Raw genomic sequence first — 574,372 nt, forward strand, 5'->3', positions numbered from 1 at the left:
ATGGCAGATGATGTTTAATGTGAGCAAGTGCAATGTGATGCATGTAGAAAAGAGGAACCCAAACTATAGCTAAGTAATGCAAGGTTCTATGTTAGGAGTCACTGACCAAGAAAGGGATCTCGGCGTCATTGTTGATGATACGTTGAAACCCTCTGCTCAGTGTGCGGTGGAGGATAAGAAAGCAAATAGAATGTTAGATATTATTAGGAAAGGAATGGAAAACAAAAGTGAGTAAGTTATAATGCCTTTGTATTGGTCCATGGTGCAACCGCACCTCGAATCTTGTGTTCAATTCTGGTCACCGCATCTCAAAAAACATATAGTGGAATTAGAAAAGGTACAGAGAAGAGCGACGAATATAATAAAGTGGATGGGAGAACTTCCCTATGAGGAAAGGCTGAAGCGGCTAGGGCTCTTCAGCTTGGAGAAAAGACAGCTGAGGGGAGATATGATAGAGGTCTATAAAATAATGAGTGGAGTGGAACGAGTAGACGTGAATCGTTTGTTTATTCTTTCAAAAAATACTAGGACTAGGGGGCATGCGATGAAGCTACAAAGTAGTAAATTTAATACGAATCGGAGAAACTTTTTCTTCACTCAACGTGTAATTAAACTCTGTAATTCGTTGCCAGAGAATGTGGTAAAGGCGGTTAGCTTAGCGGGGTTTTTAAAAAGTCTGGACAGCTTCCTAAAGGAAAAGTCCATAGACCATTATTAAACTGACATGGGGAAAATACACTGCTTATTTCTGGAATAAGCAGCATAAAATGTATTGAATTTTTTCGGGATCTTGCCAGATATATGTGACCTGGATTGGCCACTGTTGAAAACAGAATGCTGGGCTTAATGGACTTTTGGTCTGTCCCAGTGTGGCAATACTTATGTACTTATGGCATATATCCTGTGAGCTAGGGCATCCATTATGGTAAGAATGTGGCATTCAGGTTAGGGGTTGTTCAGGCACAGTATACAGCAATGCAACCTCGGTCTCATGAATTAATGAGTATATAGCAATGCAATCTTAGTCTTATGAATTGATACTAATCAATTCATGAGACACCAAGGTTGTATACCTATGCCATTGTTATGGATGGGAGTCTGCAGTGAGGATAGACACAGCCATGTGCTCATTATAATACCTGTTCACTAGAGTAACTATCAGGCTTATTTTCGAAAGAGAAGGACGCCCATCTTTCGACACAAATCGGAAGATGGGCGTCCTTCTCACAGGGTCGCTCAAATCGGCATAATCGAAAGCCGATTTTGGGCGTTCCCAACTGCTTTCCGTCACGGGGACGACCAAAGTTCCCGGGGGCATGTCGGAAGTGTAGCGAAGGCGGGACTTGGGTGTGCCTAATACATGGGCATCCTCGACCCATAATGGAAAAAAAGGGCATCCCTGACGAGCATTTGGACGACTTTACCTGGTCCTGTTTCTCTTACGACCAAGGCACAAAAAGGTGCCCAAACTGACCAGATGACCACCAGAGAGAATTGGGGATCACCTCCCCTAACTCCCCCAATGGTCCCCAACCCCCTCCCAACCTCAACAAACAACTTTAAAAATATTTTGTGCCAGCCTCAAATGTCATACTCAGGTCCATTGCAGCAGTATGCAGATACCTGGAGCAGTTGTAGTGGGTGCAGTGCATTTCAGGCAGGTGGACCCAGGCCCATCCCCATCTACCTGTTACACTTGTGGTGGTAAATGTAAGCCCTCCAAAACTCAGCCCAAACCCACTGTACCCACATCTAGGTGCCCCCTTCACCCGTAAGGGCTATGGTAGTGGTGTACAGTTGGGGTTAGTGGGTTTTGGGGGGGTTGGGGGGCTCAGCACACACAGTAAGGGAGCTATGTACCTGGGAGCAATTTATGAAGTCCACTGCAGTGTCCCCTAGGGTGCCCGATTGGTGTCCTGGTATGTCAGGGGGACCAGTGTACTACAAATGCTGGCTCCTCCCATGACCAAAGGGCTTGTATTTGCTCATTTCTGAGATGGGCGTCCTTAGTTTCCATTATCGCCAAAAATCAGAAACGACCAAGTCTAGGGACAACCATCTCTAGGGATGACCTAAATGTCAAGATTTGGGCGTCCCCGACCGAATTATCGAAACGAAAGATGGACGCCCATCTTGTTTCGATAATACGGGTTTCCCCTCCCCTTCGCCGGGACGTTTTCGAGGATGTCTTCAGCAAAACTTGGGCATCCCTTTCAATTATGCCCCTCTATATATCTTAGTAAACAACCATGTCATGTGTTCTGGCTCTGTGCATGTCCTTTTTTAACAACAGCTTGCAGTCTGGTGTCTCCATAGGTCTGGAGAACAAGAGAGAGGAGTACCCTCAGTGGAAGTAAGGCAGCCAAAGGATTTACATGGCCTTTACATGAGCAATCATGGTAATCAGGAGGTGTGGTGAATGCTGGGATGGTAGTGGTATAAGCATAATGCCAAACATGAGCTATGTGAAGTAAAGATTCAGTACAGTCATTGCTCCTGTGTCAGACTAAATGGCTGCTGCTATGAAAGATTAGAGTCCCACCCAATTCCTTGACTATGTCTTTGTTATGTATCTGTCTCAGAATCAGGTGATGAGTATTTGCTGTTCATATTTGCATCTGAGGAGGATCAGAGATTTGTTTCCTAGCCACTCTGTCAATGTACAGGTGCATGTGATTCTGAGCAGAGAGGAGGCTGGATAAAGGAATGGTGTGTAGGGTCGGTGAAATCCCATTGGAAAGGGCAGGCCTTGTGTCCCACGGCAGTCTTACCATTTGTAATGTTTTGGTGTAGGGCTGTGTACCTATGTGAGTACATGTGGGCAGAGTGAAAATAACCATTTGCACTAATGAAAACACTTGACAACTCTGATAATTTAAAATGGTTTTATTAGGGAGGCCAATTCAGGGAAAGGAGGAAGACAGAAAATAGGAGGTGGCTAAGTCTAAGGATAATGAGAGGATAGCATCTGGATGATGCCAGGTACCAAGGATAACCAGAATGTGCTCTAAAGCATGATCCATCCTCTCAGTGCACTTCTCTACAATTCCTAGTCACTGGTCCAAAGCCTCCTGTTGCTGGGCCTTCTGCACTAATTCAGCTAGTGCCCCTTCTTCACCAGCACCTGGGGTCACAGAATGATCTGCCCCTATCCCAGATGCTACAGGGGAAAGTGCATTGGCTGCATGAGCGGCAGAGTACTGAGGATGCTGAAGGGCTTGGACTTCCTCATTCTAAATGATTATAATAACCTCCTGATTGTCATAATTCTCTTCCTGCAGTGGCACAGCCAAATGGCCAGGGCTGTGTGGCTGGGATAGAAAAAGGAGGGAGGAGCAGTAAGGGATGGTTTGGAAGACAGAGGGATGGAGAGACTGTAAGGGATGGTTGGGAGAGGGTGGAGAGACAGAGGAAGATGTGAGGGATGGTTGGAAGGGAGGGGGCAGAGGGTTTGGAGAGGTCCAGCTGCCTCTGCCTCCTCCTTTTCTTCTCTATTCACATCTGTCCCTTCTTCCACCTGTTGGAATGAACCAGAATGGCAGCTGTTACAGCCATGAACCACGTGGGAAATGCAAACTGAATAGCATCATTGTCTCATCATTTTAGGGTTGCTGTACAGATGAAAGCTGCCTAGTAAGGCGATGTGTGCATTTCTGGGACATAAACATGACGGTCTGCTGTATTCAGAACACTTACTGGACAGAAATCTACAGGACACTCAGGATGCTTAGACAGAGATATTCCTGGGGGTTAGGTATAGGGGTTTATATGGTGCAACTGTACAATGCTGCAGCTGCTGTGAATACCACCACACAGACATGGTGATCTGCTTGGATCAGTAGACGGCCTTTCTACAACATTTGCTGGATGGCACCACTGATGGTTTGAAAATGAGAGTGTGCACAGGGACCATGGTTCTCTCAGGATATTAGCAAACACTCCTTCAGAGTTAGCAGTTCAATGGGGTGAGTCAGGACATAGGATATGTAGCCTTTCCCACATATCTTCAATTTCCCTGCTCCTGAAAATGATGAGGGGAAATGCGAAGAGGGAATTCCAAAGGGAGCTATGGGGTAAGGTTGCAGCATTGTGTGGTGTGTTGTGACTGCTGTGTGCACATGCTTTCAACTGACATACACTGGATGTGAAGTCTCGCTGGATTTTGCTCACACCTTTTTCAGGAGTAGGTCAAGATGAGTTACATTCAGGTATACTGGGTATTTCTCCGTTCCTAGAGGGTTCACAATCTAAGTTTCTCAGTGTACTGCTCTAATCACTAGTGTACTCCTCCATGTCATATTTGATTGCTCCTTGAATTTACTATAGATTTTTTTTTTGGTAGATTTATTTGTGCAGCAAAAGGCTTATCCAAAGACTTTTGTTGCTCTAGTAGATCTACAAAGAATCAATGATAAATTCAACAATCTATACAAATAGGAAAAAAAATTCAATAAATGGCACCCAAAGTTAGGTGCCAGGATGGGATGATTTGCGCTAAGCCAGTATTCCATAAAGGACACTCTACATAGAATGACCTTCATAGAATACCAGGTTAGTGTGCATCTCGTACCTAAATTCGGGCATGAGTATTTATGCCTGCTAAAGGCTGGTGTGGATCCTGGTACCCAGCTGATGGCAGTTTGAATGCAAAATGCAGGTATTCTATAACATTCCACCTATTTTATGAGAATACCCCTGACTTATCCATGCTCTTCCTGTGGATACGCCCGCTTTGGAATTGCACGTTATGAAATTTAGGTGCACGTGTTATAGAGTAGGACATTTTTGTGCCCCCACTGTGTAATTTCAATTGATAGAATAGGGCAGATCCATGCATAATTCCTAATTACTGCCAATTAAGTGCTTATTATCACCAATAATTGATTATCACCTTGTTAACTAATTAGTTTACACAAAGATCTGCAATTCATGCCCAAAATTGTGTGTCCAATTTTCAGCTACCTATAGAGAATCCAGCGGTTAATAAGTACACATATGTTATTGTTGGTTTTCTATAGTTATATTTACTGGCATAGTTAGTTCTTTCTCTAAGCATCTAGAGCACAACATTATCTCTAAGGGATCCTTTTACCAAGCTGTGGTAAAAGGGGCCCTACGCTAGCTACAGCGCATGTTTTTGCTGCACGCCACGGTCCCATTACCCCCAGAGGGTAAAAAAACTGAAAAAAATGGCCGTGCAGTAAGTTTTCATTTGCCATGTAGTCATTTGGAAGAGCACTTACCATCACCCATTAAGGGCTCCCGCACTAACCCAGCGGTAAAAATACAGAAATAAATTTCCATAGTGCCAGAAATGGTGCGCGCTGGAGGTGGAATTACCGTTGGGTTGCTGTAGTCCAGCAGCAGTTCCAGAATAAAGCACTTTAGTCCTAAGTCCGTATGGCAGTCTGGTTCTTTACTGGAAACCTGTGAGCTTAACAGGGCTGCCGGTCCCAACCCAGAGTGGAGGAAGCGGACTCCTTTACAATACTCAGTAAATCTGGAGATGATCAGGACAGTGTTGAATTAGAGATTATGATCAAATTACAAGGGACGGAAGGCTTGCCATGGACCAGTCCAAAAATAATAGCCAGAGTAGCTAATTTCAACCAACACCAGAAAGATGCTACCCTTGTAACGCAAATGGTATGGGATTTGCGTTACAAGACGTATGAGGAGAGACTTGCGGACCTGAACATGTATACCCTGGAGGAAAGGAGAAACAGGGGTGATAAGATACAGATGTTCAAATATTTGAAAGGTATTAATCCGCAAACGAACCTTTTCCGGAGATGGGAGGGCGGTAGAACGAGAGGACATGATATGAGAGTGAAGGGGGGCAGACTCAAGAAAAATGTCAGGAAGTATTTTTTCATGGAGAGAGTGGTAGATACTTGGAATGCCCTCCTGCGGGAGGTGGTGGAGATGAAAATGGTAGCGGAATTCAAGCATGCGTGGGATAAACATAAAGGAATCCTTTGCAGAAGGAATGGATCCTCAGAAGCTTAGCTGAGATTGGGAGGCGGGGCTGGTGTTTGGGTGGTGGGGCTAGTTCTGGACAAGACTTCTACGGTCTGTGTCCTGAAAATGGGGCTAGTTCTGGGCAAGACTTCTACGGTCTGTGTCCTGAAAATGGCAGATACAAATCAAGGTAAGGTATACACAAGAAGTAGCGCATATGAGTTTATCTTGTTGGGCAGACTAGATGGACCGTGCAGGTCTTTTTCTGCCGTCATCTACTATGTATGATTGCCTATTTGGGCAAAACAAATCAGAATATTTTCCACATATTTTTATGACAGCAAAGCAGCACTTTAACAAGTGACTTATTTCAATCAGCCAACCTGTACACACAACCAGAGTCATTGTCTTGAAAGTCTGGGGATTCATTTAGGCCTTTTTGTTGCATAACTTGTCTCAAATATTTACCTCTTCAGGCAACTTTTAAATCTTAAACCCTAGCTCTTCTTGATCACAGCCCTCTCAAGTTAATCACATTTTCTGTAATAACTATTTACATCTCTCCTTTTCCACTCTTTCCTCTCTCATTGCCCCTGTAGCCTCACGTTTCTCCTGGTGTTCAGGTGACCCCTGCTCAAGCAGTCTGCTACATGCAGTGTGCAAATATACAAGTTCCTGGTACCTAGATCTTACAGTCTAGTCAAGAGAGATGGAGAGTAAGATAGAGGGGGATGGAGTAAGAAAAAATATGCAGAGGGTAAGAGATGGGGAAGGAATGGAAAGGGAGAGAGAGAGAGGAGAGAGGAGAGGAGAGGAGAGGTGGTGGGGGTGATAGAGAAAAAGATAAAGGGAAAGGGAAGTGAGTTGAAAGCAGGAGAGATCCACACCTTACAGACAAAAGGAGGAGGGACAGATACATAAGAGAGGAGAATCAAGAAAGAAGTTACCCAAGATAAAAGTAAAGAACACTAATGAGCAAGACAATGAGTGGCAAAATCTGAGACAAAAATAGACAAAATGTCTTAGGAATTCAGCTGTGACTTCATTGATATATTGTGCATGCAATATATTTCTAATACATTTAAGATTCTGTTTGTAATAATTAACAATAGTACTGCACTGTTATTTTTAGCTTGAACCCCTTTAGTTTGCGAAATATTTGCAGAAGCTTAGTAGGAATCTATCGGCCAATATTCAGCATTATTTAACAGGCCAGGAACGGCTCCTGATCAGTTAAATAGCACTTAACTGGCTAAATGCTAATATTCAGCATGAGATAGCAAGCTATCTCCGCTGAATATTACCACATAGCACATAGAGACTAACCAGCTAGCCGTGAATATTCAGTGCCCTGCCGGCTAAGTTTAGTGGCCAAACAGGAGCGCCCAAAATAGCAGTCCTGTCTTTGGCTGCTATAAACTTAACTGCTTAAGTTTAAACCGGCCCCCAAAAAATGGATATTCACCGGAAATGGCCCGGCACTGAATATCCAGGCTCAGCACAAATCGTGTGACTTATCTGGCCTGCTTCCAACGGGTTGAATATCGTCTGGCTACTGTATATGCCTTTAACATGGGAGTTATGCAGTTTTACTGACTGAAAATACATAGGCAGATTTTCAACCACTTTTAACAATGCACTTAGGGGTCCTTTTACAAAGCTGCAGTAAAACGTGGCCTGCGTTAGTGTGGGTTCATCTTTTCGGAGAGTGCTGGGAACTTTTTACCGTAGCTGGGAAAAAAGGCCATTTTGTAATGGACTGGAAAATGGGTGTGCACAAAAATTAAACTAGTGCACGCCTATTTACGGCCTGAGCCCTTACCGCCAGCCTTTGACATAGCGATAAGAGCTCATATGCTATCCACACAGTAACCATGCAGCGTGCGCCAACGTGGCCACACTGCTGATTACTGCTGGGAATTCCCCCCACGGTAGAGAATAGAAACATATTTTCTACTGCGCAATTTGGCACATGCCAAACTCAGAATTCCTGTTGGCCACACGCACTACCCCAGCAGTAGTGCCAATTTGGCACGTGCTACCTTCGCATTAGCCCTTCCACGGCTTTGTAAAAGGGCCTCTTAACTGTTTGTTAGCAGTATTTGAGAGGTGAGGTTATAAACAACCTGCAAGCATGTATGTTCCATCAATGTCTGCATACGAGTATGGGTTAATTTTATAATGGGGACTATATAGAGGGCAATTCTATAAAGGGGCAGTTACAATCCACCTACGTGGAGCCTACTCTATAAAAAAAAATATTAGGTGCCCACTTTTTTTATAGAATATCAGCATAATATTAACAGGGAAATAATCAGATATAGCCACAAGACTAAAACCCTTCTTCAATTCTTCAACATAGTGGTGTCTCTCAAATTGTCCAAAGCAGAACCCAGTTGGCCAAAGTTTCTTACCTCAGTGTACAGAACTTAAACTAAATTGTAAATATATTTCTCCTTCATCTCGTAGCAAAACTGCTTTAAAAATGATTCTTTAAGTGTATATCAAATGTTTACTCATCTTTGAGATGAGAAACCTCGGTTCTCAAATATAATCAGCATGGAGACTACCATCTGACAGAAACTTGTGTTTCGCTAGAACTGTATAAAGGATGAATCTCCTTCATTCTCTGCCCTGTTCAATTTACACATGTAAATACCAGCATTAATGTCTATATCATATACACATATAAAACCTGATTTTAGACAGCAGCCACCTGATTTTCAAAATCATTTAACCGGCCAGAAACAGCACTTGGCCAGTTAAATGGTACTTAGCCGGCTATCCGGTGATATTCAGGAGGAGATAGCCAGCTGCCTCCCGCTGAATATCGCCGGTTAGTGCTTAGTGGCTAGCCAGTTATATCGCATGATATAACCAGCTACCTGCTGATTTTCAGTGCATCACCAGCTAAGTTTGGCAGCCAAATCTGGCTGTGTAAATAGATGGAATATCTTTGGCCGTTTCAAACTTAACCGGCCAGCACTGAATATTGGTTTGGCCGGTTAAGTTTGAAATGGCCAAAAAATAAACCGGATACAGGGCTGCTGAGAGGGGAGCAGAGGAAGCAAGCTTCCCCAGGCCCGGCCTCCAATGGGGGGAGGGGGCTGGGGCTGGTGCTGGCAAGGTTTTGAGGGAGCAGAAGCTTCTTCCTCTCTGCCTGCTTTCATGTCTGTCTCTCTCCTGCTCCTGTGTGCCAGGACCCAGATTATTGTGCTAATGCGATAACCCAGGTCCCAGCACACAGGAGCAGGAGACAACAGACCGAGAAAGGAGCAGAGTGACAGAGAAAGGTAAGGAGGCAGGGGCAGTGGCAGCAGAAGCGGCCCAAGAGTGTGGTGTGGCAGCAGCCCAGGTAGGGGAGGGCAGTCCTGCCCCAGTCTCAGCTGTGTCTTTTGGCAGGCCTGACCGGATATTCAATGCCGGTCACTGGAAATGGCCTGGGGTTGAATATCTGGGCTCAGGACTGAGCACAGGAGGCAGCCTAGCTACCTCCCCGTGGTCTGAATATTGGCCCCCCAGGTATTTACACATATAAATCTTCAGTGCATGTAGATTGCAAGGGGGGTATGGTATGGGTGGGACTGGGCAGAAAAAGATCTAGCTGTGTATTCTCCATTTCAGAAAGGGAATGCACATGTGTGTTCCCATATATCGATGTCAAAATTTACAGCTGCTCTCTGGAATTTATAGGTTTTTTAAAAGTGCTCGTTCAGCCAGCCCTTTACTGAAAGGATTAAAGAAGATATCCTCCTTATTCTCCCATTATTTCTTTCCCCCTCCAAACTGAAACTCAATAAAGACTGTGGCCTCTATGGTTAATTTGGGGGTCCTTTTACTAAGCTTACTTAGACGTTAATGTGTGCCTAATGCAACTTAACATGGCATGCCAAGGGATGCACTCGGGTGTCCTGCAGTAAGTGGTACTTTAGTACGTGCTAACCCATGTGCTTAAATTTTTTTTTCTGTTTTTATGGAAGGGGGCATGTCAGGGGGTGCTCCCGTGCTAATCAGTTACCACAGAAACATAAGGAGCAGTGTAATCAACATGATACTTCCAGAGAAGACACGTGGAAGATGACGTATATCAAACTCAAGTTTATTCCGTAAAAGAACTCTCATAAAAGGAGTTTGGTAGTTCTTTTACGGAATAAACTTGAGTTTGATATACGTCATCTCCTTCCATTTCTGACTGCTACTCGTGGTGTTCTACGTTCCTCCACTTTGTGGTTGATTCCCAATTAGTTAGCATAGCCACATTACCACGTGTTAACTGCTTAGCACAGGATTACTGCATGAGCCCTTACTGCCTACAAAATGAGTGGTAGTAAGTGCTCACGTGGTAATGTTTTATTAATGGCTGCACATTATTGGCACAATCACAAAAGAGAGGGTCAAACAGCATACAAAATAATACAGAAACAAAAAAAGCAACAAAGGGCTTCCAGGATCGGGATAATCAATGTCCTCCTTTGTTGAGTGATGACCCGACACGGGCTGTGTTTCTGCGCACAAGTGCCTGCTTCAGGGGTCGTAAATTCCTGTTTGTGACTTTCTTAGAGATGCATGTTTAGCCAAAAAAGTGGGATACAATGTCTCAAAAGTAGATAGTATCTCTTAACTCAGAGAGCGCTGTCAACACAAAACGCTGTAGGTGCATAAAAGCCCGCCAGATACCAACATACATCTCTAAGAAAGTTACAAACAGGAATTTCCAACATCTGAAGCTGGCGCTTGTGCGCCGAAATACGGCCCGTGTCGGGTCATCACTCAATAAAGGAGGACATTGATTATCCCGATCCTGGAAGCCCAGTGTTGCTTTTTTTGTTTCTGCACATTATTGGCAACATTAGCACATGGCTGTTAAGACAAAAAATGGAAAATTGGCCATTTTATAGCTGCGGCAAAAATGGCCCTAGCACACAGGAAAAATCCGTGCAAGAGCAAGCTAAGGCCATTTTTTGTTGCAGCTTGGTAAAAGGGCCCCTAGGAGCATTCACACATGTAGGTTTCTAAAATAGTAGACATACACATGGAGGTGCAGACACTTACACGTGTTCACGTCAGCACTTGGGGGGGGGGATTCTATATATATGGCACCTAAAAAATCCACGTGGAACACATTTTTGCCTACGTGTATTCTATAAGTGGTGCCTAGATTTAGGCGCAGTCTATACAATACATTTAGTTAATAACCCAGTGCCTATAACTACGCATGTCCATTTACATCAACAAAAATATGGTGTAAATCCCAGCACATAGATTTAGGTTCAGAGGACAATATTCTATAACTCCGTGCATAAATTTAGGAATGCCCACAAAATAACCATTTCCCTGCCCATAACCATGCCCCTTTGTGTCTGCACATGTTAGAAGTTAGGCGCGGTACATTACAGAATACGCTTAGTGAGTTGTGCGCGTACATTCTAATTATTGTCAATTAGTGCTCATTATTGCTTGTTAACTGCTGTTATCAATGCTAATTAGCTTGTTAAGCCAATTAAGTTATGCACATTGTTATAGAATCCACCTTGATTTTGACACGGAACGCTAGGTGCGATATATAGTATCTGGGTATATGGGTAAGTTACTGCATTTCCTCAATTGATTGTTTTCCGTATTTATATTTGTAACATGGATACTGTCACCACATATACTGCCACACACACATGGATTCCTGTATGTATTTCAGATCAGGCTCTACACTGGCAGGTCTTTTTCTAAAATACTAGAGGAATTCTATATTTATGTTTATTTAAGCCTTGATATACCGCCTTTACATAGCAATAGATCAAAGCAGTTAACAATAAAAAATCAACATAAAATCAAGAAAGGAAAGCCATTCCAATAGGAAAGAAGACAATCATTCAAACATAGACTAGGAAGGGTAATAACACAAAAAAGAAAACCACAAAAACCCAGTTAAAAGTCATCAGTCATGGTATGTGCAATCCAAATAAGGAAGATACAGTTATTCGGAATTAATTTGGAAAGCCAATTGAAAAAAAATGAGATTTTAGAAGTTTTCTAAACTTTAGAGAAAGTTCTTATCTGATATCCACTGGTACATTATTCCATAAACATGTTGCAAAAAATAGAATGCAGAATGCCGAGTCGACTCATATCGTACTTGTTTAGGAGATGGAAGCAACAAGCAATTGGCGTCGAGTGAGCGGAGAGAAAGAGATGGTGTATAGGGAATGATCAAACATGAAATGTATGCAGGACTACCAGAATGAAGTGCCTTAAAGGTTAAAAGCTGAATTTTAAACCAGATACGATACAAAACTGGTAACCAGTGAAGTTCATGAAACAGAGGAGTAACACGGTCAAAACATTCTGCTCTGGATTTTTATTTCCTACCTAAAATGGTCCTTAATGTGTATAGCTACTTTCAGGCATATTTTCGAAAGAGGACGACGCCCATCTTTCGACACAAATTGGAAGATGGGCGTCCTTCTCTCAGGGTCGTCCAAATCGGTATAATTTTTGATGTCTCCAACTGCTTTCCGTCACAAGGATGGCCAAAGTTCACGGGGGTGTGTCGGAGGTGTAGCGAAGGCAGGACTTGGGCGTGCCTAACACATGGACGTCATTGACCCGTAATGGAAAAAAAAGGGCACTGATGAGCACTTGGATGACTTTACCTGGTCCTGTTTTTCTTACGACCAAGACACAAAAAGGTGCCTGATGACCACCAGAGAGAATTGGGGATGACCTCCCCTTATTCCCCCAGTGGTCACTAACTCTCTCCCACCCTCAGAAAAAATCTTTAAAAATATGTTGTGCCAGCCTCTATGCCAGCCTCAAATGTCATACTCAGGTCCATCACAACAGTATGCAGGTCCCTGGAGCAGTTTTAGTGGGTGCAGTGCACTTCAGGCAGGCAGACCCAGGCCCACCCCCCCCCCCACCTGTTACACTTGTGATGGTAAATGTGAGCCCTCCAAAACCCACCAGAAACCCACTGTACACATCTAGGTGTCTCCTTCACCCGTAAGGGCTATGGTAGTGGTGTACAGTTGTGGGTAGTGGGTTTGGGGGGGGTTGGGGGGGCTCAGCACACAAAGTAAGGAAGCTATGTACCTGGGAGCAATTTATGAAGTCCACTGCAGTGCCCCCTAGGGTGCCCAGTTGGTGTCCTGGCATGTCAGGGGGACCAGTGCACTACGAATGCTGGCTCCTCCCACGACCAAAGGGCTTGTATTTGGTCGTTTCTGAGATGGGCGTCCTTAGTTTCCGATATCGCCGAAAATCAGAAACGGCCAAGTCTAGGGACAGCCACCTCTAAGGACGACCTAAATGTCAAGATTTGGGCATCCCCGACCGTATTATCGAAATGAAAGATTGACGCCCATCTTGTTTTGATAATATGGGTTTCCCCGCCCCTTCGCCGGGACGTTTTGCGAGGACGTCCTCAGCAAAACTTGGGCGTCCGTTTCAATTATGCCCCTCTTTGTGTTTCAAAAACCAGCAGGCTTCAAAATGCATGTATACATTTACATTTAGATCTCCAATATAATTTTACCCTTAGCATTTACAGTTAATATGTATGGAAGTTCTGCCTGTGCTGTCCTACCATATAATGGATTTCCTAGCTTAAACTACATTGTATGTTATTGTACATTTTTGACGTGTAAACCGTTCTGGCTTGCTATGCAATAAGTGACGGTATAGTAAACAGATAAACGATAAATGATCTATTTTCAGCATTTATTACCGTTCTTTTGGGCTCATTCTTACTCTACTTTAAAATTACTTGATCATGCACCTCATCCCTATAAATGTCAAGGCAAGATACAATAAAAAATGGTCATTGCATAGTATCAAGAATATTCCCACACAGCTAAACACACACACATCAGCTCCCTCAGCCTCATCCTCAGCCACTCTGGCTTAGCAGAGTATAAATGTTTCAGTGGTACATACATCTCCAGATACTCCCTTAAATATAATGCATAAAGCATAATAATTTAAATTTAATACAGTGATCAATTGGAATCCAATGCAGCCCTCTTCGAAACAGGCTATCCATAAAAGTGCAGCCATTTGTTCTCATTCAGACCTGCTTGTCTACAGTTTACAACTTGGAAGACTTTTTACCAGAGCCTGCAAAACAGACATCCAGCAACAGCACAATTTGAACCTCTAGATTTGTCCCCAGTTTTTAATCATTTCTCTTCATATTTGTTCAATGGTTGAACAGTTTGGCTTGAGAATGAAAGAGGAAAATCTTATCAGCTCTGTTAAGAGTCAGGCCAGATTATAATCTACCTTTTGTCTCAACTGACATATCCCAATGTTTCATTAAAAGTGGTTTTAAAAGAAAAAAAGGCCTGAAGAAGCAGTCTGTGCATTTTTTTTTTTCATTGCTGTGCCAAAACAAAAAATGCTCCTAAAGAGGGCTGCTCCAAATGGGATCATTTCATTATAGCTCAGTAAATTGTTGTTTATGGATTCTGTTTAAAATTCTTCATTCTTGATGGTTTTGCTGGCCTTCACACCTGTTTCATTTTGCATATTCCATTTTGAAAAGCTGGGGAGTTTTGTCTTCCTTTCCTCACCATCTGTTGACACAGCCTTTCGCATGTGCACATGTATATGGGTAATGTCCAGCTGGCACACAGGAAAGGTGTCCTGCTCAGATCCTCTAACCCTGCTGATCCAGGCAAGGCACAGGGGGCACAGTACAGTGATAGCACCACAGCTGAAAGGCCCCTGTAATGCCAAATGTTATCAGGGTGCCCTTCACCCCACCCTCAACTATCCACCTATATATGTTGCAGTCAAGCAAACAATGGCCAAGGCAGAATACCAAGCACAAAGACAACAGCTGCGTTCCTTGGTCAGCCCTTCCGTGCACAGTTCACAACAGGGATGTGTAACCCCATCGCAGCTTCTGGCTCTGCATAATTTATGTATGCATGCCATATCCTTTTCTGTGCTCATAAATGCATTGAGTCTGAAATTCTACACCCTGCCAAAGATTAATAGATGTGTGCTTCACAGATAAATAGCAGACGATTGCAACCAAAATTAGACAACACAAATGAGAGAAAGAGGCTACTTGTTTTTAAGTCAGTTAAGTTTGCTCTAGCCTATGTCAATTATAACACATTTATTCCTGTGACTTCAGAGAACTATCCTAATGATAGCTTTAGAATCTGGCACATTTGTGTCTTGTCAGCTAACCTTTCTTCTTTGTTGCAAAATGTTTCCCTGTGTACGTTAGAAATACCAGAATCAATTTTTGGCAACCAGATCTCCAGCCACCTGAAGCCAAAATGAGTCATATTTCACAGTAAAATAACATTTGAAAAGTTTATTCGCTTTAAATGTGTGGCATTGATTTTTTTTTAATGTGTTTTTTGTAAATGTATATTTTGATGTAATCATAGGGCTTGGCATGAATTTACTAGCTAGAGACCAGCTAGACAGCAATACAGTCATCCTCCCTTGTTGCTGCTTCATTCTCCTTCCAGTGAATTCTTACTCAGACTAAACAGTTCTTTCTTTTCAGTATTTCTTCCAACTGTTTGCATTTTGTTTTCTAATTTTCAACCACCAACCCACTAGTAATTAGCCTTCCTTTCAGACTGTCACCATTCTACCTTCAAAGTAGCTTGATTTTTTAAATTTGGCACCCTTCAAAATCCAATATACACTAGATATATTATTACATTCTCTCTCTCTCTCTCTCTCTCTCTCTCTCTCTCTCTCACTCCCAGAACAATATGTTTCAAGATTGATAAGCATATCACATGTTAACCTTACCATGAATTTAAATTATATTTAAATATTAGCTAAAAAGCATTTGCATAAAAAATAACTTTTGGGGGGAGATAGTGGGTGATCAGATTAACTACAATGTTTAAAACTGGCTACTGGTTAGAAACAAAACATAGTTTGGCTAAAGTGTTTCACTAGAATCAGTAAAATTAAAAAAATGTTGGTCCTCTTGCCTCAGTCCCTCTTCTCCCACAGCCCCCATAAGTTAAAGAGAATGTCCCATGACTGGCAGCTGGCTGTCTGTGCTATTATCTGATCCTTAGTCCAGTCTGGCTAATTAAAATCACTGATTACTCAGCACTGAGCAACACTATCACCTGCCACAGTCTGACAGGATTATACCATCTGTGCCACATGACTAGGGTACTGAGAGCTAGTGAGAGGTCACTGAGAGGGGCAAGCAGCCTATAATGGGAGGTAAACGTATGTTTACAGAGCTGACAGCTGACAGTGTCATTAAAGTACACATTCACAGCTGAAAACACTCCCTGGGGAAAAGTGAGGTAGGCAGGAATTGGATGCTTATTTTGTAGAGTCTAAAATGCACCTAGAGGTGGAAAAATATTAGAAACTAGGGCATATATATCAATATAATGAATCATTATAAAACAAACTAGCTATGCAATGTTCAGGATATGCTATTGAACAGGCATTTGCACTTTTACCAGGTGAACTTTTAAGGAATGGAGAATTTTAGCTCAATTATTTATGAGTAACATTATTCTGTAATACATTTAAAATGTTTTCCAATCTGTACACATTCACATAATGAACTTAGAGGCCCTTTTACTACAGGGTGCTAAGCAGTTAGCATGAGTTTTAACACTTGTAAACCGTTAGCGCAGACCCATGCTAATGACTACTGCATGTTAAAACAGCCAGGGGTCCTTTTACTAAGCCGCATAGGTGCCCAACATGTGCCAGTTTGGAACTACCACCCTGCTACTGCATGGCCCGGGTGGTAATTTCATTTTGTATGCGCATCCAGTAGGCATGACGGAAATTTTCCAGCACGTTGCACTAACCGGGTAGAAATCAGCATTGTAAGCATACTGACGATTACCGCTCGGTTAACGCTTGAGACCTTATCGCTAAATCAGTGGGTGGCGGTAAGGTCTCAGGCCCAAAATGGACATGCACCAATTTTCATTTTGCCACACGTCCATTTATGGCCAAAACAAAAAAAGGCCTTTTTTTGCAGGTGCGCAGAAAAATGAACCTGCGCGCATCCAATACATGTGTCTACACCAGCGCAGAACACTTTTTGGCACATCTTAGTAAAAGGACCCTCCAGTGTGGTAAAACTCCCACACTAAGGAGGCAATTCTAAGCCTGGATGCCTCCACTTAGGTGCCCTGAGAACGTGCAATAGGAACCTGTTCTCTATCAGCAGAATACTAGTGTAACTCACTATCAATGTGCCTAACAATTGTGCACTGGGACATGCATAGCTTAGAGTATTATGTAAGATGTGCACATATCAGGGAGCCCTGCCTATGCTCCACCCATGTATATGCCCCCTTGCATATACATATTAGGCTACATTTCTATATATGGCACCTAAAAAATCAGCGACAAAAAATGCTTAAGCGTTATTCTATAAGCTATGCATAAAGTCCGGCGCGATTTATAGAATAAACACTTAAGCACAGTGGTTACCATACCTGGTCCTGGAGGCACCCCAGCCAGTCAGTTTTTCAGGGAATCCACAATGAATATTCATGAGAGAGATGTGCATGCACTGCCTCCACCTGCATTCAATCTCTCTCCTGAAAATTCATTGTGGATATCCTGAAAACCTGACAGGACCAGGTTTGGGAACCACTGGCTTTAGTGGACAGGACGCATGCAAATTTAGATACCACCACTTGCACCAACAAAAAAAGTGTGAATGCCCATGCCTAAATTTACACACGAAGCACCATTATTCAATAATCACATGTGTAACTCCAAACCACACCCCTGATCCACTCCAAAATGCCCACGATCCTCTCATTTCCATGCCCCCTTTTTTGGGCCACACATAAATTTTAGGCATGGATCCTTTGCCTAACTTCATGTGCATAGGGCTAGATTGTCTATATGGCACCTGAAAAATCCACACAGCATACATTTTTGCCTAAGCATATTCTATAAGTGGCATCTAGATTTAGGCACAATATATAGAATATGCTAGCTGATATTCCAGTGCCTAGAACTACACACATCCATTTATACCAAGGAAAACATGGCATAAATATCGGTGCGTAGATTAAAGTGCAGAGGGCCATCTTCTATAACAGTGCATGTAAATTTTGGAACACCCATGAAATGCCCAATTCCCCACCCATAAACATGCCTCTTTTTGGCTCCATGCATTTGAATTTAAGCACTGTGCATTACAGAATAAGCTTAGCAGTTATGCATGTAAAATCTAATTATTGCCAATTAGTGCTCATTATTGCTTGTTAAGTGCTCTTAAAATGCTGATTGGCTTGTTTATCCTAGAAATAAGCAGTAGATTTTCCCAAGTCCATTTTAATAATGGTCTATGGACTTTTCTTTTAGGAAGCTAGCCAAACCTTTTTTAACCCCGCTAAACTAACCGCCTTTACCACATTCTCTGGCAATGAATTCCAGAGTTTAATTACACATTGAGAGAAGAAAAAGTTTCTATGATTTGTATTAAATTTATTACTTTGTAGCTTCATCGCATGCCCCCTAGTCCTAATATTTTTGGAAAGAGTAAACAAGCGATTCACGTCTACCCATTCCACTCCACTCATTATTTTATAGACCTCTATTATATCTCCCCTCAGCAGTCTTTTCTCCAAGCTGAAGAGCCCTAGCCGCTTTAGCCTTTCCTTATAGGGAAGTCATTCCATCCCCTTTATAATTTCCGTCACCCTTCTCTGTAACTCATCTAATTCCACTATATCTTTTTTAAGATGCGATAACCAGAATTGAACACAAATTTGAGGTGCGGTTGCACCATGGAGCGATACAAAGCCATTATAACGTCCTCATTTTTGTTTTTAATTCCTTTCCTAATAATACCTAACATTCTATTTGCTTTCTTAGCTGAGGGTTTCAACATATCATCAACTACGATGCCTAAATCCCTTTCCTACTCGGTGACTCCTAATGTGGAACCCTGCATTACGTAGCTATAATTTGGGTTCCTCCTTCCCACATGCATCACTTTGCACTTCCTCACATTAAGCATCATCTGCCATTTAGATGCCCAATATTCCAGTCTCATGAGGTCCTCTTATAATTTTTCAGAATCCTCTTGCGATTTAACAACAGATTACACGCCTGATTTATGCCTGCCAAAAGCTGGTGTAAATGCTCGCACCCAACTGATTTCAACAGTCTGAACTTCAATCGGTGGGGGCACTAAATATAAACTCTAAAGAAGGCCAGCACCTCAATTGTTATTCATTAATACGATCTTAGCAGTGACTGATGGCAGTTAGGTGCACAAATGCAGGTACTCCATAACATACTCCTGGCCCACCCATGGCCAAGCCCCTTTGGAGTTGTGTGCCATGAAATTTAGGCATGTATGTTATAGAATAGGGTGCAGGGCAGATCTGTAAATAATTCCTAATTATTTCCAATTAAATGCTCATTAATGCCAATAATTGATTGCAAACACTTAATTGACTAGTTTGCATGCGAATCTATCCAAATTTGGGCGACCTACACAGAAACCAAGGATGTGTCTCTTACACATGCTGTCACAATGGAGTCAACATTCAAAGCGCTTTAACTGGAAAGTCATAGCTCCTGGCCAGTTAAGTTGCCTGATCAGAGCTAACCTCTAATTTTCAGCAGCACTTAATCAGTTAGCACTAAACTGAAAACCAGCTATTTTGGGGGCCTTCCGGGGAAGGAGTCGGCACTTGGCCAGTGAAGTGCCAATATTCAGCCCTTAACCAGTCAGGTTAACAGCATAAATAGGACCATATAAAAGTCAATCCTAATTTTATGTGGTAACCCATACCTGGTCACGTGCTGGATATCGCACTTAACTGGCTATATATTAACAGTCTCCGAAAACCAAAAAATTAAATGCCGGTGCCCAGACATGGCCTGGCATTGAATTTCTCGGTTTAACACTGGTAGCAGTCAGCAAAATGCTGATCACCACCAGCTGAATATCAGATCCAATAGTGCTTAGATGCCCAAGTAGACAAAGAGGGGCATTTTCGATATGACGTCTAAGTCCAATTTTGGACGTTTTGCAAAAAAACGACCAAAATCTGAATAGGAAAGAAGGTCATTTTCAAAAAAGAAAAACATCTATCTTTTGTTTTCGAAAATACTGTTTTGAACAAGGTTTTATGATTTTAACGTTTTTTTTTTTGGTCCATTTTCAAATAAAAAAAACGTCCAAGTGCAAAACACACAAAATCAATCCATTGGGATGTAGGAGGAGCCAGCATTTTTAGTAGATTGGTCCCCCAGACATCCCAGGAAAGCACTATAGGGGGAAAGGCAGTGGACTTCATAAAATGTACCTAGGTACACATCTCGCCATTGCTCCCTTATCTTGTCCGTGAGTCCCCCAAAACCCACTACCCCCAACTGTACACCACTACCATAGCCTTATGAGTGAAGGGGCACCTATATGTGGGTACAGTGGGTTTCTGGTGAGTTTTGGAGGGCTCACAGTTTCCTCCACAAGTATAATAGGTAGGGAGAGGTATGGGCCTGGGTCCACCTGTCTGCAGTGCACTGCACCAACCACTAGACTATTCCAGGGACCTGCATGCCGTTCTAATGGACCTGAGTATAACATCCAAGGTTGGCATAGAGGATGGCAAGTAATGTTTTAATCACATTTTAGGGGGGTGGGAGGGAGTTAATGACCACTGGTGGAGTAAGGGGAAGTCACCTCTGAATCCCTCCAGTGGTCATCTGGTCATTTACAGCATCTTTTTGTGCCTTATTCGTTATAAAAACAGGTCTAGCTCAAAACGTCTTAGTGTTAGTCTTTCACGGTTTCATTCTGTTCCATTATGGTGTTAGGAATGCCCAAATCCCACCCTTAACACGCCCATAACACGCCCCCTCATGATTTGAACGCACTTCTGATGGACTTCATAGAAAAATATCTAAAAATTGGTTTTGAAAATACCAATTTGGACATTTTTCTGAGAAAAATGTCCAAATGCAGATTTATGCCACTTTTTGGACATTTTTCTCTTTTGAAAATGAGCCCAAATGTTCTGTAAGTTACACATCTAAGCAGGATTTCACCATAGGTTCCACGTATGATCTGCAAGTGCAAGCTATGTATGTTAAATGGGCATTTGTAGCACAGTTCTTATACACATATATGTCAGCATACCACCTAAGCGTTGACATTTCATTTGTCATTCTAAACAATAGCCCATCCCTACTGCCTACTTTCCTTTATGGAATAGTCTCCTGTTGCACCCTCCAGATACCTAATTCTTGCGCTCTTTTATAGAATTAACCACACACACCCTCCCCATCATATTCAAAACTGCTTTAACTGATCCAAGATGGCCGATAGATAGGACGCCAAGAGTACAGCTCCTCTAACAGAGATTGAATTTTTTTCCTATTTAAACTGTTTGCTGAAATAATTTACCTTCTTTGCTCCTGGAATGCCAAAGAGAAAGGGGAAATCAAGGGGACCTCTTCCTCCCAAGACAGAAACCCCTTCTCTTCACCAAACATCAATCTCGGCTTTCCTGGCTTCTACTCCGATGGGCACTTCCACTGCTCGTGCTGGGGAGAGCACCGGCTTGGAGAGTGATTTTTCACTCAGCCTGGCAGGCCCTTTGATTCCTCCGTTCCCGCAGCCGGCCGGAGCATTGGTGCCGGAGCAGGTGAAACCTTTGACTCCAAGGGAGAGGCAGACTCCGGAAGAGGCGCGGGGTAAATGGAGGAAACCCAGCATTCTCAGGCAGCAGCGGCTATCCCGACGCAAGATTTTACAGCGCTACAGGCTGAAACAACTCTACTTTTGGCGGGGACACAGCTCCTGGAAAGACCGGCCGAAATATCGCTGGAGACTATCTGGACTGCACTGGAAAGCCTCCATAAGGTCTGTTTAGCTTTTATTTCTGTGTCTCTAAATAATGCAACACAAGTAAAATCATTGAAAAGTGAATTAGAAACTATCTGTACTAAACAACTGAAAATGGATGGTGACTTGAGAAAACTGAGTGAAGTCCAAACTCAGGTAGTAAGTGATAAATTAATGATTATGAGAAAAGTTGAAAATCTAGAAAATTCTTTGCGGATTCAAAATTTAAGAATTTTGAATTTTCCTTTGAATGACTTAATATCACCGAAAGAGATGTTTTTTAATTTTTGAAAGAGGAGTTTAAGTACTCTGAACAAATGTATCCTCCTGTCCATAACATTTATTACTTGCCAGTTAAACAAGCAAAATTACAAGAACAAGAACAAGAAATACAGGATCAATCTAAAGATCAAGCACAAAGTTTAGACTTAACTACCTTTCTAGAACAATCCATTGAAGAGGAAAGAAAGAGATCTACACTAATTGTGAAGTTCGTTTTTCTTCAAGACAAGGAAGCTATATTGAACCTTTATTTTCAGAGAACTAAAATAGATTTTCTAGGAGGGAGAATTCTCATCTTTCCTGATGTATCTAAGTGGACACAAATGCGGAGAAAAAAGTTTCTTGAATTAGGACAAGATGTGATCTCACTGCAGGCCAAATTTCAATTGCGTTTTCCGTGTAAATGTGTTGTAATGTATAGGGACAAGAAATATATTTTCTATGAGGTTGATCAACTTTCTGAATTTATAAAGGCCAGGAGGCAATCTGGACAATCCTCTTGGTTAATATAGGACTTCTTGGATCTCTAAATGTGGACTAACTAGAGCTATGAGTTATATATAAGTTTGAAATATTTTTTATTATGAAAGTGTATCATGTGCTCTGTAATATTTCCTCAAAGAAATTTTTTCTTTGTAAACCAAATGTTTAAAATGAATAAATACATAATTTAAAAAAAAAACTGCTTTAACTGTTGGGGAATTGACAGCATTTACGAGAGGGCTGCCATGTAGTTATCACAATAAGTACATAAGTAGTGCCATACTGGGAAAGACCAAAGGTCCATCTAGCCCAGCATCCTGTCACCGACAGTGGCCAATCCAGGTCAAGGGCACCTGGCACGCTCCCCAAACGTAAAAACATTCCAGACAAGTTATACCTAAAAATGAGGAATTTTTCCAGTCCATTTAATAGCGGTCTATGGACTTGTCCTTTAGGAATCTATCTAACCCCTTTTTAAACTCCGTCAAGCTAACCGCCCGTACCACGTTCTCCGGCAATGAATTCCAGAGTCTAATTACACGTTGGGTGAAGAAAAATTTTCTCCGATTCGTTTTAAATTTACCACACTGTAGCTTCAACTCATGCCCTCTAGTCCTAGTATTTTTGGATAGCGTGAACAGTCGCTTCACATCCACCCGATCCATTCCACTCATTATTTTATACACTTCTATCATATCTCCCCTCAGCCGTCTCTTCTCCAAGCTGAAAAGCCCTAGCCTTCTCAGCCTCTCTTCATAGGAAAGTCGTCCCATCCCCACTATCATTTTCGTCGCCCTTCGCTGTACCTTTTCCAATTCTACTATATCTTTTTTGAGATACGGAGACCAGTACTGAACACAATACTCCAGGTGCGGTCGCACCATGGAGCGATACAACGGCATTATAACATCCGCACACCTGGACTCCATACCCTTCTTAATAACACCCAACATTTTATTCGCTTTCCTAGCCGCAGCAGCACACTGAGCAGAAGGTTTCAGCGTATCATCGACGACGACACCCAGATCCCTTTCTTGATCCGTAACTCCTAACGCGGAACCTTGCAAGACGTAGCTATAATTCGGGTTCCTCTTACCCACATGCATCACTTTGCACTTGTCAACATTGAACTTCATCTGCCACTTGCACGCCCATTCTCCCAGTCTCGCAAGGTCCTCCTGTAATCGTTCACATTCCTCCTGCGACTTGACGACCCTGAATAATTTTGTGTCATCGGCGAATTTAATTACCTCACTAGTTATTCCCATCTCTAGGTCATTTATAAATACATTAAAAAGCAACGGACCCAGCACAGACCCCTGCGGGACCCCACTAACTACCCTCCTCCACTGAGAATACTGGCCACGCAATCCTACTCTCTGCTTCCTATCTTTCAACCAGTTCTTAATCCATATGCAAAGCTCATAGCTATTAACGCATAGTAACAATCTCCACATTTACTGAAAAAACCCATCCATTTCATATGCATTAAGCTCCATAAAATGGCAGTCACTGCATTGGCTAACAGAAAAACTAGCTGGATCTACTGGGTTAGTGCAGATTATTACCCACATTAAACAGCTAACAAATTTCAGTAAATAAGGGCCTTTGTGTACATGTATACATGCATATCTTTCACAAAGGTGGTAAATAAATCCTAATAATAAATAAATAATATAATATAATGACATTGCATAATACAATGCTTTTTATATTCCATTAATACCAAAAACATTTTAAGTGATAACATTAGAATAAGCTAGGATAGTCACCTAGGGAGTTACAGTTAACATCAGATATAACAATACCTTGAGATCACAATTTCTCATGGAATTTCAGTTATAGAGTATGTATTTAAAAAACAAAAAAAGTTTTTGAAGACTTTCTAAAGGCCCTAGAGTTAGCAAAGATCATACATAAATTGACCTGTAATCCATTCCATGCTTTTCATATGCAAAAAAAGGGAAGCAAAAAGTTTCTTAGATTTCTTCCCCTTTGGGTTAGGGTAATGTACCATTAAGTTGTTTTGTGAGGACGCCTTGCAAATACAGGTGAAAAATGAATCAAATTATACATATAGCAAGGTGCAACATCATGTTATGTACATAGATAGATATAGATGTGTATATACGTGTATCTCTATCTCTTTATATTATATATATATATATATATATATATATATATATATATATATATATATATATATATATATATATATATATATATACAGTGCACTCCATATAAGTGCACATCGGATAAGTGCATGCTCTGTTTAACTGCATGCTGTACTTCTGTCCCGTTTTTGGCACCATCAATTTCTATGGGGACAAATTAGCGCACCACTCATAAGTGCAAGATTCGCTTATATGCCTGGTTTAAGACCGCTCCTCTGCAGGAAAGACTCCGCATAAGCGCACGCATGGAATATGGAAGCCGATTGGCACGTGACAAAGGAGCGGTAAATTTGAAATCTCGTCGGTTAACTGCCACAGGCAGAATAAGTGAAAGAATGTTGTTAGAGTGTACACTAGAGGAGTTGTTGTCGCGCAACTGTAAGACTTTAACACTGGCTGAATGAATAGAAGTTCTTAAAAAATTAGAAAACAAACAAAGTCAAGCATCTATTGTTAAAGAATATGGTGTCAATCCCAGTCAAATTTCATGTATTTTGAAGCAGAAAGATCAGCTTCTGAAAGACTGGCAAAACAATACAAATCCACAATGGAAACAAAAATGGGCGGGAAAAGCTGAGGAGGTAGAAGATGCTCTTCTTTGGTGGTTTTCTCAAGTCAGGAGCAGACAGTTTCCTGTCAGTGGTCCACTGCTTATGGAGAAAGCTAATCAACTAGCTGAAAGTCTTGTACTAACTGAATTCAAAGCCACTGTTGGATGGTTGGAAAGATGGAAGGAGAGGAACAACATAAAATTCAAGAAACAGCATGGTCAAAAACAAGACGCTGATGACTTTGGTGCTGAAAATTGGGTTGTTTCAGTTCTTCCTACCATCTTGAACGAGTTTGCACCTCGTGACATTTTCAATGCTGACGAAAATGGTCTCTACTGGCGAGCGATTCCTGATGGAACACTTGCATTCAAACAAGCCGAAACTACAGGAAATAAAACGTTGAAGGACCAATTGATAATCCTCCTTTGCTGCACTATGGATGGGAGTGAGAAGTTGGAACCACTCGTCATTGGAAAGAGCAAACAGCCCCATTGCTTCAAGAATGTTAAACGACTTCCTGTGTCATACAAGGCTAACATAAATTCATGGATGACTGGGGAAATTTGGAAGCAGTGGCTATAGAACTTAGACAATACGGGCACAAAAGTGTCAGATTTTGTTGCTTTGTGATAATTGTGCTGCACACAGTGATGATGTCAAGCTGTCTAACGTCAAGGTGGTCTTCCTGCCACCAAACACTACCTCTCTGATCCAACCTATGGATCAGGGCATAATAGCCAATTTCAAACAACATTATCGGGCTCTTGTACTACGTTGTCTGATGAGCGTTATGGATGACCAGACTGGCAAGGATAAACGTGCTGTTGAATTGGCTCGTAATCTATCACTGTTGGATTCCTTACATATGCAGAAAGAAGCCTGGAATCATGTTACACAGGCAACCATTGTGAACTGCTACAAGTGGGCAAGCTTTGTTAAGGATGTGGAGAGGAAAGAAACAGATGCAGCTGTTGCAAACGCGTCAGATGAACAGGCTATTGACATCTCAAACGGTGTTACTGAAGAGGAGTTTCATCACTACATAGCTGTTGATTACGATCTACAAACAGTTAACGACAGCACTGATGTTGAGATATGCGCCTACACACAGGCAACGGCTGATGATGAAACAGATAATGAAATGAGCAGCGAGGCACATGCTGATGAAATTCAACAACCTCCTGTCACTTTTGCAAGTTTAACTAGTTGATCAGCCCAGTTTGTGCTTTTAACTGTGTATGGCACCCTCTGCAATAGATGACACTTTGTTTTGCTTACTTAGGGGCCCTTTTACAAAGCAGTGGTAAGCCCATCATGGGCTTACCACGCAGCAATCTGAAACTACCGCCAGCCCAACACGGATGCTGGCATTAGTTCCACCCCCAGCATGTGGCATTTCCAGTGCTAGCGGAAATATTTGAAAAATATTTCCTCAGGGGGTTACCATTGAGTTAGCGTGGGAACCCTTAACGCCACCTGAATGGGTGGCAGTAAATACTCCCCCCACCCCCACCCATGCATGGCCATGCGGTAAGTGAAATCTTACCGCATGGCCATTTCTTTTATTGCCTTTTTACCCGCTGTGGTAAAAAGGGCCTCAGCATGTGGCAAAAATGTCCACCGCCACTAGTGCTGGGCCCCTTTTACCGTGGCTTAGTAAAAGGGCCCCTTAGGGGCTCTTTTTCAAAATCTTAGAGCACACTAACGGATAATTAGCATATGCTAAGTGCCACATGGCTCCTAGATGTAAAATAGGATGTACAGCATGTAGTGCACATTAATGTCCATTAGCAAACACTAAGCTTTAGTAAAAGAGTCCCTTAATAGTAGACATGCTACTAATTCAAAAGTTACTCTGTTCTTATGGTCCCCTTCTGTTCATAGACTATTGCTCTAGCATAGGTAAGGTTTCACCAGACAGGTTTTCCCAAGATTTTGTGTTACTAGTGAAATCATGTTTCAGAGATGGCTTGATGGAGTCTTTGAAATGTTTCTTCTGGCCTCCCTGAGAATGTGTTTCCCCTTCTGTAAGATTTTCTTGGGCAGTTGTTCGTCTGAAATTCCAGTGATGTGACCTGCCCATTTCAGCTGTGATTTCATCAGTGGATGCTTGGAATATCAGTGCATGTGAGAACCTTATTGTATGGAACCATGTTTTACAATCTTAACCTCATCAGTTTCCTTAGAAAGCCCATGTGATACATGACTGGCTGCAAAGCATTTTTTTTAAAGGAATGGATTCTCAGATGGCGGACAGAAAAATATTTGCATCTGCCATACCCATATTCTTCATCAGTTCAAATATTTTTACTTTGATGCCTTCCTCAATCTTTATATTTAGATACTTAAGAAACACTTATTTGAGTGCAGTAACCTCTCCCTCTTATCTTAGTGATGCTTCAAATGCTGTAACTCTCCCAACATGAATTCATGTTTTGGGAATACTACGTCAAGGTTGAGGTATCTACAAAAACAAATATAGTGAGAATCCAATCTTTAATATGACTAAATTAAATTTCTCAAACACATGCAAAATTACCAAAAGCAAAGTTCATAAGGGATTCAGGGGCCCTTTTACAAAGGCGCACTGAAAAATGGCCTGCGGTAGTATAGACGCATGTTTTGGGTGCACACAGAATCATTTTTCAGCGTACCTGTAAAAAATGCCTTCTGAAACTTTTTGCCGAAAATAGCTGGGCAGTAACTCCATTTTGGTGCATGTTGGGCAGGATAGTCGCTTACGGGCTTACTAAACACTGCAAGTCAGTTTCCAATAATGGTGGTGGCATCCATCTCAGACATTTAAACTCCCAAAGTCCCATGTGGCAGTGGCATACCAATGTGACCACTCCCAAATTTGCATATGACATTAAATCAATATCATTCATTCTAGTTCTTCATTGAGACTCTTGGGGGCAATTGAGTCCAATTGGAATATCCATCTTTGTTCTTTAAAATTCAACAATTTCTCAGGATTTCCACTCTCCCACCCTCCTTGTACTCCGTCTATAACTGAATGTTGTTTACTCAGTCAGTGTGTTACTAAAGAAGCATTCTCAGGATTAGTATTAATCCTCGATTTATGCTCATTGAGTTGCAATTTGATTGGTCAAGAGGTACACCCCAAATATACCAACCCACAAGGGCATTGAATTAAGTAAACCACATTAGATGTATCACATGTGGTATCAAAACTCAGAACAGTAAATTTGATCCATTCCAACATAATTCCATCTGGGTCCAGCAATAGTTGTACTGCACCACTAGCAGTGACCACAAGGGTTATACGTACCACATTACCACATTGTTTATTCTTAGATGTCTGGTGATGCTTTCAATCAGGAGACGCTACACAAGCTGAGATATAATTAGCACCTTGACTCAGCACTTTGGGCGAAACTCTGGCCACAGTCGGTGTTTGCAACAGTTTATGTTAAGTTTGTATGTCTTTTTGATTTTGTCACCATATGTTTGATTAGCTCCTCGAAAGCTAGTTTGTTTGGAGTTTTAACAAATTATTCCCGGGGGGAGGGGGGGTTATGCCAGTGACATAAGAGTACCTTATGCAATCCTACCATAACTTTATTCTATAACACAGAAGTGGAGGAAAGGGTTTTGAGGCTTTCCCCCACCCCCTGAGGATTTTTTTGTATTCCATCAAACAATGTTGGACATTTAAATACTGCCTGCTATTTTAGAAAAGAGGTTTTGTGCTGGTTTCTCTTTTCTCCTCTACTTTGATTTTTAACCTATATGGATAATGCAAGGGTGGTCCAGGACAATTTTCAGCAAATTAGCAGACAAGGGATTTATACATTAACCCTGAGTTATCCAGTTAGTGCATGGTAATGGTAATGCACTAGCCAGATAATGCCAGAATGCCCACTCTCCACCCATGACATGCTCCCTCCCAAAAATGTTTCTAAAAATGACCGTGCACTAACTACTCATTAAGGAATTAATACCCTTGAGTAAAAAGGTCCCTTAGGGGCCCTTTTACTAAGGCGTGTATGTACCTACATGTGTCCAACGTGCGTCAATTTGGAACTACCACTCGGCTACCACGAGCCTTGGGTGGTAATTCCATTTTTTTAAGCATGTCCGATACGCGCATTTTTTTTTATTTTCTACTGCGTGGTGCTAACCGAGCAGTAATCGGCAGTGTATGCAAACTGACAATTACCACCCGGTTAACATGTGAGACCTTACTGCTAAGTTAATGGGTGGCAGTAAGGTCTCAGGCCCAAAATGGGCGTGTGCCAATTTTTATTTTGCCTACAACAGCGCAGGTCATTTTTCAGCACATCTCAGTAAAAGGACCCCTTAGTTATTTCCGAACAGAATCGGAACAGCTTTATTCCTACAACTGAGATTTTATTTGTTTGGCATTTGCCAGCCAGAGATTTTCATTTTTTGGTTTCTTGTTTTGTTTTTACTACAAAATGTTGAAGTTTTGTGACAGTAATTACAAATAACATGCCAGCCTAAGCCCACTACAAGTTTTGTAAGTTAAGAACAATTATAATAAATGGCTGCTTTGTCATTTCTACTCCTTTCCTAGCCCTTGGCAGTTTCATTCACCATCAACATTAATTTCTCTTTTATAACACTATGCCCTGCAGATCTAGAAATTCTAAGAAAACGTTACTGTTTCCATTGATACTTTGCCATTTCTCTGTAATCTTCTTCATCCAAGTGAGGTCTACAAGAATACAGTAATATATATATACATACAGCCCCCTGCAAGCAGACTCTTAATGATCTTATGTTATTTAAAATGCATCTATGTACACCCCTGAACCCTCCAGGGCAGCCTGGTAATGCAGCAGTGCTACCTAGCCAAGATCATTGTACAAGCGGTGTAGCGAAACCACAAACTTGTTACTCTGAGAAAGAAAAAGAGTAACACCACAGACAATGGCGAAGTATCATAGGGAAGCCTCCTTCTAGCTAAGCAATAGGAATATTGCCAGTTAGGTCTTATCTCATTTTTCAGGAGAGCTACCACAGAGTGGAGGAGTAGCTGAACGGTGAGTACAGCAAGCTAAGAACCAGGGAAGTCAAGATTCAAATCCCACTGATGTTCCTTGTTACTGTGGCCAAGTCACTTAACCTTTCACTGCCTCAAGTATAAGATTAAATTGGGGGTATGGAAATAACTACAGTGGAGCACCATTAGTATGCGAACCATTAAAGTGCCTGATCACTTTATACGTGGTAATAACCTGCCTCCCAAAATCATAAATCTAATGTGCGGTACTGGATATTACATGGTATACTGCACCAGAAATGACCTGACGGTAGCTACAACAAACACCTTTTCCGAGCCAAGTGTGACTGAGGTGATATGTATTTCTGCCCACTTCTGCTTTATACAAAATATTGTATATTCAGTATGGATTTAAAGAACCACAAGCGCTGCTACTCAGGCGATGAAAAATTATCGGCTGTGGATAGAGTAATCAAAGGAGAGTCGCAAGCTAAAATAGCGATAGTACCGATAGTACATAGTTACTTAGCCATGCCTCCCAAACACTGCGCACTAACAGTGCTCCACTGTACCTGACCTAGTCCTACTAAAAGATCATGAGCTAAATGCAACAGGGGGAAAAAAACCAAACAAAGTACAAGAAACAAAAAGGAGCAATGTAAATATAATTCAGATATATCTGGGTATAGGAAAACACTGAAGTAGTCAGCAGCAGTACTGAATTAACATATCAAGAGGCCTGTTTACTAAACTGACGTAAGCTTCTGTATATTTTCATATCCTAAGTTCAAAATTTGCATGCCATGGCAGATAGTTCGAGTTCACACAAAAAAATGAAGGACCTGATATTTTAAAGTATTTAACCGTCAAGGACAAACTCCTGGTTATTTAAATTGCCTGTCTAGGGCTGACTAGGCATATTCAACCACACTTAACCAGTGAAAATGTCTGGTTAGCATCCAAGCCGAAAAATAGTTATTTGGGGGGGTGTTCCAGGGGCAGAGTTAGCTGATTAAGTGTCAATATTCAGTACTTAACCATCCAAGGTAGCAACATAAATAGAACCGCATAAATGTCAGTCCTATCTCTATGCAGTTCACCATATTCAGTGCTGAATATCACATTTAACTAGCTATGTTTTTGCTGCCCCTATATACTCAGAAATTCAACGCCAAAGCCCGGGCATGGCCTGGCATTGAATTCCCAGAGATAACACTGGAGTAGTCAACAAAATGCAGATTGAAGCCGGCTGAATATCTGGCCGGAAACTGTCATTGCAGCTTAACCTTACTCTATCAGCTAAGCAACCCCACATAGGATCCTCTCGATCTGATCACCCCTCCCCCACCCACAAGATCTCCCCCAGCCCACTGTCTCCAAACAATATCTCCCTGATCAGCATCCCTCATGTTCAAGCTGTCCCCTAAAATCAGCTCACCTCCCAGGATCAGTTTCTGCTCCAACCAGAACCCATTGCCAGAGAGAATCCCCCCCTGCACACAACTCCCCTAAATACCATGCCTCAATCCCCTCTCGGACTCACCTGGGATCTCCATAGTAGTCCAGGGTGGGAGGGGTTTCTCCCCACTCCCACTCCATCTGACTCTGGTATTCAAATGGCACCTAAGAGCCCTAGAAATAGCATTGTTCAAGTTTGTGGTTTAATATTTCATAAAGACAATCTTCTTTCATAAATATAAATAGCAAGTTGTACATAAGTCATGATTATTATACACTAATTCCATTTCCATTTCTGTCAGTGATAGGCTGACTAGCAAGTATCTACACAGCTTATGATGGAAAAATTGAAGAAACAAGCAAAGGAAATTTACAGGGACGAAGAGAGAAATTAGTCCTGGCCTGTGATTTTGCTATACTTTAATTATGCAATAGTTCTCTTTGATTGCGTCCCTAATGATCTGGTATTTGGTCTAAGTTGGTTTATGTACCAGATCAGGCCGTAATCCTGAACTCCTTTCTGTGCAATAGCCCACATATCTTACACCACACAATGCACAGTAAGATACTGCTGAGAATAGCCAGCAATGGAGATCACACCTATCATCTGGAGACTGTTTTGAGTCATCTAATGGGACCCCGCAGTGGCAAGGAATCAGTTGCAAATACTGAGTTCAATGTACGAAAAGGTGAAAGTTTTTTCCAAACGAGCTGGCACTGCAGGAGGATTTTCTTATGGTGCAGACATGTTTAAATATAGAAATGTGATTTGCAGTATTTCTTCTCTTTTGAAAAATATCCTTGTGAAATCACTACCATGTTTTCTCAAAGAAGCTTAACTGCACCTCTTTGCAGTAAGGTCTGCAGCGAAATGTTGTTTTGGTAAAATTTTGCATGTGAAATTTTGCACAGGCAGAATCACTAATGAGCTGCCTTGCATGATTACCAGTTCATCGGGCAATTTTGCATGGTTTGTGAACGGCTTTAGAAACACAAAGGAGCCCTTTTAATAAGCTGTGCTAAGAAATGGGTTTAGCGCATACTGGCATTTACTACACGCTAAGCCAATTTCTAGTGCAGCCATCAAAAAGGCCATTAGCAAGCAGCCATTTAAAACAACTATCGCAGCAGCACTTGCCGTTTCCTATTGAGGAGGCACTAGGGTTCCCGTGTTATGGACGCGTTAACCAGTTAGCAAGGTGGTGACATGAGTGCAATAGCTAGTTAATGCATCCATGCCCATTCTTTGCCCCTGACACACCTCCTCTAAAAAAATTTTCAAAAAATAATTAGCGCATGCTTTAACACGTCCCACATTGTCATTTTTCCTGTGTTGGGTGTGCGCTAGCGCCTAATGCAGTTTAGTAAAAAGGCCCCACAATTTTTCATATTAAGGGGGGTCATTTTATAAAGCTTTTTCCGATGTAAAAGGTCTTTTAAAAAAAACTGCATGACCACATAAATGTGTAAATATAGGAACAGAAATAAATGTATGCCTACCTTTACATGATCTATATGCAGGTATTCACAGGAGCCAGCCCTGGAGTAATCATTAAGCAATTTTAAAACAAATTGGAGAAAATATTTCTTCATTCAATGTGTAATTAAACTCTGGAATTCTTGCCAGAGAATGTTGTAAAAGCAGTTAGCTTAGCGGGGTTTAAAAAAGGTTTGGCTAACTTCCTAAAAGAAAAGTCCATAAGCCATTATTAACATGGCCTTGGGAAAATCTACTGTTTGTTTCTAGGATAAGCACCATAAAATATATTGTACTGCTTTGGGATCTTCCCAGGTACTTGTGACCTGGGTTGGCAACTGTTGGAAACAGGATACTGGGCTTGATGGATCTTCGATCTGTCCCAGTATGGCAAATGCTTATGTTCTTATAAGCACATGCATAGGGCACCAAGTGTAGGGGGGCACCTCAGAATTTTGTCCCCTAGTTATCACACCCTTAACTCTTTCACTGCCGTTTGCCACATCCATTATCCAATATGAATTTCTGTGTTTTTGTAATCACTATAAATATATATGATGTTTTGTTTCATATGATAATGATTGAACAAATTCTTCAGTTGCTTACCATTAATAATTTATTTTATAATTTATTTACTTATTAGGATTTATTTACCTCTTTTTTGAAGGAATTTACTCAAGGCGGTGTACAGTAAGAATAGATAAAAACATGAACAATAGGCAATTACAGCAGTAAAAATATTTAAAAACAATACAAAGTATGGCATGGTATACTACTTACAATGTCAACACATTATGTAATAGAGCATTATAAATGATATTGAAGGGTAAAGCAAAGAAGTAACATACAAGTAGGTAAGAAAGTAGGAAGAGTTAGAAAGTAAGGTGATTAATTTAAAGAAAGTTGTACATGAGGTCAGAGAGATGGTTAAATATTATCTCAGCTAGGGTAGGAGAGGATAAACATGTCCTGCTGCAGTATGTGCAGTCCAAGTCACTCCTTGTGTGTGTGAGTGAGACTAACAAGTTAGTTACTTCTTCCATTAAAGGCTTGGTTGAAAAGCCAAGCTTTCACCTGCTTCCTGAAGTAGAGATAGTCTTGAGTTAAGCGGAGCCTTTCAGGCAGTGCATTCCAGAGTGTGGGGGCTACTCCGGAGAAGGCTCGCTTGCAGGTATCACATTGTGTAATGTCTTTTGGAGAGGGTGTAGTTAGTGATAGTCCTTGGGAGGACCTTAGTGTCCTTGGTGGTGTGTGGAGGATCATCCTATTTTTCAGGTACTCAGGGTCATTTCCTTTCAGGGCCTTGAAGATCAGACATAGAGTTTTAAAGTTAGCTCTGTATTGTACTGGTAGCCAGTGAAGTTTTTGCAAAAATGGTGTGTGATGTGTTCACATTGCTTGCAACCTTCTATAAGTCTTGCTGCTGCATTCTGAATCAACTGAAACTGGTGCAGACCCTTTGTAGACAGACCATTTTATAGTGCATTGCAGTAATCCAGTTTTGATGTTATCATGGCATGCACAACTGGGATAAGATTTACCTTCTTGATATAAGGAGAGAGGCAGTGTAGCTGTCACAAATAGTAGAAGCAGCTCTTGAAGGTTGCTTGGATTTGGGGAATCAGAGTAAGTGTTGAATCTAACTGTATTCCAAGGTTCCTGACTTGTGATTTGAGGGGGAGTTCATACTTCCTAAAAGGGATTTTGATGTCAGGTATGTATCCACTAGTGTTAGGGACCAAGAAAAGCTCGGTTTTACTTGGGTTCAGGCAAAGTTTGTTGTGTTTAGCCCATTCTTGAATTGATGTTAGACAGGTAATCAGTTTATTCAAGGCAGTAGGTAAGATAGGTTCAATGGGTATGAGTAGCTGCACATCATCCGCATAGATGTAGAACTGAGTGTCCATTGACCGAATCAGCTCAGCTAGTGGCTTGAGGTAGATATTGAACAGAATAGGTGACAGCTGTCATGGAGTCAGGAGTAGTGAGTCCTTGGGCCACTGGGCGAACCACCCAAACAGGAAACGAGTTTGAACACAGACAGGCTGGTACAAGCAGGACCAGAACTAGCAGGATTGAAACTGAAGCTGTAGATAGGCAGGACTGGAACAACAGGACTGGAGCTGAAGCTGTAGATTGGCAGGACTGGAACAACAGGACTGGAGCTGAAACTGTAGATTGGCAGGGCTGGAATAAGCAGGACTGGAACAACACGCTGAAGCTGTAGATAGGCAGGGCTGGAATAAGCAGGACTGGAACAACAGAACTGAAGCTGAAGCTGTAGATAGGCAGGGCTGGAAGGGAAGCTGAAAGCAGACAGGGTTGGAACAAGCAGTGAAGGAACTGAAGCTGAAGACAAACAGGGCAGGCACAAGCAGGTTTAAGCTGAAGACTTGCAGGACTGGAACAAGCAGGGTTGGAGTAGAAGTTGAAGACTGGCAAGACAAGAACTAGCAGGGCTAGAATTGCAACAAACACACACAGACAAAAACTCATCTGAAGACCTCTGTTGCAAAGGAAAAGCCTGAAAGTTCCCAGGTGCTTAATAAAGGCAATTACAGATGATGTCACAAGTAAGAGTGAGGCTTGGCTGCAAGAACACCAAAGTGAGGCTTGACTGCAGGAGCCCCAAAGCAAGTCTGGAGTGCTGGAACATCGGAATAGGACTGGAATGAACTCTGGAATATGTTTGGGAAACAGGAAGAAGACAGTCCGCAGAAGCCACTGGGCCTGGTCACCAGGAGGCAAGGTGAGTGTAGGTAAGGGATACAGCCACAACCGTGACAACAGTATTGATCCTTGTGGTACCCCGCAGGTCGGTGTCCATGGTGGTGATTTGTTGTTGCCAAACATTATGGATTGTTGTAAGAGGTCAAGTAGACTCAAAAACATTCTGGCAACAGATATATAACAATGAATGGACAGCACAAACAGACTCCATACACTACCTCATGGAATGGGATAAAAGATGCAAATGCATACTAGATGAAATAGCACCCTTAAAAGATCTTGTATATGCCTTCCTATGCTTAAGCCTGTTCCTAAGGGCTAGGCCTAAGGCCTGTACTTTGCTCAGTTTGGTTCTCACATGTTAGCCTACTAACTCAGCATCTTGTGTAACAATCATTGCTTTCTCAGGAGCTGAGAACTGACACTTCATAACATTTAGTTTGCAGCTGAGTATGTTTTTCATATAAGGTGGATGTAACCTTGGCAGTTGCTGACAGGCTGAGGACACAGTGTGAGGGCTAAGGGAGATAGACAGAGAGAGGGCACAAGGGTATTGTTCTGGCTGTGCACGCAGAACTGACGCAGAACTCATAAGTAATTAACCAATGGCCACCGACTGTTCACGTGCAAACACATCAGGAGAGACTGACAGAATACATGACCAATCCATATATGGTATAAGGCTACCTAATGGTTCTGGTTTATGGGAAATCACATGATTTCTGGGAAAATGTAACTTGTAACAGTATATATGTGATGTTCGGGGCAGTATTAGCTGAGCAGACCTTGTCTTTCAGGATGTGCACTGCTGATTAGCAACCTGCTCCAGGGAGAGAACTATTTTTTGTATTTGGCTCTGTAAGATATCAATAAAGATAATAACTGATTGTGCCTAACTGAGCCTAAGTTCTCTGTCTTATTATTTTTTGTGTTTTCCCCTCCCTGCGAGGGCTAAGCAAGGGAGAAAATAAATCACAATCTTCACATAAGCATAACTTGATACCATAGTTCAACGATGAACTGAAAAAGCTAAAAACACAATCCAGAAAACTCGAACGAGCATGGAAAAAAACAAAAGATGAACATACACTCAACAAATGGAAACAATCACAAAGAAAGTACAAATACACTAAAAGACAGACCAAAAGATCATACTATAAATCTAAAATAGGGACAGATTACAAAGACACGAAGAAATTATACCAACTCGTGAACAAACTCCTAGACACCAACTTGGTCACTACATCGAATGCAGACATCCCATCTGCAGACAAACTTGCTAAGTATTTCAATAAAAAAATTGTAAACCTACGCAACACGCTTACTCAGGACAACAACGACATCGAAAACTTCCTTAACGAGTTAGACCCAACCACTGGAGAATAACCGGCTGACCGAACCTGGTTAAATTTTGCCATCCTCACCGTCGATACAGTTGCATGGGTGATCAGCAGATTCTCCAACACTCACTGTAAACTAGATACCTGCCCCAAATACCTAATGAATTCCGTCACTGACCGCTTCATAGTAGACCTCACATCCCACCTAAATTACATGCTACAGCAAGGTATCTTCCCTAAGGAAAATGGTACTATCCTACTCACCCCGATACCAAAAGACACCAAGAAAAAATATTAATGAAATCACTAACTACCGTCTAGTAGCATCCATCCCGTTGTCAGTCAAACTGATGAAAAGCATGGTAGCCAAACAACTTACAGAATATATAAACAAATTCTCAATACAATATTACACGAATCACAGTCAGGTTTTCGCCCCCTCCACAGCAAAGAAACAGTACTACTCACTCTCCTAGCCAAATTCAAGCAGGAAATAGCAATAGGCAAAAACACCCTCCTCCTCCAATTCGACACATCTAGTGCATTCAACATGGTAAACCACAATATATTAATAAGAGTACTAGATAAGTTCGGGATTGGTGGAAACATACTTAGCTGGATCAAGGGTTTCCTAACCACAAGAACATATCAAGTAAAATCAAACTCAAACATATCATCACCATGGAAAGCAGACTGTGGAGTACCACAAGGATCACTGCTATCACCAATCCTCTTCAACCTAATGATGATCCCACTAGCCAAGTCCTTATCCAAGGCCTTAACCCCTTCATCTATGCAGACGATGTCACAATATACATTCCTTACAAATCTAAACTGACAGAAATCACTAACAAAATCAAGATCAGCTTGAACATCATGGACTCTTGGGCAAATGCATTTCAACTAAAACTCAACAAAGAAAAAACACACTGTCTTATCCTCTCATCCCAACATAGCGCGGACAACCCTACAATTATCAACACCCCAGATTACACCCTCCCTATCTCAGACAGCCTGAAAATCATCGGCGTTACATTGGACCGCAACCTAACATTAGAGAACCAAGTGACATCCAAAACAAAGAAAATGTTCTACTCAATGTGGAAACTCAAACACGTGAAACAATTCTTCCCAAGGGAAACATTTTGCAACCTGATACAATCAATGGCACTAAGCCATTTAGACTACTGCAATGGAATTTATGTGGGATGCAAAGAACAAACATTAAAGAAACTTCGGACCGCTGAAAACACAGCAGCTAGACTTATCTTTGGAAAAATGCTATTTGAAAGTGCAAAACCCCTCTGCGAAAAACTACACTGGCTCCCAATAAAAGAATGCATTGCTTTCAAAATCTGCACTCTGGTTCACAAAATTATCTATGGTGAAGTCCCTGGATACATGACAGACCTGATCGACCTACCAACTAGAAACACATCCGAATCAACATGAATGTACCTAAGTCTGCACTACCCAAGCTGCAAAGGATTCAAATACAAATCAACTTACGCATCCAGTTTCTCGTACATAAGCACACAACTGTGGACCGCATTACCAAAAACCTTGAAAACTACATACGACCACCTAAACTTCTGTAAAAAACTAAAAACTAACCTGTTTAAAAAGGCATACCCTACCAATCCAACATAAATGCCTGATCTCTGCAACACAACAAAACTAAAGTACGTAATGGACATAACACAACTCTTCCGTTGTACTATTCCCTAATGTGGCTGTGCCACATGAACTTTATTTTACCACAATATCACTTTGTATTTGTTTACACCGGAGTCTGCAAACGCCTCTTCGGTACTAAGTAAGCCACATTGAGCTTACAAATAGGTGGGAAAATGTGGGATACAAATGTAACAAATAAATAAATAAAAACTGCTGAGAAGTCAAGCAGTACAAACATCGAGGCAAATCCCTTGTCTCGGTTTCTGTGAAGATTATCCCGTAGGGATAGGAGGACTCTTTCTGTTCCATAACCGGGTCTGAATCCAGATTGACACGGATCTAGCCACTTTCTCTTTTCTAGTCAATCATTAAGTTGAACACAGACTGTTCTATGAGTTTCCCTAGAAATGGGATGTTGGATACTAGCCTATAACTTTCAAGTTTGTCCTGGACTGGTCAAGGTTGTTTTTCTTCAGCAGAGGGCAGACCACTGCCCTTTTTAATGCTGTTGGTAGTTGCCCATTAGAAAGAGAGGTGCTCACAATTTTTGTGGTGCCTTCTATAAGGCCCATACTTGCCTGCTGCACTATCTTTGATGGGCAGGGATTGAGGGAGCAGGTAGTTGGTCAAAGGTCTCAGGATTTTTTCAAGGCTTTCCTCTGTCATTGGGTTAAAAGTGCTCCATCTGTCTGTGTCAGGAGAGGTCGAGTTTGAGCACCCCTGGTTGACTGGTTGGGGACTGGGTGGGATTGCCTGTAAATCCTGGCAGAGACTATAACTTTGTTGGCAAAGTATGCAGCAAAATCACTGCAGTTCAGTTTACGATACTGAACAACTGCTTGGTTGAATTGGCAGCCTGTGCAATGTTGATTATCAGATTTCTTTCAATAATTTACCCCCTGTTTACTAAAGCTTAGCTCGCAGCACGTCCCATTTTGTTCCTATGGGCCCTGCTGCAAATAACTGGATCTAAGCTTCAGTAAACAACCCCCTAAAATCTTGGGGGTTTATGTTGATAGCTCACTTTCATTAGAATCACAGGTTAATTCAGTAGTTAAAAAGTGTTTTTTTATTATGAAAAAACCTTGTACTATAAGGAAATTTTTTAAATCTAAACATTATAAATGATTAGTTCACTCCACATTGCTATCAACTCTCATTTGCTGTAATTTATATAAGCTGTTCGAAGAGAAGATTGCAGGTGGTGCAGAATACAGCCGTTACAATTATTTTTGGTTTATCCACATATGATAATGTACTTCCTTTTTACTTAAAACTTCATGCTGCTAGAGTTATATTCAAATTTGCTTGTATTTTTTACAAAATGTTGTGTGGGCAAATTCCTGTTTACATCTTGAATCACTTTTGTTTTGCACCACTTAATAGAGTCCGGAGGCATTCAGCTGACAATTTGTTTTTACATCTCCACATATCAAAAGAAGAAAAAGGTTAGGTCTCTTTGATGGGTTATTAGCAGTTCAGGGTGTATGAATATGGAAAGAATTGGCAGAGTTATTTTCTTTATTGCAAGTTTATGTGTCATTTAGGAAGTTTCTAAAAACACATTTTTTTAGAAAGTTTTTGTATTTAAAATGCTAATGATGCTGTATTCCTGAAGATTGTTCTGGCTTCTTTGCTTAGAACCCACTTAGAACTGTTGAGGTGTTAGAAGGTTATAAGCCTGGATGTAATGTAATAGAATGTAAACAGTAAAGTAACACCTTTATTGGGCTGTGCTTTGGGCATCAGTTGGCCTTAATCCGGACCTGCCAGGGACTGAGTCTCGGCAGAAAAGAGGTAGAACAATGTGCACATGCATCTTATAAAATACACATGTACATTTGTGGCACGGAGTGGAGGAGTAGTCCAGTGGTTAGTGCAGTGGACTTTGATCCTAGGGAACTGGGTTTGATTCCCACAGCAGCTCCTTGTGACTCTGGGCAAGTCATTTAACCCTCCATTGCCCCAGGTACAAACAAGTACCTGTATATACTATGTAAACCACTTTGAATGTAGTTCATCATATGAAAAATGCCAGTACAAACAAAGATGTCTCGCCTGTGGGACAGCACTTTACAAAACCAGAACACTGTACCAGTGATTTCATGGTAAGGATCCTGAAAGGGAACTTTAAAACAATACAGGAACGTAAGACCTTTGAAGACAAAATGATTAAATATTTTGACACCCACCAGACAGGACTTCACAAAGATCTGGGTTTTCTAGCCCATTACAAAGCATAAAATTATATTGCCTTGTAAATTGTAGTGCTCTCCTGTCTCCCTCTCACCAATCTACCCCCATCCTGTTAGACTGTCGCTGAAATGCTTTGATGTTTCGCTCATATATACTGTCATCTACCAACATTTGCTTATTTCCGATCTGACAAAGGGCAACTTTCGAAAGCTAATCAAGAAATGTATTAAGTTATGTCCAATAAAAACGATATCATCTTATTTTCTTTTCCATGTTTATTTTGTTTGATTTCTATTGATAACCTTAAGAGTGGACTAACACGGCTACCACACCTCTCTACTCAATGTAGTTGTAAAAACCACAGAAAGGCAGTACAAGTCCAATTCCCCGTTCCCGTTGTTGGTATTTCTGAACTACTGAAGCTGGTTTGGGGAGCCTATTTCATAATGCACATAAGGGACCCTTTTACTAAGCCGCAAAATACACCGTGTGCTAAAAAAAAGCACTACCATGGGATGCACCGAGGCATCCCGCAGTAGTTTTCCACTTAGCAAACATGAATCCCACACCAGAAAATATTTGTTATTTTCCATCATGGGAGGAGGCATGTCTGAGGGCAGAGAGTAGGCATGCCTGTGCTAATCAGGTAGCATGGGCACATTACCATACTACTTGATTAGAATGAAAGTATAATGGCCACATGCTAATGAGAAAATTAGCACATGGCCATTATAAAAAAAAAAATGAACACGGCCATTTTACTGCTGTACTAAAAGTGACTGCAGCACTCAGGAAATCCACACGCTGACAGAAGCACCGGCTACTTTTTAGTGTGGCAATACTTATGTACTTATGGAATTATAGAACACATAGATAAACATGGTTTAATGGGACAGAGTCTGTATGGATACGACCAAGGAAAGTCTTGCCTCACTAATTTGCTTCATTTCTTTGAAGGCATTAATAAATAGGTTGATACAGTATATCAGCCAGCTCATCTTTATCTAGATTTTCAGAAAGCATTTGACAAAGTCCACATGAGAGGCTCCAGAAAAAATTAAAGAGTTATGGGATAGGAGGCAATGTTCTGCTGTGGATTAGGAATTGGTTATTGGACAGAAAGCAGAGGGTAGGGTTAAATAGTCATTTTTCTCAATGGAGGAGGGTAAATGGTGCAGTGCTGCAGAGATCTGTACTGGGACTGGTGCTAAATGGTGGAGTGCTACAGGGATCTGTACTGAGACCGGTGCTATTTAGAATATTTATAAATGATCTGGAAATCGGAATGATGAGTGAGGTGATTACATTTGCAGATGACACAAAAATATTCATGGTTGTTAAAACACATGCAGACTGTGAAAAATTGCAGGAAGACCTTAGGAAATTGGTAGATGAAATTTAATATGGACAAATAGAAAGTGATGCATATTGGGAAGAATAATCTGAATGATAGTTACCTGATGCTAGTGTCCACATTGGGGGTCAAGTCCCCCCAAAAAAGATCTAGATGTTGTTGTAGACAATACACTGAAATCGTCTGCCCAGTGTGTGGCGGTGGCCAAAATAGCAAACAGGATACTAGCAATTATTAGGAAAGAGATGGAAATAAGACCAATAATATTATAATGCCTCTGTATCGATCAATGGTGTGACCTCACTTTCAGTATTGCATTCATTTCTGGTCACCATATCTCAAAAAAGATATAATGGAATTAGAACATGTTCAAAGAAGAGCAACCAAAATGATAAAGGGGGTGGTACTCCTCCCATAACAAGAAAAAGCTAAAAAATTGAGAGTTCTTGGAGAAAAGACAGCCAAGGGGAGATATTATTGAGGTCTAAAAAATCCTAAGTGGTGTAGAACAGGTAAAAATGAATCGATTGTTTATTCTTTCAAAAAGTACAAAGGCTAGGGGACACTCAATGAAGTTACATAGATATACTTTTAAAACAAATAGGAGGAAATATTTTTTCGCTCAAAGAATAGTTAAGCTATGGAACCCTTTGCCAGAGGATGTGGTAATAGTGGTTAGCATATTTATGTTTAAAAAAGGTTTGGACAAGTTCCTGGAGGAAAAGTCCATAGTCTGCTATTAAGACAGACATAGGGAAGCCATTGCTTGCACTGGCATTGGTAGCATGGAATGTTGCTACTATCTGGACTTCTGCCAGGTACTTGTGACCTGGATTGGCCACTGTTAGAAACAGGATACTGGGCTAGATGGACCATTGGTCTGACCCAGTATGGCTATTTTTATGGTGGTAAATTTCTCACATTGTAAGTGTGTTAAAATTCCCTATCTACTTCTGAGCATTGCAATGAAATGGCCTTGTTATGCACTGTAGTATACTGTGTGCTCGTGGGTTCTTCACAAGGTAGCTTCAGTGTTGTTGAACCTCTTTGTGCATTGTACACTCAGTAATGTGTGCATACACCTTGTGGCACCCTGAGAACTTTCATTGCAATGATATGTAAGATGAGAAAGGATATAAAATAGGGAAATAGTACCTGGCTAGTTACAAATGAAGGCTCATGGGAGGCAATTCTATACCAGGGCGCCATCATTTAGGCACCATATTATTGTGGGTAGTGACCCTATTCTATAAAGACATTTACACACATAAATATCCTTATAGAATACTAGCGCAAAAGCACCTAACTGTAGGCATAAATATTTATGGCAGATCTATCGCTTATGTAAATGCTCATGCCTAAATGTGACATTTATGGGTACAACTAATAGTATTTTATAAATTGCCCATGTAAATTTCAGCTCTGTCTATGGACCGTTCATGTGAATGCCCCCCTAACAATTACACGCTATGCAAGTTGAGAATGTAATGATTGAATAGGTGTTTAGGCATGATGATGCCATTTACTCAGGTAAGCATACATTTAAGCACGTGGATGACAGTATATTTTATAAATTTATATGTACAATCAACATTTAAATTTAAGCAACCTGTTATGGAATGAGAGAGATAGTGCCAGATACCCACCCCGGTTCCAATTAAGCAAGGTGCCCGATTGTTTAAAAAAAAGGTTTTTTAAAGGGGAATGAAAAGGCTTTTCATATCCTAAATGCCAGGACCTATTTTTCTTAGGCCCATGCTGACAGCATGCACAAAACTAATCAGCAGAGTAAGCGTGGGTACATACCTTGAGCAGAATATGTAATGCTCAAAAACTTGTAACTGGAATAAACAAACATGCACTGTCTTCTATAGACCATTCTTTTAAATCTACAGCATTTCATAGGTGTAATGAAATAACTGAACTGTGTACTGCCTCATGCTTATCGATTTTCTCTGTTTATGAAACTAAGCAAAACAGGACACATACTGGGCTCCTGGAATGAAATAAAAGGAAACACTTGCAAAGATTTAATTTAAATAATTTTTAAAAATGACATTCTATTGCACTGCCTCTGACATCCTGCAGTTACTATAGGACCTGGTTGTACAATCACTTTTCTGGTAGGACTCACTGAACAACATTGCCCCAGGTCAACAGCTTTAGATTTGCAAATCTGAGCGCTCTCAGTTAACAATTGCATCACAGTAGGCACAAATATACTCATCCTATATCAGTGATGGTGAACCTTTCAGAGACCGAGTGCCCAAACAGCAACCCAAAATCTAATTATTCATCGCGAAGTGCCAGTACTCATTATGGGCGGGGTCACCACATATAACTCCACCCCTATGATAGCCACACCCCTTACACCAGCCATGGCGCATATAAACAGACATCATTGAAAATATTATACTAGTATAGGAGAAAAAAATAACATGATTTTCTTTCATTATAAATCATTTCTGTAAGTTGTTACAGCTCCAGTATACCCAGTGCAAAATAAGACAGCAGATGTAAATTCTCAAATTGGACATATTCCAAACACTAAAATGAAAATAAAATGATTTTTTTCTACCTTTGTTGTCTGGTGATTTTGTTTTTCTATCCATATTGGTCCTAGTCGCTGATTCTGCTGCTCTCTATCTGTTCTCTTAAACTCCGTTTCCAGGGCTTCCTTCCATTTATTTCTTACTTTCCTCCTTTCTTCTTCATTTCTTGCCCTCCATCCATGTCCAGCAACCCTCCTCTCCCCTCCAGCCGCCCATGTCCAGCCACCCTCCTCTCCCCTCCAGCCACCCATGTCCAGCCACCCTCCTCTCTCCCCTGCCCTCCCAGCGGCAGGCCTCCCTCCCACCCAGCACCAGGCCACCCAGCACCAAGCACCAGGCCACCCACCCAGCACCAGGCCTATCACCCACCCAGCACCAGGCCTCCCTCCCTCCCCTCCCGCCCACCCAAGCACCAGGCCAGCACCAGGCATCAGGCCATGCACCCACCCAGCACTCCCACCCAAGCACCAGGCCTCCCACCCAAGCACCCAAGCACCAGGCAACCCAAGCACCCAAGCCTCCCTCCCTCCCACCCAGCACCAGGCACCAGGCCATCCACCCACCCCCACCCAAGCACCAGGTTTCCCACCCAAGCACCAAGCCTCCCTCCCTCCCACCCAGCGGCCAGGCCATCCACCCACCCAGCACTCCCACCCAAGCACCAGGACTCCCACCCAAACACCAGGCCGGACTCACCACCCAAGCACCAGGCCTCCCTTCCTCCCACCCACCCGGCGTCAAGATTCCTTCCTCCCTCCCTCCCACCCGCACCAGCCCGCGCGGCCTCCATCCCTCCTTCCCTCCGAGCACGACATTTAAAAGTTTTCCCTTGTCCGCGTTAAGGCGGCGTCAGCAGTAGCAGCGAAAAGCGTGCTGCTGGCTCGGCGCGCCCCTTCAGCCTTCCGTCTCTGAAACTCTGGTCCCGCCCTCCTTTCCTGTTAGGGCGGGACCAGAGTTGAAGTTAGAAGTCTTTACCCAGATGTAGATCAGACCTTTTTGTAAAAAGCTCATCATTTTTGAACTTGAATATTTAGAGCATTGTTTACTAAGCCAGGCTATAGGCGTGCTAGCATTTTTCGTATGGGTGTGTCTAGCGTTAGATCACATTAATTTTTAGTGCGTGCTAAAAATGCAAGCGTGCCTTAGTAAACAAGGGCTTAGCTTTCTTTATACCTTTCTTAAAATTACCTCAAGAACTGTTGATTTCTTCTATGAACTTAGCATAATTAGAAAATTAATTCCTCATGGACTTCTCCCTTTTCTCTATTTCTGCTTTCTTTCTTAGCTACATCTATTAATAAAATAATTGAATCTAGGAGACATTTATTTACAATCACATTCCAAGAATCAACAAATTCACTGCCAGCTACAAACAAGAATTTTCAAAGACCCACTATCATGTTGCATTTCCTTTTAGGCACTTCCTGGACTAGGATGGTGATGGCAATGGTGGCAGGGGAAGGAAATATGGAGATGTTGGACACCTTGGTGGGGAGAGGGGAGAAGAAGAGGAGAGAGATACTCGCCTTGGGGAAGAGAAGGAGAGAGATGCTGGACACTTGGGGAAGGAAAGAAGAGAGATGCTGGATGCCTGGAGAGGGGAGTAGGGAAGGGGAGATGCTGAACTACAGGTGCGGCAGGGCAGGATAGGGGTGCATGGCTGATAGTTCACTTAGGACAATAGATAACCTAGGGCTAGAGGTTGTAGCAGTCATTATGAAGGTGCAGCCACGATGGGCAGGAGTGAGTGGGCATTGCTCCTGCCCGTTACTCCACTAGACCATCAGGAACAGGGCAAGTAGGCCCAGGGACTCTGAGAGGGAAGGGTTAGTGATGTTCTGGGAGGGAGTTCTAGGACAGAAGGAAATGGCTCTGGGGAGGGGTTGGTGATATTCCAGGGGAGGGGAATTGGAAGGGGGAGTTGGTGATGTTCCAGGAAGTGGAAAGGAGAGAGAGAGAGGGAGGAAGGTCTGTTGACTTTTGGGTGGCGGGGGGAAGGGAGAGAGGGAGATGGAAACTGGCCGGCATAAGATGAATCAGCCCCTGGATATTCAGTCAGTGTCTGAACATGGCCCAGCATTGGATATCTAGGGCTAATTCTGCCTATGGTAGTCAGAATTTAAAAATACACTGACTGCTGCAGGCTAAATATCAACCAGATTGTTTCTATACTGCCTCTACCAAAATAGCTGCCTCTGCTATTGTTATTGTCCCAGTTATCTGCCAAATAAGACTCTTAAATATACAAGTTGGTTGAGAACACTAAGGCTGAAATGGTCTGTGACTGTGTGGACTACTTACTTATGGCCTCCTAGACTTTACTAGTCCCAGCCATGGTCCCAAATCAAGAAATTAGTTATATAAGTGGTCTCACTCATACAGTCTCCAAGCATAAGCACAGAATCCACTTTACACTATATTATAATTGATAGAATCATTCAACTAATTCTTCTATGTCGTAGTGAAGTGTGGATTTTATACAGGATTGGCTAGTTTCTTAATATAGAACCTGAACTTCCACGTATTTACAAAGGTGGAAAGAAGAGAAAATAACAGCCAGCATGGTTAAAAGGTAAAGTGAAAGAGGCTATTATAGCCAAAAGAATGACCTTCAAAGAATGGAAAAAGGACCCAAATGAAGAAAATAAGAAGCAACATAAGCACTGTCAAGCTAGATACAAAACATTGATAAAGAAGACTAAAGAGAATATGAAAAACTTGCTGCAGAGGCAAAAACTCACAATAACAACTAATTCAGGTACATCAGAAGCTTGGGAATCTATGGGACCTTTAGATCATAAAGTAGCAAAAGGGGCACTCAGAGAGGACAAGGCCATAGCTGAAAAACTGAATGAATTAAGAGTAGTAAATCACCTGGACCAGATGGCATGTATCCAAGGGTACTGAAAGAACTCAAACATGAAATTGCTGATATGCTGTTAGTGATCTGTAACCTGTCGTTAAAGACATCCATAGTACCTGAAGATTGGAGGGTGGCCAATGTCAGGATCTGCTAATACAAAATAAGAGAGCAAAACATGCAGACAAAAACTGAAATGGAAATCCCCTCAAAATCCTAGACTCTATGAATGAATTAAACTGGGAAAAAAAAGAAAAAGAAACTGAAAGCATTTCCTTGTATACTATCCAGCTTATTTTCGAAAGAGAAAGACGCCCATATTTCGACCCAAATCGGGAGATGGGCGTCTTTCTCCCATGTGTGACCAAATCGGTATAATCGAAAGCCGATTTTGGTCGTCTTCAACTGCATTCCATCGCAGGAACGAACAAAGTTGACGGGGGCGTGTCGGAGGCGTGGCAAAGGCAGGACTGGGGCGTGGTTATCGGTTGAGGAGAGATGGGCATCTTTAGCTGATAATCGAAACAAGAAGGGCGTTTTGAACGAGAATTTGGTCCGCTTTATTTGGACCCTCTTTTTCAGGTCCATGTTCCAAAAAACTGCCCCAACTGACCAGATGACCACCGGAGGGAATCAGGGATCACCTCCCCTGACTCCCCCAGTGGTCACTAACCCCCTCCCACCAAAAAAAACCCACTTTAAAAACTTTTTTTTCCAGCCTCTATACCAGCCTCAAATGCCGTACCCACCTCCATGACAGCAGAATGTGTTCTATCCTCTGACAGCCTTTTCCTGGTTCTGATGTGGCTCTCGGGTGAGTGTGACACCTTTTCTGTTATGCGCACTGCAGAATCACATCAGCAATGCATTGTGGTGGGTGTAGAGTATTGGGCTCCATGATTCCAGTAGCTTGTGTTAAATGCTCACGATGTTGGTAGTTGGTAGGCTCTACTCCCATGGTGCTTTTCTCCCTGCTTACTGGGTCAGAGTGTGCCCTGTTTTGTTTCCGGTAGTCCATGAGGTAGTGGCCATTTTTGTAACACAGTTTTAGATCCCTTTCATGTGTTAGCCATGTTACAGCACTTAGTTCTTCCCTTGAATGTTGCTGAAAGAGGGCATTGTACAGCATTCTGCCAGCTCTGACCTACTGCTAATCTCAGTACCAGGAAGACTCTTTGCCAGTGGGGCACAACCTCTGATCTGCAGCTAACTGTGAGTAAATGTGCTTATTCAAATAAAAGACTTTTTCAAAGAGATTAGTCTTCAGGTGTCAACTGGTGTGCCAAGGTTATACAGCAGCAACAAGTCCTAGAGGCCTGCGTGTATGCAGGTCCCTGGAGCATTTTTAGTGGGTACCGCAGTGCACTTAAGGCAGGTGGGACCCAGGCCCATCCCCCCTAACTGTAACACTTGTGCTGGTAAATGGGAGGCCTCCAAAACCCACTGTATCCACATGTAGGTGCCCCATTCACCCCTAAGAACTATGGTAGTATTGTACATTTGTGGGTAGTGGGTTTTGGGGGAGGGGGGTTGGGGGCTCAGCACCCGTGGTAAGGGAGCTATGCATGTGGGAGCGTTTTCTGAAGTCCACCGCACTGACCTCTAGGGTGTCCAGTTGGTATCCTGGCATGTCAGGGGGCGACTGTACTACGAATCCTGGCCCCTCCCACGACCAAATGGCTTGGATTAGGACGTTTCTGAGCTGGGCGTTTTTATTTTCCATTATCGCTAAAAACAAACAAACGCCCAGCTCACAAACGACTAAATCCATGGCATTTTGGTTCATAGAAACCGTATTTTCAAAACGAAAGATGGACGCCAATCTTTTTCGAAAATACGGTCTGTCCCACCCCTTCACGTACCCATTCTCGGACATAGACGCCCATGGAGATGGGCGTTCGCGTTCGATTATGCCCCTCCACATAAAATACAAAAATAGAAGGACATGTACATTTCCCAACGCTGACATATTAAATCCCTAAAAATGTATTTTCTATCTGGTTGTCTGGGTATTTTATTTTTCTAATCAGATTGGTTCTAGTTTCTCTTTTTCACTTTCCTTGTGTTGATCTTATAAAGTTTTTGCAGGTTCACCTTTCGATTTCTTCTCTCTCCTCCTATCTTCTTCCCTTCCTTCTCTGCATCTATCTGACACTGATCTGCTCTTAAATCTTATTTTATTTTTATCTCTTCTGCTTCTTAAGTTTTATCCTTCATTTTCTCAGTCTCTCACTGTTCCTGTCTCCCTATTCTTCAGTTTTCTATTTTCTCCCCTTCACCCTCAGTCTCCCTAGTTCTCCATTCCCCTCCTCAGTGCTCACCTCCTCCCAAATCCTCAATTATCTTCCCATGACTTTCATTCCTTTGCCAGCCCTAGCTCCTTCTCTGGTCACTCAATCCCTTCTGGCATCCAACCTCTTTCTTCTTTTCCTTACTTCTGCCCAGTTTCCAATTGTCCCTCCTTCACCTCCTCTCTAATCCCCATTTCCACAATCTCTCACCCTTTTAACTAATCTCTTATCTCTTTACACACACTCTCAACTCCTTTCTAATCCCTCCATATCCTTCATACCAAATCTCCACCTCTCGCTCCAAACACTCTTCTCCTCTTCTCACCCCTCTCTCCCTTTCTAAATGCTTTTTCCCCTTCTCACCCACTCAATGTACACACTATTCCCTCTTCTCACTCATCCCTTCCACACATTATTTCTCTTTTTTGCCCCCTCTATCCAGACACATTTTCCCCAATTACACCTGCTTTTTCTTCTTCTCTCCAGATACTCTATCTCCCGTCATAACCCCTGCCTTCTTCCAGATACTAGTCCTCCATTCTACCTCACTCTCTCTCTGGAGGTTCTTTCCCCTTTTCACCCCTTCCTTCAAGACACTCTTTTCCCATTTCCACCTCCTCACTCTTGAAAATACTCTCCACTCCATTCCTCTAGAGTCTCTTCCCTTCTTCTCACGCCCTTCCTCTTTCCAAATGCTATTCCCCCCTTTACACTCTGGTGTGTCCTTTCTAAGCTCTTTCCCTTAACTCTCTTCTTCCTTCAATTCTTCCCCTACCCCTCTTCCACTGGATCAGTCTCCCATGATGCATTCCTACAGGCCAACAACGTGAGATGTGTTCTGCCTCAGGGCCAAGTCTCAAAATAAAAGCTGTGAGTTTTGGCTCCACAGCAGCAGGAGATGATGTCTGATTATTGGTTAAGCATAGCTCCTGCCGGCACGGGGGGGGGGGGGGGGGCATAGTGTGGAAGGAATGGATGTAAGGAAAGTGGCCTGAAACTTCTTGCCATGTGACGGCTGGGGCAGCTGCCCTATCTGTCTCCCTCCCCTATCTCTCACATCCAAATAGTGGGATACCAGATGATTAGAACAAAAAAAGGGACTCTGATTACCCCTGCCATATTTAATAATCCTCTGCTAAATCAAGTTAGATAATGTGGATTTTCCTGAAGAGCAACTGTTGTAATACAGTTGCTTAGGAGATATTTAGAGAAGATTCAACACAACATATTATGCAATCAAGATATTTTGGTTACTTATTCGTAACTACCTTTTGAATATTTCTATAATTGTTCTTTCATATTCAAAGTGTAGCATGTGTTATAGAGGACAGGGTTTCCAAACCTGTACAAGTTCAAGGCATCCTTGCATTTTCAGAAATATTGTCAGCACACCATCCTTCAGAAAACAGATAGTGTAGACATGGGAGAGGACTTATATGGGCAAAAAAAAAAAAAAAAAAGCTATGGCAGCACTGAAAACTCCACCATAGGCTGGAAGGACTCAAAGAAAGAGGCTCAGGAGAGGGGGAACAGGAGGAGGTGATGTGTGAGCCAGACAAAGCAGGATCTGGATATTCATGCCCTATATACTGCTATTAAACCCCAAACTGAATGACTGAAGCTGTATCTAGGAAGGATGGAGTCATGAAAGAAGCTCAGGTGCATTTAAGAGTCTAGAGTGTGAGTGAACAGTGGATGCATTCTGGGTAGCAGTTGCAAGAGTGGCAGCACACTATCAGGATCATTTTCAAAAGAGGAAAACGTCCAAAAAGTGACATAAGTCTGCATTTGGACGTTTTTCTCACAAAAACGTCCAAATCAATATTTTGAAACCTCTTTTTAGACATTTTTCTCTGAAGTCTGTCAGAAGCAGTGGCGTTCCTAGGGGGGTGCTGTGGGTGCGATCCGCCCCGGGTGCACGACGCTGGGGGGTGCCGCGCGCGCCTGTCCTCCGTTCATTCCATGCTTCTTCTCTGCCCCGGAACAGGTTACTTCCTGTTCCGGGGCAGAGAAGAAACATGGAATGAACGGAGGACAGGCGCGCGGCACCCCCCCAGCGGTGTGCACCCGGGGGGGGTCTTTCGCAGGGGGTGTCGCGCTGCATCCGGGCGGCGGGGTGCATTGGCGATCCGCCCTGGGTGTCAGCCCCCCTAGGAACGCCACTGGTCAGAAGTGCATCTAAATCTCAAGGGGGCGTGCCAGGGGCATGTTCAAGGCAGGACTTGGGTGTTCCTAAGACTTAGGCATTTTTCAGCCATAATGGAACAAAACAAAACCGTCCAGGACTAAAACTTAGACGTTTTGAGCTAGACCTGTTTTTATTACAAATAAGGCACATAAAGGTGTCCTAAATAACCAGATGACAACTGGAGGGAATCAGGAATGACCTCCCCTTATTTCCCCAGTGGTCACTAACCCCCTCCCACTGCACAAAAATGTGAGGAAAACATTACTTACCAACCTCTATGCCAGTCTCAGATGTTATACTCAAGTCCATTAGAATAGCATGCAGGTCCCTGGAGTAGTCTAGTGTTGGGTGCAGTGCACTGCAGACAGGTAGACCCAGGCTCCTACCTCACCCTATCTATTACACTCGTGGAGAAAACTGTGAGCCCTCCAAAACTCACCAGAAACCCACTGTACCAACATATAGCTGCCCCCTTCACCTGTAAGGGCTATAGTAGTTGTGTACAGTTGGGGGTAGTGGGTTTTGGGGGGCTCAGCACACAAGGTAAGGGAGCATTTTATGCCCCCTAGGGCACCCTACTGCTGTCCTGGGATGTCAGGGGGATCAGTCTACTAAAAATGCTGGCTCCTCCTACATCCCAATGACTTGATTTTGTACATTTTGCACTTGGATGTTTTTTTATTTTTAAATGGACCAAAAAACAAAATGTCCAAATCACAAAACATCCAAAAAACAAAGCGTCCATAGTATTAAAAAAAAAAAGATAGATGTTTTTCTTTTTCGAAAATGACCTTTTTTGTTCAGAATTTGGATTGGAGGAGTGGCCTAGTGGTTAGGGTGGTGGAGTTTGGACCTGGGGAACTGAGGAACTGAGTTTGATTCTCACTTCAGGCACAGGAAGCTCCTTACGACTCTGGGCAAGTCACTTAACCCTCCATTGCCCCATGTAAGCCGCATTGAGCCTGCCATGAGTGGGAAAACGCGGGGTAAAAATGTAACAAAAATAAAAATAAAAAATAGTACATACCAGGCTCTATGACAGCTTCATATAGGGTGAGTTGGAAGAGGGAAGAGATGTGAGGGAGACAGGGGTGGAGGGGACAAAGAGGGAAGAAAAGGAAAGAAGATTGAGTGGGGGAAGATGACAGAAGAGGAGCAAGAGGTTAAAGAGCCATGCAGAGGGAGTTGGTTTTGGTTTGCCAGGTGTCAGCTAAGGTATTCAAAGAAAGAAAAAATTGAGGGATCGTAGTCCGAAGAGATGGTAGCTGAGGGAGCGATAGAGCTGAGTGAATGAAATAAAGCTTGGGATCGATTGAGTGAGAAATTATGTTGGCAAAATGATTGTGTTTGACAGGTCTTTTTTTGAGGGGGTACTTGGGGGTACTGAGTACCGGCACCTTTTCCATTGTCTGCTAAAATTGACCCATGGTCCCCAAGTTTTAATGAAAGAGCTCAGGCTCTACACAACAATTCTGCCTTGTCATAGATTCTGTGACTGGTTGCAGGGGGCCTGGCTATTGTGGGGTGGGTCCCTCAGTGATCACCCTACCTCTGAAGGGTGGCCTGGTATTTGAGTACCGGCACCTTTTTCGCTAGAAAAAATGCACTGGTGTTTGACCAGATGGACAGTCTTAGGATACTCCTTATCACGAGCACAAAAGAGAGCTAAGTCAGTGTTAGTATGTGACTTGTGCTATTTCTGCTCCATGCTACAAAAAAAGGACTTAAGAAGCCTAAGTGAGAGTGAGAACCAGGGTGCGGAGCACAAGCGTTAGGAGGGGGGGGGGGGGTGGCTGCAGAAAGAAGAGCATGAGAGTCGATGACTGAGGAAAGAGTCTGATTAAAATCAAGAACTCCCTAGACATGGGGGAGAGAAGGCAGACAGAACCAGAGAAGTCCCTCTACACTCCATCCTACACAGGATACCAATGATTGCTGGTTAATTTTTAGTTTGTATAGGCAGAGCGTAAGCACCCAAGAAATAAATGATAAAAAAAATTATTTCAAAGATAGAACAAGGATTTTGTGTAATGGATGGATCTTGCAGCATTCAAGTTTGGGTCCCTTCTTACTGGATATCTTGGCCATAGCTTTGAGTGTTTAAGATAGGAAGCTTCAACAGGCTTATCGTAAGCGCTATTAGCTTAACCAACTAGTGCTGATAATTTGCTTAGCCAGTTAAGTTGTCACAGCCAAAACTGAAACCAGATACGCTAACCACTGTTACCACATCCTCCTGCAGTGAGTTTCAGAGCTTATGTACTGTTTCAGTGAAAAACGTATTTCCCCCCTATTTGTTTTAAAAATATTTCCATGTAATTTCATTGAGTGCCCCTGATATTAGTGCTTTTTCAAAGAGTGAAATATCTATTCACTTCTACCCATTCTACTCCACTCAGGATTTTATAGACCTCAATCATATCCCCCCTTCAGACCTCTCTTTTTCAAGCTGAAGAGACCTAATCTCTTTAGCCTTTCCTCATATCAGAGGAATTTCATGCCCTTTATCATTTTGGTTGCTCTTCTTTGAACCTTTTCTAAGTCCGATATATCTTTTTTGAGATATGGCGACCAGAATAAGCAATACTCAAGGTGAGGTTGCAGCATGGAGTGATACAGAGGCATTAAAATATTCTTGGTCATATTTTTCCTATCATCCTGTTTGCTTTTTTGGCCGCCGCTACACACTGGGCAGAAGATTTCAGCATATTGTCTAAAATGACACCTAGACTTTTTTCTTGAGTGCTGACTTCTAAGGTGGACCATAGCATCAGGTAACTATGATTCAGATTATTCTTCCAATGTGCATCACTTTGCATTTGTCCACATTAAATTTCATCTGTCTTTTGGATGCCTAGTCTTCCAGTTTCCTAAGTCTTCCTGCAATTTTTCACAATCCGCATATGTTTTGACGCCTTTGAATAGTTTTGTGTCATCTGCAAATTTAATCATCTCACTCATTGTTCCATTTTCCTGATCATTTATAAATATGTTAAATAGCACTGGTCCCTGCTGCACTCCACTATTTACCCCCCTAGTAACAGTGTCAAAAGCTGATGATTGTAACAAGACCATTTCTTTACCTCTACACAGCATATTCTTAACTGCAGATGTTAAAGTTAGTAGAAGTGTTTCTGTGCTGTGATAGCTTCTAAAACCATGTTGTGAGTCGTGTAATAAATTTAAACTTGATATGTAGTCAGATAATTGAGAACTTCACCACAAATGCTACCAACTTGGCAAAAAAAAAAAAAAGAAGGTATATAAGTAACAGATCAAAAGTTGGCAATCTGAGAAAATTTTGATTTAGCAGACTTTGGTATCAGAGTCAAGACAATGTTACCCATGGATGGTGAAAACCATCCCTGGGTTAAAATGAGACTGACCCAGTCAACCAGCCGATGTAAAAAATCCAACAAACCAGCAAATGTCTAATAAACAGAAGTTCATTGCTATTTGTTTGATTAGAGGATTCAATTCATAGGCAGAGATGGGCTTAAAAGCTTATCGTCTGCAGGTACGGCAAATAATGATCCATCAAATATTTCTTTATCAAAAGCAGGCATTTCTACTCTACTAAAAGAATAACAGAACTGAAAAATGAACTAGCAGAGCTATTGTTAGTCATGGGATAGGAGGCAATGTCCTTCTGTTGATTAGGAATTGGTTAATGGACAGAAAACAGAGGGTAGGGTTAAATGATCATGTTTCTCAATGAAGGAGGGTGAATAGCGGAGAGCCACAGGGATCTGTACTGGAACCAGTGCTATTTAAGATATTTATAAATGATTTGCAAATCGGAACGAGTGAGGTGATTAAATTTGCAGATGACATAAAACTATTCAAAGTTGTCAAAACACATGCATATTGTGAAAAATTGCAGGAAGACCTTAAGAACATAAGAATATCCATACTGTGTCAGACAAATGGTCCATCTAGCCCACTATCCTGCTTCCAGCAGTGGCCAATCCAGGTCACAAGTACCTGGCAGAAACCCAATGTTACCAATCCCAGGTCAAGCAGTGGCTTCCAACATGTCTATCTCAATCACAGACTATGGACTTTTCCTCCAGGAACTTGTCTAAACATTTTTTAAACCTAGAAATGCTAGTCACCATTACCACATCCTCTGGCAATGAGTTCCAGAGCTTAACTATTCATTAAGTGAAAAAATATTTCCTCCTATTTGTTTTAAAAGTATTTCCAAGCAATTTAATTGCGTGTCCCCTGGTCTTTATACTTTTTGAATGAGTGAAACATTGATTCACCTCCACCTGCTCCACACCACTCAGGATTTTGTAGACCTCAATCATGTCTCCCCTCTGTCATCTCTTTTCCAAGTTTACCTCTTTAGCCTTTCCGGGTATGGGAGCAGTTCCATCGTAGCATAGAATGTTGCTACTATTTGGGTTTCTGCCAGGTACTTGTGACCTGGATAGGCCACTGCTGGAAGCAGGATACTGGGCTAGATGGTCTGACTCAATATGACTGTTCTCATGTTCTCTGTTTTTTATGAATAGCAGATTAGCTTGAACTGTGTTTGTGTAAATTGGAAGATCCATTGTTAACAAGGACCTCCTCATTTTGGACCTGATAAAAAGATATTAATTTGGATATACTAATGACTACTGAAACTTGGTTTCCTAATGTTTCAGGGACAGCCAGAAGGATATAATAATTTACATCAACCATGAGTTGGAAAAAAGGGGCTGGGATAGAAATAATATTTAGGAAAGATTTATGTCAGGAATCTCCTCTACTGGTGGTTAAGGTATGTTCATCATACTGGCTTCGAAAATAACATTTCTTTTATTTGTTTATTTTCCTCCAAACAGGTCAGAACTGGATAAAGAGACAATATATGAGTATGGCTTCAGTCTTATTGGATTACTTAGGAACAATAATATTGAGTGATTTTAATTGCCATATGGATAATTTTGAGGATAAGAAAGTACTCCTGCAGTGCGGGGTAATAATTGCTTTTTGCACCTGCAGTAAAACCTGGAGAATTTTCATTTTACTTGCAATATAACCGCAGATTACCACAGTTTACAGCAGCTACCCGCTCCTGTGTTATTCTCTAATGCAAATGTCTTGTCCTCAATTGCACACACCCAATTGTGGCTGCCTGTGGGGGGGGGGGGGGGGGGGGGGAGGCCCTGGGAATGGATCAGTACACCATCTTGTCAAATGGTCTCAGGGGCAAGGGCTTGTGACTATTCTCAAGATTTACATGTCACATCTATCTTCACCAGTTTCATAGCATTCACATACAGTAACACGGAGGGGCATTTTCGATAGACAGTCTAAATCAGAATTTGGACGTTTTACACAAAACATCTAAATTCTGAACAGGAAAGAAGGTCATTTTCGAAAAAGATAGACATCTATCTTTTATTTTCGAAAATACTATGGACGTTTTGTGATTTGGACATTTTTTGAGGGGGGGGGGGGGCATTTTCGAAAAAAAAAAAAAAAAAAAAAAACGTCCAAGTGCAAAACGTCCAAAATCAAGCTATTGGGACATAGGAGGAGCCAGCAGTTTTAGTAGACTGGTCCCCCTGACATCCCAGGACAGCAATAGGGCACCCTTGGGTTCACTGCAGTGGACTTCATAAACTGCCCCCAGGTACACATCTGACCATTTCTCCCATACCTTGTGTGCTGAGCCCCCCCCCCCCCCAACTCACTACCCCTAATTGTACACCACTATAATAGCGCTTATGGGTGAAGGGGGCACCTATATGTGAGTATCGTGGGTTTATGGGTTGTTTTGGAGGGCTCACAGTTTCCTCCATAAGTGTAACAGGTAGGGCGAGGTAGGAGCCTGGGTCCACCTGTCTGAAGTGCACTGCACCTACTACTAAACTACTCAAGGGACCTGCATGCTGCTGTAATGGACCTGAGTATGACATCTGCCGCTGGCATAGAGGATTTTTTGGGGGTGGGAGGGGGTTAGTGATCACTAGGGGAGTAAGGGGAGGTCATCCCTGATTCGCTCCAGTGGTCATCTGGTCATTTGGGGCACCTTTTTGTGCCTTATTCGTAATAAAAACAGGTCTAGCTCAAAACGTCTAAGTTTTAGTCTTGGACATTTTTGTTTTGTTTCATTATGGCTGAAAAATGTCTAAGTCTTAGGAACATCCAAGTCCCGCCTTGAACATGCCCCTGGCATGCCCCCTTGAGATTTAGATGCCATTTTGATGGACTTCAGAGAAAAATGTCTAAAATGAGGTTTCAAAAATACTGATTTGGATGTTTTTGTGAGATAAATGTCCACCTTTTGGACATTTTTCTCTTTTGAAAATGAGCCCCCAAGTAACATAGTAAATGACAGCAGATAAAGACCTCAACAGTCCATCTAGTCTGCCCAACAAGATAAACTCATTTTATATGGTATGTGATACTTTATACGTATACCCGAGTTTGATTTGTCCTTGCCTTTCTCAGGGCACCATAAAAGATTAGACTTTCAGAGGACAGAAAGTGAAAAGACAGGGGTTTATAATTCTATTCACATCTGGTGGCTTTGATCCCGCTTTGCACCTTGTCTCCCCAACCCTATTTGTGTGGTGAATCCCATTCCCCTTTTCTCAGATGCCCATCCATTCCCAGGGTAAGGCGGGGGGGGGGGGGGGGACAACCTATATGTACTAATTGTCAATTCCAGAGTAGTGAAACATACTCCTATAGTCTTCCATAGGCTTGCAACTTTGCACCTTTCTATCCAGTCCTGCAAACTATCTTCTCTCTGGTACAAGTGGGGCCTCTCACAGGCTCAACAGCAAATGTCAGGGGGGAGGGCATCCAGTTACAGTTCCTGCTCTTCATCCCCTGCAGGTAGTTCCAGCCTGGTGCCTACACTATTCCTCAGGCCTGTGCCCTGCTGATCCCAGATCGAGGCTACTTATTCCTACGGGCAAGATTCCATGATGTTCTGTACCAGACTGTTTGTAATTGTGATCAAATAAACATGTATCTAATGTTTCCTTTGACTCATGGAGGTATTCCTCACAGCTGTATATGGTTGTTTTCCCTTTCCTCCTTACCATTATATACCATTAATGATGAATTGTACATGTGTAAATATGGCCTAGCTGTCAGTAAGACTTTCCTGGCCCTCAGCCATGTTGTTTGTGGGTAAGGAAGCCTACAGAACAGAGAGGAAACTATAGTCTAGGCACTGCCTATACATATCTGCTGGTTAGTAACATGCAGGTCGCTAGTGTGAGACAACATACCTTTCTTTTAGGCAGCTCTGTGCTGTGTGTCCAAAGGGTGTGGGGCTTTATGGTCAGGAGGATAATGGGGCTGTTCTATTGCTGCAGATTGTAAAAAACACGAAAATGCTTTGTGTAGGCTAATTGTGAGCCTGATCGATATATGTGACCTTCCACCTGGTCACAGCAGACCACCTATATATGTATGCTCTATGGCACAGTACACCTGTGATGCAACCCAGATTACTACTACAGCGCTTACTTCTATAGCACTACTAGAAGTATGCAGTGCTGTACACTGAACATGTAAGAGACAGTTCCTGCTCAACAGAGCTTACAATCCTAATCAAGACAGACAAACAGGACAAATAAGGGATAAAGGAATTACTTAAGGTAGGAATTATAAAACAGACTTGAGTACTGAACAAGTGAATAGGAGTTAGGAGTTAAAAGCAGCCTCAAAAAGGTGAGATTTTAGCCTAGATTTGAAGACAGCCAGAGCTGGCGCTTAATGTACTGATTCAGGCAGTCTATTCTAGGCATATGGTGCAGCAAGATAAAATGAACAGAGTCTGGATTCACAGTGAAGGAGAAGGGATTCAAGACTACAGCATGGAGCTAGACTTGGGAACCCACATGCCAGCTGGCCACCAATGTTTCTGTCACAGACAATGCAGCCCCATCAACCACAACATTTGATGACACATCTCTGGTGGGAGCATAGGTATAGTAGCAAAAGTTGAGGCCCCCCACCCCAGGACACAGACAGCTATAGAGTTGGATGGTGAGATAAGTGGTCAGTCTGCCTCATACCGTGACCCATTTTGAATTATTATGTCCACTATAGCCATATTTAGGAATCATCTCCCTTAATGCTTCTACATTAATGCTCCACCGCTAACTCCAGACTCCGTTCCTTTTATCTTGCTGCACCATATGCCTGGAATAGACTTCCTGAGTTGGTATGTCAAGCTCCATCTCTGGCCATCTTCAAATCTAAGCTAAAAACCCACCTTTTTGATGCTGCTTTTAACTCCTAACCCTTATTCACCTGTTCAGAACCTTTATTTTATCATCCTCACTTTAATATTCCCTTATCTCTTGTTTGTCTGTCCTAATTAGATTGTAAGCTCTGTCGAGCAGGGACTGTCTCTTCATGTTCAAGTGTACAGCGCTGCATATGTCTAGTAACACTATAGAAATGATAAGTAGTAGTAGTACATTGCAGACCTTCCCCTAATTCCCAGAGGACCAGCCTGCCCCCAGGACCTAGCAGGCCAATGTTTATGACCCCCAGACAGGAGTCAAAAAAGGCCTCACTCCCGTATAGACTACAGCCATGACATTGCAGAATGGATTGGAAAGGGAGACTGTAGACATGTATTTCCCAAAAAAACCCTACCCTTAGGAGGGGGGTTTATGAGCCCCAGTATCTGGTGCTGTGGTGGGTCACCTTATTTCAACTGGTATCACAGGCTGGTGAAGGACCTAAGCCATTTGATGTTACCAAAATGTGGGCTAATTGAGATCAAAAGCATGATGGTTTGGGGTGGGTGGGCAGTTGAGAGACTTACAAGGCCTTTTCGGTTGTAGGACCCATTAGTGCCTTGCCCAGTGGTACAGCATTTGATATTCGGGATGAGCTGCTATGATTGTGCACACAGAGGACCCTTTGCTTACTCCGCTCTCCATCCGTGGTGCTTTTCCTCCTACCCTTTCTGCAGTCTCCCTTTCCCATGGTTTGCATTGTACATTTGGCATCATATGTCCAGCCAGCCTGGCATGTCAGGCCATCAACACATTATGCAGAAAATAGAGACAGAGACCCTGGCATGCAAAAATATAAAACATTTGTAATATCAAAAAAGAAAACTATTTACAAGGGGAGAGGAGGGAATATTCTTTCCCCTCATTATTAGATGAACCTCGGCAGTAGGAGGGGGTTTGTGGTGATGTTAATTTTTGGGACTATTTAATGTGATGACTTTCAATTTATAACATCCCAACCAAAACACACAATTAAGATTTCAGCTAAAGAACTCAGGATACATGAGAGTAACCACCATGAACCTCTACAATAGGGGAAATGGATCCAAGAATAGGCAATAACAAAGGATCAATAATTCTGCTTAAGTGGTAACTTGTTTATTTCCCCTGATGTACAGGTAGCAATGTACGAGGTAGATGAGTGTACTGCACAGAGACCCTTGGTTTTTCACCCCTCCCCTCCCATGTTCCTTTCCACGTCATCTCATAGGTTGGGTGTTTGGGGCCAAACATATGGAGGTTGCAGCCACAGGTGTTATAGGTGTGCTTTATTTACGATATGTTGGGCCTGGAGGCGACACCACACATGCTGTATCAGCGCTGGGTTGTGCCTCCGGACCCGCCGGTACTGGCGCCTCAGGGATTCCAGCTCCCTTCTGATGCCAAACCTCCTGTAAAACACAAGTTTGCAGATCAGGGATAAGGTTCTGGCCCTTCTTGTCTTCACATACATCATCATTTTGGAATCCTAGTTGTGCAATGTTCCTCACATTGGTAGTGACAACTATCAATGGGTGGATGGGAGGTGGGGGGGGGGGGGGGGAATATACAAGTGCAGGTGGTAGGCATGATGAGGTACACATGGGGACAGACAGTGCCATGATAGCCTTTCTGTGCAGCATGTGCACTATTGCAGGGATGCGGAGATGGGCAGCGAGGTACAGCTGGTGTTCCTTTGGGAATCAGAATGTACTTTAGGCAGCTGCAGCCAATATTCCCATCACTATGTAAACAGGGCCAGGGAAGGGGGAAAGGGTGCACGTCTGTGGGGTCTCTCATGATAGCACTGGAAAACACTAGTTAACGCCAAGCTTAACCAAAGCTAGAAATGTATTCATTTAAAGGAGAAAGATCCTCCAGAAACCATTCGGATAAAAATCCTTGGTTGTAACTGGCATCAACTTAAGCCGATATCTCGTTTCTATCATTGGGGTCAAAACTCTTTTTTTATAATGCAATTTTCTGTCACCATTTGTCATCAAAAAAATGTGATCAAAAGCGTCAAAGCGCCAAAATTATTCAAAAGACAGCACTTAACTTAGTGTTCAACGGGGCTACCGTTTCACCCGTTTTTGGCTTCCTCAGGAACTTGTGCTGCTTATCATCACCATAAAAATATCTAAAGATTCCTTCTAACTTACAAAGCTTAGTGTCTTGTCTGGGAAGAAGGTGAGCCCATAGGTCCCGCAAGGCCCCGAAGGACCTCAGAGGACAGCCGTGCAACCCCAAGTCTTCACCCGCGGCGACCGCCGTTCACCGGGGGTTGAGCCCCCAGCTGCAGGCGGCCAACGGGACTTCCGGAACCGCGGAGTTGACGGTCTGACCCAGCACTGAAACGGGAGCGGGGAGAGCAGGTGGAAAATCAGAGAAGTCCAGGGACAGGCAGCAGGTCAAGGTAGGCGGCTATCAGAGTCATCCAAAAACAGGCAACAAGTCAGGGCAGGCAGCTAACAGGGTAGTCCAGTAACAGTCCAAAGGTCAAACCAGGAAAACAAGGGAACGCACAGAGACAGGAGCACACGAAGACTGGCCTCGGGAAACAGAAACTGAAGTAACGTCTTGTTTCAGCCCCGCTCCTTAAATACTGTCAGCATTCAACCGCCCAGCCCCAGCCGACATGGCCGGCCAATCGGAACCCGGCTACTGAAGAAATCCCTCTGGTTGGTTCCGTCCGGCCTCTCAGGCGGAGCTACAGCACCGGCATCCCAATCAGAATCCTCTGAGGTGGAGCTTCGGGTTCCCATGCCCGAATAAGAAGAAGACGCCGGCCATCGCGTCTCAGCACCATCTTCCCTGCTAGTGCAAGCTCGGACTCCGTAGCCGGCGACTGAGAGCCTGGAAGCCGCGATCGCCGGCCTACGGGCCCGGCCGCGGACAGGGCGGCTATCGCTGTGATGGGTCCTGGCTCTTGGCCGCGGTTCTAGAAAGGCCGGCAATCGCCGCAAGGAATACCGGCTCGGCCCCGACTGTACTCGGGATAGGCGGCCATCCGGGAAACCGTCGGGTAAGTCCTCTCTGACTGCGGATCTCTCCTCCCAGGCCCTTGCTTCCTGCAGAGGAGCAGCCTGAGGGAGCGAAGGATGTGACACTTAGTCACTAGCCCTCTGGTTCTTGTACTTCCAGTTACATGGACATTCTCTCAAAATGGGGCTAATGTCACACGCCAACTGAGTCATTTAAATAGAGTGTTGACATCACAGGGTCTTCCATGCTGCCTTGTCCCCACATGCTGTCTGCCCGCTGCCTCTGTGCTCATTTCTGTTGATGGGTGCCTTGTGCCAGGGGTGCGTGGCGCATTAGAGAGAGAGCACTGGAAGAAGCCTGTGATTGACGTCATGGCCCCAGCGGTTTATTACTGCTCTTTGCACCATGTCTTGTTGCCTTCGTGTCTTTTACATACCTTCTGAGGTTGTTCCTGAGACGCTAAGCCTGTTCCTGAGATATTAAGCCTTGTTCCTGAGATGCTGAGCCTTGCTCCTAAACCTTGTGGCTAAGGCACAGCCTTGTTCCTGAGATGTGGTTCATGAGTAACACTAGCCTTGATCCTGAGACTCTGTGCTTTCTTCCAAGACGCTCAATGACTTCCTGAGTGACTTTTTCAAGCAAGCACCCTGTCCAGGCGGAGACTTGTCAACCAGTCTACCTTTTCATTGTGGTCCAAGGGCTCACAGCTCCAGACATAACAGCACGCAAAGGCCATAAGCTTGACAGAGTCCCTGGCCCTACAGTTGTTACAACAACTGATGTTGCAACTCCAGCTTTCAGGAGCGGTGGCAACACTAACCCACTGCATGGATCATCTGCAAAATTTTGACTCCATCCAGTGGGCTGCAGTACTCCCACTTGCGGCTGAGCCCTTGGCTCCTCCTGGTGGTTTGAGAATTTGGGCTGTGCCACACACATGCACCCCATGACCTGCAAGGAATTTTTGAATCAATGTGAATCATCTTTGAACTGCAAGCCAAGTATTTTGTGTCAGACAGAGCCAAGTAGCTTACATCATCTCCTACTCACAGGGCCAGCTTTGGCCTGGGCCTTGCCGATTGGGAGAGGAATGACCCCATTCTCAATAACCTTAGTGAGTTCTTGTGCCACTTTCTCGTATATTTGAAGAACCCGGGAAGGCCTCCTCCACCACGACCCAACTTCTCAACTTCCGGCAAGGATCCCATACTGTCGGAGACTATGAAATTCGATTTCAAACTTTTTCTGCAGAACTTGGGCGGTACAATGAGAGTCTTGCCACAGTATTCTGGCAGGGGTTATCTTCGTCTATTAAGGATGAGCTGGCTTGGAGAGAACTTCCCACCAATCTGGATGACCTGGTTCTCCTATGTACCCAGGTGGGTATATGTTTCCAAAAATTGTCCCTACACAGGAGCTACCTCGTCCTATTCTGGTATCTTTGGTTTATGGACACATTTATGGGGTCCTCAAGGCCAAGACTGTCCCACTCAAACTCCATATTGGAGTGCTTTATCAGGAGACCCTATCCCTGTACATCTTACAGACCTCTGTCAACCCTCTTATTCTGTGCCTTCCCTGGTTGCAGCAGCATAATCCACTGATTAACTGGGTGCAAACGCAACTCACTGCATGGAGTTCATAATGTCAGGGTGATGTCTGGATCCTGTGACAACTCTGAAGACCTTAGCTCTCCAGATGATACAGGTTAATCCACTCTTACCATGAGTCTATGCTAGGTTTGCTGATGTTTTCTCTAAGTGCCAGGTGTAGATTTTGCCACCCCACCAGGATAATGATTCTGCCATCAACCTGATGCTGGGGAAAAGTCCACCATAAGGTAAGGTTTACTCCTATCTCGTCCAGAGTCAGAGGCCATGTCAGTCTACATCAAAAATTGCCTCAAAAGGGGTTTCATCCGATCTTCCAGATCCCCCCCCCCCCCCCCCCCCCCCGCCAGGGCCGGATTCTTCTTTGTGGGCAAAAAGAATGGGGGTCTACATCCTTGTATCAACTACTGAGGCCTTATTGCAATCATCATAAAGAACAGGTATCCCTTGCCCCTCATCTCGGAGCTCTTTGATCATCTCCAAGGGGCCTGTATTTTCACTAAGCCTGACCCCCGCGGAACCTATTGTTTTGTCCCCCAACAGCCTTACATTAGTTTATAGTGTGGCTCTAAAATGTGTTTAATGCCTTTACTGTTATTCTCACTTCTAAGGATTTGTAACTGCTGCAGTCCTCACTGCAAAGATATATGAGCAATGCATCATGTGAAATGTAGTCTCACATGTACCGCAGCCACCCCTGCTTGTTTGTATAAAGTCTGTTACTAGTGGTCTATTCTCCTGCAAAGACCTCTCTTTCTCAGCCAAGCTTGGCTCTTTTGTCTACCTGATATAATTTCCCTGTCATTCTTACTATCGTCCTGAGAGGTCAGCTGGGTATGACCTTTCCCTCCAATTGAGGACTGCCTCCTGGGACCATCCCTGCTACCTGATGGCAGGTTCTGTCCCTACTGGTCCCTTTACCTCCTCCTCCCTAGGCTTGTGTGAGTCCTTTCTTGACCTCCCTTCTCCACGAGACATTCTCCATCTTGCTTCAGACAGCACATGTCCTGCTACCCTCCCTTGTAACAAACTCATTTTTTACCTCATTCATTCTTTCTTTCAAGATACTGCACAATCCCAGCCACCCAGCTCTGAACTGCTTGCATCTGTTTAACTATTCTCCCACCTCTGAAACAAGCTTCCTTTCAGATTTCTACCTCCAATCACTAATACAGCTTTCAGAATTATGGAGTCTCTTGCCTTGGGTAAATACTTCTGAAGACCTACTGCTGAGAGTAAACTGAGGTTATACTTCTAGGATGTTAAAGCTTCACAGATATTATGCTTTAAGAGGCCTTGACACCTATAACATCCAGATTAAAGAGGGAGACGAATGGAAAACAGTTTTTAATACTCGTGATGGGCAATATGAATACCTAGTTATGCCTTTTGGCCTTGTGAATGCCCCTACTGTCTTCCAAGTCTCATTAATGGTGTTTTTTGGTATCTCCTGTACAAATGTGTCCTAGTTTACCTTGATGACTTACTGATTTTTTCACATTCATTAGAACAACATCAACAACATGTTCCGCTGGTCCTCTGACACCTATACCAGAACCAGCTCTATGCCAAGCTGGAGAAAGGCGTCTTTGATAGCACCAAACTACTATTTCTGGGATATATTATCTTGAATCAAGGATTAAAGATGGATCCCAGCAAGCTATCCACTATTTTCCAATGGCCGCAACCAGTGAGTCGGCGGGTTCTTCAGCAATTACTCGGGTTCTCCAACTATTATCAACAGTTTATTCGTAACTACTCCACTATAGCGGCTCCATTAACAGCACTGACCCATAAAAAGGCGAACCCTCGAGACTGATCACGCCTTTGAATCCCTCAGGCATTTACATCAGCCCCCATCCAGCACCCTGACCTGGAGAAGAAGTTCTATGTCAAGGTTGATACCTCTTTGTCAGGTACCGGTGTTATCCTGTCCCAAGCTTATTCCAGTGGCAAGCTACTTCCTTGCGCCTATTTTTCTAGGAAGTTTTCTCCAGGAGAGAGAAACTACACCATCGGAGATCAAGAATTGCTGGCCATCAAGGTAGTGCTGGAGGAATGGCACCAATTGTTGGAAGGAGCAAAATACCTCTTCACTGATCACAAAAACTTGCTATATCTGTGGGAGGCCTGCCGTCTCAATCCTTAACAGGCCTGTTGGTCCCTGTTCTTTTCATGTTTTGATTTCCTTCTATCCTATTTGCCTGTGGAGAAAAACACCAAAGCTGACACCTTATCATGATCCATAGACCCTGAGGAGGAGACCCCTCATCTCCAACACATCATAGGCCTTGCTTGTATCCTCACAGCTGCCATCACTTCCATACTACCAGGCCGGACCTTTGTTCCCAGGTGACTGTGAGAGGATGTTCTTAAATGGGGGCTTGAAGCAAAAACCGTCAGATGCCTTGGAATTCATGGCACCAAGACCCTTATCGCCCGCTACTAATGGTGGACCTCAGTTGGAAAAGATATCAAAGAATTTGTCTCAGCCTGTCCATTATATTCTCATCAAAAGCCCAACCATACTTATCCTTGGGGACAGTTACAACCGTTTCCTACGCCCAAGAGTCCTTGGACTCATATTTCCATGCATTTCATCACTGATCTACCCCTTTTCAATGGATATACTGACATGTGGGTGGTCGTAGACTGGTTTTCAAAGATGGCCATTTTATCCCGCTTCCTGGGTTACCCTTGGCCCCCAGAGTAGCACAACTCTTTATTGCAGAGATCTTACACTTACACGGCCTGCCTGAATCCATCCTGTCGGACCAGGGAATGAAGTTTGTCTCCAAGTTTTAGCGCACCCTTAATCGTGCCTTACAGGTAAAGCTAAACTTCTCAGGATACCACTCTCAGACCAATGTACAGACTGAGCGGACCAATCAAAGCCTAAAACTGTTCTTGTGGGCCTATGTATCTGGCCTTTGTGAAAACTCCCACGGCCTCTTGCCTGCCTGGGACCAGCTGTTATGCCCACAGGATTCCTGTCCCAAGCTTGTAGTCCACGGGAGTCCTCAGGGCAGGCTTAAAGAAATCAACTCAAAAAAAGTAAAAACCAATAAGTTCCTTTTATTTTCAGGGATTCAGAGTCCAGCAAGTTCAAAAGAAATACTAAGGAATGAGCCCAGGCTGAGAGGTCCATCGGCTCCTCTGGGTTCTCCTCTCTCCCCCTCTCCTCAGCCTCTTGCCATTCCATGGGTTTCTCGTCCCACCCACTTTTCAGCTGGTCCTCGTTCACCTGATTACCCTCCAGGGTCCCCGCCCTTGCCTTGTCAGAGTTCTCCCCTGTGACCTGCTGGGGAAGGTAGTCTCTATACCAGGGCTTGCGCCGGGGCTGCTGGGTAGTGTAGTCTTTTTCTCTCCTCCATTTTTCAGGGGGCACTAACCTTTCTCTTCTCTCTCTCTGGGGAAGTAGTAAAGGCAAGGCTGTGTTCTGTCTCCTTTTGCTCTTGAGCCTCCTCACTCCTTCCCCTTCCACTTCCATCTGCTCCACCCCTTCACACCTTAAGGACAACTGGAAGCAACTGCTACCTTGGGCTGAATTCTGACACAACAACTGGGTCTGTAGTTCCTCAGGGGTATCCCCCTTCTGAATTGTCTATGGGCGATACCCTGGGTATCCATACCGATACCGTTAACCCCAGAAGTTCCTGCCACAACAGAGGCCATCACCTCGCTCACACAGATCTGGAAGAACACATGAAGCATATTGGAGCGGTCCACCCTTCAGTCTAAATGACAGGCAGATAAGAAGAGGCACCAAGCACCCTAGTTCCAAGTAGGAGATTTAGTCTGGCTATCCACACAAAACCTACAACTAAAAACCCCATTAGCTCATCAGCCCTTCTCCTGTGCTCCACCAAATTAGTCCTGTCACCTACCAGCTGAAACTGCCCAGCAATTTACGGGTCCACAATACGTTCCATGTGTCCTTGCCAAAACCAGTGGTCCTAAGGAGAGCAACGAATACACATCCTACTCCTCTGCCTGTGGATACCAACTCCAGTGAAGAATACGAGGTCCAAGACATCCTGGATTCACAAAGAGTTCATGGCTGATTACAGTATCTCATAGCTTGGAAGGACTTTGGGCCAGAAGACAACTCCTGAGAACCCACAGCGCAAGTCCATGCCCCTATCCTCCAACGATTTCATCACTTATTTCCACATAAATTGAAACCCTGGACCCGAGGCAGAAGGGACCCTTGAGCAGGGGATGCTGTCATGCTTTTACCATGATTTCAATGCCATCATGTCCCCGCCTGCCGCTGCCTTCCTGCTTGTTCTTTTTGACAGGTTTCTTGCACCGGGGGCACTCAAACACATCTGGGAGAGAGTACCGAAAAACGCTGGTGATTGACATCACGACCCCAGCTGTTTATTATTGCTCTTCGCGGTATGTCTTGTTGCTTTCGTGTCTTCTACATCCCTCCTGAGGTTGTTTCTGAGATGCTGAGACTTACTCCTGAGGACATTTCTCTGGTAAGTGAACATTATTTTGCTTTGTGCTTTGGGACCTTAAAGATTGGGATTTAAAGGAGGAATTGTAGGTTAGTGATAGGCAGAATAAAAATATTAAAAAGCAAACTTTATCAACTAATCTCCATACTCTTTTCCCCCTAGAAATGTGTACTTTAAACCACAGCATTAACAGATAGCCTCTAGCAGGCACTGCAGGACCTAGGACCTTAGGGGGGAAAAAAGAGAAAGAGAGAAAAGCATGTATAATTCCAAAGTGTACAACTCTTTTCCCATAGTTTTAAACTCAAATTGTCTCTAGAAGTGGATACTTTTCCCATAGTTTTAAACTGAAACTCTTTCTAGAGGTAGAAACTTAACAGCCAAAAAATTTAAAAGAATAGTAGGAAGGCTCAAATTTTGTTCTAATAGACAGTTATTTTCTGTCTTTGGTTGCTGGAGAGGTAGCACTGCTACTGACCTGTATTAGGTGTTAAGATGTGACGAAGTAGAATATTTGCAGAGGTTATGAAGGGTAATCTGATTACTGAGTTAGCTTGAAAGGGTCTGTTTGAAGCAGTCCCCTTTGATTCAAAACTATATAAAGAGGAAAGGTCCCACTTAACTTTCTTTTTGAGAAGTTCTGAGAGAAGAGGACATTTCTCTGGTAAGTGAACATTATTTTGCTTTGTGCTTTGGGAACTTAAAGACTGAGATTTAAAGGAGGAATTGTAGGTTAGTAATAGGCAGAATAAAAATATTAAAAAGCAAACTTTATCAACTAATCTCCATACTCTTTTCCCCTAGCTTTAAAAACTTGAACTTTGTACCACAATAGATAGCCTCTAGCAGGCACTGCAGGACCTAATTTAGGGGTGTAGCTTTGGCATCACTTCAATCAGTGCTAAAACCATTAGAGCATTCGGGGCACATTAATACCAGCGCTAGGCGCTAGGTTTTGAGCATCTGGGCCTCTGTGTGGTCACATATAAATAGTGGCTTTCTGAAATTGCCATTTAAACTTGTATGCAATCTCATGTGTAAATTTTGCTATACGTGGAAAGGCTTCCCAAAATAAGAGCATATGCAGCTTATTTTTGAACTATATGGATGTCTCAAAATGCCCAAATGGACGTCCATACGCTTGAAAAGCCCAAATCCCAATTATGCAAAGGAAGAAAAAGAATGTCCAACACTGCAGTATGTCCAAATAGCAAAGTGACGTGTTGTGGGCATATTTTTGGCAGGACTAGAGAGGGCCCAAAATCAGGATGACCAAATGGGAAGAAACTTCCAAGCCTAAAAGGAAAATGTCCTTAGACCTGTTTCAATCATGTCTAGGGTACAAAAGGTGCTCTGATTCAGCAGCTGGCCACTGGAGGGATTAACACATTTCTTTAATCCCCCACTTTAACTCTGATTTTTTTTTTTAATTGTGTGCCTTTCAGGAACAGAAAAATACCTATTCTACCTAAATATGTAAGCCACCTGAAGCTTGAAGGCTATTAAAGTGGTGTATATTCAGGTACAGTTGGCATTTTTCTGAACCTGGAGGGCTCACAATTACAAAATAAAAGAGTTAAAGTGGGATTTGAATCTGAGTCCCTTGGTTTAAAGTCCACTGTACTAACCACTAGGCTACTCCTCTGCAGTGGTGTACGAAGGGGGGGGGGGGTAGTCCGCCCCGGGTGCACGCCGCTGGGGGGGGGGGGTGCCGCGCGCCTGTTGGCCGAGTCCTCTCGTTCCCTCCCTACTGCTCCCTCTGCGCGGAACAGGTTACTTCCTGTTCCGGGGCAGAGGGAGTAGCAGGGAACGAGTGGACTCGGAGCCGACAGGCGCGCGGCACCCCCCCAGCAGCTAAAAATGCACCTGGGGGGGGCGTGCTGCACCCGGGGGGGGGGGGGCCGCATCGGTGATCCTCCCCAGGTGTCAGCCAGCCTAAGAACGCCACTGCTCCTCTGCTCTGTAAGGACATTTATGTGGCCATTCTTCTAAGCATGCTGCCAGACGTCCTTGTCCCTGCCGAACATATGTTGAATGTTCCATCTTTAGCATATGGATGTCCATCTCATGTATTTCCTTTCGGAAAATACATGTGAGATGGACATCCCTTTTGGACATTATAAGCTGGACATCTCTATTCTGACTTGGACGTTCTTTCGAAAATGCCCCTCCATGTCTGACAGTTTGCGAAAATGATGGCAGATAAAAAGGGAGGCATGCACTGCTAGTGAGAGTCTTGGGTTGGTTGTGTAGGACGTAAGGTTTAGCAAAGTGTTTGTAAAAAGGCAAGTCCTGTGATCTGCTATGGAGCAAGCAGTAGCATAATGTCATGTTTTCAAAAGCAGGAACTCGGATCGTGAGCCCTTGGGCCACTGCCGAGGAGCGGCAGCAGCAGGCAAAACCACCCCACACCAGGAACAAGATAGAACTCAGATAGGAACAGCAAGACTTCACCTGCACTAGTCGCCCTTCCTCAGGAGTTGAGCCCCTGGCTGCAGGTGGCCGACAGGACTTACAGGACAGAGTAGGAACTGGAAGCTGCAAGCAGCCACTAAAACAGGGAACAAACACTGACAAACATGAGACAGAACTGAAAGCTTCCAAGCAGCCATTGAACAAGAAACACAGACAAACAAAAACTAAACACAAAAGACAGACAAGGAACAAGTCTAGGAAACAAACAATAACCCTAAGCTAAACTACACACAGACTAACTAGCATCAGACAAGGAACTAGAATAAAAACCAAGCTAGGCAGAAGTGCAACAAGCACCAACAAACCAGGGCCTTAGGCGATGCAAAGGCAAAGCAGAGAGTTTCCAAATGGCTAATAAGCCCAGCAGCAGCTGAGATTCACTGCAGCAATCACCAGGCAGCTATGGGTGCTGTGCAGGCTCAAACAAGATAAGCAAGTCTGGTAGGCCGGAAGATCCGGACTGGACTGGGCTGAAGTCTGGAATGGGAAACAGCACACAGACAATCCAATGCAGCCACCAGGCCTGGCCACCAGGGGGCGAGATGACTGAGAGTGTCACATCTCTGGTCGTGACCACCCTCAGACTTACCTTATTTCTGGGGGTCAGCATCTATGCTGGCTTCTGTTCTGTGTTAGTCTTGTCTCTGTCTCTGTGTGCTGATTGCTTCACTAGATCTCACCTGTGTGGGCTATGCTTCTCTGGGGAGCCAGCATCTAAGATGGCTCCTGCCTGTTCTGTTCCAGCTTCCAAGATGGCTGCTTCCTGTCCTTCCTGTGTGCTCACTTCCTTTGTGTTCCAAGCCTCTTTTTGGTGTCAGTGTGTTTCCTGCTTCTGTCCTGCAGTAGGTGACATCATCAGTGAGAGCTTCATAAGGAAGTGTTGTGCTGGCATTCAGGGCCTTTGCATAGTAAGTAAGAGTGTTATGCCAATAGGCCTTGAGGTTAGTGAGAGTACTGTTGCGCTGCTACTTAGCCTTTCTCTGGGGCTCTTGCCCATCTGCTGTTTGTGTCTGTGGACTGCCAGTCCTTCTGTGTGGGCGCTGCCCTTCTGCTTTGTGTCTGTGGACTGCTAGTCCTTCCATGTGGGCTTTTGCCCTTCTGTTTTGTGTCTGTGGACTGCTAGTCCTTCCTTTGCCTTGCTCTGCGTTTGGAGTCTGAAGCGTCAGCCATTTTCTCTCTGTCTGTGTTTGGAGCTGCTGAAGCTTCAGCCCTGACTCTGTTATCCTTGGATTATTTCTCTGCCTGCTGCCCGACCAAAGACTCTGTTTGCTCCTGGTTTATTCTATTGTCCGCTGCCTGCCCAAAGACTCTGTTTGTTCCTGGTTTATTCTATTATCCGCTGCCTGCCCAAGACTCTGTTAGCTTCTGGTTTATTCCTCTGCCTGCTGCCTGCCCAAAGACTCTGTTTGCTCCTGGTTTATTCTATTGTCCGCTGCCTGCCCAAAGACTCTGCTAGTTCCTGGTTACTTCTTCTGTCTGCTCTGCCTAGCTTGCTTGTATATCCCGAGTCCTGTTTCTGCCAAGCTTGCTTGTATACCCTGAAACCTGTTTCTGCCAAGCTCGCTTGTATTTCCTGAGTCCTGCTTCTGCCTAGCTAGTGTGTATATCCTGAGTGTATATCCTGAATCCTGTCTCTGCCTAGCTAGTGTGTATATCCTGAGTGTATATCCTGAATCCTGTCTCTGCCTAGCCTTTGTGTACGTCTTGTCCCCTTGGTCTGTCTTGTGTTTCTGGCTTAGTGGCTGCATGCAGCTTTCAGTCCGAGTCTAGTATTTAGCCTAGTCTCCCTCATGTACCCCAGACCCAGGGTGGGTCCTCTGGATCTTCAGTTCCTGCCTTATCCTGCAAGTCCTGCCGGCCACCCACACTCCGGAGCTCAACTCCGGAGGAACGGTGGTCAAGCGCAGGTGAAGCTGTTCCTGTTCTGCCTGTTCTAGTTGCCTGCCTCAGTACTACTCCAGTCCAGAGTTCCAGTCCTGCTCTTCTATGTATCCAGTTCCAGGGTGGTCTTGCCTGCCGCTGCCGCTCCTTGGCAGTGGCCCAAGGGCTCATGAATTCCGGTCCTGCCTCGAGGACCTGACAGAGAGCCTGAAACCAGGGCACGACCATGACAGTACCTCCTCCACAAGGCCCCCCCCCCCCAACTTCCACGGGGAATTCAGGTCTCCATGGGTAGCAATGGTGAAACCTGCGGAGGAGCTTCAAAACATGACCAGAGGCAGCTGGGCTGGAGCTTGAACTTGGCTGGGACTGAGCAACTTGGCTGGAACTGAAACTTGACTTGGACTCTGCATCTTGGCTGGAACTAGAACTCGGCTTAGGCACAGCATCAAGGCTGGAACTGTGACTCGGTCTGGACTCAGCATCTCGGCTGGAACTGGAACTCGGCTGGGACTCAGCATCTTGGACGGAACTGCAACTCAGAGTGGGCTCAGCATCATCTTGTCTGGAACTCAAACTCGGAGTGAACTCAGCATCATCTTGGCTGGAAATCAAACTCGGAGTGGACTCCGCATCATCTTGGCTGGACTTCAGACTCGGAGTGGACTCAGCATCGTCTTGGCTGGACTTCAGACTCGGAGTGGACTCAGCATCATCTTGGCTGAAACTCAAACTCGGAGTGGACTCAGCATCTTGGCCAAGACTCAGAACAGAAGCTAAACTGGGCCTCCAAAAAGGCGGCAGGCGAGCCAAAAACTCGGGACTTCTCAGACGTCTTCTTTCAACGGTAGCTTCGGAGTATCTCGCAAGCCTGGATCGGAGATAAGTAGGTTACAGTACTTGAAGAGCGAGGTCTTAGGATCAATGGCAGAAACCGGGTTTCTCCAGAAACCAAGCCCCCCGAGGCGTTCCCTCTCAGCAGCAGCTTCAGGAGTATTTTTCAAGGCCGGGTCAGAACAAAGTCTATCACGGCAATCCTGGAGTGTTATCCCACAATAAAGGTCAGAAACTGAGGCGAGACCGGAATCCGAACTGGAACTAGGAGCTGCCCTTGGCCAGAACCCGGAGAGCCAACAAAGGAAAAAGTCATAGGCCGGAGACCCAGCAGGTAGGGTGATCGTGCCGAGCTCATGGCCTTTGCATTCTGTCATGTTTCAAAAGCAGGAACTCGGATCGTGAGCCCTTGGGCCACTGCCGAGGAGCGGCAGGCAAAACCACCCCACACCAGGAACAAGACAGAACTCAGATAGGAACAGCAAGACTTCATCTGCACTAGGCACCCTTCCCCAGGAGTTCAGCCCCTGGCTGCAGGCGGCCGACAGGACTTACAGGACAGGGTAGGAACTAGAAGCTGCAAGCAGCCACTAAAACAGGGAACAAACACGAGACAGAACTGAAAGCTTCCAAGCAGCCACTGAACAAGAAACACAGACAAACAGAAACTAAACACAAAAGACAGACAAGGAACAAGTCTAGGAAACAAACAATAACCCTAAGCTAAACTACATTCAGACTAACTAGCCTCAGACAAGGAACTAGAATAAAAACCAAGCTAGGCAGAAGTGCAACAAGCACCAACAAACCAGGGTTTTAGGCGATGCAAAGGCAAAGCAGAGAGTTTCCAAATGGCTAATAAGCCCAGCAGCAGCTGAGATTCACTGCAGCAATCACCAGACAGCTATGGGTGCTGTGCAGGCTCAAACAAGACAAGCAAGTCTGGTAGGCCGGAAGATCCGGACTGGACTGGGCTGAAGTCTGGAATGGGAAACAGCACACAGACAATCCAATGCTGCCACCAGGGGGCTAGGTGACTGAGAGCCTGAAACCAGGGCACGACCGTGACACATAAACACAACTTTGAGCACCAGAAAGCATACTCAATAGATTTCAGGAAGTGGGTTTGATCTCTTTTTTATCCCATGAAATATGACTGACAAAACTGCTTGTTTCAGCTAGGCTTGCCAATTTTGCAATAAAAGGAAGAAAATGGAAATTTGCCCCCATAAACTGTAATAGAAAGTATACAGCTGTGGCACAAGACTTTGCAGAGATATTCCAACCAAAGCAAGAGTAAATATATCCAAGCTACAGGGCTCTGCTAGGCAAATAAATTGTGTGTGTGCAGAGCCTCATATGAGGACAGTGAGGAAAGAGCAAAATATTTCAGTAAAAAATATTTCTACATTGTCATGGTAGAAAGAAAGGTTGTTCGATAAACAGAAGCACTGTAAACATAGCAGACAGCAATGTCTACTCTTTTAGGCATGGGCATGTCCTGTAAATATAGACATAAGCATCAGCAAGCTCTACTCTACAACTTATAACACCAAGTAAATGCTGTTACAATCTGCTCTTTGCAGTAATCCTGTCATTAGATAGAGAACTGTTTGTGACATGGACACAATCAGGTGGGTTTCTATGGTACTTTTCTTGCAATTTATAGAACTGCTTTGAACTGGTACCTCATACACTAAACTAATGCTTCTATTTTCCAGCACAGCAAAATGCAGGATGAAAAGAGCAGGCATTCTTCTATTGAAGACTCTCAGCATCACCTTCACAGAACATAAAGGAGTTTAAACTGGAAAAAAAAAGTCATTACACCTACAAGCCATTGCAAGATAAAACCATTATTTTAGGGTGAGCTGTCCAAAAGGTATATCTTCCCTCCTCAGCTGGCGAAAACTGTATTGCACAAGAATCAACTGAACCACTAAATCTTCCTTATCTTTCAGGTGCAGGTTTACTGCTTTCCAGATTATAAGAGCAGTTATTTTGCATAATTCAGAACAAAAGCCCTACAAAGCATTTTTAGTCGGACACATAGAAAATGAGGACAGATAATGACCACAAGGCCCTTCTAATCTGCCAATTTCCCCTCTTGCTTCTATACTCCAAACTTTACAGGATTCATGACTTCACCCTCACTTTCCCACCACAAAGTATCTTCTGTGCTTGTCCCATATTTTCTTTGAATTCTCTATTTTACACCACTATTTGTAATATTTCTACAGTTATTCCTGTTTTCCCTTATTTGAGCCTCACATTTCAAGAACTTTTTCACTGAAAAAATGCATACTTTTTGTACAGTATTTACACCTATAAGCTATGTAAATGTCTCTGGACCTCATGTTGCATCTAGGAGATAAAGAGGGGCATTTTTGATAGACATCTAAATCTGAAGTTAGACGTTTTGCAAAAAATGTCCAAAGATCCATTAGCAAACATGGCCATTTTCATACCAGAAAAACTCCCAACTTTTGTTTTGAAAATGGCCATTTGCTAGGTGTTTTTATGCTCCCTGTGTCTATATTTTAGGACCATTTTCGGGGGGGGGGGGGGGGGGGGAGAAAAAATGCACAAAACAAGCCATTGGGATGTATGTGTGTGTGTGGGGGGGGGGGGGCAGCATTCATGAAAGGTCCCAGGTACACATCTCACTGTTACTCCCTTATATTGTGAGGTGAGCCCTCCAAAAACCACCAAAAGCCTACTGTACGGTACCACAATAACCCTTATGCCTGCAGGTGTCACCTATGTGTAGGTACAGTAGGTATTGTCTTTTTTGGAGGGCTCACACATTCCTACCAGAAGTGTACCAGTTACAGTGGGATATGGGTCTGGGTCCCTTTCTTTATAGTCCACTGCACTGACCACTAGGCTACTACTGGCGCCTGCTAGGAATGGCCATCACATCTGAAGCTGTCATAGAGCCTGGTATATACTGTCACTGTCATATCTTAGAGGGCTGGGAGGGGGTCTGTGACCACTGGGATAGTAAAGGGAGTTATGCCATCATCCCGCCAGTAGTCATTTGGTCATTTAGGGCACCTTTTGGTTACTTAGTCATGACTGAAACAGATCTAGCCAAAAACTACAATGTTGGCCGTAGACATTTTCATTTTGTTCCATCATTGCAGAAAATGTCTTTTAGTGCAGCCCATGTCCTGCCCAAAACATGCCCCCAACAAGCCCCTTTGAAATTTGGATGAACTGTGGAATAAAACGTCTAAAACTGCGGTGTCCAAAATCGCAACTGATGTCCTTCTGCCACCTTATGACTTTTTTTGTTTTGAAAATGAGCCCCAAATATATACCAAAACATACCCCCTTCCCCCTTTGGTTCATTTCCTCTGTCATATACATGTGGCTGGTTCAAATCCCACATCTGTTCCTTGTGATCTTAGGCAAGTCACTTAACCCTCCATTGCCTCAGGTATGAACTTAGGGCCCTGTTTACTAAACTGCGCTGTAGGCGAACTAACTTTTAGGGCCCTGTTTACTAAACTGCACTGTAGGTGAACTAACTTTTCAGCATGTGCTATAAATTAGCACATGCTAACGAGACCCCCATAGGAATATAAGGTAAAATTATGTATCATACCTGATAATTTTCTTTCCATTAATCATAGCTGATCAATCCATAGACTGGTGGGTTGTGTCCATCTACCAGCAGGTGGAGATAGAGAGCAAACTTTTGCCTCCCTATATGTGGTCATGTGCTGCCGGAAACTCCTCAGTATGTCGATATCAAAGCTCCATGCGCAGGACTCAGCACTTAGAGAATTACACCCACGAAGGGACACTCTGCCCAGCTCACCACCGCCGAAACGGGGGAGGGGAATTAACCCAGCTCATCCCCACACAAGTGGGGGAGGGGAATCCGTCCAGCTCATCCCCGCGGAGCGGGGGAGGGACACCACACCCGCCGATGCGGGGGGATCTGGCTTATCCTGCAACCGCAACCGCGGGAGGAGCTGACTGACCCTAACACCGCCGAAGCGGGAGGGGTACAAAGCTGCCCTACAGCCGCACGAAGTGGGAGGGAGTGCCGGCAGAATTTAAATCTCAATCCAGCCCCGAAAAACGGAGGGGAGAGGAATGCAGCAGCTCACTGTAACACAAATTCGTCTCAACTCTTGAAGAATCCAAGTGAAAGAAGAACTTGAACACGAAGTCCTCCTGAAGTAACTGAAGGCTAAACTTGAACCTAAAATTCAACCAGAATATAAACAGTACAGATATCTGGGAGGGGCTATGGATTGATCAGCTATGATTAATGGAAAGAAAATTATCAGGTATGATACATAATTTTACCTTCCATATCATCAAGCTGATCAATCCATAGACTGGTGGGATGTACCGAAGCAGTACTCACCCAGGGCGGGACATAGAAATCCCTGACCGCAACACTGAAGCTCCAAACCGGGCCTCCGCCCGAGCAGCCACAGTCAAGCGGTAATGCCTGGCAAAGGTATGGGCCTTCCCCGCGGCCACCTAAGCCGCTGCAATGGCTTCCTTGCCCATCTTGCCACTGTAGGCTTAGAAGCCTGCAGACCCTTACGAGGACCTGTAAACAGGACAAACAGATGATCCGATTTCCGGAAATCATTGGTCACTTCCAAGTATCTGATGATGACTCGTCTCACATCCAGAAATTGAGAGCAGAGTATTCCTCTGGGTAGACCTCCCTACGAAAGGAAGGGAGACAGAGCTGCTGAATCACATGGAAGCGAAAAACAATCTTGGGCAGGAAGGAAGGCACTGTGCGAATAGTCACTCCTGCCTCAGTGAACTGCAGAAAAAGCTCTCGACATGAGAGTGCCTGGAGCTCGGAAACTCTTCTGGCTGAAGTGATAGCCACCAAAAAGACTGCTTTCAACGTCAGGTCTTTCAGAGATGCCCTCGACAAGGGTTCAAAAGGCGGCTTCTGCAATGCTCTTAGCACCAGGTTGAGATTCCACGCAGGCACCACTGATGCAGAGGAGGGCGCAGGTGATTAACTCCCTTGAGAAAGCGCACCACATCTGGCTGCGAAGCCAGGGAAGCACCCTTGAGGCGGCCCCTGATGCAAGCCAGAGCCGCTACCTGAACTTTCAGGGAACTGAGCGACAGGCCTTTGTCCAGACCTTCTTGCAGGAACGCCAACACTGAAGAAATTGGAGCAGTGAAGGGAGAAAGTGAGCCTGCTTCACACCACGCTGCAAAGATACGCCAAACCCTGGCGTAAGCAGTAGAAGTAGAGCACTTCCTCGCTCTCAGCATAGTGGCGATGACCTTGACTGAGAAGCCCTTCTTTCTCAGACGCTGCCGCGCAATAGCCAGGCCGTAAGACCAAAGGGGGAGGGATCCTCCATCACCACGGGACCCTGATGTAACAGGCCCTGCTCCACTGGCAGCCGCAGAGGATCGCCGACTGAGAGCCTGATCAAGTCCGCATACCAGGGACGTCTGGGCCCATCCAGACCCACCAGGATTACCCTGCCGGGATGCTTTGCCACCCGGTCTAGCACCCTGCCCAACATGGGCCAGGGCGGGAACACATAGAGAAGCTCTTGTGTCGGCCACCGTTGGAGAAGAGCATCTACTCCCAGGGATCGAGGGTCCCGTCCTCTGCTGAAAAAGCGCGGCACTTGGCAATTGGCCGATGACGCCATCAGATCTAGGCTCGGCTGGCCCCAGCGCTTCGTGATGCCCAAGAACGCCTGAGCAGATAGCTGCCACTCTCCGGGCTCCAAGGTATGGCGACTGAGAAAGTCCGCCTTGACATTCATGACTCCGGCAATGTGGGCCGCTGACAGCTGTTCCAGGTTCGCTTCCGCCCACTGGCATAGATACATGGCCTCCTTGGCTAGAGGGGCGCTCTTGGTACCTCCCTGGCAGTTGACATAGGCCACAGCCGTGGCATTGTCCGACAGGCCCCGTACAGGCTTCAACACCAGTACCGGGATGAACTCCAACAACACCAACCGAATGGCTCTGAGTTCCAGGAGGGTTGATAGACCACTTGCCTCTGCAGGAGACCAGAGCCCCTGCGCTGTCCTTCCCAAGCAGTGGGCTCCCCAGCCCATCAAAGAGGCGTCTGTCGTGACGACAATCCACTCCGGGGTCACCAGAGGCATTCCTGCAGACAAACTTGTCTGTCTGCGTCCACCAGCTCAGCGCCTTGCGCACTGCTGGGTCCAAGGGAAGGCGCACAGCATAATCCTCCGACATCGGAGTCCAGCGCAGCAGCAGAGATTGTTGTAGTGGTCTCATATGAGCCCTGGCCCAGGGCACTACTTCCATCGTGGCCGTCATAGAGCCCAACAGCTGCATGTAGTCCCAAGCCCGAATAGGAGAGGCTACTAGGAACTAGTCCACCTGAGCCTGAAACTTGACAATCCGATTGTCTGGCAGGAACACTCTGCCCACTTGGGTGTCGAATCGAACTCCCAGATACTCCAGGGACTGAGTCGGGCGCAGCTGGCTTTACTTCCAGTGGATGATCCACCCCAGGGAGCTCAAAAGAGCAACCACCCGGTTCACAGCTTTGCCGCACTCTGCATAAGAGGGGGCTTGGATCAACCAGTCGTCCAGATAAGGATGGACTTGAACTCCTTCCTTCCTCAGGAAGGCCGCGATGACCACCATTACTTTGGAGAAGGTCCGCGGAGCAGTAGCCAACCCGAACGGGAGGGCTCTGAACTGGAAGTGTCGGCCCAGTACTGCAAAACGCAGAAAGCGTTGATGAGGAGGCCAGATGGGAATATGCAAGTACGCTTCCTTGATGTCCAAGGATGCCAGGAACTCTCCTGCCCTCACTGCCGCTATAACAGAGCGGAGGGTCTCCATGCGAAAGTGCCGAACTTTCAAGGCCCAATTGACCCCTTTGAGGTCGAGGATAGGCCGTACAGAACCTCCTTTCTTTGGTATCACAAAGAAAAAGGAGTAACATCCCTTGCCAAGCTGATTTTCTGGCACCGGAACGCCCGCCCCCAGGCGGCTCAGATTCTACCACAGCTTTGACCGGAGACTTGCAGGGAGAGAGTACAAACCCGTCTTTTAAGGGTTGGCAGAACTCTAGCTTGTAGCCGTCTCTGATGACTTCCAGCACCCAAGCGTCTGAAGTTATTGTGGTCCACTCGCCCATAAACGAGGACAGCCGTCCTCCAATCTGCACTGGGGCGTGGACCAAGGCCCCGTCATTGGGTACGAGACCCTGGGGGAGGACCGGAGGGAGCACCTCCGGGACGGCGGTCTCTGCGAAAGGAATGCTGCTTGGGGGAGAAGTTCCTCTTGAAGGAAGAGGGGGCAGAGGAGCCCGACCTGCCCGGGCGGTACCGACGGGCTTCCTGAAACCGTCGCTGGAGGTACCAGGGCGAGTACTAGCCCGAGCCCTGACCTCTGGTAACTTCTTGCCCTTAGATGTGCCGAGATCGGTCACGATTTTGTCCAGCTCGACCCCAAAGAGCAGCTTGCCTTTAAAAGGCAATCTAGCCAGGCGGGATTTAGAGGCGTGGTCAGCAGACCAATGTTTCAGCCAAAGCCACCGCCGCGCAGAGATTGTCTGAGCCATGCCTTTCGCTGAGGCCCTCAAGACATCATACAGCAAGTCTGCCAAATAGGCTAAGCCCGATTCCAGGGCCGGCCAATCAGCCCTCAAGGAAAGATCCGAGGGGAAAGCCCGCTGCACCATAGTCAGGCACGCCCTGGCCACATAGGAGCCGCAAATTGAGGCCTGCAAACTTAAAGCAGCTGCCTCAAAGGACGACCTTAAGGCCGCCTCCAATCTTCTGTCTTGGGCGTCCTTTAGGGCCGTGCCACCTTCCACCGGCAACGCCGTTTTCTTAGTCACCGCAGTGATTAAAGAATCCACGGTAGGCCACAGATAGGCCTCACGTTCACTTTCAGTCAAAGGATAGAGGCGGGACATAGCCCTAGCCACTTTAAGGCTCGCTTCCGGGACATCCCATTGAGCCGCAATTAAGGTGTGCATGGCATCATGCACGTGGAAGGTTCTAGGCGGGCGCTTCGTCCCCAGCATAATGGCAGAGCCAACAGGGGCTGAGGGAGAGACGTCCTCCGGAGAGGAAATCTTCAAAGTGTCCATGGCCTGTACCAACAGGTTGGACAAATCCTCTGAGCTAAAAAGCCGCGCTGCAGAGGGGTCATCCGCTCCATCCGAGCGTGGATCCGTCTCCTCCAAGGAATCCGCAAAGGACCGTTGGGAGACCTCAGATACGCTGCCCTCATCTACATCGGAGGAGACAAAGTCCTCCAAGGCCTGGGAATCAACCCGAGGGCGTTTACCTCTGGGAACCTCAACCTCTTTACCAGACGAGGGAGCAGGGGCAGAGTTTTGCATAAGGAAGGCCTGATGCAGCAGCAAAACAAACTCGGGGGAGAAACCCCCCACACTGTGTACTTCCGCAGCCTGGGCAACAGCCCTAGACGCACCCTCAACCGGCGCTCGCAAGAGCGGGGGAGAGACATGCTGCGCATCCAAAATGGCGTCCGGCGTGACACTCCGCGAAGGAGCCGCGCGGGAAGAACGGCGCTTAACTTTAGCCGCGAAACTGTCACCCAACAAGGGCGAATCAGGCTTTAAGACCCCCGCATCCCCTCTAGAAGCGCCCAAGCGATCCGGGGAGCGACTCTTTACGCCCTCGCCCTCCGACGCCATATGCCACGTGGAGATAAATCGGGGAACCCCCTGCCCGCTATAAAAAGGTAAAAATTACCTGCTTTCCGCTCCGAGCTGTAACGACCTGGTGTCCCAGTGAGTAGCTGCAATGAACGTTTAAATAAACGTCGAAATAAACGCCTTTAAGGACGTTCAAAATTTTTTTTTTTTTTTAACGGAGCCAGCGGGAGGGGGGAGAAAAGGAGGGACCTGGCACCACCAGGTTTGCACTTGCTCAAAAGAGCCCTCAACCCCAGGCACTCAACAAAACCTAAAAATTAGGCTTGGAGGCCTAGCCAGAGCTGCTGCTGTGTGTGACCACCACCTGCTGAGATAGAGAACATACTGAGGAGTTTCCGGCAGCACATGACCACATATAGGGAGGCAAAAGTTTGCTCTCTATCTCCACCTGCTGGTAGATGGACACACCCCACCAGTCTATGGATTGATCAGCTTGATGATATGGAATGGGTGTCTATCATTAGTGTGTGCTAAAACGTTAGCTCACCTACAGCACGGTACAGTAAACAGGGTCCTTAGATTGTGCGCCCTCTAGGGACAGAAATACCCAGTGTACCTGAATGTAACACCTTGAGCTACTACGGAAAAAGGTGAGAAAAATCAAAATAAATAAATATTTGTCTCTCAAGGTTCCTTTTACAAAGCCGCACTAATGGTTCCAGTGTGGGAAATGCGACAAAGCCAATAGAAATGGAATGGGCTTTATTCCTATGGGCCCTGTTGCAGATAACTTGAGCTAAGCTTTAGTAAAAGACCTCCTGTAGTTATTGTGCTGTAATCACTAGCGTAGCTTTGTAAAAGGGGCCCTCAGCCTCCTTTCACAGTGTTCAGGGACCAAAGCTCTACAGGATATTGTTAAGCTGGGACGGTGCAAGGCATCCTAGGCAAACATTCAGCCTTATACCCCCCCTTTAATTAACTTTCATGTCCTTTGCCTGCAGCCCCCCAAATTTTGATAATTAAACTCAGCAATCATGTCTTTATCTACTGTCATATACTCTGTGATCATCACACAAAAATCTTATACACTTATGGGTTACAGTATTTGCTGATAGCTCTTTGTGTCTGTGTGGTAGTCGGGACCTATTGTTTTACTTTCACTACAGTTCCTTTTTGCTACCCTTGGCAGGTGCCTAGTCTGCTTAATGATTGGGCCAGCCCTATCTATAAAGAACGATGAATTAAATCATGCTTTTCTCACTTCTTTTCAGTTTAATAGATCTGCTTCACGTTCCTTTGGAGATGTGGCCTCCAGCATACGACACAGTACACCATATATGAGACGATACATTTTATCTTTTACTAATGGCATAAAAGAGCTATAGAGTTTGTACGCTTCTTTGTTCTATTATTTCCCCTAAAAATTAAAAACGTTCCTAAATTATGTAAAAAAACAGCCTGCCCCAATCAATTTAGCGCTCCCCAAAGACAGCTAGGTAGCAGCTGGTAAGAGACCGCAGTCCTCACGCCTTCAAAGATTTTGTTGCACAGCTCTGGCATTTGTTTCTACGCCCGGAGGTGCAGCACAAACAGTGCAACAGAACTTAGGCGTTCCACTGCTAGGAGAACTAGAATTGTAGGTTAAAGCGTGAATTTTGCGACAGTGACGTCAGGTTGCAGCTCTGGTCCTAGAAAACAGAAAGCGCACTCCCGACTAACACTCGCTGACTCACTCCCTTTGCGAGCGCCGTGCGTGCCCGCACCACGCCACCTGGCACTCCTAGTTAAAAACCGCCGCCGTGCCAGCCACAATTTCCCACGGCGCGAGGTGTACGTGTGCGCTCCCAGAATCTGCGTGTTACGTCATGAAAATTGAACCAGTGCTAGGGATTCTATAGCAACCATCGCTCCGTCTCCGAGTCCTCCCTCCCTCCCAGTCCCTCCCCGGCGTGATTCTGAGCGTCTGCTGCGTCAGCTACATTCAGCGTGAAGATGGGGGACCTAAAACCATAATAGCAGTAGTGTGCACGCTCACAGAGCTACTACTACCCTGCAAGATGTAAAATATTAAACAGGGAGAGGGATATAGACATCACTTGGGCATGACACAAGTAAGACGCAATTCGCTATGCAGTCACAGAACCAGTGCCTTACGTAGCAATTCGATCTGTCAGTAGGCCGCGGGTTTTTCATTTGCACCTGTAGAGGAGCGTTACGTGAAATCCGTGCGCGTGAAGTGGCGCGAATTTCTCTTCACTGTACCGTTCGCTCTAGCTGGCGGCGCGCATCCGCACTCGAATTCGCATTGGCCTGAAGGTCATGCGTGAAAGCCATTGAAAGCTATCAGACACCGGCTTAATAAAGCACCCATCACTGTGAATCGTTTGGTGGGATAATTCTATTATTATTATTATTTTTGTTAGTATTACTATGTAAGAGGTCCATTTGCAGAAGTGACGGTTAGGTTCGGGTTTTTTTTGGAAGCCTTTTGGCCTAATGAATATTAATGAGGCAGTCGAGGGCGGTGCCAAGGCAGCGCAGAGGGGCGGCGGAGGATGATGGGCGGCTGCTGGACGAATTGTGACGCGTCTGTGACGCACGTTCCGGGATTTTTAAGGTGCCGCAAGCAGAGCGGAGCCGGTATTATGAGGAGAGGGGGGGGGTAAGAAACTACTGTAAAGAACCAATGACAAAAAGGAAACAAAATGGTATAGGAAGCTGTACGATTTTAAGGAAGTAAGGAAAAACATTCTGTCCTGCAAAAGTGAATTCTTGAAACTGCTCCCTCCTCCTCCTCGCTGAAGAAAAAAAAATATATATAATTCTACAATTTTTAGACTTTTTAAAATTGTTTTTTAATTATTTTGTAATATATCTTAAAGTATTTAAAACTTTTTCCCTTATAAAAAAATATATATATTTTAAAGCTAGCTTTTTTTTGGGGAGGGGGGTTCGGTTCGGTAAGTAATAAATGGGGGATTACGGGTTCGGTTTACTGCAGACGGCGAATATTCCCAACGGTAGCGCACTCTTCGGCGGATCGGCCACCGCCGCCTTCAGATCCTCCTACACGGTCCCGGCCACCGCCGCCTCCAATCCTTCCTCCTCCCCGTTTCCGTCCGTCTCTCCCAGCGGCTTCTCGATCCCCAGTACGGCCAGCGTGTCGTCCCTCTTCCTCTCCGCGGCGGCGGCTGCTGCGCACCAGCAAAACATGCAGGATGAGCTGCTACTAGGGGTGACAACGCAGCAGCAGCAAAAACAACAACAAACGACAGAGAAAGTCTCCAACAACAACAACAGCAGCACGAAAGCCGGCCCGGGCGGCCACCAAGACTACAGCGGCGGCAAACAGCAGCAACAGTTGGGCCAGAAGAGGAAGGATTTCAGCCTGCAGCCGCAGCAGATCCCCCACCCGGACTTTAAGCAGCTCAGCCCGCATCAGCAGGTGAGCAGCATCCAGCAGGAGCTGAAAAAACAGCAGTTGCTCCCTCCTCACCAGGAGTTCAGCGGTAAACCGTCTCCGCAACAGCCGGGAGACTTCAGTCAGTACCTGTCGCCCAAGCCCGAGCACAACGGCGAACTGAGACTGGAGAGCCCCGACAAGATGCTGTCCCACTCGGCTGATGAGCTTTCTGGCACGGAGGCCAACACGGCGTCGCCTCCGTCCTCCTCTTCGTCCTCCTCCGTGAATCTGCAGGCCAAGGCCAAGATCGTCCTGGAGCCCTCGGGGAATCACCTGCTGAGCTGCGGAGGTGGGGGCCTAGGAGGCGCCGGCTTCAGTGGACTACCCAGTCAAGAGATGGCCGGTCCTCCGGCCCCGGGAGGTTCTGCCTCGCCCCCTCTGTCCGGCTGCGGCACCCCTTGGTCGGTGCAGACCTCTTCACCACCTCCGCCTGTCTCTGGTGCCCCGAACCCCAGTGGTGGCGGCCAGATCAGTGCTTTGCCAGTCCCGGAGTCGGAGAACTTCTACCCCGGGATCCCATCGTCCATCAGCCCGGCTTTTTTCCAGAGCTTCTCGCCGGTGTCGCATAATCCGTGTGCTGGGATGAACGTGCCGGGCTTCAGTAGCCCATTTTCGGCTCAGATTTCGTTACCGCAGCAGCAGCAGAGCAGGAGGTCCCCTGTCAGTCCCCAGCTCCAGCAGCACCAGCACCAGGCGGCTTTCCTGCAGCAGAGGAATTCCTACAACCACCATCAGGTAAGCTTATTTGGGGTGAGGGCCGGGGAGGAGAAGGGAAGTGGTCCTGTGTTTTATTTTATTTTTTTTATTTTTGTGCGGAGTGACAAGATGTTTGTGAGGGCAGTAGCCGTGGTGGTGACTGTTGCGGAGCAGTGAGCCCGCGGGGTGGGGCTTGCTGCCTGCCCTCTTTCATAGGTGCCTCTGTGCCAGTGGGCCGATCCCGAACCCACCACTGCCTCTGGCCTGCTCACCCACCACCTTAGGCTCCCATTCGGCAATAATCCTAAACATTGCCCTGGGTGACTGAGAAATAAAACTCAACAGTATACCAGCACAGTGGATCATCCTGTGGGGTGGGGCTGGTGGTAGCTCTGTCTATAGCTATATATACATTTATCTGATCTTTGCATATGTATATAGGTATAAAATTACATTATACTGGTATTCTGCCTCGAGCGCGAAGCAGTCTATCGGCATCAGAGTCCTTCAAACAGCAATGCATTTCTGAGCTTTCCTGGCACCTTTCTTAATCTGGTTGCTAGGGCTCCTTTCTGTTTGTACACATCACCTTTGGGAGTTAAAAGTGCTGTGAATTGGCCTGGTCATCTGCCGTATTCGTCGTGCCCCCCCCCCCCCCCCCCCCCCCCAACTCTGATGTTCGATTGCTAGTGCTGTATTCATACTATACCTGTTATGGGCTTAGATGAGGCTCTGCATAGAAGCTACTAAAATGCCTAATGATGGCAATGGTTTACGTGGAAAGATTACACAACCATTAAAAATAGTTTAAAAATCCCAAGGATTGAACCTATGGCTTTAGTTTTAACTGCTATTTGAATTTTACCTACGTGTGTGATAAGTGCACAGGCCTGTTAAAAAAATTAAAAGCCTTTGTTGCTTTCAGATTGGGTTGGTAGAGAGAATATGAAATTTATCACTTATCTCATGCATATTCACTATGGATATTCTGAAAACCTGGCTGGCTCAGTATGCCCCGAGGCCTGGATTGAGAAGCACTTTTGGGGTGTGTATTTGGGTATATTCTTAAAGGAGAGCTTATCTGTTAGTTGCATCTGTGTAACTGTCAGGTTTGGTTTTTGGTTTAAAATTCTAAAATGCATCCCTGTTTTAAACAATCCGATTAGTTCATTTTGTTTGACGTTAAATGTAGTCCAGTTAACCAGAAATTGACACTGTAACTCCCACCCTAGACTGCTTCTCCCCAATTCAGTATTGCATCAAAATGGCTTGTGCAATTTGATCTGTTGCAATATACACAGAGTTAAGTACTGTGTTCTTATCCTGAGTCTAACACAGAGAATGTCAGGGGTGGTATGAAATTGTCTTCTCCAATTGGTTAGAGCTATACAGGGTGCAAAGAACTATTACAGTATATTTTGGTAAGGTTCTGCTGTTAAAATAGCAAGTACTAGATTGACATGTGGGAAGTGGTTTTATTTTAAAGAACTGCAACAGTATCTTTTGAATTCAGGTGCTAGCCTGGCAGCATGCGGATACAGTGTTCACTTCTTAACCTGCACTCTTCAGTGCATCTCATTTATTTATGAAAGGTTTTTCTGGTAGGCATGACATGGGATAAATGCCTTACAGACTAGTCAGCCTAGACTTCTTTTTCTGTTCTAAAGTGATCATACATCAGGACCCTCTATAAACTAGAGGTTAATAAATGATTCACTACAGAAGTGTTTACAGAAATGTCACAAATCAATGTAACAATTTATATTATTTGGCATTTTTTTAAAATATAACATATTATCTCCACCTTGTTTGGTGCCTGATTTTTCTTAGGACTTTTTTTTCTTTAGGGGAACAAATTGGGAGGAAACACTGGGTCTCCATAATGGTGTAGCACATGCAACATCTAGGGTGGGTGTGGCTGGTGCTCTGTACTGCTGTTGAAACACATAAAGACATTGTGACATTTTCACTATCCTATTCCTTATTATTTGTGCCCTGTTATAGTACCTGAATTTGTTTTTATAAATGATGCTTGTGCTTGGTACTAGTAAGCACCAGCTGTTTCGTGGCTTATCAGAGTTATAAATTCATGGCATGTTCCTTGTCCTAGCTGTTTTAATGTGAAGGCCTGTGATGCAAAGGCAGACTGTTCATGGCAGAACAATCTAATGTTGTGCTTCTCCAAATTACAGGCACCGGAGCTAGGAGAAAGGTTTTCTCTGTTTTGAAAACAATTTGTTTGCAACACTATGAATAGAATATCCATTTTGAAAGCAGGGGCTGTCATTTTTTTTATAATCGAAAAGATTATATGGATATGGGTGGCAGATTTTTTTTAAAATCACCCTATTAAAATTGTAATTTTGCCATAAGCCCCTGTAATTTTTTTTTAAATCAACCATCCTTTAAAAAAAGAAAAAACAGTATTTCTGATAGTGGGAAGGTGAATTTTTATGTTGCTTGAGATTCTTGCAGTGACATAGGAAACCTATGTTTGACTACAGTACAAATGGAATTGAACAATAAGTACCATGTTAAAAAAAAAGGGGAGAGGGACTAATTTTTTTTTGTTTTTACTTTAAAAGTTCTGCAGTGTAGTGCATTGATGTATCATTGTCTTACGGGTCAAATACATTTTGCAGTCTGAGGGCACTAGGGAATATAATATGTTATTTCTGCTAGCAGATCCCTCTCAAGATTGTCTGTGCAGTGTGTTTTGCAAGGATCATCCCACCCAGAATTTTAGCAGGAAATGCTGTCTAGAGCATGGGTGTCTGCAGTAGGTTTGTTGGCTTCCTAAGGGTGTAGGAAGAAAATGCACTTATGTTATCAGGCTGTCTATCTGTGATGGGATGTATGGTGTCCTCTCCTTATCTGCACTGAGGCCCCGATGCTCAAAACTCCAGCGCTGTTCCAAATAGCACCGTAAAAGTACCGCCAGAACATCACAGAAGAAACACCCTAATGCTCAATGCCAATGAGATGCAAATATAGTCATACTCATAGCACTGAGTATTAGGGAGCTCAGTGGAAGTATTGTTCTTGGTGCACGTGCAGAAGAGTTCAGCGGTAAGCTCGGCTCCTGTGCGCATGCGCCTGGTAAAACCTGACTATGAAGCACATGTTGGTGTCTGTTTTCTGAGGCCTAAATATGTGTTTTTAACTTTTTAAAATTATTATTATTGTGTTTTGTTTTAGCTTGGACACATTTAGATGTTGGAAACAGACGCCAATGTGTGCTTTCACTTGGGTCTGCTGTTTCTCATGACCAGGGCTTGCACAGACTTCCTTCTGCTGCCAAAAGCAATCAAAACCAGCAGATTTTGCAGAAAGATTCACGAGAAATCCTCTCTTCCAGCAGCCTAATGCCTTTTCCAACCTGGTGTTATATTTTGCAGCAGTAAGGCAGTTTTGTTTCTGATGCTTTTCTAACCCATTGGAGAGGAATACAAAATGACCTCATTAACATGAGCTTGACTACGTTAGCATGCTGCTTGCGTTGTTTGTCTGTGTGCTCGTTTGTTCCCATGCTCCAGGACTCTGAGCATTCTGCGCAAGTAAATGCAGATGCTAGGATGGCGCTGGTGGCCTCTAGCACTTGTATTTACTTTTGAACATCGGGGCAGTTGCTTGGGCATCAACATATACCACTGGCAGTGTTAACTCTGGTCCTTTTAAGATAGCTGCTCTGTTTAGGCTTCATTTCTTCTCTTCCCTTTTCCCTTGCAGCCATCAACTGGGCCAGCTCATGTATTGGCTTTCTTTTGAAAATGTATTTATTAAAGAATGGCACACAAAGAAGAGCCATGTAACAAATGATACATATAACTTCCAATACAAAGGTAGCGAGGGATACAGCCAAGCAAGATAACAGAAAACTACCAAAGAGATAGTAGGGACAATAGATGTGCCCCGTTCCTATTTTATGTATAGCTTCCCCTCCCTCCCCATACTCTTCCCCCTTACTCTGTGTCCTCAGGTAAGTTAAGCGCTTTAGTCCCGGAGTGGTCCTGAAGAGCCTTCCAAAGGGCACCATGTAAGGTCATTCTGTCTCCCCCTCCCACCACCCTTTGTGCCTGGCTGGGGTTGCTGGTGGGGGGGGGGGTATGGTTTTTACAGGTAGCTGAATGGTAAGCTTGTGGCCATCTTCCTTCCTGTGTCCTTACTCATTCTGAATGTGGGACAGGCACGTTCTTTCACTCCATGTTCTGGGCCAAGATGGCCGTGCGAGTTTTGGAAGACACTGTTCTCGGGTCAGTGTTGACGCACAAACTAGGTGGAGGGTAGTAGGTTGGCAATGCAGTCGAGCTGTTCTGGGTTCAGTGCACATGGCTCTGCTCAACCTGAAACCTGTCCAGGTACAGTTCAGCCGAGCAACCTAGAAACCATCTGCAAACTTTGCTTTCCAGCCTTGTCCTATATACTGGGTCACATCAGGCTCTTCGTCTTGTGCTAGCTGCTGCCTGTCCTTTGAAAATACTTTAACTTTTCAGTTCTGATGTTTGAGATTTTATACTTCATCATGCTTTATTTCTTTTTACTTTGCCATTGCTACTACAGTACATTCTTGATTATCCAACCATCTGGCATATCTGATGGAACTCCCTGGGACATCATTTCATTTATTTCTATTAAAAATCTTTGTTTTAGAACAATTTTTGAAAATTGGGAACACTATGCTTTTCATTCTTTGAGGGGTTTATGCAGTGTTTTCCGTGTTATCCAAGTCCTGTTTAGGTCAGATAATCGAGACTGTACTGTATTTGGTGTGGTGTTTTTTTTAAATAGCACTATTAGACTTACACAGCGCTGTACATAAGAGGCAGTCCGTGCTTGACAAAGCTTGCAATCTGTTTGAGACACACATCAGAAACATATTCTCTAAGTTTATGTAATTCTAGACTTGTTATAATTTTGGTGCCATTTTTAAGATGGTGTGCAATGTATCAATATATAAAATGTACTCCTCTTAATCATATGGGGTAAACTCCAGCTTCATTGATGTTAATGTCCTTTGGTAGGTTTAGGAAGTTGGTTTTGTAGTGCAGCATCGTAAACTTGACCAGCTGAATGCCTCTGAATGTGTGCACAAACATTGGCTAGAGAAAATGTGCGTTGGTAGGTCTTCATAGATGGAGCAGTTAGGCAAAAATAAGAACAATTCCATAAAGAGTTTGGGGCTGGTGCTGCTTTGTTCACCGTATGCCAGATGTTAAAGCACCTGATGTACTGACCAGTATATGACTGGCTTCTGTTCTTTAATGCTAAATGAATTACCTTTTCAGCAGTTGTATCGTGATGTGCAGTGTAATTTTCCAGAGACCAAACTTGCAGCCCTTCCCAAACACGGAACTAGGAGTTGATTCATGCAGTGATTTGGTACAGTTTTGTCTAATGGCTGATTGATACAGATAGCATTGATGTCATTTAGTTTTCTTGTGAGGTTAGCACAGGCGGCTGCTTGTTGGAGAGCTGACATTAGCAATTGTCCTCGGTACTCAGAAAAGTTTAGGTTGCTGGTAATTAGATCAGAAGACCGTAACTAATTGTAAAATATATAAATGTTAGAGAGACTCTCTCAGGTACACCACTAATCATTTCCTATGCTAGCACTGTTATTTTGACGTAGGTGAATGTTGCCTGCACTTTCAATGTTTAAAGGGATGTCTTGAAATTGAGATGCTTTGAATGGCCATTATGTGACCTTTGGATTCTTCAGCCACTAACCATATTTATTAATCTTGTGAAACAGTTACACACAATTGATCTTTCAACACAGTATGTGCTGGGCTAGTTCTTCAATTTCTGAACGCTCATTTGCTTTAGTGGTATTCCTTTTTAAAAATGTTCCCATGTACTTCCGACAGGTATTCTGGTATTCTTCATCAGTTATTCTCCATCGCATCCTGAGATCTTTTCATCCACATTTTCTGTCCAACAGTACAGTCTTTATATAAACAGGGAGCAAAGGGTGACAAGCCCAATAATAAAGTTTTTAGTTTGGTGTTCTGTTCGTTACTTACACTAAATGTTTTCAATAATATAGAGGTCTGTGCTCCGTTCTATGCTCCTCTATCTCACTAGAGGATCTTACAAGCATTTTAAGTACAAAGATCAGAGGAACTCATCAAACATTTCTAGATGTTGACTCGCACTTGTGGTTTACCACATTGTCTACCATACTAAGTTCAACATTGTGGAACTGCACCTACCCAGGGTGGAGACTATATGCAAAGTGCTGTAATTCTTCAGGGTGTGGATAGCTTCTCTGCCAGCACACACCTTCCAGTGTCAGTCAGTTTGGAGGGGTTTTGCTTTTTTTGAGTTTTGCATGCTACCTTTTCTGGAATGATACATGCAGTGAGTCTGTTATGAAACTGTAAGGAACATTTACGTGACCCCTTCCTGGTGAGCTTAGAGTCATTTCATAACCTAAATTAGTTTGTGGTGTACATTGTGTGGACACCTAAAATGGTTGTCTTTGGGGCTCAGGTGACTTCAGAAAGTCCATGTGTTTTTAAATGGGAGGGGAGAGGAAGGCCAGTGCACCCTGAATAGTCAGAAATTCTACAGATAAGATAAAAATACCTCTTGATTTTAATTTACATTTAGAAAGCTGTTAAAATGCCATATCCTGTGATTGTGTTTCGATTGAATTTGTCATGGCTAGAAGTGACAGCCCATTAGTGCCCAACTTTCCCATATGGGATTTTATTATAGGAACATTGGGCGCTAATGGGTTAATAATGATGATGGACTTTGTGACCTCTTTCAAAGCATCTGCACTTATCTTTATTTGTATTTTAATATTATTTATATAACTTTAACACTTGAAGATTTACAAAATCTGTCCCCTCCTTTGCCCACCCCTAATATAACCACTTTATTGTATCTCAGTCACAAAATATGTTCCTAATACAGTACCCAACATCACATTTCCCCATTCAAATCGTTGCCACCATCATTTAATTAAAATGCTTGTGTTACACATTCTTCTACCAGCTGACAAAACTGCAGGTAATTAGGGCAGAATGAAACATTGGTTAAAGCATGCCACACACAGGGCCCTAGGATTTAAATCACCCCTCCCCCACCCCAATCACCACTTTCCTTTCCAATCTAATATCTGCTAAACCCAGGATCAACAAAAACTCTTCCTTCAGACCACAAATGTCTTTCAGAGAATGCAAAAGGCAAGTGGTAACCAAGTACAGGAGACAACATGGTCATAAGAGTGCAACTTGCTAATAATCTTGACTGCCATATTTTGTAAAATTGCAACCTTCTCAGTTTGTTTGAGGTAATCTTGCGTAAACTGAATTGCACTCCGGGCCAGCTCGACCACAAGGCAGACTAGGCGTTTTCATAGGCTGGTATAGTTTGGGGGATTTTACCCATCAGCTTGTCTAAAGAAGATTTCCATGCAGCTGGTGCAGGGGCCTTTGCATCCTCAGGTCCCACTCCCTCAAACTTCCTGTTTTAGAGGGGGTAGGATCCAGCAAGCCTTGAGCATGCACATATACCCGAGGCCCCATGCTAAATGTGAGGAGGTTTCTTTAAACAAGCCAATGATGGTGTTCAGTCCACCCCAAACAGGGTAGGGAAGGGGAGATGCTTGACATATCTGGGAAGGAGGGGGCATAGGGAAGGGGGTGATACTGGGCACACACAAAGTAGGGGGTCCTTGAGCCATCATTTGATGAGAGCAAATGGCTAAAAGTTTGCCTTTGGTGTCCAGTACCCTTGGGCTGGCCCTTAAAATAATACAGCCTTGTAGGTATCAGGGCTCATGCAACAGTCACCAATTAGTAGTAGAAATGCATTGCTATAACTGCCGCAACAAAAAGTTTTGTAAAAAAGAGATTTACTTACAGGTGAAATGTGACAGCCCATACACACTCCAAGATTCCTTACCCTGTTTCACCCATGGAATTGATCTCATGCTAACCAAATACCACATTCTTTACCAGGCCCTGCCCCTCACACCACCACCACAAAGTCTCTGTTCTTCTAGTGTCCAGCTTCAAAAAGTGTTCTCGAAGTCATACGCTCACATTCTCCAAACAAATATTCAACCGTTTGAAGATGTTCTTCCACCTCCATAATGAGATATAATATCTGAAAGTTATAAGCAAAAACAACCCCCCCCCCCCAAAAAAAAAACAAAAAAAAACAAAACCCAGGGCCTAATTGTGGCATTGTTAACCAGTTTCAGTGAGAGACGTATTGGTAGTTTAGAATCTGGCTGTTCTCAAATCTACTCCTCAATGTCCCCAAACCAGTCTGGTTTTGCAAGCAACAACAGAACTTAATTAGATAAATGGGCAGATATTTTGTTCTAAATGCAGATTTGCATATTTGATGCCCTGTTGCTGGACCTCTGAGGCCATATTTGAGAGGAGCTTTAACTTCTTTAAAAATATACTTTCAAGATATTACTGCAGAAGTTTCATTAACTGCTTGTTTCCTTTTATTTTCTTTTTAAGCCTCTTCTGAAGCAGTCTCCGTGGAGCAGCCATCAGGGTAGTGGCTGGAGCACAGGCGGCATGTCGTGGGGAGGAGTGCATGGGAGAGACCATCGCAGAGCAGGAAACATTGGGATTCCTGGGACTATTAACCAGATATCTCCCCTGAAGAAGCCTTTTCTGGGAATGTCATCGCCCCTCCAAAATTTACTCGTTCCACTCCATCACTAACGCCGAAACCGTGGATTGAAGACAATGTTTTCAGAACTGACAACAACAGTAACACCCTCTTACCCTTACAGGTAAGAATGGTATGTAATTCTAGTTTGGTTTTTAATACACATTTAATATGTTTAAAAATTAGAATAAGAGTTTAAATCTGTTTTAATGAATCAACTAGGTGGTTAGTAAACCTAAAATTAATTCGGCCTTGTATTCAAAAGGCTTATGTAAATCTTGGGATTCTTGGCATCAAGCAGTTATGTACAGAATTGTTTTTCTGTGCCTCTCCTGATCTCCCCTTTCATGTGCACAGTGCATTTAGAAGTTGAAATGCAGGGGCTGATTATTGAAAGTGATTTAACTGGCCAGAAACGACTCCTGGCAGGTTAAAGTACTTGTTCGGGCTAACTGCATAAGAGCTAGTCGGCCGCATAAACCCAGATATTCAGTGCCGGTGCCCAGACGTGGCCCAGCATTGAATATCCGGGAATAATGTCGCTGATAGCTAAAAGAAACATTTACTGCTGCCAGCTGAATATCTGTCCTGTAGCGTTGTAATAGCCATTTAGGTCCTGAGGAAGATCATAAGCTTGGCTCACTGGGATACCTGTAAAGGCCCTTCGAAGAGGTAATACATGAGCTTTTAAAACTTCACAGGCCTCTTCTTTAAAAGGTGTTGCAGTCTATAAAGGTTTCAAAAGCTGAGCATCTACACCATAACTGTGTTTTGCATTTCAAGGATGGGTAACTTTGTTGTTTTCTTCAGCTAGTCTTAAAAGAAAGTCTTAATTTTTTTTAAATTTCCTAAAGGATAGAAATATAGATATTCTGAGGCTTTCTTTCTGATTGGTACTAAGCAGGCTCACAAGTGTGCCATGGTACATTTGGGCAGTACTCTTGTGCTACCTTCCTCCTTTAGACTTTCAGCTTTGCTGTGATGGTGAGTATATAAAGTTGGCTAAGTTTGGCAGATACTGAAATGTCACCTTTATTAAGAAAATGCTCTCCACAAGCTCCACCAGACTTCCACTAATGTAGTTAAAAAATAGTAATTGCAGGTGGTAGGAGTGTTGCAATGTTTCCAGAAACTCTCCAGTGTTTACCTGTATCTGAGGCTGTCATTCACCTTGAAATATAGTAGAAAGTATCTTCAAATATCTTAGTACCTAGGACAGCAGGCCTGAGGAGTTGGCATTGCATTTTAAAGCTGCTGTTGGGAGGGGGGGGGGGAGAGGGAGGTGGGATGCGACTGGCTTTAAGCCGTGCTCCTCAGTTGCTTTTTTTCCGCATGAGGAACGGCAGCTGTTTACCCTGGCTCTGCTTCTTCGCCCGGGAGAGCCTTCAATGCCTGTTTATGCGGTTCTATTATATTTTTTAAAAAAAAGTTTCTCTTATTTGTTAGTTTTACTTTTTGGTCCATGTTAGGTTTCCTTTTATTTTTAGTCACGGCCGTCCCGAGGCCTGCTCGGACGGGTTTTCTCCTTTTTGTGCTTTATTTTCCACCCATGCGCATCTTTCGATTTGGCTAGGGCAGTCTTCCCTTCCATGTCATCGAAGACTCCCAGTGGCTTCAGATGCTGCTCTTGGTGCAACCGACCATCTCAGGCACTGATACCCATTTGTGGTGTATCCGGTGCCTTGAGCCTGACCATAGCCCAGCCCGTTGTGCCCTTTGCCTTTTTTATGAAGAAAAGGACAGCTGGCTCGAAGCCCAGAGAGAAAAACCGTTTGGGGCTCGGTCTGGTCCTTCGGCATCGAGGGAGGCATCGGAGTGGAGGTAGGCATGGCTGCTGAGAGACCTCGACACACTGGGAGCAGTGAGGTATCAAGTGGGTCGCCACCCGCCTCGAGGCCTCCTGCTATGCAGGCCACCTGGGACCGTCCATCATCGGACCCGACCCTGAGGAGACGTAGGGATTTGACGTCTTCCTCTTCGGCACCAAGGAGCCTCGTTGAGGTGCCTCGAGGGAAGGCTAAGAAGCACTGACAGCGCTCTCCCTTGACGCATGGTGCCGGGAGCTCCAGGGCACCAAGGACCTCGGCAACTGAGAGGCATTGACGCTGGGAGGATCGTTTCCCCTCCGTACAAGAGGTGTCAATGCGTCGGTCTCCCAGCAGTCTGGTTCCTGCTCCTGAACCCCAGGCATCTCTGCCACCGACTGCTCCCACAGCCTTTTTTTTTTGGAGAGAAGTTGGAAGATCTGATTGATCAGCGCCTTCTGCTTCCAACTCCTCAACTAGGAGGTATTTGGTGGGTCACAGAGTGCTCCGTATTCCTATTCTAGGCGTAGGTACAGTCCGGCGTCTCGCCAGCTTACTCAGGCACAGCCCCAGCTTGCTCGTTCTCGTCAATTCTGTGTGCCCAAGGCCCCTACTGCTCCCCAGCAAAAGCCAGGGATGGGCTTTTGACTGTCTACAGGAGAGTATAGCCGCCATAAGTGTCCATGCCGTACGACTTGCCAGTTGGGGGGAGGTTAATGTTTTTTCACCAAAGGTGGCCTCTCATAACCTCCGACCAGTGGGTTCTTCAAATAGTCCGGTTAGGATACACCCTCAATCTGGATTCCAAACCTCCAAATTGTCTACCAAGAGCTCATTCATTCAGCTCTCAGCACAGACAGGTACTTGCAGAGGAACTCTCCGCCCTTCTGCAGGCCCATGTGGTCGAACCCGTTCCACCAGGGGAAGAAGGGCTGGGATTTTATTCCAGGCACTTCTTGTGCAGAAGAAGATAGGAGAGATGCGTCCCATCCTAGAAGGGCCCTGAACAGATTCCTAGTCCGAGAAAAGTCCAGGATGGTTTCCCTGGTTACCCTTCTTCCCATGATTCAGGAAAACGATTGGCTATGCTCTCTGGACTTGAAGGACGCTTACACTCACATCCCAATACTTCTAGCTCATAGGAAGTATCTTCGGTTTCGTCTGGGAATGCAGCACTTCCAGTACCGCGTGCTGCCCTTTGGCCTAGCGTCAGCTCCCAGAGTGTTCACAGAATGCCTAGCGGTAGTTGCAGCGTCGCTATGCAGACTGGGAGTACATGTGTTCCCTTATCTCGAAAATTGGCTGGTGAAGAGCACCTCGGAAGATGGTGCTTGGGAGTCCATGTGGATGACTATTCAGAGTGCTGGAACTACTAGGGTTTGTAATAAAATTACCCCAAGTCCCATCTAACTCCTGTCCAAAATTGGAGTTCATTGGAGCATTGACACGAGAACGATTCCAGCTTATCTTACCAAGACCTGGCAGAGAACCTTCTGTCCCTGGTGTCCATGGTTTGAGCGTCTCAGCAGGTCACAGCTCAGCAGACGTTGAGACTCTTGGGGCACATGGCCTCCACAGTTCATGTTACACCCGTGGCATGTCTGCACATGAGATCTGCTCAGTGGACCCTAGCTTCTCATGTGGCAATCCACGGGGAATCTAGAAGATGTCATCCATGTGTCCACTGACTTTGCACGTTCTCTTCAATGGTAGACAATCAATCCAGTCTGATCATGAGACGTCCATTCCAAATTCCTCAGCCGCAGAAAGTGCTGACATCGGATGCATCTCTCCTGGGGTGGGGGGGGGGGGGGGGCTCATGTAGATGGGCTTCACACTCGGGGAGCCTGGTCCCTCTAGGAAACAGCTCTTCAGATCAACCTCCTGGAGTTCCGAGCGATCTGGAATGCTCTGAAGGCTTTGAGATCGGCTGTCCAACCAAATCATCTTGATTCAAACAGCTTGCGATGTACTACACCAACAAGCAGGGGGGACACCGGATCTCGCCTTCTGTGTCAGAAAGCTGTCCAGATGTGACTTTGGGCGCGTTGTCACGGCATGTTTCTCCAAGCCACTTGTCTGACAGTCGTAAGCAACAGTCTGGCCGACAGGCTGAGCAGGGTAATGCAACCTCATGAATGCTCACTGAATATGGGCGTAGCCAGTGAGATTTTCTGAGCATGGGGCACCCCCTTGGTGGATCTCCTTGCCACTCAACTAAACCACAAGGTCCCTCAGTTCAAGACTTCAGGCGCACGACAGACTAGCATCAGATGCCTTTCTCCTACATTGGGAAAAGGTCTTCTGTATGCATATCTTCCCATACCTCTGGTGGGGAAGACTTGTTTAAACTTAAGCAAGACCGTGGAACCATGATACTGATTGCGCCATATTGGCCGTGTCAGATTTGGTTCCCTTTCTTTTGAAGTTGTGCTCCGAAGAACCATGGCGATTGGAGTGTTTTCCGACCCTCATCAGAACAAGGGGTCACTTCTACAGCCCAACCTCCATCTCTGGCTCTCATGGCCTGGATGTTGAGCTTAGAATTTGCCTACTTGGGTCTTTCAGAGGATGTCTCCCGTCTTTTAAATGGAGGAGGTTTACCGTCTAGCAAGGCCATAGATCTCCTTTCTTGTCCTACACAGACCCTTCTTGAATATCTTCTACACTTACCAGAGTCTGGTCTAAAGACCAACTCTGTAAGGGTTCACCTCAGTGCAACTAGTGCTTATCAACATGTAGAGGGTATGCTTATCTCTGGTCAGCCATTAGTTGTTTGCTTCATGAGAGGTTTGCTCTTGTCAAAGCCCCCAGTCAAACTTCCGCCAGTGTCATAGGATCTCAGTCCACACATTCACATCACACTACTGCCTTGCGAAGGATACCCGACGTGACAGTCGGTTTGGGCAGTCGGTGCTGCAGAATCTGTTTGCGGTTTAGAATCCAACTCCACCTCCCCCCCCCCCCCCCCCCCCCCCCCAAGGCCCATTTTGTTCTGTTTCAGGCTGCATTCTCAGCTAGTTTGTATATAGTTTCAGGTTAATCTATGTTATGTCCTCGCTGTTGCGAGGCCCAGGTTTATAAAGGTACTTAGATGCCTATGTACCTTTTATAAGAAAGATATTACCTCGGATAGAATAATTTCCAGCAGCTTCCCCAAACTGAGCTACTGTTTACTTTTAACATTAAAAAAGACCTTAGTGATGTGGCAGCATAAATAGCATTCAATCTGGCAACCATTGTTCGCATTAACAGTAAAACATAAAAAAAAAAACCCCTGTTATTCGTTATTTTTATACTTCTTGAGTGATAAACTCTTCTAAGTAATCAGGATAAACTCTACAGTTCTTAAAAATGTTTCCAAACCAAACTTCTTAACATATAGGTGCTAGAGTTGCAGCTTAACTAAGTCCTGTTGAAAGTTGGCAGTTTGTCCATTAACTCGCTAAAAATGTCCACCGTGTTGTTGCATTTGGAAACTTTAATCCTCTGGCTGAAATACTATATATGTAGATGAATCCACTGTTAGTAAATAAGGAGTTTTTCGTGCAAGCACTTTCATGTAGCAGATTTGCAAACCCTGCTTCCTTTTGAAGCTCATGAACTACCATCATCACATGCAGTTTAAAGGGACCTCAGCTGTCTCATGATCATCCAGATCTACCTCTCCAAACCAGAAATTTCAGCAGGAATCCAGGTCCAAGTATCAGCCTGCCCGTCTGATTATTGCTGCCTGGATGTCTCACCACCATCTGAAACTAAATATGACCAAGACTGAGCTTCTTATCTTTCCCCCTAAACCCACCTCTCCTCTTCCCCCATTCCCTGTCTCTGTGGATAGCGATCTCATCTTCCTTGTCTCATCAGCTCGTAACCCTGGGGTCATCTGTGACTCGTCTCACTCTTTCTCTGCACATATCCAACAGACTGCTAAAACCTGTCATTTCTTTCTTTATAATATCACCAAAATTTGTCCCTTCCTTTCTGAGCACACTACCAAAACCTTATCCACACTCTTACCACCTCTCACTTAGATTACTGGAACTTGCAGGTCAATCACTAAGCCACCTCTTTCCCCTTCAAAATTCTGCTGCACGGGTTATATTCCACCAGTATCGCTATGCTCATATTAGCCCTCTCTTGAAGTCACTTCATTGGCTCCCTATCTGTTTCCGCACACAGTTCAAACTCCTCTTATTGACTTACAAGTGCATTCACTCTGCAGCTCCTCTCTCCACTCTTATCTCTCCCTACACTTCTCCCCGGGAACTCTGTTCATTGGGTAAATCTCTCTTATCTGTACCCTTTTCCTCCGCTGTCAGCTCCAGACTCCTTTCCTTTTATCTTGCTGAACCATTTGTGTGGAATAGACTTCCTGAGTCACTACGTCAAGCTCCATCTCTGGCCGTCTTCAAATCTAGGCTAAAAGCTCATAATAATTTTGAGTCACTCTGATGTGAACGAGTAGGAATAATGGTGAGACCAGGAAGTGGTAATGGCTGGGCCCTATTGCTGAGACTAGAAGGGCAATGCTAGGAGGGAGCAGAGAGGGGAGATGGGATTGAGGGGGAGAGTGCTGGACAAGAGAGGGAGGGAAGAAAATAAAAGGGAAATATAGGAAAAGTTAACCTTCCCTTATCCCCTTCCTCCCAATACAGAGCCAAGTAGATAAAAGGAAAAAAGAAGAAAAATTATTTCCCTGGCTCTCTTTTTTTTTTTTTGCTGTTGCTTAAGATTTTTGGATGTTTTCCCACCCCTGGTTACTAGTATGCCTTCACTGTGTACTGCAGCTATAGGATCCACCCTCAAGCATCTTAGTGGAGTTCTCCATGTCAATTAAGTTCTTGGCACCTCTGCTGATATTAAGATGCCAGCTCTGGATTTTATGAGATGAGAACAAGAATTTACTTCACACATCACTTTACCTGCACAGGTTTCAACCTGTTGATCTATAGATTAAAGCTTTTGATTCAACATGCACTAAACCTTTTAAAAATGGTCCGAAAAGATAGACGCACTGAGCACATCTAACAAATGGCCATTTTCGAAACAAAAAAGACGTTTCTCTGGTTCAAAAATTGCTATGTTCACCACTTGATTTTTGGACATTTTCAGCAAAATTAGATATACGACGTCATATTGAAAATGCCCCTTTTTATGTCTAATGCCATGTCCAGGGAATGATGTGATGTTACAAGGCAGTTTGATAGATACAAGGAAATTTAATAAGACAGGAGACTGCATAATGTCAAAATTTGAAGCTGGTTTCCCCCAGCAACCACCATATTGATATACCCAAAACAAACCCCTCAGACTCCCCAACTTTTCTCTTAACAGAATGCAAAACCAAGAAGGTTTAATAAAACAATATAAACCTTACAAGTTTGCTATTTTCAGTAGCATATGTGAATGTTTTGAGTCACTCAATATTGTATTTTGCAACTATTTTCAAAATAGCCACTCTACAGTTTTTCATCATTTCTTTCTGATATTACGTAATATTGCAGCCTGCTAGGGATAATGCTGACATTCATGTAGCCCTCTGTGTATAAAGATGGTCCACCCCTGTTTAACACTATTTGTTAACTAGAAACAGAGAAAAATGTAAGCAGATGAAAACCATATGGGCATTCAAGTCTGACCATCCATTCCAACTGTAGTATGAAGAGAAGACCAGGTCAGGGTTTAGCTGTCTTATCTGTATGCTGCTGATTGATGCATCTTGTGTGATTCTGGATCTGTACTGTAGAAGAGGAAAATTCTTAAAAAAGAAAAGAAAGCTATAGCAGCAAATTTTTCATATTTTTTAGTTCTTTGCACTTTCAGTCATACAAATGTTATTGCTGTCAGGGTACAGTGATTCATGACCTTAGATAAAAATTGATGGTCATGAGAAATACGTTTTTGATTTGTGAACATGGTTAAACTCTTTTGCCTTGGTTTGTCCTCTGACTCCATCAGGCTTGATTGTTGGATATGTGTGAAATAGTCCACCATGAGCAAAAGTAAACTATAAGGTCCCAGACTTGGAGTTGTGACCCTAAATGAGGTCAAAATCCTCATTTGGTGCTATGATTTAGAGGAGGAAGAAAAAATGGAAGACTGCTATCAGCCCTTACCGACTGACTGGGTGCTATAGCAGGCCTTTGCAGTGAAATTGTTGATCAGTTCTAGAAGTTAACGCAAAGTGAAGCACAGAAGAAAGGCAAGATTGGAGATATAGGAATGATTTATGTTGTAAAATGGGGTTACAGGCAAAAATATGTTAAGCAGTTTTCCTGGTATGCAAATACCTCGCTCTCTGATGAATTGGCAGCTAAGCAGTATTTTTCCATCTTGGTTCCACCAGCTTGCATGAAGATTTCCATTCGGTAGGTGTTAGAGGATGAGTTACTGCAGCTATGATGGACCCATGGTACATTGTGGGGAAGGAAGTAGGGAGTTGACACCGTGGGTTGGATAGTACCTAGTACTGAAACCACAGAGGAGGGAAGAGCTGCAATGTAGGAGCAACTAAATTTGAGTGCAAAGGGAGGACGAGAGGAAGAAAAGGTTAATAAGAAGTGAGGTGAGATGAAAAGGGACCATAAAACAAGTGGTGGAAGAGAGGGAGGAGTTTTAGAAGGAGAAAGTTGGAGAAGACTAACACAGTGGGAATGGAACGATGACGAACAAGTGCAAAACGAAGAAAAATAAGGTCATCACATGAGCATGATATTGGCAACCAAGGAAGAGGAAGTAGAATTAAGATGGATGATAAGACGGACAAGAGAAAACAGACTTAAAAAGGGTTGATATAATCATTTCCTCTTAGTTTAAATTTGGCATACATCATTTACACAGTTTTGCTGTATAGTTGTAAACTGTTGTTCGGAAATGGCTGAAAATTATTTTGCAAATTTTGCTGCAGGTGTACTTGCAACAATGAAACTATAGTGTTGAAGGAGAGAATATAAACAGGATCCACAAAGGTGGAGGAACACCAAAATCCCACGAAAAAGGTACAAAAGGAAGGAGGAAGTGGGAAACAGATAATGGCTCTTCAGAATCGGACCCAGACCCATCCAGGCGTTGGATAAGCTACTATTAATAAAGAGAGTTTATCCAATGCTTGGGTGTCTCTGGGTCTGATTCTGAAGATCTGTGATCTGTTTCCCACTTCCTCCCTCCTTTTGAAGGAGAGAATATGATCATTTAGTCTGACACAAGAAATTCCAAATTCTTTGGGAGCAGAAATAATAGCAATTGCTTTAAATATGCTGATATATTTTGTAAATGGCAAAACCCTGCCTGGATGAGGACATACAAAATGTTTCAGCAGTGCTCTTCAAATGTAGGCTAAAAGCTGCTTTTAACTCTTAACCCCTATTCACTTGTTCAGTACCCATGTCTGTTTTATCATTCCCACCTTAAGTAATTTCCCTATTGTCCTGTTTGTCTTGGTTAGATTGTAAGCTTTGTCAAGCTCTTATATGTTTAGTGTACAGCACTGCATATGTTGCTATAGAAATCAGTAGTAGTACAATGGTTCCTTCATGTAACTTGTAGCCTAAAGCAGGGGTTAGAAACTTGTAGTTTGTGCTCCTTTTTCCAGATTTAATTACAGCGAATGATCGATCATGTGCCACCACATGTTTCCTTTCTCTGCTCCTCCCCAACCACATGAAAATAAGTTGACTGGAGAGGAAGTCAGTGGGGCATTACTAGCCGCTGATGCTGGCACTTCCTGTGAGTACTGAGCAAGCACTGGAGTCTGGCGTCAGCAGCTGAAAGCATGCAGCCAAATTCCCTACTGCTCAATCAACCTGGGGGGGGGGGGGGGGGGGGGGGGGGGGCTCAGAGAGAGAACATTTTTAACTATCAGGGCTTGAGCATCCCAGCCAGAAGCATCAACCTCTTGACGTACCACAGGATTCCAACCTCTGGCCTAAATAATAGTCTTATGTTTGCATTTTTATGGGGAGTTTTAGGATTGATTATTCATTCCAACTACTCTAATTTGTTTTCAGATTGATTTTGTTTCATTATATTCTTAATATAGTGCCTTTCTGTGGTACAATCAAGGCGATTTACATATTACACACAGGTACTGTTGTCTTTTTTGTTGTACCTGGAACAATGGAGGATTGAAGTGATTTTCCCAGAGTCACAAGCAGCCACAGTTGGATTAAACCCAGTTCCCCTGGTTCTCAGCCCACTGCACTAACTATTAGGCTACTCTTCCACTCAGTCACAATATTCAGTAAATTAATGCTTTTTATTTTTGAGTGAGAAGTCATTTTTAAAATGTATTTATGTGAGAGATCTGATACTATCAAAATATATTTGGTTCTGCTCCATAAAATAACTCTCTATTTGTAAATTGAAAGTCAGTTAAACATAAAGGGCTTGATACCCCACTGACAGGAAAAAATGCCATGCATCCGTGCTCTTATACTGACACACGTTTTATTAAAAAAAAAAAGGAACCTTTTAAAACTGGCTGTAATATTCTGACTCCTCCTTCCTCAGATGCCACAGACTTAAGTGGTATGCAGCTTGTAGGTGGTGCAGTGATGGGTTTGCTGAATGCTGCAAAACCATTGGTGGACAGTGTCTTCATCTAACAGTACTTGGGGCAAAAAGACGCTTCTCTAGCTCAACAGGAAGCAAAAGGACTCTGACCCACAAGAGTTGGCATGATTTTACTTCCTCTTGTAAGACCTTATGACACGTTGCTTTGTCAGGAGAGAAAAGAATATCTGAATGCATTCTTTGTATCATATTTTGAGTTTATCTAGGCTTGCATGAGCTTTTTTTACTTGTAGCTGATCTTCCTTGTTTAGGGCCAGATGTATTAAGCATATTTCCCATAAAGAGAAAGTAAGAACACACGTGGCCCAAAAGCAAAGAGTAAATAGTGCAGTGTACATGGTGTCTGGAAAAAAACGGAACCCCAAACGCTTTTCCAAATAACCCATACGGCATAAAGCTTTTGCTAAGGGAGTTTTTTAATAAAGGTTGGATTAATATATTTTCGAAGGTCATACTAAATATTTAAACAATTGCAAAGTATTTTGAAACCATGTAAGGGGTCACATTTTTGTCTAGATATCGTGTGTTTGTGCAGTATGACTGTTAGGAACAGGAAGGAAAAATGAACCATTTTGGCTTAAGAGCCAGTAGCCACTGCAGTGTCTTGTCCATGTCTGAGGAAGCTCAGATCCTACGTGTGGATGAAATGAGCATGAACCATTAGAAAGGGAGAAGATGGAGGAAATGGCTGTAGTCAGAAGCAGAGGTGACAGGTTAGGCTAGGCAGTAGATGAGGCTGAGAATGGTAAGTAGAAAAAATAAAAGGGAAGATGAATAAGGGACCGGGGGTGGGGGAAGGAAAACAAAGAAAAGGGACTTAGGAGAGTTGCCATGTATATGAACTTCAGATGCATAAATGTTCTGAATGTGGCTTTTTATGCTTATGCTTTGCTCTGATGCAAAACTTTGTAGGCTCAGCTGTAGTGATTCTCCAAGGACAAGCAGGCTGAAATATTCTCACACATGGGTCAGCGATCCACGCCTTTCCGGGAATCGGCATAAAAGTATAGCAAAAACAAAAGATTTGCCAGAGCCTTCTGGTGTGCGTGTGCGGACTGATTTTTTCGGCCGCCGCACAAGCGCATATCTGTTTTCTTTCTTCTGTTCGAGGAGTGACAGTTTTTTCTGTGGCTTCTCTCTTCGCGCTCAGGAAAGAGCCTTCTTAATTTTTTGAAGCGTGTTTTCACTTTTTTCTTTTAGTTTAGTTCTGTTTGGAGAAAAAAAAAGGTTTTCCCTTTATTTTTCCTTAGTTTTGTTGTCCCTTTTAAAGTTTCCTTTCTTTCAGTAGAGGCCATTTTTTGAGCCGCGCGTTCAGGTCTCCTCCCTTTTTGTGCCTTTTTTCTCTGCACAATCGAGCCATTTGAGTTTGCCGGTGCGGTTTTTCCTTCCATGACATCGAAGATGCCCAGTGGCTTCAAACGTTGTACTCGGTGCAACCGGACCATCTCGGGCACAGATACCCATTTCTGGTGTATTCAGTGCCTTCGTCCCAACCATAGCTCAGCTCGTTGTGTCCTTTGTATGACGAAAAGTACTCAATTGGCTCGAGAAGCCCAGAGAGAGAAACTTTTTGGGGCTAGGTCCGGTCCATCGGAACCGAGGTCAGTGGCGTCGACATCGAGGGACGCATCGGTGTTGGGAGCAGAGGTAGGCATGGCTGCTGAGAGGCCACAGCACGCTGGAAGTAGTGAGGCATTGAGTGGGTCTCCACCTGTTTCGAGGCCGTCTGCTGTACAGCCCCCCCCCCCCCTGGACTGTCTATCGTCTGACCCGACCCTGAGGTGACGTGGGTATTTGACGTCGTCCTCACGAAGGCTAAGAAGCACTTACACCACTCCTCCTCGACACATGGTGCCGGGAGCTCCGGGGCATCGAGGGATTCGGCACCCGAGAAGTGTCTGCACCGGGAGGTCCGCTCTGCCTCCATACAGGAGGTGCCGAGAGCGTCTGTCTCTCAGCAGTCCAGTTCCTGCTCCTGAGCCTCACAGACTCTGCCACCGACTGCTCCACCGGCCCCACAGCCTTTTCCGATGGTGGCTCTCGACGAGCCACATCCGGGCCCTGCTTCCAGAGCTTCTGGAAGAACTGCTGCATCAATCTGCATCTGCATCGGGGGTGCTTGCACCTTCCGTGCCACATCTGCTACAGCGGCGTCTGGCCCTCCACCTGTGGTGAAGTCTCAGTTCGGTGCCACTTGCGGCTACGCTATCGGCTGCCCACCCAGGTCGACTCCCCATCGATATTGGTGGAGGATGCTTCACCGCAGTCCATGCGAGCGTCAGCCCCTCGACATCGGCGTTGAGACAGGTTCAGACTCGGGTGGTCCCTGAGGGAAGTGCTTTCCAACACTGAAGAGGAGCGCTCGTGGGAGTCGGAGGAAGATCCCAGGTACTTTTTCTCTGATGAGTCCTTTGGGATTCCCTCTGAACCTTCCCCTCCACCTGAAAGGAGACTGTCTCCTCCTGAGAGCCTCTCTTTTTCATCTTTTGTGCAGGAAATTGCTGAGGCCATTCCGTTCCTGCTGATGTAGAGGATGAGCCCAGGGCTGAGATGCTGGAGGCCCTGGACTACACCTCTCCACCTAAGGAGGCAGTAACGGCTCCTTTGCTTAAGGTACTCTGGGAACTCCTTATGCGAAACTGGTCATTCCCTCTGTCTGGTCCCGTGATCCCTAAGAAGACTGATTCCCAGTATCGGATCCATGATGAACCTAGATTGATGAGGTCTGTTACCCCATAACTCCATGGTGGTGGACTCCAACCTCAAGAGAGCCAAGAGCACTAGAAACTATGCCTTGGTGCCCCCAGGCAGAGGAGCTAGGACCTTGGACTCTTTGGTAGGAAGACGTATCAGGCCACTATGCTCGCTGCCCATATCCAATCTTACCAGCTCTTCAAGAGCATTAACTTGTGGAACTCGGTGAGACAGCTGTCTAGTTTGGTCGATGCCCTCTCTCTGGAGGAGGCCGAACCTTTTCTCCAGGTGGTCAGGCAGCATAGGGCTTGTTGTAAATTCTTGGCCAGGGGTGCTTGCGACTCTTTTGATGTTGCATCCAGAATCTCTGCTCAAGGTATAGCGATGCACAGATTCTCATGGCTGCGTGTCTGACCTAGACCATTCGGTCCAGCAGAGGATGGCAGATGTACCTTGGCGGGGGGCATAACCTTTTCAGAGAGAAGGTAGAAGACCTGGTCGACCAGATCAAGAAGCACACAGATACTATGGCTTCTCTCTCCCGCCGGGTGCCTTCTGCTACATCCTCCTCAGTTAGGAGTTTTTTTGTGTGTGTGTGTGTGTGGGGGGGTGGGGGGGGGGGGGGGTCCGCAGAGTGCTCCCTATTCCTGTGCTAGGCGTAGGTACACTTCCGCTTCTCGCCAGCCTACTCAGGCTCAGCCCCAGCTCGCTCGTTCCCGTCAACAGCATGCGCCCAAGGCCCCTGCTGCCCCCCCCCCCCCCCCCCCCCCCCCCCAGTAAAAGCAGGGGATGGGCTTTTGACTGGCTGGCTCCAGAACAGCATAGCCACAATAACAGTATCCGTGCCGGACGACTTGCCGTTTTTTTTTGGGGGGGAGGGGGGGGGAGGTTCATTTTTTTTCACCAAAGGTGGCCTCTCATAACCTCCAACTGGTGGGTTCTTCAGATAGTCCGCTTAGGAATAGGATACACACTCAATCTGGAATTCAAACCTCTAAATTGCCCACCAGGAGCTCATTTGTACATCTCCCAGTGCAGGCAGGTACTTACAGAGGAACTCTCCACCCTTCTAAAGGCCCATGCGGTCGAACCCGTTCCACCAGTGGAAGAAGGGCTGGGATTCTATTCCAGATACTTTCTTGTGCAAAAGAAAACAGGGGGATTGCATCCCATCCTAGACCTAAGGGCCCTGAATAAATTCCTAGTCTGAGAAAAGTTCAGGATGGTTTCCCTGGGCACCCTTCTCCCAGTGATTCAGGAAAACGATTGGCTATGCTCTCTGGATTTGAAGGAGGCTTACATTTGCATCCCGGTACTTCTAGCTCACAGGAAGTATCTTTGGTTTCGGCTGGGAACGCAACACTTTCAGTACTGCGTACTGCCATTCGGCCTAGCGTCAGCTCCAAGAGTTTTCACAAAATGTCTAGCAGTAGTTGTAGTGTCGCTACTCAGACTAGGGAGTTCATGTGCTCCCTTATCTCAACGATTGCTAGTGAAGAGCACCTTGGAGGACGGTGATCAAGAGTCCATGCGGATGACTATTCAGGTGCTGGAACTGCTGGGGTTTGTAATAAATTACGCCAAGTCCCATCTCACTCCTGTTCAGAAATTGGAATTCATTGGAGCACTGCTGGACATGAGGACAGCTCAAGCCTATCTCCCAGAGGCACGGGCAGACAACCTTCTGTCCCTGGTGTACATGGTTCGAACATCTCAGCAGGTCAAAGCTCAGCAGATGTTGAGACTCTTGGGGCACATAGCCTCTACAGTTCATGTTACACCCATGGCACGTCTACACATGAGATCTGCTCAATGGACCCTAGTTTCTCAGTGATTTCAAGCTGCGGGGAATCTAGAGAATGTGATTCAGCTGCCCACCGACTTTCACATCTCTCTTCAGTGGTGGACAATCCAGCCCAATTTGACCATGGGACGACCATTCCAAATTTCTAATCCGCAGAAAGTGCTGATGATGGATGCATCCCTCCTGGGATGGGGAGCTCATGTAGATGGGCTTCACACTCAGGGAACCTGGTCCTTCCAGGAAAAAGGTATTCAGATCAACCTCCTGGAGCTCCGAGCGATCTGGAATGCTCTTAAGGCTTTCAGAGATCGGCTGTCCAACCAAATTATCTTGATTCAAACAGGTTGCGATGTACGACACCAACAAGCAGGGGGACACCGGATCTCGCCCTCTGTGTCAGGAAGCTGTCCAGATGTGGCTTTGGGTGTGCCGTTACAGCATGTTTCTCCAAGCCACTTATCTTGCGGACGTAAAAAACAGTTTGGCCAACAGGCTGAGCAAGGTAATGCAACCTCATGAGTGGTCGCTGAATATGGGCATTGCCTGCAAGATCTTCCAAGCATAGGGCACACCCTTTGTGGATATTTTCGCCACTCAAATCAATCACGTGGTCCCTCAGTTCTGTTCCAGGCTTCAGGCCTACGACAGACTAGCGTCAGATGCTTTTTCTCCTACATTGGGGAACAAGCCTTCTGTATGCACATCCTCCATTCCTCTAGTAAAGACTTTGCTGAAGCTCAAGCAAAACCGTGGAACCATGATTCCGCGTTAGGAGTTACGGATCAAGAAAGGGATCTGGGTGTCGTCGTCGATGATACGCTGAAACCTTCTGCTCAGTGTGCTGCTGTGGCTAGGAAAGCGAATAGAATGTTGGGTGTTATTAGGAAGGGTATGGAGTCCAGGTGTGCGGATGTTATAATGCCGTTGTATCGCTCCATGGTGCGACCGCACCTGGAGTATTGTGTTCAGTACTGGTCTCCGTATCTCAAAAAGATATAGTAGAATTGGAAAAGGTACAGCGAAGGGCGACGAAAATGATAGTGGGGATGGGACGACTTTCCTATGAAGAGAGGCTGAGAAGGCTAGGGCTTTTCAGCTTGGAGAAGAGACGGCTGAGGGGAGATATGATAGAAGTGTATAAAATAATGAGTGGAATGGATCGGGTGGATGTGAAGCGACTGTTCACGCTATCCAAAAATACTAGGACTAGAGGGCATGAATTGAAGCTACAGTGTGGTAAATTTAAAACGAATCGGAGAAAATTTTTCTTCACCCAACGTGTAATTAGGACTCTGGAATTCGTTGCCGGAGAACGTGGTACGGGCGGTTAGCTTGACGGAGTTTAAAAAGGGGTTAGATAGATTCCTAAAGGACAAGTCCATAGACCGCTATTAAATGGACTTGGAAAAATTCCGCATTTTTAGGTATAACTTGTCTGGAATGTTTTACATTTGGGGAGCGTGCCAGGTGCCCTTGACCTGGATTGGCCACTGTCGGTGACAGGATGCTGGGCTAGATGGACCTTTGGTCTTTCCCAGTATGGCACTACTTATGTACTTATGTACTTATGTACTTATGATCTTGATCGCACCCTACTGGCCTCGTCAGATTTGGTTCCCTCTTCTTCTGGAATTGTCCGCCAAAGAGCTGTGGAGATTGGAGTGTTTTCCGATCCTCATCACCTTGACGAGGGATTGCCCCTACATCCCAACCTCCATCTTTGGCTCTCACAGCCTGGATGTTGACAGCCTAGAATTTGCTTCCTTGGGTCTTTCGGAGGGTGTCTCCTGGGTCTTGCTTGCTTCCAGGAAAGATTCCACTAAGAGGTGTTACGCTTTCAAATGGAGGAGGTTTGCCGTCTGGTGTGACAGCAAGGCCATAGATCCCCTTTCTTGCCCTACACAGACCTTCTACACTTGTCAGTCTGGTTTCAAGACCAACTCCATAAGGGTTCACCTTAGCGCAGTTAGTGCTTATCAATGTGTAGAGGGTAGTCCTATGTCTGGACAGCCTTTAGTTGTTCGCTTTATGAGAGGTTTGCTTTTGTCAAAGCCCCCTGTCAAACCTCCACCAGTGTCATGGGATCTCTGCACTTCAGACATTCCGCCCAGTTGTTTGTTGCTTTTGAACCCAACAGGAGGGGAGTCACCATCCAAAAATGTACAATCTCAAATTGGCTAGCAGATTGCATTTCCTTCACTTATTCCCAGGCTGGGCTGACTCTAGAGGGTCATGTCACGGCTCATAATGTCGGAGCCATGGCTGCGTTGGTGGCCCACTTAAGTAAGCCTCCATTTTGAAGAAATTTGCAAATCTGCAATGTGATTTTCAGTCCACACATTCACATCACACTACTTCCTTGAGCAGAATACCCTACGCGACAGTCGGTTTGGGCAGTAGATGCTGCAGAATCTGTTTGGGGTTTAGAATCCAGCTCCACCCACCTAGGCCCATTTTATTCTGTTCCAGGCTGCACTCTGACTAGTTGTATATAGTTTCAGGTTAATCTCTGTTATGTCCTCGCAGTTTTGAGGCTCAGTTGACCCATGTTTGTTTTGGGTGAGCCTGGATGCTAGGGATACCCCATGTGTGAGAATATTTCAGCCTGCTTGTCCTCGGAGAATGCGAAGATACTTACCTGTAGTAGGTATTCTCCGAGGACAGCAGGCTGATTACTCTCACAATCCTGCCCACCTCCCCTTGGAGTTGTTTATTTGTTTATGCTTTTGGACTTAACTGAGGTAAGGCGGGTGGGAAGTCAAGCCGCATATGCGAGGTGCTTCGCTGCATGCGTGCCAGATCGCCAACCCATGTGTGAGAATAATCAGCCTGCTGTCCTCAGAATACCTGCTACAGGTATGTATCTTGACTTTTCTGGCTTCTGTGCCTTCCTCACTTATTTTGTTAACACGCATGGTATGGTGGCCCCATCATATTTAACACATGCTAAGAGAGGTCACAAGGAATTCTCTCCCCCTGAACACACTCGATTTTTTAGTGAAGTTCCTAAATGTGTTGGATGGATTGGTCGTTGCTAATCCTGAAGTGAATATGCTTGTTTGCTAGAGACTGGAGTTTTGGGTGGATGGGAGAGGGTGTAATTGAGCAAACCTAAGTAGTATTTTCTGTTGTATTTAAGTGTGGGTCTGATTCCAGGAGAAGGCGATTACATCACTGAAGGTGACTTGTGGGCTGATGTAAATTGGTAGTCAGTGAGTGGTTTTGGTTACTGGTTTGCGAGCAATGGTTTTAAAGCTGTATTTGAACTCGGGCTCACTGACTCAAACCTTTTTGTGTAAATATTGAACATTACGCTTGCTCTTCCAGTCCATTCCTGCACATTCTTTTTCTTCCCAGTGCTGAACTAGTATCTTTTCCTTGTGTTGGGTGTCTCCATGGCCCATTGCAGGACTGTTAGCATCTCATGTGGGAGTGACCGGGCTCTCTAGCTGTCTTGGCACTTCCAGGCAGCAATACCTGCCTTTGTGCTTTGTTTTGTCCTTCTCTTCCCATAAAAAGTTGAGGTATTCAAACTAAGGGTTCTTAAAGGCATAGTAACTGGTTCATTAGGTCACCTTATGCTTTCTCTCCTGTTGATTTTATCTGTTTGTGGTTACTGTTTTATTTCTTATACTGGCTGTGCCACAACAGCATATGCTTAAAAACAGAAAAATCCTTCTCTGGCAGGGAAATGCACCCTTTTTAAATGACTTTTCTCCCCTGGGTGTGTTGCATTTTTTTTCTACCATGTTGTCAAAGATAATGCACCAACATTGGGTTCCTTTTTGCAGCTCTGCGATTCTGTCAGGGTGGCTGGAGCTCTGTCAGTGGCTCCATGATGGTCCTTAGTATGGCAACAGTGGAAGACCGAAATATGAAGAATAATAGTAGAAAACTACTTTTTCTAGAAGGCTATTTCCTGCAGTCAGAATGTGGCCCTTTGTCTTAATTATCTAGTTTTGATAGTTGACAAATTTTAAAATTGAAATAGATTCCTTTTTTTGGCCTCCTTGACTCATTAATATGCTCTCCCTTAATGGATGTTCTTTACATCAATGACATCCTCCTCTGCTGATTTATGTTTTCATTAGATCCTGGGGAAATCCATTCTTTGAAGAAAATGTCTAAGAATAGTATCTTTATAGTAGAAGTTTAGTTTTGCAGAAATGGCACTTGACATCTCCTTTTTTTTTTTTTGTAGGGGTATAAAATCTGGAGTCTGTGTTGAGCCAGCAAGGTGTCAGGTTTAAGTAAACGTTGGCTATGGCATTTAACTTGATCCGTATATTCCTTGCCAGTATCTGTATAAGTACAACTCTAAACATACAGATAGTGCAGGCACTGTGCTGCCACAATCTGTTTAGCAACTGAATACCAACGATAAACAAAATCTCTTTAACACATCTGTGGTGTCCTTCCCCAAACTCGGCCTCTTTTTTATATGGATAGTATTGGACCATTCAATCAGATACTTGGCTTGATACTGTCACTATAAGGTTTGAAAATATAAGCATGATAGTTATATATTCACCAGTGGCAGTGAATGTATAACTTATTTTAAATATTGGCCCTGGTATATCTAGTGAACCACGTAGCTGGATAAAAATGTTGTTTCAACTAAATCTGCAGAAATTGTTCTCGGAATAATTATGTGCATGGTACTTAGATGATTCTGTTTTTAATGTCCTATGTTTAATGGGGGAATTTAATATTACTGTAAGTATGTCAGATGCCAGAATTAGATAAAATAAAGTGAAGTTCTAGTGATTTTTTTCTAAAGTGAAGAAATAGTTGTTGTATTTTACTGAGCATTAGTAGTTTTAAAGGATCTTGTTTTGCTGGTGCATGGAACATTCTTGGGCATTTTGGTAACGATTCTGCCATTTGGGATCATTTTGCAGCTACTCTTCATTTTGAAACCAGGGGTAATGAATTTCATTTAGTGAAAACAAATCTTGGCATGTTACCTGGATTAGCTGTCTGTGGATGACAGGCAGGAACAGAAGAGTGAAAAGTTGCTGTGTTTGCCAGAAATACATTAGAATTCCCATTTCGTGGTGGTTCTCATTACTTGTCCCAGGGTGGTTTACCTTGCTTTGCCCTTGTTCAGTACAACTGGTGCATACCTTATCAGCTGTTCTTAATGATGCTGAGCTCCAGTACTTCCAGCTCGTATTCTTGTCATCTGTTCAGCGCTGTGCATCTTATACCTAAGTACTGAGAAACTTCTCCATAAAACAGCTTTTTTGTATAATTAACATTTGTTCTTTCAGTTCCTAGTGTACTGCAGAGAATTTAATGCAATAAAGCATTTTGTAATTTGGGTTCAATTCAGTTTAGATTTGATGAAAATTAAATATGGAATTGAAGCCATTTGTGTAATGGTTTTGGTTCTATTGTAGATGACAGTCTAGAAACACAATAGAAAATTCTGGGCTACTTTGACTGGCAGTGGCCCAGGCTCTTGTAAGGGTAATGGGATTTGATAATACCATCTGTCTCTAGCACAATCAAAACAGTTTACTTTTATTATTTACAGGTACTCACAATCTGTTTTGTACCTGGGGCAACAGAGGATTAAGTGACAGAATCACAAGGAGCTTCAGTGGGAATCAAACCTAAGAAAGATGCACTAAAGACTCGTTAAAGCCCTTCCCTTACTGATTCCCTTAGCGAATCGGTAAGGAACGGGCATGCATCAAGGAAAAGGAATGCAAATGAGCTGCTCATTGTAGCTCACTTGCATTCTCTATTCCATCGGTAAACAGTCGGCCGGTCAAGCTTGCGCAGAGCAGCCAAGCGTTATGCTGGCTGCTCTGCGCATGCCAAATACTACTACTACTTAACACTTCTATAGCGCTACAAGGCATACGCAGCGCTGTACACCATACACATAAGACAGTCCCTGCTCAAAGAGCTCACAATCTAAATAAGACAGGTAACAAACAGAACAACTAAGGGGTAAGGGGAATTAAAGAGGAGGGGATAAAAAGTACAGACAAGTGAGCAGTGGTTAGGACTCAAAAGCGGCGTCAAAGAGGTGGGCTTTTAGCTTGGACTTGAAAACGGCCAAAGGCGGGGATAGACGTACATGTTCAGGAAGTCTATTCCAGGCTTGTGGTGCAGCGAGAGAAGGAATAGAGTCTGGAATTAGCAGTAGAGGAGAAGGGGACAAACGAGAGATTTGTCAACAGAACGGAGTGCCCGTCCAAAAAGGCCGTTTTTATTATTGGGGGGGGGGGGGGGAGGACGTCTTTTTGGATGGGCGTCCTCAACTGCACTCTCCTGCTACGATCAAGCCGCATTAGAGCCTTCCTGCAGCACGCCGTGGAGGGGGTGAGCGGTGAGGCGTCTTCCTTTCGGGCGGCACAGGTTTTTATTAAGTGAAGGACGTCCAAAAAGAACGTCTTGGAGTGGGGTTTTTTATTTTCAGGTGAAGGACGTCCAAAAAGGATATCCCTGATGACATTTCTTTCTTCCAATTTCCCCAACGAGAGGTGTAGACCTCCCATTAGGTTTTTCACGGTAAGGGGATTGGAAAACCATAGTGCATCTCATAATAGCCTTGCAATAGCCTTTGCATCATCCTCATTCCGTTTTCGTTTGCTGCTACCGTGATCGGAAAATGGCTCGGAGAAGCCTTTAGTGCATGCCATGGTTTACTACTTGCTCGTTAGTGGCTCGTTAAGTTTAGTGCATCTGGCCCCAAGTTCCCAGGTTCTCGGACCACTGCACTAATGATTAGGCTACTACTCCGCTCCACTTATCAGTGTTGTCAGTGGAGTGAGTCTGAAGCCAGGCTACTGTAGAAAGAGGCCATCACCATGGCTCAACCCCTGGTGGCGAAGCTGTAGTCTGTTATGGCTGGGGAGGTATGCTTGGAAGAAATAGTGAGGAGGAATTGGATGAGAGCATAAGAAAGGGAAAGCAGCAACAATAACAATCAAAAAAAGCCAGAAGAAGCTAAGATTTGTTTATATTACTTAGCTACTCACTATTTTGGAACCCGTGAGATAGTTTTGCCCATCATCCAGCAGGTGGTGATAGATGCAAGAGAGCATGGGAGTGGGCACCATTTTGTCAGGGTGAACTGGCAGTGAGGAGCAACCTCTGTTTGATCATGCGTGGAGCACAGCCGCCATTTTACAGACTCAGGGCCACACAGACCATTCAGCTTCATCAGGATCTCTATTTTCTCCAGCGTTTATTTACTGAAGCAGGGACAGTCAAGAGGCTGCAACGTGCTTCAGTTTCTTGCCACTCTGCCCCTCCTACTCCTAAGAGGTCTTGTTTAGACCTCTAGGAATATTGTTTAGACCTCCAGGAGTGGGTAAACAAGGCTCTCTGCGTCGTCCTCCTTATCTGAAGTGGTCTCTGTCTATTCAGAGGAGCTGTTAGAGGAGGGAGATGATCACAAAGTACTGAAGTTGCTTCATTAAGAGGAGCTCTTATTTCTGAGGCACTAGTGGTGCTTTCCATTGAGTACTGAGGGTGCTTCATAAAGAGGAGCTCAGCACTCTTATTTCTGAGGAACTAGTGGTGCTTCTGCTTTTTCGGCATCAGGAGTTCTATCTTCGTCGATCATGAGGGAGCTTAGAAGTCCTTCTAAGGCCTTCCCTATGCATCCAGCCATTCAGAACCTGATTACAGCAGAATGGGTCTCACTGGACATTGGACTGAGACAGGGAAGAGCCATGGCTCACCTCTACCCAATAGTTTGGGAGGAGAGTTAAATTGCAGCTTCCCAGAGTGGACTTCCTGGTTACGGCAGTGACCTAAAACCACCTAGCTGGCGGAAGAAGGCATTGCCCTAAAAGACTACAGGATAGGAAATTAGAAGGCTCACTGAAACAAGCCTTTGAACTGGCCTCTTCAGTAGTTGCCAGAGGATAAACCGAATCTTCAAGGGGCTGTCAGTTTTGAGATAGTAGACGGTACCAGCCTATTCGTCAACAGTATGGTTAGAAGTCTCGCTTTCAGGCATGTCAATCTTTCTTTCGTGCAGACAGGTAGTCACCTAGTGTGCCCAGTGCTTCCAGAACTTACTAATGATGTGAGGCTGGTCCACTCTTCTCTTCTTCCGGTGGGAGGACATCTTCAGGAGTTTGGAGAGGAGTGGGCCAAAATCACATCAGATCAATGAGTTCTGTATATTCTTACAGAAGGTTACAAATTGGAGTTCTCGCGTGCAGTTGCTCCTCTTTTGCAATCTCCTTGTCAAAAGGGAGCCAAAGCGGTCAAGGTTCAGGCCACCACAGATTTCTTGCTGGTTCTCCAGGCCATTGTTCTATTTCCCCAGGTCAAACAGGAACATGGCAGATACTCCGTCTACTTCATTGCCTCAAAGAAGGAAGGCACCTTTTATCTGGCTTTAGATATCAAAGGTGTAAACCACTGCCTTTGAGGGTCACGCTTTCAAATGGAAACACTAAGAGTAGTCATGACCTCAGTTCAAGCGTAAGAATTTCTCACTGCCCTCAGTCACAAGGAGGCGTACTTGCATATATCCATGTGGCTGCCGCATCAAAGGTCTCTATGTTTTGCAGTGCTGGGCTATCACTTTCAGTTCAGGGCTTTGCCCTTCAGTCTCGCCATGGCACCAAGAATACTTACGAAAGTTATGGTGGTGGTGGCGTCCTTTCTTTGGCGCAGGGGAATCAGAATTCACCCGCATCTCGATGTTTGGCTCATTCGTGCATTGTCCGATTCGACAGTGTGGTAGTGACAGACAAAAATTGTCCATGTTCTGCAGTCAATGGGTTAGGTGATCAATTTCGAGAAGAGCAAATTAACTCCATCACAGATGCTGGAGTATCTGGGCATTCTATTTGACACAGCAGGGGAGAGGATCTTCTTCATGAAGCACAGCAGGATGAAACTAGTTCAGAAGATTCTTCTTCTCCTCAGTTGAGGCAGGCCCAGGGTCTGGGACTACGTCCAGGTTCTGCGGTCAGTGACGACAGTGTTGGAAGTGGTGCCATGAGCAAGAGCTTTTATGTGGCCATTAGAGGAATCTCTTCTCAGCCGCTGGTCTCCAGTGTCACAGAGGTACGACCTTAGAAACATAGACATGTAGGCAGATAAAGACCATATGGTCTATCCAGTCTGCCCATCTGTGCCATCTATTTTTTTTATTTCCTTACAGATCCTATGTACTTGTCCCAAGCTCTCGCATTCAGATACTGTTTTCATCTTCATCACTTCAACAGGGAGACCTATGAATTAACCACCCTTTCCATGAAGAAGTATTTCCTCAGGTTACTTCTTAGTCATCCTGTACCCTCTTGTTCTAGAGCTTCCTTTCAATTGAAAGACACTCACTTCCTATACAATTATGTCGCATAAGTATGTAAATGTCTCTATCATATCTCCCCTCTCCCACCTTTCTTCCAATGTATACATATTGAGCTCTTTGTCCCCATATGCTTTATGATGAAGACCATTATAGTAGCCGCCCTCTGGACCAATTCCATCCTGTTTATATCTTTTTGAAGGTGTGGTCTCCAGAATCTGGTTTGACCTTCTAAAGTCCATGCCTGAAGAAAATTATTTTTCTTTCTGGCAGTGCCTTTTTAGTTTTTTCTATTTTCCTTATGTCATATTTCCCCTTTAGAAATGTAATGCTTACTTTGATCAACATTACCAAGTGACCCCCCCCCCCCCCCCTCGCCTCCTGTGTCAAATCCTGCATTCCACTAAGGGCTAGGTCTAAAATAGCTTCTGCTGCATTCACCAAATTCTTATTCTCTAGAGGTGTCTAGTCAACAGAAGTACAAATGTGTACTTAAAAATTTGCTCTTTGAAATTAAAGCTCTAAGCAATTTGTTTTTCTTCTGAGTATTTAAAATTATGTGTTGTATCCCTTCTCTCTTCTCTACAGAGTATATATTGAGGTTCTTATGTGTTATCTCATAGGACTTTTGGGGTAAAGCTTGCACCATTTGTGACCTCACTAGACTATGTCTCTATCTTTATATCCTTTCAGATGTACAGCATTCATAACTGGACATACAGAGCCAGATTCAGTAAATGGTGCTGAAAAATAAGCACTGGGAAAAATCAGCACGTAGCACTATTCTATAAATGGCACAGGAATCCCTACTAGGTGCTATTCTATAAAGCAAGGTCATCCCAGAGCACTTGAGGACTTATGCCAGCTGAAACCTGGTGCAAATCCTGGCACACAAGTTGGGCGCACATCTTCGGAATTCTATGAATGCTGTGTTCATCTTGAGAACACCTCTAACCGCCCACACCCCTAACTTGACCACACCCCCTTTTATGATTGGCAAAGAACCTGTGGGAGGAGCGCTATGACATAGAGGTTTTAAACTGGCATTTAGATGGACTTGCCACCATTTTAGAAGGATTGGAAGGTGCGGTGGTCGAGGAACAGTGGAGTATCTGATGCAGTGGTTTGTAAAACAGGGATTCCCTGTCAGGTATTGATTAGAGTTCTCCTAGTGAAAAGTCATATGCACCATTTGGAATAACCTTTTAGAGGATGTGAAGAAGAAAGATGGCACAGTGAGATTCAGCTGAATGCACTACATGTAACACAGTAGGGTGGAGTCTTATTGAGAACTGTTCCTGCTTTGTGTGTGCTAGTTCTATTTCAATGTAATGTATCTTTAAAAAAGATTTCATTAAATCATTATAAAATAAATTTCAGTAAATTATTTAGGGCTCCTTTTACTATGCTGTGGTAAAAGAGGGTCTGCAGTGGTATCGGTGCACCGAGGCCCCCTTTTACCGCAGACCTTCATCTTTCTTGGATGCTGGTTGCCAGCAAAGTATTCAGTGGTGGTTGTTACCCAGGAATTTGACCGAGCTCACTTTCCGATAATACAATGGTGCCAGGTACTTGTGACCCGGATTGGCCGCTGTTAGAAGCAGGATATTGGGCAAGATGGACCATTGGTCTGACCCTGTATGGTGGTTATGTTCTTAATTGAGATGTTTATAGGATAATAGTGAAGAGAGATAGGTGTTTACAAATGAGAACAGTGATTGATGCACCAACTTTGTGACCCACTGTGCACCTCATATTGTACAGGTATAGAATATCAGAAGTGAAAACAAACATGGAAGTGTCTGGTGTACTCATCAAATTGTAGCCCAGATAGCACTATTCTTCAGTGTTTATAAAGAAGTGCCTGACAGAAACTCTCTTCTTCAGTTTTGATATGCTGACTTTTTAAAAATCTTTTATGGTTAGAGGTCCTTGATTCGTCTTGCACCAATGATGTGTTTCCAGAGTTATGTGATCAGATTGAAAGGGATAAGGCTGATATTCTTAGTGACTCAGTCATTAGAAATGTAGGTAATTGGGTGACCAGGAAAGGAGGAAGAAAGAGTATCACTTGGTAATTGGCCTACCTCCAAGGTGGAGAACCTCATATGTGACCTAGATATGTACTGTAGAGTGTGTTAGGGAGGACATGAGTGACACAGTACATGTGGGTGTCAGTAGTATAAGAAGGTGCAGGAGGGAGGACCTGGAAGCCAAATTTAGACTTAGACTTTCCTGTTGGACAGAAAATGGAAATCTAGAATCTCCAGGGTAGTATTCTCAAATACTCCCTTTGACTTGCAGGACCCCAGAGACCGAATAAATTCATGAGTCTAGACTGCTGTTGCCAACATTAAAAATAAAAAAAATCAAATAAAATGGTTAGATGAGAGGGAAAGTCATCCGTCACTCAGGAGCACATGGCTCAGTGAGGTATCTAAGCACCCCAATTTAAATCTGTATGATCTCCCAGTAGTAAGCAGGTTAAGAATAGAAGTATAAAGTATGCTTTTAGTTGTCGTATGAACATAAGAGTTGCCATATTAGATAAAACCAAAGGTCCATCTAGTCCAGTATCACACTTCCAACAGTGGCCAATCCAGTTGAGAAGTATTCAGGCAGGATCCCAAAAGTAGATACATATTACAGTACTTGCCCCCAGGGACAAAAAGTGGATTTCCCCAAGTCTACTTTAATGGTTTATAGACTTTTCCTCCAGGAATTTGTCTAAACATTTTTTTAAACCAGTTACTCAACTGCTTTAGCACATTATCCTGCAATGAGTTCACAACTTAACTACATGTTGAGTGAAAACAATATTTTCTTTTGATTTAAATGCACTACCTGGTAAAGTCGTGTCTGACCCCCTAGTCTTTGTACTTTTTAAAAGAGTAATAAATAGATTCACATTTACCTGTTCACTACGCTGAAAGTTTTACAGACCTCTATCCGTATGTAAATAGCAGTAGTCTAGAAAAATAGGATTGAAAAGTTAGAATCTATAGCATTAAATGAAGATACAGCTCTTTGTTGGCAACATAGGGATCCAAATGTGTGCTCTCTCTAAGGAAAAAACAGTTATCCCAGCATCTCCAATGTCTTAGGTTGCCACAAGTTGAATAACAAATGGGATATGGTAATTCCTGGGTACAAAGAGGCTCATTTTCAAAGCACAAAGCTCCAGTGATTACTATGTAACTTCGTAAGTCTAAATGTTTTGAAAATACGCCTCCATGTGTATCAAAGTGACAGATCCTATCAAATTGGTAGCGGTCTGGCTCTTTTATTTAAAAGGATGGCATAATGTCATACATGGTAAAAGCCCTACAAGAAGTAAACACTGGTCTGGATAGGCAGAGACTACTACTACTAATAACATTTGTATAGCGCTACCAGGCGTACGCAGCGCTGAACATGAGACACACAGAGACAGTCCCTGCTCTCAAAGAGCTTACAATCTAGGTAGAGACTCAGGCTTATCCTCCAGAGTATTTCCCTGAGTTTGATTGATTCCGAGCATTCCTAGGATTCTTCAAGCCAGAGGCTTTCTCTGAAGAGGGGCTCACAAGGCTTACCTCTGGATCCTTCTCGACCTCATGAGAGAAGGCAATCTCCACCAGAGGATCTCTTATTCGTTGACTTTTTATCAGGGAAATGGCTCATGATATGCCATTTAAGTTAGAGATGAAGGTGGAGTCCAGAGTAGACACACTATATCTTCTGATTCCTCTACCTAAGTGCTCATTCACAGAAACCTAAATAATGTTCAGTTGATATAGGAGACCCCTCCCCACCCCCCAGTACCTCCTATTACACGAAGGTCAAGTTGATGTAGAGTTCAAAAAGCAACATCTTCTTCACCATTCTATGCTGATCAAATCTTCTCTGAAACGACAGAGGTTCCAAGCCCCACTTCTTGGTGGCCCCCGAGAGAGAAGCTCAGACATTGGAATCTTTTGAGAGAGAGCTTTTCAAAAAGCTATAATAATCACCCACCTAGCATCCTACCAGCTCTTTATAGGCATGTTCTTGAGATACATTGAGGGGCTTTTTCGATATGACATCTAGGTCTGACTTTGGACTTTTGCACAAGACGTCCAAAATCCAAATAAGAAAGAAGGTCAATTTTGAAAAAGAAAAACGTCTTATCTTTTTTTTTTTTTTTCCAAAAATACTGTTTCAAACAAGGTTTTCTGCTTTGGACATTTTGTTTTTTGGCCCATTTTGGTAAAAAAAGAAAACGAATAAGTACAAAATGTAGAGATTCATGCTATTGGAATGTAGGAGGAGCCAACATTTTTAGTAAACTAGTCCCCCAGACATCCCAGGAGAGCAATGGGGCACCCTAGAAAGGGTATACACTATAAGGAAATACAACGAATAAACATAATGATTCATCCATTGCCAGAACAGAAAATTGCTACAGGTTCCCACACTTGTGTTGTGTCTAGAGATACATTTATTACGTGTTGCCAGTACCGATTCACATCTATAGGTGGTACATCAAAAATTCCACCATGATTCAGAACTTACTTTGCTGTTGTCTTATACTGCAACAACAGAACACAAAACAGTAATCAAGATATCCAATAGTTTAGCCTGATCATTAGACAAAGAATGATGGAACCTAAAAGAATGAAAAATTAAAATACTGTAAGATAATCGGACTCGCATAGGGAGAATTGATGTTATAAGGAACCATACTTCTGACCAATATGTCTGAGGGCAACAAAAAAGTAAGTAGTTCAAGGTCCCGAAGTTATGACAAGACCTGTACCGGTTAGACATAGAGGAACTAATCCTATTTTGATGTATGGGGCTCCACATAGCACGATGCATGATAAAATATGGTGACTGTAGAATAGCTGCGGAGGGAAGTGGTCTATTATTACAGACCAAAAGATTGACCATGAAGACTGGCGTGTATCTAATGGCAATGAATTTGAAGATGATAGTTTCAAAAATGTATAAAATCCTATCTTACACATGAATAAAACATCTGTCATTACTTTTATAATATCCAGGTTCTCCTGTAGAGAATCAAGATCTATGAAATGCCATGATTCCATGAGATGATGTAGAGCCGATTGTGCCTTCATAGGCTTCGGTTTAGAGTTTGATTTTTCTATCTAGGGCATTATCCAAAGGAATGTTCATATCCCCTGCCATGATTACCCGGTCAGAGCCTGCAGAAGCAATTTGGGTGTTTAGCTGGTGAAAGAATGAAGGTTAATTCATGGTAGGAGCATAAATGTTTAAAAGGAGATTGTTTGCCACTCTATTTTACTTTTTACAATAACCATTTTCTTCTAAATCTGACATAGTGAAACAGCTGAATATTGCAAATGCGGCAACAGAATTGTAACACCATTTTTTCGACCATAAGTAGGAGGAAAAAAAAAGCAACCTTTAACCCATTCTTGTTTGTTTCACAGCTTGTTTTGCGGACAGATGAATCTCTTGAATGAAAGCTATGGATGGATGAAATTTTTTTAAAGTATAACAATAGCTTCTTTCTTTTAACTGTGTTGTGTATACCCTTTTATGTTAAGGGATAGTACATTGAAAGTCATACAGCAATACAGTACAGCCTAATAGTAGGTAGAGAAGCATCCAGTTGATAGAAAATGTGACATACATAAACCTCTAGTGATGCTATACCATAACTGCATATAGAACCGCATATATAACCAAAACAAGCAAGCATACATCCGCAACTTCACCCTCGTAGCCGAGGATAATGGGGTCCGAGGCTAAGAGAATGCGCATAGAAAAAAGCTTGAGCACTATCAACTATGCATGATAAGGAGCCAGTATAACATTAATAAGCTGGAGGTTAAAAAAAAAAAAAAAAACACACATGAATTGTTAGGATACCATTTGTAGAGCTTCCTGCTCAGCAATACATTTTTCCAAAACAATTGGGTTGGTGTATGATTTTTATATGTGATCTTCTTTGTTGCGAGTGCAAAGAGACCATATTTAGCTTACAACTTCTTTAATCTAGGAAGTAAATCCAAGAATGCTTTTCTTTTTTCTGTATCTTTTTGGAAAAATCCACAATGAAAGTTATGCAGTGTTCATGCTATTTAATCTGTGCTGATCTTTTAGCCGCTTTAAATATTTCTTGAAGCGCAGGACCTTAATTACAATCGGACGTGGGCCTTAAGTACAAAAGGACATGGTGGGCTCTTTCTAACTCAAATGGTCTCTCAAATTCAAGCTTGAGAACTGATAGAATGAAGGATTCAAAGAACTTCACTTGCTCAAGACCCTCTCTCACCTCTGGTAGTCCCAAAATCTGGATATTATTTGTGATATCTGTTATTGGCATCTTCTAATGCTACCTTGAGATCCTGCACCATCTTTTGTGTAGCTGTGTATGCTGCTGATTCTACCCTCTGCTTCTTCCATCCTCTCATCACAAAAATTAAATCGAGGAGTGAAGTTAGCAATGTCCTCTTTAATGGATTTCACTGTCTTATCAGTGAGGAGAGCAGTAATGTGCTCAAGTGTGAGGAGAGCAGTAATGTGCTCAAGTTGTGTCATGAAGTCTGGCTGCAAACATGTATCTTCCCCCTCAGACGTTTCCTTATATGGAGACAGCAGCTCAGATTTTCAGTGCTTGCTGATGAGAAAGATGAGAAAGCTGTATCAATCTTGCATTGTTTTTGAGGTGCCATAGGGGTGAGTAACTGAGGCAGAGAAAAATAGAAGAAAATTCAGGACTGGCTCCAAGAAAATACAGTATTTATAAAACGTGCTCAGGGAGTTATGTTCTAATGCTGCCATTCAGTAAGCGCACTTGAGCACCCCCCCTTTCATTTTTCAAGTTCTGTTACCTGTTTTGGGATGAGTGACCACAGCCATTGATTGACAGAGGTATTAGGACATTCTCTGCTCCTCAATCCTTTCTGAATAAGTCCTAATGTTCTGTTTGCTTTTTTGACTACCATCGCACAAAGAGACTTCTAGAGCAGCATTTTTCAACCGGTGTATTGTGGTGGCTCCCAGGTGTGCCATGGTCGAGAAGGGATCCCGTGGGGATCTCCTCTGGCCTTCCTTGACTCTGCAGCTGTGTGCACTCCCTGCTTTTTTCCTCTTTGCAGCTCTGGGTGGCCAGCAGTCCTCTCAGTGTGAAGTGGGGGTTGGGGATGCTGCTGCCCAGCTGGCGATGCCAGAAGTGTGGACAGGCTCCGAGGCCAAGAGAGGGGGGTTGCACTTCTGCCCTGAGGCAGGAAGTAAGCTGCAGCCAACTCTTAGCAATGATTTGGACAGGATGGCTGTGTTCAGCAGTGCTTCCCACTCCACCTCCTGTGGAAATGTATGAGCCTCTCGGTGACCACCTGCCTACCCAGGGTCCTCCAAGACGTTCAAGTACCACTTCCTCCTCCTCCCTTCAATCATTCAATGCAGCTGTTCATGCTGTCTGCACAGGCTGATGCACAAGGCTTACACTAACACACGCACGTGCCAGCAGCATCAGAGGTCACATGATCTAGCACATGTGCGTAGCAACCTCCACATGCAGCTGTCCCGTGCATGTGTCAGTATGAACCTTGTTGCCTCAGCCCGGGCAGAGAGCAAGTGCAGCACTGAATCATTGAAGGAAAGACTTGGAGGACTTGCACAGTGCCAGTTAACCATGGTTTGCCACCAAAGCGGTAAGTGTTTGATGTTCTGAGTCTCGGATGAGAACTGATAGGAGTGTTGAGTGTGGGTGCAGGGGGGGGGGGGCTGGAAAAATGATGGATGGTGTGTGTACAGAGAGGGGGGCTGCAGGGAGAGGTGCTGGAAAAAAAGGTGGATGCAGTGTAAGCACAAGCAGGGCTGGAAAAAATATGGATGGTACATGAGTGCAGGGAGGTGTGCTGGAAAAAGGTGTGTGTGCAAGGGAAGGGGCCTGGGAAAAAGGTGGCTGTGGAGTGTGGGTGTAGGGAGAGGGGCTGTTAAAAAAAAATTTATAGATATGTATGGGATGGAATGTGGGTAGGGTTACCATTTTGTGTCCTCTGAAAAAGAGGACACATGTCACGCCCCTACCCCGCCACGCCTCATGCCCCGCCCCTGCCATGCCCCCTTCAGGTCCGGGTTCCGCCCCCCCCCCCCATCACATACCCCCCCCCCCCTCACTTACTATCTAGCCCTGGTGGTCTAGTAGCGTCTTCTCTTCGGGGCAGGAAAGAGCCCCCTCTTTCCTGCCTGGAGCACTGCCTGCCCTTGCCTGCTGCATCCTCCTCGGTATGTCTGGGGATTCAAAATGGCCACCAAGAGTTGAAGCGGCCTCGCGAGAGTTCAACTCTCGGCGGCCATTTTGAATCCCCAGCCAGACCGAGAAGGATGATAGACAGGGGAGGCAGCGCTTTGGGCAGGAAAGAGGGGGCTCTTTCCTGCCCCGAAGACGTCACTAGACCACCAGGGAATATGGTAAGGAAGGGGAGGGGACGGGAGACCAGGTCACCAGACCCACGGCGCCGATCGCCCGCCCACACGCCCACCGCACGCACGCGCCTGCCCGCACCCGCGCCCACGTTTGTCCAGAAATCCGGACAAACGTGGGCGCAGGCAAAATCCGCCGGACGCCCCGGACGTATGGTAACCCTAAGTGTGGGTGCAGGGAGGGGTCTGAAAGCAAGGATTTCTCACAGATTTTATTTTTTAAATATAAGATGTTGATGGCTGTGTTGGGGGATTTGCTTTAAAACTGTTTTCGAGTGTGTTATTTGTGGCTATAAAGATAACACAATGTTTACAATTTTAATGGTTTGAACTTTAAGCACAATCTTAATACTTGTTTGTTAAATAATAAAATATATATATCCTTAAAAAACTGATGGTGTGCCTTGATAATTTTTATGCTTTTGTAAGTGTGCCACAAGACGAATAAGGTTGAAAATCACTGTTGAGGGTATGTGTTAATACTGTAGGCTGTGACAGATAAGTTTTTTGACCTCTTGCAGAAAGTTCAAAATTAAAATTATAAAGAAAAGGGTTTTACACTATGAAAACTAGTTTATAATAAAGTTTGCTTTTTTTAATTCAAACTCTCTTTATCAATAGACCTACAATTTCTCTTTTATACCCAATCTTTTAAATCACCAAAGCACAGAGTAAAATAATGTTCACGTCCAATGAAACTTCCTCTTCTCTCAGAACGTCTCATAAATATAAGTATACTTGTCTCAACTTGTCTTCAGGTACCACCAAAGTATATTTTGGCTTGGGTACCTTCCTAAGATCCTCTTCAGTAAAAACCAAACCAATGAATTAATGTAGTTTTTCTGCTATGGCCTTATTCTGGCTAGCATCTTCTTTATCCCTTAGTTACCTAATGGTCTGTCACAGGCTTTTTGCTTCATATTTAGCTTAGTGATATTTTTTTTTTTTTTGGCTCATTGGCAAGGTTCTTTTTTTGTCCTGCCTTATTAAATCTTTTCTTTTAAACTTCTTGTTTCCTATTTTCTTTTTCATAAATTGACAACTGTTCTTTTAGCTTCATTGGCTTTTTACAGCATCAAACCATGCTGGTAGTTCTATGGTCTTCTGCTGACCCTTTCCAATTGTTTGGAATACATTTGATTTGGGCTTCTAAAATATGCTAAACAGTATGTAAGCAAGCATTTTAACCTTGCAACCCATCCTTTTAGGGTTTTTTTCCTACCTTTCTCATTTTATCGTAGACCTCCTTTTTTTAAATTTAAAAATACAACTACAGTAGTTTTACTTAATGTCCTTTCTCCACTGGACAAATATAATTGCATTATGATCACTGTTTCCGAGTGGTCCCACTATTGTTACCCCTTGCACCAAGTATTGTGTTGCAGTGAAGATCAGGTTTAGAGTAGCTCTCCTTCCTGTTTTCAAGATCATTGCTCTATGAAGTGCTCACTTAGCATCTAGAAACATTTGCTCCCTAGCATGTCCTGATGAGATTTACCTAGTCAGTAATGGATTAGTTAAGCTCTTATTGTTGATGTGTTGCCAGTCCTGTCGCTTTTGTAATATCTGTTAGCATTTCATGATCTGGTCAGGTAGAAGATATGAACGAATATAGTATTGGGGGTATATTATTATTCATGAAGCAGGTAATTCTGTAAGGATCTGCCAAGCTTTAAGGGGCAGGAATGTACATAAATGATCTCAGTAAAATACCAACTAGTGGAAAAATTTCATGTTTTGATGGCACATGCTTGTCACCTTTTTAATTAGACCTCCTTTTGCTGAGGATTTGCCTTCATCAAATAGTTCTCAAAGGCATTTGGCATTAAGGTTAGTGCTACCACACTCGTAATCATATGTCCCTATTTTTGGATTTTTCTGTTTCATGCATTACCAATTTTTTGTCTGCCATTTATTAAATTCTTTTGTTTAATTTTCTGAATCTGCCATTCATTAATCTCTCGTTTAATTTTTAATATTTTTTTCTTCAAACACATATGTGCTGTAATCTTTTATGTGTCTAGACATGAGAATTCTTTCACATACTCTCAATTATATTTATATAAGCACACCATTTCATGTTTTTATATTTATTTTTTGACCCCTTTTTTTCATACATGAGAGGTTTCATTTCATTTTAGATGTGTATAATTTCACCTTTGAATTCATTTGGTTATCCATTTTTAATGCATCCATTCCAAAATGTTTTCTTACTTTGTGTAGACATGAGAATTTATTTATACAAGCACACCATTTTTGTCTTTATATTTTTTAAAGAAATTTAATCATCTGTATAAATTCATCTTTATATGTATTTATCTATTTTTAAATGTATCTATTTCACAATGTTGTCTTATTTTGTCATTATTTATTGTTTTTTATATATAATTACATATATATGCAGAATAATCAATTGTTTTCTAAATGTATTTTAAAATATTTGAATATATATATATATATATATATATATATATATATATTGTCTACTTTTATATTGTGTTTTTATAATCTTTTCAAATTTTGATTATAGACTCCTGATGCAGGCCTAACGGCCGAAACACAACGTTGTGTCGAGTCTTTATACCTCAATAAACATCTTTATTATTATAAATCTTTTCAGTCTTTGGAATCCTTGGTTGTCCTCCCACTTTTTTCATTTCTTGTTGTTGTCTGTGGGGTGTCTAGAGTTCTCCGCCCTCTGGCAGATTTCTTCCCTTGCTAGTGTCATGTGCATTAGTGAGGTATGGGTGGAGTGTGCATATATGCACATATAGTATTCTATAATTTGTGTGTTCTGCCTAACATCTTTGCATAAGCATCTACACCATCCATGCAGCTGTTTTAAAATGATCATGCTTTAAGTGTAGGTTCATTTTCTGCCACTTGAGGTAATATTCTATAAAGAAAACTAGGATTATAGAATAGGCTTCAAATAGGTACCTGCTTTACCCTCTTATCCTAGATCACCTATTACAGAATTACCATTGTAATGTTGGGGGGGGGGGGGTTTCCACCCTGATTTCTAAGATGTCTATTTATATTTTCATTTAAAGCTATACATTCAAAACCTCAAAACACATTGGCATCACATATCAACAGTTTAAGTTGTGCCGAGTGGAGGAATAGCTTAGTGGTTTTGATCCTGGTGAACTGGGTTCAATTCCCACTGTAGCTCATTGTGACTGTGAGCAAGTAACTTAACCCTCTTGTCCCAATTACAAAATAAGTAACTGTATATAATATGTAAACCGCTTTGATTGTAACCACAGAAAGGTGATATATCATGTTGCATCCCCTTTCCTTGTCATTTCTTTTGTTATATTCATAACCTGTGTAGAAATTAATGAGAATAAAGGCAATATACAGCAGATAGTTTTCATCAGGGTAGTCTAACATCCCAATTTTTAGCCAGTGCTCTTAGATAATTCATCCATCCTGTAGGACTGTTGGCTTTTCATCAGGAGGTAGTTTAAATCTGCTTTTAAGTATGTGCAACCTATGTTTGTTTGCTTTGTATTGAACACTTTAAACCTAGTTGTATTACCTACATATGTATGCATGTGATCCAGCTTGGTATGACTGACCACTTGTGGATGCAGGCCCTTGTTCAATATAACAATGGGGCTTAAATTTTCTCCTGGGCACGGCTTCTCTAACCAGTAGAAATGGAACAGGAAAGGCATTATCCACACTTTTAACAAAAAGGTGATTTGTGTAACAGACCTGTTAGAAGGTCCCACTTCCGGAGGCATGTTCTGTTGTAGCCAAAAACTGTATAGAGGCAGGGCTAGCCCTACCATTGAGTGACTGTGTATTTTTGCATTTTGTCCTACAAGTTTTACTTGTGAAAAATGAGGCCCTGCAGTGAGTCTAATCGTATGGCCTCACATCTCTCACAGGCTGCCCCTATCTGGAGGTGATTTAGGTAATGCTAGAGGGCCCATGCAGAATTAGTAAAAACAATTTTTAAAAAAATCAGGTTTTGCTGATTTGTATGTATTCAGGTTTAGTGAAAGTGATCACAAAAGAATACCAAAATATAGCAAGGACAAAAGTAGGAAATTCTATTAATAGTTTTTTAAGTTGAAATATCAGTGCTGTAAAATTGGTTATCAAATTGGGCTGGAATGCTGTCTCTCATGGCTGGATAAGCAGGTTGGCATAAATTTAGTCATATGCCTTACCTTACTTGGGTGTATGTGCTTTGTCGCAGAAAACTGGAGACTGCCTTGCACATACCAAGAGACAGGTAGGCAGGCTATAATGAGTGAATAAATAGTAATAATGAGAGTAAGGTAGCAGTGTAGAACTTTTAATAAAAATCCACTAGTCCGTGCTCAACAATTTAACAATTGTTTCCTAATATATTGATATATGAGGATGTACAAGTCTTAATGGCAGACAAGGTATGTTCTAACTTCTGGACAAAAGCCAGCTCCTTATATAGGGAATTTGGTATCTTGACCACAAAGAATGAAACGTATACAAAGACTTTTTTACCCCTTGTTTACAAAGCATTGATGCATGGCTTTGTAAACTGGGGATAATGTTTTCCTTTTCTAAAGTTCTCTGTTCCACTTAATAGCATATCCTGCTATTCATAATTAAACAGTGAAGTAATACATATTCAGAAAGTGGTCATACATACTTCTAGCCTACTACTAATACCATAATAGTAAATATATTTCTAAGCTAGAATTTTTTTTTCCACAGCAGCACTAAAATACAACAATGCAGGGGCGGGCATTGGGGCTGTCTTTATTTGTGTATTAGTTTTATTGTATAATGTGAGTTATTTTAATGTAATTATGTATGCAGTTTTGTTCTCCACTTAGTTTCTTAGGAGAAATAGACATTTTTTAAAATAAATAGTGGGCCACATATCCTATTAGTCTGAAAAAATTAACTGGTTTGAAGGAAATGAGCTAAGGTAGCAGAGTACTGTAAAGTTAGTACTTTTGAAGATTCGTGGATAAACATACACAACAGCAACATTTTTTAGTGTTGAAAAGAGATGCTACATCTCTAATTCCCTCTCATCTCAATATGTAGCACAAAATAATACAAGATAGAGGACTTCAAAAACTGCACCACAGAAATATGGTGGTGCTTTTATAACTGCTACTACTACTACTACTTATCATTTCTGTAGCGCTACAAGGCATACACACCATACACAAAAAAGACATAGCTCTTGCAGGTTATGACATGTTGGCTATTAATTGAAAGCTAGAAAAAAGGAATGAGAACTAAAAATAGACCAGAATAATCTCCTCATAGTAAGCTGGCTTGAAGCAAAGCATGCAGTGGCTTCTGGGGAAATTTCAGGCTGTGAAACTAGTATTCTCCAAGAACAAGCAGGTCATTAGTATTCTCGCATCTGGGTGATGTCATCTAATGGAGCCTGATGCGGTTGCTGCCTATCATATGCAAGTAGAAAGTTATAGCAGAATCCCACCGCACATGTGCGGGTGCAGGTTCCTCAGAAGGCCCAGCCAGCTCCCCAGTCAAAGCAAGGAGAACAAGCTTTTGACTGGTTCCAGGAGAGCATAGCCACTATCCAATTACCATTCTGGGAGGGAGGCTGAATTTTTACCATCAGAGAGAACCCTTATAACCACCGACTGGTGGGTTCTTCAAATAGTCCACTTCGATTATGCACTTCATTGGCATCAGAAACCACCAAATTGTCCACCAAGAGCACACTACATCAGCTGTCTGCATGAGCAGGTATTTGAAGAGGAAATCTCCACCCTTCTACAGTCCAGTGTGGGCGAACCCTTGCCACTCAGGGAATAAGGGAAGGGATTCTGTTCCAGGCACTTTGTGCCCAAGACGACTGGGGTGGGGTGGGGGGGGAGGGAGAGAGGGAAGGGAGGTCCTGAACAAGTTGGTTAAAAAAAAAAGTCACGATTTCCCTGGGCACTCTTCTCCCCATAATTCAGAAACAAGATTGGCTATGCTCTCTGGACTTGAAGGATGCCTATACTCACATTTCATGTATTCCAGTCACAGAAAGTATCTCAGATTTCGAGTAGGGCAACACCACTACCAGTATCGCGTTCTGCTTTTTTGGCCTTGCATCAGCTCCCAGAGTCTTCACCAAATGTCTAGCAGTAGTCACAATATCGCTGTGCAGACTGGGAGTTTGTGTTTCCTTACCTGGATGATTGGCTGGTCAAGAGCACATTGCAGGAAGGTCAAGAGTATTGACAACAGATGCATCAACTTGGGATGGGCTTCACTCCCAGGGAGAGAGGTCTGCTCAGGAGAGAGAACTCTACATCAACCTTCTGGAGCTAAGGGCTATTTGGAACACCATAGGGGTGGTATACAGACGTTCAAATATTTGAAAAGTATTAATCCGTAAACGAACCTTTTCCGTAGATGGGAAGGCGGTAGAACTAGAGGACATGAAATGAGATTGAAGCGGGGCAGACTCAAGAAAAATGTCAGGAAGTATTTTTTCATGGAGAGAGTGATGGATACCTGGAATGCCCTCCCGCGGGAGGTGGTGGAGATGAAAACGGTAATGGAATTCAAAAATGCGTGGGATAAACATAAAGGAATCCTGTTGAGAAGGAATGGATCCTCAGAAGCTTAACGGAGATTGGGTGGCAGAGCCAGTGGCGGGAGATGGGGCTAGTGCTGGGCAGACTTCTACAGTCTGTGCCCTGAAAATGGCAGATACAAATCAAGGTCAGGTATACACATAAAGTAGCACATATGAGTTTATCTTGTGGGTAGACTGGATGGACCATACAGGTCTTTCTCTGCCGTCATCTACTATGTTACTATAAAGGCTTTCAGAGACTGGCTACAGAATTAAATTGTTCTAATCCAAACAGACAATCAGGTTGCAATGTATTGTGAACAGGGGGGGGGGGGAGGGTATGGGACCTTACCCCTTGTGTCAGGAGACGGTACGGATGTGGTAGTTGGCCCTCCTTCACATGATGGTACAATGAGCAGCCTATCTGTTTGGCAAGAACAAGAGTCTGGCGGACAGATTGAGCAGAGTAATGCAACCTCTCTAGTGGTCTCTCAATATGGGCATAGTCTGCAGGATCTTGGGAGTGAGGCACCCCCTCAGTAGATCTTTTCGCCACTCATCTCAACAACAGGGTCTCTTAGTTCTGCTTCAGACCCATATCACATGGCAAACTAGTATCAGATACCTTTCCCATTCATTAGGGGAAGGTATTCTGTATGCATATCCGACACCTCTCATAGAGAAGGCTGACGATACTGACCGCTCCATTCTGGCAGAGACAGGTCTGGTTTCTTCTCCTTGAGTTGTCCTCTGAGGAGCTGTGAAGATTGGAGTCTGACTGTCATAACACAGAATGAGGGTTCCTTCTGTATCCCAATCTCCAGACCCTGGCCCTCATGGCCTGGATGTTGAAAGAGTAGAGTTCGCCTCCTTGCACCTGCCTGAGGGTGTCTCTGGGATTTTGCTAGCTCCAAGGAAAGATTCCACTAAGGGGTGTTATTCTTTTAAATGGAGGTGGTTTACTGTCTGGTGTGAGGGCAAGGCCCTAGATCCTCTTTTCCTACACAAAAACGGCTTGACCACCATCTGCACCTGCCTGAGTCCAGTTTAAAAAAACTCTGTAAGGGTACATCTCGGTGCACAAAGCTTGCCATTTTCATGTAGGGGGTAAGTCTATCTTTGTCTCTAATTGTTCAAGTCTTGAGAGGTTTGATGTTGTCAAAGCCCCCGGTCAAACCTCCTACTGTGTCATGGGAGCTCGACGACATTCTAACCCAGCTGATGAGAGCTCCTTTTGAGCCACTTGACTCCTGTCATCTGAAGTACTTGACCTGGAAAGTCATGTTTTTGGTAGTGGTCACTTTAGCTCACAGGGTGAGTGAGCCTGAGGCACAAGTAGCTGATCCACCTTATATGAAGTTCCACAACAGAGTAGTTCTTCACACACCCCCTTCCTAAGGTAGTGTTGAAGTTCCATCATAACTAGTTAATTGTTCTGCCAGTATTTTTCCCTAAGCAGCATGCCCACACTGGCGAGAGTGTACTTGCATACCTTAGACTGCAAACAAGCCATAGCCTTCTATCTGATGTAGACTAAAGCCCATAGACAGTTCACCTACTGTTTTGTTTCTTTTGACCTAAACAGTACTACTACTAAACATTTCTAAAGCGCTACCAGGGTTACGCAGCACTGAACAATTTAACAAAGAAGGACAGTCCCTGCTCAAAGGAGCTTACAATCTAAAGGACAAAAAGTGCAGTCAATCAAATTGGAACAGTCTAGATTTCCTGGATGGAGGTATGGGGGTAACTCAGCAAACACACTATTTCCAATTGGCTAGAGCAGGGTTTCCCAACTTTTTCAAGCCAGGTACCCCCTAAGTCTAATAAGTATCAACTGAGTACCCCCTCCTCCCCTTCCCCTCTCCCACTTCCCCCATACCTTTTTAAAGCTGTTTCAGAGAGGTCGTTGGCAGCGATTACAATGCGCTGCTTGTGCCGACTTCAGAGCCTTCTTTCTGGCCTTCCTGCCTGCCTGTGCGGAAACAGGAAATTGCGTCATACAGAATGCCGATGTTGGCACGAGCAGCGCATTGTTGCTGCCCTGCTTCCGGCAACCTGTAAGACAGCATTGAAAAGATATTGGGGGGGGGGGGGGGGGGGGGGGGGGATGGATGCCATCGTGCTTGAGACTTTTTTTTTTTTTTTTTTGGCCGGGAGCTGTACCCCCTGGGGAGGTCTCGTGTGACACATCAAGCCAGTCAGGTTTTCAGGATATTCACAATGAATGTGCATGAGATAGGTCTGTATGCTCTACCTCCATTGTATGCAAATCTGTCCCATGCATATTCATTGTAGGTATACCCACAGAGAACTGGGTTGAGAACCCCCTGCTTGTCATAGCCATGGCTCTGACATTATGAGCCTTGACATGTCAGTAGCCCACTTGAGGTCAGCCTCCATCAAGTAGATTTTCAGGGCTGTGACATCTTTTGTTTACTCATTCACATCTCACTATTGCCTCCAGACACAACAGCCAGTTTAGTCAGACAGTTCTGCAGAATTTGTTTGGTGTGTAGACTCCAACTTCACCCTCCTAGGCCCAGTTTTGTTCTGTTCCAGGCTGCACCCTCCACAACTAGATTGTATATAGTTTAAGGTTGATTGGCTTCAAGGCCTTGATGTTTCTGGTCCTTATTGTCCTTGCATTGTTGTTGTCAGTGAGCCTGGTAGATAGGGATTCCCAGAAGTGAGAATACTTACCTGCTGTCCTTGGAGAACATCTGCTACAGGTGAGTAACTTCACTTTCTCAGAGGACAAGCAGGCCATTGGTATTCTCATATTTATTTATTGGGATTTATTCACTGCCTTAGATGAATCTCTTCATAAAGGCGGTTAATAAATCAGAATAAATAAATATACCCTACCACCTCCCCCAGGACTTGTATTCCTTCAGCTATTTTATTCTACTGAGGCACCTGGACACTGCTAGAACTTTCTATTTGCTTTATATGCTAGGTAGTGTCCACCCCCTACTCGACTGGATGATGCCACTCAGATGTGAGAATACATGGCCTGCTGTCCTTGGAGAACACTTGCTACAGGGGAGTAACTTTGCTTCAAAGCCTGTCCACGATATCCCTTTCAAACCACTTTTAAATATTAATATTGTGAACTGCTTTAATACATTGGTTGTGCAGAATGGTATGTAAAATTAATAAACCATAAGAATAGCCAGATTCAAAGGTCTCTATTCTATCCTATCCTCATCCTTCTCGATCTATCTGCTGCTTTTGACACTCCTCTCTCTCTTTCTCTGCACGTATCCAACAGACTGCTAAAACTTGTTGTTTCTTTCTCTATAATATCACCAAAATGTGTCCTTTCCTTTCTGAGCACACTACCAGAACCTTTATCCACATTGTTTATCACCTCTTACTTAGACTATTGCAACTTGCTTCTCACGGGTCTCCCACTTAGCCATCTCCCTGCTCTTCAATCTGTTCAAAATTCAGCTGCACTACTTTTTCCATCAGTGTCTCTATGCTCATATTAGCCCTCTCCTCAGGTCACTTCATTGGCTCCATATACATTTCTGCATACAGTTCAAACTCCTCTTATTGGCTTACAAGTGCATTCACTCTGCAGCTCCTCAGTACATCTCTCCCTATACTCTTCCCCGGGAACTCTGTTCACGAGGTACATTTCTCTTATCTGCACCCTTCTCCCCCACTGCTAAATCCAGACTCCTTTCTTTTTATCTTGCTGCACCATATGCCTCAACTAGACTTCCTGAGCCGGTACATCAAGCTCCATCTCTGGCCATCTTCAAATCTAGGCTAAAAGCCAACATTTTTGATGATGCTTTTAACTCCTAACCCTTACTCACTTGTTCAGTACCCATGTTTTATCATTCCCACCATAGTAATTACCTTTTCTCTTATTTGTCCTGTTTGTCTGTCTTAATTAGATTGCAAACTCTGTCAAGCAGGGACTGTCTCTTTTTGACCTGTGTACAACGCTGCGTGCATCTAGTAGTGCTATAGAAATGAGGATTAGTAATAGTAATGCAATTTTTTTTAATGTTAACTACGATTAGATTTTTGTTTTGATCATGGCCAAAATTTTTGACTCCTGTCTGTTGCCCAGCATTGCTTTCTCTCCCCTGCCTATCCTATTTCACATTGGCATAACATAGTAAAAACATAGTAACATAGTAGATGACGGCAGAAAAAGACCTGCACGGTCCATCCAGTCTGCCCAACAAGACAACTCATGTGTGCTACTTTTGTGTATACCCTACTTTGATTTGTACCTGTGCTCTTCAGGGCACAGACCGTATAAGTCTGCCCAGCACTATCCCCGCCTCCCACCACCGGCTCTGGCACAGACCGTATAAGTCTGCCCAGCGCTATCCCTGCCTCCCAACCTCCAGTCCCGCCTCCCACCACTGGCTCTGGCACAGACCATATAAGTCTGCCCAGCGCTATCCCTGCCTCCCAACCTCCAGTCCCGCCTCCCACCACTGGCTCTGGCACAGACCATATAAGTCTGCCCCGCACTATCCCCGCCTCCCAACCTCCAGCCCCGCCTCCCACTAGCGGCTCTGCTATCCAATCTCGGTTAAGCTCCTGAGGATCCTTTCCTTCTGAACAGGATTCCTTTATGTTTATCCCACGCATGTTTGAATTCCGTTACCGTTTTTCCTCTCCACCACCTCCCGCGGGAGGGCATTCCAAGCATCCACCACTCTCTCCGTGAAGAAATACTTCCTGACATTTTTCTTGAGTCTGCCCCCCTTCAATCTCATTTCATGTCCTCTCGTTCTACCGCCTTCATATCTCCGGAAAAGGTTCGTTTGTGGGTTAATACCTTTCAAATATTTGAACGTCTGTATCATATCACCCCTGTTTCTCCTTTCCTCCAGGGTATACATGTTCAGGTCAGCAAGTCTCTCCTCAGACGTCTTGTTACGCAAATCCCATACCATTCTCGTAGCTTTTCTTTGCACCGCTTCGATTCTTTTTACATCCTTAGCAAGATACGGCCTCCAAAACTGAACACGATACTCTAGATGGGGTCTCACCAATGACTTATATAGGGGCATCAACACTCCCTTTCTTCTGCTGGTCACACCTCTCTCTATACAGCCCAACAACCTTCTAGATACAGCCACCGCCTTGTCACACTGTTTCGTCGCCTTCAAATCCTCAGATACTATCACCCCAAGGTCCCTCTCCCCTTCCGTACCTATCAGACTCTCGCCACCTAACACATACGTCTCCCGTGGATTTCTATTTCCTAAGTGCATCACTTTGCATTTCTTCGCATTGAATTTTAATTGCCAGACCTTAGACCATTGTTCTAGCTTCTTCAGATCCTTTTTCATGTTTTCCACTCCCTTCCGGGGTGTCCACTCTGTTACAGATCTTAGTATCATCCGCAAATAGGCAAACTTTACCTTCTAACCCTTAGGCAAGGTCACTCACAAATATATTGAACAGAATCGGCCCCAGCACCGATCCTTGAGGCACTCCACTCCTCACCTTTCCCTCCTCCGAGCTAACTCCATTCACCACCACCCTCTGGCGTCTGTCCATCAACCAGTTCCTAATCCAGTTCACCACTTTAGGTCCTATATTCAGCCCATCCAGTTTATTTAAAAGCCTCCTGTGGGGAACCGTGTCAAAAGATTTGCTGAAATCTAAGTAGATTACGTCCATAGCTCGTCCCTGATTCAATTCTCCTGTCACCCAATCAAAAAACTCAATGAGATTCGTTTGGCACGATTTTCCTTTGGTAAAACCATGTTGTCTCGGATCTTGCAACTTATTGGCTTCCAGGAAATTCACTATCCTTTCCTTCAGCATCGCTTCCATTACTTTTCCAATAACCGAAGTGAGGCTTACCAGCCTGTAGTTTCCAGCTGCTTCCCTATCACCACTTTTGTGAAGAGGGACCACCTCCGCCATTCTCCAATCCCTCGGAGCATCTCCCGTCTCCAAGGATTTATTAAACAAATCTTTTAAGAGGGAAAGCATCAGTTGCAAGTAGCATGTGGGAATCGCAGCCAGAGACCCTATGAAGAGCCAGAAAAATGTTAAGATAAATTTGTGGGGGGGAGGGAGGTCAGCAGTAGGAGAGCAGAGAAATAGGTGTCTGTGTGACAGGGTTAACAGGTAAGTAGTAGAAGGGGAGCTGAAGAAGAAGAATGTAGCAGGAAAGGATAAAGGTAGGTACCTGCATGGAGGAGAAGGGGGAGCTGTGGGAAGGAAAATGTGTGTTTGCAACTTTTCATTATACTCAGCAGGTTTAAAAATTTTCCATGCAGTCAGAATTTCAGTACCAAGCCATCCAGTCCAGAGGTTTGACTAATCATGTGATGAAAAATTTTAATACAATTTAATTTTGATTAAAATTTGTAATCGTTGCCAACCTTTAATTGAATAGCATGTTGTAAAGGATAATCAGCCACGCTGAGCATTTGTTCAAAAGGAAGTTTGGGTCAACATTGAAAAAAAATTGAAAAGCATGTGTCCAAAATACATCCCATGATTAATCACAATTAACATTTTTAATTGTGCAATTAATTACGATTTAAAATTTGGTGCCCACCCTTAGTGTAAGTCCTAGATTGAATAAAAATTGTCTCCTGTAGTAAACTATCTAGCTAATCCAGGCACAAGAAAATACAGATTAATATTGTCCCCTGTATTATCGAGACCAACTGAAAAAAGTTTGCCTTCTAAATTTATCCTGATCATGAATTTCTTCCATGATAAAGTTAGTTTTAGACCTGACCATTTCTTAAGTTGCTCACTACTTCTTCCCCTCAGAGGCTTCCCTAAAATACTTGGACTTGCATCATGGAACTGTTGCCACTGGACATATGATCCAGAGTATGTTGCATACCATACTTTGTTATATCAGCAAAGCTTTTTAAGCTGTACTGAGGAGTGGAAATCTGGCTGTGTTCTGAGTTACTTCATGTCCAATCCAGAATTCTGGCAGCAGTCTGCGTTTAGAAACTGAAGCCTTATTTTGATTTGGTTGATTGTGAGCTGCTTGAAACATCCTGTAAAGATTTTTAAAAATTCAGTTTGGATGAGGCCTTAATTGTTTTGAGTGTACTATGCTAGAAAACAACAAATTGCCAGCAGTCTTCTGGTGAGGAAGTAAAGAGGAGACACAAGTCTGTTCCCGGGAATCTGTTATTGTATGACTTTCCCAAATTCACATTTTAATGTTGCTTGTTATCCCATTGTTTCAAACATCTACAGGACAAACTTTAATTTCCTGTCCTTTCTGGGTAACTTAAATGTCACTAATAGTGTAGTTTATCACTGATTATATTGATAGGAAATACATTTATGTGAGCATTAATAATAGCTATGTGGCAACATTTGTTTGTGTGCTGAGATTAAGCACAAGTTTCGGTGATGTCTTCTAGACTGTAATTAGTTTCCTGTACTGATCTTGTCTAATTGGTTTAATAGGATAGGGCAGTGATAGACTCTTATATTATGCTGCCTTTAAAGTAGACCTTGCACCACCAGGTAAGATGACTAGTTAACAAAAACTGTTAATGCTACCTTAGTGAGTCAAGATGTATACTGCAAACTGTCAGCATAAAAATAGCTGTGATTAAAGGATCAAATGAACTCAGGTTTGAAGGTAAAGAGTCATGGCCAAGGAAAAAGCCTTGGCATTTACAGTAGCAGGAGTTGTTTGTGGGTGGAAAAGCACACATCAGAAACAAATGAGGGAAATTAGGTAAAAGGAAGAAATCAGGGGTGCCACCTTGAGTATAGACTGTTAGACTTCAACAGTCTATACTCAAGGTGGCACCCCTAATTTCTTCCTTACATAGTGGATTTTTTTTTAATTTATGCATTTTAAGAATAATACACAAGATAACTCTTGTATCAGAAATGCAGAACATACTATGTCATAAAAATAGCAAATAATATAAAAAAAATTACTTTTTAGACCACAGTTATGTAGAGGAGGAGATGCTTGAAATTAAGTAGGAGACTCAAAAGAAGAACAAATTTAGGGCCCTGTTTACTAAACAGCATTATAGGCGCGTTAACGTTTTTAATGTGCGTTAACCATATATGCGCCTACAATATCCCTCTAGGCGCCTACGTGGCTAGCGCGCATGCTAAGTGTAGGTGCGCCAAAAACACGCACCTTAGTGAACAGGGTCCTTACTAAGGAAAAGGCTTAACAGGTTATCCCTTAAGTTTAATTACACTAAATGCAAACAAAGATTATATCATATTCATTTCTTCAGATTCAGGAATTATCTCAACTGTTTTGGGGTAAAGACATATTTTGCCTGTCCATATCTGATCCTATATTTACAAGGATAGGCTAATAAAAATAGCTCCTAAATCTTTCACTTCTTGCCTCATAGTGAGAAAAGCCTTTCTACGTTCCTGTGTTACCTTCGTCACATCAGGAAACATCCACATTTTATAACAAAAAATAGATGTTACAACAGGTTCAAATACTAGTGACACTAATAGTCATTCTCTGGGTATTTCACTAACAGTTTCTGCAAGAATAGCTAAGATATTATTCAAATGTAGAGATTGTTCAAGAACTGACTCATGACCCATGCCACCTTGTATGTATATATATATATATATATATATATATATTTTTTTTTTTTTTTTAAAGAAACTGGCAAACAGAAGATCTTGTTTATAGGAGGCAAAGCATCTGAGGAAACTTCGACATTCATTAAATATTTTTTGAAGAGATCCAAAGGTCTCATGGTCGCCAACTGGGAAAGTTCAAGATGCGCAAATTAAATCTCCTATTTTGATTTTCTAACTGTTCTAATTTTACGTTGCATCATCAGTCTATCCACCATTGCAGAAGCCTTAAATTCCTGTCAACCTTTAACTTCTAAATTTGATTAGTTTGACCAGATAAGTCCAACTTCAACTTCTCAAAATTGTTACTCCTGTTATCAACTTTGGAGCCCAGTGATGTTACCTCTGTAGTTGTCTTCATTAGTATTTCACCAAATTCCTGAATGGATTTCCAAATACGATCCAAAGAATCTGCTGTGGAAGCCCCTAATTCGGCTGTCATATTTCTCTGCGGCCTAGTTTCCGGTGAACCATCCCCACGAGACGCCACCAAAGCCAAACTCATGACAAAAGATGTATCTTCCGGAATCACCAGTCTGTCTGTTGGACACGGCGGTATGTTTGCAGCTGGGGGAGATAAAAGATATTTCATGCTCCAAAAAATAGGATGCTCCTCTTTCTTCTCTTAACGTGGAGCCTCCGCTCCCAGCACTGTTCCTTGAGGGCACAACTGCATAGCTGTCGATTCACTGCTGGTTAGAGGGCGCCTCAACGGCTGGTAAGGACACAACTTTGAAGACCCCCTTCCTTTTAGTATGAGGCATAGTGTGAGAGTAGTAAAATTCAAGGAAATCCACAGAAAAGGCACTCTGACGCACATTGCAGTGAAAGCCTAATGTCATCTTGGACTCCTCTCCCCTAATACGTAGTGGATCTTTTGCCATAAAATACTGCCTGCTAGTTTTGTTAAACTTTCATTAAGATTTCCATTGCAAAGAAGAAACCATTATTTGACTGAGTTTAATTTAGAATACTTGAACTTCTTACTTACTTACAAAAGTATATTAGAGGACTTCCTAGCTGAGGTATGAGTAAGAGATCTTTATAAAAGCAGATATGATTAGTATATAGTGGAAGCCTTTGCATTTTTCTCTGGTAGACAGCAGGACCACTGTCAGCAGGGAAGTAAAGATCATAGGGAAAATAATTGGCAATGTTATTTAATGGGTAAAATGGTGTTTTACCTGCTGAAGTGGGATTTTATAAAATTGCACATAAAGGGTATGTGTGTAATGGCTTTTCATGTCTTCCTTTGCTTATTGTAGACTAAGGAGTTCTGGGGCAGACTTTGGAACTTCACACCCGTTTCTGGATTTTCAAAAGTATGTTTGTATTTTAATTTGAAGACTTTGTACAAATAAAGAGGTATGAATGTGTGCAGGTACTTTTATCTGGGGTAATTTTTTAAATGAATGAATTCATGGACTTTTTTTTATTTTGAAAACCCTGCAGTGTCTGCAGAGTGTGTGTTAATAAGCCTGCCCTGGGGTTGTTTCCATAATGTCCTGTGCAGAAACCAGATAGAAACAGTGAAAACTATCGTTGGAGCAAGAGAGGGAGAAACCCCTTTCTCTAGCACTTTACCCCCACCCCGTCTCAACCTTCTGCATAAAGTAGCAATTATAGTTCAGAGTCTTGTAGTCCCAGTACTTGTTTCAGTCTGTGGTCTGCATCAACAGAAAAAAACACTGTAAACATATCAGACGTGCTGGTGGTGAATTTGTGACACAAACAAAATGGTCTTGATTTCAAACTACAGGGAGCTTGTGCACTGAACAGTTAGTGGCAGTTCTGCTGCTCCCTTACTTTCACAATAGAAATGGGGTTTTCTTAAGGGCAGCACCTAATGCATGGGGTATCTTTTGTTATGGACTCTGCTCACTTTTAGTTTCATCAGTGCCATACAAAACTTCTCTTCTGTAAATGTGGCATTGCTAATTGTAAACAAACCTTTTCCAAGGAAGGGGAAGCGGTAGACCTTTAGAACATAAATTGAGGTTGCATGAGGCCAACTCTGGAGTAACATCAGGAAGTACTTCATGGAGATGTTGGTAGATACCTGGAATGTCCTCCCGAGGGAGGTAGTGAAGTTGAAAATAGTAACAGAATTCAAAAATATGTGGCATAAACACTAAGAAATCCTGTATTCAAAGAGAATGGAACTAAACAAACTTAGCAGTGGTTAAATGGAAACTCCAGTAATTGGGAAGCAAAGCCAGTACTGGGCAGACTTCTGTAGTCTCTGCCCTGATCATGGCTGGACAGATCTGGATGGGCTGGCATGGGGCTTTGATGGCAGCATCAGTAGTTGGGGAACAAGGCCAGTACTGGGCAGACTTCTAAGATCTGTGCTCTGAAAATGGCAAGGCAAGATCAAGTATGCATATGTAATATTGCATATGCTGTGAGTTTATTTTGCTGAGCAGATTGGATGGACCGTGTAGGTCTTTATCTGCCATCGTCTACTGTGTTATATCTTATTTCTATAACACAACTAGGTGTACGCATTGCTGTACTTGTAAGAGACGATCCCTTTTTGACAGAGCTTACAGTTTATTTCAGATAAACAGGATGATAAGCAATTATGATCAGAATGATTAAAGCCATGGATATTGAACAGGTGAATAAGGGGTTGAAAGTTAAGGTGGGCTTTTATTTAAATAAGGTCGAAGACTGAGCATAACATACCAACTGAGGAAGTCTATTCCAGGTGCACAGTGCAGCAAAATGGAAGAAACAAGAGTCTGGAGTTGGTGGTGGATTAGAAAGGTTCAGGTAAGAGTGAATTACCTGATGAATAGAGTCCTTGAGAGGGATAAGAGGAAAGATAAGCTGCAGAATGAGTGCACTTGTCAGTCAGTAAGAGGCGTTTGAACTGTATATAGAAATGAATAGGGAGCCAATGAATTGACATCAGTAGACAGGTTGAGGTTATGAGAATGTAGTAACACTGGTGGAAGATTGTCATGTAGCAGAATTTTGAACAGATTGAAGGGCAGGTAGATGACTTAGTGGGAGACCTGTGAGAAGCAAGTTGCAGTAATCTAAGCGGGAAGAGGATGAGAGTATGGATAAAGGTTTTGGTAGTGTTCATAAAGGAAGGGTATGAATTTGGGTGATATCGATAGAGAAATGACAGGTTTTAGCAGTCTGTTGGATAATACAGAGAAAGAGAGGAGTCAAAGATGACCCCAAGGTTATAAGCTCAGGATTGCGGGAGGATGAGTGTTATCCATGAAAATAGAAAATGGGGGAAAGCTAAGAAGTTCAGTCTTGGCCATGTTCAGCTTCAGATGATGTTGAGGCCTCCAGGCAACAGTCAGTCAAACAGGCTGAGACTTGGGCCTGGACTCTGTTGTGGAGAGGTAAATCTGGGAGTCATGAGCATAAAGATAATACTGAACATCATGGGAGAAGATCAAAGCACCAAGGGAATAGAGAAAAGAGGTTGTGAAGGCCGCACCCTGAGATATACCAACTAATAGTGGGATATTAATGGAGGAAGATCCAACAAAGCTTACACCAAAAGTACAATGAGTGAAAGGAGGTGAAAAACCAAGGCAGAAGAGAACCCCAAAATTGCGCATGGACAGTGTATCAAATGGTAGGTGGTGATCAACAGCATCAGAAACAGCAGAGAGGTCAAGAAGGACGAGGATTGAATTAAAAAACTTTGGATTCTCGACATTGCTCATGCCACTTATTTATGGTCCTTTTGAACCCTTTCAATGAATGTGGTACAGAAATATTCAGTATTTCTCCATTTTTTAAAAGTTGCCTTTCAAACTTTCCTGCATTTCATCTCTGTTTCAGCTCTACCCTATCCTTGACTGCAGATAAGTTTTGTCACTTCTACTTTACTGCCTTCCCTTTGTATCTGTGCTGTCCTATATTCCCTGGTTTTGTAAGTCTCTTCAGATAGATTTAGAGGGGCATAATCGAACGGGGTGCCCAAGTTTCATGAGGGTGTCCTCGCAGGACGGCCCCGTAAAGGGCGGGGCAACCCGTATTATCAAAACAAGATGGGTGTCCATCTTTTGTTTCGATAATATGGTTGGGGACGCCCAAATAATGAAATTTAGGTCAACCTTAGAGATGGTCGTCCCCGGTTTTCGGCGATAATGGAAACCGAGGACGCCTATCTCAAAAACGACCAAATCCAAGATATTTGGTCTTGGGAGGAGCCAGCATTCGTACTGCACTGGTCCCCCTGACATGCCAGGACACCAACCGGGCACCCTAGGGGGTACTGCAGTGGACTTCAGAAAAAGGTCCCAGGTGCATAGCTCCCTTACCTTGGGTGCTGAGCCCCCAAACCCCCCCCCCCCAAAACCCACTCCCCACAACTGAACACCACTACCATAGCCCTTAGGGATGAAGGGGGGCACCTACATGTGGGTACAGTGGGTTTCTGTTGGGTTTTGGAGGGCTCACATTTACCAACACATGTGTAACAGGTAAGGGGGGGGATGGGCCTGGGTCCGCCTGCCTGAAGTACACTGCACGAACTACAACTGCTCCAGGTACCTGCATACTGCTATGATGGACCTGAGTATGGCATTTGAGGCTGGCATAGAGGCTGGCAAAAAAGTATTTTTAAAGATTTTTTTTTGAGAGTGGGAGGGGGGTTAGTGACCACTGGGGGAGTAAGGGGAGATGATCCCTGATTTCCTCTGGTGGTCATCTGGTCAGTTCAGGCACCTTTTTGATGCTTGGTCGTGAGAAAAAATGGACCAAGTAAAGTCGCCCAAGTGTTCGTCAGGGACGCCCTTCTTTTTTCCATTATCGGCCAAGGACGCCCATCTCCTAAGCATGCCCCAGTCCCGCCTTCGCTACACTGCCGCCACACTCCCCTGAACTTTGGTCGTCCCCGCGACGGAAAGCAGTTGATGGCGCCCAAAATCGTCTTTCGATTATGCCGATTTGGGCGACCTTGCGAGAAGGGCGCCCAATTTGTGTCGGAAGATGGGCGCCCTTCTCTTTCGAAAATTCACCTGTTAGCCTCTCTAGCATTCAAGGGAAATTTGAAAATCATTTTGCCATTACCTTGTCAGCAACCTCTCTTAAAAACCATAGTTTTTTTTCTCTCTGTCTTGCTAATATAAAGAAGTATTGTTCTTACCTAGATGTTCCCAACTTCCCATCTTTTCGCTAAGATAAGCAAATTGCTATTTCTGATTCATCCCTACATTTCCTTGTATCTTATACCATCAGTGGGAACTTCTGAAATATTCTTTGTGACCGAATTAAGTTCCTTCAGTTTCAGACTATGAAGCCATTGTTTCTAAAGATGTTTTTTCTGTTATAGAAGTTTTGTTACTCTCTGCCCCACTTAAAATGCTAATGATTAGTATATGCTCCTTTGATAATGTTTAGTGATGATAACCATTCTTCAGGTGACAATATATTTTGATTTTATCTTTCAAACTGCTGTGGTAAATAACACCATACAGTGTTTTGAGAGAAGCTGCTAGAAGGTGAAATCTGTTTTGGATTGTGCTTATTTAAACTTGCATTTTAAATCAAAAGCAGCATGAGGTCTTAGGAATTATTCAGAGCAGGGAACATTAGGCATTAACAATCCAATGTTGGCATTGAGTACAAAGCATACTCATTGTCAGATTTATCTTGCTGCAAACTGCAATTCTTGCTTTTTCTTGGCTGATAAATTTAAAACTCATCATGTAATGGTCTATGAATCATTAATATTCAAATGCATGCTGGAAATCTATATTTGTAGAAAGGGAAATGGGACTTGATATACCACCTTTCTGAGGTTTTTGCTACTACATTCAAAGCGGTTTACATATATTCAGATACTTATTTTGTACCGGGGCAATGGAGGGTTAAGTGACTTGCCCAGAGTCACAAGGAGCTGCATTGGGAATTGAACTCAGTTCCCTAGGATCAAAGTCCACTGCACTAACCACTAGGCTACTTCTATTATTATTATTAGGGTTGATGCAAAAGAAAGGCACACCCTGCTGTAAATTTTTTCACATGTCACTAGTGGGCTTATTTTCAAAACAGAAAAACATCTAAAAAGTGGCATAAATCAGCATTTGGACTTTTTCCTCACAAAAACGTCCAAATCAGTATTTTGGAAACCTATTTTTAGATGTTTTTCTTTGAATTCGGTCAGAAGTGCGTCCAAATCTCAAAAGGGCATGTTCAGGGTGGGACTTGGGCGTTCCTGAGACTTAGATGTTTTTCAGCCCTAATGGAAGAAAACAAAAATGTCCAGGACTAAAACAGACGTTTTGATCTAGACCTGTTTTTATAATGAATAATACACAAAAAGGTGCCCTAAATAACCAAATGGCACTGGAGGGGGAATCAGGGATGACCTCCCCTTATTCCCTTAGTGGTCACTAACCTCCTCCTTACTTGCCAACCTCAGATGTTATACTCAGGTCCATTAGAACAGCATGCTGGTCCCTGGAGTAGTCTAGTGGTGGGTGCAGTGCACTGCAGACAGGTGGACCCAGGCTTCTACCTCCCCCTACCTATTACACTTGTGGAGGAAACTGTGAGCCCTCCAAAACTCACCAGAAACCCACTGTACCCACATATAGGTGCCCCCTTCACCCATAAGGGCTATGGTAGTTGATGCACAGTTGGGGGTAGCGGGTTGGACTTAGACGTCATATCAAAAATGCCCCTCTAAGGCTTGTTCTTCCTTACTTAAGGTCCTGTTTACTAAGGTGTGCTAGCAATTTTAGTGCGCGCTAAAAATTAGCGCACGCTAATGTTAGAGACACCCATATGTGGTGTCTTAGCGCATGCTAAAAACATTAGCTCGCTTACAGCACGGCTTAGTTAAACAGGGCCCTTAGAGAGAATACAGGTGAAAACCAAGTGTCCCTTCTTCAGCGGGCTAGGAATAACAAATATTCACAAACCTTTACACATGCTGATGATCATTTTTGGGCTAATGAGCATATTTTGGCTAGCCTGAAAAACAGATGTGTCTGAAGAATAGAGTTTCTGGAGCTTGAAGCTAGCAGACCATACTAAATTGATTTTCATTTTTACGGTGAGCTTGTGCGGATCTCCGTTTTTTCCATATGGTTCACTTATTCTTGTTGCTCTTTGGTGCCTGATATGCAATAAAGGCTCCAAATTTGGTAGCCAAAACATCTGCACCATAGGAGAAATCTGCTTACTGTCTAAAGGGTAGTTTTTAAGATCTTTTACATTTAAAGATCTACATGTAAATGTTAGCTCAGTGCTTATCAATCCTTTTATAGTTGTGACCCCATTATTGTGGCCAAATAAAATTGTATGGCACAATCTCCTTCTCCTTCCCCCCCCCCCCCCCCCCCCAATAGGAGCAGAGTAATGATGCACCTATGGAGAGTCCACACAAGTTTTGACTCAAAAAATGGGCTTTGTGACCACATTTGGGATCCTAACCCACAGTTTGGGAAGCTCTGTGTTAGCTAGTCTGATGAAAATGGAGCAATTGTAGCTCAGGGCTACTATCACAATCTTTCTACTTATGTGTGTATCTTTTGATTTTAATTTTTCTGTGTATAAAGCTGTGATATGTGGTGGTTTTTCTGAGGATCTAATTTGTTTTTGTAGGATCGAAGCAGAATGTATGACAGCTTGAATATGCACTCTTTGGAAAACTCGTTGATTGATATTATGAGAGCAGAGCATGATCCTCTTAAAGGTGAGCAATATTTCCTTCAGAACTGTGCCTGCATTTGCTCTGTGCATTGAATTGTTTTGTGTGTTAGATTTCACTTCAGAATGGAAAATGAAGGGTTGTAATATGGCATTTTGGATTCTGAGAACCCTAACTATGGCCTTTGAAGACCAGGTCTGTGAATAGGGCTGGATTTTTTTTGTTTTAAGCAAGGGGAATGCTGGTTTATTTTTCTTTTTTTCTCATTTACCTATTTGACATTTAAAATTGTTTTTTTTTCTTCTTGTTCCTCTCCCTCTCTTTAGCCTCTGTTCTGTCCCCTGCCAGCAAGGGCTGCCTCTGGCTAGGGTAAGACATGCCAAATTTAAAGCCCTCTTACACTCAGCATTTTTCACTCTTCTGTGCCATGTCCAATCTACAGACTAGAATAAAGAAAACTGATGATATGTCACTTTTCGAACTCTAAATTTCTGCATCATGTGTGTTACACTCAATTTGGAAGTTGCACCAGGTTTCATTAGGACTCACCAAGAGTCCAAGCTCTCTGCTATAAGGCCATTAGCTGGCTATCAGGCCTAATCAGTGCTCTTCAGCTGGTTAAAGCTATGTAGCTTGGCCCACCACTATTCCAGTGGATAGGTCTTAAGCTAGAACACATATTAACTTGCAGGAAAAGCACGTCCTTGCGCAGCCAGTCATAGATTTTTAAACCTAGCTGGTATTTTTACAGCCTGAGTCCTAAAATCAGGCCTTCCACCCTTCCGGTGGGCATCCAGTGAGGGCCTCTTGCTGTAGTATAATTATACACTGATTAGCTACTTCAGTAACCACTTGTGGTTTACAAATTTAGGATACTAATCTGCACATTTCTATTTCTCTTCCTAAATTGGCTCACTGTATTCATTCTAGTGTCACAATAAGTTTTCTGGTTTATATTGCTAGCTGGCACAGGAGGTTTGGTTTTTTTTTCACTGTTCAGGCTTTTATCATTCCATTTAGGCCTTCTTTTCAATGTTAGTATATGTACTGCTGAAGTAAATGCATTTAGGCCATATTTTTAAGTTTTTATGGTCTTTTAACTTCTTGGAAGCTTTATTTATTTCATGGCATCTATTTCTCACCACATCAGAAGCAGATCAAGTGCAAACTGAAGATGGCCCCCTCCTGAGGTTTGCTACAAATATTTGGGGCAGAACACAATATTTCAGGCTGCAGTATTATATAAGGATGTCACTCCAGCCTATTTGGGTGGCGGAGCAGGTGAGGGGAAGAGGGGGTGGTGGTTGGGAAGCGAGGATAGGGGAGGGCAGACTTGTACGGTCTGTACCAGAGCCGGTGATGGGAGGCGGGACTGGTGGTTGGGAGGCGGGAAATTCTGCTGGGCAGACTTATATGGTCTGTGCCCTGAAAAGGACAGGTACAAATTCAAGGTAAGGTATACACATATGAGTTTGTCTTGGGCAGACTGGATGGACCATGCAGGTCTTTTTCTGCCGTCATCTACTATGTTACTATGTATTTGGCTCCTGACTTAACCCTTTTAAGAAAAAAAAATCTAGCCCTACAAAGGTGGTACCAAAGGCTCAGCCCTCAGGCCAGCAAGCCATATCAAGTGCTGAGGATGTGCCTAAGAGGCCCTCTCTCATGTTGGCCTCTTGATCTGAGGGTAGGCCTCAAAACTGAGACAAGTCAGATTTTCATCACTCAGACTGAAGCAAGTGCTATGAGCATATCAGCATGATGTATGAATAAAAGCTGTTCTAAAGCCATGTGACTCCAGGAGCAGGGAGATGCAGGATGCTGTCCAAAGCAGTAATGCCTGGAAGTGAGCTCAGCCCTTCATGATAAGGTGGTGGTATTGTGTCAATCTCCAGAGGGTCCAGTCAAGAGTTCTAAAGAGACATGGAATACACCAGTTCACTTGCTAGGCCAATCCCCAGTACTGGCATCAGCAATCTTGGAGAAGGAGTTAGCACTCAACATAATGGGTATGCTGAAGTTAAAGCACTGGTGAATTTGATGACTGCTAATGCATCAAGTGATTCATCTTTTGCTTAGACCTTGTTTGTGCTGTCCTCCCTGATTTGAAGCTGGTAGGGTTCAGGATGGGAGAAGCCTTGTCTGCTGCTTGGTGCCAGCTGGCCCATATACTCCTTTAGTTCAAGGAGTGCTTTCTCTGGCTTCCGTTCAGTACATGCTCACTGAATTCAAGCCTAAAGAATCCTTGGGTCATGCTTAATGTGTCATGGAAATAACTCTCCTGTCCTACTCTCAGGACCATCTCCTCTATAGGCAAAGAACAATCTCCCTCTGTAGGATTAGTAATAAGGTAGCCATTATGCACCTGGTCCATAGTATTAAAGGATTCAACAGGCTCCAGCTGCCACACCAGAGAATGCTTGTCTGAAAGGGATCAGAAACAAGAATCCAGACTTGATCGTGGAAGAGTGTTCTTAGGTCCTGGACCTTTCTGGGAAATAGCATTATTGGAATGATGTGCTTCAGTCCCACATATTATCTTATTACATTTGTATGATAGTTTTTGCACACCATCTTAATAGGGGTTCAGGAATTCAGTGCAGTGGGCTGAAAAGGAAGTACATGAAATCCATGACCCTTTTAAGAAAGGCTGAACTGAGGCCTGCATAAATAACATTGCAGTAATCTAGGCAGGATGCAACTAAGGCATAAAGGAGAGTGACACATACGTTTTTCATCTCGGCAGTTTTGATTTGCTGCACCCTTTGATTCCTAATTTGTTTAATCTGAACCATAATTTTGTGGATAGTTCATAATACTTGAGTGAAAGGAAGTGTAAACCAGAGCAAAGTGGCTTCTTTTGATTTGCAGTTCAGTTTTTCTGTTCTGTTTGTTTTGCATCCTGCCTTTCCAGCCAAAGATTGCTCAATGGATACACGTTTCTATTTATAAAGTATCGTCACTTAGGGCCTGTTTTACTAATGCATAATATGTGGTAATGAGTATTAGCATATGCTATGTACCACCACACCTATAGGATATAAAATAATCACGCGCTTCTCCTAGATATTACATTTGGTTTTAAACATTCTGATTTTAGAGTTCAAGTTCTGTTGTACTCACAAGAGCAGTCTCTTCGTCGAAGGACTTTGAAACAACTGATTCCAGCTTTTTGAGCATATCTCAGATATCTTTAAGGGTCACCATTATAGAATTTTCTTGATGGATCATCATTTCAGACACAACTTCCATGGTGGTTTTCCTTCAGAGTGTGGCCCCTCTCCAGGAGCGCTTTAAACAGCGACTTCCAAAGGTTGTGCACTTGTGCACACCCCCATCAACTCTGCCAGACGTGGTGGAGGACTGCCTACCAGAGGAGATACATATTGTTTCAGGCCCCAGTCCCTGATGATCTGTCATCAGGTATCACAGCAGGACCTACATCTCTAGTCTTCAGTACAGGGCAGCTGTTAATACATCTACCTGCTGCTGTGTTGGGATGAAGTCTTGGTCAGCGATAGGATGACCATGACAATCCTCTTCCTATAGAAAGTGTTATGAAAGAAGAAAAATGGAAAGGCAAGAAAAGGCAGCAGAGTATTAGATGCTGCTGATGGCATTCGTGCTACTGCCTTGACTGTTCCCACCCTTGTAGTGCTACCTTTTATGTAGGTAGGGATTTTGCTGTTTGAGTTTTGAGAGTTAGTGCTGTTTTCGTGTGGCAAGTTCTGCTATTTACATTACATTACAATCTGTTCTTGTATTCCGCTAATACCCAATGAGTTCAAAGTGGATCACAAACAAGAATTAGGTAAAACACCTAGGACCATACAAAGAATTTTAAAAACTTCTGCAAATAAAATCTAGATCTTTTTAGAAGTGACATATTCACAAAAAAAAGAGTAGTTTTATCATTTTCCTAAATAGCATAAAATTATACTCTGATCTTAAATTCTCTGATAATACATTCAAGCTTTAGCTGCCTGGTAACAAAAGAGAGAATTTAAAAAGTCTCTTTGATCTTATCTCTTTAGGATCTGATAAATGTAGTTGGTTCAGAGATCATAAAGAGTGTTTGTGGAAAACACATGAAATGTCAAGTGAATAATTCATATAGGCAGGAGCTATTCCTGGTCAAATCTTGAAAATCATACAGCATAATTTAAACAATACTCTGACCTCTTGGCAACCAGTGAAGCTGAACCTACAAAGGGATCACTTTATCAGATTTCCTACTTGAGTACATCAGTCTTAGTGCAACATTCTGCAGTTTTTAACTGAGCCTTTGTACATCTTGTATTCATAATGTTGCAGTAATCTAATTTAGATAAAATTAAGGTCTGCACAATCAATCTAGTGTTCCTGTGTTAAAAATTTTCTATCTAGTCTGTTTTCTCATTGTCTAGAAACAATTTCTTATTAGTTGATGTACATGTGATTCTAATGTTAGATTACAGTCTAAAATTACCCCCTTGTATTTTCAAGGTGGACTCTAATTTATAACTAATCTCAACAACAATGGAATCAATCTTATCTTTTGATCCTAACAGAAGTTTAGTTTTATCATTGTTTAGTTTTACTAATGTGTCTGACATCCATTTAGTAATTAATAAAATAGTGTTGAACCATAAGAACCACATTTACTAAGCCTAAAGAGACTGGAATTATGACAGTAATGTCATCAATTTGAAATATTAGACCCTTCAGATTCAAGTAGCCTTCCTAGAGAGGCCAACAGAATGTTAAATAAAATAGGTGACATTGGAGATCCCTGTGGCATACCAACTACCAGAGAAGGAACCATCCATTTTAACTTTATAATAAGATATCATCAGAAAGCCCTGAAACCAGGACAGCACTGTTGGTCAGACCAGTATCATTCAGTAGATGCAGCCGTAAAGCATGGTCCACTAGGTCGAAAGCACTTGGTAAATCAGATTATAAAACAAGTGCATGTTGACCTGTAGCCAGCAAAAGTCTAATTTCAGATAACAGTGCTCCAATTGCTGTCTCGGTGCTAAAACTACTTTGAAATCCCGATTGCGAACTATGTAGAATATCAAATTTGTCCAGATAATCCCTTAACTGTAGGGCAGTCAAACCTTCCATCAACTTTGCCAAAAAAGAAATAGACACAACCAGTCTGTACTCGGACACCAGTGAAGAAGACACTTTAAATCTTTTGACAATATGAGTAAGAATATCTCCCATAGATCCAGGAAACCTGCCCAGTACAAGTGAATCTCTTAGCTATTCAGTTAACCTTTGTTTAAAACTAAGAGGGGCAGTTTGCATAAAATATGTAGGACAGTGATCTAGGAGACAGCGGGATCTTGCAAATCTATTAAATTGTATTTCCATGTCTGACCAGCAGGTATCCTCTATAATTCCAGAGTACTGCAAATACTTGATATATAAGTATCGGGATTATACTGTTCTTTTTAAAAAAAAAATTATATTTATGAATAATTTTGCTTACATATCAAGCAATTACACTTGAAATTAGAAAATACAGAATAGATCACATCAGGCAATATAAGAGGAAAATATAATCACAAACCTTTAGTCCATAATAAAGGCAGGGCCAGCTAAGAAAAATTAGAAAAGGAACTAGGAAACTTCCCCTTTAATATAATATACCAAGAAAGACAGAAAAGGCTAACAAATTTCTTCAGCTGGAACGTGCTAAAGATCATACTGGTCTGATGCAAAATTACGTCTGTTCTGATCTGTTTTTTCCTGAAAGTAAGTTCCTAATTGTTCATCAGAAGGTGACATGTTCAGCTGTAGGTTCTGCATGTCTTTTGGCAAGGTTTGTCATGGTCACTGAGGTTGACAGAATTCAACTTTTTTGTATAGTGAATAGTAAGCAAAAACATGCAGATCAGACTAGCCAGCTGACTGTTTCAGAGATTACTTCAGCCAATACAGTATGGATTTCTTTTCATTTATAAATAAAACTAGTAAAAAAGGCCCGTTTGTTTTAAAGGAAACGGGCGCTAGCAAGGTTTTCCTCGGAATGTGTATGTTTGAGAGAGTGACTGTGTGAGTTTGTGTGTGTGTGTAACAGAGAGAGAGTGAGACTGGTTGCGAGTGTGTGTGTGTGTGAGAATGAGAGTATGTGCCAGGGTCCCCCTCCCTCCCAGTTCCAGAGGGGTCCCCCCCTCCCTTCCTCCCTTTTTCCCAGTTGCAGGGTCCCCCCTCCCTCCTTCCCTCCCAGTTGCAGGGTTTCTCTCTCTCCCTCCCAGTTGCAGGGTCTCCCTCCCTTCCTCCTTCCTTCCTTTTGTCCTCCACGTTTTAAGGCACTGTCTTTCCAGTTGAAACAGCTTTAGACTTGTTTCAGATGGAATAACAATTAAAAAACGACAATGTGAAGCAGCAGCTCCTAGGTTTGCTGGTTTTTGAGTGTATACGAATGACGGCTGCTTAGGGTAGTGGAAACAGAGATCAACCAATGGGCTTCCTTGCTTACAGTAGACTTGCTTTGCTCACTTCCACTCCTGTGTGTGAAACATCCTGCAGCATCTCATAGGTTTGCTTGCTTTGTGTTGAGTGAACGGGGATGACGGCTGCGCTAGATTCGGACCCGCTGCACTGAGCCCTCAACCACCTCCTCCACATTGTACAATCGCTGCAGCCGCTCGGTCGCTGTCCTCCGTCGTCTCCGACAGTCCGAATCCGGACTAGGAGAGGGAGGGCGTCGGCAGTTATTTGACAGCGGTTATTGTGGGTGGGTGGGTGGGTCGGGAGGTTGGCAGCCAGTGTCGAGTGATTCCTAGGAAGGGGCTGGAGACTTCACCATAGGCGCAGCCAATCAGTGGGATTCCTGGTGACTTCACCCGAGGCGCAGCCAATCAGTGGGATTCCTGATGTCATCATCTTCATCTACAGCACCTAGCAGACCACGGCGGAAGCCAGGGTCCCAGGCAGCGACGGAACGTTGGAGGTGAGAATTATTATATAGGACATTCTGTATGTTTGTGGTGTCATATACATATGTATGTATATATATATGTATATGACCACACACATACAGAATGTTTTATTTATAAATGAAAAGAAATCCATACTACATTGGCTGAAGTAATCTCTGAAACAGCTGGCTAGTCTGATCTACGTGATATATATATATATATATATATATATATATATATATATATATATATATATGTATATATATATATATATATATATATATATATATTTGAACCGGCCACCTCTGAATTGCAAGACCGGTGCTCTAACCACTAGGCCACTCCAAAAAAATATATATATATATATTTTTTAATTATTTTTTGGAGTGGCCTAGTGGTTAGAGCACCGGTCTGGCAATCCAGAGGTGGCCGGTTCAAATCCCACTGCTGCTGCTTGTGATCTTGGGCAAGTCACTTAACCCTCCATTGCCTCAGGTACAATGTTAGATTGTGAGCTCTCCAGGGACAGAGAAATACCCAGTGTACCTGAATGTAACTCACCTTGAGCAACTACTGAAAAAGGTGTGAGCAAATCTAAAAAAAAAAAGTGAAAGCATGGTGTTTACATAGAAAAATGTAGGCAGATAAAGACCATATGGCCTATGCAGGCTGCCTTTCCTTGACATCTACTCTCTCTTTCACTCCCTCAGAGATCCTATGTACTTGTCCCAAGCTCTCAAATTCAGATACTGTTTTTGTCTCCAGTTCCACCGAGAGGCCGTTCCATGAATTCATCACCCTCTCCATGAAGAAATATTTCCTCGGGTTATTTCTGAGTCTGACCCCTTCCACCTTCATCCTGTGCCCCTCATTCCAGAGCGTCCTTTCAATTGAAAGAGACTGTCATACTGAGATCTTTAAATCTGTCCCCATACACTTTATGATGACCACTGACCATTTTAGTAATCCTCCCTCTGAACCGACTCCATCCTATTTATATTCCAGATTGTACACAACATTCAAAATGAGGTCTCACCAGAGCCTTATAAAGAGGCATTATCACCTTCTTTTTCCTACTAGCTATTCCTCTCCCTATGCATCCAAGCATCCTTCTACCTTTCGCTGTCACCTCTTCTACATGTTTTGCTACCTTAAAGATCATCACAGACGATCACACTCAAGTTCCACTCCTCTCATGCACAAAGGTTCTTCACCCCCTAAACTGTACTGTTCCCTTGGGTTTTTGCAGCGCAAATGTATGATACTGCATTTTTTTAGCATTGAATCTTAGCTGCCAAATTCCATACCATTCCTCTAGGTTTGCTAAATCCTTCCTCCTGTTATCCACACCATCAGGGGTGTCTACCCTATTGCAGATTTTGGTATCATTTGCTAAGAGGCAAACCTTATCCAACAGCCCTGCTGCAACATCGCTTACAAAAATGTTAAGAACCGAACCTTTCAGTACACCACTGGTAACATCCTGTTCAATGATATACTTTTTATAGTATTATTAGAGAGGGTGATAAAAGTAATTATGATTTAAAAAATAAACCTTAAGACTTTTTGAAGAATATACAACATAACTCTTGCTCAAGAAATCCAGGCATGTATAGCATAGAAAAACACCTTCAAAGTAATCAAATAATAGGCAAATACAAATCTTTGATGTCGCTATGACCTTCAATGACTGCAGAGGGGAAGGGCATTGAAAAAGGAAAAGAAAGTTCAGAAAAGCAAAGCAGTAATCCAAAGTGTTAGGAAATAAAAGTCCACCACAATTTTCAAATAAATTACTGTTATTAAGAAAAATCATCTATGGCAAATTCTGAAACTGCATGCTATCAATTGTTGCAACTGTATTAGGTCATAAAAATATATATTTATGTGCTTGCCATTTTAGTACACATAAACAAGGAAAGCGCAACACAGAGGTTGCACCCATAGAAATTACTATGTGCGTCTTTACCAGGAAGGCCTAATGCTTTTCTTGGGAGGCACAAAAGAAATATATGAGAAAAACAGAGAAATTGCAAAGCCTAGAAAGTTCTAATTTAAAACATTTGAGTCGAAATCTTATGATTCCTGGGCAAAAGGGCATATCCGTGGGAGAAACATGATTGTTTGTGAAACTTTTGAAAACCTCAAATTCAGTAGTTGAGTAAAATTTTCAGATACTTCCAATTTCTACAGATAACTTTGATTTTTAATAATGATGGCATTACAGTACAATTTGTTTTATATTCTTTAATTTGGTATCAATTGCCAAATGGTATCAAAGCGGTATACAAAAAAAGCTCAAGGGGCAAAAAGGAGAGAAAAAAATTCACTTGTCCGTTATTCCAAACTAGCTAGTCTTGAAGCAAGATTTATTTATTTCTGTTTCACTGCTCCTATATATTCATTAGCCTGAATTGACTGATACAGAATCATCTGTAGGAGAAGCCAGTGATACTTCCATGTTAACTTTTCCAGTCCAGATTACATCTAAGGTTATTGCAGAGGGCTTAAATTTATGTATAGAGAGAAATTCCCTAAGGAAGACTTAGCAAGTCCTAACAATTCCATGTGGTCTCGGATAAAAGAGACATTAGTATTCCCCCTACTGGGGCACAGACCTTCACTCTGTTGGGTTCCTTGTGCCACTGATGAGGAATCTATTGGAAGGTCAAACTTTACTGCTCTTTCCAAGTGATGCCTGCACCAGTAGTCCAGTTCCAGTTCTTGCCAATTTCTTCCAGGTTCAACTGCTGCACCACCAGTTCTTTGCAACTCCCTGGCCTAGGATATGGAGGGCAAAGCTTGGGAATAAGTGAGATGTTATCACTGCTGAAAGAAGATGCACTGAGATCAAGTCACTGTTGGCCTGAGTCAACTTCTCCAGAACTACCAACAGAGGAGGTAGCTGCAAAGTGGAAATGCTCACTTGTAGGCGAGACTCCTGAAGGGTTGAGGTAGAGGTAAATCTCACCCAGCTCTTGTGTTTCCCCATAAGAACACAGAATGCTGCTGGACTTCCCTGCTGGGTCCCCTGCTCTGTCGATCATGATTACATTTAATTATCAGAATTTCTGTGAGGGGGTTGTTGCACTGTGGGGCCTGAAAGTCAATTGAGGGTGGGGATGCAAGGCGGAAAGCTTGCCTAGGATGTTTAATACCTTTATAGTGATCCTCTTCTCAGCCCCCACCCCACCCCAATGGTCAAATCGATTTGTAGTATTATATTTGCAAACATTATATGCTTTTCCTAAGCAAGTGCAAGAATGCAATGAATTAAGAATTTGTCCAGGATGTAGAACAAGAGTCAGCAACCTCTGTCCCACATACCACAAAGACCTCCTGCCAGGCATGCAGCTGGTTCTGTGCTTATTTTAAAGTCTTTGGCTGGCTCTGCAAATCTTGTGATGTGCAGGTGACCTGTGAGTTTTTAAAATGTGATGTTATTGTTTGAGATGATGATCCATTAAATCAGGTCTTCCCTTCCCCTAAAGCAAGGGTCAGTATATCATCCTTGAGATGGGAGGAGGAAAGAACGGAGGGTAGAAGCATTTCCAACCTGTGGTGTGATGTAGAAAAAAACTATCAGATCTTTGTTTTGTTGCTCAGGTCTCAATTTCTTAGTCTTGGCTACAGAGCATATTTCAGTTCCTTGAAATAAAAAGTTGACATTTATTAACAAATGCATGAAATGTCTTTATGCAGAAAATCTGTGTGCTTATTGAAAAACTATTAATAAGCACAACTGCTAACACAACAGCTCACTTTATTAGAGCCAGAAAATAGTGAAGACTTTTCAAACTGAAAATAAAAACAAGCTAAAACAGTGCATGTCCTGTGTTGTACTGCAGTGGTAAAATGCAAATCATTGGAACGTGAGACACAAGTTTCAGATGTAACTGCTTGCAATGTCTGCAGTGACTAACCAGCTCACTTTGGATTTTCCCTGTTTTGGCATACACAGATGACTCTAGTATTCAGTTGTCTGTGGTGTTTGCTTTTCTTATTTACCAGAGTTCTCCGCCAAAGCACATATATGGTTCTAGCTATGTGTTTTGCAGTCCCAAATAAATTATTTCCTTAATTACCTTAACCACCCCCCCCCCCCCCCCCCCCCCCCCCCCCCATACACACACACCTTTTTATTCAAACACGTAACTCTCTGGTACACAATTGTTCCTTCAGTGCACCGACAACGCCATTGCATTCACTTCCACAAACTTTCCCATTCTCCTTCTCTTCACATCACATCACATCCATTCTTTAATGTACACTTTGATTTTTTTTTTTTTTTCATTCAAACACATTACAACTCTATGGTACACAATTGTTCCAGTGCACTGACAACACCATTGTAACTTTCCTGTTCTCGTCACATCACATCCATTCTTTAATGTACACTTTGATCCATTCCACCCCTCCCCCATACAGTATGAGAACCCCAGCATTCCCCTCACTTCATCTCCATGCCTTTCTCTCCTCTTATCCCCCCCCCCCCCCCCCCCCGCATCCCTTTACACCTAACTTTTTTATGAAGTGCTTACACACCAGTCCTCTTATGTCCCTTCTGCCAGTTTTTTTTTCTTAGTCACTGATCCAAGTCTCCACACACCCCAAGAAAAATGCTTGTTTCTTCATATTGTTTACATAAATTTACCTGCAGAGTTTGTTAGGTTATACATTTTTCTTAACTCCTCATGCACCTCTCTAACGATCGGAATAGCCTGCTGTTTCCAATATGCTGCTAATACTATCTGAGCTGCAGTCATAAACAGGTTGTTTCTCGCTGTCCTCATCCCTTCCATCTTCATCTTTAGGAAGGCTACCCTCTTTACACCTTCATGGGCCTGTGAAATAACGCCTCAGTAAGGTGGAACAGTTCTTTCTAATATGATTGAATCCCCCCCTCCCCCCATAATACCACCAAATGTGATTAAAAGTTTCTGTTCCTCACACCCTTGCCAACCTGTCTCATCACACTGGGGGGAAAAAACCTCTCTTCAGTCTGCATGTGTAAACCACTTCATCAAAACTTTGTACTCATTTTCTGCAACGTGACTGGCTACCACAAGCTTTGCTGTTTACTTGACTATTTCCTTCCATTCCTTCTCCCCCACTTCTTCCCTTTTCCAGTCTTCACATATTTGTCTCTTCCTTTCACATTTATTTAGTACGGCATATATCTTTGAAATTGCCCCTTTAGTGATCTCTTTCCCTCTCCCTTTACCATAATATCAAGGGCGTCAAGTACTACTCTCCATCATTTCCTTTCTGTGAGCTAATGTTTCACCTACAAGTATGGAACTAAGTCCCTCGACTCCAGTTGATACTCCTTCCTCAGTTCCTGAAAGCCTTTGACCCTCTCTTCCTTAACAAACTGTCCCAGACATTCCAATCCGCTCTCCTCCCCTTGACTACATATTTTTCATTTCTTCTGCGCCTAAATTCACAAAAACAAATGGGAGTGAAATAGGAATAACTCTTTCCCTCCAACAATTCCTCTTTGCTCCTCAGCCAAATTGACATAGTCCATGGGTTTTCTATTTTCTGCCTCAACTTTATCCCATCTAGAATTCACAATAGGTGGACCAAAGTATTCCATTAGTGTCCAACTGCTTCAGTTTAACTCGCTGTTTCCATTCTTCCCATTGCCATTCCAAAATTACCCTCAGTTGCGCAGCCCACTAATAGTTATCTATATTTGGCATTGCCAATCCTCCCCCCCCCCCCTCCGCCAACTTGGCAAGCACCACAGCATGGCCCATGCAGCCCATCTAGAAACTCTGCAGGTATAGTTTAAAAAAGAATAAAGCATGGCAGGACCATCATTTTCACATTTTCTTCTCCCTAGCCAGAAGAGCATCACTTTTGCCCATCTCTCAGATTCCTATGTCACACTCTCCGGTAGTGGTACTTAATTAAGGTCAACCATAATTAAGGTATTCCTGTCCCTACCAACTGTACTTCTAAATATCTTAATAACCTAGATAATCAATTCAATGGAAATAAGTATTTTAACCTATCCCTAACTCCTCTCACATGTTTCTATGTACTATCTCAGATTTAGACTTTATTTTAAAACCTGATGCCTTTCCATACAACTGCTTTTTTATTATTCAATTCCCCCTAAGGATTGTTTGGGTTCTATCAGCGAAAAGCAATAACCTACTCTGCATCCTTGAACCTTTTATCCACACATTCTCTTATTCTCTGCACCTGTTGTTCTGTTCCTAGTGTACAGCAAGAGTGAAAGTGGGCAACCCTATTGAATACCTTGCTTTAGTAGGAAGGACTTTGAATACCTGCCATGCACCTTTAAGCATTCCAGCAGATGATTATGTACCACCTAGATTTTCAGAAAGCTATTGATAGTTCCTCATGAGAGACTCCTGAGAAAATTAAAGAGTCATAGGATAGGAGGCAAGTTTCTGGTGTGGATTAGGTCTTGGTTATTGGATAGAAAACAAGAGGGTAGGGTTAAATGGTCATTTTTCTTAATGGAGTAGGGTGATCAGTGGAGTGCCGCAGGGATCTGTATTGGGATTGGTGCTATTTAACATATTTATAAATGATATGGAAATCAGAATGATGAGTGAGTTGCATATAATACAAAACTATTCAAGGTTGTTAAAACACTTGCGGACTGTGAAATATTGCAGGAAGACCTTAAGAAATTGGAAGACTGGGCATCCAAATGGCAGATGAAATTTAACGTGGACAAATGCAAGGTGATGCACATTGGAAAGAATAATCCAAATCATAGTTACCTGATGCTAGTGTCCATCTTGGGGGTCAATGCTCAAGAAAAAGATCTAGGTGGTGGTGTAGATAACACACTGAAATTTTCTGCTCAGTGTGCGGCGGCTGCCAAAAAAGGAAGGATTGATTAGGAAAGGGATGGTGAATAAGACCAGAAATACTATAATGCCTTTATATCGCTCCATGGTGCAACCTTGAGTACTGCGTTCAGTTCTCCTCACCGTGTCTCAAAAAAGATATAGAAGAATTAGAAAAGGTTCAAAGAAGAACGACCAAAATGATAAAGGGGGTGGAACTCCTGTTGTACGAGGAAAGGCTAAAGAGGTTAGGGCATTTCAGCTTGGAAAAGAGACTGATGAGGGGAGATATGATTGAAGTCTACAAAATCCTGAGTGGCGTACAATGCATAGAAGTAAATTGATTTTTTACTCATTCCAAAAGTACAAAGACTAGGGAACACTCGAGGAAGTTACATGGAAATACTTTTAAAACTAATAGGAGGAAATATTTTTTCACTGAACGAGTAGTTAAGCTCTGGAACTCTTTGCCAGAGGATATGGTAACAGTGGTTAGCGTGTCTGTGTTTAAAAAAGGTATGAATAAATTCCAGGAGGAAAAGTCCATGGTCTGCTATTGAGACGGATATTGGGAAGCAACTGCTTGCCCCGGGGTTGGTAGCATAGAATGTTGCTGCTAATTGGGTTTCTGCCAGGTACTTGTGACCTGGCTTGGCCACTGTTTGAAAAACAGAATACTGGGCTAGATGGACCATTGCTCTGACCCAGTATGGCTACTCTTATGTTCTTATTTCACAAAGTATAATCCTAGGCCTGCCTTTTCCAGCATATTAAGCATAAATGGCCTGTATATCTTTTTTTTTTTTTGAAAATATGTTTATTCACAAGCAGCAAATAGCCAACAATACTCAAAAGGCACCAATACAAGAAAATGCAGAATTTACAACAAAACGTATGCCCTGTTACAAAATAGTACATTATATGATACATGTCAACCTGTATTAAGTCTGAGTGAGCTGCTTGTCGTTTTTTCTATATTACAACCAAACAGATAAAGACTCCCAACCTCCTATCCTTCCTCCCCTTCCCCTAAAAACTACCCTCCCCCCCCCCCACCCTCACCTCATGTCCAGGTACTATATTGTTAAAGACTGCGCAACTAAGTAAAGGTTAAACCAGTCACCAGGCGCTAGAGGTATCAGCTTCGCACAGCGCTTTCAAAGATACTCATACTCCGGGGGTGACCTCTGCAACCGATCTGACAGGCGCCTGCTCTCCCACTCAGCCATTTTCCTCATACTGCCGTGCCATTGCCCCAAGGACGGGACCGACTGGCCAGCCCAGTGCATGAGAATTGCTTTCTTAGCTAACATCAAGCCCAGCAAAACAAACCTACTCTGTCGGTCATTAAGACCTTGTTGCAATAGGTCCGCATCTGATCCCATAAGCATCACCCCTTATGTCCACTCAGTGTTCAGTACCTTCTCCAACAACGCAGTAACCCCAGGTCAATATTTCTGGAGGTCCCTGCACTCCAAAAAGCTGTGAACCAGGGAGCCTCTACTCTTGTCTGCACCTATCACATTCATCAGAGTCCCAGAGGCCCATACTTTCCCCTTGCTTCTGGTAATGTATGCATTATGCAAGATCTTGTACTGGATTTCCTGCAATCCAACGTTAGGGGTTACCCACACGCGATAGCTCTTGCGTCTAGACCTCTACTCCCAATCATGTACTCCATTCTGCTGCTAGTGACACAAAAAAAGGAGAAGGCCTATATTCTTTGCCCAGTTTGTACCATAAAGAGAGCTTATTTTGTGTGGTAGGCAACTGCAAAAAGACTTTGTCCAGAGCAGTAAAAGTAAGTTCTGGATAAGGGGTGTTTTTCAGAGAAGCGATATAATGCCTGTAGGTATGAATAAAACTGTTTCTGTGGGACATTCCAAGTTGTCTGACATAGCCCAAAAGATGGACACCCTCCCTGGCCCAGGGTAGTAATCTGACCTACGTTTCTGCATCCCTCCTTTTCCCATGAATCAAACTGGGATTTCTCCTGCCCGGGCCTGAAATCGGGATTATTTCGCAGTTCTAAAAAGGGGGAAGTCCCCCTTGTACCACCCATCTTAGATCTCCACCAGTCCCATGCCATTTTCAATGTACGAAGCGTGGGGATCAAGTACAACCTCCTGCTCCTGCAATGTGTATGGCATTAAATATGGAAACAGAGGCGTCAAGGGTTCCCCACACCTCCTTTGGGACATACTTAAATTGCCCAGTATGTAATTCATGAACCCAACACAAGACTGCAGCGACATTGTATAGTCGAAGATCTGGCAAATTAGTCCCCCCCCCCCCCCTTCTCTCGGACTCGTATAAGCTTGTTGTACCCTATTCTAGCTCTGCAAGCTCCCCATATGAAAGAAGAAATTACCCCGCGATACTGCGCTTCATATTTATACAGTACCCAGAGCGGCATCATTTGTAGAGGATATAACAGCTTAGGGAGGAGCACCATTTTGACCAGTGCAATTCGTCCCAGGAAAGAAGGAGGTCCCGCCAACACTGACATAAGTACATAAGCACCGCCATACTGGGAAAAGACCAAGGGTCCATCAAGCCCAGCATCCTGTCTCCGACAGCAGCCAATCCAGGCTTCAAGAACCTGGCAACCCCCCCCCCCCCCCCCCCCAAAAAAAAAATAGTGTTCAGTGAATCTGTCCAAACCCCCTTTAAATTCCATAAGGCCAGCTGCTGTCACTACATTCTCTGGCAACAAGTTCCAGAGTCTAACTACACACTGAGTAAAGAAAAACTTTCTCCTGTTTGTTTTAAATCTACCATATTCTAGCTTCATCGTGTGTCCCCTGGTTTTGTTGTTGTTTGAAAGTGTAAACAAACGCTTCACATCTGTCTGCTCTACTCTGCTCATTATCTTGTTGACTTCTATCATATCACCCCTCAGCCTCCTTTTCTCCAAGCTGAAGAGCCCTAACCTTCTCAGCCTTTCTTCATAGGGAAGTCGTTCCATTCCCTTTATCATTTTCGTCGCCTTTCTCTGCACCTTTTCTAATTCCTTTATATCTTTTTTGAGATGCGGCGACCAGAATTGGACACGATACTCGAGGTGCAGTTGAACCATGGAGCAATACAACAGCATTATAACATCTTTGTGTTTGTTTTCCATCCCTTTCCTAATAATACTCAACATTCTGTGTGCTTTCTTAGCCGCCACAGCACACTGGGCAGACGTTTTTATCGTCTTATCAACGATGACTCCCAGATCCTTTTCTAGGTCTGTAATTCCTAACGTGGAACCTTGCATGACATAGCTGTAATTCGGGTTCCTCTTACCCACATGCATCACTTTGCACTTGTCAACATTGAACTTCATCTGCCACTTGCACGCCTAATCCCCCAGTCTCGTGAGGCCCTCCTGTAATCTTTCACACTCCTCCTGCAACTTGATGACCCTGAATAATTTTGTGTCATCTGCGAATTTAATTACCTCACTAGTTACTCCCATCTCTAGGTCATTTACAAATATGTTAAAAAGCAGCGGGCCCAACATAGACCCCTGTGGGACCCCACTAACTACCCTTCTCCACTGAAAATACTGACCATTCAACCCTACTCTTTGCTTCCTATCTTTCAACCAGCTCTTAATCCATAGTAATACCCTACCTCCAATCCCATGACTCTCCAGTTTCCTCAGGAGTCTTTCATGAGGCACTTTGTCAAATGCCTTTTGAAAATCCAGATACACAATATCCACCGGCTCCCCATTGTCCACATGTTTGTTCACCTCCTCAAAAAGATGCAGTAGATTGGTGAGGCAAGATTTCCCTTCACTAAATCAGTGCTGACTTTGTCTGATCAGCCCATGTTTTTGTACGTGCTGTGTAATTTTATTCTTGATAATAGCCTCTACCATTTTGCCTGGTACCGACGTCAGACTCACCGGTCTATAATTTCCCGGATCTCCTCTGGAACCTTTTTTAAAAATTGACGTAACATTGGCTACCCTCCAGTCTTCCAGTACCACACTTGATTTTAGGGATAGATTGCATATTACTAACAGTAGCTCTACAAGTTCATTTTTCAGTTATGTTAATACTCTGGGGTGAATACTATCAGGTCCTGGTGATTTACTACTCTTCAGTTTGCGGAACTGACCCATTACATCCTCCAAGTTTACAGAGAATTTTAGTTTCTCCGACTTGCCTGCTTCAAATATGCTTTCCGGCACCGGTGTCCCTCCCAAATCCTCATTGGTGAAGACTGAAGCAAAGAATTCATTTAATTTCTCCGCTACGGCTTGGTCTTCCCTGATCACCCCTTTAACACCATTTTCGTCCAGCGGACCAACCGATTCTTTAGCCGGCTTCCTGCTTTTAATGTATGTAAAAAAAATTTTTACTAGGTATTTTCGCTTCTAACGCTAACTTTTTTTCAAAGTCCTTTTTTGCCCTCCTTATCTCCGCTTTGCATTTGGCTTGGCATTCCTTATGTTTTATCTTGTTACTTTCAGTCGGTTCTCGTCTCCACTTTCTGAATGATTGTTTTTTGGTTCTAATGACTTCCTTTACCTTACTGTTTAGCCACGCCGGCTGACGTTTGGTCTTTTTTTCCCTTTTTCTAATACGCGGAATATATTTGTCCTGTGTACCTCCAGGATGGTGTTTTTAAACAGTATCCACGCCTGATGCAAGTTTTTTACCCTGCGAGCTGCACCTTTCAGTCTTTTTTTCACCATTTTTCTCATTTTGTCGGAATCACCTTTTCTAAAGTTAAACGCTAGTGTATTTGATTTCCTAAGTTCACTTCAATGCCAATATCAAAACTGATCATATTATGATCACTGCTATCAAGCGGCCCTCGCACCGTTACCCCCTGCACCAGATCATGAGCTCCAGTAATGACTAAGTCTAGTATTTTTCCTTCTCTTGTGGGCTCCTGAGCCAGCTGTTCCATGAAGCTGTCCTTGATTTCATCAAGAAATTTCACCTCCCTAGCGTGTACCCATGTTACATTAACCCAGTCTATATGTAGATAATTGAAATCACCCATTAATATTACATTGCCCAATTTATTCGCTTCCCTAATTTCCTTTGACATTGCTGCGTCCGTCCGCTCGTCCTGGCCAGGCAGACGATAGTACACTCCTATCACCGTCCTTTTCCCCTTTTCACGTGGAATTTCAATACACAAAGATTCCAATAGGGGTTTTGTCTTCTGCAATATTTGCAGCCTATCTGAGTCAAGGTTCTCATTTACGTACAGTGCTAACCCTCCTCCTATCGTATCCACCCTATCGCTACGATATAATTTGTAGCCTGGTATGACTCTGTCCCATTGGTTATCTTCTTTCCATCAGATCTCAGAGATGCCAATAATATCCAATTTTTCATTGTGTGCAATGTACTCCAGCTCTACCATCTTATGTCTCAGGCTCCTGGCATTTGCGAATAGACATTTCAATGCATGCTTGTTGTTCCGTTTTATATTACGTTTAATACACAACATTATTAATATGTTATCTTCTGTGTGGTCATTATTAATTTTACTTAAGGCCATCTGATCTACTACGTTTTCTTTGACATCCTTACTTACAAGTAACCTTTTCTTCCCTGTCTGGGTGATATCCTCAAAAGTTACCTTATCCTGAACCATGCGCGTTTGAGCGACTGTCTGCCTCCCCCCCCCCCCCCCCCCCCCCCGTTTCTAGTTTAAAAGCTGCTCTATTTCCTTTTTAAAAGTTGACGCCAGCAGCCTGGTCCCACCCTGGTTAAGGTGAAGCCTATCAAATCGAAATAGGCTCTCCTTTCCCTAGAATGCTGACCAGTTCCTGACAAATCCATAAAACCCGAATCGTTTCTATTTTCTCTCTAATGTTCTTCACGTACATGACATTGACATCTAGATGGAGATAAACCCCAAGATATTTTACTGGCCCAGCAGACCATGTCAAGGGAAAATCAGGCATCTGTCTACACAAACAATTAGCAGACAGAGCCATGGCCTCCGACTTTTCAAAATTAATTTTTAGCCCCAAGAAAGCACCAAAATGTTGAATGAGTTCTATGAAGTTGGGGATCCCCTGGGACACTTTACTCCAAGAATATCAACATATCATCTGCAAAAAGATTGATTTTGTATTCATCTGGCCCAATTTGCACTCCCTTCAACTCACTAGTCTGGCGTATTTTACTAGCTAGGGGTTCTAATGCAAGGACAAATAGCATGGAAGATAGAGGGCAACCCTGGTATGTCCCCCTTTCCAACTGAAATGTAGAGGTTAAGCTTCCATTTATTAAAATCTGTGCTTTAGGGTGTTTATATAGGGCCCGGACCCCAGCCAGGAATTCACCCATCACTCCAAATTGCGCCAGTACCCAAAATAAATGGTCCCAGAGGATCTTGTCAAAGGCCTTTTCCGCATCTAAGCTAGTAGTAATTACATCCCCCAGGAGACCCCCCCTTCATATGTATGGCCCGCAGAGCTCGTAGAATATTGGTGGGCGCATATCTGCCAGGGACAAATCCTGTCTGATCCGCGTTAATCAGTCCCTGCAGCACTCTCCCAAGTCTAGATGCCATAATACTAGGAAAGAGTTTAATGTCCTGATTTAGTAGCGATATAGGACAGTACAAACCCAGTTCTGCGTCTCTTCCAGGCTTGGGGAGTATGTATAGTTTAATCGCTAGTCTGTCTGCTCTCCTTCAGGTAATATACTCAGTCCTGTCCAACTTGAAGTATCCACTACTTCAGTTAGTAGAAAGACTTATAAGATACTAAATAAGGACAGACAGACACAGAAGGCTATTGTAATATGAGAATAAGCATTTATTAAACTTACCAAATAAAGGTTCACTAGTATGCAATTATTTCTGGTTAGAAGATACAGATAATCAGTAAAGTCAATCAATACAATCCATAAGCAATTCTCATATGAGAGGATAACTGGGCCGCAAAGAGCGTTTCCACAGTCATTACTTCTCAAACTACTAAAGATTACAGTGGTTACTTTTATACCTTTCAGATCACATGCTTTCTCATCAGAGATACACATTTCTTGTGCAATTAGTGATTTTCCATGTTATCAGCAGTCATTTACTAAAACCTTACTTAATTTTACATTTACAGTAATCTTGCCTAATATAAATACCATAATCGAGGTCATTCTCATTTGCAACATTATTTTCCAGTAACCATAGTTCTGCTTTTCTCTTACCACCTGTTTGTTTATTTATTTTATTGCATTTGTATCCCACATTTTCCCACCTATTTGCAGGCTCAATGTGGCTTACAGAGTTTTGCTATGACATAGTCATTACAGGATGTCAAATACAATTGGTAGTATACAGAGTTTTGTTATGGCATAGTCATTATAGGGTATCAGATACAATTGGTTGTATACAAAGGTTAACTAGGGGTTAAGTTAGGGAAGAGATAAGGAAGGTTTTAGGGAGGATAGTATAGAAGGTGGACTGTCATAGATGGGTGGATTTGTGGGGTAGTTTATGGGTTATGGGTTCTCTTTGTAGGCCTTGTTGAAGAGATGTGTCTTCAGAGATTTGCGAAAGTTCGTTATTTCGACAGTAGTTTTCAGGGCTGTAGGTAATGCATTCCACATCTGCGTGCTCATGTAAGAGAAGGTGGTGGAGTGTATCAGCTTGTATTTTAATCCTTTACAGCTGGTTACCAAGAATTCCTCTTACAACAGCAAAAGATATAAATCATATTTCTCAGCATACTACTACTACTACTACTTATCGGAGAAAATCTTTCTTCACCCAACGCATAATTAAACTCTGGAATTTGTTTCCAGAGAACGTGGTGAAGGCGGTTAGCTTGGCAGAGTTTAAAAAGGGGTTAGACGGTTTCCTAAAGGACAAGTCCATAAACCACTACTAAATGGGAAAAATCCACAATTCCGGGAATAACATGTATAAAATGTTTGTACGTTTGGGAAGCTTGCCAGGTGCCCTTGGCCTGGATTGGTCGCTGTCGTAGACAGGATGCTGGGCTCTATGGACCCTTGGTCTTTTCCCAGTGTGGAATTACTTATGTAGTTCCTCTCTCAGCTTGTTTTGCAAGCGCTTAGGAGAACATATGTCACACTTGTTAACTGGCATCTCAGTGACTGTCCTTTTGACCTGTATTGAGGCCTAGCTCAACACACAACTAATCAGACTACATTTGTAAGCCTGTTCTATGGTTCATGTCCAGCATGTTCCATATTAACAAGTACCACAATGGTGGCATGAGTTAAGGATCCTGTATGCTGAGCCAGATTACATAGGGCCTGGCTTAGGTCTCCGAAGGGGCCAATTAGTTGGGATCCCAGTATCTTATATTCTGAACCCAGGCGCCTTAGCCAGCTTTTAGCCTTTTAATCACTTGCTGTATTTCCTTACCACAAAAAGGGGCATTAAGAGTGGCCAGCTGTTCTGCTGTGAGGACTGGCAAATGTAGGTTTTGAAAAAAAAAACTTCCCACTTTTGCCCATCACAGACTCCCTCATCATATAAAGGTTTATAAAAGTCCACAAAAGCTTCCTGTATCTCTCCCTGCTCGGTTAGCATGTTGCCAGCCTTGGATTTTATACAGGCAATATGCTTTTTAGCTGCGCGGGTCCGGACTAAAGTAGCTAAAAGCTTCCCTGCTTTATTCCCCCACCTATGTAAATTATACTTATAAAGCTGGATGTCTCGCAAAGCCCTTTGATTAAGCACCTCGTTAACACATCTCTTTATCTTCCAGTAGTTCTCCCTGTCACCTAGCACAGGCCCAGATGAATTAAAGTCGTCGGTAATTCCCGTTCCCTACCGATTCCATAGCGAATCGGTAGGGAACGGGAATTCACTAAGGAAAGGGAATGCAAATGAGCTCGGAAGCCAGTCGGAGAATCGGGACGTCCCATTTGGTTATGCTCCTCTTCCAGGTCTCTTCAGCCAATCAAGCGCGTCTAGCTTGCTGGTGTCAGCTAAACGCACTCTGATTGGCTGTAGAGACCTGGAAGAGGAGCATAATCGAAAGGGATGTCCCGATCGACTCGCACGTCCCCTTCTCCTCGCACAGCTACAGAAGGTGAGCAGTGCCGGGGAGACAAAACTTTAAAAAAAAAAAAAAAATGGCGAAAAGACAAATAAAAGACATTCCTCACAAGCGCAGGCAGAGTACGTCCATAAAAGACGCCCCTCACGTGTGCGCGCTGATATTTTTTACCTTTTTTTGGGGCCCTTTTCCTTTCCGATTCCCTCACAGGAGCCCCAACGAGAGGTGCATACTCCCGTTAGGGTTCCCACGGTAAGGGAATCGGAAAACAGTAGTGCAGCTCATTATAATAGCCTTTGGATAATTTGCATTCCGTTTCCATTGCCTGCTACCGAGAGAGTGGTGGATGCTTGGAATGCCCTCCCACGGGAGGTGGTGGAGATGAAAACGGTAACGGAATTCAAACATGCGTGGGATAAACATAAAGGAATCCTGTTCAGAAGGAATGGATCCTCAGGAGCTTAACGGAGATTGGATAGCAGAGCCGGTAGTGGGAGGCGGGGATAGTGCGGGGCAGACTTATACGGTCTTTGCCAGTGCCAGTGGTGGGAGGCGGGACTGGAGGTTGGGAGGCAGGGATAGTGCTGGGCAGACTTGTACGGTCTGTGCCAGAGCCAGTGGTGGGAGGCGGGGATAGTGCTGGGCAGACTTATACAGTCTGTGCCAGAGCTGGTGGTGGGAGGCGGGGCTGTTGGTTGGGAGGCGAGGATAGTGCTGGGCAGACTTATACGGTCTGTGCCCTAAAGAGCATAGGTACAAATCAAAATAGGGTATACACAAAAAGTAGCACCCATGAGTTGTCTTGTTGGGCAGACTGGATGGACCGTGCAGGTCTTTTTCTGCCGTCATCTACTATGTTACTATGACAGGGAAAATGCCCTTAGTGCATGCCCCCGGTGAACTACTTGCGTTTTAAACTGGCTGGAACCAGTTTAAAACGCAAGTTGTGGGCTCATTAGGTTTAGTGCATCAGGCCCACAGTGCCATGCAAAACTTCTCCTCTGGCCACCTGTAGTTGTTTAAGCAGCTGAAGTAGTTCCCCATCCCTCTCTCATCTCTGCTGACTAGGGAATTCTATAATCCTTCCCTTCATGACTGCCTTACCTGCTTCCCAAAACATTATAGGGTCAACGTATTGGGGATTGTTCTCGTGTAAAAATTGGGTCCATGCCTCTCCCAAGAACGTATGAAAATCAGTGTCTTGATATAATGTGGGGTTCATACGCCTGTTTGTCGGGAGTTTCGGCCCAATCCTAGGTCAACCCACACCAGATTATGGTCTGAAACTGCACCCTGATCTATCCCGAGGCCTGCGCTCACAGTAATAGCAACGAGGGGAGCAAAATGTAGTCCAGTCTAGCGTTTATCTTGCCGTCATCTACTATGTTACTATCCAGCTTATAATCGAACGAGAAAAACGCCCAAGTTCCGACCTAAATCGGGAGATGGACGTTTATCTCACAAAAACGAATAAAGCGGTATAATCGAAAGCCGATTTTGGACGTTTTCAACTGCACTCCGTCGCGGATGCGGACAAAGTTGATGGGGGCGTGTCAGAGGTGTGGCGAAGGCGGAACTGGGGCGTGGTTATCTGCCGAACAGAGATGGGCGCATTTCACAGATAATGGGAAAAAAGTATGCGTTTTTAGCTAGAATTTAGGGCACTTTTCCTGGACCCTGTTTTTCCATGAATAAGGCCCCAAAAAGTGCCCTAAATGACCAGATGACCACTGGAGGGAATCGGGGATGACCTCCCCTGACTCCCCCAGTGGTCATAAACCCCCTCCCACCACAAAAAATGATGTTTCACAACTTTTTATTTTCACCCTCAAATGTCATACCCACCTCCCTGGCAGCAGTATGCAGGTCCCTGGAGTAGTTGTTAGGGGGTGCAGTGGACTTCAGGCAGGTGGACCCAGGCCCATCCCCCCCCTACCTGTTACAATTGTGCTGCTTAATGCTTAGTCGTCCAACCCCCCCCCCCCCCCCCCCCGAACCCACTGTACCCACATGTAGGTGCCCCCCTTCACCCCTTAGGGCTATAGTAATGGTGTAGACTTGTGGGCAGTGGGTTTTGAGGGGGATTTGGGGGGCTCTACACACAAGGGAAGGGTGCTATGCACCTGGGAGCTCTTTTACCTTTTGTTTTGTTTTTGTAAAAGTGCCCCCTAGGGTGCCTGGTTGGTGTCCTGGCATGTTAGGGGGACCAGTGCACTACGACTCCTGGCCCCTCCCACGAACAAATGCCTTGGATTTATTCGTTTTTGAGCTGGGCGATTTCATTGTCCATTATCGCTGAAAAGCAAAAACGCCCAGCTCACAACTTGGCGAATAAAACATGGACGTCTATTTGTTTCGAAAATACGGTTGGGTCCGCCCCTTCACGGACCCGTTCTCGGAGATAAACGCCCATGGAGATAGGCGTTTCTGTTCGATTATGCCCCTCTATGTGTACCTTGTGCACGTGGGAATAAAAAGGGTAGTCATGATCATCCGGATGCAGAGTCCGCAAAATATCTAGCAAATCCAATTCCCACATAAGGAAGTTGACACCTCTCCCCTCCATCCCCTTCGGCCTGGTCTTGGGTGGTTTGCAATCAATCAAAGGGTCAGCAGTTATATTGAAATACCCCCCTAACACAAGCTTATACTAAATTTCATCATAACAGAGTAGTCCTCCGCACTCACCCTATGTTCTTGCGGAAGGTGGTGTCGGAGTTCCATCTGAAACAGTCAATTGTCTTGCCAACATTCTTTCCCCGTCCTCATACCCGCCCTGCTGAACGTCAGCTGCACACGTTGGACTGCAAGCAAGCATTGGCCTTCTATCTGGAGCGGACACAGCCCCACAGACAGTCCGCCCAATTGTTTATTTCTTTTGATCCCAACAGAAGGGGAGTGGCTGTCGGGAACCACACCATTTCCAATTGGCTAGCAGATTGCATTTCCTTCACTTACGCCCAGGCTGGGCTGACTCTTGAGGGTCATGTCACTGCTCGGCTCACTTGAAGTCAGCCATTATTGAAGAGATTTGCAAGGCTGCGACGTGGTCATCCGTCCACACATTCACATTGCATTATTGCCTTCAGCAGGATACCCGACGCGACAGTCGGTTCGGGCAGTCGGTGCTGCAGAATCTGTTCAGGGTTTAGAATCCAACTCCACCCCCCTAGGCCCATTTTTGTTCTGTTCCAGGCTGCACTCTCAGTTAGTTGAATAAGTTTAGGTCAATCTCAGTTATGTCCTCGCCGTTGTGAGGCCCAATTAACCAATGTTTGTTGTTTTGCATGAGCCTGGGGGCTAGGGATACCCCACTTGTGAGAACAAGCAGCCTGCTTGTCCTCGGAGAAAGCGAAAGCTACATACCTGTAGAAGGTATTCTCCGAGGACAGCAGGCTGATTGTTCTCACCAACCCGCCCGCGTCCCCTTTGGAGTTGTGTCTTCCCTTGTCTTTGCTATTTACTGGACTGGTGAACACGCTCACGTTCGGGCAGGAAGACGGTTGCGCATGTGCACTGTGCATACGCACGCGAGGGCTAGCAAACATTGTTGCTAGTGAAGATCTCTGATCGGAGGGGCTGCCATGGACGTCACCCACTTGTGAGAACAATCAGCCTGCTGTCCTCGGAGAATACCTTCTACAGGTATGTAGCTTTCGCTTTAACCATCTCTGGATCCCTTAATGTGCTATTGTTCAGCCACAAATGTCAGTCCAATCTGGGAGATGCCTGCCCCAAATTCACCCAAATAGGGGCATGGTCAGATGAAATAATCCACCCAATCACCACCTCATTAATCCCTTGTCCTTACACTTTATCCACTACTATCATATAAGTCCTGCAATATGTACTTTGTACTCTTACCTATGGTATTCTTACAAATATCCACTAAATCAAAATCTTTATAACCTTCCCGCTTCTTAAATTATCTCACTTGGGGTCAACCATTGCGTTTATCTAAAGGTAGTCTTCTGGTGGAAAGGGAGGGCATCTTGTAATTGTGCAGTTTAAAGCAGTTGATCAAGGGTGAAGGGGTGCATTAGGAAAAACAAATCTGGAAATCTCTCTATATAAAAGGCAACCCCAACGTTCTAATGAAGCCTCACCGGAAACTTGAAGGGGGCGAGATATCCGGTTTGCCACAGACTGTGTGCCCCGCCCTCGCGCCACAACGTGATGATGTCGAGGGCGGGCGAACGACGCGTCCCGCATGACATGCAAACAGTCCCCCCGTCCATCTGATCTCGTGGTCGCTGTCGCTCACTCCTTCAATCGCCTCTCTCCATCTGCCCCTCACAGCGCCTCTCACCTCCGAGTGAAGGCGCTGCAGCTGGCAACAGATGATCGTTTCCCTTCGCTCCTCCCTCCTTCCCTCCCTGTGTCCCGCCCTCACAGAATTTACTCAGACGACGGCGGGACAGGGAGGGAAGGAGGGAGGAGCGAAGGGAAACGATCATCTGTTGCCTCTGCTGCAGCGCCTTCACATGGAGGTGAAAGGCGCTGTGAAGGGCCCCCCCCAAGCAACACTGACCCCCCTCCAAGCCCCTGAACCCCCTCCAAGCCCCCACCGTCACAGCACATCCCACCCCGCCCCCTCCGAGTCCAACCGACAACGTTCACAGCTCCTCCCACCACAAACAGGTGAGCCTATTTAGTTCCCTGTAAGCAAGGAAGCCAATTTGGTTGATCTCTATTTCCACTGTCCCGCGCAGCCATCATTGCTATACACTCAAAATAAAGCAACCAAACATATGAGCTGCTGCATCCACATTGTCGTTCTTTATTATTGCTTCATCTGTAACAACTGTGAAGGTGTTTCATTTGCACCCCCCCTCCAAGCCCACAGCCACTCCCTCACAGTTCGCCATCTGCCCCCCCCCCCCCCCCCCAAACATTCACATACACACACACTCTCTCTAACACACACAAAACAAAAGAACCTACTGGTAGCCACCAAAACCACCTGAAGGATCCCTCACTTTCAACCCATCACCACAGGAACGCAGACCCCCCCCCCCCCCTTCAAAACTCCCTCACCACTCCCTCACAGTTCACCATCCCCCACCCCTCCTCCCCCTAACATTCTCACTCATACACACCATCACACCCTCCCAACTACCCTACCACGCCCACCCCTCCCTTTCCCACCCCTCAAACAACATTCTGACAACAAAAACACAATATCTATCACACACAGAAAAACACTTCACTAATGACAACAAGCCACAACACAACCTGAAGCCGGTGGGCCACCACAACCAGGTGGCGGCCGACCACAAGGCCCTGGAGAACACCTGGAAACTTATGCACAAACTGGTGAGTTGCAGCGCACTGGGAGAGGGGAGGGAGGACGGCCTGCAAATCGGACGACAAGAAAGGGGGCCATGGAACTTGGAGGGGAGAGAGGGTGGCATAGGACTCGGAGGGGACAGAGGAAGACAGCGAAGGAGGGGGGGTACAATCTTGCTAGCGCCCGTTTCATTTCATACAGAAATGGGCCTTTTTACTAGTTTCTCCATAAAAGGTTCTTGGAAAAATCACTTTAGTACATAATATTCACTGGGCCAGTTCTCACACAATTTTGTCTAACTATTTTGTACAATGGTGTTTAGTTGATGTGATTGGAATGCTAGTAGCTCCTTAGTCGCTGATTGCCTACATAATAATGTTGCAGTTCAGTCACTGTTGCTCTCTCTCTTGATATGAAATTATTTTCGAGCTCTACAGTTTTGTAATTAGCACTAGCCTAAGCCTGATTTGTACTCTTATGTGCCATGGAAGTTGTCTCATTTGACCAAAATAAATACAGTATGAAAAGATGTTTTCAGAGAGTGATCATTGTGCTCTGTATTTCAGAATATATTTCAAAATTTTTTCCATAGAGAATTCAAAACACATCTGAAGCTATCAGTTTTTACATCCATTAGTGGTAACCTATACAAACAGAACTGAGGTGATCTAGAATGACACTTCTATTGCTTTCTCTGAGATAACTTAGGTGCTCATTTTCAAAGCACATAGACTTACAAAGTTACATAGCAACATATGTAACTTTGTAAGTCTCTGTGCTTTGAAAATGAGCCTCAGAGGCATGAAAACATTCTGAGACCTGTCTTTAGACCCACAAGGCAAGTCCTACTTCTCCAGTTTTCTTATTTATTGAATTTTAATAATTCAAGAACAACTCAAAGGAACACAGACTGATGAAGGTAATGGAAAAAGGGTCTTCAGTTCCACCCCCTGTCCCCCTAGGTGGTGCTTAAACTGGAGCACTTGGGTTTTTAAATCTGTCATCGGCCCAATACCTGATTTATTCATGTAATAACTGAATATTCTAGAGATACTACAATTGCCAAAAAAGTTTTCATTGTAGAAGTCTAGGCAAATGATAGGGAAGGGAAGGTCTAACATAAGTTTCTATCTCCTCCATACAGCACAGAGTGATCTTGGTTTCTGCCTACCATCTTCTCTCATATAAATAAAGAAAATGGAGACCATAGTACATAACCATTCTGCCTATCCAAACCATCTACCAAGTTCCATAATCCCTTCCTCTCCCTCAGAGATCCTGTGCTGTTTGTTCAGTTCTTTCTTCAATTCAGATACAGACCTGATTTCCACCACCTCCACTTGGAGGCTGTTCTGTGCATTAACCACCCTTTCCATAAATTATTTCCTTAGATTACTCTTGTGTGTATCCCACTTTTACCTTCACCCTGTGATCCTTTATATTGAGCCTTCATTCTCTGTTCCATTCAAATAAGGATCTTCTCCAGACAGCACAAACGTCTTGCCTGAATCAGCCCCTGCAGCTCTCCCTCTGCAGTAACCCCTGGATTCTATAAATAACATGCAAAATTGTGTGCTATTCTGAGATGTGCACGCAACTAAATTGGCTAACAAGCCAGTTAGTGCCAATAATTGGCGTTACATGTCAACATTTTGTATTTGTGTGCACATTTTGCTAAGCGCTATCCTATAAAGATCTGCGCACAAACCTTATATCATGCAACTCAAAAGAGGGCGTGACCATGGGAGGGGCATGGGCAGGTCAGGAGTGTTCACTAAAGATGCACACAGTATTACTGAATACTGGGTATCTGTGCCAGGATTTACACCTGGTTTCAGTTGGTGTAAATCCTCGCACCCAAAGTTTGACATGGAAATTGGCTTTTAAGTGCTATTCTATAAATGGTGCACAACTTGGAGCACTGTTTATAGAAATACACTCCACATGGATTTTTTTTCAGCACCATTTACCAAATCTAGTCTTAAGCTCTAATTGTCAAGTCCTGGCAAGTCTGCTGTCCTGTTTTTAGAGTGCCAGTGGGACATGATGGGGAGCAACAAACTTTGGGACCGAGAAATGCTTCTATTACTCGTGCTGCAGACATTCCACAATCAGTACCGGTACGTTGTAAAGAACACTCTGCCTTCTGTAGGAAGCTTACAGTTTTGCCAGGGTCAGCAGAGGGGCAAAGGATGGCTCATGTGAGTAAACCCAACCCTTGTTCTTCCATTTACCAATCTTGGATGTGATTAATCACAAAAGAGCCTTGTCAGTGCTTTATGATCAGTGCCAACTTGGTTCACATTCTATCCACTTTGAGGCTCATTTTCAAAGCACTTAGCCTTACAAAGTTCCATAGTAACCTATGGAACTTTGTAAGGCTAAGTGCTTTGAAAATACACCTCTTTGTATTCTATTCTTTCATTTACTGCATTTCAGGCATGTCCATTCTTTTCCTCCTCCTTCCATCATTTAAAGTACTGTGACTTGGTGTGCGTGGGTATGTATGTTTATGCATACAAAAAATAGTGTGTTGATCGAGATTATTGTTTTTCCCAGAGTTCCGGGTATGACTCCTAAAGTTTTCCTCAGAAATATTTCCTCAAATTATTACTTTAAAAGGAGTGAAGTCTGTGAAAACTGGGATTACTTTAATCAGTGGGATTTGAATTAGAGACTTAAGTATATGTATTGTTAAATAACTTCTGGTTTTTAAAAGAGAGAGAATGTAATCAGATGTATTATTTCTAACTAATATTGGACAATAAGTATGTTTTCAATGAAATGATTTGACTATACAATGTATTGGCCTTTAAGAAGCCAACCAGATGATCAATGTGGAATAATGAATTAGACTAGTAATATCTGGGGATAATCAGGTTAATACCACGGTTTTTTTTTTTCCTGTTTACTGTTTAATTGATCGTATCTTGTTTCACTCTCCCCATTTAGTGGTCTAAGGAAGAGAATAGAATTACCTGACTGAAATAATTCCTATATATTACTTTCTCTGTATTTCCGGCAAGTTGTTTTATCGCTTGTAAAAATTTAAATGGTTATAAATAAAAAAATTTTAAAAAAAAGTGTGTTGAATGATTTTCAATCTTGTTTCAGAGAATAGCATTGTATAGAGATGGTGTTAGTGTCTTTGGATGATCTTTGCCAGGAGGAGGACAAAGGCAGGATGATTATTGCTTTCATAAAATACTAGTAAGAGAAGCCCGTTTCAGAGCAAATGAAACGGGCGCTAGCAAGGTTTTCGTCGCCAACACCCCCCTCCGTCCCTGGGCAACCCCTTCGTTGTTCTGGCATTGCTCCGCCCCCAACGTCATGACGTTTGACGCGAGGGCGGGGCCCGGAGCAATTTCCCACCCCGCCTCCCTCCCTGCCAACCCCTTCGTTCTGCCATTGCTCCGCCCTCGAGGGTGGGGCCTGGAGCGATTTCCAACCCCCCTGCCTTCCTGCCTCCCTCCTTGCCAACCCCTTCATTGTTCTGCCATTGCTCCGCCCTCGAGGGCGGGGCCCGGGGCGATTTCCCACCCTCCCTGCCTCCCTCCCTGCCAACCCCTTCGTTGTTCTGCCATTGCTCCACCCCCAAGGGCGGGGCCTGGAGCGATTTTGGTGGCTTCACCACCACGAACCTTCAAACCTTTTTGAAGGAAGTCGGAGCTTGGCTTCACTGACGTCAGTGTCCTCGGAACGTTGAGGGTGAGTTTTATTATAGTAGATATCATCAACATTTCATACTGTTGACATAGTAACATAGTAGATGACGGCAGAAAAAGACCTGCACGGTCCATCCAGTCTGCCCAACAAGATAAACTCATATGTGCTACTTTTTGTGTATACCTTACCTTGATTTGTACCTGTCCTTTTCAGGGCACAGACCATATAAGTCTGCCCAGCACTCTCCCCGCCTCCCAACCACCAGCCCCGCCTCCCACCACCGGCTCTGGCACAGACCGTATAAGTCTGCCCAGCACCATCCCTGTCTCCCGCCACCAGCTCTGCCACCCAATCTCGGCTAAGCTCCTTAGGATCCATTCCTTCTGAACAGGATTCCTTTATGTTTATCCCACGCATGTTTGAATTCCGTTACCGTTTTCATTTCCACCACCTCCCGCGGGAGGGCATTCCAAGCATCCACTACTCTCTCTGTGACCATGATCTATTGAATTTGATTGGTATTATGAAATAGTTTTATGTTTTTTATCATTACTTTGAGGTAAGACCCAGGAAGTGAAAGTTGGAAATACTATGTCAGGTCTGTGGAGCTTGAATTTTAGGATGCCATAAGGTTCCTTTCTGTTGCTTAATGTTTTAATATTATGATCCTACTTTGTGGTGATGTTAGAGCAGCAGGTGTTAGGTTTCATATTGTGGATGATATAAAAATTATAATTCCCTTATTAATGCAAGCGCTGGTGATCTAATTGCCAAAACAGATTGTTTGGAAGCAAGTTGCTCATTGGTTTTAGCCTTTTAAATTGAATTGGAATATGACAAACTGAAGCCTTGTGGGTGAGGAAAAAAAATAGTTTACAGGGAAATTGTTCAAGGCTTAGTGATATGATATCCTTGCAACACTCAGGGCTTCTTTTACAAAGCCGGGTTAGTGATTCCCATTAGTAAATGAGGAAGCCCATTCAATTCCTAAGGGCTTCCGCATTTGCCATGCAGGAATCGCTAGTGCAGCTTTGTAAAAGAAGCCTTCAGTTTGTAACTTGAGGAGTATGGTTGGAAACAGCTCTTTTAGGAAATTTATCTCACAGTATGATCATGTTTTGGTTATTGAGGAGTAATCCACTAGTCACAATTTTTTTTTCCTGAAGATTTGACTTGGGCACCTGCAGCCTTGATTTTTGCTTTTTACTTGACTATCTGTTAAGACAAATATAATTCACTCTAGTGATTTGAACATCAATTTTAGGTATTTACATGTCTTTATAATTTGTACAGTAGGGGGGAACTGTATCTCCTATTTCTCTGGTTGTGTACTGCATGCAGCGGGGCTTCTTGGAGGTTCAGTTTAAATTGTGTGTGTATTTTTTTTGATTGTGGCCATTTATCTCTTGAGGGTCTGTGTGTGTCACTGAGATAAGTTATTCTGTTAGCTTGGAGATGCAATGTAGGGATCTTTAGCAATCCAACTTGATTAGTTTTCCTAGTAGGTGTATTGATGTACTAGAGTCCACTACAATATTTATGGTACTGTCTTTCTCAGAGGACAAGCAGGCCATAATCTCACGTGTGGATGACATCCACATCACCAAGTGCAGAATGCTTGATAGCATATTACAGCATTCCCACTGCACATGCGTGGAGTACCTTTCTGCCCGCCGAGAGAGTATGGGACCTGAAGTCATCTTCCGTCTGCTGTGAGAAGAAGACATGCTGTTTCACGACACCCTCACTGCGTCTGGTGCGTTTGCTTTTCAGCAGCATTTTTTGTACCTTCTCTGTGGCAATTTTTTCCCCAATTATTTTCTCGTTCCCCCCCCCCCCCCCCCCCCCCCCCTATTTAGGGTTTCTTTTTGTTTCTCCCTTACGATTTTAGCGTCTTTTTTTCCCCCGTGTCTTTAAGTTTCATTTCATTTTCTGCACTTGGTAGGCCCTCTTAGTCCTGAGCTCCGATTGGGGTTATTTTTACTTTTTTGTGGTGATTAGCCCCTTTTTTTCCAGTCACCATCGAGTCATTTGATTTGGCCTCGAATGTTTTTTTTCCTTCCATGTCATTGAAGGTTTCCAGTGACTTTAAGCATTGTACCCAGTGCAACAAGGCCATCTCTGGCAAGGACACTCATTCTTGGTATCTTTGGTGTTTGGGGCCTGAACATACATACCCCTTTCAGGTCAGAGATAGAAACTTTATCAGCATCGGTGTTGGCGTTGAGCCTTGGATTGGTCCGCACGACTGCAAAACTCTTGACAGATACTTGGAGTGGGAATAATGTCAGCCGCTGTACAGGGCCCCCATAGCAGTCAGCATCGGACCCGACACTGAGAAGACATGAGAATTTAACATCACCTTCATCCGCATGAAGGAGTGTCAATGGCTGGTTAGGGCAAAGTCCAAGAAGCATCGGCATTGATCCCCCTCGATGCATGATGCCAGGAGCTCCGGGGCACCGAGGGATTCAGTCCCCGAGAAGCATCAGCGCCGGGAGGACCGCTCCCCCTCCATACAGGAGGTGTCAGTGCATGGGTCTCCACGCAGCCAGGACCAGGCACCCACGTCAACCCTGGCAGTTCAGCAGCCTGTCTCCGACCTGATGCCACAGCCTTTCCCAATGGTCTACCTCAATGAGTGCATCCAGGTGATGCTCCATGAGCACTTGGCGGAGATTTTACAACAGTGTGCATTGGCATTTGAGGTGTTTGAACCAGCCATGCCTTTTGCTGCTGCCCCGCAAGACCCTCAGCTGATCTGCTGTTAGTAATATGTAACCTGTCGTTAAAGTCATCTGTAGTACCTTAAGATTGGATGATGGTCAATGTGACGCCGATTTTTAAAAAGGGCTCTAGGGTAATTTGGGAAATTACAGACCAGTAAGCCTGACATTGATGGTGGGCAAAATAATGGAAACTATTATAAAGAATAAAATTACGGAACACATAGACAAACATGGTATAATGGGACAGAGTCATCATGGGTTTAGCCAAGGGAAGTCTTGCCTCACCAATTTGCTTCATTTCTTTTAAGGTGTGGGTAAAGGTGAGCCGGTCAATGTAGTGTATCTAGATTTTCAGAAAGCTTTTGCTAAAGTTCCTCATGAGAGACTTCTGAGAAAATTAGAGTCACTCTTGCTATTTTTGTTTGAGCCAGCCAGCAGGGCACGGTTTGGCAGATGTTGAGGTTGCTAGGCCACATGGCCTGCATGGTGCATGTTACACCCATGGCACTTCTTCACATGAGAAGTGGGCTGTAGCTTCCCAGTGGAATCAGGCCTCTAAGAACCTAACAGATGTCATCTGAGTGACACTGGAGTTGGTACAGTACCTTATCTGGTGGTCAGTTTGAACCAATTTGGCTGTGGGTTTACCATTCCAAATTGCCCAGCCTCAAAATGCTGACAGATGCATCCCGCCTGGGGTGGGAAGCTCGTGTGGTTCAGCTTCACACTCAAGGTGCTTGGTCAGCTGAGGAATGGGATCTTCAGATCAACTAACTGAGCTACAGGCAATCTGAAATGCTCTAAAGGCTTTCAAAGATCAACCAAATAGTTTTCATTCAAATAGACTGTCAGTTTGCAGTGTATTACATCAACAAGCAGGGGTGTACCGGATCATACTCTGTCAGGAGGCCATTCAGATGTAGCACTGAGCTGTCGAGCATGGTGGATCTTTCTGCTACTCCACTGAACCACAAAGTCCTTCAATACTTTTACAGGGTCAGAGCACACGACAGACTAGCGTTGGATTCCTTCCTCCTTCATTGGGGGAACAGTCTTCTGTATACATAGCCTCTCATACCTCTCGTGGGGAAGACTTTGCTAAAACTTGGGCAAGACCGTGGAACCATGATTCTGATCGCCCCCCCCCCCCCCCCCCCCCCCCCCCTATTGGCCCAGGCAGATCTGGTTCCCTCTTCTTATGGAGTTATCCTCTGAAGAACCTTGGAGACTGGAGTGTTTTCCAACTTTCATCATGCAGAACGGGTGATCTCTTCTGCATCCCAACCTCCAGCCCCTGTCCCTCACAGCCTGGATGTTGAGAGCTTAGAATTTGCTTCCTTACATCTTCCAGAATTCTTGCTTCCATGAAAGATACCATTAAGAGAGGTGTTACTCTTTCAAATGGAGGAGCTTTGCTATCTTAAGGCCATAGATCCTCTCTCCTGCCCTACACAGGCCCTGCTTGAATACTTTCTACACCTCTCCTAGTCTGGTCTCAAGATCATCTCTGTAAGTGTTCACTTCCGTGCAATTAGTGCTTATCACTATGTAGTGGGTAAGTGAGCATTTGCCTTTTACTTAGAGCTGACTAGTCCCTATAGACGGTCCACCCATCTTTTTGTTTCTTTTGATCCCAATAAGTTGGGGATTGCCATCGGGGAAACGCACCATTTCCAGTTGGCTGACAGATTTTATTTATGCCCAGGCTGGGCTGACTCTTGAGGGTCATTTCAAGGCTCAGAATGTCAGAGCCATGGCTGCGTCAGTAGCCCACTTGTGGTCAGCATCTATAGAAAAAATTTGCAAGGCTGTGACATGGTCTTCAGTCCACACATTTACATCTCACTACAGCCTTGAGCAGAACACCCGAATCGATAGTCGGTTTGGTCAGACAATTCTGCAGAATTTGTTTGAGGTCTAGAATCCAACTCCACCCCCTTCCCCTCCCCCGCCCATTTTGTTCTATCCCTGACTGCACTCTCACACAGTTGTGTGTGTGTATGTATATATATCTATATTAATAATTCTCACCTCCAATTCTGAAGCTCACAGTGTGGCAGGGAAACACTTAAGCCCTGTACTGTGTGTAGCCTGTCAGCACCACTCACTCTCACTGTCACTCATACATCCACCCTCAGCCACGCCCCTTCCGGACATAATTCACTATCTGAACGTTCCATTGAGGCCACAAGCTCCTGCCACTTCTGTAAAGGGTTCGTAAGTTCATGGTGGTGAAGCCTCTGTCTGTCACGCCCTCGCGTCCAACGTCGTTACGTCGGGGGCAGAGCCATTTTGCTGAAAGCGGGACGTCGCATCCCTGCCACACTGTGACCTTCACAGTTGCAGGTGAGAATTATTCATATAGATAACAATCTCCACCCCCCCCCCCCCCCCCCACACACACACAGGGCTAGCCTGCTTCTTGCTCCCCAAACGCGCCTCCAGCCTGTATCAGCCCTCCCCCCCACCAACTCAGTGACGCTACACGATCCCCCTGCCCCCGACAGCTCCCGTCTCCCAAACAGCCTGCCTCAATCAGGCTGGCTCTGATGGTACTCCCAACTGCAGCCTTCTCTGTAGGATCCAGCTCCCTCCCCAAACGTGCCTCCAGCCTCTATCACCCCTCCCCCCACCAACTCGCACGGACGCAACCCGATCCCCCTGCCCACGACAGCTCCCATCTCCCAAACAGCCTGCCTCAATCAGGCTCTCACCGATGCTACTCCCAACTGCAGCTTTCTCTGTAGGATCCAGCTCGCTCCACAAACGTGCCTCCAGCCTCTATCACCCCTCCCCCCCACTAACTCGCACGGATGCAACCCAATCCCCCTGCCGATGACAGCTCCCCTCTCCCAAACAGCCTGCCTCAAGCAGGCTGGGACCGACGCTACCCCCAACTGTAGCCTTCTCTGTAGGACGTTCCGGCACAGAGGGCCAGAAACGCCATTCTGCTGCAGCTGCAAACACCAACGCCACACCTGGCCCTACATTGTACTGAGGGAAGGCAAAAGGACAGCAGATGCTACACAACAGGTAAACCAAACCACAAAAAAACAAAAACCACACACAACATACACACACACTGAACTGACACAGGAAGTACAGAATTGTAAACCACATTGCCTATTCGGGGGACAGCAGCAATTACGTGGCAGGATGCAGTCACACACCCACAGATACTGCCCCCTACCCACCACTTCACAACACACTCTCTCACACACACACACACACGATCTCTATGTGACACACGTGATCTGTCACACACCCGCCCCTCCCCCTCTGTCAATCTCCCCCCCCCCCACACACACACACACACACACTGTGATGCAGGACATGGATAGATGCACGTTCACCCTCTATCTCTGTATCGCCCTACCCCCCCCCCCCCCCCCCCACCAACGCTGAAACCCCGCAAAGCCCGCCACACTTGCACATTCACTCTCTCTCATACAGTCACTCTCACGCACACTGTCTCACACATACACATTCTGAGGAAAAACCTTGCTAGCGCCCATTTCATTCGTTTCAGAAACGGGCATTTTTTCCTTATATATAGTTTTAGGTGATCAGTTTTTTGAACTCGCTTTTGCAGGTTCTAATTGACCTCTGGTTGTTTTTCAGTGAGCCTGGTAGCTACGAATTCCCACTTATGAGAAGCCTGCTTGTCCTCAGAGAAAGCGAAGATGCTTACGTGTGTAGCAGGTGTTCTCTGAGGACAGCAGGCCATGCATTCTCTTATACCTTCCCACCTCCCTTTGCAATTGTCTCCTATTTGATATGCTATCATATTATATTATAGATTTGCTCTATAGTTTTGAGTGCCTTTCAGGGTGCCTGGAACTGTTACTGGGATAATACCTGAATCGGATGTATTTTATATGTTGAGTTCTAGGGAGAATATCCCAGTTTTCTGTTCTGCACCCATTGATGGCGAAGAGGTTTCTGTGGATACAGAATGTTATTTTTTTTTAAATAAAGCTACAGTGCAGTTTATAACAGCTAAATCAAATTAGTTATAACAATTTTCTTTTGGTGCTATAAACTGCACACGGTTCTTACTTTTTATTTTTGTTCGTTGGCATATAAGCACCTTGCATTATTTTGTTTTTTACAGAATATATATTTACATTTAATTCCATTCTAGTTGTGTCCATGTATGACTTGTTTTTTACAGAATATATATTTACATTTAATTCCATTCTAGTTGTGTCCATGTATGACATGTTTTATCTTAAAGTCCAAGGGTACATAATTAAACTGTTACAATTTTTGCTGCATATAAAAAGCATTGCAGAGTTTTATTTTGGTTGTTTTTTTTGTTTTTTTTTAACTGAGAGTATTCAAATGTAACGTCCTGCCATATATGTAAGTACTAGTAAAAAAGCCCCGTTTCTGATGCAAATGAAACGGGGGCTAGCAAGGTTTTCTTCTATGTGCATGTGGGAGTGTGTGTGTCCCTGCCCTCTGCCCTCTCTCCCTTCCCCTGTGCTGTCTGTCCTCTCTGTCCCCTCCCCCCTCGGAGTCCAGTCCTTCAGTGTTAAGTTTCCTGCTGTGCTGTGTTTGTTACAGAGATAGTGAGGGCTTCTGCCCTCTCTCCCCTCCCCCCTCTGAGTCCTTCACTGTTACAGAGAGAGCGATTTGATTTCGTGCTTTGCTGTGTTTTCCTTCACTGTTTGTGTTAAAGAGAGAGCGAGGGCGGGGCAGACGCTCATGGGGAAACCGGATATCTCTCCCCCTTCACACTTCCGGCTGGAGACTTCCTTTAGAACGTTGGTGGTGCCTTTTATATATAGAGATGTGTGTTACTTGGCTGTATTTTCAGTGACACTGCATATATAAGCTATGTGTACTTAATTATACTTGTTTAAGTGCCCATATGTTTATATTATACATTTGGCCAGGATCCAAACCTAGTTTTTGCCATGTCTGGGTCACATGTATAAGCTACACATATACATGGTGAATATATATATGTACTTCTGGAACACTCCTTTCATGCCCTTTTTTCCAAAAATATCCAAAAAGGGGATACATCTGCCAAAAATCTATATATATAAAAGGCAACCCCAACGTTCTGAAGCCTCCACGGAAGTTGAGGCGCCCGAGATATCCGGTGTGCCCTGGAGTGTCTGCACCGCCCTCGCGTCAAAACGTCATGACGTCGAGGGCGGAGCTATTGACACTCGAGGGCCGAAACGGTCCACAGCGAACAAGGCAGCAAGTAGCTTCGAGGGACGGAGGGAGGGCGAACAAGGCAAGTAGCTTCGAGGGACGGAGGGAGGGGGCCCCTTGCTAGCGCCCGTTTCATTCCGCTCAGAAACGGGCATTTTTTCCTAGTGGTTTCATAAAAGTACTTGGATATTCGGTGCTGTGCCGAGCGTCCATGTGCCTTTTGAAACTTGACCCCTATATAACCTGGAAATGTGTTGCTTTTATTTTCTTTCACAGCCAGTTGACCACAGCTGTGAGTGAAGGAACACTGATTCCTGATGAGGAGGCCCCTCAATTGTGGTTGCCTTGGAGGAGGGGGGGGGGGGGTAGAGGCTGCATAAACCCATTCCTCACCTTAGTTAGCATTGCCTTGGGCCACCCTTAGGTTCTGACAGGCATGATTCATACCACAAAGTTGACCCCATGATGGGGGCACCAAAGCAAAAGTTGACTTAGGGCCACCACAACCCCTTGTATATCAAATGTTACCTACATTTGTAATTGAAACTGATTGGCGCCTAGGTTTGTTCTAACAGGGTAGCACTGTAAACAAGTGAGAGAATCTGCCCATGAATTTCTGGAGAGGGTGTGATGCAGTCCAGATCATTGCACCTAAGACAGTGTTTCACCCAGGGTTCTCCAGTACTAAGGGTTTTATATAGTTTGTGTAAATTTTCACCTCTGCTGCATTTGATTGCTTAGAAAGCTTCTATTGTATCAATCAGTTTAGTTTTGTTAACTTTTGATGTTCCAAGGTACAAAGTAAATCCATCTATCACTTCTTAGAGTTTTCTCAGAACATTCCTCAACTCTTGGTACCTGTGGAATTAGAATCTTTTTTTTTTTAATCTGTAAACCTGGAGATATTAGAGAATGTTTGACCCCTTAATACCTATATTTGACAGTAGACTACTGTTGTTTTTGCACTAGTCAGTGCATTAGTCACATGACCTTTTGAAAAAGGGTGCAGGTCTGTTGCACAATTCTAAGAAACTTTCTGGAAGAATAGAAAAGGATGTAGGGGATTAGCAAAAGACAGTGGATAATTTGGGAGTTTCTTTATCTGAAGAGAAAAATTCTAAAATGAAAATGGCTGTAATGTAATGTCATTTTTTGCGCACACACTTTATTAATAAACATTTATACATGGATTTAAAACTGAATTCTTGGTGAGAATCCACAGCAAAATGGTTTCAGATTTCTGGTTCATCAGGACTTGTAGGTCAGCTTGTAATGCAGGCATAATATATTCTTTTAGATTCCAAGGTTCAAACAGGCTGTGTTCCACAGCTGCTCACAACTGACTTTAAGTTGGCACTGATGTCAGAGCTACCATTTTAACAAGTTTAATTTTGATTACAGCTGGGTTGCTTAGTGAGATGGGAATGCAAAAGGATACAGATATTTTATTTTAAATGTGTATTGGGCAGTAGTAGTATGGCATGGCGCTGTTTGGAATACAGAGTGAGCTAAGCTGACAGAATTATGCCCTCAGACAGAGTAACAGCAGAATTTGGAAATGCTTTGTTTATAACCAGGGGTTGATACAGAAAGCTTGCAATAGAGCCACATGCCCAAGGCTAAGCACATGAGGTCTACCATGAAATTACTGAAAAAGTATACCATGGTGATGCAGCAATCATTAAGCCTGCAAATTACTTGTTAAAAAGTATGCACTGTTTGGTTTTTTTTTGGGGGGGGGGGAGGCAGTGCACACCAGGGCAGTAATCTGCAGCTCATTGTTAAACTGTCCCCCTTTGTCAGTGCCAGAGCAGTGACTGGCTCATGCACTGACAGGAAGGGAAACATTTAAAAACAAAGCCACTGAGTCTGCATCCCCCTCCTATCCCCACTCCACAAACACCACAAAATTGCCTAGTAATTGAGCCACTCCCTCCCTGACCCTGCCATTAAAAACAAAACAAAAAAAACATGGTTGTCTATGGTAGTCTGATGTACCTCTTCCTGAACCCTCCCCCCCCCCCCCCCCCCCAGGACTAACACCCATCTGAAAAAGTTGAAAGACAGGAACAGTACCTGCTCACTCCTGCCTGCAGCACCACTGTCATTCAAAATGGTGGTGCTTGACCCTCTAGCTGTGTGTTCTGATTTACTTCAAGGTTCAGCCTATACTATAAGGCAATATTTGCCTTATTTGGTAGACTGACCCCTAATTTGGCATCCTGATGTACTGCCAGGGGCAGCGTGCTAAATATGGCAGTACTCTAGACCAAGCAAAGGAAGCAGTAGGTATATACGTCTCCCTTGTTTGGAAAGAGCCAGCCCACCCTACTCCTTCCTTCACTTGAGTGACTTAATGTAGGGATTGAATGTTCCTCTATCTTCATGGTTGTTTCTCTCAGTACACTAGATATATTTTTATTAAATGTAGGAGGCTACAGTTGAAACCTCTCGCTTCTCCTACCTCACCCTTCCAGTACTATCCACAGTGATATTTTTTGGGAGGGGGCACAGGAAGGGGAAGAGGGGCTGGAATCCCCTCCCTGATCAGCAGTAGCTCTTTTAGAAACTGATTTAATAAGGCTGTTTTTGAATTCTGTGTCTGTGGGCAAAGAAACTTTAATCAGTTTAAGGTGCCTCTGCAAATCACTGGCAGAAGCCAGCAGTCTTCCCTTCCTAAAGCATGCTGTCAGCTGACAGCACTGACTTGATAGGTGAAGCAAAGAGGCATTCTCTTTCAGATATCACCATAGTCTGGGCCCCAACCAGTCTCTCTCTCTCTCTCTCTCTCCAGCCTTCATCGATCTTTTTTTTTCTTTTCTTTCTCATCCTACCCCAGAGCTTTTACCCCGTCTCTCTTGTATGTCTCTCCACCACCACCAGAGCCTTTACCCAGTGTCTATCTATTTCTAATCTCCCCCACCCCCCAAACCACCTTCACCCCCAGTCTCTCTGAGTTTCAACCTATTTCCCTCACCTGTCCACAGAAGAAACAGCATGTTTCCTGTTTCACTGCTACAACTCAGTTCTGTGTAAGCTTGAGACATGTAGTTCAGGAAGTTTGGGTTGGTCTCTCAAGATTTGAAACTGCAAGAGCTCCTGAAGAAGCTTGCTGTTTTTCTGAAGCACCACAACCAAATAATACCACTCAGGACATAAAATCCCAGCTCAAGAGTTCAGTTTTATTATGCATCCTGATGACCTGGCACCTGATCAACCCTGCACTAGACTTGTCAGATTTTTTTTTTTTTTTTTACTGTTGGAGGTAGGGGGGCCGGGTTGGAGGGAGGGAGAAGGGCTGCTGTCTGAGTTGATTCCAGCATTAACCCCTTTTCTGCTTCATATGCCCACTAATAATGCATGTCGAGCTCTTGTTAATCATGTGCTTCTGCCCACAGTAACTTTCTGCATTGGCCACCAGTAAGTTATATGCACTTTTGTCTTCAAGTATGTTGGCTCTGGCTATACAAATTTAAGACCCTGTATACTAAGCCGCTGTATAGGCCGCTAACACTTTTAGCGTGTGCTAATGCTAGAGACACCCATAGGAATATATGGGTGTCTCTAGTGTTAGCGTGTGCTAAAAATGCTAGTGCCTTAGTAAACAGGGCCCTTAGTTACTCAAGTTTGAATATAATTATTTAGATTTTAATGGTGGAGGGATAAATGCTTCAGTATTTTGCAGTTTCATTTTGTGGTTACATGAAAAAAAAAGCTGTAAACGTGTTTCTTCGTGCTTCTAGAAGTATTTCCCTTTCCATTACAGGGCAAGGCAAAAAGTCGTGGATGAGTCTGTCAATTTTCAGGATGCTTAATTTGAGTACTTTAAAACTTTTCAGTCGGTTCATTAGTCTGGTACTTGAACAGTATTTCCTAAGCTTTTCAAATTTAGGGCACACCTGTTTTTAAAATGGTATGGGGCAAAAATTCATGGCCAAAAGAAAACCTAAGGAAGCAGTGGAAGGCCCCCATTGGAAGGACTCAAAATGAGGCTCCGGTGAGAAAGAGGAGGATATCTGAGCAGCAACTTTCTGTTGCTCTTGCATAATTTAAGATCATCCACTGATAACTCTTGTTGCCGTGAGATGCTGAGAGCGGCACCCCTGTGCTGGCCAGGACCTGAAATAAATCTTCATGGTATACCTGATCAGGTCTAAAGGCACACTGGTTAGGGCAGCCTTTCCTAACCCAGTCCTTGTGGCACACTGCACACCTAGTCCCATCGGGTTTTCAGGATATCCACAATGAATATGCATATGAGATTTGCATGCACTGTCTCAACTGAATGCAAATCTAACTCATGAATATTCATTGTGGATATCCTGAAAACCTGATGGGACTAGGTGTGCCCCAAGGACTGGGTTGGGAATGGCTGGGGTAGGGAATACTACAACTTGAAGCCAGGGAAGCCCAGAGAGCATTCTGAGTGTAATTTTATAGGGCAGGAAAAACGCACCCATATTATCTTGCTAGACCAATCCAGACCTATGCATTCTATATTCCTTTACCAGAAGATGAAGGCAGACTTGAAGATCCCAATGAAATCACCAGTTACAAGGAGTGGTGCAGCCAGGAACTTTCTAGTATTTCACAGCCTCCAGCAGATGATGCAGCGGGGGGGGGGGGGGGGGGGTTGATTGCATTTTACGTCACACCCTGAGTCTTGGGCCACAACTCTTAGCTCTGGGGTTGAAGACTTGTCAGGGGACTCCCTCCCAGGATCTGAGCCATGGCCAGACCCCTGGTTGAGATTCAACCATGGGTCAGATCCTGGGAGGGAGTCTCCAGGCAAGTCTTCAACCTCAGAGCTGTGGCCCAAGACTCGGTGGGTGTGATCTAAAATGCAAACAAACAGACAAAAAAACCCCCAGAGATCATGCATCATCTGCTGGAGGCTGTGAAATACTAGAAAGTTCCTGACTGGCACCACTCCTTTTAATTGGTGATACACTAACTGCTGATACCACAAACAAGTTCCAGAGCTTAACTATTTTGTTGAGTGAAAAAATATTTCCTCCTGTTCATTTTAAAAGTAGTACCAAATAACTACTTACATTTACCCGTTCTGCACCACTCGGTATGCTGGTAAGAAGTCTTCCTTTTATGCCTCAATGGGTTTGCAGAAAGGCCAGCCCTTTCAGGTGCAAGAAGACTAGGAAGCTAGGTTCCTTCTCTCCCCCACCCCCCCACCCCCACCCAATAATCCTGCCGGAATAGCTAAAGGGCTCCAATGAGATTCAGTGAATCTCTTCTGTGGTGGAGTTGGACCCTCCTTACCTCTGATTAGTGAGTCTTGGAGTTAGTTTTGCTGGGCTATGTGCTTGAGTTCATAGAACCCATATTTGACCCCCCCCCCCCCCCCCCCCCCCCCCCCCCCCAATGTTTCCCTTTGGGTACAACCCCATCAACTTGCAGTAAGGAGGGCCCTGGCTAGCCTGCTCAGTTTGGGAGCTGTTTAAGCCAGTGCCAACATAGGAATGTGGATAGGACCATTATTCACTTTTTGTCATCTCCAAGAAGGGGATATGTTTTGACCAATTCTGGATTTCAAGGGGTCCAGTGCTTCCTTGGATGTTCCACATTTTCAGATGGACTCTGTTCTTAGTGATCTCAGTAGTACATCTTGTGGGTATTCTGACCTCTGTCAGTCGTTTGAACTTCCACATAGCTATTTGGGATGCTCACAAGCATTTTCTGTGGTTTTGTGTTGTGGGAGAGCGCTTTCAATTTGGAGCTCTCCCTTTCTCTCTGGCCACAGCCCTTTGGAATTTATCAAGGTAATAGTCATGGCTATGGTGTTTCTTTCCTACAAAGGGATCAGACTGTGTACCTACCTCAATGATTAGCTGCTTTGAGCCAATTCAGCCCAGAGGGGTAACCAGTGCAGGTGGTCTACTTTCCTACATGGCCTTGGCTATGTGGTAAATTTGGCCAGAAGTCACTTGGAACCAGCTCAGCTCCTTGAGTATCTGGAAGTTTGATTTGATATCAGTTTAGGGTCAGTCCTTCTTCTGCAGACACAAGTGAGCAAGCTTTGGCCCCAGCTTTGAGACTACCTGCAGTTTCTTATGTCCACAGCTGAATGATGAGAGCCAACATGCGACCTCTGAAGTATACTCTGCTTCCTTGTGATTCCCACAGTCTCACTGGCTTGAAGTGTGGCTTCCCCTGCTGAGGGAGCCTCTGAAAGGTGGTCAGTCCCACATTGCCTCTCGGGGGATGGGGGGTGTCCTTTGGACCTGCCAGATTGGATTATGGTATTCACAGATGCCAATCTCGGAGGATGGGGAACACACTGTTTGAACAGAGTGGTTGACTCGGGGGCATTGAATGGTCCAGACAGCCAAGTGGCATAAATTGCCTGGGGGTGAGCTGCTCTTTTAGCCTTGCTTCACTTCTCCCAGGTCGAGTGGTGCATGTGTTTGACAACACCACAGCTGACGTGTATGTCAACAAACAAGGAGGTACCAGGAGTGCAGTTGTCTCCTCGGAGATGGATGAGTTGTATGCATGGGCAAAGTTACACCTGCTTGCACTCTCGGTGGCCCATGGTGTGGGGGTGAACAAGTTCCAGACAGACTTGCTGGACTTGACAGGAGTAAGAGCTCGGTCCAGTTGCCTTCCGATTGGTAGTGGAGCTTTGGGGAGTTAACGTTCAACCTGATGGCATCTCGCCTGAATTCCAAAAGCATTTAGTTCTTTGGCTGGAGGAGAGTGTCTAGATCAGCAGAGCTGGATTCTCTGGTGCAACCTTGGCCTCAGCTTCAGCCACTGTATGGTTTTTTTTTTCTTTGTAGCCTCTGGTAGGTTGAGTGTTTTGCAGGATTGCAGGGCACTTGTTTTGATTGTTCCCAATTGACCTCACCGCCCTTGATATGCAGATCCAATTCTACTCCTAATGGGGTCCTTTGCCACCTTTCCAAGCAGGCTGGGGCTTCTTTTCCGAGGTCTGGTTCTCATGAAAGATCCATATCCTGTCTGGCTTACAGCCTGGCCCTTGAAAGGCAGTGCCTGAGATGCAAGGGGTTGTATCTCTCTGAATGACTGGTTTGTCAGCCAACCAGGGGGACAATCCCTTGCCAGAGGACCAATCCTCAAAGACCCTCCAGTCCCTGATGTAGGCCATAGATATAGATTTCTGAGAAATACTCTATATCTATGGCCTACATCAGGGACTGGAGGGTGTTTGAGGATTGGCCCTCTGGCAAGGGAGTGTCCCCCTGGTTGGCTGACAAACCAGTCATTCTTTCAAGGTGGTCTGGGTCAAGGCTTTAGGCTTAATTCTCTCAAGGTCAAGGTGGTGGCACTCATCTGTTTCAGAGGTAAAATTGGTAGGACCTGTATTATGGCTGTGCCAGATGTGCATTTTATTTTCTTTTTCAGGCAGTTAAGTTGATTCCTCCCCCCCATCCACCCCCCTCTCCAAGCTTTGGGCACTGGTGCCCCAGTGGGATCCTGGTGTCGTCTGTCCTTTTTAGGTCCACCTTTGAAGCCCTTTGGTGGTCCTCCATGAAGGATCTCGCTCTTTGTAACCATCTGGTATGAGTTGCAGATGCTTTCTTGTAGGGGCCGTTATTTGTCCTTCTGATACTGTTTTGCTACATGCTGTTGCCTCCTTTCTGCCAAGAGTAGTCTCTCCTTTTCATTTGACTATGCTTTTTAGAGGTTGTCCATGTTGAGACCATCACTTCCATTTCCATTAGTTGGATGTTTGCTAGATGCTTCTCTGCCACTTCAGTTACTAATTCTTTTTGGATGTCAGTTCATCATCTTGTTTTTCAAGGTCCTCACAAGGATCACGTGGCCTTAAGGTCTTCAGTTTCATGCTGGATTGTCTGCTATTAAATCAGCGGAATAGGTTTCCTAAAGGCCTTAAAGATGTACTCCAGTAGGTTGCAGGCTGTGTCCTGGGCTGAAGCGAAGTCCCTTGGAAGACATTTGAGGGCCATGAAATAGAATTGTTTGTCAAACATTACAAGCTTGATGATTGGGCTAGGCAGGGCAGTATCTTTGGTGGGGCAGCCGTGGAAAGTGTTTCCTCCCACCCTGAAGGATAGAATGTCTGGTGCATGTCATAGGTCTGGACTGGTCTAGCAGGATAAAGAAGGTGAAATGTATTCTTTCCTGGGGCTTCCATTCTGTGTCAGGTTTGGTTTACTTGGTTTTCTTTTACAATTAATTGTTTTGGTCTCTGTTGAATGGCTTCGGCATTAACACACACTGGAAGGTTCCTGGCTGCACCACTCCTTATATTGATGAAGTCATCAGAATCTTTAAATATCCGCTTGTAACGGATTTTAACTCATAGCTTTGAACTGGTCTGGCAGGACGGAAGGAAACAGAATTAACATTTCAAGCCTGTTATACAAAGAAAACAAAATAGCATAAATGACCAAATAATGCCCCCTCATTTAAGGCATGATCACTTACACCAGCCCTATAGCTGGCATAAATGAACTCACCTACATTTTGCAAAATCATGCGTAAATCATAGGGTGTGCATCACCCTCGGTGACCCATAGTGAAAGTATGTATCCTGCAAACAAGATGCATACTTTTATGCTGATCAGTATTTTGTAAAAGGTTATTTAAAAAACTTGTGCACATTAATGACTACTGATGTTTAGCTGTCACCTTGTAAAATTGCCCTCTCTTTGCATTCATAGGCCCCGATGCTCAAAGCTCCAGCACTAATGTGAGCAGTTCTCACCCCATGCCACAAGAACAGCACAGAAAAATAGCCTCCCCATGCTCAAAGCTTAATGGCATTCAAATTTGTGTGTGCTGTGAGAAGGAAAGGAGAAGGAATGTGTGTGGCGCATGCGCACAAGAGTTTTGCAGTAGGCACAGTCAAACCCTGAAGTAAAGCATACATGAGCGCCATTCTTCTGTGCCTTGAAATATAAGCTTTTACATTTTTTTTTCTTCACTTGAAAGTCTTATATTTAAGCTCGGAAAACAGGTGCCCAATGCGTGCTTTCACTTTCAGGTTTCCTCAGACTCATACACATTTGTTTCTCAGTACCAGCGCTTAGAGGCGAGGCTTGCATGAGCTTCCTTCTTCTTTCGAAACATATCAAAACTGGCAGATTTTAAACAGAAAATCATTAATCCTCCGTAAACCCTCCCCCCCCCCCCCCCCCCCCAAACACCAGCTCCAAGTTGGCAGTAGGTTTACAGCAGTAAGAGAGCAGGATTTGTGTGCTGTTCTCTGAGCATTGGGAGGGCATAGCAGATTACGTCATCATCCGTTAGACTACATTTAAGTACAATTTGTGGCCATCTTTGGCTCGCATGTTTCCTGCGCTAAAGCTCTCTGAGCATTCTGTGCAGATTAATGCTGGCGCTAGTCCAGCACTAATTGGCTCTAACACCTACATTAGGTTCTGAGCATCGGCCCCACAGATAGAGCCATGTCCCCTATTCTGTCTCTGGGACAGAAATTTCCAAGTCTAGTAGTCTTAGGCAGGCTTTCATCCTGTTCACAGAACACCAGTACAGCAATTTGGAGTTTTCAGACAAGTTAGTAGTGACATCCCTTAAATAATAGTAGAAACCCAACTCATGTCTAGGGCATTTCTCTCTGGAGTAGATCTGGCAATGGGACTGAGAGCATGTGCCAGCTTTCCAGGACTCTGTATCATTATCTCTTATTTCAGAGAGCTATAGGTCACACAAGTCGAGGCTGAGTCGGCCATGGCTGTAACCACAAGTCAAAGATACAGTAGTGAGCTTGCAAGACCATAAGCAAAAGGAGTGCATTAAGGTTAAATGCTACCGTGTTTTTTTTTTTAACATCTGTGTTTCAATGAACATTTGATCAAATCTTTTCATACTGGCTCCCTGTTTTGTATATTGTGTGTGCGTTAAGCTTTTGATCTTTATTTTTAAGACTTTCAGTGGAGTAGCACCTGATTATTTTAGACAGATGCTACAGTTTTATGTACCTCCATGTTCATTAAGATTGGAAAATACATGACAGCTTATGGTGCCTTCATTGATTAAGTTGCGTTACAATGTTACTGCAGAGGCGACTCTATCTGTAATAAGGTCCATTACTGTGGAACAGATTACCTTTACGATTAAGGACACTGAAGGAGTTGACTTGTTTACAAAAAAAAAAAAACAACTGAAAGCGTATTTGTTCGTGCAGGTCTGTTTTGGTGTAGGCTGAGGCTGAAGCCCTCCATCCCCATCAGTCTGGTTTCTATTGTTAGTCATAGTACTGAAACTCTCCTTCTTGCTCTTAATTATTCCATCCATACTTCCCTGCACCTATGCCATTCATTCATAATTATTTCCCTTGACCTCTCTTCAGCCTTCGACATTGTAGACCATTCTCTTATTTTGTCACGCCTTTATTCTTTAGGCATTCGAGGTACAGTTTTTTTCTGGTTCTCTAGCTATCACTCTGGTCGTACCTTTCAACTTTACCATAACAATTCCCATTCCTCAATTTATCCTCTGATTTCTGGTGTTCCTTGAGGTTCTATCCTTGCTCTTGCCCTCTTTAACCTCTTTCTCTCCCCTCTCTTCACTCTTATTCCAGACCAGGACTGCGTTCCATTCAATAACGCCAGTGACATTCAAATCCTTTGCCATTCTCCTGATCTCTCATCTTCTCAATCCACTCTCAATGTTTGCCATTCAAGGGTCTTTTCTTGACTTAAAGAAAACCCCACCTATTTCTCAACTCTTGAGTGTGAAACTATCTCCTTTTCACTTCCCCATCTCCCCCTTCCCCCCCCCCCCCCCCCCCCCCCCCCATTCTCGATGGCCACCCACTGCCTTTCCGTGACAGTATTGAGATCCTTGGTTTCATCTTCATTCACACCTCTTTCAAACCTCAGGTTGATTCAGCTGTATGTTCATCTTTGCCCTTCAGCGTATCTGACCATTGCGCACACTCCTCTCCCTGGTCGTTTTCCACATTGACTATTGTAACTTCTCTTTGCAGGCCTCCCCCTCTATTCCCTAAAGCATCTCTAGCTTGTCCAGTCCACTGCTGTAAAAGTCCTTTACTCCACTCGTCATTTTGATCATGTCACTCCCCCCCCACCCCCCGCACTGAGCACTGGCTTCCTTTCTCATTTTGAATCAAGTTTAAGCAGCTCTGTCTTGTCTTCAAGTCTCGCCTTTCCTCAGCTCCCCTGTACCTCTCCTCTCTGCTTATCCCTTATATGCCTTCCCAGTCTCTTCGCTCCTCATCCGGTAATCTCCTCTCTATCCCGTCCCTTCCCACTTTTTAGCTCTGTCTCAAGAGAATTGTCACAAGTATCTGACAGAAACCCAAATGTTGGCAACATTCCATGCTACCAATCCCAGGGCAAGCAGTAGCTTCCCCATATCTGTCTCAGTAGCAGACTATGGATTTTTCCCTTTTTTAAACCCAGATACGCTAGCCGCTGTTACCGCATCCTCCGGCAAAGAGTTCCAGAGCTTTACTAATCATTGAGTGAAAAAATATTTCCTCCTATTTTTTTTAAGTATTTACATGCAATTTGAGTGTCCCCTGGTCTTTGTACTGTTGGAACGAGGGAAAATTAGATTCACTTCTACTCGTTCTACACCACTCAGGATTTTGTAGACCTCCGTCATCTCTCCCCTCATCCGTCTCTTTTCCAAGCTGAAGAGCCCTAACCTCTTGAGGTTTAGAACCCTCCTATCCCAAGTTTACATCACTACTCAAGACCTTCCTGTTTACAGAAACCTTTGGCTCCTTTTCCTGATTGTCTTCCCTTCCTTTTGTCTCATGCCCCTACTTACTGTTTTTAGAATTGTAAACCGCATAGTCGCCTCCGTGGACAAGTTTTACTATATCAAACAATGTGAATAAATGTTTAACTGTGTGATTTATGGTTGTGTGATTTATGGGTGAAAAATGTGTTTTTATATTTTTTAAATTTGTATGTATGTATACTGTAACTGCCTATTTAATAGGCGAGCTATAAATGAAAGAAAGGAAGAGTGTCCCCAGTTATACTGTTCATAATATGGGTGCAGGGACGAGGCTAGTTTTCAGTGGTGGGCTGACTGTAAGAATTAAAAAAGCAAGGTCTTAAGCTTGGCCACATACTTGGCACCCACACTGCCACAGTATGATTGTGCTGAGACTTCCAAGGAGAAACATGACAGCAGCATGCTTATATGGGGGCACTGTATCTCTATTTCCTTTTTCTTATATCCAGAAAACCTCTTTTTTGTGTTAAAATGCAGAGCAGAAATATTGTCAGATACTGCTGTGCTGATAAACCACTAATCACCTAAAATATAGTATGTTTACTTTTTATTTGTTGACAGGTTTGCAGTTTTTTAATTGCACTTTTTAAAATAATGGTAGCTGAGCATGTGGATGTTTTTGTTTTTTTCTTAATAAGTGATTTTTAATTAGGGGCAGTAAACAGTTCAAACAGCTTGGCCAAAAAAGCACTTTTTATGTCTTTAATAGAAGTAGCATTGCTGCTCATTTTTAGCTGTTAGCAGCTGAAATGATTAGAGATGTCAGCATGTTAAGTTCTAAGTTCAAGTCAAATCAGCTCTGTAAAGCTGAGCTGCAAAAGAGTTAAGTTGACCTTGTGCATGTGTATAGTTTTCCAGGAAGACTCTGAAAGTGAAAAGACTGGAGCAGTCAGCACTATTTCTGGTTTGCCTAACAAAGAAATGAAACAAACAAAAAAAAAAAGGCCTTATCCTATTGGAACAGATCCCAAAGCGCGTTGCAGGTCTCATGATCAGTGAATTAGGTTAAGAAGTTTGTTCTCGTCAACTCTGACTTAGGTCAAAGGCATTCTGAGCTTTGTGCATGTGTATAGGTTTCCAGGAAGACTCTGAAAGTGAAAAGACTGGAGCAGTCAGCACTATTTCTGGATTGCCTGAAAAAGAAATGAAAAAAAAAAAGGCCTTATCCTATTGGAACAGATCCCAAAGCGCATTGCAGGTCTCATGATCAGTGAATTAGGTTAAGAAGTTTGTTCTCGTCAACTCTGACTTAGGTCAAAGGCATTCTGAGCTTAATGTACTCCTAGCTTAAATATTAGTGCTTTGTTTTCCCTCTGGCATAAAGAATGTATTTAAATAATCAGGTCATATCTTTTGTTTTATAAACATGCCTTTTTTTTTTTTCTTTATCTAAGGTCGGTTGAGCTACCCACATCCAGGAACTGAAAATCTTCTAATGTTGAACGGTAAGCGTCTGTCCACCATATACAGTGGCTAATTTCAAAGTAACTGAAACATGCAAACTAATTTTCTTTCATCCTGCCAAAATGATTAAAGTGGTATGAACAGGGAGAGAGAACAACCAAAACTACGTGTAGCCAATCATTCATAATTTTTGCTCTGATGCCAAAAAAAAATTAATCCCTCCCCTGTTCCCCAAATTAAAGAAAAATGTAGATAAGTTTCCAGTGAAGAATTAATTGTAGAATGCAACATTCTTTAGAACATAAGAAATATATTTTGAAATACCCTTTAATATAATACATTAAACGTATCTTCATTTTAAGTAGGGAGGAGTTCTCTTTATCCATTGTGTTTTTTTCAGAGGAGTAATCATATAAGCTATCCGTGTTCTGAGCTGTTGTATGATTGAGGCATTTCTTGCATACAAATAAGCTTATCTGGCCTCCTTTTTTTGGTGTGTTATGTCTCCTATAAAGAAAATAAGCTCCACTAAAGTTTTATAAGCTGCCTCAGAATGCCTAAGGTGATTTATAAGTTTTCATAATCATTTCATAATGCTTCAGTCTATGACCTGAAACAGTATGCATTGGAATATTGTAATTTGAGTAGTACAGTTTCAGTGACCACCTTTCACAATGCAGAGTACAGTAGCCACCATGTCTTGAAGAGAATGACTTGAGCCTGATACTGTTGCTAGGTAAACTGGTAGAAGCTAATGATAAAAGTAGCATTATTGGATATATGGTATAACATGGCAAAGAGCCTGCATGGATATAGGAAATGAAAGTGGTACCTCACTATCAATAGGAATTCTTGAAGATGATTTGATGAGGCTCCATCAAGAGATGCCTTAGGAAATTAGTCATGGACAGGGGCTTCAGTCTCCTGTAGAATGCAACCCTTGTTGCAGATGTTAAGCTGCATGAGCAGTATTGGCAGTAGCTTCTTTAATTTGTGTCTCTCCTCAGTGGCTGCCAGTACCAGTCAAGGCCTGATAGTCTAAACAGCAGGTGCACCACAGGCTGACTAACCTTCTCCTGCACCTGGGCCAGTGTTCCACTTTTAACAATATGGTACAAGGTGCATCTGTGTGACACCCCAGCCCTAGGCTGGAGGGGAAGATCAAGCCACCCAGGATAGTTCTCCTTCTGTTAAGATTATTATAGTTTATTAAAAACTTCCTATACCGCCCAAGCTGACTCGCAGATCTGGGCGGTTTACAATCTAAAAACAAACAAAAATTAAGAGAGGTTAAAAGGAACTATAATGTGTGGATAAGACAGATTATGGCACTCAGCATTAAAAAGAAACTAACAAGCAAACGAGTGACAAAAAAAAAAGATGGTGAAAGGGAGGGAATAATCTGGAAAGGGAAGGGATTGGGCAGGGAAGAGGAACAAACCGTGGAGATGGTACAATATACTCTCAACCCCCTTTAATCTTCTAAATTAAATGCCTATGTAAATAGGTTCCCAGGGCTTTCTTAAACTTTTTAAATAATTCCGAACAAATAATAAGTGGAAGTGTTCCAGCAAAAAGGTTCCTTGAAATTAAAAGCACGGTGGCGGGTCGATTCTAACTGAGCTTGTTTCAGATTTGGAAGAACAAGACGGTGATCATTAATAGAACGGAGTAGTCATACAGGGGAATATGGAATAGTAAGGGTTAATAGATAGGATTGGTTTACCAGACAATGCGCTTTTGAAAGTGAGTGTAATTAATTTGAAAAGCATATGTGGCAAATAAGTTTAGCAGCTGTATTTTGTATTAATTGAAGCCTTTTCAAGTTTACACAGGAAGGAACCAAGTAGATTATATTACAATAATCAAGCCGTGAAATTAGTAGAGACAAAACAAGAGAGTGGAAGTTATCCCTGTCAAAATATCTACGGATTGACTGTAGTTGACGGAGAATAAAACAGCCAGTTTTGCAAAGAGCAGAAATTCGAGGAGAAAAAGTAAGATGGAAATCCAAGATGACCCTAAGATATTGGAAAGATTCATCTGGGCAGATTGGGACAGCAAAGATTCATGGTGATGGAAGAAATAGTTAAACCTCCAGAAAAACCAGCACGCTACTGTTTTTTCTCTATTTATGACCATCTTCTGAGTAGGTAACCAATTTGAAACTTGTGTAAGACAGGCCTGACGTGGGCCAAGAGTCAGATTATACAGATCCATAGGAAAGAGAATATCATCTGCTTAGAAACAAAATGAAATACCAGTTGATTGAATCAATGAAGCAAGAGGGCTCAAAAACAGATTGAAGAGGAGTGTAGACAAAACTGACCCTTGAGGATCACCACATGTCAGTGGGCAAGTCTAATTGAAGATTAAAGAGGGGAGAGGGCAAGGAGTGAGAAGGGAGGAATAGGAGGATTGTGGTGACTGAGGAGAGGTAATTTATTTAACACGTGTGAGTGGTGAGGGATCCCCCTGTACTTCTCAGTATACTCGGTTTTCTAATTTCCTCATCATTGGCCACTAGAAGGAAAGCATTTAGGTTGATAGCTATAGAATGGTGGAATAGGCTACCGGAGGAATTGAAAGATATGTTGTCAGTGGATTTACAGTTTGTTTTCTAGGAAAATTGGTTAGTACTAAACTCTTCATTTTGATTATTATAATGTTACATTTTTATTGCTATGTTTTTTTGTTCTAATAATTGTACACTATCTTGATTAGCATGTCCAAGAAGAGGGTATATAAAGTTTTATAAATAACCCCCCCCCCCCCCCCCCCCCCCAAAAAAAAAAAAAAAAGTCCATGCTTCGAAACGTAATCTAAATAAGATACTTTTAGACCACTAGCTCCCTAAAAAGATCACTCCTTCTCTCTCCCTCTTTTGCCTCAAACCATGTCAGTTCTTCTGTCATCCTAAACCCAGTCTATCTCTCCCCTTATGCATTCCCTTTCTAAACAGGAATGAAGTTGGGCAAACTATAGATGTCCCTTTTCATCTTTTAAGAACATGAGTAGCCATACTAGGTCAGACCAAGGGTCCATCTAGCCCAGTATCCTCTTTCCAACAGTGCCCAAGCCAAGTCACAAGTACCTGGCAGAAACCCATATTCTCCGAGGACAAGCAGGCTGCTTGTTCTTACATGTGGGTCGACATCCGCATCGGCCCGGGAACCGGCCATTTTGCAAGCAAAATATTAAAAAATCTTGCCAGAGTCTTCTGGTGTGTGTGCACCACCTATGCGCGGATCGGCTTCCCGCTCGTCGCGTGAGCGCTCCCACTCGTCGCGTGAGCGCTCCCACTCAGTTATTTTTTTCTCCGCTGTGAGGTGCAGTTGAGTTTTTCCCCTGCTCCTCGCAGGCCCGAGAGAATTTTCTGCTTTGTCTTTTTGCTTATTTTTCTTTTTTGTTACTATAATATGCAGTTTAAAAAAAAACTCCCATAGTTTTCTTTACTTTTTTGCCCCTTTTAAAGTTTCCTTTGTTTTTCGACGGAGTCAGGTTGTTCCCTTCTTTTCATGCCCTTTTTTCGTTTAACAGGCACGATCGTGTCTTTTGATTTCGCCGAAGCCGTTTTTTCTTTCATGTCATCGAAGACACCCAGCGGCTTCAAAGGTTGTACTCTGTGCAACCGGACTATCTCGGGTACCGATACCTACGCTTGGTGTATCCAGTGCCTTGGGCCCAACCATAGCTCAGCCGCTTGCCGTCTGTGTCTTTGCATGAAGAAACGGACCCAAGCGTCTCGAGAGGCCCGAGAGAAGCTTTTGGGGGTTCAGTCCGGTCCTTCAATGTCGACATCAGTACCAAGGTCAGCGGCATCGACGTCAGGAGCGAAGGTAATGGCTGCAGAACGACCAACTCGTGCTGGGAGCAGTGAGGCATCGAATGGGTCTCCATCTGTCTTTCGAGGCCTCCTGTTATGCAGCCCCCCCCCCCCCCCCCCCGCCCCCGAAGGGACCGACCTTCGTCGGACCCGGTCCCAAGGAGATGTAAGGATTCCACGACTTACTCATCAGTACCGAGGAGTCTCTATGACTGGCGTCGAGCGAATGCGAAGAAGCACCGTCATCGTTCTCCTTCGACACACTGTGCCGGGAGCTCCGGGGCATTGAGAGATTCGGCACCTGAGAAGGGTCGACGTCGAGAGGATTGCTCTCTCTCTATTCAGGAGGTGCTGACGCGTCAGTCTAGCAGCCCGGTACCTGCTCCCGAGCCTCGACAGATTCTGCCGCCGGCTCCTATACCGACCCTGCAGCCTTCTCCGACAGCAGCTCTCTACGAGCGCATCGGGGCCCTGCTTCCAGAGCTTCTGGAAGGGTTACTGCGCCTGTCTGCTTTGGTCTCGAGGGTGCTTGTGCCGTCCGTACCGTTTCTACAGCGGTATCTGTTCCTTCACCTGTGGTGAGGACCCCGACCTCGGTGCCGCCTGCGGCATCGATGTCAGCTGCCACCCAGGTTGGCTCCCCTTCAACGTCGGTAGAGGAAGCTTCACCGGAGTCCAGGCGGGCGTCAACTTCTCTGCACCGCCATAGAGGACATCGTTCCTCGGCATTGAGGCAGGCTCAGTTTCGGACTGCTCTGAGAGATGTCTTGTCCGATACTGAAGATTTATTTATTTATTTGTAGCATTTGTATCCCACATTTTCACACCTATTTGCAGGCTCAATGTGGCTTACATTTGCTGTAATGGCGGGTGCCATTTCCGGGTAACAGAATTTCAAAGGCATTGCATTAAGGTGCATCCATACATGGAAAAGGAGAATACATTATAGTATTGTATATTGTTCATGAGTAATAGATTGGATTGTAACATATTAAGTCATCTACTATAGAAAGATCATATTCGACTTAAGGATTAGATTGGTGGTGCTTGTTCGTTACTATCAGAGACGTTAGTCAGTCAATTGATATGAGTTTGGTTTTCTGGTTCAAGTGCAGTCTTATTATTTATTCTTGAGAGCGAATGTTATTGGTATGCCTTCTTGAACAAATCAGTTTTTAGTAGTCTTCGGAAGCTGGTTAGATCTTGCGTTGTTTTTATGACTTTCGGTAATGCGTTCCATAGTTGCGTGCAGATGTAGGAGAAACTAGTTGCGTATGTGGATTTGTATTTTAGACCTTTACAGTTGGGGTAGTGGAGATTGAGGAATGTGCGTGCTGATCTTTTTGCGTTCCTAGTAGGTAAGTCTATGAGGTCTGACATGTAGGTCGGGGCTTCCCTGCGAACGATTTTGTGGACCAGGGTGCAAACATTAAACGCAATTCGCTCATTTAATGGGAGCCAGTGCAGCTTTTCTCTTAGGGGTTTGGCGCTTTCGTATTTCGCTTTCCCAAATATTAGTCTGGCTGCTGTGTTTTGAGCGGTTTGAAGCTTCTTAATGATTTGCTCTCTGCATCCGCCATAAATGGCATTGCAGTAGTCTAGATGGCTTAGCACCATTGACTGTACTAGGCTGCAGAATACTTCCCTTGGGAAGAAAGGTTTGATCCTTTTGAGTTTCCACATTGAGTAGAACATTTTCTTTGCTGTATTTTGGCGTGGTCTTCAAGTGTGAGATTTCGGTCAATTGTGACTCCCAAGACCGGAAGGAGTGTTTATGGTACTGGGTTTGTTTGTGTTATATTGTGATGATAGTATGAGACATTCGGGCTCATTTTCAAAGCACTTAGCCTCCCAAAGTTCCATAGAAACCTATGGAACTTAGCCTCCCAAAGTGCTTTGAAAATATGCCTAATTGTGTCTTTTCTGCGATTAGCATTAGTTGGAATGCGTCTGCCCATGAGTTCATTAGTTGGAGGCTGTGTTTGATTTCATTTGTGATTTCGGTTATGTCATGTTTGAACGGGATGTATATTGTGACATCGTCTGCATAGATGTACGGGTTGAGTCCTTGGTTGGATAGCGTTTTGGCTAGTGGTGTCGTCATTAAGTTAAAAAGGGTTGGTGATAGCGGTGATCCTTGTGGTACTCCGCATTCAGGTTTCCATGGTGTTGAGCATTCGTGGGAGGAAGAGGAGGATCCCAGGTACTTTTCATCTAATGAGTACTATGGGATTCCTTCTGAACCTTCCCCTCCACCAGAAAGGAGACTGTCTCCACCAGAGAGTCTATCCTTTATCTCCTTTGTCTGGGAAATGGCTGCGGCTATTCCCTTCCCCGTGGAGGTTGAGGATGAGCCCAGGGCTGAGATGTTCGATGTCCTGGATTATCCTTCTCCACCTGGAGAGGCTGCAACAGCTCCTTTGCATAATGTACTGAAGGAAATACTTATGCGAAACTTGTCGTTCCCTCTGTCTAACCCCGTGATCCCAAAAAGAACTGAATCCCAATATCAGATCCACGGGGTACCTGGATTGATGAAGTCTCAGCTACCTCACAATTCCATGGTGGTGGACTCCGCTCTCAGAAGAGCCAAGAGTACCAGGGACTATGCCTAGGCGCCCCCAGGCAGAGAATCTATAACCTTGGACTCTTGGGAGGAAGGCGTATCAGGCCGCTATGCTCGCTGCCAAAATCCAGACAGACTTGCGGAACTCGGTGAGACAACTGTCTAGCTTGGTTGATGCGCTCCCTCTGGAGCAGGCTGAGCATTTTCGCCAGGTGGTCAGGCAGTAGAAGGCGTGTCAAATTCCTGGCCAGGGGTACGTTTGACACTTCTGATGTAGCATCCAGGATCGCTGGCCAAGGTATAGTGATGCACAGACTCTCATGGCTGCGTGTCTCTGACCTGGATCTTTCGGTCCAGCAGCGGATGGCGGATGTTCCTTGCCGGGGGATAACCTTTTGGTGAAAAAGTAAAGGATCTTGTTGACCAGCTCAAAAGCATAATGATGCTTTGGATTCTGCTACTACCTCCTCATCTATGAGGTTTTTTGGAGGGAAGAGGAGTGCTCCCTCTTGCTATGCTAGGTGTAGATACACTCCTGCTTCTCAGCAGCCTGTCCAGGCTCAGCTCCAGCGCGCTCGTTCTCGTCAACAGCGTGCGCCTAAGGCCTCTGCAGCTCCCCAACAAAAGCAAGGGACGGGCTTTTGACTGGCTCCAATTCAGCATAGCCTCAAAAAAAAAAGTGTCCGTGCCGGACGACTTGCCGGTCGGGGGGAGGTTGATATTTTTTCACCAGGGGAATAAGGGCTAGGATTCTATTCCAGGTACTTCCTTGTGCAAAAGAAAACGGGGGATGCGTCCCATCCTATGTAACAAGAATTAATTTATAACTTGGGGATATTGCTCTAGAGCACTCTCTAATATCTATAAGTTTTAAGATATATATTGAATATTTCTCCACCAGTTACCCATTAAGGCAACAAGATTCACGATTGCAATGAATTAAATATTATCGCTGTTAAAATGCAGTATCCTGTGCTGCAAGATTTAAAAGCATGTACCCAGGACACAAAAGACCATATATTTAGCTTCAAAAGGGTTTATGTAAATACAAATCATGTAAATAATATTGCAAGCGAGAGGTAGTTCTTTTTAAGAGATCTTACAGAGAATCTGTGCTTAAAGTAAGGTAGCAGGTTTAAATATGAATTATTAACATACAAGAGTCCTTTGTTATAGAAGCTGAGTGATGAACAGCATGGTTACAGGAGCAGGGAGAGTCTCTGACCAGGGCCGCAGCAGGATAGAAGAGATCTGTGTCTGTATGGAACAGCTTCTGTCTTTTATACATTGCAAGTTGCAAGAGGATATGATCACATGAACCTCAGCACTTGCTTCCTGGTTTGCACTGGATAATTTGCAAGGCATTATGGTTAATGTAGTCTGTTCACATGATCACATTATAAGTCTTTCCTTTCTGCACATGTCTTGTCTGATAGCTGATGGGAGGGGGGCAGATATACATATCTGAGGTAACCAGCAAATGGTTTTACAAGCAAATGCCTTGTTTATGGTTTTCCTCTGAGTCCTTTGTTTTCAGTACCTGGATTTATACTTCTCCAGACTTTGTCTCCTGGTATCTTTGATCTTCGGAGGTGTCTTGGTGATCCACCCGGTCAGCTTTTGTTACCAGTCCTTGTTAGGTCTTTTAGGCAGAGGAAGCTATATCTCTGTGAAGCCAGTACCTTTTGTCTCTGTTAAGTGTTTGTAATTGACTAGCCCTGCTATCAGAAGTTCCCAGGAAAAGGGGGGGGGGGGGAAGAGGGACTTGACATGAAAGCCAGTTTCATTGCTGCAGTTTCAATACGTTTTTAAAGCTGTATTGGTATATCTGATTCAGCATAATCAATAATTATGCTATACATTTAATTCTGACAATTAAACTCATATCATGTTACACCTAGACCTAAGGGCCCTGAACAAATTTCTAGTCCGAGAAAAGTTCAGGATGATTTCACTGGGCACCCTTCTTCCCATGATTCAGGAAAACAATTGGCTATGCTTACACCCACATCTCGATACTTCCAGCTCACAGGAAGTATCTTCGATTTTGGCTGGGAACACAGCACTTCCAGTACCATGTACTGCCTTTTAGCCTGGCTTCTGCGCCCAGAGTGTTTACCAAATGCCTAGCTGTATTCGCAGCATTGCTACGCAAACTGGGAGTGCATGTGTTTCCTTATCTCGACGATTGGCTGGTGAAGAACACCTCGAAGGAGGGTGCTCTGGAGTCCATGCGAATGATTATTCGGGTGCTAGAGCTACTGGGGTTCATCATAAATTATCCCAAGTCCCATCTCTCCCCAGTCCAAAAATTGGAATTCATCGGAGCCCTGTTGAACACTCAGCGCGAGCTTATCTTCCCGAGGCAAGGGCGGACAGCCTTCTGTCCCTGGTGTCCATGGTTCGAGCGTCTCAGCAGGTCACGGCTCGGCAGATGTTGAGACTTCTGGGGCACATGGCCTCCACAGTTCATGTAACACCCATGGCACATCTACATATGAGATCAGTTCAATGAACCCTAGCTCCCCAGTGGTTTCAAGCTGCAGGGGATCTAGAGGATGTAGTCCAACAGTCCACCACCTTTCGGAATTCTCTTCAGTGGTGGACGATTCAATCCAATTTGACCATGGGGCGACCATTCCAAGTTCCTCAGCCACAAAAAGTGCTGATGACAGATGCATCTCTCCTGGGGTGGGGACCGCATGTAAATGGGCTCCACACTCAGGGAGCCTGGTCCTTTCAGGAAAAAGGTCTGCAGATCAACCTCCTGGAATTAAGAGCGATCTGGAACGCTCTAAAGGCTTTCAGAGATTGGCAGTCCAATCAAGTAATCTTACTTCAGATAGACAATCAGGTTGCCATATACTACACTAACAAGCAGGGGGGGGGGGGGCACCGGACCTCGCCCTCTGTGTCAGGAAGCCATCCAGATGTGGCTTTGGGCACGTCGTTACGGCATGTTTCTCCAAGCCACTTATCTGGCAGGTGTAAACAACAGTCTGGCCTGAGCAGGATAATGCAACCTCACGAGTGGTCACTGAACATGGGCGTAGTCCGCAATATCTTCTGAGCGTGGATCTTTTTGCCACTCAGATCAATCACAAGGTCCCTCAGTTCTGTTCCAGGCTTCAGGCCCATGACAGACTGGCGTCAGATGCCTTTCTCCTAATTGGGGGACAGTTCTGTATGCTTATCCTCCCATACCTCTAGTAGGGAAGACTTTGCTGAAACTCAAGTGAGACTGTGGAACCATGATCCTGATTGCACCCTTCTGGCCGCGTCAGGTTTGGTTCCCTCTTCTTCTGGAGTTGTTCTCTGAAGAACCGTGGAGATTGGACTGTTTTCCAATCCTTATCACTCAGAATGAGGGGTCACTTGTACATCCCAACCTCCAGTCTCTGGCTCTCATGGCCTGGATGTTGAGAACTTAGAATTTGCCTCCTTGGGTCTTTCAGAGGGTGTCTCCCGAGATTTGCTGGCTTCCAGGAAAGATTCCACCAAGAGGTGTTACTCTTTCAAATGGAGGAGGTTTGCCGGCTGGTGTGACAACAAGGCCCTAGATCCTCTTTCTTGTCCTACACAGACCCTACTTTGAATACCTTTTACATTTGTCAGAGTCTGGTCTCAAGACCAATTCCGTAAGAGTTCACCTTAGTGCGATTAGTGTTTATCGCCGTATATAGGGTAGGCCTATCTGTGGACAGCCTTTAGTTGTTCGCTTCATGAGAGGTTTGCTTTTGTCAAAGCCCCCTGTCAAACCTCCACCAGTGTCATGGGATCTCAATGTCGTTCTCACCCAGTTGATGAAAGCTCCTTTTGAGCCACTGAATTCCTGCCATCTGAAGTACTTCACCTGGAAGGTCGTTTTCTTGGTGGCTGTTACTTCAGCTCGTAGAGTCAGTGAGCTTCAGACCTTAGTAGTGCATGCACCTTATATCAAGTTCCATCACAACAGATTAGTCCTCCGCACGCACCCTAAGTTCTTGCCGAAGGTGGTGTCGGAGTTCCATCTGATCCAGTCAATTGTCTAGCCAACATTCTTTCCCCGTCCTCATACCCGCCCTGGCGAAAGCAGTTTGCACACCTTGGACTGCAAGAGAGCATTGGCCTTTTACGTGGAGTGGACAAAGCCCTTTAGACAGTCCTCCCAGTTGTTTTTCTTTTGATCCAAACAGGAGGGGAGTCGCCATCGGAAAATGCACTATCTGAAATTGGCTAGCAGATTGCATTTCCTTCACTTATGCCCAAGCTGGGCTGACTCTGGAGGGCCATGTCACGGCTCATAATGTTAGAGCCTTGGCTCTGTCAGTGGGCCACTTAGCCTCCATTGAAGAGATTTGCAAGGCTGCAACGTGGTCATCAGTCCACACATTCACATCTCACTACTGCCTTCAGCAGGATACCCGACGCAACAGTCGGTTTGGGCAGACGGTGCTGCAGAATCTGTTTGGGGTTTAGAATCCAACTCCACCCCCCTAGACCCATTTTTGTTCTGTTCCAGGCTGCACTCTTAGTTGTTTATGGTTTCAGGTCAATCTCTGTTATGTCCTCGCCATTGCGAGGCCCAATTGACCAATGTTCATTGTTTTGTGTGAGCCTGGTTGCTAGGGATACCCCACATATGAGAACAAGCAGCCTGCTTGTCCTCGGAGAAAGCAAAGATAAATACCTGTAGCAGGTGTTCTCCGAGGACAGCATGCTGCACGCGCGCCAGAAGACTCTGGCAAGACTTTTAAATATTTTGCTTGCAAAATGGCCGGTTCCCGGGCCGACGCGGACGTCGACCTACGTGAGAACAATCAGCCTGCTGTCCTCGGAGTATACCTTCTACAGGTATGTATCTTCGCTTTGTGACAACATTCCATACTACAAATCCCAGGGCAAGCAGTTGCTTCCCCATGTCTGTCTCAATAGCAGACTATGGGCTTTTCCTCCAGTAACTTGTCCAAACCATGTTTAAATCCAGATACGCTAACTGATGTTACTACATCCTCCTGTTTGTTTTAAAAGTATTTTCATGTATTTTTCTTGTGTCTCCTAGTCTTTGTACTTTTGTAATGAGTAAAAAATAGATTTTCTTCTCGTTTTACACCTCAGGATTTTGTAGACCTCAATCATATCTCCCCTCATCTGTCTGTTTCCAAGCTGAAGAGCCGTAACCTCTTTAGCCATTCCTCATACGAGGGGAGTTATCCCCTTTATCATTTTGGCCACTCTTCTTTTAACTTTTTCTAATTCCGCTATATATATTTTTTTAAGATACTGCAACCAGAACTGAACGCAATTCTCGAGGTACTGTCGCACCATGGAGCGATACAGAGGCGTTATAATATTTTCGGTCTTATTCACCATCCCTTTCCTAATAATTCTAAGCATCCTGTTTGCATTTTTGGCCGCCACCGCACCCTGAGAAGATTTTGGCGTAGTACCTACAACACCTAGATCTTTCTTGAGTGCTGACTCCCCACCCCCACCCCACCCAAGGTGGTCCCCTAGCATTAGGTAACTGTGATTCAGATTGTTTCCAATGTGTATCATCTTGCATTTGTCCACGTTAAATTTCATCTGCCATTTGTATTACCAGTCTTCCAATTTCCTAAGGTCTTCCTGCAATATTTCACAGTCCGCATGTTTTTTAACAATTTTGAATAGTTTCGTGTCATATGCAAATTTACTCACTCGTTACAATTTCCATATTTATAAATATCTTAAATATCACCGGTCTCAGTACTGATCCCTGCAGCACTCCACCCTCCTCCATTGAGAAAAATGACCATTTAACTTTACCCTCTGTTTTCTGTCCAATTCCTAATCCATACCAGAACCATGACTCTTTAATCTGCTGTCATGTTCTTTGTTTCTCCTGGCATAAGAGAGACAGGTCATTAAGGAATCGCTCACGTGGTTTCAGTGATTTAGTTTTTGTTACTCGGTACTACTGTTACTAGCCCAAGGGCAAACTGCTACTTCTGGAAATTTCACATTTTATTTTATTTGCCATACTGCATATAGTTAAAAAAAAAAAAAAAAAAAACCTAAGGCGTTTACAATTTTAATAAATAAATTGGGAAAGAGAAAAGGTGGGAATATAGACAAAAATGTAAGGGATTAGGGGATGGGTTGGAAATCGAACTTGAACTGAGACTAATACACATTTTTTTCTACTGCTCTTTTGTACACAAACCGCCCATGTCTCTCTCTCCCACTCTCATATACATATTCATATTTATTAAAACAAGTACATAACCAACATCAAGCACAGTTTTTCATGCATTATCTCCAAGTACAATTTTGCTATTTTCTGACATACACATTCTGCCAATATGATACGATATTGTCCTGAAAGCACATCTTAATCCACTTATTTCTTCCTGTCACAATATCACAGCCACCTTTTTTGCTACTTTTCCATACTCCTTCATCTCCCTCTCTCATACAAACATCCATGTCACCTATTCCATTCTCATTCTTCTGTCTTCCTGTATACCTTTTTGTTCAGAGAGTAGAGTTAAATGGTCAGTATTCTCAATGGAAAAGGGTAGATAGTGGGGCTCCACAATGGTCTGTGCTAGGACTGCTGCTTGTTAACATAGTTATACATGATCTAGAGAATGGCGGAACTAGTGAGGTGTAATTAAATTTCCTGACAACACAGTTATTCAAAAATTAGAAGAGGACATTATGAGACTGGGCATCTAAATGGCAGATGACGTTTAATGTGAGCAAGTGCAAAGAGAAAGAGGAACCCAAATTATAGCTATGTAATGCAAGGTTCCACATTAGGAGTCACCGACCAGGAAAGGGATCTAGGCCTCATTGCTGATATGTTGAAACCCTCTGCTCAGTGTGCGGCAGCGGCTAAAAAAGCAAATAGAATGTTAGGTGGTATTAGGAAAGGATGGAAAACAAAAATGAGGACATTACAATGCCTTTGTATCGCTCCATAGTGTGACTTCACCTCAAATATTGCACATCTCAAAAAAGATATAATGGAATTAAAAAAGGTACAGAAGAAAGGCTAAGACAGCTAGTGCTCTTCAGCTTGGAGAAAAGACGGCTGTAAAATGAGTGGAGTGGAACGGGTAGACGTGAATCTTTCCAAAAAATATTAGGACTAGGGGGCACGCAATGAAGCTGCAAAATAGTAAAACGAATCAGAGAAAAAGTTTCTTCACTCAATTTGTCATTAAACTCTGGAATTCGTTGCCGGAGAATGTAGTAAAAGCATTAGCAGGGTTTAAAAAAGATGTGGATGGCTTCCTAGAGGAAAAGTCCATAGACCATTATTAAAATGGAGTTGGGGAAAATCCACGGCTTATTCTAGGATAAGCAGCATAAAATGTATTGTACTTTTTTGGGATCTTGCCAGGTACTTGTGACCTGGATTGGCCACTGTTAGAAACAGGATGCTGGGCTTGATAGACCTTCGGTCTGTACCAGTATGGCAATACTTATGTACTTCATGCCAGGTACAAGGACAAGCAGGCCATATTCTCACTTGTGGAGGACATCATCCATGTCCCCCGGTGCGGAGCTTATGCAGCTTTAAGAGCACACGCAGCATCCCAATGTGCAAGTGCCTTCCCGCCCACTACAAGAGCATGGGATCATCAGTCTCTTCTAATCTGCACTGAGGAGAGAACGTGTCTGCTGCGTGAGCATTATTTTTTCAGTTATGTGCATTCCCTTCATTTTTTTGGCCCTGATATTTGTTGAAAAATTATCCTCTCCCTTTCTTTATTGTTTTAGTTCACTCTTCCCTACTTTTAAGTTTTGCTTTTCACCATGCTCAGTAGACCGCCTTAGGCATGAGCTCTGATCAGGCTCTATTTTTAGTTGCTTGCCCCTTTTTTCTGTCATCGAGCCATTTGATTTGGCTGAGGCTGTTTTCTTTTTCATGTCATCTAAGGTCCCCAGTGGCTTTAAGCACTGTTGCTGGTACAGTAGGACCCAGCTCTAGCAAAGACACTCATTCTTGGTGTCTTCAGTGTTTGGGGCCTGAACATACCCCTTCTAGCTGTGTTCTTTGCATCGGGTGCATCAGTGCATATGGCTGAGAGGTCTGTCTTACACTCTGGGAGTGGACGTGCATCGAGTGGGTCTTCACCTCTCTCAATGCTGACCACTGTGAAGGGCTCATGGGACAAGTCGGGATCGGACCTGACTCTGAGGCGATGTGGGGATTCAACGTCATCCTTGGCACCGAGGACCATTGGTGACTGGTATCGGGTGAAGGCGAAGAAGCATCGGCATCCATCCCCCATGACACACAGTATCGGGCCACCAAGGAATTTGGTCCTCAAAGCGTTGGCACCAGCAGAACTGCTCCCCCTCCATACAGGAGGTGCCAATTTGTGGGTCTCCAGGACCAGGCACCTGCCTCGGCTCCAGTTCCAGGAGTCTGTCTCCGAACCGGCACTCCAGCCTTCCCTGAGCTCGGCAGGGTTTTTACAGCCGTGCTCATCGGAATCGGAGAAAGCTAAGATACTTACCTGTTACAGGTATTCTCCGAGAACAGCAGACCATTCATTCTCACAGACCCTTCTACCTCCACTTGGAGTTATCTCCTTTTTTTTTTGTATGCTATAGTATTGTACCGATAGTCTCATGCTTTTGCAGCGTGCAGAAAGGCACTCGTGCATGCGCGGTGGGGACTGGGGATACTGCATGTGCTGTTAAAACTGTATAAGCTTGTTAAAGCTCTGCACTGGGCAGCATGGATGATGTCACCCACATATGAGAATAAATGGCTTGCTGTCCTCAGAGAATACCTGCTATAGGTAAGTACCTTCGCTTTCAGTCCTTTGTACTGACTCATATTTGTGTTTTGGAGAAGCCAAGCATGCAGCATTGGCCTGTAGGAGCTAAGGCAAAGAGGGAGGGACTGAGGTGTCTGGGTCATAGAATTTTTACAGATTGTGATATACCATTTATTTTAGGCTTTCCAGCATGATTTTATTTACAAAGAGCATCATAAAACTATTTTCAAAGGTCACCTATCAACTTACAGAACTAAAACACTATTGCTGTGTTAGAGCTCAGTCTTGAGTACTTCATATTATGCAGAAGTAAAGGGGGGTATGCTGTTGAAGTTTTTGCTTCTTCTCCAGTGACTCTGTGCTCCCTGTTAAATACTGTAGCCAGCAAGGTCTCTGAGAAGCTGGTTAACAGATCTCAGACACAGCTGATACTGTGGAGCACATTGTAATTGTTATTCTCCGAGGACAAGCAGGCTGCTTGTTCTCACGACTGGGTGACGTCCGCGGCAGCCCCCACCAACCGGAAATAAGCTTCGCGGGACGGTCAGCACGCAGGGCACGCCCACCGCGCATGCGCGGCCGTCTTCCCGCCCGTGCGCGACCGCTCCCGCCAGTTACTTTTTTTCCGCGACTGAGAGAGTTGTGTTTTCCCCTCTCTCTCGTTTCAGCCGCCGGATTTTTTCGACCGCGTTTACGCGGATCGTCGCTTTTGGCCTGTTCGGCCTCTTCTTTTTCTTCTTTCTCTTTTATTAAAAAAAAAAAAAAAAAAAAGAATTTTGCGCGTGTGGAGCACGCGCTCCTTCTTTTCCCTCGCTTTCTAGCGGGGACGCCTCGTTGCGGCCTAGTGGCCGCTCGGTCGGTTTACAATTTTCGTGGTGTGATTTTAGCCACCATTGCCGACTTTGACTTCGCCGACGCGATTTTTCCGTCGATGTCCTCGAAGGTCCCGAGTGGATTTAAAAGTGTGGTCGCTGCGGCCGGCCGATCTCGCAGACCGACACCCACGCTTGGTGCCTCCAGTGCCTCGGGCCGGAGCACAATCTCAAGTCGTGCGTTTTGTGTCTCGGTCTCCGGAAACGGACTCAGGTTGCGAGGCAAGTTCTGCGGGACCGTCTTTTTGGAACTTGCGCCGGCCCCTCGACGTCGACCTCGACGGCATCGGTATCGAAGACCGGTTCTTCGGTACCGGTATCGATGCCCGAGACATCGGCACCGATGGCAGCGACCCCAGGAGAACAGGTCCCGTCGGCCCGCCGGTCCGCCGGCGAGAGTGGGGTAGAGAGACCGCGCGGGCAGTCGGCCCCGGTCACTCCCTCAACTCGTGAGCCACGGGACCGAACCCTGTCGGACCCGGTACCCCGAGACCGAGGGGGATCGACCTCCTCCTCCTCCATGCCCTCCGGCACCGGTGACGTGCACCGGAAAAAAGACAAGAAGCGCCGTCACCGGGAGCCCTCGGTGCACCCTGAAGAGGAGTCGACGCCGAAGCGTCATCGCAGAGAGGAGAGATCTCCGTCGGTGGTGGAGGTACCGACGCGTCGGGGTTCCGGCACCTCGGTGCCATCTCCTGGCCCCCAGCAGCTTCCGGCACCGACACCCTTACCGGCCCCACCGCCTTTCCCGGCAGCGGGCCTGGACGAGTGCCTCAGAGCCATCCTTCCAGGGATCCTGGAAGGGCTGATGCGCCAGGCTGTGCCGGCGCCGGGGGTGCTTGCGCCCTCTGCGCCGATGACTGTGGCGCCGGCGAGCTCTAGCCCGGCGCCGGGGCAGTCGACACCGCCGCCGCTTGCGGTGCCGGTCTCGACAGCCACGCAGGTGGAGTCCCCGTCGACGTCGATGGAGGGAGCTCCGTCCCCGCCGGCGCGGGAGTCCACCGCTCGACGACACCGAGACCTTGGTGCCTCGACGTCGAGCCGGGCCCGGTACCGGACTCAGCTACATGAGCTAATGTCCGATACCGAGGACGAGGACTCGTGGGGGGAAGAGGAGGACCCGAGATATTTCTCCTCCGAGGAGTCTACAGGCCTTCCCTCGGACCCCACGCCGTCACCGGAGAGGAAGCTCTCACCTCCTGAGAGTCTCTCCTTTGCCTCCTTTGTGCGGGATATGTCTATAAGCATTCCCTTTCCCGTGGTCTCTGTGGAAGAGCCGAGGGCCGAGATGCTCGAGGTCCTCGACTATCCATCACCACCTAGAGAGTCCTCCACGGTACCGCTGCACAATGTCCTGAAGGAGACGCTGCTCCGGAACTGGGTGCGACCACTAACTAATCCCACCATTCCCAAGAAAGCAGAGTCCCAGTACAGGATCCACTCTGACCCAGAGCTCATGCGGCCCCAGTTGCCCCATGACTCAGCGGTCGTGGATTCTGCTCTCAAGAGGGCACGGAGTTCGAGGGATACCGCCTCGGCGCCCCCGGGGCGGGAGTCTCGCACTCTGGACTCATTTGGGAGGAAGGCCTACCAATCCTCCATGCTCGTGACCCGCATCCAATCTTACCTGCTCTATATGAGCATCCACATGCGGACCAATGTGCAACAGCTGGCGGACCTGGTCGATAAGCTCCCGCCGGAGCAGTCCAGGCCTTATCAGGAGGTGGTCAGGCAGCTGAAGGCGTGCAGAAAGTTCCTGTCCAGGGGGATTTTTGACACCTGTGACGTGGCATCTCGTGCTGCGGCCCAAGGTATAGTGATGCGCAGGCTCTCATGGCTGCGTGCCTCTGACCTGGACAACCGCACCCAGCAGAGACTGGCTGACGTCCCTTGCCGGGGGGATAACATTTTCGGTGAGAAGGTCGAGCAGATGGTGGACCAACTGCATCAGCGGGAAACCGCTCTCGACAAGCTCTCCCACCGGGCGCCTTCAGCACCCGCCCCCACGGGTGGGCGTTTTTCCCGGGCACGGCAGGCTGCACCCTATTCTTTTGCAAAGCGTAGGTACAACCAGCCGGCCCGAAGGCCTCGTCAGGCACAGGGACAGCCCCAGCGCGCTCGTTCTCGTCAACAGCGTGCGCCTAAGCAGCCCCCTGTGCCTCCACAGCAAAAGCCGGGGACGGGCTTTTGACTGGATCCACGGGAACATAGCCGCCCTACAAGTGTCCGTACCGGACGATCTGCCGGTCGGAGGGAGGTTAAAATTTTTTCACCAAAGGTGGCCTCTCATAACCTCCGACCAGTGGGTTCTCCAAATAGTGCGGTGCGGATACGCCCTGAATTTGGCCTCCCTGCCTCCAAATTGTCCTCCGGGAGCTCAGTCTTTCAGCTCCCATCACAAGCAGGTACTTGCAGAGGAACTCTCCGCCCTTCTCAGCGCCAATGCGGTCGAGCCCGTACCCCCCGGGCAGGAAGGGCAGGGATTCTATTCCAGGTACTTCCTTGTGGAAAAGAAAACAGGGGGGATGCGTCCCATCCTAGACCTGAGAGGCCTGAACAAATTCCTGGTCAAAGAAAAGTTCAGGATGCTTTCCTTGGGCACCCTTCTGCCAATGATTCAGAAAAAACGATTGGCTATGTTCCCTGGATTTAAAGGACGCATACACTCACATCCCGATACTGCCAGCTCACAGGCAGTATCTCAGATTCCGACTGGGCGCACGGCACTTTCAGTATTGTGTGCTGCCCTTTGGGCTCGCCTCTGCCCCACGAGTGTTTACCAAGTGCCTCGTGGTGGTAGCGGCCTATCTACGCAAGCTGGGAGTGCACGTGTTCCCATATCTCGACGATTGGCTGGTCAAGAACACCTCGGAGGCAGGAGCCCTCCGGTCCATGCAGTGCACTATCCAACTTCTGGAGCTGCTGGGGTTTGTGATAAATTACCCAAAGTCCCATCTCCAGCCAACTCAGTCTCTGGAATTCATAGGAGCGCTGCTGAATTCCCAGACAGCTCAGGCCTACCTTCCCGAAGCGAGGGCCACCAATCTCTTGACCCTGGCTTCGCAGACCAGAGCGTCTCAGCAGATCACAGCTCGGCAGATGTTGAGACTTCTAGGTCATATGGCCTCCACAGTTCATGTGACTCCCATGGCTCGTCTTCACATGAGATCTGCTCAATGGACCCTAGCTTCCCAGTGGTTCCAGGCCACCGGGAATCTAGAAGATGTCATCCGCCTCTCCACCAGTTGCCGCACTTCACTGCTCTGGTGGACCATCCGGACCAATTTGACCCTGGGACGCCCATTCCAAATTCCGCAGCCCACGAAAGTGCTGACGACGGATGCATCTCGCCTGGGGTGGGGAGCCCATGTCGATGGGCTCCACACTCAGGGTCTGTGGTCCCTCCAGGAAAAGGATCTGCAGATCAACCTCCTGGAGCTCCGAGCGATCTGGAACGCACTGAAGGCTTTCAGAGATCGGCTGTCCTGTCAAATTATCCAAATTCGGACAGACAATCAGGTTGCAATGTATTACGTCAACAAGCAGGGGGGCACCGGATCTCGCCCCCTGTGCCAGGAGGCCGTCGGGATGTGGCGTTGGGCGTGTCGGTTCGGCATGCTCCTCCAAGCCACGTACCTGGCAGGCGTAAACAACAGTCTGGCCGACAGACTGAGCAGAGTCATGCAACCGCACGAGTGGTCGCTCCATGCCAGAGTGGTACACAAGATCTTCCGAGCGTGGGGCACCCCCTCGGTGGACCTTTTCGCCTCTCAGACCAACCACAAGCTGCCTCTGTTCTGTTCCAGACTTCAGGCACACGGCAGGCTAGCGTCGGATGCCTTTCTCCTCCATTGGGGGACCGGCCTCCTGTATGCTTATCCTCCCATACCTTTGGTGGGGAAGACCTTACTGAAGCTCAAGCAAGACCGCGGCACCATGATTCTGATCGCGCCCTTTTGGCCCCGTCAGATCTGGTTCCCTCTTCTTCTGGAGTTGTCCTCCGAAGAACCGTGGAGATTGGAGTGTTTTCCGACTCTCATTTCGCAGAACGACGGAGCGTTGCTGCACCCCAACCTTCAGTCTCTGGCTCTCACGGCCTGGATGTTGAGGGCGTAGACTTCACTGCGCTGGGTCTGTCTGAGGGTGTCTCCCGGGTCTTGCTTGCCTCTAGAAAGGATTCCACTAAAAAGAGTTACTTTTTCAAGTGGAGGAGGTTTGTCGTGTGGTGTGAGAGCATGGCCCTAGAACCTCGTTCTTGCCCTGCACAGAACCTGCTTGAATACCTTCTGCACTTATTAGAGTCTGGCCTTAAGACCAACTCAGTAAGGAATCACCTTAGTGCGATTAGTGCTTACCATTATCGTGTGGAAGGAAAAGCCATCTCTGGAGAGCCTTTAGTCGTTCGATTCATGAGAGGCTTGCTTTTGTCAAAGCCCCCTATCAAGCCTCCTGCTGTGTCATGGGATCTCAACGTCGTCCTCACCCAGCTGATGAAACCTCCTTTTGAGCCACTGAATACCTGCCATCTGAAGTACTTGACCTGGAAGGTCATTTTCTTGGTGGCAGTTACTTCAGCTCGTAGGGTCAGTGAGCTTCAAGCCCTAGTAGCTCATGCTCCATATACCAAATTTCATCACAACAGAGTAGTGCTCCGCACCCACCCAAAGTTCCTGCCGAAGGTGGTGTCGGAGTTCCATCTTAACCAGTCAATTGTCTTGCCAACATTCTTCCCCAGGCCGCATACCCGCCCTGCTGAACGTCAGTTGCACACATTGGACTGCAAGAGAGCATTGGCCTTCTACTTGGAGCGGACACAGCCCAACAGACAGTCCGCCCAATTGTTTGTTTCTTTCGACCCTAACAGGCTAGGGGTCGCTGTCGGGAAACGCACCATCTCTAATTGGCTAGCAGATTGCATTTCCTTCACTTACGCCCAGGCTGGGCTGACTCTTGAGGGTCATGTCACGGCTCATAGTGTCAGAGCCATGGCAGCGTCAGTGGCCCACTTGAAGTCAGCCACTATTGAAGAGATCTGCAAGGCTGCGACGTGGTCATCTGTCCACACATTCACATCTCATTACTGCCTCCAGCAGGATACCCGACGCGACAGTCGGTTCGGGCAGTCGGTGCTGCAGAATCTGTTTGGGGTGTAAATCCAACTCCACCCTCCAGGACCCGAATTTATTCTGGTCAGGCTGCACTCTCAGTTAGTTGTTCTTCGTAGGTCAATTTCTGTTATACCCTCGCCGTTGCGAGGTTCAATTGACCTGGGTTCTTGTTTTGAGTGAGCCTGAGAGCTAGGGATACCCCAGTCGTGAGAACAAGCAGCCTGCTTGTCCTCGGAGAAAGGGTATGATACATACCTGTAGCAGTTGTTCTCCGAGGACAGCAGGCTGATTGTTCTCACCTTCCCTCCCTCCTCCCCTTTGGAGTTGTGTGTTTCATATTTTTTGCTAGTCATTCAACTGGCGGGAGCGGTCGCGCACGGGCGGGAAGACGGCCGCGCATGCGCGGTGGGCGTGCCCTGCGTGCTGACCGTCCCGCGAAGCTTATTTCCGGTTGGTGGGGGCTGCCGCGGACGTCACCCAGTCGTGAGAACAATCAGCCTGCTGTCCTCGGAGAACAACTGCTACAGGTATGTATCATACCCTATCCTTCTCTTAAAGCTTTAAATGATGTATTTAAATCTTTGTTCCACTGCCACCTCAACTTCTAATTGTAAGATTTAAGTTGCAGGCAAAAGTAGGGCAAAACATAAACCCTACAGATTTGATTTTAAAATGGCAGTGTGTTTACACGATCATATAGTAGGTAATTCTATAAGGAACTACCTAGGTATCAGGCAGCAAGAAGGCACATAAATGGATAGGTATTCTAGTCAGATACATGTGAGTGGTACCTTAGAGAAAACTAACTAGTGGAAAAGCCTGTTCTTGGGCAGAGTTTGAGAGGCGTGCACAAGTATGTGCATAAATTCTAAAATGCTATCATTGTGCATGTATGTGCTAACATCTAGGTGAGCACAAAAGCCCCACAATTTAGTAAGGAAAAAAATGTAATTCTGATTTGAATACTGAGCATTTAGGGCATGAGAGTTTGTAGAGGTGAAATGTTCATTTAGGGATTTCTATCACTGTAAAAATGCTTTAAGTAGCACATTCCTATGCCAGCTTAAGAGCTATGGCAACCAGCAGAATTTTCCTACTCATTAGCCATTTTTAAAAATTATTTCAAACTTGTAATCTAGTATATAGTCAGCCTTGATAGTAAGAACCTGTTTTTGCCTTCCGAGCTGGGCTGGGTACACTCTATGGTGTACCTCAGAGGGCCAGTATAGGGGGAGCTGTTAGGGAATGCGGTCTTGCTTTAAATTTTTTTTAAAAGCAAAAGAGGAGAAGAAGGAAGAAGCCAGACTTTGAGAGTGTGAAGACTAACAGAGGTTTGACTGAAATCAATCTTGGTGCAGCTTTTCCTGGGACTAAGACTTCTACAGCCCTCTGTCAAACTCGGTGTGTCAGCATCGTGGGAGCGCTCGTATAGGATATTGTCCAACCAGTTGAAGCTGTCTGCTTTTGTCCCCTGCTAGACACCTGCCTCATACACGGCCTTGTAAAGCTCCCTCTCCTCTAGCATCTGAAGATCTACGGCCAATCTGCCTTCTCTTCTGATACTCCTCAAAAGTTATGACATTATTGCCACTGTCCCTGGGTTGGTTTTTGTTTTTTTTTGAAATGTGAAATATTTTTCACGCTTTAAATAAATACATTGAAGGGGTATTTTACAAAGTCGCGCTAACATTTTTAACGTGTAGGAAAAAATCAGCTGGCGTTAAATGCTGAGACACCCATTATATTCCTATGGGCGTCTTAGCATTTACCGCTAGCTGATTTTTACCGCTAGCTAAAAAAATGCTAGTGTGGCTTTGTAAAAGGCTCCCATAGGCAGGTAGCCGCACGGATCAGCAGTTACAGCCCTAAACAAAGGAGGAGGTATATCCTGCATAGAGCTTCAGTTAAATCTCTACCCACCTTACTGGGAAGACTAGATGAACCCTGCTGGCCTTTATCTGCTGTCATTTAATGTCTCTCCACCAAATACTGAATCACAATTACAATCTAGGTCTCAACTCTATAACTAGTTATACATTATATTACAAATTACTCACTAGTAACTGTTTAACATTTTAAAATATATTTCTTTATTAATAGATCAATACAATTTTCCTAAAATAAAATCCATTCCCTTAACCCATATGGGTTAAGGGAATGGATTTTATTTTAGGAAAATTGTATTGATCTATTAATAAAGAAATATATTTTAAAATGTTAAACAGTTACTAGTGAGTAATTTCCACCAAATACTGCAGATCTGTATATTGGATATGTGAGGAACATAACTCCTCATGCTCCATTTGGATGTTCCTGTTACAAGAACAATATGAGAATCAGACACTAAAAGGATAATTCTATAAAGTGGGCAACATTTACATGACATTTGTGCACCTAAATGATTAGAATAATGGCATGCACATGCTTGTGTGTTCACATACCCATGTAAATGTTAAAATTCTGCCTGATAGAGATCTATAAAATAATGAGTGGAGTAGAACAGGTTGATGTGAATTGCTTGTTTCCTCAATGAAGCTACAAAGTAGTAAATTTAAAACAAATCAGAGAAAATATTTCTTCACTCAACGTGTAATTAAATTCTGGAATTTGTTGCCAGAGAATGTGGTAAAAGCAGTTAATTAGCAGAGTTTTAAAAAGGTTTAGAGAACTTCCTAAAAGAAAAGTCCTTAAACCATTATTAAGATGGACTTGGGGAAAATCCACTGCTTATTTCTAGGATAAGCAGCATAAAATGTATTATACTGTTTTGGGATCTTGCCAGGTACTTGTAACCTGGATTGACCACTTTTGGAGACATTATGCTGGGCTCGATGGACCTTCAGTCTATCCCAGTAAGGCAAAGCTTATGTTCTTATAAGTGCTATTTTGTAAATACGTGCATATTTTACTGGTGGCTGTAAACATAGGTGGAGTCTGTGTGGAGCATGGGCAGGACTCGCGCATGTAATTTATGGAATGCTATTTCTGACATTTAGGCGTAAGCACCTAACACACCAGCTCTGTGGCTGACATAAGTGCTAATGCCTAAATTCTAGTTGTGTATTTCACCTGTTAAGCTAGTATTCTATAAAGGAAAGTAGGTGCTTACTTTATAGAATAGGCTGCTTTATATATGCGCACTGTTATGGAGTAACTCCCTAAAATGTCATTTACCAGGTCCTTTATGTGTTAAAGGACTTGCTTTTAAGTATTTAGCCTACCGTTAATAATTGCTTCTTAATGCTATTTTTAGTTTTCTGTTGCTTTGATGTTTTTTATTATTTTTTTTTTTTTTGGGGGGGGGGGGGGAGGAAGAAATGTTTATTTTGGGTATTGAACAAGTATAGTGGTGGTGGTTGTAGCAAAAAAGAGAATATCTCATAACTGAAGTCTGCCCAAGATAGTGTTTCCAGTTTTCTGTTTTGACCTAGCATAGATCTTGCTAATTAGTCTTAAATTCAGTCTGTATTACTCAGGGTAAAATAAAGGTGAATAGCAGAAAAAAAATAGAGAGTGAACATGCCTGTCCAGACAGAAGCAAAGTGGGTCATAAGCGTGTTCGCCAAACTTAAGGGGACCAACCTGGGTGGTTTAGCCTGTGCAAGACAAACTAACCAAGATAGAGAGAAGCATTAAAAGAAGGAAATAAATGTTTTTAAAAATGATTAGAACTTACAATCAAGTGGTGTAGCTGATGCATACAATTGCCAAAAAATATGTACTCCCAGATCAAATGCTATGGAGAGGGGGTTGTCATACACAGCTAAGATGCTAAGGATTACTAATGTAGAAAATCATAGGTTCTCTGCTTTTATCCAGGCCGAAGCGTTCTGCCCTTGCAAGTTATTGCCATTTGAAAACATACTTATCTGGCAGAAATGGTGTTCATCATCCAAGTCAATTGCAAGGACTTGCAGTCTATACCCAGTCGATGATAAAGGAGAAAAACTATGTGCACAGTCTTTAAATCCGCCTTGTTGAAGACTAAGCCTCCGTTGATTGCAGAGGCACTCCTTTCAATTTCCCACTTTCTAATGCAGGTTGCTCTTCTTTTTAGATCCTTGGCAGTTCTGTACAGAACAGGTATAAGTAACTGAGCATTGGGGCTGGAAGCATCAATCAAAGCCATAACAGTTGTTTATACTTGCTGACTAATTTAATTAGCTTAGGAATACTTTATTAGCTGAGACACCCAGAAGCTGATGTAAAAGCGTGGTATGCTTTGTGCATACTGTCGGTTCTGCACACAGTTTTCTACTAAGTTTACTAAGCTTATTAACGATTTGCAATCCTGCCCATGAACAAAGTTATCTGAGTGTCTTGCAGTCTAATTTAGGAGGGAGGAGTAAGGAGATCGGACAAGACAGAAAGAGGTAAAGTAGGGGTTTAGAACTACAATATTTGATAGGAAAATAAATAGGGTAGCACATGAGATGGGTAAACTGGGTCATCAAGGCTAGCCCTTAGTGACCCTTTGAAATTAGGAAGAAGGATTAGGTGTATGTATTGGTATTGAGGTCTGTTCTGAATTGTTGCATTGAGGATTGTAACTGAAGGTTTTTTTGTGCTAACACCTTCCAGTACTCAGGGACCTGGACTGAAAAGATGGCGAGTTGTGTGTAGTCATAGACAAGTCTCCCTGAAAGATGGTACATGCAGGTGTTTTTGCTATAATGATCTCAGCGTTCTAGTTAGGCAGTAGGGAGTTAAGAGTCAGGAAAGATATAGTGAGTCACCAGATTTGTAAACCTTGAATACTAGGAGTAGAGTTTTGTAAGAGATATGGTGGGTTACAGGTAGCCAATGCACTACTTTTAGAAGGGGATTTACATTTTCAAATTTCCTAGCACTTGTGATCAGTTTAATGGCAGTGTTCTGTATCATTTGTAGTCTACTATTGCAGTCACCCTATGCTCAAAGGAGTTTAGCGCATGAGTTCTAGCAGCAGAATCAATTTGCACACACATTTTATTGGCACTTGGAGTGGTTGTATGCACATACATTATGCTCAAGGGTATATGTGGAATGCTATTTCATACATAAATTAGTATGACATCTAAATCTTCTACTGTCAAACCCTTTAACCTTCATTTCACAGTCATAGCAGCTCATCCTTAGCTGCATTTTTAGTGGCTTCTCACCTGCCTCTGCTGTTTTGGGGGGTTTCCTCCCCCCCCCCCCCCCCCCCCCCCCCCCCAATTTGTCCACCCACTCCCTTCCATGACATGCTGGCACAAGAAAAGAAAATGGCACTCACTGGTGTTAGCCACAGAAAAGAAAGCTAACATTTTGCTCTGCCTCAGATTGTATGCAACATCCTTGGCATTATAAGAACAGAAGGCTTAACAACTGGATTCTGCTGCTAGCACGTGCCTATACGTACATGTTTCCATGGTGAACAACCTACTTTCCCATGCTTCTGTACAATTTGTATTTGATTTTGGTTAGAGCAAAAACTTTTCTTACGCATGTGTTAGAGAACCATATTCTTAGCTTCAGTGCACAGATTCATACATCAGCCTCTTTTCAGTGAGCCATGCTAAAACTGATTCTGTTCTTGGACAGAAACTGAACATTAAATCACAAGCACCAAAAAATGCACTTCGTGGTCTTTGTCCTAAAAATATAGTACTGTTGACCAGTTGTGAAGTACTGATCCTGAAGACAACTGTCTGTCTTGATGGATCCAATTAGTGATATTTTGATTTTCTGGTATGTAGTTCTAGGAAAGCAGCTATTTTCAGCAACCTATTTGCCAGATATTCTAGATAACTTCGTAAAATAATGCAAAGTTTGTCATCAACACTATATAAACTCACTGGAAAAATCTGAAGCTGAAAAAATTTCCGTCCCGATTGATCCATTGAGCAATGGCAATATTGGTGAAAGCTATAAATAGATTAGCAGGTATTAAGACAAGCATTGATCCCTCTTTAAGATTACTCATCTCACGGTTATAGAGATACTGGTGTCTCAAGTTTGCAACTTCCATTATTTGGAGTTTAAGTAAATTACAGTCCCACTAGGTTGATTCTGATCAGAAAAGTTCTGTAAATAAGTTTGAAAGCTGAACCAATAGTTGCACATTGTATACGACACCACAAGGTGTTAGCTAAAAACTCTCAGAACTTGCTTTATGAGTACCAAGGGATGAAAAGCTAATAGAAATAATCCTCAACCAGCTCCAAAACCTCTCTTAGATATATGCATCAAAAATAGTTCTAGAAGTAGCCCAACGCAGCATATTTTGATGTGACTCTCTAACTGAACTTTTTGTTTTCTAAGTCTTAGGCATGCACAATTCCAAGTTTTTCAAACTCTAAACATAGAGTAGCCTAGTGTTTAGATGTACAGGCTGAGACCCAGGGAAGCCAGAGTTCATGTCCTGCTGACACGTCTTATGACCTTAGGCAGATCATTTCATCCTCCATTACCTCCGGTACAACTTGGATTGTAAGCCTACTTGACAGAGAAATAACTTATGTACCTGCTTGTAATTTGTCTTTTTTGCTTGAACTTAGGAAAGGCAAGCTAATTACATTTCAAGTCTAAATCTGTACAAATATGCCTGATAGTAAGGCGGTCTCCTGTCTATACATGCATTAGTCAAGTAGTTAAAGACCTTATGCTTTTGGCCCTTTTGATAAAGGCTTGTCAAGATAGCCATTTTATCCACAGTATAGAAGGATCTCTACAAGTTAAGCTTTGCTTTCTTGTGGCATCCTAGAACTTGTTAGGGTTAATAATGACCGCCTATGTGATGATACTGTTTTGCTAAACATAAACTCTAGTCCTTTTTTACCTCATGCTTGGAGGTTACAGGGGGTCAGCAAGGATGCACAGAGGCATACTGATCCCTGGTCCATTTCTAAAAAGATCACTGTGCAGTTAAATTGCTGTTTTGCCAGATATTTGATTTTCCTGCCTACTGAGCAATTTCTCAAGTTTCTCTCATCACTGCTCACCTGTAAGCATGTAACTTGTATGTTCATTAAGTTGCTGAAGCAGAACCATTAAACATAAATGCATTCAAGTTGACCTACTCAGTGGTTGGTTGAGTTCTTGAAGAAACAGCCATAAACTATTAAGGTGGACTTGGGAAAATATACTGCTTATCCCTGGATACTGGGCTTGATGGGACCTTTTGGTCTGACCCAGTATGGCAGTTCTTATGTTACTATGTAATATACTCCTGGGGAAGTTCTGCACAGCAAAATTCTGCATAATTGTTTTTGTTTTTTTTAATTCTGTACTCTTTTGATACTAGTAACCACACCATTATGCTGCAACATTTGGAATCAGTGGGGTTGCTGGCAGTTTTGCAGTGGTTTACTTATTACCTCACTGGTAGACATATGCAGGTTCATTTACAGGATTCATTTTGCCACTCATTCTCTCATCACTGGTAAGCTCCAGGATCTGCTCTATCAGCTGTTATTCAGTCTTCACCTTATGCCCCTTGTCAAATATTCCGAGATCCTAATTTGCTGTGTCATATGTACGCTAATGACATACAATTCTTTTTCTCTTGCTTGTTCCCCAATGCTGTTCACAGGTTACATGCATACCTTAGTGCAGTAAAGGCATAGATGGATACTGATCAATTTGCTTTGGATCTCTGACAGAAATCATGGTTGTAAGTAGGTCAGCTGTCTTGGACATTCCCCTCTTTGTGATGTTTCAAAATGAGACGCTTTTGATTACACAAAAATCTGTTGCTGTAGATATTGGTCTGGATTCTGCATGCAAAATCAGGTGACAACGATCATTCAGTCTTTTTTTTTTTTTTTTTTTAATCCAGAGCCTTGGGCTTTCACTGCTAGATTGCTGCAGTGCCCTGTATTTAGGAATTTCACCGACATGCATTAAAGCCTTGCAGCTCATCTAAAATGCCAGAGCTCAACTTGTGGTAGGAATACCATATCACGTTATACCATATCTCATATCTTTGCGTTGGCTGACCACGCATTATTTTAGTAGATGTTGATTCATAAAGCATTACAACATGGTACCCCATACTACATGAGTATTGTGTTAAAAAAATGTATTGCCCAGCTCTTTCATTAAAATAAGAGGGGACACAGCAATTGTCGGTTCCATCTTTAACCAAAATCCATTTCACAGCAACTAGGTTATCTGACAGCAGACACTACAATATTTAAGAAGCAATTAAAGACCTTTCTTTTTTAAAGGCCTTTCTCTTAGTTCAAGCATTTGGCAGTTAGACATCTAGCTGTGTGTATGTGTGTTGTGGTTTTTAATTCAGAAAATACCAATCAAAGAATAAACTTTGGAAAGTCTAGCAATGATTACAAACAAAAGAGAAACATGAAAAAATTCAGAGACAGTCCATTATTTTGGTGGAGCCAAAAATATGCTGCCAGAAGAAGCTGGAATTAGGAAATGGAAAAGGAGTAGTTACCCATTGTTTTATTGGTCAGATTACATTAAGAAGCCTTCCCAAATGGCCATTAAGAAGCCCTTCTAGTGTCCAAAATGAATCTTAACTGTGATGAATAGACAAAACAAAAAACAAGACAGCATACAGGGAAAACATGGCAACGCTTCTGTACTTAAATATAAGATCCTGTTAAAGGATGCAAGGGGTGATCCGGGTAAAGTAGTAGAAATTATTATAAAAAATAAAATTACGGAACACACAAACATGGTTTAAGGGGACAGAGTCAGCATGGGTTCAGCCAAGGGAAGTCTTGCCTCACCAATTTGCTTCATTTCTTTGAAGGCATGAATAAACATGTGGATAAAGGTGAGCAGGTTAATATAGTGTATCTAGATTTTCTGAAAGCTTTTGACAAAGTTCCTCATGAGAGACTCCTTAGAAAATTAGGGACAATGTTCTGGTGTGGATTAGGAATTGGTTATTGGACAGAAAACGGAGGGTATGATTAAATGGTCATTTCTCTCAATGGATGAATAGAAGAGTGCCAGAGGGATCAGTACTGAAACTGGTGCTATTTAACATATTTATAAATGATATGGAAATCAGAATGAGAGTGAGGTGATTAAATTTGCAGAAGACGCAAAACTATTCAAGGTTGTTTTCAAACATTCAGACTGTGAAAAATTGCAGGAAGATCTTAGAAAATTGGAAGACTGGAATCCAAATGGCAGATGAAATTTAATGTGGACAAATGTAAAGTGATGCACATTGGAAAGAATAGTTCAAATCAGTTACCTGATGCTAGGGTCCACCGTGGGGTCAGCACCCAAGAAAAAGATCTAGGTTTTGTAAATAGTATGCTGAAATCTCCTACCCAGTATGTGGCAGTGGCCAAAAAAACAAACAGGATGCTAAGAATTGTTAGGAAAGGAATGGTAAATAAGACCGAAAATACTATAAGGCCTCTGTTTCGCTCCATGGTGCGACCTCACCTTGAGTATTGCGTTCAGTTTTCTGGTCACTGTATCTCAAAAAATATATAGTGGAATTAGAAAAGGTTCAAAGAAGGGTGACCAAAATGATAAAGGGGATGGAACTCTTCTCATATGAGGAAAGGCTAAAGAGGTTAGGGCTCTTCAGCTTGGAAAAGAGACAGCTAATGGGGATATGATTGAGGCCTACAAAATCCTGAGTGGTGTAGAATAAATAGAAGTGAATCGATTTTTTTTACTCTTTTCAAAAGTGCAGAGATTTGGGGAGACTCATGGAAGTTGCATGGAAATACTTTTAAAACAAATAGGAGGAAATATTTTTCATTTAATGAATAGTTAAGCTCTGGAACTCTTTGCCAGAGAATATGGTAACAGCGGTTAGCATCTCTGGGTTTAAAAAAAGGTTTAGATAAGTTGCTGGAGAAAAAGTCCTTAGGTTTTTATTGAGACAGACATGGGTTTGGAGGTTTGCCACTCTTTGGCCACTGTTGGAAACAATATACTGGGCTAGATGGTCTGACCCAGACTAGTCTCATGTTCCCCAGATTTTCAGTCTTTGTATACAGTAAAAGCTTGTCTTGAGAAATCGTTGGCTGCCGTTTCTTTTACTGAAGTTGCTAATTCATTCAGTTTGGAATTTTGGGTATTTAACTTGAAATCAGAATCTTGCAACTTAAATGAAGACAAAAGAAATTATTTACAAAAGAGGAGGCTGGGCTGGTGGTTGGGAGGCGGGGATAGTGCTGGGCAGACTTATACGGTCTGTGCCAGAGCCGGTGGTTGGGAGGCGGGGCTGGTGGTTGGGAGGCAGGGATAGTGCTGGGCAGACTTATACGGTCTGTGCCCTGAAGAGCACAGGTACAAATCAAAGTAAGGGTATACACAAAAAGTAGCACATATGAGTTATCTTGTTGGGCAGACCGGATGGACCGTGCAGGTCTTTTACTGCCGTCATCTACTATGTTACTATGTTACATTTTGAAGTGACTCCATAGCCATCCAAAGGTGATTATTTATGGTTGCTGCAACAGCTGAAAAGGCAATACATTCAGCTTAAAGGTCTCCAAATCCTGGACTCCTTTGCCTCAAATTCTGCAATAATTCACAGCAGCAATTGCCATACTCTCAGTTGGCACATCCTCAGGGCACAGTGTAGACATAATCAGTTGGCACATCCTCAGGGCACAGTGTAGACATAAACTGTTGCCACCAGTTTATTCATCACAAAGTGTACTGGCTGAATGGACTGCCCTGCAATCTCGGAATCACTTCCAGCTGCCTTCCTCTGCTGCAGCAAGCCCTCTGCTGTTTGCTTGGAACTTTGGGGAGCTTCTGGCCCAAAGAGTCTCGACAAAATATTGCCCTCCAGGTCAGGACTCTTCCTTGTCGAGCAACAGACACCCAAAGGTGATTATTGCATTTTGATACAAAACCTCAGCTGCCTGGGGTGGGGTTGAGGATATCTCAAAGTTTGCCCTTCTGTTTAGGCATAGAGGAAATATCTCCACCAAAAACAAAAATAGGAAAAGAAGCCAAACTGGAGAGCTGCTGTACTGTGTCCTATCTTGATGCTATTTTGGCCTCCAGTCAGACATCTATGTGTTTATGTATTGGCCTGGTTTTTTGTTAGCATGGTTATGTAACTGTTTTATAGTGCTTTCCTCTTGTAGTAAATAATAAATAGTGTGATTAGTGGATTGTATTTATGGGGGGGGCTATTATTGAGACTTTGCATGTCAATTTTAGGTGTGTTATCTTATGCTTCGCCTAGTTTTTTAGGTGGAATAGAAATAAAGAAATTCATAAATTCCTCTGATGCAAGATTTCTATATCTTCATTCACCTCATTGCTATTGAAGTCAGGTAGCAACAAATGCAGTTCTGGTATTAAGTAGTTAAAATCCAATCCCATCCATTACTTTCTCTGACAATTAGAACCTTATCTCACTTGTCTAAGAAGGCACAAAGTGAGAGAGATGATGTCTTAAATAGAAACTTTTATGATTATATTGATTGGTGTGCCTGTTTGATCAGTTTTTCCAGTGACTGAGGTGCTCCAGTTTTAGTTTTTGTATTTTTAAGGTTAGGTATATCAAGTGTCTGAAAATAAAATAATTCTTGGTCTCTCTTAATTTTTAAAATCTAGTACTGGTAATACCGTAAAAATGTAAAATATAATGCATATTGTAAGGCACAGAAGACATAGGTATACGATCACAAGTTGAAACAATAGAACCACCTAACTGGCAAGCTGATTGATGTATAGAAAGCAAGATTACTCACAATAACTAGATAAAGAAGGTGGGTGGAAGCTTTAGAAAGGACAGTAATTTGAAGGGAAAGTGATACTAAATGTTTTTTGTTGATTTAAAACAAACCTGTTAATACTGTGGCGTAAAATTTTAACACCACCAATTGTTACAATTAAGAATTAAGGTTAAAGAAAAAGTGACCCCATAAACAGCTTCAGCTGCAAAATTAAAGGACTGCAGAGGAAATATTTTGATTGATCACTTGAGAGACACTAGGTTGATCTTATTCTTTATTGATCTGCTTCTGCTTTGTTCATTTTGCTACTCTGGATCTTCAAGCAGACCAGTGTTCTCAGAAACAGAACCAGTCACTAGATGTTTTCCTGCACCTTGGTCCTAGCAGAGGAGGACGTCCATTTTGGTATATCCTGTAAAAATGATGCATGAAGGCAAAGCCACAGCACACTTAGACAATGGCATTTCTTGTGACTTAAGACATGATTTTGTTTTGTAACTACAAATGATCTTTTGTTGAAGAAAAAGTATGATGTAAAAAAGATGGCAGAAAACCAAACTGAACAGAAGGAGGTCAAGGATTGCACTACAGCCCTTTTATTGTCTCTGCAAGGGATTGTTTAAACTGTTCTTGAGCTTTTCCGATTCATTTAACATAGGCATCCACATTTTGTGAAAGAAACCTTTATATCTCAGCAACTAGATACATATATAAAATCACATGCAGTATTCTGAGAAATTTGTATGATAAAAGCAGTCATAAGTAACTTCTGTAACTTTTGTTGATATTGAGTAAATGTTTCTGAGTTTGTAAAAGTGTGTGCGCTCTTATCTCGCATAGGGGGGAGTAATTGCATAAGCGGTATTTTTTGCACATATATTTGTATATAGACGCAAAAGCCTTCATAAAATAGCCTTTTAATATGCAGTTCCTAATGCAAGGTTCTCAATGAGGGGTAAATCAGGTCTTGTTTTCAGGATAGCCACACTTATTTCTAGAGTTACTAATGAGTGCTATCGCATTAGCACAAGTTCATACTGTTAACATGCATACTGCAAATATTCATTAGATGTAATTGCATGGATATAGTCTAAGAAAAGAGTCAACTTGCATAGCTTGGTTACCCTGAAAACCAAACTTTTGTGGCCCTCGGAAGCCGAAGTTGAGAACTCCTGACTTAATAAATAAATCCAATAACAAATTGTTAATGGGAGCAAATAGCATTTCTTTATCGGTTATTTGTATCAATCCTTCTTGCATACTAATTCTTTTTATTGTTTTGGCCATGCATAAAGTCTTTGACATCGTATTATTTGTGCTTTGTTTACATGCAGCAAGGAGTTATGGGCGAAGACGAGGTAATGCACTTATGTTTGCTAATCAGCAATTCTTGATTGAGCTTCCACTGATCAATGTTGTGATTAAAATTAGCCCAGATTATTGATTTTAGTCTTGTCACATTTGCATGTTGTGGCCATGTTTTGTGGAACACTGAATCAGCTGTTAAGACTTTGGCCTTATGTAGTCTTCTAAATCACAAATGTTTGCTTAAGGCATAATTGGTACTAATCATCTCATGGTTCCTCTAAAATCTGTTTTTTCACTGCTTTTCAAACTTAGTGGATTCTGCTTCCTTGTTTCTGGAAATCCATAGTTATTTGTAGTTCTTCTATACTAGGTCTGTATGCATTTACAGAAAATGTTGCCTTTTTAGTTAATGAAAATAATTCCATTTTATAGCACTACTGGATACACACAATGGTAATAAGTGTTCAGGTATAGTATGTTCCAGCACCAAAGAGTTGGGGGTATCTGAGGCAATGGGAGATGAAATGACTTTTGTTCAAGGTGACAAGGAATGAGGCAGAATAAGCTTGCAGTTAGTGTCATGGCAGGCTACAGACCATTTGTGTTATGGAAAGGCTCTGCATATAAATTGATTAGTATGACTCGCTTAGCTGGGCTGTGCATTTTTATAGGGAGTTAAAAACCTGATGTAATTTTTTTTTTGGGGGGGGGGGGGGTGTGGAGATACCTCAGCAGTTTCAGTAGTTCACATTGACTTTGGATATGACTGCTACTGTGAAATGGCGGACAGCTTGCAGTTTTTTGGAGCTCTCATCCACTGCAAACACCTTTATGGTAACATTAAAGCTTCAATTGGGCAGTGAAGATCAGTAATGTACGCATCTTTCAGTGTTGGAATTCCACTGTGTTGGAGCTAAACACACTGGAGCCTCTGGGAGACTTATTGGAGGACTAGGAAGCCATAGTCCAGTTTTTTAAGAAATATGTGTCGTTTTCAGCTGAATGGATGAGGAAATTGACCATAGCTAATGTGTATAATATCAATTGAATAGCCCTACAATCAAGAAAAATGAATAACTTCCATGCTAGTTAAATTTTAGACAGTGTGGTTAAAATAAAATGTTCAAATGCTCATCCAAGGCAGAAACTTCAATCTCCTCTTAGTAATGTGCTCCTAATTAAGGGTTTTGAGATGTTCTTCCTTTAGAATTCTTTTGTGACTTAATGTAGCTTAAACTGTAGATGATTATTCAAACTTTTGAGATGTCTTAATATAGGCTGATTTAATCTTCCCTTGTGGTGCAAGTATTTACAGACTGACTTAGAAATGATATGTTTTCAGCATTCCTCTGACTTTTTCTCCAGACATTATTTATAGATCCACTGGTACTAAAAATAGATGTGAACATTTTGACTGTGTAGCAGCCTTTCTCAATGCATCTTTCAAAAATATCCAGAGGCACATTTGGTGTTCATATTTTTGTATGCGTGATTTTCAAGTGAAATGTCATACGACTAGTCTTGAAGAAAATGGAATTCAGGCAGAGAAGTGAAATGTCACAGTTGCTGCAGCATGTGCTTTATTTGCTAATCTAAGTGGGACGTGTGGGTCTGCCTGAGTGCTCAGTGGGAAGTTAATTGTGCTCTTAAGAAGAGAAGAAAGTTTTGGAAACACTACTACTACTACTTATCATTTCTATAGCACTACTAGACGTACGCAGCACTGTACACTTGAACATGAAGAGACAGTCCCTGCTCGACAGAGCTTACAATCTAATTAGGACAGACAAACAGGACAAACAAGAGATAAGGGAATATTAAAATAAGGATGATAAAATAAGGGTTCTGAACAAGTGAATAAGGGTTAGGAGTTTGCTTACTTTTGGGTACTGTTGATATTCAGAGTCCCAGGAGGAGAAATGGAGTTTTAGCTGTTATTAAGAAGGGCTGATATAATTTGTATTCTAAGCATAAGTCTCTGAAATCAAAAGGTAACAGATTCTGTGCTCTTCAGCTTTATGAAGCACAGAAAATCTAGCTTTCTGCTTTTGAATGGTTTTATCCTCCCCTACATATAAAAGGTAGTTCAGGTGGGCCGTGTTTTATCTTCTAAGTGTTTGAGGGCGCGAATGCGGTGGAAGGTACATAGCACACAGAGAACATAACCTTTAATCAGTATTAGAAAAGCAGCCAGCAGCAAAAGGTCTAAACTGAGAGAGATGTAGCAGTCGGCATGTGCAATTGAGGAGATGAGCAGACCCTTCTACCTGATTTCCTGCCATTCTGATAATCTCAGTAATAATGCACATAAAACTAAATCCTGTACACTTTTTAAGACTAGATTGAGGTTTTACGTAAGAGATTAAACAGAATAGTAATTGGCTTTCCTTTCAGAGAGTATCTTACATTCTGAGAGTATCTTACAATATGATAAGTTCAGATTATGTTATAGTGTAATTAATAGTTTGTGGTGCAATCATGTATGAGCTTGTTTATTGCCTAAATGATGAATTGTACTTTTAGTCATTTTGTTTTGTTACAAGTATGTTAAAATATAAGTGGACACTATGCAGTCAGTTAAAGCTACAGGGTTGGAAACAAGTATGTTGCCTGTAATGCATTCTGACGTTTCAAAGGAATTACATTAAAATCCATTTTCTTCTTTGGTTATTATGTAATGCTTGAGATTAAGAGTTAAAGGTTTTGTAAAACTTCTATATATATATAATCTCTGCTACTTTTTGTGAATACAGCTAAATTGGACTACAGCTGAGCTAGTCTATATGAAAGGCCCCATAAGAGTATTACAGTGGCATAAAGCAGATGCATCAACTTCTGAAGAATGGAGGAAACTTTAAGATGTGTGGCCATAGTAAAAGATGCAAAAGAAAGAAAAGAAACATTTACAGAGTAAAATACTAAAACAAAAGAGAGGCCTAAGAATAAAAAAAGGAAGCAGAGATAATATTTTCAACAATCTAGCTTAATGCTGCTGCTTTTAAGTTCCTTTTCTAGTTGTTTTTGTCTCAATGAATAGTTTTCTGAAGCAGTTTCTGGTTTCACAGTGGAAAACAACCCATTCAAATTGTCTTCATTTAGCAGAGCACAAGGGGTTGAATTGCTTTGGGATTTCAAAGATTTTCAATATATGACTGTTAAAAATTCAGCTCAGGCCATTGAAGGCTAAAAAGTATTCATATTTGGCAGACTGTAAGAAATTAGTTGATCATTTTTGCAAAGAGAAGAAATCTCTATCAGTATAATATGACTGCATAGTTGGGAGGTGCAGGCAAGAGGGCAGGGATTAATGTGACAGGTACAAACTACTACTTCACCTCTAGCAACATATGTGTGTGTATATCAGAGAGTCTTACACTGTTTGTGTTCTCTGTTTTATAGAGTGAGGGTTCCAGGGAGGTTAAGGAGATGTCCTTTATAATTACATTGCATAAGCCATTATTGAGATGGATTTGGGAAAATCCACTGCTGTAAGCAGCATAAAATATATTGTACTGTTTTGGGATCTTGCCAGATACTTGTAACCTGTATTGGCCACTATTGGAAACAGGATGCTGGGCTTAACGGAGCTTCGGTCTGTCCCAGTATGGCCACGTTTATGTACTTTATTAAATTTACAAGTTTCTAGTCATGCGGTATGTACATTTTATGTTATGTGATCTGTGCTTCGTAAACTTGGTGATCAAGATACTACAGTGTTAGTGTTTCAATATTTGGTTATTCATCTGTTCTTCTGTGTTCAGTTGTCTGTTATGTGCTGTTGTGCATGTGATTTTTATTTCTTTGTTTTTATGGGGGTTATATTTAACCACATTCGATTTTTTTGTGTGTGTGTATATTCTCCAGAACAGAGTGTGATGAGGCTCTCCTAGCAAAGGCATAACTGAGAATCAGCTAAAATATATTTTTTTACTGTAGTTGGTCAATAGAAAATTCTAGACAGGGATATCCTTAAAGAAAGACCTTTTTAGTGGGTTCTACTGCTTACACGTTTGACGTGCTACTACGATCATTTATTTTTGAGGGAGTGTGTGTCATACACAAAAGCTGTAGATAAAAAGCATTCATATTTATGCCTTTTTTATTAAGATGATGGGGCTTGTAGTTTCTGCGTCAAGTATATTGGAATGCGCCTGTATAAAATGAAGGGATCATTTCTGTAGCTTGGTCTCGTAGCAAATAATGGTGCCTGATTTGCTACCAACGGGAGAAAATCTAAAATAAAAAAGCTACCACCAAGGTCGTCTCCCACTGGTCAGCATTACTGCCTGACACAAGTGACTCTCCGTTTGTTTCCAGCATCTGTTTCCCTTTTTACTAGTTCTAGAAAATATTGTAAACACATTTTGTACCAAATGGACTGGTAACTTAACTTACTTGTGGCCCATATGGTTAGTGGGTGATGTTAGAACAGATAACAATCAAGAATATTTTAAGTAGTTCAAATAATATTGACATTAGAGTGCCTATTAATAAAACCTCCACAAATTGATCGTTTAGTTACAGCCTTTAGTTTAAATTTTCTAGCTTCTTTTAAAGTGTCTTTTTAAGTAATGAAATACATTTTACCTACTTGCAGCAGTTTGTATTAACATTGTCACCTGCTCTGAATTTTTTATATGCCTTAATTTTCCTTTTTGAAGGTCGTTCTTCCCTGTTCCCCATAGATGACAGCTTGCTGGATGACAGCCATAATGAGCAAGTTGGTGCCTTGAATTCACCAAACTGCTATTCAGGCCATCAGAATGGAGAACGGATAGAGAGGTTCTCACGAAAAGTGTTCGTTGGTGGTCTTCCACCCGACATCGATGAAGGTGAATTGCAGAACTAGACCTTTGTGAAATAGATGCTTCAGAACATTGCACTCAGGAAAAGGGATTAAACTGATGTCGGTCTCCAGATAGTTAATCATTTAGGTGACAATACTAGAACAGGTCGCAAAACTTGAAGGCATCAAATTTCTGTGAGTTTATTCTATAAGACCACTTGTGCATGTAAGTGTTCTTATAGAATAGTAGTGTACACTGGCATTGGTGCACCTAAATATAGGCACACACATTTATTCCAGGTCTATGGCTGGTGTACCTAAATGTGAAATTTATGTGCATAAGCCTTAACAAATTCTTTTTCAGTCTAGGATCCAACCCAAAAACTTAGGAGCCAGAGTCTAAGACATCTCATTCCTCCCCCAGTTCCCCATTACCTCGATTCAAGAGCAGGAGGGGCATCCTCTCAGAGGTTTGCTGCAACTCCTTTGGGGCCTAATATACTAAGGATATTTTCCCATTGTTTCTAAAGGAAAGGAAAGTTTAGTAAATTAGGCTTTTAATGCACTGCTGTACAGCTCTGCCAGAAGCCAGCAGGGACCTCCTTCCTCCAGCATTATGCCAGGGCCCTCTAATAGCCATGCTGGAGATGATATGCTATAGCACGGGGTCTCCATCAGTCTCCCCTTCTTTCATCATCCTCACCGTCATGCCATTCCTTATCACCTCTTTCTCACATCCTCATCCTTCCTTATTCTTTTATCCATTTCTTCATCTCACTTTGTCCACTCTGTCTTCTGTCTTCCTCATCCCTCACCCTCTATTTCTCTCATTTCCTCTGTCCTTGTCATTAGGGTCCTACAGTCTCATCTTTCCTAATCTCCCTCCCCCAGGTGGGCAAGGTCCAGGTGGAACAGAGCTAACTTACTTTTTATCCGCTTTGTGTACTACCCTTTTTGCTTTTCCACTTTTTTCTAGTTTTTCTTCTTTTCTGCTTCAGATTTTTTCCATTTCTTCTAATTGTTCCCTTTTCTGATCATGTCCCCTCATTCTTTCTTCAGTGCCTTTTTCTTTCCTCTTTTTTTTTTTCTTCCTTGCGCCTTTTGAGGAATATTCCCTTCCCTTTGCTGTCCCAAGCAGGGGCGAATTGACCCAAAGCACCAGACCACAGAATTTTTCCTTACCGGCCCATCACCTTACCTTCTCTCCAGTCAGCCATAAAGATCTCCATGGTGCGGCTTGGCCCATCTTGCAGCAAAGTAATCGGGCTTCTGAGCCCACTGCAGGGTTCAAAGCCCTGACTGGTTTCTTCCCTTTCCTTCAGCAAGCAACTTTGTTTATTAATAAAAGGAGGTGTGTACCAAAAGAGGGAGCAGAAAAATTGCAAGGACTAGAGCCCTGCAGTGGCTCAGAGGGCCCCATGTTTTATTTATTTTCTTTCTGTGCAGCAGTAGCATGTCTGGTGCTCCCCAGTCCTAAGATTTCCAGCATATTCTGTTCCGTCCTAATGCCCTCCTGTTTTTGCTTTGCAGGCACCAAATAGGCCTTCCCTTGAAGCACGACTCAGCTTAAAGAACTATGCTGGCCACATGGTCTTAATCTCATTTGAGACAGACCAGGATCAGAGTTCCTGCAACATGTGATATAAACTTCAGCTGAGTTGTACAATTCAAAGGAAGACCTGTTTGGCAGTGGTGATGAAGGAACAAAAAAAACTAGACAAGGGCCCAAAATTCTAGGTGTCGGGATATAATTTTTAGGTGCAATGGCAAACCTGGTGCCTGGGATTTATTAGCATATAATTACAGAATAATGGTTGGGCTTGGTCCTGTTGGGTCAGTTTTTAGAAACCCAATAAAAGTTTTTTTGGTATCTTCCTTGTTATTTTGTTTCACATCTCACAGCACCTTGAGGTTTTTTTACCTCCTTTTTTTTTGCTTCATTTGGGCATACTACTGCCATTTATGCACAGAAGTCTACACTTCTGCTAGTAAATGGCAGTATTCTATAAATTTAAGTGGGTAAATGGTGCTTAAATTTAGGCAACCTTTTATAGAATGAAGGAGTTGGGGGATGTAGAGCATGGCTGCATTGCAAGGGCTTATACTCCATTTTAGTGTGCACACTTCTCTTAGAAGATTAAGCACAATAATATTACAGAAATAATGTGCTTTAGTAAATTTAAGTGTTTACGCTGAAGTTTAGTAGTGTAATACAGTATGCCACGTTTCTGATATTTAGCTCTGTTTATATTTTTCCTTTTAAGATGAAATTACTGCCAGCTTCAGGAGATTTGGACCCCTGGTTGTAGACTGGCCTCACAAAGCAGAAAGCAAATCCTACTTTCCACCAAAAGGTAACGAGAATTGTTTCAAATTTCTGCATTCGATTTAAGATGGTCATCTTTGAAATGGCAAATTACTTGTTTTGTGGCATGGCCGCCTGCTAGGGCTAAAAGGTGATTGTCTGTTAGCCTCTAATGTCTCCACTTGTGCATTCTTCTAATGTATATATTGTCTCTGTAAAGAAGGCAGGAATAGAGTTTAAGCAATTAGTGCAGCACTAGGGGTCATTTGGGAAGTAGTCCAGGTTTCTTTCCCAATGAGGAGAAGAAATACTATTAGTTTTTATGCTTGGCTTCTACACCAATCCAGTTAAGCATGTTTGTTACTCTGGACTTATTATATGTTAGACTATAAAAGTAATTCTTTTAATTCACTATTTGTCTCAATTCTACTTGAGCAGAGCCTTATCAAATGGTTGAAATGTCTGGCTGATTTAGTTGTGCCTCCTGGCCCAGTATAGAAGTTATTGAGCAGGGAGCCACACACAAACCAAATCAGACTAGACTGAGCCTAACTTTGAATGGAGTGGGTTCTCGGATAGACGTGTGTTTTATGTTGTATACAGTGTGGAATTGATTTGGGGCAAGCTCAAAGTGGACAATTTTCCCAAAGGGAATGCATAGAGGGAAATCCAAGCACTTAAAGAAACGCGATACCTGAACAGAAGATATGAGGGGTTTTATCCACACACCATGGAGTGTTCCATTCAGAAATTATTTGGACTGAGCTAAGGAAGAGAGCCAAATGCAAGGCAGCAGTGGCCAAAATCAGAAAATAACAAGAAACAGCATAAGGAATGTCAAGTTAAATGCAAAACGCTGATAAGGAAGGCAAAGAGGGACTTTGAAGAAAAAAAAGATTGTGTTAGAGGCAAAAACACATAGAATTTTTTTAGGTATATTAAAAGCAAGAAGCCGGCAAAAGAATCAGTTGGACCGCTAGATGACTGAGGGGAAAAAAGGGGCAATCAAGGAAGACAAAGCCATATCGGAGAGATTAAATGAATTCTTTGTTTCGGTCTTCACCGAGGAAGATTTGGCAGTGATACCGGTGCCAGAAATGGTATTCGAAGCTGATGAGTCGGAGAAACTGAATGAAATCTCTATAAACCCAGAGGATGTAATGGGGCAATTTGACAAATTAAAGAGTAGCAAATCTCCTGGACCGGATGATATTCATCTCAGAGTACCGATAGAATTGAAACATGAAATGGCGGAACTATTACTAATATGTATATTATCTTTAAAGTCGAGCGTGGTACCAGAAGATTGGAGGGAAGCCTATGTAATGCTGATATTTTAAAAAGGTTCCAGAGGAGATCCAGGAAATTATAGACCAGTGAGCCTGACGTCAATGCCGGGCAAAATGGTAGAGACGATTATAAAGAACAAAATTACAGAGCATATTCAAAAGCATGGATTAATGAGACAAAGCCAGCATGGATTTAGTGATGGGAAATCTTGCCTCACCAATCTATTACATTTCTTTGAAGGGGTGAACAAACATGTGGATAAAGGCGAGCTGGTTGATATTGTGTATCTGGATTTTCAAAAGCCGTTTGACAAAGTACCTCATGAAAGACTCCAGAGGAAATTGGAGAGTAATGGGGATAGGAGGTAATTTCCTATTGTGGATTAAAAACCGGTTTAGATAGAAAACAGAGAGTAAATTAAATGGGTAAGTATTCTCAATGGAGAAGGTAAATAGTGGGATTCCTCGGGTCTGTGCTGGGACCGCTGCTTTTTAACATATTTATAAATAATTTAGAGATAGGAGTAACTAGTGAGGTAATTAAATTTGCTGATGACACAAAGTTATTCCAAGTTAAATCGCGAGAGGATTGTGAAGAATTACGACGATCTTACAAGACTGGGAGACTGGGCATCTAAATGGCAGATGACGTTTAATGTGAGCAAGTGCAAAGTGATGCATGTGGGAAAGAGGAACCCGAACTATAGCTACATAATGCAAGGTTCCACATTAGGAGACACCGACCAGAAAAGGGATCTCGGCGTCGTCGTTGATGATACGTTGAAATGCTCTGCTCAGTGTGCTGCAGCAGCTAGGAACACAAATAGAATGTTAGGTATTATTAGAAAAGGAATGGAAAACAAAAGTGAGGACGTTATAATGCCTTTGTATCAGTCCATGGTGCAACCGCACCGCGAATATTGTGTTCAATTCTGGTCGCCGCATCTCAAAAAAGATACAGTGGAATTAGAAAAGGAACAGAGAAGAGCGACGAAAATGATAAAAGGGATGGGACGACTTCCCTATGAGGAAAGGCTGAAGCATCTAGGCCTCTTCAGCTTAGAGAAGAGACAGCTGAGGGGGGAGATATGATAGAGGTCTGTAAAATAATGTAGAACGGGTAGACGTGAATCATTTGTTTACTCTTTCCAAAAATACTAGGACTAGGGGGCATGCGATGAAGCTATAATGTAGTAAATTTAAAACAAATCGGAGAAAATTGCTGAAAGGTGATGTAGATGGATCTTCGGTGTATCAAAATAGTCTTTAAAAAGACCGTTGTTGAATTGAACTTGCTTATCCGTCTGAAGTAAACTCATACACTCGCTACGGAGTGCTGAAATTAGCAAAAGACTATTTTGCTACACCGAAGATCAATCTTCATCACCTTTCAGCAATACTCAATGAATAAGACTCCTGATGCAGGCCTAACAGCTGAAACACAATGTTGTGTCAAGTCTTCATACTTGAATAAACTTCTTTACCAACGTACATCTTCCAGTCTTTGGCATCCTTGGTCACCCTCCCACTTTTTTTTTTGTTGTACTGTTGTTTACCGTGGGGCGTTTTGAGTTCTCTGTCTTTCGGCGGATCTTTTCTGGAATCTTGCCAGGTATTTGTGGCCTGGATTGGCCACTGTTGGAAACAGGATACTGGGCTTGATGGACCTATGTACTTATGCATAGAGAGGGAGAGATATAACCAGCGGAAACAAAGTGGTGATAATTCCGCTGTACAGGTAATTAATGAGGCCTCCCTTGGAGTACTGTGTTCAGTTTTAGAGTCATATTTCACCAAAGATATAAAGAGACTTGAAGCAGTTCATAGGAAAACATCTAAAATATGATGTGTGCTCCAAAAGTCATATGAGAAGAGACTTGAAGATAAGAATATGTATACCCTAGAGGGACAGAGGAGATATGAAAAAGATGATTAAATACTTGAAAGGTATTAATAAATTAGTGGAATGGAGGAGTAACCTAATGACTAGTACAGTGGGCAAGATCCTGGAGAACTGGGCTGAAATCCCACTGCAGCTCCTTCTTTTCCTTGGCAAGTCACATAAGTACATGACTATTATCACACTGGAACAGACCAAAGGTCCATCAAGCCTAGCATCCTGTTTCCAACAGTGACCCCAATCCAGGTCACAAATACCTGGCAAGATCCTGAAAAAGTTCAATACATTTTATGCTGCTTATCTCAGAAATAGCCGTGGATTTTCCCCAAGTCAATTTAATAATGGTCTATGGACTTTTTTCTTTAGGAAGCTGTCCAGACCTTTTTAAAACCCCGCTAAGCTAACCTCCTTTACCACGTTCTCTGGCAACAAATTCCAGAGTTTAATTACACGTTGAATGAAGAATAATTTTCTCCGATCCGTATTAAATTTACTACTTTGTAGCTTCATCGCATGCCCCCTAGTCCTAGTATTTTTGGAAAGAGTAAACAAACGATTCACGTCTACCCGTTCCACTCCATTCATTATTTCATAAACTTCTATCATATCTCCCCTCAACCATCTTTTCTCCAAGCTGAAGAGCCCTAGACGCTTCAGCCTTTCCCTTCATTGTCCTAGGTACAAAAAAGAGCCAGTAGGGACAGAGAAAATACCTGTATATTATTATCTGCTTTGGTTGTACCACATAAAGGCAATATATCAAATCCATGACCCTACCTTTGCCAAATGAATTTTTCCAAAAATAGAGAAACTGCATGGAGGTAAACGTAAAAGCAACATCAAGCAATTTTCACACAAAAAGTGGTGAATGTCTGAAATGCCCTCCGGGTGGAGGTGGTAGCGACAAAAAGAGTAATGTAATTCAAAAAGATGTATATAGCAAGAGGATAGAATCAGAGTATAGGGCATTTCCACTCAAAGCAATAGTTACAACCCTAAAAAAGAGGTATATCCTGCATGGAGTAGAAATTACATCTCTTAACCACCTTACTGGCAGACTAGAAAGGCCATGCTGGCCTTTATCTGCCGTTATTTAATATATCAATATGTGACTAACTTTGCCCGTAGAAAATGCTTGGGGAATATTCAAATGTTTTGAACTGTACAGATGTTTTGATGTATATGTTTGTAAACAGCATTGAATGGTTCTGAATCAGGCTTGTGGTATGTATGAACTGTTAAATAAAAACAAAATTACAGAGTGATTTCTGGGCCAGGGGAGGAAGCCATAGTTCCTAATTTTTCCATTGCAAATTCATGGAGTGGATGGTGTGGTAAACCGAGACTATGTAGAATGCCGTACTCTTTTATTTCAGGCTATCTCTAGTTTCTATGTGCTCTACCTGGGCGGTAGTGTCAATTTTGCATGAGCAGTAGCCCTACCATCGCTTTGTAAAAGGGCCCCTGAACTCTCCATTGCCCCAGGTACAAAAGACACCTTAAATTGTGTGCCCACTAGAGGCAGAGAAAGTACCTCCATATAAATGTGTACATCACTGTGTACACGTAGTAGTATGTCATGACCTCTGCCCTGCCATCGGGGCATGTTTCCCATCAGCACTGGGGGAGCGGCTTGGGGCCAAAAAGCTCCCACATATGCACTGCAACGGCATCTCTGTCCAATGCGACTTCCGCCGGCACGAGGGGGCAGCTTGGGGCAGAAGAACTCCCGCAGACGCACTGCGGAGGTGTTCCTGCTAGCTGCATGTTGACTGGCTGTCGGCAGTAGTGCACGCGCATCCACCTCTTCTTAAAGGGGCAGTCACCACTACTACCGGGTGAAGGCCGGGAGGCACCTCCACCCTCTGGGCGATATTTAAGCACCGCTCCTTCTCTTGTTCCCTGCCTCAGCAACAGGTTCTAGTCTTTTTCTCCCTGGCTGATGTGATCTGTCCTGCTCAACTTCAATTCTTGACCATCGCCTGTACTTGGATTTTGCCTTGCCTGACCTGACCATCACCTGCACCTGGATTTCACCTTTTCTGCCGCCTGACCATCGCCTGCACCTAGATTTCGCCTTGCCTGCCACCTTACCTGACCATCACCTGCACCTGGATTTCACCTTGCCTGCTGCCTGACCTGATCTGCACCTGGATTTCGCCTTGCCTGCCGCCTGACCTGATCTGCACCTGGGTTTCGCCTTGCCTGCCGCCTGACCTGACCATTGCCTGACTCTGGATTTTGCCTCATAGCCTTTACACGTTCCTGGAATCAGCTGTCTTCTGACCTACCCCTCTTACCAGGAAATGTTCTGTGGACCAAGTCCTGCCAGCCGCCTGAACTCGAGGGCTCGGCTCTTGAGGAACGGTGGTTGGTCCAGGTGAAGAGCCCTCAAGGATTCAAGTTCTCTTCTCCAAGCCAGAGTGTGACTTAGTGCTATAGAAATTATTATTATTAGTAGTAGTAGTAGTATATTGCATAGTACATTAATATGTAAACAAGAAAACAGTGTGGGGCCCTTTTACTAAGCCACGTAAGCGTCTAAGCACGGTCAACACTCGCCAAAATGGAGTTACTGCCCGACTACCGCATGGTTCTTTCGGTAATTTCATTTTTGGCGCGTGTCTGAAAAATATTTTTTTATTTTTGTGCTCGTAACGTACAGGTCATTACCACCCAAATTCTTTACCGCTAGGTCAATGGCTGGCAGTAAGATCTCAGACCCAAAATGGACATGCAGCAATTTTGATTTTGCCACATGTCCATTTTCGGCAAAATGCTTTTTTGCAGGTGCGCTAAAAAATGGATCGACGTACGCCCAAAACCTGCGCCTACATTACCGTAAGCCATTTTTCAGCGCACCTTAGTAAAAGGACCCCTATATAAACTGAACAGTCATGTAAATATGTACATATAGGACTAAATTCAATAAAGGCACCTAAAAAAGTTGGTGCTGAAAAAAATAATTCTTATTGCTATTCTATAAATGGTGTTCAAAGTTAGACTCTTGTTTATAGAGTAGTGTTTAGCGCTAGGAACCATTACTACTTTTAGGCATGATTGTTTACACTAATGAAACCCAGGTGTAAATCCCCTTAACTAAATCAGGCACAGATTCCCTTCATTCTATAATAACTTTCAAATTGTAGGACTGCCCCTGATCTGCGTATGGCCATGCCCCCTTTTTGGATAGGTGCATTAAATTTACATGGATTTCGCCCATGTAAATTTGCATGTGTAAATTTTAATTAATGCCAATTGGTGCTAATTACTAACTTTCAATTATCGGTGCTAATTGACTTAGTCAATTAAATTGCACTTTCATCCAAATTTGCGCACACATTTTTTATCGACTTTTATTTAACTTGTTTCCTTGTCATCAAGCAGATGAAGCCATTACGTATGGGTTGTGTCCATCAACCAGCAGGGGGAGATAGAGAGCACTCAACTTTTCACAGTGCCTCATGGCCAGCCAGCTCCACTGCCTCTTCAGTATTCTCTATCTCCCCAAGCAGGGTGGCTGCAGCTTCTTCGAGCTCCATCAAAAATCTGCCTGGGGGTGGCTCCTGGCTTGCCAGTTGTTAGCCGGGGTGTTAATATAGCAGCTTCACTTTGAAGGCACATAGGTTAGCCCTTTCCCTGCCTTACCCATGCCCCCGTGGATGTGGACATATTAGCTTGCTTTTCCCTGTCCTTTCCCACTCAGTGGATGCAGGCACATTGGTTCGCCTTTCCCTGCCTTTCCCACTCATCTGAGCCTCAGGAGTTCTTATTACCTCTGCTTTCCTCACAGCGTTAAAAAAAAAAAAATGGAACGTCTGAGGCCCCTTCTATTGTCCCCCCTGGTGAATTCTAGCCTGGGACTGCCCGCTGAGGATATTTTCCATGATAATTGGCATAAAGAAAAGCGTAGAAGGGCTAATTCCCCTTCAGATTGTGGTGCACCTCCTTCCCCCACCCCCCCCCCCCCCCCCCCCCTATGGTCGGCCTGTGAGGATTCAGAGAGTTCTGGCAGGCCTTCGTGGTCTGAGGAGCCAGAGTCAGGTGCAGAATTACCACAGGATCTGGATGATCCCTCCGCGGTGAGGATTTTCTACCATGATGAGCTGCCAGCGCTTATTTCAGATGCCCTACAGGTCCTTTCTATTGAAGAGCCTGACAGTGGCACGGCCTCCTCTGTGAATCTAGGATGGCTAGTTCCAAAAAGCCTGCTCGAGCCTTTCCTTTGCATGACTCCATCCAAGAGCTTATTTCCGCTCAGTGGGCTGACCCCGAGGGACCTTTGAAAGTTTCCAAGGCTATGGGGCAATTATACCCTCTGCGTGAGGAGCATTTGGCTCGCTTTGCAATGCCTAAAGTAGATGCCCTAGTCACTGCTGTGACAAAGAGAACTACCCTCCCTGTGGAAGGAGGAGTTGCCCTGAAGGATATACAAGACCGTAGGCTGGAAGCAGCACTTAAACGGTCCTTTGAAATTGCAGGTCTTACTGTTCGGGCGTCTGCATGCAGTTGTATGTTGCTAGAGCCTGCCTGGCGTGGTTGCAACAGGCAGTGGAACAGCCTGGAGATGGAGCGGAGCCCTTCTCGGATGTGGCTCCACGGCTGGAGTCGGCCTTGTTCTTTTTGGCTGATGCCCTTTATGATATTGTCAGAGCTTCGGCTAAACAAATGGCAGTAGCAGTGGCGGCTCGCCATCTTATTTGGCTACGACATTGGGCAGCGGACATGGCCTCTAAGCAAAGGTTGGTGAAGTTGCCCTTTCAAGGCCTTCTCCTGTTAAAGGCCTGGGAGATCCTAAACCCCAGCGCTTGCCCGAAGATAAGCTGAGGCCTTCCTCCAAGGGCCAGGCGGTCCACTCCTCTTACAGACCTCGCTTCCGCGAAGCTCGAAGGTACCGCCCAGGGCGTTCTGCTGGGTTCATTTCTCGTGCCCCTTTTTTCAGCAGAGGAACTCCTTTCGCTCGGACAAGCGTTCTGCAGCCACCGGCTCTAGGCCTGGAGTTCAGGGGCGACCCTCTCAATGATGGTGCGCCGGCCCCCTCCTCGATTCCTGTCATCGGAGGACGTCTTTCCCTCTTTGCCGAGGAGTTGGCCAATATTTCCTCAGATCAGTGGTTTCTGGACCTGATCAGAGATGGCTACAGAATAGAATTCAACGCCCCAGTAAGAGACGTGTTTGTGGTGTGCCGATGCGGTTCTGCTGCCAAACGGGTGGCGGTAGAGGAGACTTTGCAAGGTCTGATTCAGTTAGGGACCGTGTCCCCGGTACCTCCCGCCGAACATGGCTACGGCCGATACTCCATCTACTTTGTGGTGCCGCGAAAAGGTGGGTCTTTTCGCCCTATTCTGGACTTTAAAGAATTAAACAAGTCCCTGAGAGTGCGGCATTTCCACATGGAAACCCTGCGCTCCATCATTGCTTGCGGTACAGCCAGGAGAGTTTCTCACGTCTCTAGACCTGGAAGAAGCTTACTTACACATACCAATTTGGCCTCCACACCAGACGTTTCTGAGGTTTGCAGTGTTGGAGTTGAAAGCGGTGTTTCAGGTACTTCTGGCCTTTCAAGTGACCCTGGAAGGGATTGGCTGTCAGAGTGATGTCGGACAACACGACAGCAGTGGCCTACATAAATCGACAAGGCGGCACTCAGTGCAGAGCACTGGCCGCGCAGGCCGAACAGATTTGCCACTGGGCCGAGCTGCATCTTCAGTTTCTTTCTGCAGCTCACATTGCAGGTCAGAGCAACGTGCAAGCCGATTATCTAAGCAGGCATCAGATCAATCCAGCAGAATGGGAACTAGCAGACGAAGTATTCCTGCAGATATGTGCCAAATGGGGCAAGCCCGTGATGGATCTTATGGCGACAAGTTCAAATGCCAAAGTCCCCTGCTTCTTCAGCAGACGGAGAGATCCTCGCTTGGCAGGGTTGGATGCCTTGACTCAGACCTGGCCTCCGGGCCTACTATATGTGTTCCCTCCGTGGCCCTTGATAGGGCGCGGGCTCCTGCGGATTCGGCTGCACCCAGGAGAAGTGGTCCTCATCGCCCCGGATTGGCCCAGGAGGCCTTGGTATGCGGACCTCCGACAGATGCTAGTGGAGGCTCCCCTTCCTTTACCTCTGCTACCGAACCTGTTGTCACAGGGCCCGGTAGCCATGGAGGACGCCTGCCGCTTTGGTCTTATGGCATGGCGATTGAGAGGGCGCAATTGAGGGACAAAGGCTATTCAAACACAGTCATTTCCACTCTCCTGCAGGCCCGCAAGCGTTCCACTTCCGTGGCTTATGCCAGGATTTGGCGCCAGTTTGAGTCTTGGTGTGCTTCAAAAGCGATCACACCCATGCGGGCTCCTGTCTTGCTGATTCTGGACTTTTTGCAGGATGGTGTACAAATAGGCTTGGCCTATAATTCCCTGCGGGTGCAAGTGGCAGCGTTGGCCTCCCTTCGTGTTAAGGTTGAAGACGTGTCTTTAGCTGCTCATCCAGATGTGGCACGGTTTCTTAGTGGGGTGCTTCGGCTCCGGCCTTCCGTGCGAGCACCCTGTCCAGCTTGGAACCTGGGGCTAGTTTTGAAGGCCCTGCAGGCTTCTCCTTTTGAGCCGCTTCGGCGAGCATCGGAGAGAGATTTGACACTAAAGGCCGTTTTTTCTTGTGGCCATTACTTCGGTGAGGCGGGTGTCAGAGCTTCAGGCGCTGTCCTGTAGAGACCCATTTCTGCAATTCTCAGAGTCCGGGGTCACTGTTCAGACCGTGCCTTCCTTCATACCTCAGGTGGTTTCAGCGTTCACCTAAACCAGCCTATTTTCTTGCCCTCCTTTGATAAGGAGGAGTTTCCAGAATCTTTTGGACAATTGCACCTGTTGGATGTGGGCAGGACTCTGCTGCAGTATCTGCGAGTTACTATCTCTTTCAGGATCTATGATCATCTGTTTGTTTTGCTATCAGGTCCTCGCAGAGGGTCTCCAGCGCCTAAAGCCAGTATTGCCCGCTGGCTCAAAGAAACTATCTTTTCAGCTTATCTGCTTGCCGGCCGGTCTCCGCCTGTAGCCTTTAAGGCGCATTCTACCAGAGCGATTTCTTCCTCTTGGGCTGAAACTGGAGCACTCTCTCGTCAAGAGATATGCATGCAGTGCAGCAACATGGGCTTCTAAGCTCTCTTTTGCCCGACATTACAGGCTGGATGTGGCTGCTAGGAGGGATGCGCGTTTTGGAGCACAAGTGCTAGCGCGTGGTGTGACCTGTTCCCACCCTATATAGGGATTGCTTTGTTAAATCCCATACGTAATGGCTTCATCTGCTTGATGACAAGGAAGGGAAAATTAGGTTCTTACCTTGGTAATTTTCTTTCCTTTAGTCATAGCAGATGAAGCCATGAGCCCTCCCTGTATGAATGTCTGTATGCTGTGAATCTGTTTCAGGTTCTGTTCTTGTTTCCTGAAGTTCCTTCCTTGGGAGAAAGTTGGAACAGTCTTCAGGATTCATGTTCACTTATAGGAGGATGAGTCCATTCACTCCAGTTTATGTTTTGGAGGATGTTTATTCCCTCCAGGAGGTTGCGTGTATCCCCTCCAGTTATACAATAAGGAGGATGAGTTTATTCCCTCCAGGAGGATGTGTTCATTCCCTCCTTTTGAGTTCATGCCCTTGTTAAGGGGCCATCGTTCGCTGTGAGGAAAGTTCATGTTATTCCCATTGCGGTTTGCCATACTGCTTTGGAAGCTTCAAATACTGAAGAGGCAGTGGAGCTGGCTGGCCATGAGGCACTGTGAAAAGTTGAGTGCTCTCTATCTCCCCCTGCTGGTTGATGGACACAACCCATACGTAACCATTTCAGAACATTTCTATTTATGCCTAAATGATCTAATTCCAAAAGCATAATGTGTCCCACAAGGTCAACCTCTAAGGTAGATCAAATTACAGTAATAATGCTTTGCCATTTTTTGACATTATACGACAGGCAGAATCACAGATGAAAATAACTACTGTCTCCATATTGTGCCACGTTCTAAAGCTCGATTGGGTGATATGTAAAATGTCATGATTTGTTTATTAGATATGCATTTAGTTGCAAGACCACCAATCCTTCCATTAATTTAACAAAAAAATGGAATTCTTAACCAGTCTAGTTTGATACAGGGTCCCTAGATTATTTCGTATCCTTTACAATAGTTGTTATAATAATTTCTCCTTTCAGGATTAGGAGAGTAGATGTTGAACCCATCTATATAAAATAATAAACTCTTGAGGAGGGGTTGACATAAGAACAGGAGGAGAGGAATCCAATACACAATAGGATTTTTAATACTTATGAAACAGTCTTAAATACAGGTCAATCAATAGTTAAAAAATCTGACCAATTCCTGTCACTAGCTATTTCTGATGAATTCGATGCAGTATCATTAAATTGTGACATATTAATAAATAAAGCCATAACCTTCAACACGTTATTGTGAAAAAAAGGCTGCCAGCTCTGAGGCTGTTAGAACTGTAACTTTGATGTAGTTAACTGAGAAGTATCAGATAATTGGTTGTTGAGATGGACATGAGGGAAGCCACTGCTTGCCCCGGGATTGGTAGCATGGAATGTTGCTACTAATTGGGTTTTTGCCAGGTACTTGTGACCTGGATTTTCCACTCTTGGAAGCAGGATACTGGGCTAGAGGGACCATTGGTCTGACCCATTATGGCTATTATGTTCTTATTTCATAACAAATTGAAAGAGCTTTTGTATTAGATTAATTTCTATGAATTTAGTTTCTGTGTGTTACATGCTAATAGTTTCTTTATTTTCTAGGGTGAAAAATACCTATGTGCAGTACATGTATTTGTATTTTTGGTTGCTACAGGTTATGCATTTCTTCTTTTCCAAGAGGAGAGCTCTGTTCAGGCACTGATTGATGCTTGCATCGAGGAAGATGGAAAGCTCTATCTGTGTGTTTCTAGCCCTACCATCAAGGACAAGCCAGTAAGTAAACAGCAAATGGCCTTCAGACTGTAGCTGTCATCTGTTGAAGGATGCTTCAGAGAGAAATATAGAGAAAAAAATCAAATACAAGCTAACGTTGGCAGAGTTCAGCATCTGGGTTGATATAAAATTGTAGTGTCTTAAATGAATGGGATTAAAATGAAATAACTAGATTTATGAACAGTTTAATGGGGTTGTGGGAACTGACAGTTTATTCAGACTGAACATGCCAAGGCTGCAATGTTTCAAGATTCTCAAGTAGCATGGATTTTTTTTCTTTTATCAAATAGGTTCAGATCCGTCCCTGGAACTTGAGTGACAGTGACTTCGTAATGGATGGTTCACAACCTCTTGACCCTCGAAAAACCATTTTTGTTGGGGGTGTGCCTAGACCGTTAAGAGCTGGTAAGTGTAGGATGGTGCAGCCCTGTACTATTTGCCATTTAAACACATTATTGAAAACCATCTGAAGTTTAGTCCTGAGAAAGAGAAGGAGACATTTTAGCTTAGTTTTCTAAGAAAGTGTCTTTGCAAGATTAGTGCTGTTCCCTGTAACCTTTGAACCACTCACCTACTTGCATTTAGCTTTGTGTTACAGGTAGTAGAAAGTGCCCCCCAGTTTACATAGTAAATGACGGTCCATCCAGTCTGCCCAACTTAGTTTTCCCTTTTGCATCAACTTCCCTGACATCATCTCCACCCCCCCCCCCCCCCACCCCTTTAGGGACATAAGCCATTTCAGTTGAAATATCAGAAAAGTTAGAACACATGTCAAAACTCCTTGCTATTAATTGGCCTTGCATTCCTAAAGCTCCTCTGTTCGCTAGCAGACTGTTACCTAGATTACTATATTTAAAACTGTCCCAAATGTTGTTTAATGATGCAACTGTGTAATACGTACATGATGACACTGGTATAGAAGTTAGGCCTCGTGAAATATTCACACATCTGGTTTTGTTTTGGGTTTTTTGTCTCCAGTAAGTAGTAGTATGCTGTGAACAAAAGAATTCGATAATACAGCTGATACAAACTCACCAGTGGTCATAGGATGTAGAGAATTTGTGCAGCATCTTTAGAAAATGAAAATTTAGATGCGAAAAGAAAAATGCATATATAGGCAACCCTGTCCTTCAAGGGCTGCAAAAGGTTTGGTGTCCAGGATTATTTTTATCTAAATAGCTCTGAATTTCTGCCCTGTCCATTATTGCCATAATGGAGCAGACCGAAGGTCCATCAAGCCCAGCATCCTATTTCCAACAGTGGCCAATCTAGGTCACAAGGACCAGGCAAGATCCCAAAAAAGTACATTTCTTGTCATCAAGCAGATGCAGCCATTACAGATGGGTTGTGTCCATCAACTAGCAGAGGGAGATAGAGAGCACACTTTTTTCAGTGCCTCATACCAGCTTGCTCCACTGCCTCTCTTCAGTATTCTCTATCTCCCCTAGCAGAGTGGCTGCAGCTTCTTCGAGCTCCATCTAAAATCTGCCTGGAGGTTGCTCCTGTGCTTTTGCCAGTTGTTAGCAGGGGTGTTGGAGGCTATAGCAGCTTCACTTTAAAGGCACATAGGTTTGCCCTTCCCTGCCTTACCCATACTTCCGTTGATGTGGACACATTGCTTAGCTTTCCCTGTCCTTCCCAACCAACAGTGGATGCAGGCACATAGGTTCGCCCTTTCCCTGCCTTTCCCACTCACCTGAGCCTCTGGAGTTCTATTTACCTCTGCTTTCCTCACAGCGTTTAAAAAAAAAAAAAAAAGGAACAGAGGTTTTTCCTTGCCTTTTTCTGTGGGACCGGAACTGTGATACTCGATCCAGTGAGGTAAGAGTGTTTTCTGACTCCTCTGGGGTGGGCCCGCGATCGGGGCGATTTGGCGCGAACCACCATTTTGAATTTTACCGCCGTTTTCGGCGATGGCTGCGTAGACAGTAAAGCGCTGTTCCAAGTGTGGCAAGCGCAGATCAGCAGCGGGGCTCTGTAAATCGTGCTGTACAGACGTTAGAGCCGGCCCGAGCATGGCGAGCGATGATTCTTCGCGCTCTGAGCTGGCAGCGGACGCCATTTTGAATTTACCACATGGCACGACCTCCGCTGAGACGGAGAGTCCTGAGCCCGGGGGGAGGCCTTGGAGTGAGGCTGATATGAGAGCTACTAGCCCCGGCAGAGATCCGGGTGCCCAGGGTGAGTTTTTCTCCCCTGATTTTGTCTTATTAATGCATAAAGCATACATACTTAAAACAGCTCTCCCACAAAGCCCTGCAGGGGCCTCTTCTAATGCCCCCCCCCCCCCCCCCCCCCCCCGGTGGATTCTAGCCTGGGTATGCCCTCTGAGGTGTTATTCCCTGATAATTGGCAGAATATGAAGCGCAGAAGGGCTCTTTCCCCTTCAGAGAGTGCTGCACCTCCATTCCTCCCCCCCCCCCCCCCCCCCGTGGTCGGGCGCGAGGATTCGGAGGACTCTGGCAGGCCTTCATGGTCTGAGGAGCCAGAGTCTGGTGCTGAAATGACTCAGGATCTGGACGATCCCTCCGCGGTGAGGATTTTCCACCGTGATGAGCTGCCAGCGCTTATTTCTGATGCCCTGCAGGCTCTCTCTATTGAGGACCCTGCCAGTGGCACAGCCTCCTCTGTGAATCCTAGGATGGCTAGTACCAAAAAGCCTGCTCGAGCCTTTCCTTTGCATGACTCCATCCAAGAGCTTATTTCGGCTCAATGGGCTGACCCTGAGGGACCTTTGAAAGTTTCCAGGGCTATGAGGCAATTATACCCTCTGAGTGAGGAGCATATGGCTCGTTTTGCTATGCCTAAAGTGGATGCCCTAGTCACAGCTGTGACAAAGAGAACTACCCTCCCTGTTGAAGGAGGTGTTGCCCTGAAGGATATTCAAGACCGTAGACTGGAATCAGCACTTAAACGGTCATTTGAAATTGCAGGTCTCACTATTCGGGCGTCTGCATGTAGTTGTTATGCTGCTAGAGCCTGCCTGGCTTGGTTGCAACAGGCAGTGGAACAGCCCGGTGATGGAGAGGAGCCCTTTTCAGATGTGGCTCCGCGGATGGAGTCGGCCTTGTCCTTTCTTGCTGACGCCCTTTATGATATTGTCAGAGCTTCGGCTAAACACATGGCAGTAGCAGTGGCGGCTCGCCGTCTTCTTTGGCTACGGCATTGGGCGGCGGACATGGCCTCTAAGCAAAGGTTGGTGAAGTTGCCCTTTCAAGGCCTTCTCCTGTTTGGTGAGGAGTTGGAGAAAATTGTGAAGGGCCTGGGTGAGGCTAAACCCCAGCGCTTGCCCGAAGATAGGCCTCGGCCTTCCTCTAAGGGTGCGGCGGTCCACTCCTCTTACAGACCTCGCTTCCGTGAAGCTCGAAGGTACCGCCCGGTGCGTTCTGCTGGGTTCACTTCTCGTGCCCATTTTCAGCAGAGGAACTCCTTTCGCTCAGACAAACGTTCCACAGCCACTGGCTCAAGGCCTGGAGTTCAGGGGCAACCCTTTCAATGATGGTGCGCCGGCCCTCTCCTCGAGTCCTGTCATCGGAGGACGTCTTTCCCTCTTTGCCGAGGAGTGGGCCAACATTTTCTCAGATCAGTGGGTCTTGGACCTGATCAGAGACGGTTTCAGAATAGAATTTGACGCCCCTGTAAGAGACGTGTTTGTGGAGTCCCGATGCGGTTTCTGCCGCCAAACGGGCGGCGGTAGAGGAGACTTTGCAAAGGTCTGATTCAGATAGGGGCCGTGTCCCCGGTACCTCCCGCCGAGCATGGCTGCGGCCACTACTCCATCTACTTTGTGGTGCCGCGAAAGGAGGGTCTTTTCGCCCTATTCTGGGCTTAAAAGAATTAAACAGTCCCTGAGAGTGCGGCATTTTCACATGGAAACCCTGCGCTCCGTCATTGCGGCGGTACAGCCAGGAGAGTTTCTCACGTCTCTGGACCTGAAAGAAGCTTATTTGCACATACCAATTTGGCCCCCGCACCAGAAGTTTCTGAGGTTTGCGGTGATGGGAAAGCATTTCCAGTTCCGGGCCTTGCCTTTTGGCCTCGCCACAGCTCCCCACACCTTTTCGAAGGTTATGGTGGTGGTAGCTGCCTTTCTAAGGCGAGAGGGTATTCGGGTTCACCCGTACCTGGACGACTGGCTCATTCGAGCAAACTCTGCTGCAGAGAGTCAGCATGTAACAGCCAGAGTGGTCTCAGTACTTCAATCTCTGGGCTGGGTCGTCAATTTGGCCAAAAGTCACCTGACCCCCTCGCAGTCTCTAGAATATTTGGGGGCCAGGTTCGACACAGCCTCGGGGTATGTGTACCTACCCGAGCAAAGGCGGTGCAAGCTTCAGAATCAGGTCCGTCTGCTCCTGAGGATGCCCCGCCCGCAAGCTTGGGACATTGTCCAGCTGCTTGGATCGATGACGGCCACCATGGAACTGGTGCCCTGGGCGAGAGCGCACCTGAGACCTCTACAGTATGCTCTACTCCAAAGATGGTCTCCAGTATCTCAGGATTATCAATGCAGACTCTCTTGGCTCCCTGCGGCCCGACTCAGTATGGAGTGGTGGCTCTCAGACAGCATGCTGCGGCGAGGAATGGCGCTGGCACTCCCCGATTGGTGCCTAGTGGTGACAGATGCCAGCCTGAAAGGCTGGGGCGCACATTGCAAGGGGAAGCATACCCAGGGTCTATGGACACCCGAGGAGTCGGAGTGGTCCATCAACCGCCTAGAGTTGAAAGCGGTGTTTCAGGCGTTTCTGGCTTTTCAAGTGACCCTGGAAGGATTGGCTGTCAGAGTGATGTCGGACAACACGACAGCAGTGGCCTACATCAATCAACAAGGCGGCACTCAGTACAGAGCTCTAGCCGTGCAGGCCGAACAAATTTGCCACTGGGCTAAGTTGCATCTACAGTTTGTCGGCAGGTCACATTGCAGGTCAGAGCAACGTGCAAGCCGATTATCTAAGCAGGCATCAGATCGATCCAGCGGAGTGGGAACTTGCAGACGAAGTATTCCTGCAGATATGTGCCAAGTGGGGCAAGCCCTTGATGGATCTAATGGCGACAAGCATCAATGCCAAAGTCCCGTGCTTTTTCAGCAGACGGAGAGATCCTGGCGCGGCGGAGTTGGATGCCTTGGCTCAGCCCTGGTCAACGGGCCTACTGTATGTGCTACCTCCGTGGCCCTTGATAGGGCGAGTGCTCCTGCGGATTTGGCTGCATCCAGGAGAAGTGGTTCTCGTCGCCCCGGATTGGCCCAGGAGGCCTTGGTATGCGGACCTCCGACAGATGCTCATAGAGGATCCCCTACAGTTACCTCTGGTTCCCAACCTGTTGTCACAGGGTCCGGTGACCATGGAGGACGCCGGCCGATTTGGTCTTATGGCCTGGCGATTGAGAGGGCGCAATTGAGAGACAAAGGCTATTCTAATAAAGTAATTACCACTCTCCTGCAAGCCCGCAAGCGTTCCACTTCCGTGGCTTATGCCAGGATTTGGCGCCAGTTTGAAGTCTGATGTGCTTCCAAAGAGATCACAACCCTGCGGGCTCCTCTCTCGCCGATTCTGGACTTTTTGCAGGATGGAGTACAAAAAGGCTTGGCCTATAATTCCCTGCGGGTGCAAGTGGCAGCGTTGGCCTCCCTGTGTGGCAAGGTTGAAGGCGTGTCTTTAGCTGCTCATCCAGATGTGGCACGGTTTCTTAGAGGGGTGCTTCGGCTCCGTCCTGCCATGCGTGCACCTTGTCCAGCTTGGAACCTGGGGCTAGTGCTGAAAGCCCTTCAGGGTGCTCCCTTTGAACCGCTTCGGTGTGCTTCAGAGACAGATTTGACACTGAAGGCCATCTTTTTAGTGGCCATTACTTCGGCGAGACAGGTGTCAGAGCTCCAGGCGCTGTCCTGTAGAGACCCTTTTCTGCAATTTTCAGAGTCCGGGGTCACAGTTCAGACCGTGCCTTCCTTCTTGCCTAAGGTGGTTTCAGCGTTTCACCTAAACCAACCTATTTTATTGCCCTCCTTTGTCAAGGAGGAGTTTCCAGAATTTTTTGGGCAATTGCACCTGTTGGACGTGCGCAGGACTCTGCTGCAGTATCTGCGAGTTACTAACTCTTTCAGGACCTCTGATCATCTGTTTGTTTTGCTATCAGGTCCTCGCAGAGGGTCTCCAGCATCTAAAGCCACTATTGCCCGCTGGCTCAAAGAATCTATCTTTTCAGCTTATTTGCTTACCGGCCAGCCTCCGCCTGATGCCTTTAAGGCGCATTCCACTAGAGGAATTTCCTCTTTTTGGGCTGAAACTGGAGCACTCTCTCTTCAAGAGATTTGTAGTGCAGCAACATGGCTTCTAAGCTCTTTTGCCCGACATTACAGGCTGGATGTGGCTGCCAGGAGGGACGCACATTTTGGAGCGCAAGTGCTGGCGCGTGGTGTGGCTTGTTCCCACCCTATCTAGGGATTGCTTTGATACATCCCATCTGTAATGGCTGCATCTGCTTGATGACAAGGAAGGGAAAATTAGGTTCTTACCGTGATAATTTTTTTTTCCTTTAGTCATAGCAGATGCAGCCATGATCCCTCCCTGTCTGATTGCTATCTGCTGTAAATCTATTTCAGGTTCTGTTCATGTTTCCTGGAGATTCCGTCCTTGGGAGAAAGTCGGAAAACAGTCTTCAGGATTCTTGTTCAATTAAAGGAGGATGACTTAATTCCCTCCAGTTTCATGTTTTGGAGGATGAGTTTATTCCCTCCGGGAGGATGAGTTTATTCCCTCCAGTTATGTCTCAGTGGTGGATGAGTTTATGCCCTCTGGGAGGATGTTTCATTCCCTCCATTCTGAGTTAATGCCCTTTGTTGTAGGGCCATCGTTCGCTGTGAGGAAAGCTCATGTTATTCCCATTGCGGTTTGCCATACTGCTTTGGAAGCTTCAAATACTGAAGAGAGGCAGTGGAGCAAGCTGGTATGAGGCACTGAAAAAAGTGTGCTATCTCCCTCTGCTGGTTGATGGACACAACCCATCTGTAATGGCTGCATCTGCTATGACTAAAGGAAAGAGAATTATCATGGTAAGAACCTAATTTTCCCATATATTTTATGCTGCTTATCCTAGAAATATGTAAAAACAAAAAACTGTTTGGCTTGACTTCCTCCAATTGTAAGTATAGGCTACTAGAAAATATATACTGAGGAGAAAGTCACTAAGAATACTTGCAGTTAACAACCAGGTGGAGTCTCATATCACTTGGCACGGATATTCATATCACTCCCCTGGTGACTCTATCAACGTGCATAGGTTTAATCATCGACTAAAAAACCACCTCCACCCTAATGTTGTAATTGCAATAATAATGACTTATTTTCCCACACCATCATGTGCAAGTATGTAAATATACAAAAAGATACTTAGCTTAGGGAGCATGTATACTCCATCATTCAGACTGGCGTGATGATTAAACCTATGCACGTTGATAGAGTCACCAGGGAGTGATATGAATATCCGTGCCAAGTGATATGAGACTCCACCTGGTTGTTAACTGCAAGTATTCTTAGTGACTTTCTCCTCAGTATATATTTTCTAGTATCCTAGAAATAAGCAGTGGATTTTCCCCAAGTCCATTTTAATAATGGTCTACGAACTTTTCCTTTAGGAAGACATCCAAACCATTTTTTAAACCCTGCTGAGCTAACTGCTTTTACTAGATTCTCTGGCAGCGAGTTCGAGTTTTTAATTATACATTGAGAGAAGAAAAATTTTCTCTGATTCATTTTAAATTTACTACTTTGTAGCTTCATTGTGTGCACCCTAATCCTAGTATTTTTGGAAAGAGTAAACAGTCGATTCATATCTACCCGTTCCACTCCATTATTTTATAGACCTCTATCATAGCTCCCCTCAGGCATCTTTTCTCCAAGCTGAAGAGCCCTAGCCGCTTTAGCCTTTCCTCATAGGGAAGTCATCCCATCCCCTTTATCATTTTCGTTGCCCTTCTCTGTACCTTTTCTAATTCCACAATATCTTTTTTTGAGATGCAGTGACCAAAATTGAACACACTATTCGAGGTGCGGTCGTACCAATGAGCGATACAAAGGCATTATAATGTCCTCATTTTTGTTTTCCATTCCTTTCCTAATAATACCTAACATTCTGTTTGCTTTCTTAGTCGCCACTGCACACTGAGCAAAGAGTTTCAACGTATCATCAACGATGACGCCTAGATCCCTTTCCTTGTCGGTGACTCCTTGCATTACATAGCTATAATTCGGGTTCCTGTTTCCCACCTGCATCACTTTGCACTTGCTCACATTAAATGTCATCTGCCATTTAGATGCCCAGTCTCAGTCTTCTAAGGTCCTCTTGTAATTTTTCACAATCCTATCGCGATCTAACAACTTTGAATAACTTTGTGTCATCTGCAAATTTAATTACCTCATTAGTTACTCCCGTCTCCAGATCATTTATAAATATGTTAAAAAGCAGCAGTCCCAGCACAGAACCCTGGGGAACCCCACTATCTACTTTTCTCCATTGAGAATACTGACCATTTAACCCTACTCTCTCTTGTCTAGCTTTTAACCAGTTTTTAATTCACAATAGGACACTACCTCCTATCCCATGACTCTCCAATTTCCTCTGGAGTCTATCATGAGGTACTTTGTCAAACACCTTTATCCACGTTTGTTCACCCCTCTTGGCCCTTCCACACATAACCAGTTAAATTTTAGTTAAAATCTCCCTATTTGTGATTTCAAAAATATAACATTCAATTTAACATACAACTACCAAAGTGCTTTGTAATTTTCAATAACAATCACTAGAACAATCACATTCTCATTTTTTTCCTTCAGGGGTCTATATTCTTATAACCCCTGAACTGTCTGTAAGATGCTTGCACTTCCCCCTTCCAACCACCCCCTCCCAAGTCCACACATTCTTATATCCCTTGTCTTTTCAGGGGCTCTCTTCTTCCTTCCTTCTTCCCCCCCCCCCCCCCCCCCCCCCCCCTGCTTCCCTTCCATACTGTTTTAGAACCAAGCTTCACACTCTCAGGGGCAATGGAACATAGTCTTCCTGCATGTATAGGAATGCTCCCCTGAGTTTTGGGGCGATCTTCACTTCCTGCTTTTCCATGGTTATAAAACCAATATGATTTATGTATCCAACTCCAGAAGGAGGGCAGCTTTCCCTGTACCCAGCATTAGCCACCTTTTGTACAAATAACCACTCTAGAACTTTCACTTTGTCCAGTAAACCTACTGAGTCAAACTTGTTTTCTAAGAGGATAAGCAGGCCATTGTATTCTCACAGATGGGTGAAGTCATCTGACGGAGCCCAGTGTGTATGCTGATTAGTGATACTTAGATCTTTCTGGCTGGTGCCTTCCCACCCAACGCGTGAGCCCGGGTCACTCAGTCTTCATTTTTTCCATGGAACAGGGAGGACATGTCTTCATGTTCTCATCCTATATAATAAAACGCACCTCCTACATTCTGAAGCTGACTGCATGGCTGAGGCATTCCTGCTCTCTGTATCCATCTCCTGATGTATCCCTGAATTGACGTCACGTACTTCCGGGTTCGTCACAAGCTGAAGTGACCAACCACACAAGGTTTCTCAGCTTCAGAATGTTGGAGGTGCATTCTATTAAGTAGGATTGGTCAGTTACTTGAAGCACAGCCAGAGCTCAGCATCCTGCACAGTAACGCTCAGATGCCTCTCCGTGGTGTCTCCTTTTTCGCTGCCCACCTGCAACTCACTGTCCACGGCGCTGATCAGCTGATCGACGTGGCACTGATGCAGACTCTTTCTGCCGCCAGCGCCACTTTCCACAGGTCCAGCGCTCATTCTCTCGCCACGCTCATGTGAGACACCACAGCAACGCACACGAATGGAGCCAAGTACAACCTCGCAACAAGCTCTCCACGGCGCTGATCAGCTGATCAACACGGCACTGAAGCAGACTCTTCCCACCGCCAGCGCCTCTATCCACGGGTTCAACGCTCATTCTCTTGCCACGCCCATGCGAGACACCACAACAACGCACGCGTGCGGAACCAAGTACACCCTCGCACCAAATTAGCTTCACACGGTTCCCTTTCCCCTTCCCCTTTCAGATATGCCCGCGTCTCGCCAAACACAGCACCACATGGGCCACATCAAAGAATCGACCGCAAATCAGGTAAAATTTCAGCCTCAGTCTCCTCCCAGTTCAACAGTACCCCCCCCCCCCCAGGGGGGAAGGGGCTCCTGAGACCAGAGAAGGGGGTTGGAGGGGGTTCTGACACCAGAGGGGAGGTGGTCCAGAGACCTCAGGGGGGGAGGGGGGGAAGGGGGTCCTGAGACCAGAGGGAGGGAGGGGGGGGCCTGACACCAGAGAGAGGGAGGGGGTCCTGACACCAGAGAGAGAGGGAAAGGGCCTGACACCAGAGAGAGAGAGGGAGGGAGGGGGGCCTGACACCAGAGAGGGGGGGCCTGAAAATTCTAGGAGTCACCATTGATCGAAACCTCACTCTTGATACCCACGTGAAAAAGAGTAAAACCTCACTTCCCGAGATACATCTTCCGTACCCTGGTACAATCAATGGTAATAAGTCATCTGGACCACTGCAATACACTGTACGTCAGATGCAAAGAACAGACAATCAAAAAACTCCAAACTGCCCAGAATACGGCCGCCAGACTCCATATTTGGGAAAAACTAAATATGAAAGTGCAAAACCCCTAAGAAAGAAACTTCACTGGCTCCCACTTAAGGAATGCATTGCGTTCAAGATCTGCACGATTGTACACAAAATCATTCATGCAGACGCCCCAATCTACATGCCAAACCTAGTGGACCTATCTCCCAGAAATGCCACAAGATCATCCTGCAAATTTCTCAACCTGCACTACCCCAGCTGCAAAGGACTTAAATACAAGCTGATGCATGCCACTACCTTCTCTTACATGAGCACGTAGTTATGGAATGCATTACCTACAGACTTGAAAGCAATCAACGAAACAACTATCTTTCGAAAATCTCTGAAAACATTCTTCAATAAGGCCTACAATGAGAGCCTATTACCTCACTGTCACCTCACCAACCCACTCAGTTATGAACGCCCACCTTCTATAAATACCCTAATCACTCTCTTCCTTCTTCCCTCTTCCCTTCCTCGATCGCTTCACATTACTAATTGTAACTGATATCCTGGAATAACAATGTTAACAAATCTGTGTAAGCCACATTGAGCCTGTAAATAGGTGGGGGAATGTGGGATACAAATGCAATAAATAATAATAATAGTCTGCATAGATATAGCAAGGGACATTATACCTTTCTAGTAAAAATCCTGAAGGTTGAAGTAGCACATTGAATAGAGACAGCAATAAAGAGGAACCTTGCGGGACTCCATAACCAGGATTCCAGCAAACAGAAAGGTTACCATCTTTTCTGAACAATTTACCTTTATCACATATTCCAATCTCACTCAGTCTGGTCAAAAGAATATCATGATCAACCAGATCAAATGTGCAAGACAGGTCTAATTGAACCACCACAGCTTCTTTTCTCAATGTCCTAGAAGACCCCCCAGTGGCTTCAAAAGGTGCACCCAATGTAATCGGGTGATTTCTGTGATGGACCCACACTGTTGGTGCATTGAGTACCTTGAGCCTGACCATGAGCCTAACTACTGTTCTCTCTGTTTATAAATGCACCCAGAGAGACTTTTTGGCTCCTCAAAGACCAGTACATGTTTATTCATTCCAAATATAAGTCTGTCTGCTGTGTTTTGAGCAGTCTGGAGTTTCTTTATGATTTGTTCTTTGCATCCCGCATAGATACTGTTGCAGTAGTCTAGATGACTTAGTACCATAGATTGTACCAAGTTGCGAAATATTTCTCTCGGGGGGGGGGGGGTGGAGGTTTCACTCGTTTGAGCTTCCACATTGAGTGGAACATTTTCTTCGTTGTAGCTTTCACTTGGCTCTCTAGTGTGAGGTTTCGGTCGATTATGACTCCGAGAATTTTCAGGCTGTCTGAGATAGGGAGGGTGTAGTCTGAGGTGGTTATGTTGGTGGGTTTGTTCGTGTTATATTGGGATGAGAAGATGAGACTGTGTGTTCTTTTTGCGTTGTTTTAGTTGAAATGCATTGCCCATGAGTTCATGATGTTTAGGCTGAGATTGATTTCTTTGGTGATTTCTGTAAGGTCCTGTTTATATGGGATGTAAATTGTGACATCGTCTGCGTATATGAAAGGTTTGAGGCCTTGATTGAATAAGGGCTAGTGGGGTCATCATTAGGTTGAAAAGGAGTGGTGATAGTGGTGATCCTTGAGGTACCCCACATTACTTTCCATGGTGATGATATGTTCGAATTTGATTTCGCTTGATATGTTCTATTGGTTAGGAAACTCTTGATCCAGCTAAGTACACTTCCACCAATCCCGAAATATTCTAGGATGCTTAGTAGTATGTTGTGATTTACCATGTCGAATTGTAGGAGAAGTACGCTTTTGCCTGTTGCAATCTCTTGTTTGAATTTTCGGTGCTGTGGTTGGAGCGGAATCCTGATTGTGATTTGTGCAGTATTGTGAATTTGTTTAAGTAGTCAATTCGTTGTTTAGTTACCATGCTTTCCATCAGTTTGACTACTAGTGGGATTGATGCTACTGGGCGGTAGTTGGTGATATCATTTGTTTTTTTTCTTGGTATCTTTTGGTATTGGGGTGAGTAGGATATTGCCGTTTTCCTTAGGGAAGAGACCATGTTGAAGCATGTAGTTTAAGTGGGATGTGAGGTCTGTTGTGAAGCGGTGGGGAGCGGATTTTAATAGGTGACTAGGGCAGATGTCTAATTTACAATGAGTCATGGAGAACTTATTAATCGCTTGGTTGACTGCTTCAGCGGTGAGTGGAAGGAAGCTTGTCCAGAATCTGTTCGCTGGATATTCATCGTGGACTGGGTCCATACAGTTGATGAAATTTCCGATGTTGGTGCTGTTCTGAGGTAACGTGTTGCGTAGGTTTACAGTTTTTTTCTTTGAAGTATTTGACAAGTTTATCTGCAGGTGGGATATCTGTGTTGGTTGTGGTGACCACAGTGGTGTCTAGTAGTTTGCCCACTAGTTGATATAATTTTTTCTTTGTAGTCAGGCCCTATTTTGGTTCTATAGTATTGCCTTTTGGCTTGTCTAATTGCGTATTTGTATTTTCTTTGATTGTGTTTCCATGCAGTGAGTGTTTGTGCTCTTCATTTTTTCCATGCTCGTTCAAGTCTCCTGGATTGTGTGTTCAGTTTTTTTTAGTTCTTCGTTGTTCCATGGTATCGCGTTGTGCCTACGTGAGGTTCGTGTTTGTAAGGGTGCTATTTCGTCTAATATGTTTTTACATCTTTTATCCCAATCCGTGAGATAGTGTGTGGAGTCGGTTTGTGTAGTCCATTCATTATTGTATATTTGTTGCCTGAATGTTTCTGAGTCTATTTGGCCTCTTGTGCTGTAGGTTGTGTGTTCTTGTATACAATATGAGCCCTTTTTTACGCCGGAGTAGGGATAGGTTTAGTTTGTAGTGATCCGACCATGGTGTGTTTGTCCAATTGAAGTCTGATAATATTAGGTTCTGGTCTGTGGACAGTTTGTGTGACATGAGGTCCAGTGTATGTCCTTTGACATGGGTTACTTGAGTGTGTGGCCATTTAAGGTCCCATAAGTGGAGGAATTCCTTGCATTCTCGTGCGTTTGGTGGAGTTTGGGTCTTCCAGGTGAAGATTGATGTCTCCCAGTACTAGTATGTTGGGGCTGTTACACAGGTGTTTGATATGAAGTCCATGAAGTGTGATTGGCAGTCGTTCCAGTTGCCTGGTGGTCTATAAAACAGGGCACAGTTTAGATGGTCAAGGAGGGTAGTGTGGTGGATTCTAATTGAGGCGATTTCAAGTTGGGGTGTTTTGGACTAGGCGGTGGTTACGGTGGTGAAGTGCTATATTTTATGAACCCCAGAGGGAAACTGTCTTTGGTATGATGTAGTTTTATGGTGAGCATTTTTGAAAGACTGAGATCATACTCCACATACCCTGGCTTAGTGAGGTTCATTCTTATCATGATATACGCAAAATTAACACATTTGGAGAAATTTTCCCTATAGAAAAAGGAGCTGGAATTAGCAGCTTGAATTAACAGCTTGAAACAGTTACTCATCTCATAGCTAAATGCAAAGTGCTAATGGCAGAAACTTTCTGTTCAGAAAGGCACAGTAAAGTGGTATGTCTCATCCATTGGAAACTTTGTAAACACTACAATATCATGTACTGAAAAATAATTGAGATCATGACTCTAAGAGAATTACATATGAAGAATGATGATCACCTGAAACATATCAATTCCAACCGATAAAAAGCTTAATGCAAGAAACACAAGAATAGTCTTGGTTAGAAGTGTTTGTTCCAAGCCATTATTCTATGAATCAAGTGGTTAAGCAGAAGATTTTAAAATATTAAGACATTTATTCAGAGACCAAGAAATCTAACTGGCTAAATCCCACAGTGTGAAAATATGAGCATGCATGGAGTAGCGAGATTTTGGACAGCTGCATTTAAAACAATAGCCGAAAACTGTGAATTTGCATTTGTTTGCATGCAGCTGCTTAAAATATGAAAAACATTAAATAATCGGGTTGCTACAGTCATATCATATACAAGGCAATGCCTATTGATGATCCAGCCTATTTAGATTAATTCAAGGGCAGTTAGGAGTTCTTGCAATATGATTAGGCAAAAACCTCTAATGGTAAAAGTTTTTTTTTTTAAATTTCTATTATAATAAATGTAACAAAAGTAGTAAATAGCAAGAAGCCTTACATGCATTACTACCGTAGATGTCACAAACCGCATATAAACAACTTTGAATAAGTAAATAGACTCTTAAAAGCTAAAGGAAGGAAGGCAGGGGATTAGATTATGGGAAAGGAGGAAAGGGAATGGGAGTACAAAGGAATAGGAAATAAGGGGGAAGAAAAAAGAGGGAGGGCAAGAAAAAAATCAATCGAGCAAAATTCTACATTTTTTTTGCAGTGGGGCAAGTGGGGAACCAATTGAAAAAACAAAATCACTTCAACTCATAACAGGTCAGAATTTATCAAAGCTCAAAAGCCAGTCATAGAAATAACATTAAGCCAACAGTGCATAAAACGTAACAAATTGTGCCAAAAGTTTGAAGAATATACAGAAAACCATAACTCACCCCAAAATGAACATGCAAAAATAACAGCAGCAATAATAATAATAAAAAATGCAGGGCTACCAATTTAAAAGTAGCGTTATCCCACAGTGACAAAATTTAACAGGAAGTCGGGGTCAAAATGAAAGGTAGGAGTAAAACAATCTGCAACTTTTACTGCAAAGTGAGAGAGCAGCATTTCCAAATGCCAAAATGGCAGCTGCAGTCAAATAGAGCATCAGCGTTGCTGCTGGTTTTAAAGCTGCATTTTCTCATGATAATAACTTAACTGACGAAAGATCAGAGTGAAAGTTAAAAATAAATTAAATTAAAACTCAAACCTGACTATAATGGCCATTTTAAATGCTTAATCTGAGACAGGATGAATGGACCTTGATTAGTGGATGCAGCCACTGGAAAGCTCCAGCGTGTAATTTCAGTCACCAGGCCTCTCCGTAACTCATTGACGGATGAATCAATCCAATCTGGTGAAAGGTGCCCTCTTCCAAATTTCTCCGATTTAAACAGTGTTGACAAATGCATCAAACTGGACTAGAGAACCCATGTAAACGGGTTTCATAATCAGGAGATATGATCCTTCCACAAGAAAATTCATCAGGTAAATTTCCTGGAATTAAGAGCAATATGGAACACCCTAATGGTGTTAAAGATTGGTTGGCCAACAAAATTGTTTTAGTTCAAGTAGCCATTTACTGAATCAAATAGGAAGGAGCAAGGAGACTATCAGAATGTGGAACTGGGAGCTGGATCTTGGGGCCACATATCAGACAGTCAGGGACAACTGCCTGACAGACAAACAGTTGCTCTACAACCGCTTGAACCACCTCTTCATCCATGGCCCACTCAAGAGTTTTTTCAAATGTGGGGCACCCCTTTGATAGATCTCTTAACAACATCATTTTTGCTCAAAGATAGGAACACATGGCAAACTAGCCCCAGATGCCCCTCTCCTAGGTTGTAGACTTCTATATGCATATCCTCCCATACTTCTTATAGTTAGAATTCTCCTGAAATTCAGACAAGACCAGAGAACAATGATTTCATAGTTCCCTCTTCTGGAACATTCCATAAGTCCCATGAAACTGGAGTTTTCTCCAGTACTGATCATGCAGTCTTCATTCTAACCTCAAGTCCCTAGCCCTCACAACTTGGACATTGAGAAGATAACTTTTACTTCCTTGAACCTGCCAAACTGTATGGAAAAAAAATCATTTTACTATCACCTTTCCTCAATAATTGGTCACATGACAGTCTTATTTTTGTGTATATTTACTTGACAATGGTACAAAGTTAAACATAGTGTCTTCCTGATTTGAGTGATGCACAACTTTGATGATCTGATGAAAGGTGGTTTATCAAGCGTAATAGTAATTGAGGTTTAATATTTTTTTATTTGCAGTTTTTAACATTCAAAATAAGGAACAATTAATGACAGGTTTGAGATATTCCACTGATTTTCAATAAGTCTGGGGACTGTGAAGGCCATTCCAAAACCTTCATCCTTCTTTCCTTTAAGTATTTCATGGTTGGTTTGAGGTATATTTTTAGATACATTTTCTGGCATATCAGATTTGCACATGTTCTTAGTTATACTTATTTTAAATTATAAACTGCTTTTCTGTGCATATTACTGGGGAAGCAGTATGTAAAACCTAATCTAAACTAACATTTTCAGCTTCACTTTCTTCTCTAACTCTAGGACCTTTTCTAGAGTATGATAATTTAGTTGAATTAATTCATCTACCCACACAGTATTTTCTGTGTCACTGTGCCATACAGCCCCAAAGCATAATAGATCCACCACTGTGCTTAATGACTGGAAAGGTGTTCTTTTCTTTAAATATTTTGCGCTTTGTTCTTCAAATGTATCTTATGTGATTATGACCAAACAGTAAAGTTTTCATTCATCATTGCAAAGTCCCTTTGTTTCAAAAGTTTCAAGCTTATTAATGTTTTCTTTTGCATGTTTTAGACAATCCTGATGAGGTTATAGAAAAGGTTTCCTGCTAAGTCTCCCATAGCAAATCATTGTTTGCTATGGATCTGTGGACAACTACTCTCATGTTAAACTTTTTAGCAGATTTGCAGTGTCTCTGGGTTCCATTTTGCAGATATAACCAATTTTCTGGCAGTTATATCAGATTTTTCTTGGTCTTCCAGATCTTGCCTTGATTTTAACAGTTCCATGTAACTTTCGTTTCTTAACAATATTTTGACAGTTGAAATTGCTAGTTAGAAGCATTTAAAGATTTTCTTAATGACTTTTTCCTATTTTGTAAGACAGAATTGTCATTTTTTATGAATGCTCACACAGCTGTTTAAAAGATCCATGGTTGTGATGGCTATTCTGTCTACTTTCAACAAGCTGAGAGGTTGAAAGGATTATAGTATTTATTCAGGCATGGAATTTTCTTCACCTTATTGAAGGGTCTCAAAGAGCCCTGTTTACTAAGCTGTGTTATAGGCACGTTAGCATTTTTAATTCATGTTAGCGTTTTTAACACGCGTTAACCGTGTATGCACCTACACGGTTAGCGCGCTAATTGTAGGCACGTTAAAAATGCTAAAGCACTTTAGTAAACAGGGCCCTAAACATTTTGGCTTCAATAAAATGTTTAAAAAAGTAGCAATGAATCTATGAAAGGGTGTTCAAATTTTTGTACCTTCTCTATTCACTCTATTTTTCAGTCTTAAAATAAGCAAATGGTAATTTTTGCATTAGTGTTCAGAAAGATGTATTCATCTTTATCCAAAAATAGATGACCACGTATCAGAAAATGCACTAATACAACAATCTCATAATTTCCATAAAAAAACCACTTGAAAATTGCAAGGAGTATCAAACAGAAGTTAATGTAAATATTTAATGTGTGAATGGTAACTCTCAGTATCAAAGCTGTGGTGAACCACACCTATGGCTTCATGGGCCAAAGAGATTTAAAGAAGCCTAAACGGCCCTTTTCTCATGAGCCCAAATACATCCTACCTAAATAAAGATGGTGTCCCCAAAATAGGGGGAGGGGCAGGAAAGGATGCTGGCAAATACTTCACTAAACAAGAACAATAGTCAGTGGAAATCCACAGGAAATTGAGTGTGGCGTTCCCTGTTGGCTTCGCCATCTTGAGAGGCAGCAGACGACTGAGGCACCACTCCCTAAGCATCATTTGGATATCGAGGTTCCAAAAGAAGGATTATTTTCTGAAACAGAGCTCTATAGAATCGCTATTTAGGGTTCATTTTGACTTCATTTTCAGATAAGTTTATTTCCATTGAGTCATTGGTGGGAGAGGGCCAGTTAGATATTTCTGAGGTTTTGCCTGTAGAATGGGGGATTTTGAGTTGCCTTCAGGGAATCCTTTCCAGGAATGATTGATAACAGGGAAACCTGCAACAACAAAATAAGACCAAGAGATTTATCTGACTTCATGCCTGCCTAGTGATTATGTGGCTATTGCTGGGGCAAGAAATTATGGAAGAGGGGGTCGATTTGTCCTTGGTTTGTTTGAAGGCCCTGAATTGTACTTGGGTTTCTTGTTTTTTTTTGTTTTTTTTTGTTTTTTTTTTTACTTATAAGGAGGTTTTGGTGGTGTGGATTCATTCTCCTTGTTTGCTTTCTGTTGCTTTGTATTATTGCCCTCCCTCTTTGTTGACAGTTGACTGGGATAGGATTCAGCAAGATATTGCTGCTTGGTTATGCATTTTCCCAAAATATTAGTATTGGGTGATTTTAATGTGCATGCTGATAATTTGAGAGACTGTAGAGCTCTTCAATTTCTTCAGTATGTGTAGCGTCTGGGGTTTCAGACGTGCATTCAGGGACCTACTCATAATGGTGGTCATACATTGGATTTTATATTTTTGGGGAGAGGATTCGGGTTTTTTTGATAAATTTTTCCCTTTGTGTTTTGTTAACTTGGACTGATCATTTATTGCAGTGTTTCCCAAGTCAATGTTCTGGACTATACCTTTCCATTCAAGTTTTCAGGATATCCACAATGAATATGTATGAACTTGATTTGCATACATTGCCTCTATTATATGCAAATCTTTCTTGCATATTCATTGTGGATATCCTGAAAACCTGACTAGCAAAGGGTACTCCAGGACTGGACTTGGGAAAACACCGATTTATTGGTTCCTCTTGTGTTGTCTTTAAGGGGGCTCTTTTCAGGTGGAAGGTAAGGATGGGAATCTAGTTAGGGATTTTACAGTGGTTGATTTAAATACTTTGTCTCTTCTCTGTGAAAGGTTTCCAGAAGGGTTTTCGAATAGGTCAATGCATGAACAGCTAGGGACCCGGGATGATATATCATGTTCGGTTGTAGATAATATGGTTCCAAGTAGGAGGGCTGGATCCAGTTAGGAGATAGGAAAAATCCTTGGTTTCATGTAGGTTTAAGTTTATTAAGGTGACAATTGAGAGCAGAGCATAAGTGGCAGAGGTCTCATGCAGAGATTGATTGGTTTGCTCTTTGTGACCAGCAGTGTTTTTATTTAATGCAGATTAAGAGGGCCAAAGTGGATTATTTTCATGGTTTAATTGAGCATGCTCCTAATCCAGTTCAAAAGGTTTATCAGATTCTGAAAGGAATGCAGGTGTGGGAAAGTTTGCCTAGACGCTAGAGTTGTTATGGTCCTATTTTTTGCATAAAGTGGAGATATTGAAATGTTCTATTGCTGAAAATGTACCATGTGGTGAGGGTGATGGTTCAGGTAATTTGGAGAGAGAGTCATTGGTGGGAGTGGGCCAGTTAGATGTTTCTGAGGTTTTGCCTGTAGAATGGGGGACTTCTGAGTTGCCTTCTTAGGATGTTTAATCTGCTTTTGTCTACAATTAAAGATGGTTCAGCTTTGGATGTGGTTCCTTTAGGTTGGATAAAGAATCAGCATCATGAACTTTCTTGGATGATGTATGTAATGTTAAGGAGGGGTTTGGAGGAGGGTCAGGTTCCAGAAAGATGGAAGAAGGCAGTAGTGCAGCCGATTTTTGAAAGGTGAGGGTAAGGATAGTTTGGATGAGACGAAATGTATACCGATTTCTAACGTGTGTATCCCTGCAAAATTGATTGAGAAGTGGGTCTTGAGCCAGCTGATGGACCATGTAAATAAATCGGATGTGCTTAGTCCTTTCCAGTTGGGGTTCAGAGAGGGGCACGGGACTGAGACATTGTTGACTTTATTACTTCGTAATGTTATGAAGCATTTGGATGCTGGGAAAATGCTTAGCCATTTATTTATTTATTTGTTACATTTGTATCCCACATTTTCCCACCTATTTGCAGGCTCAATGTGGCTTGCATAATACTGTAGAGGCGATCGCCATTTCCGGTAGTGAAGCAAATACATAGAGGAGTTGTGGACGAATAAGGTTCATGTGTTGTAGACACATTGGGGAATCGTAGAGAGGAAGAGTTGTGTAGAGTCTATTACAATCTTTGGTTTCGTTGTGTTGCGAGGTTTAGGCACTTAAGTTGGGTCGGTTGGGTATGCCTTTTTGAACAGGTTGGGTTTTAGTGATTTCCGGAAGTTCAGGTGGTCATACATTGTTTTCACGGCTTTTGGTCGTGCGTTCCACAGTTGTGCTTATGTAGGAGAAGCTGGATGCAAAGGGTTGATTTGTATTTGAGTCCTTCACAGCTTGGGTAGTGGAGGTTTAGGTATGTTCGTGTTGATCTAATTTTGTTTCTTATTGGTAGGTCTATGAGGTCTGTCATGTGTCCTGGGGCTTCACTGTAGATGATTTTATGGACCAAGGTGCAGAATTTGAAAGTAATACGTTCTTTGATTGGTAGCCAGTGTAGTTTTTCTCTGAGGGGTTTGGCGCTTTCAAATCGTGTTTTTTCCAAATATAAGCCTGGCTGCTGTATTTTGGGCGGTCTGAAGTTTATTTATGAGTTGTTCTTTGCAACCCATGTAGATTCCATTGCAGTAATCTGCATGGCTTAGTACCATTGATTGTATCAGGCTGCGAAATGTTTCCCTCGGGAAGAAAGGTTTCACGTGTTTGAGTTTCCACATTGAGTTGAACATTTTCTTAGTTGTAGATTTAACTTGGCTCTCAAGTGTAAGGTTACAGTCGATAGTAACGCTGAGGATTTTCAGGCTGTCTGTGATAGGGAGGGTGTAGTCTGGGGTGTTTATATCAGTGGGTTTGTTCATGTTGTATTGGAATGAGAGGATGAGGCAGTGTGTTTTATCTGTATTGAGTTTTAGCTGAAATGCGTTTGCCCATGAGTCCATGATGTTTAGGCTGAGTTTGATTTCGTTGGTGATTTCTGTCAGGTCATTTTTGTATGGTATATATATTGTGACGTCGTCTGCCTAGATGAATGGGTTGAGGCCATGGTTGGATAAGGACTTGGCTAGTGGCGTCATTAGGTTGAAGAGGGTCCTTGAGGTACGCTGCAGTCGGCTTTCCATGGTGATGAACTGTTTGAGTTTGATTTCACTTGGTACGTTCTAGTGGTTAGGAAACCGTTGATCCACCTAAGTATGTTTCCACCAATACCAAAGTAGTCTAGGAGTCTTAGTAGTATGTTATGGTTTACCATGTCAAATGCACTGAACATGTCGAATTGAAGGAGGAGTATGCTTTTACCTGTTGTCATTTCCTGTTTGAATTTGGCCAGGAGTGTAATGAGTACTGTCTCAGTGCTATGGAGGGGGCGAAATCCTGATTGTGATTCATGTAGGATTGAGAATTTATTTATGTAATCACCGAGTTGCTTGGTTACCATGCTTTCCATCAGTTTGACTGCTAGCGGGTTAGATGCTACTGGGCGGTAATTGGTGAGTTCGCTTGTCTTTTTCTTGGTGTCTTTAGGAATTGGGGTGAGTAGGATATTGCCATTTTCCTTAAGGAAGAGACATTGTTGGAGTAAGTAGTTTAGGTGGGATGTGAGGTCTGCTGTGAAGCCGTCGGGGGCGGATTTTATTAGGTAGCTGGGGCACGTATCCAATTTGCAGTGAGTGAAGGAGAACTTATGAATTGCCTGGGTGACTGTTTCAGTGGTGAGGATGGTGAAGTTTGACCAGATTCGGTCTGGGTATTCTCCTGGGGTTGGGTCCAGACCGTTGATGAATTTTTGATATCAGTATTGTCAAGAGGAAGTGTGTTACGTAGATTTACAATTTTTTCATTGAAATATTTGGCAAGTTTGTCTACGGATGGGATGTCTGTGTTGGTCATGGTGACCGAGGTGGTATCTAGTCATTTGTTTATGAGTTGGTATAGTTTCTTCGTGTCTTTGTAGTCTGGTTCTATTTTTGTTCTGTAGTATGACCTGTCTTACTGCATATTTGTATTTTCTTTGTAGTTGTTTCCAAGCGTTGAGCGTGTGTTCGTCTTTTATTTTTTCCATGCTCTCTCTCGAGTTTCCTGGATTGTGATTTTAGCTTTTTCAGTTCGTCATTGAACCATGGTATCAAGATACGCCTTCGTGATGTTCTTGATTGTAGTGGTGCTATTTCGTCTAGTATGCTTCTGCATCTTTTGTCCTAGTTAGAGAGGTAGTGTATGGAGTTCATTTGTGTTGTCCATTCGCTATTGTATATTTTTTGCCAGAATGTTTTCGGGTCTATTTGACCTCCTGTGCTGTAGGTTGTGTGTTCTTGTAGATGGTGTGAGCTCTTCTTCCGCCAGTTTAGGGTTAGGTTGAGTTTGTAGTGGTCGGTCCATGGTGTTTCTGACCATTTGATATCAGCTATTAAGTTTTGGTCTGTGGACAATTTGTGTGAGATGAGGTCGTGTGTGCCCTTTGACATGGGTTGCTTGTGTGTGCTGCCATTTGAGGTCCCATAAGTGGAGGAATTCCATGCATTCTCGTGCGTTAGCTAAGTTTGGATCTTCTAGGTGGAGATTGATGTCTCCTAGTAACAGTATGTTGAGTTGGTTGCACAAGTGTGTGAAACAAAGTCCGTGAAGGTTGGCTGGCTTTCATTCCAATTGACTGGTGGTCTGTAGAACAGGATACAGTTCAGGTGGTAAAGTAGGGATTTGCTATGGATTCTGATTGAGGCAATTTCCAGTTGGGTTGTTATGGACTCAGCTGTGTGTTCGGTTATGAAGTGGGATCAATAGATTAGTGCTATGCCTCCGCCTCTCTTTTCGTTTCTGATCCAGTGAGTGATTTTGTAACCTGGAGGACATAGGTCAAGGATTATGGGGTCCTTTTGATCTTGGATCCAGGTTTCATTGATGAAGATTAGGTCCAGGTTTTCTGACATGATCCAGTCAGTTACTGTAGTTGATTTGTTAACAACAGATCTGGCGTTGATGTAACCCACTTGAATTTTTTGGTATGGGGCTTCTATGTTTGGTGTTGTGTGGATTTTTGTTGTCGTTTCTTTGGTGGTTTGTGTTTGGTGTGACCTTTTTTTTTTTTTTCATTCTGTTGATGTTGTCCCCATATTGGAATTTTCCCTTTGTTATGGGTGTTGTCAGTCTGTTGAGGTATTGGTGAGTTTTGTTCCCATGGGAACCCTGATCTGAGACCTATAAATGACTGGTTGCTTTAGATGGATGGTCAGGAAGAAATAAAATGATTTTGAATGTGGCCAAAACTAAAAGCCTGTTGGTTGACTGGACATTTGCATTGCCCTACAATTTTGCCTCCAATTTAGAAGGACAGGTTAGTGTGTCACACTTTTCATTATTTGAGGGTAATTTTGGATGCTAATCTACAGTTTGAACAGCAAAATTTCTCAGGTGGTGCAGTCTGAATTTTTTTTTTTTTTTGTATTGAGAATGTACGAGCCGTTAAACCCTCTTTGATAATACCACCTTACGTATGTTTTACATTTGTTGGTTAACTTCTAAACTTGTTTATGGGAATATAGTTTATTTAGGAATTACGTGGTATTTGTTTAAAAGATTGAGAACATTACAAAATGCAGCCATTAGTCTGCTGGGAGAAGTGAGAAGAAGAGATCATTACCCCTTTATATGATCATTTCCACTGGTTAGTGGTGATCAGCCTTTATATAAGGTTTTGACTTTAGTGCACAAGGCCCTATATAAGGGCTCTCCTTCTTACTTAGAATCTATGATTAATCTTTATAGGCCCGGTACAGTGTTTAGATCAGCTAATGTTTTGTTGTTGCTCTCCCGGATTCGTCCCTTGCCCATTTGACGGTTACTAGGGCTAGAGCGTTTGTTGTTGGCTCTCCCGGATTCGTCCCCTTGCCCATTTGACGGTTACTAGGGCTAGAGCCTTTTTTTTTTGGCAGGCTTCAGTTATATGGAACCAACTTGCAGTTGAGGGTGGAGGAGGCCTTTCAGCAATTTAAAGTTAAGTTTGAAATACTTTTTTTTTTTTCCTGGGATATTTGGCTTGTCCTAGCTGATCTAGAGAGATAGTAGTTGGAGATCTGCAATGACTTTCATAATATGAATTCGTTTTTAATCGTTATGTATGTTCTATTTGTGTACTTTCCTATTTTCTATGGCGTTCATTTTGTATTTTATGTGATTTATTATTTTATATTGTAAACCACTCTGATTTGTAGAAGAGTGGTATATCAAGTTTTTTAAACTATTAAAAACTATAACAGTTTCATTCTTATATTCCGCAATTACCTCAAGTAAGTATTTTGTTTAGGCAGATGACATTCCAGCTCATTTTTGAAACAGAAGGGCGCCCATCTTCCGACACAAATCGGGAGATGGGGCTGCCTTCTCTCAGGGCCGGCCAATCGGCATAATCGAAAGCCGATTTTGGCCAGCCTCAACTGCTTTCCGTCGCGGGAATGGCCAAAGTTCAAGGGGGCGTGCCAGCAGTGTACCAAAGGCGGGACGGGGGTGTGGTTAACAGATGGCCGTCCTCGGCCGATAATGGAAAAAAGAAGGGCGTCCCTGACGAGCATTTGGCCGACTTGGTCCCTTTTTGTTCACGACCAAGCCTCGAAAATGTGCCTGAACTGACCAGATGACCACCGGAGGGAATTGGGGATGATCTCCCCTTACTCCCCTAGTGGTCACCAACCCCCTCCCACCCAAAAAAGCTAATTAAAAAAATATTTTTTCCAGCCTCTATGCCAGCCTCAAATGTCATACACAGCTCCATCACAGCAGTATGCAGGTCCCTGGAGCAGTTTTTAGTGGGCACTGCAGTGCACTTCAGGCAGGTTGACCCAGGCCCATCCCCCCTCTACCTGTTACACTTGTGGTGGTAAATGGGAGCCCTCCGAAACCCACTGTACCCACATCTAGGTGCCCCCTTCACCCTTTAAGGGTTATGGTAGTGTTGTACAGTAGTGGGTTTTGGGGGGCTCAGCACCCAGGGTAAGGGAGCTATGCACCTGGGATCAATTTGTGAAGAAAAAAAATTAATAATATATGGAAATCATTTTTTTAAAGCTTAAAATGCTACAGTAGGTCATGCCACTATTTGAGATTATCAATCAGAGGAAGGGGAACACATACAAATGTGCGAGAACTGATGTTCCTCAATCAATCATGCAATATTATAAATAGGAACAAAAGAAAAAGTGATGTGGAGAGAAAAAGAGGAAAAAAGGAACCGGAGGCGTCAGAAATAAATCAGTAAACAAGCTATCAGGTCTCTTATAGCGCATAGCTATTTCAGACCCCTGAGCCTCCTGAATGTCATTAATCATTTGCCTCTCCGGAACCCAAACCTCTATATATGTGTTTTACAATCTTTAGTATCTTTATTAATTTTTTTACTTATTATTTTATGTAGTCTGAGTGAGACCTTAAAATATCAAAGACAAAAAATAGAGACTACTTATCCCTGCATTTGCAGCTTCAGCACTGAATCAAAATGGTTATGACTGCCCGACGCTGATATCTTGATGAAAACAGTGTTTTGGTCAAAAGACCTGCTTCCGGGGACTGCTGAAAGTTGCAATAACTGAAAAACATATAATGAAATAAAACATGAAAGCTAAATATCTTCACATTACACTAAACAATAACCCATATGTTGTATGGCATCACTTACTTGCGGACGACATACCGGCTCAGATTAGTCAAAATGGACAGGCTCTTTTTAACTCTCCACATCACTTTTTCTTTTGTTCCTAGTTATAATATTGCACTATTGGAGATTAAGCATTTTCAATTGGTTGTTCAATCCCTGGTATTATTTGCATAGCTTATTGTAATACTGTTTATTTAGCTTTACCTAATAAGCAACTAAGGTTGCAAATTGTATAAAATGCTGCTGCTGCTAAACTGATTTTAGGAAGGGCAAATGGGTTTGAGCACATCTTCCATATGTAGACTACTTTGATTGTAACCACAGAAAGGCGGTATATCAAATCCAATCCCCTTTCCTTTTCCCTCCCATTTCTAAAGATATCTCCATTGGCTCTCTATTAAGGTGAGCATTACTTTTGTCTTCAAAATATTGTATGCTTTGGTCCCCAACTACTTGAAAGATTGTGATTTTGTATTGTCCATACTAGGAATCTGAGATCAACTCAAACAAAATTGTCATTTACAGAAATCTAGAAATAGGGCCATCTTTGGGAAGAGGGATAGGATTTGATACACCACCTTTCTGTGGTTACAATCAAAATTGGTTTATGTATTATATACAGGTACTTAATATATGAAGAATTAAGTGACTTACCCAGAGTTGCATGGAGCTGCAGTGGGAGCTGAATCCAGTTCCCCAGGTTCTCAACCCACTGCACTATTACTATTATGAGTAGAGAGGTGTGGTAGCCGTGTTAGTCCACTTTTAAAGGTAATCAATAGAAATAAAACAAAATGAAACACGGAAAAGAAATAAGATACCTTTTTTATTGGACATAACTTTTAATACATTTCTTGAAAAAAGGTATCATATTTTCTTTCCGTGTTTATTTTGTGTTATTACTATTATAGAATTCTCTGTCCCTGGACGTTAAGAATGCTGCTGATTATTTGATTTGATTTAATTTGGAATTTATAATCCGCATAACCATCAAGCTGTAGACTGAGAACAATCCAAGTTAGAGATTTCATTGTAGAAAACTGGGCTATTTAGAAATATTTGTAATATTTTATCATTAATTTTTTTGGGTCTTGACTGTATGTCTTATTCTGAATAAGTTTGGCCTTACATTTTTATATATGCTGCATACTATTGTATGTTCTTATGGGACTTATTTATGAATTGTGATGTACTTGAACTATTGTTATCTGCCTAGAACCTTCGGGTGAAGCAGAATATAAATGCCTACATTAATTAAATTAAACATTTTCATGGTTATGATCGGAAAATGTGTGATACACAGCATGTCAGGTGTTCTTGAAGATAATCATTAGAGCATGCCTCCTAAAGTCCATATTTGTTGTTAATCTTCACTACTGACAAGTTCCTGCCTCTACATAGTTCATACAAACTTTTATACAGTTTTACTTAGCATCAGCTTATGTACAGTTTTACATAATTTTCTTTCTCCGAGGACAAGCAGGCTGTTTGTTCTCACTGATGGGTGACGTCTACGGCAGTCCCTTCAATCGGAGATCTTCTCTAGCAAAGACGTTTGCTAGCCCTCGTGTGTGCACGCACACCGTGCATGCGTGACCGTCTTCCCGCCCGAACTTGCTCGTGTTTGTCAGTCTTCTTTTTTTCTCGCTCGGGACACGGCTGTGTTTTTGTTGTTCTGTTCCCTGAGGAGACCCTCACGCTTTTGCCGCGTTCTTCCGCTTCGGAAGTCTTCTTTTTATTTCTAAGTTTATCGCGTTGTGTGTTTGTTTACAAAAAAAAAAAAAAGAAACCTTTATTTTCAAGTTTGTTTTTCCCCCGTCAAGTTTCCTTTCGCTTTCGAAAGCGGCCCTGTTGGCCGCCCGTATGGTTTTTCCCTTTTTATTTTTTGGTGCCCTTTGCCATCATTGTGGTTTTTGACTTCGCCGGCGTGATTTTTCCGCCCATGGTCATCGAAGCCTCCCAGCGGCTTCAAAAGTGCACCCAGTGCAACCGGGTTATCTCGCTCAATGATAGGCACGCTTCGTGCTTCAGGGTCTGGGGGCTGGGCAACCGTCCTCAGGCCTGTAATCTGTCTTCTGTTGAAGAAGAGAACTCAGGTGCGAGATTGGCCCAGTGGAACGTCCTTGTTCGGGGCCTCGCCTGGTGTTCGACGGTCACAGTAATCGAGGTCATTGGCCGGTGCAGTCGACGTCTGAGGTACCGAGGTCATCGACCGGTGCTCCAGCGTCTACGGTACCGAGATCATTGTTGGTACTGATGTCGTCGAGGGTACCTCTTCGTCAAGAGGCAGGTGAGGGCTGTCCATTCCCCTGCTTGGATGTTGGTGTGCTCTCGAGTAGTTTCTCCCCCTGCCTCGAGGGCTCCTGCGTACAGCCCCCCCCCGGGATCGACCTTCTTTGGACCCGGCCCCGAGGAAGAGACGTTTGGATTCGACGTCCTCGTCGGTACCGGGGAGGGTTCTGGTGACATGCTTCGTGTGAAGGCAAAGAAGCATCGGCACCGGTCACCTTCCCGACGCGGTACCGAGAGCTCTGGGTCGCCGAAGGATTCGGCACCCACTAGGCATCGACGCCGGGAGGACCGCTCACCCTCCATTCAGGAGGTGTCGATGCGCTGTACCCTGGACAGCCCGGTACCTCCTCCGCGCTCCGGACAGATTCTGAGTTCGTCGCCTGTGCCGGACTCCCAGCCTTTCTCGACAGCTGCTCTAAGCGAGAGTCTCCAGGCCATCCTTCCAGGGATCCTGGAGGAGCTGTTGCGCCCTTCTCCGGTACCGGGGGTGCTTGCACCGCTGGTGCCGTCGAGTGAGGTGACGGCTGGCCCCTTGCCCGTCGTGAGGTCTCCGATGCCGGTACTGCTTGCGGTGCCTGCGTCGGCTGCCTCCCAGGCAGACTCCCCGACGACATCAATGGAGGGAGCTTCATCGCCGCCGAGGCGGGAGTCTGCTTCTCGTCGTTCCCACCTTGGCCATGTGTCTATGAAGTCGAGGTGGGCACAGCTTCGGACTGAAATGCATGAACTGGTGTCCAACACCGATGGTAAGGCCTCGTGGGAGGCAGAGGAAGACGTCAGATATTTCTCAGATGAGGAGTCTGACAGTCTTCCTTCTGATCCCACTCCCGCTCCTGAAAGACAGCTTTCTCCTCCCGAGAGTCTCTCTTTTGCGGCCTTTGTCCGGGAAATGTCTATGGCCATTCCTTCCTTGTGGTTACTGAGGATGAGCCAGGGCTGAAATTTTGGCTTTTGGGACTGTCCTTCGCCACCTAAGGAATCGTCCACAGTAACCCATAGCATCATGTCTTCAAGAAGATGCTGCTGGAGAACTGGAAACGAAGCCGCTAACTATCCCCACATTCCCAAGAAGATTGAGTCCCAGTATCAGATCCATGGGGACCCGGAGTTGATGCGACTCAGTTGCCTCACGACTCTGGAGTTGTGGATCTGGCCCTTAAGAGGTCAAGAGTTTCTAGGGAGTATGCTTCGGCGCCCCCCGGCAGAGACTCTAAAACCTTGGATTCTTTTGGGAGGAAGGCCAACCATTCCTCAATGCTCATAGCCAAAATCCAATCTTACCAGCTCTACATGAGCATCCATATGCGGAACAATGTGCGGCAGTTGGCAGACTTGGTGGATAAGCTCCCGTCTGAGCAAGCCAAGCCTTTTCAGCAGGTGGTCAGGCAGCTGAAGGCGTGTCGTAAATTCCTGGCCAGGGGTATTTACGACACTTTTGATGTCGTGTCCAGGGCCGCTGCTCAAGGTTTGGTGATGCGCAGACTCTCATGGCTGCGTGCCTCCGACCTAGAGAATAGGATTCAGCAGCGAATTGCGAATTCTCCTTGCCAGGGGGATAATATTTTTGGTGAAAAGGTCGAACAGGTGGTAGAGCAGCTCCACCAGCGGGACACCGCATTCGACAAATTCTCCCGCCAGGCACCTTCAGCATCTACCTCAACTGGTAGACGTTTTTATAGCGGAAGGAGGACTGTTACCTACTCTTCTAATAGGCGTAGGTACAATCCTCCCTCTTGCCAGCCTGCTGCCCAGGCCAAACCCCAGCGCGCTCGTTCCCGTCAACAGCGTGCAACTCAACAGGCCCCTGCGGCTCCCCAGCAAAAGCAAGGGATGGGCTTTTGACTGACTCCAGCAGAGCATAGCCGAAATCAAAGTGTCCGTGCCGGACGATCTGCCGGTCGGGGGAGGTTAAAAGTTTTTCACCAAAGATGGCCTCTCATTACCTCCGACCAGTGGGTTCTTCAAATAGTCCGGCTATGATTTTCCCTCAATTTGGTTTCAAAGCCTCCAAATTGCCCACCAGGAGCTCAGTCCTTCAGCTTCCAGCACAAGCAGGTACTTGCAGAGGAACTCTCCGCCCTTCTCAGCGCCAATGTGGTCGAGCCCGTGCCACCGGGGCAGGAAGGGCTGGGATTCTATTCCAGGTACTTCCTTGTGGAAAAGAAACAGGGGGGATGCGTCCCATCCTAGACCTAAGGGCCCTGAACAAATATCTGGTCCGAGAAAAGTTCAGGATGCTTTCCCTGGGCACCCTTCTTCCCATGATTCAGGAAAACGATTGGCTATGCTCTCTGGACTTAAAGGATGCTTACACTCATATCCCGATACTGCCAACCCACAAACAGTATCTTTGATTCCGTCTGGGAGCACAGCACTTTCAGTATGTGTGCTACCCTTGGTCTCGCCTCCATGCCCAGGGTGTTCACAAAGTGCCTGGCTGTAGTAGCGGCGTCTCTACGCAGACTGGGAGTGCACGTGTTCCCTTACCTTGACGATTTGCTGGTGAAGAACACCTCTGAGGCAGGAGCTCTACAGTCCATGCAGATGACTATTCGACTCCTGGAGCTACTAGGGTTTGTGATAAATTATCCAAAGTCCCACCTTCTTCCTGTTCAGAAACTCAAATTCATAGGGGCTCTGCTGGATTCTCAGACAGCTCGTGCCTACCTCCCGGAAGCGAGGACCAACAATCTTCTGTCCCTTGTTTCTTGGGTACGAGCGTCTCAGCAGATCACAGCTCGGCAGATGTTGAGATTGCTCGGCCACATGGCCTCCACAGTGCATGTGACTCCCATGGCCTGCCTCCACATGAGATCAGCTCAATGGACCCTAGCGTCTCAGTGGTCCAAGCTAGAGGACGTAGGCCTGCTGTCCACGAGTTTTCTTCAGTCCCTCCATTGGTGGACAATTCGGTCCAATTTGACTCTGGGACGTCCTTTCCAAATTCCTCAGCCTCAAAAGGTGCTGACGATGGATGCGTCTCTCCTGGGGTGGGGAGCTCATGTCGATGGGCTTCACACCCAAGGGAGTTGGTTCCTCCAGGAACAAGGTCTACAGATCAACCTCCTGGAGTTACGAGCGGTCTGGAACGCTCTAAAGGCCTTCAGAGATCGGCTGTCCCATCAAATTATTCTAATTCAGACAGACAATCAGGTTGCCATGTACTATATCAACAAGAAGGGGGGCACCGGAACTCGCCCCCTGTGTCAGGAGGCTGTCAGAATGTGGCTTTGGGCTCGCCGGAACGGCATGTTTCTTCAAGCCACATATCTGGCAGGCATAAACAACAGTCTGGCCGACAGATTGAGCAGGATCATGCAACCTCACGAGTGGTCACTCAATTGCCGAGTGGTACGCGAGATCTTCCAAGTGTGGGGCACCCCCTTGGTGGATCTCTTCGCCGCTCAAGTCAATCACAAGGTCCCTCAATTCTGTTCCAGACTTCAGGCCTACAGCAGACTAGCGTCGGATGCCTTCCTCCTGCATTGGGAGGAGGGCCTCCTGTATGCCTATTCTCCCATACCTTTGGTGGGGAAGACTTTGCTGAAACTCAAGCAGGATCGAGGCACCATGATCCTGATCACTCCCTTTTGGCCACGTCAGATATGGTTCCCTCTTCTTCTGAAATTGTCTTCCGAAGAACTGTGGAGATTGGAGTGTTTTCCGACCCTCATTACTCAGAACGAGGGGGCGCTTCTGCATCCCAACCTCCGGTCCCTGGCTCTCAGGGCCTGGATGTTGAGAGCGTAGATTTTGCCTCCTTGGATCTCTCAGAGGGTGTCTCCAGAGTCTTGCTTGCTTCCAGGAAAGATTCCACTAAGAAGAGTTACTTCTTTCTATGGCGGAGGTTTGCCATCTGGTGTGAGAGCAAGGCCCTAGATCCTCGCTCTTGTCATACACAGATCCTGCTTGAATACCTTCTGCACTTGTCCAAGTCTGGTCTTAAGACCAACTCTGTAAGAGTTCATCTTAGTGCGATTAGTGCATACCATTACCGTGTGGAAGGTAAGCCGATCTCGGGACAGCCTTTAGTTGTTCGCTTCATGAGAGGTTTGCTTTTGTCAAAGCCCCCCATCAAACCTCCTACAGTGTCATGGGATCTCAATGTCGTTCTCACCCAGCTGATGAAACCCCCTTTCAAGCCACTGGATTCCTGCCATCTGAAGTACTTGACCTGAAAGGTCATCTTCTTGGTGGCTGTTACTTCAGCTCGTAGGGTCAGTGAGCTTCAAGCCCTGGTAGCTCATACTCCTTATACCAAATTTCATCATAATAGAGTAGTCCTCTGCACTCACCCTAAGTTTTTGCCAAAGGTGGTGTCGGAGTTCCATCTGAACCAGTCAATTGTCTTGCCAACATTCTTCCACCGACCGCATACCCGCCCTGCTGAACGTCAACTGCACACATTGGACTGCAAGAGAGCATTGGCCATCTATCTGGAGCGGACACAGCCCCACAGACAGTCCACCCAATTGTTTGTTTCTTTTGATCCCAACAGAAGGGGAGTGGCTGTCGGGAAACGCACCATCTCTAATTGGCTAGCAGATTGCATCTCCTTCGCTTACGCCCAGTCTGGGCTGACTCTTGAGGGTCATGTCACGGCTCATAGTGTTAGAGCCATGGCAGCGTTAGTGGCCCACTTGAAGTCAGCCACTATCGAAGAGATTTTTTTTTTTTTTGTTACATTTTTACCCCACGCTTTCCCACTCCTGGCAGGCTCAATGCGGCTTACATGGGGCAGTGGAGGGTTAAGTGACTTGGCCAGAGTCACAAGGTGCTGCCTGTGCCGGGAATCAAACTCAGTTTCTCAGTTCCCCAGGACCAAAGTCCACCACCCTAACCACTAGGCCACTCCTCCACTCTGCAGGGCTGCGACGTGGTCATCTGTCCACACATTCACATTGCATTACTGCCTTCAGCAGGATACCCCTTCGCGACAGTCGGTTCGGGCAGTCAGTGCTACAGAATCTGTTTGGGGTTTAGAATCCAACTCCACCCCCCTAGGCCCATTTTTATTCTGTTCCAGGCTGCACTCTCAGTTAGTTGGTTAAGTTAGGTCAATCTCAGTTATGTCCTCGCTGTTGCGAGGCCCAATTGACCATGTTTGTTGTTTTGAGTGAGCCTGGGGGCTAAGGATACCCCATCAGTGAGAACAAGCAGCCTGCTTGTCCTCAGAGAAAGCAAAAGCTACATACCTGTAGAAGGTATTCTCCAAGGACAGCAGGCTGATTGTTCTCACCAACCCACCCGCCTCCCCTTTGGAGTTGTGTCTTCCCTTGTCTTTGTCTTTGCTATTTACTTGACTGACGAACACGAGCGAGTTCGGGCGGGAAGACGGTCGCGCATGCGCGGTGTGCGTGCACACGTGAGAGCTAGCAAACGTCTTTGCTAGAGAAGATCTCCGATTGAAGGGGCTGCCGTGGACGTCACCCATCAGTGAGAACAATCAGCCTGCTGTCCTCGGAGAATACCTTCTACAGGGTATGTAGCTTTCGTTTTTTTTCCTATTCCATCCTGGTTTTTTCTTTTTCACATACACAGACCCTGAAGTACCCCTCGCCACATTAGTTTTTTCCTTACAATTTCTTATCTTACCTCCTCCCTGCTGCATCTGGTTCCATTGTTCATTGTTTTCCTCACCTCTGATTTCAGCTAGTCTGAGGCTGCTGATCATAGCATTCTTCATTTCCTTGTTTCACTCTGTGGTGTTGTACAATACCCTAGAGCCTTTCTTCTGTTCCCTCTTCACCCTGTATGTCAGAAATCACATAACTAAAGGTTACAGTGGCACAAACTGCTTCAGAATGACCAGTTGCAAACAGTAAGGCCACTGACCATACTATACAGTACTTCATTTATATTACGGAGAAACTCCAGTAAGGCTAGAGGAAATGGGTCACATTTAACATGCAACTGATAAGAGTAAAGATAACATTGCCCTAGGCCAGGGGTTTTCAACCTAGTCTTCAGGACATATCCAAGTCAGGTTTTCAGGATATCCCAGTGATTCCCAAACGTTTTCACGTCACCCTTCGTGTCTGACATCCTCCAACCTCGGCCTCCCCCTCCCCAGCCACAAAGGTCTCCATCTTGTTATCTGCAAAAATATATCAGTGCTAGGGTGTCCCTATAACCAGCCCCTCCAAATAACACCCTGATTACAATTTATAACAAATTACTAATCTACCTATGAAAATCTGTCTACGAACTTCCGCAAACTACTGAAGACCCATCTCTTTAACAAGGCTTACCACAAAGATCAACCTATGTGAATATATATAACTCCTCCACACATATTCAGAACTGTCTTAGAATATCTGCTTGTAATACTACTATCATGTATTATCATTATCATGTTACCAAAGATTCTTCTGTAACACTAAATGTCTATTTTCTAATATATTTCCATTACTCATGATGCAGAGCCGGTGGTGGGAGGCGGGGCTGGTGGTTGGGAGGCGGGGATAGTGCTGGGCAGACTTATACAGTCTGTGCCAGAGCCGGTGGTTGGGAGGCAGGGATAGTGCTGGGCAGACTTATACGGTCTGTGCCCTGAAAATGACAGATACAAATCAAGGTAAGGTATACACAAAAAGTAGCACAAATGAGTTTATCTTGTTGGGCAGACTGGATGGACCGTGCAGGTCTTTTTCTGCCGACATCTACTATGTTACTATGTTTTCCTAAATGACATGCATTTGTTTTCTGTCTAGTGGAACTGGCTATGATAATGGATCGTCTCTATGGTGGAGTCTGTTATGCCGGAATCGATACAGATCCTGAGTTAAATACCCAAAAGGTGCTGGACGTGTTGCTTTCTCCAATCAACAAAGCTATATTGCTGCCATTAGTGCTCGGTTTGTTCAACTTCAGCATGGCGATATTGATAAACGAGTAAGTTTTTGTTGACTCTCTTGATTTTGTTTTTGCCAAACTGTGTATGTTGGCCTCCTAGAATATTATCAGGGTGCCCACTTCAACAAAAAGCAGTGTAAGCCCTGGCCATTATGAAGTCATTCAGGTGGTTGCCTAAGGTGTGCTGTGGAGCATGAGAGCATGCCAGGGCTGCATAAGGCAGTGCTCCACTTAGTCACTCAAATATCAAATAACGCAGACCACAAATTGATGTGCTCTGCACCACAATAATAGTTTACCTAAAATAAAAAATAGGCAGATGTCAAACAATCAGGGACATTTATGGCAAGGCAGTTTAAATGCAGGGCAGCTAAAACTTTATACACAGACTCCTCCTTCCACTTCTGAGTGGAGTGGAATGGGTAGAAGTGAATCATTGTTTACTCTTTCCAAAAATACTAGGACTACGGAGCACACAATGAAGCTACTAAGTAGTAAATTTAAAACAAACTGTAGAAAATATTTCTTTGCTCAATGTGGAATTAAACTCTGGAATTCGTTGCCAGAGAACGTGGTTAAAAGCAGTTATCTTAGCAGGGTTTAAAAAGGTTTGGCTAATTTCCTAAAAGAAAAGTCCATAAGCCATTATTAAGATGGACTTGGGAAAATCCACTGCTTATTTCAAGAGTAAGCAGCATAAAATCTGTTTTACCGTTCTTGGATCTTGCCAGGTATTTGTGACCTGGATTGGCCACTGTTGGAAATAGGAATACTGGACTTGATGGACCTTAAGTCTGTCCCAGTATGGCAACGCTTATGTTCTATTGAGAACTGTTGAGTTCTCCAACAGAGTATATTTACACTCCAGCTACACAGCAGCAGATGTCATCAGAATTAAATATTAACAAAGAATTGAAATCCTTACAATTGTTCAGCCATGAAATGCTTTTTCTTGCCATCTTTGAGGAATTGGGAGGCCATTTAGATACTTAAATATGCACTGGTAGTTTGGGAGGCCAGTACGATACTCCATTAAGTGCTAGTATTTTGGTTCAGGAACTGTAGCAGTTCCCTTCTCCCAGCTGGTTATTTGGGCTCTGAACAGACTCTGCAATATTTTGACTAATAGTTAAAGATGCCTAGTGGTATAGCACAGGTTAGACACAGGTACTCTCTTCTCCTTCTAGTGTCAGCCCAGAGATATTGAGTGGATCCTCAATTTTCAGACTCGCATCATAGGCAAAACCTCAGGTCAGAGGTCTGTTTGACACTTCTGAGTCCTGTCTTAAAATAAATAAATAAATAAATAAATAAATAAAGCTTAAAGTGTGTTGATTGGATTAGTATAAACACTGCTAGAAGTATTTCTTCTAGGCCTAAAAGGCTTGGAGACATCTTGTTGGAGGGCTGTCCCTATCATGTAGTCAGGGCTTGGAAGGCAGAAGCCAACAGACAAAATTCAAGTTAGGAGATCCCTTATATATTTTTCTAACTTTCCCTCCAGGATTAAATCCTCTGCCTATCTTCTAATTTCATCAATTAGGGCTTGCACACTCTCATTTTCTTCTGGTTATTGACATGGTCCTTGAGCTCACTAAAGAATACCCTTCTGCCTGACAACCAGTGAGATCATAAATTTCTCTTGCTTTATATTGAGGAACCTGATGGAATTTTCCTCTGCACAAAGTCTGCCAAATCCCAAAGATTCCTACAATAGATTTTGCAGGTTGACTGTTGCTTCTAAATTACCTCCATAAATTATATTACTGACTACACCTATAAATAGCAACATTTACACAAGTTGATTTCAGAAACCTGATATTTACAGGTATAGATCTAGATGCAGAAATTTCAAGAAGACATGTTTTGGAATACACTATAGTGTCATAAATTTCTGCAACAGCTTTGCAACCGCTCAGATGTCTAATTTATATTCATTTCTCAGATCATTTGGACCTGGGTTCTCCACCATTGGTTCATGGGGCAATTGTGCTAATTGTGTCTTAACACCACCTCAAAAATTCAGTCAGATTCCTTTTTTTTTTTTTTTCTTCCTTTTAAACCGCAACCAATGAGAGAAATTCCTTTGGAGTGTCACCTTGAAAAATTTTAAAAGACCTCAATATATATTACTCTCAGCCACATCTCATTACTTCAGTCATCTCAATTTCAGGCACTTCTGTCTCTCATATAAAGTGTCATGAATGACAAGATCAAGCACACTTTTAGGCAACTCAGGTGTAGGCATGTTTCAGGGGTAGATTTTGGGCAAAGCATAGATGATTTACGTGCAGACATATCTGCTGTCAAGTGTAAATGTCCACAACTGCATTTTAACCACTATTTCTGCAGCTTTGAAGGGTAACTTTACAAAGACACGTACAAGCCTATACGTCTTATAAGTTAGACCCAAAATAAGCACCTCTTTACCACCTAATCTAGATATCCTGTTACAAACTTAGCATATGGTTTTGAAAGAATATTTTAGATTTGGAAGATATTGTTTTACTTGACTTGTGCTATATTTACAGAGTTTTTGAGAGCCTATAGAAATATTTTAGATTATATGTATGGAGGATAATGTAATAGTTTGCTAGTTAGAAGGTGCATGCTCTGACCTGGATACTGAGCTTTTTGTAAGATACCTAGAACGATATGCAAGAGTGCATGTTCATTGAGAATGGTGTGTTTAGAAAACAAAACATGAAAAAAAAGCAAAGCACCCCAATGTCGCAAATTATGCATTGCTGCAGCCAGGAACATTGCAGGCTCCTGACTGCAGCAAGCCGCAGTTCAGGCCCGCTATCTGGTAAAAACCAGTGGTGGGATCATTCAGTCTTACCGGGGGTTTCTCTGGTAGTCTAGTTGCTCCCACTCTGTTAGCTCGGTATCAAAATGGCACCTATGATCCCTAGCAGGCAGTATCACAAGGGGTGAGAGGTGCCATTTTGATGCTGGGTGTTTAGAGGAACAGAATTGACATGGGATCATTACCAGCAAAAGGGGTCTCATCTTTTCAAGTACTAGAGTTTTTCAACCCATCCAACCCATCCAATCAGGTTTTCAGGATACCACAAGGAATACACATGAGAGTAGTTTATGTTCTGTCTCCCTTGTATGCAAATCTCTCTCATTCATATTCATTATTGTTATCCTGAAAACCTGACTCGCTGCATGTGTCCCAAGGACTGGGTTAAAATCCCCTGTCCTAAACTACACAAACATCCACATGAGAAGTTTGTGTACACTCTGGGCTGCAAACAGGCTCTCGCTCTTTATTTTTAAAAATAATAGAATCCTTCAGAAAAACCTGTGGAGCTGTCAGGATCTCCTCAACACTCAACAATGGACAAGTTCTTATAAAGCTAAACAGCCCTGAGCTAGGGGATTGCCCAGTTGTGTGTCTGTTTATATTCTACTTCTCAACAGAAATAGTAAAGTTGCTTACTTGTAACCAGCATTTTCTGTAGACAGAATTTAATTGGGCACTCAATCCCCGCCCCCCACCTCATCGAGAGCTGCATTACTTTCTGAGCTATGGAAATTAGCTGAGGAAACTGTTGCCATGAGAAGGGTTTACTCCTGCTGGAATTCTGCATTAAAAAAAAAAAATCTGCACACAAAATTTGCTAATTCTGGAAGTTTTTGTCATATTCCATAGTGTCCCCACAGATCAATCCAGAGATTTGTGGGTTATGTCCCTCTACCAGCAGGTGGAAATATAGAGAACTTCAGAGGTTTACTATATGTGGTCATGTGCAGTCACTTTAATTTCAGTATTCTCTCTATATAGCAGGTGGATGATCATATCTGTGCAGCTCTGGATTGATTGGCTCCTGGCCTGGTCCCCTGGGTCTAGTCGAGCTTCTGGGGTCTGAGGTGTCCTGGTCTTGGGACTTGGGTGCACACCTGGTGGTGCCAGGTACCTCCCTTCCTTCCCCATCAACCCATCTTCTCTGCCTGACTGGGGTTTGTGGTTCTCACTCTCCTGACTTTAAAAGGAGTCTGAGGTTTCTTTTGCTCCAGCGTCCTCTCCTGCCTTAAAAAAGAAAAAATGCCGTTTGAGCACTGTTTAAAAAAAAAAATCTCAGTTTGATTTGTCCAGCACGGCAAGCTCATGCTGGTTTGCAGTACCAGCTGAATGGTGTGAGGACCGACTTGGCATGTGACAGCGATTCCCAAGGGGGTGAATAGTCATTATCCTACCTGCGCTGGTGGGGCACAGTAAAAAGCGGCTCCCAGTGTGGGAGTCACTGGACTGCTGCAGTTTCCGGTGCTGGAGATCCACTGTACAGCCCAACTCCGTGGAGCGGTGTGCTCCTTCCCTCCCGGCTCATTTTGGTGGGTGCAGGGCAGTGAGGATTGAGGGCGCCATCTTTCTTGCCACTCCACATGGCAATGCTTGAAGCCCTAGCTATCCCTGAGGCCTGATTGCTTGCGATTCAGGCCGTTTTATATGTAGGCTTTTCAGAAATGTTACTGGGGAACTCGGGTGGATCACTCCCAGTTTCTTCATATTTGATATTTAACGGCTTCTAAGAAAGGAGGCCTGGGGTGGTTTGCAGACTCCTGTGGGAGTCCTCGGGTCTCCCACAGCTTTGAGTCTCCCGCAACTTTCCAGGGGCGAGGTCGGAGACCTATTTGTCCCCTGAAGCTGGTCTGCGGTAGCGAGAGCCTTAAGCTGCAGTTTGGAAAGTACTGTCTATCTGAAAGTTTTCTGGTAGAGATGCCTGTCCTTCACTAGGTGATTTACATTAAGAATATTTCTGGACCCTCCTTGAGGAGGTTCAGGGTGTGTGTACATCATTAATGGAGGGGAGAAAGGGATTAGGGATCCTACTCTAGGTTTTTCACTCGTTCCCTCTTCCCCTTTCTCAGAGCATGGCAGTATACAGTTTGTTTAATTAGGCTTAGGGCTGTTGACGCCATGTTTTTGTGAGAAATGTTACATTTTAAGGCTAGTGCAGGCCTCTCGGTTTCCATGGTAATCCTGCACCCTCTGTGCTGCCTTGGTGGCATTTGCTCTGTGTGTACTGTTTACATCAAACTGGTTTTATTCAGGAGGGTGGTTGGCCTTTCAGCCTGAAGGTTACAAGTTCATGGCTGGTTTTATCCATCCTATTAGAAACTGTGGGCTCAGCTAGGTTTCCAGTGGGGCATATTTTATTTCATCCTCTCTTATTGCTTGCCTGGAACAGTTATCAGAACTGTACTGTACTAAAGATTGCCCTTCTCTCTCTCTCTCTCTCTCTCTCTCTCTCTCTGCACACTGATACTGGTCACACCTTTGCATACTAGCCTCAGCTACCCCGGTATCTGCATCGTACCAGGTACCTCTAATTGCTTCTATGGCATTTTTGCCATCTTTTCATGGTATGGGGTTAAATTTCATGAGGAGAGGTCCAGGAACTACTTCAGTGTAGAGGTATCTTAATAGTTTTAATCAGCTGAGAGTAAGTACAGAGCTCTAGTGGTGCTGCTTCACAACCCACTGCAGCATGCTATCTGTAGTTCACAATGGTGCAACAGCCATATTCTGCCACACCATCTGTCTCTGGATCTCAGCCACACTTGTTAGCTCCAATGCGCAGCAGTTATAGTGCACAGTCACACCAGCCAATTCTTATCCCTATCTGCAAGAAGTTAGCGCTGGCTTAGGCATCAGACCACTGATATGGCTTCCAAGTCACATTTGGCAACCTGCCTTTTGGAAGTAATCTTGGGACTGGAGAAGATCTAGGGCAGTTGGGTAAGACCTGAGGGATTTCCAAGTCTCAGAGATTGCCAGGGGATGAGTTTAAGGATGATTTTTAATCCGCTTGGTTTTGTTGTAGGTTTTGTGGGGTCAGGAAAACCACTTTCAGGGTTTCCACTTCCATTACAACAAGCCACCTGGCTTCTGGTAGAATGAGCTCTGTTTCAACTCCAGGTCAACCTATGCCTGCTGCATCTTCCAATAATGGAGTCTCAGATCACTCCTCAGGCAGGACTCCTGTACTGGTTTCAGGAGGAGTGGACCAAGATTACCTCAGCTCAGAGGTGTCTTAGTTTTTCTATCGCACAGTTACAACCTGGACTTCACTACAGATTTTTCTTGGAGTCTACATGCAAGCTCAAACACTGTCAGGCAGTTCTTGCCACCTTTTCTTCCTTTAGGCACAGTCAAGTCTGTCCCCAGTTGCAATTGGGGAATGGGAAGTTGTTCCCTTTGCTTTGTAGTTCCAACCAGGGAGCTTCCTTCCAGCTGAGTTTGGATTGGACATCATAAGAGTCTAGGGTGTTTACGGTTCAACTTTTCATCATAGGAACCTTGCAGTGTGTAATAGTTCTGTCTGGTGAGGAGAGTTTCTAGCCTCCCTGGACCTCAAAGAAACTTACTTTCATATTCCCAGTGCTCCTTGCTGCAGAGGGATCTTAGCAATTTATGACCATGGCATTCAACCTTTCCATGTGCCGAGGACATTTTGCAAGGTCATGGTGGTAGTGGCAGCTTTCCTTCGTGTGGATGGATTGCAGGTTCATCCATACCTTGTGACAGGCTGATTTGCAGCTCTCTCTGTCAAGAGAGACAGCAAACGTCATCCAAAATACCTACTCGTCTTCAGTCCTTAGGATTGATAATCAGTGTCACCAAGAGTCAGCTGTTTCCCTCACAAATCTTGGCTTATCGTGGAGTGCTGTTCCATATAGGCTTGGGAAGTCCTTTCTTTCTTTTGCTCCTCAGCAACAGATGCCAACCCAAGTCAGGTTTTACTTTCCCTTCTAGGTCCAGGATATGGGAATAGGTTCAAGTTATGGGTACAAAGTTCTCTTTCTTGGGCATTCCCCCATGGGCCTGAGTCCGTATCAGACCACTTCAGGGGTTCCTTCTCTGCTTTGGTCCCCATCTCTGTGGTACCCTTCAAGCCAACTTAGTCTCAATGGGTGATTTCAGCACAGCTTTCTGCTGATATTTCAGTTCTCTCTCCCTGGAGGTGGCTATCTGCAGCTTGTAGACTGCTAGGGTGTGCCGTAGCTGGTGGCAACAGATTTCGGATCCCTTCCAGAAGGCAGACAGTCAACCGCCTCCTCACTTGCCAGATGTAGAGTCGAGGCCGGCTTAATTCCCAGTTTTCTTCTATGATTTGTTTTGGGCGTCAAACAGACGTTTTTGGCTGTCACAGCCTGTCATTTGATGTGGTTGCGCTGCTGGGTGGTGAATGCAGCTTCTAACGATGGCTGGTTTAGCTCACTTTTCAGGGCAACTATTGTTTGAGGACTCCATGAAGTTGGTGGAAGACCTGGGTGACTTATAGACTCAGCGTCTTCCTGAGGGCATGTCTACAAGTTCTTTTTGGTCGGCTCAGGCTCACCCTTATCTTTGACACCAGAGCTATTGACCTGGGCAGCCTAGTTTTCTTTAGCAATCCAATCCAGGCAGGTTCTCAGAACTCCCAACTTCATTCATTTGAGATCCTCTGGATTTCTACTGGTGACAGGAACACAGTCCTGTCTTTCCTGTATACGGTGGTTTCTGCCTTCCATCCCATTCCACCTTTTTCTCTTCCCGCTTCTTGGATGTTCACCATATACTCCTATACTATTTGGAAGTGACCAATGAGTTCCATTGGTCAACTCTTTGCCTCTTGCTTTTCTTCTTGCTAGGAAGGTACCATAAGAAGTCTCACCATTTTTAGATTGGCAGATGTGAGCATAGCGATTTTGATGTCAGGAGGAGCAGACCTTTTGTAGAATAGGCGTTGGTGTTGTAGGATGAAAATAAGTAATTAGGGCAATAATTATTCCCTGATAATACTTATTACAAGGTTCCCGCTCAGTCTAGGGGATATTATAAAGGAACCTTGTTGCTGGCACCCTGCCAGTGTTTTGTTCTTCACCAAAGAACCAAAGCAATGTCACAGATGATAATTATTGTATTTTATTACAGGTAGAAAAATAGACACTCTGCAATAGCTTATATGCAATATAATATCTCATACTGATATGCACACTAACAAAATATATTGTCTCACTACACTCTGATTATCCTGAGACTACGTACAGTAATGATTAGAACAGTACAAATGATATCCTAATGATCCTTATGAAAACTTATCACATCTTATGCAAAATACACATTAGCAGCTGTCCCTGACCAAGAGCTGACATAAACCAGTCGTACTTAGATAAAACCACTGCCTAACCCCAGACTAGGAAATATATCACTGTGATCTCACTCACCACGCTGTCCTGATGATGGCTTCAGATGAGACCGGAGCAGAATCTCCCCAGATGCTATCTCAGCTGTCTGTGTCTTTTGTAGTGCAGGTCTTTCTCAGCAAACAAGCAGGTTCCCGTCTCTCCTTTGGTTATCAGAGCCAATATCTCTGCCACAGGTATTTGCACCAGTTATGCAGGTCACAAGGTTGGTATCATACAGTCTCTAGCTCACCCCGAGCCTTGCTGGATTTCTCAGTTCCTTCACAGGTATCCCTCCTCCGAGGGTCTCTGACTAACTTTTCTCCCACTCTCCCCGCGTTCTTCTAGACCTCTCGCTCGGGTGATAGCCTGGACCAATTCTCCTCTCATACAGTACAGTGCATGGGTAAGAAGAGTTCTTTGTTTTGTGACCTTGGAGTTGGTAACTTCTGGTGCCATGAGTATGACTCCCGTCTCAGAGATAGAAGGGGGATGGTTGGAACACAGAATGTCCTTGGCTTCAGCAAGCCTGTCTGTGATTTTCCACAAGCTGAAGCTGGATCTTGCTGACACAGAGATGAGCAGGTCAGAGGGTTGCAGAAGCCATCTTATTGTACCAAGATGTCATAGGCTTGTATAGGCCAAAACCAGCTCAGGCTAGATCACAGGGAAATACCCCTACAGTGTGAAGCTGAAGAGCTGTTCCACATAAGTGCCATTTTATTCAAAATCCTTTTAGGGGAGCAGCTGCTCCCCTTGCACCCTACCTAGCTATGTCTCTGCATAGTGGTGCAGTGCCTGGGATGACCCACTGAGCAGAAGTGACTTCCTACATAGCCTTTTGCACTGCTAAAGACTGTAGCGGATTAGCAGATGTAGTTGTGGCAGGATCAGAAGCAGACAAATTCAGAACCTGGAGAACCTTAGGTATATAGGAAGGCGGCAACTCCTTGCGAAACACCCACACTGCGGTAGGATCCTGACCTGCTGAGCAGAAATGCCTCCCGGCATACTCTCATGTTGACCTCTGGCTGGTCACAAGAAAGGGGGTCTGGCTTCAAGAGCTGCAGTGGCCGTTGGCTGAGTGAGGCAATTTCTTCAGCTGGCCTCTGTATGGGACAGTCTCTCCCGTTGCGGGTGGCAGCACATTTTTCCAGAGCGCAGTTGACTTCCTTTTCCGTGTCCCGTCTGGCTTCCGTGGCTGCCCTTTGTAGTTCGGCCACTTGGTCCTCTGTCCTGACGTGGATGGCTTTTGCAGATCGCCCACTTGATCTGCTGTCCTTCCCTTGCCAGGCTTTGCAGGCTTGGCGTGGCAGCGCTAGGCATTCCAGATTTGACATGGCAGCGCATGTAACCGTGGCCTGTGTATCATTGCTCCAGTCTGCTGAGGTTGTAGTACCCCCGCCCCACTTGAGGACTGCTTTGGTACATCCCACACGTCTGTGGATTGATCTGTGGGACGCTATGGAAGGTAAAATTTGTTCTTACCTGATAACTTTCTTTCCATAAGTCCCAACAGATCAATCCAGAGGCCTGCCCTTTATTGATCTGGGTTGAGTGTTTTCTTCTAGTTGCCTCAGTTTCATCAGATTCCTTCATTTGATTTTTGGCTACAAAAAAAAAAAGGCAAATCAAAACATAAAGGAAACCTTCTGTTACCCTCCCGCAGGAGCGGTTGAGGAGCCTACATGGGCTTTATGCAGGCAGGAGAGGACTTCCTCTTTCCTCTTCCACTGCTTTGGTATCAACAATACTGAAGTTAAGGTGACTGCTCATGACCACATAGAGTAAACATCTGAAGTTCTCTCAATCTCCACCTGCTGGTAGAGGAACATAACCCACAAGTCTCCGGATTGATCTGTTGGGATTAATGGAAACAAAATTATCAGGTAAGAACTAATTTTACCATTTATCCAATATTACAGCCCCCCCCCCCCCTCCCCGTACACAATTACCATCCATATTTTTCTTAGCACCCATAGCATCCACTTTTCTTATAGTCCCCTTACCTATACCCACACATATCCATATTTTTTACAGCACCTCCTGCACCTACACATAGCATCCACCTTTTTCCAGGCTCCTCCTTCTCTCACTGCACCTACACATAACATCCATCTTCATACAGCCCGCCCTCCACCCACCCACATCATCCACCTTTTTTTATAGCCACCCTTCCCCTCCCTCCCACCTACCCACAGCTGGATACAGCAGGCAGCTGACATTTTGGCAGAGATCAATTTTGCCATCATCACTGAAGTTCCCCAATATCGAGACAGGGCTCACGTATTTGGCAGACTTCTTATATGATTTGGTATGGGCCTCGGCCAAACAGATACATAGTAACATAGTAGATGACGGCAGATAAAGACCTGCACGGTCCATCCAGTCTGCCCAACAAGATAACTCATATTTGCTGCTTTTTGTGTATACCCTACTTTGATTTGTACCTGTGCTCTTCAGAGCACAGACCGTATAAGGCTGCCCAGCACTATCCCCGCCTCCCAACCACCCGCCCCTCCTCCCAACCACCGGCTCTGGCACAGACCATACAAGTCTGTCCAGCACTATCCCTGCCTCCCAACCACCAGTCCCGCTGCCCACCACCGGCTCTGGCACAGACCGTATAAGTCTGCCCAGCACTATCCCCGCCTCCCAACCACCAGCCCCGCCTCCCGATCTTGACTAAGCTCCTGAGGATCCATTCCTTCGGCACAGGATTCCTTTATGCTTATCCCACGCATGTTTGAATTCAGTTACTGTTTTCATTTCCACCACCTCCCGCGGGAGGGCATTCCAAGCATCCACTACTCTCTCCGTGAAAAAATACTTCCTGACATTTTTCTTGAGTCTGCCCCCCTTCAATCTCATTTCATGTCCTCTCGTTCTACCACCTTCCCATCTCCGGAAAAGGTTCGTTTGCGGATTAATACCTTTCAAATATTTGAACGTCTGTATCATATCACCCCTGTTTCTCCTTTCCTCCGGAGTATACATGTTTAGTTCAGCAAGTCTCTCCTCATACGTCTTGTAACGCAAATCCCATACCATTCTCGTAGCTTTTCTTTGCACCGCTTCAATTCTTTTTACATCCTTAACAAGATACGGCCTCCAAAACTGAACACAATACTCCAGGTGGGGCCTCACCAACAACTTATACAGGGGCATCAACACCCCCTTTCTTCTGCTGGTCACACCTCTTTCTATACAGCCTAACAACCTTCTAGCTACGGCCACCGCCTTGTCACACTGTTTCGTCGCCTTCAAATCCTCAGATACTATCACCCCAAGATCCCTCTCTCCGCCCGTACCTATCAGACTCTCCCCGCCTAACACATACGTCTCCCGTGGATTTCTAATCCCTAAGTGCATCACTTTGCATTCTTGGCATTGAATTTTAATTGCCAAACCTTAGACCATTCCTCTAGCTTCCTCAGATCTTTTTTCATGTTTTCCACTCCCTCCCGGGTGTCCACTCTGTTACAGATCTTAGTATCATCCGCAAATAGGCAAACTTTACCTTCTAACCCTTCGGCAATGTCACTCACATGACGTTGGCAGTGACCGAATGGCACTTGCTTTGCTTTCGTCATTGAACGGTGGATGCCGCCTGTAAGCAGAGTCTTACACGGTTGCCCTTTTGGGGTAATCTCCTTTTCGGGGAAGATTGACACAACAGTTACTGGAAGACAAGCCAAAAGTAGCCTTCCAGACATCCCAATCTTGCTCACGCCTGAAGGATGCCCGCCGGTATCGCCCATGGAGGTGAGCCTCCTCGTCGTCTTCCTTTCCTCTCAATTTTTAACAGCGCCAGTCCTTTCAGTACGATAAGAGATGCACCGCAGCAGCTTTTAGGGTGGGAGCTGCCCCCAGACCAGCACAATAATGGAGTACCGGTCCACTCTTCCGCAGATCCTGTGGGAGGCTGGTTGTCTCTCTTTTACGGGAAGTGGTCCAAAATTACTTCGGACCGGTGGGTCTTACATTATCCCCATGCAGTACTAATGCAAAGCAGGAGGCGGTTTGAGGTACACTCTGCTCAGTGCAAGATGTAGGACAGTGGTGCCAGTTCCGCGACACAAACTCGGTGTAGGGCGCTATTCCACTTATTTTATAGTGCCCAAGAAAGAATGGTCTCAAGGGCCGACGTTGACCTCAAAAGGGTCAGTTGATTCCTTTGGATCCACCACTTTCAGATGGAGATGTTGCGATCCATCCTGACATCGGTTCAGCTGGGTGAGTTTCTTAAGGCTTTGGATCTAAAGGCGGCCTATCTACATATTCCCATTTGGCCCCCTCATCAACATTTCCTGTGCTTTGTGGTTCTGGGATGTCGCATTCAATTTTAGTCACTGCCACTTTTCCAAGGTCATGGTAGTGGTTGCTGCCTACCTCAGAAAGCAGGGCATTCAAGTCCATCCGTACCTGGACAATTGACTCATTCGAGTTTTATCGGAGCAAGAGAGCCGACAGGTCACAGACAGGGTCATGGCTCTTTTGCAGTCCCTTGGTTGGGTGGTCATTCTTCCCAAGAGCCATCTTCAACTGTCACAGTCTCTGGGAATATGGTTCGTGAGAGAGTGTTCTTGTTTGAGCAGAGGATTGTCAAACTTTAGGCCCAGATCAGGTTTTTACTTCAACAGCCAAGTCCCTGGGCATTGGATTATGCCCAGGTCTTAAGTTTGATGGCAGTGACCTTGGAAGTGGTTCGTTGGGCAAGGGCACATGTGCACCCTCTGCAATAGTCCCTGTTGAGTCGGTGGTTTCCATTGTCCCAGGATTATCAGTGCATCGTTTGGACTCCAGCAGCAAGAAGCAGCATGTCGTGCTGGCTGGATTCCCAGCATCTCTTAAAAGGAGGCATAGCTGGCATTGCCATCATGGATGGTGGTGGTGACTGATGTCAGCCTCCCCAGGTGGGGGGGCTCATTGCCTCAACCTACATGTACAAGGAGGAAGGATATATGGCTCTATATTGACCTTTCTGCTTTGCTAATAGATATACTGAAGGTCCAGGAACAATACCATCCTATAAGACAGAGTTCAGTACTTTCAATCTCCATCTGCTAGTAGATGGTCACAACCCAGAATCTGGATTCATCTGCTGCTACTAAAGAAAAGAAAGTTATCAGATAAGAGCATAACGTTTCCTTTTACATCCCTTCTCCTTCCCTGCACCCACACATAGCGTCCACCTTTTTTTTTTTTTTACAGCCCCTGCTTTCCACACATAGCATCCACCTTTTTTACAGCCTTCATCCAGCCACCTACCTTTTTCACAGCACCTCCACCACTCCACCTTTTTTTACATCCCCCTCCCTGCACCCACATGCCATCCATATTTGTTTTCAGCCGCCCCTGCACTCACCTGCGAGGTAAGAGGAGGAGCTGCATCAAGAGTACATCTTTGGAGCAGAAAAGAACCCCACTCTTTGCTGCTGCTTTTTCCAAATGACTGCCAAGACTTCCTGTAGCAGTCTCATGAGATTACCGCTTGAAGTCTTGGTGGCCATTTTGAAGAAGCGGCAGCATCAGCCAGAGAGCGGTGGCAGTGGGCAGGAAAGAGTGGGGTTCTTTCCTGCCCCTGAAGAGGCCATTAGACCACCAGTGTGTGTGTTCATGTAGGCTTGGCGGGGGGGGGGGGGGAGATGGGGAAGCCAAGACTGAGGATGGCCCTCCAAGACTCAGGGAGGGTGGCCAGCCAGCCAATTACCCTCAGAGTGCAAATTCTGTACAAAAATGTTGAATTCTGTGCTCCACGGTCATCCAGAATTGCGGCAGGAGTAAGGGTTGCAGATGCTCAGAACTTTGCACGAATTCTGAGCTCACTGTTCTATCCTAGTGCCAATTAATGACATCACCCACTTATGATTGATTTTTTAATATCTGCAGAAAGCACCTGTTGCAGGTAAACTGTATTCTATAATATATGCACTAGATTCCAAGTGCATATTTTTTTCATAGCCTGTAAAATACAGAATAAAACATTTGGCCCGTGAATCTGTTGGTTACAACAGAACATAGTTCTTACTCAACCTACTCTGTCTTCAATTTCAAATCCACAGTTAGTCAATTATAAGAATTTAACTGGAGAAAATCACTGTTTAAGTTCACTGATGGAATGACTTTTGCATTCCATTCATGCTCTCAATCTTGGCCATTAAAGCAGTGTAATATATAGAGCAGTTTTTCTCATTGAGCAATTGTGTGTAGTGTGAGAAACATACATTACTTGTCAAAGCAGTGTACTTTTATTGGAATAAATGTTTAATGTTTTCAGGTTACAATTAAAAATCATACTCCTAAAATTAAAATTTTCTGCCCTACTTTGATTATGAGAGAAGCAGTGCTTTTATTTTGTAAGGACACCTTTTAAAATGCAGCTTTTATTATCTAGTCTAGACTGGCCTTAGAGTTCATTGGTAATCTGTTCTGTACTATGTGGAGCAAGCATGCTGTTCTTAATCTCACTTTCTGTGACCCCAGGTTAGATTTGAGATGTGTGCCTCTCTGGTTCTGACATAAAGATAGGTGGAGAGAGTGTACTAATGTGTGCCTGTTCCTTTTTCCTCTCCCAGGTGGAGGTAAAGCCATATGTGCTGGACGACCAGATGTGTGATGAATGCCAGGGTGCACGCTGTGGTGGAAAGTTTGCTCCATTTTTCTGTGCCAATGTCACTTGCCTGCAGTATTACTGTGAGTTCTGCTGGGCGAACATCCACTCTCGTGCAGGACGGGAATTCCATAAGCCATTGGTAAAGGAGGGCGCTGACCGGCCACGTCAGATCCACTTCCGCTGGAACTAAGCATTCTGTGCCAGCAGCTAAATAAGGAGAGAAGGGTGCATGTGGCTTACTGTGTTTGAAGATACAGACATGCAGAAGAAATAAGTGCATTCTTCTGCTTTTCACCCCTGCTATCAATACGTGCATCTTTATCAGCAGCCAAAACACTACAAGCCTCTTGTTTTTCACCAAAACCCTACATCTCAGGCTTACTAATTTTTGTGATATTTTCATGTTAAAATAAAATGGTTTGTTTGTATTTTTTCCAAGTTATTTTTATATGTAAAGTTAAAACTAGATAAGAGAATGTTTTTTGCATAGGGGCACACAGTTTGCTGCTATACTTAGTGGGTGAAGCGTGCACTTATTTCTAAACATGGGTTTCTAACTTCAAGATCTGCCCCAGTAATTTACCAAAGGTAGCAAAATAATAGTGAAGATGGAATATGTCTGCTACAAAAAAGCTTATTTTTATTGTTGCTATTTTCAGTATATACATAAACTAAAAAAAATTAGGGTTGATTTTTGCTCTCCATTTTGACTTGCAAAAAATAATACCTCAAGTTAATCTGATTTTATTAGCTATTTTTAAACATTTTTAATCACAAGCTGTATTAGCTTTGCTGCTATATAGGTGTTGTGTGTAATGCCACCTATTAATACGGGATTGAAAACATTTGACACACTGCATTGTAGACAAAAATGCAGGCAGCACAATATGGCCGAAACTGCCATAGGTTTAGAATGTGAAGAAAATTGCATGTTTGTTTACGTGTATACACCATATGCATGCACTAGAACTATTAACTAACCAGAGGTAAGTTATTGCAAATGTTCAAAAAGAAAAAAAAGGCTCTCAATTCTAGGTAGCATGTGCAAATTTCAGAAAAAAAAACCTTTTTACAAAAAAGCATACTTGCATGCATTATTGTGACTCGTTAAAGATGTCCTACATGTGTACAATATGCAAATTAGTTTTAGATTTGTAAGTGCAGCCATTTTGTGACCTGGTCGGTAGTGGAATTCGATTTATGCAGACTGGATGTAATATTGTAATCCCTGTGCAAGTTGTGTGATGTGCGGTTCTAATTGGTGTGGAGTGATGTAGTATAGATGCAAGTTTGAATAACAAGCTAGAAGCAGAATAACTACAAAAGTAATTTGTTTCATTTAAGCCCCTTCACTATTCATGGTTAAAGACTTCCTCTACAAACCAAAGATGGCCAGCACACTGCTAACCAGTCACCAAATGTGAAAACTATAAGTAATAAATCAAAGCTGTACTTATATAAAGGACGCATAGTGCTTTAGTAAAACAACTGAAGTAAAGTCAAAATGGAGATGGTGTAGTATACAGACAATACACAGCTAGTTGCAGAATAAACTAAATTTTACCTTTAAGACAACAGTGAAATTGGGCTTAAAACTTGCTTACATGTTTAACCTGTGCGCATTGTGGCCTTCTGTCATATTGAGGTCACTGTTACATGACAAATAATTACTTGACAGTCCTGGATAGTGTTTTCTTACTTTAATGAAGGAGTTCTAGTATTGACCTAGCTTTTAAATTTGGCCGGTAGGGAGGGTGCAGCAAAATTGACATGGGACAATATTTAATCTTGACTTTTATTTTCCAGATATCAGGTTCTGATTAGAAAATCAGATCCTGTGAGGTTTGTCAGTTCTGAGTATTTATTTTTTTGCAACTAGTCCTGTTTTGTTCTCAAAGAACATCAAACTATTCTGCAGCCTCAGTGTCCCACAAAATTGTTGCACGTGCAGAATTACCAGAGTCTGACTCTAAAGAGAAATTTATAAGGGTATTGCTCCGTGTAGTCTCTTGGGACAATCCTACATGTAAGCAAAGTGTCGATCTTCTATTGGTTGTCAGCAGTGTACGTTATTTGTACTGTACAATATGTGGTTCATGTCTAACTCTGTTTTCTCGTGGTTGTGGTTCAAGTTTTTAATGTTTAAAGTTGATGCTGTTTTAAGAAGAGCTTTTTACTAATTTATTTGTCAGTGTCCCCTATTTGTTAACTTAACCATGATCCTCCAGAAATTTATGGAGTCTTCTTTTCTAACCTGAACCCTGCCAAACCTTGATCCATTTTGACATTTGTTATGCACTATTTTTATATATCTCTGTGAGAGATTTTTCCGACAGTCAGCTATTTTGAGGCACACTTTTTTTGACAGATGACATCTCCTTTGCTATACCTCAATTTTTGGAATTTAGAAACGAAAACAGAAAAAATTGCTAGATTTTGCAGTGGTAATTTAGGTGTCATTTAAACCTGCAAGTGATTTTTTTTTAATATTTATCACATTTTCTGCTTAATAATTTAAAGATCTTTTAGTATATTTAATAACAAACACTAAAAGAACAATGAGAATTTGTTGAAGTGAAAATAATGGTAGATGTGGAAAATCACTTCCTCTTAAGTACAGATCTGTAAAAGAATAGGGAGGAACTATCACACAAAGCTACCCTTACGTGATGGGGATAAACGTAGCAGAAATGATCTGGTTTACTTGTTACTTCATTTATGTCAGGAGCAGCTAGAGCTGACTGCTTGCAGAATTCCTCTTTCCATGTCTTATGTACTAAATCCATATTTTCTAACTGTTCAACACTGTGTTGAATATTTTTTTTATTTTTACAAATCATATTTATTTTACTATTTTTGTAGAAGATTGCTAGTTGATTTTGATTGTATTTTTGTATTTTTAAAGCTTCTTTACCTTTGTTTCCCCCTCCCCCTCCCAGATGTGCATCTCGCTTCCCCCAGAGTATGACTGTGGAGGAAAATGAAAATACTTTTAAAAAAGAAAAAAACAAAAAAGAAGAAGAAAATAAAAAATCCACACTTTTTGTTAAGAAGGAAAACATTTAGCATTTATATATTTGTGTATGGAAAACACTTGATATTTTATCCCTGTTGCATCTGGCTGCACAAGGCCTCTCCTCAAAGATGCTACAAAACTTGAATATAACACATTTTGGAAGGCTGACTAACCTCGATTCTGTGTTGTGATGTGCAATACTGTTTCTAATATTTGTATAAAAGAAATTAACAGTGTAAACCTTTTTAATGCAAATTTATTTTTTTCATTGCATATTTTGCAGATTTTATCCACAGTGTCATTTTTTACTGTCAAGAAAAAGATGCCCCCTTTTGTCATTGCAACTATTTTTTAAATCCAGAAATCTTTGTACTGATGTAAATGATTGTAGTTATTTTGGATAGTGTTTTGCTAACAAAGGAGAGACTTTTTTCATGCATATTTCTATTTTTTGTTTTGTGTTTTGTTCGTTTGATTTTTTTTTTATTTTATTATTTAGATAGTAAAATACTTGGAATTTTTCATATTCTTGTCATTAATATTATTTGTATTTTATGTGGAAGTATATAATTTTATGATGTTAATTGCTAAAGTTTTATTTTAAGTTGAATTATTTTTTGAGCTGAAATCTTTGTAATATTAAAGCAACTAGTTTCTAATTCCGAGTTTCTGTATAGAATCGCACAAGTGGTTTACGGAGTGTTTGGATTGTAATTATAAATGGTTCTTTGATATGCAAATTAATATTTTCAGTTGATTTTTATTTTGTATTCTTAATGGGGTGTTAAAGCAGTTTTTTATTTTTTTCTAACAAAATAAGAAAAAAAAGAGAACCCATGCTTTTATGGACACTAGGTGATCGCCTTCAGCTTAAATCTCTTTTGTTATTGATTTTTAGTTTGTTTTACTGTTATCTTCCAGGTGTCTAAACCTCCAGTCTGTCTGTTGTACTGGTAATTTAACTCTGTAATGGAATAGTTTGCTGCCAACTATTTATATTAAGTAATTTTTAAATATTTGTAATATTGTTGACTGACTAATAAACTATTAAGTTATTGGCACACTTTTTTGAATCCTTGTGAACATATTTCTTTTTGAAATGAGTTAAGCAATTCATTACACTGAGTTCCCCTGCTCCTTCTCATAAATGCTTTGCATTTCAGTCCTGGTGCTTATTAGTATGCCTACAGTAGTAGTGCCATATACATTCCAAAACAGAGATATACATTTCAGGTTTCCTAACATACCTTAAAGAAAATATCAAATGAATTTATACAGTAGCCTCTATTGCTGCTCAACTACAATTATTTGCAAAAATCATCTCATTTCTTTGTTTCTTTTCCTTCAGTTTCATATATCCAGGCAATTTACATCTTTAATAGTGACAGAACAGTGTGCTCTAACAAGGGAAGAAAGAAAATAGCTGGAAGACTTCTTTTCAACATTCCTGGTGTTGCATTAGTGTATATGTTCTCTAGATAGGTAAGAGACAGGGCTGGCCTTAGCAATTGCAGGGTACTGTGCAAACTAATTTGCCCCCCCCCCCCCCCCCCCACACACACACACACACCCCTGCTTGGGATTTAAAATTTCAAATGAAGTGCTAGGGATTTATTAGGAGGTGTAGCTGAAAAGGCAATAATGACGTGCTATCCCTCTGAGAAGTGCAAAACCAAAGTGGGAGTGAGGTAGAAGGTTAGCTGGAGGTACGGCAGGAGTATAGCAGCTTGATTACCAAGGTAGGGGAGGGAGAGAGGGAGATGGATATGAGAAGGGAAAAAAAGCTGTCTTAGTTAAGCATGGGGGGCCTGTGTGGCTGTCTCTGCTGGCCTAAGGGCCAGCCCTAGAAATTGCAACCAAAATGGTGCTGGGTCTGCAGCGGAAATATGAGAGAAAATTACAGGACATAAACTTCTATATCAAATATCTTGAAGTTATCAATGCACCAAGGGAAAGGAAGCAACAGAACTAGGGATCATGATATGAAGCTTCAAGGAGGTAAATCAACCAACAATATCGGGAACTATAGAGAATGAACTTGGAAGAAGTGACTGAGACATTAGAAAGAGAATTCAATAAAACATGATAAACACAAGAAGATGATGGCAAAGAAATGGGGTAACCAGCATGGAAATATTGGTTTAGCCTAAAACAGCAGTAATATGGTTATGAAGTATTGTTTTTCCAAAAAGGCATGGAAGTATCTCAGAGCAGCAGTGACAACTTTTAAATAGAATGGGGTGAAGGGTAATCTGCTTGGAGCAAAAGTTCAATAACAACTCTTTATTGGATATGAATGATAGGGGGGGCAGTAATGCAAACCCCTGCAGGGAGCCACACTACTTCCCTCCCTCCCTCACACACAAACAGGTCAACTGTCACCAGGTGCGAAAGTCCCTTTTTGTTCTGACCTCTTTGTCAGTGAGCTAGGTTTTTCCAGCAGCTTTGCTCATCTGTAGCTTACTACTGCTTATCTGGTGATTCTTTGTCCAGTGCCAAAGAGGTCACTCCATAGACTCTCCTTCCAGAGAGGGTGAAAATGATGGAGTTATACCGAGCACTGGGACTTTTTTGGGATCTAGACAAGGAAAGTAGCATAGGAAATGAACAGGAAGGAAAAATATAGCGGGAGAAATACCTGGGAGAGGACCAGTGGCCAAAATCATGAGACATACCTGTGCAGGAGAAACTCGAGGTGGCACTAAAGTGGAAAGGGCACTACACTGGGAAAATAATCCTAGTACACAGTTGAGAGCATACAGCAAAGAAAAGGGTACATTACAAAAAATTGAGACAATAATGAGGTGGAAAGCATGCAGCTGTACTGTAGAGGAGTACTACAAAACAATATGTGAGCTTACTATTCTCCGAGGACAAGCAGGCTGCTTGTTCTCACTGATGGGTGACGTCCACGGCAGCCCCTCCAATCGGAATCTTCACTAGCAAAGTCCTTTGCTAGCCCTCGCGCACCCGCGCGCACCGCGCATGCGCGGCCGTCTTCCCGCCCGAAACCGGCTCGAGCCGGCCAGTCTTCTTTTGTCCGCACTCGGTACGGTCGTGTTTTCGCCGTGTCGAGCCCCGGAAAGTCGACCTCGCGCGTCCAAATTCTGTTTGAGCGTGTTTTTTTCCTTCGGGAAAGCTTTGTTAGTCGGGAAGTGCTCCGGAAACCCTTCGACCGGGTTTCGTGTCAATCCTCCCCGTACTTCCAGCTTTTTGCCCCGGTAAGTTTTCTTTCGTCGTCGGGGTAGGCCTCTTTTCGGCCTCGGTCGAGATTTTTTCTCCCTCTAAATTTTTGGTGCTTCCATTTTCGCCATTTCGGCTTTTGATTTCGCCGGCGTGATTTTTCCGCCCATGACATCGAAGCCTTCCAGCGGCTTCAAGAAGTGCACCCAGTGCGCCCGGGTTATCTCGCTCACTGATCGACACTCGTCGTGTCTTCAGTGTCTGGGGGCCGAGCACCGCCCTCAGAACTGTAGTCTGTGTTCCCTTCTTCAAAGGCGGACTCAGGTAGCGAGACTAGCCCAGTGGAACGTGTTGTTCTCGGGCTCTTCGTCGGCATCGGCACCGGGATCTTCGAGTGCATCGACGTCGTCAGCGTCCAGACCATCTTCCTCGGCCGCCCCTGCATCGAGTGCATCGAGGCATCGGGCCTCTGCATCGGCGCCGAGACATCGGATAGCTGCATCGACGTCGGTGGTACCAGGACCTCGTCTGCTGATGTCGTCGGACGGTGGTGCATCGGGTGGAGTGCAGGTGAGGGCTGTCCATTCCCCTGCTGGTGGCGGTGAGCCCTCGGGTGGGTCTCCTCCTACCCTGAGGGCTCCTGCGGTACAGCCCCCCCGAGATCGACCTTCTTCAGTCTCGGCCCCGAGGAAGCGACGGATGGATTCGACGTCCTCCTCGTCGTGCCGGGGAGCTCCGGTGACATGCTTCGGAAGAAATCGAAGAAGCATCGACACCGGTCTCCTCCCCATGTCGGCACCGAGAGCTCTGGGTCGCCGAGGGATTCGGCACCCAGCAGGCATCGGCACCGAGAGGACCGCTCACCCTCTGTTCAGGAGGTGTCGATGCGCTCCGCTCTGGACAGCCCGGTACAGCCTCCACGCCCGGACAGGTACTGACGTCGACGCCTGCATCGACCTCACAGCCTTTCTCTACAGCCGCTCTAAACGAGAGCCTCCGGGCCGTTCTCCCAGAGATTCTGGGAGAGCTGTTGCGCCCTACCCCTCCGGTACCGGCGGTGCTTGCGCCTCCGGTACCGTCGAGCGTGGCGCCGGCTGGCCCATCGCCCAGGTTGAGGTCCCCGACGTCGGTACCCGCGTGCGGTACCGACCGCGGCCACCTCCCAGGAAGGCTCCCCGACTACGTCGGCGGAGGGAGCTTCGCCGATGCGGGCGAGGGAGTCTACCTCTCGACGCCCCCATCGTGGACGTGGCTCCTCTGAGTCGAGCAGGGCGAGGTTGCAGACACAGGTTCGTGAACTTGTATCTGACACCGAGGGTGAGGCCTCGTGGGAGGAAGAGGAAGATCCTCGATATTTCTCTGACGAGGAGTCTGAGGGTCTTCCTTCTGATCCCACTCCCTCTCCTGAAAGACAGCTTTCTCCTCCCGAGAGTCTGTCTTTTGCTTCCTTTGTCCGGGAGATGTCTACGGCCATCCCCTTCCCGGTGGTTGTGGAGGACGAGCCCAGGGCTGAAATGTTTGAGCTCCTGGACTATCCTTCTCCACCTAAGGAAGCGTCCACTGTTCCCTTGCACCATGTCCTGAAAAAGACATTGCTTGCGAACTGGACCAAGCCATTAAGTAATCCCCACATTCCCAAGAAGATCGAGTCCCAGTACCGGATCCATGGGGACCCAGAGCTGATGCGCACTCAGTTGCCTCATGACTCTGGAGTTGTGGATTTGGCCCTAAAGAAGGCTAAGAGTTCTAGGGAACATGCTTCGGCGCCCCCGGGCAAGGACGCTAGAACCTTAGACTCCTTTGGGAGGAAGGCCTACCATTCCTCTATGCTCGTGTCCAAGATCCAGTCTTACCAGCTCTACACGAGCATGCACATGCGGAACAATGTGCGGCAGTTGGCGGGCTTGGTTGATGCTCTTCCCCCTGAGCAAGCCAAGCCTTTTCAGGAGGTGGTCAGGCAGCTGAAGGCGTGCAGAAAATTCCTGGCCAGAGGAGTTTATGACACTTTTGATGTTGCGTCCAGGGCCGCTGCTCAAGGTGTGGTGATGCGCAGGCTCTCATGGCTGCGCGCCGCCGACCTGGAGAATAGAATCCAGCAGCGGATTGCGGACTCGCCTTGCCGTGCGGACAACATTTTTGGCGAAAAAGTCGAACAGGTGGTAGAGTCTCTCCACCAGCGGGACACCGCATTCGACAAATTCGCCCGCCGGCAGCCTTCAGCTTCTACCTCTACAGGTAGACGATTTTTCGGGGGAAGGAAGACTGTTCCCTACTCTTCTGGCAGGCGTAGGTACAATCCTCCTTCCCGACAGCCCGCGGCCCAGGCTAAGCCCCAGCGCGCTCGCTCTCGTCAGCAGCGTGCGACTCAGCAAGGCCCCGCGGCTCCCCAGCAAAAGCAAGGGGCGAGCTTTTGACTGGCTCCAGCAGAGCATAGCCGACATCCAAGTGTCCGTGCCGGGCGACCTGCCAGTCGGAGGGAGGTTGAAAGCTTTTCACCAAAGGTGGCCTCTCATAACCTCCGATCAGTGGGTTCTGCAAATAGTCCGGCAAGGATACACCCTCAATTTGGCATCAAAACCTCCAAATTGTCCACCGGGAGCTCAGTCTTACAGCTTCCAGCACAAGAGGGTACTTGCAGAGGAACTCTCCGCCCTTCTCAGCGCCAATGCAGTCGAGCCCGTGCCATCCGGGCAAGAAGGGCTGGGATTCTATTCCAGGTACTTCCTTGTGGAAAAGAAAACAGGGGGGATGCGTCCCATCCTAGACCTAAGGGCCCTGAACAAATATCTCGTAAAAGAAAAGTTCAGGATGCTTTCCCTGGGCACCCTTCTCCCCATGATTCAGCAAAACGATTGGCTATGCTCTCTGGACTTGAAGGATGCCTATACACACATCCCGATACTGCCAGCTCACAGACAGTATCTGCGATTTCAGTTGGGCACCCGCCACTTCCAGTACTGTGTGCTACCCTTTGGGCTCGCCTCTGCGCCCAGGGTGTTCACCAAGTGCCTAGCTGTGGTAGCAGCGGCACTTCGCAGGCTGGGAGTGCACGTGTTCCCATATCTCGACGATTGGCTGGTGAAGAACACATCCGAGGCAGGAGCCCTGCAGTCCATGCAGATGACTATTCGCCTTCTGGAGCTACTGGGGTTTGTGATAAATTACCCAAAGTCCCATCTTCTTCCAGTGCAGAACCTCGAATTCATAGGAGCCCTGCTGGATTCTCGGACGGCCCGCGCCTATCTCCCAGAGACGAGAGCCAACAACTTGTTGTCCCTCGTCTCCCGGGTGCGGGCGTCCCAGCAGGTCACAGCTCAGCAGATGTTGAGATTGCTGGGCCACATGGCCTCCACAGTTCATGTGACTCCCATGGCCCGCCTTCACATGAGATCTGCTCAATGGACCCTAGCCTCCCAGTGGTATCAGGCCGCTGGGGGACTAGAGGACGTGATCCACCTGTCCACGAGTTTTCTCGAATCCCTGTATTGGTGGACGATTTGGACCAATTTGACTCTGGGACGTCCCTTCCAAATTCCTCAGCCACAAAAAGTGCTGACCACGGATGCGTCTCTCCTGGGATGGGGAGCTCATGTCGATGGGCTTCACACCCAAGGAAGCTGGTCCCTCCAAGAACGCGATCTACAGATCAATCTTCTGGAGTTACGAGCGATCTGGAACGCTCTGAAGGCTTTCAGAGATCGGCTGTCCCACCAAATTATCCAAATTCAGACAGACAACCAGGTTGCCATGTATTATGTAAACAAGCAGGGGGGCACCGGATCTCGCCCCCTGTGTCAGGAAGCCGTCAGCATGTGGACCTGGGCTCGCCGGAACGGCATGGTGCTCCAAGCCACATATCTGGCAGGCGTAAACAACAGTCTGGCCGACAGACTGAGCAGGATTATGCAACCTCACGAGTGGTCGCTCAATTCCAAAGTGGTGCGCCAGATCTTCCAAGCGTGGGGCACCCCCTTGGTGGATCTCTTCGCATCTCGAGTGAACCACAAAGTCCCTCAGTTCTGTTCCAGGCTTCAGGCCCACGGCAGACTGGCATCGGATGCCTTCCTCCTGGACTGGGGGGAGGGTCTGCTGTATGCTTATCCTCCCATTCCTCTGGTGGGGAAGACTTTGTTGAAACTCAAGCAAGACCGAGGCACCATGATCCTGATTGCTCCTTTTTGGCCGCGTCAGATCTGGTTCCCTCTTCTTCTGGAGTTGTCCTCCGAAGAACCGTGGAGATTGGAGTGTTTTCCGACCCTCATCACGCAGGACGAAGGGGCTCTTCTGCATCCCAACCTCCAGTCTCTGGCTCTCACGGCCTGGATGTTGAGGGCGTAGATTTTGCCTCTTTGGGTCTGCCAGAGGGTGTCTCCCGCATCTTGCTTGCTTCCAGGAAAGACTCCACTAAGAGAAGTTACTTCTTTCATTGGCGGAGGTTTGCCGTCTGGTGTGACAGCAAGGCCCTAGATCCTCGCTCTTGTCCTACACAGACCCTGCTTGAATACCTTCTGCACTTGTCTGAGTCTGGTCTCAAGACCAACTCTGTAAGAGTTCATCTTAGTGCAATCAGTGCATACCATTACCATGTGGAAGGTAAGCCGATCTCAGGACAGCCTTTAGTTGTTCGCTTCATGAGAGGTTTGCTTTTGTCAAAGCCCCCTGTCAAGCCTCCTACAGTGTCATGGGATCTCAATGTCGTTCTCACCCAGCTGATGAAACCTCCGTTTGAGCCACTGAATTCCTGCCATCCGAAGTACTTGACCTGGAAGGTCATTTTCTTGGTGGCAGTTACTTCAGCTCGTAGAGTCAGTGAGCTTCAGGCCCTGGTAGCCCAGGCCCCTTACACCAAATTTCATCATAACAGAGTAGTCCTCCGCACTCACCCTAAGTTCTTGCCAAAGGTCGTGTCGGAGTTCCATCTGAACCAGTCAATTGTCTTGCCAACATTCTTTCCCCGTCCTCATTCCTGCCCTGCTGAACGTCAGCTGCACACATTGGACTGCAAGAGAGCATTGGCCTTCTACTTGGAGCGGACACAGCCCCACAGACAGTCCGCCCAATTGTTTGTTTCTTTTGATCCCAATAGGAGGGGAGTGGCTGTAGGGAAACGCACCATATCCAATTGGCTAGCAGATTGCATTTCCTTCACTTACGCCCAGGCGGGGCTGGCTCTTGAGGGTCATGTCACGGCTCATAATGTTAGAGCCATGGCTGCGTCGGTAGCCCACTTGAAGTCAGCCTCCATTGAAGAAATTTGCAAAGCTGCGACGTGGGCTTCTGTCCACACATTCACATCCCATTACTGCCTGCAGCAGGATACCCGACGCGACAGTCGGTTCGGGCAGTCAGTTCTTCAGAACCTGTTTGGGCTTTAGGATCCAACTCCACCCCCCGAGGGCCCTGTTTGTTCTGTTCCAGGCTACACTCTCAGTTAGTTGGTAAAATTTTTTTAGGTCAATCTCTGTTATGTCCTCGCCGTTGCGAGGCCCAATTGACCATGGTTGTTGTTTTGAGTGAGCCTGGGGGCTAGGGATACCCCATCAGTGAGAACAAGCAGCCTGCTTGTCCTCGGAGAAAGCGAATGCTACATACCTGTAGAAGGTATTCTCCGAGGACAGCAGGCTGATTGTTCTCACAAACCCGCCCGCCTCCCCTTTGGAGTTGTGTCTTCCCTTAAGAGTATTGTCTTGCTACATACTGGACTGGCCGGCTCGAGCCGGTTTCGGGCGGGAAGACGGCCGCGCATGCGCGGGGCTAGCAAAGGACTTTGCTAGTGAAGATTCCGATTGGAGGGGCTGCCGTGGACGTCACCCATCAGTGAGAACAATCAGCCTGCTGTCCTCGGAGAATACCTTCTACAGGTATGTAGCATTCGCTTTACTGCTGTAAGCCTTGTATTACATATCAGGGAAAGGTTTAACAGCAATTAATGATTAAGCTATGGGGGTAGGGACAAAGGTCATGTCAGGGTGGGGCAGTGGGGGAAGACAGGTGGTCATCAAAATGGGCAATTTGAATAAGGGTATGGGACCTAGGGTGTAAGTGGATTACACAGGAAATACATGAGGGTAAGAAAAAGACCAGAGGCAGAAAAGCTTTAAAGGCCAAAGAGTCGGTTGGGCCGCTGGACGAAAATGGTGTTAAAGGGGCGATCAAGGAGGACAAAGCCGTAGCGGAGAAATTAAATGAATTCTTTGCTTCGGTCTTCACCGAGGAGGATTTGGGGGGGACACCGGTGCCGGAAAGAATATTTGAAGCGGGGGAGTCGGAGAAACTAAACAAATTCTCTGTAACCTTGGAGGATGTAATGGGTCAGTTCAGCAAGCTGAAGAGTAGTAAATCACCGGGACCTGATGGTATTCATCCCAGAGTATTAATAGAACTAAAAAATGAACTTGCGGAGCTACTGTTAGAAATATGCAATCTGTCCCTAAAATCGAGTGTAATACCGGAAGACTGGAGGGTAGCCAATGTTACTCCGATTTTTAAGAAAGGTTCCAGAGGAGATCCGGGAAATTATAGACCGGTGAGTCTGACGTCGGTGCCGGGCAAGATGGTGGAGGCTATTATTAAGAATAAAATTGCAGAGCATATACAAAAACATGGACTGATGAGACAAAGTCAGCACGGATTTAGTGAAGGGAAGTCTTGCCTCACCAATCTAATGCATTTTTTTGAGGGGGTAAGCAAACATGTGGACAATGGGGAGCCGGTTGATATTGTATATCTGGATTTTCAGAAGGCGTTTGACAAAGTGCCGCACGAAAGACTCCTGAAGAAATTGCAGAGTCATGGAATCGGAGGTAGGGTATTATTATGGATTAAGAACTGGTTGAAAGATAGGAAGCAGAGAGTAGGATTGCGTGGCCAGTATTCTCAGTGGAGGAGGGTAGTTAGTGGGGTCCCGCAGGGGTCTGTGCTGGGTCCGTTGCTTTTTAATGTATTTATAAATGACCTAGAGATGGGAATAACTAGTGAGGTAATTAAATTCGCCGATGACACAAAATTATTCAGGGTCGTCAAGTCGCAGGAGGAATGTGAACGATTACAGGAGGACCTTGCGAGACTGGGAGAATGGGCGTGCAAGTGGCAGATGAAGTTCAATGTTGACAAGTGCAAAGTGATGCATGTGGGTAAGAGGAACCCGAATTATAGCTACGTCTTGCAAGGTTCCGCGTTAGGAGTTACGGATCAAGAAAGGGATCTGGGTGTCGTCGTCGATGATACGCTGAAACCTTCTGCTCAGTGTGCTGCTGCGGCTAGGAAAGCGAATAGAATGTTGGGTGTTATTAAGAAGGGTATGGAGTCCAGGTGTGCGGATGTTATAATGCCGTTGTATCGCTCCATGGTGCGACCGCACCTGGAGTATTGTGTTCAGTACTGGTCTCCGTATCTCAAAAAAGATATAGTAGAATTGGAAAAGGTACAGCGAAGGGCGACGAAAATGATAGTGGGGATGGGACGACTTTCCTATGAAGAGAGGCGGAGAAGGCTAGGGCTTTTCAGCTTGGAGAAGAGACGGCTGAGGGGAGATATGATAGAAGTGTATAAAATAATGAGTGGAATGGATCGGGTGGATGTGAAGCGACTGTTCACGCTATCCAAAAATACTAGGACTAGAGGGCATGAGTTGAAGCTACAGTGTGGTAAATTTAAAACGAATCGGAGAAAATTTTTCTTCACCCAACGTGTAATTAGACTCTGGAATTCATTGCCGGAGAACGTGGTACGGGCGGTTAGCTTGACGGAGTTTAAAAAGGGGTTAGATAGATTCCTAAAGGACAAGTCCATAGACCGCTATTAAATGGACTGGAAAAATTCCTCATTTTTAGGTATAATCTTGTCTGGAATGTTTTTACGTTTAGGGAGCGTGCCAGGTGCCCTTGACCTGGATTGGCCACTGTCGGTGACAGGATGCTGGGCTAGATGGACCTTTGGTCTTTCCCAGTATGGCACTACTTATGTACTTATGTACTTATGTAGGTTCCTCCTAGAGCAGGAAACCAGGATTCCAAGGTTGAGCACCAAGAGTCCACAGAGGAATCAGAAAAGACAAGGGACAGATTATGAGCAGCATGAGCTAGAATAAAGGTACAAAATGCAGAACCGATGAGCACACAGACACCTCCTTGACTGGCAAAGAGTGAGTTGAAAGCCAAGCGGTATACTGGGGAGTTGAGCCAAGGGGAAGTAAATTAGAGAAATGGGAAATAGAGGGCAATAAAGAGGGGAACAGGAAGAAAGAAGATCAGTGGGAGGGAGCAGAGATAGGAAGAGGGGCAAAGAATGCAGAGGAAACCTACTGATATTACATAAGAGGGACATAGGTAGATACAACAGGGGGCATGCTATGTTAGAAATTGGTCTGTTGCACAAGGATGCAGTGTTGGGGGGGGGGGGGAAAGGAGGCAGGAGAAGCCACAACAAAACAGAATAGCAAGACAAGGAGTCCAAGCAAGGAAAGTAGAAAACCATGGAAGAGTGCCCCAAGAGGAGATAGAAGACAACCAATTAAAATTAAAAGGACTCATAATTTTCAATTCCAACATAGGTGACATCCAACATATCATGTATAGCACCAACAACAACATGGGAACGTTTATAAAGGTGCAACAATTTTTGTTGAGGAGAGCACAAACACCACCAAGATGAGCAAAAATATTGTCAACAGCAGTACAGGTGTCAGTAACAAACTCAGTTAACTCGTGCATCTGGTCGTTTAGGCCTTTTTAAGACAACAGCAAGATGGTTGTTTGTAATTACAACCACCTGCAAGCAGCAAATAGCAGTGCCATAAGAGGCTATGGCAGCAGAAGCACCTAAGGGAATCCAAACAGAGGAGACTTGTGCCGTATGTACAGTTTTGGACAATGCAGAGGTGGAATTAGCGTAACATAAAAGTAGCCATACTGGGTCAGACCAGTGGTCCATCCAGCCCAGCATCCTGTTTCCCACAGTGGCCAGGCCAGGTCACAAGTATCTGGCAGAAACCCAAATTGTGGCAACATTCCATGCTACATATCCCAGGTCAAGTAGTTGCTTCTCCATGTCTGTCTCAATAGCAGATTATGGACTTTTCCTCCAGGAACTTGTCCAAACCTTTTATAAATCCAGATATGCTAAATGCTGTTACCACATCCTCTGGCTCATAAGGAGACTGAAGAGACGGGAATGGAAAAGGGAATGAAGGGTAGTATTCAAGAGAAGAGGTATTGACCAGGGCAGGATTTAGAAAAGTATCTTAGAAAAAGGGGAGACAGTACCCACCAAATGTGTGCCTGACCACTGGGTGGGAAGGGAGCAGAGGGTGTTTAGTAGATTCAGAGAAGGGGATTACAGACAAAACAATTTAAGAGGTTACCTTGTTTGGATGCCAAAATAAGCAATGTCAGGTAGGTATTGTAGTCAAGAGTACAAACTGCAAATGAGAAACACAGAGCAGTAATGCAGAATCAAGGGGCACAATATTGAAACGTGGAGAGGCATAATCGAACGCGAACGCCCATCTCCATGGGTGTCTGTGTCCGAGAACGGGTACGTGAAGGGGTGGGACAGACCGTATTTTTGAAAAAAATGGACGCCCATCTTTTTTTTTCGATAATACGGTTTGTGCCCGGCAAATGCATCGGATTTGTGCGGATTTGAGCTGGGCAGTTTCGTTTTTCAGCGATAATGGAAACCAAAGGCGCCCAGCTCAAAAACGAACAAATTCAAAGCATTGGGTCGTGGGAGGGGCCGGGATTCGTGGTGCACTGTCCCCCTCACATGCCAGGACACCAGTCGGGCACCCTAGGGGGCACTTGTAACAACAAAAAAAAAGTTTAATACCTGCCAAGTTCATAGCTCCCATCCCTTGGGTGCTGAGCCCCTCAAATCCCCCCCAAAACCCACTGCCCACAACTCTACACCATTACCATAGCCCTTATGGCTGAAGGGGGGCACCTACATGTGGGTACAGTGGATTTTGAGGGTGGTTTGGAGGGCTCCCATTTACCACCACAAGTGTAACAGGTAGGGGGGGATGGGCCTGGGTCCACTTGCCTGAAATCCACTGCACCCACTAACAACTGCTCCAGGGACCTGCATACTGCTGTGATGGAGCTTGGTATGACATTTGAGGCTGGCATACAGGCTGGGGAAAAAAGTTTTTAAAATTCTTTTTTTTTTTGTGGGAGGGGGTTAGTAACCACTGGGGGAGTCAGGGGTGGTCATCCCCGATTCCCTCCGGTGGTCATCTGGTCATTTAGGGCACTTTTTTGGGACTTGTTCATGAAAAAAAGGGTACAAAAAATGATCCAAATTTGCGCTAAAGACGCCTTTCTTTTTTCGATTATCGGCCGAAGGCACCTATCCTCGGCCGACAAACGCGCCCCAGTCCCGCCTTCACCACGCCTCTGACACTCCCCCGTCAACTTTGCCCGTTTCCGCGACAGATTGCAGTTGAAGACACCCAAAATCGGCTTTTGATTATACCGATTTGGGTGCCTTTGCAATATGGGCGCCTATCTTCCGATTTGGTTCAAAATATGGGCACCCAACACGTTTCGAAAATAAGGCTGATAGTGACCCAAAATTACAAAAGTACAGAATGACCAAGAGCTTCAAAACAATGTATGATATCAAAAGGGATAGAATAGAAGTTCTGAGAGAAGACGTTTCTCTGGTATGAGAGCATTATTTTGCTCTGTGCTTTTGAAACTTAAAGATTGGGGTTTAAAGGAGGAATTGTAGGTTATTGATAGGCAGAATAAAAGAAAAATAAATAAAAAGCAAACTTTATCAACTAGTCTCCATACCTTCCCCCCCCCCCCCCCCCCCCCCCTAGTTTTAAAACTGTACCACAGCATTAACAGCCTCTAACAGGCACAGCAGGACTTAGTTCACTCTTAGGGAAATAAAAAAAAGTGAGAGAGAGAAGCCAGCATTATTAACTAGTTTCCTAGTATACAACCCTTTTCCCATAGTTCTAAACTGAAGCTTTTTCTAGAGGTAGAAACTTAATAGCCAAAGAACTTTAAAAAGGATGATATCAAGCTTAGATTCTGTCCTAAAAGACAGTTATTTTTTGTTCTTTGGCTGCTGGAGAAGTAGCACTGCTACTGACCGGAATTAGATGTTTATTAAGGTGTGAGGAAAGAATATTTGCAAAATTACAGACCGGTGAGCCTGATGTTGGTGCTGGGCAAAATGGTAGAGACTATTATAAAGAACAAAATTGCAGAGCATATTCAAAAGCATGGATTAATGAGACAAAGCCAACATGGATTTAGTGAAGGGAAATCTTGCCTCACCAATCTACTACATTTCTCTGAAGGGGTGAACAAATGTGAATAAAGGTTAGCTGGTTAATATTGTGTATCTGGATTTTCAAAAAGCATTTGACATTTCCTCATGAAAGACTCCTGAGGAAATTGGGAAGTCATCGAATAGGAGGTAGTGGCCTATTGTGGATTAAAAACTGGTTAAAGGATAGAAAACAGAGAGTAGGGTTAAATGGTCAGTATTCGCAATGGAAAAGGATAGATAGTGGAGGTCCGCATGGGTCTGTGTTGGAACCGCTGCTTTTCAACATATTTATAAATGATCTAGATATGGGATTAACTAGTGAGGTAATTAAATTTGCCGACAACACAAAGTTATTCAAAGTTGTTAAATCACAAGGATTGTGAAAAATTGCAAGATGACCTTACAAGACTGGGAGACTGGGCATCCAAATGGCAAGTGATGTTAATGTGAGCAAGTTCAAAGTGATGCATGTGGGAAAGAGGAACCCTAACTATAGCTATGTGATGCAAGATTCCAATTTAGTAGTCATCGTTTACGATACTGTGAAACTGTTCAGTGTGCTGCGGCAGCAAAGAAAGCAAATAGAATGTTAGGTATTAGGAAAGGAATGCAAAATAAAAACAAGGATGCTATAATGCCTTTGTATCGCTCTGTGGTACGACCATACCTTGAATACTGTGTGCAATTCTGGTCACCGCATCTCAAAAAAATATAGTGGAATTAGAAAAGGTACAGAGAAGGGCGACAAAAAAGATAAAGGGGATGGTATGACTTCCCTATGAGGAAAGGCTGAAACGGCTTGGGCACTCCCGCTTGGAGAAAAGACAGCTGAAGGGAGATATAATAGAGGTATATAAAATATGGAGGGGAATGCAATGTGTAGATGTGAATCGATTGTTTACTCTTCCAAAAATTCTGGGACTAGGGGGCACGCAATGAAGCTACAAAGTAGTACATTTAAAATGAATTGGAGAAAATATTTCTTCATTCAACGTGTAATTAAACTGTGGAATTCTTTGCCAGAGAATGTGATAAAATCAGTTTAGTGGCATTTCAAAAAGGTTTGGATAGCTTCCTAAAAGAAAATCCACTGCTTATTTTTGGGTTAAGCAGCATAAAATGTATTGTACTGTTTTGGGATCTTGCCAGGTTCTCGTGACCTGGATTGGCCACTGTTGGAAACAGGATACTGGGCTTGATGGACATTTGGTCTGTCCCAGTATGGCAACACTTATGTATTTATGAAATGGAGAGGTCATACACTGTCCAATATAAAGCCCAAAAAGAGGGTAGAACAAGAGTCCCTTTTAAGTGGTTCAGGGGCTAGTTCAAATGGCTGATAAATGATGTCAAACAGGAGTGTCACGCAACTTGACAGCAAAGGAGGTGGCTGCTTACATGGAGAAAGGAGCCAGGAATTGAGGGTGAGTCCACGATGAAAGGTGATAGAACATTCGGTAGACCAAATTGCCAGACTGGTACTACACAAATGGTGGATTTGAGGATGGAGTCCCAGTTGATTCAAAAGTTATCCACCTGTAATTGCTCTTATGGGTTTTCTTAATATTGGCACTTGAATCGCATCTGTTTCTGACTCACACATGAACAAAGAATACTATGACAACCTTATAAATTGGAGAAATAATTTTGGCTGCAGCTTTATTAACCAATCAAAAATTCATAACCAACACACATAAAAAATTTTATTATCAGTATTTCAATGCAACCTTTTCTTATTACCTTTTATAAAGCTAGTCGGTGCTGACCTAGCCACATATATTTATTCCATCAAATATATTAATACTCCATGAACCATCTTGTAAAGTGAGACCTGCGGTGACGTCAAGACCTAACTTCTGCTTCTGGCGGTTTTGCATAGAAGCAAATTACATTTGTAAAATCCATATAGCCAGTAAATTCATTGTCCTTAAATGAAGGCTGCTTGAAAAATTCTCATTTAAATTACCGCCAAAGTGGTGATAGCCTAGAGCTGATCACCGCTCCCCCATTCCAAGCTGCAGCCAAATAGGAATTAAAATTATCTTCTAACAAATCCTGTATCAAACTCAAAAAATATATCTAATTCAATATCTGATAAATGTATCCCATCTGGGCAATATATCTCAGCACAATCAGTTGTCAGCAATTCATGTGTGAGTACCATTCCACCCAAACTAGCAACAAATTTAGAAATTTCACCATTTACCCTCTTTCTAAGGCGTTTAGTTGCTTTCACTCACTTAGCATCCCTCCATACCATATGGAGTATAATCTAGGACCATACCAAACGAGTGCCAGGAAATTAACACGCCAAACATGTAAAAACCCATTTCGTAGCTCTTATTAAATCCACACCTTTAACATAGCACAAATCATTCCCTCCCAAATGAATCAATAACAAATCAGGATAAGAATAACATTGGGCTTCAAATAATATAGGTAATAACTGGTCCCACTGCATTCCACGCCATCCCAACCAACGAATGGTAATTCCATAGTTTGTCAGACCAAGATGCTTTCCCCACTGAGTTTCTTCAGCATGTTTTGCAGCCCAAAATAAATAAGAATGGCCACATAAACAAATACAGAAACCAAGTGGATTGATGTACCTTGCACAAACTAACAAAATAGAATAGAAACAATGTAATGTTAACCTTCACAATGTGTGACACCCAAATATCTGTTTGAAGCCCATCAGCTAATATGACAAATCATATCTGGAGTCCCACCTCTACAAGCCATATAAGAGGCAGCCCCAATTCTAAAAGAGTAAGTCCTAAATAAGGAAGGATCCAATCCCATGACTGCCAAAACCGATTTTAAAACAACTGCAAACTGGAATCAAGTTAAAGGACTACTATCAGAATGAATTAGCCAAAATAAATCCCCTCTTGGACGGATTTACATATACTGCTATGCCAGCTTGACTGGGCAAGAAACCAACTGAAGAGAACTATGTAAATATACCAAAGATCCTCATCCCAATTGATCTGTTTTAGACCATCTAATACATAAATGTAACTTGTTTGTGAGAACTACATCATTAATTAGTAAACAAACTTTTCCTTTTGCTGTTTTTGATGGAGCAACTCGTTCACTCACCCTCAAAGCACCAAAAAATGTTACTGAAAAAGTCAAGTGAAAAAGTTGTAATTCAAAAGAAGAAGAGCAAATAAACAGCAATGCTTCCATAATATCTAACAGATTTTCACGTAAAATTGGAAGACGAAGAGGGGCATAATCGAACGGGGCACCCGAGTTGTTTTCCTGAGGATGTCCTCGCAGGACGTCCTGGTGAAGCCATATTATCGAAACAAGATGAGGCAGCCATCTTTCGTTTCGATAATACGGTTGGGGACGCCCAAATCTCAACATTTAGGTTGACCTTAGAGATGGTCGTCCCCGGTTTTCGGCGATAATGGAAATGCCTGGACACCAACCGGTCACCCTAGGGGGCACTGCAGTGGACTTCAGAAATTGCTCCCAGGTGCATAGCTCCCTTACCTTGGGTGCTGAGGCCTCCAACCCCCCCCCCCCCCAAAAAAAAAAACCCCCACTCCCCACAAATGTACAACACTACCATAGCCCTAAGGGGTGAAGGGGGCACCTACATGTGGGTACAGTGGATTTCTGGTGGGTTTTGAAAGGCTCACATTTACCACCACAAGTGTAACAGATAGGGGGGGCAGGCCTGGGTCCGCCTGCCTGAAGTGCACTACAGTACCCACTAAAACTGCTCCAGGGACCTGCATACTACTGTCAGGGAGCTGGGTATGACATTTGAGGCTGGTAAAAAATATTTTTAAAGTTTATTTTAGGGTGGGAGGGGGTTAGTGACCACTAGGGGGAGTAAGGGGAGGTCATCCCTGATTTCCTCCAGTGGTCATCTGGTCAGTTCAGGCACCTTTTTGAGGCTTGGTCGCAAGAAAAAAATGGACCAAGTGCACGTCAGGGACGCCCTCCTTTTTTCCATTATCGGCCAAGGACGCCCATGTGTTAAGCACGCCCCAGTCCCGCCTTTGCTATGCTTCTGACATGCCCCCGAGAACTTTGGTTGTCCCCGCGACGGAAAGCAGTTGAGGGCGCCCAAAATCGGCTTTCGATTATGCCGATTTGGGCAACCCTGTGAGAAAGAAGCCCATCTCCCGATTTGTGTCGAAAGATGGGAGCCCTTCTCTTTCGAAAATAAGCCCAAAAGTTTCTTTATTTCTGTAGTAGCTGCTCTGCCATAGCCAGCCATTATTTTACATACCATAAATGAATTAGTTGGGTCACTAAAACCCCATAACTTTGAATAAAATGCTAATCCCGCTAAAGATTGGAATAACACACCATAAGAGCACTCTTTTTGCAAATCAAACACCCATTCCTTCTTAATAGGAAAAGGGAGCTTTTCCTTAAATTCTTTCAAAAAAATGCAACCTTCGAAAGCTAATCAAGAAATGTATTAAGTTATGTCCAATAAAAAAGGTATCATCTTATTTTCTTTTCCATGTTTTATTTTGTTTGATTTCTATTGATAACCTTAAGAGTGGACTAACACGGCTACCACACTCCTCTACTTAAGAAAAAAAAATGCAAAAACGGTTCCACCCAACTGAGTAAGCTTTCCAGGTATTAAGCACTAGAGACTTCTTCAGCAATTCCTCAAATATTCCTGAAATCTGAGTCATAAATCCTGTGGCACCTCTGTAGACACTCTGTCTGCTCCAGGGGCCAAAGCCCAAAAACATGCCCACTGAAAGCGAGAGAGAGCATCAGCCACTTGATTGTATATGCCTGGTACACATTTAGTTTTCAAAGTCAAATTTATCTCCAAACATCTCAATATTATCCAGCGCAACAAGGCCACCAGTAATGAACAGTTAGCAGATTGTCTATTCAATGAGTGCACCACTGCTATATTATCTGAATATAACACCAAATGACGATTACTTCTTTTTTGCTCAATGCTACAGCAATTACATCCTGAATAGCCTGAACTTTCTCCTCTGACAATCGGGACTCCATCCTGATCGAATCCAATTCAATACCCAGGAAAACTAGTACCAAAGGACCTTCTGACTTCTCTTTAGCCAATGGAATCCCAAATTCAGCAGCAACACTACCGGGCAGACTTCCAAGGTCTGTGGCCCAAAATTGGCAGAAAGAAATAGAGATTAATTATGTGTACATTATATCACATTCAAAGCATTATGCTATGATTGCTTTTAAGGGTGAAGATTTTTTAAAAAAGTGCAGGCAAAAACAAAGTCACAATAACAGATGTTCTTTATTTGTAGTTTATATAGGTACACTGTCCTGAGCAGAACCGGGTATCAATCCAAAGTCCCAGAAGGAACTGGATTCAACATGGGCCATGTTTTGGCTTTCTCACCTTCCTCAGGAGCCCAAACAGATTCTGCCTTTGTCAGTGGTGTAATAAAAACAACTCAGAGAATATGCCAATGACTAGTCACATTAAAGAAGTCACAGTCTGGAGTCAGTAATTCTAGCCTAATGAGGTACTGCATATCTCTATGATGGGAGAAGTAGCATCTTGAAGTTGACATTAGCAAATAAATGATGCTAGTTAGTGATGAGGGAGGAGAAGACATTCTTAGGGCTGAAAATAATGGTATCATAGTACAGTATTATGTTCCAAGACTGTATCATATATCTGCCTACACGAGGTTGTCAAGGTGGCATATGGCTAACTGCCCTGTTTATGATGCCAAATACTCTGGCCTCCTTGTTGAAAATACTGCATGGACCATGCAGACCTTTATCTGCTGACATTTACTACGCTGCTACTAGTACTACTACTAATCATTTCTATAGCGCTACTATATGTAGGCAGTGCTGTACACATTATAAGCAGGTACTTTCTTTGTCCCTAGAGGGCTCACAATACATAACATAGTAACATAGTAGATGATGGCAGAAAACGACCTGCATGGTCCATCCAGTCTGCCCAACAAAATAAACTCATATGTGCTACTTTTTGTGTATACCTTACCTTGATTTGTACCTGTCCTTTTCAGGGCACAGACCGTGTAAGTCTGCCCAGCACTATCCCCACCTCCCAACCACCTGCCCCGCTTCCCACCACCGGTTCTGGCACAGACCGTATAAGTCTGCCCAACACTATCCCCGCCTCCCGCCACCGGCTCTGCCACCCAATCTCGGCTAAGCTCCTTAGGATCCATTCCTTCTGAACAGGATTCCTTTATGTTTATCCCACGCGTGCTTGAATTCTGTTACCGTTTTCATTTCCACCACCTCCTGCGGGAGGGCATTCCAAGCATCCACTACTCTCTCCGTGAAAAAATACTTCCTGACATTTTTCTTGAGTCTGCCCCCCTTCAATCTCAGAGACATTTTGCCTATTATTTTATCCACCCCTGCCCCCCCCATCTCACTCCCAACATACCATGGGCCCTGTTTACCAAGGCGCGTTAGCAATGGAAGGTTAAGTGACTTGCACTAACCATTAGGCTACTCCTACATTCCTATGTAGAGAGATTTATACATAACACATACAATGTAGTAGATTGAAATTTTAGGAGCAGCTTCTGCTGGATTCCTTGTAAGCTGTGATACCTTTCATTAGACCAGAATAACAATTATGTATTCATTAAGTTCCCAGGCTTCCCTCCCTGATCTACTGGAAACGCTGGGATTTGTATCTTTTTGTCACTGGTTCATCTTTTCTCGATATTCTCATTGTTGGTTCCTTTAAATATGATAATGTTTGCTTTTATATTGCAGCTTTATTGCTTGCCTTGTGTATAGGACTTACTAGGCTATCAATATTCTGTTGTACTGTTCATTTCTTTATGTTTCTAATAATAAAAAAAATTATTTGAAATTAAAAAAAACCCAACAATTATATATTTATGGAGTCACTTCTTTAATTCCTGACTGTTCATGCCTGACTGATTTAATATGCCTGAAAGCCAGACAGAAGCAAGCAGAAGTGTTGGCCTGAAACCTGGGACCTGCTTAAAAAATGATCAGCGGCTAATTTAAACTCTCAATCTGTCTGGCTCAGCCATAGTGGCATAAGAAATGAATCAGCGGATTTCAGAAGATGTGAAATTCACTGACTGGTATCTGAGCTAAATGTGGAGCACCCACTCTTTTGACACCAATTGAGTGTGAAATTTGCTAAGTGTACAGTTTAGTTCACTTTTCTGTGTGACTTTAAGGCAATGCTTTCATGAAGTGTTTTTTAGTATGCATGCATTAAGTATGAGAATAAACTGGCTTATATACTACAGATTCAATTATTTTTATGCACTATATATTCAATCTAAAATAATGGCTTATTTTGATTGCTTATTTTAGTTGAGTATCCATTTGCATAGATAGTGGAGCCCTAACCAACAGTTGCAGATAATTGTGTATTACTGTGAAAGTTGATAACATTTTCCAAAGCTTCTATAAAGCTGTCAATTACCAGGCGCAGCTACACTATGTAATGCTTAAGATTAGAAGACAATTTGTATTTAATATTTTAAAAACTGAAAACATATAAACAGGACAACATATTTCACCACCTTCCTGCCACCATGCATAGACCATATCAAAGGAACACCAGAATATTTATGACCCTTCTGTAACTTCATGGCTGAGACAAAGATAGAATGTACCACCATTTGCTTATTGATAGACATGCATAAGCCAGGGACTGTACCTTAAAGGTCTGTGGGAGCAAAGCAGTCTGTAAAGCCAGGTCAAAGTGAGGATCCAGAAAGGTTAGGAGCAGATAAGAATTCAGCGAGGCAACAGTAAAGACTGCTTCAGTGCTGGGAAGAAAGAACAACATCCAAACAGAGCAGGGAACCTGAAGTACAGAGAAAGTTTAATGACGTAACCAATCCTATCTGAAACTCTGCTGGTCTAATTGGGGAGGTCAGGGATGGTCCCTGGTATACATTTGGGAGTTAGTCTTAGGTTCATAAGGAAAACATTTCTTGCCACATTGGCACCAGCATTTCAAAATGATTGTTGGAGGCCAAAGACAATACAAATTACACTTTCCTGGTCAAACTGAAGGTGTTTGCTCAATACTGGGTGTGCTCACTAGCACCCACAGATCTGGCTCCTGTGCACATTACTAGATAGCACATTGTAGAAGTCACTGACTTGGGAAATCATAAAATACTGACTGATGCTGGTGAGCGCTGAAGAATATGGACACTTGACTCCTTAGCTCCCGACTCCTCTTCTATAATCCTGCGTTAGCAAACTACTCTAACCAATTTTTTATTTCATAATTTCTCTCTGAGCATTTGTCTATGTCTAATAGAAATCCTAAAGTGGATGCAAGCTGTGTCCTTCTTTCAGCCTCCAAGCGGCTGAAACAAGCTCCAGTCTCTCCAACCTGAAACTGCAGGTTGGCTCAGATATAGAAATCACCTTAAATGCCATTATGGATGAGATCCTTTCTATTAAAGAACTTCTTCATGATAACCACAAATCCATCGAAGAAATGAAGCAGGACATTTCTGAGCTAAAAGGTGAAGATTCCATACCTACTGGCGATAGATTGCAACGCATTGCCCGTGCCTTTTGACTATTTTTGTGCACCACGTTCCTGACCCTCCATACACCTATAACCTGAATTTTAATTGTTTTTTTGTACTCTTTTCTTTTGTTCCATACACTTTACCATTGTTATTGGATCATCTCTTCGTAATAATTACCAATCTGTCTTGCATATTATGCAAGCCAGAAGTGGGGATATATTATGCAAATCCCAATTCCTAGTATTAAGAGGGTTGCAGTTGAAGCTCTGATCCCTACCAATCAGGAGATATAAATTCATATATACTGTTGCTATTTATGTAAATTGGCTTTTCATTATTGAACCCTTATGGTTTCGCTTTTGCTTTTGCACTTAATTAGCACTGTTTTCTCCATGTTTACATTGTCTTTCACGTCTCTTGACATCTATATATTATTTTTGCTTATTCAGTTCACGCTGAGTATGCCCACCAAGATATAGCAATGTATCATTCAGGCATACAGTTATTTTGCTTATTCCTTTGCCAGCCTCTGACTCTTGATGGACTGAGTATGATGGGGCATGCCTAGAATAAAGACATGGAAAGATCCAAGTTTGTACACCACAAGTACGTCTTCAAGATCTATCCAGGCCCAAATGATGTTAGATCCCCCAAGATTGTGGCAATAATCTTTACACCTTGCAAACTACTGGATCACAAGTTTTGGGTCCATGTGAAAGATATACGGGTTTACTCAGCCACAGGACCTGAGGTTACCAGCCTAACCATCTCAGGACCAGCCATTTCCTTCAGCAGGCCAGCCTGAAAACCCAGATCTCCGTCCAGATTCTTCAACGCTTCCACCGCCTCAACCATGATCGATGAAAGAGAATTCAGAACTGATACTTAATTTGAGAATTACTGTTGCTGTTTATGGACATTATAGATTCATATTTTGTTTTATTTTCAGTTTAGCAGTAATCCTGTCTAGATATTGAAAAGGTTTTATTTTTATTTTCCTATTATTTCCTTTGTTGTTCTAATTGTTTTTCTAAGAGTTTCCCCGTTATTTCTGTTTATGTAATTGAAATTGAAGTTGATATTGCTCAGATACAAGGGTAGCATCAAACCCTAATACTGGCTAAGATATCATAATGTAGGTGTAAACTCTGTTAGTATCAACCAGTTATGCAATTGTTTAACTCTGGTGTAGGCTTACTTAAGTTGCATGTCTTTCTGTAGGTTTGACTGGGCTCCAAGTGGGGTAACGGATATATAAAATGCTTCCCATACTTCCAGGTCATTATGCATATGTCAAGATCCATGCATGACCTTTGTTAATATAAATTTTCCTAGGATTGACCCTTTTTGCTGTATAAGACAACCTCATACTTATTTAAGGATTCTGAATACCTACAACCTAAAACAGCCTGCAATCAGAGTACTAACCATACATTTGTTGAGCCACCATAACAATGCTTAATCAAAACCACTATTCCTTCCCAAGACCACTGAGATAGATACATTAGATTATCTCCCCATGCACTATGCAACAGATACAATAGAAACCATAGAAAGACCTGAAAGTGTTTATTAGTACGATCCACCTTAAATTGCTATTACCCACATACCTATACTTCATGAGATTTTGTAGATGAACTAATGGATTTGTCCCATTCATAAAACCTCTCTCACTACAGGTTTGAGTAAGCCTCAAGAGGGGTAACATCAAGATTAAGGCCCAAGGGGTTGGGTAATATAAAGGGAATTCCATATGCCCAAATAATATATCACCTGAGAATGAAGTTTCCTATCTTGCACCATACCTTCTAACAATTTGTAAGACCAAAACTCCCCCTCTTGTTTGATAGCTTGCCACCTTCTGGAATGGATGATGACAAGCTTGACGAGCTTTGTGTCACCCCTCTCCAGAGGGGGTGACAAGTGGGGAATGTATAATTATAGTACAGCAAGAGGCCCTCACTGGATGCCCACCGGAAGGGTGGAAGGCCAGATTTTAGGACTCAGGCTGTAAAAATACCAGCTAGGTTTAAAAATCTATGACTGGCTGAGCAAGGACTTGCTTTTCCTGCAAGTTAATATGTGTTCTAGCTTGAGACCTATCCACTGGAATAGTGGTGGGCCAAGCTACATAGCTTTAAACAGCTGAAGAGCACTGACTAGGCCTGAAACCAGCTGATGGCCTTATAGCAGAGAGCCTGCAAGAGTCTTAATGAAATCTGGTACAACTTTCAAATTGAATGTAACACATACGATGTAGAAATTATGGACGAAAATGGAAAGTTTGGTTTGTAAGATGGAGAATGTTTTAATAAGTTGGCACCCAGATCACAAGATGATATAAGACAGAGATGTCCATGTTTTGATGTTTGGATGTCCGTATCTAGGGAGATGTCCATGTTTGGATGTTTGGATGTCCGTATCTAGGGAGATGTTGACAAAAAGGGAAATTGCGCAATAACTTGCAATAGCTAAAACGGAACTTCATAAGAACAAATTGTTGACAAAAAAGGAAATTGCGCAATTCCCATAGACTTGTATTAGGACCAGATACTATATAAGGAAGGGCATCAGATAGATCGTTGGAGGTTCTCCCCAACGCATCTAGGACGCAGAGCTCCGGTCAGCTGAATCCAGAATTTGTCTGATGAATGTATCTGATTAAAGTCTGATTTGCAAATAAACTCTTCATTCCAAATGATGATTTGTGGGCTTCACTTAATGATGAAAGGCTGTAAGTATAAATGCTTTTGCTACATCAGGCTATCATTCGCTGCATTATATAACCTGTAGCCTAAATCCAGTTTGTCATAAGGCTGGTATCTATTCCTTGCCAGTGCTGAGAGGCGGACTAATGCGGGTATTTGAGACCTAACGTCTCTCTCAGTGGCAATTCCTTTTAAAACCTCATAACTCCTGGATTACCCCAGTACTAGTGTTATTTAGAGATGGAGTCAGATTGAGGTCACTCTAGCCTTCTTGGGGGGCTCGGGACCCCCCAATTCTCAACAAATCTCATCTGACTGAAACCAGCTCCCGCCTCGACTCAGTTGAATCTATGTGTAGTGCGAACATGGCAGCCATCTCGTCTCTAAACTGCAAAACCTGAGAAACTGACCTGCCTCACAAAGGATTTAACCAACAGATTCCGAAGGAGTAATCTGCATGTCCTGGGCGTACGTGGGGACACTGAAGGCAATGATCTGATTTTGTTTCTTCAGTCTTTGCTCCCAAAGCTATTGGATATAAATTTCAAACATCCTTTGGAGATTGAGAGGGCCCACTGTGTACCTTCAGTGTGCTCCACCAAACAAAACTTCATAAGTACATAAGTATTGCCACACTGGGACAGACCAAAGGTCCATCAAGCCCAGTATTCTCTTTCCAACAGTGGCCAATCCAGGTCACAAATACCTGGCAAGATCCCAGAAAAGCTTAGTACATTTTATGATGCTTATCCCAGAAATAAGCAGTGAATTTTCCCAAGTCAATTTAATAACTGTCTGTGGACTTTTCCTTTAGGAAGCCGTCCAGACCCTTTTTAAACCGCCTTTACCACATTCTCTGGCAACGAATTCCAGAGTTTAATTACACGATGAGTGAAGAAAAATGTTCTCCAATTCATATTAAATTTACTATTTTGTAGCTTCATCGCATGCCCCCTAGTCCTAGTATTTTTGGAAAGAGTAAACAAACGATTCACATCTACCAGTTCCACTCCACTCATTATTTTATAGACTTCTATCATATCTCCCCTCAGCCATCTCTTCTCCAAGCCGAAAAGCCCTAGAAGCTTCAGCCTTTCCTCATAGGGAAGTTGTCCCATCCCTTTTATCATTTTTGTCACCCTTCTCTGTACCTTTTCTAATTCCACTATATCTTTTTTGACTGCAACTGTTTGTTCTTAAACTCCTAAGATATCCACATGCTTTGGCAATTTTACAAAAATCCAAATTGAAATCTCCAATTATCTATGATGGAACCAAAATTATGATCTTCCCTGATCTAAGTAAAACCACCTCTGAAAAGGGCAAGAAGTTCCTGGCCATGTGTGATCCACTTAAGCATGCAGGTGCTCAGTTCAGTCTCTTCTGCCGTGCATGTATGAGAGTCACATTAACTCAACTAAGTCCTTTGACAAACCTGAGGACCTACAATCCTACTTAGACTCTCTAAAACCCTAAGATGTCTTATTTTTCATGAGATCAGATGCTGCCAACATTTTCACCATCCTCTCTTGCAGTATGTACTCCACTCCAAAGGTTAAATTTACAACTGGTTACTGCACAGTTCATTAAATGTTTGTTATATGTACTCTGCCATGAATATTGCACTTGTGCTCACCAGAGAGTTTTTTCACGTTGGGTTGTTTTTTTTTCTATTTTATTCACTAACTGCAATGCTGCACTATTTTTTACAGTTTGCTGGTTAATCTCTTTAAACATCCTATATAATAAAACGTACCTCCAACATTCTGAAGCTGACTGCATGGCTGAGGCATTCCTGCTCTCTGTATCCATCTCCTGAATTGACATCACGTACTTCCGGGTTCGTCACAAGCAGAAGTGACCAACCACACAAGGTTTCTCGGCTTCAGAATGTTGGAGGTGCATTCTATTAAATAGGATTGGTCAGTTCCTTGAAGCACAGCCAGAGCTCAGCGTCCTGCACAGTAACGCTCAGACACCAGAGAGAGAGAGGGGGCCTGACACCAGAGAGGGGGGGGGGAGGTATCTCTGTCTCTCACACACTCTCTCACAGTCAATGTCTTTCTCTCACTCTCACACACTTGTCTCTCACACACTCTATGTCTCACACTGTATCACATTCACTGTCTATGTGTCACACAGTCACTCACTCACTCTCTTGGTCTCATACACTCAGTCTCACAGAGAGTCTGTGTCTCACACACACTGTCTCGCACATACTGTATCTGTATGAAACACACTCTCTCTCACACTGTGTCTCACATACGCACTTGCACACGCTCTCATTCTCACACACACACTCTCTCTCACAGACACACTTGCACCCAGACTCACTCTCTGTCTCTCTCACACACACACACACTCGAACATTCACTCTCTCTCACACAGTCAATCTCACATACACTCAAACATACACACTCCGAGGAAAACCTTGCTAGCGCCCGTTTCATTTGTGTCAGAAACGGGCCTTTTTTACTAGTGCTTTTATATTACGCATTCATAATATATCACCCTTCAGAAATTATCTCTGTTTTTTTTTTGCCTCCTCAGTATGATATCATTTCCCACATTCACATTGTCTCTTTTGATGTCCACAGGTTAAATAACCCCATTAAACTTAAAAAAAAAAACCCTCTCCATTTATCTCAAAAATCTTAAAGCTGATGTTGCCCTAATCTAAGAAACCCAATAAGGTAGATCATTTTAGATTAAACGATAAATATTTTGCTGTAGCAACCTATTCTGCTGCACATGGTAAATGCAATAGAGTTGCGATACTTATTAGTAAAAACCTCTCTGCTACTATTAGTAAACAAATCCCTGACACTGAGGGGTGGTGGATCTTAACAGAATTGAATAAATTGAACACTACTAATACATTACTAAATGTTTATGGTCCTAATTTGGACAATCCAGCCTTTTTTCAAATTACCTCTGAACTCCTGAAATTTGGCTTTAATAATCTCATTATAGGAGGAGACTTCAATTTAATTCAGAATTGTATTTTAGATAGAAAATCTAAATGTCCTATGCGGCAATCAAACTCAACTATTATTATTGATCATCAAAAAAAATATTGGCCTCTTAGACCCCCATGGAGATTTCAGTCTGCCCTGCTCCAAGACACTAATTTTCATGACCAAGTTAAACAAATAATTATAGATTATTTTAATTGCAACCACCCATCTGATGATAGCACTTCCAGCTGTTGGGATGCCTTCAAAGCCACTGTAAAGGGAGCTATAATCAATTTCTCTGCTTGGAAAAACAAAAACCGAAAAACAATTTTGGAAAATTTACAAACTCATACTAAATCTTTAGAAAATCAATATCTCATCAACCAAGACACATCTATCTATGCCAGATTACAAAAATCTAAAACTGAATTTAACTCTTTACTTTCCCAAGAATCTCTTTCATGTATTCAGTCACAAAAATCACGGTTCTATGCAGAAAGTAACAAATCAAGACATTTTTAGCCCAATTTTTGAAATCCAAAAACAACTGATCTGGATTCCCACAAATAATTGACTCCAATGGTATTTCCCACACCTCCAACTATGCCATTGTAGAACAATTCCAGAATTTCTATAAAAATCTTTATAGTCCTGAAATTAATTTTTTGCCCTCTGCCTTTCAAGAGTTTACACAGCAATATTCCCTCCTACAATTTCTTCCTCTCTTTTTGAACAATTAGATTGTGATATCACTGAAGAGGAAATCCTTTCAGCCATTAAGGCCCTCCCCACTGGCTAGGCACCCGGCAATGATGGTTTTAATGCCAAATTTTGCATGGCTTTTTCAGAAATCTTAGTCCCTAAGCTACTATGATTTTATAATCTATTTCTAAATGATACCTCTTACGAAGTCTTTTTAGAATCCACTATTGTTATCCCCAAGCCTGACAAAGACCATAATAAGGTTGAAAATGTTACACCAATCTCCCTAATTAACATTGATAACAAAATATACACCCAAATCCTTGAAAATCACTTACAAAAACTCCTACCCCAACTCATTAATAGAGATCAAAACAAATTTACTCTGAATCATCTTCCCAATGATAATTCAAGATTGTTTTGGAATATGCTAACTCGGCATCTAAACAGTACATTACTTTCTCCCTGGATGCTGAGAAAGCATTCAATAGAATAGAATGGGAATATTTATTTCATACATTAAAATGGTATGGTTTGGGGGATGGTTTTCCACATATGACAAAACTATTTTATAATACTCCTCAGGCCACCATTTCAATGAATGGATCCACTTCTCTTCCCTTTTCATTACAAAGAGGAACGAAACAGGGATGCCCATTATACCCTTTGCTTTCTAACTTAGCCCCAGAACCCCCTGCAATGGCTATTCGATCTAACCCCTCCATCCAAGGGGTACAATTAATCAGTGACACCTTTAAACTCTCCATCTATGCAGATGGCATTCTACTCTACACTACTGTAGACTCTATCCCTTCCCTACTAACCTGCATAGACTCTTTTTCGGGACTCTCTGGTTATAAAATTAACTGGAATAAATCAGCAATTATGCCCCTTAACCCCCATGTCTTAAACAAACATGTCTTCTAGTTTCTCTTTTCTTGGGAACACCAGAAAATAAAGTATCTTGGTATCTGGTATAGTAACTCAGTAGAAACAACTATCCAACTTTAACACTACCTCATTGCTCAACATAACTACATCCATTCTAGACAAATGGTTCCCTCTCTATTTGTCCTGGTGGGGCAGAGCAGAGGCAGTTTAAAATGGTACTTCCCCTAAGCTAATTTTTATTTTTAGTATGATTCCTTTCATCTTCTATAAGTACATAAGTGTTGCCATACTGGGACAGACCAAAGGTCCATTAAGCCCAGCATCTTGTTCTCCAGGTCACAAGCATCTGGCAAGATCCCAGAACAGTACAATAACTCCTATGCAGGCCATCCTTGAAACAAGCAGCGGATCTTCCCCAAGTCCATCCTAATAATGGCCTATGCACTTTTCCTTTAGGAAGCTAACCAACCCCTTCTTAAACCCTGCTAAGCTACTGCTTTTACTACATTCTCTGGCAACGAATTCCAGAGTTTAATTACATGTTGAGTGAAGAAATATTTTATCCATTTTGTTTTAAATGTACTACTTTGTAGCTTCATTGTGTGCCCCCTAGTCCTAGTACATAAGTATTGCCATACTGAGACAGACCGAACATCCATCAAGCCCAGCATCCTGTTTCCAACAGCAGCCAATCCAGGTCACAAGTACCTGACAAGATCCCAAAAAAGTACAATACATTTTATGCTGCTTATCCTAGAAATAAGCAGTGGATTTTCCCCAAGTCCATTTTAATAATGGTCTATGGACTTTTCCTTTAGGAAGCCATCCAACCCTTTTTTAAACCCCGCTAAGCTAACTACTTTTACTACATTCTCTGGCAACGAATTCCAGAGTTTAATTACACATTGAGCAATGAAAAATGTTCTCTGATTTGTTTTAAATTTACTAGTTTGTAACTTCATTGCGTGTCCCCTAGTCCTAGTATTTTTAGAAAGAGTAAACACGCGATTCACGTCTACCTGTTCCACTCCACTCATTATTTTATAGATCTTTATCATATCTCCCATCAGCCATCTTTTCTCCAAGCTGAAGAGCCCTAGATGCTTTAGCCTTTCCTCATAAAGAAGTAATCCCACCCCTTTATCAATTTCGCCACCCTTCTCTGTACCTTTTCTAATTCCACTATATCTCTTCTGAGATGTGGTGACCAAAATTGCACACAGTATTCGAGGTGCGGTCGCAACATGGAGTGATACAAAGACATTATAATGTTCTCATTTTTGTTTTGCATGCCTTTCCTAATAATTCCTAACATTCTATTTGCTTTCTTAGCCGCCACCACACACTGAGCAGAGGGTTTCAACGCATCATCATCAATGATGACACCTAGATCCCTGTCCTGGTTGGTGACTCCTAGTGTGGAACCTTGCATTATGTAGCTATAGTTCGGGTTCCTCTTTCCCACATGCATCACTTTGCATGTACATGTTCACATTAAATGTCATCTACCATTTAGATGCCAAGTCTCCCAGTCTTGTAAGATCCTCTTGTAATTTTTCACAATCCTTGTGCAATTTAGCAACATTATCTCACTAGTTACTCCCATCTCTAGATCATTCATAAATATGTTAAAAATCAGCGGTCCCAGCACAGACCCCTGTAGAACGCCACTTTCTACCCTTCTCTATTGAGAATACTGACCATTTAACCCTACTCTCTGTTTTCTAATAATACCTAGCATTCTAGTTGATTAGCCACCACTGCACACTGAGCAAAGGATTTCAACGTATCATCAACGATGACGCCTAGATCCCTTTCCTGGTCAGTGACTTCTAACGTGTAAACTTGCATTACGTAGCTATAACTAATTCATGTCTACCCATTCCACTCCACTCATTATTTTGTAAACCTCTATCATATCTCACCTCAGACGTCTTTTTTTCAAGCTGAAGAGCCCTAGCCGCTTTAGACTTTCCTCAAAGGGAAGTCGTCCCATCCACATCATTTTTGTCACCCTTCTCTGTATCTTTTCTAATTCTAATTCTTTTTTTTTAGATGCAGTGGCCAGAATTGCACACAGTATTCAAGGTGCGGACGCATCATGGAGCGATACAATGGCATTATAACGTCCTCATTTTTGTTTTCCATTCCTTTCCTAATAATACCTAACATTCTATTTGCTTTCTTTGCCACTGCCGCACACTGAGCAGAGGGTTTCAATGTATCATCAACAATGACACCTAGATCCCTTTCCTGGTTGGTGACTCCTAATGTGGAACCTTGCATCATGTAACTATAGTTTGGGTTCCTCTTTCCCACATGCATTACTTTGCACTTGCTCACATTAAATGTCATATGCCATTTGGATGCCCAGTCTCCCAGTCTCATAAGGTCCTCTTGTAATTTTCACAATCCTCTTGCGATTTAACAACTTTGAATAACTTTGTGTCATCAGCAACTTTAATTACCTCACTAGTTGCTCCCATCTCTGGATCATTTATAAATATGTTAAAAAGCAGCGATCCCAGCACAGACCCCTGGGGAACCCTATTATCTACCCTTCTCCACTGAGAATACTGTATAAGAAAATTGACAGCAAATTCTGTGTCGTAATAAATGAGCATGTATAGCTCTCCTAAAACTAAAAATGTCTAAAGGTGGTATTAACCTCCCAAATTTAAATCATATCATCTTATACTCCATATGTCACAAGCCATCTATTGGTATCAAAACTCAAATATCCCTGACTCTCCTAGGTGGTTGACATTTGAGACACAGTTGACATACCCATGCCCCTTATCCATTTTTCTGACCATGGACAAATACCGTTTTCCTGAACATCTCAATGTAATTAAAGCAACAACTTCAACCCTCAGAGCATTCTGTTCTATACCTCTCCCTCCGCACCTTTAGTGTTCACTCTGGTGGATCCTCTTCTACTTCTATCCCTCTGCCTGTCGGCGTACCTCAGGGTTCTGTTCTTGGTCCCCTCCTCTTTTCTATCTACACTTCTTCCCTTGGTTCATTAATCTCATCCCATGGCTTTTCCTACCATCTCTATGCTGATGACTCCCAAATCTACCTTTCTACCCCTGATATCTCACCTTGCATCCAAACCAAAGTTTCAGCGTGCTTGACATTGCTGTCTGGATGTCTCAACGCCACCTGAAATTAAATATGACCAAAACCGAGCTTCTCATTTTCCCCCCCAAACCCACCTCCCCGCTCCCCCCATTTTCTATTTCTGTTGATGGCTCTCTCATTCTCCCTGGCTCCTCAGCTCGAAACCTTGGGGTCATCTTTGACTCTTCTCTCTCCTTCTCTGCTCATATCCAGCAGATTGCCAAGACCTGTCGTTTATTTCTTTACAACATCCGTAAAATCCGCCCCTTTCTTTCCAAGCACTCTACCAAAACCCTCATCCACACCCTTGTCACCTCTCGTTTAGACTACTGCAATCTGCTTCTTGCTGGCTTCCCACTTAGTCACCTCTCCCCTCTCCAGTTGGTTCAAAACTCTGATGCCCGTCTCGCCTTCTGCCAGGGTCGCTTTACTCATACTACCCCTCTCAAGACCCTTCACTGGCTCCCTATCCGTTTTCACATCCTGTTCAAACTTCTTCTACTAACCTATAAATGTACTCACTCTGCTGCTCCCCAGTATCTCTCCACACTCGTCCTTCCCTACACCCCTTCCCGTACACTCCGCTCCATGGATAAATCCTTCTTATCTGTTCCCTTCTCCACTACTGCCAACTCCAGACTTCGCGCCTTCTGTCTCGCTGCACCCTACGCCTGGAATAATCTTCCTGAGCCCCTACGTCTTGCCCCATCCTTGGCCACCTTTAAATCTAGACTGAAAGCCCACCTCTTTAACATTGCTTTTGACTCGTAACCACTTGTAACCACTCGCCTCCACCTACCCTCCTCTCTTCCTTCCCGTTCACATTAATTGATTTGATTTGCTTACTTTATTTATTTTTTGTCTATTAGATTGTAAGCTCTTTGAGCAGGGACTGTCTTTCTTCTATGTTTGTGCAGCGCTGCGTACGCCTTGTAGCGCTATAGAAATGCTAAATAGTAGTAGTAGTAGTATACTTAAACTCCCTTCTCCCTCACACCATGAGACCTCTATATGGTTTAACTCTAAGCTCAGAATACAAAACTCTAAGTACATAAGTATTGCCATACTGGGAAAGGCCAAAGGTCCATCAAGCCCAGCATCCTGTTTCCAACAGTGGCCAATCCAGGTCACAAATACCTGGCAAGATCCCAAAAATGTACAAAACATTTTATACTGCTTATCCCAGAAATAGTGGATTTTCCCCAGTCTATGGACTTTTCCTTTAGGAAGCTGTCCAAACCTTTTTTAATCTCCGCTAAGCTAACCGCCTTTACCACATTCTCTGACAATGAATTCCAGAGTTTAATTACACGTTGAGTGAAGAAAACTTTTCTCCTATTCGTTTTAAATTTACTACATTGTAGCTTCATCGCATGCCCCCTAGTCCTAGTATTTTTGGAAAGCGTGAACAGACGCTTCACATCTACCTGTTCAACTCCACTCATTGTTTTATATACCTCTATCATATCTCCCCTCAGCCGCCTTTTCTCCAAGCTGAAGAGCCCTAGCCGCTTTAGCCTTTCCTCTCCGATAAGGGTTCCCACGCTAACCCAGCGGTAACCAGGCAGCATGTGGTGATGCCTGATTACCACTGGGTTACCACCGCGCAAGCCATTTCTGGGGGGTTTCTTTTTCCCCTGGAAATTGCGCGCGGTCAGGGCGGGACTACTGCCAGTGGCCACGTTGGGCTGGTGGTAGTCCCGAAAGAGCAAGTGGTAAGCCGCTCTGTAAAAGTGCCCCTAAGCATATAAACAGGAGATATCTTTAGACTGGAGCAGGGCCTACTTCAGTAATTAATGCTGGGTCCTGCACCTCATTACAGCTGCAGGCACATTCCTCATTCCCACTTTGTTCTTATCCCTCTCACCCCTATCCCTTTCTGTTCTTTCTCTCTTGCTCTTGCCTTTTACCCCTCGTTATGATTCTTCCCACTGTTCCTTGTCCTTGCATCTTTGAAATTCCACACTCACTTTCATTTTGATTTCATCACATTTACACACTATCAAATGTCTCATGCCCATTGCTTTTATCTCTCTGCCTCCCCCCCCCCCCCCCCCCCACTTGCTCTTACCTTTCTCAAATTCAGTTCTGCCTTTGCTCTAACCCCACCCACTGCTGGACAATATATTTGATTGATAAGACAGTGCACAAGAGAACTTTCCTTGGGTTTACATAAGGTTTTAGAGTCTATAAAAAATCATTATCAATGTATAATAATAGTTCTGTCCACCATGATGATGCATAACATAGTGGGCAATTCTATAATTTGGTGCCAAGAAGTAGATGCCACAACGGAGCATGCTTAGAGCCAATTCTATAGTGGTAATTAGGCACACGTAAGTCATTATAGAATACTAGCAAAAAACCCTTTTTGGTGGCCAGCAGTTAGGCAAGATCACTTGCACCAGGTCAATGGCTGCTATAAGTGGGCATGCCTAGGTGCACCAATCAACATGCACAACTGATAACATTCTATATGTTGTGTGCATTATTTGATGACACACCCATGGTTTGTCCATGCTTCGCTCATGTGCACCCTCCTTGCAGTTATACGCTATTGCACTTAGACACCTTATTGGATACTGCCTAGTGCATATATGCAAGTCACTGTCAATTATTGGCACCAATGATACACGCAAGCGACACCTACTTCTATGCACTCATTTATAGACTTGTCCCAGTAGTAAATAATGGCAGAGAAAGACATAACTTGTCTATGCAATATGCTTGGTGGTAGAGATTCATCCACTTTGGGTTGATACTCATATAAACAGTGTTGGTCAAAGTACATACATAAAAGTAAAAATAAGTGTATATTTTAATATTTACATAAAAGTAAAAAACATAGTGAAAAATACATTAAAACATAAGTGAAAGTAAAAAAATTATTTTCTAATATTCTACTTTTTGAGTAAAAATAAAAGTACCATAACTACAATGAATACAAAACTATGTTTTAATCCCATTAACTTTATTGCTCTACAATTTAATCCACTTTGACTGTCACTCATGTGAGTGTGCTTATGAGTCATTAATCCTGTACAGTTAAAATGGTTTTGAACAACTTTACTAGCAGGTAGTGGATTGTTCAGTCTGATAAAAGGTTCCTTCAAATCTGGCCAGGCTGCAACATTATTGATGTCTTCTGACTGATTCTGTGGGTATTGATCAAGGGAACCTCTGTCTGAAACACTTGACTTCTGTATACAAAGAATACTTTATCATTATCGTCTGTATTAAAAGCAGTGCTATCTAATTCATCACTTGCATCTTCATCTTCATATCATCATCATGCTGTCCAATTAGAGAAGGCTTTCATAAAGTTGGAGTCATTGTCTGTTGTTATTCTAACAATTTTTCAGCTGATGGGAAACCCTGTTTGAAACTCAAGACCTGATGCAAGAATGTCAAATTTGTGAGAACTCTTCAGTCATAAGGCCAGACAAGGAGACTTCCTTTCTAAAGGCTCTATCAATCCAGTCACCTTAATGTAAAATTTTCCATAGGATGACCAGCAGTCTGCTGTGGTAGAAACATATGCCTGGTCACCAAGAATTGCAACCAGCTTCACCTTCAGCTTCACTTCAAAATGACCCAACTCATCACTATTCTGTTTGGCTGGTCTAGCAACCAATTCAACAAATACAAGTAACTCCACTGTTCTCATAGGCTGTATTCACTGAACAGCAAAATTTAAGATGAGCTGATCCACTGTTTGTGTGACAAAGTTTGCAATAGAAAATCCTGTTCCAGGCGTTGCTGTTTCATTTGGTTAACTGAGGAATTGTCATTTAGATCTCCCTTCTGCTTTTAATTTTTACTTTTAACTGCAAGCGTCAGATGTTATTGAGTAAAATTATTACTTCATTAAAAGTAGAAGTAATAAATGATTTCTGTACTGCTTTATGAGAAAAGGGACAAAACCTTTACTTAAGGACAGTAACTAGTTACATTTACTTAGTTACTATACAACACTGCATATAAAATCCCATGTGCAACCCCAACCAACTCCTGGGCCCTCCCCATGTCTTTTACTTAACCTCTCAACTCTTTCCCTACCACTGTCCTCCATATTTGACCCAAAAGTGCTCAAAATCTGCCATAGTAACAGCCTTCATCACCTTTGTTCCTCAGCTATTTCTGATCTTTCCATCTTCAGCCTTGATTCCTACAAAACCAATACTTAAGTAACACCTAAACCCCTTCTGTGTCTTATTACCAAGCCATGTAATGGACTTTGCAGCCACCGTAGTTAGTGAGTTTGCTTTTAAAACTATGACCTCCCTTTGCTTATTGAAGTTTGGTTTTTAACCAAAGATCCTCCATGCAAGTCATCTAAGACTTCTCAGGATCCCTATGCTGTTGTACTAATGATGATTCGGATTATAACTGATGCACCATTTTGTTGAATTCCCAGTACAATCATACCTGTCTGCAGGGCCGTGCCTAGGGTCTCTGGTGCCCCCCTGCAGACTATCGGTTGGCGCCCCCCCCCCCCCCCCCTGTCCAGCAGAGCAGGAACAGAAGGGAGCAGGCAAGTAAGCCGGGCCTCAGGAAAAAATAGCACTGTATGTATCCCTCATTAATAAGTCTCTGACTCTAAAGTTTAGCAATTTCATTAAAGCAAAATGTATTTTCACATATCACATCCTATCCAAGGAGAATGTTTTATATATGTCACCCGTCTGTGGTAAAACTTCACACAGTATCAAAATACCTCTAATATGTAGTCGTGCCAGCCGAGGAAACTAACTGTGCTCAGCTCACAAGAGACAGAGTGAACATAAAATAAAACTTCATCCTTAAAAGATAATATCGGATGAATGCATGAAGGTGAATATGAATTCCTGTGAATGGAATCAGTTTGATTTACAATAAATCCAGATACTACTCCCTCATATATATAACAAAAAATTATTTAAGTGGAATGGAATTATTTGACTGTACTGGTAAACAGAAAGAAATACGCTATTGCATTCTAATCTCCTTTGCACCAAAGGATATAATTCAGATCAAACATTTATCTCTGATCAACTATCTCAGATCAAATATTTATTTCAGATCAAATATTAAGGCTTCCTTGCTTACAGTCACTTAAATCTACCTAGCCTTTATATAGCTTATAGGATTTAAACACTCTTAAACTGAATTCACCCTTTTCTATTCTTCATAAACTTCAAGTAATCCTGAAATATTCAGATCCTTTTCTCACTAGAGAAACTTCAATCGCCACCAATCTCTTTTCACTTATATTTTCTCATTTACCACAATCAGGCACTCTTTTATAACTTCAGTCAACAAACACAGGAAGTCACAGCTGGATGTCTCTCTTGGCAAAGGACAGCTCTCACTCTGTTCACTTCCCGGGCAGATTTCTTAACAGAAGCTGATCATCCAGTCAGAGAGCTCTATTTGAATGCAGATTAACATACAGACACTCATGGGAATGTTTAGTGAAAAACACCGGACTAATTTGCATATGATTTAAACAAATCTGAGCATATGACAACCATGTACAGACTCCCAGCACCTGAATTCTGCAATTAGATTTAAGGCAAATACTTTTAAAACTTATTTTTAGCACTTTTAAAATTTCAGGTTCTCTTTAATTTGAATGCTGTTTCAAACTCTGAAACTCACCCTGACTGAGGAGCTAGCCCCAAACCAAAGCATAAATAGCAATCTGGTTGTATTCTCATGTAACTTGAAGAGTGTGCCTGCCTCAATTAATACTGCTCCTTTGCATAAAAAGGGGAGGGCAGTGGAGATAGGAGAATCACAAGTTCAAGTGAAAGATTTTGCAAGTGAGCAGACGCAGGGCAGTGATGCCCCTTGAAGGCAAGCGCCCCCCTGCGGTGCTTACCTCGCTTACCGCATCAGCACGGCCCTGCCTGTCTGTAGTTCAGGGGTTCTCAACCCAGTCCTCAGGGCACACCCAGCCAGTCAGGTTTTCAGGATACCCACAATGAATATGCATGAGAGAGATTTAAGACACCAAGGAGGCAATGCATTCAAATCTAACTCATACATATTCATAGTGGATATCCTAAAAACCCAACTGGATGGGTGTGTCCTGGGTTGAGAACAACTGCTATAGCCACTACACCATGCAGGTTACGACACTTCGTTCTTGGAAGCACAAAGCAGACACACCTCTCACATAATGGTAAAAATGTAAAGAAGGTACTTGATCCTGTCAGATTCTATAAAAGAAAGCTAAAAATATCTTCTTATTAAAGAATTTCTAACCTGTGAGAAGGACACAAGACCCTCAATTGCCAGATTCTTCATGATTGTAGGATAATTTGGAGAGAAACTGTGAGGTGAGGGTTTTCTTTGAGGGGGGGGGGGGAATACAACCAGTGCTTTTTTTGAGGGGGTACTTGGGGATACTGAGTACTGGCACCTTTTCCATTGTCTGCTAAAATTGACCCATGGACCCCAAGTTTTAATGAAAGAGCTCAGGCTCTACACATCAATTCTGCCCTGTCATAGATTCTGTGACTGGTTGCAGGGTCCTGGCTATTGTGGGGTGGACCCCTCAGTGATCACCCCACCCTGAAGTGTTGCCTAGAATTTGAGTACTGGCACCTTTTTTGCTAGAAAAAACACACTGAATACAACTCAACTGTGGAGGCAATAATTCTAGGGTCATTTTGCTGACATCTCTTCATGGTGTTGCCCTGGTAATTATGGTTGCTTTTGCTCTCAAACTGTAATGTGGATTGTGTAGTGTAAATCAGTTTTACTATAGTTTATGCTAGCTGGAATGAATTCAGAGGACTGCACTGTTCTAATGGAATGTATTAATAAGCTTCTCTTGTAAACCTCTCTGTTAAAATTTGACTCCATATTCCCTAAGGTTTTACTGAATTCTAGATAAACTTCAACCATTGTGGACAAATGAGCTCTTTTTGTGTTTTGTTTTTTTGGTCTAAAGCTGAAGTATCTCAAAACAATATTTTGAAGCTTTGATTTTTTTTCTTACACATTTTTTATTTTCTGCATTTCACTCGCCTTCTTTTTCTTATTCTCTGTTCCAGCTCTGCCATCATATCTTTCTTAACAATGAATGACGATCAATACACTAGCAAATAGCTAAGCAACAGCAGCAGCGATGAATATAAAAACGTTGGCTCTATTTTTCTATACAGTGAAAACAACATTAAGGAGCACAGAGTGTCTTCTAAAAATGTTATAAAATGTAAAACATTTTTAAAAATTAAAAATGGGGAATTATTCTTCAATTGTATCTCAACAACCACATAGCAATGCTTAGTAATAGATACTCGATATGTAAATCATTTCACAGAAAAGAAATCTGTCAAGGAAAATATAATTTGAAAACCCTTTTGTAAAAATACAGTCTCCCTCATTTTCCAAGCAAATGTCTGCATTCATTTCTACAACCATTTTTAGAACCATATGCTAATCAAAGTCCTGAGCCACATGGGTTTTGACACTCCTTCTATGGGTTTTACAAATAGAGACATTATATGAAAATCTGAGACAGAATCCATTTGTTCTGATGATATTAATCAACTAAAATGAATAATTATTATCCATTATCATACAAATCTGCCTTCTTATGGCACTTGCTGCCAGAAGAATTCTAGTAGCTCTGAAAGGTAGGCTTATAAAAGAACTGAACTTGAAAATATATTTGTTAATCATTGAGCAGCTAGAGAAGCTTGCTGAAAGGCTTCGCTCTTCATTCCCAGTTGAAAATGTGATGGGCATTGGGAAGAATAGTCCAAATTATAATTATTTGATGTGAGGTTCCACCCTAGATGTCAGCATCTAAGCAAAAGATCTAGGTGTTATCGTGGACAATATGCTGAAATCTTCTGCCCACAAGAACATAAGTGTTGCCAACTTGCCATACTGGAACAGACCAAATTTCCATCAAGCCCAGTATCCTGTTTTCAACAGTAGCCAATCCAGGTCACAAGTACCTGGCAAGATCCCAAAACAGTACAATGCATTTTATGCTGCTTATCCTAGGAATAAGCAGTGAATTTTCCCAAGTCCATCTTAATAATGGCTTATGGACTTTTGTTTTAGGAAGATATCCAAACTTTTTTAAAACCCCGCTAAGGTAACTGTTTTTACCACATTCTCTGCAAATGAATTCCAGAGCTTAATTACATGTTGAGTGAAGAAATATTTTCTCCAATTTGTTTTAACATTTACTACTTTGTAGCTTCATTGTGTACCTCCTAGTCCTGGTATTTTTGAAAAGAGTAAACTAGCGATTCACATCTACTTGTTCCACTCCACTCATTATTTTATATACTTCTATCATATCTCTCTTCAGCCAGCTTCTTTCTCCATGTCCACCATCCATCTTCTCTCTGAGTCCCCATCTATCCTGTCCAGCATCTCCTCTGTATCCTTGCCCCATCTCTCCCCCTTTGATCAGCATTGCCCCTCTGTGTTCTATCCCTCCCCATGTGACCAACATTGCCTCTCTGCGTTCCTGTTCCTATGCTTTCTCTAAACCCAGCATCTCTTTTCTGCAGTGGTTTTCTGGAACCAGTTTGCACCAGTTCACAAGAGCCATTTGTTAATATATTTTTTTTAAAGAATGATGGGAGCCGTGTTTTGGCACATGCCTCAGGGGTCAGTGTGAGTACTCTCGAAAGAAACACAAAGGGTATAATCATTTTCTTCAAACACAAATAAGATCAAAAGAGTAACATCTAAAAATGCCACAGCGCATATGCTGCATTTATCTGCTCCTACATGGGTAATAAATCCAACAGGAATACGGATGGTTTCATGTTTGTTTGCTTGCATTCCTTTTGGATTTATTACCCGTGTTGGAGCAGATAAACGTAGCATATGTGCTGCAGTGTTTTTAGATTTCACTCTTTTGATCTTATTTGTGTTGTTTGAAGAACATTGTTATACCCTTTGTGTTTCTTTCTAGAGTACTCACATTGAGCCCTGAGGTAGGCATAGACACACCGAAACACAGTCTGTCAGGTTGATTTATTGAAGGACTTTCAATTGTTCCAGTCTTGAAGGCCCATTTGTGCTTTTTTTCTTTGTGGCAAAACAGAAGGCCAGCTGTGGTAAGTGCAGGTTTTCTGCCGGCAGATGGACGGACACTGGTGGCACTCCATCCTCAACCCTCCACTACTGCCACAGCATGCATCTAGCTGTCCCAGGACCTATAGTGGCGATATCATCCTCAGAAGGGAGTGCGGGACCTCCCAGCTGCACATAGGTGACAGGAGGATTTGGAGGAGAGTTAAAGGGGGTATGTGGGTGAGAAATAAGGACCCAGATGAAAGATGCTAGGACACTAAAGGGAGGTAAGTGGAGGTGGGAATAAGGACACAGAGGAGATGCTTTATGGGGGGAGGATGTAGAGAAGGAATGCTGGACATGAAGGAAGAATTAGGGGGGATTCTAGACACAGGGAGAACAGGACACACCCTCAGGCTTGATCTCTTCCCTCCCCCCCCCCCCCACCACCACCACCAGTGGAACACACTCAGTTTTCTCTGCATGCTTCTCCCATCCCCTTGGCACAGTCACCTTGCTTTGCCCTTTCTCATCCCTACTGCACACTCATATTGCTCTGCCCCCTTTTATCCCAAAAGCACATAAGTCACCTTGCTCTGCTCCCCTTTCATCCTCAAGGCACACTCAGACACCAGCAGCAGCTGTTCTGTTCACCCTCTTCCCTCACTCCTGTTGAGATTGCATGATAAGAGGAGCAGGAAATGAACAGCTGCATATTGGGTTACTTTCCCTCCCTGTGCTGGCTTAGATCCAATTGCTCATGTGAACCAAATGGGCCTCAATACAGCCCAGTGGTACAAATAAACAGTTGGGTCTAGGAAGGCAGAGGTTGAGGAAGCGGCCCAATGTGCAGCTGTTCACATCCTGCTCCTCTTGCTTTATGATCTCAGCAGGGGAGAAACAGAGAAAAATAAAGACAGTTAAAGACCAGATATAGCCTATCCAGTCTGCCCAACCGTGTCACTACTATCCCTTCTGCTCTGTCTTAGAGATGCTAGTATGTAGCTGTCCCAAGCTTGCTTGAAGTCAGATATAGTATTCATCTCCACCACCTCTATTGGGAGGCTATTCCATGAATTTACCACCCTTTCCATAAAGAAGTATTTTCTCGGGTTTTGCTCCCTTTCACCTATCCTATGCCTCCTCATTCCAAAGCTTCCTTTCAGTTGAAAGAGACTCAGCTCCTGTGCATTTATACCACAGAGGTATGTAAGAATCTCTAGGTAGAGTAGTGAACTTTACTATTAAGACACTGTATGTGAGGCATGATCATGTAAGTACCATGCTGGAGTCAAAAGATAAACATGACAATAAAACTGGTCCAGAAGGTTGGGTTATATATTTATGCCAGCAGATGAAGACTGGGAATTGGCTTCTGAGAACCCCCCTGCCAAAATGCCAGCAGCTCTTCTACTATGTTTTACAGTTTGTAGTAGTTATTTTGTGCATTTATGATGTGTACGTTATATTGCAAGTGCAAAAGTGTATGAATGTTTTTAGCACGTACTTCTTACTGGCCAATTTTTTAAAAGAAGCAATAAGGATAATTCCTTTTTTCAGGCTTTTTTACAAGTGGTCTGTGCAGTTATGCACTATGAGCACCTTTTCACTGCCTTCCCAAACTGCCCTCCCCTGATACCAATTAGTACCCTCTCTCTATTCATAACCCTCAGTGCTCCAGGTCCATCTCAGCTGCATTATTCTGTGACTTGCAGCAGCCAGCAGCAAAAAAAAAACACAAGAGAGCCAGTGCAGGGCCTTGAGTCCGCTCTGTGCTGAAGCCTCAATCTCTCTTGTCCACAAAGGAAGTCTGCATTGAAGAGGGCAGAATGTGAAAAATATGCCAAGTCAAAGGTAAAAAAAAAAAATCATTTTACATTTTTAACATGAATGTCACCTTTGGAAAATGACATTTTATATACAAAATCAAAACCTCTACTAATCTAAAAATAACATCTTGTAGATGCTAATAGGAAAGTACCACTTCAGTCTGATAGATGGGAAAAGCCTCCAAATTTATGCCAGCACATAGTAGCATTCAATCCTTATTCAATCATTGGCAAAAGACCTTGGGCTATAATCTTCTCTCTTAAAGTGGTTCAATTGTATTTATATTTTAAACTTATCTTTAGAGCAGCAGTCTTTAAGATTGCTCAGATTCTCCCAGCGTTGGCCAGCATTTCACGGTCAATCAACCATTGCAACAGGAATTTTTGACTGGACCAGAGTTTCCTCTATTGACTTTCATTTACATTTCTGCAACCAAACAGACAAATTAGCTCAAATGCAACATGAAAATAAAAATCATACTAGAGCCAGTCTCTAAGTTACTCTGTGCTGCTCCATTTCCTTGCAATTGCTATGAGCACTTCAAAATGGTGTCTTGGCATGCTTATAGAATCCCACCAATCATAAAACCTCCTTACTTATGATTGGATGAAACAGGGTTAATTCATAAATAAAACAGTCAGTGGCTGCATTTAAGCCATGAAGTTGAATGGTATAAAGATCCAGTATTGTTATTGGAGTCAACGAGATAAAAATGGGACTGCTGCTTTATGGCATTTATAAATGATCTAGAGATGGGAATAGCTAAATTTGCTGATGACACAAAGAAGCAAATTTTCAAAGCATGTAGACTTACAAAGTTACATGGAGCCATATTTTCAAAGCGTTTTGACATACAAAGTTACATAGAGGAGCATTTTTGATATGACATCTAAGTCTCACTTTAGACGTTTTTTGCTAAACGTCCCACATCTGAATAACAAATGTAATCATTTTCGAAAATACCATTTCGCACAAGGTTTTGTGCTTTGTGTGCTTATCTTTTTAGGCCATTAAAAAAAAACTTGCTCAAGTTAAAACTGCACAAAATCAAGCCACTGGGATGTAGGAGGGGCCAACATGTTTAGCAACCTGGTCCCCCAGACATCCCAGGAGAGCACTGGGGCAGCCTAGAGCAACTGCTGTAGTCTTCATATAAATGCTCCCAGGTACACATCTCACCCTTGCTCCCTTATCTTGTCTGCTGATCTCTCCAAAACTTAAGGCTAAGTGCTTTGAAAATGAGCCCCCACGTAACTTAGTAAGTCTAAATGCTTTGAAAATATGCCTCGTGGTAACCTATGGAACTTTGTAAATCTAAGTACTTTAAAAATGGGCCCCTTGCAAGTCTATCCAATATGCTGTTACTATATGTTCACCAAAAGACGTCTCTAGATCTGCTTTCTTTGGTGGAATCTCATAACATTTTCTGGGTTCATTCTTTCTTTACATACACCTGCCAATTCATAAATGTTGATTTCATCACATTTATTCTGCAACAAAATACATTTTCTTGTTATTTTTCCCATAGCACTTCATATATTGTTGATGCTGAAGCATTTCTTTATCAGTCAATAAATGTTGTTTAGTTTGGCTGTGTTTTGGAAATGCAATGCAGTCCATTTTCTAAGCAAAGGTATACATTAGTCATTGGACATCTCCACATGGAACAAATTAGATTTAGAAATGTCACATGATATAATGGTTCTGAGGAACGAGGGCAGAATTGTTGGCACGAACCTAGTTTCAGCCCCTGAGATCTGCCTGCCATTTGATCTCTTGCCAATATGCCACTGAAGTCATTAACAAAACAAAGAAGGAAGACTGAAAAGTATGTGGCTGAGATTCACTGTGACATTTGGGATTCTAATACAGTGTTCCATGCAGAGCAGGAGAATAGTCCTTGAACAGTGCCCCACTAGAGTCACCATCTGGCCAATATTCATCTTACTTAGTGAAATAGTGAGATATCTACTGAACCCAGGTGTTGATGCAGATCAGAAGGCATAAGTGACCACTGCAATAAACCACCATGCAATCAGCAGTAATTAATACACCTGCTGCCTTGTCGAAAAGAGTTTGGCTTCAGATTTCCTTGCCTCTGCTTAAATGCTGACACGGTGTGCAGAAAGAACACAGTTCTTGAGACAAGCATTTTATTTACATTTCCCCAAGCAGGTAGAAAATGACATTACTGGGTTTAATTATCACTCAGTAAGATCCAGATGATAACACAGACAAAAGAGACCGCATGGAAAATATACAGCATTTTGCAATATTTTCAACCCTGGAAAGCCATTGTCCTACTGCTGCTGGCCAGGACAGTGTCAAATGTTGCCTTGAGCTTTATAATTCCTGCTGCATTCCAAGTACACAAAAGCGCTTAGAACTAGATGAAAGGAAACTATAAATAGATTACATCAACTGGGTTTCATGATCCATTCTTCTTCTTTCTCATGACCTGAAATAGTAATAAAAACCTTTTTTTATTCTTTACAACCAACAGAAAGCCGGAAAGAATTATCCAAATGGAGTTGAGAAAAGTCTGTCTGTCTATCTGAGAATAAAATAACTCTCCAAAAATTCAACAGAATGGGATGAAACAGAAATTGTAAATAATTCTCTATCCCTGATAGGATGAATTTGAATCACTGTGATCTATGGGGGTCTTTTACAAAGGCATGCTAATGATTAGCGCACTCTAAACGCTAGAGACGCCCATAGGAATATATGGGCATCTCTAGCATTTAGCGCATGCTTAATTGTAGCACGCACTAAAAACATTAGTGTGCCTTTGTAAAAGGACCCCTATATTTTTTTCTTTGTCCTTTCTACTGTGAAAGTACATAATGAATCATATGGTTATTTTAGAAGCACTATTCTCATTCTGGACATCCATAAACTAGTACATTTATTTATTTTTGTTACATTTGTACCCTGTGCTTTTCTACTCATGGCAGGCTCAATGTGGCTTACATATTATATACAGGTACTTATTTGTACCTGGGGCAATGGAGGGTTAAGTGACTTGCCCAGAGTCACAAGGAGCTGCCTGTGCCTGAAGTGGGAATTGAACTCAGTTCCTCAGGACCAAAGTCCACCACCCTAACCACTAGGCCACTCCTCCTTAGAAGTGTATCTTGCATAGATGTCTAACTTCTGATTTTACAAAGGTGGTATTTGAGCATCTAAAACTGAAGAATATCCAAATGGCAAGAGGGTGTATGGTCTGGGCATGTTTTCAGCGTGGCTAGGGTAGGCCTAAAAAATAGACTTTTATTCCCCATTTCAGAAGGGAATGAATGTCTATGTCCAAAAAATGGACTTTGGGAGTTAGAGCTCCTACCCGGGACATCCAGGTTTCAGAAAAATATATCCTATTAAGCAGTGCTGCACTGGAGGGATTAAGGGAAGTCACCTCCTTCATTCCCTAGTGGTTGGAGCCCTCCCCCTGCCCCCCACAAAAAAAATCAAAACTGGGAAGAGATGGTGGGCTCTATGACAGCTTTGTGAGAAATAGACAGCTATATGTCTAAAATGGCTGACATAACTCTTTATGTTCCAACATAAACATCTATATAAATGTCTATGTTGCCATTTCATAACATAGATGTTCATATGCTGTTACAGAGACATTTATATTTTAGATGTCTATTTTTCTAAAATGGATGTTCATGCTGCATGTCACTGGCACATGAATGCCCAACTCACCATGTATTTTAGAATAGTCTCTAAGTACACAGATCCTGTTCTAAGATACTAGAGGAATTTCAGAATCGCAACTTGGAGGTCTAAATTCCAATTCTGATGTCCTTTCTAAAATGCAATTCTATGTGTACTGCTAAGTAATTGCTGCTGCTATGGAAAGTTCAAAATTAGGGCATTGGCAAACTATGCATACTGTATAGTTTGGATACAAATGTTTAAGGAGGTTAGCATTGCTAACTAGCTTTATTCAGGATTCATCAGATTTTTGCACTAATGCAGAAGAGGTTAAAGACCAGAAGTGTAGCCAGGATGAAGGCATGGGGGGAGTGGAGAATGGACTGCCAACAGCACGTATTTTTAAACGAGACAGATCACGTGAAAAATAGGCGCTGTCGGAAGTCCATTTGGGGGAGCAGCCACTACTCTGGTGACCCACCTAGCTACTCCTCTGTTTAAGACTGTAGTTTTTCAGAGGGCATTTGGATAAGTTGGAGAATGAGTTGTAAAGGGTTTATAAGTACAGTGCAATCCGCTTAAGTGCAAGGGTCTGGGACCAAAGAAATACATGCAGTTAACTGGATCGTACACTTAACCGTTGTGACCCAAAGAAGCTTGACATCTGATAAACATATGTACAGTACTGTTTATTATATGTACAGTATACAGTCTCCGTTAACTGATGTTATACAGTCTCCGTTAACTGACGTTAGGCTTACTTGATGTAATCAGTCATAGTCCTCTGTACACTCTTGTGTCTGTGAGTTCCACAGACTACATCTGCCAGACGGTAAAAACTGTCATAGCACTGACATCCAGTGGCCTCCAGATAGGCCCACATGGTGTTTAGACTCTCCAGCGCTCTTGCAAAAGTGACAGGAGGTTATTGAATTTCGTCAGCATGTGCCTCGCTGCTCATTTCATCATCTATTTCATCATCAGCCATTGCCTGTATGTAGGCGCATATCTGGACATCAGTGCTGTCGTCAGCTGTTTGTAGATTGTAATCAAAAGCTACGTAGTGATGAAACTCCTCTTTAGTAACATGGCTGGGATGTCAATAGCCTGTTCATCTGATGCGTTTGCAACAGCTGCATCTGTTTTGTCCCTCTCCATATCTCTAACAAAGCTTGCCCGCTTGTAGCAGTTCACAATGGTTGCCTGTGTAACATGATTCCATGCTTCTTTCTGCATATGTAAGGAATCCAACAGTGATAGATTACGAGCCAGTTCAACACCACGTTTATCCTTGCCAGTCTGCTCATCCACAATGCTCATCAGACGACGTAGCACAAGAGCCCGATAATGTTGTTTGAAATTGGCTATTATGCCCTGATCCATAGGTTGGATCAGAGAGGTAGTGTTTGGTGGCAAGAAGACCACCTTGACGTTAGACAGCCTGACATCATCACTGTGTGCAGCACAATTATCACAAAGCAACAAAATCTGACGCTTTTGTACCCGCATTCTAGTGTCTAACTTCTTTAGCCACTGCTTCCAAATTTCCCCAGTCATCCATGAATTTGCATTAGCCTCGTATGACACAGGAAGTTGCTTAACACTCTTGAAGCAACGGGGCTGTTTGCTCTTTCCAATGACGAGTGGTTCCAACTTCTCACTCCCATCCATATTACAGCAAAGGAGGATCGTCAGTCGGTCCTTCAACGTTTTACCTCCTGTAGTTTCAGCTTGTTTGAATGCAAGTGTTCCATCAGGAATCACTCGCCAGTAGAGACCATTTTCATCAGCATTGAAAATGTCACAAGGTGCAAACTCGTTCAAGATGGTAGGAAGAACTGAAACAACCCAATTTTCAGCACCAAACTCATCAGCATCTTGTTTTTCACCATGCTGTTTCTTGAATTTTATGTTGTTCCTCTCCTTCCATCTTTACAACCGTCCAACAGTGGCTTTGAATTCAGTTAGTCCAAGACTTTCAGCTAGCTGGTTAGTTTTCTCCATAAGCAGTGGACCACTGACAGGAAACTGTCTGCTCCTGACTTGAGAAAACCACCAAAGAAGAGCATATTCTACCTCCTCAGCTTTTCCCTCCTGTTTTCGTTTCCGGTGTGGATTTGTATTGTTTTGCTAGTCTTCCAGACGCTGGTCTTTCTGCTTCAAGGTACGTGAAATTTGACTGGAATTGACACCATATTCTTTAGCAATAGATGCTTGACTTTGTTTGTTTTCTAATTTTTAAAGAACTTCTATTCGTTCAGCCAGTGTTAAAGTCTTACAGTTGCGCGACGATGACGACGACGACTCCAGTGTACACTCTAACAACATTCATTCTCTTATTCTGCCTGTGGTAGTTAAAGGGGCGGTAAATTTGAAATCTCATTGGTTGTCACGCGCCAATCGGCTTCCATATTCCATGTGCACACTTATGCAGAGTCTTTCCTGCAGAGGAGCAGTCTTAAACCATTCATATCAGCAAATCTTGCACTTATCAGTGGTGCGCTAAACCGAAGTTTGTCCCCATAGAAATTGATGGCGCCAAAAACAGGACCGAAGTATGGCATGCAGTTAAACAGAGCATGCACTTATCCGACGTGCACTTAAATGGAGTGCACTGTACATAACTATTTAAAAGCCTTTCTGTTTGGACCGATTGGTCCAGCTTTTGTTTATTGTGATCCGTCCTTGAACTGAACAGGTATAGGATCTTTTATGATGTTGTATTAATGGACTGTTATTTATGAATGTATATGTAGCTTGCCAGGTGTCCTTGGCTTGGATTGGCCGCTGTCGTGGACAGGATGCTGGGCTCAATGGACCCTTGGTCTTTTCCCAGTGTGGCATTACTTATGTACTTAACCCAGGTCTCACCGACCAGCTCAGTCCTGACCAACCTGGGCCACAAACAAACTTTTTTTCTCTATATTCACTCTGCACACACAGTTCAGTCTTACTCACTTGAGCTTGGGTACAGGCCAGGGCCGGATAAAGATCTGGAAGACCGTAGGATGTTAAGCTGGGCTTTGGTACTGATCACCCTTGAACAGTCTGGGAGCACCAAGGATTTATCTTTCATGCAATCTTTACTGAACTCTGCAATGGGTAGTAAATCCAAACTCCATAAATCCTTACGTACAATCAGCATTTGATTTGAGAGATGTTTTGACCATCCAAGACCATTTTGGTACAGTCTTATCCACTAAAGTAAGTGGTTTCTTATATCAAATCCCCAAATTCCTCAGTTCATTACCCATCCCTTCAGGATTTAGTCCAAGGCTATGCTGGTAGCGTTGGTTATCACCAACAAACTCCTCCAGGATCAGACCTCCTTGTCCGTCCTCTCCTCCAGAGTTGCACATCACTGAGCTGCACCCTCTGGCCATGAACAGACTCTTTCCTGTTCCTGCTCGTGAGCTGGGCTCCCCTTACCCACCCCAAGCACTCCTCTCAATTACTGCCCTTGGCTGACAATAACTCCCCCTTGACTCATCCTTAGGTTATCTGGCCTTTCCAGGATATCCCCTCTCCTCCAAGGGTCCTGGCAGGAGTGAAGGCAACCAAAGACCTTGTGCACTCCCCATCCATGGCATTTATTAACTCTAACTCCTCCCATGCTGTCACTCAGCAACAAAAAACATTTTTCTCTTCAACTTATCCCAGGAACCCACCCCCTTGGGCTGGATCCTTTACCTCCCACAACTCCACAACCCTCAGAGATTCTGTCCTCTCAGATGACTCTTAGTCAGTGCTTTTTTTGTAGGAAAAAAGGTACCGGTACTCATTATGGGTGGGGGTCACCATCTATGGCTCTGCCCATATGGTAGCCACACCTACAGTAGCCACACCCCTTATTCCAACCATGGCGCATATAAACAGGTATCATTTAAAATACTATACCAGTATAGGCGAAAAAAAATAACGTGTTTTTTTTTCATTACAAATAATTTCTGTAAGCTGTTACAGCTCCAGTATACCCAATGCAAAAAAAGACAGATGTAAATCTGAAATTGGACATATTCCAAACACTATAATGAAAATAAAATGATTTTTCTACCTTTGTTGTCTGGTGACTTTGTTTTTCTGATCATGTTGGTCCCAGTCTCTGATTCTGCTGCTCTCTATCTATTCCCTTAACTCCATTTCCAGGGCTTCCTTTCCATTTATTTCTTTACTTTCCTCCTTTCTTCTTCTTCATTTCTTGCTCTACGTCCATAGGTAAAAGCTGGGTCCTCCGCAGACTTGACTGGAGGAGGTATAGAGTGGATCCAGTTCTTGTCTATTTTCTCCATCCATGTGCAGTTTTTCTCCTCTTTTCCCTTTCCCTTATCTCCGTCAGTATGCATCTCCTTCCTATTCTTCCCTCCCCTCCATCCATATGCATCCCCTTCCTCTCTCTTTCCTCTCATCCAACCATGTCCAGCATTTCTCCTCTCTCCTCCTCTCCATTCATGTTCATCTCACTTCCTCTCTCTTTCCTCTCCTCCATGTTCATCTCACTTCCTTTCTCTTCCCTTCCCTCCATCTTTGTCCAGCATTTCAACTCTCTCCCCTCCCCTCCATCTGTGTCCAGAATTTCTTGTCTCCCCTAAATCCATGTGCATCTCCTCCTCTTTCTTTCCTCCGTCCATGTATAGCATTTCTCCTCTCCCCATTCCCTCCATCCATGTTCATCTCACTTCCTCTCTCTTTTCTCCTCTCCATCCATGTCCAGCATTTCAACTCTCTCCCCTCCCCTCCATGTGCATCTCCTTCCTCTGTCTTCCCTCTCCTCCATCCATATCCAGCATTTCTCCTCTCTCCCTTCCCCTCCATCCGTGTGCATCTCTTTCCTCTGTCTTTCCTTACCTCCAACATTTCTCTTCCCTGCACTCCACTCCATCCATGTCCAGCATTTATCCTCTCTCCCCTCCCCTCCATCAATGTGCATCTCCTTCCTGTCTTCCCTCTCCTCCATCCATGTCCAGCATTTCTCCTGCCCTCCCCTCCCATCCACATCCAGTGATTCTCCTTTGGCCTCCCCCCCCCCCCCCATTCATGTCCAGTGATTCTCCTTTGCCCCTATCCTTCCCTCCCATCTATGTCCAGTGATTCTCATCTGGCCTCCCCTCCCATCCATGTCCAGCAATTCTCATTTGCCCCTATTCTTCCCTCCCATTCATGTCCAGTGATTCTCCTCTCTCCCCTGCCCTCTCCTCCCATCCATGTCCAGTGATTCTCTTTTGGCCTCCCCTCCCATTCATGCCCAGTGATTCTCCTTTGCCCCTATTCTTCCCTCCCATCCATGTCCAGCAATTCTCCTCTCTCCCCTGCCCTGCGCTCCTCTCCCATCCATGTCCAGCGATTCTCCTTTGCACCTATTCTTCCCTCCCATCCATGTCCAGTGATTCTCCTCTCTCCCCTGCCCTGTCCTGCCCTCCCATCCATGTTCAGTGATTCTTCTTTGCCCCTATTCTTCCCTCCCATCCATGTCTAGCGATTCTCCTCTGCCCTCCCCACCCATCCATGTCCAGCGATTCTCCTTTGCCCCAATCCTTCCCTCCCATCCATGTCCAGCGATTCTCCTCCTCTTCCCTGCCCTCCTCTCCATGTCCAGCGATTCTCTTTTGCCCCCTATCCTCCCGCTCCCTTCCATGTCCAGTAACTCGCCCCAGCCTCCACCTGCCCCCGAGATCGTTCAAACCCCAGCCCCACCTGCCCGTCCTCAGCTCCCTGACTTTTCGTTCATGCCCCCTGAGTTGAAATCTTCTGTTTACCTGAAGTCACAGGGCGAACCGGCAGTGAAGGCAGCAGCAGGCAGGCTGAATATCAGCCAGAAAGTGTATTTTGTGTGTAATTGTCGGTACATGAGAAACAGTATACATAAATACATATGGTCAGAAAGAAGGATGGTTAATGTATCTTGACATTTTTCTGCGCTTAAAGCTTCTTTCTTCAGTTCTCAAATGTTGTGTGACTGAGCCTGCCTTGCCTGTTTCCAATGTAATTCACAGCAAAAGCTGAGTGAATAGTATCCAGCTGATGGCAAAAGTCAGTGGAGGGGGGAGCGGAATACTGGAAGGCAGTTCTAGTTACATGATGGAGGAGGTGCATTGGATGAAGTTCTTGTGCCATACACATGAGGTTTCTGCAAGTGGTGGTAGGCGGGTGGGGGAGGGGGAGAAAGAGAAATGAAGCTCCTCCAACAGTTATAGCATATGAACACTAATTCACTGTAATATAATGATTAAGGAACTGTGTCTTTCAACCTGACATCCCTTGTTGTTTTCTTTCCCTGCTATTGTTATGCAGACAACTAACACAGGTATTAAAATACAAATACAAACATGCAAGCTTTACACACACAAACACACACACACACACACACACACATACTCATACATGCAAACATGCACAAACACACCAGCCCCCACACACATTGTATATGCAAATAAGAAACATAACAGCAGATAAAGGTCAAATGGCCCATCCAGTCTGCTCATTCTCAGTAACCACTAACTCCTCCTTTTCCTAAAAGGTCCACGTGCCTGTCCCATGCTTTCTTCTGACACAGTCCTTGTCATCATGACCACCACCGGGATGCCATTCCACGTATCCACCACACTTTCTGTGAAAGAGTATTTTCTTAGATTATTCCTAAGCTTATTTCCTCTTAACTTTATCTTATGCTCTCTTATTCTAGAGTTTTCCTTCATTTGAAAAAGGCTCACCTCCCGTACGTTAATGCCACTGAGGTATTTAAACATCTCTATCATATCCCCTGTCTCCCACCTCTCTTCCTATGTATACATGTTGAGGTTCATAAGCCTGTCCCTATATGTTTTATGACTGAGACCACTGACCAATTTTGTAGTGGCCCTCTGGACCAACTCCATCCTGTTTACATCGTTTCGTAGGCGTGGTCTCCAGAATTGCAAACAGTATTCCCAATGGGACCTCACCACAGACTTCAAGAAGGGCAATATCACCTCTTTTTTTCCTGCTGGTCATCCCTCTCCTTAAGTACTCGAGCATCCTTCTGGCTTTCACTGTCATCTTTTATACCTGTTTGGCAACCTTAAGATCATCAGACACAATCACCCTCAAGTCCCACTCTTCTTCAGCTTATAGCCTGACAATGCTTTTATGGCACTTCTTCCTGTCACTTACATATCTAAAAAATGTCTTGTCCCACAATTTTACCATATCAGCTATCTTTTCTTCCATTTGTCTCTTTGCTTTCCTGACAGCTTTTCCAACTTCTCTTATCTTTTTTTTAGCTATTTTTGCCTGTCTTCCTCGTTCTAAGTCGTCTTGTAATGTATGAAAGCTAACCTTCTTTCCCTGTCCTTTTCAGCTACTACATTTGATAAACAAAGCGACCTTCTTTTCCTCTTCTATGTAATTTTCTAACATAAAGGTTTGTCGCCTTTAAAATAGCTCCTTTCGGTTTTGCTCATTGATGATCTGCTTCCTTCAGCTGTTCCCAGTCTAACTCTTCCTTGAGAAATTCCCCCATCTTGGCAAAGTTAGTTCTTTTGAAATCTAGGACCTTAAATATTGAATAAGCTCTCTCCTCCTGTGTCATAATATTGAACCACACCATTAGGTGATCACTAGATGCCAAATGATCTCCCATCATAACATCAGAAATACTCTCCCCTTTTGTAAGTACCAGGTCTAGAATAGCTCCATACTGCATTGGTTCTTATCAACTGCTAACAATTCTTCCTGTAGAGAATCCAAGATCCCTTTGCTTCTAGATGACCCCGCAGCAGGGACACTCCAATCAATGTCTGGCATAATAAAATCATCTATCAATAGTACTTCTCCTTTTCTAACTATTGTGTGAATGTCTTCAATTAAGTTTCTACCCATTACTTTTGACTTTGAAGGTAACCTATATATTACTGAATTGACAAGCACAAAAGAACAAAGGACACTCGCACAGATCAATACAAGCAGGTAAACACAGTGAAGGTGACACAAAAGATGATGCAAAACAAAACGCCCAATGGACTCAAAGGGTTACTTTTATGTTTATTATATTCATAATTTTTTTGGTTTATTATTAGGTATTTTTATGTTTCTCATAGTATGATTCTATTTATTAGCTTTTACGTATACATTATATTAAAGTCAAACGTTGGCAACTTATATTTAGTATGATTTTGCATTCTATTACTATTAATACATATTATTATTATTATGTGCTACTGGTGGAAATGTTTGTTCTATACACTATTTGTTTTATACATGGCTTCTGTGTACTGTGTCATCATTCCTCTGCATTTGCACTGATTTATTTATAATATTATCTTTATTTTTACTGTTTGTTATTATAATAGTTTTTATGTATATGTTTTTCGTATTGTTTAGGGACTCCTGAAGCAGGCCTCTGTGGCTGAAACATGATTCATGTCGAGTCCGTTATACACTTTGAAAAAAGCTTCTGATGTGAACTCTGAGTCCGTTGGATGTTTTGTTTTGCATCATCTTTGGTGGCACCTTCGCTGTGTTTGCCAACCTATATATTACACCAATGTAAATACATTTTCCACTTCCTCTTACCAGTTTAACCCACAGTGCTTCTTCCTTACCCACAAATAAACATATAAAATAGACATGCACGTGCAAACTTACAACCACACAGAAACTTGCAAAGTGCTGATGGCAGAAAACTTTTATACAGAAAGGCATAACACGGTGGCTCATCTCATTCACTGGAAACTCTGTAAACATTACAACATAATTGTACCAGAAAAGCATTGGGATCATGACCAGCGGTGGTTTGTGGTCCAGCTATTTGGAGAAGCTAAATGTGTGTGGGGGAGGGAAGGGGCCTGAGTCTATAAATATGTATCAAATGCCAAAGAATAAAGTGTCAAAAAAATTAAACTTCAATAGATAAGTCTCTTAGGCAATTGAATTAAAGCAAATTGAAAAGAAAAGTGTTCATAGATGAAGTCTACTTCTCCATAAAGGCATGTAGCCAGTCTGTCACTCTTCTTTCTTACATGTCCCAGTTGCCCTCAGCCAACACACTTATGGAAACAATTCAAATGTATTTAAAAATCCCTCAAGAGGCAGTGTCTCATAATTTAAATCCTAACACCCTGTCTGATGTTATGACAAACTAAAATTACATTAAAATTTTGATGTCACAACACACAGTCCTTCCACAGCAAAACACTATACACAAACTTAGGCAAAATGACACTTAGAACCATGGGCGTAGACTGGGGGGGGGGGGCGAGGGGGGGCAATGCCCCCCCAAACGCAGGGCCGACAACAGGCAGCTCTCCCTTCGCCCCGCCCTCTCCCCGTTCCTTCTCCTCCCCCCCTGGCCCCCCCGTGAGCCGGCTCTCCTCCCTCCCTCCGTATCCGTCCCTCACCGACCTGATCTTCGAATCCTTTGCCTGCCCACTAGGCGCTTGTGCTCTCTCCCTGCTGGTTCGCTCTTTAAAAATGGCCGCCGAGACTTTCAGAGGCGGCCTCGCAAGACTTCTGCTGAAGTCTCGGCGGCCATTTTGAAGCGTGAACTGGCAGGGGAGAGTCAGCGCTAGCGGGCAGGCGAAGAATTCGAAGATCAAGTTGGTGAGGGACGGATCCAGAGGGAGGGAGGAGAACTGGCTCGCTGCGGGGGGGGGGGGGGAGGAGAAGGAACGGGGAGAGGGGGGAATGAAGGGAGGGCAGGGGAGAGGAGGGTCACTGCTGGACTGGGTGGATGGAGGGCAGGGGAAAGGAGGGCCACTGGGTATGGGGACAGGGGAGAGGAGGGTCACTGCTGGACTGGGTGGATGGAGGGCAGGGGAAAGGAGGGCCACTGGGCATGGGGACAGGGGAGAGGAAGGTCACTGCTGGACTGGGTGGATGGAGGGCAGGGGAAAGGAGGGCCACTGGGCATTGGGACAGGGGAGAGGAGGGTCACTGCTGGACTGAGTGGATGGAGGGCAGGGGAAAGGAGGGGCATGGGGACAGGGGAGAGGAGGGTCACTGCTGGACTGGGTGGATGGAGGGCAGGGGAAAGGAGGGGCATGGGGACAGGGGAGAGGAGGGTCACTGCTGGACTGGGTGGATGGAGGGCAGGGGAAAGGAGGGCCACTGGGCATGGGGACAGGGGAGAGGAGGGTCACTGCTGGACTGAGTGGATGGAGGGCAGGGGAAAGGAGGGGCATGGGGACAGGGGAGAGGAGGGTCACTGCTGGACTGGGTGGATGGAGGGCAGGGGAAAGGAGGGGCATGGGGACAGGGGAGAGGAGGGTCACTGCTGGACTGGGTGGATGGAGGGCAGGGGAAAGGAGGGCCACTGGGCATGGGGACAGGGGAGAGGAGGGTCACTGCTGGACTGGGTGGATGGAGGGCAGGGGAAAGGAGGGCCACTGGGCATGGGGACAGGGGAGAGGAAGGTCACTGCTGGACTGGGTGGATGGAGGGCAGGGGAAAGGAGGGCCACTGGGTATGGGACAGGGGAGAGGAGGGTCACTGCTGGACTGGGTGGATGGAGGGCAGGGGAAAGGAGGGGCATGGGGACAGGGGAGAGGAGGGTCACTGCTGGACTGGGTGGATGGAGGGCAGGGGAAAGGAGGGCCACTGGGTATGGGGACAGGGGAGAGGAGGGTCACTGCTGGACTGGGTGGATGGAGGGCAGGGGAAAGGAGGGCCACTGGGCATGGGGACAGGGGAGAGGAAGGTCACTGCTGGACTGGGTGGATGGAGGGCAGGGGAAAGGAGGGCCACTGGGCATGGGGACAGGGGAGAGGAGGGTCACTGCTGGACTGAGTGGATGGAGGGCAGGGGAAAGGAGGGGCATGGGGACAGGGGAGAGGAGGGTCACTGCTGGACTGGGTGGATGGAGGGCAGGGGAAAGGAGGGGCATGGGGGCAGGGGAGAGGAAGGTCACTGCTGGACTGGGTGGATGGAGGGCAGGGGAAAGGAGGGCCACTGGGTATGGGGACAGGGGAGAGGAGGGTCACTGTTGGACTGGGTGGATGGAGGGCAGGGGAAAGGAGGGCCACTGGGTATGGGGGCAGGGGAGAGGAGGGTCACTGCTGGACTGGGTGGATGGAGGGCAGGGGAAAGGAGGGCCACTGGGCATGGGGGCAGGGGAGAGGAAGGTCACTGCTGGACTGAGTGGATGGAGGGCAGGGGAAAGGAGGGCCACTGGGTATGGGGACAGGGGAGAGGAGGGTCACTGTTGGACTGGGTGGATGGAGGGCAGGGGAAAGGAGGGCCACTGGGTATGGGGGCAGGGGAGAGGAGGGTCACTGCTGGACTGGGTGGATGGAGGGCAGGGGAAAGGAGGGCCACTGGGCATGGGGACAGGGGAGAGGAAGGTCACTGCTGGACTGGGTGGATGGAGGGCAGGGGAAAGGAGGGCCACTGGGCATGGGGACAGGGGAGAGGAGGGTCACTGCTGGACTGAGTGGATGGAGGGCAGGGGAAAGGAGGGGCATGGGGACAGGGGAGAGGAGGGTCACTGCTGGACTGGGTGGATGGAGGGCAGGGGAAAGGAGGGCCACTGGGTATGGGGACAGGGGAGAGGAGGGTCACTGCTGGACTAGGTGGATGGAGGGCAGGGGAAAGGAGGGCCACTGGGCATGGGGACAGGGGAGAGGAGGGTCACTGTTGGACTGGGTGGATGGAGGGCAGGGGAGAGAAAAGAAATGCTGGACATGGATGGAGGGGAGGAAAGAGTGAGGAAGGAGATGAGATGAGGGAAAAGGAAGAGAGGAGAAAAACTGCACATGGATGAAGAAAATAGGCAGAAGCTGAGGACCAGAAATGAAGAAGAAAGGAGGAAAGAAATAAATGGAAAGGAAGCCCTGGAAACGGAGTTAAGAGGACAGATAGCAGCATAATCAGATACTGGACCAGCATGATCAGAAAAACAGTCACCAGACAACAAAGGTAGAAAAAAACCATTTTATTTTCATTATAGTGTTTGGAATATGTTCACTTTGAGAATCAGGTGCTCAACATTAAAAGTTTATATTTACTTATTTATACCCCCCCCCCCCCAGGCTCTCTCCACGGCTATAGCCAGCTCTGCAATTTGGGGGGGGCGCAGAGGGGGACCTGGGGGAGACCCTGTTGTTAAACATTTACCAGCACACCACTGCCTGTCGCCAAACCCGCTGCCTCTCCGATTCAGTGGCTATCCATTGGCAAACGAATACTGGTTATTTCCAAAAAAGCCAGCTCTTGCTCCCTTCCTTCCTCCATATTAGCATAATTTGCATATACATATATGCAAATGAATATGCTAATATGCCCCGCCCCTTCCTTTGCCCCCCCAAATGAAACAGTCAAACTACGCCTATGCTTAGAACCTTATACCATAATAGCACTAACTCCCAGGACACAAGGAGCTACAACCTCATGCATGAAAAGGCAGCATTGTAAATATTATACTGGGCCAAGCAACACCAATACATTACCTCAGTGGTGTGCTGGAGCCGGCTCGCGTGAGCCGGTTATTAAATTTTTTACCGACTTGCGAGCCAGTTGTTCCTCAGGGCGAGCCGGCTCTCCTTTCTTCCTCCCTCCCTCCCTCCTACAGGGTCCGGTCCCTCACCTCCCTTGTCCAGCGAATTCTGCAGGGCAGGCAGTCTAGCCTGCCCGCTGCCGGCGCTGACCCTCCCCCGCTGCCGGATCGCTCTTTAAAAATGGCCACTGAAACTTTCAGCGGCGGCCTCGCGAGACTTCTGCCCCAGCGGGCAGGAAAGACTGGGGATCTTTCCTGCCTGCCCCGAAGCATCCGCTGGACAACCTCGGTGGCTGGAGGGGGTGGCAGGGGAGAGAAGGGAGTCGCTGGACATGGGTGGCTAGAGGAGGGGGGCAGGGGAGAGAAGGGAGTTGCTGGGCATGGGTGGCTGGAGAGGGGCAGGGGAGAGAAGGAAGTCGGGCATGGGTGGCTGGAGGAGGGGGGCAGGGGAGAGAAGGGAGTCACTGGACATGGGTGGCTGAAGGAGGGGGGCAGGGGAGAGAAGGGAGTCGCTGGGCATGAGTGGCTGGAGGGGGGGAGGAGGAGAGAAGGGTCACTGGGTATGGGTAGATGGAGGGCAGGGAAGGGGGAGAGGAGGGTCGCTGGACATGGGTGGGTAGAGGGGAGGGCAGGGAAGAGGAGGGTCACTGGACATGGGTGGATGGAGGGGAGGGCAGGGGAGACAGAAGAAATGCTGGACATGGATGGAGGGGAGGGAAGAGTGAGGAAGGAGATGAGATGAGGGAAAAGGAAGAGAGGAGAAAAACTGCACATGGATGAAGAAAATAGGCAGAAGCTGGATCCACTGGACAGTCAAGTCTGCAGAGGACCAGAAATGAAGAAGAAAGGAGGAAAGGAAAGAAATAAATGGAAAGGAAGCCCTGAAAAGGCAGTTAAGAGGACAGATAGCAGCAGAATCAGATACTGGGCCAGCATGATCAGAAAAACAAAGTCACCAGACAACAAAGGTAGAAAAAATCATTTTATTTTCATTATAGTGTTTGGAATATGTTCACTTTGAGAATCAGGTGCTCCAACATTAAAAGTTTATATTTATTTACTTATTTATGGCATTTTATCGCACATTAAACATGAATTAGATTGGAACCTGGGATCATATAATTTTTTTCCCTGGAGTAATGAATGCCACCCCCCCCCCCCCCCCCCAAGGCTCTCTCCTCAGCTATAGCCATCTCTGCAATTTTGGGGGGCGCAGAGGGGGACTGGGGAGAGAGCCTGTTGTTAAACATTTACCAGCACACCACTGCACTACCTGGTGAAAAAAAAGAACCCAAACAAACAGGATGGGAACAAGATGTCTATGTAGATACTACATGTTAGCAGAAGACCATACGTTGGTCACACATGAAAAACATATGACACAACAAATAGGACAGACGAGACCAGAGATCAATATGAAGGCAAAAAACTGAACTGGAAACCTTGACTCAGCATTTAGCTATACTGGAGAAATTTGCAACTGAAATGCAAACTATCAAAAGTGAGCATTTCCAAAAGCTGACATATTCCAAGTAATAAATTCAGAATAAAATACTTTTTTCTACCTTTGTTGTCTCAACATTGTAAGTTTCTATTTGCTTTGGTCCTGGTGTCTCTTTTCTACATTTCTCACTTTTTTTCTTCTCTTTGTAGGATGTCTCCTGTCTATTTGACATTTCTTCTCTCTCCCCATGTCCACCATCTTCCTTCAGCACCCTTATCCACCCTGTCCAACATCTCCCCTCTGTGTCCCTGTCCCTATCCTTCCTCCAGTTTCAGCATCTGTCCTCTCAGTGTACCGATCCAGCCCTTATTTTCAGCATTTCCCCTCTGTGTCTGTCGTGCCATGTCCTGCATTTCTCCCTCTGTTTCCCTATGCCTCCCCCTGTGATCAACATTGCCGCTCTATGTCCCTATCCCTCCTCCTCCCCCATTTACAGCATTGTCACTCTGTGTCTCTATCCCTCCTCCCTCCATAACTGGCATTTCTTCTCTATGTCCCTGTCCCTCCCCTCTCTTCTCTTCTTCTCACAACCCCCACCCTATATATATATATATATATATATATATATATATATATTACATACACACACATACTGTATATATATTTAGCAAACATATGTATACATATATATTACATATACATATCAGATGGTGGCAGATAAAGATCTGTCCATCCAGTCTACCCAACAAAATAATCTCATTGTATGAGATACTTTATTTATTACCTGAATACCCTCCTATTGCTATGCTTTATATTAGCTAGAGGTGCTCAATGAATACAACTTTGCTTGGGAATTAATGTATAGCTTTATTTAGCTCAAATTAATAGGTACACAGATTAATTAACAAATGTAATTAAGGTCTGATTAAATAAATATACAGAAACTTACAATCTTTGTTTCAATAAGATGTTATATTTAATGTTTCCACACAGTCAATACCTCATATTTACTCTAGCTTACCCCCTGTATGGTGAATGGACTTAGACTTTGCTAGTTGCTGTCAGGCCAGTATTGCTCCAAATGAGTATGATTTTAAAAGCAAAATTTCACTGTAGTAGCATTTCTGTTGTTAGCTCAATCTGAATAGGAATTTCTCACCTTTTCTAGGGAGAGATCCCTGCTCTCCCCCCTTGGTGAGACATCTTTCTCCCTGGCACATCTTTCAGTTCCTCTGCTGGGCTGGAGTCCACCATTTTCACATACTCCAACTCACTCACTCTCATTCACCCTCCCTCTCTTACTCTCTCCCCCCCCCCCCCCCTTACTCCCAATCTTACTCTCTCTCAACATTACTCATATCCAAGAAATTCACTGTTATATAAGATTTGTCTCCATAGCCATTAGTATGTCCTGTCATTGGCTGTTGATAGGCTAACATTGAAGTAATGGAGCTTTGCAATTCATGATTGGTCCAGCTTAATAAGGATTATGTCATGGGAATGGGTCCTGTGATGCAAAGGCCTAGTTAGCTTAAGCATTCACAACCCATTCTTTGATAGGCCCATCAAAGGGGAGTCTCTACAGACCTACCTTCTGACCACCTTCATGGGTGGATATAATTATCTAAGATCACCATGACCCTACTGACCTAGCACCATGACTCTTCTGTCCCATGATGTCACCTAGAGTAAACAGGTCAGCTCCACATTGCAATGCTCTTTTGTACAGCAGCATCAATAATGCTGACAGCTTAATTCTCCTAAAAACACAGTTCAGGCCTGGTCTGGACAAGTAGGAAGCAATGCCTAATTTAACCTAACTTCCCTATAGACTGTAAGCCCATAATAATCTCTCCCTGTTTCTTCCCACCCATGCCCCCCCTCACAGTTCAGTATGCTCCCTCTTGGGCCTCCAGTGTCTCTCTCCTTTTTTTCTATCCAGCATCTTTCCACCTTTCTTTCCTTCCCCCAGTCTCTCTCTCTCACTCTTATTGCTCCCAGCTGGTCTTGAATATATCCCTCTTCCCTCCCTTCCCATCCAGCACCTCTTCCTGTTTGTTTGTCCCTCCTCCTCACCCCCACCCCATATCAGCAGAGCAGTATTTAGCCTTCTCCCCCTTCTCCAGGTCAAGCACCGCTCTCTTCCTCTCTCTCAACTGCAGGTCCAGGGTTTTTCCCCTGTCACCCCGTGGTTCATTGGTGCTGTTAAGGTGCCTTGATCACTGCCAGTACAGTCACCGCAGCAATTTATAGGAGCAGCCTCGGGGCCTCGGTTCTTCCCTGTGATGTGCCCTGCCCACGCAGAATAGGAAGTTGCATCAGAGGAGGCGGGACGTGTCACACGTAAAAACGAAGTCCTAAGGCTGCTCCTTCAATCACTGCGGTGCCTCCACTGGCAGTGATCAAGGCACCTTAGCAGCACCAGTGGGCTGTGAGGAGTGGCAAAGAGGGAGAGCTGCTAGCAGCCCGGGACATTGTGTGAAGTTACAGTTGGCCAGTCAGGGATCCTGTTGTGGAGGTTGGACTTGCAGCTGGAGAGGTTTAGTCTCCCTTAGCTTCTTATGCCTGGTGCCTATGATCATGACCCTAAGAGAATTGTGAAAAACAAAGAGGTTATGATCACCTGGGACATCCCTATCTCAACCAATATAAAGCTGGATGCCAGAAAACTGGATATAGTGGTAAAAGAGAAAAACACCAGAATGGCATTGATTATAGGGGTGTTAGTCACAAGCAATTAGTCCATGAATTGTATGGAGAGAGGAAAGATCCTCAGGTACCAAGAAATGCAGTCTGAGACTAAGAAAATGTGGCAGAAAGATACAGAAATATTTCCCATCATTTTGGGTGCCACAGGCTTGATCAAAAAGAACTTCTAAGTGCACCTGGATAAGTTACCTATACATATTACATCTTATGAACTCCAGAAAGAAGCTCTGTTTGTCACACTGCAAGTACTTCAGTGAGTATTATCAGTAAATTTGAGAGACTGAAATCAAACTCCACATACCCTGGCTTAGGAGTGAGGTTCATTCCTGTCATGGTATGCACAAAACTAACCCATTTGGAAAAATCACCCTGTGAGAAACCTGTTTTATATACTTAAGAAAGATAATATTACGTGAAAAGTCTTCCATTGTGTTAGTTGATTTTTTTTTCTAGATTGGAAAGAAGATTTCAAATGTGGAGTTCTTACATTCTTTATTCCTATAGGTTAAAAAGATAGAGATTGTAAAGGAGTTTTTGAATTTTTGGTATCTAAGGAACTATGAGAGATGTTTTGCAACAGTGGGAATGCTGGACCATACCTGATTAGTGAGAGCACTTGGATCAAGGTTCAGAGGATGTAAATAGTCCTTGGCTACCTAGCAGCTCATGATGGACAATTCTACTGATGTTTCTCAAAGTGTATCATTAATCATTTTGCTGTTAAGTGTGATGCTTACAGAACCCTGTACCTGAGAACAGGTGCTTGAGTACCCATGATTTGAATCAGGAAAGAAGGTTCAATGTATACATTCAGACTTATTTTCGAAAGAGAAGGGCGCCCATCTTTCAACACAAATCGGGAGATGGGCGTCCTTCTCCCAGGGTCACCCAAATCGGTATAATCGAAAGCCGATTTTGGGCGTCCTCAACTGCATTCCATCGCGTGGATGACCAAAGTTCACAGGGGCGTGTCAGAAGCATAGCGAAGGCGGGACTGGGGCGTGCTTAACACATGGGCGTCCTCGGCCGATAATGGAAAAAAGAAGGTCGTCCCTGACGAACACTTGGCCGACTTTACTTGGTCCTTTTGTTTTATGACCAAGCCACAAAAATGTGCCCTAAATGACCAGATGACCAACGGAGGGAATCGGGGATGACCTCCCCCTACTCCCCCAGTGATCACTAACCCCCTCCCACCCTAAAAAAAGTTTTTTAAATATTTTTTTCCAGCCTCTATGCCAGCCTCAAATATCATACCCAGCTCCATGACAGCAGTATGCAGGTCCCTGGTGCAGTTTTAGTGGGTACTGCAGCATACTTCAGGCAGGCAGACCCAGGCCCATCCCCCCCCTACCTGTTAATCTTGTGGTGGTAAATGTGAGCCCTCCAAAACCCACCACAAACCCACTGTACCCACATCTAGATGCCCCCCTTCATCCCTAAGGGCTATGGTTGTAGTGTACAGTTGTGGGTAGTGGGTTTTGAGGGGCTCAGCACACAAGGTAAGGGAGCTATGCACCTGGGAGCTTTTTCTGAAGTCCACTGCAGTGTCCCCTAGGGTGACCAGTTGGTGTCCTGGCATGTGAGGTGGACCAGTGCACTACGAATGCTGGCTCCTCCCACGACCAAATGGCTTGGATTTGGTGGTTTCTGAGATGGGTTTCCTCGGTTTCCATTATCGGCGAAAATTGGGGACAACCATCTCTAAGGTTGACCTAAATGTTGAGATTTGGGCATCCTCAACCAAATTATCGAAACGAAATATGGACGCCCATCTTGTTTCGATAATACGGGTTTCCCCACCCCTTTGCAGGGACGTCCCGCGAGGACGCCCTTGGGAAAACATGGGTGCCCTGTTCGATTATGCCCCTCATTGTAACGTAGCATACTATGCCATACTTTGTATTGTTTGAATATTTTTACTGCTGCAATTGTCTATTGCTTATGTTTGACTTATTCTTGCTGTAAACGGCCTTGAGTGGGGATTCCTTTAAAAAGGCAGTAAATAAATACTAATAAATAAATAAATGTTGGCAGTAACAGCAGGGGAAGGTCATGACTGTAAATGCATTACATTGTGTAAAGCACAGAGAAGGGTGTCATGCCTGCCAAAATTGGGTTTTCTTGCACAAACTGCCATATGTCTGTGTCCCTACTGTTGCCACATCACAACACATGTTGTGTGCAAAGTATACACAGATGACTGCTCAGTCTTTTTGCTAGTAGGCAAAGACTTTTCATCCTACATACATGCACTCTTAACATCTGTAGCTGGATTCAAAAAGAATAGTGATAGATCTCTGTCAGTAGATGAGTTTGCAATAAATTTTTCCAAAAAAGTTATAAATATTGTAAAGCAGTTTGAGGGAATTTCTGTACCAACCAAAATGAACTGTCCATTAGCTGATGATCTGCATTGGAATAATTTCCAATTAGCAATTGTAGATAATGTTAAATCTGTTTGAGCTAGAGTGAAGAGTTCCATGTTTAGATCCATGTCATCCATCTATCATCCAAGCTCTTAAAGGGGTAGCAATAGACTTCATTATGAATTTGATCAGTAAATCTTTGACTGAAGGAAGGTTGCCAGAGACTCTTAAAAAGGCTGTAGATAGGCCTTTGATTAAAAATCCCTCATTAAATCCCAAGGTAGTTGAAACCTTTAAACCGATCTCCTCACTACCTTTTTTGGCTAAAATTATTGAGAAAGTAGTTTATGAACAGTTTTTAGATGTCAACAATGTTCTAGACTTTTGATTTTAGACTAAATCACGATACTGAGACTCTTCTGATCTATTTACTGGGTTCAGTAAGAGAAGAATTTGTTAAGGTAATCGATTTTCATAATTACTTTAGCTATATCAGCAGCATTTGATACTATCGATGATTGAATTTTAATTAGGTGATTAAAATCCATTAGTTTGACTGGATTTTGACTCCAGTAGTTTGAATCTTTCATAAAGAATAGGAAATTTTCTTTAATACACAATGAAGTTAGTTCAATTGAATTAGATTGTCCTACTGGGGTTCCTCAAGGATCTGCATTATCTGCCATGCTGTTTAACGTTTCTTTTACCTCTCTGTCATCTACTGAATTGTTTAAATCTGCAGTATATATTGATCAACCTGTACCAGAAATTGTATGTCATCTGCATACAATCAGTCACTGACTCTTTTAGAAGGTTATCAATTAGCTTTGACGTGATTCAACAATGGATGCGTGGAAACAGACAAACTTAATATGAGTAAAATTCAAATTTTGTTGCTTTCTGGGATTCATCTGAGGATTTCCCAGATCATTTTTTGATAAGTGACATTTCATTCCCTATATTAAATAAAATTCTAATTTTAGATGTCTTACTAGATTCTACTTTAAATATGTGATCTCAATGTTTTGTAAGTTAAGAAAAATCAGGAGGTTGAGAGATTTGTTTTCATCTTGGAATTTTCAAACTGTAGTTCAAAGCATTATTATACCATGCTTTGACTATTTTAGCAGCTTCCTTATCAGACTACCTAAGAACTCTCTCAAAGCTCTACAGGTTACACAAAGTGCTGCGGCAAGAGTATTTACATTACTCTCACATTTCTCCTGTATTACAGCAGCTCCATTGGCTTCCTGTCAAGCAAAGAATTAAATTTAACGTCTTGCTCCTGGTTTTCAAGGTTTTTAATAAATCTGCCTCTCCAATCAAAGCAACTGCTTTACGAATCTACCAGTCTTCTAGGACATTAAGATCAGCATACAAAGCTCGTTTGGAGATTCCTTCTTCTCAATGTATTACACTGGTAGAGTACAGGAAATCAATATTCAAAGTAATTGGTCTGACATTATGGAATACTCTACCAACAAGTTTAAGGTTAACACAAAATTTGGACATTTTCAAAAGCGAGTTGAAGACAATCCCCCTGTTTACTAAGCCATGCGGCAATGCCGACACAGCCCATTCAAAGCAAATGGGCTGTGTAGACATTAGCGCACGGCAGCCGCTAGCGCAGCTCAGTAAACAGGGGGGAATATTATTTAAACAGGCTTATGAACTGGAGTAAAAGACTGCTGTCCTATGAATTGTAATACACATGATGTGTTTTGATGAAGGGACTGTATCTTAAATATTTGTCAATGTTGGCATATGTTAACTTTGGTTGATATTTTTTAATATTAATGTATGCTCCTATTAAATTATGAATGTTCTGATTGTTATTCACCAAACATTTTGAGATTGTGCAGGTTAGAAAATGTTGTAAATAAATAATAAATAAATCCACATTCTAGGCCCTGTTTACTAAGCAATGTTATAGGCGTGTTAACGTTTTTAACACATGTTAACCATGTATGCACTTTAATCATGTACACGCCTACAATATCCCTATAGGCACCTACATGTTTAGCGTGCATGTTAAGTGTAGGCGCGCTAAAAACACTAACGCACCTTAGTAAACAGGGCCCTTTATAAAGTGTATGCCCACCTAAGCACACTTTAAAAAATACTGGCATATATCTTGAGAGGCCCATTTTTCAGCACCAGCATACATTTGAGCACCCTTTTATGAAATTACCCTCTTAGAATGCATGTACCAATTCACACCTGCTTTGGATCATGTGTAAATGTGGGCATCGGTATTTGCATACTACTGAGTTCCTTTTTATAAAGGTATATAGGCACCTAGGTTGCCTTTATAAAATAGGCTTAAAATAGGCATCTTTTGGGATTCTCACATAAGACCTGATTGTATAACAACGGGTTACAGTAGAAACTTCACAGTTAAGTTTAATTAGAAGAGAGAAAAAAAACCTTAGTAGAAGAATGTGAGCAAACTTTTTTTTAAATGAAATTTATTCTAGTCAGGATTTCACAGTTAAAGAGAATATTGTAAGTTAATTAACTGTGATGGACCTTCAAAACATTGAACAGCTTTTAAAATTCCTTATGCATATGTTTTGAATTAACACATATATCAACAGATATAAAAACAAAGCTCAATACACACAAATGTTAAATTTTAACCTACTTTCTTTTTTTTTTTAATTTCTCTTTATTATTTCAAAATAAACATTTACATAATATAAATGCAGGAAAATCAGGAAAGAAAAAAAAATAAAGGAAAAATATTTTGTCCTTTACATCAAGGCACAAATTAGAAATTATATTGTTACTTCGTCCACAATAATAATATGGTCAAGATACAAGGAAATTGTACATTCAGATTTGAAAGCAAAATATTTAAACTGTGAGGGCAGAGACCATTCCCTGCTTGCGGTTTCAGCTCCCTACTGGGGTGACCGGACCTCTTTCACCTTCACTCTCTTTAGCAACTATATACTGACGCAGTTTATCTGGTTCAAAAAATACATAATACACAGCATTTAAAGAAATTATACATCTACAGGCAAATTTCAATTTAAAGGTACCGCCTAAGGAGAGAACCCGAGACCTAAGTCCTAAAAATTCTCTCCTCCTCCTCTGAGTATTTTTACTAAGGTCAGGAAAAATTTGTATTTTTGATCCAAAAAACTGAATTGAAATATTTCTGAAGTAAAGTCTGAAAACATGATTTCTATCAGTCTCGAATGCAAAGGTAGCAAGGAGAGTTGTACGCTCCGTTATTATTTCTAAAGATGTTTCTACAAACTGTGTTACATTCAATTCTGGAGCTTCTGTTTGAGCTATATTAGCTCCTGTAATGTAAAAAGCTTTTATAATTGGAGGCATTGCTTCTTTAGGAATACCAAGCACTTCAATGAAGTACTTTTTTAACATTTCAATTGGTGATATTAAAGGAGTCTTCGGAAAATTTAAGAATCTTAAATTGTTACGCCTGAGCTGGTTGTCAAGAAAATCAATTTTCCTTTGAGTTAAATCTTTATCTGTTACCATTTTTGCAACAACTGTCTGTAAAGTCTTTATCTCATGCAAATTTGACTCACATTTCCTTTCCTGCTCTTGAGCCTTCGATTCCATTGTTTGCTGAAATATTTTCAAATCTTTAACTTCAGAGTTAAAGGAATTAGTTAATTGTAGTAGAGATGAATTGATGGTCTGAATCACCTCTCAGAGGGCCTCCAAAGTGACTGCTGTAGGTCTACTCCTCACGCCGAGCACACTGAGCGGGGTTTCCTGGCAGGGGGAGGGCGGGGAATCGATACCTCCTGCCCTCTCTCCAGATGACATTCCTCCCGGAGTTGAAAACCCAATAGGGCCGCCGCTAACCTCCAGAAAACTTGTCTGGGGTTCTCCCACTGTTTTCTTCTCACCGCTCGGTTTCGGCGGTACAGCCTGAAGAGGCGGACTTAAAGACGCCGCCTCTAAGCTAAGATCCCCCCGTTGTTCTGGGGATCCAACCAAAGCTGGTGCCAGGACTCCCGATGCACGGAGGCCAAAAGATTCCAGGGTCGGCTGCCGGAGCGTCGGATTTCCGCCGGGGCTCGCGGCGGCTTTTGCCCCGACTTTCCCTTTTCTCTTCACCATAATATCAGGTGAGAGAAAATACGCGCTGCTGGAGCGAAGCCTGGAGGTTGAGAGCCGACGTGTAACGCTCCCTTACATGGACGCCATCTTGACCGCAAATTTTAACCTACTTTCTAAAGAGAAGGAGACTTATATGATCACCTGGTCTTTGTGTCTGACCCGAGCTTATAATTTTTTTGTTTGACATCCTAGTCACACCAAGTTATCCAGATAAGTCAGGGGGCCTGCAAGACTTTGATATGGGTATTTTGTTTTATGGATCATGCAATTCACTTATATGTACATACAGAACCCTTTGGAATGCTCCTCCTAGCACAATCCCCTGTTGGGCTTGCAGCAGTGCTTCTGCCTGAATCTTTAGTGCTTGATGTGACTTTGCTTGGTTCTGTATGGGTTTTCTTTTTGATTTTCATGAAGCAGCAAATGTGTTTCACTCTTCTGAAAGAATCTTCCTGTATTGTTTTGGGATTTAGCTAACACCTTTTCAGTAGTACCACAAGGCAAGTTGCATCCAGGTATAGTAAGTATTTCCTTGTCCCTAGTGGGTTTACACTTTCATGCTGTACCTGAGGAAATGGAGGGTTGACCCCCCAGATTCTATATACTGTGCATAGCATTCTGCACTGAAATCTAAGTGTAACTTAATTGGCTTAACAAGCCAATCAGCATTTTAAACAGCATTTAACAAGCAATAATGAGCACTAATTGGCAATATGTGCATAACTCATCAGTTCCCAGATTCTATATAGTGCACCTAAAGATCGGTGCCAAAATCGGTGTGAATTCTATAACAATGCACATAATTTAACAAGCTTAACAAGCTGATAGCGCCTAAAACATTGGCAAGCTTAGTTCATATTTCAGTGCCTAAATCTACACACATCCATTTACACCAATGAAAACTGATGTAAGTGTGCTTCAAATGCATTCTCAGTGTTTATCAGTCCACCTTACCCGTTTCAGATATGAACTTAAGCCAAAACAGACCTTCAATTGTCTGCATTATTTATTTATTTGGATTTAGCTCATACTTTTTTCAGTTGTACCTCAAGGCATCTTACATTCGGGTACACTAGTTATTTATCTGTCTCTGGAGGGCTCACAAATTTGTATCTGAGGCAATGGAGGGTGTGAAGGGTAATTCTATAACCTGGCAGCTAGATTTATGCAGCAGCTGCATGCATAAATATACAGAATACCAGCACTTGTGCAAGTAAATATGTACTTACAGTGTGACTACACATTATTCTGTAAGGGCACGCATAAGTGGGGGTATTCACATGGGTGGAATGTGGAGGGGGGGAAGGTAGCATAGCCGGTGCTGCCACTTGCATGCGTAACTTACAAAATACTGTAAGATACCCGCATCCTTGCTGCATTTACATAGTCATGGTTACATGAAGTCTATGACTGGTGTAACTGCAAGTGTATTAATATAAGACTTATCTTGTTTTCAGCTGCTCTCTAACCATTAGGCTACTATCCTACCCGTTATGCAAAAACCATACTCAATGGCTGGTCACAATACTCAGGTCCACTGCATGCGGTGGAATTTTGGAATTTTCATGAGCAGTTTGAGAAAACTATTGGAATTGTGAAATATTTACTGATGAAAATTTTTTTAAAAAGTGGAGGAGATCCATATTGTGCCATGATTGAATATAGGAACAGACCTATGGATAGCATGGGCTCATCGGCACAATGACTAATGCTGCATCATTTGCATTTTAGTCTACACATGGCTATCAACTCATCTCAAGTTAGAAGAAAGTTAATAGCCAAATAGCAGAGGCAATTGAAATACCATAATGGAAATTCCAGATCACTATCTACTTTGCAAAAAGGAGGCAGGTTCAGGATGCAAAGACTCAGAGGCACATGACTGCTAGATTGCAGGTTCCAATGCCATTCCCTAGTGCAATCTGAGAACAGAAGGGATTGCTGACATAAATGTCCACGGTTAATCAAAACATGTAGATCACCATCCTCAGGTTTTTTGTAGTTATTTTTTAATTTTAACATTACTGCACAGTATAATAATACCACCACACCTTGCAGAATGATATGAATTTGTTGTTGAAAATATTTACAGCTCATCCATCAGGCAAATGTTAATAGCCCTGAGGAGCCACAAAATAGTTCCATAGCGCCCTCTAAGGGCACTGATCTAGCAAACGCAGCCACAGAGACTGCAGTGTGGAGCAAAAGTATGCAGACCATTCATTCCAGTCCTATTTTTTATTTATTTATTTTTATTTGTTCCATTTGTATCCCACATTTTCCCACCTATTTGTAGGCTCAATGTGGCTTACATAGTACCGTAGAGGTCTTTGCAGGCTCCGGTGTGAACAAATACAGGGTGATGTTGTGGTAAGATCAAGTTCACGTGGCACAGCCACATTAGGGAATTGGAGAATGGAAGAGCTGTGTTATGTCCATTGTGTGCTTTAGTTTGGTTGTGTTGCAGAGATTAGGCATTTAAGTTGGATCGGTAGGGTATGCCTTTTTAAACAGGTTGGGTTTTAGTGATTTCCAGAAGTTTAGGTGGTCATACGTCGTTTTCAAAGCTTTTGGTAATGCGTTCCACAGTTGTGTGCTTATGTAGGAAAAACTAGATGCGTAAGTTGTTTTGTATTTAAGTCTTTTGCAGCTTGGGTTGTGCAGATTTAGATAAGATCGTGTGGATTCGGATGTATTTCTAATTGGTAAGTCGATCAAGTCTGTCATGTAACTCGGGGCTTCTCTGTAGATGATTTTGTGAAACAGGGTGTAGATTTTGAAGACAATGCATTCTTTGATTGGGAGCCAGTGTAGTTTTTCACGGAGGGGTTTTGCGCTTTCAAATCGCGTTTTACCAAATATAAGCCTAGCTGCTGTGTTTTGAGTGGTCTGAAGTTTCTTTAAGGTTTGTTCTTTACATCCCGCATAAATTCCATTGCAGTAATCTAAGTGGCTCAGTACCATTGATTGTATCAGGTTGCGAAATGTTTCCCTCTGGAAGAATTGCTTCACGCGTTTAAGTTTCCACATTGAGTGGAACATTTTCTTTGTTGTGGATGCCACTTGGCTCTCTAGTGTTAGTGGAAGCCTCTTCAAAGATTGGACTTGTAAATTCCTTGTCATATATGTTACATGTGTACATGTTTTGCATAATGGCATTTCCTTGTCATCAGCAGCAGATGAATCCATTAACTGATGGGTTGTATCCGCCTACCAGCAGGTGGAGATAGAGAACAGTGGAGTGGAGGAGTGGCCTAGTGGTTAGAGTAGTGGACTTTAATCCTGAGGAACTGAGTTCAATTCCCACTTCAGGCACAGACAGCTCCTTGTGACTCTGGGCAAGTCACTTAACCCTCCATTGTCCCATGTAAGCCACATTGAGCCTGCCATGAGTGGGAAAGCGCAGGGTACAAATGTAATAAAAAAATATTAATTCAGCAATCCTTTTCATATTTATGCAAGTTCCTTATTCTATATATGTTTAATATTATTTAATTATTTATTGGGATTTATTAACCACCTTTATGAAGAGATTCACCTTTTAAAGGACTCCTTTTAATAAGCAGCGATAAACCCAACGCGGGCTTACCGCTCGCTACACAGGAAGTACCACTGGGCTACCGCAGCAGCCCAGTGATACTTCTCACCTCGAGTGCGCTGTCATTTCCAATGCTACAAAAATTTATTTATTTTTGTAGCGCTGGAGTGTAGCCAATGATAACCGCCGGGGTAATGCGAGAGCCCTTACCGCCACCTCAATGGGTGGCGGTAAGGGCTCCCCCCAAAATGGCCGCATGGCAAGTGCTTTACTTGCCGCACACTCATTTCCTGCATGAAATCGAGACTTCCCCTTTACCAGCTGCGGTATAAGGGGGTCTCAGCGCGCATGTAAAACAGGCGCCGATGCCAGTGCCAGCCCCCTTTTGCCACAGCTTGGTAAAAGGGGCCCTTAGAGAAGGAAGGTGTAACATCGTGATGGACACGAATTTCGTTATAGTTACTGTACCTAGCTAGAGATCTGAGACTTTTTGTAAGGAGGAGTAAATGAACCATTTTGTTGTCTGTTGTTTCAGTTGTTAATAAAACCAGATTCTAGTGTGTGTCTCTTGAGTAGTCCTTAATCATTCTTACTTTATAACCCTATGCATCAAACAGTACAGAGAGGCCTGTGAAGAGCAGGTTGTAGTAATCTTGAATTGTAAGTGAACAGACAATGGATAAGAACTTTGGTAGTGTGTCCGCAAAGGAAGGGATAGAGTTTAGTGATTTAGTAGAGAAAGAAATGATACGTTTTAGCAGTGCATATAGAAGGAACAGGAGGATTCAAAGATGACCCAAAGATCATGGTTTGAGTCAGAGGGTTAGGAGGATGACAGTATTATCCACAGAAAGAGAGAACATGGGTTTAGGAGAAAGATAAGAAGTCTTGGTTATGTTGGACCCAATAAAAAGTTGAGGCCCTAAATTTGTGCTTGAAGGTTAAGCTCAAAAATTTGTTGTCTATTCTTAGCCAAAAGGCTAAGTTTTCAGCTGAAAATGTGTCTTAATTTAGAACCTTTGAAGTTATGCTTAACAGCACTGGTCGGCAAAATGAGGAGAACAGTTTAGAGGGGGGGTTTGTCCTTGAAACAGCTTCATGCGAAACATGAACTGCTGCCCCTGACCCGACAAAGCTAAGTTTATTATTACTACCTGAAGAAGACTTCTAATAAAAAAATGTGCTATATGAAAAATTACAGTAATAATTTGTAAGGAAAAAAGAAAAATATGTTCTATAAGAAGACCAATGACGAACTGAGTGCTTAATTCTCAAAGCGAAATACTTGAATCTTGAGTTGCACCATTGAGGGGTGTTAGAAGTATATTAGAGCTGCTAATGATAGAATGTGATTTGGACTCCAGCATTTGTATATCATTTGTATAAATTTAGGCATGTCATTCATTTGTCTAGATTTACGAGCCTAATGTATGAGCCTCATGCTGAAAATTTGTACTAAGCTACTAAATATTTTTCCCTGCCCTAAATCTGCCCTGTTGCCACCCACTTTTTATGCTCCTAAATTTAGGACTTTAGTGAAATTCTGAGTATAAATTTAGGCACTCAGCTCAAGTAAATTTTCAGAGAGGTCAATTTAGGAGCATAACTCTCTGAGGGGTCCTTTTATTAAGCTGCGCTAAAAGGGGGCCTGCACTATCATCAGCGGGTAAAAGGCTGTCGTTTTTTTTCCAGAAATGGTGGTAAGTGAACCACTTACTGTGAAGCCATTTCAGGGGGGAACACTTACCTCCACCCACTGAGGTGGCGGTAAGGGCTCCTGAGCTAACCCAGTGGTAATCGGGCAGCACGCGTGGCACTGCCTGATTACTGCTGGGTACAAAATAGAAAATATTTTTGTAGCACCAGAAATGGCGCACACTGGGGGTGAGAACTACTGCCGGGCTGCTGTGGTAGCCTAGAGGAAGTTCCTGTTTGGCATGCGGTAAGCCTGTGGTGGGCTTATAGCTGCATAGTTAAAGGGCCCCAAAGTTAGGAGCATAAAGCCTTTGAATATTGGGCCCGTTAAGCGTAAAGTGGTGGTGGGTATTCAGGTGGCAATGCCAGACAAGCAGGCTGAAATTTGCACTGCCAAGTGATTCAGTTTCAAGAGGGAGACTTGTAGCCAGGCCTGATTTTAAACACAGCCTAAAGCAGGGTGGTATTTGTAACTTCTCATTCTACCCACTGAAGTCAACGCAACAAGTCCCATAATGCCCCAGGATGAGGCTGTCAGAAATCTAGAACTGACCTAAAACATACTTTTTGGAATTGGGAAATGTGGCAGCTTTGGATTAGGAACTTGATTCCTGATTAAATTTCAGGTATAGAGAGCTAGACATGGGAAACATCAGCATAAATATGCTACTGAAAGCCATGGGGAGTATTCAGAACACCAAAGAAACAAGTATATAGAGAGAAGAGGTCCCAGGGATATAGTGGTAAAGGAGGACCTACCAAAGAACACACTAAAAGTGTGATGGGAGTGATGCAGTAAGAAGAGAACCAAGAAAGAATGGAAACCTGAAATCCATGTGAGAACAAAGTAACAAGGAATGGGTGGTAGTCAACAGTATCAAGAGCAGTGAGATAGGTCAAGAAGGATGACACTTGAGTAAGTGTTTTGGGTATGACTAGATCACTTGCCAATGGCCAAGGCTCAAAAGTGAAAGCCAGATTAGGATAGATCAAAAACAATTTCACGTGAAAGAAAGTCAAGGCAATAGAGAATGCCACATTCAACTAATCTGGATGTAAAAGGAAGGAGGGAGATGGCACTATAGTTAGCAGTGTTTGTTCAGGTGTGATGAAATTTCAACTTGTTTGAAGGCAGTAGAAACAGCGGGAGTGGAAGGTGGTAGACTAAGAATATGACAGATGGAAGGGATGACTGAAGGGGAAATAGAGCTGAGGAGATGGATGGGAATGAGGTCAGAAGAACAAATAGTAATTTTGATGGATGAGAGAAGATGGATAGTGATTTTAGAAAAGGATGAAGGTGATAGAGGGCAGATGAAGGGGAGACCCAACTTATAATGTGATCCTGTGGAACACTCATAGCAAATTTGTGAATTTTGTCGTGGAAATTGTCGGTCATAGTCTGGACTGAGAATGAAGTGAGTGGAAGGCAAAAGATGTTTGAGAAGGGAGGTGATTATGGAAAAGAGACAGTATGGACTGGAGGCAAGAAAGTTTGTCAGTTGGACAGAGTAGTCTTGCTTGGCGAGTGCAATAGCAAAATGGAAGAACATCAGCATGAATTTTAAATTTATGAGGATTTTAGCTTTAATGTAACATAATGTAATATTATGAGGACATTAGCTTCATGACCAGAAGTCACCCTCTAGCCCTAACATCATCAGCCCTTCTTCAGTCTTACAGAACCACTCTTATCTCCAAAGATCAATTGAACAGATCCATCAGTGGTACCATTAGAAGTTTTCTGAGATCCCTTAGACTTAGAAAGTTACATGGCATCGTATGGAACTTTGTAAGTCTAAGTGCTTTGAAAATGAGCCCCTAGGTATTTCCCTAGTTCTGTCTACTCTTAGTTTTGCTGGTTCAACAAAAATAATTTTTCATCAGTGCGGTGGCAGCATCTCCCCCACTATCATATGTACCCATTCCAACTCTCTGTGATTCTTCTCCAAACCCTTCTTTGGTAAAAGTATGTGTTTAGCATTTCTGCTTTTTTCATTGTCCATTCGTTTTTAAAAAAAAAATTTTCTCATTCTTATGTAAACACCCCTGGACTCTTCAGGACAGAGATGCCACTCTATACCAGGGAAAAATGTCTCCTCTGCCACTTCACATGCACTTTCAGTCCCCAAGTGTGAGTCCTCTGATGGGTAAAGGAATGAGTCATAACTGAATGCTATAAAGGCAATTCTATAAATTGGTGCATCAGTGTCAACACCAAAATTCCATTATAGATTACTTATTTATTTATTTTAGTTCAAAATGTTTATTTTCAAGAAATGGACAAATAAAAACATAAGGAAAGACAATAACAGTATCATTACTACGCGATGATCTGGTCTAAACGATCAGTAAGGATTTGATGGGGGAAAGGGGAGAGAGGGAGGGATGAAAAGGAAACTTAAACAGTACCATAAGAGAACAGTAAGAACAAGAGAACAATAAAGCACATGAGTATCTGCAATTAAATCATTATCCCAAAGGCAAGCATATTTAATTGCTAAATATGAATGTGTAGCAGCTGAGAAAAACAGATCTCTAAAGTCTTTTGATAAAATATGGGGCCCTTTATGTGATTACTCTAAGCTTCCTTAATATGTATAATCTCTTATCAACTCATTATGGTACTCCATTATAGAATGCTAACATAAGGTCAGCATTGGCATGCCCATGTGTAGGTGTGCCCTCTTATACCAATGCAATGGCAGATGTAAGCTGGTATGCCTAGATGCGCCAAGTGACACACGTACTATGTTCTTAACTGGGAGACACGCCCATGGTCCCCATGCTCCTCCCAAATATATGCCCCCCATATAGAATAGCACCTAGTGCACGTATAGGCACCTATCAATTTGATGGCTCCTTTGATGCCCTTATAGAATTACTTTCTAAATATTTATTGATGCAATATCAAATGAATATAGTTGTCCAAGGCAAACAATATAATTCAGGTTATGTTTCAGCCAATCCAGTACATGGAAAGCTTAGCTTCTAATTGCTTTGTGTCTGTGATCCCTGGAATTTATTTTGTTCCTGAGATCCTGTGTACCTTCTTTAGTTCTTGGTGACTCCTTAGGCTCTGGAGATAAGGGAACCCTGAATGTTCAAGTGAATCTCCCATGATACCTTGTATCCAGTGAGGAGGACAAAGATCTGAGCAGTGGGAAAGCTTTGAAGAGGAATAGAGAGGGAAGGACAACTGAAACTGAGGGTGGGCTGCTCTCAATCTGTTAACCTAAATACCCAAGCTGCAGGAGAGAAGGAGGGAGGGGCAAAAGAAGCAACAGGCTGGAGCATATGGACAAAAAAAAGGCAAAAGGTTTTTGTTCTATGGGCTGAATTTGAACTGGGAAAAAGAAAAGTGTGGAGGGTCAGAAACATTTGCTCCAAGGGCCACTGCATTAAACCATCCTTTCTGGTGATCGCTGGACCTTCAATGATTACATACCTGGTCATTAGGAACATAAACATACTTTCGCCTTCTGAAATGGGGAATGAATGTTTTGGGGGGTTTTGCGCTGCCCTAGTTCTGCCAGAAACACGCCCAGATTACACCTCCTTGCAATATGCATATAATTACAATTTGGATATGTGTATCCCAGCTTTCTAAATTCAAGATTTAGACAGGGCGGATCACCGCTGTGCCCCCCCCCCCCCGGTGCATCATCCTCCCACCGCATCACCTTTTCCCCCCAAGCACATCGCTCTTACCTCCTGGGGGTGCAGGGAGCATTCACGCAGCTGTCGGCTCCGCCGGTTCCCTGCCCTAAAACATGAAGTAACGTGAAAGGGAACCGACAGAGCCGACAGCCATATGGCTGCTCCCTGTACCCCTCTGCAGTGTGCACCTGGGGTGGACTGCCCCCACCGCCCTGCCCTTGGTATGCCACTGCAACTCAGGCTTATAAAATATGCGTCAACACTCAGTCTGCTAGGAAGCGCATAAAGTTGGGTCAGAAAAAGGCTGTCCTAACTCCTCCCCCCCCTTTACAAAGCCATGCGGTAATGCCAACACAACCCATTCACTTTGAATGGGCTATATCAGAATTACCACACTGGCAGCTGCTAGCACGGCTTTGCATAATGGGGGGGGGGGGGGGTATACGTTGAGTAAAGCAAGCACCGGTCTGAATATCAGCTGTTACCCACTTAACTTCCAGGTCAGTGCATATACCTGGATATTCAGTGCCAGAGCTGTGCATGCCCCAGCATTGAATATGTGGGTTTAGTTCAGTCCCTGGCTGGGTAGCAGCTTACAAGCTGTTTACCACTGCTGGCTAAATATTGTCCCCACAGTAAACAAATCCAAAAATGTATCTCCATACCTCCTAATACCTTGCAAATCATATAAGAGTTTTTACAATAAACAAGCAAATATTATATTTGCCTGCATATCTAATAAATCCTATGTAGATTACAAAATTTGCATACATACCCTCCTATTTACTAAGCTGCGCAGCAATGTCGACACAGCCCATTCAAAGTGAATGAACTGTGTCGGCATTAGAGCACGGCAGCCACTAGCGTGATTTAGTAAAAGGGGGGATAATATTCAGCAACATATAATAAACATATACAAAATATAACAGACATAGCAAAAGACATCATGACTTTCAACCACTGCATCACTGTAGGCAGCCGTAATCACACTACATATCCCATCATGTGTCCTTCCTTACTGGTTGAAATTTCATCTCTTCTGTCTTTTCCGTCCTTGTTCCTCTTCATATTTCTTATTTCAAAATCTCTTTTTCCTTGCCTTCATTGTTTAAGGGATTTCCCCTTCTTCTAAATTAGAGCTTCTGTGTGCTGACCCATTTTCTATAATTTTACACTTCAGTTTTCTGTTTGATGTTCAGATTTGTTAAGTGCACTATATTTAAAAGGTGTTATGTAGTTCAAAAGAAATATCAAGAATGCCAAGATTTGGATTAGAGAGGAAAGAGAACACATTTTCTTGTCTGAAGTTTGATTATAAGAAAAAGTTGATATCGGAGAAATTTAATAGCTGCAATTTCTCCCAAATTGACACACAAAGGAAATATTTCATCAGAGGACTTGGGTTGGTTATTGCACATTGATTTAAACCAGTGATTCCCAAAGTGGGCAGTACTACCCCCTGGGGGGGCATTGCACTAGTCTAGGGGGCATTGAAAGATAAAGTGGCAGCGAGGGGGCACTGAAGGGATAATCACAATATAGCGATGTGAACAACTAAGAAGTAAGAAAGTCTTTCTTATTTTCCCATTTTATCAACGTGGTAGCTTGGCAAGTAGGCCCGCCTATAACACTACCTGCTTACCTATATGAGCATATGTTTGCGCCGTCGTGAGTGAATCAGTGGTGCATATGTTTGCACCGTAGCAAATAAAATGAGCAAAGCATTGCATGAATCGTGAGCAATAGTACGAGCTGCCACAGTGCCACTTGGGCAAGTGCTAAAAGCATTACTGCAAGTAGATGCCTTACTTTTGTATTTTTAGCTGGTTAGCTTGGTATCGCTTCATCAAGCCCACCTATCCCATTAAACATATTCAATAGATCAAGTAGGTGGTACACTATTTCATTAAATCTGTTTTTTGAAAAATGTGAATTGCTTTTGTGTTGTAAATTAATTACAAATGTCAATTCATGATACTAATTATGGTATTAATTAAATACAAACTTTTATCTAAATTTTTAATAATTTGTTTTGAGTAATAGCCTCAATGGGTAAGGGAGGAGGGGCACTGTGATAAATTTATGGAACCAAGCGGGTGGCGGACCAAAAATGTTTGGGAATCACCGATTTAAACCTTGTAACATTGATGATTTGTTACACTTATGCATTTAGGTCAAGATTCAGTGCCCAAATTTATGCACCCCAAAAAAAAGAACACCAAGTGTTATTCTAGAAATGGCGCTCCGAGTTAGGCGTCGCATACAGAATAGCACTTAGTGTTAGGATCCACACCCAATTTTGGGTGCAAGGATTTATGACAACTGAAATCAAGTGTAAATCCTGGCCTGCAAGTTGGGCACAGATCCCCCAAAATCTATAACACTGCACATTTTTTTTTATTTATAAGAATTTAAATTTACAAGCAATAAAATAACTTGCCAGAAATACAGAGAAAATAATACACAAGAATTATTTCAATCAGGTAATTGTATACTCTTCCTTAGACCACAAAATAGAGAAAGTGAAACAAGACAAGGAGATCAATTAAACAACAGTAAACAGAAAAATCGTGGTATTAACCTGATTATCCCCAATTATTTATCTGAATCATTATTCCACATTGATCATCTGGTTGGCTTCTTCAAACCCAAAATGGTGTATATTCAATTTATTTTGTTGGAAACATACTTATTGTCCAATATTAGTAGAAATAATACACCTAATTTCAATTTTTCTCTTTTAAAACTAGAAATTGTTTAACAATGCGAACACTTGAGTCTCTAATCCAATTCCCACTGATTAAGATAATCCCAGTTTCACAGGCTTCACTCCTTTTGAATTAATATTACTAAGTAATAATTTATATTACTAAGAGGAATCATTAGAAAGGAAAATAACAAAATTTTCAGGAAATATTTCTGAAGAAACCTTTAGGAGTCATACCCGGAACTCTGGGAAAACAACAATCTCAATATTAATCATCTGTAATAATATTCATTTTGTTCAAATTTCTGGTCTATTATCATTTTCAAAATCTTAACCGTTTCCTACTCCTGTAGAACTTCATTTGCTGTATCAATTTTTCTTTCTCAAAGGGTTTGATTAGGTTATCCATGTAGCTCACTAATAAGATTATATCTGAAGCAAAGTTATTTACTACCACCGTTAGGTCCTGGAGCGCCTTCCAGATGATATTCAATGTAACCTCCATGGGAGCCAAAAACTCCAAGCTGATAGCTCTTACGGGTTTAGGAGTGGCATGGCACCGCTGACTTGGGTTCAGCTGTAAATGACTTCCATTTCAGCATGGACTCCTAACTCACTCCTCCACTCCGTTGGACATGGTGGTTAAATGATTCGGGAGCGATGAAGTTGTTTCCAGGTCCAAGAGCATTGATGCTCCTTCGCTGGCGCTAATCAAAGGACTCACTAACCCAGTCATCTGTGGGCAGCTCGTCATGCAGAGGTCCCACACTTGCTGCACAAGGGACAAAACTCTGGCCATCGGCGGCTGACCCCCGATTGTCCCCTTCCTCTCAGTTAAGGTAACTGCAGTTGCAGAGAGAAAATTTCAAGTAAACAAAGACAGAACTTCAGAGGACAGCTGGGCCATTGAGCGTATGAGCTTCAGGTCGCCATCTTTCCACTCCCCCTAGTTTGGGACACTCTTTGTCTAGTTTCTCCTCAGAGGCCTGTCTGATATGGGTAACCCTTCAGCATAGCCCTCTGAGTCATTGAAACACAAAAGCCCCTCCACCACTGCAAGGTGGTGTCTCTCGGAGGGGAACACTGTACATTTTAAGGGAATGCCCTTGACCTACTCAGGTCCCTCCCATCGTTATGCCCCCTTTTCAGATCCGCATGGAAACACTTAGGCTCTATTCTATAACAGGGTGGATAAGTGTAATTCCGCATTGATCTACCAGTTTTGAGCTGTTTCAGCAGCTTACTTCCATTATAATACTTTTCCATGCCAAAAATTTGGTGCAGAAATTGCATAAATGCTAGGCTCCATATATAGAATTCCCTAGTTAAGGCCTAATTCTATAAGGAGGGCACCAATGTTTTGTTCACTTGTTCAGAACCCTTATTTTATCATCCTCACTTTAATATTCCCTTATCTCTTGTTTGTCCTGTTTGTCCTAATTAGATTGTAAGCTCTGTCGAGCAGGGACTGTCTCTTCATGTTCAAGTGTACAGTGCTGCGTACGTCTAGTAGTGCTATAGAAATGATAAGTAGTAGTAGTAAGAATGTGACCAGAATACATGTGCACATACATGTAAAAATGCCAATATTCTGGCTGTGAGCTATTCTGTAAAGTGGTGCCTAAATTCAATGGTACATAGTTTGAAGGTGGGCATACACATGGACGGAGTCTGGGCAGAGTGTAGGCAGGGTGCACATTTAGAAGTATAAAAGATAGAATGTTATAATTTACACGTCATTATCATTCTAGGCACAAGCACTCACACCTAAATTATATGTGCTGCTACACTAGTGTTCTATAAAAGAAACTAGAATAATTTCCAGAGAGGTGCCTTCTTGGTGGCCTTGTATAATTACCCTCTTCATGCTCTGTATTTACAAACAGTGATGGCAAAATTACACATGCATTTTGGATATGACACATATATTCTTTCTATCTTCATTTTTCTTTGTTCCTAGCCTATTTGAATATGGAGCTTGATGGGACAGATCCAGGAGCCCTTCAACCAGGAAAGAAGTATCTGACAAATTATTCAATTAAATAAACCCCTTTCAAAAATTTCTATAATGTTATATTAGCTTCGTACTAGCAGGAGAAAAGAAAAGTGACAGATCAAGAGGCATTGAAGGAACCAGACAGAAAACCCAGCCACACACAACACTGCATACAGTAAGAACAGACGTCTTACCTGGTGCCAAGTGGTATCTGGTATCTCTGAATAACTCAAAACAGTCCAATTCAAAGGCTCCAGCTTCCCATTGTGATGTTCTCCCCTTTTCAGTAGAAGACACACTTGCAATACTCCTTTTCAGTAGGAGGTGTTGTAAATCAAGAACTCTCCACCCACACAGTCAGTAGGAAAGTACATGAAACAAACTTATGAGGAGGCCATGCTCAACTTGGGGACCTCAATCCTTAGTCAGAGCCTCAAGAGAACTCAGTTAGGATGTCCCCAGAAGCATCCAGAAAGCTTTGTTTCTTGAAAGAGATCCAAGAAACAGCTCTTAACTATAGCTGCTCATACCCTCAGTCTTAGGGATAGGGATCCTCTTTACCCTCAGGGTGACTTCTTCTCAATTACCAGCCTTCCTGTTCTAGACCCCCCCCCCCCCTTTAAGGCTTCCTTTGGCAACAGGTTGCTGTTCTTGTACACTGTGACACCCCCTTGGTGCCTTTTCTGGGGAATACACCACCTTTCCTGGGCTTCTCCTACTGGTTCTGGAGAAGCCCAGAATCTTTTCCAGGGGCTTACCTCCTAAAGGAGCTACTTCCTTTCTACTGCTATGAGCACTCCACTTCTCACTTAGCAAAGGGTAACATCCATCCCTCCCAGCTATTTTGAGTTGAGGTTATCACTAAGGTAGGGCTCCTTCCAGTGGCTTCTACAAGAAAACTCATGCCCCTCCAATGCCAGAGTGCCCTCTAGTGGTCTCTTCCCATCTAAGCAGGTTATTTTCTACCTATGAGCAGCCTCTGGTGGCCTCCTTCAGGTCACTACACCGACTTTCCACCACAATAAATCCCTCTGGTGGCAAGGTCACGTCAGGGCATGTCCTATATTTATTACACCATCCACCAACACTGGTAAATAATTAAGGGGCCCTTTTACCAAGCCGTGTAGGTACCTACGTGCGCTCAACGCACATCAGTTTGGAATTACCACCCGGCTACTGCGTGGCCCGGGATGCTCTCTAGGACTACCTATTTTGGCAGAAGGTGCATAAAATGATACAAGCCAGACATGTGAAGTTTGTAAAAGGCGGTCAAGGGGTAGCTTGAGGAGGTCAATAGCTGACCCCTTCTGTCTTTCATATACTTTTTAGGATATGTATAACTCCAATTATTATTAAATATTTTTAATCATTAATATAACCAGAACAAATACCAAAAGTGTGGAGACATTTAAAGATAAACCAAGTAAGCAATATTACATTCACTAACATGTATCACATATAAATATGAAACATAACTGAATATATCAGATGGAAAAAGGAATAAAAATATTTATGAAATTTGCAAACACGAGAAGAAATGAAGAAGTAATTAGGCTTACAATATTTGTAGAGGATCGTTTGGAGCAAAGAAATGTGCATAATCAGAGAGGTTCATGTGGTCATGCCCTGTGATTGAAACTGAAGATAAAGTTGGAGCTGTTCTAGGGAGTCGAAAAACAAGTCGTGTTGTTTAGGGTGACATTTGTTTTAGCTGGATATTACAATCCGTAGTGAGCTCCCATGGATTTGAGATGAGTGTCCATTGCTAAAAAAAGAATTCCTTTTCCTTGAGGTTGTCTTTGCAAGTTCTGGAACAAAGAGAAGCTTTTTGCCATCATACTGCAGATTCAAGATATTGCGAGTGGTGGTCAGAATCATGAGAGCCTGCGGAAACCTCAACAATTTGGCTGTGATGGGTCTGGGTTGTTTGGCCTAGTTTAAGTTTCTAGGGTGTCCAATTAACTTGCTCACATTGAAGCAGGAGATTCAAGGTGAAGTGCAGCATCTCCGGTATCCATGACATCAGGAATTTAACCATATCGGATCCTTCAATTCCCTCTCTTAGGCTGATGATCCGAATGTTATTCCATTGGTTTCATAAGTACATACGTATTGCCATACTGGGAAAGACCAAAGGTCCATCAAGCCCAGCATCCTGTTTCCAACAGTGGCCAATCCAGGTCACAAATACCTGGCAAGATCCCAAAAAAGTACAAAACATTTTATACTGCTTATCCCAGAAATAGTGGATTTTCCCCAAGTCCATTTAATAATGGTCTATGGACTTTTCCTTTAGGAAGCCGTCCAAACCTTTTTAAAACTCCGCTAAGCTAACCACCTTTACCACATTCTCTGGCAATGAATTCCAGAGTTTAATTACTTGTTGAAAAAGTTTCTCTGATTCATTTTAAATTCACTACATTGTAGCTTCATCGCATGCCCCCTAGTCCTAGTAGTTTTGGAAAGCATAAACAGACGCTTCACATCTACCCATTCAACTCCACTCATTTTTGTTTTCCATTCCTTTCCTAATAATACCTAACATTCTATTTGCTTTCTTAGCCGCAGCAGCACACTGAGCAGAAGGTCTTCAATATCCTGTTCCATCTGTTTAAAACATTTATCGATGCTTTCTTGGTGCTGCGCTAAAAGTAAGTTTGCGTGATCCGCACATGCTTCAAGATTGTCAACACAGAGTTTAAAAGCAGAGAGTGTCGCAGTAAGGGATTGTAAGGGGGCATGGTAGCCTTGTGGTAGTCTCATTTTGGCACACACTGCACACTGTGGGCACGTAGAGCCTAACACACCTTTGTAAAAGGTTCCCTTAATGCTCTTAGTTTTTCTATCATCATGTCTGAAGTGGATTGAGCACTTTTCCTAGCTGTTGCCATTTTGTCTAGGGATAGAGGGTCTTGCTTCGTTCTTTTTGAGCCAGCTGGTTTCCCCGCCCCATCCCCAAATTTTATGATTAGATATCTGAAGATTATTAGTATTGGCTGTACAATATCTGTGAATTTGTAAGGCATTATTCCACCAAAAATGTGCATTAAGTTGTGAATTATCCTTCCAATTGGATAATACATATTTAAGGATAATTGCTATCAATGTGTCAAAAAGTATAGATTTGTGAACATCTAAAGAATGGTCTAATGTCAATTTGTACTATTTCATATAGGCTTCTATTGACATTGATATTATAGTTTATAGTTTATTAAAGCTTGGTTTACCACCCAAGCTGACTCGCAGAACTGGGCAGTTTATATACAATAAAACTTTGGGTAAACAATTGAGAAAAGAATTACAAAATTAGATAGGAAAGAGAGTAAAAACCAGTCATGCCAAATGATTCATAACAGAGAAAGACTGCAAAAGAGAAAGAAAAGAATGGAAGGGAAGGGAGGGAAAGGTCAAAAAACAAGTAAGTAGGGTAAAGAAAAGTGACAAACCACATAAACTCCCGGAAACAAATAGATCATTCCAATGAGAAAGCCTGTTTAAAAAGCCAAGTTTTTAAGGCTATTTTAAAATTATTAAAAAAAGATTTGGCCCAGAGAGAGAGAGAGAGAGAGAGAGAGAGAGAGAGAGAGAGGAAGAGAATTCCAGAAAGAAAGGAGCAGCAAAAAAGAAAGCATGGTGATGAGTGAATTCTAATTTTGCTGGCTTAGGGTTAGGGAGAACCAATCTGTGATCACTTATAGAGTAAAGTAGGTGAACAGGGAAGTAAGTGAGAGTGAGCAACTTAAAGATAATGCAGAGTTTAAAAAGGGGTTAGACGGTTTCCTAAAGGGCAAGTCCATAAACTGCTACTAAATGGACTTGGGAAAAATCCACAATTCCGGGAATAACATGTATAGAATGTTTGTACGTTTGGGAAGCTTGCCAGGTGCCCTTGGCCTGGATTGGCCGCTGTCGTGACAGGATGCTGGGCTCGATGGACCCTTGGTCTTTTTCCAGTGTGGCATTACTTATGTACTTATGCACTGTTCGACGGGAAGCCAATGGAATTTTTGCAACAGGGGGGAGGGGGAGAACATGATCAAACTTGCATGTGTGACAAATAAGTTTAACAGCTGTATTCTGGACAGATTGAAGTTTTTTCAGAGTCAAGTATAAACAACCTAAGTATGAGATATTACAATAATCCAATCTGGTTGTAAGAAGTGAAAGAACAAGAGAATAAAATGTGGACTGATCAAAATAACTAGACAGTTTGGATTTGACAGAGAACAAAAGAGCAAGACTTACATAAGCTAGAGATTTGTGGTGAGAAAGAAAGATGAGAATCTAGGAAAATGCCTAGATATCGGAATGAATCAACAGGACATTAGAGTTCTAGTAGATCTGTTAATCCTAAATAAAACTGGATTTTTTTGTTGGTCCTGATAACTTTTGTTGGATTGACCTATGAATTCTTGTTAGCTTAGCAGGGTTAAAAAAATTGTTTGGACAAGTTCCTGAAGGAAAAGTCCATAAGCCAGAATCAAGATAGAGTTGAGAAAATCCACTGCTTATTCCTGGGGTAAATAGCTTAAAATATGTTTTACCCTTATGGGATCTTTCAGGTACTTGTGATCCAGATTGGCTACTGTTGGAAACAGAAGAGTGGGCTTCATGGACCTTCACTCTGTTCCAGTATGGCAATGCTTATGTACTTGACTTTCAAGACTGCACAGATCCCTCCCTCAGATGGAACCTATACGAAGCAAACATGAAGACCTGAGGTATGCTATTTTGTTTTACACGATAAAATATATTTTGCCTCATATATAATGGATTTAGTTCATATCTTTATCAGTAGTTCAGTGCATGAACTGAATCCTCTACATATGAACCCAAACCAAAAATGGGAAAATTGTAATCAAATATACTGGGAGAATATAGAACCATCAATTTTCTCAAAAGAAATAATCCCACAGTAATAAGGCTACAAATTATATATGCTCCATACTTGTAGATATCTCTATATGAAATTTGAGTGTGCACATAGGAAAAAATGGGACCTCCACAGATCCAAAGTGATCTACTGGGTCACCACTAGTTCTTAGGAATGCTTAATCATTGCACATTTTTGGCCCACAATCATGGGTCTAAGTCTATAATTCAAAAACCAGTGGTGTATCCATTCAACGTGTATGTTGCATGCGCACCCCCTGTCAGACAGTTTATCTGCATCCTCCCTCCTGCCAGATAAACTGTGACATCTGTCACTTCCCTTCCCAGCAAAATTCTGCAATTCTCTCTCCGCCCCCCCCCCCCCACCACCACCACCACCAAGCACCGTCGAATCACCTCTGCTCCAGTCTTCACCCAGGCAGCAGCAGCGGCACTCATAGGCTGCCAGTGCCTGCATCCTGACTTTCACTTACTCTGTGCCATCCCTGCCCTTCTGACAGGACTTCCTTTTTTGTAAAGGGTAGGACAATTCAGAGCAGTGGCATAGCTACGTGGGGCCACGGGGGCCTGGGCCCCCGTAGATTTGTTCCTGGAACCCCCTGCCGATGACCCTCTCGACCCCCCTCCCGCCGCCAACCCGCCCGTACGTACGTGCAGGACGTCAGACTCACAGAAACAGAATGAAGCCTTGCGCCGGAAGAAGAGGACCTCGGCTGGCGGGGGTTGGGGTCCCCCGCCAGCAAAGGTAGGCGACAGTGGGTTGGCGGCGGGAGGGGGAGTCGAGAGGGTCATCAGCAGGGGGGGTCAAAGTTGTTGTTGTTGGTGGTGGCGGGTCAGCAATGGTGGGGGAGTTGGGGGGTCGGTGGCGCCGGTAGGGAGCTAAAATGTGCCCCCTCACCTCGGGCTTTGGACCCACCTCTCACCGAAGTCTGGCTACGCCCCTGGTTCAGAGTGAGTGAAAGTCCTGGTGCAGGCACAGGCAGCCCAGGCAAAACTAGAGTGGAGGTGATTTGAAGATACAGAAGGGGGAGGGGTGCAGGGGGCAGGACAGGAAATGCACCCCCTGTGAAAATTTACTGGATACGTTGCTAACAAAAACTCATGCATTTAACCAATACCAAATACATCAAAATGTTTTTAACTTATCTTTTTTTCAAAAAAACTCTCAGGTCCTACATATAAGGCAAGATATGTTTTAGCTTATAAATCAAAATCTGGCTTAATTCAGGGGCATGATGAAACAGCTCCAGTTAGTAAAAGTTTGGCATACGTTGTAATCACTTTTTTATATTACTTTGTTCCACTGAATCTTTAACAACTTCATGTAAGTAATAATTCTAAGCTTTTCAATTTCTGAGAGAGAGAGAGGGGGTGGGGGGGGGGGGAGGGAAGCTCAGTGCAATTGTATAGATTTTAAAGATGTCATAAAATGAAAACACAAAGCATCTTACCATGTAATTCCCCTATAAATTTCAGAGCCACGAATAATTTAAATTAGTAGCCTATTTATGGCAAATAAAAACACTCACTGCCATCTGCTTCCCAGTTTTAATGGATGGAATGTTAACGGTATATTGTGTGAAATTCAGTGTAACGGGGTTAATTAACTGGCTGTGCTTCACTTACTGCACTCTGGTAATGGGATGACACCATTTTGTCTGAATTACTAGCCCTTGCCATTTTTAGTATTTCTCGTAACACTTATTTTCAACATTTTTGGTAGGAAATGCACAAATAAATCGCAGTGATGGCAGCCCCCATCAGATGAACAAACAAAATGAGTATTGATAGTCTACCTCTGTTAAAAAAAAAAAAAGTCAGTTTTATTATGTATCATTTTTGCAGAGCTTATTTAAAATTTGTGGGATTTAATAGCAAGAGTAAATTTGATGTATTACTTTACCAATAGGAAAGGATACAAAACTCCAGTCATCTTCAACCCCAATTAACCTGCTCTGAGATTAGGCAGAAAATTCCATTTTAAAGATAAGGAAGCTCTAACCTCACTGCTGCTGTTACTGCAAATCAGAGGCATCGCCATTTTAGATAAGTCATAGAAATAGAAATTGAGACGTACAGGTCAGTGCATCTCAAGTTGCACCAGTATTTCAGACAACATAGAACCTATTCTAAAAGAAGGAGTAATCGACGTTTTTGTACTAGGTACATAAAGCATAAACATCCAGTTTAGAAAAATGAACGCATACAATGTTTGTCAAGCCAGCACATAACCAGCTATTTTTATAATAAACAAAACAGGTTATTATCCCAATACTGCCACAGTGACCAATTTTCTTGGCCAGTATGGTTTGTGGGAGGGGGGAGAAGAAAACCACTGGGGAATTAAGGGGGCAATCCTCTAATCCTTCCAGTGGAGTGCCGTGCAATAGCAGCTGGCCATTAAATCCTAAATGTGCTTTGGAGCAGTATAACTCCCAACATTGATCTTTTAGGAAATAAGCATTTAGACCCCTTCTAAAATGGGGACTAAACATCCTTATCCTGCCCAAAACACACCAAGACCACACCCCCATACACTTAGGTTTGAGAAGTGCATATCCTAGATTTATAAAATAGTGACTTTATTTGTTTATTTATTCATTGCCAGAGAATGTGGTAAAAGCAGTTAGCTTAACGGGGTTTTAAAAAGGTTTGGATAGCTTCCTAAAAGTCCATAAGCCATTATTAAAATGGACTTGGGAAAATCCATTGCTTATTTCTGGTATAAGCAGCATAAAATGTATTGTACTGTTTTGGGATCTTGCCAGGTACTTGTGATCTGGATTGGCTACTGTTGGAAACAAGATACTGGGCTTGACGGACCTTCGGTCTGTCCCAGTATGGCAACACTTATGTACTTATGCAAGATAAATGTTTACATGCCGGTTTATGCACATCTCAGACGAGAATAGGGCTGGCTTCAAATACAGTGATCCTGAACTTAGAAGCCGTAGCCACGATTTATGCCTGTAAATATGGGCATTTACACATGCATATTGCATACATATGTTAAAACTGATTTTAGAAAGCTAGTATTCACATGTGTGCATCTCTATTATGTGGAAATTGCATGGGGGCATGATTTAGGCATAATGTGGGACTAATATATTCCCCAGAATTGGTAGCATGGAATGTTGCTACTAATTGGGTTCTGCCAGGTACTTGTGACCTGGATTGGCCACTGCTGGAATGCAGGATACTGGGCTAGATTGACCATTGGTCTGGCCCAGTATGGTTATTCTTATGTTCTTCTGTTCTTATTTCACAAAAGGGGAAAATCAGCATGAGAGGATTTTCATTTACTTTTTCACACATAGGAAAGCCCTTTACAGAAGAGATTAAGGAAGGTATCCTTGTTGATCTCTCATTGTTTGTTTCTCCCTCCAAATTAAAATTTAAATGATGATGTGGCTCATGGTCTAATTAGCAGAAGTCACATGTGTAGGTTTGCAAAATTACAGGTGTATATGTGTAAATTGATATTTCACAACTTGTACATGTGGGTGTCAGTATTTGTCAAGGTTCTTCTCTTCAATGTATCACCGCCATGTGTCTTTGTAAAATGTGTTGCCATTCCTGCACATATTGAAGAAAGTCCTACACTGGCTGACCCTTTTTGTAGAAAACTATGCATCCTGACCTGGAAGTATCAATTCCGATTTCTATGTTCTGTCTAAAATGGGGCTGAGTATGCCAAACATCATGCTACAGACTGGAAGTACATACCCACCTATCTGGCCAGGGAGTGATAGCCATTTATTATATGCAGAGGATGCAAAACAAATGTTGTAGAACCATTTCCTTAAATCCATCATCATCCTCAAATACCATCTTCAATATAAATATGGTTTCTGATATTAGGTCTGAACTTTTAAACGCCTCCCAGTTGCAACATTTTTTTAAAAGGATTCACCTGATATTCAGCATCACATATCTGAGTGGCAGATGTGCTGCCTAGATAAGTGCTGCTGATTGGGGACATAACTGGATTTTCAGCAGCAGCATCTAGATAATGACATTGAAAATCTCTTCAGACTATCCCAGGGCCTGGCACTATCTGGATAGAGCTGGAGCAGTCCAGTAACCATGCTTGGTAAGTCCGGGAATTACCCAGAGACTGGCAATATTCAACACTGGTATCCAGATGACATAGGACCAAGGTTCCCTCTAAACTGTGCAGGAGTCCTCCACTTACATGTCTGCCAGTGGAGGGGGGGAGGGGAGGGTGCCATTTCAGTATCACATTTTCAATAGCGAGGGACAGACAAGTTCTCCAGGTCTCCAGATAGCCTACCTGTCCCTAGAATGGAGATACAGAAACACAACCCCCTACTGGCAGGAATGCAGTTGGAGGTCATCTTCACAGCTTAGAGAGAACATTGTTAAGACATCAAAAATGTCTGTCCTTATTTATCCAGATGGCTACCTTGGTAAAAGCACAGAATATTGCTGTTAATCAGATAGCAGTGATTTTGACAATTATATCTAGATAATCAGCGCCAGTATCCAAATAGAAGTTGGTACTAAATATTTGGGTAGAATTTCAAATGTCACTGCTAGAGTTTAAATGAAATGCTGACAACAGAGTTTGAATAGTGACTGAGGGGTCGATATTCAGTCCTTGGGAGGCAGCCCAGCTAACTCCCGTGGTCAGTGGAAAACGCAGAAATTTAATACCGAGCTGTATCCTGTCTGCCCTAATTAGATTGTAAGCTCTGTTGAGCACGGACTGTCTCTTCATGTCCAGTGTACAGCGCTATGTCCGTCTACTAGTGCTATAGAAATGATAAGTAGCAGTAGTAGTAGTAGTAATTTCCAGGGATTTTTTTGGCCACTATGAACAAAGCCAGTTAAGCCAATATTCATCAGCTCACTGGCTAAGTTATAGCGGCCAAAGATAGACCTACTATTTATGCGGGTCTATCTGGCTGCTAAATTTAGCTGGTCAGCCAATGAATATTGGTGCTAACCGGCTATGTCACACAACATAACGGAAGAGATGGTAACCAAACAACTCACAAACTATTTAAACAAATTCTCAATACTACACGACTCCCAGTCAGGATTTCGGTCTAACCACAGAACGGAAACAGAATAAATGTAAACAAATGATTGCAACTGGCAAGAACATACTACAATGACTGCTACAATTTGACATGTCTAGCGCCTTCGATATGGTTGATCATGGAATACTACTACATATCCTCGAATATTTCAGAATTGGAGGAAATGTTCTCAATTGGTTCAAGGGGTTCCTAACCACACGATCATACCAAGTGACATCTAATTCGACTACACCAGCTACATGGATACCTGAATGTGGAGTTCCACAGGGATCCCCCTTCTCACCGACTCTATTCAACTTAATGATGATACCCTTGGCGAAACTACTATCAAACCAAAACCTTAACACATACATATACGCAGACGACATAACAATCTACATTCCATTTAAACAAGATCTAAATGAAATTTCCAATGACATCAACCAAACCTACATATCATGCACACATAGGCGAACGCATTCAAGCTGAAACTCAATGCAGAAAAAATCCAATGCCTAATACTCACCTCGCAACACAACACGAACAAATTCATCACCATTGACACACCAAAACTGAATCTTCCAATATCGGACACCCTAAAAATTCTTGGAGTTACCATTGATCAACACCTAAAACTTGAGAGTCACGCGAAAAACACAACCATGAAGATGTTCCACTCAATGTGGAAATTAAAAAGAGTAAGACCTTTCTTCCCGAGAACCGTCTTCCGCAACCTGGTACAATCAATGGTACTCAGTCATCTAGATTATTGCAATGCACTCTATGCTGGCTGCAAAGAGCAAATAATCAAGAAACTTCAAACAGCTCAGAACACTGCAGCTAGATTCATATTCGGTAAAACAAAATACGAAAGCGCTAAACCCTTATGAGAAAAGCTGCACTGGCTCCCACTCAAAGAACGTATCACGTTCAAAATATGCACCCTAGTTCATAAAATTATTCACGGAGACGCACCAGCCTACATGTCAGACCTGATAGAACTACCACCCAGGAATGCTAAAAAATCATTCCGTACATTCCTTAATCTTCACTTCCCAAATTGTAAAGGTCTGAAATACAAACTAAATCATGCGTCAACCTTCTCCTACCTGAGCACACAATTCTGGAATGCGCTGCCACGCAACTTAAAAACGATCTATGAACTATCTAACTTCCGAATCCTACTGAAGACCCATCTCTTTAACAAGGCATACAGCAATAATCAACAAATAATCAACACATATCCAGAACTGCCTCTATAATATTTGCTTGCCAAACTATTATCATGTTTTTCGCTATCATGTTACCCAACATCCTTCTGCTATTACTAAATGTATATTTTCTTATATAATTCTTATATATTTCTTAAATATTTCTTACTATGTTTGCTTGTCAAAATACTATCATGTTTTATCATTATCATGTTACCCAAAATCCTTCTGTTATCAGTAAATGTATACTTTCTCATGTATTTCCACTATTCATGATGTATTGTAAGCCACATTGAGCCTGCAAAGAGGTGGGAAAATGTGGGATACAAATGCAACAAATAAAATAAATAAATAGCTGGTGACTGGGCTAGCCGCTAAGGAGAAGATTCTATATATGGCAACTAAAAAAATGGAGCTGAAATCAGTGCCGACTAAGCGTATTCTATAATCGACACCTAGATTTAGGCACCGATTATAGAATATGTTTAGTTGATATTTCAGCACCTAAATCTGTGTGCATCCATTTACACCAAGTAAAACTTGGCGTAAATCCCAGCGCATAGTGACCTGCAGTAGTTACTACGAATACGTTATGGAATGCCATCCAGGATGTGAACAACACTTTGCTTTTGATGAACACCTCAGTTGAAAACGAAATAACTGATTTAAAAAAATCTAATCAGATATTTTCTGAACAAATTCAAGAGCAGAATGTTAAGACTTTAAAAATTGAAGGAGAAATTGAGAAATTACAAAATCTTACTGAGGCTTTAATTAAAGAAAGAGAAATCCAGGACAGAAAGTTAGAATATCTTGAAAACAATGGACGAAGAAACAACTTGAGATTTTTAAATTTTCTGAAATCTCCTTTGATAAATACGGTGGATATGCTTAAAAAATATTTCAAGGATGTATTGAGGATTCCAGAGGAGGCTTACCCCCCCATAACGAGAACCCAATATATTACAGGAATATCTGGATTACCTAAAGATAAGTCTCAGGCAGCTCCTTCCAATGAATTGACTTTGACAGAGTTCTTGGAAACTTCTCTTGAACTTATTTCAGAAAGGACAACATTGTTGGTAACATTCGCACTTGAGCCTGATCGTGATAATATTCTACGGTCATACTTCAGGCATATAAATGACTTATTCATGGGACATAAGATACAAGTTTTCCCTGATCTGGCGCGAGCCACTCAAAGGAAAAGAAAAGAATTTTTGATGTATAAATCTAGGGTGTTAAAGTTAGGTGGTACCTTTATTTTGAAATTTCCCTGTAGGTGTTGTATTACCTTTGATCTGGTCAACTACCTTTTCTTTAATCCCAAGAAATTGCTAGATTTTATTGAATCAAAGGAAAAAAGTGTTTCGCCTCTGGAGTTGAACCCGTAATTATGAGAGTGCTGTTACAATCGGCTATGGATGTATGTATCTCCTGTCCACTGATTAGTTTATAATTATAAATATCTTTCCTATGTTATAATTTCTTAGTTCTTGATTCACAATGTTGTGGACAAAGGTTATGAAAATTTTCCTTTAAAGAAATATGGGTATTATGTACTACCTTACAGTGTTAATTCTGAAATTGCCGCTACATTTATGTTTTATAGATATAAATGTAAAATTTAATAAATAAAGATTTTTTAAAAATCCCAGCGCATAGATTTAGGTGCACTGAGCTACAAAACGCCCATTTCCCCGCCCATAACCATGCCCCTTTTTGCCTGCACACATTAGAAGTTCGGTGCACATCATTACAGAATATGCTTAGTGAGTTGTGCGCCTAAATTCTAATCAGTGCCAATTAGTACTCATTATTGTTTATTAAGTGTTGATATCAGGACTCAGCTTGTTAAGCCAATTAAATTTCGTGCAGTGTTATAGAATCTGCGCTGATTTCGGCAACTAAATCTAAGCGCACTATATAGAATCCAGGGCAAGTGCTAATATTAAACCAAGTTAGACAGCTATCTCGCATTGAATATTAGCACTTAGCCGGCTTAAGGCGATTTAACCAGCCAGGAGCTGTTCCTGGTTGGTTAAATAGTGCTGCATATCGGACAGTGAATGTTTATTGGATAAATATTGGCTTTTCTAGCATTTGCCACTCCCTGTGCTTTTTTCTATGGAAATAATTCCTAACTGGACAAATATATATATTTGATTCTACCGGAAATGTACCCAGCAATTGTATGTACCTATGACACAAAAACACTCAGACTTGATTTTTGTAGCCTGAAAAAACCCATAGGGGTCCTTTTACCAAGGTGTGCCGAAACGTGGCCTGCACTGGTGTAGACACATATATCGGATGCGCACAGGTCCATTTTTCAGCACACCTACAAAAAAGGCCCTTTTTGGCCGAAAATGTACGTGCGGCAAAATTTAAATTGGCGTGCGTCCATTTTGGGCCTGAGACCTTACCGCCACCCATTCACTTAGCGGTAAGGTCTCACGTGTTAACTGGGCGGTAATCATCAGCGCTCATACAATGCCGATTACCACCCGGTTAATGCCACTTGCCGGAAAATAAAATATATTTTCCGGCGCACGTAGTGGACACGCATAAAAAATGAAATTACCACCTGAGGCACACGGTAGCCAGGTGGTAGTTCTGAAATGGTGCGTGTTGAGCACGCGTAGGCGCCTACACGGCTTAATAAAAGAGTCCCATCATTAGATGGAAATTAAGCATCTAAATTTACAATTTATAAATACTTAAGAACAGAAACCCTAAATATGAAAACAAGTAATACTGGGTCACAGGTTGCCTCTTACATATTTATTAGGTTTGCTTTTAGGATGTGTACATAAGACCCAGGATTAACATACAATTTGTGTGCATTATATCCAAAGGATCTGATATCATGAAACTTTTATGCTCAGTTTAGGCCTCCATGCTAACTCAATAAGAAACCAAACAGAGAAGTGTGCTGGCTTTCACCTAGAATAGAAATGGTTAGACGTGATTAACAGGGGATAGCTTGAAGTTCAGTGGATTGATAGAGTTTTACAGAACTTTTTACTTCTAGGTCATTGGCTCAAATTGGGATCACATTGGGAGAGATCAAACATAATTATCATATGAAAGCTTTGATGGTCTGTGCGCAGTTAGTAATCTCATTTCAGTTCTCAAGAGAGAGGCATCCCCTTCACAATCAAAGATCCTACCACCCTAATTTGGCATTAATTGCCCCCCCCCCCCCTTCCACTGGCAGAGAAGTAGAAGAATGACTGGGCATGAATATTGAACTATCCTTTTACCCTTAAAGTGGGGTCTCTGAAGACCAGAGTTGAGTCATAAGAGCATGGAAGTTTACAATACAGCTTAAAATACAAATACTTCATTTAGTCTGTGGGTCAGTAGGAGTCAATTATTTTTTGCTATCAACCATTAAGGAGCAATAAATTCAGCAGAAATGCAAATACGACAAATCAGTTTTACAAGAAAAAGTCTATATTTTGCAGTGAGAAATTCCACTACTTTTATTTATTTGGATTTAGCTTACACCTTTTCAGTAATAGCACAAAGAGAGCTCCATTCACATCCAATTAGTATTTTCCTATCCCCAGAAGGCTCACAATCTAAAAAGCACTAATTCAATTTCCAACTCTTAGAAAAGTAAAATATCATAAGCAGGCTGCCATCATCAATATTATATCAAGCTCTTATAGTGTGGAACACTTTGCCAATTTCTATTAAGATGATGAAAACTAATTTGCAATTTTGGAAAGTATTAAAAACTTTCCTTTTTCAGAAGTATGTTTTAAAGTGATTTTTTAAATTGATTTAGTCCATTTCTTGGATAATGCTAGACTACTAGCAGTTTAGGAAGGCATCATAAATTGTCTTTTATAAGTTTATTTTAATGTAATTCTAATTGTATCAGTTCCTATTTGGTGATTATACTTTTTATGCATCTTGTTGCTCTCTAGGAATGGCCTAGACTTTTTCTACCATGATCCGCGTTGAACCACATAGGCAATTGGGGAATATAAGCATCATAACAATGTCAGATAATGTGGAGGAGCACTTTCGATATGATGTTTAAATCCAACTTTGGATGTTTTTCTCCAAATTTCCCAAATTCAAGTGGCGAATATAGCGATTTTCGAAACTGAAAAACGTTTATATTTTTGTTTTGAAAATGGCCATTTGCTAGACATTGTTGTACTCAGTGCTTGTATCGTTTTGGACCATTTTTGAAAACAAAATGTCTACGTGAAAAATGCACAAAATCAAGTCATTGGGATGTAGGAGGAGCCAGTATTCTTAGTAGAGTGACCACACAGACATCCCAGGAAAGTTGTGGGGCATCCTAGGGGACACTGCAGTGGACTTCACATAAAAGGTCACAGGTACACATCTCACCATGATGACTCCTTGTCTTGTATGATGAGCCCTCCAAAACCCTCCAAAAACCTACTGTACCCAGCTGTACACCACTACAATAGTCCTTATGGCTGCAGGTGTCACCTAAATGTAGGTACAGTACGTTTTTGGTGGGTTTTGAACAGCTCACACTTTCCACCACAAGTGTAACAGTTAGAATGGGATATGGGCCTGGTCCACCTCTCTACAGTACTCTGCACTGATCACTAGACTACTCCAGGGAACTGCTTGCTGCTCTAATAGGACTGGCTATAACATCTGAAGCAGTCACAGAGGTTGGTATGTAATGTTTATTTAGCATTTGGGGGGGGGGGGGTGGAGGAGGTCCATGACCACTTGGGGAGTAAGGGGGGGGGGGTCATTCCTTAATCCATCCAGTGGTTATCTGGTCATTTAGAGCATCTTTTTCTGACTTAGTTGTGATAAAAACAGGTCTAGACCAAAACATCTAAATTGTAGCACTGGACATTTTTGTTTTGTTCCATTATGGCAGAAAAATGTCCAAGTGTTAGGAACACTCAAATCCTGCCCCCAACGCACCCCTGACATGCCTCCTTGTGGTTCGGACACACTGCTGATGAACTGCATAGCATAACATTTTAAAAATGGGTTTTGAAAATAACAATTTGGACATTTTGCTTGCCACTTTGTGCTGCTTTTTGAATGATTTTCTGTTTAGAAATGAGCCCCATAATAACTTATCTGGATTACAGTACATAAGTACATAAGTACATAAGTAATGCCATACTGGGAAAAGACCAAGGGTCCTTCGAGCCCAGCATCCTGTCCACGACAGCGGCCAATCTAGGCCAAGGGCACCTGCTTTCTGGGTAAGTGCTGCTGGCTGGGTCTGTCTAGTGATTTTCAGCAATGCTGTCTAAATTGCACTGCTGAAAATCATCACTGACTGACCCAGCACTATCTGGATAATGCCGAGTGGACAGTGGATGGAACATGATTGATTCTGAGAATTATCCAGACAGCAGTAATAGTCTGCTATCTAGATAACGTATGACAGCAAAAAGGCTGTGCTGTTATCCAAATAAGTTATTCAGATAGTGGACTGAATATCGCCACTATCCAGACAATGCCAGCACTGAATATCCAGATTTTTTTAAAAGCCCTGGAGAACGTTTAAAAAATAACATTGACCATGGTGGCTGAATATTGATCTGTAAGATTATAATGGAAGCAAAAGAGAACTAAGTGACAAGCCCAAGTTTACAAGAAGTGTCAGTGGGATTTGAACTCTGAATGACCTTATCCATATTTATTTATTTCTTAGGATCTATTTACTCTCTTTTTGAAGAAATTTATCCAAGGTAAGTCAAATATGGGCAATAGATGATTGCACAATACACAATAAAACATCTTAACAGACAACATAGGGTGTAAGCAGAGGTGGAACATATAAACTGATAAGATAGAGTAACAGAAGTTAGATAATAAGGGAAACAACTTAAAGAAAGCTCCATGTGAAGTCAGAAAATGCATGAATATGATCTCAGCTAGAGAAGGAGTTGATAAGCAAGTCCTGCTACTGTATGTACAGCCGGTGTAAGTCCTTGTCCCCTGGATTATATATAGCGCGATGGCTGGGTATGGATGGCTGGAGGTGGGGCAGGGGAGAGAAGAGAATCGCTGGGTATGGATGGATGGAGGGCAGGGGAGAGGACAGTTGCTGGACATGGGTGGATGGAGGGGAGGGCAGGGGAGAGGAAAGTTGCTGGACATAGGTGGATGGAAGGGAGGGGATAGGAGAGTTTTTGGACGTGGGTGGATGAAGGGGAGGGCAGGGGAGAGAGGAGAGTTTCAGGACATGGATGGAGGGGAGGGCTGGAGAAATTCTGGATATGGATGGAGAGGAGGGAAGACAGGAAGGAGATGCACATGGATGGAGGGGAGGGAAGAGAGAGAGAAGAAATGCTGGACATAGAGGGAAGAGAGAGGAAGGAGATGAGATGAGGGAAAAGGAAGAGAGGAGAAAAACTGCACATGCATGGAGAAAATAGGAAGAAGCTGGATCCACTGGACAGTCAAGTCTGCGGAGGACCAGAAATGAAGAAGAAAGGAGGAAAGAAAAGAAATAAATGGAAAGGAAGCCCTGGAAATGGAGTCAAGGGAACAGATAGAAAGCAGTAGAATCAGATACTAGGCCAGCATGATGAGAAAAACAAAGTCACCAGACAACAAAGGTAGAAAAAATTATTTTCATTTTAGTGTTTGGAACATGTCCACTTTGAAAATTTACATCTGCTATCATATTTTGCAGTGTTTCTTTCTGTTGTTCTGGTATTGTGCTTCTTAGGATTTCAGGTAAATTTTTGAAGAATTTGAATAGGGGCTATCTCTGTTCTGCATATATGACTGCAAGACCAAGTGTCTGAAGAGGGATCTGTTTGTTAGGTTCTGAAATTTTGATAACACATTGTTTTTCAGAGTTGGCAAGACTGTCTGTTCTACTAATTCCTGGTCTGTAAGCTATTTTGGTTTGTGTCATTTTGGGTATACTGCAGAGATTTTTTATTTACTGGTAAAGGGCTTCTAAAACAGACATCATGTTATGAGAATCAGGTTCTCAACGTTAAAGTTTCTATTTATTTACTTATTTATGGCATTTTATTCTACATTAAACATGAATTAGATTGGAACCTGGGAGCATTTAAATTTTTTTTTTTTGCCTGGAGAGAGTAATGCATTGCCACCCCTCCCCCCAGGCTCTCCCCAGCTATAGCCAGCTCTGCAATTTGGGGGGGGGGGTGCAGAGGTGGACAGGGGCGCAGATGTGCACGGGTGGGCGCAGAGGTGGACGGGGGAGGGGGGGGTGCGCAGAGGTGGACCGGGGAGAGAGCCTGTTGTTAAACATTTACTAGCACACCACTGCTTGGGTGTCACATAGCAAAGGGCATCAGGCTTTTTTCCTTAACACTACCTACTCTAATCTATCTTGCCTCATCACTGACACCCCCAACTCCTTGGTCAGATAGCAGCTGGAGACATGTTTAATCAAGTGTCATCTTCTGCTATTACAGGGCAAAATCTTGTGGCTCTTATTGAGAGATTTGTGCCTGGGGCAGCAGGAGAAGATATCAAATTAAATACATCTCCATCAGCTGGTACTGGTACTGGTTTCTGCCAGGTACGTGTGACCTGGATTGGCCACTGTTGGAAACAGGATACTGGGCTAGATGAACCATTGGTGCAAACCCCCTCCCCCCCAGACCGCTACCTGCCACAGCAGCGATCGAGAGAGAAGGGAGGCTTCTGGTGGCTGGCAGAAGACTGGCTCGGTCTCCTGCTCCTATGCTGGGTTATCGCATTAATTCTGCTCTGCCAACCATTGGTCTTTCTTCCTGCCACATCCTGCCTCCTATGAAGTAAATTCCTGTTTTCGCAAAGGCAAAACCTAGCAGGAAGAAGGACTCATGCTCAACAGAGCAGAATTAACATGCTAACCCAGCACATGAACAGGAGACCAAGCCAGACTTCTGCCTGCCACTGGAAGCCTCCCTTCACACCCGGGAAAACAGCAGGGTGCCTGGCACAGGACAGGAGCAAAAATGTGTGTGTGTTTGGGGGGAGGGGGCTGACAGTGGGCCCTTAAGATTTTTTATCCTGGGCCTGGCTTTGTCTTTCTGTAGCCCTGCTTATGCTGGCCAGTAGGGATGCACTGTGAGAGGGAGATCCAGTGTAGGTAACCCTGTGGCCCACTAAGCTGGGGAAGAAGCAGAGAGGGAGAAGTGAGGGAAGAGGGAAGGAAATTAGAAAGGGGTTAAGGGAAGGGTTTGGAAAGGACAAGAAAGAGGAATAGCATTTGGAACAAGGAAAGGTCTGAGAAGGAGAGGACAGCATTAGAATGGAAGAGCATCTAGAGGAAGGGAGTAAGAAGGGGAGAATATCTTCAGGAGAGATCAAAATGGGGAAAGAGTGCCTGGAGGAAAGGAGTGAGAAAGGGGAAAAGATTTTGGAGAGAGAGCAAGATAAAAAGGATAATGTTGCCTAGAATGAGAGAAGGGATGTCAAGGGAAGGTGGAAGCTTGAGGGAACAAGAGAACAGGTTCAGCAGAAGAAAGAGCCTCTGATGGAGGGAACAAAAATGGGGAATAGAGTCTGGAGGGAAAGAATGAGAAGGGGTATAATGTTTGAAGTGCATGTGTGTTAAAGGAAAAGAGCCTTTAGAAGTAGAGGGAGGGAATAAGAAGAAGGAACGAGTGTCTGGAGGAAGGAATGAAGATATGATATGAATGATTTGGAGGGTCAAGAAAGGGGATGAGTGGGTGGCAAAAGGAATGAGGACTGGTATAGGGGTAAGAGCTTGTGGAATTTGGCTTTCAGAGAATTTGAAAGATGGTCAATAGAAAACTGGGTAGCGGTAAGAGAAAGAAGAAAAATATTGGATGCCAGAAGGGATTGAGTGACAGGGAAGGAAATGGGGCTGGTGAGAGAACATGAGTCAGAGGAAGGTAGTTGAAGATTTTGGAGGGGATGAGCACAGAGGAGGGCAATGGGGAACTAGAGAGTAGGTGATGGGGAGAATAAGATTTATGGTTTATTTCATTTAACATACTGCTATTTTTTGTTTTAGATGCTCACAGGTTTAAGTTGATCGGACTTTGACTAGTTTAAAGCAGTGTCATTTTTAATGTATATCATCATCTACCAGGCCAATATCCCAGATCAAGATTTTATCCATACAGATGTGTAAAGAGATCTTTGCAATAAAGACTTCCCAACACACCCATGGCAATGTTACAGTTTTTGACAGAAGAGGCTGGAAGGTCTAAATTTCCTGTGGCAGTATGTAGACAGCTTCTGGAATGTTTTAGGCCATTAGTGATGTGCTACAGATCTCAGCTCTCTTGCCATTTTCTGTAGCTGGAAAAAAAATGTGTTTTCCCATTAAAATCTAAGGCAAATGCAATTGTTGACCATTCACAAAATTATTTATATTGTTAGTGCTAAATACATTTGAAGCATCAAAGAGGTAGTTGTGTGCCTGGAGATACTGTGCAGTGATTATGAAGCCCAAGGCTGATGAAGTGGAAAGCTTGTGGACCACACCTTCCGGGAGAGTGACTTCCTCATTGATGACATCATTGGTATCGATATTTGTCCTATTTAAATCGTGATTCCTTGTGACACTGTTGAGAAAGTAAGGGGAACCTGTATATTTATGAGAGCCTGGAGATGTTGTGCAGAGATCAGAGGGCAGAGTTGGGGCTCTCCTGGAAGCCAACAGAGGGAAGACTAGAATGGACTGATTCTTCTGGGATTGAGGGATTACTCCCATGTTAACATCACTGGTGAGGGTTGTCAACATTGAACAGTGCTGATCAATGTACCTACTCACAATTCAGCTAACCTAAGTTGTACAGCTCTGACTCCTGGTCTTGTCTTTAAGGTTATGTCAGATTTGATGTCGCCAAGCTGTTGGCTCATCTTTCACATTTTCTGGGATCATTGTTCTGAATAAGAAAGACCAGAAAGGCAGGCTCCTAAGGGTCCATTGTTGATGGAAATCACATTTACTTGCAAAAAAAAAGCTGTCTTCAGATGAAAAGACACTATACTACAAATTAGGCATATGCTGAAAAGACTTGCAATTCCTTCATGTATAAAAGCACAGAGGATATGGGAGAGAGACATACACATGTGAGTCAAACAGAGAAAGAGGGACACACACAGACATAGAGATGCTCACACAAACTCAAACACACTTACACAGACACACGCAGACCTCCTTGTACACATAAAAAGAGACATCTTCCATCAGGTTCATTCTATTCCTGAACCTTTTACCCTCTAGAAGCTTCCCTGTAAGATACTTTACCAAGTGCTGTACATTTATAACAAGCTTTCTTTTGAGATATGCCATCCTTTACCACACCTGTTTCTGTATATAGCATTTTGCTACAGCCACTGCCTTTGGGAAGTGGGAGGATGATCTAAATCCGAAAACATACTACATTCTGGGGGCTCTTCTCAGATTTCTCAGAGGATCACCAGTTGGTTAAGTACTGTAGCAATTCTGTTTTTACAGTGTATGCACTAGGTAATTGCTTTCTAGGGTGAGATGATATAATTGAAAGTTCCTGGGATTCCTTTATATGTGAATTAGAGACAGGGAAAGACAGAAAAATCAAGAATCCTTCTACACTTTTTACAGTGTTGGTTAGAAGCTAGATCACAATCAATAAAGGGAAAAGCCTTAGCAAACAGGCTGAGTGAAACTTTCCAGTGATACCGTTGAATTATGGTTTTAGACAAGGTGAGATTTTATAGTCAAAAAAGTCCCTGTAAAAATCTTTTTATTTGTACCTAAACCTAGTGACATTACATGATGTGGTATCTATCTTCTTATATGTATTTATAAGTTTGTTATGGTTTATTACAATAAACAAAATATTTTCCATTGTGTGAGCTGCTAAGAAAGACTTCTAGATATCCCAGCTTTGTCTTGGAAGTACACAGTAAAATAGACCTTTGTTTAATACACAACACATTTACCTGTGATCTGTGCTATTCATTTTTCTGATTTCATTGTTTCATGCTAGCCTGCTTCCTGGTGAATGTGTGAATTACCATACTGGAACTGCCACCTAGGAATTCTTTAATCTGTTAATCTCTTTTGCTTCTAATAGCACAAAATTCTAACTAAACAGCCCTCCAAACCAGGAAGATATTCTTACTCTCTCCTATCCTTCCAATCACTCTTCTCCATAAAAGAGACCGTAGTCGATATTCAAAGTGAATTAACTGGTTAAGAGAAGCTGTTATGTGGTTAACTTACCCTGAGTGAGGCCCAAGGGATTTTCAGTAGTACTTAGACAGATCGTGCCGCTAATATTTCCAGTTGCAATGGGGAAAATGAAGCAAGTTGCAAAGGTTCCAGGACAGTGATCTGGCATGACATAGCAGAAAATTACCATCGTCTACAATGTGCACAGGTAAAATTGCTCACACATTACCGATCAATAAATGCTTACATTTGACAGATGAATGCCTTTATAAATTTTGGGATCCTTACAAGATAAAAACAGATTTTTAAACCAGATTGTTCATATTCTTCTTTTGAAAACCAATGTTATATTCAGTCATTTTCAAAAAGTGCCACAAGGGGGCAATGCCAGACAAATAATATGAATGCCTCATCAAATTGTCTTCAGTAAATGAAATCCTTATGGGTTGTATTTTTGGTTTTTTTTTTCTACAGAAGACAATTACAGTTGACCATAAATAACAACAATTTCTAATCCACAATCAATTGGATAGTTCGGGAGACTTACATTTGATTTCAATCGAAATAAAGATTTACATCTAAGGGGCCTTTTTACTAAAATGCATTTGCTACTTAACATGCTAATTAGTATGCATTAACAGCTACCTCACAAGCATGGTAACTGTTTCTGAATTATTTTTATAGTCAACACACATTAATTCATCTATTAAGGGTATTTTGTATTAGAGAGTATAACTAGGAAGGGAATGGGTGCAGAGTGGAGAGTATTGCAATTAACGTGTGGTAACTACCATGTGCTATCCACTACAAACAATATCTCAGGGGCAAGAGAATCAAAAAAAATAAATTAAATTAAACTTTTAGTGCCGATGATGAAGAATTTTAAGCTCTATAGACTTTGTTAGTCTGGAGCTCTTTGAGGCTGTTCCCTCCTATCTTTATAGATATTTAGATACTTCTTATGCTTTGAATCTCATGAGAATGCCTCTTAAATAAGCGGTGCCAGCTCCCGGATTTTATATAGCACCAGGGGCGTAGCCAGACAGCAGATTTTGGGTGGGCCTAGGCAAGAAGTGGGTGGGCACCAAGTGTTCTCCCCCACCCCCTCCACACCAAAAAAATATCTCAGCTGGCGGGAAAATGCTTCTCTCCACCTTGGCAGTCTGCAGCAAGCATGCACAGGTGCCAGTATCGTGGAGAGCAGCATTTCTGTTACCATCAGGGGAAGTCTTCAGCTGATGGAGTTTGGGATCTCCAACAGCTACTGCTAAATGTGTGCTATTGTTGGGTGGGCCTGAGCCCACCCAGGCCCACCTGTGGCTACGCCACTAATAGCGCGCCTAGAGATCAGCGCTCAAATTGGTGTGGATTCTATAACAATGTGCATAATTTAACAAGCGGAGAGGGTTGGCAGCGGGAGGGGGGATCGAGAGGGTCGGTGGCGGGAGGGTCAAAGTTGGCGGCGGTAACGCTGGCGGCGCCGGAGAGGGTCGGCAATGGCGGGGGGGGGTCGGCAGTGCCGGGGGGGCTAAAATGTACCCCCTCACCTTGGGCTCTGGACCCCCCTCCCGCCGAAGTCTGGCTACACCCCTGGTGACATGCAAATGAGAGGCTGGACATGGCCCCTAATGGGTGCCTTGTTAAATTTGCACTTACTGCACATTAATTATATTAAGGTATGGTAACTGCAAAATGTAATGCTCTTTAGTAAAAGAACCCCTAAGTCTAATAAAACCCCACTCTAAAAATTAAGGCAACCTTAACCAGATATTCATACACATAACTGGTTAAATAAGTGACACTGAATATTAATAGTTAAAGTTAACTGGATATCTTATACATTTAACTTGTTCTGATTCCACTACTTAAGTATAACCAGATAGCACTGAAAGACTCTTTTTTTTTTAAGTTTAAAGAAGTCTTTATTAAACAAATAGAGGACAAAATCCAAAAAGAGATCAAGTACAACAACAAATGCAAATATCCCACAAATCTCTAAAGTCTTTGATAGAACACAGATTAAGAACTTCTATAATTTATGACTATAAATTATAAAAGTTAAACCCCCGACTTAAGTAAAAAAAAAACCAACAACAACAAAGAACATTCCCACTGAACTGAAAAGACTCTTAACTGTGCTCCCATCACATTTCCTATTCCTCCCACACTTTCAGTTGCTGCAACTTGTTACAGTTCTGACAAAAATAAAGTTATCCATCCAAAGTTTAACCAGATTGCAGAGAGGAAAATTTAACTAATGATTTGTATGGGTGTGGCAGCTTGGGTGGTGGCCTGGCATGGGGCCTCGGCATACAACCACACAGAGGGTTGCAAATAAAATCAAGCACTTGATTTATGCTCAAAAGCAAAGCCTGCCCCCTTCACAGGCATATTGAATTGAGAATCCAAGTCTCTTTAACATAGTAACATAGTAAATGACGGCAGATAAAGACCTGAAGTTCATTATGAGGCTCATTTTCAAAGCACTTAGCCTCCCAAAGTTCCATAGAAACCTATGGAACTTAGCCTCCCAAAGTGCTTTGAAAATATGCCTCATAGTCTTCCTGCAGCCCTGGTCCCTGACAGGGCTCCACAGTCTCAATGTCTCTAAGTTCATGTGAAGGGGCATTTTTGATAGTACGTCTAAGTCAGACTTTTGACGTTTTGTGCTAAATGTACCAAATCCGAATAGGAACTATGCCCATTTTCAAAAAAAGGAAAACATCTTTTTTTCAAAAATACTGTTTCGAACAAGAGTTTGTGATTTGTGCATTTATCTTTTTAGGCCACTTTTGAAAAAAAAAAAAAAACCCATACAAGTTAAAAACACATAAAATCAAGCCATTGGGATGTAGGAGGGGCCCATATTTTTAGCAGACTGGTCCCCCGGCCCAGACATCCCAGAAGAGCAATGGGGTACCCTAGGGGGCACTACTGTGGACTTCATATAAATGCTTCCAGGTACACATCTCACTGTTGCTCCCTTATCTTGTCTGCTGAGCCCTCCAAAACCACCCATGACCCACTACCCCCAACTGTATACCACTCCAATAGCCCTTATGGGTGAAGGGGGCACCTATATGTGGGTACAGTGGGTTTTTAGTGAATTTTGGAGGGCTAACAGTTTCTACTACAAATGCAACAGGTAGGAGGAGGTATGGGCCTGGATCCACCTGTCTACAGTGCACTACACCCACAACTACACTACTACAGGGACCTGCTTGCTGCTCTAATGGACCTGGCTATAACATCTGAGTCTGAGACTGTCATAGCAGCTGGTGAGTAATATTTTAATTCACATTGTTTGTGGGTGGGAGAGGGTCATTGATCACTGGGGGAGTAAGGGGGTCATCCCTGAATTCCTCCAGTGGTCATTTAGGGCACATTTTTGTATCTTATTCATTAGAAAAATAGGTCTAGACCAAAACATTAAAGATTTCACTCTAGACGTTTTGGTTTTGTTCCATTATGGCTGTAAAATATCCAAGTGTTAGGCATATCTTAATCCCACCTTTGAAACGTCCCCAACATGCCCTCTTCTGATTTGGACACACTGCAGATAAAATACATAAATAGACACCTGTAAAACAGGATTCAAAAATATTGATTTAGATGTTTTGAGAAGAAATTTATCTCAATGGTGCTTCATGACACTTTTTGGACATTTTTCTCTTTCAAAAATGAGCCCCATAGTCTTCCTGCATTCCTGGTCCCTGACAGGGCTCCACAGTTTCAATGTGCACTAGTTAGGGAGTCATGGATTTGATATACTGCCTGATGCTGCACCCAATAGCTAAATGGCTAGAGGCTGGGAGGCCATCACATAACCCGTGCAGTGGACAATGTGTCAGGCTATCCACTGTATGGTTTGATGGTCAGTGACCAGTAGGAAGTTTTGGCCCAGCAGTCTCCAGTGCCCACTTAACTACAAGAGCCTTCTTCTCGATCACTGTGTAGTTCTTCGGAAACAGCTTTCAGCTGATGTACGCCACCAAGTGGTCTTCTCCATCTACTTCCTGGGCTAACACGACCCCAAGTTCAACTTCTGATGCATCTATCTGGACAATCTGGGCTAACCAGCACTGTCTCTGAGCAAATAGTCTTCTTTAGAATTTGGAAGGCCACTTCCAACTCTTCGGTACATTGTACCTTTTCAGGAGCAGTCTTCTCCAGGAGGCGGGTCAGAGGTTCTGCTTTCTCAGCAAATCCGGGGATAAACTTGCAGTAATACCCCATGATCCCGGGGAAGGCTGAAGCTTATTTCTTTGTCTGAGGGATGAGCACCTTTTGTTGGAATATAATTGTATTTTGCATGCATTGCCTGTCACCTATTATTTCTCTGTGATTACTCTGTGACCTCTGATGTGAATTACTTAGAGAGGTCACACAGCTATGCAACTTCCTGTGGGGGTTAGATGCAGTAGATGCAGCACATGGAGCTCATGATCTCTCCTAACCTGAGAGGATCTATGGTGGTGTGAGCATCCATTACCATCTAAGCACATGGAAGGAGCTGATAATACAAATGTATAATAATATGTATATATAAGCCTGTCTGATTATAATCTAACTACAAACTGTGAGTAAACAGATGTTTTGTTACTTCAACTTTAAAGTGACTCAGCAGTGAATTATTCAGGGATGAATGAGAGAGAGATGAAGAAAGAAATTAACATTTCTAAAGCTGAAGCTGTGTGTACTAAAATCTGCTAATTATTTACTACAAATAATCCAACAAAAGGGTTATGGGCCCAGGGTCCAGGAATTGAAAAAGAAGAGAAATATTACCAGGCAGAAAAAAAAAAAGGCCACATTTTTCTCTTAAGTTTTAAAGGAAAGATTCAGTCTGTCTCTCTCTCCCCCCACACAGCAGACAGAAGGCTAAGAAAATGGCTGAGGGAAGAAATTCACCATTTTTCTATTCTCTCAAGGTGCCTAAATTAACTGAGTTTAATTATCGGCAGTGGGAACTAAGATTCATATGTCTCCTTCGAGCAAAAAGATTAAATATATGCTTAGATCAAGACAGAACAGCTGAAAATATGGCTGAATGGGACAATGCAAACTATTATGTGAAGTGCATGCTTTTGGAAGCTCTCTCAGAGAAACAAGCCATATTAGTGGAGGGAAAAGATACACCAAAGGACATTTTATATAAACTGAGAACTATGTATGCAACTACATATGCAAAGCAGCAACCAATTTGGCTGGCAGAGTTGAATGAAACCAAATTAAGGGATAAAAGTAAATGTAATGATCACATTATGTATCTTATGTCTTCATTTCAAAAGTTAGAACTTTCTGGAATTCCCATGTGTGATGCATTGAAAAGAGCATTTCTTTTTACCTCACTATCAAAGAAGTTTGATGTTTTTAGGTCTGTAAATGAGGCCATTGAAGGGCAATCTTTTGAACAGGCAACATCAAAACTAAGGCAGGAATGCATAATAAATGATTCTGAGGAGATGTGTTCTCAAAGCAAGTCAGAGAGAAATGAAACAAATTTCTTGGCAAAGAACAGAGGAAGGCGGAGCTATGGGAAAACTCCACCCAAGGGCAAGCTGATTTGCTACTCATGTGGAAAGGAGGGACATGTATCTAAATGGTGTAAGGAAACACAAAACACTCCCTCTAGCTCACCTAAGCCAATGGAACTAAAGAATTTTCAAACCAGGAAATGTATGAAGGACAAAGATAAACATAAGGGTTTTCTAATGACAGAAAAATCTTTGACTATGGTAAATAATAATTCAAATGAAAGTACTTGGATTTTGGATTCAGGGAGCACATGCCATTTAACCAATTGTAAGGATTTCTTTCAGGAAATGTGTCCAGAGGAAGGTATTCTTAAAACTGCAAACGCAGGGACTGCTCAGATCCAAGCAAAAGGTATTGGATTCTTAAAATGCAAAGTGTCTAATGAAGTTAAAGAAATTCCTGTAAGTGATGTCTTGTATATTCCCCAAGCAGTTTGCAATATGCTTAGTGTATCTACATTAGATAAGAAGGGATTTGTGATTCATTTTGAAAACAGTAAGTGCACAATCTCTAAAAATGATGAAGTGTATGCTGAAGCTTTTATGCATAATGATGTTTATAAACTGAACATTTCAGGTGAAGCCTCACATATGGCGCAAGTAAGGAAGAATGATGGTAAATGTAGTCTGGAAATCTGGCACCGCCGCCTGGGACATCGTGATTCTAAGGTGATCCAGGATCTTTACAGTAAGCAACTGGCCACCGGCATTCAGATAAGTGCAGATGCTGGTAATATGGAGAAATGCATAGACTGTGTTACTCAAAAAGGTGTAAGACCCTCATTTCCTGCATACACAGGAAATAGGAGTAATAAAGTGCTGGACTTAATACACAGTGACTTATGTGGACCGTTTAATATCCCATCATTGGGAAATAACAGATTTGTGCTAATATTCTTGGATGATTTCTCTAGATACTGTGTGGCCTATTTGCTGAAAGAAAAAAGTCAAGTCACAGACATGCTGAAGAAATTCGTAGCCATGGTGAGCAATAAATTTGAAAGAAAACCAAAGGTTCTTCAGACCGACAATGGTGGTGAGTTCACTTCACAAAGCATGCGCACATTTCTAGAACAAGAAGGCATTCAGCATATCACAACAGTAGCTTATACACCAGAGCAAAATTCTGTTGCAGAGAGAAAATTTAGGTCACTTGTGGAAATGACCAGATGTATGCTGTCAGATAGCAATCTCCCTAAAAGACTATGGGGGGAAGCCATTCTCACAGCAGTGTACCTACAAAACAGAATGCCAACTAAAGGCGCTGAGCGCACACCACATGAGACATGGCATGGTAGGAAGCCAAACCTGTCACACATAAGAACATTTGGAAGTACAGCATATGCTCATGTACCAAAGCAAAGAAGGCATAAGCTGGATTCCACAACAGAAAGGGGCATTTTAGTTGGCTATGCTCCAGGACACAAAGGATATAGAATTTTGAATCTGAAAACTGGAATTGTTGGCATAAGACATGTTACATATTTTGATGAAAACAAAAGGGTTGATAAAGGCTGGATTATCCCAGATGAGCCTTATCATCCAGAATATGAAACTAGAACAATAATAGACATGCCAGTGTATATAAATGCCATACCAAGGCAGATGTCTGAAAGCAACTCATCTGTATCTAACGAGGAACAGGCAGAGGAAGCAGACACAGAAAGGATCATTGAAGAAGACAGTACAGTTGGAGAAGGGGAATCAATTGGAGAAGGACTCTCAGATTTAGAGGATGCGGAAAGGTCAGACCAACCTGTTGTCAGACGCTCATCCAGGGAAAACAAAGGTGTTCCACCCCCAAGACTGTCTTACTTAACAAAGTCAGCAGAAGCTCAAGAGCCCTTAACATGGGATGAGATTGAGAAAATGTCAGCAGAAGAAGCTGCTGAATGGCATAAAGCTGCACAAGAAGAAATTGATGCATTGGATAAAAATAATACTTGGATTCTTACAAAATTACCTCCTGGCAAGAAAGCTATAGGATGCAAATGGGTATTCAAGTTAAAAAGGAATGCACAAGGAAAAGTGGAAAGGTATAAAGCCAGATTAGTGGCAAAGGGATATCTTCAAAAATATGGAGAAGATTTTGATGAAGTGTTTGCACCTGTAGTGAAACACACGACAATCAGAACACTTCTGAGCATTGCAGTCTCAAAAGGCATGCAAGTCAACCACATTGATGTGAAAACAGCGTTTCTTCACGGAGATATAACTGAAGACTTGTACATGGAACAGCCAACAGGTTTCATAAATACAAAACAAAGACAGCTAGTGTGTAAATTAAACAAAGGTCTTTGTGGATTAAAGCAAAGTGCAGAATGTTGGAATGAAAAATTGCATGAAATATTGACAAATTTAGGATTTAAGCAAGGTGAAGCAGATAAATGCTTGTACACTAGGTGCACAAATGGACAATATGCATACATTTTAGCTTTTGTTGATGATCTGCTCATTGCAAGCAAAAGTGAGCAAGAGTACAAGGACATTGTAAAGTGTTTAAACCTCAATGTTGAGATAAAAGAACTGGGTAATGTGTCATACTATCTTGGTATAGAAATTGAGAAACAAAATGATGGTTCTTATCTTCTAAGCCAGAAGCAGAAAATAAATGAGCTTATTGAAAGTTTAGGTATGCAAGATGCCCAAGTTGTAAGCACTCCCATGATCACTGATTTTCTGAAGGATGAAACAGTAAGAGAACCTTTACCAGATAACATCCAATATAGATCAGCCATAGGTAAGCTTTTATATCTAGCTACCACATACAGGGCTGATATAGCAAATGCAGTAGGAATTTTGAGCAGAAGGGTCAGCTCACCTACCAAATCAGATTGGACTGCAGTTAAAAGGATGGTAAGGTATTTAAAGGGTACCATTGATTGTAAATTAAAGATTTCAGCCAATAGTAATCCAAAACTAATATGTTACTGTGATTCAGATTGGGCAGGGGATCATTCTGATTATAAATCCACAAGTGGATATGTGTTTATGTATGGAAATGTACAAATTTCATGGGCCAGTCATAAACAAAGTATTGTGAGTTTGTCTTCTACAGAAGCTGAATATGTGGCCGTATCGGAAGCGTGCAGAGAACTGATGTGGATTGAAAAACTTTTGCTGGATTTCGGAATAGCTGAAAAGAGACCAATCCAGATAATGGAAGATAATCAGAGCTGCATCCGACTGTCACAGAATGACAAGGTTCAGTCACGCACCAAGCACATCGCAACGAAATACCACAACGTGCGAGAGTTGGCGAAAGAAGGGGTCATCAGTCTACACTATTGTCACACCAGTGAGATGACAGCTGACATCATGACCAAACCGTTACCCAGAGAACATTTTGTGAATCTGCGTATAAAGCTTGGACTTTGTATGAATAAATAATTGCATGACAGTTATGCATGAGAAGGGGTTTGTTGGAATATAATTGTATTTTGCATGCATTGCCTGTCACCTATTATTTCTCTGTGATTACTCTGTGACCTCTGATGTGAATTACTTAGAGAGGTCACACAGCTATGCAACTTCCTGTGGGGGTTAGATGCAGTAGATGCAGCACATGGAGCACATGGAGCTCATGATCTCTCCTAACCTGAGAGGATCTATGGTGGTGTGAGCATCCATTACCATCTAAGCACATGGAAGGAGCTGATAATACAAATGTATAATAATATGTATATATAAGCCTGTCTGATTATAATCTAACTACAAACTGTGAGTAAACAGATGTTTTGTTACTTCAACTTTAAAGTGACTCAGCAGTGAATTATTCAGGGATGAATGAGAGAGAGATGAAGAAAGAAATTAACATTTCTAAAGCTGAAGCTGTGTGTACTAAAATCTGCTAATTATTTACTACAAATAATCCAACACCTTTCAGATCTGGGGTCTCACTTTTCCTCTCCCAACTGAATACCCCCTGATACTGAACTTCTTGTCCTCCCAGGAAACACTTTTTGGGATTTGCTGTTAACCCAGTGGTCCACAGGCTATCCAGTATGGCTTCTACTTGGATAAGATGGGACCTCCAATTCTTACTGTAGATAACAATATCATCCAAGTAGGCAGCCGCATAGTCGCCATGGGGTCTGAGTAGGTGGTCCACAAAGCACTGAAAGGAAGCTGGGGATCCATGAAGACCAAACAGGAGCACCATAAACTGGTACAGACTCTGGGGTGTCAAAACGTCTGTCTTTAGTGGCTGGGGCAAGAGGTACCTGCCAATATCCAGGGTTGAAATGAATTGGGCCCCTCTAGTCGCTCAATGAGTTTGTCCACCCTTAGCATTGGATGGACCTCCAGTTTGGACACAGCATTCACTTTGCAGAAATCAATGCAAAACCAGATGCTCCCATCCAGTTTAGGTACCAATACAATGGGCGATGCACAATTACTTGTGGACTCCTCGATAACTCCCATTTGTAACATTTCAGCAACTTCCTTCATCACCGCTTGCTGCCAATCTTCTGGGATTCGATAGGGACACTGCTGAACCACCACTCCTGGTTCGGTAATAATGTTGTGAGCAGCAAGGTGGGTCCAACCTGGCACTTTGGAAACACGTCTTCATTTAAACATACTAACTACTCCAGGTCAGCCTTCTGCGAGTTGGAGAGTTGGTTACCCAAAGGAACTTGCATGGGTCTGGAGTCTCTTGTGACTTCTGGGCCAAAGTCATTGCTCTGCACTAGGGCTGTTGTCTTAGGGACCCACTTCTTCAATAGGATGACATGGAAGATCTTCGCCGTGTCCCTCTTGTCAGATTGTGCCACTTTATAGTTGACAGGCCCTGTCTTTTCCACGACCTAATAAGGTCCTTGCCACTTACATAGCAGTTTGCTTTCAGAAGAGAGTAGAAGGACTAAGACTCTATCCCCTGGCTAGAAGGTTCGCTGAACGGCCTTTTGGTTGTAGGCTCGGGCTTGACCCCGCCTGAGCCTATTCCAGGCAAAGCTTGACAGTTTCACCTGCTTTTCAGCCTCTCTTGCATTCTGAGTACATATTCAGCCAAATTCTTCCCCGGACTGGGTTCTTCTTCCCAAGCTTCTCAGATCACATCCAGGATACCTCTAGGCCTTTTCCCATATAGCAATTTGAATGGAGAGAACCCTGTCAAGCTGTGGGGCACTTTCCAGATGGCAAACAATATATATGGGAGTAGGGAATCCTAGTTCTTCCCATCTTCAGCCACAAACTTCCTCAGCATCTGTTTCAAAGTCTTATTGAAACGCTCAACCAGGCTGTTTGTCTATGGGTGATATACTGAGGTCCGTAGAGTCTTCACCTTGAGTAGGACACACACCTGCTTCACCACCCTGGACATGAAAGTAGTCCCTTGGGCCGTCAATATCTCTGCTGGAATCCCCATCTGGGAGAAAACTTCCCACAGCTCATTAACCACCGTGGTATTTTTCATATTCCACAATGCGATGGCCTCTGGATAGCAGGTGGCATAATCCAATATGTCAGGAATATATTTATGGCCTCAGGTGGTACATTCCAGAGGTTCCACGAAGTCCATTTCTATCCATTCAAATAGGGTATCAACAAGGGGCATAGGCACAAGAGGGGCAGATGGAACCCTTGCAGGACTACTCAACTGGCAAGATTGGCAAGACTGGGAAAAGAGCTCTACCTGCTAAAATACCCTGGATTTTAGCTTGGGGCATAAAAGGGGGAAACCCTGGGCTAAAATCTGTTCCTGGGTCTTCTTCTTCCCCAGGTGACCCTCCAGAAGGTGACTGTGGGCTAGCTGCAAGACATGCCTACAGTAGAGCTGGGGTACCAATAACTGCTCCACTTCTTCCCCCTCCAGGATTCCCTTGTCCACCCTTTACAGCAGGTCATTCTTTACCACAAAATAAGGGGGTACTACTTTAGAGAAGTCCTGGTTGCCCATGGGTTTCCCATTTACTGCAACTACTCTAGCTTGGACTGCCCTAAGGGACTCATCCTCTGAATTCCCAGCAGATCCCTCACTACTTCATTCAGGTAGCGTTTCCAAAGGGTCAGGGATTTCTGACCCATCCTCTTCTTCCTACTCCAGTTCACCGCCGTTCCTCTGGCAATGGGTTTGAGCAACTTTGGACTTTCCACATAAAGGTCAGGATCCTCTAGAGGGACGATATCTGGGAAAGACACCTCCTCCATCTTTGGGCTATCAATCAGCAAAGCCCAAATGGTGCTGAAGTTGGGAAAATCCCAGCCTAACACCACTGGGTACAGTAGCCATGGTAGAACTGCTACCTCCAGATAAGCTTGCCCCACAGGTGTTGTCGGATACTGCCTCTGGTCTGCATGTACACAGGCCAAGGTCACAATCTGCTCATAGTTTAATTGTGACAGGTTGAGTATCTCTCTCCGGACAAGGGTCTTGATACTGCCAATGTTTACTAGTGCTTGACAAATATGTCCTTCCAACTCCACCACAAGTACACAATTTGTGGTTCCCAGATGAGCAGTTTCCACAAAACTGCAGTTATGAATGGCCACCAAATTCACATCCAAAGCACCCTCCTCTGTATCCGGGCAGTCTCTGGCCATATGACCCTTTCCTCCACATCTGAAACAGATGGGGGAGTGTCCTTCCTGCACCCAAGAAAACGGGCATGGTATGTTTGTGGGGAAGAGGGCTTCCACTGCTCCAAGCCCTTCCTTGAAGACTCCTGGCTAGGGGCCGGTCTCTGCACCCGCATGTTGTCTAGTCTGGGTCTCTCCTGTCTCCTCACAGGGCTTTCAGGTCACTTCGTCTCCTTGCCAGGCTCCCTTTATCTCTGGCCTTTCCCTTTAAACTCCCTGGTCTCAGCTCCTCCCCGCCCGGCTCACTTCCTCCCATGGCGGGACCTGTGCTCTTAAGATGGCCCTGGTTAGTAATAGAAGGATCTTTAAGGTGGCTCTGGCTATCAGAGGGACTTTCCTTAAGGGAGCGGGGTAATGTTCTGTAGACCCCATCACATATATCTATAATAAATAATATATTTCCATTTTGGCATTATTCCTTTCATTGGCAGACAGCCTTACAAGAATCTAAGAACCACATTTAGGTATTGGTCATATCATTAGCAAACAAGTCTAGAGTAATTGCTTACTGTGATTTTCTGTATGCTGTTTAGCGTCACTGTCTTAATTGAAGGAATTTTTGCCACTCTGCAACCATGAGGGCTCGTCCTATTATTATTATTTGTAGCATTTGTATCTCACATTTTCCCACCTATTTCCAGGCTCAATGTGGCTTACATTTGCCGTAATGGCGGTTGCCATTTCCAGGTAACAGAATTACAAATGGTATTGCATTAAGGAGCATACATACATGGTAACATACACTACATGGTGCATACATACATGGTAACATATATATATATATATATATATATTGTAAAGTGGATCCTCTTTTCTCCTGGGTTGCAGCCCTTTCACAAAAACAACCTAAACAAAAACCCACTCCTGTATGGCTCCCCTTTTCCCCAAAACAACAACCAATGCTGCAGCGTGCAGGCTTCAACCGCTGCTTCCTCTCCCGGTCTCCTGGAGAGTAGCAGTAAAAAGAAGGAAAAAAAAACACCCAGCTCAATTCAGCCCTGGTTTCAAAACCCAGTTCAATTTTAACCAAGCTTTAAAACACAGCTCAGTTCAGCTAGGCTTTCAAACACACAGTTCAATTTTAGCCAAGCTTCAAACACAGCTCAGTCCAGCTAGGCTTTCAAAAACACAGTTCAATTTTAGCCAAGCTTCAAATACAGCTCAGTCCAGCTAGGCTTTCAAAAACACTGTGCAATTTTAGCCAAGCTTTAAAACACAGCTCAGTTCAGCTAGGCTTTCCAAAACACAGTTCACTTTTAGCCAAGCTTCAAATACAGCTCAGTCCAGCTAGGCTTTCCAAAAACACAGTTATGGCTTTGCGCGGGCTCAAAGCCTAGGGTCCCACCCTCTTGGTCAGTCATACTCCTACCTGACCTCCTCCCGCTTGACCCGGCTTGGCCCCGCTACTTTCTTGGCTTTCGCTGAGCCAGAGCTGAAAAGTCCATCGGCTCTTCCAGGGTGTTCTCCGGTTCAGTCAACTCCATAGGGCAAGGCTCACTCTCCTCCTCTCTCCCCTCAGGAGCCCAATCCATATTCTCTTCACCCCGCCCTTCTCCCAGCTGCTCACCCTTTTCTTCATTAAAGTTCTTTGGAGTCCCTTCTTTCTCCACCCACTTGTTCCACCACCTCTTCCACCAGGTTGGAGAATCAGCCTTACTCCTTCCCCTGCGGCCCTCCTCTGGTGACTCCTGGGAATGCACATAGTTTCTCTTATCCCCAGGCTCCCTTGGGGCATGCTGGGAGTTGTAGTTCTTTATTTCTAGTTTTTTCCTGGGGAATGCCTGCCTATAACGGGGGTATTCTGGCCTATCCCCGGGTTCCTTTGGGGCTTTTCCTACATACTCTTTACAATATATATATATATATATATATATATATATATATATATATATATATATAACATAGTGTATATGGAACAGATCGTGGTATATATATATATACCATGTGAATACATACATAGCAAAGAATACCTTATGGCAGTGCAAGAAGGTTCCTGAGTAATAAATTAGATTGTAACAGACATTAGGTCATCAACTGTAGAGAAGTCCTATTCAGCATAAGATATAAAGTGGTAGTGCTTGATCATTAATAGCAAAGAGGTTAAGCAATCATGTGATGAAAGTTCGGATTTGTATAACTTGTGTATAATGTTAATATTTAGTATTTAAGATGGATGTTTATGGTAGGCCTTCTTGAAAAGATCTGTTTTCAGTAGTCTTCGGAAGATGGTTAGGTCTTGCGTTGTTTTTATGGCCTTCGGTAGTGCGTTCCATAGCTGCATACAGATGTATGACAAGTTGGTCGCGTATATGGATTTGTATTTTATCCCTTTACAGTTAGGGTAGTAGAGATTGAGGAATGTGCGTGATGATTATTTTGCGTTCCTAATAGGCAAGTCTATAAGGTCTAACATGTAGGTCAGGGCTTCTCTGTAGATGATTTTGTGGACAAGGGTGCAGACTTTGAACGCAATTCGTTCTTTTAGTGGGAGCCAGTGTAGTTTTTCTCTTAGGGGTTTGGCGCTTTCATATTTTGTTTTCCCAAATATGAGTCTGGCTGCTGTGTTTTGAGCGGTTTGCAGCTTCTTGATGATTTTTTCTTTGCATCCGGCATAAATGGCATTGCAGTAGTCTAGATGACTTAGCACCATTGATTGTACTAGGCTGCGGAATACTTCCCTTGGGAAGAAAGGTTTGATTCTTTTAAGTTTCCACATTGAGTAGAACATTTTCTTTGCTGTATTTTTCGCATGGTCTTCGAGTGTGAGATTTCGGTCAATAGTGACTCCCAGAATTTTCAAGCTGTCTGAGACCGGGAGAGTGTAGTCTGGGGTGTTTATGGTATTGGGTTTGTTTGTGTTGTATTGTGAGGACAGGATGAGACAGTGTGTTTTTTCTGCGTTTAGCTTTAGTTGGAATGCATCCGCCCATGAGTTCATTATTTGGAGGCTATGTGTGATTTCATTTGTGATTTCGGTTATGTCTTGTTTGAATGGGATGTATATCGTAACATTGTCGGCATAGATGTACGGGTTAAGTCCTTGGTTGGACAATGATTTGGCTAAAGGTGTCATCATTAAGTTGAAAAGGGTTGGTGAGAGTGGTGATCCTTGTGGTACACCACATTCAGGTTTCCATGGTGTTGATGTTTTTGAATTTGAGATCACTTGGTAAGATCTTGCTGTTAAGAAGCCTTTAAACCATCCTAGTACGTTTCCTCCAATCCCGAAATAGTCTAGGATGTTCGGGAGTATTTGGTGGCTGACCATGTCAAACATGCTAGAGTGGAGGAGTGGCCTAGTGGTTAGGGTGGTGGACTTTGGTCCTGGGGAACTGAGTTTAATTCCCACTTCAGGCACAGGCAGCTCCTTGTGACTCTGGGCAAGTCACTTAACCCTCCATTGCCCCATGTAAGCCACATTGACCCTGCCTTGAGTGGGAACATGCAGGGTACAAATGTAAAAAAAAAAAAAAAAAAAATATATATATATATATATATATATATATATCAAACTGTAGGAGTAGCACATTGTTTCCAGTTGCAATTAGGTGTTTAAATTTGGTTATGAGAGTGGTTAGCACTGTTTCAGTACTATGGTTTGATCAAAATCCTGACTGCAATTCATGTAGTATTGTGAATTTGTTTAGGTAATTGGTGAGTTGTTTGGTTACCATACTTTCCATTAGTTTTACTATCAGGGGGATAGATGCAACTGGTTGTTTAGCGTCACTGTTTATTGAAGGGATTTTTGCTACACATAATGAAAGCGCGTCCTCTGGTTTAGTGATTACTATCTAATTTGAAGGGACTTTGCTGGGTGCTTGCAGACATATTTGGCAGCTTGTCCTATCAGTTGTTGGTCACTGTTTAATAGCGTTTTTGCTGTATGTTAGAGAATGACATGGTTACTGTTTCCGCGGTAAGGACCATGCCCTAACTAGAATCACCATGGGTTTTGTATTCACTACTTGGGTAAGCATGAGGTTTTGTTTTTAGTATATTGTCATTGCATGATACTAATATATAAAAGTGCACATGCATTTAATATTAATTACCCAATTTCATTTTTTCTAACAACTATTTATACATCATATTTTAGCTGGCATATAAGTCCAAAATTATATATATACCTGGAATACACATAATATTAATATTTATATTTTCATATTTTTTTATTTATATTAGCAGAAGCCAAAACCTTTTTGGATCGGTGGGGTAAGCTTTTTTGAAGAGGTTGGTTTTTAGTGATTTCCTGAAGTTTAGATGGTCATGGATTGTTTTCACACTTTTGGGAATCCATTCCGTAGTTGTGCGCTTATGTAGGAGAAGTAGGATACGTAAGTTGTTTTATGTTTAAGTCCTTTGCAGTTTGGGTAGTGTAGGTTTAGGTATGATCGTAATGATCCGTTTCTGTTTGGTAGATCTATGAGGTCTATAATGTATCCTGGGACTACACCGTAGATAATTTTGTGAACCAGGGTGCAGATTTTGAAGATGACCCTTTCTTTGATTGGGAACCAGTACAGCTTTTCTCGGAGGGGTTTGGCACTTTTGAATTGTGTTTTACCAAATATCAGCCTGGCTGCTGTGTTTTGGGCGGATTAGAGATGTGCAGCTTTGAACTGGGATATTTTGCTGTCATATACTGATAAAGATTCTGTCAGCCAGGCTCTTAGCAGAGTTAATGTGGAATTAGAGGACTTCAAAGAAAAACATAACACTCTCACTGCACGCTTTCAACATGTAATCCATGAGAGAAATGCTTTTGCCAGGCCAGGAATTGCAGTATATGAGATGTGACATGGATCTTTTACATATGGATTCTGATAGCAGCTCTGGTTCTAGGACTGCCAGCCCTACTTTTCCTTCTGCCATCTCTGATTGCTGGCCCCTTGTCTCTGAGGGCATGTCTTTCAGAGATTCTCACCCTGCTCCCGCATTGTGTTTCTGCTCCTTCCAGGGTTATCTTTTGCTCATTTGCCTGGGGGGGAGGAGCATGGTTACCAAGATTTTTGATTACCTTTTGGGGATAGGACTGCCTCAGACCTTAAGCCACACCCTTCAAGGTCTAGTTTTGCATTTCCTGTTTGATGTAAACCTGATACCAAGGTGCACCTACTAAGCTCTGAGTCATCTGCATTCACTGCTATGGTGACTTCTTCAGTAACTCTGGATGTCTGTATTATACAGTTGGTGAGCAGAGTTCCTGCATGCCACCACTAGAGGGAGCTCCTGTACCTCCTGACTTGCGTACAGTGGAATAGAACATGCAGAAAGCACTTTTTCATAGACTTCTTAATTCTTAGGCAAGCAGTGGACAGCTTTACTGTATGTTCTGGACTGTCAGCAGAACCTGATACTATGTCTAATCCTAAGATGAGGCCTAAGAAAAATCAACAGAGTGTCTGTGCTGTTCCAGTCTTACTGTTTTTTTGAGAATGATTCTGCTCCTGCTTTACAGGTTCCTTCTGGAAATATCCAGAATTGCCAGCCTGGTGGCACAGCCACCCAAAAAGGACGGGGAAGGCCAGTGTCCACCCAAAAAGAAGTGTTACCACAAAAGGAAGTGGGCCAGCCCAATTTGAAGCCGTTCAGCATGTGCTTATTGTTAGTTCCCAGCATATGATGCCCTTTTCTCCGGACAGGAGAGTGAAGTCCCAGAAGCTTCAAGATCAATAATCTGGGTCCAAAGCTACTGCAGGGCCTACTATTGTCAACTCAATAGAGGTGGTCTCTCAGTCCTCTTCAGAGGAGGAGGATGAATGACTAATGGCTTTTTCTTTTTCTTCACAGACTGTTGTCTCTAATATGCAAGTGAGTGCTCAATCTGCTGCCATTGAGAAGATTGTTGCTGCATTCACAGGTGACCTGTCTATGGACCAGGAGTGGCTTCCTTCGTTGGACTCCGCCATGGAATGCAAGTACTTTTTAGGTAAACTTATGCCTATGGACCCCAGGTATGCATTGATTTTGTCGGTCCAACAGCCTCTGAAATGACTTCAGAAAATGGGAGAAGGAACCGAATGAGGAAAATAAGAAGCGGCATAAGGAATGTCAAGTCAGATGCAAAGCGCTGATAAGAAAGGCAAAGAGGGATTTTGAAAGAAAGACAGCGTTAGAGGTGAAAACTGATAGTAAAAATTTTTTTAAGATACATTAAAAGCAGGAAACTGGCAAAAGAATCAGTTGGCCCACTGGATGACTTCGGTGTAAAAGGGGCGATCAAGGAAAACAGAGAAATAGCAGAAAAACTAAATGAGTTCTTTGCTTCAGTCTTCACCGAGGAAGATTTGGGTGGGATACTGGTGCCGGACAGGGTATTCGTAGCTGAAGAGTTGGAAAATGCATAGTTAAACTCTGGAATTCGCTGCCGGAAAAGGTGGTTAAGGCGGTTAACTTGGCGGACTTCAAAAAAGGGTTAGATGGGTTCCTGGAGGAAAAAGCCATAGAATGTTATTGAATGGATGAGGGAATAATACAGTATTTCTAGGATGAGCAGGACAAATTGCTTGTTCTTTTGGCAGCTGTCCAGGGTGCTGGGCTCGATGGACCCTTGGTCTGTCCCAGCATGGCGATGCTTATGTACTTATGTACTTATGACTTTCGTTACCCAAGGCTTGTTTCTGAAGTTTGAGGCTTTCCAGTGGGATGGGGGGAGGGACGGGGGACCAGGATAAACTTCATGTTATACTCTGTGATGTGAAACTTGTGGCTTTTGGCGATAAAAGTGGATCAGCTTTGGCTTTCTTTGCAGCTTGGGACAATGACTGTCACACACCCTGTCAGCATCTCTACCAATTTTGGTGAGGACTTTTTAATTGGAAATGATCTCTTGAAGAGGCTGCAGCCTGTTTTGGCATTATCACACTCTGGATGACTAGTCTAAAATTTGAAAATATAAAAGATCACACTGTTTGGGAACACTGCTAGTTTCTAAAGCATGCTAAACCTTCTTCTAAACAGTGACTTAGAATATTTGTGACTGGCCACCAGCCTGGGACTGGATTTGTGATCATTTTCCTTCTGCTTTAAAAACTATGTATTGGAACCTGCTGAACTAAAGTATAAGCTATTTTTTTTCTTTTTATTTATTTTGACAGAACTGCGTTTTGAATCCTGCTGCAACAAGCTCAAGCTCCGGCCTCTTATAGGCATAACCATTTTTCTTCTAGAATAATAATTTTTCTTTTTGAGAACTAGTGGCCTTGAATATGGGCTAGAGAGAGAATGTGAAGGCGCTGGAACTTCTTTTCTGCGGGGCATGACTGGTTCATTGAAATTCAACGGAACTGGGCTACTACTAAAGCCAATAAGAATACTAAATGGATTGAGGCAGAGAAAATGCTGCCTTAGGAAATAAAACATTCACCATTATATAGATCTTTTGGAAAGGCTTTAAAAACATTTCTATTTGACTAAAGCAAAGATCTGTCGTCATAATTATTTCTAAAGAGATTTGTAAATGTTTTATGTGATTTGTAAATACTTTTTTTATCGTAAATTCCTCAAATGTTGGAGATTATCTGGATTGTTAATTGCTCTGAATGATGGTATATAAAATAGGGGGAATAATAATAATAATAATAAAGCTAGTTATATAAGACTGATGTGTGGCTTAAACAAATATGAGGACCACATTGGAAACAATGATGATTTTACTGTTCTGAACCAGGGGAGTAGCCAGACCTCGCGGTGGGAGGGGGACAGAGTCCGAGATGGGGGGCCCATTTTTGTCTGCTGCTCCACCGCCGCCCCACCACCACCTCGCTGCACCCCCGCTGCCCTGTCACTCCCTACCCACTGCTGCAGCAAATACCTTGGCTGGCGGGGGTCCCCAACCCCTGCCAGCTGAAGTGTTGTCCAGCGCCGGTCTCCAGGGCTGCCGCGTTGCCTGCCCTGCTCTGTCTTCCTCTCACATCCTGCACGCTCCTTTTAGTGAAATTGAGCATGCTTAGTTTCACTAAAAGGAGCATGGTAGACGTGAGGGGAAAACAGAGCAGGGCAAGCAAAACCAGGGGCCAAGAGGAATTTGGGGGGCCCGGCCCCCATGGCCCCACGTAGCTACACCACTGTTCTGAACTAATACTGCATGTTCTGCAGAACTTCCTTTTAACATTTGTTGGAATCTTCCAATCACAGTCTTCACTGAAAGTTTATGCAGAAAGAAAAGAAGGCCCATAGCTAAGTATTGAGGCCTATCGTGGATCCTCATGATTTACAACATCAGGACCTTCTCTTCATCAGCTACCTCAGGGAACCAAATGACTGTTATGTGCTCATCTGCCATGAGGATCATCAGCCTACAATTGCAGCACAATTTTATGGGACTGAACCTTAAACTTTACAGCTTGTTTTTGTAGCATTTGAGGACTTATTCCCATTATTGCAGACTGCCCTATCTGTTGAAATGCTGAATTGGCAGCTTCAGGCCTGCTTCATAAGTAATGTTCTTGCCTATATGCTGAATGGTAAGCAGGATATCATATAATGTAAGCAGAATATAACCTAGCCAATGATTTTTCAGAGTTTGTGTCCCATGATTTGTGATGTAAACCTATTGTCCAGTAATCTATGACGTAATGCTTCTTAATAAAAGAGCAGAAGACCTGAAAGATTTGAGACAGTCTCGGGTCAGACTTTTTACTGGAAGGCTTATGTATATACTAAACTACAACCTTTTATCTTGTGAGCTTTTTTTCCCTTGACCTCTCCTAGGAGGAAGAAATGGATTGGGGGTTGTTGTTTACTAGGAGAGATCCACAAGTAAACAGCACAATCTCCTGAATAGTTTCAGTTTACTAAACACTGATCTATTTTCATAACCTGGGGTTTCATTGAACGAGCAGAGTCAAATATAACTCTCAGGTTGCAGAAGTCATCAACATAGGAAAGGACAGGTCATCAGTATAAAAATATATCCCCTCTCATACCTTTCTTCCAATATATACACATTAAGATCTTTAAGTCTGTCTCCATACACTTTCCTCCAGCTTCTGTAAAGGTCGCCCAAAATTGGGCTTGGATCCCAGATCAATGTCCAAAATAATTAGTTAATAGGGTCCAATGATTTAATTATTGGAGCTAATAATGATTTTGGTGCTGATCTGGGTATGGACCATTCTGTAACAATGGATGTCTAAATTAGAACACATGCAACTCAAAAAGGGGAATAGCAAGGACAGTCACAAAAGATGCATGCAGTGTTACAGAATAGTGAGGATCTGTGCCCAATTTGTTTGCTGTGATTTACATCAGGTTTCAGCTGGCCTAAGTCCTTGTACCCAATTTGGTGCCCAAAGCTGAGTGCCAAATTTAGTGCTTAACTCTATTCTATAAATAGTGCTCATCCTGGAGCGCCCTTTATAGAATAGCATTGAGCGCCAGATTTTATCAGAGCTGAATTTTCGGTGCCATATATAGAATCTGGCCCATTATGACAAAGACCACTGGCCATTTTAGTAGCTGCCCTCTGGACCAACTCCATCCTGTTTATATCTTTTTTGAAGGTGTGATCTCTGAAATTGCTACTACTACTACTACTACTTAGCATTTCTATAGCGCTACTAGGGTTACGCAGCGCTGTACAAGTTAAAACATGGGGAAGGACAGTCCCTGCTCAAGAGAGCTTACAATCTAAAGGAGTACACTAAATGAGGTCTCACCAGAGACTTATACAGAGGCATTATCACCTCCTTTTTTTTCTTCATTTGCACCCAAGCATCCTTCTGGCTTTCACCATTGCCTTTAGATCATCACATATGATCACATCCATGTCCCATTCCTCTATGTGCACAAAAGTACTTCACCCCCCTAAACTGTACAACTCCCTTGGCTTTTTGCAGAGCAAATACATGACACTGCATTTTTTAACATTAAATCTTATTTGCCAAATTCTGGGCCATTCTTCAAGCTTCATTAGGTCCATTCTCATGCTATCCACACCAACAGGGGTGATTACCCTATTGCAGATTTTGGTATCATATGCAAAGAGGAAAACTTTACCAGACAGCCCTTTGGCAATATCACTTACAAAAATGTTACAAAGAAACAGCTCAAGAACCAAACCATGTGGCACACCACTGGTAAGATTCCTTTGCTCAGAGTGAGCTATATTCACCACTACCTTCTGTTGCCTTCCACTTAACCAGTTCCTAACCCAGTCAGTAACTTTAGGGCCCATACTGAGGGCACTCAGTTTATTTATGTCCTCTATGCAGAACCATGTCATGGCTGTGCTAAAATCTAAGTACACCACATCTAGCACTCTCCTCAATCCAACTCTCGGTCACCCAGTCAAAGAAATGAATCAGATTTGTCTGACAAAATCTGACTCTACTGTAACCATGCTGCCTCAGGTCCTGTAATCCATTAGATTCCAGAAACTTCTATGTGTGTGTGATTCTTTCTAGACTTTTTTTTTCAGTGTCTCCTTTCTATTTCTTCTTTCTTTCTCTTCCCATTGCCCTCTGTCTCTTTCCTTTCCCAGCCTATTCTCTCTTTGTCTTTCATTCACTTTCTAGCTCCCCATTTCCATCCCCAAGCCCTCAGCTATCTTTCTCTTCTTGATATCTGCACCATTTGCCTTCCTACCCAGCTTCTCAACCCCCTTTTCAATTTCATCTAGTCCCATTTCCAAATTATCTCTGCCCTTCATAGTCCCATCTCTTAAGACTGCTTTCTAGGTCACCTGCTCCCTGCCCCTTCTTACCATCTCTCCACGCCCCCATTGGACACACATTCTCCCTTCTCACCTCTCTCTCTCTCTCTCTCTCTCTCTCTCTCTCTCACTAGAGATTTTTTCCCCTTGTCCTTCTCTCCCACCCATTATAGACTTGTCCCTGCATCTCTCTAGGGATGCTTCTTTTTCTCTGTTTACCCTCTACCTCTCTCCCTTCCTTCCTTCCTTTCTCTCTCTCTCTCCACATAGAGACTCTTCCCTCCCTTTTTTGTTCCCTCCTCTTTCTTGCACTCTCCTCTCACTTGAGACTTCCTTTTACCTATGCTCTTATACCTATTCTCACCTCACCCACCCACCCATCCACTCGCTCATTCACTTGCTCACTCGATGCTCTTTTGCCCAGTCTCACCCCTACCCACTCATTTACAAGATGCTTTTCCCCATTCTTACCTCTTACCTCACTCATGAGATGTTTTTTTCTATTCTCACCCACAACCAACTGATGCCTGTTTCTAATCGGCAATGATGATAGTTATCTTTTATTCCGCAAAGATTTAAAACCTGACTGTTTGAGAAATATTTGTCTTAAGTTATAGCTACAGAGATCAGTTGAGGCTGTAATGTAGGAAAAATTTTTATGTATACTCCCTGGTATACTTGGTTGTCTTTTGTGATCCACACAGAACTCATGAGGCTTGTTACAGAATATACAAATAAAGTATAGTATGCTTTTTCCCAATTTTCACACCCACCGACCTGCATGCTTGATGCTTTTTTCCTCCCATTCTCACCCATATACCTGATACACCCCCTACCATTCTCACCATTGTCACCCATTCCCACCTACCCATCCACTCACTCACTCCCCAACCAATCCATTACAGATACCTCCATCCCTACGCAGGGATTCTCCCCTCCCTTCTCAAGTACCAATTCTTTACAATGCCACCTCTCACCCACAGCCAGCAACAGAAACTGGATTAATAAGATGTCATCTCCTGCTGCCACAAGACCAGTCTTTCTATTAATGCTGTGAGATTTTTGCATCTCTGCATTGTGTGACTGGTCCTGCAGGAGATGACATCTTATTAACACATCATTTGCTGCTGATGAGGAAGGAGGTTTCTAGGCTGCATCAGACCTGCTGAGCAGGATTCTCAGCTTCATCGGCATGAATGGGGGAGATGTTCCATGAAAATGGGAGTCTCCTGCTGAATGCAGTAGTCTTGGCAGATGTTCTACTCTATATCCTAATCCCAAAGAGATTTCCAAATAGATCACGAATTGTTACCCCAGTAGAGAATGACACGGGACGGGGGACCTGCAGTAACCGCGGGGGATGGGGACGGGGATAGAGCTTGTGGGGACAGGGCGGGGACAGATCCCATGGGGACAGGGTGGCATGGGGATAGATCCCACGGGGATGGGACAAAGCCCACAGGGACGGGCAAATCTTTGTCCCCTGTTCATTTTCTACTTTAAAGCCTGTTAATGAACTGGACTGTTATTATGTTTGAGTGATACAGACAACGATATTTTGATTTTTTGAAAAACACGCAAACATGCAGGCCACAACTACCACAATTGCATGGGGGATCCTGTACATCTTGCTACCAGCACAATCTTCTAAAAGACATCTTCTATAGCAGGAAGGCTGTGGAAGACAGAAGAGCTAGACTGAATCCTGGGATTGTTGATGACTTCTTCTTATTCATCCATAGATTAAAAATAATGACAGTGCCTTCATAGAGCATATTCCTCCCCTCTAGGGCATACAGAACGGGTTGTATTTTGTACTCCTGGGCATTTTAATGATGGATTAGGATTCCTTGGAGTAGTAGAAATCAGCTATTGTTGGGGTTGGAAAGGTAAAGGGTGGTGGTGAGGAGGCTTATTATAGCTGCTTGCTGTTATTATTTGTCGTGTCCCTCACCTGTGGGCCGCTCCTCGTGGCCGACCAGCGCCTCTGGCGCCGCTGCTATAGGGGAAGGCGTCGGCCATGCTGGCTATGCCGACACTATGAGTCCCCCCTTTCGCACCGGGCTTGCCGCTGCCCGGGAACACTGGCCATATTGGCCACACCTCTGACCTCCAGATTGGCCATGGGCAGATAGATTCCGCTCCTCTGCCTACTGGCTGCCAATCCAGTTTTCTATGCCCTGCCTCGTGTTTTCCCACCTCCTGCCAGCTGAGACTTGTTCCCCTGATGGGTAGGGCTATTTAAGAAGCAGGGTTTTACTTCAAACTTTGCTTCGGCTTCTACTTTGGTAGTTTCGCTTGCGTTCGTGGATACTCGGTCTGCTACGCTCTACTTGCTTCCTGACCTGACCTCTGCTTGGATTTGACTACTCTCTGCCTGCTGCCTGACCTGACCTCTGCTTGGATTTTGCCTGCTGCCAGACCTGACCTCTGCTTGGATTCGACTACTCTCTGCCTACTGCCTGATCTGACCTCTGCTTGGATTTGACTACTCTCTGCTTGCCACCTGACCTGACCTCTGCTTGGATCCTGATCACTCTCTGCTTGCTGCCTGACCCACTACTGCCTGAGATTCGACGTCTCTTTGTCTACTGCTTGACCTCATTTTACTTGTACCCAGGGGCACTCTCCGTCAGTCTGCCAGGCCGGATCCCTGCCCTTCTCTCGCCCCCTCGTCCTTGTAGAAGTCCTGCTCCTGTCCACCCTAGTCTACCTCTGTCTACTAGCTGCAGCCGTCTGACTCCTGCCTGTATCCGGAAGTCCTGTTGGCTGCCTGCAACCTGGGGGCTCAACTCTCGGGGAATGGCGGGTCCTCTCAGATGAAGCCTCGGGGTTGCTCAGCTGCCTGACAGAGCACCGGTTAATATCTCAGCCAAAGTGCTCCACCTGGGCACAAGGGCTCACGAAGACGACATTATTGTTTTCTATTTGTAATGTTGCACAGCATATTGTTCCTTTTTATGCTTTAATAAAAAGATTTAAATATAAAATCATAATTGTTCGAGGCTTCTGAAGATGAGGACAGAGCCCATGGGGATGGGGTGGGGATGGAGACAGGGACTACGGGGCGAGGATGGAGACAGGACCTGCGGGGACGGGGCGGGGATGGAGACAGAACCTGTGGGGATAGAGATAGAACCCACGGGGCGGGGATTCTCTATCCCCCAGTCCAAGGAGAACTTCACTATAGGTCTATACTAGGGCTTCATCATTAGTAATAATTCTTGGTGGCATATATCTTGGCTGACTTCACCCAACCCCTACTGTTTGTGCTCTTCCATCATATCTTTCTGCTGCATTGGCCTCCTCTGGTGTTTTACAGCCTTTCAGCCTCTTTTGGTACTGTGTTGGCATTCTTTGGGTTTTTTAGAGCTTTCCAGCCAATCTGGATGTTGTGTTAGGCTTCTTATATTGTTCTTGAGTTTTCCAGCTAATGTTATTGCTGCTTTAATCTACTCATGCTGCCTTGGGCTCATTCAGCCAGTATTGTTGCCACTCTATTACTCTTGTAATGCCTTGCAGTCTTCCTGATAATTTTGGTGCGCTTTGCCCTTCTGATGGTGGCTTGCCATGTTCTCTTTTGGTGCTGTGAAGTCTTTGGGACAATCTTAATGAGTTGTCATGTTGTTGCCTCTGTTACAGATGTTTGCCAGCTGGTTTGAAGGAAGTTTCATCAAAAATGGATGGAAAGCCCTTCAGTTATATTACAAAATTGCTTTCCCCATAAACTTTGATGGAAATGAATAAAATAAAGGCAATGAATGAATTGCTATCCAAAGCCAAACCAAATATGTTTCGGAACTGAAAAGAGCCAACTGAAATTTATGCCATGTAGATCCCTATTACCTACTGTCTCCAGTGTTCCCACTCTGTTGCAGATCTATATGCCATTTCCAAAAAAAGCAAGCTTTTACTTCTAATCCTCCCGCAAAATTACTCACGAAGATATTGAATAGAACCAGTCATAAGAACGTACGAATAGCCATCTAGCCCTGCTTCCAACAGTGGCCAATGCAGGTCACAAGTATCTGACAGAATCCCAAATAGCAGCAACATCCCGGAATCCCAAATAGTAGCAACATTCCAGATTCCCAAATAGTAGCAAGATTTCAGGCTACTGATCCCAGCAACTAGCAGTGTCTTCCCCATATCTATCCCAATAGCAGAGTCCTAGTACCTATTCTAGAGGCACTTCACTACTCTCTTGTATCTCCTCCAGGTGAATTCTGTTTATCAGTATCCTCTGTCAGCAATTCTGCACATTTCTAATCCAGTTTACCAATTTGGGACCCACTCCAGTCTACTCAGTTTATTCATAATCTCATGTACTGGACAGTATCAAAGGCTATATTGAAATCCAAATAAAGTACATTCAGTACATGCCCTTGATGTAATTCTGTAGTCACCCAATCATTATGGCATGTTTCTATAGTAGAAAAGGGGGAGAGAAAGTGGATCTCCTTTTAAAGCAATGCACACCCTTTGTTATTTATGCCTCCAAACTTGAGAGATCTTAGGTGCAGAACAAATTCCAGAAGTGGGGCTCTCTCAGTCAGGCCTAGAATATGACCTGCATCTGTGTTAAAGTGTACACAACGACCGGCTTATTCCAGTGTTTATGAAGAAGCCATACTCAGTGGAGGATTTAAACCATGTTACTGACCGAGTGAGGGCCTGTGTCCAAAAACTGTTATCTAAGTTAACACGATGGATGCCAAAGAAAATGAAAACAGCTAAAAATTCAAGACTGTAGAAGAATGGTCTTAAAAAAAAAAAGAAAGAAAAATCTGTGGCAGCTTGTGAAGGTTAGTCTGGATAGGATGGCAAATCTAGCTAAAACACTGCACAAAGAGAAATATTTAGGGTGGAACTTTTTGGGCCAGTTGTCAGCTCTCTGAGCATTTCCGTACTCGCTCATTAATAAAAGTACACTCAGCCCCAGGTCCAATATCCCTGGAATCTGAGCTTTAATGACAACAAATTACAGTTGTTTCAAATTAGAGGACTTGGCAAGGGTCAGCAAAAAGAAGTGGGAGTCTGACTAAAACAGTCCAAGCCTCAAAACTTGTTGCAAGGATATCAGCTGTGCGCTTGTAGGTTTGGTCACACACAGAGATGATTTCTGACCGATTTCTTTTGTGCATTTTTCCAAAGGCTTTGAAATCATAAAAATCTACCGTGTCTTCTTCCATTTACAAGAGCCATATGGGACCTGGGAAAAACAGTTATCAGCTCTCCAACAGTAAGGTATTTCTGCACATTTCTTTCTGTTTGGTTGTCTTATGGTAATAGAAAACAACATTTCTTAGGAAGTGTAAGAGCACATTATAAATTGTGATGTACAGTACTAAAGCTAAAATAGTAGCTGCTTCTAGTTAATCTTTGAAAAACATTATGAACAGCACAAATAATGAAGTATTATTTGCACAATGTTTCTGAGTATATAGGATAACGTATGGTCTTATGGATGTATACGTCACAGTAATAAAACAGATGCAAAGAGGTCTTTTACTAAGCCGCGGTAACGTTTTTAGCTCATGGTGGAAATCAGCTGGCAGTAAATGTGAGACACCCAGAGGAATATAATGGGCGTCTCGGCGTTTACCGCCAGCTAATTTCTACCTATCACAAACTAAAAACGTTTAATAAAAGACCCCCCTAGAGATCAAGAACTTACTGGTGTCCATGTAAGGAGCACAGCTCTGCATAATCTTTTTCCTGAAGAGTTTCCCCATGCTGTTGAACACATTTTATTATATGTAGGAGAGGTGGAAGGAGAGAGGGAGGGGGTTTCAAGTTTTCACTTAAATCGAGAAAAATGTCAGTCCTTGGGAAGTCTGTCATTTCCTTGTAAGTCTTTTATTTTAGCTTTGTTGTCATGGTTTCTAGGAGGCAGGGCTGCCTTTCCTTTTTTTTCTGTAAATATTCATTACGGCACTCTGTTTTGAGTCAGTTACAGACTTTTAGAATCATTTTTCTGAAAAGGACTGTAAGCATTAGTTAGAATGAAAGTAAAAAAAAAAAAAAAACAGAGCTGAAGACACTTTCCTGCTCACTGCTACTACTCTGCCTGGCGGCACCCGCCATGCTTTAAAAATGACTGCCGAAACTTCCTGCAGCAGTCTCGTGAGACTGCCGAGACCCACCAGACTACCTTGGTAAGTCTCGGCTGTCATTTTGAAAACACGGCAGCACTGGGCACAGCAGCAATAGCAGGCAGGAAAGAGTGGGGTTCTTTCCTGCCCCCCCCCCAAGAAGCCACTAGAATACCAGGGCCCTTCAAGTTATGACCGAGGAGGGCACACTTTGGCTCAGAATGTGTGTGTGTGGGGGGGGGGGGGTCAGCAAATGTGGCGGGGGGGGGGGGCTGTAATGTGTATGGGAGGGGGCAGCGATTCAGCGGTGAGCTGGTGGGCAGTGGCTGGGAGGCCCCAATGACCTTTTCTGCCTGGGGTCCCTGACCACTATCAGTTTGTCCCTGTGCATAACACACGTGTAAATGTGAGCACCTAGGTTAGAGAATTGCCCATCATATGGATAAATCCTTGAATTTTCAATGGCACTTCATGGATAGTACCACTAAAAATTCTTACAGACTGCCCTGACAATAGGGCAAGGATGGAGCATGGACATTCTATCTAGCTATACAGATAATGGCCAAATATCAACAGATATCTGAATGGCTAAGTGGTTTAATTTAGGCCAGAAAAAGGTTGTCCTAATTTAAACTATAGCTAGCTATATGATAGTGATTGCTATACATATATTTCAGTGGTCATGCATGTATTCAGTACCACTGACTATTCGTAAAGCGGTGCTGAATAGATATCAATGCTTTAAACACTGCAGCCTGTGTTTAAAAATAAAATAAAAAAACACTGACCACAGGGTTTAAATATTAACTAATAGTCTTTAGTTCTTGAGCCCTATGTGGAAATGAGGGAGACTAAGAAACAGGAGATTTGCTCTACGTATGGGTTTCCCTTCCTAGGAGAATACATAAATAATGATTTTATTTTTAAGTTTCTCATTATCATTATTTCCATTTTTATGTTGTAACATTGTCTGACTGCCAAGAGCAAAAACCATGGGATTCCTGGAACCATCTTATATCTTTAAGTAAATAGCTATTATAAAAGTACTGTTGGGTCTATTTAATCTTTCCTCCCTTACTTATCATATGTCTCAATGCAATTTCTTAAGTAAGCCAAGTAATCAAATATAAAAATAGTAAGTAAATGTCAAAAAGACATTCAAAATCAATTCTTTTTTTTACTTTTTACTTTTATATTTTAATTTTAAATTTATAATTTTTTTTTACATTCAAATAATTTCTGATCCTTTTGTGTTTTCACATCTGCAGTTGCACACACTTTCATATGCACTCCTGTCCACATACAAAACTATAGAGAGCAATATTCAGTGGGCCAGCAATTCCACCTTTCAGACTCACAATGCCAATTTTGTTCTTCCTCCTATCACTAATATATCTAAAAAAAAAATGTTTTGTCCCCCATTTTTTCTTCCATTTGCATCTTTGCTTTCCTGACTGTTCTACCAGCTTCTCTTAGCTTTTCCAGATATTGTTGCCTGTCTTCCTCTTTCTACAATCTCTTGTAGTTTATGAAGGCTAGCATCTTTTTCCTCACCTTTTCGGCTACTACTTTTGAGAACCAAAGCCGTCTACTTTTCCTCTTGCTTTTATTTACTTTCCATATGAAAAAGGTTTGTTGCCCTTACAATAGCTCCTTTCAGTTTTGCCCACTGCTTTCCAACTTCTTCCAGAGGTTCCCATCCAGGTAGAAATTCCTTTGGGTAATCCCCCATCTTAATAAAGTTAGTTTTTTTTTTGAAGTCTAGAACCTTCACTTTTGAATGAACCCTCTTCACACCCATTGGATGCCAGATGATCACCTACTATAGCATCAGAAATACTCTCCTCATTGTGGGGCCCTTTTACTAAGCTGCGTAAGCATCTACACGAGGCCAATGCATGCCAAAATGGAGTTACCACCTGGCTATCACGTGGCTCTTGTGATAATTTCATTTTTGGCACATGTCCGATACGCACGTAGGTCATTACCGCTCGGTTACCGTGTGAGTCTTTACTGCTAGGTCAATGGCTGGTGGTAAGGTCTCAGACCCAAAATGGATGCACGCCAATTTTCATTTTGCCGCATGTCCATTTTCGGCAAAAATGTTTAAAAGGCATTTTTTGCAGACACGCTGAAAAATGGATCTGCGCATGCCCAAAACACACACCTACACTACGCAGGCCATTTTTCAGCACACCTTAGTAAAAGGACCCCTGTAAGCGCTAAGTCCAGTATGGCCCCATCCTGCGTGGGTTCTATTACCAACTGCTAGAATAATCCCCCTGTAGAGAACCATTTGTACCCCACATTTTCCCACCTATTTGCAGGCTCAATGTGGCTTACATAGTACCGTAAGGCGTTTGCCAGTCGGTTGATAACAAATACAAGGTTATATTGTGGTTGAGTGAGGTAGGTGTGTATCAGGCACCATGAGGGTCGAAGGGAATGAAGATTGTATATGGTCCAGTACGATTATTGGTTATGTTGTGTTGCTTGGTGTGGGGATTTTTGTTGGATTGGTGGGGTAAGCCTTTTTGGTGAGGGTGGTTTTTAGTGGTTTCCTGAAGTTTAGATGGTCATGGATATTTTCACAACTTTTGGGAACATTTCAGCCTGCACTACTCCTGAAAGTGGTGTAGCTATTGAAACTTTCCTGTGAGGCTATCAGCAGGCTTTTTCACCTGCCCAACTGGCTGGGTATATTTAAAAAGACATGTAGTCCTGTAGATACTCCCACACCCCCCACTACCACCAGATTATAAGTTTTAATAATCATCCCAGCCATTCATCCCTGCATAATTCCATTTCCCCCAGATACAACAGGTCTCCAATACAGCAAAAATTAAGCCTGTCCTCATCCAAATGTCATCCAAATCCAGCCCCTTCCCATCTTTCCCAATTGCTCTCTCTCTCTCTTCTCCTGTTACCTTCAAAAATAAAGAATGGGTCATCTGGGGATGGAGCAATGTCTAGCGTGTTGTGAAACCTTGGGCCAGCTGGCACCATTTTCTTGTATGAGAATAATTCACAGTGACCCCAGCTTCAGATCAACCAGCACCATTTTGAAAACCATTCCTGAGGGGCAGGAATGACTGAGGATTATTCTTTCCATTTTTAAACTCATGGGTGGAGTAAACGGCTGTTGAGGGCTGCTAGAGGATCAGTTAAGGGCCCGTGAGGGGGGAGGGGGAGGAGGGTTAGAATGGCAGCACTGTTATATTAGCAGCAGCAAGAATAAGGCCAGGGCTAGTTTTACTTTAGTTTTCAATACTAAAAAATAAAATAAAATTTCGTTAATTTTTCTTTCATTCTTATTCACTTTAGTTAAAGGTTCTAAATAAATGTTAACTAGTAAACAGTAGAGATCCTTACACAATTCCAGTTGAACCTGGTATAAGTTTGATGTTTGTCCAGTTGAACAAAAAAGGAAAAACACTCTGGCATTAGGGTGACTGGTCAAAGCTGGAGTTCAGAGATGAATGCCAGAGTGTTTTTCCTTTTTTGTTCAACTGGACAAACATCAAACTTATACCAGGTTCAACTGGAATCCCTAGTCTCAGAGGCCACGATCAATGAATGGTGTCAGATACAGCACTGAGGTCAAGCACAATCAGCACTGCATCTAACCCTTTCCTAAGCATTGTTCTAAGGTCATCTAGCACTGATTCAGTACTACAATGTTTCCTGTATCCACCTGGTGAGTATTCTTGCAAAACAAGACAACCTTCTCCATAGCCTTCACACGGCCATGCGCCTCCTATGCTCCACCCACAGCTTGTGTGTGAATGTGCACTAGACACACTTTATAGAAGTGTGTAGTGCACATTCACATATAAATGCCAATTATCTCAACACTTACACATACATGGCATGCATAACTACATGTGCCTGTTATAGAATTGCCCTTCACACATGCCTTTTAACATAGGTCTTATTGTATCTTGTGCCAACCCAACTTTCATTGCTGCCAATCTTTCACAGTTACTAAATCTACTTAAGAAAAATATACCTCTTTGCTCAATACATAAACAAATTGTGAAACCATCACATCTTAAAGTTAGCCCGGATATTCAATGCCAGGCCATTTCTGGTGACTGGCGTTGAACATCTGGTTTAATTTTGGCCGGTTCAAACTTAACTGGCCAAGCCAGCCAGTTAAGTTGAACCAGCCAAAGATATTCCAGGTATTCACACAGTCAAATATGGCCACCAAACTCATGCCGAAAATCGGTGGATAGTCAGTTATATCGGGTGATATAACTGGCTAGCTGCTAACCGTGAATTTTTAGTGGGTCATGGCCGGCCAGGTCCCGCTAAAAATTGTGGATAGCCAGTTATGGCGCATTAATTGGCCAGGTGCTGATCCTGGCTGGTTAAATGCTTTTGAATATCAGGGGGGGTGTTTAGTCTATAAGCAAGGTTTTCGTTGTATGCCATCAAATAGCTTCTTCCAAATCTGTTGCTCAGAGTGTGGATTCTCTCTGTTTTCTCTTGGCATTTGCGAGCACTGAAGCTTATATCAAACGTCCAAGATATGCATCTCATGAAGCATTGGTTTGAAATAACTCTATCCAGATCTCAATCTTTTCAGTTGAATTCATGTTTTTCTGTCCAGGACATATCCAGAGGGAAAATGTATTTCTCAATATTAATAATATCTCTATAATGGTTATGTTTTCATGTCTTGGAAAACTTTAATATAGTTTCATTTTACATTAGCCAAAACACAGTGGTTAATTTTTCAGACTGTTATAGTAAATATATTTTAGTTTCCACAGAATAGCTGGTATTTAATCATATTAATGGCAGGTATCCAACCAAAGCAAATCTGCCTTTTTGCAATTGTGCCAGACCTAGCCTTATGCTTAATTTCATAATCCCTAGTCTCAGAGGCCAGGATCAAAGCATTAATCCAAGTTGTACTAGCAATAGATTTGGTTTCACTCAACATATATGAATGTTCTGTGGACACCTAAACCAGAAGGGTGTTTTAAAATTTCAGAAAACGTGGCGGGGCATTTCTGAAAGAACATCCAAGTCAAAATAGAAGCATCCAGACCATAAGGTCCAAAACAGACGTCCATTTCACATGTATTTTCCAAGAGGAAATATGTCAGGAATTCCCATTTGAAAATATGTGAAATGGGCATCCGTGTGCTGAAGAAATCCAGCATTTTACAAACTGGAATGCCCAACATATGAACGGCAAAAAACAGGGACAAGGACATCTGTCTGGCAGAAGAATGGCCATACAGACATTCCTGTAGAGAACAGGGGTAGCCTAGTGGTTATTGCCTTTGACTTTAAGCCAAGGGACCCAGGTTCAAATCACACTTTAACTCTTTGGAGGCCTCTTTCATCAAGCCTTGCGGCAATGCTGATGGAGCCCATCCAAAGTGACTTTGTTGGTATTACCACAATGGGAGCCACTAGTGTGGCTTGATAAAAGAGGCTCTTATTTTGTAATTGGTGAGCCCTCCAGGAACAGCAAAATAGCTTAGCTGAATGTACACCACTTCAATAGCCTTCAGGCTTGCAGGCGACATATATTTACATATAGTAGGTATTTTTCTATTTCTGTAAGGCTCACAATAGAAAAAAAAGCGTTAAAATGGGACTTGAACTTGGCCATATGGCTCCAGAAAAAAAGAGTACAGATTGAGTCAGTCCAGATTTTACTTCCATTGAAAGCAATGGTTCTATCTGTCCTCCTTTTCTGGAGTCGTAAGGTAACCCTAACTTGAGTCCCCTGGTTCAAAGTCCACTGCACCAACCGCTAGGCTACTCCACAGACATTCTGCCTGTTTTGCTAAGAATGCCCATAATACCTGAAGCTGTCATAGAGCCTGGTATCTCCTTCAGTTTCATTTGCAGGGAAAGGGAGGGGAATAGCAACTACTGGCGAATTAAGTTGGTGTCATGCCTTAATCCCTCCAGTAGTCAGCTGCTCAATCAGAGCTCCTTTTTTTATTCTGGATGTGACTGAAACAGGTCTAACTTAGGACATCCTTCTTTTTATGCTTAGATGTTTCTTCCAGTTCAGTAATCGCTGTTGGATGTCCTGATTTTGAGCCTTCCCTAACACCATTCAGGATTTTGTAGACCTCAAAAATATCTCCCCTCATCTGTCTCTTTTCCAAGCTGAAGAGCCCTAACCTCTTTAGCCTTTCCTCATACAAGAGGAGTTCCATCCCCTTTATCACTTTGGTTGCTCTTTTTTGAACCTTTTCTAATTCTGCTATATGTTTTTTGAGATACGACGTCCAGAACTGAACGCAATATTCAAGATGCAGTCCTTCTCTGGAGGGATACAAAGGCATTATAGTATTTTCGATCTTATTCACCATCAGTTTCCAAAATGTGTTGGTAAACAGCTGAACTTAGCTTAAGGCAATCAGATCATCTGATTGCCTTAAGCTAAGTTCAGCTGTTTTACCAACACATTTTTTATGCTTCAAATGGAAGCTGTGCATGTTGTATAAAGATAATCATTCTACGAATTTATTTAAACCACAAAATTTCTTCTTTAAAATTAACATTAAATGGTTTATATTTTGCTGAGGTTTTCTTTAAATCAATGATAGAAGTTGTGAACTGTGGTTCGAATATTATGATACCTTGATACAGGGTTATTCGATTGATACCAAGTCAATGAGGTCTTTTTCTCCATTATTCCGTTTTTTTGCTTTATTTAAGTGAGTTGGTTTTTTCACTCTTTTTTGGTTGATTATAGGTAGATTTTTCAAGTGATTTTGTTTCTCCTCTTACATTGTTACTTGGGTTTTTTTGCACCATTATCCTGTAAGTGCTAGAATTCTATAATTTTGGCACAATGATAGAGCCTACAATTAAGTGCCAATTGAGGAAGTTTGTCTTAGGAAATAATTTCACGAAGCATTACCAACACCTATTTTCCCCACCAAATCTTCTCTAACCCTGCTCAGCTGCCTCTAGTGATCAGGTATGTATTCCATTTTCTTGTTGTAAATGTACTGTGAAACCTAGTGACTAAACCATGTAGTTTTCTTAATGTACAGTGAAATCCAGTATGTGAACCATACAGTTTGCTAGTGGTTGTTGAACTGTAAACAGCCATCTAGTGGTAAAGAAGCAAGTCAGTATCTGATGTACCCTGTGCTTTAAACCAGTGATTCCCAAACCCGGTCCTGAGGCACCCCAGCCATTCAGGTTTTCAGGATATCCAAAATGAATATTCATGAGAGAAATTTGCGTGCAGTAGCTCCGTAGCCCACATGATAAATTCTCCCCTAAGAGTTAAATTACCATGTTAGATATGCCAATGCTGTTAATGCACATTAGTAGTAATAGGTTCCATTACATAAAACAAGAGCTGTGGTTAAAAAGTATGTTTATTTATTTATTTATTTATTTGTTGTATTGTATCCCACATTTTCACCACCTATTTGCTAGCATCAATTGTGGCTTACAATATCAGTTATGGCATTCGCCATTCCAGAGTGAAAGAACAATTGGTGTTACATGAAATCATGGATGACAAGTATCGAATTAACTTCCAAAGTTCCATTATGGCAATCGCCATTCTGGAGTAAGTGATACTTAGATGTTAGAATGTGGTAATACAATACATGCCTTTTAGTAAATCTAGCCCTTACAGTAGTACAGGATACCCGAGTTCTTGGAGTAATAGTTTTTATTGTTCTGTAAAACTTCCTGATCAACTTCTAAAACAGCAGTATATCAAACAAGAATTAAATATTTCCAAACAAGACAATTCTATACTGCCAGTATTCCCATTATTTTTAATAAATAGAAATAAAACAAGACAAAGAAAAGAAAAGAAAAGATGATGATACATTTTTATTGGACTAACATACATTTTTTGATGAGCTTTCAAAGGTATCCTTTCTTCTTCGGATCAGAAATTCTGAAGAAAAAAAATCTGAATTTCTGATCTGAAGAAGAAGGATTACCTTGGAAAGCTCATCAAAAAGGTGTATGTGTAGTACAATAAAAAAAAGGTATCATCTTCTTTTCTTTGTCTTGTTTTATTTCTATTTATTACCTTTAAAAGTGAACTAACATGGCTACCCTACCACTTTACCATTTATTTTTGTAAGCATTTGAAATGCTTTATTTATATCCTTGGTCATTATTAGTGGGACAGTGGCATCCATAATGACACCCATTACCAAGAGAACATCAGGATCCCTGACCCAGCATTCTAAATATAGCTAATGAGCTCTAGCTGGGCTTTAAATGAAACAGGAATTTGCATAATCTGTCAAAGAAAAGATAAATGGGAAATCAAACCCAGCAAAGGGGGTTTCTGCATACAGTTCAAACTCTTCTTTTTACTTATAAGTGCATTCACTCTGCAGCTCCTCAGTACCGCTTCACACTCTCCATCTCTCCCTACATTCTTCCCGGGAACTCTGTTCACTGGGTAAATCTCTCTTATCTGCACCCTTCTCCTCCACCGCTAACTCCAGACTCCGTTCCTTTTATCTTGCTGCACCATATGCCTGGAATAGACTTCCTGAGCCAGTACGTCAAGCTCCATCTCTGGCCGTCTTCAAATCTAAGCTAAAAGCCCACCGTTTTGATGCTGCTTTTAACTCCTAACCTTTACTTGTTCAGAACCCTATTTTATCATCCTCACTTAATATTCCCTTATCTCTTGTTTGTCCTGTTTGTCTGTCCTAATAGATTGTAAGCTCTGTCAAGCAGGGACTGTCTCTTCATGTTCAAGTGTACAGCACTGTGTACATCTAGTAGCGCTATAAGAAATGATGAGTAGTAGTAATAGTAGTAGTAGATTTAGTCTGCAGCAGGAAATGTAAGCTATTTTCCTAGGGCTTCAGGAATTAGTCGTGTTGCCACTGCCAAATTACAAAATTAAGGAGAAGATAAGAAATAACTTTACGGTCACAAGTAATCAACTTTCATTTAATAATTTTTATAATGAATTATATTGTCCACAGTGCATTATCGGGTTATAAATGCCAAATTAAATGATATTAAATAGTGACTGAAACTGATCAAAATATGGTTTATTATTAAGCGAACAGCGGGTTTGCAATATGGCCCCTGGGCACCAGTGTGTTTGTACGATAGGGGCTTTCTTCACATTATATAAAGAAACCCATATTGACACAATACTGCTTATGCTCTGAAAGTTATGTCTTCAAGATGGTTAGGCTTATTTTTCTTTCTAATGCATATTTAAAAGGACAATTATCAAAGCCATTTGCCCCAGGCAAATAGCAATTTCACCTGGATAAGCTGGCATGTCAGACAACTGCCCTTTGCTGAGTGCTTAAAATGTATGTGCAAGGGCTGCATTTGGAAGGGGCATTTCCCGAGGGCAATTTAGGACAGGGAAATATCCATGCAGAATGGTGTTTTTCTACTTCGCATTGGAAGATGCTTGTCCTTTTTCCCCTTTTCCTCACCCCAGACAAAAAAAGATGCAGAGTTCAGGGATACTTGTGTGCCTGTATTCCCTGGTAAGATCATTTTCTTTGGAATTTGCCTACTTAGCCCATAGGTGCATAACTACTTATTGGATTTCATACCTAGACAAGCTATTGAAAATTGCTTCTTTATATTTGGTTTTGTCTGCATCACTGTTCCCTCTAAACTGAGTGGGAGGTCCTTCAACTGCATTGCTGCCAGTGGGTGGGGGCTGGTGCTTCAAATACCTAGGGAGAGGCAGGTTCCCTGGAGTCTACAGAGCATGTCTGCAGGGCCGTGCCTAGGGTCTCTGTGCCCCCCTGCAGACTATCAGTTGGCATGCGCAGCGTCCCGATTCCCCAGCGCTTAATTGAACCGTCCTCTCCTCCGCCTCCGACGTCTGCGCAGTGTCAGTGAAAAGCGCTGCCTGTCTGACATCTCTCCACCAGCCTTCCCTTCACTCATTCATTCCCTCTGTGTCATGCCCTTCTTCTGACGTCATTTTCCTTGAGGGCGGGACACAGAGGGAACGAACGAGCGCAGGGAAGGCTGTTGAGAAACGTCAGACAGGCAGTGCTTTCACTGATGCTGCGCAGACATCAGAGCAGAGCGAGGTAAATTTAAAGCACCGGGGAATCGGGGATGGAGCGGAAGGAGTAAGGTTTTTTTTTTTTTAAATACAACTACAGCACGGCGCCCTTGAAGGCAGCGCCCCCCCCCCCCCCTGCGGCGCTTAACCGTGCTTACCGTGTTGGAAGTGGCCCTGCATGTCTGCCCCTCGCTATTGAAAATGTTATAGTGAAAAACAACCCCCACTGGAAGGACTGTAGGCAGAGGACTCCGCTCAGCTTAGAGGGACAGCGGTCTCCATGCCTAGTGTTTATCTTAGTTCATTCTGTTCTCAACAAAGAAAATAACCTACTACCAAGCAATGACTCATACATCCAAAAAAGAATTCAGCAGACGAAGAAAATAAATATGATTGTTTTTATCTTACCAAAACTGAGTGTTTATTATTCTTAGTAGGAAATAAAGGCTGTTTGGATCTCACATGCCAAGGAAATATTATAAATGATATTAAAGCACAGAAGCTAAGGACCACAACCTCATTCCAGTCATATCTGTTTGAAAGTCTGGGTTTTACCAATAGCCAGGTAAATGCATATTCCCCCGACATTCTGGGACAGCACAGTGGATATCATTACATTTTTTAATTGATTGTCTAAATGAGTTATCTTCAGAGCTCATTGCTCATGCTGATCTCAGATACTTATTTGCAGGATTTCCTTCCTGGTATTAAGAAGGCACCAGTTTGGAAAGACAAGATCAACTGACCACTGGATTCAATGATATGACTGCCGATTCCTTTCGGTCTCAGTTAATATATCTTTTTTTCTGGCTGAGCTGCTCTCTGTCTTATTATTGGTTTAATTTTATTTACTTTACCACCTTCCTTATGGACATAATGAGGCAGTGAACAGGCTGAAATTCAGTAGGAAAAGGAACACCATTTTTATAATAATAATAATAAAGAAGGAAGACAAGATAAAAAATCATTCACACAGCTGAGGAAAGGACAAAAGATATGTCAGTTACACTTAAACCTAATCCTCACAACGTAGAGAGAAGCCAGAAACCTTCCGATGACTACACCACTCCCAAAGCTTCACAAAAGCCAATCTAAACAGATGGTTTTAGAGCTGTCTAAACTGAGGGAAAGAATTCTCTAATTGAAGGGTCGATGGAAGGGAATGTCATACTTAGATTGTGAGCCCTCCTGGGACTTAGAGAAAATCCAGATTACCTGAATGTAACTCACCTTGAGCTACTACTGAAAAGAGGTGTGACAAAATCTAGTAAATAAATAAATAATAGGGAAGGTGCCACATAGTAAAAAAACAGATTCTCTGGTCAACTGAAACGTAGCTGATGAAACTGGAGGTGGGGGGGGGGGGGGAGGGGGTAATGACAGATGATGATCAGTGAACAACGTAAGAGGATCGGGGAGGAGCATAAGGCAACACAGAAGAAGACCAGAATTTAAGAATAGGGTCTTGTATTGGATACATATTGAATAGGGGAGCCAATGATAACAATAAAAAGAGGTATAAACATGGTCGTGTTTCCTTGCATGGGAAGAATTCTAAAGGCAGTGTTTTCTACTGATTGTATTTGGTGTAAGGATTTGGAGTGAAGGCCAAAAACAGATGAAGTTACAGTAATCTAATTGCAATGTGAACAGTGCGTAAATAATGGTTATATGTGACAGCGTCACAAGATAAGCGCAAATAGACCGAAACTGGAGCAGGGCAAGGAAACAGGTTTATACCAAAGTGGTTACTTGATGAGCAAAGAATACATCTTGATCAAGGATAGCACACAAGTATTTGAACTGAATTGGGGAACCATGTAAGAGGGGGGGCCAGAGAGGGACCTGTAACTTTCCCATTATCCAGCACACAGTAGATTTAAAGGGATTAAGTATCAGTTGATTTTCCCACAGCCAGAATAAGACAGTGTCAAGACTACTCTGGAATTGTGAAATGTCAGGTAAAAGAGAATCAGTATAATGAATTAATAAGATATCATCTGCATAATAGTATGCAATGACACCAAGATCTTGGGCCAAAGTTGTAAATTGTGCATCAACTGTATATCTGGCAGGAGCAACTGATACTGGACTGTGAGGCTCAGCAGAAGTTGAACACAGAGCTCAAAATTTCAGGATCATAAAGTCAAGGCAGCGATTATGTATAAGCTTTATGTTTAGCTATGTTTTTTTTAATTCTTTTTTTTTCATGTCATTTCCTTCTTAGTTAGAATGCACTATTGAATTGCAAAACCAAAATCTATTCCAGATGTCTTTTTTTATTTTATAGTGCCTGAACAGCAAGGTTTGCATCAGCTATCTGAATTTTCTTAGCAATTTCTTGTTAGCCTGCTAAATTAAATGGAATTCATTAATTCATCATTACTATTTTTTGCAGAAAGTATATTAATAAATATTGTTCTGATCTGGGAGACAGGCTGTTATTTTAAGACTAAGTTATTCAGGGTCCCCTTTACAAAGCGGCAGTAAGCCCAACACGGGCTTACCGCTCGCTAAACAGGAAGTACCGCTGGGCTACTGCAGCAGCCCGGCGGTACTTCTCACCCCCAGCATACCGTCATATCTGACGCTACAAAAATGTATTAATTTATTTATTTTTGTAGCACCAGTGTGTACCCAGCGGTCATCGAGCAGTACTGCGTGCTACCTGGTTACCGCTGGGTTAGTGCGGGAGCCCTTACCGCCACCTCAATAGGTGGCAGTAAGGGCTCCTCCTGAAATGGCCACGCGGCAAATGCTTTACTTGCTGCACAGCCATTTCCTGCCAAAAGAAAGACCTATCCTTTGGTCCATCTCAAAGCAATACCTACCAGTGTCTGAATGTACCACATTCACTCTCTATGGACTAGTAGGGTTACGTTTAGGTACAACCATGTATTATATAAGCCGTGTGATTTTGTAAGCCACTTAGGATCTTGTGGCAGATGATCGAAAGCCCCGCGCTGTTCCAAACAGCACTCTAAAAATAGAGCTGGAACAGCACGGGTCTTTACTGCCCTTATGATCAGAGATAATAGCATGCAAATTTAAGCATGCTATTATCTCTGATCATAGGATAAAATGCAGGAGGATTGTGCCTGAGCATGTGCTCAGGCACAATCCTCCCACACTTGTTTGACAGGTGTGGGCTGTCAAAAGCCCAGACCTGTCAAACACAGGGGCTGAAGGTCCATGGGACCACCAGACCCCAAGTACCCCCACCCGAACCAAGCGACATGGAGGCTGGAGGTCCGGTGTACTTTTATATAGAACAAAGATCACTTCAATACAGGATAACTTTACCACAGACCTTAAGAAATTCTTATAAGCAAAATACTGTGGATGTGAACATCAAGTGCTTTCACTAAAAATAGCATGGATGAAAAACCTCAAAAGCCCCTGGTACTCAGTAAAAATTCACAAAAATGTCTCTAGTACTCAATGGACATTTATTTCATCATTGACCAAAACCCTCCCTCAAAATTCTGCTTTCTTTCTTTTACTTTTCTTTGCTGTGCTTTTAAAACAATGTGCTGTGCAAAACTAAATATCCCAAATACATTTTTAATAGTGAAAACATCAAATGGCACTTAACTTTTAACTCCCAACAGGGACCCATTTCACCCACCAGCTTTTTCAAGGGAGACTGAATATCAGCAAGCCAATCGGCGTTGATAACAGCACTTAACAAGTGATAATTAGCAATAATTAGAATTTACATGCACAACTCACTAAGTGTATTCTGTAACACAGTGCGCCTAACTTATAACATGCGCAACCAAAAAGGGGCATGGTTATGGGCAGGGAAATGGCCGTTTCGTGGGCATTCCAAAATTTACATGCATAGTTATAGAATATGGCCCAGTGTGCCTAAATCTATGTGCTGGGATTTACGTCATGTTTTCCTTGGTGTAAATTGGCGTGTGTAGTTCTAGGCACCGCTTATAGAATACGCTTAGGTGAAAATGTTTTCTGCATGTATTTTTTAGGTGCCATATATAGAATCCCCCCCATGAGTTAAAAAAACCTCCAAAATAATTTAAATAATCAATGCACAATCCTTTTAATCATTTTCAAATGTATAGGCTTTTAAGTACACAATCTTTATTGTTTTACACCCAAAATTCAACATTAGAAATTTTCAGTTCCAGCCAATTAGAGTACAAGTGCTTAATTCAGACTTCTTAGGAGCTTTCACTTTCTTCAAGGGAGCTGTCTGTTTCACAAAAAATGCTTCCTCAGTAGCAGCTTCTGCAATTACAAATAGCACTATACCAGAACAACTGTGAAAGACAAAAACAGCATGAATCAGGTAGTTCAGCAATTCCATGCATCTTCTGACTGCTAATTTCTCAAAACATCTTACATTCCTGTAGCTACTTTCACTTGTCATTAGGGCTGTCAGGGAAATTCAAAATGGCATTTCTCTTGAAAAGAAATGCCGCTCAGCAGAGGGAGCCAATCACTCACCAATTACAACTCAACTGACAATAAAAAGAGAGAGATAGGGTCATTTAAATCACAGAAACACTTTCCAGTCAATATTGAGTCTGTAAATCCATTTTTGTTCCAATCTCAGTAAATTCCCCCCCCCCCCCCCCCAGTTCCCACTCTGTATCTGTATCTATGTTTCTATATTATTTCACAGAAAAGGTGGTGGAAGCATGGAATGGCCTCCCGGTGGAGGTTGTGGAGTCGAGGACTGTGTCAGAATTTAAGAAGGCATGGGATAAGTATGTGGAATCGCTTACGAAAAGGAAGAGTTAGGGGTTACAGAGGATGGGCAGACTGGATGGGCCATTTGACCTTTATCTGCTGTCATGTTTCAACGATCAATTACAAAAAATTTTAGATCCTCAAAAATGAGGTTCTATTACCCAATGTGATACCTGAGTCACTTCCAACCTCCCTCTATGAATACTAGAACAATGTTCGTTCATCCTGATCCTAAAAGCTTGGCTGGTTTTCCCTACATATAATTTATTGCATGTGAAGCATATGACATATACCACATAGGAACTATTACAGTCTGTAGGATGAAGCAATGTGTATATTTTTCTGTCCAAGGGGTTAATAAATTCTGTCAATTCTACTATTTGCTCACATGTTTTACATCGAGTACAGTTTTTATGACTCCCTTCTCACAACAGGTGACATATTCTTCCTTAGTAAGGACGGACCAAGGATCTCCTTTAAATTCTTGTTGCGTAAAAACGCAAATCTTAGTCTAATATCCTTAGAGGGTGAACTTGTATTATCTGCCAGTGTTTAATAATGTGGGCTGCGGGTCACTGCCTGCGCAGTACATGGGTTTGCACCTCTGGTTCTTCTGTTATTTTTCAGTCTGGAATGTGATAAAAATTCCCAGTGGTTATATTTAGCCCTTGTATAAGCACACTGCAAAGATGTGCTAAAAATAACTTGGATTGTCTCTTGAAGTCATCTTGGTCAATACAAATATGACAAAATCTTTACAATTGGGAGTAGGGTACACTTTCATTCAACCGCAAAGGGTGACTGCTCCTAATCTGTAGCAGAGTATTTTTGTCAGTAGGTTTAGTGTATACCAAAGTTCAAAAAGCGTTCTATTTCTGAATAATATGAACATCCAGAAAAGAAATTTCTGTGATAAAAATCTGGGCTGTAAATTTTCGAAATACGGTTGGGGCCAGCTAAATTGATCACCGGGTTTAGAGGAGGATCGCCAAGTTTACATGAGATGGCCAGCTTAGTTTTCCAGCCATAATGGAAACCGGGCCCAGCCATCTCAAACCCGGCGAAATACAAGCCATTTGGTCGTGGGAGGAGCCAGCATTTCCAGTGCACTGGTCCCCCTGACATGCCAGGACACCAACCGGGCACCCTAGGGGGCACTTCTAAAAAATTGTTTTAAAAACAAAAATAGGTGCCAGGAGTATAGCTCCCTTACCTTGTGTGCTGAGCCCCCCAATTCCCCCCCCCCCCCAAAACCCACTCGCCACAACTCTACACCATTACCATAGCCCTAAGGGGTGAAGGGGGGCACCTAGATGTGGGTACAGTGGGTTTTGGGGAGGTTTGGAGGGTTCAATATTTATCACCACAACTATAACAGGTGGGGGGGATGGGCCTGGGTCCACCTGCCTGAAGTGCACTGCACCCACTAAATACTGCTCCAGGGACCTGCATACTGCTGTCAATGAGCTGGGTATGACATTTCAGGCTGGCAAATAAATGTTTTATTTTATTTTTGGGTGGGAGGGGGTTGGTGACCACTGGGGGAGTAAGGGGAGGTGATCCCCGCTTCCCTCCGGTGGTCATCTGGTCAATTGTGGCACTTTTTTGAGACTTGGTCCTAAAAATAAAAGGACCAAGTCCAGCCAGCGAAATGCTCGTTTGAACCGGCCACTTTTTTTCCATTATAAAGTGAAGCCGGCCATCTCGTACCCACGCCCCCACCCTGCCCCCCCCCCCCGTCCCGCCTTCACTACCCTACCAACACGCCCCCTTGAAAAAGCAGTTGGGGCCGGCCAAAATCGGCTTTTGATAATACCGATTTGGCCGGGATCAGGAGATCGCCAGCGATCTCCCGATTTGTGTCGGTAGATCGCCAGCGATCACTTTTGAAAATGAGCTGGATAGCCAGTTAGGCGTAGATATTCATCACCAAACTGGCTATGTTTATACATTAAAATAGGCCCCATAAATAGCAGACCTATCTTTAACCACTATGCTTAACCAGTTAAGTTGCCACAATAAAAAATGAAACCGGATATTCAATGCCAGTCGCCAGAAATGGCCTGGCATTGAATATCCAGGTTTAACGCCAGCGGTGGACATCAAAAGCGCTGCCAACTGAATATTGAGAGACAAGCGTTTAAGTACCTAAGCCAAGGGAAATCTTGCCTCACCAATTTGTTTCATATCTTTGAAGGCATGAATAAACATGTAGATAAAGGTGAGCTGGTTGATGTAGTATATCTAGATTTTCAGAAAGCTTTTGACAAAAAAGAGAGACTCCTGAGAAAATGTAAATGCCATGGGATAGAAGACAATGTCTCAAGTGGATTAGGAACTGGTTAATAGATTGAAAACAAAGGATAGGGTTAAATGGCCATTTCTCTCAATGGAGAAAGGTGAATAGTGAAATGCCCCAGGGATCTGTACTGGGATCTGTGCTATATAAGATATTTATAAATTACCTGGAAATGGGAACGACAAATGAGGTGATTAAATTCACAGATGACACAAAACTATTCAAAGTTGTTAAAACATTTGCAGACTGTGAAAAATTGCAGGAAGACCTTAGGAAATTGAAAGACTGGGAATCCAAATGGCAAATGAAACTTAATGTGGACAAATGAAAAGTGATACATATTAGGAAGAAAATTCCAAATCATATTTACCTGATGGTAGGTTCTGCCTTAAAAGTTAGCATTATGGACAATGGGCCTAATTCTATATATGGCGCCTAAAAAATCGGTGCCTAAAGTTAGTCACGGTTTACAGAATATACCTAAATCCATCCACATGACTAGCATTTAGGCACAGCCAATTACGCCAAAGAAAAGCTGGTATAAATGCCCATACCTAATTTTAAATGCAGAACGGGTTATTCCATAACACTGCACATAAATTTTAGGAACGCCCACGATCCACCCGTGCTCCTCCCATGGCCCTGCCCACTTTTGAGTTCCGCATGATAGAATACGCTAAGCAAGTAGTGCGCATAAATTCTAATTAGTGCCAATCAGTGCTGATAATTGCTTATCATCCATTTATTGGTGCTGATTGGCTTGTTAACTAATTAAGTTGCATGTGCAAAACAGAATACACTCTGATTTTTGCATGCAAATGTAGTCATATTATATAGAATCTGGGGGAATATGCTGAAACTTTCTGCCCAGTGTGCGGCAGCATCCATAAAACCAAACAGAATGGTAGGGATTATTACTAAAGGGATGGAAAATAAGACAAAGAATATTATAATGCCTCTATATCACTCTGTGGTGTGACCTCACCTTGAGTACTGTGTGCAATTCTGGGTGCTGTATCTCAAGAAAGATATAGTTGAACTGGAAAAGGTTCAAAGAAGGGTGACCAAAATGATTAAGGGGATAGAATTCTTCTCATATGAGGATAGGCTTAAGAGGTTAGGGCTCTTCAGCTTGGAAAAGAGATGGCTGAAGGGAGATATGATAGAGGTCTACAAAATTTTGAGTGATGTAGAGCGGGTAAATGTGAATCCATTTTTTACTCTTTCAAAAAGTACAAAGACTAGGGGACACTCAGTGAAGTTAAATTAGTAATACTTCTAAAAGGAATAGGAGGAAATATTTTTTAACTCGGCAAATAGTTAAGCTCCGGAACTCATTGTCGAAGAATGTAGTAACAGCAGTTAGTGTATCTGTATCTGAAAAAAGGTTTAGACAAGTTCCTGGAGGAAAAATCCATAGTCTGCTATTGAGATAGACATGGGGAAAGCCACTACTTATCCCTAGGATCGGTAGTATGAATCTTGCTACTATTTGGGATTTTACCAGGTATTTGTAACCTGGGCTACCCACTGTTGGAAGGAGGATACTGGGCTAGATGGACCAGTAGTCTTATGTTCTTATATCTTTCTTTCTGTGACTTGTGGTGTTGATCTGCTGTGATTTACTGCCTTTGGCTATTGAAGATTTTAGCATCTCTTGTTTGTCTAGGTTATCTGTAAATAGCATGACTTAAAAATGAAACAAGAGAATGTCATTTGGGTTATTTTCCAGTTTGTTTTGAAACAAATCAAATCTACTTTGTTGTGTTTTTCATTTAGTTTCAAAACAAATGCACACCCTAGCCTCTTTTATGCTGCAGACCAATTTGTGTTGGGAAATATGCAGTAAAATGCTCTGTTTATTTGAAGACAAAGCTTCCCATTGTTTGTGAAATCCCATGGAGCTTCACAAAATAGGGAAAAGGCAACATTTTTTGGTTGTTTTGTTTTTATGCCCTTTCTCTAGACATGCCCATTGTGCTTTCCCTATCCCAGATGTCAGGCAGAAACAAAAAAAGGCAAAGATCTGCCACAGAAATAGCAAACCAAAAGAAAAAAAGCAGATCAAAAAAGACAAAAAAAATGGAACAGGAAGGTAACAGAAGAAGTGGTTTATTGCAAGGTTACCCGACGTGACCACGTTTCGCCCTCAGGCTGCATCAGGGGTACAAAAAACTAATAGGGGTAAAAAGCAAAATGAACCCCTAAAAGTAGTCATACATAAGTGCTTCCCAAGCTTACTCAGCAGCATTAATGCTGCCAGTCAACATAGCATTGCGAAGTCTGCTATTGAAGAGGGACCCAACTTAGCCAAGTTTCAGCTTTGCCTTTATTTTCCTGTCACCAGATTCCTTCAAAACAAAAGCTGAAAGTTTCAGTAAAAAGGTACATCTTCAGCAGAGTGACTCAGCAAACATTCTTATTGCATCTGCGGAAAATGTATCTTTTTACTGAATCTTTCAGCTTTTGTTTTGAAGGAATCTGGTGACCTAAAAATAAAGGCAAAGCTGAAACTTGGCTAAGTTGGGTCCCTCCTCAATAAAACCTGTTTTGGTGAACTCCCGTCTGTTCTTCATTCCCTGAATTACTTTTGCTGCCTTGTTGCCTATCCTGCTTATTTTCGAAGGAGAAGGGTGGCCATCTTCCGACACAAATCGGCCGGCCAAATCGGTATAATCGAAAACTGATTTTGGCCGGATTCAAGTGCTTTCCGTTGCACGGCCGGCCAAAGTTTAAGGGAGCGTGTTGGCAGTGTACCGAAGGCGGGACAGGGGCATGGTTAAGAGATGGCTGGCCTCGGCCAATAATGGAAAAAAGAAAGCCGGCCCTGACGAGCATTTGGCCCACTTTACTTGGTCCATTTTTGTTCACGACCAAGCCTTGAAAAGGTGCCTGAACTGACCAGATGACCACCGGAGGGAATCTGGGATGACCTCCTCTTACTCCCCCAGTGGTCACCAACCCCCTCCCACCCTAAAAAAAACTTTTTAAATATTTTTTGCCAGCCTCAAATGTCATACCCAGCTCCATGACAGCAGTATGCAGATCCCTGGAGCAGTTTTAGTGGGTGCAGTGCACTTCAGGCAGGCGGACCCAGGCCCATCCCCCTACCTGTTACACTTGTGGTGGTAAATGTGAGCCCTTCAAAACCCACCAGAAACCCACATGTAGGTGCCCCCCTTCATCCCTTAGGGCTATGGTAGTGGTGTACAGTTGTGGGTAGTGGATTTTGGGTGGCTCAGCACCCAAGGTAAGGGAGCTATGCACCTGGGATCAATTTGTGAAGTCCACTGCTGTGCCCCCTAGGGTGCCCGGTTGGTGTCCTGGCATGTGAGGGGGACCAGTGCACTACAAATGCTGGCTCCTCCCATGACCAAATGGCTTGGATTTGGCCGGGTTTGAGATGGCTGCCATTAGTTTCCATTACTGGTGAAAACCAATGGCAGCCATCTCTAATGCCAGCGATCTCTAAGGGCGGCCCAAATGTTGAGATTTGGCCAGCCCCAACTGTATTATTGAAACAAAAGATGGCCGGCTATCTTTTTTCAATAATACAGTCGGGTACGCCGCTTAAAGGGGCCGTCATTAGAGATGGCCGCCCATATAGATGGGCGCCCCCATTCGATTATGCCACGTTGCTTCTGCAGAGGTTCATCTCCTGTTTTCTCCCTGGTCTTTAGACCACACCAGTGAAAACCTAAGTAGCATCTTCTTTCTCTAAGATGATCCACAGTACATCCTCCTTTCCCCATGCTCCCTGCATTTCAGGTACTTCAATATTGTTTTGACATAATATTGTTTTTGACTTCAATATTGTTTTTGACACAACTCCTTCCCCTTTTTGATTATGCTCTCCCCATATCTATCCGATCAATCTGCAACTACCTACCCTTCCGGAAAGCACTAAAAACACATTTATTCAAGCAAGCCTATCCAAACGATCCAGATTAATCTTATGAACCATCTACCGTATTTTTCGGACTATAAGACGCACCGGACCATAAGACGCACCTAGGTTTTAGAGGAGGGAAATAGGAAAAAAAAAAATTCGGACTATAAGACGCACTTTTTCCCTCCTCTAAAACCTAGGTGCTCCGGTGCGTCTTGTCCGAATCCCTCCCTCTGAGTTGGGGATCGCCCTCCCTAGGGTTACCTCCCCTCCCCTCGGCCCTGTCACGACCTCTCCCCTTACTCACGCGATCTTCCCTGGTGGTCTAGTGACGTCGGGGCAGGAAAGAGCCCCCTCTTTCCTGCCCAGCGCGCTGCTCTCCATCCTCCTGTATGCTGCCTGTGATGGTCTCGGCGAGATTAAAAATGGCCACCGAGAATTGTAGTCTCGGCGGCCATTTTGAATCTCGCCGAGACCATCATCACAGGCAGCATACAGGAGGATGGAGAGCAGCGCGCTGGGCAGGAAAGAGGGGGCTCTTTCCTGCCCCGACGTCACTAGACCACCAGGGATGATCGCGTGAGTAAGGGGAGAGGTCGTGACAGGGCCGGGGGGAGGGGAGGTAACCCTAGGGAGGGCGATCCTCTGCTCGGAGGGAGGGCGGGTGGCCTGCTAAACTCTACCTTCGGACTATAAGACGCACCCCCCATTTTCCTCCCAAATTTGGGGGGAAAAAAGTGCGTCTTATAGTCCGAAAAATATGGTACCTAACACATACCCCATGATAACAACATTGACCCAGACTTCATCTCCCACCTTACTCCCCTCTCCATTGCCTTTTTCTACCTACTCATCTCGTCTATTATTCTGGTATAATTAACTTTTACCCTCTCTAACAACATTCTGTATTCCTTTTACTATTTAAGCCGCATTGAACCTGCTTTGAGTGGGAAAGCACAGGATACAAATGTAATAATAAATAAATAAAATTATTTTACTTTAAATGCTTTTTTTCTACAACTTGACAGAAATTTGTTCTCAATCAACAACTAGATGTCCCTGGTGTATGATGTCTTTATTACTAATAGAAGGGTTAAACATTCATTAATTAGTCACATACATATCAACTTTCCATATTGTTTGACTAATATTAACTTCAATACAAATTCCACATTAGTATATTCAATAATATCAACAATAACCTTTGATGTATTTATTGAACATTAACTCTTAACATACACAAATACCAGGTAAAGCCCTTACTACGGGTTTTGCCATAAACCAAATACCCTACAACAGCTGTGATAATGTCCAACACTGTGTGTTTACCTAAAGATGGTTTGATAATCTAAATGTAGTAGCATATGCCACCACTATGTGTTCATCTAAAATGTTCTGTAAATTTTAACACTCCAGCGTGTTCAACTTATATTGCCAATCACTTATCCATGCATTGATAATCAGTCATGTGAATCCAATAGGTAACAAGCTTATGCTGTAAGCATATACCTCCTCCACATCGTTCTTTAATCTTTCACAGCTGCTGAAACAAAATCCGTCACAAACGCATCCTTTAGTGGGGCTCCATCTGGATGTTGTTCACACGTTCCAACATCAACTCAACCTCTGTCTTGGTCTCAACACAGGTCGTGTTTCTTATAACTTCTTCAGGAGACCTTAAGCAGCCTCATTAGAGCGCTAGGTGCACCCTGGCTTCCCTCAGCTTCTGGCGTGATGACAGAGTCAGATCAGATCAGCACGAACATACCCTAACCTCCACTACCCAAGCTGCAAGGGACTCAAGTACAAATTAACATATGCATCCAGCTTCTCCTACATCAGCACACAACTGTGGAACGCACTACCAAAAGCCGTGAAAGCAACATACGGCCACCTAAATTTCCGGAAATCACTAAAAACTCACTTGTTCAAAAAGGCATACCCCGCAGACCCAACTTAGATGCCTAAACCCTGCAACACAACGAAACCGAAGCCTGAAACAAACATTGCATAACTCTTCCTCTCTATGAATCCCAGTGTGTCTATAACACGTGAACCTTCTTCGACCACTACAACTCTTTGTACATGTTTTCTCTGCCCAAGATGGCGAACACCTCTATGGTATTATGTAAGCCACATTGAGCCTGCAAATAGGTGGGAAAATGTGGGATACAAATGCAACAAATAAAAATAAATAAACACACAGTGTTGGACATTATCACAGCTGTTGTAGGGTATTTGGTTTATGGCAAAAACCATAGTAAGGACTTTACCTGGTGTGTATGTATGTTAAGAGTTAATGTTCAATAAATACAGCAAAGGTTATTGTTGATATTATTGAATGTACTAATATGGAATTTGTATTGAAGTTAATATTAGTCAAACAATATGGAAAGAATGGTGTACGATGTCTGAGATTTCCACCCTTCTCCCCTTCCAAGGATTGCCAGTTCCTACCCAGTTCAACAGCAGAAACTGTACTCAGGAATCAAACGTAGACCTCCTGCACGGCAACAAACTGCATTGTCACTAAGGGGAGAAGTTATCAATCTGCATTAGGGCTTTAAGTTACATTATTTGCCTCTTAATGTGACTTAAAGGGCCCTAACACAACCTGGCTTGTCTTATTATGGTGATATTTAGGTCACCATAGTGCATATTTTCAAACCACATAGACTTGCAAGACTACAATGTACAACACTACCATAGCTCTTAGGGGTGAAGGGGGCACCTACATGTGGGTACAGTGGGTTTTGGAGGCCTCCCATTTACCAGCACAAGTGTTACAGGTAGGGGGGGATGGGCTTGGGTCCACCTGGCTGAAGTGCACTGCGGTACCCACTAAAAGTGCTCCAGGGACCTGCATACACGCAGGCCTCTAGGACTTGTTGCTGCTATATAACATTGGCACACCAGTTGACACCTGAAGACTAATCTCTCCGAAAACGTCCTTTATTGGAATAAGCACGCTTACTCACAGTTAACTGCAGATCAGAGGTTGTGCCCCACTGGCAACGAGTCTCCCTGGTAATGAGATTAGCAGTAGGTCAGAGCTGGCAGAATGGTGTACAATGCCCTCTTTCAGCCACATTCAAGGTAAGAACTAAGTTCTGTAACGTGACTAACACATGAAAGGAATCTAAAACTGGATTACAAAAATGGCCACTACCTCATGGACTACCGGAAACAAAACAGGGCACACTCTGACCCAGTAAGCAGGGGGAAAAGCACCATGGGAGTAGAGCCTACCAACTAACAACATCGTGAGCATTTGCCACAAGCTAGTGGAATCACAGAGCCCAATACCCTACACTCACCACAATGCATTGCTGATGTGACTCTGCAGTGCGCATAACAGAAAAGGTGTCACACTCACCCGAGAGCCACATCAGAACCAGGGAAAGGCTGTCACAGGATAGAACACATTCTGCTGTCATGGAGGTGGGTATGGCATTTGAGGCTGGCATAGAGGCTGGAAAAAAAGTTTTTAAAGTGGGTTTTTTTTTGGTGGGAGGGGGTTAGTGACCACTGGGGGAGTCCGGGGAGGTCATCCCCGATTCCCTCCAGTGGTCATCTGGTCAGTTGGGGCAGTTTTTTGGGACCTGTTCGTGAAAAAAAGGGTCCAAAAAAAGTGACCCAAAATCGCGGTAAAAATGTCTTTTTTTCGATTATCAGCTAAAGACACCCATCTCTCCTCAGCCAATAACCACGCCCCAGTTCTGCCTTCACCACGCCTCCGACACGCCCCCGTGAACTTTACCCGTTTCCATGACGGATTGCAGTTGGAAACGCCCAAAATCAGCGTTCAATTATACCGATTTCGGCGCCCACGGGAGAAAGACGCCCATCTCCCGATTTGGGTCGCAATATAGGCGTTTTTCTCTTTCGATTAGTTTCGATAGTAACATATGTAAGTTTATGTGCTTTGAAAATGAGCCTCCATGGGTTACATAATAATCAGATGCAAACCATGCAAATGTATGTAAAGCAGCTCATTAATATGTAAAACCATAACATGAGTTGCAGTGTGCAATGGGTGCACACTGGAAGTCACATTATGGCCCTAAAAATATGGTAAAACCTGGGATTATTTTACTGCCCAGAAGCATCGGGCTGCCAAGCCGCAGCCTGAGGCTCCCTGCCATGACTTCCTAGCCATGCCCCCCAATCCAGGCCCCCATAATCCAAAGCCCCCTGCTCAAGACTCCCTAAACCAGGTCCCCTGATCAATCCCTCCACTCTCACCCACCCTCAAAGGATCCTCCCTCATGGAGTGGTCTGGAATCTGGCAGCTTAGATTTAATGCTAAGAAATGCAGGGTCATGCATTTGGGCTGCAAAACCCAAGGGATCGGTATAGTTTAGGGGTGAAGAGATTATGTGCATGAAAGAGGAGCAGGACATGGGTGAGATCACACGTGATAATCTTAAGGTGGCCAAACAGGTAGAAAAGGTGACGGCAAAAGCTAGAAGGATGCTTGGGTGCATAGGGAGAGGAATGGCCAGTAGGAAAAATAAGACTCTGGTGAAACCTCATTTAGAATATTGTGTATAATTCTGGAGACCGCACCTTCAAAAAGATATAAACAGGATGGAATCGATACAGAGGGTGGTTACTAAAATGCAGTGGTCTTCATTGTATGGGAACAAACTTAAAGATCTCAATATGTATACTTGGAAGAAAGGTGAGAGAAGGGAGATATGATAGACACATTTAAATCCTTATCCTTATGCGGCATAAATGCACAAGAGGCAAATCTCTTTCAATTAAAAGGAAGCTCTGGAATGAGGGGGCACAGGATGAAGGTCAAAGGGTATAGACTCAGAAGTAACCTGAAAAAATACTACTTCATGGAAAGGGTGGTGAATTTGTGGAACAGCGTCCTGGTGGAAGTGGTGGAGATAAGAACAGTATTTGAATTCAAGAAAGCTTGGGACAAGTACATAGGATCTCTAAGGGAGTGATAGGGAGAATAGATGGCATGTATGGGCAGACTGGATAAGCCATATGGTCTTTATCTGCCTACATTTTTCTAAGTTTCTATGCTTCATCCCTGTTGCAGTAACTAGGATTCCTGGTAGTCTAGGGATTCCCTGAGCAGGAGTGACCCTCTGTCACTCCTGCCTTTCCAGCACTGTCTGGCAAAATGATGACCCTAGCACTAGTCTCACACGACTATTACTAGGGGTCATGTTTCTTTGTATTTATTCATTTATTTATCTGTTACATTTGTATCCCACATTTTCCCACATATTTGTAGGCTCAATGTGGCTTACATAGTACCGGAGAGGCGTTTGCAGACTCCAGTGAGAACAAGTACAAAGTGACGGAGCTGGTAAGATAAAGTTCGTGTGGCACAGCCACAATTAGGGAATCGTACAACGGAAGAGTTGAATTATGTCAATTACGTACTTTAGTTTTTTTGTGTCGCAGAGATCAGGCATTTAGGTTGAATCGGTAGGATATGCCTTTTTAAATAGGTTCGTTTTTAGTGATTTCCGGAAGCTTAGGTGGTCAAGCGTCGTTTTCAAGGCTTTTGGTAATGTGTTCCACAGTTGTGTGCTTATGTTGGAAAAGCTGGAAGCGTAAGTTGATTTGTATTTGAGGCCTTTGCAGCTTGGGTAGTGCAGATTTAGATATGTTCGTGTTGATTCTGATGTGTTTCTAGTTGGTAAGTCAATCAAGTCTGTCATGTATCCTGGGGCTTCACCGTGGATAATTTTGTGAACTAGGGTACAGATTTTGAAGGCAATGCATTCTTTGATTGGGAGCCAGTGTAGGTTTTCACGGAGGGGTTTTGCGCTTTCAAATCGCGTTTTTCTAAATATGATCCTAGCTGCCGTGTTTTGAGCAGTCTGAAGTTTCTTTAAGGTCTGTTCTTTGCATCCTGCATAAATTCCATTGCAGTAGTCTACGTGGCTTAGTACCATTGATTGTACCAGGCTGAGAAATGTTTCCCTCGGGAAGAATTGTTTCAAGAGTTTGAGTTTCCACCTTGAGTGGAGCATTTTCTTTGTTGTGGATGCCACTTGGCTCTCTAGTGTTAAATTATGGTCTATTGTAACCCTGAGGATTTTCAGGCTGTCTGAGATAGGAAGGGTGTAGTCTGGGGTGTTGGGTGTTTGTAGGGAAACATTTCCTAAGTATACGTGACCCCCTACCTGTAGTTGCATGATACTATCGTCAGGGGTGCCATTTTGCTGGATCGGAAAGGCAGACATGGCTGGGGGGGGGGGGGGGGGGTCATTCCTGCCCAGGTAACCTCAAGACCACCAGGGATCCTAAGTACTGCACAGGGATGAAGGCGGATCCTTTGGGGGTAAAGGGGGGCTGGATTTGAAAAGGTCTTGGGCAAGGGGGCAGGCTTTGAATTGGGGGGTACCCCTCCCCCTGGGTACCTGGATTGGAGGTTGACAATGCCTTCAAAGTCATGGCAGGGAGAATCAGGCTACTACTACTAGAATGTTGTTGTTTATGGGGTGGTTGTCAAGCAGTGTTATTCTTTTACCGTGGGATTCAGCAACCTGCAGTACTGAGATATTGCTCACCTTTTACCACACCTTGATAATTGCCCCCTAAATCAGATCTAGAAAAACTAAGACCATGCAGAATCTGAGCAGAGCTCAGAACCCCAGGATGTTAGCCCTGGCAATCAGATAGTTCTCTATATTTCTGTATTTGTTTTTTCTAGTCAGAGTAGAATCTTACCATTGGTCATCCCTTTATTACAGTACATAAAAGTCACTATAGCCTATGAGCTTTTTGATGAAAGGACCTTGACAGTCCATGTACTACAATATATGTTCATATTACGTGGAGGGGCATAATTGAACGAAAACGTCTATCTCCATGGGCGTTTATCTCCGAGACCGGGTCCGTGAAGGGGTGGACCGAACCGTATTTTAAAAAAAAAATAGACGTCCATGTTTTATTCGACAATTTGTGAGCTGGGCGTTTTTGTTTTTCAGTGATAATGGAAAATGAAAGCTCCCAGCTCAAAAACAAATAAATCCAAGGCATTTGTTCGTGAGAGGGGCCAGGATTCGTAGTGCACTGGTCCCCCTCACATGCCAGGACACCAACCGGGCACCCTAGGGGGCACTTTTACAAAAACAAAAAAAAAGGTAAAAGAGCTCCCAGGTGCATAGCACCCTTCCCTTGTGTGTTCAGCCCCCCAAATCCCCCTCCAAACCCACTGCCCACAAGTCTACACCATTACTATAGCCCTAAGGGGTGAAGGGGGGCACCTACATGTGGGTTCAGTGGGTTTGGGGGGGTTGGATGACTAAGCATTAAGCAGCACAATTGTAACAGGTAGGGGGGGGATGGGCCTGGGTCCACCTGCCTGAAGTCCACTGCACCCCCTAACAACTGCTCCAGGGACCTGCATACTGCTGCCAGGGAGGTGGGTATGACATTTGAGGGTGAAAATAAAAAGTTGTGAAACATCATTTTTTGTGGTGGGAGGGGGTTAGTGACCACTGGGGGAGGTCATCCCCGATTCCCTCTGGGGGTAATCTGGTCATTTAGGGCACTTTTGGGGGCCTTATTCGTGAAAAAACAGGGTCCAGGAAAAGTGCCCTAAATTCTAGCTACAAACGCATACTTTTTTCCCATTATCGGCGAAAGGCGCCCATCTCTCCTCGGCCAATAACCACGCCCCAGTTCCACCTTCGCCACGCCTCCGACACGCCCCCCGTCAACTTTGTACGCTTCCGCGATGGAGTGCAGTTGAAAACGTCCAAAATCGGCTTTCCATTATACCGATTTATTCGTTTTTGTGAGATAAACGTCTATCTCCCGATTTGGGTCGAAATCTAGGCGTTTTTCTCTTTCAATTATAAGGTGGATAGTAACATAGTAGATGACGGCAGAAAAAGACCTGCACGGTCCATCCAGTCTGCCCAACAAGATAACTCATATGTGCTACTTTTTGTGTATACCTTACCTTGATTTGTATCTGTCTTTTTCAGAGCACAGACCGTATAAGTCTGCCTAGCACTAGCCCCGCCTCCCAACCACCAGCCCCTTGATTTGTATCTGTCTTTTTCAAGGCACAGACCGTATAAGTCTGCCCAGCACTAACCCTGCCTCCCAACCACCAGCCCCGTTCTCAACATGCTAAGATTCCGATTTCTCTAGGACAAGAGCTCTGGTCCAATTATAAAAACATAGAAGTCAAGTATCATTATAAAGAAGGATGTAATATGAAAAACATGCATAAAAATATTTTGGCAGTTCTTTAGCTCTAGGGGGTTTAAGTAGAAAAGAGGATATTATATATTCAAAACATATGATAAAGACTTCTTATGAATGATGCTGTATTGCTTACCAGCTGGCTAAAACTGTAAAGTGCAGATCAATGCAAATGCAACACACTTTGAAGCTGAACTAGCGTTTTCAATACAGCTTAAAAATAAAGCTAATAAAATGGCACAGACTTCAAAGCTGATTATTGCAATGTTAAAGCCATGATACATTAAACAAGTTTTATACACTTGGCTAGATAGAAGAGAATTCTATCAGATCTATCCTTATTAATTATCTATGAGCTCAGCAGGGATAGGTGAAAAACAGTGTCCATCTGTAATGTCACCAGGAAGTGTCCGTAAGGCAGCTGTTGAGGTCAGGAACCCATTACTAGTTAAATGAGAAGTGGGTTAGCACAGGCAACAGAAAAGAGGCAGTCTGAAGCACAGGAAACCAAACCAAGCAAAACAATATAATGAAAATGCAGTGGCCTCCAAGAGTGGGTTGGCATTCAAACTTTAATGAGAGACCCTTCATGGGCCATGTTTTAGCAGAACACCTGTGTCAGGGGTTTATTAAAAACAATATAAAAATGTATATACACTGTGACAAGACAGTAGAAAAGGCTTTTCATGAGAGTAGGGAAAGCCCTACTTCAAATCCCAGAAGGCATTGAGAGCACCAGCTCAAAACCTGGAGTGGTGCTCCCTTAATGGAACAAGGTGGTTTCCCTCAGAATCAGCACTAAGTAAGAGGAGAGCTATAAGGATACAGTCTGCAAACAAGCTCTTACCTGGAAAGAATGACCAAGAGTGAAAAGCTCTGGGGCTGTGTGTCTGCTGCCCAAAGCAGAGTATAGGGTCTTTGTGTTCTTCACGGGAAGGGAGAGAAGCTAATTTCCCTGCTTATCGGGTGATCCTAAGAGAATGCTTTTAAAGAATTCCGTCCTGGGAGAAGCAAGGGAGTGCTCCTGTAATAGGAGAAAGCTGTATGTCTGTGATCAGTGGAGGAGGGACGAATAGGCTTCCTGACTCCACAGTAGCTAAAGCCTAGGGAATATGGCTAGGTGTTCTGGGAATTGTAATCCAGCCCTATACCCAGTGGTGTGCTGGAGCTGGCTCGCAAGAGCCGGTTGTTAATTTTTAAATATCTTGCGAGCCGGTTGTTCAGCACGGCGAGCCGGCTCCGGTAAACGAGGTAAGTATGGCAGAAGGGCACTACAAGCCATGCTTACCCCATTTACCTCACTGCCCACCACTGCCCTCGTTTGCCTGTGCCGCCATGGGGGGGGGGGGGGGTTACATCATTTTTATTACCTCCGTCGAAGCGGCCACGTCATTGAAAGCCCTGCCCGTCTCTAGCCTTCCCTTCGTGAGTTCGTTCCCTCACTGAGTCCCGCCTTCTGACTTAATTTCCTCTTTCCGCGAGGGCGGGACTTTGAGTTTCATCCTCCTTTCCATACCTATCTTACATATCCACATATAAACGACAACCTCTCTACTTATAATATTACCACACCTTATTACTTATAATTCACAGTTGCATCCATTCTATATCACTTTATTATCCTGTTTTACTATGTAAGCTGCATTGAGCTTGCTATTGAGTGGGAAAGTGCGGGGTACAAATGTTATAAATAAATAAAATTAGATTGGAACCTGGGATCATTTATTTTTATTTTCCTGGAGAGAGTAATGCATTGCCCCCCCCCCCCCCCCCCAGGCTCTCTCCCCAGCTATAGCCAGCTCTGCAATTTTGGGGGGGGGGCGCAGAGGTGGACCGGGGAGAGAGCCTGTTAAACATTTACCAGCACACCACTGCCTATACCTCATAGAAAGTAAGAGGGTTGGTGATATCATCCCCTGGGAGAGAAGAAGGGCAGAGTTCTAGAAGCACCTGGCAGTCCTCTGCTCTAGAAAAAGGTTTTGCAGACAAACAGAAGGAAGGAAGGGAAGGGAAGGAAGAGGTGAGAAGAGAAGAGAGGAAGGGGGGAACTCCCTAGGACCTGGCCAGCTGGGAGAGAGTAAACGGGCTACCTAACCTGGGGCAGTGATAACCCCCCAGTACAAGCTGGACCAGAGGCAAGTATTCCCTAAAGACAGGTTGGAAGTGAGGAATGTGGCTAAGCCCTGCCTGATAGAAAATGTGGGGAAAGAGCCAGCCTGAAATGGAGGGGCCTGAGTGAGACCCCAAGAAGGTATCGTTTAAGAAGGTTCTCCCTGAAATGATTTGGAAACATGGAAGCTGTTAACCTTTTCTTTATTGGCTTATGCTTTTGGTTTTGACTTCTTGTGTTGTTACCTAAAAGTATGGAAATATTTTGGGTCCAAATAAAATATAAAACCTGGACTGGATCTGTTGGTGGCCTTGACTTGGAGTTATAGAAATTAATAAGCTGGGAGTACAGGCAGCTGCCTGGTTACCTGAGGAGCATAGTGGTCTGAAGGCGGAAGGGACCATCACAATACATACAAACTAATATAACTTTAAAAAGTAAATTAAGAGTTAAAATAAACAGAATACATATAAACAAATAGCAATCAAATAACATTAAAATTAAAAACAATGACTGTGAATTAAATACAACAATAAAGTGACATCTTATACGGTCTGTGCCGGGGCTGGTGGTTGGGAGGCGGGACTAGTGCTGGGCAGACTTATACAGTCTGTGCCAGAGCTGGTGGTGGGAGGCGGGGTTGGTGGTTGGGAGGCGGGGATAGGGCTGGCCAAACTTATACGGTCTGTGCCCTGAAGAGGACAGTACAAATAAAAAAGTAGCACATATGAATTTATCTTCTTGGGCAGACTGGATGGACCGTGCAGGTCTTTTTCTGCCGTCATCTACTATGTTTTTACTATGTTTTATCTTGAAAAAAACTTTGGTAAACGTGATGGATTAGCAGATAATAATGAATAATGTAACATTGTGGTAAATGAGTTTTACTGTCAATACTGACAATATGACTGGACAATATCCTCTGTCCTTTCAGTCTCTGTGGGCAATGCCAGATGAAGAACATAGAGATACTTTCAATTGGGAGGTGGAAGCTGATTGATAAAAATAAGGATACTAATGTCCCTTTCTAGGTGATGCTTAAAAAACAAGTAATGATGTTGACATTTACAACTAAGAGAAAATCACATTTATATAAAGGTTAAAAATATGATGATGAATTCACATTTATATAAAGCTTTGAGAAGAATAAGGATACTAGCATCCTATTCTACATGAGGCCTAAAAAATGAATAATGATGTCCACATTTAAATCTAAAAAAAATCACACTTGTATAAAGCTAAAAACAAAAAAAAAAAAAGAAAAAGAAAAGATGATGAAATCCACATTTCAAAAAAAGCTTTGGGAAGATGAAAATGGGCTGCATAGGGCATACAAGAGAAGTGAGACCTCTTAACGTCTGAAGACTAGCACTACTTCTGGGATGCTTTCCCTCTGCCTCATTACTTCGGCTTCTATTTGGGGTAAGCGTTTCTCAATCCTGTTTTCTTGCTTGTCTTGTTATCCTGATACTAACTCTGCCTGTACCTGACCTGGATTACTCTCATGTCTGCTGCCTGCCTACTGACCTTGCCGGTACCTGGATTACTCTTGTGTCTGCTGGCTGCCTACTGATCTTGCCTGTACCTGGATTACTCTCATACCTGCTGCCTGCCTACTGACTCTGCCTGTACCTGGATCACTCTCTTGCCTGCTGCCTGTCTGGCCGTCACGTTCATCACCCCGCTTCCTGCTCCATCTTGTAAGCCCTGCAGGCCGCCTGCACCTAGGGGCTCAACCTCTGGGGAACGGCGCTCGGCACAGGTAAAACCCGGGGTTATCCGGCCGCCAAGCAGAACCTGGTCCGAGTACTGGGCTCGGCAGCACTCTACTTGGTACAAGAACTCACAGGTCTGACAACATCTCAATTCTGACTTGTACATCCTTTCTAAAATGGGGCTGCATGTGCATATGGTACACATTATTTATGGAATTCATTTCAAAATTTAAAAACGAAAAACAGAAACAAGATGCAACATTTTTCTGTCTGCCCATCCTTAGTCTCTTTCCCCACCCTACCATCTGCCAGCATTGGCCTCCATGTCTCTTTCTCTTTCCCTCCTCCTTAATCCTATATCTCATCTCTGTCTCCTCTCCCTCTCACATGGTCCAGCTTCTTCCGTCTCTTTCCCCTCCCTAATGTGGTCCAACATTTCTTTTCTCTCCCCTTCCCCTCCATCCAGCATTCTCCTCTCTTCCCTTCCCCCTTCCAGCATTCCCCTCTTTCTCCTCTCCTTTATATCCTCCTTCTCCATCCTTTGTTGAGATCCAGCAGCTCTCTCCAAACCTTCTTGCTTGACACAAGTCCTTTATACTGCATGGCAGTGGCAGTTACAGCAGCAGTAAGAGTACCGGTAATATACACCATTGACCCTTTGTGGCCATGAGCTGCTGGAGGCTTTGCGTGTCCTGCCCCCTCTGATACACATTTCCTGTTGCTTCTAACAGCAGATGGCCAACAGCTCCTGTTCCTCTTACTGCTGCTGTAGTTTGCTGCTGCCCTACTGGGCATAAAGGAGCTGTGCCAATCAAGATGGTGTGAAGGGAGGAGATGCTTGACCAGGGGGAGGGGAAAGAAAGATGCTGTGGCAGGATGTGAGGTAAGAAGTGATCCTTTTACCCTGCAGCATTTGAGGAGCATTGCTCCCTTCATCCCCAAACTATACCAATGATTGCTGAGCCCCTGTTGTTATGTTGGAATGAGAGGTATGTTTTTTTTGGAACAGGCAGTACGGTGTTGGGATTGTTGAGACCCTCTTGTTGGATGTTGGGGTTACCAAGACTCTTTTGTTGGAGCAAGCAGTATGGTGGTGGAATTGTTGAGACCCTCTTTTTGTTGTTGGAGTGGAAGGTATGTTGTTGGGGCCACCAAGCCCTTCTAGTTATTTTTTGATGGTGTGGTAGTATTATATTGGAGTTGTCAAGTCCCTCTTGTTTTGTTGGAGTGGGATGTATAATGTTGTGGTCACCCAGTCCATATTATTGAATCCCCTACTAGAAATGTCATCTAATTCCACTGGTAGTCTGAATGCCTGACAGAATCATAGCTGTATTTACATGGGTAAATACCTTTGAAAACTGTACTCCCTGTTCTTTTGGAACAATAACTGAAACAGAAAAAGAAATCAATAAATGTTATATAGCTGTACTATGATAAAATGGGTTAGCCTAAGCAAAATATGCTCCAACCTGAAAAATATAAATCAGTGTTTAGCTTTCACCTTGGCAATCACTACTCTTCCACCTCTGCAGTCATAATGTTTGAAGTGAAATGCCAGAATCTGTGTGCTGAAAGCAGGCAGGCCGTTATGTTACTGCTCAGATATGCACTGAGCACAGAGCCAACATACTTAGCAGCATTTATTTAGCTGAAGACATGAAGGATTCCGGACAAGGACACTTCTGCTGTGTTTTGTCAGGAGGGAACTGAAGGGAATTTCAATAAACTTTGCATTTTGTTATCCCATGCGAACTTCAAGATCAAAGGCTTCTCAGGCTGATCTTTGAATGAAGGATCAGGACATCACTTTTGTAATTTGAAACACAAGAGAGCTTGCAGCAAACTAAACTGGAGTGCTACAGATTAGGACAGGGAGGAGATAGGGGCTTTCAAACAACCACAACATCTGCAATCAACAGAATTGAGTCCGTGGCATCAGGAAGGACTTGCAAGCAGTGTAAGTGACTATCCTTCTCTCATATTTGACAGCACATGACAAAACCTTTTAAAATTACTTTTAATAGCTGTGGATATGTTTTAGATAGGGCGTTCAGTGTTTTGGATGTGCCTTCTGCGTTCACCAGCTGTTCTGGAATTTGGAAATTGATTCCCCCCCCCCCCCCCCCCCCTCCCCACACCTCTGATCCTCATGTGCTCTACAAACAAACACTTACCTTCAATGAGGCAATTTTTGAAATGTCCTGTTCATGTAACGTTTATCCCAATAACACTGGAAATCGACTGCAAAGCCAGACTAAGAAATTAGCCTAGGATAGTGGTGTGTATGTTGAATATGAATTATACTGACCTCCTTCAGCCTGCCTGAGGTATAGCTTTAGATTGTGTTTGTATAGAACTTGTAACATCAATGAATTTGTCCAAGCAACAGAACTGACAGCAAAAAAAAAAAAACTCAGGACGACATTCTTATTTTTAAATATAACATTAAGCTAAGGGAAGGATGTGCTTTTTTCTAGTTCTGATTATGGACTCCAATTTCAAGATGTCCGCAGCCAACAGTCTCCCTGTGCTGTTTCCCTGAAGGATTGGGAAGTTTTACTGGTGTTTATGGTATAGTTTTTACGGGGAATTTATGGTTTTGTTTGTTTGTAGCTTATAGCTAATACATTTGTCATTAATGATGGAAGAACTCAGATGTTTTGGTTTATTTCTCAAACCTCCAGAATTCTTTGAAAGGTTCTAGAGGCTTCACCAAGCAACTTAGGTTTCACCCCAAATTTCTGTAGCCTTAGAGCATAAGAACATAAGTATAGCCATACTGGGTCAGACCAATGGCCCATCTAGCCCAGTATCCTGTTTCCGACAGTGGCCAATCCAGGTCACAAGTACCTGGCAGAAACCCAACTAGTAGCAATATTCTTTGCTACCAATCCCTGGGCAAGCAGTGGCTTCCTCATGTCTGTCTCAATAGCAGACTATGGACTTTTCCTCCAAGAGCTTGTGCAAACCTTTTTTAAACCCAGATACACTAACGCCATTACCACTGCCTTCTTAAGCAAAATATTGATGTAAAAAATAGGATTTATAGGCAATAACAAAAAGTATTTGAATTAAACTAAATGCAAGCTTCTAGTATGAACGGAACAACTTATCCACATGCTCCTTCCCTGTTTTTACTCACCTGATGTGGCCCCTGCAAACTGTGCTGTCTCCCAGTAACTGGAGTTGGTGGGACACTCAGAGACCACACTTTTCTAGTCTGCGGGAATAGGAAAGGAAAGTCTGTTTATGTTTCAGTTTTGCATAAAGACATTTTGCTGGTAATTTTATGAAGAAAGTTTTGCACACATAAATGGCTCATTTAAAATTACCCCACAGGGAACACACATAGAAAGTATACGCAATGAAAATTATGCACATAGTGAAGGAAATTTTATAAACTGGTGCCTCAGTTTAGGTGCCCCAATGCCATACACTTAGCACCAATTCTATAACAGTATCTTGGCACCAAGATTCTATAAAATACTAGCTTAAGGTCAGCATTGGCACACCGATGTACAGGTGCACCCTCTTACACCATGTCAATGGCAGGCATAAGTTGGCATACCAAGTGATGTGCATAGTTCTTAGTCAAACATATAAATGGCAAGTGACCGACTCACCCGCAAATGCGCAATAGAGACTTCCCTCTCTGTCCCACCCTCGCGTCAAGATTTGATGACGTCAGAGGGCGGAACAGAGAGGGAAACAGGCGCTGCTGCTGGAGACGAAGCAACATCGCCAGCACACCAACCTCCACCCCCCATCCTCGACGTTGTCGTCGCCGCCGCCGCTCCTGCCCCCCTCCGTATCGGGCCCACTGCACTGACATGACAGCGCCTCTCACCTCAGTGTGGAAGCGCTGCAGGCAGCAGCAGAGCGATCTGCTGCTGCCTGCAGCGCTTTCACATGGAGGTGAGAGGCGCTCTCATGTCAGTGCAGGGGGCCCGGCATGGAGGGGGGAGGGAGCGGCGGCGAGGAGGGTAGCTGGACATGGGGAGAGAGAGCAGGGCAGAGAGGAGGGTTGCTGGACATGGGGGGAGGCCAAGGGAAAGAGGAGGGTCGGTGGACGGGGTGAGGCCAGGGGAGACAGGAGGGCTGCTGGACATGGATCGATGGAGGGGAGTGGAGGGCAGGGCAGAGAGGAGGATTGCTGGACATGGGGGGAGGGCAGGGGAGAGAGGATGGTTGGTGGACGGGGGGAGGCCAGGGGAGAGAGCAGGGCTGCTGGACATGGATGGATGGAGGTGAGAATTATTACATTTTGCAAAACACAAATCTCGCATGTTTTAACAGGCTTACCGGCTAGTATTCTACAAACTACATGCATAACTTGGAGGCACACCCATGACCCACACATGTGCCACCCACACGTACACTGTGGCACTATGGCAATTAGATGGTACCTTACAGAATAGTGCATATGGTATATAGTGCCTAACTGCCATTTTATGGTGCCTTTTACATGTGTAAGTGGTGCCTAACTCGAGCATTGTCCCCTTCTATAAACTATACCTACTTACATCACCTAAGTACATTTACACTTTCTGCTCAGCAATATTTATATATGAACATGGGTGTGCTTTAGCTTTTAATGTGAGGTTTTTATGAAGCTGTTTTATGAACACTTGGACACCTATGTGTCTTTATAAAGTAGCTCAGAATAGATGCCTAATTGGCCTCTCAACGTAGGCAACCTGTTATACAATTACCATCTATGACTTTCCACACAAAGGTTTTCATAGGGTGACCACTGCACATTCCGGAAAAACAGCCGTTCTATGTAGAAGCTAACTCTGTATACAGCACTGACAGCTTGCTAGGATTTTGCAATCTCTAGCCATGTGATGTAATCATGGTCAAATATGGGAAGCGTGCTTAGTTTCACATTGCATGCGATCATTAAAACTGTGAGGTTTATGTTTTTTTAAATCTGTATCAAGTCTGGATCAGGGTAGTCTGTTATATTCAGTGAATTACTTACATATACTGAATGCCCCCCCCCCCACACACACACACACATTCAGCGCTATTTAACTGACCAGGAGCAGCTCTAAATAGCAGTTAACTGGCTATCTCGGAATATTCAGTGGAAGATAGCCGGTTATCTCCCGCTGAATATTCCCGGTCAGCGCCTAGCGGCTAGCTGGTTATATCACGAGATATAACTGGCTATTCACTAATATTCAGTGCATCGCTGGCTAAGTTTGGAGGCCAAATCAGGCTGCCGAAATAGCAGGCCTATCTGTGGCTGGTTTAAGCTTAACTAGCCAACACTGAATATCAGCTTAGCCAGCTAAATTTAAACCAGCCAAAAATAAAACGTATATTCAATGCCAGTCACCAGAAACGGCCCAGCATTGAATATCCAGGCTCAGTGCCGACCGCGGGACGCGAGCCAGCTAACTCCCGCAGTCTAAATATCAGCCCCACTATGTTTATTAAAATGATACTTAGTATAATATTATAATGAAAGCAGGAAATATGTCTGAGAATTAAAGGGCCCTTTTATTAAGGCACGTCGGCATCAAAATGGAACTATCGCCTGGCTACCGCGTGCCCCGGGCAGTAATTCTATCTTTGATGTGCATCCAAAACATGCCGTAGAAAATATTTTGTATTTTCTACTGCGTGGCGCTTACCCAGCGGAAAATCGGCAGTTTACACGTGCTGACGCTTACCGCCCGGTTAGCGTATGAGACCTTACCACTAAGTCAATAGGTGGTGGTAAGGTCTCAGGCCAAAAATGGCCACACGCTGGTTTTAATTTTGCCACATTTCCATTGTCGGTCACAAAAAAAGGCCTTTTTCCAGGCGTGCTGAAAAATGGACCTGCGCACGTCCAAACCATGCACCGACACCAGCATAGGCAATTATTTGCTGCACCCTAGTAAAAGAGCCCCTAATTGTGTTAGAGATGTCCATTTTTCACCAGATGCACAGAAACTGTTGGAAATACAGGCTAGTGCCTACTTTCAAATTAGCATCTGTCAAAAAGAGATGTGTGTCATACTACATAAGTACACACTGGGAAAAGACCAAGGGTTCATCGAGCCCAGCATCCTGTCCACGACAGCGGCCAATCCAGGCAAAGGGCACCTGGCAAGCTTCCCAAACGTACAAACATTCTATACATTGTGAAGAGCAAAGAAACTACAAGCCCCAGAAGGCAGTGCAGCACCAGAGAGATTCAGAACCAAGGAACTACAAAGCCCAGAAGGCAGGGCAACGTCAGAGAAGCCAGGAGTTAAGAAACTACAAGCCCCAGAAGGCAGTGCAGCACCAGCAGACAGATCAGGGGAAGGGAGAAGAATCTATGCAAGGGGGGGAGGAGCCGGGGTGTGATTGGGAGATGGAATCAGATGGGGGAAGGGAGGAGCCCCTAGACCGGGAGGAAGGGGAGGAGAGAATGGAACTGGAGGAGGAGAAAGGAGGGGAGAATGAGGAGGAAATGGAAGTGCTGGTGGAGAGCTCTTAAAGTGAGTTATGAACTGAACTGGGGAGAGTGAATGAAGCCTTGGTGAATTGACCCGGTGGGTGGATGTCAGGTGGTTTTGTGCTGACAAATGAGGGAGGTGGGTCATTAGGTCTAAGAGTGAGAAAGTGACTTAGACCATATTGCCATTGAATGGAACTGTTTAATTTCATTTCTAAGATGAACTGTGTTTGAAAGCAGTGCTAAAACTGAATTGAGGAGGAAAACATTGCTAACTGAACTGAATTGTGAGCAGTGCTCATTAACTGTGGGAAAGAGCAGTGCTACTAAGTACTGGATTAGAAGCAGTGCTGGGGAAAACCATATTGAAAGCAGGGTCAAAGTGAACTGTGTGGAAAGCAGGCCCAAGCTGAACTATATTGCAAGCAGGGCTCAAATGAACTGTGTTTAAAAGTGGAGCTACACTGAGGGGAGGGAAAGGCCTGTGAAGCCTTAAAGCAGAGTAAATGTACTCTGGAGATAATAAAGCACTTCTGGTGATTTGCCTGTTGTCCGGAGACCCTGATTGCAGACTGTCGACTCGTGAGTGAAGGGCGTGCTGGGTAAAGAAAGGAAGAGACTGAGAAAGAGTGGTGCGGATCTGGCGGCTGAGCGTGACAACATGTTATTCCCGGAATTGTGGATTTTCCCCAAGTCCATTTAGTAGCGGTTTATGGACTTGTCCTTTAGGAAACCGTCTAACCCCTTTTTAAACTCTGCCAAGCTAACCGCCTTCACCACGTTCTCCGGCAACAAATTCCAGAGTTTAATTATGCGTTGGGTGAAGAAAAATTTTCTCTGATTTGTTTTACATTTACTACACTGTAGTTTCATCGCATGCCCCCTAGTTCTAGTATTTTTGGAAAGCATGAACAGACACTTCACATCCACCTGTTCCACTCCACTCATTATTTTATATACCTCTATCATGTCTCCCCTCAGCCATCTCTTCTCCAAGCTGAAAAGCCCTAGCCTCCTTAGTCTTTCTTTATAGGGAAGTCGTCCCATCCCCGCTATCATTTTAGTCGCCCTTCGCTGCACCTTTTCCAATTCCACTATATCTACTAAACTAGGAACATTCTATGACAGCAAACAGAGAAAAGTAAAGGGGCAGTTCAGTAAAGGGCAGCCAACGAGGTGCTATGAAATTAGTCAATTGGTATTACATAAGAACACTTAATTTCATAGCACCTCGTTGGCTGCCCTTTACTAAAGTGCCATTATTCAGTGAACATATAGCTGCAATCACTTATGCCAGGTCACTAGTTGGTGTAAAGGTTTGCTGCCATGAGACACTACATTCGCCTGTAACTCACAGTATTCTGTAAATGTACTCATCCAGTTCAGCCGCCCACAGCCTGCCCACGCCCACACCCCCCCCACACCCACCCACGATCGCCCCTCTTCATATTTATTTATTTATTTGTTGCATTTGTATCCCACATTTTCCCACCTATTTGCAGGCTCAATGTGGCTTACATTATGCTGTAATGGTGATCACCATTTCCAGATTGAGAAATACAGAGAGGTATTACATTAAAGTTCGTACGTGACAGAGTAAATTAAGCCACAGGTTGGTTTTTAGTGATTTTCAGAAGTTTGTTAGGTCATGCATTGTTTTTATGACGTTTGGTAGTGCATTCCATAATTGTGTGCTTATGTAAGAGAAGCTGGATGAATATGTTGATTTATATTTTAGTCCTTTGCAGCTAGGGTAGTGGAGGTTCAGGAATGTTCGTGCTGACCTTTTTGTGTTCCTGGTTGGTAAGTCTATGAGGTCTGTCATGTAGATCGGGGCTTCGCCGTGGATAATTTTATCAACCAGGGCGCAGACTTTGAACGCAATATGTTCTTTAAGTGGGAACCAGTGTAGTTTTTCTCTTAGGGGTTTGGCTAAAAAATCATAAAGTGATTATGCGTGTATTTTATAGAATCGCCACGGACATATACACAGGTTTCAATTAGCGGGGCCTTGTGCCAGTATTTTGTAACACACGTGAGTAATTTGACACCTACCCATAGATGTGAATTTATAGAATTGTCTTTTACGTTTATTACTGAATCATTTGGAATTCTATTTTTATTATCTTGCCAAGAGCCCTGTGGGGCAGAGGACATAATTGAGGGAAATTTTTAAAATAACATTTACATGCATAAAACAGAAGTAGAAATGCTTTTTGGAATTGCTGGAATATATGCACATAATTTTATGTAACCTTTGTAAAAGGTTCTACCAGGGACAGGGATGGGAAGGGGTTAGCACTGTGCATACATATTATAAAATACCTGCTCATGCACATGCAGTAAACTGGTAAATTTGTGTGTCCTAAAAAGCAGGTGTAAATGTGTCCAAGTACAGTACTTTCCATGGGGTAATTTTCAAAGGGAAAGTAGGAGCATAATTTCACTGTGAGAACTGGTGTAACCTGTGCATGTACTGCAAAAGCCAGAGGACCCATTACAAAATGACTCTCTTTGGGGGTTGACGCAGAAACCTACCATGGGCAGAAGTGTGCAGTTAGCGGTTGTTCTGCATATCTAAGTAGCCACACAATGCAGAAAGATGTTCTCTACAGTAGTTAACTTGTACAGTACAAATCAGTGCACAGCTTATTAAAATGAACGGTGACAAGGCCGTTAGGTATTCCTCCACAATGCGCAGAAGTAACGGGGGGATTTCAATGGCTGAATAGCATGAGAAAATTTTCACCAGGTCCAGGGGAGAGTAGAAAGGTTGGTTGACAAGATTTAGTCAAGTTTTCCTTAATTTGAATGTGTAGAAGAAGTGCTGCCACTGCAACTGCTCAACACAGTGTCTGCTTTTGGATTGGTTTCTCATTAGTAGGGGCAGATTTAGTGTGAGTCACCTACAGGATTTAACAGCATCTTGAGGAGACTGTAGTTTATATTTTATTGTTACTTATTATACCTCTATAACTGACTGGGTAGAGAGAGCGGTGTACAGACTACAAAACAAAATTATTGAAGAAAAAAAAACAAGGAAAAGGAACTCCATTTTTGACAGGAAAGTGAGACACTCATACAAAGAGAGGAAAGATAAGAGCACTAAAGGAAGGAGGGGAGAAGGAGGTGAAAGAACTGGAAGGGGACAGAGGAAGAAGAGAAATAAAAACAACTGAAAGCTAGTGGTGTTTATTTGCCCATTACCCCAAAGGCCTGTTTAGTTCTGATTTGAAGTTCTTAAAAGAGGAATTGCTACAGAGAAGGAGGAGAAGATAGTGCATTTTTCTTCCTTACCCCTCATGTCTAGTGGATTCAAGGTGGGTGAATTTGGGACTTGGGAGTACAAGACGGTGCTAGGCTACATAGAGAGGGGTATAACCAGCAGAAGAAAGGAGATGTTGATGCCCCTCTACAAGTCGTTGGTGAGGGCCCACTTGGAGTATTGTGTTCAGTTTTGGAGGCCATATCTTGCTAAAGATGTAAAAGGACTGGAAGAGGTGCAAAGAAACGCTACAAAAATGGTATAGGATTTGTGTTGCAAACCATATGAGGAGAGACTTGCTAACCTGAACACGTATACCTTGGAGGAAAGGAGAAACAGGGGTGACATGATACAGACGTTCAAATATTTGAAAGGTATTAATCCACAAACAAACCTGTTCCGGAGACGGGAAGGCGGTAGAACTAGAGGACATGAATTGAGGTTGAAGGGGGGCAGACTCAGAAGTAATGTCAGGAAGTATTTTTTCACAGAAAGGGTGGAGGATAAGTGGAATGCCCTCCCGCGGGAGGTGGTGGAGATGAAAACGATAATGGAATTCAAACATGCATGGGTTAAACACAAAGGAATCCTGTTTAGAAGGAATGGATCCATGGAATCTTAGCGGAGATTGGGTGGAAATGCCGGTAATTGGGAAGCGGTGCCGGGCAGACTTCTATGGTCTATGCCCTGATCGTGACTGAATGGATATGGATGGGCTTGAGTGTAAATTTTAAGGGGCTTTGACATTAGTTTCAGAACTTTTAGTACAAGAAGAGTGCTGGGCAGACTTCAACGGTCTGTGCCCTGAGAATGGCAAGGACAAATCAAACTTGGGTATGCATATAAAGTATCACATACCATGTAAAATGAGTTTATCTTGTTGGGCAGACTGTATGGACCGTATAGGTCTTTACCTGCCGTCATTTACTATGTTACAGTGATCATTCACAGAACAAAGAACTTTAGCTGATGAATAAGGGATCATGAGGCATGAAAAGCTTTGAATGCCAGAGTTGCTATTTTATGAATGATGCACTGTTGGACCGGCAACCAATGGTGTTGGTTCAGGAATGGTGTGGTGTGATCATAATGACAAGCAGACAGATGACCGTATTCTGAAGGGTTTGTAATTTCTTTATTGTTGTGTGTGGTAAGCGTGCATAAATGATATTGCAATAGTCAAGTCGAGAAGTAAAGAAAAAGAAAATGAGTGCGTGAAACTGATAGAAATTAAAAAGATGGTGAATTGCTCATGGTTACCAAAAAACCATGAAACTAAATTTATACAGATGTGAAATTTGTGACAAGAAAGATAAGGATGAATTGAGAATGACACCTAAGTAAAGGAAGCTAGTAATGGGATGATTGAGGTCCTGAAGAGTTCAATGTGAGAAGAAGGTGGCAGCACAGCGTTCATAAACCAGCAGGCAACTGAGTACTAAATGGTGATCCTTTAACCAAGTAGCAACAGCATAAAGGCAGAGCTGAAATGTACCAAGCGACAGAGAAAGTGAGGAGGTGGGATAGAGCAGAGGAATATCATCAGCAGATAAGTAAACTGAAATACCAAATGTTTGAATCAGTGTTGCAAGGGAACTAAGGAATAAATTGAAAAGGGGAAAGAATTGATCTCTGAGGGACACCGCGGTATAATTCTCTTTTCTCAGAGAGTTGGAAGTAAAAACCTGAAAGGAGCTATGGGATAGAAAAGAAGTAAACTAGGATAGAGCCCTACCTGAAACACCCAGTGAAGACAAGTGGGAGAGATGAAGAGAATAGTCCACATGATCAAAAACCACATATAGATCAAGGGAGATGGCTAATACGATTTTATGTCATTCGAAATGGGAATGAAGTTCACTTAGGAGAGCCGTCATGACAGTCTCTGTACTGGAGTGCTTCCTAAATCCTGATTGGCAGGGGTGATAAGTTAAAGTCTTCTAAAAAAAAAAAAAAAAAAAAAAAAAAGAGGTAAACTGATTGAACATTATTTTTTCCAAAATCTTTGACATGTAGCAGAGGTTTGATACCGGGCGCTAGTGACTCAGAATAGATGAATCTAAAGTAGATTTTTTTCAAATGTACATCTCACAAATGCACATCTGGATTGTTTTTTGGACCCCCTGATGCAGGAAATATAGCCAAAACACGGCCCATGTCAAGTCCACCAGGCAGTCTTGCATTCTTTTATGATAACCAAGTGAGCTGGTGGCAATAAAAGAACTTCTTTGAAGGCATCTTTGGCTGTACTCTGGTTTCTTTGCTCATCTCCACTGCTTTTTGTTGTGCTTCGAGGTGTGGAGGTTTGTCCCTCTTCTCTGTTTTCTTTGACAAGATTTAATGTCAGTTTTTGGAAGTTAAATGCCTCATTTTTTTTCTTTTCTTTTTTTCTACAACCAGATCAGTGCCTGCAACTTTTATAGGCAGAACTGGAGGTAACAGCACTATGCGAGTCTCCAAACAAAAAACAAAAGTGCAAACTCACATCTGCACATGAACCAGAATGTTGTTCAACACATAAGTATTAGCCTCACAAAAATTCTATGTGCAAGAAATTTTGTGAGGCTAATATGTGCAGAACAACATTTCAGTCCATGCACAGATATGTACTGACACTTTCGTTTTCTTCAGACATATGCACAATGAAGGCGTTCTTACCAAAAAATCTTTGTGCGCATTTGTCTAGCAGGCTTTCCCGATTATTGCACAAGTTCTGTGCACATTGAATTTTGCCTCTCATTAGCTTACTGCACCCAATATTTTCTCAATAATCTCATTGTAAACAAAGAAACAGAGAAAATTAAAACAGATATAGACCATGGGGCTCATTTTCAAAGCACTTAGACTTACAAAGTTCCATAGGTTACCACGTTATGTTACTATGATAAAAGAAAAATGTTGAGTAAATCTACACACAGCCATATGAAACTTTACAATAGAATATGTAAACCACTTTGGTTGTACCACAGAAAGGCAGTACATCAAGTATATTTATTTATTTGTTGCATTTGTATCCCACATTTCCCACCTATTTGCAGGCTCATATATGACCTTTGACCCCCTATGACCCTTTTTGTAATGTCCAGGCCAAATGTATAAGCTACATGTATGGCTGTTGAATATGTGCCTACATGTGTAGAGTATATGTGTATTTGGTGTCAGCCTAGCACACTCCTTCCAAGTTCCATGTTCCTGATATATGAAACTAAACGTATTCTTTCACCAAAAATGCTTACACAGAGGTACTTGGACATTTAGTGCTATGCTGAACATCCAAGAACCTTTGGAAAGGTGACCCCTTGTAGCCTGGGAATATATTACTTCCTTTTTCCTTGGGACAAACGCTTGACCACATTCGTGCTCCTTGACTAGATCTCTGAAGAGGCTCCCCAATTTTGGGTGCCTTGGTGGTGGTGGTGGGGGTATAAGCTCATCTCTCGCCTCAGGCAGCAGATTGCCTTGAACCTTCACTGAGTCCTGCTATCTGTATGGTTCATTCATGAAATGTGGCCCCAAGATGTGGGGAAGGGAGAGGTGGAGTTCACCAAGGCAAAAGTTGACCCCTGCCTTCTTGTCTCCTCCTTCTCCTAATACAGTTCTCTGATGATTGATCCCCCATACCAGGAAGATTTTCTACCTTCTTTTGAATCATTCAATACTACAAATTCTGTTGTTGAAGAGGTTTCCTTGCTTATCTCTGTTTCCACATCAGATGCCTTTGTGGGACTATCTTGAACTGCCAGTGCCATGAAGGCAGTCATACTGGTCATTTAGGAGATGTGTCTCTAACTCACAGGTGTTATCCAGCAGAACATAAAAGTATCCTTAGGACAATTTGTGGAAGCTGGGGCCAATTTTCTAGAATCTGGGTATTAGGAGAGGCACCTATAATTCTTCCTTGATCTGAGCCATCTCCGTCCTCAGCCCAAAAAGCTGTATATAGATAGGATAAATCTGAGTCTCAAAGGTTATTATGCAGCATCACTCCCATGCTGCATAATTTGCATTTAAAGTAGATGGTTTTTTTATAACTTTGGATTTAATTTGAATCAATCACAACAATATTACATAACACATAAGAACTGTCAATACCCAGTTGTTTCTTTAAGGCATCAGCAAATAAATCATTGAACTCTAATACTTAAATTGAGTCCCCCCTGCCCCACCCCACCATCTTTATTCCCCCTATCGGTAACTTCCCATCCTCCCTCTTCCACAGCTATCTGTTACCCCCCTTCCATCACTTCTCCGTCCCCAAATAGGCATAAAGAGGTCTATCCTCCTTGTCAAACTGCTTCAACTCACCATGGTACATTGCTGTTAGCTTTTCCATAAGAATCACAGTACTCAACCAAGACTGCCATTGCATTATTCCTGGAGACTCCTGCTGTTTCTCTCTGTAAAATAAGTAGTAATAATAATACATTTGAACACCGCTGGATGCTTTCATTTAAAATAATAGTGTTTGCAGTAGAATTGAAGTCAGAGTACTTTAAGTGAATGAAGTTACAGGTATCCTCAGGGCCTATCAGAGGAAGACCAGCAGAACAATTTGGCCTGGGCCTCACACAAAAAAAGGGGTATTATTTGGAAAAAAATGTTTGTTTAATATTTCTTTTAACTGAACGTGAAATTTAGCTATAGGATTTTTAGAAACATAGAATCATGACTGCAGATAAGGGCCAGATGGCCCATCCAGTCTGCCCTTCCTCAGTAACCACTAGCTCCTCCTTTTCCTAAGGGATCCCAAGTGCCTGTCCCATGATTTCTTAAATTCCGACACAGTCCCCGTCTTCACAACCTCCACCGGGAGGCCATTCCACGCTTCCACCACCCTTTCTGAGAAATAGTATTTTCTTAGATTCTTCCTAAGCCTATTTCCTCATAACTTCATCCTATGCCCTCTCATTCCAGAGTTTTCCTTCATTTGGAAAAGGTTCACCTCCTGTTCATTAACACCACTGATGTATTTAAACGTCTATCATATCCCTTCTCTCTCGCCTCTCTTCCAGCATATATATGTTGAGGTCCATGAGCCTGTCCCCATATGTTTTCTGACAGAGACCACTTACTAATTTGGTAGCCACCCTCTGGACTGACTCCATCCTGTTTATATCCTTCCATAAGTGCGGTCTCTAGAATTGCACGCAGTACTCCAAATGGGGCCTCACCAGAGACGTATACAAAGACACTATCACCTCTTTTTTTTTTTTTTAATTATGAGTTCCAGGACTCTGGAACCTCCTAATTTTCACTGACTTGGGCCTCTGTGATTCTCTGAAAAACCATGGGTATCATGCATAGTTATAAAATAAAAACAGAAAGCAGAGCAGGGAAAATTAAGGGGCTATTTTAACTAAAGTGCATTAGATTTTGCAGTTACTGCAGCTTAACATAAGAAATTACCATGTAATAACTTCAAATCTAACGCAGCAACTATTAGAAGTGTTCCCTGAATTTCATTTCACAGGTCCCATGTTAAAACTGTGGGTAGCCTGTGGTTCTGAGATCAGAGTTAGTGCGGAAGCACTCAGCCCCTCCTATTTAGAAGCAGGGGCGTAGCTACAGGGTGCCATGGGGGCCTGAGCCCCTGCAAATTTCATCCGGGCCCCAGGTTTGGCTAGCGGGGGTCCCCAACCCCCACCGGCTGAAGCCTTCTTCAGCGCCGCTCTCTGGCGCAGCCACGTTCTCTGCCTGCCCCCTGTTCTTCTTTCTCCTCCTGTGCACGCTGACGCTGAGCGTCAGCGTGCACAAGAGGAGCAAGAAGAAAGAAGAGCAGGGGGCAGGCATTGAATGCGGCTGCATCGGAGACTGGTGCTGAAGAAGGCTTTGGCTAACGAGGGTTGGGGACCCCCGCCAGCAAAGGTAATTGTCTCTGAGGGAGTGAGGACAGGCGGTGGGTGGGCGAGGAGGTGAGGCAAGGGGGGGTGGCGGGGCGGCACTCAAAATGTGCCCCCAACCTCGAGCTCTGGCCCCCTCCCACCGTGAGGTCTGGCTACGCCCCTGTTTAGAAGGGCCCATGCTAACTGCAGAACTGCTGGTTAGTGTGCAGTATTTGCCACACACTACCTGCAAAGTGCTGAGAATGCCCATTCTCTCTCTCTGCCCCACTCCTAACAAACAAACAGAAACACTTTTTAGGGGTAAAATCAATAAATGGAGCCAAACTTTAGGCACCAGGATGATGTGCGCTGAGTGCAAAGTCTATTACAGCAGTTTCGCTCAGAACTATTGCTATAGAATACTTGCGTAAGTCCGCTTCTATGTGCTTAGTATTACGCACGAGCACTTACACCACCTTAAAGATTGGTGTAAACAGTTGCAGTTAGGTGGAGTGGAGGAGTGGCCTAGTGGTTAGAGCACTGGCCTTGCTGTCCAGAGGTGGCTGGTTCAAATCCCGCTGCTGCTCCTTGTGATCTTGGGCAAGTCACTTAACCCTCCATTGCCTCAGGTACAAACTTAGATTGTGAGCCCTCCTGGGACGGAGGAAATATCCAGAGTACCTGAATGTAACTCACCTTGAGATACTACTGAAAAAAGGTGTGAGCAAAATCTAATTAAATAAAGGTTAGTATTCTACAAACTGTGTCCCTAAATGTCTGGCACATCCTCCACCTGCCCCTTCCAGGTTCCTTCTTGAAGCTGCACACTTTGGAATTTGAGCACGCAACTTTATAAAATAGCAACTAAGGACAAGTTAACTGCTAATTGGTGTCCATTAGTACCAATTAGTCAATGATAGCCAATAATTGGCTGTTAAACTCCAATTAACTGCCAATTATTGAATTAACTTGCATGCGCAACTGACCTTATTCTATAAATTGTGCATGCAACTTTGCACACTAAGTGTAAAGTTGGACATCCAACGTTTCAGAATTAGTTCACTAATGCATGGTTTTCCACATGGCAAGAGCTAAAATACAATAAAAATCAGTAAAATGGTTGTGTGCCAGTAGGTACTGCATGGTAAACCTCGTATTATGGGTTAGATTCTATATATGGCACCCAAAAAATATGTGCTGAAAAAGCACTATTCTGCAAGCTGCGCTTAAGTTAGGCATGGTTTATAGAATAGGGCTTATGACCGGGAATCGTGCCTAAAGCCATTGCACCAACTGAATGTGGTGCAAATTTATATGCGCCTATATTAGGCGTGTATACCCATTATTCTATTACAATGCATGTTAATTTTAAGAACACCCCCATTATGCCCATGCCCTTCCCATTTCCATGCCCCTTATTTCATATCGCATGTAAATTTTAGGTGAGGATCCCACACCTAAATTTATATGCATAAATGCCAATTAAATCTAATTAGTGCCAATAATTTCTTGTTAAAAAGTAATTTATTTTTCATTAATTGGCCCAGTATTCAATTAAATTGCACACACAAATTGGGCACATGTCAAAATTTGTGTGCACAATTTTTGGCAACTTTTATAAAATCAGGAGGTAAATGCTTAATAAATTTTAGTAAAAGAGACCCTAAGCAGTAAACTAATATAGAATTAAATTTTAGCTCACAGCAAAATAGCTAGTAAGATTTAAATTCCAGTTGTAGTGGTATAAAAAAAAGTAGCTGACTGGCTTCTGTACATGTCAAAAATCTTACAGTGTTTATAAAAAAAAAAGACATTTCTCTGGGTAAGTGAATATTCTTTTGTTCTGTGCTTGATTTAAAGATTAGGTTTTAATGGAAGAATTGTAGGTTTATTGATAAAAACAGTTAGAATTTTAAAAAATAGACTTTATTAGCTAGTCTCCATACCCTTTTACCAATAGTCTTAAAATCTGAACTTTCTGCCACAGCCTACAGCATTAACAGATAGCCTCTTTTGGAGGAGGTGGGGAGCCGATACCTGAGAAGACAGGGCTGACCTGAAGGAAGCAGCCAAGGCATGCAAAGAGTCCCGGTCCGGCGCAGCTTTGCTGTAGAATAAAAAAACGCGGCCCAGAAGTGATAGTAAGCGAGGGAAGGAACAAAACTTGCAGAATGCCAGCCAGGGGAGGGGACAATACCAGTCAAGCAGCAGATCCGCCTCCCTAAGCTTTATATTCTCTGGGCGCCTATGGAGTGCACTCTTGATGTGTGGGCCTGAGCTCAAAGTGGGTAGGCCCAGGCTCACCCGGGCCCACCCGTGGCTACGCCCCTGATGAGCTGGTTGATGTTATGTATCTAGATTTATATATATATATATATATATATATATAGAACTGGAATGTGTCAGCTTGGAGAAAAGTACATCTTATGTATGTGTAACCTACTGAAGGAAATGCATTTGTTTCTTATGTACCGGTATTGAGCTGCTGGGAGCCTGGCTTTAAAAGAGGTTTCCATTTCAGATTTTGTCTGCCTGTTTCATTCTAATTTATGGTGTCATATTCTATATTACTACTAATACTGCTTATCAGGTCTACAGCACTACTAGACATACGCAATGCTGTACACTAAAAATGTATGAGATAGTATTGGATGAGGATCTGTCCATGCTCTGCCTGTGTGACTGAGTTGTAGGATTCTGCTAGCATGTATTCCTGTGTAGGGGGTCTGTTGCAGTCCAGCTTGTTCAAGTTTCCCAATAGTAGCTGTATTGGTGTTCTAGGGCATGGTGTAGTATTTACAGTGTTGTCTTACATGCTAAAAAAAGGAAAGTGACTGATAGGGAAGCTAAGCAGAGTTGTGAGAGGAGAGGACAGGAAGAACAAGGGAAACGTTTATCTGTAGTTTTCATGCATCTCTGTTATCATTGGTGTACATAAGGTATTTTTGGGAATGATCCATGGGGTTGAGATGGGACAGGGGATGGAGCTAGTAGATAGAGTGGGGGCAAGGAGCACATCGGACTTGGGTCAGTCTGGGGTGGGGCTGGGGCTCATGGTAAAATCTGCCTCTCAAAAATTGTTCCCCTTGGCATCTCTACTTCTAAACATGCACAAAAATAAGTCAGTTTTCATAAAAACAAGGTATCTTCCTAAATTGAGATTAAAAGTGGGTTATGACGCTAAGTATGTGTGTACCTTTTTAGGCACTGCAGTACGCGGTTGTAAAGTTCAGCAAATTAATGGTTTCCATCTATGAATGCATGTTTTTAAAAAAGTAAAGACCCCTTTTTACTAAGCGGCGGTAAGCCCAATGTGGGCTTACTGCTTGCTAAACAGTGTGCCGTCATATCTGGTGCAACAAACGTTTTGTAGCGCTGGTGTGTACCTGGTGGTAATCGGACAATGCCATGCGCTACCCGATTACCGCAGGAGCCCTTTCCACCACCTCAATGGGTGGCAGTAAGGCCCCCCCCCCCCCCCCCCCGAAATGGCCGTGCAGCAAGTGCTTTACTTGCCACATAGCCATTTCCTGCAGGAAGGAGAGACTTCCCTTTTACCCGCTGCAGTAAAAGGGAGTCTCATCGCGCGTTTGACACCAGAGCAGGCCCCCTTTTGCCACAGCTTGGTAAAAGGGGCCCTAAGTTACCTATGTACATTACTACTACTATTACTACTACTACTATTAAACATTTCTATAGCGCTACTAGACTTATGCAGCGCTGTACAAATTAACATGAAAAGACAGTCCCTGCTCAACAGAGCTTACAATCTAAATTGGACAGATGAACAGACAGCTAGGGGTGGGGAAATTGCAGTGGTAGGGGTGATAAGTGAGGGTGTTGAGTAAGAGAGTCATGGTTAGGAGTCGAAAGCAGTAGCAAAGAGGTGGGCTTTAAGCCTAGACTTAAAGACAGCCAGAGACTGAGCCTGACGTACTGGCTCAGGGAGTCTATTCCAGGCATAGGGAGCAGCGAGATAGAAGGAATGGAGCCGGGAGTTAGCAGTGGGGGAGAAGGGGGACGACAGGAGACATTTACCCAGCGAACGGAGTTCACGGGGAGGAGTGTAGGGAGAGATGAGAGCAGAAAGGTACTGAGGAGCTGCGGAGTGGATGCACTTGTAGGTCAAAAGGAGAAGTTTGAACTGTATGCGGAAGCGGATAGATTTAATAGATTTAATAGATGTAATAGATGCCCCTAAAATGCCCCCTAGAGAGCTTCTTTTTTATGTGGCCAAGTCTGTGCTCGTTTAGAAAGTGCTTGGGTGGATGAAAATCCACGTATCTGCATATGGTTGACTGGGGGCCTGATTTACTAAGGCTTTTTCCCATTTTGAATTGTATGGGATAAAAGCTTAGTAAATCGGATTCTTAGTTAATTTTTTACCCAATACAAGTTAACCAGGTCTTTGAGAATGTAATGTAATTTAATTTGAAATATGCATTCCGCCTTCTGGCCTAATCAAGGCTCATTGCAATAACCATTACACAATTAAAACAATTTAAAATTAATAATATCAACACACCTATAGCATTTACAGTTCTTATCCATACCTCAATATTTACAACCTTTCATAAAATATATAACCATTGCAGAAAAAAATTAAGGCGCACTTAAACTACAGCTCACCTCACCCCCGAGTTCCCCAATTCTATGCTACTCTTTTTTACCGTTCATCATGTTTACCTACTCACATAATCATTCGTCACTGTCAGCCAACCTACCTTTAGCCCTCATACAGGACTGTTTTCCGTTTCTGCAAAAAAACAAAGTACTTGACAGCTTCAAGATTTATTTAGAAGCAACAGCAATGAGTTCATCATTTTGGAACTACTCAGAAGGAACTATTTCGGGTTGTTCTCACCAATACGTACAGACACCTTATTACAAGATTTCAGTACTTGCTGAAATACACTTTGAGGGGCATAATCGAAAGGGACGCCCAAGTTTTGTTGAGGATGTCCTCGCAAAACGTCCCAGTGGAGGGGCGGGGAAACCCATATTATCGAAACAAGATGGACGTCCATCATTCGTTTCGATAATACGGTCGGGGACGCCCAAATCTTGACATTTAGGTCGTCCCTAGACTTGGTCGTTTCTGATTTTCGGCGATAATGGAAACCAAGGACGCCCATCTCAGAAACGACCAAATGCAAGCCCTTTAGTGGTAGGAGGAGCCAGCATTCGTTGTGCACTGGTCCCCCTAATATGCCAGGACACCAACCGGGCACCCTGGGGACACTGCAGTGGACTTCTTAAATTGCTCCCAGGTACATAGCTCCCTTACTTTGCGTGCTGAGCCCCCCAAAACCCACTACCCACAACTGTACAGCACTACCATAGCCCTTACAGGTGAAGGGGGGCTCACATTTACCACCACAAGTGTAACATGTAGGGGGGGATGGGCCTGGGTCCGCCTGCCTGAAGTGCACTGCACCCACTAAAAACTACTCCAGGGACCTGCATACTACTGTCATGGACCTGAGTATGATATTTGAGGCTGGCATAGAGGCTGGCACAAAATATTTTTAAAGATTTTTTTTTTGAGGGTGGGAGGGGGTTAGTGACCACAGGGGGAGTAAGGAGAAGTGATCCCCGATTCTCTCTGGTGGTCATCTGGTCAGTTCGGACACCTTTTTGTGGCTTGGTCATAAGAAAAACAGGACCACGTAAAGTCATCCAAGTGCTCGTCAGGGACGCCCTTTTTTTCCATTATGGGTCAAGGATGCCCATGTGTTAGGCACGCCCAAGTCCCGCCTTCGCTACGCCTTCAACACACCCCCTTGAACTTTGGTCGTCCCCGCAACGGAAAGCAGTTGGGGACACCCCAAATTGGCTTTCGATTATGCCGATTTGGGCGACCCTGTGAGGACGCCCATCATCCGATTTGTGTCGAAAGATGGACGTCCTTCTCTTTTGAAAATGAGCCTGTTTGTGGGTTGCATAGCAGCGCATATGTAGATTGACACTACCTACTTTGAATTACAGTGAAACAAAATTAAACAAGGTCTTAATATTTGTTTTTATATTATATAGCTAAATCTTGGCCTTTATATTTGGAAGCAGAGACACTTTGGATTTGAGTCACTTAAATTCTTTTTGGCCTCCAGAGGATAAACAAAGCCAAAAGCCTAAAAAGCAACTGTTGTAAAAGCAAATATTCAAGAGATTTTTGGCAAAAACAAAATACTCATCACAGTTCCAGAAAGATATTCAGAACATGCAGGAAGAAGATCCACCATAGCTGCTGCATTAATATTATCCACTGTACGATACATATGTCTAAATAGTTTAAAACAATTTGATATACCACCCTATTTGTGAACAAGTCAGAATGGTTTACAACATTTCAAATCAGAAATTTAAAAGAATGCCATAAAAAAATAGTAAAGCAACTCATCCCAGAGATAGGCATCCATCATCCAATCATCCAATCCTCTGCAGGTCATCTAGTCAGGAAACAAAAAAAAAAAAAGTTCAGTCTCCCAAAAAGTTTTTCAAAAAAATAGGATTTCAACCAAAAGTTAAATAATTGGTAGGACCTTTCTACCCAAACACACAATGGCAACTGGTTCCACAAATATAGAGTGTACCAGAAGACGCCACCTTCCCTGCTGCTGAAAACTAGACTGGAGATTGTTACTGGATATAGTAAAGAAAAAGAAGGAATGAACACTTTTCATTATCTTCTCCTAGGTTAAAATTTCAAGCCTTGTACCTCAGACCATAGTGCTGCAGTCCTGGGGGTAGGGGGTCGAGTCCTCCATTTGTTGCTTCTAGTCATGCCTGGGTTTGCCATGGAGGTGGTATACTTAGGTCCTAAGGAGGAGGGAATATGGTTGTCAATGCTATGGTGGCCCCTAGTGGTCAAAAAATGGCATTCAGGGTGTACCTCAAATGACACATCCCTCAAAACAATCTTCCTATGCTTTCAAATAGTGGCTAACATTTTCAATACAAAAACTATTTTGAAAGAGCCAGTGTACTTTTCCCCTGGAGGATGGTTGTGTTTCCTCTTCATTCTGTTTTGACTCAGCAGTTTCTTTGCACTCCTTTGGGCTACCAGTTCAGTCTGACTCGGGGCTCAGATACGGCACCATGAACCTTCATTTGCATCTAGTCAAGGATTTTTCTTCTATTTTATGTCCCGTTCCTCAATTTAACCTAGTCACTGATGCAGCAGTTTTCAGCTGGGGACAATGCCTCAGGCCTCCTTCTGGAATCCTGTGGTCATGGACCCTATATGCAGCCACTAGATGTCACAATGTCTCTGATTCTCTCTCCCCACTAGGAACCATGAGTGCTATCTCCACAGCATCCCCAACCCTCAGCTAATTCATAGGGTGCAATCTCTACGCTTGATTTCAGAAGGGGAATGCACATTTGTATCCACCCGCATCAAAGGATTTATATCTGCTCCCAGGGACATCTAGGTTATAAAAAAGTTGCTTGTTTATATAGCACTCTACTGGATGGATTAGGGGTGGTCACCCCCCTTAATCCCCTAGTGTTTTTTGACCCCCAGAAATGATACTGGCAAATGTTATCAGGCACTGTAGCAGCTTGGAGAGACATAGACATATGGGTTCTAAAATGGAGTGTATGTGCCAGCTTGTTGGCATGCTGACCCTACTGATATTGTAGACATTGATGCTTGTAAAATGGATGCTCTCACCCCACATAACCAGCTCATACGCCTGGATGTAGTTTAGAACAGGTTTAGTTCAGCAGATCCTGTTTTAAAATATTAGTGGAAATTGGCATGTCCTCACCACTGTTCCCTCCAAGCTGAGCTGGAGTCCTCCAACTGCATTGCTGCCAGTGAGAGATGCTGCTTCAATGTTGTGTCTTCCATTACTAGAGACAGGCAAGTTCCCTGGAATCCTACAGAGCTTGCCCGTCTCTCACTATTGAAAATGTGATAGTGAAACAGCGCCCTCCAGAGGCAGGACTATTGGTGGAGGGATCCCTCTCAGCTTAGAAGAAACAGTGGTCCTGACCTGGACTTTTCAATTCCAATTTGTATGTTTTATGTAAAACTAGTAAAAAAGGCCCGTTTCTGTCAGAAATGAAACTGGCGCTAGCAAGGTTTTCCTCGGAGTGTATGTTTGAGAGAGAGAGTGTGTGTGAGAGATGTACAGTGTGATAGACAGAGAGTGTGTCAGAGACAGTGTATGTGATAGACAGAGAGTGAGTGAGAGTGTGAGGCCCCTCCCCCCTCCCTTAATGGTCTGAGGCCCCGCTTCCACCCCATCTTTCTGGACTTAGGACCCCCTCACCCCCTCCCTCCAGCCACCCCTGTCCACCGACCCTCCTCTGCCCCTGCCCCCCCCCCCTGCAGCCAGCCATGTCCAGTGAACGTGCTCTCTCACCTGCCCCTCCTTCATCCACCCAGGTTGTGTAACGAAATCTTCGGGGCAGGCAGGAACGATCCGTGTTCCTGCCTGCCCGCTGCTGGCGCTGGCGCTCCCCCGCTGTCGGATCGCTGTTGAAAATGGCCGCCAAGACTTCCAATGGCGGTCTCGCGAGACTTCTGCTGAAGTCTTGGAGGCCACCTTTGTAAGTATCGGTGGCCATTTTGAAAAGTGATGCGGCAGAGGGGGAGCGTCAGCGCCAGCAGCGGGCAGGCAGCACCGGGGATCTCTCCTGCCTGCCCCGAAGAATTCGTTACACAACATGGGTGGGTGAAGGACGGGCAGGTGAGAGAGCAGGTTCGCTTGGCATGGGTGGCTGGAGGGGGGGCGGGGGGAGGAGGGTCGCCGCTGGACATGGGTGGCTGCAGGGGGGGAGGGGAGTGTCACAGGACATGGGTGGCTGGAGGGGGAGCAGGGGAGAGGAGGGTTGTTGTTTGATGCTCCACTCCCACTTGCTCCGCTCCCTGCCACTTGGAATCAGCTGTTAGTGACATCAGCCTGGCTATGGAGCCTAGCTCAAGAAGGAGGCACAGGCAGTTCCCGATTAGAATGTTGGTGGTGAGAATTATTATATAGGATATGCCTTTATATGTAAACCCCCATGCTAACCTACCTGAGATGAAATGGCCATTTACCATGGGGGATTTAATCTTTTACCTATCAAAATCCCCCAGTCAAAAGCAATCATCTCTCCTACCCCACAGCATCAGTAACCCCCTCCTCCCCAAGACATCATCAATGACCCCCTCCAGCTACCTCCTCTACACAGTGTCATCAACAAACTAGACACTCTTCATTCTTTCCCCTCAACAGGGCTGTTAGTGGGGTTCAAACAGGGCAATTGCCCTGGGGGATCCAAACCTGCTCAAGGCTTAAGAACGTAGAGCCTGCTTACAAGATTTGGAGCCCCCTGGGCCCCAGCATGTCTAATACCAACCCTCTCCTCAGTGGCCAAAATGACCCTCCAACTCCTCTGGAATAAGTGCTTACCATTCAAACAAATCCCCTGTCTTCACCAGCATTTTGTAGATAAGATGTTTTCCACTAAGATAAGACAATGCAGCTTTTAAAAAAGCACCAGCAGGCCTGATACTCAGAAAGACTTATGGAGTCTTTTAAAAAGAAATTAACCACATATACCAATAACTTGTATCTATTCATTGTCCTGTGGTGTTAAAATTGATAAAAGTTATCCATATTGGGGGGGGGGGGGGGGGGGGGGGGGGGGCAAGGTTAGGGGTGGTTATGGGCTGGGGTTGACCAAAGAGTTTGGTTAACTACAGAATGCTGGATGTGGCAAAATTCAGCTGCTTTTCAGATAACTTATCCTTTTAAGTTAGGCTACCAAAATAGTAGGCCTAACTCAAATGGATAAGTAGCAGCACCACTGCAACATAAAAGTATGTTCAGTGGTGCAATTTAAATGGATAGCACTGATCTTTTCTGACATGCATTTTTGACCAAGATTTATAGAATTTCCCCCAGAATGTATAGTCGTGGTTGGCTGCTGAGTAAGTATACTTCAGTTATAAATTAACTTTATGCTTCTTGGAGGAACTGTCCAGGAACTGACAAGAAGGGGAGCTATCTAGTCCTTAGTGGAGTGCAGGGCTTGGTATGAGAGGTAATGGTGTTGTGTCCGCTGGGAAACAGTGATCATAACATGATCAAATTTTAGCTAATATCTGCAGTGAAGTTGCTAAGGAAATCTACTGTTGCAGCCAGGACCGCTTTTACCAATGGGCACAGGGGGTAGCTGCCCTGTGCATATAGGGGGCCCAGCTAGCCACCCCATTGTCCATTAGTAAATTCATCCATGAGTATGGCATAATCTCTCCCTTCTTCCTCCCCCACCCAACCCCAAATCCTGCATCTCTCCCTCTCCCTTTCACCTGCTCTCTCCTGTCCCTGGAGTCATCTGTGCTACTTCTCTCCGGCACCAGCAATTAAATCAGTCAGCCTTCTTCCAGCATCAGGGATTCTCTTCAAGCGCATCCCACCTTCTCTGATGTAATCTTCTGTTTTCCGTTTAGGTGGTACGTGCAGAGAATCAACGGTGGACAGGAAGAGGGTAGGGATTGTGGAATGCAAAGAGACAGTGCTGGAAAAGGGGGAGATGGGGACACAGAGGGACACTACTGGAAAAGGAGGGAGAGATATAGGAGGATAATGCTGGAAAGGGGAGAAGACATGGGGTAATTCTGGAAAGGGGAGGGGAGATGGGGACCTCAAGGGGGATAATGCTGGAAAAGGGGGAGATAGAGACACAGAGGGAGAATACTGGAAGATGGGGACATGGGAGTTATGTTGGAAAGGAAGGGAGATGGGGACATCTGGGGGGTAATGCTGGAAAGGGGAGGGGAGATGGAGACATGCAGGGGGTAATTTTGGAAAGGATAGGTGTGATGGGGGCACACAGAAGAGGTAATGCTGGAAAGGGGAGGGGAGATGGGGACACATGGGTGGAGTAGTGATGGAAAGGGGAGGGGAGATGGGAACACTAGAGAGGGGCAATGTCAGAAGAGAGCAGAGATTGGGTCACAGGGGGGCAATATTGGAAAATGGGGGAGATGGGGACACCAGGTGGACAGATGGTGAACTTGGGAGTAGGAGAGGGAGAGGGACAGGAACACTGAGCGGAGATTGGGACACAGAGGGGCAATACTGGAAAGCGGGAGAGATAAGGATACCAGGAGGAACCTGCTGGTAGGATAGGGACAGGAACACCGAAAGGAGATGCTGGACAGGATAAATAGGGGTGCAGAGAAAAGATAATGGACATGGAAAGCAAAGAAATGTCAGATAGATGGGAGACCCTACAAAGGCGTGAGAAACAGACCCTGGGACCAAAGTGAATGGAAACATTAATTGTTCAAATAACAAAGGTAGAAAAAAGTATTTTATTTTGAATTTCATATTAATTGTAGGGTAAAGTGGTAGCCATGTTAATCCACTTTTAAACGGTAATAAATAGAAATTAAAAAAAAAGGAAAAAAAAAATAAGATGATACCTTTTATTGCCATTAAAAGTAGCCAATAAAAGGCCTCAGTCTCTTTACCAGTGTGCCAAATTTATACCCCAAATGCACCAGGAGGAAAATCTCACTCATTAGCCTTCATTTTTACTCTTTGGAATGGACCACCCTTAGCATTCCACACTTATGTTCTTAATATTCTGTACTTATGTTCTTAATATATACCGACTCATTGACAAGTATATATCATGGACACAATACTACTGTGCATAATGTAGATAGCAACCTTTCCAGTGATGGTATAATTAATGTACTATATAGTCTTACTATGTCTCTCCCATATAGGCAAGTTTTAGTGTATCTGGCAATCTTTTTATGTCCTATATACAGCAACTTCTCCACATCAAACAGAAGTAGACTATGTCATGCTCTAGCAGTTGCAATGGCTCTAGCCCTGTTTTCACTTCATCTAGTTGAAGTGACAGTGGCTTAGAGGCTGATCGAAACTGCTTTTTTCAGTTTTGGCCAAACACAAACTGCCACCAAAACTCTGATAGCTTTTGGTCGAAACCAAAACTGCATCCTGTGAAAGGGCTGGCGGGTATGCTGAAGTCCCACCAGTCAAAGAAATTTGGTGCCAAAGCCACTCTCCTCCTCTTTGTGCTGCTGCTATAATGCAGAAGTCGATGGCATGCCTCCAGCTACCGCTGCTGGTCTCCTCACACATGCTCAGTTCGCACAAGAACTAAGCATGCTCAGGGAGTCCCAGCATCAGTGACTAGAGGCACTCTGCTGATTTCTGAATTACAGCAGAAGCACAAGAAGGAAGGAGTGGCTTGGACACCAAGTTTCTTTGACTGGTGGGACTTCAGCATACCCACCAGCCCTTTCACAGGGTGCTGCAGGTTTGGAGGGGGCCTGAGCCCAAACTGAGGGGGGGGGCCAGGCCCCAAGGCCTCTCATGGCAACATCACTAATTCACACACACGTTTTCAATTTCGGAACATGTGAGATGGAGCGATTGGTGGATGAACACAAACATACTTTAGCTAAATAGGAGTCTATTTGTAGCCCTTTTATATTACACTGTTCCTTTTGTTAGATGTTTGTTTGGAAATTAAGTTAGGGGAGCTTGGTCCTCGAGTGTTGCATGGAAGATCATTTCGGTCTTTGTACTCCTTCCTCGATGGTCCCTTGGCTTGTGGTGGGGAGTTCCTTCTTGTTATATCTATTCCAAAAACAAAAACATGAATAGAAGTGTTTGTATCAGGGTGCCACCTTGCTGATCCTCTTGATAGTTGTACTTGTTTTGCTGTTCCTTGTGTTTTTGAATTTGACTAAAGACTTCTCAAATTAAAAAAAAAAAAGGGGAACAACAAAACTTATATAGTAGGCACCCTATTTTCCAAACATCAATCCACTCCTCCCCCCAACCCAACCCAAAGTGGCAGGATATATCAACTTGATCACTGCTGCAATGAAATTATAAGGGCAAATTCAAAACTCGACTTTACACTCTAGGCATAAGAGTGTGCCAAAACCTATCCCAAAAAATTGGGAAGATCCAATAACTGTCCAAAACTTTATTTGCTCTTTGTGGTACCTCCCCAAAGTTTTGGACGATTATTGGATCTTCCAAATTTTTTTATAAGGAAGGTTTTTGTTGACCAATGATGACTTTTTGACCGACCACATTAAGAGGCAAATTTAAAAAAAAAGTATGCACTCCTACTTTAGTGGTCTTAGTCTTGATGAGGTCTTTTCCTCCCTATTTTTCAATAACTCCTGTATTTCCTGCACATTTACCATCATTTATATTTAGCTGTGTCCTTTGTGAAGTGCCATCCTCAGTGCCCCACTCTTTTTGGACTTTGTGGTGTTCTCGTGGGGTTTCTGTGCATTCCTCCACCTCAGTGGTCATCTCCTACATCCAAACTTTTATTCCTGTCTCATACCCACCATATTCACTGTTACTCGTTCTGAATCTGCAAAACAATTGTAAATAAATAGTAATGTTGAAAAATGTCATATTTAACTTTCTCACAAAATATAACTGGATAACAAAGTTTATAACAAACCAGAATCTAACTTTCTACCATGTAGAGGCTGTATCAGCTTCTGTTCACTTGGGGACTCACTGAATCATACAAGTTGACCTGGGTGCCCAAACTTTCACCAACAACTAGTATTTGAAAGTTGGCTTGGCCATCCTAGCTTACTGTTATTTACTATGCAATATATTGCTTTAGTTCATATTCTTCTAAGAATGTGGGTAATAAATTGAACTAAACTAAATATCTGTTTCAAACAATAACAAATGTTCCAGTTTTAGTCTGTAGCTCTTATTTAAGTCCTATTTATTTATAACTTCCCCTCTCTGTTTATATTTTATTTTACTTTCCTCTTCCAACACTGCATGTTTTTATGCTTTCCAATAAATGGAATGCTGGAAACATTTATGTAAGAGAGATCAATGTCCATCTGTCCTTAAGCACAATAACTTTACAAAAAAAAAAAGGACAGAACTTCACCAAATTTGGCAAGCAGGAAGAACATGTGAATATCTTGAATAGACCTGAAAACCAGAATCATTGATTTAGTATTTCCAGAAAACCGGGCCCCCTCTGAAAAATCCCCATTGCTGTCTATGGGAAACTCTGAGAAGCTATAAGATGTTGGCCACTGTTTCATTCTAAAGATATCCTCCCCCACCTCCCCAACTGGCAACAAAAGGGAAGGAATTTTGGATTTAGCTCATACCTTTTTCAGTTGTAGATCAAGGTGAGTTAAATTCAAGAACTAAGGCAGATATATAGGGAAAAATAACCGAAGCAGTCAGTGAATGATGTACCAAGAGGGTTCTTCAGTGCTACTCCCCACACACCATGGGGCTCATTGGCATCTGCATTTGGATGTATTTCTCACAAAAACGTCCAAACTGATATTTTTTAAACCAATTTAGACATTTTTCTATGAAGTCTGTCAGAAGTGTGTTCAAATCACAAGGGGACGTGGCAGGGGCAGGCTTAGGGTGGGATCTGGGCGTTCCTAACACTTGGACATTTTTCTGCTATAATGGAACAGAACAAAAACATTCAGAGCTGTAAGCTGGACGTTTTGGTCTAGACCTGTTTTATCAATGAATAAGCCACAAAAAAGTGCCCTAAGTGACCAGATGACCACTGGAGGGAATACTCTCCCAGTGGTCACTAATCTCCTTCCACCTTCCCCCCCCCCCCAAAAAAAAAAAAGTGATTAAAAACATTACTTACCAGCCTCTGATGTAATACTAGGGTCCATTAGAGCAGCATGCTGGTCCCCAGAGTAGTCTAGTGGTGAGTGCAGGGCTGCTGCCACAGCCACCCTCCCAAATCACCGCCACAACCCCCCAGATCATCGTCGCTGCCGCCCCCTGGATCGCCACTGCCAACCTTGGGGCTGGGGGGATCCCAAGGCCCCGCCAGCGGAAGACTCCAGCTCTGCTTTTCACTCCATGTCTGCCCTGCCCCTGTGGCTGCTTATTTTTCTTGTCAACTAAGCATGCGCCTGAGGGGAAAAGCAGCCATGGCGGTAAAGGCGAGTGAAGAGCAGCACTGGAGGGGGGGCCTGGTGCCAGAGTGCTCTCCCCTGCTCCTGTTGGGACGTGATCACTGGGGCCCGTCAGGAGAAAGAGAGAGACCCCGGCACCAGGCCCCCCTTGAAGGCCAGGCCCGGGGAATTTTGCCCCTCCCCCCTCTTGGCAGCCCTGGGTGGGTGCAGTGCACTGCAGACAGATAAACCCAGGCCCACACTTCCCCTTATCTGTTGCATTTGTGGTGGAAACTGTGAGCCCTCCAAAAAGCACCAGAAACCCACTGTACCCACATGTAAGTGCCTCCTTCACCGATAAGGGCTATTGTAGTGGTGTACAGTTGAGGGTAGTGGATTTTGGGGGTCTCAGCAGACAAAATAAGGGAGCAGCAGTGAGATGTGTACCTGAAAGCATTTATTTGAAATCCACTGCAGTGCTCCCTATGGTGCCCCATTGCTCTCCTGGGATGTCTGTCTGGCTAGTCTACTAAGAATGCTAGCTCCTCCTACATCCCAATGGCTTGATTTTGTGTATTTTTCACTTGGACGTTTTTTTTCCCCAAAAATGGACCATAAAGATAAACACACAGAGCACATTTTTAGGACAGATTTCCAAGGAATAGGGGTAATGTGCATGGAGCAACAGTTACAACCCTAACCACCTGACTGTGAAGTCTAGATCGGCCATTATGGTCTTTATCTGCTGTTGGCTACTATGTTACTAGAACCATGGCTAAAAAAAAGCAAATGTGCTGGATGAATCAAAATTACATTGAAAAAATAAAACAGAACATGCCAGATCCAGACTATGAATAAGGTTTATATTTAAATTATATATTCTTCCTGTGGCTCCTTCTTACCTGGCTAGCAGATAGGGTCAAGTTCAGCATAGGTGGGTGTGACACCCCGAACGAGAGGTAAGGGTGGGCCTGTGGAATAACACAGCTGGACAAGGGATATAAGTGAAAACAAGTGTTTTATTTAGTTTAATCCTGAGGCCTATTACATCACAGAACCAGGCACAAAAGACAATGCCTCTGTAATTCAATCAGCAGTCTTAAGCAGGCCTCAGACTAGCAAGACTCAAGCACAGTCTGTGGCTGCTGGGGCGGCCCCACCCCAAACACAGCCTGGGAGTCCTTCTCAGTTCTTCTCCAAGTACTAGGGTCTGGCTCCAGCCAGACCTCAGAGCAAGGCTTGTCAGACTGAAACAAAAAGAAAAAGTAGCTTACCTCAACCAGGTCACAATTCATAATCATAGGTGGTCACATACACTGGGGCTTTGACTCCTTCTTCTCTTTAGGCCTCCTTAACCTCAGTCAGGCCATGTCTTATATACTTCCTGGTTTTGGGTCCACCCTTCCTCCTGGCTCACTTCCTCTCAGGTGTGACTAGTGTTCTTAAGGTGGCTCAGGCTATCTATGGGACTATTCTTAAGGTTGAGGGGCAAAGTTCTATAAACCCCCCTCACAGTGGGATATACTGGTTTCTCATGCTCCCTAGGTTCTTTATGAATGGGGAGGAAGTCCACTGGGGTCCTAGGCTTCTGAGGTTTAGCAGCACCAATGGAAAGAAAAGTTCCAGTGACCTTCCCAGAACATGAGATGAAAAAGAAGGAACTCAGATTACAAGGGCTCATGTTTTTTTTCATACTCGACTTTCTAAAGACCCCACCTACTAGAGAGAGTCTCTATCACTAACCTCCTATTTTCTTCTATCTTATCAGTCAGAAAAGGGCTCTGATACCTCTAGTAAGAGACATGTTTGAGGAAACCCCTACATTTCAAACTCCAGCTCTACAAGGTATCTACATTACAAACCCAGGTTATGAAAGTATCAAATATATTGGGAAGTTATGCTTGAAAATTCTGTTGTTCTGGATAACATTTAAAACTATGAAGCGGTAAAACCAAACAGCAGTAAAAAGTGGCCTTATTGAGCCCCTATGTGAGTCTTTCCTGTGCTGAGGTAAAATGGCCGAATTTCCTATTTATTTGTGTTAATGTCCACATGCTAATTTTACCATTAGCATATAGCTGCATGGCCATTAAAACAGATTAGTGCATGAGCTTTACCGCAACCCATTCTGTAGGCAGTAAGGGCTTATGCACTAAGCACGCACTAATCGATTAGCGCGTGACAATGTTAGCTGTGATAATCAATTAGAACATGCCCACTCTCCGTCCCAGACATGCCCCCATAACAAAAAATAAATTTGACTTTTTAGCTCATGGGTAATGCACGCAAGTGACATAATTAGGACACCTCAGCACACCCCATGGTACACCATTTTTGGCTGCAATAAGCACACGTTAGTGCTTACTGCAGCTCTGTAAAAGGGCCCCTAGATATTTAAAATGCTTGCTAAAAAATTGTTTTTAAGATTCCCAAGAGCAGATGGTCATGCTCTCTAATATTTTCATGGAAGCCGCTCAACAGCCATTCCAATTCATCACTTAAGTATTGGCTTATTCATTCTGTCTTCCATTTGGCACAGGGAACTCCTGCACTCGAGACTCTGTTTTGTTATTATTACTTCAATGTTAAAAAAAGGGGGAGGGTGGGAAGAAACAATTTTCTAAACTTGCTTCAAAGAAAACATAATTAATGAATTTGTTTGTTTCTTAAGTCTCTGACAGTTGTACAGAATAACTAACAGTAGCAATTTGCTCAAGGATAGATATAGACAGCATTACATGGGATCTGGCCAGAACAAGGAATGCCACCCATGGTGCGATTTGTCTCTGCAGTTTGGGAAAGTTTCTTGCATTCTTCTCCCTCCCTCCCCTCAGCACTCATGTGACCTTCATGAAATCCACATTCCTGAAGAGTATTACATCAGTGTTGTTGCTGGGAATAACTGCATTGTCAAAATCTAATAAGTCTTCAGTTGTTGAACATGCCAGTTAGGTAACTAAAGGATATACTATTACCTAGCTTCTCATCCACTTTATTACCATTTAACCATTTTATGCTTCGTTTCAGCAAGGAAAGTTTGTTTTTTCAGGACCTTAGTTATCACCCAAGATTGTGTTTGAATATAGTGCTTATAGTAAAAGAAAGACAGAAGCTTAGCACTAGAGAGAGTTGCACAGGGACAGAAATTTCACCCATCCCTGCCCATCCCAAATGGAACTAACCAATACCCACCCGTACCCACTAAGATTCATTCCATCCCCACCCATTCCCACAATTAATCTCCACCATCCCCACCCATACCCGCAGAAGTTGATACTATTGTTTACTCGCTCACAGCCCTCTGATTCCTCTCAACCCCAACAGCCTCACATGTTTTTTGGATGTTATTCATTATTCAACCAATGAATGTTCTAAGGTTCAGTCTGGTGTGCCAGCTGTCTCTCTGGGCATTCGAATTCCCCGTTCTGTAAGGCGTACCAAACCCCAGCCTTGGTTGACCTCTAGAATCCGCTACCTGTGTTCCTGTACCCGCTCTGCCAAATGCCTTTGGCAGAAATCCCATGCCCATGCTGACTTCATATATTTCAGATTCTTGCTGACCTCCTTCCAGTCTGCTCTTTCACTTGCCAAACAGGACTACTACATCCAGTTCACAAATTCTCTTGCTCAAACCCTCGATGTCTCTTTGCCACACTGAACTCTCTCCTCAAAGTGCCTTCACCTCCAACCTCCCCTTCACTTTCTCCCCACATTCTGGCTGAGTACTTTCATGATAAGGTTCACAAGATTAAACCTTAATTCTCAACCAAGTCACCTCCACCTCTTCGTCCCCTAGTCCATTTTCTTAACCCTCCTTCAACCTTTGCCTCCTTTTCTTTCTTTTCTGTAATCACTGATGAGGAAACTGCACATTTTCTTTCCTCCTCGAAACTAACTACCTGTTCCTCTGATCCTATTCCCACCCGTCTACTTAGCACTATCTATCCTACTGTCAACCCTTTTATCTGTCATATCCTCAATCTTTCACTTTCCACTGTGACTGTTCCTGATGCCTTCAAACATGCTGTAGTCCCACCACTCCACACTACTCATTGGACCCTACCTATCCTCCCAACTATCGTCCCATCTCCCTCCTCCCTTTCCTATCCAAGCTACTTGAACGTGCTCTTCACCGCCATTGTCTTGACTTTCTTTCATCTCAAGCTATTTCTTAATCCACTTCAATCTGGCTTTCGCCCTCTTCATTCAACTGAAACAACGCTTGCTAAAGTCTCCAATGGTCAGATCTAAAGGTCTCTATTCTATCCTCATCCTTCTTGATCTAGTTGTTGCTTTTGACACTGTTGATCACTGCCTACTCCTTGATATGCTGCCCTCACTTGGATTTCAGGACTCTGTTCTTTCGCTCTGTTCTTTCCTGGTTTTCTTCTTATCTCTCCCATCGTACTTTTATTGTATACTCTGGTAGATCCTCCTCCTCTTCTATCCCACTATCAGTTGGTGTACCTCAGGGATCTGTCCTGGGACCTCTTCTTTTCTCCATCTATACTTCCTCCCTTGGTGCTCTGATCTCATCCCATGGTTTTCAGTATCACCTTTATGCTGATGACTCCCAGTTCTACCTCTCCACACCAGAAATTTCAGCAGGACCCCAAGCCATAGTATCAGCCTGCCTGTCTGACATTGCTGCCTGGATGTCTCACCACCATCTGAAACTAAACATGACCAAGACTGAGCTTCTTATCTTTCCCCCTAAACCAATCTATCCTCTTCCCCCATTCTCTGTCTCTGTGGATAACACTCTCATCTTCCTTGTCTCATCAGCTCATAACCTTGGGGTCATCGGATAACACTTTCATCTTCCTTGTCTCATCAGCTCATAACCTTGGGGTCATCTTCGACTCCTCTCTCCTTCTCTGCACATATTCAACAGACTGCTAAAGCCTGTTATTTCTTTCTCTATAATGTCACCAAAATGTGTCTTTTCCTTTCTGAGCATACTACCAGAACCCTTATCCACACTCTTATCACTTCTCACTTAGACTATTGCAACTTGCTTCTCACAGGTCTCCCACTAAGCCATCTCCCTCCCCTTCAATCTGTTCAAAATTCTGCTGCATGACTTATATTCCGCCAGTGTCACTATGCTCATATTAGTTCTCTCCTCAAGTCACTTCATTGGCTCCCTATCCATTTCCATACACAGTTCAAACTTCTCTTACAAGTGCATTCACTCTACAGTTCCTCAGTACCTCTCCACTCTTATCTCCCTGCAGTCCTCCCTGGGAACTCCGTTTACTGGGTAAATCTCTTTTATCTGCACCCTTCTCCTCCACTGCTAACTCTAGACTCCGTTCCTTTTATCTTGCTGCACCATATGCCTGGAATAGACTTCCTGAGCCGGTACGTCGAGCTCCATCTCTGGCCGTCTTCAAATCTAGGCTAAAAGCCCACCTTTTTGATGCTGCTCTTAACTCCTAACGATTACTCACTTGTTCAGTACCCATGTTTTATCATTCCCACCTTAGTAATTCCCTTATCCCTTATTTGTCCTGTTTGTCTGTCCTAATTTGATTGTAAACTCTGTCGAGCAGGGACTGTCTCTTCATGTTCAAGTGTACAGCGCTGCGTACATCTAGTAACACTATAGAAATGGTAAGTGGTAGTAATAGTAGTAGTACTACTACTTATCATTTCTATAGTGCTACTAGATGTACACAGCGCTGTACACTTCTAGAAAGAGGGAGAACAGACTGACCTCTCTACAATCAAAGGTTGTTTTGGTCTTTCACCTGTAACTCTTCTTTCTGCCAGCAGCTGACACACCAGGGCAAAAATATACCTTGGGAGTTATAGAATTAGCACATCTCAAAGGGCCCCTCATAAACATTTGAGCTCTATGCACATGCCTAATTTGTCTATGCTTTAATCCTGCCCTGATGGAACTTCAGTGTACAGATGCCATTTGCCATCAATATGAACACACAGCTTTTTCCCTATCAATAACTGAGCTGCTATGCTTAAAATTAATTGCATACATAGTACTTGATTTTTTGGTAATCATCTGAATGAAAAGCTCACACTGACCAAAAACTAGTAAAATCTACTTCAGCATTCAAATAAAAAAGTTTGGGATGACTGTACTGATGTTATTACACTGATATCCACCAAGTTTCTATTTTTAGTTTTTATAACACTTTTATATAAATAACTTTCTGTTAAAAGCAGTAAGTGGAGTTTCTTTTTGTACTTTCCCATGGGTTCTTTGTATATTTGCTAGCGGGTACATTGGAGAGGCTTTCTATCTCCTACCATTTCCAGTTCTATTCTATTTATTCATAGTGGGGACAATTTTTGAGTAACCCACATAGGTACTAGATTCATGCTTCATTGGTGTTTTTACCTTGTAGCTACATTTTCAAACTTTCAAAGGGCTCATATGGAAAGAAAGGGAAAAAGCCTCAGAGGTCCATGATAAACAGCACCCTAGCGAACCAGTCTGTGGAACACTCCTTTTTTGCTGTGTAAAAGCTCTCCTGGGTCTGTTCCCACTAAACCTCAATCTATCATTGGCAAAAAACCCTCTCCTCCAAGTTTATTACATTTATTCAGACAAAAGTTATTTTCATTACTCACATAATTTGCGAGTTGCCTTCTAGAGGGGGAGAAATTTGAAAGAGATGTTAAGTCCCGCGTATCCATCTGCGGTAAAAGTGAGGACCCCGGGGTTAGAAGTGGGACATCACAGATGTGGTAAATGTAAAGCCTGAGCTGTTATGAAAGAATGTCAAGAGTTTGTAAATCCTTTGAATGGTGAAAATTTCAACTTAGAAGCAGGACAGACTGTCAATTGGATATTGTGGTGTATGCCTTACAGTGCCCATGTGAAAAACTCTACATAGGTAAAACCATTAGGAGGTTAAGTATTAGATTGAGTGAGCATCGTTCCTGTATTCACAATCAGAGAATGACAGCCCCACTAGTGGCACATTCTGTACAATTTAAACATAATTTTGATGACATTCAGTGTTGGGTAATAGAACAAATACCGCCCTTGATACGAGGTGGTGACAGAGGCAAGTCTTTAAAACGCAGTGAACAACACTGGATACACAGACTCGGATCTCTGGAACCAGAGCGTTTGAATGTAGCAGTGGAGTGGGCCGCTTTTCTTTAATCAGTTTTTCTTATTTTTTCTTTTTTTCCTTTTTCTTGGTTCTTCTTTTTGATGTTTGATACAACACGTGGTGAGCTTGATTGTGAATGGCTGTTTGGATAGAATAGGTGTTTTGATTGGTTATTAGCAGGATGTCGAGTGGTTACCAATTGGTAGTTGAGCAGATATATTCAGGGTCAGCGGTGACGCATTATGATGAACCCGGAAAGAAAATGGTGGACTTTAAAGGGAAGTGTTGAGTAAGCCATGCTGGATACCAAACGGTATAATATATTGGGTTGTAATGTCTTACTGTCTGTTTTGATTTCCAGCACTATATCCCTGAAGAAGCCTGAGGGTGAAGTGGGCCCCATTGGGTACAGATAAGTGCGCTGCATGTTTAATGTGTTTTATACATAAAGGTAATGGTAAATAATGAAAATAGCTTTTGGCTGAATACATTTAATAAACTTGGAGGAGAGGGTTTTTTGCCAATGATAGATTGAGGTCTAGTGGGAACAGCCCCAGGAGAGCTTTTACACAGCAAAAAAGGAGCGTTCCACAGACTGGTTCGCTAGGGTGCTGTTTTAGCACGGACCTCTGAGGCTTTTTCTTTTTCTTTCCATATGAGCTGTTTGGTATTATGTGGATTATCCACTTAAGGTTGATGGTTTTGTAAGTATTTATGTGGATTGAGGGTCAATGGTGTTAAAACATTCAAAGTGAACATTAGCTGCATGTAAATAAGTACCCACATACTTAGTGCCTACTGCACATGTGAAAATGTATATATAGATCTGAACATCGAATCTATATGCTTTGTTCTTTTGATTTTTCTCTGTTCTTAAGGTGGCCTGTTTTTGCCAAGGCCAGGTCTAGTGAATGCAGAAAGGTAAATTTAGCTGCATTGAGGGGAACAATCTTCACTCCAGTAGATCCAGTCCTTACTAGCTTAGCTAGCTTCCTTTCAAAATGCTTTTTGTTGTGGGCAGGATTCAGCAATGGTGCTTTCCATGAAGACAGATGAGGAGATTATCCCTGATTTATACAAAAACGTACTATTATTCACAAAAGATGATCCAAAGAGCTAGAATTTAATTTCTCATATAGTGTCTGCAAGCTGTCAAAGACAATCAGATACAGTAGGTATTTTTTTATCCTAGAAGGGCTCACAATCTATTTGTACCTGAGACAATGGAGGGTTAGGTGACTTATCCAAGAGAGCTGCAGGGGGATTTAAAGCAGGCTCCCCTGGTTCTCGGCCTACTGCTCAAATGGACGGCTACCATATAGAAGGTTCTAGTTCAGGATCTGAGCATGGTCCCGTAGCTTATGGTAGTCATGGATAGGAAGTCTGCAAAGAACTTCTAGGAAGAACAGGAAATGTCTGTTAATATTCTTGAAGGAGCCTTTATTGATAGTCCAGGCAGTAAGGAGGAGGGGAAATACGGATGGGGGTAGTAGCCTGAAACTGTATTTATTTAATCAGGGCAGAGAGAATGATTCTACAAACACAGGGCCCTGTTTACTAAGCAGCGTTATAGGCACATTAACATTTTTAATGCGCGTTAACCATGCACGTGCCTACAATATCCCTATAGGCGCCTACATGGTTAGCGCGCTAAGTGTAGGTGCACTAAAAACACTAATGCACCTTAGTAAACAGGGCCCATAGTCTTTAAAGCAAGCAATAATTGTGCCTGTGCATTATTAGTGTTAACATATAATGTATTTCTTCCAGAGTCAAGAATGTTGATCTTACTCTATATTGCAAGCTTCACCTTTTATACAAGTGGACAACCACTGAACAACAAGCTGAAGGGGGAAAAAACCTTTCCAACGTATATTTGTAGCATCCCAGGTTTGCCAGGCCCAGCGGGTCCTCCAGGAGCTAACGGATCACCTGGACCTCATGGAAGAATTGGTCTCCCAGGAAGAGATGGCAGAGATGGCAGGAAAGGAGAAAAAGGAGAAAAAGGGAATGCAGGTACTAAAAATTAAGGCTACAACAACAGTAAAAACAAGCATCAATGGCATTTGTTAATACGCTTGCTAATATCTTTCTATCCTGAGTATAATAAGAATCAAACTGATATTCAAAAGAAGTTATATGTTCACTGGCAGCTGTTCAAAGTATAACTTCTCTATTCAGGTATTTTTAAAAATTATGCAGCACATCAGGCCAAAAACCTGACTGAACAACCTAATACTATCCATATAGGGGGGGTTCTATAAAAAGGGGAGAAAATAATCATTGCTGATTCTAGGAAGGTTGAATGTTTTTGTTGCATTTGTCTTGTGATATGTTTGAAGTTTTACATCTGTTTGCATGGATTTTTGTGGCAATAAAAAAAGATTTAAACCTAAATGGGGACCAAATTTGGGCAATGAATACAAAATGCGCTCAGTGCTATTTTTTAAAATAAAATTTAATATATTATATATTCAGGGCCCTGTTTACTAAGGTGCGCTAGTATTTTAAGGGTGTGTTAAAAATTAGCACACGCTAAATGCTAGAGATGCCCATATATTCCTATGGGTGTCTCTAGCGTTTAGTGCGCGCTAATCATTAGCGCATGCTAAAAATGCTAGCACGCCTCTAGCGCAGCTTAGTAAACAGGGCCCTCAATAATCCAAACTGAATGACAAGAAATAAAATTTTTTAAAAACCAGGAAATATATAGATATAGATATATAAAAGAGGAAATGACAATCAAATATTAGTCCACAATAGAAGGGCCAAAAATAAGGTAAAGCAATATAGAAAAAGAGAAAACAGGGATCCTTTTACCAAGCTGCGGTAAAAGGGGGCCTGTGGTAGCATTGGCACATGTTTTTGACAAACTCTAAGGCCCCCTTTTACTGCAACAGGTAAAAGGGCGGTGTTTTGTTTTGAAAAGTAACGGCCATGCGGTAAGTGAACCACTTGCCACGCAGTCATTTCTGAGGGGGAGCCCTTACTGTCACCTATTTAGGTGCTGCCTGATTACCGCCGGGTAAGCCCCGGCAGCAGGGGCGTAGCTACGGGCGGGCCTGGATGGGCCCAGGTCCAGCCACTTTCCCTCCAGGCCCGCCCATCCAACATCCTGCTGCTGTCGCTGCCTTTTCTCCCGCGGCTCCGCCAGGTCCGGGAAGCAGCATTCAGCAGTGTTGCCTACCTGCCTTTTAAAATAATTTGTCTCCCCAGGCTCCGCTGCATTTACTTCTTTGCCTGTCGCAAAGTGCTGCCGTTTGCATGGGCAGCTCCGTTCCCCTTTGCCGTGTCCATCTGGCCGGACGCGGCAAAGGGGAGCGGAGCTGCCTGGGCGAACGGCAGCGCTTTGCAATGGGCGAAGAAGTAAATGCAGTGGAGCCTGGGGAGATGAATTATTTTTAAAGGCAGGCATGCAGGCAACGCTGCTGAACACTGCTTCCCGCCACGCTGGTGACTGGCACAGGGATGAGACTTCTCAAGCCTTGGGGGCCTCCAGAAGATTCTTCAGCTGGCAGGGCCCGGAGATCCCTGCCAGCTCAGGTATTTATCTTTACGGGAGGGGGATGGACAGAGAGGAAATATGTGGGTCATGCCCACCCAGTCCACCCCCAGGCCCACCCAAAAATTGAGGTCTGGCTACGCTACTGCCCGGCAGTACAAAAATAGAAAATATTTTTGTAGTACCAGAAATGGCGTGTGCTGGGGTTGGGAACTACTGTCGGACTCCTGCTGTAACCTGGCACTAGTTCAGAATTGGAGCACGGCAAGCCCTTTGTAAAAGGGCCCCTTAATATCATAGAGGCAACGGAGTAATAGCAAGTCAGTTAAGGATTAACCATGGGACCTGTCAAAACATTTAGAAAGCCTTCTCCATTATAAAAAAAGAAATGAATCCTGAAGTTGTTTAGAGTCGAGGGAAAGAGAACATTATCCATCATATAGTATAAAACAGAAACAAGGACATTTTTGTTTAAATGTCAATTATCCCACCCAAAACCAGGACTCAATAGTTTAAGGCCAATATGTCCCTTCTTCTGAGTTGGGTCCAAAAACTGAATCACGAGAAAGCACTGGACAATGCTCCCATAAACAGATCCCTCATATGTCCAAGGCATAATTCCAACATCATAATCCAATCAGGTTCCAGCAGAAAGGTTAGCGATAAAGTTCTTAAGGTCACTAAATCCATGGAATTCTCTAGAAGAACCATTAAATCCAAAGAGTCACTTTAAGATGACCAGCATATTAACTCTGGATGCTCCCCCAGATCAAGATTGGCAGTAATACCATAATGAAGAAGTACTGTAGATAATTAAAGATGTCATCTATATAGAAGAGTTCATTATCTTAAAGGCATCTCATAGTCAGTCCAACATGACCTCAGATCTTCCACATACAGACTCAGTTAACCAGCAGAGGGACAATGACACTGTTTATTCCACTCAAACACTCCTCCCATTCCCCTAAACCAGGGAAGATGCCGCCAGGATGTTCCCCTCCATGGGAGTATCAAACCATACTCTTTCTCAGATAGTGAACTCTCCTGAGGTCCCAGCCGGAGAGTTTCTGTGTTGCGGAGGTAAACGTCACACATCAGTGTATCCAATGTATATTCTAAGCTCTGCCCCTACCTTTGGGGGCCGCCTGCAGCCACACTGCCCTCCGTTACTGGATGGACACTGTGATTCTCAAAGACTGGCTGGACAATGTGGGGAGGGTCCTTGGGCTTGGAAGGGTAAATCTGGGGTTTTCCCTTCTCGTCCCCATCTCAGAGCCAGAAGACCTCTGATGATCGCGGAGCTCTGTCCAACGCAACATCTTGTGGCACTAATCTTGGTCCTCCAGCAGGTTTGGACACCCTTTGTCTGGATTCTCTTCAGAGGTCTGTCTGATATGGGTGACCCTACAACATAGCCCTCTGAGTTATGGAAACACACAAGCCCCTCCACCACAACAAGATGGTGTCCCTTTGGAGGGGGCTCAGTGTTATTTTATAAAAAGTGCTCAGACATGGGCGCCATTTATAGAGTAGCATGTGCTAGATGCCGACTGAAACTGCTTTTTTTAGTTTCAGCCGAAACAGAAACTGCTACCCAAACTGTCTAACCACTTTCTACTGAAACCAAAAATGCTGCTGAAACATATTGCCCGCAAAACCAAATGCGAAAGTTTGGTTGTGTGAATGTGAACCAATGAGGCCCACTGGGGATTGTCACAACTCGCAGTCTGCAGACCTCTGCTAAACCCACAGGTTATTACCCTCCAGTCCCAGGAATTACAAGCAGAGGCTGACAACTGGGAGAGCCATTTTAACAAGGACTTCTCAACAAGTCTGGCACATTTAGGTTCCCAAGTCAATGCAAATGTAGTTAAATATCCTCTAAGATAGGAATTTTGTAAGAACATGTGGAAAAAAAAATCATGATTACCAGCTTTTTATGTTTACCCAAACTGTGCACAAATACAAGAGAAAATAGCATTGAGATGCTTCCTGTTTCGTATTCGACAAGCATGATGTAGAGGTCCCTTTACTAAACCACAATAAATGTGGCCAGCTCTGCAAATAGCACGTGGATTTCCCACACTCTCCAGCCACTCTTTAGCGTTGTTCAAAAATGGATGAATTTCTATTTGTGCCATTAATGGCCACGTGCTATTTCCAAATTAGCGTGTGGCCATTACTGCATGAGTCCTTACCGCCACCTATCTAGTAGGAAGTACGGGCTCACGCGCTAATCGTGCAGTAATTGGGCAACGAGCGGCACTGGCCACAGGCTAGCTGATCACTGCAGGGCATGCCCACTCTCCACTCCCTACACTAGAAGATAATTTCTATTTTCTAGCACAGAAATCAGTATGCACTGATCTCAGAAATAACGCAGTACACCTCGGGGCCCCCCACAGTAGTGCTGATTCAGCGTGCATTACCCACACGGTAGCCCTACTGCCGCTTAGTAAAAGGGCCCCATAAATTCTTACTAAAATAGAGTAAAGGAGTCCAGACAGTGGTCTACCCTGCGGACATTATACTAGCCTGATGCACATCCTGAATAAAAAAGCACATTGATGTTACTGAATGTGAGGACTATATGCTATGAAAATTTACAATCAAGAGCAATACATTTCTCAAATTATTTTCTAATATATAAATTTCATTTCATTGCAGTGATGATCCTAGGTCAGCTGCCACCCAGGGCAGATCACCGATGGGCACCCCCCCCCCCCCCCCCCCATGTGCAGCACGACACCCCCCTGGCACAATGACCCCCCCCCCCAGGTGCATTCTTAGCTGCTGGGAGCAGCCTCACGGGGTAGAGGGAGCAGGGAACCAGTGGAGCTGACAGGAGCGCGGATGCTCTCTGCACCCCTCCAGCAGCATGCACCCTGGGCGGACTGCCCCCTCCACCCCGCCCTTGGTACGCCGCTGTTTCATTGTAATATCATTTCCCTTCTAACACTATAAGCTGACCAGTACTTGTGCTTGAAAACAGTCACTAAAGGTTCCTTTCTCATGCAATCTATCTTCTGCATGCCACAACGTGCAGGACGTCAGAAACAGAACGAAGCCTTCCGTGGGAAGGAAGAGGACCTCAGCTGGTGGGGGTTGGGGTCCCCCGCCAGCAAAGATAGCCCGCGGCGACGGCGGGGGAGGGTTTGCGGCAGGAGGGGGGGTCGAGAGGGTCATCAGCAGGGGAGTCCAGGCCCCTGTGGCCCCACGTAGCTACGCCCCTGGCTGGTGGTAGTTCTGGGTTGCCACATGGCAACCCTTTAGTAAAAGGGCCCCCTAAGTTGTCTGAGGAGTTTTTCAGGACTGATGAATGAGGAAGAGTGCTCTATTAAAACAAATAGGAGGAAATATTTTTTCACTCAACGAATAGTTAAGCTCTGGAACTCTTTGCCGGAGGATGTGATAACAGCAGTTAGTATATCTGGGTTTAACAAAACATTTGGACAAGTTCCTGGAGGAAAAGTCCATAATCTGCTATTAAGACAGACATGGGAAGCAACTGCTTACCCTAGGATTTGTAGTATGGAGTGTTGCCACAATCTGGGTTTCTGCCAGGTACTTGTGACCTGGCTTGGCCACTGTTTGGAAAACAGGATACTGGTCTAGATGGACCGCTGGTCTGACCCAGTATGGCTACTCTTATGTTCCTTTTTTTGAAATTGTATTTGATTATTTTGAATTCAATTATTTTGTATGTTGAGTATAATTGGTTCAGCAATTATTTGGGAATAACTAGAATTACTCACGTGGTGATGCTTTGAAATAGGCAAATCACTTTTTGATGTCAGTGCTTTAGACTCCTTTGTCAGACCTCCTTTTTAAAACACACACACCATTTAATCAGAAGCTAGTGTAACAGGAAAGATGTGGTCACGCATTCTCATTTCAGTCACAACCTGTGCAACCACACTTTTTTTTTAATGAGCTGCAAAGCTTTTAGTGGAGTGTGTCAGCCTTAAATACAAAATGTTACAATAATCCAGAGGTATCAAGACGAACTGTTGTAACATTGTTTGAAAGTCATGGGTCTCCGAGAATGGCTTCAGCCTTCTTAGTATCCTCAATTTGTACAATGTGTTTTTAATAATCAACTTAATCTGAAACTTAAAGGTCAATTATGAGACCAAGGGGACTCCTAAATATCATACTTCTTATTGGATATACATTTGTTGGCTAGCTGTATCAACCTTGTCAGCAATATCAGCGGTTATAATTTTGTGAATAACCACTATCTCTATTCTTTCCAAATTCAGATTTCTGTAATGACCATCCCCCTAAGGTTAATATTATTTGCCCAGGTCTGTCTTAACACGCAAAAACACTACGATATTGTCAACATAAATTACCAAGTCTATAACTACATCACACAATGGACAGATGTAGAGGTTATACAAAACTGCTAATAGGGCAGAACCCTGAAGGACATCCTCTATATTGTAGCTGGCACTGAACTATGAGTCACTATGTTGATTTATTGTATTCTGTCAGCAAATTATGAAGTGAATATGCCAAAATTTAACTAATTTCTGCAGTAATCCATAGTGGTCCACAGAGCTGAAGAAATGTCCAGAAAAGCTAGGGCCAACTACTTCCAAATGCCATTATAACTTGATCAGTGGAGGACTAGCTTAATGGTTACTGCAATGGCCTGAGGACCTGAGGAATCAAGTTTGATTTTCATTGCAGCTTCTTGTGACCTTGACAAGTCACTTAGGGGCCTTTTTACAAAGCTGAAGTAAGAATTGGCCTTAACGTGCCCTTACATGGGTCTTTCCCGCATGCTGAGCAGATATTTATTCACAATAACACTCAATAAATCTCCTAGTACCTCTTTATACACTTTAATTAAAAATTGTGTCTTACTAAGCTGCGTTAGGTGATAATGCGAGCTTAATGCAGAAAATAAAAATCAGTCTAATGCAGGATGCGCTGAAGCATCCCCATTTTAGTTTTGGCATGTGCACGCACTAACCACGCATTATTTTTTGGGAATTTATTTTGAGGCAGCATGTCAGGGGCACAGAGTTAGTGCTTCTGTGCTAACCAGTTAACACATCTACATTACTGCACACTAACTGGTTAGCACACATTTAATGGGAGCCGTTTCCGCCTCCAAAATAGGTGGCGGTAAGGACTCACTTGGTAATTTTTTTTAAATGGCTATGTGCTAATGGTAACACCGCACAGCTATAAATAAAATTAATAGGAAAAAGGTTTTTTTTTAATGTCCACAGTAAAATAGCCGTAGCGTGCAGGAAAGACCCATGTAAGGGCGTCCTAAGGCTAATTCTTACTAAAGCATTGTAAAAGGCCCCCGAAAGTTGACAAGGGTCTAGTCCAGAACTGATAACCCATGCCTCCTCGAAAAGCAAACACTGCATTCAGTGAACTTAAAGTCGGTCCACAGCACTAAGGAAATAGAACTGCTTCATTCTGAATCACTGGTGACCACAACTCCCAAAGAGACACCATTAATCCTTCATACCTTCTGAATTTTATTAGGAAAGAAAGAAAGAAAAAAACACAAAATATGTCCAATTCAGGTGATAGTACAATACAGAGAGGACATAACTGGAGAATGAAACAGGACCCTTAGGTATGGAGAAGAGCTGGCAATTGGTATTTTAAACCCCTTCAATCCTAGACTTGATAACGGAGTATTTAGCTTCTTGAGTCTATAAGTCTATAAGTTTTAGGTAAGCTTTTCTATCTCCAATTTAGACTAAAGTAGCAGAACACACATTGACCCCCCTAATTCTATAAAACTGGGCACCCAACTTTACGCTTGGGATCAGATTCTATATATGCCCCAGGATTCTATATATCGTGCCGTAATTTCCGTGCAGAAATCAAAGTATATTCTATAACAGTGCGTGTAATTTAATTGGTTAACTAGCTAATTAGCGCTCTTAATTGAATGTTAACAAGCAATTATCAGCACTAATTAGCATTAATTAAGGTTTATGCACACAGTTTGCTAAGTGTATTCTGAAACATGGTGCGCTTAAATTCAGTCACATAGTTGAAAAAGGGGCGTGGCCATGGGCAGGGCTTGGGCGTTTCTAAAATCTATGTGCTTTGTTATAGAATACACCCACTCTGTGCCTAATTTAGGCATCGGGATTTATGCCAAGTAAAACATGGCGTAAATGGCCACGACTAAATTTGATCGCATGGAGAGGCACTCGGCATATTCTGTATATACCGTGTGGAAATTTAAGCCTATTCTATAAAATATAGGCATGCTTTAGAGAATATGCCTAGGTGTATTTTTTTCTGCATGAAATTTTCAGCCCAGAAAAATACGCACTTAGGGGCCCTTTTACTAAGGTGCATAGGTGCCTACGCGTGTTCAACACACATCAAATTGGAACTACCACCCGGCTACTGTGTGTCCCGGGCAGTAATTCCATTTTTGACCTGCGTCCAAAACATGTGGTAGAAACTTTCTACCGCATGGCGCTTACCCAGCGATAATCGGCAGTGTACGCACACTAACGTCTACCGCCCAGTTAATGCATGAGACCTTACCGCTAAGTCGATGGGTGGTGGTAAGGTCTCAGGCTGAAAATGGACACACACTGGTTTTAGTTTTGCTGCACATCCATTTTCAGCCTCAAAAAAAGGCGTTTTTTGCAGGCACACTGAAAAATGGACCAACTTGCGCCCACTGCATAGGCCATTTTTCAGTGCACCTTAGTAAAAGGTTTCCTTAGTGCTTTTCTATAAATCTCGTCTTAAGTTAGGTACAGTTTATAGAACACACATAGCACCCATTCCCATAACTAAAATTTAGACGCGACCATTCAAGTCAACTAAAACCTGGTGGTCAGGAGAAGGGCAAGAGAAGGGAGTTGGAAAAACCTGTCCCAGAGAGCCAGGATGAGGGAAGGAGTTCTGAACCTGCCCAATCAAGCAAATGGAGAGCAGCTGAGCAATGGGTGGAGGAACCTATGGACTGGCAAGGAGAAGAAAAGGGGGAGGAACTAGAGCAAGAGGAGCAGATGGAGATTGCTGCTCTGACTAAACTGGAAGGATAGGAGGTGAAACAGGAGAGGGCTGCTTGGGAGGAGAGCCTGGTAGAAGAAGGGGAAAGGTGGCTATCCCACAAGTGGAGCTGAGAGAACCGGTTTACCATGGAAGGGTCATGCGGGTGGTGGTCAGGGTATAGTGCTGGCCTGGTTCAGGAGGGACCCTTGCACTCTCCCTAGGTTGATTTCTTTTCAAAGGGAGAGAGGAGGAGTGGTGGTTTTCAGCATAACTGCTATACATGAACTGCTGGGGAGGGTTTGAACCCTTTCTAGAGCTACCGTGTTTGGAGAATTACTTTGCATACCCGCTATACATGAACTGCTGGGAGTTTTAGCCCTTTTTGAGCTACTTTGTTTGAAGAATTGCTTTGCATAACTGCTTTATATGAACTGCTGAGATTTTGGAACCTTTTGGGTTTTTTATGTTTTGTTTTGAATACTATGCTATTGAACTGCTATGCTTCTTGAGAAATGCTGTGGTGGGAACTACCTTTGGAGGAGCAGTTGACACAAAGGGATTACAATAAAGTATAATGATCAGACCTTGTGGATTGCCGTGTGCTCTTTAGCAGTGGATTACAGCACATAGCTCAGCTAAAGGGCTGAGGGACTCAAGAGTCTCCCGGTGCAGGAGACTTTTCCAAGAGTCTCCCGGTGGTGGAGGCCTTACACTAGATTTAGGTGCCGATTATAGAATACACTTAGTTGATATTTCAGCGCCTAAATCTATGTGCAACCATTTACACCAATGAAAAGGTGGCGCAAATCCCAGCATGTAGATTTAGGTGCACTGGGCCATATTCTATAACTAGGCATGTGAATTTCAGAACACCATGAAATGCCCATTTCCTTGCCATGCCCCTTTTTGCCTGGATGCTTTAGACGTTTGGCGCACATCATTACAGAATACGCTTAGCGAGTTGTGCACTGAAATTCTAATCAGTGCCAATTACTGCTCATTATTGCTTGTTAAGTGCTGTTATCAGCGCTCATTAGCTTGTTAAGTTACGCACATTGTTATAGAATCCACGCGGCCAGGGCCGTGTCAACACGGTAAGCGAGGTAAGCATGGCAAGGGGGCGCTTCCCTCTGGGGGGCGCCGCCGCACCATGCTCACCTCGTTCGCCCTCCCCCCAACATCCCTTTTCTTTTTTTTTCCTTTTTAAATGTACCTCCGTAGCGGTTCCGGCAGCGTCAGTGAAGGAGGCGGCGCTCCCGTCGCTATTTCTGTGTAGAGATGCCACTGTTGGGGGGGGTAGGTTCAGGGGTATATTTGGGGAGGGCGTGAGGAGAGGGGAGGGGAGCCACTTCAGTTGTTACTACACTGGCCCTTTTAACCAATGCTCTCAGGGAGCAGAACGATGCAGTTTGCAAGGCTTATCATCCTGTATCACAGGAGTCACTAACCCAGTACTTCCCAATCTTTTTCTGTTTGTGACCCCATGATTGTGGTCAAATAAGATTGGCACCCCCTACTCCACCCCCAGATGTGTCGAATGATGATGTGCCTATGCAGAGCCCACCTAGGTCACAACCCCAGATGTGGGTATTGTGACCCTATTTGGGGACCTGACCCACAGTTTGGGAAGTTCTGCACTGTGCTGCTGTATTAGTACATAAGTACATAAGTACATAAGTAGTGCCATACTGGGAAAGACCAAAGGTCCATCTAGCCCAGCATCCTGTCACCGACAGTGGCCAATCCAGGTCAAGGGCACCTGGCACGCTCCCCAAACGTAAAAACATTCCAGACAAGTTATACCTAAAAATGCGGAATTTTTCCAAGTCCATTTAATAGCGGTCTATGGACTTGTCCTTTAGGAATCTATCTAACCCCTTTTTAAACTCCGTCAAGCTAACCGCCCGTACCACGTTCTCCGGCAACGAATTCCAGAGTCTAATTACACGTTGGGTGAAGAAAAATTTTCTCCGATTCGTTTTAAATTTACCACACTGTAGCTTCAACTCATGCCCTCTAGTCCTAGTATTTTTGGATAGCGTGAACAGTCGCTTCACATCCACCCGATCCATTCCACTCATTATTTTATACACTTCTATCATATCTCCCCTCAGCCATCTCTTCTCCAAGCTGAAAAGCCCTAGCCTTCTCAACCTCTCTTCATAGGAAAGTCGTCCCATCCCCACTATCATTTTCGTCGCCCTTCGCTGTACCTTTTCCAATTCTACTATATCTTTTTTGAGATACGGAGACCAGTACTGAACACAATACTCCAGGTGCGGTCTGTATTACCACAGATTAGTGACTCCTGTAGTAAACTAAGTTGCAGTAAAAGGTCAACTTTTATCGCAGGTTAGTTAACTCCCCCCCCCCCCCTTTAGTTTTATAAAATGTAAAAAGAGGTGGTGATTTTCCAGCTAATGAGGGGTTCTTTGCAGTTACAAAAAAATCTGTGCTTACTTATAGTGCAGGTAATATTGCAAGGTATCTTTTCCAGCTAAATCAAATACATTGATTTCCACAGCTGAGGAATGATCAAAACAGAAATAGCATAAAACCAGAATGGAGGATCTAAAATAGGCAAGATGAGGAACAGCAGAGTACTAGGAGAAAAAGTGTTTTCAGATGTTTATCCAATAGATACCTTTCTTTTTTTTTTTTTTTGCATAGGGAGTATTCTATCAGCATTTATACATTAAAACATAAAATCAGAAGCCCTAATTATAAATCACTGTGATTCTCTCCAGTTGTTCTTTGATATAAAAATGGATGATAATCTCTTAGGCTTGGAACAGTGGCTGCCAGTGGAGCAGTGAAATTTAAGGGGTAAATATTTTCCTGGCGACAGTCAACCGATTTATTTGGCCACTGCTGACATTATGCCCAGATATTCAATGCCAGGCCATGTCAGTGCACCAGCATTGAATAGTCAGTTGTATAGGCAGGGCCGGTCTTAGGCAGAGGCGACCAAGGCGACCGCATAGGGCCTTGCGCCTAAGGGGGCCCCGCACGGCACGCCTAAGGGGGCCCCGCGCAGCGCCTCAACTCTCCCTCGCTCGTGCCTCCGCTCCGACCTCCGCCGCTGCTCGCCTTAGTCGCCTGAGATGATCCCCATTCCCGCGGCTCGGCCACTCCGTTCCTGCCACCACCGGCGCAGCATCCACCCCCGGCTTGGGCCCGCTACTAATTGTAGTGGACTTGAACTGAATAATTTCTGGGGAGGGGAGGTTTCATGATAGCATTGTGCTTATTATTTCAATCAGGTTTTTTTTGTACAAGTTTAGCTTCATTTGTCTTTATTTGAAATTTCGTAAATAAAAAAATGTTCTAAAAATGGAATAATCTTATCAATGGGGTGGAGCTAGGGTGGGGGCCCCACCAAATTGGTCTGCATAGGGCCCCGCACTTGTTAAGACCGGCCCTGTGTATAGGGCAACTATCCCTTATGCTGTTAAGTGCAATATTCAGCATATAACCGTTTGAGTGAAATCAGACAAAAATAGGACTGAGTTTTATGCTGTCTGATTTGTCCAGTTAACTTAGGTGGATAAGTGCTAAATATTGGCATTTTATTGCATAAGTGTTCACTATGCCCACGAACTGTCCACAAAATATCTGGCTACAGCTTTAGTGTAGATATGCATAAGAGTATAAGAATAACCATACTGGGTCAGACTAATGGTCCATTTAGCCCAGTATCCTGCTTCCAACAGTGGCCAATCCAGGTCACAAGTACCTGGCAGAAACTCAATTAGTAGCAACATTCCATGCTACCAAGCCCGGAGCAAGCAGTGGCTTCCCCCATGTCCATCCCAATAACAGACTATGGACTTTTCCTCCAGGAGTTTGTCAAAACCTTTTTTAAACCTACGTATCCTGACCGCTGTTATGACATCCACTGGCAACAAGTTCCAGAGCTTAACTATTTATTGAGTGAAAAAATATTTCCTTCTGTTTGTTTTGAAAGTATTTCCATGCAACTTCCTTGAGTGTCCCCCTAGCCTTTGTACATTTGGAACGAGTAAAAAATTGATTCACTTCTACTTGTTCTACACCACTCAGGATTTTATAGACCTCAATCATATCTCCTCTCATCTGTCTCTTTTCCAAGCTGAAGAGACCTAACCTCTTTAGCCTTTCATCATATAAAAGGAGTTCCATCCCCTTTATCATTTTGGTCGCTCTTCTTTGAACCTTTTCTAATTCCATTATATCTTTTTTGAGATATAACCGGCTTAATGTCACTGAATATTAGCGGATAGCCCATCACAAGCGATTTAACTGGCCAGGAGCCTCTCCTATCCATTTAAATTGCTTTGAATATTGACCCCCCCCCCCCCTAAGTTATGTCTTGTTTTTATTGCTATTTGATTAGAGGGGTCACAATATTTAAAAGAATATTTGTTATGAGCCATCAAGATTATAGTAACATAGTAACATAGTAGATGACGGCAGAAAAAGACCTGCACGGTCCATCCAGTCTGCCCAACAAGATAAACTCACATGTGCTACTTTTTGTGCATACCTTACCTTGATTTGTACCTGCCCAGCACTATCCCCGCCTCCCAACCACCAGCCCCGCCTCCCACCACCGGTTCTGGCACAGACCGTATAAGTCTGCCCAGCACCATCTCTGTCTCCCGCCACCGACTTTGCCACCCAATCTCGTCTAAGCTCTTTAGGATCCATTCCTTCTGAGCAGGATTCCTTTATGTTTATCCCACGCATGTTTGAATTCCGTTACCGTTTTCGTTTCCACCACCTCCCGCAGGAGGGCATTCCAAGCATCCACTACTCTCTCCGTGAAAAAATACTTCCTGACATTTTTCTTGAGTCTGCCCCCCTTTAATCTCATTTCATGTCCTCTCGTTCTACTGCCTTCGCATCTCCAGAAAAGGTTAGTTTGCAGATTAATACCTTTCAAATATTTGAACGTCTATATCATATCACCCCTGTTTCTCCTTTCCTCCAGAGTATACATGTTCAGGTCCGCAAGTCTCTCCTCATACGTCTTGTAACGCAAATCCCATACCATTCTCGTAGCTTTTCTTTGCACCGCTTCAATTCTTTTTACATCCTTAACAAGATACGGCCTCCAGAACTGAACACAATACTCCAGGTGGGGCCTCACCAATGACTTGTACAGGGGCATCAACGCCCCCTTTCTTCTGCTGGTCACACCTCTCTCTATACAGCCTAACAACCTTCTCGCTACGGCCACCGCCTTGTCACACTGTTTCGTCGCCTTTAAATCCTCAGATACTATCACCCCAAGATCCCTCTCCCCATCCGTACCTATCAGACTCTCCCCGCCTAACACATATGTCTCCCGTGGATTTCTACTCCCTAAGTGCATCACTTTGCATTTCTTCTCATTGAATTTTAATTGCCAAACCTTAGACCATTCTTCTAGCTTCCGTAGGTCCTTTTTCATGTTTTCCACTCCCTCCGGGGTGTCCACTCTGTTACAGATCTTAGTATCATCCGCAAATAGACAAACTTTACCTTCTAACTCTTCGGCAATGTCACTCACAAATATATTGAACAGAATCAGCCCCAGCACCGATCCTTGAGGCACTCCACTACTCACCTTTCGCTCCTCTGAGCGAATTCCATTCACCACTTCGTGTCCTATCTTCAGCCCATCCAGTTTATTTAAGAGCCTCCTGTGGGGAACCGTGTCAAAAGCTTTGCTGAAATCTAAGTAGATTACGTCCATATGCTCTTCATAATAGGAACTATTAAGAGTCCCTGATCAAATCAAATTTAAATCAACCGAGTTACAAGCATTTTGCTTTTATGAACAGTTTAAGAAACAGTTGAAGACCTGGTTTTTAAAGGCCATTTTGAAATAAATCTTGGGTAGGTTTTCAGGTGGGGATGGAAATTTAAATATGAACAAAAATAGCTTTTCATTTTTTTGTAACTCGCCTCAAGCTTTGTCTGGTGAGCCATGTAATCAAATAATGTAAAGTACAGTAAGCCTAAGAGAAAGAGAGCCACCACTTGCATGGAAGCTTGTGAATGTGGCTGGAAGTTTGCTGTCATGTGTTACTCTGTGTCTCTCATGGCGGCATGGCATATGCTCTTTTCTGTTTTTACTGTGTGTCCATCAAAGTATGAGGTCATATTTGTAGCATGCCCATTGCTTGTATTGTGTGTGTCTCTCTTTTCTGTGTATTTTGTTGTAGTCTGTATTATATGTTTTGAGCTGGGTTCAGTCTTGCATTTTCAGTGTAGAGTTAGGACTGGATGGACCCTGGGCAAAAAAATTAAGGGGCCCTTTTACTAAGCCGCGTATGCACGTACACACGTCCTACATGCATCAATTTTGAACTACCACCCAGCTACAGTGTGGCCCAGCAGTAATTTAATTTTTGACATGCGTCCGCTATGTGCACCAGAAAATATTTTTTATTTTCTGGCGCAAAGCGCTAACCGGGCATTAATCGGCATTGCATGCATGCTGATGATTACTGCCCGGTCAATGGGTGGTGGTAAGGTCTGAGGCCCAAAATGGATGCGCACCAATTTTTGTTTTGCCGCATGTCCATTTTCGGCCAAAAAAAGGGCCTTTTTGCAGGAGTGCTGAAAAATGGACCTGCACGTACCCAATACACGCATCTACACCAGCGCAGACCATTTTTTGGTGCACCTTAGGACCCCTAAGATGGGCCCTTATAACACCATCTTTCCTGAGGTATAGGGGACTGGGGAGGACCCCTTCAGAGCTGCAGTAACCAAATCTTGCAAAAAAAAAAAAACTCATTCTAGACCACTCTAGCATCACTAATGTCCAGGACTCAAATAGCAGCAACTCTACCTATAAAAAGGCAGCACCTTTAGATTGTAAGCTCTTCTGAGCAGGGACCGTCCTTAATTGTTAATTTGTACAGCGCTGCGTAACCCTAGTAGTGCTCTAGAAATGTTAAGTAGTAGTAGTAGTAACCTAGAATACCAATACACTCCCTGCTGGGAAAACAGAACAAGTGAGATTGCTGCAGAGCCCTACACAGAAACCAAACACTAGCAAAATAATATACCTTGATCACACACGTAAAATATAGATAGACCTTCACTAAATATGAAACAAGAGGCCACACATCAGCAATAGAGATATGAAGGAAAAAGAAAACTGAACTGAAAAACTCAAGTCAGAAAGAAGTCAGACTCTGCATGTACAGCAGTACTAGAGAAATAGAAACCACAATGCAAGATATCAGAGATGCACACTTTACAAAGCTGATATATTCCAATGAATACATTCAGAATAAAATACTTTTCTATCTTTGTTGTCTGAACATTTTTTATTTTTCCATTTGTTTTCATTCAAGGGTATTTTTTCTGCTTTTCTCTATTTTTCCTAACTCTCTCTCCAGGTCCGTTGGACATTTCTTCTCTCTCCATGTCTATTATCTATTATCTATCCTGTCCAGCATCTTCTCTCTATGTCCCTGTTTCCAGCTTCCCCTCATGTTCAGCATCTGTCCTCTCAGTGTCCCTATCCCTCCCCTGCATCCAGCAAAATTACTAAGCCGCATAAGTGCCTACTCGCACCGAGAACGCATCAATTTTGAGTTACCACCTGGCTACCACGTTGCCCGGGCAGTAATTTCATTTTTGACGCATGTCCAATATGTGCTTCAGAAAATATTTTTATTTTCTGGCGCACAGGCGGTAATTGGCATTTGTATGCGCGTTCACCATTACCACCTGGTTAACGCATGAGACCTTACCGCTAAGTCAATGGCTGGCAGTAAGGTCTCAGACGCAAAATGGACATGCACCAATTTTCATTTTGCCACATGTCGATTTTCGCCCCCCCCCCCCAAAAAAGGCATTTTTTACAGGTGCGCTGAAAAATGATTCTGCGCGTATCTAAAACATGCGCCTCTACTAGTGCAGGCCATTTTCACCGCACCTTAGTAAAAGGGCCCCTTAATGTCACTGTCCTCCCTCTCTTTATCCAGCTTGTACCCTTCCCCTCCTCTCACACCCCCCACCAGCCTCTCTCTCTACCTCCCTCCTCCCAACACACAGTCTGGCATCTCTCCCTCCCTCCCTCTGTTGTTCCAGTGTCACTCCCTCTCTCCTCCTCCAGTCCAATCTGTCTTTATCTCTTTCCTCAACTCCCCCAGTCCAGCATCTCTCTCCCTTTCTTACCTCCTCCTCTGCAGATCTGCTGGCAGAAGCAGTGATGCAGACATGCTGCTTCCAGCTGTCTGGCCCTTGGTCTTCCCTCTGCCACATCCCACCCATAGTTGCCTCAGGAGGCAGGACATAACAGTGAGACCAGTCAGAAGCAGTGTGTCTTTGCATCGCTGCAGTTGTCAGCGACCCAATGTAAGTTTGTAGGACCATGAGGGAAGGGGTAGGAGAGGAAAAGGGAAAATGCCAGATCCATAGAAGGGGTAGGGAAGGGAGAGGGAGTGTGCCAGACCCATGGGGGCTGAGAGCCGGGATCTGGGAGCAAATGCAAAGAGGACTGGCACAGCAGGCGGCCCCTACCATTCAGTAGCTCTGGGCTTTTTGCTGGGCTCACTCAATGGTAGCTATGCTCCTAGAGCTAACATACAGGGTATGGGAGTGACTGTTATTTCTCCTACTGCTATTAGTTGTTCTGGGTTTTGGAACATGGGTGTCTTTTCCCCTCTGTCCTGTAGAACTTTCCTATTTCTTTGCTTTTATACATGTGCTATTGTTTCCAGCTGTTTGCTCAGCAGTTTTCTTTCCCCCTCTAACATAATATGATTTAATCAGTTTAGGCTGACCATGTAGTCCCATAGGTGAAGGATCTGACTCATTCAGTCATGTTTCAGAGTAATGGATCCCTGACTCATTCAGTCAGGTTTCAGAGTGATGGATTCATACCTTGGGGTATAACCTTGATGGCTCCTTTGATGTAATGGTTTCCATTCATGATGAGTGCTTGATTATCATTTTTTCCTTACAGCTCTATGTTGGTTGCCCAGCAGGAGAAATATCCAGAGGAAGGTTATAGCTAAAGGGAAAGGAGGCCACCCCCTCCTCCGCTCCACATATGCAACCCTCATAAAGGAAAAAAAATATGTAGATATAATATTAAGGAGGCCATGTTAGGATTGTGTGGCTTTTACATGTGTAAATGGCAGTATTTAGGAAGCAGTGGAAGTTATCAATGTAGGCTACCATTAAGGGGGAACGTTATCAATGTGGGCTAGTGTTAAAAACGTATTATTTTACTGTTAACCCCAGTTAATAGCAGCTAGGTGTCATTGCATAAAATGAAACCTATAGTATACTATTTTAGCACAGGTCCCATTTTATGCAACAAGACCTAGTTACAAATAACTGGGGTTAACAGAAAAATAACACGTTTTTAACACTAGCCCACATTGATAACGTTCCCCCTCCCCCTTATACATGTAAATGGCTCACAGACACATTTTTCTTATTTTTTAATTTTTATTCTTTTAAAATTTTTACCCTGGAATAAATTATTTCTATTTTTGAAAACTAAAGAAAAGTCAGACATCTGACTGACATAGGAAGTCAACCCTTTTTAGTGAGTTTAAAACATTTTAGCAGCCCTTTTGACTAAAATGCATCAAGCAGTTATCACAGAATTTAGTGCATGTTGTTAGCGCACACTGCACTAGCAGTGAATGCTGCAACTTGACACTTAGCATGCACTAATTCACATGCTAACTGCACAGGGAATGGGCATGGACTGCATCTTGCAAGAAGCATATGGTCACTTACTACTGTTTAAAATGTTAATGCAGCAGATAAGAGAAGTTAACACCACCACCTCAGTAGGTGGTATTAAACATACCAACATTCTGCCCGCTATTCAGCGCTATTTAACCGGCCAGAAATGGCACTTAACCGGCTATCTGGGAATATTCAGTGGGAGATAGTTATCACCCGCTGAATATTCCCAGTCAGCGATTTGAATGTTGTAATGCATGCTTATTAGGTGTATCATTAGTATTATGCTAACATTGTATTATATCTCTGGTATTTTAATTTCAGTGCTGTTGAATGTGTATAGTTTTTATACTATTTCACAGTAGTACTATTAGGTTTTGATCTACTGTTTTCAAGTTTACCTCATTTATTGTATTTAGTTTATTCTTGGTTATTTTACTATTGTTATGCTATTAACAAAATTGTAAGTTTTATGTTAAACTGTACCTGCTGTATACCACCTTGTACATAAGTACAGTGTAATCCACTTAAGTGCAAGGGTCTGGGACCAAAGAAATACATGCAGTTAACCAGAGTGTGCACTTAACCATTGTGACCCAAAGAAGCTTGACATCTGATAAACATATGTACAGTACTGTTTATTATATGTACAGTATACAGTCTCCGTTAACTAATGTTAGGCTTTCTTGAAGTAATCAGTCATAGTCCTCTGTACACTATTGTGTCTGTGAGTTCCATAGACATCTGCCAGACAGTAAAAACTGTCATAGCACTGACATCCAGTGGCCTCCAGATAGGCCCACACGGTGTTGAGACTCTCCAGCGCTCTTGCAAAAGTGACAGGACGTTGTTGAATTTCATCAGCATGTGCCTCGCTGCTCATTTCATCATCTGTTTCATCATCAGCCGTTGCCTGCGTGTAGGCGCATATCTCGACATCAGTGCTGTTGTCAGCTGTTTGTAGATTGTAATCAACAGCTACATAGTGATGAAACTCCTCTTCAGTAACACCGGCTGGGATGTCAATAGCCTGTTCATCTGACGCGTTTGCAACAGCTGCATCTGTTTCATCCCTTTCCACATCCTTCACAAAGCTTGCCCGCTTGTAGCAGTTCACAATGGTTGCATGTGTAACATGATTCCAGGCTTCTTTCTGCATATGTAGGGAATCCAACAGTGATAGATTATGAGCCAGTTCAACAGCACATTTATCCTTGCCAGTCTGGTCATCCATAACGCTCATCAAACGATGTAGCACAAGAGCCCGATAATGTTTTTTGAAATTGGCTATTATGCCCTGATCCATAGGTTGGATCAGAGAGGTAGTGTTTGGTGGCAGGAAGACCACCTTGACATTAGACAGCCTGACATCATCACTGTGTGCAGCACAATTATCACAAAGCAACAAAATCTGATGTTTTTGTGCCCGCATTCTGGTGTTTAACTTCTTTAGCCACTGCTTCCAAATTTCCCCAGTCATCCATGAATTTGCGTTAGCCTCATATAACACAGGAAGTCTCTTAACATTCTTGAAGCAACGGGGCTGTTTGCTCTTTCCAATGATGAGTGGTTCCAACTTCTCACTCCCATCCATATTGCAGCAAAGGAGGATCGTCAGTCGGTCCTTCGATGTTTTACTTCCTGTAGTTTCGGCTTGCTTGAATGCAAGTGTTCCATCAGGAATCGCTCGCCAGTAGAGACAGTTTTCGTCAGCATTGAAAATGTCACGAGGTGCAAACTCATTCAAGATGGTAGAACTGAAACAACCCAATTTTCAGCACCAAAGTCATCAGCGTACGCCTAGTAGCGCTATACAAATGATAAGCAGCAGTAGTAGTTTTTCACCATGCTGTTTCTTGAATTTTATGTTGTTCCTCTCCTTCCATCTTTCCAACCATCCAACAGTGGCTTTGAATTCAGTTAGTCCAAGACTTTAAGCTAGCTGATTAGCTTTCTCCATAAGCAGTGGACCACTGACAGGAAACTGTCTGCTCCTGACTTGAGAAAACCACCGAAGAAGAGCATCTTCTACATCCTCACCTTTTCCTGCTCGTTTACGTTTCCTATGTGGATTTGTATTGTTTTGCCAGTCTTCCAGAAGCTGATCTTTCTGCTTCAAGATACATGAAATTTGACTGGAATTGACACCATATTCTTTAGCAGTAGATGCTTGACTTTGTTTGTTTTCTAATTGTTTAAGAATTTCTATTCGTTCAGCCAGTGTTAAAGTCTTACAGTTGCGCGACGACGACGACTCCAGTGTACACTCTAACAACTTTCTTTCGCTTATTCTGCCTGTGGCAGTTAACCAATGAGATTTCAAATTTATCGCCCTTTGTCATGTGCCAATCAGCTTCCATATTCTGTGCATGCGCTTATGCGGAGTCTTTCCTGCAGAGGAGCAGTCTTAAACCACGCATATAAGCGAATCTTGCACTTAAAAGTGGTGCACTAAAAAGAAGTTTGTCCCCATACAAATTGATGGCGCCAAAAATGGGACCGAAGTATGGCATGCAGTTAAACAGAGCATGCGCTTATCCGACGTGCACTTAAATGGAGTGCACTATATTGCCATACTGGGAAAGACCAAAGGTCCATCAAGCCCATCATCCTATTTCCAACAGTGGCCAATCCAGATCACAAATACCTGGCAAGATCCCCAAAAAGTACAAAACATTCTATACTGCTTATCCCAGAAATAGTGGATTTTCCCCAAGTCCATTTAATAATGACCTATGGACTTTTTCTTTAGAAAGCCGACCAAACCTTTTTTAAACTCCGCTAAGCTAACCGCCTTTACCACATTCTCTGCAAAGAATTCCAGAGTTTAATTACACGTTGAGTGAAGAGAATTTTTTTGATTTGTTTTAAATTTACTACATTATAGCTTCATCGCTTGCCCCCTAGTCCTAGTATTTTTGGAAAGCATAAACAGACGCTTCACATCTATCCGTTCCACTCCATTCATTATCATATCTTCCCTCAGTCGCCTTTTCTCCAAGCTGAAGAGCCCTAGCCACTTTAGCCTTTCCTCATAGGGAAGTCATCCCATTCCCTATATCTTTTTTGAGTTACAGCGACCAGAATTGAACACAATATTCGAGGTGTGGTCGCACCATGGTGTGATACAAAGGCATTATAACATTTGCTTTCTTAGCCGCAGCAGCACACTGAGCAGAAGGTTTCAACATATCATCAACGGCGACACCTAGATCCCTTTCTTGGTCTGTGACGTAGAGGGGCATAATCGAAATGTCAGCTAAATCTGAATTTGGGCGCCCTCACGAAGCCGGCCAAAAGTACGTAGGTATAATCGAAAAATAACATGGCTGCCCATAGACATTCCATTATCACGGTTGACAACGGCCAAATCAGGGGCGCCCAAAGTATAGGAAAAATGACGGCCTTAGACATTCCATTATCGCAGTTGAAAATGGCCAAATCAGGGGCGGCCAAAGTATAGGAGAAATACGGCAGTTATATGAGAAACGCGTTACTGTACTTTATACTTCTCAATGTTCCTTATATTTTCCCTCTACCTGAATGTCCGTAACTACATGCACTGTACTTGCGGAACATGCAGCTATGGGAAATAAAAGGAACATACATATTTTATTGTGTATATATGTGAAGTTCGCACACTTGATAATGATCCATATAAGGAAAACTCCCATATAAGGAAAACTCTGCACGTAGACCCCGCACGCGTGACGACAGTCCATGAACATCCATGCGTCACGGCCATCCATGTGTGGAGCCATTATAGATGCCAAGACGTGCACCTACTGACCTATCCATATATGGGATGGTGATCCATATATAGAGCTGTGCATGTAAGGACACCCAACACGCATGGGCGTCCATATAAGGCGATGCACACTTTCCAACAGTTATTCACTGAGAAACATGGCACTCCGCAGGGAGCCCAATTTCAGTGAGCAAGAAAGTTTATGCCTTGTGTGCCTGTGCTTGAAGCACAGGCGTATTCTTTTTCCTCACCACCACCACCTGCCCCCCAGGACTCTCTCCATCGAAGCCTGGGGTGAGATAAGGGACAGGTTGGAGAGGTAAGTGTTTGCCCCCCCTCCTGGGCTATCAGGCCCCCTCTCCTGTAGCTACACATATAAGAGCTCCCTCAGCAGTGTAAGCACAAACTGTAGTCTGCATTCAAGGGTCATCAGTGATATGTGCACATGCACATTCATTAATAGAATAATCTATGTACTAGAAAGAAAAAACATTCCCACATCCCTACAATACTGCACACAAATGGTACTCTCTGTCCTCACGTCCACCTCAATTACATCATCTGTACCAATGTAATGTCCCCCCCCCCCCCCCCCCAATCACTGTTGCGAGTCTCTCCTATTTGATTTACAAATGAATTTGTGTGCTGAAGGCAAGAAGGGCCATCCCCTGACTCCTGGTGTACAAACTTATATCTTGCAGAAGATTTGGCATTCGGATGGACCTGCTATATTGGTGGCCCAATTTGGCAGCCAAACATAGCCGGTGATTTGGGAGGGGGTTAGTGACCACTGGGGGAGTAAGGGGAGGTCATCCCCGATTCCCTCCAGTGGTCATCTGGTAAGTTTGGGCACCTTTTTGAGGCTTGGTCACAAGAAAAGATGGACCAAGTAAAGTCGGCCAAGTGCTCGTCAGGGACGTCCTTCTTTTTTCCATTATCGGCTGAGGATGCCCATGTTTTAAGCACACCCCAGTCCCGCCTTCGCTACACTTCCAACATGCCCCCGTGAACTTTGGTCGTCCCTGCGACGGAAAGCAGTTAAGGACGCTCAAGATCGGTTTTCGATTATGCCGATTTGGGCGACCCTGGGAGAAGGACACCCATCTTCTGATTTGTGTCAAAAGATGGGTGCCCTTCTCTTTCGAAAATAAGCCTGATAGTATACTACCTACAATTTCAATACCATATGTAACAGAACATTTTAATTGATAGTGAAGGGTAAAGCAAAGATGGAACATATAGATAGGTAAGAGAGTAAGAAGAGTTAGAAAATAAGGTGACTAATTTAAAGAAAGTTGCACATGAGGTCAGAGAGATGGTTAAATATTATCTCAGCTAGGGTAGGAGTGGATAAACATTAAGGCTTCATATAGAAAAAGAGACAAGCGTATCATAAGAGGGAAGTCAGAAAATATATCACTCCAACTGCATGAAAAGGGCACACTCATCTCATTCAAACATCCCATTATACCAAACCCTAAGTCCTTCAACCCACCATCCATATGCTATTGCCTGCATGTAAACCCATATCTAAACCATCTGTTCAGTGACATCAAATTGCAAAAGACCTAGGAAACTAATTTTTTTTAATAATTCTTTTCCGATGTTCTTGGAAGAGTTGGTTAAGACAGATATTATTGAGTGATCTCTTGAAACCACCAGAAAGAAAGATTTAGTTCTGATCAATTAACCACCACTGATTTAACACATTCCAGACACTGTTGTTCAGTTAAGCTTCATTTACTTGATTGTAAAAGATGGATAATAATAATATAACCAAAATAATCCTCTGCAGCTTGTACAAGAAGTATGACTTTAGAATTAACAAATAGTGGTGTAACCAGCATGTAGAAAAGGTTGTAGAAAATTAAAACATCAACATTTTGTAGGGCTTTCAAATTCAAATGGACCGACATTTGGAACACAACACACCCAAAATTACAGCAATTGAAAATAATACCGGGGTCCTTTTACAAAGGCACACTAGCATTTTTAGTGCATGCTAATGATTAGCACATGCTAAACGCTAGAGACACCCATAGAACTATATGGGTGTCTAACTTTTAGCACGTGCTTATTTTTTACGCATACTAAAAATGCTAGCCTAGTGGTTAGTGCAGTGGACTTTGATCCTGGGGAACTGAGTTCAATTCCCACTGCAGCTCCTTGTGACTCTGGGCAAGTCACTTAACCCTCCATTACCCCGGGTACAAAATAAGTACCTGAATATATGTAAACCGCTTTGAATGTAGTTGCAAAAACCTCAGAAAGGCAGTATATCAAGTCCCATTTCCCTTTCCCTTAAATGACTCCACTGTGAGTTTCATTGATACTGCAGTACCAGGAGACAAAAATTAAAGACAAAGAATTGGAAAAATTAATAAAGTATCAAGAGCTGACAATAGAAATAGCAGAACTCTGGAACAAGTAATGTCAGCTTATCCCTATTATTGTAGAAGCCTTAGGCAATGTTACTCTAATGACAAGTTTCCACAAAACCTTGAAATTTCAGATTTGTCAAAAGTGGACTTAGAAAAACAGTTTTGCTGGGTTCAAATTTCATTTTACTATGATACCTGTATAAATCCCAAGCGTCTGGGTGAAGCTTGAATTTTTCAGTGATACCAGATAACTCTTTGTCTCTGTTATGCTCTATGTATAATATTAATAATACCAAAGCATAATGACTGATTAATTACTATGTTTATACTGTCATTTATTTATTTATTACATTTGTATCCCACATTTTCCCACCTATTTCTGACTCAATGCGGCTTGCATGGCACCGGAGAGGCGTTTGCAGACTCCGGTGTGAAGAAATACATAGTGATGTTGTGGTAAGATAAAGTTCATGTGGTACAGCCACATTGGGGAATCGAACAACGGAAGAGTTTTGCTAAGTCCATTACGTTCTTTAGTTTTGTTGTGTTGCAAAGATCCGGGATTTAAGTTGGATCGGTGGGGTATGCCTTTTGAAACAGGTTGGTTTTTAGTGTTTTCCAGAAGTTTAGGATGGTCATACATCGTTTTCAAGGCTTTTGGTAATGCGTTCCACAGTTGTGTGCTTATGTAGGAAAAACTGGATGCATAAGTTGATTTGTATTTAAGTCCTTTGCAGCTTGGGTAGTACAGGTTTAGATATGTTCGTGTTGATTCGGATGTGTTTCTAGTTGGTAAGTCGATTAAGTCTGTCATGTATCCTGGGGCTTCACCGTAGATAATTTTGTGAACCATGGTACAGATTTTGAAAGCAATGTGTTCTTTGATTGGGAGCCAGTATAGTTTTTTGCGGAGGGGTTTTGCACTTTCAAATCGCGTTTTTCCAAATATAAGCCTAGCTGCCATGTTTTGAGCGGTCTGAAGTTTCTTTAAGGTTTGTTCTTTGCATCCCGCATAAATTCCATTGCAGTAGTCTACATGGCTTAGTACCATTGATTGTATTAGGTTGTGAAATATTTCCCTCGGGAAGAATTGTTTCATGCATTTAAGTTTCCACATTGAGTGGAACATTTTCTTTGTTGTGGATGCCGCTTGGCTCTCTAGTGTTAAATTATGGTCCAAGGTAACGCTGAGGATTTTACAGAACTGTTTGACATAAATGTTTGTGCTAGTGCTGACCTTGGCTCACCAGCTGATAGAATTTGGTCCACATTCGCCCCTGTAACAATGGAGGAGATTAAGTCTGTTTTAGGTAGGCTTTTTAAATCTTCATGTCCTCTTGACCCCTGCCCAAGCAATTTTATAAACTCAGCTCCAGAAAGTATCTACATTTGGATTACTTTTTTTGTAAACATGTTACTGTCAGAAGGCTTTTTTTTTTTTTTAAAAGACTTCTACCATGGGAAAATTATTTTTACTCCTATACCAAAAACCACAAAGGCAGACATGTCAGAACCTAGCAATTTTAGGCCCATAGCTGATATACCATTGATCACCAAACTGGTTGAAGCTATTGTAAGTAATTATCTGTCTTTTTATATTCATTTCAAATATTGCATCCATCCCAGATTGCCTTCAGAAACGTGCACAGTACAGAAACATTGTTTCTGGCAATGGTCTCAAGAATTAAAGAATCCTTAGCCAAAGGCCAGCAAACTATCCTATTACAATTTGACATCTCTGTGCCGCCTTTGACATGGTAAATCATGATATTTTACTGTATAAACTGAGTATGAACAGATTAACTGGTTCAGAACATTTCTGATAGAACAATCTTATGTAATGAAGAAATCTGACAACTTTCATACTCCTGGAGTTCCACAGGGTTCCCCATTGTCTCTTTTGCTTTACATTATTATGAGCTTTTTGAGATCTCTTTCCCAAGAACAGGATACTGTATTATTTTCTTATGCTGACATTGATTTGCTTATTGTTTTGATTTCCTCCAAAATTTCTGATTGTATTACTAATTTAAATGATTGGGCTAATTCTCATAAACTCAAATTAAATGCTCTAATAACAAATATCCTCTGGTTTAAAAAGAATGACCAACTGACACCAGACTGTATTACATTAAGGTCTGATGAGATTACCAGTTGTCACAAAATAAGAATTGACATTCTATACGATGTCTGGAAAAAATGGGACCCCATACATAGTTTCAAAATACTTTGCAATTGTTTAAACATTTAGGACCCTGTTTACTAAGGTACACTATCATTTTTAGCACACGCTAAAAATGAGCACGTGCTAATACTAGAGACATCCATAAGAATATATGGGTATCTCTAGCATTAGAGCACATTAATTTTTAGCATGCAGAGTGGAGGAGTGGTCTAGTGGTTAGGGTGGTGGACTTTGGTTCTGGGGAACTGAGTTCAATTCCCACCTCAGGCACAAGCAGCTCCTCGTGACTCTGGGCAAGTCACTTAACCCTCCATTGCTGCATTGAGCCTGCCATGAGTGGGAAAATGCAGGGTACAAATGTAACAACAACAAAAATAGTAGTGTGCCTACAGCATGGCTTAATAAACAGGGCCCTTAGTAAGTTGTTTGAAAATACATTAGTCAAACCTTTATTAGGAAAATCACTTACCAAATGCTTTGTCACTGAAATTTAATGGCAACTTTATCTTCTTGAATAAATGCCATTTTGCTACAATGGATCTTAATGGTCACTTCCTGAATAATGTCATTGTGAAAACACGAATCATCCAGTTTTTACAGCATCTTACAGTAACACCTGTCAATAATCCTAATCATTTTTTAATAATAGTACATTTGTTTGTGGATTTTTTGGAAAAATGTTGGGAGTCCTGTTTTTTTCCAGCACCGTGTACATGTTTACTCCCTGCTTTCCCTCCCAACTTCTGGGACTATCATTGATCAGGTATGATAGCCTTTTTTAAATAACCTGATAGGAAAAAGGGCAAAGTAAATATACAATGAGAAATATCTAAAGAAATCTGAGTATATTTTTAACACCTTTAACCCAAGAGGTCATCATAGCAGGAAGGTTCCCTACCTGTATTCCCTACTATATGTTTACACGAATCCTAAAGGCATCCTTTTAACTATCGGCCTCTAAATGTCTTAGGTGTTATATGCTGACAAACAACCACAAAGAAGGTAACAACTGAGTGCAAACAGTGCATAGAAGTTCGGCATGGATGCCATGATATTGAGAGCATAAAGATATCCCCTGAAGAATCCCAATGGGTGAAACGGAGGCCCTGTTGGGACTTTTTTTTAAATAAATTGATAAGTGCTCACTTTTCGTTTCAGCCAGAAGCACAGTGGTTGTACAATCTGTAATAGTATTGAAAATAATATTTTAAAATTTTTGATTAAAAAATAGTTATAAAATTGATCACATTGAACATTATTTGGAGTTGATTAAGGGAGTATTTTAGACCAATGAGTGAGAGTGGAGTCTAACTGTGGAACAACATGGTGAGAAATTCAAAGGTGTTGCCACAGACTTCTGAGGTCTTCTTCTCCCTATTTATCAGTTGTTACCTTCTTTGTGGTTGTTTATCAGTATTGACATTTTAAGAAAGTTTTTTTCCTTCCTTTTTGGTCCTTTGTTATAAGACCATTCTGTACAATGTCTCTTCCTCTAAATTCAGGTGTATGTGAGCAGACGTGAATGTGGACATGTGATCGCTGAACTGGCTGTGTAGGAGTAACTATAATGCTAGAGCAGCACTTCTCAATCACTGTACTGCAGCAGTCCTGGTGCAATCTTCTCCCACACCTCTAGGGGCAGCAGGAGAAAATCAGCACTTTATATCCATCATGTGCCTCCCCCTTCACTGAATTCACTCTGAAGTTTATGTTCATGAGATCTTGTAATCCCACTGGCAGGGCTGGGATTAAGGGGATGCAAACAGGGCAACTGCCATGGGCCTCCATGCTACAAGTGATTTCAAACCTGTCCATGCTACAAGTGATCTCAAACCTGTGGAAGAAAGAATAAAGGAGTAGGCTTTTATTGCACCACAGGAATACTGCGCCTGAAAATAGCCATGCTTCACCTTCATAAGTCTGCGTTGGGGCAATGACTAGAGGGGAATGAACAAATGAACACTTCCCTCTCAAATTAGCCATCACTAGCCTCCAAACTGCTCCTTAGGAGTCCCAGTATTCAACCTCTAGTCTTTGCCCTGATACAGCTTAGTGTAGGCAAAACATGGTCATGTCAGGCATAGTATTTCTGTGGTGCAATAAAAACCTTTAACTTCTACTCCATTCTTCATTTGGAGGTCTGCTGTTATTTCTGCTGACCTAAGCATTGCAGATCCCTGCCTCTGTTTTGATCCCACAGTGGAAGAAAGTGCAGCCTACCGGCTGGCTCTGGGTGTTTGTCCCAAATTTCTGCCCTGGCCCCAGAATTGTTGACACCAGTCTGGCTCACGGGATCTACTGATACCATACATTGAAACATCAACAAGGAACCACATAGTTTAATAGGTGCCTGTGTTAAAATCATAATCAAGCAATTTCACATGGGTTTTCGCTTGTGCCATAGTGTTAATACATAGTGTGCTCATTAGCCCAGTTAGCACATCAGCACCACCATGGAGAAAACCTTTAATACTACTGACCTACAATCTTTAATTTATAAAACAATGTTGTTATTTACATTAAAAATACTTTAAAATGTCTTTAAAGGATTACGAGGTAAGAATGGAGCAGCAGGAGCAACTGGAGAGAAAGGAGATCAAGGAGAAAGCGGAAAACAAGGGCCTTCAGGAGCAAGAGGTGACAAAGGAAAAGTAGGTGCACACGGACCTCTTGGGCTCAAGGGAGATAAAGGGCAACGAGGTGAAGTGGGATTACCTGGGATCTGTAAGTGTGGCAGTATAATGCTGAAATCTGCCTTCTCTGTTGGAATCACCACTAGCTACCCAGAGGAACGATTACCAATAATATTCAACAAGGTCCTCTTTAATGAAGGAGACCATTACAACCCTTCCACTGGAAAGTTTATTACTGCTATTCCTGGCATTTACTATTTTTCTTATGACATCACCCTAGCAAATAAGCATCTTGCCATTGGGCTAGTACATAATGGTGAATACCGGATAAAGACATTCGATGCCAACACCGGAAACCATGACGTCGCTTCTGGATCTACAGTGATGTACCTCAAACCAGAGGATGAAGTGTGGCTTGAAATCTTTTACACAGATCAAAATGGTTTGTTCTCTGACCCAACTTGGGCAGACAGTCTGTTTTCAGGATTTCTGTTATATGCTGACACAGATTATCTTGACACTTTAATAGAGGATGAAGACCTTTGATGTGGACAATGTTCTTACTTCTCTGACAGTTTAATGCAAGATGAACTTAGTGTTTACATAATCAGAAATCATAATGACTTGAATCAATGGCAATCGCTTTTTTTCTGAAGGAAAAGCATGTTTATTTTATAGAAGACATGTTGTTCTAGAACAGGGGTGAACAATTACAGTCCTCGAGGGCCACAACCAATCAGGTTTTCAAGATTTCCACAATGAATATAAATGAGAACTATTTGCATACAATGGAAGCAGTACATACAAATCAATCTCATGCATATTTATTGCGGAAATCATGAAAACCTGTCTGAGTTGTGGCCGTCAAGGACTGTGGTTTCCCACCCCTGTTCTAGAATGACTAACAGATGCTACCATGGACACTTTAAGTACAACACATTTCACCATGTGGTCTAGAAGACCACATATATCAGGACTTACAAAAACCAAAAGCTGCACAATTCCAAAGCAATATCACAAAATAGTATTTACAATAATATTTTTTTTTAAATGAAAGGATGATCCCTTGAACTGTTTCTAGAAATTCAATTTTAACAAGTAGAGAAATGCACATTCTTATATAGTGTCACGTGATGGTGCATTTCCCCTTTCCTTCATTCATAGACTAAGACATGTCTACATGAGAAACTCAGTTGAAACAGCCATAATACAGTATTTCAGTAAAGTAGCAGAGGGTATGCTAATGGGTGACTGGATGGATGGGCCTAGAGTAGGTAGTGACTAATGGTATATGTGAGGTGCATATGTGTGTGTGAAACAATGGTATGATGTGCATATCTTTTCTATGGGGAGAGTTTAGCTGTTTATCTGTGGGGATGTAATGGTGGGATGTGTGTATGTATATGCATATATTTTTTTTTTTGGGGGGGGGGGAGTGTCTTGGGGGCAGTGTGTGTGACAGTGTATATACAGAAAATTTATGGCTGTGGGCATGAAGACTTCTCTCTCCCTTATACTTTCCTCTGCCCTCCTGCACACTTCCTATCACTCTCACCTTCTTATGCTGTCAGTATCCTCCCTCTTACACTCTCTGTCCTTCCCTTCCACACTCCCATGCATTTTCCCTCTCCCCTGGCAACCCCTTCACTCTTTCCTTCCATTCTACTTCCCTCTCTTTCCTTTATTCTTCTCTTATGCAGCTTCTTTATGTTCCATCCCTCTCTTTTCCTTTTCTCCTCCTTAACCCCACCCCTTCCCTTATGCTCCATCCCTCACCCACCCTTTGCCTTCTCTAAAGTCAGTCCAGTATTCACTGGCAGAATCCAAGGACTCTCACCAACCCTTCACTCTCTCCTTTCTCTGCACAGATGGATGAAAAGACAAATGGACAAACTCTCCAAATGGTGCTATTGCTTAAGCGAAATAATGCGTCAAAATAATTATAATTATGGTTCTGCTTATGAATATGCTCTTAATAAGTAATAGAAGGTATGTGTTATAAAACTACAGGAGTGATTATCTGAAAAAATAAAAAGGCCCCAAATTAGATCCTGATGGGAAATGGATGGAGGGGGTGGGGGGCTGAGTCAAGCTTTGCTCTCTTTGGTTTACCTTGTTTCTTCTCTCCCCCACCCCCCACCTACCTTCCTGGGTCCACTACATATCTTTGGCAGTTAGTAGGATGCTGCCTTGAGCCTCTCACATTTCTTTGATGGCTGATAAGCAGATGAACACTAGTTGCCATACGTTCCTGCATTTTTTTCAATATATAAAGTAATGAACACCACAGGGCATCCCATGCCTGTATCAGTCGCAAGTATTTTTGAAACTGACAGGCCAGCACTTCCCAACTGCTGATCACTTGATGAACAAGATCAGCCCTGGGCAAGTCACTTAAGCTGCCATTGCCTCAGGTGCAAACTTACACCTTGATGCAGTCAGCAGTGCATTATGCTTCAGTGCACCACATTCTAATACAAGCACTATGAAACTACGGAGATTACAAGGGCATTAAAGAGTGTGCACTGTCAGAAAAAAAAAAAAACAGCACACACAACTGCAGTAATACACAGCCATATGCTGAATTGCAACTAAAATATCTCCCTTCCTATCAGTGTGTGAGTGGAGATTGGCTTATGAAGGAAGGCATTTCTAAAAAAAAAAAAAAATTAAAAAGCTGACCAGCCTCTTGGACTGCCCAATCCTACCCAATATCAATTCCCTAGTGGCTCAGTGGCCCTGCACACCACCTGAATGCCCCCCCCCCCCTCAGACTGCTGTGACCCCTACCCTCTGGGGCTATCTGGTCCAGGTATCCCTGGCCTGGGAATCTGACAGGGGAAGGCCTTCAACCACAAAGCCCCTGTAGTGGTGGACTGGACCCCCAGACCAATTATACTTACCTGGTCTGGGAAGGCATCCTACAGCATCCCTCTCTTTACACTGCCATCTTTGAAAATGGTGATGCTTGAAAGCTAGCAGTGCATCAGAATTGACTGCTAGGGGGCAGTCTGCCAAATAAAGCTCTTAATTTGGAAGCGCTGCTGTACTTGGATTATAGTGGCACTGGAGGCAGAAGCAGGCGGGCATTGCTCCTGCTTCCCAACACTAGAGGCTGGTGGAAAGAGTTGGGAGTTCTGGGGGCTCATGTAGGCTATCAGGGATCTTGGGTCATCTAAGGTGTGTGCTGTACTTCACCTCAGATGACCCATTTGCTCCCTCAATGCATCTGTTTACTCCAGCCCTGAGCAGAAGAATGCTTGGAAAAGAGTACAAAAAAAATGCACTAAATTTTGCCTCCTTTTTTTAATATTGGGGGAATCTGGCACTCAACATTTTGTGTGCCCACTGTGATACCCTTTAATGCAGTTGCTTTACTGCTGATTTTCCCATGCTAAAAATGTTTTCTGATTTGGGAATAAGATTAGCTTAGGATAATCAAGAGTAAAATCACTGAGCAAAAAGTGCAGCTTACAACATTGACCTCTTAGATCGTAAGCCCTCTGAGGATACAGAAATACCTATTGTACCGGAATGTAACTCACCTTAAGCTATTGCTGAAAAAGGAATGAGTCAAATTTTTTAGTCCACAAGTTTTCAGAGTTCTCAGGATGACTTAAAATTTGCTGTAAATCAAAATGCTTTCAGATCAGTGACTCATCTTGACCCAGTAGAAAATCACGACATTACTACTACGACTATTACTAATTAGGAATGTTTTTTTCAAAGATGAACAGTTGTGCACCTGATGCACACAGAAAATGGGACCAATTTTCAGCCAGTATTTGTTATTTAAAACCCCCTCTATTTATCCAGTTGGATTCTTGAATGGGACATCTGATTAGATAACTAAGGGTCTGATATTTAGCCACTGACAGTGTTTTGATGACCACCACCAACGTTAAACCCAGAAATTCAATGCCAGGCCATGTCTGAGTTTCAGCATTGAATTTCTGGCTTTCTGGAGCCAACAAACACATAACGATATTCAACACTTAACCAGTTTTGGGTTACCACATAAGACCCCCTGTTTACTAAGTTCCACTAGTGGCTGCATTGTGTTAATGCCAACACAGCCCGTTCACTTTGAATGAGCTGTGTTGTTATTGCCATGCAGCAGCCACTAGCGCTGCTTAGTAAACGGGGAGGGGGAGGGGCTTAGTCAGTTCTATTAATGTGGTTAACCTGGCCGGTTAAGTGCTGAATATTGGCACTTAACCAGTCATGTGCCAATACTGCCCCTGAAATGCCCCCAAAATAAGCTAGTTTTCAGTTCAGAGCTAATCAGTTATTTTCAGTAGCACTAACCAGTTAGGTGCCACTGAAAATTAGTGGTTAGCCCTGAACAGGTGATTTCACCAGCCAGGAATCATTTCTGACCAGTGAAATCACATTGTGAACTAGACCTGTTTTTATTACGAATAAGGCACAAAAAGATACCCCAAATGACCGGATGACCTTCCCTTATTCCCCCAGTGGTCACTAACCCCCTCCCACCCCCAAAAAAATGTGATGAAAAACATTACTTGCTAGCATCTATGCCACCCTCAGATGTTATATTCAGGTCCATCAGAATAGCATGCAGGTCCCTGTAGTAGTCTAGTAGTGGGTGCAGTGCACTGCAGACAGGTGGACCCAACCTCCTACCTGTTACACTTGTGAAGGACACTGCGAGCCCTCCAAAACTCACTAAAAATCCACTGTACCCACATATAGGTACCCCCTTCACCCGTAAAGGCTATGGTAGTGGTGTACAGTTGGGGGTAGTGGGTTTGGGGTGGGTTTTGGGGGGGCTCAGCAGACAAAGTAATGGTCAGATGTGTACCTGGGAGCATTTTATAAAATCCACTGCAGTGCCCCCTAGGGTGCCCTACTGCTGTCCTGGGACGTCAGGAGGACCAGTCTACTAAAAATGCTGGCTCCTCCTACGTCCTAATAGCTTGATTTTGGACCTTTTACACTTGGACTTTTTTTTTTTTTCAAAAATGGCCAAAAAAACAAAAACGTCCAAATCACAAAATGTCCAAATCACAGGACGTCCATAGTATTTTTGAATGCAAAAGATAGACGTCCGTCTTTTTTGAACATGACTTTCTTTCCTGTTCGGAATATGGACATCTTTGTAAAACGTCCAAATTCTGATTTAGACGTTTCTTTCAAAAATGCTCCTCCATGTCACACCAGAGGTGCAGCCAGACCTCAATTTGGGGGGGGGGGGGGGGCTGAGTCCAAAGTGGAGGGGCACATTTTGCTCTGCCTCACCACTGCTCTCAACATCTGCCGCAACCCCACATACCTGAGCAGATGCCTTCCTGTGGCAATACTCAGCATCGCGCAGCCTACCCTCCTTTCACACATGCACGTGAGGAAGGGGGAGAAGCAGGGCAGGCAGCGTGGCAGCAAATATTGCTACAGGAAAGCTTCTGCTGGCGGGACTTGGGGACCCCTGCCAACCAAACCAGCAGAGTTTGGGGGGCCTGAACCCAAATTTGGGGGCTCAGGCCCCCAAGGCCCCACTGTGGCTATGCCACTGCATCACACCTCTTCTTCAGGAAACCCAGTGAATGCTTGTGTCTCACCGGATCATGTTCAAATTCCTTCTTCTTGTGTTCAAAATTCACACAACTGGTAATCTTCTATTTCAATCCCAGCTTTTGCTATCTTATCGCCCAGCTAGAACCTTATGCTCACTGCAACAAAACAAATTCAATATCCCCTCTTTCCACAAAATTGTACATGCTTCCATCTATCTTCTCTGTCCAGGGTCCGGAATTCTGGAATGCCTTACCAATTCACCTTAGGCTGTACCCCTTCCTCCAGATATTTCAAGGCAAATTTGAAAACCCACATGTTTAGTAATGTCTATTTTTAGGCAGGCTCTCTTTGAGGTAGGCCTGGCATGCACAGCTACCCTTACCTTTTCTATCATTATTGTAGTTCTCCCCTCCTTTCCTCATTTCTCTGTTGTCTTTGTAGCTTTCTACTTTCATGCTCTTCGCATTAGACCGTAAGCTGCCTAGGCATCTTTTTGATGGGCAGGATAGGAAACTTGAAAATAACTAAGGTGGGAAGTTATCAACACGGGCTACTGTTAAGAAGGGTTATTTTACCACAAGTACAATGAGACCCTGTGCTAAAATAGCACAACTCGTAGTAAAATAACCCGTCTTAATGGTAGCACATGTTGATAACTCCCCCCCCCCCCCCAAATGTAAATGTCTAAAAAATATGAGTAATCTGTCTCTACTTAGATATTTAACTTGCTTCTTTGAAAATCTTGTAATATCAGATAAGTCTTTTGCAATCCTACACTACAAATTTGAAACACCTGACAGACAGACGTTTGGAAATTTAGCCCTAAGTATGAAACACATCACTGGTCATTCATGCAAACTATCATCAAGGCAAATTGATATGAAAATCACAATGAGTCACGACAAAGCTGTCAAAAGTCATAAAAAGGATAAAGGTAAGAGAAGCCACAGAGCCTTTTCTTGGCAATACTGCCTTCAATTTTTGCATCAAGGTTTTCTTCTTTAAAAAAATTGATAATAATAATAATTTTTATTATTATTATTTGAAGAGAATGGCATTTGCCAAGAACAGTATGTTTTAAAATTAGGAAAGTTCAGTTTTAGGTCAACAGATGTGTGAGTACTCCCAACATCATAAAATATACAGTATAAGAAGGGGAAAAAAGCAAAAATTAGAATAGAGGTCATTCACAAAGTCCAAACATTGCAAGATACATTACAGAAAATGGAAAAAAAATTGAAAATGTGAGAAAAAGCTAGCAATATGATTTCCATGAATTACATGACAAACATACCCCTGTGATCGGTTGTTATGGAGGTGAAATGAAAAGTTAGCATGGATTACTATTTCAGAGGCCAGTTTACTATTCCATGGTAGAGAGGTGTGGTAGCAGTGTTAGTCCACTTTTAAAGGTAATCAATAGAAATAAAACATGGAAAAGAAAATAAGATGATACCTTTTTTATTGGACATAATACATTTCTTGATTAGCTTTCGAAGGTTGCCCTTCTTCGTCAGATTGGAAATAAGCAAATGTTGGTAGATGACAGTATATATAAGTGAAACAGCAAAGCATTCCAGTGACAGTCTAACAGGATGGGGGTGGATAGGTGAGAGACAGGAAGAGGGGCAGGGAGACATGCATGGAGACAGGAGGGTGACAAAGCAGTACAATTTTATGGTTTATAATGGGCTAGAAAACCCAGATCTTTGTTAAGTCCTGTCTGGTGTGTGTCAAAATATTTAATCATTCTGACTTCAAAGGTTTTACGTTCCTGTATTGTTTTAAAGTTCCCTTTTAAGGTTCTTACCATGAAGTCACTGGTACAGTGTTCTGGTTTTGTAAAGTGCTGCCCCACAGGCGTGACATCTTTATTGGTACTGGCATTTTTCATATGGTGTCTATGTAAATTAAATCTCTTCTTTAGCATTGGAGAAACCAGTCAGATGCTAAAGAAGAAACAGGAAGTGACAAGGGCGGGACACAGTGAGGGAAGGCCCGAAGGTAGGCAATGTGCCGCTTTCACACGGAGGGGGGCCCAGTCACGGTGGCGGACGGAGGGGGGCTGTCGACAGGGCTGGGAGCGGGCGGGTGGAGACTGGGGACTGTGGCACCAGCGGCCTGAGAGCAGGAGAGGGAGGCGACAGTGGTAGGGTTTGGGGAGGTGACAGCCCCAGGCGCGGCTCAATCTCTCGGCGGCCCTGCCCCATAGTTGTCCCCATCAGCCACCAGTTTCCTGCATACCTCCCCAGTTTAACCCATCACTGAGGAAATCTGCACAGGAAATGAGCTCCTTCCCCCAAAATTCAAAATTGGCATTGGCTGACCCCCAACTTCTTTCTCTGATCCTTCTACTTACCATAAGAAATATACCATTTGGACAAGTGGGGCAATAGGGTTTCTGCCTCCTTACACCCACCCGAAGATATAGTGGACCAGCCACCCCCAAGATATGGAGTGGCAGAGAAGACAGAGGCTATGTTCCTTCCAAAGAGAAAGTCTTCATTCCTTACCAATCCAGATAATAACAAAGCAAACAGGCAATAACAAATAGCAATTTGTTTGAGAGGGAGAGAGAGACCACCGCTGTAAAGATTTATTCACTGTTGATCATCTCAGCCTCTGCCTAAATACAATACAACAGTGACTTATATACCTTTTTGTACAATGGATTGGGCATCAATTCCCTCCCAAATCATGCAGCTTGCAACTTCAGCTAATTTCTGTCTTACTGCATTGTTCACATAGAATGGAACACACTATCTGAATGTTATGGAACACAGCATCTTATAACAAGTCCAAGGTTTCTTTTACAAGAGACTGAAGCCATCATTTTGCCACAGGAATTTCTCCAAGACCCAGGTCTTTTCATTGTTTTGTCTAGTAACCTCAACACATCTTTGACTGTGTATACATTCTTAGTGTCCTTGTGATGTAGAGTCAGTGGCATCAACTCTGTCATTGAGGGGAAGAGCGCTCCTTACTGTAGATCAGCATGACCTCGAATTCACAGCTTTCATCAAAAAATACAGAAAGATGCAGCACTTAGGCATTTTAAGTTTGAGCCTTTAGCTATGCAGTTCATGGGTCATAACTGACCAGCAGTGGCGTAGCAGGGGGGGCTGCCACCCGGGGTGGGGCGGTTCGCCGTTGCACCCTCCCCTGGGTGCAGCACGATGACACCCCCCTCCCCCCCGACCAGCTCCCGCACCCTACCTTTAAAAAGAATATCGGGAGGCGAGGCGCAGCGCCTCGCGCCTGCCCTGCACGTAAAAGAAATGTGGACCGTCGGGCCTTCTCTCGCTCTGTCTGTCCTGCCCTTGCGGAAATAGGAAGTTGCATCAGCGGAGGGCGGGACAGATAGAGCGAGGGAAGACCCGACGGTCCACATTTCTTTTACGTGCAGGGCAGGCGCGAGGCACTGCGCCTCGCCTCCTGATATTCTTTTTAAAGGTAGGGTGCGGGAGCTGGTCGGGGGGGGGGTGTTGATTCGCCAAGGGGGGGGGAGCTGGCAGGGAGCACCCCCCCTGAGCTGACACCCGGGGCAGACCGCCTCCCCCTTGCTACGCCACTGCTGACCAGTCAGTGGTCAGAAAAGTGCAAATCAGTTCAAAGCCTATTTGCTGATTGAGCTAAGCCCAGGAAATAACTTTTAACATGGATTATTTTTAGCAATGTAACATCTTGCTTTCAGTTATAATGTTTTGTCATGGAAAAACAAAGCCAACTCTGCCTTTGCAAGTCATTACACACACACACACACACACAAAAGAAAATTAAAACAAGATGAAAGACATATGGCTGTGGGATACACACATCAGACCTGAGCATCCATTTTGGCCAGCTTTTATTTCTTAAGACAATATCAGCAGAAAACAGGTTAAAATGTTCCATAAAAAGGCATTAAAATATGAATATATTTTTTTGCAAATGTACAAAGTTAATAAAGTGTATGGAGTTTATAAACTAAACATAGCAGTTCAATTTTCTTCCTTTGCTTCATACCTTGTGTCCTACTTTCGATTCACTATTGGAGGAGATGTCTTTGCTAGTTATTTGGTAGGAAGTGGGTGTGAGGAGGAAGAATGGGCTGGTGTAAATATACAGTGACACTATGGGACTCATTTTCAAAAGAGAAAAATGTCCAAAAAATGTCAGAAAGTACCATTTGGACGTTTTTCTTATCAAAACGTCCAAATCAGCATTTTTAAAACTTATTTTGCAGACATTTATCTATGCAGTGTGTCCAAATCAAAAGGGGGCGTGTTAGAAGGTGGAATTAGGGTGTGCCTAACACATGGACGTTTTACAGCCATAATGGAACAAAATAAAAACGTCCAGGACTAAATCGTTTTGGTCTAGACCTGTTTTCAGAATGAATAAGGCACAAAAAGGTGCCCTAAATGACAAGATGACCACTGGAGGGGAGGGAATCAGGGGTGCCCCCCAATACCTTCCCAGTGGTCACTGACCCCTCCCACCCCAAAAAGTGAATAAAAATATGACTTATCAGCCTCTATGACAGCCTCAGATGTTATATCCAGGTCCATTAGAGCAGCATCTAGTGGTGGGTGCAGTGCACTATGAAGTGGGGGACTCAGGTCCCTATCTCCCTCTACCTGTCACACTTGTGGTGGAAACTGTGACCCACTCCAAAACTCACCAGATATCCACTGTACCCACATATAGGTGCCCCCTTCACTCATAAGGACTATTGTAGTGGTGTACAGTTGGAGGTAGTAGGTTTTAGGTGAGTTTTGGAGGGCTCAGCGGACAAGATAAGGGAACAACAGTGAGGTGCATACCTGGAAGAATTTTTAAAGTGCACTGCAGTGCCCGCTAGGGTACCCCATTGCTCTCCTGGGATGTCTGGGGGACCAGTCTGCATGCATTACTACCACTACTAATCATTTCTATAGCGCTACTAGCCATTCACATTATGGGTTAGATTCAGTAAATGGCGTGGAAAAAAAAACTTTATATGCCACGCTTAAAGTTCAGAGTGGTTTATAGAATAACACTTTAGCTTTACGGTAATGCATAAATGTAGGCACGACTATTTGCACCAATGAAAATGTGGTTCAAATGCCTGCTCCTAAATTTACATGCAGAACACTGTTATTCTGTAATTTGCATGTAACCCAAAGCCACATCCCTGTTCTGCCCCGAAACACCCATGATCTTCCCCTTTCCAACCTTCATTTTTGGACCATGCTTAAAGTTTAGGCGCGAGTCCTGCACCTAACTTTATATGCATAGCATCTAATTAAATCTAATTAGTGCCAATAATTGCCTGTTAAAAAGCCAATTATTGGCACTAGCTGGCTTGTTATTCAATTACATTGCACATGCAAATTGTCAATATGCCTAAATCTGTGCGCACAATTAATTTGCGACCTTTACAGAATCAGGATGTATATGCAGGTACATTCTCTGTCCCTAGTGGGATCAGAATCTAAGGTATCTGGGGGGTTTTTTGTACCTTGGGCAATGGATTGCTAAGTGACTTGCCCAGGGTCACAAGGAGCGGTAGTGGGAATCAAACCCAGTTCCCCAGGATATCAGAACCCAAAGCACTAACACATGCTTAGCACAGGAAAATGGCCTAACACAGGAGCCAATACAGCATTTTGTGTTATTTTTCCCATTTGTCCATGCTAACTGCACAGTATTCTTTTGGGAGGGAACGTGTAGAGGTGGAGAATAGGTGTGGAAGTGCTATGGAGCTAGCATGATGAAATTAGCATATGCTAACTAAATAAGCTGACGTAACGTGAAAGACCTTAGTTCCTCCTAAATAGGAGGTGGTAAGTGCTCTTGTATTTGTTTTGTTTTTTTTAATTTATAAGAATTCAAATTTACAAGCAATAAAATAACTTGCTAGAAATACAGAGAAAGTAATACAAAAGAATTATTTCAATCAGATAATTCTATACTCTTCCTTAGAACACAAAATAGGGAGAGTGAAACGAGACAGATCAATTAAACAACAGTAAACAGAAAAAACGTGGTATTAACTTGATTATCCCCAGTTATTATTTATCTGAATCATTATTCTACATTGATCGTCTGTCTGGTTGGCTTCTTCAAACCCAAAACGGTGTATATTCAGTTTATTTCATTGGAAACATACTTATTGTCCAATATTAGTAGAAATAATACACCTAGTTTCATTTTTTCTCTTCTAAAACCAGAAATGATTTAACAATGCGAACACTTGAGTCTCTAATCCAATTCCCACTGATTAAGGTAATCCCACAGTTTCACAGGCTTCACTACTTTTGAATTAATATTACTAAGTAATAATTTATATTACTAAGAGGAATCATTACAAAGGAAAATAACAAAAGTTTCAGGAAATATTTCTGAGGAAATCTTCAGGAGTCATACCCGGAACTCTGGGAAAACAATATTAATCATCTGTAATAATATTCATTTTCTTCAAATTTCTGGTCTATCATCATTTTCCGCTGACTCAGGTTCAGCTGTAAACGGCTTCCATTTCAGCATGGACTAACTCACTCCTGCACTCCTTTGGACATGGTGGTTAAATGATTCGGGAGCGATGAAGTTGTTTCCAGGTCCAAGAGCGTTGACGCTCCTTTGCCGGTTCTAATCAAAGGACTCACCAACCCAATCATCTCTGAGCAGCTCGTCACGCACAGGTCCCACACTTGCTGCACAGGGGACAAAACTCTGGCCATCAGCGACTGACCCCCGATTGTCCTCTTCTTCTCAGTTAAGGTAACTGCAGTTGCAGAGAGGAAATTTCAAGTAAACAAAGACAGAACTTCAGAGGACAGCTGGGCCGTTGAGCGTACGAGCTTCAGGTCGCCATCTTTCCACTCTCCCTAGTTTGGGACACTCTTTGTCTGGTTTCTCCTCAGAGACCTGTCTGATATGGGTAACCCTTCAGCATAGCCCTCTGAGTCATTGAAACACAGAAGCCCCTCTACCACTGCCTAACTCTAGGCGCCGCTTATATATTATGCATAGTTGGCACTGATTTCTGCGCCGATTTTTTAGGTGTATTAGATTACATTTTTTTAATATACTGCAAACTGCACAGCAGCAGTGCCATGCAACATCTTGTGTACCAGTGAAACAATTTTAAATATAATTCTTTTCCCTACTGGGAACCATTGGAGGGTATTCACAACAGATGAGATACGGCAACATAATGTTTTGCCACTTAACCTGGCTGTAGTGTTTTGTACCAGTTGCAGTTCATGGAAGCATTTTTGGAAGACCAACAAAGAGTTGTGGTCCATTCATGATGTTACAAAAGCATGAATTGCTACTGCCATAGTTTCCCATTCTAGAAAGCAGGGCATTTGTCTCAAACTTATAAGATATTTGTTTTTATGGGACCTTTTACAAAGGCGAGCTAGCATTTTTAGTGTGCGCTAAAAATAAGTACATAAGTGTTGTCATACTGGGACAGACCAAAGGTCCATCAAGCCCAGTATCCTGTTTCCAACAGTGGCCAATCCAGATCACAAATACCTGGCAAAATCCCAAGAACAGTACAATATATTTTATGCTGCTTATCCTAGAAATAAGCAGTGGATTTTCCCAAGTCCATTTTAATAATGACTTATGGACTTTTCTTTTAGAAAGCTATCCAAACCTTTTTTAAACCCCGCTAAGCTAACTGCTTTTACCACATTCTCTGGCAAAGAATTCCAAAGTTAAATTACACATTGAATGTAGTATTTTCTCTGATTCATTTTAAAATTACTACTTTGTAGCTTCATTGCAAACCCCTTAGTCCTAGTATTTATGGAAAGAGTAAACAAGCGATTCACGTCTACTCATTCCATTCCCCTGAACCCCCCCCCCCAAAACCCACTACCCACAACTGTACACCAGTACCATAGCCCTTATGGGTGAAGGGGGCACCTAGATGTGGGTACAATGGGTTTCTGGTGGGTTTTGGAGGGCTCGCTGCTTCCTCCACAAACGTAACAGGTGAGGGGATGTACCTGAGTCCGCCTGCTTGAAGTGCACTGCACCCACTAAATCTGCTCCAGGGACCTGCATACTGCTGTCATAGACCTGAGTATGACATCTGAGGCTGGCATAGAGGCTGGCACAAAATATTTTTAAAGATATTTTTTGAGGGTGGTGGGGGGTTAGTGACCACTAGGAGAGTAAGGGAAGGTCATACCCGATTCTCTCCGGTGGTCATCTGGTCATTTCGGGTTCTTTTTTGTGCCTTGGTCGTAAGAAAAACACGACCAGGTAAAGTCGTCCAAGTGTTCATCAGGGACGTCCTTATTTCTTTCGATTATGGGTTGAGGATGTCCAAGTGTTAGGCACGCCCAAGTCCCAGCATCGCTACGCCTCCGATACACCCCCTTGAACTTTGGCTGTCCCTGCGATGGAAAGCAGTTGGGGATGTCCAAAATCGGCTTTCGATTATACCGATTTGGATGACCCTGTGAGGACGCCCATCTTCCGATTTATGTTGAAAGATGGGCGTCCTTATATTTTGAAAATGAGCCCGATAGTGGAATTAGAAAAGGTACAGAGAAGGGCGACAAAAATGATAAAGGGGATGGGATGACTTCCCTATGAGGAAAGGCTAAAGCGGCTAGGGCTCTTCAGCTTGGAGAAAAGGCAGCTGAAGGGAGATATGATAGAGGTCTATAAACTAATGAGTGGAGTTGAACGGGTAGATGTGAAGCGTCTGTTTACGCTTTCCAAAAATACTAGGACTAGGGGGCATGTGATGAAGCTACAATGCAGTAAATTTAAAACGAATCGGAGAAAATTTTTCTTCACTCAATTTTTCTTCACTCAATTTTCTTTACTCAATTTTTCTTCACCTCAACAAAGGAACGACAATTAATAAAAGTCCACACAACACCAGACGCAGAAGACCCATTCCAAACAATCCAAGTGGGCTACATCAACCTCAGATCCGCAGTAAACAAAACAGCAATACTAACAGACTGGATCATGGCTCATGGCAGAAGACCTTGACCTACTCTTCATCAATGAAACCTGGATCCACGACCAAAAGGACCCCAAAATCCTAGACCTGTGCCCTCCAGGATACAAAATCACACACTGGACCAGAAAGGAAAAGAGAGGCGGAGGCATAGCACTAATCTATCGATCCCACTTTACCACCGAAACCACTGCCGAGTCCATGACACCTCAACTTTCCATATCAGAATCCACAACAAAACCCTACGCGATCATTTGAATTGTGTCTTGTTTTACAGACCTCCAGGTAATTGGAACGAAGGCCAGACTAACTTCATGGACTTCATTTCAAACACATGTGTTACCAACTCCAATGTACTAGTATTAGGAGACATCAACCTTCACTTAGAAGACCCAAACTCAATAAACGCATGAGAATGTAAGGAATTCCTCCACCTATGGGATCTCAAATGGCCACAAATGCGAGCAACTCACGTCAAATGGCACACACTTGATCTTATCTCACATAAACTTTCAACAGACCAGAACCTAATAATAATAGATATTAAATGGACAGAAACACCCTGGACTGATCACTACAAATTAAATTTATCCCTACACTGGCTGAAGAAGGGATTATACCAAATACAAGAACATACATCCTACAGCACAAGAGGTCAAGTAGACACGAAAACATTCTGGCAACATACAACAATGAATGGACAGCACAAACAGACTCCATATATTACCTCGAGGAATGGGATAAAAGATGCAAATGCATACTAGGTGAAATAGCACCCTTACGAACAAGAACTTCATGTAAGCATAACTCGATACCATGGTTCAATGATGAACTGAAAAACCTAAAAACACAATCCAGGAAACTCGAACGAGCATGGAGAAAAACAAAAGACGAACACACACTCAACAAATGGAAACAATCACAAAGAAAATACAAATACGCAATAAGACAGACCAAAAGATCATACTATAAAGTTAAATAGGGACAGATTACAAAGACACAAAGAAATTATACCAACTCGTGAACAAACTCCTAGACATCAACTTGGCCACTATATCGAATAAAGACATCCCATCTGCAGACAAACTTGCTAAGTATTTATTTATTTGTTGCACTTGTATCCCACATTTTCCCACCTATTTGCAGGCTCAATGTGGCTTACAATATTACATCATGGCAGGTGCCATTCAAGAGTAGATAAACATGATTTCAACGAAAAAATTGCAAACCTACACAACACGCTACCTCAGGACATCACCAACATTGAAATCTTCCTTAATGAGTTGGACCCAACCACTGGAAAATACCCGGCTGACCGAACGTGGTTAAAATTCGCCCTCCTTACCGTTGATGTAGTTGCACAGGCGATCAGCAGGTTCTCCAACACTCACTGTAAACTAGATACCTGTCCCAACTACCTAATAAAATCCGCCCCTGACCGCTTCATAGCAGACCTCATATCCCACCTAAACTACATGCTTCAGCAAGGTCTCTTCCCTAAGGAAAATGGCAATATCCTACTCACTCCGATACCAAAAGACACTAAGAAAAAAACTAATGAAATCACTAACTACCGTCCAGTAGCATCCATTCCACTGTCAGTCAAACCGATGGAAAGCATGGTAGCCAAACAACTTACAGATTATATAAACAAATTCTCAATATTACACGAATCACAATCAGGTTTCCGCCCCCTCCACAGCACAGAAACAGTACTACTCAATCTCCTAGCCAAATTCAAGTAGGAAATAGCAATAGGGAAAAGCATCCTCCTCTTCCAATTCGACATGTCTAGTGCATTCGACATGGCAAACCATAATATATTAATAAGATTACTAGATAAGGTTGGGATTGGTGGAAACATTCTTAGCTGGATCAAGGGTTTCCTAACCACAAGAACATATCAAATAAAATCAAACTCAAACATATCATCACCATGGAAAGCAGACTGTGGAGTACCACAAGGATCACCGCTATCTCCGATCCTCTTCAACCTAATGATGACCCCACTAGCCAAGTCCTTATCCAACCAAGGCCTTAACCCTTTCATCTATGCAGACGATGTCACAATATTCATTCCTTACAAATCTAAACTGACAGAAATCACCAATGAAATCAAGATCAGCTTGAACATCATGGACTCTTGGGCAAATGCATTTCAACTAAAACTAAACAAAGAAAAAACACACTGTCTCATCCTCTCATCCCTACACAGCGTGGATAACCCCACAATTATCAACACCCCAGATTACACCCTCCCTATGTCAGACAGCCTGAAAATCCTCAGCGTTACAATGGACCACAACTTAACACTAGAGAGCCAAGTGACATCCACAACAAAGAAAATGTTCCACTCAATGTAGAAACTCAAATGCATGAAAATTCTTCCAGAGAGGAACATTTTGCAACCTGATACAATCAATGGTACTAAGCCATGTAGACTACTGCAATGGAATTTATGTGGGATGCAAAGAATAAACCTTAAAGAAACTTCAGCCGCTCAAAACACAGCAGCTAGGCTTACCTTCGGAAAAACACGATTTGAAAGTGCAAAACCCCTTTGCGAAAAACTACACTGGCTCCCAATCAAAGAACGCATAACTTTCAAAATCTGCACTCTGGTTCACAAAATTATCTTCGGTGAAGCTCCAGGATACATGACAGACTTGATCGACCTACCAACTAGAAACACATCTGAATCAACACACATGTACCTAAATCTGCACTACCCAAGCTGCAAAGGACTCAAATACAAATCAACTTAAGCGTCCAGTTTTTCCTACATAAGCACACAACTGTGGAAAGCATTACCAAAAGCCTTGAAAACTACGAACGACCACCTAAACTTCTGGAAAACACTAAAAACTAACCTGTTTAAAAAGGCATATACCCTACCAATCCAACATAAATGCCTGATCTCTGCAACACAACAAAACTAAAGAACGTAATGAACATAACACAATTCTTCCGTTGTACGATTCCCTAGTGTAGCTGTGCCACATGAACTTTATCTTACCACAACATCACTTTGTATTTGTTTACAACGGAGTCTGTAACACCTCTCCGGTACTATGTAAGCCACATTGAGCCTACAAATAGGTGGGAAAATGTTGGAATATAAATGTAACAAATAAATAAATAAACTCTTCAATTAGTTGCCAGAGAATGTGGTAAAGGCGGTTAGCTTAGCGGAGTTTTAAAAAGGTTTGGACGGCTTCCTAAAGAAAAAGCCCATAGACCATTATTAAATGGACTTGGGGAAAATCCACTATTTCTGGGATAAGCAGTATAGAATGTTTGTACTTTTTTGGAATCCTGCCAGGTATTTGTGACCTGGATTGGCCACTGTTGGAAACAGGATGCTGGGCTTGATGGACCTTTGGTCTTTCCCAATATGGCAATACTTATATACTTATGTACTTATGGACCCTGCAGGTACTTGTGACCTGGACTGGCCAATGTTGGAACAGGATACTGAACTTGAAGGACCCTTGGTCTGATCTAGTAGGGCAACTCTTATGTTCTCATAGGTTCTTATACGGATAAAAAAAACTAGTCAAGATATATGAGGTATTTGAGACGCCAGTGAAAGTTGACTACCAATAATTTTATTTATTTATTTATTTATAACATTTGCATCCCACATTTCCCACCTATTTGCAGGCTCAATGTGGCTTACATAATTCCGCAAGTGGTGATTACCAGTTCCGGATAGGAGAAATACATAGTTGGGGCAAAAGGACAGATTAGGTTAGGTTACAAGAGGAAAGTTCGTCCTATGATAAGAGCTAAAGGTAATAGGTTAAACTTTCAAAAAATAGCTTGAACAATTAGGATCATTAAACTGGAAATCAAGATAATTAGCAAAACAGTTGAGATACAGAGAATACATGTTGTATAATTGCGTTTTGTTAATTTGAATTTATGAGGAGTTGTTATTGTATGCTTTCTTAAATAAATAAGTTTTCAATATTTTATGGAAGGTCATGATGTCGTGTGTTATTTTTATGGATTTTGGTAATTCATTCCAAATTTGCGTGCATATGTAAGAGAAGCTGGATGCATATGTTAATTTATTTTTCAGTCCCTTACAGTTTGGGTAGTGGAGATTCAGGAATGTTCGTGATGAGCTGGTAGAGTTCCTTGTTGGTAGGTCAATAAGGTCTGACATATATCCTGGAGCCTCACTGTGGATTATCTTATGAACCAGGGTGCAAACCTTAAAAGTGATCCGTTCTTTTAAAGGGAGCCAGTGTAGTTTTTCTCGTAAGGGACTAGCACTTTCATATTTCATTTTGCCAAATATGAGTCTGGCTGCCGTGTTCTGTGCAGTTTGAAGTTTTTTAATAATTTGTTCTTTGCACCCAGCATAGATGGCATTGCAGTAGTCTAGTTGGCATAACACCAATGATTTCATCAGTCTGGAGAATGCTTCTCTTGGGAAGAAAGGTTTAATTCTTTTAAGTTTCCACATGGAATTGAACATTTTCTTTGTTATGATTTTCGCATGGTTTTCTAATGTAAGGTTGTGGTCAATTGTAACTCCTAAAATTTTCAAAGTATCTGAGACGGGTAGAGTAAAGCTAGGGATTTTTAACTTAGTGGGTTTGTACTTATTGTGTTGTGATGAAAGAATGAGACATTGTGTTTTCTCAGCATTGAGTTTTAATTTAAAAGCATCCACCCATGAATTCATTATATGGAAGCTATCGTTTATTGCTTTAGTAATTTCTGTTAGGTCATGTTTAAATGGGATATAAATCGTAACATCATCTGCATAAATGAAAGGATTAAGGCCCTTGTTTGCTAATGTTTTGGCCAATGGCATCATCATTAAATTGAACAGGGATGGTGAAAGAGGAGATCCCTGAGGGACTCCACATTCTGATTTCCAAGGTGAAGATATCACTCCCAAGCAATGGATTTGGTCCTTAAATATCTGAGCATATTCATCCAAGATGATGCCTGTATCCTTTATTCCTTAGGAAATATATCTGACAGGAAGATTTTAGTCTTTGTGGCATTAAGTTTTAAATTTTTGATCTGGTAAAAACAGCCAACCAGTTTGAGTATCTGCAAATGTGATATATAGTTTAACATTGTCTGCACAGACTTGGCAGTTAACATCATGTTTTCTGATTAATGTCCCCAGTGGTGTCCTGTAAATGTTAAATAAGATTGGAAATAGATTGAAGTCTTGGGGAACTCCACAAGTTAGTTGCCAAGAATGAGAAAAGGAATCATTTCATCTGGCAGTTTGCATTTTTCCAACAAGAAATGATCTGAATCATTCATACTATGAAAATGTTACAAATTTATCTCATATTTATCTCCAGTCTAATGCATAAAACAATCAGGATGAGTTGCATAATACATTCAGTATGGAATACAATAATACCTTTCTCACCTCCACCCCTTCCTCAGTCCAGTGCTCTCTTACAGTAAGGCTGCACCCTTTTAACATCATAAATAACCCCTAAAAATCACTGGTAATCACTTCTGTCATCTTACTAACCTAACAGGTACCATGATAGAATCTAAATTCATATCAGTTTCAGGTCTCTGTTGAGCAGGGATTCTCAACCCAGTCCTCGGAACATACCAAGCCAGTCTGGTTTCCAAGATATCCACAATGAATTTGCATGAGATAGATTTGTATGCACTGTATCCATTATATGCAAATCTATCTCATGCATATTCATTGTGGGTATCTTGAAAACCAGACTGGCTTGGTGTGTCCCAAGGATTGGGTTGAGAACCCCTGCTACAGAATGAAATTCCATTGCCAGCCTGCAGGTGATTCAGTCTCTACAATAACCTAACTAGAGTGAACCTGTCCTCCTACCAGGAGATGACAGTTTGTACCACCTGATTGGTTTGGTCAGTATTTTCCACTCGATAGCCACCACTTCCTCTCTTTTTCCTACTAGATATGTATATATACACGGTCCTTGCCTGGTTTCCTTACCAGAGTTTGGTCTTTACCACTCTAGCATTGTGAGGTGCTACTTGATTTGTAGCTGTGATCCTATGCTGTGATGTCTTCTGAACTAGTTTCGCTACTGTAGATTGGCTTTGTTCCTTAGGATATCCATAAAAGTGCTAGAAAATTCATGGTGAAGTTTAATTGAGGAATATTACCAACCCAATACTCAAGTTAAAATGGAATCCCCAGAAAATAAAAATAGTTTTACAGTTTCAAAATAAATTATTTTACAAATTTATGAACTAGTTCAAAGATTGAGGAAATAACCAAAGTGATAAAAAAAGATTAAAATCATGGTCACAATAGAAAGAAGGTCTAGTGTGAACTATTAAGCCTGGTATCCAGCAGGAGAAGAGGCATCTCACAATTTCAACTCCCAAAGGGCCTCAAAAGGACATTCCCCTTTGGTTTGGCCCTTTTGGGTGACTCAGCAACAGCTTCTAGTTCCTTCCTGATTAGCTTTGGAGGTAACATCTAGGGGTGGAAATATAGTCTATTATCTAGTGTACCTGAATGTAACTCACCTTGAGCTACTACTGAAAAACGTGTGAGCAAAAATCCAAATAAATAAATATTGCAGTGACAGTAGCTATTGAGACCAAAGAGAGACCTTAGATAGAACACAAGCAGTAAGGGTGGGTAGGAGAGCCCCCCCCCCCCCTCCATCCTCCCAACCTAGATAAACTTTAACTAATGGCATCAGATCTCTTCCCAAAATAGATTAACCAATATTACACCACCATACTGTTCCTTGTCTAGGGATGCAAGCAGAACTTGCGCAGGAAAGCAGCATTTGGGGGAATGCAGCACAGCAGGAGAGCAGAATCTCCTCTTCCCTGCCCCCCACTGCTGCTGCCCTATCTCTTCCCAGACCCAGGTCCAAGTTACAATCAGACTCCATGCCAGTGTAGGGCCTTTAAACACAGCCCTCTACACACAAGCATTTCCATGCCCTGACCTTCTACACCCCCCCCCCCCCCAAACTGGAACTCCTGTGTCAGATGGGGTATGATGTAGCAGTACTTGAGCATAAGCCTGTAGTTTACATAAGAACATAAGACTAGCCATACTGGGCCCAGTATCCTGCTTCCAACAGTGGCCAATCCAGGTGACAAGTACCTAGCAGAAACTCAAGTAGTAGCAATATTACATGCTACCAATCACACGGTAAGCAATGGCTTCTCCGATGTCTATCTCAATAACAGACAGTGGACTATTCCTCCAGGACCTTGTCCAAACCATTTTAAAACCCAGATACACTAACCGCTGTTACCACATCCTCCGGCAACGAGTTCCAAGGTTTAACTATTCTTTGAGTGAAAAATTAATTCCTCCTATTTGTTTTAAAAGTATTTGTATGTAATTTTAATGTGTCCCCTGGTCTTTGAATTTATTCACTTTTACCAGTTCTACACCAATCAGGATTTTGTAGACTTCAATCATATCCCCCCTCAGCAGTCTCTTTTCCAAGCCTCTTTAGCCTTTCCTCATCCCCTTTATCATTTTGGTCGCTCTTCTTTGAACCTAATTCTGCTATATCCTTTTTGAGATACAGTGAACAGAATTGAACACAATACTCAAGGTGAGGTCACCCCATGGAGTGATACAGAAGCATTGTGGAGGGGCATAATTGAACGAAAACGTCTATCTCCATGGGCGTTTATCTCCGAGAACGGGTCCGTGGAGGGGCAGACCAAACCGTATTTTTGAAAAAAAATAGACGTCCATGTTTTATTCGACAATTTGTGAGCTGGGCGTTTTTGTTTTTCAGTGATAATGGAAAATGAAAGCGCCCAGCTCAAAAACGAATAAATGCAAGGCATTTGTTCATGGGAGGGGGCCAGGAGTCGTAGTGCACTGGTCCCCCTCACATGCCAGGACACCAACCGGGCACCCTAGGGGGCACTTTTACAAAAACAAAAAAAAGGTAAAAGAGCTCCCAGGTGCATAGCACCCTTCCCTTGTGTGTTGAGCCCCCCAAATCCCCCTCAAAACCCACTGCCCACAAGTCTACACCATTACTATAGCCCTAAGGGGTGAAGGGGGGCACCTACATGTGGGTACAGTGGGTTTGGGGGGGGGGGTTGGACGACTAAGCATTAAGCAGCACAATTGTAACAGGTAGGAGGGGGATGGGCCTGGGTCCACCTGCCTGAAGTCCACTGCACCCCCTAACAACTGCTCCAGGGACCTGCATACTGCTGCCAGGGAGGTGGGTATGACATTTGAGGGTGAAAATAAAAAGTTGTGAAACATCATTTTTTGTGGTGGGAGGGGGTTAGTGACCAATGGGGGAGTCAGGGGAGGTCATCCCCGATTCCCTCTGGTAGTAATCTGGTCATTTAGGGCACTTTTTGGGGCCTTATTCGTGAAAAAACAGGGTCCAGGAAAAGTGCCTTAAATTCTAGCTACAAACGCATACTTTTTTTCCATTATCGGCGAAAGGCGCCCATCTCTGTTCGGGTGATAACCACGCCCCAGTCCCGCCTTCACCACGCCTCCGACACGCCCCCGTCAACTTTGTACGCTTCCGCGATGAAGTGCAGTTGAAAACGTCCAAGTTCGGCTTTCGATTATACCGCGTATAGTATTCTTGTTCTTATTTACCATCCCTTTCCTAATAATTCCTAGCATCCTGTTTGCTTTTTTTGGCTGCTACCGCACGCTGGTTAGAATATATCAGCGTATTGTCTATAATGACACCTACATCTTTTTCTAAACACCAAACAAATTCTGTAGGACTCTCTGACCAAACCAGCTGTCACATTGGATATCTTGCTCGAGGCAGTAATGAGATGTGAATGTGTGAACTGAAGACCACATTGCAGCCTTGCAAATCTCCTCAATGGAAGCTGACCTCAAGTGGTCTACCGAAACAGCCATAGCTCTGATATTATGAACTGTGACATGATGCTCCAGAGTCAGCCCAGCCTCAGTATAAATGAAGGAGATGTAATCTGCTAGTCAGTTGTATAAAGTGTGCTTACTGATGGCTATCCCCATCCTGTTAGGATCAAAAGAAATAAAAAGCTGCATGGATTGTCTATGGGCTTTAATCCACTCCAGATAAAGACTGGCCTGTTATGATGAAATTTAGTATAAGGTGGATCAGCTACTAGGGCCTGAAGCTCACTCACTTTGTGAGCTGAAGTGATTGCCAACAAAAACAGGACCTTCCAGGTCTGGTACTTCAGCTGACAGGAGTCTAGTGGCCTAAAATGAGCTTTCATCAGCTGGGGGAGGATGACATTGAGATCCCAAGACTCTGTGGGAGGTTTGATGAGGAGAGTTTGCCAACATCAAACCTCTCATAAAGTGAACAATTGGAGGCTGTACAAAGATGAGCTCGTCCTCCACATGAATATAATAGTCACTGATTGCAGAGAGTGAACCCTTACATGGATGTTTTTTAAACCAGACTCAGAGGTGTAGGAGGTGTACAAGCAGCTTTTGTGTAGGACAAGTAAGCAGATCTAGTGCCTTGCCCTCACACCAGACAGCAAACCTTTTCCATTTAAAAGAGGAACACCTCTTATTGGAATCTTTCCTGGAAGCCATCAAAATTCTGGAGACACCCTCAGGCAGGTGCAAGGAGGCGAATTCTACACTCTCAACATCTAGGCCATAAGGGGTATCCTTTTGAAAGAAAAATATTATAAGAAAAAGAAAACAAAATGTCTATTTTCTTTCCTGTGAGAAAAAAAAGGTTAAGCTGAGCATGAGCAACTAAATTCTGTCAAGGCTGTAGGGGACGGTGTACTGATTTGGGTGCCCACAGGAGAAAGGTGCCCATCTCCCGATTTGGGTCGAAATATGGGCGTCTTTCTCTTTCGAAAATAAGCTGGATAGTTATTCAAATATTATCACATTCATACACCAGAACAAGCATCCATACACACATTGCAAAAGTAAACAGCAACTTCCAGAGTACATCCAAAAATGTTTACTTTCTCATTTCTATCTTCCAAAATTCCAGACAGCAGATGTACAGATCAGCAGAACCCAAAGCAGTCCAAAATAAGTAAAGTCAGAAACAACAGTTTATACCAAATTGTTCCATCACCCTTAGGATTCACCTTTGGGTTTAAAAAGCAAAACCATGTGCATGTAATACTTTGGTAGCAATAATGAAACAGTGATGGAATATTCACATAGCAAGCAGCCTGAGCCAACAGATTTATTTTCCATTGAACATAATTAACTTTGTATGAACTTGGCAGCTAATAGTGTGCTGAACTGGACAACATTAGCACATTTAGGGCTCTATTTACTAAGCTGCATAATAGGCACATTAGCGTTTTTAACGCGCGTTAACCATGTACGTGCCTACACTATCCCTATAGGCGCCTACATACCGCAAGCGCAAATTATATGTGCGTTAAAAACTCTTAACGTTCCTTAGTAAACAGGGCCCTAAGACTGACTCTGGACTTCTGCATGAAGGTAGCTCTGCCCTCATTATTCAATATCTGTCTTTTAAATAGTAGTAATAAAAAATATCAAGTGCATTTTTATAATATACCACTGCAATCCACAATACAAAAGGAGCAAGTTTCCACATGCCATCTTTTTCTTTTGATCAAGGCACTGGAAAAACAAAGATTTTAAATGCTTCCAGGTTTCAACCTAATTTACGTTTGATGTGGGCTATAAATGTCATAAATAAGCGAAAAAGGTGCCGGTACTCAAGTGCCTGGCCCGGGGTAGGGTGATCACTGAGGGACCCACCCCACAACAACCAGGCCCTCTGCAACCAGTCACAGAATCTATGACAAAGCACAATTGGTGTGTAGAGGCTGAGCTTTCATTAAAATTGGGGAACCATGGGTGTATGGAGTGGCCTAGTGGTTAGGGTGGTGGACTTTGGTCCTAGCAAACTGAGGAACTGAATTCAATTCCCACTTCAGGCACAGGCAGCTCCTTGTGACTCTGGGCAAGTCACTTAACTCTCCATTGCCCCATGTAAGCCACATTGAGCCTGCCATGAGTGGGAAAGCACAGGGTACAAATGTACCCAAAAAGAAAAAAAAATTTAGCAAAGAATGGAAAAAGTGTGGGTAATCAGTACCCCTTCAAAAAAAGCCCTGTAAATAAATAGAAACTCTAAATGGTGAGCAGCTGATTCTCATAACATGATGTCTGTTTTAGTGGCCCTTTACCAGGAGAAAAAGAATCTCTGCACAAATATAACGTGTTAGGGTGTCCCTATATCCAGCCTCTCCAAAAGACACACTGATTACAGTTTATAACAAATTGCTACTCTACCTATGTTATAAACCATAAAGTTGTATTTCTCTGTTTATCACCCTCCTCTCACCTACCAACATCCATCCTGTTAGAATATCAATGAAATGCTTTGATGTCCCCATGCATACCCCCACCCTCCCACTCTGTCAGACTGTCAAAGTAATGATTTGATGTTTCTCTTATATATACTATCTGCTAACACATTTGCTTATTTCCGATCTGACGAAAAAGGGCAACCTTCGAAAGCTAATGAAGAAATGTATTAAGTTATGTCCAATAAAAAAGGTATCATCTTATTTTCTTTTCCATGTTTTATTTTGTTTGATTTCTAGTGATACTCTACCTATGAAAAGTTATTCCGTTATTATACTTCCTCTGTGCACATCATATTCTG

The 574,372-nt window shown here is 43.3% G+C and overlaps 2 protein-coding genes and 1 long non-coding RNA gene across 9 annotated transcripts; 2 read left to right on the forward strand and 1 right to left on the reverse strand.

Annotated features, from left to right (window-relative positions):
• Positions 1 to 85,015: 85,015 nt before the first annotated feature.
• CPEB2 (cytoplasmic polyadenylation element binding protein 2) lies at positions 85,016 to 311,966 on the forward strand. The gene is given in 13 exon segments (XM_030191195.1): positions 85,016 to 87,726; positions 96,174 to 96,330; positions 96,333 to 96,454; positions 151,683 to 151,773; positions 204,464 to 204,514; positions 238,599 to 238,622; positions 243,234 to 243,404; positions 245,623 to 245,712; positions 257,697 to 257,815; positions 258,106 to 258,220; positions 292,960 to 293,028; positions 293,031 to 293,140; positions 307,858 to 311,966. Coding segments are annotated over 13 exon segments (2,574 nt in total). The 5' UTR covers positions 85,016 to 86,499; the 3' UTR covers positions 308,086 to 311,966.
• Positions 311,967 to 445,664: 133,698 nt separating this feature from the next.
• C1QTNF7 (C1q and TNF related 7) lies at positions 445,665 to 550,839 on the forward strand. Of its 7 annotated transcripts, none has more exons than XM_030191196.1 (4): positions 445,665 to 445,788; positions 517,478 to 517,567; positions 518,887 to 519,132; positions 548,169 to 550,839. In XM_030191196.1, exons 2-4 carry the CDS (start codon positions 517,549 to 517,551, stop codon positions 548,798 to 548,800), a joined length of 897 nt encoding a protein of 298 aa, XP_030047056.1. In that variant the 5' UTR covers positions 445,665 to 445,788; positions 517,478 to 517,548; the 3' UTR covers positions 548,801 to 550,839. The 7 variants fall into 7 exon arrangements, with proteins under 7 accessions (XP_030047056.1, XP_030047061.1, XP_030047057.1 ...); XM_030191197.1 differs by lacking the exon at positions 445,665 to 445,788 and adding an exon at positions 481,284 to 481,545; XM_030191201.1 differs by lacking the exon at positions 517,478 to 517,567.
• On the reverse strand, positions 506,447 to 511,374 carry LOC115461417. Its single transcript, XR_003940709.1, has 3 exons — positions 511,303 to 511,374; positions 508,307 to 508,485; positions 506,447 to 507,728 (listed from the first exon to the last, which is right to left on the reverse strand). It is a non-coding gene; the product is annotated as an uncharacterized LOC115461417 (long non-coding RNA).
• Positions 550,840 to 574,372: the final 23,533 nt, after the last annotated feature.

This window comes from Microcaecilia unicolor, chromosome 2 (genome assembly GCF_901765095.1).
Source record: "Microcaecilia unicolor chromosome 2, aMicUni1.1, whole genome shotgun sequence".
Lineage (NCBI taxonomy): Eukaryota > Metazoa > Chordata > Amphibia > Gymnophiona > Siphonopidae > Microcaecilia > Microcaecilia unicolor.

What these genes read in the sequence shown, in the direction of transcription:
- C1QTNF7 (XM_030191196.1), top strand. An exon ending in AGGAGAAAAAGGGAATGCAG is followed by an intron (nt 519,133 to 548,168) that starts GTACTAAAAATT and finishes ATGTCTTTAAAG; the next exon opens with GATTACGAGGTAAGAATGGA.